At 43.8% G+C, this 566,754-nt stretch overlaps 2 protein-coding genes and 2 long non-coding RNA genes across 6 annotated transcripts; 2 read left to right on the top strand and 2 right to left on the bottom strand.

Moving 5' to 3' along the window:
• The first annotated feature begins 80,078 nt into the window (after positions 1-80,078).
• On the top strand, positions 80,079-344,475 carry LOC120943546 (multidrug resistance-associated protein 1-like). 2 transcript variants are annotated; one of them, XM_040356912.1, is made up of 32 exons: positions 80,079-80,346; positions 90,559-90,853; positions 116,528-116,704; positions 120,036-120,161; positions 121,582-121,719; positions 135,010-135,135; positions 142,508-142,569; positions 144,604-144,735; positions 146,696-146,917; positions 165,244-165,421; positions 188,702-188,863; positions 215,311-215,403; positions 224,239-224,442; positions 235,596-235,742; positions 235,838-235,925; positions 239,596-239,662; positions 245,349-245,475; positions 255,721-255,897; positions 256,058-256,225; positions 263,470-263,656; positions 269,606-269,660; positions 269,742-269,832; positions 289,101-289,308; positions 292,288-292,598; positions 313,420-313,619; positions 317,422-317,548; positions 319,342-319,443; positions 323,999-324,145; positions 329,915-330,073; positions 331,520-331,686; positions 341,968-342,162; positions 344,273-344,475. In XM_040356912.1, the coding sequence occupies exons 2-32, from the start codon at positions 90,812-90,814 to the stop codon at positions 344,379-344,381; spliced, it is 4,494 nt and encodes a 1,497-aa protein (XP_040212846.1). In that variant the 5' UTR covers positions 80,079-80,346; positions 90,559-90,811; the 3' UTR covers positions 344,382-344,475. The 2 variants fall into 2 exon arrangements, with proteins under 2 accessions (XP_040212846.1, XP_040212845.1); XM_040356911.1 differs by having other exon boundaries at positions 80,081-80,346; positions 269,594-269,660.
• Positions 311,049-312,470, bottom strand: LOC120943549. 2 transcript variants are annotated; one of them, XR_005750296.1, is made up of 4 exons: positions 312,443-312,470; positions 312,276-312,338; positions 311,223-311,267; positions 311,049-311,141 (listed from the first exon to the last, which is right to left on the bottom strand). It is a non-coding gene; the product is annotated as an uncharacterized LOC120943549 (long non-coding RNA). The 2 variants fall into 2 exon arrangements; XR_005750295.1 differs by having other exon boundaries at positions 311,049-311,267.
• On the bottom strand, positions 326,083-327,122 carry LOC120943547. The gene is made up of 3 exons (XR_005750294.1): positions 326,646-327,122; positions 326,374-326,545; positions 326,083-326,278 (listed from the first exon to the last, which is right to left on the bottom strand). It is a non-coding gene; the product is annotated as an uncharacterized LOC120943547 (long non-coding RNA).
• A 46,943-nt stretch (positions 344,476-391,418) lies between the features above and the next one.
• LOC120943545 (nodal modulator 3-like) lies at positions 391,419-514,642 on the top strand. The gene is made up of 31 exons (XM_040356910.1): positions 391,419-391,673; positions 397,188-397,277; positions 398,820-398,865; positions 404,400-404,500; positions 406,944-407,050; positions 417,725-417,797; positions 420,596-420,748; positions 422,308-422,445; positions 425,362-425,451; positions 425,658-425,763; positions 427,509-427,659; positions 428,011-428,188; positions 435,086-435,227; positions 438,378-438,509; positions 440,278-440,414; positions 444,777-444,864; positions 450,236-450,299; positions 458,956-459,051; positions 459,479-459,688; positions 465,952-466,034; positions 467,923-468,082; positions 470,393-470,519; positions 472,372-472,485; positions 474,084-474,211; positions 477,256-477,397; positions 488,993-489,076; positions 491,002-491,112; positions 497,733-497,834; positions 503,484-503,603; positions 505,203-505,295; positions 514,139-514,642. The coding sequence occupies exons 1-31, from the start codon at positions 391,434-391,436 to the stop codon at positions 514,268-514,270; spliced, it is 3,738 nt and encodes a 1,245-aa protein (XP_040212844.1). The 5' UTR covers positions 391,419-391,433; the 3' UTR covers positions 514,271-514,642.
• The last annotated feature ends 52,112 nt before the right edge of the window (positions 514,643-566,754 follow it).

Genomic DNA, 566,754 nt, shown 5'->3' with positions numbered 1-566,754 from the left:
CAAATGAGCAAGCTGACAGAATTGATGTAGCCACATTGTTTAGGACAAACACTGAACAGAAAGATCAGAAGATAGTATCTAATGATCACATCAAAACTCTGGGTCAAACATAGGTGATATTTTTTTTCTTTCAAAATATGTTTATTGAGTTTTATAAAGTAGTTACATACAATAAAATCAATGCGAAGGGCAAATGATGCAAGTGCTCAAGGTACCAATGCCGCATACATACAGAACGAACAACGCCATATAGGCATACCCGGCGGGTAGCTAGGCAGATACAGAGAACAAACAGCAGTGAGGAGTATGCAGTGGTTCAAGTCCCTAACGGCTTGTGATGATATTAACATGATAAACAGAGCTGACCAAAATAATAATAAGAAAAGGACCTGGATACCATTTCCTCAGTTAAAACAGAAATATGACCATCTGAAGATTGAGTATGATAAGATGAAAATAGAATATTACACACTATTAGAACAGTTGAATGGTACAGATCTGTTTTTGAATGAAAATGACACTTCTATAGCAGTGGGGGTGAATTAGCTTTAAAGTGTAAACATGTAAATAGTTCTTTGTTTAAGGTCCTGGCTAGTGAGTTTTTGTCTGAGAGGTTTTGTCTTTCAGGTACGTTGCTGGAGATATGCATTTGCATGTGAAAAGCAGGAGTAATTGTTGACTAGTGGGGGAGAGACACTGAATGGACAATATCACTATACAAGAAATTATAAAGAATTCATGGACACTCTCTCAATTTTCATCAAGCAATGGACTTTTTTTTTTTTTTTTGAACATTCAAATTTTTTTTTCTCTTCATTTTTTTATTTTATTTTCAATGGACTTACCCAACGCCCTATTTTTTTCATTTTCTCCCTTTCCCCGATATATGTTGCTTTTTTATTCATGTTTTATTCATTGAACTTAATCTTAAAACCAGAGCAAAGCATTTAAATCTAGAATAATTGTATAACATCTGTACATATGAAATAATGCATATTGATATCAATATATTTACATCTGAGGTGATGTTGCACAATTGGCTGGGCATACATTATAGTAGGTTGGGTCGTTTTCCTAAATTTATAAGAGGGATGAGTGAAATTCATCACTCTAATCATGATTTGAAACATTGTTGAATCAGTTATTTATAATATGCTGAAGGCTGTGACACATATGGATGAAAGAGACCTTTCTACCTTTCATAAAAAAATACTGGCAAGAATTTCCACTGCTGATTTGTCTGCACAGAAGATCTGATAAACACTGATGTCAAGCTGATAATATCTATACTGTCGCATGGGGGAATATATATATATGTTGGTAGACCATTCTGGTGGAATTATGGACTGAATGATACAAAGAACAGCTCTATTAAAGGCAACAAGGGGTCGGCCTACAGCACATTACGAAAGCAAATTGTTGCTGGCAATCAACAAATTCAGAATATTGAAGGTTTGAATGATTGAAGGTGTCAAGTGCAAGGAATTAGTTTGCAGCACAGAATTTTTCCAAACCTTTTTGACCTTGAAAGGGTCTGCTTATACATTAACCACTTGCTTACTGGGCACTTAAACCCCCTTCGTTCCCGGAGCAATTTTCAGCTTTCAGCGCTCTCACACTTTGAATGTTAATTACTCAGTCATACAACATTGTATCCAAATGAATTTTTTGTCCTTTTGTTCATACAAACAGAGCTTTCTTTTGGTGGTATTTGATCACCTCTGTACTTTTTATTTTTGCGCTATAAATGAAAAAAGGCGGAAAATTTTGAAAAAAAATGAATTTTTCTTAGTTTATGCGATAAAATTTAGCAAAATATTAATTTTTCTTCATAAATTTTGGCCACAATTTATACTGCTACATGTCTTTGGTAAAAAATAACCCAAATTAGTGGATATTATTCGCTCTTTGTGAAAGTTAGAGAGTCTACAAGCTATGGTGCAAATCATAAAAAAATTATCACACCTGTTGTACCGGTGCCTATCTCATCTCTTGGGGCCCTGAACACGCCAGGAAAGTACAAATACCCCCCAAATTACCCCTTTTTAGAAAGTAGACATTCCAAGGTATTTAGTAAGATGCATGATGAGGTTTTTGATGTTGTAATTTTTTCCCACAATTCTTTGCAAAATGAATATTTTTATTTTTTTTCCCCTCACAAAATTGTCATTGTAATAGGTTATTTCTCTCACATGGCATGTGTATACCACAAATGACACCCGAAAATACATTCTGCTACTCCTCCTGAGTATGGCGATACCACATATGTGGGACTTTTTCACAGCCTGGCCACATACAGAGCCCCAATATGCAGGGAGCACCATCAGGTGTTCTAGGAGCATAAATTACACATCTAGCTTGTTGACTACCTATTACACTTTTGAAGGCCCTGGAGCACCTGGACAATGGAAATGCCCACAAAGTGACCCCATTTTGGAAAGCTAACACCCCAACGTATAATCTATGAGGCATAATGAGTCTTTTGAACGATTCATTTTTTTCCAAACGTTTTTGGAAAATGTGGAAAAAAAATGAAAACGCAATTTTTTTTACGCAAAGTTGTCCATTTATAAGATATTGCCAACACATAGCCTGTACATAGCAAAAATTACACCACAAAATACATTCTGCTACTCCTCCTGAGTATGGCGATACCACATGTGTGGGACTTTTTCACAGCCTGACCACATACAGAGGCCCAACATGCAAGGAACACCAACAGGTGTTCTAGGGACACATAGCATGCACATGACAAGAATTACACCCCAAAATACATTATGCTAAGCAAAGGGTAAACAAAAAAATGTACCTGTGGTTTTAGTAGCGCAGTTGTCCACGGGACGATAGCACTGGTCCAGGCAGCAGGCAGGGACTTGGTCAGCAAAAGAAAATGCAATTGTCAAGGCAACAGGCAGGGATATTGTCCATAGTCAGTACAGGCATGATGGCATAGGTCCTACAGGCAGCAGGCAGAAGTAGGGCCTCGTTCAGGACAGAATGGGTATACAATAGGAGAGGTAACTGTCAGCGCAGATACAAAGTACATATATGGGTAGGAGTATGGTGATTAGTCCATTGGAAATAGTAGTAACAGGCAGTTCAATGGTTAAAAATGCAGGTGATGTGGCTGTTCAATGGCGGCTGCTGTCCTCAGAGAGCTGACTCTGTGGTAAACAAAAAAGGGGTAGAGAAAGGAAGCGCCACCTAAGTGCAGTATTAAAGAGGTTCTTTTAATGACACATTGTAAAAAACACACTTACAAGAAGGTAAGGAAAGAAGGCTCATCTGTAACATCCTGTAGTCCTCATCCCGGATCCATGGGCTGCTTTAGAAGTGAAGAAAGCAGATTGTGTGGAGTCTTCAGGCCTGTCCTGTGGCCTTCAGGATGTAGTCTGTTCCAGCCTCACAGGTCACGTGACAGGTCACGTGATTACTTCCCAGGAACACTTCCGGGAGGAGGGTCAAACAGGGAGAACAAAGGCTGATTGGGCTACGCGCTTGGAGCCACTGCTCCTTCTTTTGGCCTGATGGTGAGCTATAGAGGCTGGTGCTTTTATGCTTATGTCGGTGCAGTGGGACTACAGGTCCCAGCGTGGCCCAAGATAGCAGCAAACTAACAAATAAATATGATGGCATAAGTAGAAAAGCTGGATAAAATACTATAAAAGACGTGTAAAAAAAAAAAAAAAAAAAAAACATGTATATAAAAACTGGGGTGTATAAGAACCAGGATAATTCGAGATTTTCCTAGCTTGTGACGGAAAATATTAATTATATGAAGACAGGAGGCGAGTATCTTATGCATTATCTTTCTTTAATAATGCCCATAGCAGAAATACAGTAAACATTTATTGTAACTTAAAAAATTCTAAGAACTACCCTTCCCAGCAGTCCCTGGGCCAGTGTAGCCCCTCCCAGACCGTAGCCTATATAAGGGACTGTCTGAGGTAACCTATTCCTCTTTCTTCATGCGAATTAGTGTAAACAGGAACCGAAAGTCCAATTAGACATCTCCGCGGCTGCCGGGAACCTTCCGACCGGAACACAACATCCGAATCTGGAGGAAACGAAAGGACAAGGCCAACACAGACCAACTTCATCCGGACCAACTTCATCCCAACGGGGACTATAGGAAACCCAAACCATTCAGAGCCGACCGGTCAGTTGTCCTCAGGAACATGGACCAACGGATTCAGTCAACGGCATCCCGACTCCGGATCTGGAACGCAGTAGGAACCTCCATCTGCGGTGAACTAAACCCATGGATCGAAACGGGCAGCAATCCCAACGGGGATGGTGAAAACGAACTCCCGGGGCGTACCAGCCTCCGACTTGCAGGGTGCGTGGTTCATCAGTCTAGAACGAGAGAGGGACAACCTCGTGACAGGGTTGGGTTGGGAGGGAAGATACTCGCCTCCTGTCTTCATATAATTAATATTTTCCGTCACAAGCTAGGAAAATCTCGAATTATACATCAGACAGGAGGCTCATATCTTATGCAAGTTCAAAGCTATAACAATGCATATGACCAATAACAATCAAAATAATCCACAACACTGACATAGATATGTGTACCTCCTGTTCAAAGCGGGATTGGCGGAAAAGCGGTCGCTGACAACAGTCCGCCGCTATAGTAAGTCACAGAGGAAACCGGGAAGAGAGGATTAACGTAGGAAACGAGGAGTTGAAAGACTTGCGAAGATCGCAGCGAGGCTGTCAAGGACATATAAGTCTGTAGACAGCGGACCACATACAGTTGTGGATGTGCGGGGAAGAACGGGTAGAAAACCGATCGAAGTACCGTCTGGTCCAACGCACAACGGAAAAAGACTTGAGTCTCTGAGGCGAGGAATGACGTCTGGATATGTCCAAAGCCTTGACGTCTGACCCACGATGATGGAAATCAGACACAAGAAGACAGTAAGCTCGAAAGACAGTAACCTCAAAACAGAGTGTCAACGTCCCCCAGCCCGAGAACATGATCATGACCTTGGAAAAATCCCAAGTGTGCTGGTACATTGGGCGATTTAAACTTAACGCCTTCAAAATTGACACACCAACGGATCCAAAGAGTCCGCCAGATAATTGGCTATTACAGACCCTGGCGCTTGAATGGGGTCGATCACACCAAGTAACCCAGAGTCCCCAGGTAGATCGAGATGCCGATCTAGTCCCGGGGCCCAGTCCAAGGCAGGGAATCCCTAGCTGTTCCCGAAAGGTCGTAGTCTGCGACCGGAACCCCGATACTAACCATGTGAGGAGAGGTAGGATGTGAGTAGAGGGTGCAGATCCCCGTTCGGACCAGCGAGGAGGTGGGGGGAATGAGGAAACAACCTGGGGAGTTCCACCGTCATCCTCAGAAGGAGGGGAAACCATGGCTGCGTCGGCCACCACGGAGTGAACCGCACGACTGATGCCCTCCGGCTCGCTAAGTGAAGGAGGGTCACCGGGAACAGGGGAACGCGTAATGTGTCCCCTGTGACCACGTTTGGTGGAGGGCGTCCACATGGTGCGCCTCCGGGTCCGGCCTCCGGTTGTAAGAGCGCGGAAACTGGTGGTTGATACGGGGAACGAACAGGTCCATAGAGAAGGATCCGCAAAGTGAGCGAGGATCAGGCACCCTGACCGGTGCGGTCGCCAATCGTTGGAATCGGTCAGGTAACGAGAATCCAATCTGCCACCCTATAGGGATAGTCTGTGGCATATCCCGCAATCGGGACGATGTTGCATTCCAGGCAGAAGTGCCCGAAGTCTTACTAGATCCGCTAGGATTCTGGATCAGGGGCCCACCAAGCGATCGACGTACCGGACTGCGGGTACGTTGTCCGAACGCAATAGCACACAGCAGATGGACGTGCATGGCAACAGACTTCCGATGGCAAAAAAGGCCATCAGGGGTGTACGTGTTGATGTGCAGCCGAGGGTTCTCTGCGGACCACGTCCTACCGGAGGACGAGGGACTGCACCGAGCACCCCAGCCGAGGCGGCTGGTATTCGACCCTATGACGAAATCCGGTGAGGAGTTGAAAATGTCTCGCCGTTCCGTTTGACGGCATGACGTAACCACTACCGTAGGTCCACCATGGCTTCACTTAGTTTGTATAGCGAAGCCCCTAGCGAAGATGTAGAGTCTCGAGTCTCTGGAGGGTTCGACAGTGAAGAGGGGCTGGAGAGTGGCCTGGATTGACACCGGGAACAGGCCGACTAAGCGAGTCAGTCCGCGTAAGGACACCCGCTGCTGCCCAGCATGATACTGATGTCTTTGCGGATGGCGGCTAATTGGGTATGGGTAGCCGAAGGATCGCTCGGTTGGTGTCCACCAAGAACCCCGAAAACTCTATCTCCTGAAATGGGGAGATAATAGGTGTTCGTGATCTATGAGGAGTCCCAGATCGCGAAGCGATCCGACCATCCAGGAGGCGTGTTCGCTCGCTAGGCGAGGGGAACCAGCCATTAGAAGTAGGTCGTTCAAGTAGATGTTCAACCTCACCCTTGTTCCACAGGGCAGGGCAGGGTAAGTTGGTGAGATTTCTCCAGCTCCCACCGGACGAAAAACCGCCTTTCTTCTTCCTGATCGGGAAGATGTTGTTGAGGAAGTTCAAAGAGAGCGGGTCCATCTCTACTATCGGCTGTTTGGTCCAAGGTCTAGCAACCTTTTGTCCATTAGGACGGTGTTTAGGTTTGAAAAACCGAATGGGATGGTGAACCAGGTATACGCCTGGTAATATAACTCCATTTGTCCTACCGTCTTAAAGATATCATCAATTAGCGTGATCCCATTGTGCTAGGTCAACCGGCTTACAGAGGCGGTAGCCTGCTCACTAAGGCGTAGGGTTAGGTGATAGGTCCAGAGATCTTAGACCCAGTACTGTGAGGTCCCAAAGGCCCTCTCTATTCCCTTCCTGGAATACTGAATGATTATGGGATCCACCTCTGGATTGAGCACCACCGTATTTGGTAATGGAAGGGTGAGTATTCCACCCTCAACTTGTCCGGTTAGCGTACCGATCGATCTCCGGGTCCAGCATTCGATCTATTGGATCACCTCAGGTAGAGGTGCCCAGTCACCGGAGTGTGGGTGGCCAATCACCTCCTGATCGAAAAATGGTACTCCACAAAAGTCCAATAAGGTTTTACCCTGGGACCTAGGGTTGGCGTCGTCATGGAGCGCCATGTGCCCACTGCTCACATAATCATCATCATTATCATCATCATTTTCATCCTCAGACTCAAAGGTGTTAGCCGCCTCGTACTCCGCGGACGACTCTGGAAGAGTCCACGAGGAGTCTGGCTCAGTCCGTCTAGCGGATCGCTGCCTCTGCCTGTGCATCTCCCCGAGGCTCGGGGGTCGATTGGAGTCTGGGAAGGCAGTGGGTCGGCAGGCCCGGGAGGGTACTGCCTGGGGCATGTTATTTACTTCCCCTGCCGGGGAGTCCGTGGGTCGGCAGTCCTGGGAAGGTACTGCCTGGGGCATGTTATGTACTTCCCCTGCCGGGGAGTCAGAGGGTCGGCAGTCCTGGGAGGGTACTGCCTGGGGCATGTTATTTACTTCCCCTGTCGGGGAGTCAATGGGTCGGCAGTCCTGGGAGGGTACTGCCTGGGGCATGTTAATTACTTCCCCTGCCGGGGAGACGGAGGCCACATTAATGTGACGCGCATACGGGACGCCATGCCCTACTCAGGGGCGTTATATCCTTGCCGGGAGATCCGGACATAGGGGTGCATGTGGGTTGGAACAACCGATGCCCTGGTAGTCTGGACGGACCTACCGACCAGCTCAGGAACCAGTGCAGCACTGAGGTAGGTAGGGCCTTCCAGGGCTGCGTCCACCACTTCAGTGGCACCAGTAGGGAGTAAAGGATCTGTCGCCAGCCACAGGAGAGGAGTCAGCTGTCTGCGGACAGCACGGCCGTGCAGCACAGGAAGATACGGAAGTTATGTACTATAACTTGTATAGTAATTTCTATAATTCATTCAATTATTGTTATAATTTGTTTATTTATTTATATATATATATATGTATTTATTTATTCAATTATATATAAAGTATAGTTTAATAGTTTATATTTTAAAATTTGTTTATTATATATATTTATATATTTATTTATTTATTCAATCATATAGATTGTATAAATTATTTATTTATAGACATTTATGTTCATTGATTTATTTATATTTATTTAATAAGTCAATAATTTATTCATTCGTATAATTATTTAAATTTATTATTTATTTACATGTATTAATATATTCATTATATGTAGAATAGACTACAGGGGAATAAATTCCCAGAACAAGAACTGATGTTTAATGTAACTGAAGGTGAAGGAGTGACAGAAGCAGGGGAGGGGAGGAATTCCCCACCAGCTAGGTGTGAGTGACAGAAGTTAGATGAGGGGAGATATTCCCCACCACAAGGGGAGCTAGACGTGAGGCTCGGGGCCGTAGTCTCGCGAGACTACGGCCTAACGTGATTCGCATAGATCAGTGAGATCTACACAGAGTTCCAACCATACAGCCGCCCGCACCCTGGCGTGGCGGCGATGGGGAGAGACGGCCTAGCACACGGAGGATGGGGTCCCCAGGACAGGTCCGCAGCAATGGCGCCGTCGATTCGCGACAATAGCGCGATTGGTGCAGGGAGATCCTCACCGCCACGCCCCCCTCAGAGATGAGACGCTCTGAGGAGAAGGAGAAGAAGGGAGGTAGGAAAAAAGGCGCCGAGATGTTAAAATGGCGCCGTCCTACCTCCAGTCAGAAAACGAGCAGTGTGCAGAGCGCACCGGGGGGAAACAAAAGAAGCAAAGCAGCGGTATATTGTAAAATAAACAAATAAAGAAGCCCAATGACTGTAAGGCCCCATACACACCATAGAATCTATCCGCAGATAAATCCCATCAAATGGGTTTCTGCGGATAGATTCTATGGTGTGTACACTCCGTCGGATATTTATCCGCGGATAAATCTCCCCTGGGATGGATTTCCAGCAGATGGATATTTGCTGACATGCTCAACAAATCCATCTGCTGGAATCCATTCCAACGGATGGATCCGCTCGTCTGTACAGACTTACCGGATCCATCCGTCTAAAGGGATTCCCCGCACGCGTCGTAATGATTTGACGCATGCGTGGAATTCCTTATATGACAGCGTCGCGCCCGTCGCCGCGTCATAATAGCGGCGACGGCGCGACACGTCATCGGCAGAGGATTTCAGCGCGGATTTCAATGCGATGGTGTGTACACGCCATCGCATAGAAATCTTCTGAAATCCTCGAGAGGATTTATCCGCGGATACGGTCCGCTGGACCGTATCTGCGGATAAATCCTCTCGTGTGTATGGGGCCTGAGATGTACACATCAGAGGAAACCGCGTTCTCTACAAAACGGGTGGCACAGATAGCAAAGTGGGAAAAGCATACAGCAAAAACTAAACGTTTATCATTTTTAGAAATATCAGTTGTGCTTCATAAGACAGAAGGTTGATAGAACAACACACAGATGAAGGTCTGAGGGGATCAGAGGGTATATACAGATACAGGTGGAAGTTGAAGGGAATAGCGGAGGAGGGAAAAACCTCCGTAGCTGTAATAAAAGCCGGGGTGGGAGGGGGGGGGGGGGATCCCCAGCACCCTGTGGAAAGACGATGTGAAATTAGGATCTACACAAATTAAAAAGGCTGCTGATAACCAAATAACAAGCAAGCCTACATAAAAATTATAAACATAGAGTAATGTACTTATCTGAGTTCTGGCTATGAGCAGAAAGAAAGAGGAATAGGTTACCTCAGACAGTCCCTTATATAGGCTACGGTCTGGGAGGGGCTACACTGGCCCAGGGACTGCTGGGAAGGGTAGTTCTTTGAATTTTTTAAGTTACAATAAATGTTTACTGTATTTCTGCTATGGGCATTATTAAAGAAAGATAATGCATAAGATATGAGCCTCCTGTCTGATGTATAATTAAGCATATGTATGTCATAAAACTTTAGAGAATATACACATATATATATACATATACACAATATATAAAACATGGGGCCAACAGAGAATATATGTAAAATGAATATATATATATATAAACATTAAGTATATATTAAAAATGCAAAAAAATAAATAAAAAAATAAAATAAAAAAAGAATAAAAACATGTTTATATGGATTATTAGAAGGGACCTATTCAAGAATATATATATATATATATATATATATATATATATATATATATATACAGGGAGTGCAGAATTATTAGGCAAATTAGTATTTTGACCACATCATCCTCTTTATGCATGTTGTCTTACTCCAAGCTGTATAGGCTCAAAAGCCTACTACCAATTAAGCATATTAGGTGATGTACATCTCTGTAATGAGAAGGTGTGTGGTCTAATGACATCAACACCCTATATCAGGTGTGCATAATTATTAGTCAACTTCCTTTCCTTTGGCAAAATGGGTCAAAAGAAGGACTTGACAGGCTCAGAAAAGTCAAAAATAGTGAGATATCTTGCAGAGGGATGCAGCACTCTTAAAATTGCAAAGCTTCTGAAGCGTGATCATCGAACAATCAAGCGTTTCATTCAAAATAGTCAACAGGGTCGCAAGAAGCGTGTGGAAAAACCAAGGCGCAAAATAACTGCCCATTAACTGAGAAAAGTCAAGCGTGCAGCTGCCAAGATGCCACTTGCCACCAGTTTGGCCATATTTCAGAGCTGCAACATCACTGGAGTGCCCAAAAGCACAAGGTGTGCAATACTCAGAGACATGGCCAAGGTAAGAAAGGCTGAAAGACGACCACCACTGAACAAGACACACGAGCTGAAACGTCAAGACTGGGCCAAGAAATATCTCAAGACTGATTTTTCTAAGGTTTTATGGACTGATGAAATGAGAGTGAGTCTTGATGGGCCAGGTGGATGGGCCCGTGGCTGGATTGGTAAAGGGCAGAGAGCTCCAGTCCGACTCAGACGCCAGCAAGGTGGAGGTGGAGTACTGGTTTGGGCTGGTATCATCAAAGATGAGCTTGTGGGGCCTTTTCGGGTTGAGGATGGAGTCAAGCTCAACTCCCAGTCCTACTGCCAGTTTCTGGAAGACACCTTCTTCAAGCAGTGGTACAGGAAGAAGTCTGCATCCTTCAAGAAAAACATGATTTTCATGCAGGACAATGCTCCATCACACGCGTCCAAGTACTCCACAGCGTGGCTGGCAATAAAGGGTATAAAAGAAGAAAAACTAATGACATGGCCTCCTTGTTCACCTGATCTGAACCCCATTGAGAACCTGTGGTCCATCATCAAATGTGAGATTTACAAGGAGGGAAAACAGTACACCTCTCTGAACAGTGTCTGGGAGGCTGTGGTTGCTGCTGCACGCAATGTTGATGGTGAACAGATCAAAACACTGACAGAATCCATGGATGGCAGGCTTTTGAGTGTCCTTGCAAAGAAAGGTGGCTATATTGGTCACCGATTTGTTTTTGTTTTGTTTTTGAATGTCAGAAATGTATATCTGTGAATGTTGAGATGTTATATTGGTTTCACTGGTAAAAATAAATAATTGAAATGGGTATATATATTTTTTTTTTTAAGTTGCCTAATAATTATGCACAGTAATAGTCATCTGCACACACAGATATCCCCCTAAAATAGCTAAAACTAAAAACAAACTAAAAACTACTTCCAAAAATATTCAGCTTTGATATTAATGAGTTTTTTGGGTTCATTGAGAACATGGTTGTTGTTCAATAATAAAATTAATCCTCAAAAATACAACTTGCCTAATAATTCTGCACTCCCTGTATATTTATAACACATGGGGAGGATGCTCAGAAGCCTACAGCACCTAGTATTCCCAGGCGGTCTCCCATCCAGGTACTAACCAGAGCTGACCCTGCTTAGCTTTCGAGATCAGGTGCTTTCAGGGTGATGTAGCCATGGGTGATCACGTACCCAATTAATACATGATTAAGATCAGCTAGAAAACGGACAAAATATCACTATAATTGGGTAACACCAAAGGATTATAAAATATAGGCAAAATTAGTTAAAAGAAGAAATGCTAAAACCGTAGTTGTAATTATTACAGCTAATTATTATGATATATGTATGTATATGTATGTATGTATGTATGTATATGTATGTATATATATGTATGTATATATATATATATATATATGTACATATATCTATGTGTGGCAAATCACCTAATTACCCCATGTCCCTTACCTGTACTGAGTTCTTCTGTCCGACTTGCTACCATAGTAAGTATCATAATAATTAGCTGTAATAATTACAACTACGGTTTTAGCATTTCTTCCTTTGGTGTTACCCAATTATAGTGATATTTTGTCCGTTTTCTAGCTGATCTTAATCATGTATTAATTGGGTACGTGATCACCCATGGCTACATCACCCTGAAAGCACCTGACCTCGAAAGCTAAGCAGTAGGGATGTCCCGATACCGATACTAGTATCGGTATCGGGACCGATACCGAGCATTTCGGGGGAAATGCTCCCGATGCTTCACCCGATACTTGGGCGGGCAGAGGAGTTGCAAATCTTCTCTCCCCCATGGTCAGTGTTGTCTTCCCCTGTCCATGCCGTTCTCTCTCCTCCCCTTCCCCCGTCCGTCCGTGCAGTTCTTCCCCCCCCCCCCCGTCCAGATTTCTCTCCGTCCATGCAGTTTTCTCTGCATCCCCCCCCCCCCCGTCCGTGTCGTTCTCTCTCCCCCCCCGTCCGTCCAGATCTCTCTCCGTCCGTGCAGTTTTCTCTGCATCCTCCCCCCGTCCGTCCGTGTCGTTCTCTCTCCCCCCCCCGTCCGTCCAGATCTCTCTCAGTCCGTGCAGTTTTCTCTGCATCCTCCCCCCCCCCCCTGTCCGTGTCGTTCTCTCTCCCCCCCGTCCGTCCGTCCAGATCTCTCTCAGTCCGTGCAGTTTTCTCTGCATCCTCCCCCCCGTCCGTGTCGTTCTCTCTCCCCCCCCCCCGTCCGTCCAGATCTCTCTCAGTCCGTGCAGTTTTCTCTGCATCCTCCCCCCCCCCCCCGTCTGTGTCGTCCTCTCTCCCCCCCCCCCCGTCCATCCATCCGTGCAGTTTTTCCCTCCCCCCGTCCAGATCTCTCTCCGTCCATCCGTGCAGTTCTCCCCCCCCCCCCCGTCCAGATCTCTCTCCTCGTCCATCCGTGCAGTTCTTTCCTCCCCCCCGTCCAAATCTCTCTCCTTGTCCATCCGTGCAGTTCTTTCCTCCCCCCCCGTCCAGATCTCTCTCCTCGTCCATCCGTGCAGTTCTTTCCTCCCCCCCGTCCAGATCTCTCTCCTCGTCCATCCGTGCAGTTTTTTCCTCCCCCCCCGTCCAGATCTCTCTCCGTCCATCCGTGCATTTCTCTCTGCATTCCCCCCCCCCCGTCCGTGCCGCTCTCCCCCCTCAATCTGTCAGGGGGGAGAACGGAGGTAGGAGCCGCTAAGCCCGGCTCCTACTTTTTCCGAATGAACAGAGTCGGTGATTACCGACTCTGTCCATTCATATAACTGAGCATCGTAACCTCCTGTGTTTACGATGCTTCAGTTTATGAATGGAGGAGCTTCCCTCTATTCATTTCAGCTGAGGCTGCTGAGAAAGGGACAGGGGAATCTGTTTCCCTAGTCCCTTTCTCTGTCTTAAAGGGGAGATGCCAGAGGTCTGTTAAGACCCCTGATATCTCACCAAAGACCCCCTACAGGGCTGATTAAAAATAAAATAAAAAATTGCAATAAATATTAAAAAATAAATAAAAATTAAATGTAAAAAAATAAATTAAAAAAAACACACTGACAATTCACCCCCCCCCCTAAAATAAATAAATAAATAAAAATCACTGTAAAAAAAAAATAGTAAAAAAAAAAAAAGTGAAAAAAATAAATAAATACTGCCACTGTCACATGACATTAAAAAAAGTATCGGTATTCGGTATCGGCGAGTACTTGAAAAAATGTATCGGTACTTGTACTCGGTCTCAAAAAAGTGGTATCGGGACAACCCTACTAAGCAGGGTCAGCTCTGGTTAGTACCTGGATGGGAGACCGCCTGGGAATACCAGGTGCTGTAGGCTTCTGAGCATCCTCCCCATGTGTTATAAATATATATATATATATATATATATATATATATATATATATATATTCTTGAATTGGTCCCTTCTAATAATCCATATAAACATGTTTTTATTCTTTTTTTATTTTATTTATTTATTTTATTTTTTTGCATTTTTAATATATACTTAATGTTTATATATATATTCATTTTACATATATTCTCTGTTGGCCCCATGTTTTATATATTGTGTATATGTATATATATATATGTGTATATTCTCTATAGTTTTATGACATACATATGTCTAATTATCCTGGTTCTTATACACCCCAGTTTTTATATACATGTTTTTTTTATTTTTATTTTTTTACACGTCTTTTATAGTATTTTATCCAGCTTTTCTACTTATGCCATCATATTTATTTGTTAGTTTGCTGCTATCTTGGGCCACGCTGGGACCTGTAGTCCCACTGCACCGACATAAGCATAAAAGCACCAGCCTCTATAGCTCACCATCAGGCCAATAGAAGGAGCAGTGGCTCCGAGCGCGTAGCCCAATCAGCCTTTGTTCTCCCTGTTTGACCCTCCTCCCGGAAGTGTTCCTGGGAAGTAATCACGTGACCTGTCACGTGACCTGTGAGGCTGGAACAGACTACATCCTGAAGGCCACAGGACAGGCCTGAAGACTCCACACAATCTGCTTTCTTCACTTCTAAAGCAGCCCATGGATCCGGGATGAGGACTTGTCAGGAATGCTGGTAGATCAGACTGTGTGACCGCACAGAGGAACCAAACAAGGTGAGTAGTGGAATAAAAGGTGTTTATTTACAAATGTGTGAACCACCAGTGCACAATAAAACAACAAACAGTATGTACAAATAAAGGGGAATACCGTATTCATAAACGAGCCAAGCCAAGGTCATACACATGGGAGGTCAGTAGATGGGTAAGGATGGGGACAGGAATCAGGACACAGGGAGGACAAGTCCAGGCAGGGATCAAGGATCGGGATCAGGTCCAGGGATCAGGTCCAGAAATCAGGGTCAAATACAAGCTCAGGTCCAGGAGGTATGACGATACCAGGGCGAGGAGTGATTACACACGCCGGGTATTTATAGAGGCGTGCTGATTGCATTCAGGTCACACCTGAACGCAGGAAGGGCTGTGTGCTCCACACTGCTAAGAACGCCCCGCTGGTGGACGCCAGTACTGCAGCCCAAGGATAACATAGCAGTAACACCAGCAGGGGGAACCTTCCCTGACAGTACCCCCCCCCAAAGGAGCGGCCTCCGGACGCTCCAATTAGATGTTGCTGGGGAAAGTCCGTGGTGTCAAGCTGGGCAGCAGATAAAGTCACATCAGGTTGGGCCGGATGAAAGTCCATGACTTTTAACAGGGCAAAGTGCAGCTCAAGCTGGGCAGCGGGTACAGAAATCTTAAGTTGGGCAAAAAGTACATCAAGCTGGGATGCAGATAGGGGCAAATCAAGCTGGGCAGCAGACTCCGGGTCGTCGAGCTGGGCAGCAGGCTCCGGGTCGTCGAGCTGGGCAGCAGGCTCCGGGTCGTCGAGCTGGGCAGCAGGCTCCGGGACGTCGAGCTGGGCAGCAGGCTCCGGGACGTCGAGCTGGGCAGCAGGCTCCGGGACGTCGAGCTGGGCAGCAGGCTCCGGGACGTCGAGCTGGGCAGCAGGCTCCGGGACGTCGAGCTGGGCAGCAGGCTCCGGGTCGTCGAGCTGGGCAGCAGGCTCCGGGACGTCGAGCTGGGCAGCAGGCTCCGGGACGTCGAGCTGGGCAGCAAACTCTGGGTCGTCGAGCTGGGCAGCGGGCAGGGACACCTCAGACTGGGCAGCGGATGGCACTGAAACAGGCAGGGCAGATGGCGCTAAAACAGGCAGGGCAGATGGCACTGAAACAGGCAGGGCAGATGGCACTGAAACAGCAACTTCAGGCTGGCAAACTGGCACAGCAACTTCAGGCTGGCAAACTGGCACAGCAACTTCAGGCTGGCAAACTGGCACAGCAACTTCAGGCTGGCAAACTGGCACAGCAACTTCAGGCTGGCAAACTGGCACAGCAACTTCAGGCTGGCAAACTGGCACAGCAACTTCAGGCTGGCAAACTGGCACAGCAACTTCAGGCTGGCATACAGGATCAGGCTGGCAAACTGGCCGCATAGCAGGTAGAGGTTTGGCAGAATCAGGTTCAGCTGGCATGCAAGCAGACTGGAGCAGGTTGGTTGGTGTGGAGACAGGTTGGGTTACTGGCAGGATCATCTTGGTTGGGAAAAACTTTCGTTTTTTCTTGGGCTTAGCCACAGAAGCTCTGTAGGTAAGGGGTGCAGCGGACTGGAAAGGAGGATTGGGATATGGCAGAGTAGAGGGAACAGTAGCTGGAGGAAGTTTTTGTGGGTTAGTAGGCGGCTGAGAAGAGACAGGTGGGTTGTATGCAGGATAGGTACAGGGAGCAGAGACTGGATATTGGTATCTGGTGGGAAGCAGTGTATACTGAGCTTTGACTGGGGTTGCCATTGGTGATGGACAGATGGATATTTGGGGAGGTGAGTGGTTAATGGCAGGGCTGGAAACAGGTGGATTTGCTGGAATCAGGAGATCTGACCAGGCCTGCAGCACAGGCTGAACAAAAGCAGGTTCACACACACCTTGTCTAATCAGAGACTGCACTGAACTAATGCACTCAGACAACTTCTGCTGGGAACAAGAGGAATAATGTTCATCAAAAGAAACTGGATCATCCTCTAATGAAAAAAGAGAAAGTTACCCCTAGGGGCTTTGTGCTGCAGCAAAAAATGAAAACGTACCATGAAATAAAAAATTATAAATTTATTAAATATAGAGTTCAAAAAGCCCCAAACACGGGGGACTCAAGATATGAGCTTATGACAACAGAGGTTATACATAGCGAATAAAAACAGAGAATAGAACAAATACAGACATAGCATAACAGTACTGTGGAGTTATACAAAATACTATGGGCGAAAAAACACCCCTACGCGTTTCGACCTTTTGAAAGTAACGGTCTTCTTCAGGGAGTATTGATTAGACGCTACCATAGGTTCTATAAAAAGAATACATACAAAAAGATACATGCAGATGAGTGGAACATCATGACAACAGAACATGGGGAGGCCCGCCACCCACAACCATATGAGTAGATGGCGGGATGCGGGTGTTCCTCCTGTAAATATGGACTGATGTAGAGAGTACCATTGCCACTCACCCAGGGGCGTCCACTCGAAGGCGTAGATCCGGACCAGGTGAACCAATACCGCACCATCAAGCTTCCCACGGGGGTGTCGGGGGTGAAACAAAGGGGAGAGGAGCTCCCCTGGGTCAGTGTGGAAAAAGACTCCGAATTCCAAATCACCAACGGGGGAGGTACCACCCGGGCCCACGAGAGGTCAACGGATAGCGCGCCGAAGGGTCGCGCCCCGAGGCGGGCCAGTCCGCCACCAAAAAGGGGGGGGGGCGGAAGGGGAGAACGGGGCCGGGCAGGGAAGGGGCACAGAAGGGGGGGGGGGGGGGAGGGGGGAGGGAGAGACCCCCAACAACAAAGCCGGGGATGGCAGATGAAGGCCAAACAGGGGTGGGGGCGAGCACCCGTAACCGGCTGGGCCAGGGGGGAGGGGCCAGCACCGCTGCACGAAGCCGGGATGGGTAGGTTGGGGTGCGGTTAAGCACTTCCCTCCTGAAATCGCGATGAGGGCCCTGTAAGAGAATACACACAAATATATATGAAGCTGAAAAGTGTGTCTGAAAATAAAAAACTAAAAAATAAAAAATATAAAAAGGAAAATATAAACTAATAAATGTGAATACATGCCGGGCTGAGCAGGAAGCCTGATGTATCAGCAAGGAGATTAGATGAGCGAGGGACATGCACAGGTAGAAGAAGGGAATGTGAAAATAGAAAAAAGGGGGGGGGGAAAAACAGGGGGAAAAAGAGGGAGAGGGAAACTGTGCAGAGAGGTGAGATATGACGTGAGGGCAAAGCTGAAGAGGTCAGTGCGGTGAAAAAGAATGAAATAGGAAATGGAATAAGAAAATAAAAGGAGTGTTGGGTGACTGAGGGAGTCACGATAAAGATGCAGTGTATAAATTAATGAAAAGAATGTGGGAAGTGTGTGTGAAGGAATGAAGTGAAAACGCAGTGAAAAGTGAAGGAGCAAAGGAAAAATAGTAAAGTAAAATAAAATAAGGTGAATATCAAGAGGGAGGGAAAGAAGGGGTGAGGAAGAAAAAAAGTGTGAAGGTGAAAGGTGAAAAAAAAAAGACACAAAGTATACTAATGATGATAATGGATGTGACTACGGATGTATAAGTGACATGTGATGTGTGTACAAATGCATGGGACTAAAAAAGAGACAAACAAGTGAATGAAAGGAAAGTGAGAAAAAGAACCAAAAAAAAGGGCTAATAGAGACACATGAATAGTGATGGAATAGGAATACCTGTGCTATCTGTGATGCTCACAGAAAATAGAAAGTCGGATAGTGCAATGGTTAGAACTGTAGCCTTCCTGTTAAGGAGGAATGTTGAAACACCTTTAACGGAGGTGCTGACATCTGTTAATGAAATAACAAGAAATGAACAAATAAGGATATAAGTAAAAAATGCCAGAGTGGATGGCAAGTCTGCAGGAAAAAGAGAGCGGAGCTCAAGCTCCCACCTACCCTCCTGCAGCCAAAGTCTGTAATGACCACCAAAAACAGTCGCCGTGGGATCTGGGTTTATCCCGATGGGGCTGGCTGTTTATATAGGGTATGTCTAAGCAGGTGGGGGAGTGCACTCCCTCAGCACCTGTGGCAACCCCACCCCATAATAAGTGGAGGGCGGGCCCGGATGGACACCAGTCGGCCCGAGAGACACACCCACCACTAGGGCAGGTGTTCATAATGCCTGAGGGTCCTCCCTCGCGAGATCCCCCCCCCCCCCCACAGGGACACCACCCCCGCCCACCCCGAGAAATGAACCATCCCAGGCCACCCCCCCCCCCACACGCCCACCCGCCGCGTGCGCAGCCAAGCAGCGCGCCTCAGCCGCCGAGGCGGTGTGAACGGTGGCCTCCCCGGCGTTCCAGAGGGGACAGAGGAGTCCCCGGTGTGCGACACCATCCTCCTCGTCCTGTGACGGAGCTGCAACCGGACGCATAGTTGGTGAGAGCCGCGCGCGCTGTCACGTGAGACGTCGGCGCCATGACGTCACCGTGACCCCGCGCGTACGGCCACAGCGCACTCTGGTTGCTAGGGACCTGGGACGCCGCCGGCAGGCGTGAAAGCTCCCCCCAGCGGCCGACAGGAAGAAGGCCACCAGGAGGGAAGCACAGAAACCCGGGATCAACCCAGGTATGTGCAACGTCTCAGCCTGCCGTGGGGCCCGGGAAAGGAAAAAATCACCTGCTGGCTGGCGGAGCATGTACACCCAGGAGGCCCCCGGAGGAAGGGTGATGATGAAAAGGTGCGAATGGTAACAGTCTAGGCCTGGGCTCTAAGAGTTGGACGTGCCGGGGGGTGGAAAAAATCTTTGAAAAAAATATTTATTAGAATGTTACATTGAATGCAAAATAATACTATACAAACATGTTCAGTAAATGCTCCGCATAAGGAGCAGATATAAAGTACATTAGTAACATATAAAAAAAGGTTGATGAACCAAATAAACATACAGTGGAAAAAACAAATAATAAGTGGGAAAAGGACAAAACGTAACTGAATACGAGAGCTGAAACTGCTGTATACAAACAAACATACTTGGAAAAAAGATCCAAAAGGAAAAAACCCCAACTGGATGTTGGTGGAGGAGAAAAGCCCTCAACAAACCAAAAGGGAGGGGGGGGGGGGACCAAGGACGCACGTGTATAACATGAGAGATAGGTCGTCATTCAAGGCGATAATAACTCTCCTGCGTCTTAAGTTAGTCAGTTTTCCCGGATGTAAATCCCTTTAGAAAGGGAGCAAAGGAGATGGATTCGTTCAAGCCTGGGTACATCGTGGCCTGAAGTTTAAAAATCCACCTTTGCTCACACTGGAGGAGGGCTTTATTCCAATCGCCACCCCTGATCGGTATATGAACTCGGTCAATGGCGGCGAAAGTAATTTTAGGCATTTTATAATTGTGCTTGGAAACCACATGCCTGCCAAGGGGCAGGTATCGGTTTCCAATCTGCATATTGTATTCGTGCCTGGCTGCACGACGCCAGAATTCTTGTTTAGTCTTACCAACGTAAAATGCTGTGCATTCACATGACATTAGGTAGACAACTCCACGGGTCTGGCAGTTAGCGAAATGGTGCGGAAAGAACATCACACCATTGGGTAATGGGAAGGATTTCTCCTTCCGCATAAGGGGACAATGCGAGCAATGCCCGCACGGGAAGGTTCCAAGTGCGGGACAGTGTTTCTTTGCAGTTGCCCCTTTGAATTCGCTCTGCACTAGCTTGTCTTTTAAAGACATAGCCCTTTTAAAAGTAATAGAGGGAGAACTAGTGACAAATCTGTTGGTCTTTGGATCATCAACTAGGACTGACCAATAGCGTTTAATGATCTCACGAATCTGTTTGTCTTGCTTCGAAAACCGCATGATGATTCTTGTGGTATCATTAGATATGGGGGATTTATGTTGTCCCTTAAAGAGGAGATCAGTACGAGACTTACAAAAAGCATTATTGTAAGCCTTCCTTAAACAGGATCTGCTGTAGCCCCTATCCAGGAGTCTACTTTGCAGTTTACCTGCTTCCTCTTTAAATGTGACATCGTTAAAGCAGTTTCTGCGGATGCGTAAATACTGGCCATAGGGTATTGACTCTTTTAGAGCCAAGGGGTGAAAACTAGTGGCGTGTAGCACCGTGTTTCCGGCCGTGGCCTTACGGAACAGGGTGCTACCCAGCCTGCCGGATGGGGTGGTAAAGACCTTGACATCGAGAAAATCCAAAACGTTTTTATCATAGTTCATAGTGAATTTCAAATTATATGAGTTAATATTAATTAAATCAAAGAATTCAGCAAGTAGTTTCTCAGGTCCCTCCCAGACAACGAAGACGTCGTCGATATACCTCAGCCAAACTGATATGTGGCTGGTGTATTCGACAAGGTCCTCGCTGTCCAGGAGGGACTGCTCCCACTCCCCCAGGTACAGATTGGCGTAGGATGGGGCACAACATGTCCCCATCGCTACGCCTTGCACCTGGAGGTAGTGGGAGCCATTGAAAGAAAAGGCGTTATGGTGGAGTATGAAATCCAAACCATCAAGAATGAAGTCATTGAGTGCCCTGTCGTAGCGGGAGCTCTGTTGGAGGGTACGGGCGATCACAGCTAGACCTTTATGGTTGGGAATAGAGCTATATAACGCCTCTATGTCGATAGCCACTAAGATAGATTCCGCTGTGTGAGACAGTTCGTCTATTTTTTGCAGAAAATGGATTGTGTCCTTCGTAAAGGAAGGCAGAGTCAAAACGAAAGGTTGTAAATGTGCATCAATTACTCTACTGAGTTGTTCAGTAATACTCCCATTGCCGGACACTATTGGGCGTCCGGTAGGTGCCAAAGGGTTTTTGTGGATCTTTGGGAGACTGTAGAAAGTCGCCACCCGTGGGTGGCGAGTTCTAGTGAACTCCCAAAGGTCCTTAGAAATAGCCCCAGAGGTGTGGGCTGCATCAATAAATTCGTAAAATTCCCTATTGAATCTATCAAGGAGAGTGGCCGGGATAGGTTTGTACCATGAGCGATTAGCTAGAATTTTTTGACACATAGATAAATAATTGGAGTTGTCCATTATGACAACATTCCCGCCTTTATCAGACGCCTTAACTGTAATGGACTTGTTTTTGCTCAGATCGCACAGGGCCCGGGTTTCCTCCACTGTCAGATTCTGCGGAGAAAGTTTATCAATATGGAGTTTACAGATATCATTGATAGTGGCCTGTAAAAAAATGGCTATATTGGGATATAGATTGGGCGAGGGAAATTTTGTAGATGGCTTTTTAAAAAGCGAAATGGGTTTAAGGGTTGACTTATTGATATCCTCTAGAATTGTATCGAGGTCAATTTGATCGATCAGGTCAATGGTGTTATTTTCCTGAAAGAGAATAGTGAGATCGCGCAGAGCTTTGAACTCCCGCATTTTATATGTGGACCAATCTGTGGTGTCAAGATCCATGTTAGTCTTATTATACATGCATTTCAGGAGTAGTTTACGCACAAATAAATGTATATCGGTGATAGCCTCAAAGATGTCAATGTTGGATTCTGGGCAGAAGCTCAAACCTCGTGCTAAGAGGCTAGTCTCTGATTCAGAAAGGGGATAGGATGAAAGATTTATGACACTTGGGGGTCGAGTTCTAGCCGGGCCTTGGGGGGGTTCGGAGTCCCCACTAATGTACTCTCCCTTAAGTGGGGAGGGTTCACGGCTCCCCGCATGGAATTTAAAGTGTTTGACAAAGTTAGTTTAGAAGACACACTATCAGATACGTTGGTGTCCAGTGGTGAAGGTTTAACCGAAGGGGCAGAAGCTGGTGCACACTCCACAATGGAGTTGGTCTGCATTGGAGATGGGGAAACCAAGGTAGCGTCAGAATTTTGACTGGCTGTCATTGGGTCCACCTCCGTAATTCGTTTTTTTCGTTCCTGTTCGAGAGAGCCGCGATTACCACGGCTTCTCTTTAATCGAGATTTGTTCTTAGACATGGAGTTCTTTTCGGATTGGCCCTGCGAATAATATTTGGATTGGGACGTGTCAGGGTTAAACTCTGATTCCCTAGAGTGGGGGGATTTTTTAGGTATACGTGGGTTGGTGGTCTGCCATTTATAGGCCCGTCCCTCCGAAAAGATAGCTACGTCACGGCATCCTCTAATAACCATATCAAGGATTCAACTTGGTCATGACTGAAGGGGGGAGAGAAATCGTCACTGCCATCAGGAATAAATGACAGAGCTGGCTTTACACAAAAACGGATTAATGCCTGAACATCATCATAAGACATATAACCCTGATCCACCATGGAATGGGCTGATCGGATGGCTTCCATCAGCTGGTCACTTGTCCATCCCTCAAAAACCTGGCGACAATATTCCTCATCCTCCTCTGCCAGCAGAGAATAGTAAATGATTTCATTGAAATCCATCTTTAGAGCCACACACTACACCAGTATGGTTCCTCAAAGCAATCACGTCTGATCAAGGGATGGCCCTGGTATACTGTCAGGAATGCTGGTAGATCAGACTGTGTGACCGCACAGAGGAACCAAACAAGGTGAGTAGTGGAATAAAAGGTGTTTATTTACAAATGTGTGAACCACCAGTGCACAATAAAACAACAAACAGTATGTACAAATAAAGGGGAATACCGTATTCATAAACGAGCCAAGCCAAGGTCATACACATGGGAGGTCAGTAGATGGGTAAGGATGGGGACAGGAATCAGGACACAGGGAGGACAAGTCCAGGCAGGGATCAAGGATCGGGATCAGGTCCAGGGATCAGGTCCAGAAATCAGGGTCAAATACAAGCTCAGGTCCAGGAGGTATGACGATACCAGGGCGAGGAGTGATTACACACGCCGGGTATTTATAGAGGCGTGCTGATTGCATTCAGGTCACACCTGAACGCAGGAAGGGCTGTGTGCTCCACACTGCTAAGAACGCCCCGCTGGTGGACGCCAGTACTGCAGCCCAAGGATAACATAGCAGTAACACCAGCAGGGGGAACCTTCCCTGACAGGACTACAGGATGTTACAGATGAGCCTTCTTTCCTTACCTTCTTGTAAGTGTGTTTTTTACAATGTGTCATTAAAAGAACCTCTTTAATACTGCACTTAGGTGGTGCTTCCTTTCTCTACCCCTTTTTTTGTTCAGGACAGAATGGGGACAGGGGTAGAGGCTTCTCACACCCAAATCTCTTTGAAGCCTCCGGGCAACCAGACCCTAATCTAGAATGAGAAAACAAACAATAGTTTTCTTCATCCAGAAAAACAATTCTGGAGCCCCTCACATGTGAGACCCCTGTGCTATGAATCCCACTAGTCCACTGGCAGGGTAAAAGATCAGTTCAAGAGGCAGGCAAAAAGAATGGTCAAACAGTCCAAGGTCAGTTCCAGATCAGGCAGAGGTATAAACAGAATCGGTAGGCATAGGCGTGGTCAAATAACAGTCCAGGGTCAGTTCCAGATCAGGCAGAGGTATAAACAAAATCGGTAGGCATAAGCATGGTCAAATAACAGTCCAGGGTCAGTTCCAGATCAGGCAGAGGTATAAACAAAATCGGTAGGCAGAATCGTGGTCAAATAACAAGCCAGGGTCATAAGCAGAGGTATAAGGGGTGTGAAGGTAAATGGCAGGAAGGGACTAATAATTTAGAAGGGTATGGTAACGGCTGAAACAACCAACTACGCAGAGGCCTGGTTTGGAAGGGCATTGGGGACAATAAAAAGCTGTGTCTCTTCTCACTCCTTCTTTGGAGCACACCCGGCATCTTTTTGGGGATTTTTGGCCTGTTGGTCTGGGAGGGATTTTATCTGGGAAGTGCCGCTCGTAAAGTCGGCTAACCACATCGGATCGAATGTTTGCTGGTGGGTTGCTGGGGTATAAAAGGGAAGTGGTGATTTCCTCCTGGAAGTAAAGGTAGGATTTGGGTCTTCGAGTGGATTTCCGATATAATACATAGGTATTGTACATGGCCAAATTGAACAAGTAGATGGAAACTTTCTTGTACCACTGGTATGATTTTCTTGTGGAAAGGTACGGTTCCAGCATTTGGTCGTTCAAATCGACCCCCCCCATGAACTTATTGTATTCGTGGATACATTTTGGTTTCTGGATTCGCCCATTCCTCCTCGTTCTGGTCTCAACGAATGTGTTGTTGTGGATGGTAGAAAGAACGTACACATCCCTTTTGTCCCTCCATTTCACGGCCAGAACTTCCTCATTGCGTAAACTCGCCGTCTCCCCTTTTTTTAATTTTTTGGTGACAAGGCTTTGAGGAAAGCCCTTCCGGTTCGACCGTACGGTGCCGCATGCTGGTGTTTTTTTTCTATACAGGTTTCGGAACAGGGGCAAACTTGTATAGAAATTGTCCACATACAAATGGTATCCTTTCTCCATGAGTGGGTTTAGGAGTTCCCAAACAATTTTCCCGCTGGTCCCAATGTAGTCTGGACAATTAGGGGGGTGTAGCTGGCTGTCCTTTCCTTCATATACGTTGAAGGCATACGTATATCCTGTGGCTCGGTCGCACAATTTATACAGCTTCACCCCATAGCGGGCCCTTTTGGAGGGAATAAATTGCTTTATGCCGAGCCTGCCAGAAAATTTTACAAGTGACTCGTCAACACATATGTTTTGGTCCGGGGTAAACAACTGGGGGAACATTTTGGATTTTTTTTTAAAAAAAACATAGATAGGGGCGGTTCTAGGTTGCCTTCTGCTCCCTGTCTATTAATTAGCACACCTGGGTTCCTCCTTTGGAGGCCTTTAAATTCACAGTTAGGACTGCAGTTACATAGAGTGCCGTGACGTGGCCTGCAGCTTCCCAGACATTTGCAAATGACTGCAACTAAACCTCTGTTTTAATTACATACAGTTAGACAGATTAATTTGGTTTTGTGCTTCTTTGGTTTGGTATTTTTGAGCCTGGCTATTATGGTAAGAATTTTTGTATTTTCCATATGTATATTTAATCGCATTTTGCTAATCGCATCTCATTTAAAGTCCCAACCTTCCATTTTTTTAAACCCTTTCAGGGATGGAGGCCTGTGGTGGTGCAAACCATATACCTCATATAAAGTCCCAACCCCACTTTTTCCTACATTTGTGAAAAATAATCAAGTAGTGGCCGAATTTTATAAAGTTTGTCAAAATTTGGGTCATCTCGGGGAGGGCACTGGGTATTGTCACTGTAGTGTAGGAATCTCATTATACTTTGATATCTGGACCTGGGCATTTTTGAGGAAAAGATGGGCATGTGGTAGATGGGGCGGTTTGACCAATACGAACGTACTTGGCATTTATGGTTTAGTCCCATACAAAATACGAGGCCTAAAAATGTTTTGAACTCCTCCACTGTTACGGGTCTCCACTGGAAGGGACGGGCATAATAGGATGTGGGGTTACTTGATATGAATTGATCCGCATAAAGATTGGACTGGGAAACAATTGAGGCAAGCATGTCGTCAGTAAAAATCAAATTGAAAAAGTCAATCGGGGCAACATTTTCTGTGTCCACTTGGACTCCTGGCTGGGCCGTGAAAGGGGGAATGTTGGCTTCTCCTGAATTAGGAGGAAGCCACAAGGGGTACTGAAGGGAATAGGGAAGGCTGGCATGGGACCTAACCCTTTGGGACTGAGGTGCCACCCCACTGGTACGTAACCTTGCTTGCCGAGGTATTGCGGTGCTGGTGGATGGCACTGCGGTGCTGGTGGATGGCACTGCCTCCTTAGCAATACGCCTTCGTCTGTCGGGGGGACCCTCCTCCTCCTCCTCTTCTTCTTCCTCTTCTTCCTCTTCCTCCTCCTCCTCCTCCTCCTCCTCTTCTTCCTCCTCTTCTTCCTCCTCTTCTTCCTCCTCTTCTTCCTCCTCTTCTTCCTCCTCTTCTTCTTCCTCCTCTTCTTCCTCCTCCTCCTCCGGGGATGTCTCTGCTCCACTGCTAACTACCGGCTCGTAGTTAACGTCAGATTCGTTGTCTGAATTTGCAGGGGAATCCGAATCGCAGAGCTCCCCGTTGCTCCCGTCGGCCGCAATAATTTCATACGTCTGCTGGACTGAAAATGATCTTTTAGCCATTGTTGGCACTGATGACACTGACAGGTGGCACTGACGGCAAATGGGACGAGCAGATGGCACGGGCAGATGGCACTGATGGCAAGTAGCACAAATGGCAGGTAGCACTAATGGCAGGTAGCACTAATGGCAGGTAGCTAATGGCAGGTAGCACTGATGGCAGATGGCACAAGTAGATGGCACGGGCAGATGGCACTGATGGCAGATGGCACTGATGGCACTGATGGCAGATGGCACTGATGGCAGATGGCACGGACAGATGGCACAGGCAGATGGCACGGGCAGATGGCACGGGCAGATGGCACGGGCAGATGGCACGGGCAGATGGTACAGGCAGATGGCACAGGCAGATGGCACGGGCACTGATGGCAGATGGCACTGGCAGATGGCACTGATGGCAGATTGCACTGGCAGGTAGCACTGGTGGCAGATTGCACTGATGGCAGATTGCACTGGCAGGTGGCACGGGCAGATGGCAGGTGGCAGTGATGGCAGGGGCAGGTGGCACTGATGGCAGGTGCAGGTGGCACTGATGGCAGGGGCACTGATGTGATTTACACTGGCAGGTGGCACTGGGTGATTTCACTGGCAAGGTGGCACTGGCAGGGACTGTGGGCACTTTTTTTGCGTTTTTACACTCACTGTAACCGTTACACTGATTCTCTCCTCACACGCTGTCTGTGTGTGAGGAGAGAAAGCCGGCGATGAGAGATGATCTCATTTGTTTACATTTGAGATCATCTCTCATTGGACGGCTAGATTGAGTGCTGAATGGCCGCTGTGATTGGCCATTCAGCACGATCTGTGATTGGCTGTGTCCGAGGGACACGGCCATCACAGTTTTTCGCCGATGCACGCCCGTGGGGACGCGCAGGGAGGCGAAAAAGAAATGACGTCCAAAGACGTCCTGTTGGCACCTCAGAACCGCGCTGTTGACTTCTTTTGTCAATAGCGCGGGTCTGAAGTGGTTAATGGTTCTTCTTACTACAAAGATGGAAGATGGAAGAATTTCAGGAATTGCTGGTGTTTGTGTAAAATCATCTTTAAAAATGAAAACTTTGAGCCTGGAGATGAGAGAATCCTGGACTTATGTGGATTGGACCTCCCCAAAACATACCAAGCTTTACTTTCAGTAAGATGGTGAGAGATGTGATGAAGTCTGAATGGACGGTGACATCAGCTCGTTTTTGCACAATATTCAAGATCGTGATGTGATTTACAAAACAAGGAGCAATCTTTGAAATAAGGCCTAACAGCTATACTGACCACGAATGTTTACTGAATCCTTTTCCAGTCATGGTCTAAAGTTATATTATCTAATAACTGTTTCATGGGGATATTTTAGAGGTTGGTGAAGAGAGATGTAACCAGTCTCAACTTAATATTTCATATGAGCCATTGTAAAGCATCCAGTACCTCAAACCATAATGCTTGATTTATGGATCAGTTCTAGTAGTTAGAACCGATCCAAGTGGGGGAATATGTAGTAGTATATGTTGTAATATATGGATATGTATGTGTATATATATATATATATATATATATATATATATATATATATATATATATATTGTATGAGTCTAACATATACCGGCCGGATTTCAAACCTGTGATTCAAAGAGACAGGAAGAGTCTCTTTCAGATCACATGCAATCTAATTACTTATTAGAGGGGGGCTTATTAGTATGCAAGGATGCATACTAATTAGTGACTTCGGCTGAATCATTTACCTGCTGCAGGATTTCCTGCCTTTCAAATAAAAGATGACCAATCTAATTACTTATTAGAGGGGGGCTTATTAGTATGCAAGGATGCATACTAATTAGTGACTTCGGCTGAAGTCACATCCTGTCTTTTAGAGTGGCAGGTAAATATTTCCTGTTTTTCCTTGTCAAATATCTTTATTTGTAAATGTCAAAGAATTGAACAAACAGTATAACACAGATACATTACAATTAAGGAATAAGTTCTTTCGCAAGTACGTCATCTTGAAAATTTCGTATAATGAGCACGTTATAACCTTGGTGGATAATTTGCAACAATCTTATACCGATTAATCAAGAGGTAGAAAAACTTGAAACAAAATTTGAAGCCTAATATACCATACTTATATATCCGTTAAGTAAGTCTATTTATTATATAAACAGTTAAAGCTTCAATCTTATATTACTGACCTAAGATAACTTAAGTGGAATATGTACAGCAAACATCAAAACGTCAGAACAAAAAATAAAAAGGGGGGGGGGGAAGGAGGGGGAGGATAAGGTAAGGGAGTCTGCAGGACTAGGCCGGGAGACGCCTCCACTTGAGCAAGAAATGTAGCTACCGCCACGATGGCTGGGCTACCATGGCAACAACACATCATTATTAAAAGTATTAGAAGTAGTATAAGTAATCCAAGGCATCCACTCTTTTTCAAACTTGGTGATTGTATCCGAGTCCATGGCCGACATTTTGGCATGTGTCATTGCTTTATTTGTTCTGGATAAGACTTCATTTACTGACAGGTTTGGGGATTTCCAAGCCTTTGCAAGAGTTTGCTTGGCAGCTGTAAAGAGCTGCCTTATGAGTTTAAATTGTCAATGCGTTAAATTGTCAGGTTTTAAATTGAGTAAAGCCGATTTGGGGTCTAAAGAGATACTCTTGTTTGTCAGTATGTTTGCCAATTGAAACATTTCTGACCAAAATGTTTGAGCTTTCGGACACGACCACCAGGTGTGATAATTAGTGTTGAGCAGAATACGCCATATTCGATTTCGCGATATATCTCGAATATATAGTCGAATATTCGAGATATATTCGCTAAATTCGAATATTCGTGATATTTTATCGAAATGAAATGATTGCGAATTTTCGCTATTGCGAATGCGAAAATAATTGCGAATTTTCGATAACTGCGGTAGGAGCACTCTGATTGGCTCAGAATATTCTTGATATTTTTTCGAAATTTCGCAAAATGCGAATGCGATATTTACTGCGCAATTTCGACAAATGCTGTAGGAGCACTCTGATTGGCTCAGAATATTCGTGATATTTTACAATACAAAATAATTGCGAATATTCGGCAAATGCGGAAGGAGCACTCTGATTGGCTCAGAATATTCTTGATATTTTACAATAAAAAATAATTGCGAATATTCGGCAAATGCGGAAGGAGCACTCTGATTGGCTCAGAATATTCTTGATATTTTACAATACAAAATAATTGCGAATATTCGGCAAATGCGGAAGGAGCACTCTGATTGGCTCAGAATATTCTTGGTATTTTACAATACAAAATAATTGCGAATATTCGGCAAATGCGGAAGGAGCACTCTGATTGGCTCAGAATATTCTTGATATTTTACAATAGAAAATAAAAAGTGTTTTGCATTGGTGGTGATTCTTTACTCTATCCATCTGTCACAGCCGTTTGTCAATCAAACACCTTGAAGATTGAACACGTTCATGCTGCATGCTTTGGACTTTTTTTCACTTCACATATCAAAGACATTTTTATGAAAGATTATTTTTCTATTATTGGGACTATATTTCTTTATATATTTGTTTCACTGTGTATTTCACAAGTTATTTGCGCTTGCTTATTTTATAATTTGCCCACATGTCTTGTCACTAGACATATTTTTTATTCTTGTAGAGCGACTCCATTTTCTGTCTTGTATTAATTTATGTTGTATAACATTTTTGAGTTGCTGCTGTGTTCTCCCCTTTTTTTAAGGTATGCGCAATTTTTTCCTTCTTACAAAAAAAAATAATATCAAACATACAAATATTCATAACAGAAACATACACAAAGCCCCCCCCTTTTGCATCAGAGACAATCAGAGTTCTCCTACCACAGTTATCGAAAATTCGCAATCATTTTCGCATTCGCATTAGCGAAAATTCGCAATTTCTTTTTTTTCAATTCGGCAACATAAAAGGATCGCCTCAGCTTAGCTACTCGGCCCAGGGTCTCTAATCATACCAGCAATGCTTTTAGACGTCGATAGGATGTGATCTGTTTTAAAAATAAAATTGAAAAAATGCGAATATTCGGAATTGCGAATATTCACCGCGAAATTCGAAATATATCGCGAATACTCGAATATGCCATATTCGAGCCGAATATTCGCAATACGAATATTCGTGAGCAACACTAGTGATAATATGTGCCTATGTTAGAGCATCCCCTAAAGCATAGTTCTGAGTAATTCTGAGTATATTTAGCCACTCTAGCTGGCACAAAGTACCATCTAGAAAGCACCTTGTAGTTTGTTTCTGACGCTAACACGTTTGGGGATGCAGTTTTGGTGTTATACCATATTTGGCTCCAATCCAAGTCACTCAATTCCGCTCCCAAGTCCTCCTCCCATCTGCGGACATATAAAAGTTTCCCAGTGTTGGGTTGTGTTACTAGTTGGGAATAGAGGGTAGATATCAAGCTTCTTGCAGGTGGATCTTTTTTACATATGGATTCAAAGACCGATAATTGAGTAGATGAAGTAGAAGCATCTGCCGGGGGTTGGAAAAAGTTTTTTATTTGCAGGTACCTAAATAGCTCACTTTGTGGGATACCGTATGTTTTGCGTAAAGTTGGAAAGGGAATGATGGATGAAGAATCTAGAAATTTGTATTTTTGAATGCAGTCTTTTTTCACCCATTCTTTGAATGTGCCTGGATAGACCCATGCTGGGTAAAATGCCGGATTCTTGAAGAATGAAAGTAATGGTGTTAGTGGGGATTGCAGGCGGTTTTTATTTTTGACTTTGTCCCATAAGGATAGCAAGTGTTTAATGATGGGATTGCTTATATGTTTACATAGTTTTGGAGTGATCCAAAGTATGTTAGATATTGGTATGGGGTCACTTTCTAGCGCTTCTATAGCTACCCAAAGAGGTGATTCTTGTTTTGCGTGGTATTTTGTAAAATTTGCTAATTGTGCAGCTTGATAATAAAGCAAAAAGTTGGGATACCCAAGTCCTCCATTGACTTTGGGAAGGTGAAGGGTGTGGGGTTTAATTCTAGGTTTAGAGGCGCCCCAGATGAAGGAAGAAATTCTTCTTTGGACTATTCTAAGATAGTAAGCCGGTATTGGGATGGGAAGTACTCTGAAGAGATAAAGAAATTTTGGAAGGATTGTCATTTTGATGGCATTTATTTTCCCAAACCAGGTCCAAGATTTCAAGAGGCTTGTTATTTGTTTTAGGAGAGAAGGATAATTATGTGAGAATAAGTCAGATATATCTGCCGTCAGGTGAATTCCTAAATATGGAATGCTTTTTACTGGCCATTCAAAAGGAAGACCTGATTTTGCGGCACTTAATTCTGTGGATGAGAGCGAGATATTTAAGGCCCGGCATTTTTTGGGGTTTATTGCGAGACCCGTAAAAGACGCAAACTGGTTCAGAATTGGGATTAGATTGGGGCCTGAAACCTGGGGCGATGAGAGAAATAGAAGAATGTCGTCTGCGTATAAACATATCTTGTGTTTGATACCACCCAAATCTATGCCTAGGACTGTAGGATCGGATCTGATCTTTTGGGCGAGGGGTTCTACAAGGAGGGCAAACAATAATGGAGATAATGGGCAACCCTGTCTCGTACCTCTTTGTACGTTGAAAGTATCCGATTTGTACCCCACGTATTTTACGTAAGCTTTAGGGTTTTTATAAAGCTCCAGGACCCACCTTATATAATTGGGATCAAATCCCCATTTCTGCAGATTATATTCTAAATATGACCAAGAAACTGAATCGAAAGCTTGCTTTATATCTAAGGAGACAATACACGCTGGGATTCCTCTCTTTTTGGCGATGTATGCTATTAAGTTTGCCCTCCGTATATTATCCCCCGCCTGTCTCTTGGGCATAAACCCCACCTGATCTCGATGGATCAGGGATCCAATGAATTTGTTTAGACGTTGTGCTAGTATTTTGCCTAGCAATTTAATGTCTGTGTTCAGCATAGATATTGGGCGGTAGTTTTCGCTGAGAGTAGTGTCAGTAAGCGGTTTAGGGATCATACAAATTGTGGCCATTAGCGATTCCTGCCTGAAGGATTTTTGTTTTAACAGGTCATTGAAAGCATCTGCCAACCTTGGGGAGACTAGATCTATAAAGGTTTTGTAATATCTAGCTGAGAACCCATCTGGTCCAGGTCGTTTGTTTAATTTAAGATCTTTGATGGCTGTTGCTACATCCTCTTGAGTTATTGTCTCGTCTAGCTGTGATTTTTGGGCTTCATTTAATTGCGGTTAGCCTCTGTTTCGTTGAACAAGTTTGTTTCCGAGTATAGTTTCTTTAGGTGGGAGCTGAATTTTTGCACTATCTTGATTGGATTACTGGAGATATTTTTATTTGCAATTTTTAATCTTATTGGATTGTAGGTTGTATTGATAGAGTTTAGTGCTCTTGCTAAGTTTGTTCCTGGTTTGTTGGCATTTTTATAAAACGCGTGTTTGGACCTAAGTAATGTTTTATCTGCAGAGTCAGTGAGGAATAGATCGTATTCTAATCGCGCTTTATCGAGACGCGCTTTAGAATTGGGGGTGTGATTCTGTTGGAAGGCCAAGAATGCTAAATTGTGTTCTGTTTCTAGATTTTTTGCTAATTGTTTACGATCACGCTTAAGGATTCCCAGTTGCTGTTGGAGGGTCCCTCTCAACACTGGCTTGTGAGCTTCCCAGAGTGTTAACGGGGAGATTTCTGGGGTCGCATTTAGTTCTAGATACTCTTTTAAGCTCCGTTCAATTGCTAAGCAGTAAGTTGGATGTTTGAGCAGTATTTCAGGGAGATACCAAGTTGGGTCGTGATTTTTAGGGATCGCTGATGCTATTGTGGTGAGTACCGCATTGTGATCTGACTAGGGAATGGGAATAATGCTGGAGGCTAGTACCTCCGGCAGCATTCCAGTTGTTAAAAATATGTGGTCTATGCGACTAAATGATTGATGAGGATTAGAGAAATACGTGTAGTTACGTTTCGTTGGGTTAGTTTCTCTCCATGTGTCTACTAATTTGTATTTGGCTAGAAGATTAGCAAAATTCCATTTAGCTTGGTTTTTCGGAGGGGAATAGGGCGTTTTGTCCAGGAAAGGGAGGAGGACCTGGTTGGAGTCTCCGCATACGAATAGGGATCCCACTTTATGTGCTTCAATAGCTTGGAAGAGATGTGACATGAATGACAAAGGGTTAATGTTAGGAGCGTAATAAGACACTATAGTCACTGCCGTGTCCATGATATACCCAGTTAGGATTATGTAACGGCCTTCTGGATCTTTGATTTCTGTTTTCAAAGTGAATGGTGTAGTCTTGTGGAATGCTATTAAGGTACCTCTCTTTTTAACAGAGGCGGATGCTGTGTATACTTGTGGATAGGATGCGTTATAATATTTAGGGGTAGCAGTAGGAGTGAAGTGAGTTTCTTGTAGGCAAATTACGTGCACTTTCTTGGCCTGGAAGTATCTGAATGCCTTTGTGCGCTTTTGTGGTGTGTTTAGGCCTTGCACGTTAAGTGACAGTATATTCAGCGGAGCCATGGCAGCCAAACCAACATGCAATTCTTACAGTAATTCCATGAGCAGCGTTCTCCCGGCCCACTCCACGCAGACAGATGGGGAGGAGGAATAGGGAAGGATTGAGAGAAAAAAACCTTAAAAAGAAAATGAGAGACATTACTAGGTGTTAGGGGCCAAATTCTCAAAAAGCTGTGCAAATTTAGTATTACCTAACTTATGTCATTTAAGTTACGGCGCCCTAAGTTACATAGTTACATAGTTAGTCAGGTTGAAAAAAGACACAAGTCCATCCAGTTCAACCACAAAAAAATAAACAAACAAAATAAAAAACACAATACAATCCCATGCACCCAACTCCATACCCACAGTTGATCCAGAGGAAGGCAAAAAACCCCAGCAGAGCATGATCCAATTTGCTACAGCAGGGGAAAAAATTCCTTCCTGATCCCCCGAGAGGCAATCGGATTTACCCTGGATCAACTTTACCTACAAATCTTAGTACTCAGTTATTTTATGTACATTTAGGAAAGAATCCAGGCCTTTCTTAAAGCAATCTACTGAGCTGGCCAGAACCACCTCTGGAGGGAGTCTGTTCCACATTTTCACAGCTCTTACTGTGAAAAAACCTTTCCGTATTTGGAGGTGAAATCTCTTTTCCTCTAGACGTAAAGAGTGCCCCCTTGTCCTCAGTGTTGACCGTAAAGTGAATAACTCAACACCAAGTACACTGTATGGACCTCTTATATATTTGTACATGTTGATCATATCCCCCCTAATTCTCCTCTTCTCAAGAGTGAATAGATTTAGTTCTTCTAATCTTTCCTCATAGCTGAGCTCCTCCATGCCTCTTATTAGTTTGGTTGCTCTTCTCTGCACTTTCTCCAGTTCTCCGATATCCTTTTTGAGAACTGGTGCCCAAAACTGAACTGCATATTCCAGATGAGGTCTTACTAATGATTTGTACAGGGGCAAAATTATATCTCTGTCTCTGGAGTCCATACCTCTCTTAATACAAGAAAGGACTTTGCTCGCTTTGGAAACCGCAGCTTGGCATTGCATGCCATTATTGAGCTTATGATCAACTAAAACCCCCAGATCCTTCTCCACTACAGATCCCCCCAGTTGTACTCCCCCTAGTATGTATGATGCATGCATATTCTTAGCCCCCAAGTGCATAACTTTACATTTATCAACATTAAACCTCATCTGCCACTCAGTCGCCCAATTAGACAGAGCATTGAGGTCGGCTTGTAAATTGGAGACATCCTGCAAGGACGTTATTCCACTGCATAGCTTGGTGTCATCTGCAAAGACAGAAATGTTACTTTTGATCTCAGACCCAATATCATTTATAAATATATTGAAAAGTAAGGGTCCCAGCACTGAACCTTGGGGTACACCACTGATAACATTGGACCATTCAGAGTAAGAATCATTAACCACGACTCTCTGAATTCTGTCTTTCAGCCAATTTTCTATCCATTTACAAACTGATATATCCAATCCTGTAGACCTTACCTTACACATGAGCCGTGTGTGCGGAACTGTATCGAACGCTTTTGCAAAATCCAAATATATCACGTCCACAGCCACGCCTCTGTCCAGGGTTTTACTTACCTCTTCATAAAAGGAAATCAGGTTTGTCTGACAACTTCTGTCTTTCATGAATCCATGTTGTCTGCTGCTTAAATAGTTTTTTCCCTGCAAGAACTCATCCATGTGGTCTTTTATTAAACGTTCCAGTATCTTCCCAACTATAGAAGTTAGACTAACAGGTCTATAGTTACTTGGTAAAGACTTTGTTCCCTTTTTAAATATAGGCACCACATTGGCTCTACGCCAATCCAGTGGTACTATTCCTGTCATTAATGAGTCCCTAAATATTAGATACAGTGGCTTTGAAATGACAGAGCTCAACTCACCTAGGATCCGTGGGTGGATGCCATCTGGTCCAGGTGCTTTATCCACCTTTATTCTGTCTAAATATTTCTGGACCATATCACTTTTGAGCCATTGTGGATTTGGGGCTGTGTCACTCCCACCCCCATTTTGGACATGAGCTCCCCCATGCTCCATTGTATACACAGAGCTGAAGAAAGCATTTAATAAATTTGCCTTCTCTTTGTCCCCAGTCACCCACTCTAGATTATTTTGTAAGGGGCCTACATGCTCAGACTTCACCTTTTTACTATTAATATATTTAAATAATTTTTTGGGGTTTGTCCTACTATCTTTTGCAATCTGTCGTTCATTCTGAATTTTTGCATCCTTGATTTCCTTTTTACATATCCTGTTATATTCTTTGTAACATTTAAACAACACTAGTGTTCCTTCATTTTTATATTTTTTAAAAGCTACTTTCTTATTGTTTATAGCTTTTTTAACTTTGCCCGTGAGCCACATAGGTTTTATTTTTAGCCTTTTAAACTTATTGCCCATGGGAACATACTTTGCAGTGAGGTTCCACACAGTCTTTTTGAAAAATTCCCATTTCTGTTCTGTGTTCATCTGTGTCAATAGTCCCTCCCAGTCCAAGTCCTGGAGAGCAGCCCTCATCCTTGGAAAATTTGCTCTCTTAAAATTTAGTGTTTTAATATTTCCTGTATGTATTTCTTGCTTATAGTTAACATTAAATGAAATCATGTTATGATCACTGCTACCCAGGTGTTCCTTTATCTGAACATTAGTAATAAGCTCTGCATGGTTTGAGATTATCAGGTCCAACAGAGCATCATTCCTAGTTGGGGCCTCAATAAACTGCACCATAAAATTGTCCTGCAATAGGTTTTTAAATTTTTGTCCTTTAACTGTCCCAGAAGTGCCATTAATCCAGTCAATTTCTGGGTAGTTAAAATCCCCCATTATTATCACCGTCCCAGCCCTTGCAGCCCTTTCCATCTGTGCAAGGAGCTGAGTCTCCACCTCCTCATTAACATTGGGTGGTTTATAACAAACTCCAATGATTAATTTTGAACTACGCACATCTGTATGCAGTTCCACCCATAATGCTTCAGCCTCATCACACTCTCCATCAACCAGGTTCTCTTTCACGCTTGCTTTGAGGTCACTTCTCACATAGAGACAGACCCCTCCACCTTTCCTTTTTACCCTGTCTTTCCGAAAGAGAGCATAGCCAGGAATATTAATAGCCCAGTCATGTGAGGATTGAAGCCAAGTTTCAGCAATACCGATTACATCATAGCTCTCCTCATGCACCAGAGCTTCCAACTCACCTGTTTTGCTTGGCAGACTTCTGGCATTGGTGAACAAACACTTAAATGTATTGTTACATTTTTCTCTAGTGTTTTTCATATAATTTATAGTAGTACAAATGGCACTATTATTTCCAATGGCTGTTTGCAACATGGGAACTTTCTTGTCACCTGCCATGACCCTCCCCCCATCTATCCCCATTCCACTCTCCATTAATGTCTGACCCCTAGCTGACCTGTGTACCCCATGTAATTCTAGTTCACCCTCCCCCCTCAATCCTAGTTTAAATACTCCTCCAGCATTCCCATAAACCTCTCCCCCAGCACAGCAGACCCCCTTCCATTCAAGTGCAAACCGTCCTTAGCATATAGGTTGCACCCCAATGAAAAGTCATCCCAGTGCTCTAGAAACCCAAATCCCTCCTTCCTACACCAGGTCTTTAGCCATGCATTCAGCTCTCTAATCTCCCCCTGCCTTTCCTGTGTTGCGCATGGCACAGGCAATATTTCAGAGAATATCACCTTGGAGGTCCTTCCTTTCATCTTGCAGCCTAGTTCTTTAAATTGATTCTTAAGGAGCCTCCACCTTCCATGTATACTGTCATTGGTTCCAACGTGGACCAAGACAGCTGGGTCATGCCCAGCCCCTCCCAGTAATTTATCCACCCGGTCCACCACATGCCGAACCCTGGCACCAGGGAGACAGCAAACCATTCGGTTGAAGCGATCCTGGCGACAAATTATTCTATCAGTCCTTCTGATTATAGAATCCCCTATTACCACCAACTGTCTAGGCCTACCTGCACTCCCCTCCCCACCTCTACTAGATGGGTTGCTCTCCCGGCTGTTAGGGGTAGCAGTAACATCTAGGGCTGCCACCTCTGTGTTTGCCACCTCCACATCATCACCCAAATTGGCAAATTTGTTTTGATGCACAAATACAGGACTGGCCTTCCCTTTCTGCACGCCCCTTCCACTCCCTCTAGCTACATTAACCCATCTCCCTATCTGATAATCCTGACTTGCCCCTCCACCCTCCACATCAACCTTACTGACCACCTGCTCAGCGAGCAGAGAACCCCTTTCAAGGTTGTCATTTCTACCCAGTGTTGCAACTTGCTCCTCCAGATCTCTAATACGAGCTTCCAGAAGGGCAACCTGCTCACATCTGTCACAGCGGTATCCATCTTGGAGCTGTTGCACCAATTTTGCATACATGTGACACACTGTGCACTGAGCAAACCCTTCAACCCTGCTAGCACTCATTTCCCAGTTACAATACAATTACTTGTAGGAAGTTTAAGAAGTTACTTACAGTTTTAGAAGACTCCTGCCTTAACTCTTGTTTTAAACTCCTGGTTTTTAACTCATCCACTTGTATTCAAAAATCCCACTTCTGATCAGAAATTCCACAGATCTACTCTTAGCAAGGAGCCAGCTCTTATGGAGTTTTTACAGACACTTATATACTCACCTGTTACCAATTAAACACTCCCCTTAATTAGCAGAAAGAAAAAAAAGAAAGCTGTTTAAAAAGTGTCAGAGAAATGAGACAAACAATTCAACACTTTCAAGCACAAACAGTTAAAAGCAGCTAACAGCAAATCCTGGTTTTTAACTCATCCACTTGTATTCAAAAATCCCACTTCTGATCAGAAATTCCACAGATCTACTCTTAGCAAGGAGCCAGCTCTTATGGAGTTTTTACAGACACTTATATACTCACCTGTTACCAATTTAACACTCCCCTTAATTAGCAGACAGAAAAAAAAGAAAGCTGTTTAAAAAGTGTCAGAGAAATGAGACAAACAATTCAACACTTTCAAGCACAAACAGTTAAAAGCAGCTAACAGCAAATCCTGGTTTTTAACTCATCCACTTGTATTCAAAAATCCCACTTCTGATCAGAAATTCCACAGATCTACTCTTAGCAAGGAGCCAGTTGGAGTTGTAAGTGCCGTATCCACAGCGCATTTGCGCACAAAATTGCGCCATCCGTAACCTAAATTCCGAGGCGTAAGGCGTGGTTATGGCAAGTGGGAAGGAAGTGGGCGTGCTTCATTGTAATGAGCCGTGACCCCATACAAATGAAGGGCCGGCCGTACTGCGCATGCGCGCACGAATCTGGACCTCACTGGGCATGTGCAGAACTTTGCTCATCGCAATCAGTGAGATAGGTAAAAGGCCAAGCGTACTTAGTTTGAGGATCGCCCTGTGTCTAAATAGCCCCAGTCAAACACACTTCCCTTGCAAAAGTATTTCCCTGTGTTCCCTTCCTAAAGCAAGTTGCTTCTGCTTTGAACGTTTGTCAGTGTTTGTTGATAAGATTTGTTTGTGAGAAAAGTTGTTGAGGAGTTGTAGAGTATAGTTGGTGTTTGTTTTTGATAATTTGTTATTTGTTTTGATTTTTTGCCTGTTTGTTTTTGATAAGTGTTTGTTTTTTGGTGTGTGATTGTTTTTTGTTTCCCTTTTTTGCCTGTTTGTTTTTGAATTTATAGTAGCTGTCTGTTTGTGTTAAAAAAAAATTTGTGCTGTGTTTTTTTTTCTTTGTTGTGTGTGTGTATTGTTGATTGTTTTTTGGGTGAGTTTCCTGTTGCTGGGTGGTGTCTGTGATGGCCACCAAGCGCAGGAAGCTAAATTTTTCAGTGGCAGAGAAGCATATTCTTGCTCAGGACATCATAAAATATGGGCGCTTTCTCCATGGCCCTGAGAGCCACAACACCACCCCGGCCAGGAAGAAGGAGATCCTTAAAAAGATCACCGAACGGATCAATGCGGCGGGGGGGGGAGACCAGGACCATCGCTGGAATCCAAAAAAAAATAAACGATTTGAAGAGCGTGTCCCGGAACAAGCTGGCAACGCTGCATGCCCATACCAGGGGCACTGGAGGAGGGGGACCCTGCCCAGTCAGGATGAGTGAGGAGGAATGGGCAGTGGCCCAGTGTTTCCACCCACAGCAGGTGGTGGGCCTGCCTGGCTTTGACTCTGATGCTCCTGTGAGGACAGGTAAGTTTCTAATTTTTTCTATCTGGTGATTAGCATGTGTGGGTGGGGGAAGGGAAGATGTGCCAAGTGTGTGGATCCACCAACCTGTGATTGTTTTGTGTCCTCCCCAGATGGCCAGGAGGTGGCAGCCCCATCAGCCCAGGAGGTTGCTGGGTCGTCAGCCCAGGAGGTGGCAGCCCCATCAGCCCAGGAGGTTGCACAGACCCCCCCCCCCGTGAAGATCCCCCAGTTGGCCGTGGCTGTGGCCGTGCCTGTGGTCAGCCCAGAAGGAGCACTCGGCAACATCAGTAAGTTGCAGGGGTACTTTTGTTTTTTTTTCTTTTCTTTTATTATACTGTACTTATGATTTGGTTTATGTGTGTGAATGATGTGTGAATGTGGGGGGGTGGCATTCCTGATAACATAAGGGTGTCACCCTCAGTTTTGGTGGAGTAGGGATCCCCAGGACCAGGGAGAAGTCATCCCAGGTTCCTGAATGGTGTATGAATGCACAGTGACATAATTGGAGCCGTGGCGGGGCGTTACTGCTCCCAAGTACCAAAGGGGGGGGGGGTACTTGGATCTAATCCAATTCGATGTGCATGTGATGTGTCTGTGCTAGGGACCACAGTGGCGTGCATTCATGCATTCTCATTGTGAGATAATTAATGTGCGTTTTGTGTAAAAAAAGACATTCTCATTGTCATATAAGTAATGTGCATTTTATGTGCAAAGTAAATGTTTAAAGGTCACATAATCTCTGTGAGTTTTTGTTGTCAAACCAAAAAAAAAAGATAATTAAGGTCCATTTACTGGGCAAAGATGCCTTCAGCCAGTTGTCTCCTTATTGCCTGGCCCTCAGCAGACCGGGTAGAGGTGGTTGGGGGGGGGGGATTGCCTGGGTGGGGGGTTAGGTCAGGACATATCTCAACATGCAGGCCCCTTCTCAGAGCAAAATTATGGAGGATGCAACATGCCCCAATAATTTGACAGACAAAGTCTGGGGAATACAAGAGTGTACCCCCAGTCTTGTCAAGGCATCTGAATCTGGACTTGAGAAGGCCAAATGTCCGCTCTACTATTGACCGGGTGTGGATGTGCACCTCGTTGAATTTGCGTTCTCCGGGTGTTTGGGGGTTCCTAAAAGGGGTCATGAGATGGGGTCCCAACGCATATCCAGAGTCACCTGTAAGGGAAAAGACAGGAGGATATTAGTCATGCATGTGCCCCTTGTGATGTCTGCATCATGGGGGGGCATACCTGACACCAATGTCACTCACCAATCAGCCAGCTGTCTCCATAAACGTTCATCTCCAAGTCTTGGTAGATCTTGGTCTGCCGTAGAATAAAACTGTCGTGGCACGACCCTGGAAACTTGGCACAAACGTGCCAGATGAGGCCATGGGCATCTACAATCATCTGGACGTTGATGGAATGCCACCCTTTTCTGTTTCTGAACAGGTGTTCAGTTTCATGGGGGGGCTGTAGTGCCACATGCGTGCAATCTGTCGCCCCGATGGTCCTTGGGAAGCCAGCAATGCTGTAAAAGTCAGTCATGGCTTGCAGACGCTGCTCCTCCTGGGTGGGCTTGACAAATTGGTTGGTCATGCACCGCAGTATGGCAGGGACCACCTGATGGACACATCGGCTCATTGTCGACTGCACCATCCCAGCCAGACCTCCAGATGCACGCTGGAATGAGCCTGTAGATAAAAAATGGAGGGTTGCCATAACTTTATGTAGAGGTGGCAGGGCATGGGAGCGTCTGGTTGGGGTGATAAGATCCTCCATAAGTAGTTGGGTGAGCTCCAGGATGGCTTCCCTATCAAACCTGAAGTTGCCATACACTTCATAATCTGGCATTTGAAACAGATCACGCCGTGGCCGATAAACTCTCTCCTGTGCCCTCATCCTCCTCCTCTGTGCCCTCCTCCTCCTTTGTGCCTGTAAGGTGGCAAGTGCCGTCAGAATCATTGATGTCCCAGGCATTTTTCCAGACAGATCCTTCACAAGTATAGCTCTAGTCACTACCTTCAGCAAACCCTTTCACAGCATGTGTAAAATTAGGGCTGCTTTTATAATGTGGAAATTTAGACAGGGAAACTAACAGGTGCGCACAGGGCGGAAAATACGCCGCACACACTTAATTTTGTGGATCGCCCTAACTCCCTCATTTGCATCTTTGCCTATCAAAAATAGCGGCGAGACTAGTGTAATTTGCGCCCGGGGATGCGCAGGTGTAACTATTTTTGGTAGGACGGAAAATCCGGAAATCTAGGCTTAACTCGTTTTGAAGATCGGGCGCAAAGATACGCGCCGTGTAAATTTAGAAAACTTTAGTTAAGTCCGCGTATCTCTTTTGAGAATTTGGCCCTAAATCTTTAAGCATCAGCTTACTAAGTGAGCATTCAAGTAAGACCCGTGATGGGAGGATTTCTCCCCCATCAGGGGGAAGGGAGCCCTCGTCTAATCCCCGCATATTATTGCGAGAACCAGAGGAGAGCTTAGTGAGGCATGTGTACTATCCATGCATTGGAGGCCCGCATACTGGAGTTTATTATGCGTATCCTTATGGATACGTATGTAAAGCTATTGTTAATAATTTTGTTTTGGATTGGGCATTCTGGCTTTGCGTCAGGGCACGCCATATAAGACGTATGGGGGGGCAAGGGTGATGTCCTAACTAATGACAACGAGGTATGTTAGCTTTGACTTACAAGTCAAATGCGAATTGAGTTTGGTGGTAGATTTGATGGAGAGTGGGCAAAGCACGTGACAGGATAATGTGGTCTAATTTCTTCAATTTTCTTATCAGGAAAAGGAGACAAGTTGTCTTAAATTTTTGCCAAAAATTGATATAATTTAAGTGTTTCCAGGGAACTTGCTTTGGAGGTAGCAAAAATGGGGTGGGGGAAAAATCTATCTGTAGATTGGCGTTAAACTTAGGCACTGAAAAAATATGCATTTACCCATGTGACTACTTTTGGGAGTGAAGGATTTGAATGCTGACAGAACATAAATAAAATAAATGAAAAAAAATAGAAATACTTCATCTCCAGGGGGATCGAGAAGTTCAGGGTAATTATGTAGCTATGGGTAAAGAAAAAGAAAAATTAGTGGCTGCTTGCAAAGAGTTCAGTCCATTGTGTCTTCCTGGTCCTGAGCTTGAGCGACGAATCTGCCTCGTTTGTGCGTCTGTTGTATGCCATTGTTATGCTCTTGGTGAGATGGGCTGTTGTGTGGAGAGGTAGATGCTGATCTTCTGCGCGCAGTATTTGCTGTAGAGGGTTTTTCTATAATCTTGAAATCCAGCAGGGCTTGGTGTAACTGGTCCGGTGTCCTACAAACAATTTTTGTTCCTTTATAGGTGAATCTCAGGGAGAAGGGGAAACCCCATTGGTACTTTATATTGTGATGCTGCAGTTCCAATAGGAGGGGTTTCATGGCCCTTCTTTTAGCAATAGTAATTTGTGATATGTCCGCAAAAATCTGGTACTCATGCCCTTGAAATGATAAATTCTTCTTATCTCTGGCAGCCTCCATTATTTGTTCCTTTGTTTTGTAAAAGTGGAACTTAGCTATTATGTCCCTGGGAGGACCATCAGTTTTCCTGGGGGTGAGTGCCCTATGGATTCTATCCATTTCCAGTCTTTCTACTGCTATTCCAGGTAGAAGTTCTTGGCGTAAAGCCAATGCGGTGGCTTGTAGGTCTATGACTGATTCTGGGATCCCTCCAAGTCTAATATTGGACCTCCTAGCGCGGTTTTCAAAATCCTCCAGCCTATTCTGCAGCGTTGCATTTTCTTCTTTAAGAGAGTCTATTTCTGACAGGCAATCTTGTGTATACATTTCTATTTCTTCCACTTTAGTCTCCAAAGCTTCTGTGCGATATCCAATCTCTCTGATCTCTTTTGTGAGACTGGCAGTTATTTGGTCTGAGGTGTTTTTCAAGGCTTTGTGAAGCATTCTTTAAAATTGCTTCATTAGTTCTGAGGGGACTGCTGAGCCCTGACTTATGGCTTGTGACCTTTCTTTGACCTCCTCTTCCTCACTCTCTGAATTTAATGCACTGTGTGAAGCCATAAGTTTAGCTGGCTTTGTCACTTGCTTTGTCCCCTTCTCTGAGGTGATTTTCTCTGCGGAGACAGGCGCCTTCTTGGCTGGACTCTTAGTCAGCTGTGCTCCGCTGCCTGTACTGTTTTTATTTTTGTTCCTTGCGCCCCCGAGTACCATTTTTTGCTCAGGTGGCTTCCCTCACCTTTTAGGGAGATGTGTCTGCACTCACGTTCGTGAGAAGCCCGGTATTTTGATCGTTATCCGCGGGTTTTCTTCTGCATGGAGCGGAGCTCTAGCCCGGCATGTCCGTCCCGCTAGGCTCCGCCCACGAACCCTCCAATATTTCCTGTTTTTCAATTAAGAGACAGCCAATCAATTGCTCAGCTATTCAAAGGAAACAATATATAATGTTGGGAATTTCTGGTTATCAGTTAGAGAAGATACCCCCACGTATTCTCTGCATGAATATGTGAAGGCACAGATCTAGAAGGGATCAGAACATGTATTCTCTAAGATGAGACTTTGACACTACATTACTTTGTTGGACTCTTGTATCATCTGTGGAGTTTGGACTTTGTATGTTATTGGAAGTTCATTAAATTTTGCGTTCTCTGGAGAGCCTGGTGTGTCGCTGCGAAACAACGTAATTTATGGTCATCATACTAACATCTAAGATATTAATTATCTGACCGGAGTACTGGACACTATACATGATCACTACATTTATTGGATAAATGAGATCACTACACTGTCGTGGCTCTATAGATGTATAAAGGAGTATAACGAGGGCTTGTCATGGCTCTATAGATGTATAAAGAGGGCCTGTCATGGCTCTATACATGCATATATGCGTATAAAAGGACCTGCCATGGCTCTATACATGTATCCAGGACTATAAAGGGACCTGTGAATTGCCGGCGGCCACAATGTCTTTTGCGCAAACTAATCAATGTACGCTAATTGTGGGGTTTTTTTTGTACCAAAAATATGTAGAAGAATACATATTGGCCTTAACTGAAGAAAATAGTTTATTTTTCTAAATTTTGGGGATATTTATTATAGCAAAAAGTTAAAAAAGATATATATTTAAAGCACAAAAAATAAAAACCGCATAGGTGATCAAATATCACCAAAAGAAAGCTCTATTTGTGGGGAAAAAAGGACATCAATTTTATTTGGGTAGCGGAGCTGGTGGAATGGGCTAGCGGGCATCAGTATGCTGCCCCCCTAAAAGTGCTGCCTGGTACCCATGGTACCACCTGGTCCCATCATAGGGCCGGTCCTGGTTTTCCCTTCATGTCCCCCTTAATTTGGTCGCATGGTTCCCGGGGGGGACCTCCTTGGACACCCCTGCGAGCTCCACCCTGCCAGCTGCGTCCTTCCAATCCTCTCCGGACTGTCCTGACACAGTGTGCTTGCGCACAGTGGTCATAACGTCACGCGATTTGCGGCGGAAGAGGACGACTAATGTTGGGGCTGCACAGCCCTTTGGGACGCCGAGGGAGCCACGTGTCAGCCGTTTCTATGGCGGCTGGGACGCCCATCCCCTGGTGGAATGGGGATTACCCAGGCACCTGCGTGTGATCATCCTAATCGCCACACCCACAGGGCTATAATTACTGATGGGTCTGTGTGGAGTCATTATCTAATTCCACACAGGCCAGGCTGGATGTTACGGCACACATGGTCTCTCGGCTCCTTGTCCTTACCTGCCATGCACAATTGCAATCAGGTTTCTACTATACACAACAAAGAAGTTCTCAACAATTATTGCACCAGGTAACTACTTCACCACCCACGTACAATTTCACCATTTTATTCATTATTACCCTTCTACCCATTTCACTACCTCCACATTAAGTGGGACACACTAGGTATTCCCTGATTTTTCTCTTGACTTTTTTCTTCCAAGTGAATTACCATCACATTCTCACACTTCCATCACTGGACTACCTATCTGGCAGTCACCTATTTTTTCTTCAATCACTCACATCACCCACCTATTCACTATTATCATTACCCTACTTTAATTATTGATTTATATCCCCTACTTACTTACTAACCCTAATGGACCCCTAAAGTTTCCCTGCCATTAATTACTTATTGGCAATTAGTACCTGCCTTCAGACCCCATACTTCTATACCCAGACTCTAACTGTCATTTTGGCAGCTTTGCGTTGAATTATTTATTCAATTCTCCCCAACCAACTACAACATTGTGGGTGTTCTTTGCAGGTGCCTGCTCCTCCACCGCCGAGAGGGCGTCCATGCTTTGGCTCCTTGCAAGCCCTTCTGGACGGGCCTTTTGCTCCTTTTGTATTTGGGCGGGGGATGGGGGCAGCCATAACCCCTCCCGGACTGTCCAGCGACTCCCATTATCCCGGATTCCTTGTTTTAGCGGTAAATATATCACGATGGTATACTCTATGTGATGTATGTTGACATGTTCCCTTTTTTTAATTTCAAATTTTCTAATTAACGTTTTAGAACCCTTGTCCCCCTGAAGAGACCAAACAAATGGTCAAAACGGTCGTCGGGGACCTACATTGGGGATCTACATTGTACAATAACCCATAGTACTTTGAGATGTATATGCATTCATGTCTACTGCAACCAGGATTGTGATATTTACTTTTGTACTCTTTCTTTTTTTATATTTGTATACTTTTCACCATTATTCACTGTGATATCCGATTTCATCTGCAAATAAATGTAATTTTTACTGAAACTACTTAACTTACTCTTTGACCCCGCTGCTTAAAAGCCCTATTGGGGAACTCCTTTCTTCCGAGGAGGACTTCCTTACCTCTCAAGGCCCCCTTTATCCAGATTGTATTCCTGCAGGCCTGACAAACACACAGGAAGAAGAGGAAGAGGATTGTGTTAGCATGGAGGTGGAGGATAACACACAGTAGCAGTCTTCAAGGGATCTTTTTCAGTCCCCAGAAACCCATGGAGTTGTACGTGGCTGGGAGGAGGTAGTTGCGGATGTAATTACAATTTTTGATCCAATATTTCACAGCACGGCTCGTTCCTGCGCTCAACAAGGGTATCTGTGAGGGGTTACAGTGTTGTGGCACCACCACCACTTCCCAGGCCCAATTTTTCTGCCCCTGTTTAACAGGGACATGTAATTAAAATGTTTGTTCTAATATTTCACAGCAGGGCTTGTTCCTGCACCCACCAAGAGTAACTGTTAGGGGTTACAGTGTTGTAGCACCACCACTGCCTAAGACACAATTTTTCTGCCCCTGTTTAACAGGGGCATGTAATTACAATTTTTGATCTATTATTTCACAGCAGGGCCCATTCCTGCACTCAACAAGAGTATCTGTGAGGGGTTACAGTGTTCTGGTACCACCAACACCTAAGGCTCAATTTTCTGCAGAGTATATAGGACAGGCCGTATATAGTATATACAGGCGGTCCCCTACTTCCAAACATCTGACTTACAAATGACTCCTACTAACGAACGGAGGGAGACAACAGTAAGTGAGAGGAAATCTACCCCTAGAAAGGGAAATTCTCTCCTGTAAGAGTTAATATGGGAAAAATGTGTCTCCGCTGATGCTTTATCACCAATCCTTGTGTTTCCCTAATAACCCCAAATTTTCAAAATCCAATTATCATTGGCACAGAAAATAAGGGGAAATCTTCTGAACAGGGGCGCAGACAGCAAAACAAATGTTACAGGGGTGATAACCCTTCCCTATGCTATCCAAAAAGCTTAAAAATAGATTATTTGGCTGGAGCTAAAAAAATGTACTTGTTCCAACTTACAAACAGATTCAACTTAAGAACAAACCTAAAGTCCCTATCTTGTTTGTAACCCGGGAACCACCTGTATACTGCTGTTCAGAGTATATAGGGCATGGGGGCCCCATGCTTTCTTTTTAAATGTGAGTGCGGGGTTCCTCTTAATATCCATACCAGCCCCAAAGGGCCTGGTAATGGACAGGGGGGGGGGGGGTAAACCCATGACGTTTTTCTCAGGGATTTTCATCTATATTGTCGGGAGCCGACAATACATTAGCAGTTTTAACCTCTTAAGGACCCCCTACCGACGATATACGTCAGCTGAATGGCACGGCTGGGCACAATCACGTACCTGTACGTGTCTCTTTAAGCACAGCCGTGGGGTCCGAAGCTCCGTGACCGCGGGACCCGTGTAACCGATCGCCGCTGGTGTCCTGCGATCGGTCACCGGAGCTAAACAACTGAGAGAGGTGTGTGTAAACACACCTTCCCTGTTCTTCATTGTGTCAGTGATCGTCTGTTCCCTGATATAGGGAAAGACGATCACTGACGTCACACGTCCAGCCCCGCCCCCCTACAGTTAGAAAGACATATTGAGGTCACACTTAACCCCTACAGTGCCCACTAGTGGTTAACTCCTAAACTGCAATTGTCATTTTCACAGTAAACAGTGCATTTTTATAGCACTTTTTGCTGTGAAAATGACAATGGTCCTAAAAATGTGTCAAAATTGTCCGATGTATCCGCCATAATGTCGCAGTCACGAAAAAAATCACTGATCGCCACCATTAGTAGTAAAAAAAAATTATTAATAAAAATACAATAAAACTATCCCCTATTTTGTAAATGCTATAAATTTTGCGCAAACCAATCGATAAACGCTTATTGCGATTTTTTTTTTTACCAAAAATAGGTAGAAGAATACTTATCGGCCTAAACTGAGGTATTTTTTATATATATATATATATATATATATATATATATATATATATATATATATATATATATATATATATATATATATATATATTTTTTTTTAGGGGATTGTTATTATAGAAAAAGTAAAAAATATTGAATTTTTTTCAAAATTGTTGCTTTATTTTTTTTATTAGTGCAAAAAATAAAAACCGCAGAGGTGATAAAATACCACCAAAAGACAGCTCTATTTGTGGGGAAAAAAAGATGCCAATTTTGTTTGGGAGCCGCGCAAATGTCAGTTAAAGCGACGCAGTGCCGAATCGCAAAAAGGGACAAGGTCCTTTAACCTGCCATTATGGTCCGGGTCTTAAGTGGTTAAATTACCTTTTTCCTTTAGAAATTTCATTTTGCAGTGGGACTGTTCTAAACACGGGAAGACTGCGCCACTTTACAGACATACTATAGTCACCCCCCAGGCACGATATTTAAAGGAATATTTCATTTTTATTGTTTCACTTTAAGAATTATTAACCACTTGACCACTGGGCACCTAGGGCCAGATTCAGGTAGAAGTGCGGCGGCATAAGGTATAGTAGATAAGTTACACCGCCGCAAGTTTTCATCGCAAATGCCTGATTCACAAAGCACTTGCGATGAAAACTACGCCGGCGGCCTCCGGCGTAAGCATGCGTAATTTAAATGGGCGTGTGCCATTTAAATTAGGCGCGCTCCCGCGCCGGATCTACTGCGCATGCTCCGTTTCGTAACTCCCGCTGTGCTTTGCGCGAAGTGACGTCATTTTTTCAAACGGCGACGCGCGTAGCGTACTTACGTATTCCCGGACGTGTTACGCAAACGACGTGAAATTTTAAATTTCGACTCGGGAACTACGGCCATACTTTAGACAGCAATACGTTTGCTGACTAAAGTTAAGGCACCCAAAACGACGACTAACTTTGCGACGGGAAACTAGACTAGCGGCGACGTAGCGAACGCGAAAAACCGTCGTGGATCGCCGTAACTCCTAATTTGCATACCCGACGCTGGTTTACGACGCAAACTCTCCCCAGCGGCGGCCGCGGTACTGCATCCTAAGATCCGACAGTGTAAAACAATTACACCTGTCGGATCTTAGGGATATCTATGCGTAACTAATTCTATGAATCAGTCGCATAGATACTCTGAGAGATACTCCGTCGTATCTGAGATACTCCGTCGTATCTGAGATACTCCGTCGTATCTCCTTTGTGAATCTGGGCCTTAAACCCCCTAAATAACCAGACCAATTTTCAGCTTTCGGTGCTCTCACAATTTGAATGACAATTACTCAGTCATACAACATTGTACCCAAATTAAATTTTCGTCTTTTTTTTCACACAAATAGAGCTTTCTTTTGGTGGTATTTAATCACCATTGGGTTTTTTATTTTTTGCGCTATAAGAGAAAAATACTGAAAATTCTGTAAAAAAAAATGAATTTTTCTTTGTTTCTGTTATAAAACTTAGCAAATTTGTATTTTTTCTTCATTCTTTTGGATAATGTGAAAGATGAAGTTACGCCGAGTAAATAGATACTCAACATGTCACCCTTCAAAATTGCATACGCTCGTGGAATGGCGCCAAACTTCACTACTTAAAAATCCCCATGGGCGACGTTTTAAATATTTTTACTGGTTATATGTTTTTAGTTACAGAGGAGATCTAGGGCCAAAATTATTGCTCTCGCTCTAACGTTTGCAGCGATACCTCACATGTGTGGCTTGAACACCGTTTTCATATGTGGGCGGGACTTCAGGGGAGCTTTAAAAAATATATATATTTTATTGTTCACTTAACTTTATTTTAGTTTGACACGTTTTTCGGCAAAAAATAAAAAATTTTGATCACTTTTATTCCTATTACAAGGAATGTAAACATCCCTTGTAATAGGAATATGGCATGACAGGTCCTCTTTACAGTGAGATATGGGGTCAATAAAAGGAGGGCAAAAAAGCATGGTGGGCCCCAAGCTACATAATCGTGCAAGGGTGCAATCAACATATAAACCCCACATCCCATTAGACTCAAGTCTCTAGGCCTTTGCTGGTTCTAGTTTCAAAAGTACCTTCGTTTCTCCCGTGACAAACTTCCGCTCGAGCAGACTCTGTGTTAACTCACGTAATCACGTTGTCCTTGTTATATACCTGCGTATGCGTGAAGCGCCGCCCTCTTCGCCCGCCAATTACGGACCCTTCCCTCTTTTCCACCCCCTTTTAAACATTAAAAAACAATAATATGGCGGGGTCACAGGAGTGTGGGTTACCCTTTGCTGACGAGGAAAGGCAGGAGGCGGGAACGTCCCGATCCCGGCCCAGGCGATTCAAAGCGACGAACATGTCACGAGATGAAATGGTGGAGATGGTGGAGGTTCTGCTGAGGAAGGACTATGATGGGGATTATGGCCCAAACAACATCCCTAATCGTAGGAAGGCTAAAATTATGGAGAAAGTGGCAAGGAGACTGTATGCCAGATTTGGGGTCACAAGGTCCAAGGAGCAGCTGAGAAAGAGATGGTCCAACTTGAAACTGCGTGAGCCAGAGCAGTATAGGAGGATCAAGCGAATTCTAGATAAAAGTACCGTATTTATCGGCGTATAACGCGCACCGGCGTATAACGCGCACCCTAATTTTAGGAGGGAAGTTTTAGGAAAAAAACTTTCAACAGCCCCTTTTATATTCCAAAGCCCCCTGCACATTACATACAGATCCCAGCACATTACACATAGATCACATCCCAGCACATTACACATAGATCACATCCCAGCACATTACACATAGATCACATCCCAGCACATTACATATAGATCACATCCCAGCACATTACACATAGATCACATCCCAGCACATTACATATAGATCACATGCCAGCACTTAGATCACATCCCAGCACATTACATATAGATCACATCCCAGCACTTAGATCACATCCCAGCACATTACATATAGATCACATCCCAGCACTTAGATCACATCCCAGCACATTACATATAGCCCCCAATCCTGTGGGAAAAAAAGATTTTTTGTTGTTTTGTACTTACAGTTTTGATGTCTTGCGCGGCGTCCATCTGCGGCCTCGTCGGGTCCGGCGTCCTTCTGCGGCCTCGTCGGGTGTCCTCTTCGGCGGGTCCGGCGTCCGTCTTCGGCGGGTCGGGCGTCCATCTTTGGCGGGTCGGGCGTCCATCTTCGGCGGGTCCGGTGTCCATCTTCGGCGGGTCCGGTGTCCATCTTCGGCGGGTCCGGCGTCCTTCGGCGGCGTCCTCCCGCTCGTTTCCCGCCACGACTTTGAATACTGCGCCCGCATATAGCGAGCGCAGTACACTCGTGAATCTTCGGGCAGGCTCGGGCGCCTCTCGCACTGACGTCCTGTACGGTCAGGACGTCAGTACGAGAGGCGCCGAGACTGGCCGAAGATTCACGAGTGTACTGCGCTCGCTATATGCGGGCGCAGTATTCAAACTCATGGCGGGAAAGCGGGTATCGGCGTATATCGCGCACCTACGATTTTGCCCTGATTTTCAGGGCAAAATAGTGCGCGGTATACGCCGATAAATACGGTAGGTAATTTTAATGTTTATTTTGCAATTGACTTTCTAATTTGTGAACATGTTTTGCTCCATGTGCGTCTTTGGCCTGGTAGTACTTTTGAACCTGGCTAAGTTATTTTTTGTTTTTTGCAAAGTGTAGTATTTGACCCTTCGTAGTAAACATCGTTCCTCCACATCGTTCTTCACAAATCCGATCTTTTCCGTTATTCCAGGAAAAGCACACCTGGGGACATGACTTTATTTGCGAAAAACATCGTTTATAAACAATGTTGACAAGATGATGTGTTTGTTCAACTTTGCTAGAATGTGAAGGGCAAACGTGAACCATTCATTCATACAGTGATACTAAACAGCTGTTTTCATATCTGTACTCAAGAGCACCTGTGTGTCCCCCCCTAACTAACTTTTTTAATAGTGTCACCCACAAATATTATATTTGGGGTGCATCCATGTGTGTCACTTTGCCAAAAAGAAGCAGGATCCCAGCTTGGGAGAAGTCAGACAAACAAAGTTTATGTTTGTAGGAATGCTACGAAACACGAAATTAGAGCTCACTTCTAAACAATGTTTGCTCTTTCTGCCCTCAAAACTCGGTGTGCTGAGTCTACCTTTTTTTTCTTGTTATTAGGGGAAAGAAGAGGACAGGCTTCGAAGGAGGCAAGGAGGGCCAAACCCAATAAACCCCACCAACCACAGCATGTGGAGGAGGAGGATGTTGAAGATGGAGTGGAGGAAGAAGGAGTGATGGAAGAAGGAGTGGTGGAAGATGTAGAGGTGGAAGAAGGAGTGCTGGAAGAAATCGAGGAGGATGGAGTGGTGGAAGAAGGAGTTTTGAAGATGGAGAGGTGGAGATTATCAGCACAACAGGTCAGTATCCCCCCAGCCTTCAAGGGAAAAAGTGATGTAGGTAGGCCTGCATATTACTCAGAAAATTCTATTTTTTTTTAGGGGATGAAGATGGTGGTATCCCTGCAAGTGGTAGTTCAACTTTTTCCAGGGCTAGTGCCCAAATTGTCATACAACAGATTATGGAATGCAGTACGGAAATGGACATTATGAGAAATAGAATGATTGTGATGGAGCAAAACTTCAAAAACATCATCGACATGATGGGCCGTATCCAAGATTAACCCCCCCCCATTAACCCCCCCCAAAAAAAAAATCTGTTTAAATGTGATGTTTTGCACAACATTTTTTTTTGAAGATTCCACACGCCAAAATTTTTAGATGCACACAGTGGGCCAGATTCAGGTAGATCCACGCAATATTTGCGTGGGCAAAGGGCAACGATGTTTGCTCTGCGCCCACGCAAATATTTCGATTTGCCCGCAATTCACGGAGCAGTAGCTCTGTAAATTGCGCGGGCGATATGCTAAATAGCCCGGCGTAAGGGCGCCTAATGTAAATGATCCCGCCGGGGGCGGGAATCATTTAAATTAGGTGCGCTCCCGCGCCGAGCGAACAGCGCATGCTCCGTCGGGAAACTTTCCCGACGTGCATTGCGGCAAATGACGTCGCAAGGACGTCATTTGCTTCTAAGTGAACGGCGTCCAACGCCATTCACGATTCACTTACGTAAACGACGTGAAATTTAAATTTCACGAGCGGGAAGGGCGGCTATACTTTAGCATTGGCTGCCCCTGCTACAGCAGGAGCAACCTTGCGCTAAAGTCGCCGTACGGAAACTCCGTACCTTGCGTGCGCAGGGCCCGCGCAACTTTTGTGAATCGGTGGTAGTATGCAATTTGCATACTATACGCCGATCACAATGGCCGCGCCCCCTAGCGGCCAACGCAAGAATGCAGCCTGAGATATGAAGGCATAAGGAGGCTTATGCCTGTCATATCCTAGGCTGCAGTCCGCGTAGCGATGTTCCTGAATCAGGGGCATTCGCTACGCGGGAGCAAAACAGCTATTGCGCCGCGCAACCTATGGTTGCGCGGGCGCAATAGCTTCTTGAATCTGGCCCAGTGTGTCAACATGTGCTATCTGCCATCACAGGATATCGATTGGCTTTGCTTTGGGGGTTCAAGCCCTTCCTGCTACTCAAGTAGGTGAGAGGAAGGGTTTGCCCCCCAAAACACATCCATTGATCACCCATGATGGCAGATAGCACATGTTGACAGATGGCATGGTATCAGGAGAGAATTCCCTATTTGGCCAGACAAAATGTGTGCATCTAAAAATGTTGGCTTGTTCTGGGGTGACATCACCCCATCACATGTGTTTGGAATAAGGTTGAACTTTGTAAGTTCCATTGTTTGTAGATCTTGTTTTATTCTAAAAATGCATGGGTTTTGTACAACATGTAAACATATATTTTACCAAGGAAAAAAAAAAAGAAAAAAAAATTGAAAACTTTAAAAATAAAGTAAAAAAAAAATAAAAAACTTGGCCAGAAACAAAGACTTGTCTATTTTGTTGCCAGAAGTTTAAAAAATTAGGGAGGTTGAACAAAGAATAAAAACCCCTGATAAAGATAAAAATGGAGTGGCTTCTTCTTTCTATGCTCTATACCAGTATGTATATCTGTGACTACTGTGCAATTGTGTTAATTTAAGATAACTGAGAACTACATTTGGCACTAGAAGTGCACTAGAAGGAGAACCAGGTAGACAGAGAAATGAAACCAAAGCAAGAATGACAAACAACTGTATAAATTCCAATGGTCAAATTATTTATTAGGTATATAATATTTCTTTCTTTTGGGGGCCGAATTAGAAATAAATATTTTCAGGCATAGCAATGACCTTCCGACCCATTAAGTACTCAACATATTTGTCGCGTGCCTCACGAGCAGATTGGGGGGCCAAGCCAGCGCGACCAGTGTCCATGCCAGGAATGGTATCTGAGGGTAGTCCTGCCTCAGCACCAATGTTGGCTAGGTACGACTGGGAGTGCCTGCGTAACAAATTGTGCAAAATGCAACAGGCATAAACAACGGTGTTCAATTTATATTCCGCCAGGTGTATCGCTGTCAGGAACAGGCGGAACCGGCTGGCGAGTATCCCAAAGGCATTCTCGACTACCCTCCGAACTCTGGCCAGCCGAAAATTGAAAACCCTGCTCTCCGGGGTGAGGGTCCTCTGGGGAAAAGGCCGCATGAGGTGAGGTCCAAGCCCGAAAGCTTCATCCGCGAGAAAAACAAACGGAAGTCCCTCCAAATTGTCTTCATCCTGTGGCAGTTCCAGACCACCAGTTTGTAGACGCTTGTCAAACTCTGTCTGCGCGAACACTCCCCCATCTGACAGCCGGCCGTTCTTCCCCATGTCCACATACAGAAACTCGTAATGTGCCGACACCACCGCCATCAACACGATACTATGGAAACCTTTGTAGTTAAAATAGTACGACCCCGAACGGGGTGGCGGCACTATGCGGACGTGTTTCCCATCGATTGCCCCTCCGCAGTTCGGAAAATCACACCGCTGGGCAAATTGGGAAGCCACAGTCTGCCATTCCTGTGGCGTGGAGGGCAACTGTGGGGACACACAAAAAATTACAATTACAATTAGAAATTTTTTAAAAAAAACATTGCAATCACAATTCCAAAAACATCCTTGTGCCATATCATTATTATAACATGTATTAGTAGCATTGGAGTGAGTATTACATGACCAAAAATATAGGCCCACTTCAGACTGCTCACCCCTCTGATGGGGCATTAAACAATTTTAGGGGGGGTGCTAGCTGAGTGTAGGCCCTAAAAAATTAAAACAGGTAGCACTATGCCTAAAAATAGTTACTAAATCACAAAAACACAAAACAAAATATAAGGAGGGGGGGGGCAAAACTACAATGGAGCAGAAAAAAATAAGGTTGAAAAAAAGACTAGGCTAGGTGTGTTTGGCCCTAGGATAGCATGCTGGACAGGTTTAGTGAAGGGAAAGATGCATGTAGGACAATAAAAAGCTTGTAAAGCTTCAAACAGGCATGGGGACAACAGGGAATATTCACAGCATAATACAATCATGGGAAGTAGGTAAATCTGCAAAAATCCCCAAAAAATTGCATCCATGGAAAAAAACAAGTTTGTGAAGTTTAAAGGAGGAAGCTTACCTTAATATACTCCTCCTGCATGACTTGAATGATAGCAGAACACGTCTCCGGTATGATGATCCCAAGCACCTGGGGAGAGATGTCGAGAACTTGAGGTCCTGCAGGCTCCTCCCAGTCGCCAGGTACCGCAACATGGCAATAAGCCTCTGCTCGGCCGTGATGGCAAGGCGCATCAGTGTCCTGCCTCGTGATATAGGAGGACAGAAGATCCAATAGACGGTGGAAAACGAGGTCCGTCATACAGAGAAAGTTCCTGAAGTCATCAGGATTATTCTCCTGGATTTCCCTAAGCAGAGGCATATGAGAAAATTGGTCACGCTGGCGCAACCAATTCTTGGCCCAGGAACTCCTCCTCCCTCTGGTCCTGGCCAAAGTCCTTGAGTAACTATGAACTGCAGAAGCCAGTTCTGCCTATGGGCAGCACACATTTTTGCAAAATCACGCTGCTCCATCATGGCTTAAAACCGGCCGGCTAGTCAGAACGCACTTCACACAGATAGCACCCCCAAATCCAGCAATACCTGTAAAGATCACACTGCACCCAGATACGAGCGGACGAGACGTCACTGCAAAGCAGAAACGACCCGAAAGCCAGCACTGAATGACAAATACGATCCCACAAGCACACACTGACCCCGAGAATACGATCTGAAAAAGCACGGAGACTGAAAAGCGCAAATCGGCTCTCACCAACCTTTCACTAACACGCGGTTACACGGAATTAGCAAAAGCGGACTCAAGGGCGGTAACGAAGGCTTTGGCCTACCCCTTTATAGTGATGTCGTACGTGGGTCACGTGTCCGCGGTCTGACCCGATCTGATTATGGACTGACGGTGTCTACGCATATCAGACCGTACGGCCAATTCAAAGGTGAACCGATGAAAGCGGTCCGACAGGCCAGCCTCATCGGTTTGGTCCGACCGTGTGTACAAGGCCTTACAGTTCCCCTCTTAAATCATGAATATGATTTCTTCTTCACCTGAGATATTAACAGGGGACAAGTAGCCTTCCTGGTTTCTCTTGCAGAAGTGGGATCAGGGTTACTGAGGGCTTTTCCCACCCACCTTAGATAATGGGATTCTTCTCCCTTCGTTGTCTGTATCTCTTAATATATTCAGCGTAGCTTGATAGAGTGGGATCAAAAGGGAATATTTGATAAGGGAGTAAGGAGGGGTACATGGAGAGATTATCAATTCCTTTGCTGAGCATCTTCCTTAGACAAGGGAAAATGCAGCACACTATGATACCTATAACTGTAAGTATGATCACTATAATGATCCCTAGCTGGATACAAGCTTGTTTGCAGCTGGTGAACCACCCAACGTATTGGTCCCAGGGGTTGTCTATACCAGAGTTCTTTTTTAACTCAACTGACAGATCTTCCAATTTTTTTATGGCTAATGTAACCTTACCCTTAGGGCGAGTATTGTCCGGGATATAAGTGCAACAGCCTTCAACCCGGTCAATGAATTTACATGTTCCCCCTTTTTCAGCAAGGGTCATATCTAGGGGCATTCTATCCTGGAATGTCATCTGAGAGGTGGCCTCTAACTGTTCTGCCATTCCCTTTAGAGCATCCCTTGTGTAATTGACAAATCTCTGTTGATTGTAATAAATGTAGTTAATCCAGTCTATGTTTTTATTTATAGTTACCAGGGGAAACAGGGATTCAAAGCCTGCTGCAACTTGGTCTCTGGCTTTAAGTTCATCTGGGACCCCTCTTGGCACCCCTATTGCATCTATGTATACATGTGGGTCAAAGCTACCTATAGGGGCTCCTCTCTTCCTTCTTGAAGGGGAGTCTGAATGAGACTCAGCCTGTCCTTCAGAAAAGATGTGTAGGGGCATAATAATTTTAGCCAATGCACACTCTCCCTTCCAAGGAGTATCTAGCTTAGTTCGGATCTTCATATCACCACATATCCAGTAAATGTCTCCCAATGATCGGGTCTGATTGGCTATGATTGTTTTTTCTATATTCAAAGCAGAACCCTGAAGGAAAAGACTTAAGGTCTCTGCCCCTCGTTGTGTTACTCACATAGCAGGTGTAAATTCCTGGATATATGGTGATTCCATCCCCTGGATTGGAATTCTTTGATATGATGGGGTACTCTCGTTTCCACATTTCACATTTACTATCATTTACAACTGTGTGTGTGAACAGGCTCAAAAAGCATTTTTCCTGGTCCATTGGTATGTGTATGTGCACAGTTTCAAGGTGAGGCCTGGCCTTACCACACACATAGCAGTTAGACTTGTTGTGTTTGTTGGCATTGTATTTCATCCATTCTAGCCAGAAATTGGTATCAGAGAGACCAGTTTCTACTGCTAATATGTCTTCATAGGAGGGATCTGCCATGGCAATCATGTCTTTAATCGTTTGAATATGGGGTTTCAGAGGGTTTGTAGGGGGACTTTGTTGCCATTCCTTGGAATTGTACATATTCTTTATTTCAAACTTGCCTAAGGGTCTATCAATCCCTCCCCACACCCATTTTCCCATCCAATAGGTTCCCTCATCTCCCTTTTGTGGGTTCTCAATATTGAGGGCCAGTTGCTATGCTGTGCCCCCGGGTCTAAACTTTACATCCCCGTCATTCCTGGTGGGTAGGTACCTACTGGTGGCACACTGTGTAGGGGCTGGGCCTCTCCATGACAATGTCATCCTGGACATAAGGGTTTTCCCATTTTTATCCTTTCTATCTAGTGCTGACTGAGGTTTGTATCCCCAATCTCGTCCTGTACTTCATCCCACACTTACCCAATATTCACAGTTCAGTCCCCAATAATTGTCTGTGACACATATATATATTTCTGGGTTTTGATCTCTCCTTCCATAACACTGCCATGTGGGGCCGGGACATGGTGCAATATCACAGTAGTCAAATAAAAAGGTAGCTACATGTGTATTGGAGGAGTTAAACCAGAGTTGTGTCAGGCCTGCTTTCTGTGTGATAGCTACTTGTTGGGGATTTGGGTTTATAACGTTCCTTTTCCTGCGGGGAAAGTTGGGGGTCTCATTATGTTGCTTCCCACATATTCCCTGTATTACCCCTAACTCTTCTGGGTGATATACGCAGTTAGTTGTAATCCAGACAAGGGAAAACACTGAAAATGAAATCAGTCCTATCAGTAGCCACAGTTTGCCAGAAACCGGTGATAACAGGATTGTCATTTTCTACAGGGTCAGGGCTATCTGCCCCCGTTAATACCCCCTTTTCTTTTTTCTTTTTTTTTTTTTCTTCAATAATTTTTATTAGTTTTAGCAAAAGTATACAGCATCAGTAGAGTACAAGATACAAGTTCCATATGTAGTGCAAACAATACAAACACTGGAAACAACATGACATTGTGCAGTGTCAACGTGAGAAGTATAACTAGACCTCTATTGCATAGAAATTTCGAGGGTACTTGGTAAATATAGTGCAGGCGCATATTCGGTGACTCCGCTCCTGACAGGCCACCCCAATCTAGAGCACTTTTGTGGCCTATCAGGAGAGAGCACCCGCCAGACATGTACCTACGAACATTTGGAAACGGCAAGTTAAAGGAGAAAGGTGACACATAATAGAAACGGGTCACAGCAAGGGGACAGCTCTGGGTCCAGAGGACCATGGTGACCAAGCCCTCCGAATTCTGTCAGCCTGGCCTGTAGTGGCAGCAATAATGCATTCATAAGAGTAGTGCAAGTTAACCAGATCTATTGTTTGGGCAACTACCGGGGCCTTTTCCGAGCGCCACAGCCGAGTAATACAAAGTCTGGATGCCAAAAGGATGGGGGACGTCACGTACTTGGAGGGGGGAGGAATATTCTTTATTGTGAGACTCAATAATGCCAATTCAGGAGTGGGATTGATCACAGTTCTGACAGTTGTGGACAGGAGGCGAAAAATGTCCATCCAGAACAGTCGGATCTTCTGACAAGCCCAAAAAATGTGGAGTAAGTCGCCTTTGGCGGATGCGCACCGCCAGCACAGATCAGAGGCCTTGCGGTCAAAAGTAGCGATTCTGGCCGTGGTCATGTACCAACGGAGTGTAATTTTTTGGGTGAGTTCCCATAGCGTGGAGCATTTAGTGGATTTGTAAGAGGTACCAAGGGCGGAGGACCATTGTTTTTCGGAGAAGGATTAAGAGTTCAGATTCCCATAATGTATGCGCAGGTAATTTGGTGAAGCATAATTTGTTCTGGAGGGTGTTATAAAAATGTGATATGCCTTTAGTTTTGGAAATCTCAGCTGAGAGAAAAGTCCATGTTTTAGATGGGACGGCATATAGGGGGAGAGGGACGACTTTCAGGCAGTGGGAGAGTCTGATGTAGGTGAAACATTCCGAGGATGGGAGACTGAACTCCAGGCGGAGTTGAGGAAAAGGTTTGAGGTGTGTTCCCTGCAAGATGTCCCGCAGAGACGTCACTCGCCGTGACGTCCATCTGGAGATGGGCAGGTCTGGAGAAAGAAAATGAAGTGAGTCTAAGGGTATTTGAGATGGGGTGGTGGAGGAAGTATCCCCTGTGCGTGTGATAAACTTGTTCCAGGCCAACACCGTGGCCCGCATCGTAGGTGGAAGAGACGAGGGTATTCTAGGGTTTAACGGGATGCTCAGTACCCAGGCTTTCAAGTTCTTGGTATGTAGAAGGGAGGATTCTATTTGTCCCCAAAGGGTTTTGGGCTGAGGGTTGAACCAGTCCGATAATTGGGCCAAGATAGAGGCCAGGTAGTAGTCTTCGAAGGAAACTGAGCCAACCCCCCCTGCTAGTTTATTTTTGATTAAGTTGGATTGGGCACACCTAGGTTTTTTGCCTTTCCACAAGAGGGCGTTAAGAAGCGTTTGCAAGGACTTGAAGTACGATAAAGGTAACGGGATGGGCAGTGTTCTAAATAGGTAAAGAACTTGTGGGAGACACATCATTTTAAAGGCCGCTAACTTGCCCGACCAGGATAATTCATGTTTAGCCAATTGCGTAGATTCTGTACGTATTTTGTGAAGTAGAGGGAGGAAGTTAGAGGTGAACAACAGTTTCGTAGATCTGGTTAACTTGATTCCCAGGTAGGAAATTTCTTTCTCGGCCCATTGAAAATCATATTGCATTTGTAGTAATTTTTTGGTGGTAGCATCTAAGTTCAAGTCTAGGATAAATGATTTAGTCGCATTAACCTTATAGTAGGATATCTTGCTAAACCAGGTAAGTAACTGGTGTACCTCTACCAGGGAAGAAGCCGGGTTCGTAAGGACCAAGATCACATCATCAGCGAACAGGCTGATTTTGTGATTAGTGTGACCTAGGTGTATGCCGGAAATCGACGTGAGGGCTCTAACACGGGAAGCAAGGGGTTCCATCAACAGGTTAAAGATAAGGGGGGATAAGGGGTAACCTTGGCGGGTGCCATTGGAGATGGTAAAGGGACGGGACGTCATGCCCTCTGCGAAGACTTGGGCCGAGGGGGTGAAGTAGAGTGCCATTATCGCAGTGAAGATACGGCCAGTGAAGCCACATTTTTGTAGTACTGATGTAAGGTAGGCCCAATGGACTCTATCGAACGCCTTCTCTGCGTCTAGGGAGAGAAGCAGAGAAGGTGTTCCCGTAGATTCTGCGTGATGTATGATGTTGATCAGACGTCTGGTGGCATCAGACGCTTGCCTGCCCGTAGTAAAACCTGATTGGTCCCTATGTATGAGAGAGGGCATAATGTGTAGGAGTCTCATCGCTATGGCTTTAGAATATATTTTCACATCCATGTTGAGTAGGGATATTGGACGAAAATTTTGGGGAGTAGACGGATCCTTCCCTGGCTTCAGTATAGTAACAATAAGAGCTTTAAGCATTTCTGGATCAAAAAATGAAGAGGAAGCAGCAAGGTTAAATACTTCAACTAGATGCGGTACCAAAAAGTCAGTGTAACTTTTGTAGTATTCCCCCGAGTATCCGTCCGGACCGGGGGCTTTGTTGATGGGGAGGGCCTGTATTGTTCTACGTATCTCCTGTTCTGAGAAGGGAGCATTGAGTGTCGAAAGTTGGTCTCGGGTAATAGTGGGAAGGTGCAATTTGCAGAGAAAGTCATTAATGTCGCTCTGAGTGGGTTGGGGTGTCAGCGGGTCTGAGCTTAAGTTGTACAAGTCACTATAGTAATCGCTAAATGCGTCGGCAATGTCTTGGGGATTGGTCAATAAAGTCTGGGTATGGGGGTGGAACAGTTTGTGGATCTTGGACTTAACGCGTCTGCCTTTCAATCTTTGCGCTAGACGCCTACCCGCCTTATTAGAAGAGGAGTAGGTGGTAGCCTGCAGCTTACGGTACATGTAGTCGTGGGAGTGGAGCAGGAGAGAGCGGAGTTCTTGTCGTAGAGATAAGAGTTGGTCTGGTATGGGGAGATGCGGGGACAATTTATGAAGCGAGTCAAGGGCCTGAATTTTGGTTGTAATGTCATCTATACGCTGCGTCCTCTTTCTTTTGTGTACAGCAGAGAGTTTCATCAAAATACCACGCATAAAGGCCTTGTGGGCTCTCCACACTACCGCAGGGTCAGCCACAGATTTGGAGTTAATGTCAAAGAATTCTTTGATATGGTTAGCAATATCAGACGAGTAGTCTTTGTGTTGCAATATAGAGTTGTTCACTCTCCTTTGGTACAAGTTATGTGTCTTATTTGAGTCCTCAATGGAGATAGAAATTGGAGAGTGGTCTGACCAAGTGGCAGTGTGGATCACCGAGGCTGTAACAGATTGCAACACCCATTTATCAGTTAAAATGAGATCAAGTCGCAAATAGGATTTAAAATAGGGGGAATAGTAAGTGTAGTCCCTCTCAGATCCATGGTGGCACCTCCAAACATCAAAAAGATCGCACGTAGCAATGAGGTGTTGCAATGGAGACGGTCTCCACTTAGCGGGAGATGTGGAATCCAGGGACAGATCTGGGACTAAATTAAAGTCTCCGCAAACTTTGAGGCGCCCCGGCTGGAGAGGTTTAGCTATTCGGAGGACCTTGCGTAGGAATCCAATTTGACGGACATTTGGGGCATAGATATTGATTAATGTATAAGTCTGTTTGTTGATAGAGCACACCAAAACAATGAATCGACCTTCAGGGTCAATGGTAGCCTCAAGGTGTTGAAAGTCCAACGTGTCTCTAAGCGCAATCAGTACACCCCTGGTCTTGGAGGAGTGCGAGGCATGGTATATCTGTGGGAATCTTTGACTAGTGCAGAGCTTCCAGTCAGAATGGAGCAAGTGAGTCTCCTGTATGAAAAGAATATCACTCTGAAGCGCTTCAGCAGTCCTCCAGAGTGAGTGTCTTTTGACCGGATGGTTCAGTCCGTTCACATTAAGTGACAGGAGCGAAAGTGGCATTGTGGCGTCAGGTGTGACGGTGTATAATGGAAAACGTACAATTCGATGTGGCACACCAAGGTCTTATTTGGGAAATGGGCCGGGAGGTGATAGTTTGGAGGTGGTCTCGAGTAGTCCAGCCATATGATCGATAGAGCTGTGAAGAAAGTAAAACGTCAATACTTGCAAGTGTGTGGAGCACCAGGGGGCACTTAGAGGTCAGGGGTTCAAGAAAGGGATCACATATTGCACACTATTGGAACAAAGGAGGGCAAAATTCAAATGTAGTACAGAGAGAAGTGAAAAAAACGGTGGACTGAGAATGTACCACTTCGGTGGCGAAACAGAGGGCGAGCTACTAGCTCAAAAAAGCCTCTATACTGGGTTAAAGAGAGTCCAAACTCGGGTGAGCAGATGTAAAAAGAACAAACAAAACAGTCTATATAACTGAACGTCATGACCCAGGGGAATGGGTAGTACAATGCAGCTTGCCTGAAGGGGCGTAAAAAAAAATGAAACGTCAGGCCATCTCAGTAGATGGTTGAACAGGAGCGTTGCGAGACGAGAATCTGTCGGGCCTCTGTGGGAGAGGCGCAGGTGGATCCACGAGAATACCCCAAGCCTGGAGCAATTTGAGGCCTTTCTCAAGGTCGTTGACAACGTGGGATTTGTCATCTTTGGTGATGAGTAGTGTCGCCGGTTACCTCCACTTATATTTTATCTTGTGGTTCATCAGGCCTTTGGTCACAGAGCTGAGCTGTCTGCGCAATTGTAAGGTAAATTTGGAGAGGTCAGGGAGAAGCTGGACATCTGTAAATGGCGGTGGGAGGGGTTTCTTGGTCTTTAGGCCCATCATGATGTTTTCTTTAATGTGAAAGAAGTGCACTCTCATTAATATATCTCTAGGGACAGTAGCCGCCAGATGAGAGGGCTTGGCAATCCTGTGGATCCTGTCTATCAGCAGATCTATGGGAGATCCCATAGGTAAGATCAGGCGCATGAGTTCCTTCGCAAAATTTGGGAGGTCAGCAGGTAAAATGGCTTCAGGAACTCCCCGCAGTTTAATGTTGTTCCTGCGTGACCTGTCTTCTAAATCTGGTAACTTAGCACGCATCCATTTCTGATCATCCCTAATATCGTCATACAGTAGGTGTTTGTGATATTGTGTTTTTAGCACGACAGCATCACGCTGATTCTCGGCGACATGGTGCCGAGATCTCGCCGACATCTCGCACTCACTGGAATAGTGACAGCACATTCCAACGTGCGCGTCATAGAAGCGACGGGAGATCCGACTTGGATTCCCGCCAATTCTACACGTGTGCGGCGTTTGTTATGAATCCTGAGGGGGAAGTCCCCGCCGGATTTTAAATAAAAATTCGGCATGTGTTCCCCCCTCAGGAGCATACCGGGCCCTTAGGTCCGAAAAAACGGCGTAGGGGGTGCCCCTACAATCCATACCAGACCCGTATCCAAAGCACGCTACCCGGCCGGTCAGGAAAGGAGTGGGGACGAGCGAGCGCCCCCCCTCCTGAGCCGTACCAGGCTGCATGCCCTCAACATGGGGGGGTTGGGTGCTCTGGGGCAGGGGGGCGCACTGCGGGCCCCCCCCCACCCCAGAGCACCCTGTCCCCATGTTGATGAGGACAGGGCCCCTTCCCGACAACCCTGGCCGTTGGTTGTCGGGGTATGCGGGCGGGAGGCTTATCGGAATCTGGGAGCCCCCTTTAATAAGGGGACCCCCAGATACCGGCCCCCCACCCTAAGTGAATGGATATGGGGTACATCGTACCCCTACCCATTCACCTGGAGGAAAAGTGGTAAAAACACACATAAAAAACACAGGGTATTAAAATATTTTATTAGTCTGCTCCGGAGGCTCCCCCTGTCTTCTTTAGCTCTTTTACCAGGGGGAGCTTCTTCTTCCGATTTCCGGGGGTCTTCTCCTGCTCTCCGGGGTCTTCACCGCTCTTCTGTGACGTCTTCTCTGCTCCAGGGGGTCTTCTTCTATGTTCGCCGCTCTCCGCTCTTGACTCGGCGCACCCCGGTTCTTCCTCCCGCTGTCCGGTGCCTTCTCCTTCTTCCTCTGTTCTGTGACGTCTTCTCCTCTTCTTCCGCTGTTCTGTGACGTCTTCTACTTCTCCCTTCAGGCCGCTGTGCTGTGACGTCTTCTCTTCTTCTCTTCTCCCGATGCTGACACTTCGCCTCTTCTCGCTGCAATGACGGGTGCGTGGCTTGCATCGGATTTATATAGGCCTCACAGTCCCATCATGCTCTGGTACCTACCCATGTGATACCTACCCACGTGGTACCTACCGGAGCATGATGGGACTGTGAGGCCTATATAAGTCCGACGCAAGCCGCGCACCCGTCATTGCAGCAAGAAGAGCCCGGCGTGTCAGCATCGGGAGAAGAGAAGAAGAGAAGACGTCACAGCACAGCGGCCTGAAGGGAGAAGTAGAAGACGTCACAGAACAGCGGAAGAAGAGGAGAAGACGTCACAGAACAGCGGAAGAAGGAGAAGGCACCGGACAGCGGGAGGAAGAACCGGGGTGCGCCGAGTCAAGAGCGGAGAGCGGCGAACATGGAAGAAGACCCCCCGGAGCGGAGAAGACGTCACAGAAGAGCAGTGAAGACCCCGGAGAGCAGGAGAAGACCCCCGGAAATCGGAAGAAGAAGCTCCCCCTGGTAAAAGAGCTAAAGAAGACAGGGGGAGCCTCCGGAGCAGACTAATAAAATATTTTAATACCCTGTGTTTTTTATTTGTGTTTTTACCACTTTTCCTCCAGGTGAATGGGTAGGGGTACGATGTACCCCATATCCATTCACTTAGGGTGGGGGCCCGGTATCTGGGGGCCCCCTTATTAAAGGGGGCTCCCAGATTCCGATAAGCCTCCCGCCCGCATACCCCGACAACCAACGGCCAGGGTTGTCGGGAAGGGGCCCTGTCCTCATCAACATGGGGACAGGGTGCTCTGGGGTGGGGGGGCCCCGCAGTGCGCCCCCCTGCCCCAGAGCACCCAACCCCCCCATGTTGAGGGCATGCAGCCTGGTACGGCTCAGGAGGGGGGGTGCTCGCTCGTCCCCACTCCTTTCCTGACCGGCCGGGTAGCGTGCTTTGTATACGGGTCTGGTATGGATTGTAGGGGCACCCCCTACGCCGTTTTTTCGGCGTAGGGGGGCTCTCCTTACAACCCATAACAGACCTAAGGGCCCGGTATGCTCCTGAGGGGGGAACCCATGCCGAATTTTTATTTAAAATCCGGCGGGGACTTCCCCCTCAGGATTCATAACAAACGCCGCACACGTGTAGAATTGGCGGGAATCCAAGTCGGATCTCCCGTCGCTTCTATGACGGCTCTGTCTCCATCGCGGCAAGCCAGCTCGGCGCTGGCTCCCGCGATGGGGCTCGTAGGTGCTCAATCTCGCCGAGAAAAGGAGGGAGATTGACACAATATCGCGTGCACCTACTGTACATGTCAATGACACCATTAACCGTGGATACACAGGCAGACATATTCTCCTCCACACGTGTCACTCTTTTGTCCAGGGAGTGGATATCTGCATTAACCTTGTGGAACAGAGAGGAGAGGTCAGACATCAGTGATGTCTGCAGCGACAGTAGCATGTCCTTCAAGGTGGAGTCGAGTACAGGCTGGCCCGAGGTAGGAAATGAGGCCATGGAGGAGTGCAGGGCCTGGTTCGACGTGAGGGGGTTGAAGGCCTGGGCCTCAATTTTCGCATGTGGCGGGCGTTGGGGCGGCGTATCTAACCGCATTTTCGCCTTGGCTGGGCTCCTAGTGAGTGGATCCCCCTCCGGGGAGTGATCGGGCAGCTCCAAGGGTCCTGGGGTGAACGGATCTGTCGGTACATCAACCGGCAGATCCGTGTAAGAGTCCCACGGCGCAGCATGGCCGGCGCCATCTTGGATGTCACTGACCTTCTCCGCCGACTTGAATGCGAAAATCATCAGCTTCTGCGGTTTATACTCGGTGAACCGCTTCCTCGAGGATGCCGCCATGGTCCTGGAGGTTTCCCGTGGTAGGATGGATGCGGATCGGGTCCCCCGCAGGGTAAAGTCGTCGTTTATTTCCCCTGGTTTGACGAGCGAGGCGTTCAAGCTGCTGCTTCCATCGCCGGCCGGCCACGCCCCCCCAATACCCCCTTTTCTTGATTGTCCTGTTTCGAGGTCAGGGCTGTCCGCCCCCGTTAGCACCTCCTTTCTTGACTCTGGTTCCTCTGACTCAGGGCCCCTGCGTACCAGTTTCACTCGAGTAGCATGGATCCAGGTGGGACTGTGTTCGATTAGGATTGCAGTTCGGGTTGTTGCTACCACAACGGTTTCTGGACCATAAGCGAAATCCTGTTGTTTCTTTCCCTTCTTCAGCTGTTTTATCACCACTACATCTCTTTCCTTGAAAGGGTGTTGATGGCCTGTGGAAGGGACGGAAGCTTGCGGGTAACATTGTCTTCGATTTCTATTAAAGTTTCAATCAACTTTCTCACATATTCATCCCTAATGTTGTCAAGATTGTCTTGTGTCATGAATGTGCGTCTGGCCCAAGGTGTTTGGAAAGGCCTACCCATCAGGATTTCAAAAGGAGAATATCCTAGGGTTGCATTTGGTGTCATTCTTATCTCAGCAAGGATAGCTGGGAGGTATCTTTTCCAGTTTTCAAAGGTACCTCCCGTAGCTTTCCTCAGCTTTTCTTTGACTGTTCTGTTCATCCTTTCCACTATACCTGAACTCTGTGGGTGGTATGGGATGTGAAACTTCCACACAATCTGCAAGGCCTTTGAAAGTTCCTTGCAGATTTGGGAAGTAAATGCTGGGCCTTGGTCTGAATTTGTAGTGGTATTCCCCACCTGGGGATGATTTCCCTTGTGAGGATTCCCACTACCGTTTTAGCATCTTCTCTTTTAGTGGGAAACATTTTAGGCCAGCGGGAGCACACGTCTGTAATCATACAAACTGGTTGTTGTCCTCCTTTCGGCTGTGAAATGTGGGTGAAGTCAATTTGAAGGTGTGTGAACGGGGTTGTGGGGTAGAGTAAATGTTGGTGTGCAACCCGATGTGGGTTGTTGGGATTACTCCTGATGCATGTAATGCACCTTTTGACATAACTTTCTACCAATTGCCTGGCATCTGTAATATAAAAATCTTTTAGTAGGTGTTTTAGAGCACGTTTCCAACCTAGGTGTCCTATCCCATGATAGTGTGCAATGTATTTTGGGGCACTACACTGTGGGATGCATGGTCTCCCCTCTTTGCAGATCAATCCGGTTTTAGTATTTTTCTGCAAAACAGGATAACACCAGTCCTTTAGTTCTGCATGGGACTCTGAGCGCTGGAGATCAGCGACCAGTTGGGCTTCTTCTGTGAGAATAGGGACCAGGGCGGGCATTTGCAACAAGGTCTCCCCTCTTTGCGCCGCTCGCTTTGCCTCCTGGTCAGCCAAGGCATTCCCTTTGCTGATCTCACCAGTACCCCTAGTGTGTGCTCTGCAGTGTATAACGGCAAGTTCACTGGGAAGGGTGATGGCTCTGAGAAGTTTGTCAATGAGCTGTGAGTGGGAAATTCTTTTCCCATCGGCTCCTATGTATCCCCTTAGGGACCACAGTACCCCATGATCAAAGACGACCCCATGCGCGTATTTCGAATCAGTGTAAATAGTCACTGGTTGGTCTGTGTAAATTTCACATGCTCTGGTGAGAGCAATGAGTTCAGCTACTTGAACCGACTGGTAAGGGATGGACTTGGCTTCTAGAACCACATCAGGTAATTTAACTACTGCATACCCTGCCAGGTAGGTGTTGTCATTGGGCCTGGTACATGAACCATCCACAAAGACAACATCTGCACCCGGGATGGGTGTGTTCATCTAGGGTTGCCACCTTTTCTCCAGGCCAAACCCGAACACTTTAGCAAGGCACAGTATTTTTTTTCGAAGTATATACTATAGGGTTGTAAAAGATCTACGACACCTTTGGGTGTCCTGAGGAGAGTAGTAATGTGGCGCATACAGCGAGCCACAGCGAAGAGTGGGTGGGGCCAAATTGTGTTAACAGTGGAAAGGGCATTGTTACAGAAAAAGAAAATGTGTTCTTGTGTCTATAAAATAATCTTACTTTGCTGTGACACAAGTCAGTGTCTCAGTGGCATGTATAAATCTCAGCATAATCATTTAAAAACAAAAACTCTTCTAGTACATATGATTTTGTGTACATTGAAAATAATAAGAGAGCTAACAATTTATCTGAGCCGACCTTAGTTAACCACTTCCCGCCCCTGGCCTATAGCAGAATGACAGCCGGGAAGTGGTTCTGTTATCCAGACTGGACGTCATATGACATCCAGCAGGACATCATGCCGGTGCGCAGCACGGTGATCAGCTGTGACTGATCACAGTGTGAACCAGGAAGTGCCGATCGGCTCTCCCTGTCAGAGGGAGGGTCTGTGCTGATAATCAGCACATTGATTATCAGCACAGCCCCATCAGATGTGCCACCACAGCTGCCAAAACGATGCCCATCAGCTGCCAGTCAATGCCCCATCAGAAATGGCTGTAGGTGCCCATATCAGTGCACACCAGAGTGCCAATCGGGCCCTACAGTAACACTTGTCAGTAGCTCATCATCAGTGCTGCCCATCAGTGCCACCTGTCAGTTCCCATCACAGCCGCCTGTCAGCGCTCATCAGTGTCAACTCATCAGTGAAGGAGAAAACACAATTTTATAACCAAAACGACGAAAAACATTTTTTATATATTTTTTTTAAATTGGTATTTTTTAGTTTGTTTAGCAAAAAATTAAAACCGCAGAGGTGATCAAATACCACCAAAAGATATCTCTATTTGTGGGAAGAAAATTGTCTTGGGCAGGAAGGGGGTGAAAGTGCCTGGTATTGAAGTGGTTAAAATAGTCAGAGACTGCTTAGCAACAAGCTACTGTTAAGACAATGGAAACTTTGGTGAGAGAAGTATGTAATTTTTTAAATATAGTGCAATGTGGCACAGTGTATAGCAATGCGGTACAATGTATTGGTGTGAGTGCTGTATGACGCAGCACAATGTACAGATGTGAATATTGTGCGTTACAGTACAATGCTTAGGTATGAGTACTATGTGAAGCGACATGCTGTGCTGTCAGAATTTACATAGATGTGGTGTAATGCGTTGTAAGTGTGCTTGCGCTACATGGAGTTGCTGACTGCAGAAACACACTGGCACTACCACACATAGCTGTCATATGACTTGTGATCTTCTATGGAGAACTTACAATAAAAGGCAGAAGAATAAACTTCATAGAATAATCCATGCAGAGATCTGACCTCATACAGCCCCCCATATGACAGTTCACAGCTCAGATTATACTAAGGACAAGTCAGGGGAAGTGTGGGCAGAGGAGACCTGGACAGTGATAGCAGAGGACAGCCCAGAGACCTCCCCCCCCCCAGCAGGACACAGGTCTGTGCTACTCCTGACACCTGGAGAGTATTGAATAATGAAAGCCCCTCCTCCACCCCATTGACACTACACACTGTCCCACTAATAGACACACAGAGCTACACACTATCAGATCATCTCTTCTCTACCTCCAGAGCTGAGCCAGCACAACCGTCTGTGTTACTGACAAAGAAGAGTGTAACCTGAGCCGGCCGGAGGTTTCCTCCGTAATCACACTCTGTCCTCACTGTGCTTTCAGAGACGCACACAGCACTGCCTCCGCTCTCCACTGGGGGCACTACATCCTATCCTCATTAGGTAGCAATGGAGCAAGCCACAATCCAGATTTAATGATTTGTCCGGTTTTGAGATTAACTCAAAACCGGACACCGGATTCAAATCCCGTACAGTCCGGGTCAAAAACGGACAGGTGGCAACCCTATGTTCATCATGTCTAATCTGGGGGAGGTAACCATTTCAATTGCCTCCAGACAGTCATGGCAGTCGGGTCCTTTATCCTCAGATGACTTCATGCCTAGAAGTGCATTTAGGATTATGGCCGGGCCCGAGTTACTGGCACTATACCTAATGTACAGCTGTGGATTACTGAGGAGAATAACCTCATACCCACTTAGTCTCTGAGCTGACATGTGTTGGGTGTGTATGCCTTTAAGCAAGGTTACTACCTTATGTGAGGTATGTAAGGTTGTAGGATGTCCTAATGTGAACACAGATGCCATTTCTACCACCATAGCGCATGTTGCCAGAGCCCTAAGACAGGATGGGAAACCCTGGACTTGTAGAGGCATGACCTTTGAAAAATAAGCCTTAGCTTGCCCCCGTGTTCTTGGGCCAGCATTCCCGCCATGGTTTTACAATTGTCTCTAGCATACAAATGGAACATCAGATTGAAGTCAGGGAGGCCTAAGCCAGGACTCATTACCATAGCTTTCTTTAATGCCTCAAAGGCATGCAACATTTCATTAGACCATTCAACCTTGTAAGGAGAGTCTTTCAGAGTGGCTTGTCTGAGAATATTATCATAGTAGGAGCAATCAGGAATCCACTGCCTACAATAGTTTATCATACCAAGAAAAGACAGCATTTCTTTCTTGGTGTGTGGGGTGACCAGGCTCACTATGGCATGGATTCGAGAGGAACTGAGGCTCCTTTGACCTTTTGAGAAGACAAAGCCTAGGTATTCAACCTTTTCACTGCACCATTGCAACTTTTGCTTAGACACTTTATGACCACATTTCCATAACATCAGTGACTGACTATCTTGCTGACAGGCCTCCCTAGACTTGCTACAGACCATCAAATCATCAACGTACTGTAGCACTACCGAACCTTGGGGGGTGGCCATGGCCTTAATGTGGATTGAAGAATAATACTATATACCGCGGGCGAATCCACAAATCCTTGCGGTAATCTTGACCAGGTTAACTGTCGAATTCCGTCAAGGGAAAAAGCAAAAATCGATCTTGTCTCTTTGTCAACAGGGACGCTAAAGAAAAGCGTTCTTTAAATCTATAACAGTGAAATGTGTGGCATCATGTGGTATGTTGGTAAGCATGGCATGGAGGTCAGGTACCAAAGGCGCGATAGGTATTACTAAATCATTAACCGCCCTCAGGTCTTGTACAAATCGGTAGGTCCCATTAGGTTTTTTAACGGGATTCACCGGTGTGTTGTAGGGGGAAATAATTTCCTCCAGGATTCCTTCCTGGAGGAATTTTTCCACCATTGGCTTGATTCCCTCTATCTTTTCTTTAGAGAGGGGATACTGTTTGTGAAAAACAGGAGATGCGTCAGGTTTCAGAGTGACCCTGTAAGGGGTACAGGAGATTAGGCCAGTGTCATATTCTCCTGTGGCCCAAACATCTTCAGGCAGGTCCGGAAAGATCCAGATATGCCTGTATGTTATACATGGTCACAATGTGTGTAATTCAGTGAAAGCTTAAATGGGTAATACTGAGGATTCAACAATTAATCCTCCTCCCTCCTTTTTAACTGATAAAATCCGTCCCAATTTTTCATTTGCCTCCTCTCTGGGGAACGGGTTACAACTGCCCATATTTTCGGTCCATCCACTTAAATTGTCTATGAATGGGTTAATTAAATAATAATCGGTCCCACAAATGCGGGCCACATAATCTTTACAATTTTCACCCGGTTGGGGTGGACTAAGTTTAGATTTTGAAACAGTCAATGAACAGTTGTAAGTGACCCAGAGTCTGTCCAATGTAATCTTTTGGTACAGGGAAATGGCAATTAAGTTTATATAATGCTTGGTTTTGGCAATAGTGTTTTGGGTGGTCTACTGTAGCAGAAAAATGGTATAAGTTATATGGTTTCCCAAAACGTGAGCTAGTCACAGAGAAATGTTTCAGCCAAGCTGACAACATGGAGCGGGTCGAGTGATACGTGACCACCTTATCACTCTCAACAAGGGATAGTAAAAAAGAACAATCATTTCAGTGATCCTGGTATGTACACTTACCAGCCAGACACTCGTATCACACAAACAAATTATGCGATAGAAAAGGAAGCGCAGGTTTTAAACACAATGAGACTCACAGTCATATCTCTTTCCTGGAAAGAGATTAAGTTTCCCTGAAACTTTTAAGGTGTCTCCCTGAGACACAATTGAAAGAGATTAGGTTTCCCTGAAACCTTAAGGTGTCTCCCTGAGACACAATTTTAGCCGGCTATGAAGGTGTCTCCCTGAGACATAATTGAAAGAGATTAGGTTTCCCTGAAACCTTAAGGTGTCTCCCTGAGACACAATTGTTTAGCCGGCTATGCCTTAGGCCCCGTACACACGACCGAGTTTCTCGGCCGAATTCAGCCAGAAACTCGATGGGAGCCATATTCTGCCGAGAAACCCGGTCATGTGTACACTTTTCGCAGAGGAAGCCGACGAGGATCTCGTCGGGCCAAATAGAGAACATGTTCTCTATTTCCTCGTTACTCAATGAGAAAAGTTGGCTCGCCGAGATCCTCGGTGGCTTCACAAGGAACTCGACGAGCAAAACGATGTGTTTTGCCCGTCGAGTTTCTCAGACGTGTGTACGGGGCCTTAGCGCCCTCCTCCCCAAATTAATCCACACTATTCACTCCCGGAGTGAATCTCCATGTGTGTTAATTTTAGCTATAAATCGGAAATTTGATCAGAGCTCCAGTGACCCGGCAGACAAACAACAAAAAGTGTGTATATCTTACCAGGAATCTCCGGAGATGATCTTCTGATCTCGGTGGGACCTCCAAAATGTAGGGGTGCAGACTGGTGCTGATTGACTTTAGGCAGTCCCAGTGTGTTTGTTCGGGTGGCCCCCCGTTGAGAGAGATTTTTAGTACAGGAATAGTAAAGACAGGAACACGGTGTATCTGAAATCATTCTCTGACTTTACTGATAATATTAAGACAATTATATGCAATACAAAAAGGGGAGGGGACGAAATACATTAATTTGGGTAAGAAAAAAATAATTATTATGTTGGCAATATGTGATTGGTTAATACAAATACTACGTGTTCTGTAAAGATAAGCTATTATGGCTTACTCGTTAAAAACAGACTTCTTATTCATTAAAAAGGCTTAGTAAGAGAAAAACAACAACTGCATAATATAATTGAGAAAGGAGGAAACGTTCCTAGTACAAGATAGGAAGAATATAGATAAAAAAATATAATAAAGTTCTAGCAATTAATAAGGAATGTCTCACATGTAATAGACTATATAAAAACAACACCTGTGAGAACAATAACAAAAGGAAAGATACATTTCTAGCAATTAATAAGGAATGTTTTGCATGTTTAATCTTTTGTTCAGAGATTAAAACTACTATTATAAATAAATTATGTATGTGAGGCCTTTTAGAATTCTACAAAAATTAGTAAAAAAACATTCACTCTGAAACTCTTAACCCCTTTACAATCATATGTAACAGTTAAGGAAGGACCCTAGCTTCAGAACCTTAAACCCTTACATGGGTGTCTGCCATGGCAGCAGTAGTCAAGAAAGATGGCATTGTCTTATGCATTGATCCTGTGCGCCTTAATAAGGCTTTCCTGTCATGGACCTGCCACCTAAGGGTTAATAGTGCAGACTGATTTCAGTGATTGGCAACAGGCTGCCTTATTTCAACACCTCAGCAGCACTGTGTCTTCGCTGCCTGATCTGCAGTTCATACCTGTTCCTGTGACTTCCTGTTCCTGTGATCTGATCTGTTTCCTGTGTTTGACCCGACTTGTTTGACTATGATTGAACTCTGTTATCCTGATCCCGGCCTGCCTTGTAACCACGCTCAGCTCTACACTGCTTGATATCCTGTTGCCGAACTTGCCTGTATACTGACCATTCTCTGCCTGTCGTTTATACCTACATCTGATTGTCTGTTACCAAACCCGGCTTGTCTGACTACGTATTCAATGTCTCCCCAGCCAGTGCACCTACCAGCTTGCTTCCTGTTTCATGCTGCACCAGCTGAATTGACAAGACCAAAGATGAACCAGGCACCCATACATCGCCAGGCTCTTGCGGCCACTGTTGCAACATCGGTGGCCCTGGAGCCGGGGGTTGTACGGGAAAGCCTTCCCACTACACGTTAGGCTCATCCGGCAGGTACGTAACATCTCCTGAGGCCTTATCACCCACTAAAAACTGCAAACTGCTGCCACCGGGTGGTGTAAGGAAGAAAACGTTCCTCCTGACTCCTGTCTAGTGATTGAAATTAAAGGGGAAGTCTGGACAGAAGAGCAATTAACTCCAGTTTTGAGAACATTATCCCCAGACAAGAAGCCATGCGTAATTGACATGAAGACAAACACCCCGAACCCACACACTTATGCTTTATGTGAGTGGAAGAAGGGAATCTCTGACCATTTCAAGGGTCCTAGTGTGAAGACATCTAATCAGAAAGAGTTCCTCCTGATACGCCCAGAAATGTCAGAAAAGGGTCCTACATCCACTAGTCAAATTGGCCCTAGTTCAAGTGGGGTCAGTCAAAAGGAGGGGCCAAAATTCTTACCATTGACCACCATTGGTCCTGAACTATGTGCTGTCCTGGGTGAGATTGTCGCCAAGTGCAAGAAGGATCCCTCAGACTATCTGATGGCTGGGTACCGGAAGCTTAGGATTTTCTCTGGAAAACAGCCAGTGCCTTCAGCAGAAGATGTGTTTGAAGAGTGGCTAGATCACGCAGCCTAGGCTTTGGAGGAATGTTTGTCCTGGGGGGTCTGTACTAATGGAGGGGGTCTGTACTGAGGGAGGGTTTATACTTAGTGGGGAGTCTGCACTGAAGGAGGGGGGTCTATAATTAGTGGGTGGAAAGGGGTCTGTACTGATGGGGCTACTATAGTTGGTGGAGGGGGGTGACACCAACCCTAGTGATGCCACTGCAGCCGTGGGCTCTTTTCCCCCCCTCCATCTCCTTGCGCTGCTGTACTAGTGAGCAGCGCTTGCCAGCACAGCCGCCCACTATGTTTCTTCCCCGCCTTCATATCGGCCAGGGAAGAAATATAATAAAAAAAGGAGCAGAGAAGAGGATTGTGGCACATATAGTCCCGAGGACTGGCAGCCCCACTGTAATGCGGAAACTGCAGGCCCACACAGCATGCTCAGCTGAATGAGAGAAAGAGCCAGGAGTCCAGGGAAGTGCACCCAGGACTCCAGCGGGAGAGGACAGTGCTGAGGGAACACCATCAGAGAGAGAACACCACTGCCCTGTGCCACCAGAGGGAAAGCCACACAGCCTGGCGCCATACCTGGCGGAGAAAGGAATGGAGTCATTGCCATAATACAGATCTGGACTCGCCACGGGCAATTCAGAGTGAGATGACTCCTGATCAGAGGAACTGTTGTTGCTTTATCGCTGGGTCAGGTGAGAGGGCCGATCTGCCATTTTCTCCTGTAGTATGTCTGCAGTCTCTGACCATCTCCTGAGCTATGTCTGCAGTCTCTGACCATCTTCTGTATTATATCTGCAGTCTCTGACTATCTCCTGTAATATGGCTGCACTCTCTGACCATCTCCTGTAATATGTCTGCACTCTCTGACTTTCTCCTGTAATATGTCTGCACTCTCTGACTGTCTCCTGTAATATGTCTGCACTCTCTGACTTTCTCCTGTAATATGTCTGCACTCTCTGACTGTCTCCTGTAATATGTCTGCACACTCTGACTGTCTCCTGTGATATGATGCAAAATGAAGAGAAAACGTTCTGGACAGCCGCACTCCAAAAATGAATTGCTTTTATTGTAAAATCAAAAAACACACAGGATACATGCCACAGCACAGTGTGTTTTTTGATTTTACAATAAAAGCAATTCATTTTTGGTGTGCGGCTGTCCAGAAAGTTTTCCCTTAATTTTGCATCATGCCATGCATTGCAAGCACACTGGGGTTTGGATCCGGTGAGGAGACTCTTGATTAGTATCCTGTCATGTCTACAGTCTCTGACCATCTTGTGTACTATGTTTGCAGTCTCTGACCATCTCCTGTACCATATCTGCAGTCTCTGACCATCTCCTGTATCATGTCTGCAGTTTTTGATTATCTCCTGTATCATGTCTGCAGTCTGACCATCTCCTGTACTATGTCTGGGTGCTCTTTCTAACAGACTCTTTAACAGAAGCCCTCTCTGTGTGCATCAGAGAGACTCCTCTCCAGGTCGCTTCCTGTATTTTCTTTATTGTTAAAAGATCATAGGAGGAACCCAGGGTAACGAAGACTTCTTAGGCCTAGTACACACGAGAGGATTTATCCGCGGATACGGTCCACCGGACCGTATCCGCGGATAAATTCTTCTCGAGGATTTCCACGGATTGGGATCCGATGGAGTGTACTCACCATCGGATCCAAATCCGCGCCGAAATCCCCTCGCGATGACGTGTCGCGCCGTCGCCGCGATGATGACGCAGCGACGTGCGCGACGCTGTCATAAAAGGAATTCCACGCATGCGTCAAATCATTACGACGCATGCGGGGGATCCCTTCGGACGGATCGATCCGGCGAGTCTGTACAGACCACCGGATCGATCCGCAGGAGCCAATTCAAGCGGATAGATTTGTAGACATGTCTACAAATTTTTATCTGCTGGAATTGGGCAATTTCCGCGGATAAATATCCGCAGGAATGTACACACCATAGAATCTATCCGCTGAAACCGATCCGCTGAGATTTTTCAGCGGATGGATTCTATCGTGTGTACGGGGCCTTAGGGGAGCATCTCTGTGTTTGAGTCGTTGCCATAGAAACGTGTAAAGGGGAGGAGTTTCAGCCTTGGGTTATCAATGGCCATGCCCATGTGGGGGAGCCAGAAATATTTTTGCAGCGTCTGTGACCCTAGGATCGGCCCTGCACCTGTGCATTTTTTATTGAGCTTTCAGTTTTGCAGAAACATACTACAGTCCATTTAACATGGTTTTCTATGGATGTAGTTCACATCTGTGCATTTTATGGATAGGGCCAAGGACTTTTTTCTGGTTTTTGGTTTCATAGACTTCAATGGATCAAAAACGTTTGTTGAAAAATGCAAAATGCACCTGAATATGCAAATTGCAACCTGCAGTGGTGTGAATCAGGCCTTATGCCCGTACACACGTTCGGGTTTCCCGCCAGGCTTTTTTCCTGCTGGGAAATGCCGAGAACCGGCCGTGTGTATGCTCCATAGCAGTGTTTCCTATAGGAAAACTGCCGGGAAAAAAACGCCGGAAATTGCGGCAGGAAAAAGGAGAACGTGTTCTAATTTTTCCCGTCAGGATTCCCGGTGGTTTTCCTGTCGGGAAAACTGCCATGGAGCATACACATGGCCAGTTTTCCCGGGCCAAAAGCTGTCATGGCAGTTTTCCCGACGGGAAAACTGGTTGTGTGTATGAGGCATACAGTAAGTCTCTATTCGAACCTGTGCAAGCTCATTTGCGTATGCACGTTGCTGGTGGGGCAGCCTATTCATTTCAGTGGGCTGCCCTACCTATTAAAAACACAAGGAATACCATCCCAGACTCTTGTTTGGGCTGAACCCTATGCACGTACCGTGAAAATGTGCACAAAAAAAACCACGTTTACAAAATGCTAAGTGTGAAATTAACCTAACCCTGTTACAAAATGACATTATAAATACAGAAGCACAAATGTGAACACAGCCTGCAAAGGCCTCACTCCTTCCCCTAAAGGAAATGTTTCACATTCTAAAGCAGCAAAGTAAGTAATATCAGCAGGTCTGCCACATACTTTTAAAAACAATACAGTGGAAATACTTCTTCACATGTGAAACTTAAATTGCTTGCAAGCGTGACATTTTCATCTGCAATACACTGACCTTAGGTAACTGTCATTATGAGCTAAATGGTATATTTGCAAATATCCCATGTAGCTGAGCCCACATGGTGTGAGTGCAGTAGCAGCAACACCATCCATCTACTGTATATAGCTTGGAATAGTTATCTCTTGTCACATATGTTCTGCTTGAGCTCCACCTTCCCAGGACATGCCTCTAACCAGCTAAAGCATTAGCCTTAGTTAGTCTTGCCTCCCAGCCCGCCCTTGACATAGTGAAAGCATGAAATAGGAGCAGAGAGGGAATACAATATGCACTAAAGAAACAGAAGGCATTGAGAACATATGTACGGCTTGCTGCGTGTCCTAGAAGACCAACAGGGTATGTAATTAGCCTTGTTTACATGGCACAACACTGTATTTTGTATGTTACTACTTCCCCTACAGCACATAGCAAGCTGACCTCTGTCTTACAGTAATAAGAGGAACTCCTATTCTCTATGTACAGTATATGTGGGCATTGCCAGCTCTGCTAAACCAGAGTTAATGAGGATGAATATTTTACACACTCACGTGTGTGAGTGTGTATATATCTATATATTATATCATAAATGTATGTCAGTTCCAGTGTATAGCTGTATAAATGTGTACAGTATTTGTATATTTACATAGCCTTTTAGATTTTATATATAATTTATTATTTGGTTACCTTGAGGGAAAACCTGAAAGACTTGTGCATGGATATTACCACAAGTCTGGGTTGTACACTGTTGCACAGCAGTAACACATTGCAATACATGTTTTGCATGTTTTTGCGCTGCATTATTTGGCCTCATTCACATTTGTACGCCTGCGCAAAGGGCTATCTTTACCAGCATGGGTTGCACAGGTGCTCATACATCTGTGTGCAGGCAGTTTTATTCATGTTTATTGGAAGGCAGGGACACAGCCACTGGTCCCAATTTGACAGCCATGTGGGTGCGTGTCCATGAACTGTCTGCATTTGAGGACACACACCAAGTGACTGTCAAATTGGGACTAGCTGTTATGTTCCAATAGACATGAATGGAACTTACTACATGCAGAACCTGTCTTTGCACCTGCCCATCTTGTGTGTGCAAAGACGGTCCTACACACAGGTGTATGGACAAATCACCAAATAACCCCTTTATTCTTTCATCCAAAACCAATACAAAATTTCCAGTGAAATACTTGCAGTGAAAAAAGAGCACAAAAAACAAACAAACACAAATGATGAAAATATATTGGGGTAGATCCACAAAGAAAGTACGCCGGCGTATCTATTGATACGCCGGCGTAATTTCAAAATTCCTGCGTCGTATCTTTGTTTTGAATCCTCAAAACAAGATACAACGGCATCTGGGTTAGATCCGACAGGCGTACGTCTTCGTACGCCTTCGGATCTTAGATGCAATTTTTCGACATCCGCTAGGTGGCGTTCCCGTCGTAATCCGCGTCGAGTATGCAAATTAGCTATTTCCGACGATCCGCGAACGTACGAGCGGCCGTCGCATTCTTTTACGTCGTTTCCGTTCGGCTTTTTCCGGCGTATAGTTAAAGCTGCTATCTGGTGGCGTACTCAATGTTAAGTTTGGCCGTCGTTCCCGCGTATAATTTTGAAAATGTTACGTTGTTTGCGTAAGTCGTCCGTGAATGGGGCTGGACGCCATTTACGTTCACGTCGAAAACAATGACGTCCTTGCGACGTCATTTGGAGCAATGCACCTTGGGAGTTTTGACGGACGGGGCATGCGCAGTTCGTTCGGCGCCGGGGACGCGCTTCATTTAAATGAAACACGCCCCCTACTCGCCGCATTTGAATTCCACGCCCTTACGCCGCAAGAGATACCCTACGCCGCCGTAACTTTTGGCGCAAATTCTTTCAGGATTCAAAGAATAGCGAAGTAAGTTACAGCGGCGTAGCGTATCTCACATACGTTGCGCCCACGCAGATATATGTGGATCTGCCCCTTTGTATCCAGGAATTATAATTTATAACTAAGTCCATTTGGACTCCCACCCTGTGTTGTATCTTTTGGATGAGTGAAAGGGGCTTAAAATGATTGACTTCTTGGGGGTTATTTATTAACCTCCCTGGCGGTATGATTATTTCAGATTTTAGGCACTGAAAGCGGTACCATTATTTTGCAAGGAAATTTGGCGTTTTACATTGTAGGCCTGTAATTCTTAGAAATAACTCACTTAAATCTGTCCGAACAAGAGTCTTGTAGACATCTCGGGTATGAAAAAGTTTGAAAAACAAAATCATAAATTATAGTATAATAAATAATTATAAATAATTATAACAAATAATAATATAATTATAATAAAAATTATTCAATAATGTAATCAACTCAAAATCACTGAAATTTGCTCAGTTGCAGAATTGTCGCTGTCATTACTTTTATTTTTTTATGACGAATTTCCCCACAAATCACTATCGCTCAATTCTGCAAGTGATTATAATTTATTAGCGCTGTTTTCTAGCTGGTCTAAAACCTCTTTTGACATGAAGGGACAGTTTTTGGTTGCTATCTACAATCTACAATTTCCAGGCAGAAAGAACAGTTTTTATTATATAAAAGTGCATGTAGGGCACTGGGCAGACCACTAGGGACAAAGGGGGTGTGTATTGTTTACATACAGTACTGTAATCTGTAAGATTACAGTATACTGTATGTATTGTGTTTATTTACTTTTTTGAATTTGGCGCCGTTCTCCGCCCCCGTGCGTCGTAACGTCACAGGGAACGGAGCTGGGCGGCACACAGGGACACTGTGAATCGATCACACAGCGTGGCGGCATCGCAGGATCCAGGGACAAGGTAAGTAAACCATGCCTGTGGCTGCTGCAATGATTTCATCATCCAATCATGTGCAAGCAAAAATGCTGTTTATTTTCCCTGCATGTCCCCCTCAGCGACTGCACTTCCAAGTGCACTTGTAGTGCAAAAGTGAATTTGCCTTTAACCCCCCTGGCGGAATTCCCGAGTCTGGCTCGGGGTGGTATTTCATTACCAAAAGCGGTAACCCCGAGCCAGACAGTATGTGGCAGGCTTTCGAGAAACTTCCCTTAATCGTTTCTAATGTATGTTCATCCAAATTCCATCCAACAGGTCTTGATAATATTCATCCCTCGATGAAACATAGGTATGTAGCTCCATGACTTGCTTCACCTCTCAGAGACTAATGGCCGATATCAAGACAGAAAAAAGAATATACACTGCTCAAAAAAAATAAAGGAACACTTTTAAATCAGAACTGTTGGGATATTGAACTGGTCAGTTAAGTAGCAGAGGGGGAGGGGTGTATACAGTGGGGGTTTTTAATCAGTTTCAGCTGCTTTGCTGTTAATTGAAATTAACAACAGGTGCACTAGATGGGCAACAATGGGATGACCTCCAAAACAGGATTGTTTTTTCAGGTGGAGGTGTCTGACATTTTTTTCCCCTGCTCATCTTTTCTGACTGTTTTTCACTAGTTTTGCATTTGGCTAGGGTCAGTGTCACTACTGGTAGCACGAGGCAATACTTGGACCCTGTAAAGATTGCACAGGCAGTCCAACTCCTCCAGGGTGGCACATCAATGTGTGTCATTGCCAGAAGGTTTGCAGTGTCCCCCAGCACAGTCTCAAGAGCATGGAGGAGATTCCAGGAGACATGCAGTTACTCTAGGAGAGCTGGACAGAGCCGTAGAAGGGCCTTAACCCATCAGCAGGACCTGTATCTGCTCCTTTGTGCAAAGAGGAACAGGATGAGCACTGCCAGAGCCCTACAAAATGACCTCCAGCAGGTGACTGGTGTGAATGTCTTTGACCAAACAATCAGAAACAGACTTCATGGGGGTGGCCTGAGGGCCTGACGTCCTCTAGTGTGCTTTGTGCTCACTGCCGGACATTGTGGATCTCGATTGGCATTTTCAATTGAACAAAAGAATTGGCAGGTCTGCCACTGGTGCCCCATGCTTTTCACAGATGAGAGCAGGTTCACCCTCAGCATATGTGACAGACGTGAAAGGGTCTGGAGAAGCCACGGAGAACTTTATGCTGCCTGTAACATCGTTCAGCATGACCGGTTTGGTGGTGGGTCAGTGATGATGTGGGGAGGCATTTCCATAGAGGGACGCACAGACCTCTACAGGCTATACAATGGCACCCTGACTGCCATTAGGTATCGGGATGAAATTCTTGTACCCATTGTCAGACCCTACGCTGGTGCAGTGGGTCTTGGGGTTCCTCCTGGTGCACGAAAATGCCTGGCCTGTTGAATTACTCTGTGCACCCCAAAGCTCAAACACGCATGCCTTTCTCCCCAGCCTCAGTTGCACGTGACAGTAAATGAATGGAAAGTGCCCTGTGCTGAGCCTCTGTTTATTCACAAACTGAAGCATGGTAAACTCAGTTTACTATGCTTCAGTTAGGAATGAAAAGGGAATGCACTGGTAAATTATTTAATTACCCTCTTCCCCCACTCTCTATCCTAAAACATCCCTTACATCAGCTGGGGAGAGAGGAGGGAAGCCATTAGCAGTGCGGGGCAGGGGGGCCAACACGGGGAAAGCCCTGGCAGTAGGGGGAATCAGGACAGCAGTAAATGATTAGGGTGTGCCCAGGCACACCTGGCACACCCCCTGCGCACGCCTATGCCTGGCCTTATGTGGCAAAAGCATGCAGCCAGTTCCTGGAGGATGAAGAAATTGATACCATTGAATGGCCCCCACACTCACCTGACCTAAATCCAAAAGAACACCCCTGGGACATTATGTTTCGGTCCGCCAGGTTGCACCTCAGTCTGTTCAGGAGCTCAGTGATGCTCTGGTCCAGATCTGGGAGGAAATACCCCAGAACACCATGTGTCGTCTCATTAGGAGCATGCCCTGATGATGTCAGGCATGCATACAAGCACTTGGGGGCCATACAAACTACTGAGGTCCATTTTAAGTTGTTGCAATGAAATTTCAGCAAAATGGACTAGCTTGCTGCATAATTTTTTCACCTAGATTTTCGGGCTGTCTTTGAATTCAGCCCTCTATAGGTGGATAATTTTCATTTCCATCAAATGATGTGCCATCCTTTCATTCCTAACACATAACCCAGTTCATATCAGTATAGATATCCAGCATAAGATTTTTGCCTGTTGAGATCTGATGTTTTCAAAGTGTTCCTTTAATTTTTTTGAGCAGTGTACATGCATATAAAAAAATGTTCACCTCTCAGATGCTCATGGCAGATACCATGAAAAGGAAAAGACAAATGAAAGCAGCGTGTTTTGATCTATCTCACATACACTAGGCCCCTTACACACGACAAGCCCGCTCGGATTCACCTGTATGTTTTTTTAGGCAGATCCGAGCAGACCATCCATTGACTCCTATGGGGAGACGGATGTCAGCGGAGATGTGTCTGACACCCGTCTGCCATCCGATTCAACAAAAATAGACATATGGCTATACGTTTGCCATTCGTCTTATCGGATGAGATCTGATGAAAACAGACACGCTGTCTGTTTTCGTCTGATCTCTCTATAGGAATCAGGCCCCTCCCCGCTCAGTAAACAGAGATGGACCTGCCATCCGCCGGCTCAGTGGAGATTAATAGAGCGATCTCCTGCTGAAATGGCGGACTCCGCTAAGCTAATCCGCCTAGTGAGAATAAAGCCTTACATTCACATAACAATCAACATGCGTCTTCTCTTTAAGTTTACAAGTCCCCAATGTTCTCAACAAATTAAAAACTTGTTTCACAATTGATACATACAGTGCTACCCCTTTAAAACCACAATCACCAATGCTCTGGATGAATGGACGACTTACTGGATGAATGTGCAGTAAGAGTCATACCAGGTCCTGGGGTCTTCCCCCTTTTCCACCAGAGGACTACCTTAAAGGGGTTGTAAAGGTAAAAAAAAAAATCCCTAAATAGCTTCCTTTACCTTAGTGCAGTCCTCCTTCACTTACCTCATCCTTCGATTTTGCTTTTAAATGTCCTTATTTCTTCTGAGAAATCCTCACTTCCTGTTCTTCTGTCTGTAACTACACACCGTAATGCAAGGCTTTCTCCCTGGTGTGAGGACACTCTCTTCTTTGCAGATAGAGAAAGGAGTTGTGTGTTAGTGGGCATCCTGACACTCCTGCTCGCCCCCTCAAGAGGCTTTCTCCACACCAGGGAGAAGGCCTCGCATTACGATGTGTAGTTACAGACAGAAGAACAGGAAGTGAGAATTTCTCAGAAGAAATAAGGACATTTAAAAGCAAAATCGAAGGATGAGGTAAGTGAAGGAGGACTGCACTAAGGTAAAGGAAGCTATTTAGGGAAAACATTTTTTACCTTTACAACCACTTTAACCTATCCTCTCACCCAAATTCTATCTCCACTCCTCCAGAGTCAAGAAAAGTGATCAGCCACCTATTGTCACATTTTTATCAATAAAACATCAAAATCACAACACAAAAAAACAGCACTTCTGGGTCCACATGCATGAGAAGTCGTTTCCAGTCTACGCATTTCACCATACGACAATGGTATGAATCTGGCATTGGTGTGGCTCTGGAATGCACCTGGATTCATTGATTTTACATGTATCTGTTGTCCACTCCAGGAGTATCAACTGCCGCATAATTCTGCCCATATGAATGGACTACAAAATATGCTGTACATGGGTATACGCATGTAAACGCCAGTACTTGCAGTAACTGGTACGTGCATATGGACATATTTTTCTGGATGTGGAATTTCCGTGTGTCAGTGGGAAACAAATGCCAAGCATCTGTGGTCAATGGGAGTAAAAAATTTCCAGCGTTGGTGGTCAGTAGGTCAGAGGAAAGAAAATAGATGGGTAGCAGGGGGAAAAAATTGTCCTGCCTCGATAATCAGTAGGGGTAAAAATGATGGTCAGTTGGAAGAAAGATGCTTGAGGGTGGGAGAATGGTTCTCAGAAGGCTAAACGGGAAACAAAGAGGATTGGGTGATCATACTATATTTCTGGCACAACAGTTATTTTGCTGTATTTGCAGTGTGTTTAATCAATTGAGGACACTGGACGTGCTGCAAACGCTCATCAAAGTATAGAGGATATGTATAGTATGTCCAGTCCAGCATCTCTGTTATGCCCCCCCTTTCCAATTTCCAGCAATTTTTAGCTCTGAAAATGGAGCTGGGAGTTACTATGTAAAAAAAAAAAAACAATTGTTTGATCGTCGTTTATCGAAATAGAGATATACAAATTAACATTGTTACTTTTGTACCCACTCATCGATCTGGAGATCAAAGAGAGAGAGCCTCATCTGCAGATCCTGTCTTTTAAAGCAACCCGGCAAGTACCGTATTTGCCGGCGTATAAGGCCGCTGGGCATAAAGGAGGCCCCCTAATTTTCAGTTGAAAACGTTGGTTTTGTGTTATAGTCAACGTATGTCTTATACCCTCTTGTGCGGTAATACCGTATGTTCAGAAACAAAGAGGCTGCCAGATGGATATCAGCCCGCTGGGTGCTCTGTAAAACTGTATGTATTCAGTATATGCGCCGCTCAGACAATCCCGGCGGGCGATGCACTCTATTGATGACTACAGAGCATGCTAAGCCTGCTCGGATTGGAGTAACAACCTCTGCCAATCATCAAGTGTATCGCCCGGATTGGCAGAGCGGCGCATATACTGAATACATACATTTTTTACACAGAATCTTGCGGGCTGATATCCATCTGGCGGCCTCTTCACCTGGCGTATAAGATGACCCCCGCTTTTTGGCTTTGTAATTTCGCTGTAAAAGGTCATCTTATACGCCGGAAAATACGGTAGAAAGAAAAGAAAAAACCCTTTTTATATTTTTTTTTTTAGTTTATTAACCTTAAATATTTAATATTTTTTTCATTTTGTTTTGTTTGTTCACTTTGTTCATTTTTTTTTTCAAATGTTACAGTAAAAAAAAAAAAAAACATGATTTAATTTATACTTTTATACTACCTTAACTAAAAAAAATGTTTAATGCATACTTGTCAAAAAAAGAAGGTGAGGTTTCTTTTACTCTTGTTACATGTTTTTTGTAAGGATTGTATTAAAAAATCATTTTTGCAATACAATATCACAAAAAGAATCCTTGTTAGTCTTATGCCGCGTACACACAATAATTTTTCAGGTTGTAAAAAACAACGTTTTTCAGGCTCTAGAAAAAAAAGTTTTTTTCAACTTCATCAATAAAACGGCCTTATCTACGCACGATCATTAAAAAAAAAATGCTCTAGCAAAGCGCGGTGACGTACAACACGTACGACGGCACTATAAAGGGGAAGTTCCATTCAGATGACTCCACCCTTTGGGCTGCTTTAGCTGATTTTGTGTTAGTAAAAGACGATTTGCGCTTTTCTGTCTGTTACAGCGTGATGAATGTGCTTACCCCATTACAAACGGTAGTTTTACCAGAACAAGCGCTCCCGTCTCATAACTTGCTTCTGAGCATGCGCAGGTTTTTCATGTCGTTAAAGCCCACACACGATGATTTTTTACAACCCGAAAAACTAAATAGTTTAAAACGTCGTGAAAAAATAGAGCATGTTTGAAAAAAAAATTGCCCGTTCTTCAGAACCTGAAAAAGCCCACACACGATCATTTTAAATGACATTTTAAAAAAACGTTGTTTTAATAAAAACAATTTGAAAAAAAATAAAATAAAAAACGTTGTTTTTTACAACCCGAAAAATTATCGTGTGTAGGCGGCATAAGTCTTTGTCTTTTTTCAAAACATAGTTTGAAAAAAGACCCAAGTCCATTTAGTTCAACCAATAAAAGAGAAAAAATCCCAAGTAATGCAAGTAATTAAAAATTTGGCAAATAAACAGGTGCACAGCAGATATGTAAAAACTGTTCTGGTCCATAGGGGGTGTACTGGTGTGACTTGGTAAGTGGTCAAAGTCATAAAACATGGGAAACTGTTCATGTAATGCAGAGATGTATTAAATGTGTGTGTTTGTGTTTTTTTTTTTTTTTTAAGGTTTTTGCCTTGACATACACTCTTTGTCAGCTTTGGTGTTTTTTAAGACAGTATTCAATGTTTTTTTTCAATGCCTTAAATTTTTTATTTTGTTTTACTTTTTGGAATTTCTCAATAATGCCGCGTACACACCATCACTTTATGTGATGAAAAAAAATGACGTTTTTAAAAACGTCACTTTAATTGACTGTGTGTGGGGGAAAACGTCGTTTTATGTCTTGTAAAAAACGACCAAAAAAAATTGAAGCATGCTTCAATTTTATGTGTCGTTTTTCAAAAGTGCACTTTTTACTTCACAGAAATTGACCGTGTGTAGCAAAAAACGTCGTTTTCTAAGACGTTTTTTCATCCACGCATGCCCAGAAGCTACTTATGAAGCAAGCTTCAATGGTAAAACGTGGTGGAACGTAACCTCACTTTGCAAGAACATTGTGAGAAAACGATGGTGTGTAGGCAACTTCGTCTTTGAAAAATGAAGTTTCAAAAACCTCATTTTTTACTTCACAGAAAGTGTCGTTTTTTTTCATCACATAAAGTGATGGTGTGTATGCGGCATGAGAGTTGATATTGCATTTCTTTCTAGATATGCTCTATGTGAAATGTTTTCTTATTAGGTGCACACTGAGTGTATCTAGAAAGAAATGCAGAGATAACTCTTATGCCGCGTACACACGACCGTTTTTCATGACGAGAAAAATTAAATTTTTTAAATTGGTTGTGAAAAATGGTCGTGTGTAAGCCCCAGAGCATTTTTCTCGACAAGAAAAATGGCCCTTAAAAATTTAAAACCTGCTCTATTTTTTCTCATCGTTTTTGACACCTTGAAAAATGGTCGTGTGTACGCTTTAACGAGGGGGGAAAAAAACGTGCATGCTCAGAAGCAAGTTATGAGATGGGGAAATTGGAATAAGCAGCCCAAAGGATGGCGCCATTCGAATGGAACTTCCCCTTTATAGTGCCGTTGTGCGTGTTGGACGTCACCGCGATTTGCTCGAACATTTTGTTTCACGAGCGTGTGTATGCAAGGCAGGCTTGAGAGGAATCACGTCGAGAAAAACATCGTTTTTTTCCATGACATGAATAACGGTCATGTGTATGCGGCATTACTGACAGGGCTTTGTTGATAAAGCAAGCTTGGTGACTAACAAAGCCATGCAATCACATGTCAACACTTCAGATGAATCTAGAGCAACTATTCCAGGTTTGTGGCTCTGAAAATATAAAGCTTGAAGCTGCATCACAGCCAGCCAACTGACATTTTCAGGAGAACAGTTCAGAAATGACAGCGTATGTATTTTCTTAGTACAAATTTCTTTTAATAAAATTCTATGCTTTCTACAAGCTCCGGATTTACTTCCCACCCATATCATATATTTTGGTTCCAAAAGTCCCAAGGTTTATCCTACTCTATATGTAGATTATACAGTATATTGATTTCAATTGATCTGCCATTAGAGGCTGTACAGCTGTACAGACTGTTTAAACAGGAGTTCTTAATTTTTTTATTTTTTCCTTGTGCCATTGTTTCTATTGTATTTCATTTTGTCGCTGACTGTCATTAGCCATTCAACATCTGTATCTTTTTCTGGCAGGGTTTGATTGTTGGAGTTATGCTGCATTAATGGAGTGAAAAGGAAACTTAACAAATGGCTTTGGACAATGAGAGGAAGATCTTGGAATGTTGCTGAAGCTTGAAATATAGATTATATCACAGAACAACGGTGACTCACTTTGGGGAGTTTTGTCTAAAAGACATTCTGCACTGCTGTTTACATTTTAAAAACTTGCCCTGAATTCCTTCGCGTATTCCCATATGGCTTAAGTGTTTTTGTACCAACTGCAAGCATGAAGTGGCTCTGCAAACTTGATGAGTCTGGGAAGTTCTGGGTGAGCATTATGTTTTTGTATGACTTGATACCACAAAGGATTAAAATGGTTAAGTATACTTACCCCCACCCACCAGCTGCATACGTACTGAATCTCGTAGCCTTGGCCCCCCAAACTGTTTACATCCTTTGGGTCCAGTCTTCTTCCTGCTTGTGCTGACAAACCAGGTCCTTATAGACTTCTTTGAGACCGTCTTCCTTGCATCTCCAACCTTGGGAGACAGCCCCAGATGTCTATGAGGAACGATTAAGCAGGTGCACCCAGTGCAACAAGGATTTTACAGCAGGATGTAAATAGCGTGGTGGCCGACAGGCATGGAATGGAGGTGTCTAAATGTACACAGATCTGAAAACCTTTCTGCCGTTCACATGAAAGGGTTTTCTTATGTAATATGGGCCTACTATTAAGGAGGCAAAAAGACAAACAAGTGTTTCTGAAGCATACAGACAGATTTGTTCCTTTACTTTTCATAGTTGCACTTGAAAAAAGAGCATTTTTCATTTACATTTTGTGCTATACAGGGTACAGCATCTACACCCTGAGTTTTCCTTGTGTTTATAAGCTGTAGAGTTCCTAAAATGAAGTTTAGTAACAGATGAGAGAAACTTTCTTTAGGCTGTGTTCACACCTCTGACAGATGCCGATCGCAGCAGGGGTCCGGTGCGTTCCTGTTCTCCGTTTCTGGGACAAATTTTTGCCTGATTTCGGCTCTAAAACTGAGCCAAAGACGCACAGCACTCCTGTGCAAGCCGCTCTGGAGATATGTGAACCGCCTTTATAGAGAGCTGGTCACAATCTCCTGTCATGCGAGTTGGATGCATCCAATTTGCATAGGTGTGAAACCAGCCTTAAAGAATGGCTATGGTTCTGGAACAATGTTATGTTCGAAGACAGGATGGTACTGCATGCAGGTCGAGCTTGCTCTGGTGGTGTTCCATATCTTGTATATACTTGCAAGTTATTTATTTATTTCAGGTACTTATATAGCACCGTCAATTTTTGCAGTGCTTTTACATATACATTGTACATTCACATCAGTCCATACCCTCAAGGAGCTTACAATCTAAGGTCCCTAGCACACATTTATACATATACTAGGGCCAATTTAGACAGGATCCAATTCACCTACCAGCATGTCTTTGGAGTGTGGGAGGAAACCGGAGTACCCAGCGAAAACCCACGCAGGGAGAACATTCAAACTCCAGGCAGGTAGTGTTGTGGCTAGGATTCAAACCAGCGACTCTCTTGCTGCTAGGTGAAAGCGCCGCCCATTATGGGATGCTGGACACGTTTTCGGGGCTTTTGGGCAGTGTACCTGTTCATGCACGTGACTGCATAACCTGTGTAATCACTTTCCAAGACCATCAGCTGCCATGTATTGCTGTCCACGCACTGGGGGTTATTTACGAAAGGCAAATCCACTTTGCACTACAAGTGCAACGTGCACTTGAAATTGCACTGTAAATCTGAGGGGTAGATCTGAAATGAGGGGAAGCTCTGCTGATTTTATCATCCAATCATGTGCAAGCTAAAATGCTGTTTTTTTATTTCCTTGCATGTCCCCCTCAGATCTACAACAACTGCATTTCCAAGTGCACTTTCAGTGCAATTTCAAGTGCACTTTGCACTTGTAGTTTGCACCTGTAGTGCAAAGTGGATTTGCCTTTCGTAAATAACCCTCACTATCAGAGCATACTGTATGTCTGTGCAGCACCTGTATGGCCCTGTGCATGAAGCCTAAGGTGGAGAAAGAGGACCTAAGGTGGACTTTGCATAAAGTGGACAGCTTGTCGGTTGAACTTGTATCCACCAGAGCATGTTTCCATCTTGGATATAGTGAAAAAATTGTGCTGCTTCTTGCTCCTTCTTGATATCCCAAAAGGCAACTGAAAATCCCCTTTTTCCCTATTTCGCAACCTTTTCCACACAGGAACCCTTGAAATAACTTTCTGGTCTCAGGGAACCCCTGCTAAAAATTACTACCATATATACTCGAGTATAAGCCAAGTTTTTCAGCACATTTTTTGTGTGCTGAAAATGCCCCCCTTGGCTTATACTCGAGTCACCTTTGTGCGCCTGATCTCCCAGAATTTGGGGACCCTGGGCGTAGGTCCCCTGGACCCCAAACATTTAGCACCGTTCTTCCTCTACAAGTGTACAAAGTTTGTTGGCCGGGGAGCACCGAATTTTCAAAGCCGGGCATCCCTTCCATAGACTTCCATGTTAAACGGTCATTTCTCCAGTGACTTTGGGGACCCGGTACTGGCCGGTCGTAGGTCCCCTGTAGCCCAATTTCTCCTCTAAAAGTGTGCAAAGTTTGTTGTCTGGGTAACCTATGGCTGGGGAGCACCGATTTTTCAAAGCCTGGCAACCTTTCCATAGACTCCCATGTTAAACATCACTGTGTCTAGTCATGGACACAGTGAGGCATGGGCACACTGAGGCATGCACATGGACACAGTGAGGCATGCAAATGGACACCCTAGGCTTATACTCAAGTCAATACGTTTTCCCAGTTTTTTGTGGTAAAATTAGGTGCCTCGGCTTATATTCGGGTCGGCTTATATTTGAGTATATACGGGTATATCTACGATTTATGATACATTAGTGTGATACCTTATACAATTTGCGTTGTTCAATTTCCTTTAACTATGTAGTGCAAGGGCCTGGCTGATTGCATACAATTTGAAAGTGTTTAGGTTTGACCTCATAACATATGGTTTGATAAACCTAAAGGAAAGTTGTACAAGAAAATAGTATAAAAATTGTATAGTGTGTAGCCAGCTTTACACTTGTGGTCATTAGGAAGAATTACCTTAGAGGCAGAAATTGCTCAAGGAACCCCTAGCAACATCTGGAGGAACCCTATTGTTCCATGGAACCCTGGTTGAGAAACCCTGCCTTAGAATATTAGAATATTAATATTCTGTGCATTTATAAACCCACCCTTTTGTGAAGCAATGTACTGAGTTAGCTGGAAATGGCTCCTGGGGAAGACTAATCTATGTAAAGATCCCTTTTCATATGTAGAGATTAAACTTCTTTTGCTCCAGGTGCATATAGACCATTTAGTGTTTTATAGTGATCATATGCCACCTGTTAAATTGCATGTTCACAAAGAGTAAATTCAGTTCAGCTAATTTTTCTTATAGTTGAGGTCCTCCATACTCCTTATGAATCTTTTTACCCATTTCTTTACAGTTCCACAATAAATTGATGCTCAAAACCCGAATGACATGTTTTACATGAGGCCTTACTAAAGCTTTTTTAAAGGGTCAACAGAATGTCTCTTTTTAATCTCTGCTATTAGGTCTAATATCTACCTGTACCTGGACATCCCGATCGCTCTCCAACATTTTTTCATCCAGTCATTCTCCCCCTAGATTGTAAAATGCACCTGTACTAGGTCCTCTAGCAGTCAGGGCAAGAATGCCTTGTTATAAATTCCATTTTAGGAGATTATAAAGTAAGGTCAAATAAAGCCATCAGAAATTCTTAATTTATTCGTGTATTCTATATTGATATGCTGAAAATTATCCGTCAAAATTTTTTTTTTTAGTTTTGTGCGAAAAGAAAAAAGGTTGCGATAATGATTTCCGAAAACGCCAGCAATTTTGCCGCTATTTTATAGTGCTTATGGTCTTTTTCATAGGTCATGTGACTCAAAAATGCATTACAGGTGCATTTTTTATGCATTTTTGCTCCATTTTCAATGCATTTCAATACGGAGGTGCAGTTTTTGTGTGTTTTTTTTTTTTAACTGACCAAATATGCACAAAAAATGCAGCAAGCAGGATTTTTAGCATGTCTTCAAAAGGTGTCGATAATGGCCAACAATAAATTAATATTCATTTAAATTCATGATATTAATTAAAAAGTCGAACAAAATACAACTATTTATAAATATATCTATCTATCTATGTGTGTGTGTATATATATATATATGTATGTATGTATCTATATATTTATATATATATATATATATATATATATATATATATAGTGTGTGTGTGTGTATATCTATCTATCTATCTATCTATATATATATATATATATATATATATATATATATATATATCTATAATATATATAAATATATTTATTTATTATATTTATATATTTATTTATTTTTTATTCATTTTTAAAGCCGTCCATTTCCGTTTCGGTTGCATTCTGAATTTTCATTTCGGTGCACCATTGGTATTCTATGTTGAGTGGTAATACATTCATTGTTAATTTAAAATTTAAAAGTATTATAATCACCTATTATAATTATGGCTAGATAACTAGCTCAGCATACTAGTGGTATGATCCACTACAATGCAATTCAATGCTTGGTGATAAGATATCTAAAACTTTAAATAGAGATTAAGGGCTGGTTCACACCACAAAAACGGACTCCAGATCCGTTCCAGATGCGTTTCTGCATGCATGTTTTTAGCATGTTTTTTGCATGAACCAGTGCATTTTTTGTGCATTTATGATGCGTTTCCAGATGCATTCCAGGTGCTTTTTTCTTAATTTCTCCTGTACTGGGGTCCGGTGTGTTTTTGATGCATTTTTGATGCATTCCGGTGCATTCCTGTACATTTTTGATGCGTTTTACTGTCCAGTGCAGGAAAAATGCAGTATGTTCTACTTTTTTTTTCTGGAAATGGAAAGCCCTGGATCTGACTGCACAGGTGTGAACTTTTCCATTAGAAACCATATAATCTAATTTCTATGCGTGTTGGATGCAGAAAGAAAACACACTGGACTGCATGTGGTGTGAACTGGACTTAAGCCAACAAGGGTAATTTCCAACAAAGGTTTATTCTTTGATCATGGTTTTAAAACATGTTTCCAAGATACCTGTGAGGCCTGTGAGTGGTGCATGCATGACTTACCTGGATGAGTTCACAAGACTTTAAACAGGTAAAGCAAACAGCAGTTCTTGGTGAAACACGTGCTGTTTATTTACAATGACTCTATACACTAGACTAGAACAAAACAAAAAAGAAAATATATCTTTGCCTTTTGGCAACTTACTAAAACACAGAATTTCCTGGCTAAAAGACCTGGAGCAACTGACTCCTACTGGGTGCCTAACTCTCTCCAAACCCAAAGTCCTTGCCACACAGGCCTTGTCAAACCAACATGAGCTTTCACCACACAGGTGGTCCAATGCTCCAGAGTCTAAAGCCTCGTACACACGACCGAGTTTCTCGGCAAAAAACAGCAAGAAACTTGCCGGTCGTGTGTACATTTTCGTTGAGGAAACTGTCGAGAAACTCGACGAGCCAAAAAGAGAGCAAGTTCTCTATTTCCTTGACGGGAATGGAGAAACTTGCCTTGTCGAGTTCCTCGACAGCCTAACAAGGAACTTGATGAGGAAAACGATGTGTTTCGCCCGTCGAGTTCCTCGGTCGTGTGTACGAGGCTTCAGGCCTCGTACACACGACTGGTTTTCTCGGCAAAAACCAGCAAGAAAACTGCTTCTTGCCAAGATTACCGTTGGTGTGTACGAGGCTTTCAGGTTTCTCGTCAGGAAATCTGGCCAGAATCTCGACGAGAAAAATAGAGAACCTGCGCTCTTTTTACTCGTCGAGATTCTTGTCGGCCTGTTTCCAGACGAGAAACCCGAGAGTGTATATACTTACCTGTCGCCGTGGAAACCCGCGCATGCTCGAAATGACTTTGACGCATGCGCGGTAGCTTTCACGGCATAGGTAGGGTGAAGCAATATGGCGGCAACGGCATCGAATGTGATGAGTGCATGCTCGTTGTATGCGATGACGTCACCGCGTTATTTCCTTTCAGGAGAACTGCGGTTCTTTTGAAACGAGAGTCTGTACACTCGGGCGGCAAGAGTTTCTTGCCAAGAATCTCGTCAGGGAAAACAACGTTTTTTTTTCCTGATGAGATTATTGTCCGTGTGTACAGGGCCTTACTCTCGGTTCATACTGGTGCGATGCGGGAACCAGCGTGATTCCTGTGCGGATTCCTGCATCGCATCTGACTCGCAGGCAATTCACACTAACATCTGCGAACCGCTGGGGATGTCAATAGAAAGTTAATGATGCCCCCAAATGGGTTTGCAGAATGCAGTGCGAACTGTGGAATTGAATCGCATGAGTCTGAACACCCATGCAATCTGATTCCAGTGTGGACCAAAAAAAGTGTTCTGCACCATACAAACTGTATGGCTGAATTTGCATTGCACAGACATTGCATGTGGTCTGCACAGCAATGCGATGTGATGTCTGGCATTGCATAAACGTGAACCCTGCCTTACACAGAAAAACTTGTTCCAAGGTGGAGTAAAAATCTTGAGCAGGCTGGGAGTTTTATAGAGCCGAGAATAACCAGACCTCCTTCATCTAATCTTGTAATCTAACCAACCAGCTCAACAACCTCATTAAATCAAAGAAAATAATAATATTTAGCAAACTGGCCTGAATCTGGGACAAATAAACTTCCACTTCTGGACACCATCAGTGTTTTTTTTTTATTTTGTCACTGTTCTGCTGTCAAATACCCCTCAAATAAAGTATGTCTTAGACCAGGGGTCTCCAATCCTGCGGCCCAAGGGCCAAATGTGGCCCTTTGGTAGCCTTTATCCGGCACTTGGGGCACTATTCCTCCCACTGTCACCAACAATTGGGCATTATTTATTCTATGGATACCAATGATGGGATACTATTCCTTCTACTAATAGGGGCACCACTCCTCCTATTGACCACCAACCTTGAGGTCATATTTATTCTCACTAATGGGCCCGTGACACTTTCTGCCCCTAAAGTCTGAAGGAAAAAAACTGGCCCTTTGTTTGAAAAAGTTTGGAGACCCCTGTCTTAGACCACTATACATATAATTGTTATACTCCTAAGTGGGTAATTAAAAAAATTATTTGCAAAGCTTTTTTTGGGTAGTATTGGCCCAATAGAAAGTCCTGCACCTACAGTAGTTCATGAAAGCCTTGTAAAGTTTCGTTAACAATGCCAACACATGTGACAGATGGTTCTTAATTATGCCACTTTCACATTGTGTCACGATGCCTGCAACACATTTAAAAAAAAATGATCTCCATTTCATAGATTGCAAAACTAAAGGCATTTTTTTTTCCACCTCAGACTTAACCATTTGCAGAGGAAGGTCGCGAGACTTGCCCGCCTTTCATTTGCCCGCCATATCTCCTTCCTGGTTTCGCATCATATGTGGAAGTTTTTATGTGTGTTTTTTTTTTTTTTTTCCCCTCTTTCCCCCCTCGTATACAAAAAGAGCAAATATATATTTTATCTACTTATACATATTTTTAAACATTTCTCCCTTAATTCTTATAACCCTATAACCCTTCTTATAAACTAAAGGCATTTAACCTTCTTGCCAACCGACTCACGTAGGAGTATGGCGGCAGAGCGCCTCTCTTGTGCTGGATCACGTACCTGATCTGGCACTTCAGGGTAGGGGGCGAACACCACTGCTGTGCTGTGATTAGACACAGCACAAGCTGATCAGTGGGTCCCAGCCAATGGATGTCTGCCGGCACCCGCTGATTGGGGCGGTGCTCCCAAAACGCCATGCCCATTGCTTTTAACCCTTTCTTCAGCCAGGTTAAAAGTGCCCCACTGGCAGCCAAAAAGCACAGCTATAACAGCGGTAAAACGCCACTAAAACTAGCGGTGCTTTACTGCTAACGCACCCCTGCTCCAGTCTGGAAGTAGCCTATGCATCACTGGTTCAATGTTTCAGTCAGTATCAGATTGTCCGCCGCAATATCGCAGCCATTACTAGTATGAAATAAATAAATAAATATCTGGTATAAATTCCATAGTTTGTAGACGCTATACCTTTTGCCCAAACCAATCAATATACGTTTATTATTTTTTTTTTTACCAAATGGCATGTAATCGAGACAAAATTCTAAAGTGTCCAGGCATACTACGAATTACTGTTAGCACTTAAAAATTGTGGGCCAGATCCAGAGAGCAAGTACGCTGGCGTATCTACTGATACGCCGGCGTACTTTCAAATTTCCTGCGTCGTATCTTTAGTTTGAATCCTCAAACCAAGATACGACAGCATTTGGGTAAGATCCGACAGGCGTACGGCTTCGTACGCCTTCGGATCTTAGATGCAATACTTCGGCACCCGCTGGGTGGAGTTTGCGTCGTTTTCCGCATCGGGTATGCAAATTAGCGATTTACGGCGATCCACGAACGTACGCGCGGCCGCCGCATTTTCTAACGTCGTCTGTAGTCGGCTTTTTCTGGCGTATAGTTAAAGCTGGTATTTTGTGGCGTATAGATAGACTTGCCATGTTAAGTATGGCCGTCGTTCCCGCGTCGAAATTTGAACATTTTTTTTTTGCGTAAGTCATCCGTGAATAGGGATGGACGTAACTCACGTCTAAGTTCAAAAAATTACGTAGTTGAGACGTCATTTCGCGCAAAGCACGGCGGGAAATTTCAAAATGGAGCATGCGCAGTTCAATCGGCGTGGGGACGCGCTTCATTTAAATGAATCACGCCCCCTACCCGCCGATTTGAATTCCGCCGCCAGAAATACACCGCCGTAACTTAAGGCGCAAATTCTTTGAGGATTCAAAGATCCGCCAGGTAAGGTGCGGCAGCGTAGCGTATCTCTGATACGCTCCGCGGATCTAATTCTATGTGGATCTGCCCCCATAACATAATTCACTTTAAGAGGCACTGGCATGTATGGATCATGCATTCTAAAGCATCTACAGCACTAAAATACTTGTACTCGCATTCTTAACTACCACTAGGTTGGCATCACTTATTCCTTGCAAAGACTTATGTTGATTTAATTTCCTGATTGGTTAGACTTGCTAGAATACATTGATTTACTTGAAGACATCCTGTTTTCTCTTTTGTTTATTAATGTTAGAATAGACCTGTTCACAGTTTGCTCCCCTAGGGGTGAATAGGTTTATTTTTGGAAGTTTACTAGCTAGAAACTGAATTTAACCACTTAAGGACTGAGCCTGTTTTACAGACTCAGTGTTTAAAACCGTTTTTTTTTCTAGAAAATTACTTAGAACCCCCAAACATTATATACCGTATTTATCGGCGTATAGCATGCACAGGCATATAACACGCACCCTAACTTTAAGGGGGAAGTTTTAGGGAAAAAAACTTTCCACAGCCCCCTGCGTATAACACGCATGCACAGTTTACCCTCTATTTTCAGGGTAAAAAAGTGAGTGTTATACGCCAATAAATACAGTATTTTCTTTTTCTAACACCCTAGAGAATAAAATAGCGGTCATTGCAATACTTTTTGTCACACATTTAAACATCCCTTGTAATAGAAAAAAGCATGACAAGTCCTCTTAAATATGAGATCTGGGGTCAAAAAGACCTCAGATCTCATATTTAGACTAAAATGCAATAAAAAAAAAAAATTGTCATTTAAAAAAATTACAACAAATAAATGTGCCTTTAAGAAGCATGGGGGCGGAAGAGACGTTTTGAAGTTTTCGGCGCGGAACAACGGCGGGAGGGAGGCCCTCTCCCGCCGCCTATAATGGTGATCTTGCGGCGAATCCACTGCGGAGACCAACGTTATTGTTTACAGGACCGGCCACAGAAAAGATGAATATCTCAGTTGTGGCAGCAGCTGCTGCCGTTACCAAGATATTTGTCTTTAACTACTAGCCGACCGCGCACCGTCATTATACGGCGGCAGGTCGGCTCTCCTGGGCGAGAGCCCGTAGCTATACGGCGGCTCTTTGAGCCGCCACTAGGGGGCGCGTGCGCGCCGCCCGCTCGCTCCCGTGCGTGTGCCCGGCGGGCTCGATCGCCGCAGGGCACACACGATCGCTCGTTACAGAGCGGGGACCGGGAGCTGTGTGTGTAAACACACAGCTCTCGGTCCTGTCAGCGGGGGAAATGCTGATCTTCTGTTCATACAATGTATGAACAGAGGATCAGTGATTCCCCCTAGTGAGGCCACCCCCCCCCCCCACAGTAAGATAACACACAGGGACATACTTAACCCCTTCCCCGCCCCCTAGTGTTAACCCCTTCACTGCCAGTGGCATTTTTATAGTAATCCAATGCATTTTTATAGCACTGATCGCTATAAAAATGCCAATGGTCCCAAAAATGTGTCAAAAGTGTCCGAAGTGTCCGCCATAATGTCGCAGTACCGAAAAAAAATCGCTGATCGCCGCCATTACTAGTAAAAAAAATATTTTAAAAATTGCCATAAAAATACCCCCTATTTTGTAAACGCTATAACTTTTGCGCAAACCAATCAATAAACGCTTTTTGCGATTTTTTTTACGAAAAATATGTAGAAGAATACGTATCGGCCTAAACTGAGGAAAACAAATGTTTTTTTATATATTTTTGGGGTATATGTACTGTATTATAGCAAAAAGTAAAAAATATTAATTTTTTTCAAAATTGTCGCTCTATTTTTGTTTATAGCGCAAAAAATAAAAACCGCAGAGGTGATCAAATACCACCAAAAGAAAGCTCTATTTGTGGGGAAAAAAGGACGCCAATTTTGTTTGGAAGCCACGTCGCACGACCGCGCAATTGTCAGTTAAAGCGGCACAGTCCCGAATCGCAAAAAGTGCTCTGGTCTTTGGGCAGCAATATGGTCCAGGGGTTAAAGCGGAGGTTCACCCGCACATGACCCTTTTTCCCCTTAGCTTCATGCTCGTTTTGTCTAGGGGAATCGGCTAGTTGTTTTAAAATATGAGCCGTACTTACCGTTTACGAGATGCATCTTCTCCGCCGCTTCCGGGTATGGGCTGCGGGACCTATTTTGATTGACAGTCTTCCGAGAGGCTTCCGACGGTCGCATCCATCGCGTCACGATTTTCCGAAAGAAGCCGAACGTCGATGCGCAGGCGCAGTATAGAGCCGCACCGACGTTCGGCTTCTTTCGGCTACTAGTGCCGCGATGGATGCGACCGTCGGAAGCCTCTCGGAAGACTGTCAATCAAGAAGGAACGCTCGCTCCCGAAGACCCATACCCGGAAGCGACGGAGAAGATGCATCTCGAAAACGGTAAGTACGACTCATATTTTAAAACAACTAGCCACTTCCCCTAGACAAAACGAGCATCCATCTAAGGGGAAAAGGGAAAAAAATATATAATTGGGTGAACTCCCGCTTTAAGTGGTTAAAGGGATGATGTACGTGAGCCTTTTCTTAAATGAAAGATTTAAATTTGAAGGATTATTCACGATTGATATACTGACTTAATGTATTTATCAAAAATGCATTCGCTATAGTATGTAACTATAATGGTGTGAATCCTGTTATACTTAATGTCTGTGCATGAATGAATGTGCTCTTGGAAGTACAGTCGCTGTAGATCTGAGGGGGACATGCAAGGAAAATAAAATACAGCATTTTAGCTTGCACATGATTGGATGATAAAATCAGCAGAGCTTCCCCTCATTTCAGATCTATCCCTCAGATTTTCAGGGACTGCACTTTGCACTTGTAGTTTGCACTTGCAGTGCAAAGTGGATTTGCCTTTTGTAAATAACCCCCATTGTGTCTTTTAAATCTTCCTTTCACACGGTAAGAGGAATGTTTATCCCTTTCTAGTAATAACCATACAGTATGTATTGCTATGTGGAGACAAAACCCAGAATATATGTTTATATAAATTAAAACAGACTTGGTCTTCCTCTTCCTATTTTAGTGAATTCCAATGTTGATGTACAACTAGAAATACACAGCCCTCAAAGCTTGGTTTGTGTTCAGCCAAAAGTATAATTACATACCATTCAGGTAGCCTGGATTAAACATTTACTTTACACAGATCTTGACACACATGAATAACTGGATTATGTACTAAGCGTTTTACCTCCATTAACCTGCAAAGGATCTCTTAAAACTGTTTCTTACAGACTAACTAGGTTCTTCTAGAAGTATAGTACGGAACAAGTTTAATAGTCTGTGCACGCTGGCTGAAATCGGAGTTCCAGACCTTTCTGTATTTATTAAGAGTCAGCAGCTACAAAAAGTGTAGCTGCTGACTTTTACTAAAAACACATTCACCTTTCCCACGGATCAGCGATGTGGTCTCCCGAAGCCTCGCTTCGCTCCCTCTCCTCTACGCGGCGCCGGCATCACTACTGTGCGTCCTCAATAGCCGGGAAATCTTCTGGGACCTGTTATGTGTTCTAGAAGATTGCAGGGAGGAAGGGGATGCCTAGGCGGCCCGAACAGCAGTGGGAGCTGGGTACCTGTCATAACTAGATACCCACTTTCACACCCAAAAAAAATGATATGCCAAATGTGGCATGTCTGGGGGTCAGGATTCCTTAAAGCGGAAGTTCAACTTTTGGGTGGAACCCCAATGTAAAGAACGCTGCTTCTACAGGAGTTTTGTGTTCTGCCTGTAAAAGCAGCTCAATGTTATCCTATGTGTCCATGCACATTAGGACGAATAGAGGCATATTTTAAGCTCAGTGGGGTAGCTTCATTCATGAAGCAGTAGCCACGTAATTTGCATGGGCGCTCCTCAAAAATGCCCGGCGTAAGGGCGCGTAATTTAAATGATCCCGTAGGGGGCGTGGATCATTTAAATTAGGCGCGTTCCCGCGCCGAACGTAGTGCGCATGCTCCGTCGGGAAACTTTCCCGACGTGCATTGCGGCAAATGACGTCGCAAGGACGTCATTTGCTTCAAAGTGAACGTGAATGGCGTCCAGCGCCATTCACGATTCACTTACGCAAACAACGTAAAATGTAAACTTTGCGATGCGGGAACGACGGGTATACGTAGCATTGGCTGCCACTGCTATTAGCACGAGCAGCCTTACGCAAAACCCGACGTACGCAAACTACGTAAACTGCGTACGCAGGGCTCGCGTAGGGTTGTGAATCGGCGTTAGTATGCAATTTGCATACTATACGCTGACCACAAAGGGAACGCCCCCTAGCGGCCAACGTAAGAATGCAGCCTACGATATGACTGCATAAGGAGCCTTTTGCCAGTCATTTCTTAGGCTGCAGTCGGCGTAACGAGGTTCCTGAATCAGGAACTATGGTTACGCAGACGCAATTGCTCTTTGAATCTACCCCAGTGTTTAGAGACAGGAAAAAAAACTTCTGGTTTGTGTTTTTGATTGGAGCTTACTGACAGAAAATACACTAAACACTCCTAAGCTCTCCTAAACTCCTGTACAAAAATGCTTTATATGGGCTCATGCACACATTTTTCCTTTTTTTTTTTTTTTGTGCGTTTTCGAGCTCTATTGTGCTTTTTTATGCTTTTTCACATGTTTGTGGGCACTTGTCTATTCTGTTTAAAAACACTTCCCACCCACCGGCTGTCATATGACGTCCTTAAAGTGGTTGTAAACCCCCGGGAACAAGTTACACCTACAGGTAAGCCTAGATTAAGGCTTACCTGTAGGTGCTTGCAAAATCTCCGAGACCTACATGGTCTCTGAGATATTTGCAATTTACCAGTGCGACGACTTCAACGGCGCATGTGCCATCTTGAAAGGGCACTCTGTGCCTCCTCTCGCGACCCTCCAGTGCTTCTACCGACTCACTGCTGCCATCGGTGATTCGGAGACAGGATCCTCCGGCCCCAGAGAGATTTGCGGCGGACCAGATGGTCGCCAGAGTCTCTATGATCGTTCAGAGACCGGGCACGTTTTTTTTAATGTTTAAATTATTTTTATTGTTTTTCACAGGGGTGCGATGTTATGACATCGCGCCCGGCCTCTGCATTTAAACAAGTGGTGCCGCCTCGGCTGGGAGGTCGAGATCGTTTTTTTATTTTATTTCAGGCTTCCCAGCGTAGAGGTGAGATGGGGGGTCTTATTGATCCCATATCTCACTGTAGAGATGACTGATCATGCCATATTCATATTAGGGATGTTTGGAAGTGCAGTCTCTGTAGATCTGAGGGGAAGATCTGAAATGAAGGAAATCTCTGATGATTTTATCATCCAATCATGTGCAAGCAAAAATGCAGTTTTTAATTTTCCTTGCAAGTCCCCCTCAGATCTACAGCGACTGCACAGTGGAAGTGCATAGTGGATTTGCTTTTAGTAAATAACCCCCATTGGCTAACATGGAGGGAAGTATCCAGACAGAAAAATAGAGAGCTTAAAAAAGTTCAAAAGCCTGTAGGAGCAGCTTATTTGAGCTTCTTTGAGATGCCTTGTGCATGAGCCCTATGAGTGTTTTTTTACACCGTCGCACGACCACGCAATTGTCAGTTAAAGCGATGCAGTGCCGTATCGTCAAAAATGGCCTGGTCATTAAGGGGGCAAATTCTTCCGGTCCTTAAGTCTTAACCACTTTAGCCCCGGGCCTGTTTTTCAGAGTCGGTGTTTACAAGACTAAAACATTTTTTTTTGCTAGAAAATTACTTAAAACCCCCAAACATTATATATATTTTTTTTATAACACCCTAGAGAATAAAATGGCAGTCATTGCAATACTTTTTGTCACACCGTATTTGCGCAGCGGTCTTACAAGCGCACTTTTTTTGGAAAAAAAACACTTTTTTAAATTAAAAAATAAGACAACAATAAATTTGGCCCAATTTTTTTATATATTGTGAAAGATAATGTTACGCCGAGTAAAATGATACCCAACATGTCACGCTTACAAATTGCGCCCGCTCGTGGCATGGCGTCAAACTTTTACCCATAAAAATCTCGATAGGCGACGTTTAAAAAATTCTACAGGTTGCATTTTTTGAGTTACAGAGTAGGCCTAAGGCTAAAATTATTGCTCTCGCTCTAACAATCGCGGCGATACCTCACTTGTGTGGTTTGAACACCGTTTTATATGCGGGCGCTACTCGCGTATACGTTCGCTTCTACGCGCGAGCTCGTCGGGACGGGGCACTTTAAAAAAAAATTTGGGGGGTTTTCGCATTTATTTTTATTTATTTTACAATTTTTAACACTAAAATAAAAAAATAAAAAAATTATCACTTTTATTCCTATTACAAGGAATGTAAACATCCCTTGTAATAGAAAAAAGCATGACAGGTCCTCTTAAATATGAGATCTGGGGTCAAAAAGACCTCAGATCTCATATTTAGGCTTAAATGCAAAAAAAAAAAAAAAAAATTGGAAATGTCATTTTTTCAAATGACAAAAAAAAAAAATGTTTCTTTAAGACGCTGGGCGGGACTGACGTTTTGACGTCACTTCCGACCTGCAGAGCTATGGGGACGGGCGAAGGAGATTTTTCCTTCAGTCTCGTCCCCAGTCACCAGCCGAACGGTCCCGATCGCCTCCGCCGCTACCGACGGCACTTTAAGTGCTTAAAATGGAGTTCCAGCCTGGGGGATTAACAATTTAAAATCAGCAGCTACAAATACAAAGACGCTTACCTGTAAAGGGAGCCCATGTTGTCGGCACCCCAAGCCGATCCATCCATCGGCTTCGGATGTTGGCACCGATATTGCAAGTAAGTGAAACCGGCAGTGAAGCTTAACAGTTAGTTTCCTACTGTGCATAAGCGAGTCGTGCAACGCTTTCTGAATGTCCCATCCTCTTCCAGATCCAGAGCAAATTCCCTTTGCAGGCAGACCATGGGCCTCTTTGGTAGTGTAGCAGAAAAATAGGTATTTAGTGCTTAGCTGTCCCGCTTTACATTCACATCTCCCGAAGCCTATATACGTTCAGGAAGAAGCTGAAGACCTGGCTATTCTGCTAAGCATTTCAATCCTAGGCCAATTTTTCTTCGCTGATTTCTTGTCTTTTTCTCCCTTCTCTTTTATTTATACTCCCCTCGCCAGAACATCCGGGCTATTTTGTCACAAATCGCTTTGCACCACCGACCGGTGGTATATGCGCGCTTACCAAACAAATAGTAATAAATAAATAAATATTCATGTGGGTACTGGTCCCAGTACCACCTCTTCAGACACTGCCAGCCCGCCTGGCTGCAGCTTCCCCTTTACTAGCCCTCCTGGCTACTTCTCCACAGTCCACCCAGACTGATTCTGCATCCATCCCAGACTGCTTGCACCCAGGCCTCTCAGTCTTCTGACTGTAACACTCACCAGCCCTTCTGGTTGTCTTTCTCCCTGGAGATTTGCCCGGCAGTGTTCTCCCGCTGTCCTCTCCTTGCTTCCATGCCTCCAGGTCAGGATTACTCTGTGTGTCATGAAGAGGGGTCACTTCCACACCCAAACCCAGTGAGGGTCAAATACTACCCTTTCATGGAAGATACGCCGGGTTTTATACTGCCATGCATGCAGCAGCAAAATGCGCCGGCCAGCCTCATGGACAGGAACACAGCCAGCCATCCTCTTCTTCCTCATCGGTGCAACTGATTCTAGGGAAAGATGAGTCACAATCCCCCCCGCTTCTAGCCCTGAAGACCCTTTCCTGTTCTCCACCCCTGAGGACACTGATTCTGCTTCCCCAGCACTGTAAATGGGGACATAGGCCCTGCAGAACCCACCCTGGCACAGATCATGGAGGCTATTTAGCACAGCCATGCTTCCCTCACCACGCAAATGGACTCCATTAAAACAGACTTGTCCTTCCTGAAACATGATGTACTCAATCTACGCCACAGACTGACCAATACTGAACAACGCATAGGAGAGTTGGAGGACAAGGCACGTCCCTGACAGGCCACTGTATCTTCCATGGAAGCTGCGTCAAGCTCAGGATTACACTGCTGATAAGCTAACAGACATGGAGGATCGCCTGAGGCATAATAATCTGCTTTTCTTGGGGTTTCAAGAGGGCCCCTGAGGCCTTCATGGAGCTGACATCTACCTTTGGTGCCTCCACCTTCTCTTCATTGTTCGCCATTGAGCGAGCGCATAGGGTCCCTTGCCCTCTGGGGCTCTGACACGTGCCATGCTTATTAAATTGCTGCACTTCAGGGACAGGGATTTGGTTCTCAGGGCTGTGTGAAAAAAAGTCTGTATATTATTTAATGGTACTGGAATCACCATTGTTCCGGATTTTTCAGTGGCTACACAAAAACAGAGGGCTACCTTCCTGGCCATCAAAAGAAGGCTGAGGGATCTCCAATTGCCTTACAGCATGCTCTATCCTGCATGGCTGAGGATCATTCATCAGGGCAAGGCCTACTTTTTCACAGATCCAAAGAATGCGGCCCAATGGGTGGACACCCTGGGGCCTCTGGATCCACGCCGCCAGAACCAGAGATCTCCTCCTCGCTGACTGTAAATATCCTGACAACTAGTTTCTCTACTTCTAGATTGGAACCCTCCACTTGGTTGTTGTTACAGTGGGGAAAAAGCCTCTTCCAGTTCTCTTTCCACTACTCTCTTTCCACTACTTCTCCCTAAGAGGCTCTTGAGTCTTTCTAACACCTTGATATCTAACGCCTTGACATCATTCATCCTGGATGACTGTTAAAACCACTTTAGTGGTCTAATTCTACTGCTGCCTTTGGAATAATCTTTTTAGGGTCCGGGTTGCCACACATATTTTTCCATGTGGACTTGGATGGAAGCCTATTGCTGTAGACTTCTGGTTTGTTGACTACACTATGCCCCCCCTGCAATTTTTTATTTTGATTTTGTGAACAAAGCTCTCAAGTGTTTGGGTTTGGGAGCCGGGAGGGTTAAGGGTTGTTTTGAATGTCTTTGGATTCCTTTTTTCTTGTACTTTTTCTCTGTGCTCTCTGGCCTAGTTTGCCGCCTTGGTATCCAGTTAATATTTGCAATAGACGTACTGCTCCCTTTCTTGCATGACCTATTCATGTTACCGCATACTTCTCAGAGCTTACAGATTTTCATGATATGGTTAATTTTGATGCACTGTGAGAACTGTTCATCACTGATTATGCTTACTACTTACTCATGGTTAAACTATGCTTAATTTCTTGGAATGTTAGGGGGCTTAAAGGGGTTGTAAAGGAATTATTTTTTTCATAAAAAGCATCCTTTACCTGCAGACATTCCTCTTTTCACTTCCTCATTGTTCGTTTTTGCTCAAAAGTTGCTCTATTTCTTCTCTGTTCTGTTCACTTCCTGCTTGTCTGATTGTTACTCACCACCGTGAAGGGAGGCTTTACTGCGGTGGTCAGTGACGTGCTCGCCCCCTCCTGGGAACTACATCTGTGCTGCAGGACCCTCTCTACGTCTTAGAGACTTCAAGGAGGTGTGAATTACTGGGTGTGCCGCAATGCATACTGGGAAATGTAGTTCTTACATGAACGAGCGCCGCAAACCAGGAAGTGAATGAGAGAACAGAAACTAGAATGCCGGAGGTGATATAGATGAAGGAATTTATTAGGTATTTACTAGTTTTTTAACAGAATCATTACACTATTCTGTCTGTCTACCTTGCAGACATTAATTTTAGGCAAAACATTTTTTTCCTTTACAACTCCTTTAACTCCAAAGTGAAATGATCACTAATGTTTGAGTCTCTGACCAGACATAATCCGCATGTGATCCTTTTTCAGGAAACCCATCTACAGGGCTCCAGAGTTATAGCTCTTAAAAGGGCAAAAATGGCATATTCCATTCACTCTACATACTCCACGTACACCCGGGGCACATCTATTCTCATAGCTTAATCAGCTCCTATCACTATTAAACATATTAAGCTAGATTGTGGTGGCTGCTTTGTGATTATTGTGCTCAAACTCCTTGGTAAACCATACACAGTAACTAGCTTGTACATCCCACCACCTTTTACTAAACAATTCTTTGAGTGATGAGCACAATTTTGGAAAATGCTGAGGGCCCTTTTTTGATAGCTGGCAATTATAATACAGTCATTGACAACTTCATCGACAGGTTTCAGTGCTATACATTACTACCCACACACTTAGGCTCCTTTCTGACCCAATTTGACCTGGTGGAGGCCTGGAGATGGAAACATGCGGATGTGAAGGAATATTCATGCCGATCTGATTCTCAGGGTACACTGTCACGCATTGATTTATGTCTGCTTTCGTCTGATATGCTTAGTATGGTGAATGAGGTTAAATATCTCCCTAGAGTGGTGTCCGACCACTCCCCACCTGATGGCGGACCTCGCTCTGGGACCATCCTCCTCTTATCTGGTATGGCGATTGAGCCCACTATGGCTAGCGGACCAGGCTGTTGTGGATCAGGGCCTAGTAACCAACAAACAGAGCGCCTTCATCCCTGTGGTCTGGGATGCCTTTAAGGCCACCACGCGCGGCTCCTTTGCTGCAGCCATTAGGTGGGCCCGTTAGGCATCTCAGTCCAGACTGGTGGATGCAGTGGGGGGCTTAGGGAGGCCGAGGCCACCTACCCTGCATCTCCTACCCCCGAGACACATGCTGTTTGGCGACACACGGCCAGAGAGTTGGATCTGGTACTTCCGGAACGCACCTAGAACAAACCAATTTCAAAAACATCTTTTTGAAATTGGTGACAAAAATAGTCACCTGTTAGCCTATCTCTCTAGACCTGACTATCAGCCATGCAACATTTCAAGAATTAGGAACTCAGAGGGAGTAATAGTAGAGCAAGACAAAGGGGTAGTGGAGATATTTGTTACGTTTTTACTAGGGCTGTTACTGATCAAAATTTTTCTTTTTTTTATCGATTAATCGACTAATTTCGATTAATTATAATGCACATACAGATCCAGATACTCTTAGCTGATCTCCTTGCAGGCTGATTCCTAGTGCAGCTACCAACAACTGGAAAAATGGATAGCAGGATACAAAAAACACACAAAGGCAACGCTCGATGGGTATATGGATATATCGACCGATATTTGGCGTTTTTTAATTAATCGGCATCGGCCGATTTGTGCTTTAAAAAAGCCGATTTAAACTTCAGCACCGCGACTTGCAAAAAGCTTCTGTAATAGAAGTCAATGCAAGTTGCCTGAAGTTTGCAGTAGAAGACTTCTCTCTCCTGGGCAGCCTGCTAAGTTTTGAGAAAAGATATACAATGTTGCTACTTATCAATGAACTGAACTCCGTGTAGGAGAGTTCTCAGTTTAACCATTTAAAGGCTAAATCTTTTTTGACACTTGTTGCTTACAAGTAAAAATCCTGTATTTTCTGCTAGAAAATCACTAGGAACCCCCAAACATTATATATATATATATATATATATATATATATATATATATATATATATATATATATTTTTAGCAGAGACCCTAGGAAATAAAATGGTGATTGCTGCAATATTTAATGTTACACGGTATTTGTGCAGCGGTCTTTCAAACACATTTTTTTGGGGAAAAAATATACTTTAACAAATAAAATAAAAAATAACTAAACAGTAAAGTTAGCCCATATTTTTTTTTTCGTCCAAAAGTTTTCATTACCTGTTTTTGTGTATTACATTATATATATATATATATATATATATATATATATATATATATATATATATATATATATATATATATATATATATATATATATATTATAAAAAATGTAATACACAAAAACAGGTAATGAAAATTTTTGGACGAAAAAAAAAATATGGGCTAACTTTACTGTTTAGCCCAAAAGCACCTGAAAAATCGGCCTAACATATCGGCCCAAAAAAATCGGCATCATAAATCTGCTCTCGGCCGCCGCGATTTCTACATATCGTCATCGGCCAGAGAAAAACCCATATCGGTCGACCTCTAATTAAAACTTTTATAGTCTTCAAGTAGGTAACCAAATACATTTTGCACTGGAGATCAAATCGATGTAGCTACATAAACTGTAAAAATGGTGTGAGTAATACCAAACGGTACCAAAAGCAGTCATAAAAACATGTAGCTAAGTATGATACTGGTATAAAAATGTGTAAAACGATACCACTACTGAATCCAGATGAGGAGAGGTTAACATCAGTCCGTCGGCATGTAGATGTCCCATGAAGGGAACTATCACAACTCCCAGTGGATGGTTGTAGAATCCCAGGTTGATAAAGGGAGGTGATAGAGGGAAGTGTAACAGCCCTTGCGTGTGGCAGATAGTAAGGTCCCGCTGGCATGCAGATATGAAGGCACAGCAAAGCAGCCCTTCAGATGGCATACGGCAAGCCCCGCCGGTGTCCGTGATGTTACTGGATCTCCGATGGAACTCCCTGAAGGCCCAGAAGCCAGCGGAGAGGTGAGTACCAATCAAAAGAATTTAAATCGATCAAAAAGATTTTGATCGGTCAAAAAAATGAAAGATTAATCGATTAATTAAAAGTTAATTTGCACAGCCATAGTTTTTACTCTTCACTATATTCTACTATAGAGCTTATTACACTTTTGTGAAACTAGTTGACTATCTGTCTGACATCTCACTTCCAAAGTTACTGGACACTTGTGCTTCATTGCTTGATACTCCTTTAACGACTGATGAAATAGGGGAGGCCATCCAGTCATTTGCTAGAAACAAAACGTTGGGATTTGATGGATTCCCCATAGAGTGGCACATGCATTTTAGTGAACTACTGATTCCACATCTGCTTTGGGTGTGTAACTATGTTTCGGAGGCTGGGGCAGTTGATGCTTTCTATGTCAGAGGCGCTAATCGTCCTCATCCATAAGCCCCATTAAGATCATCTTTGTGAATCCTACCGACTGATTAAGTTAATTAACTCAGATGTAAAGATTTTGGCCAGAGTGCCTGCCCAGCGACTGAATACAGTTGTCACTACTCTTATTGGAGCAGATCAGACAGGATTCATCCCTGGGCGATTAACTTCCATTAACTTATGTAGACTTTTCACCAACATGCAGGCTGTTCATGACTCAGTGGGATCTCGGGGCTATTTTGGCCCTGGATACTCATAAGGCCTTTGACTCGGTCAAATGGACATATCTACTGGAAGTCTTGGCTAAATTTGGATTTGACAACACTTTTTTTTGATGGGTACAATTACTGTATCAAAGATCTACCGCTAGACTGAGAGTGAAAGCATCCATATCTGACCCCTTTCTTATACGGAGAGGTACCAAAAAGGGTTATCTTCTGTTGGTGCTGCTGTTCGCATAGGCTATTGCGGCATAAATACGATCTAGTGGGGCGGTTGTAGGATTGTTGATTGGGGGTCTGGAGGAAAAGGTATTCCTTTTTGCTGGAGACATGTTGATATATTTAGCAGACTCTCCATCGTCTCTCCCTGCCCTGCTGGATATTATCTGGTGATTTGGTCACTTCTCAGGTTTCCGGGTCAACTGGGATAAATCCCTTTTATGATAGACCAGACAGCCTCAATTATATTACCTCCCTCATGTCCACTGCAGATTGTCCACACTTTTCGATATCTGGGGGTCTTGATACAACACCATATCTCTTCATATATTAAAATTAATCTGGATCCACTTATCGGTAGACTAAGGAACACACAAGACATGGACCAATCTTCCTTTGACACTACTTGGTAGGATAAATATTTTTTAAATTATTTTTTGCGTTTTCTAAATATTTTGAGTAATTCACTGATATATATTACAAAAAACTATAAATTTAAGGAGATAAATTCAATCCTTACCAACTTTATCTGGAGGGCGGGGCAGTTCGGATCGCAAAAAATACCTTACAACTACCTATTATGGAGGGGGGTCTGGCACTTCCTTGTCTTCAAACCTACTATGTGTTCTCTGATCCTCCTCTTCTTTTACTGACTCCAACCCATCTCACGATAGAACAGAGTCTATGGAGTCAGGCCACACACCCTCAGTTTGGTGTGTATTGCTAGAGAGTTTTTTTCTTCCTTGGGCGTGTGCATGTGATCAGCACAGGGCCAATCGGCTCTGTCCAGACTGGGGGTCAAAGGAGAATGAAAACTCCTCCTACAAGTTTGAGCAGACAGTGATACAAGACTCCTGTATACTGCTGATGAGAAAAGGTATTTTGCAGTTTATATTTACTAAAATAATTGCATTTCCATGTTCTGTGTAGTGTGGGTGACCAGATATAGTGAATGCAGGTTCTGCGTTTAGTAACACTTTAAGGTAGAAAAACGTTTTAGCACTTGCTGAGTGATCCCCATCCCCAAACACTTACCTCTATTGATCCAGCACTGTGTCCAGCGTCTGGTCTCTTTTCACTCCCTGCTCTCACAAGAGGCTCTGTGAGCAGTAGGGACCATTGGCTCCTGCTGCTGTCAGTCAAATCCCATGAGGATGGATCAGGGGGCATGACTTAGTGATACTGTGTGTGTCAATGTATGCGCACATATGTCCCCATAGCAACAGGTTGGTATGGGGACACACAGAAGAGGAGGAGCAGAGAGCACTGGCAGGAGACCCCAAAAGAGGAGATAAGGGGCAGCTCTGTGCTATACCATTACATAGAGTAGGTAAGTACTGTATAACATGTTTATTATTTTGATTAACCTGCCTGGCGGTCTTCACGAGTCTGACTCGGGGTTAGATTTTCCTGCTGCGAGCGGACACCCCGAGTCAGACTCGGGATCGCCTCGCTAGATCCACAGGCACAAGTTACTTACCTTGTCCCTGGATCCAGCGATGCCACCGCGCTGTGTGAGCGAGTGGGTCCTCGCTCGATTCACACAGTGCCTCCGTGTGACGCCGATCTCCGTTCCCTGCGACGTTACGACGCACGGGGACGGAGAACGGCGCCAAATTCAAAAAAGTAAACAAACACCTTACATACAGTATACTGTAATCTTATAGATTACAGTACTGTATGTAAAAAAAACACACACCCCCTGTCCCTAGTGCTCTGTCCTGTGTCATGCATGTCATTTTATATAATAAAAACGTTTCTTTCTCCCTGCAAACTGTAGATTGTCCATAGCAACCAAAAGTGTCCCTTTATGTCAAAAATAGTTTTAGATCAGCTAAAAAACAGCGATAATAAATTATAATCACTTGCAGAATTGTGCGATAGCGATTTGTGGGGAAATTCGTCATAAAAAAAAAAAAATAATGACAGCAACAATTCTGCAACTGAGCAAATTTCAGTGATTTTGATTTGATTACATTATTGAATAATTTTTATTATAATTATATTATTATTTGTTATAATTATTTATAATTATTTATTATATTATAATTTATAATTTTGTTTTTAAAAAAATGTCATACCTGGGATGCCTATTAGAATCTTGTTTGGTCAGATTTAAGTGAGTTATTTCTAAAAATTACAGACCTACAATATAAAACGCCAAATTTCCTTGCAAATAATGGTACCGCTTTTAGCATGTTTTTTCTGACAGAATCATACCGCCAGGGAGGTTAAAATAGAATGTTGCCTTCACAATCACTATTAACTAGCCCTTATGGCAAGTAAGACACTTTGCATATAAAATATTTCTGTTGAGCACTTAGTAGCTTGTCTACACTTACACAGATCAGCAATGTCAGCTCCATTTGTTATAACCATACAGGTTCACCCCAGCTTCATCTGTCTAAACTTCTCACTCAATCAAAAAAAAAACAAATACATTTTCTACAAATGTTACATTTTTGTAGTGCTTAAAATAGAGATTGCTTAGTTAGTATAAGGAACTACAATTATTGAGAATTATTTAGAATTGTGAGAATTATGGTGCCCCTTTATTTTAGATTGCTTTTATTTCTGGGTTTCAGCTTCTATATTTAATTTTTTTTTCCATTTTACGGTTTTATTTAGCTTTCAGTAGTTGATAAATCTCACATGTAAAAATGTAAAAATTAACAGCAACTTGTAGTTAGCGATTTAATCACTGGAGTTGCTTCTAATTTGCTACAGCATTAAGTTGTGCTCCGCTGCAGCAATTTGCTCTCCTTCAGCAATTTGTAGCTAAGCATATTGATTTCTGCAACATATTAAAGGGTCACTAAAGGATTTTTTTTTTTAGCTAAATAGCTTCCTTTACCTTACTGCAGTCCTGGTTTCAAGTCTTCATTGTTTGTTTTTGCTCTGATGTTGCTTTAATCCTTCTCTGTTCTAAACACTTCCTGGTTGTCTGTTTCCTGATGAAAAAAGTCATGGGAGCTTTCTCTCTGTGGTCACTAATCAAGGAGGTGTGATTTATGTGTGTCTAAAACCCCTCAACACCAATCAGTTTTGTTTTACAAACCATCACTGCCCTGTATTGGCTCTGAGTCTCTGTACATCACACAAGCAGGAAACAGCATGCAAAAACGAAACTGAAACTGTAGGTACATTACAGTATATGATTGATTTAACCATTTTTAAAAGGAATCAGTTAACTATTATGTCTCTATACCCTGTAAACAGTCATTTCAGCAAAAAAAAAAAAAAAAAAAAACAACTCCTTTAATTCATATAAAAGCATTAAGAGCGATGATCACAACCCATTTTGCACCTGAGCTGAAGCACCAATGAATCTCAATTAATGAGTGAGGCTGGGTTCACACATATTCGGCTGTGGTTTGTAGTCCTAAGCGTTTCTGTTCACTGGTTCAGGTGCACATTTTTATCTGAATTTGCACCTAGATGCACAGGACCCTTTCAAAACCGCACCGTGGTTGCCCCCTCCATTAAAAGCCGGTCACATTTACATGTTATGCGAATTGGATACGGTTAAAAGCGCACCCAATTCGCATATATGTGATCCCAGCCTGACAGTGGTAAGAAACTTTAAAAATTCCACTGGATAGCGATCCTATGGAAAATCATTAAATCATTATGATTTTCTCAGCGACACTTCGCTGTAACAAAATGTGTGTGTGTGGGGGGGGGGGGTAATCACTACCACTAGAAAAACATGTGTCATCAGCCTTATCATGTAATGATTTTTGATTCTTACACCTTTGTTTTTATTTTGACAGGATGTAAATCAGACGTGGAACACCAATAATCCAGACTTTTCCTGGTGTTTTCATAAAACAGTTTTGTACTGGATACCCTGTTTTTATCTATTTATCTCTTCTCCGTTCTACGTTTTCTACCTCATACGTCATGACCGAGGTTACATAAGGATGTCACTGCTCTGTAAAGCAAAGACTGTAGGTATTCTTCAATTACATTCTTCTGAGCTTCTTGAAATGTAATAAAGTCAGTGTCTCTCTTTTCAGCATCACTTTCCAAATATAAACGAAACCATGTGTTTATGTATAAAGCACTCTACTTTTATAGATCTATTACCTAGAGGCCTTTCAACTTTGCTTTACACTACTTTGACTTTATAGGCACAGAGTTTCACTGGAAAATGTACTTATTCAGCAAACTGAGAAATCTGCAGCGCCACGTGCATGTGACTTTATAGTTGCTTACACCATTCGATTAGTCAGTGCATCTTCAAATTTGATTAGGTTACCTTTTTTTAAAAGGAAAATGGTTACCGATCTGTCGCTGTGTTTTTTTATTCCTTTGGCATACATAATACGTAAAAGTTGACACATTATTGCACATTGTTGGAACCAGCCAGGGCATGCAATGGCAGGGAACTTATACTTTCAGTTGACAGCAACAAAATACACATCATAAACATCTGGGGCCAGATCCAAATACATCTGCGCCGGGCGCATCGTATCTAAGATACGCTTACGCCGCTGTAACTTACTTTTGTTTTGTTTGAATCCACAACGAATCCGCGCCGTAAGTTACGGCGGCGTAGTGTATCTGTTGCGGCGTAAGGGCGCGGAATTCAAATGGAAGTGATGGGGGCGTGTTTTATGCTAATACGTTGTGACCCGACGTAAACAACGTTTTTTTAAACTGCGCATGCGCCGTCCCTGGGGGTATCCCAGTGCGCATGCTCAAAAATTAAACCGGAACCAGCCAATGCTTACGACGGTGACGTCATTCTACGCAAATTCCTATTCACGAACGACTTACACAAACGACGCAAAAAATTCAAAATTGTACGCGGGAAGGACGGCCATACTTAACATTGAATACGCCTCAGAACAGGAGCTTTAACTATACGCCGGAAAAAGCCGAACGCAAACGACGGAAAAAAATGTGCCGGGCCGACGTACGTTCGTGGATCGCCGTAAATAGCTAATTTGCATACTCGACGCGGATTTTGACGGAAACGCCACCTAGCGGCCGCCGAAAAATTACATCTAAGATCCGAAGGCGTATGAAGACGTATGCCTGTCGGATCAAGCCGCGATGCCGTCGTATCTTGTTTTGAGGATTCAAAAAAAAGATACAACGCGGGAATTTTGAAATTACGCCAGCGTATCAATAGATACGCCAGCGTAATTTCTTTGTGGATCTGCCCCCTGGTGTTTAGAGGGACACCTTTTTCAAAATATTTAGTCAGAGCACCCATCATTGATATGCACAAAAATAGACCAGTAATACTTTTTATATCCTATCTTCATTGTGCTAGCGCTAAAAGTTAGAAAGACAAATTTGTAGATGCTGAGTTAGCACACTGGGGGTTATTTACGAAAGGCAAATCCACTTTGCACTACAAGTGCACTTGAAATTGCACTGAAAGTCCAGTTGCTGTAGATCTGAGGGGGACATGCAAGGAAAATAAAAAACAGCATTTTAGCTTGCAAATGACTGGATAATAAAAATCAGCAGAGCTTCCGCTCATTTCAGATCTACCCATCAGATTTACAGCGACTTCAAGTGCTGCACTTTCAGTGCAATTTCAAGTGTACTTTAGTAAATAACCCCCACTGTGTTCTAAAGTTATGTTTCTCAACTCGGGACTTGTAGTTCTGCAACAGCTGGAGGTCCGCTAATTGCATATCCCTGTCATAGAGAATCTCTGGGGTATTGCCAAGAGAAAGATATGAGACAAAACAATGCAGAAGAGCTGAATGCCGCTATTGAAGCGTCCTGGTCTTCCATAACACTTCAGCAGTGCCACAGGCTGATAGCCTCCATGCCACGCTGCATTGAGGCAGTAATTGCTGCAAAAGGGGCCCAAACCAAATACTGAGTACATATGCATGCTTCTACTTTTCAGAGGTCCGATATTGTTCTATGTACAATCCTTGTTTTATTGATTGCATGTAATATTCAGATTTTCTGAGATTGTGGATTTGGGGTTTTCATGAGCTGTAAGCCATAATCACCACAATTATGACAAATCACGGCTTGAACTATCTTGCTTTGCATGTAATGAGTCTATCTCATATATTAGTTTCACCTATTAAGTTGCATTAGTGAAATAAATGAACTTTTGCACGATATTCAAATTTTTCGAGTTTCACCTGTAAGTGGTAGAAAATATAACCTTTTGGTTTAAGTTCAAATAAAGGAAGGCCTTGATCTAATCTATAATGTACTGCGGTGTTCTTTTCTTCTGCAGCCTGATGGCTCCCTGGCTATTATTGCCTGTGACAGCTGTGTAAAATAAATCAAACCGTTGATTTACTAGAAACTGTCAAGGACAAAGCTTATTCTTCCTGCCACTAAATCCATTTACCTTTAGGCAATAAAACAAAATATGTATGCTTGCCTTTTATTTGTGTTCATAAAACAGAGTTCTCGGTTTCTAAAATCAATGTAGGGCAATGAACTTGTAAACATGGCTGTTATTAGAATGATCAGGCTTTGAATGGAGCCAACCTGCAGCTCTCTGCTTGGGCACTCTCCTGGGTTTAATGCAAATATAAAAACAATCTTTACATGAACATATCTCTCAGGGGTATGCATCCCACATGGTTTGGCAGTGATTAGAACACATTTTCTGCTTCATGGATAAGGAAACAGAATAATAGAAGATGCATAATGCCAATAAGACTATAAATCAGTGGTTCTCAACCTGGGGGTCGGGACCCCTTTGGGGGTCGAATGACAATTTGCCAGGGGTCACCGAATCCTGGGCTGTTCCTGAATCCTGCACTGCTCTCCCAGCCTTTTCATGGCTACCCATCAGGGCTGTCCCTGGAGCTTGCAGTGGCCCACTCAACCTCTTTGCAGCCACCCATTCAGTTCACGGCGTGACTGGGGGGCAGAGACTAGATGTCAGCTGGCTGGTGATGAATGTGAAGTGGGAGGGGCTGGAGGAGACCCTATCTCCTGATTTTGGCATAGGTGTCACTGCTGCGGAGACACAGTGAGTACCGTAAGGGGTGGAAGGGACTCAGGGAGCGCTAAGTATCCATGGGTTAGGGGTGCAAATTACTTGTCTTTCCTTGGGTGCTGACAACCCACGCTACAAAAATAATTTTACTGTTAGGGGTCCCCACAATTTGGGAAAATTTATCAAGGGGTCACGGCACTAGAAGGTTGAGAACCACTGCTATAAATGATTCTGCATTTATATTTTCTGTCTAGTTGGATTTGTACTGTTCTTATTGGTGACCTTGTTAACAATACTTGAAACCTTACTTTTTTGGTTAATATTTCTTGTTTATTTTCTTTTAGTGTCTTGCTGCGTTGCTGGCATTAATCTGTTATACAGACCTTTTCTACACTGTGTGGAAGATGACACATAATTTTCCAGAACCGCCAGTGCTCCTTATCAGTCCACTAATTGTTGGAGCCACAATGGTAATGCAAAGCACACTTTGAATTCATTAGGTTTTCTTCATACTTGTCATGTTTGTAAGAATTAGCCCTGGTTCACATTAATGCGATTTGGCATGCAATTAGATGTCAAAACGCATGCCATTGCCAGCAATTGGACCATCCGAATCGGCGCCGCACCAATTCCCAAAAGTAGTTTCTGTATTACTTCTGGCGATTTCAGGTGCAATTGCAATAGAATTTTGTGCAGGAAACCGCACAGATGTCTCTGAAATCGTCAGAATGACATGCAGGAATGAAATTGTGGGCGTTCAGCTGAACTCGCACAATTTCATTCCCGCAGCAGTGTGAACCTGGGCTTAGGGTTATAAAGTTGCCTGATTGTGGTTTTGTAAGTATTGTGCACCCCCTTTCTTTTCTGGGAGTAATTACCCATCCCTCTTTGCAAATTTTTGGAGCCTGACCCTTATTAGCCAATCTTTCATCAGTTTGTAACCAAGGCTTCCATAAACTGAACCCGTGAGGATATACATAGTGTGCTACTGTTGCTGAATTATTAGCATCCTAATTGAGGCTTCATTCTCTGGTACATTACTGAGCTGAAAAAAGCTTGCAATTGGAGACATCTAAAAAAGCCCAAACATCATCCTACACATTTTTTTTCCAGGTAGTGACTCACTATATCAGGGATAAGCAATTAGCGGACCTCCAGCTGTTGCCAAACTACAAGTCCCATCATGCCTCTGCCTCTGGGTGTCATACTTGATGCTGTCAGAGTCTCGCTATGCCTCATGGGACTTGTAGTTTGGCAACAGCTGGAGGTCCGCTAATTGCATATCCCTGCACTATATACTCGGGCTTAAACCAAAATGATAGCCTTGGGCCTGAAACTTTGACACAACCCTGCACTACAGAAAATAAACTCCCATTAACACTATGAACGCGGTTAAGGCACCGTTACGGAGCACTACCATTGAAATTAGTGGAGGCGGCTGATAAGTGGAAATTTCCCCTGAAATTGACATGCTACTTAATTTTTAACACACCGCTATTGCACATGTGTATACTGCACTGTGTGGTTAACATTGTAATATTCATGGCAGGCATTGAGGGGAGGTTACGAGGCTTTAAAAACACTGCTCAAATGCAGTTTAAACACAGGGTATTGCATATGTGAAAAAGCTCCAAGACCAACACTTTCCAGGATGGTCAATCTTCTGGGTCACCTGCAGCACTCATTTTCACATTACTACTATATTCTGTATTGCATGGTGGTCAGCAGCAGTGGTGGTGCGATCTGCAGTGGATCGGCATACCCAAAAGTGTTGGTCTCCTGGCAGATGATTTCATAGCATTGGATCTGTGTTCAAAAATGTATACTTGTATAACATGCATTCTTGCATTACCAAAGTGTATTCACATTTCTTTCTTTTTGCAATAACAGCTTCTTGCTGCAAGTCTTATTCAGTATGAGAGAATGAAAGGCGTGCAGTCATCAGCTCTCCTGTTGGTGTTCTGGATCTTGGTTCTAATATGTTCAGTATTCCAACTTCGAACTAAGATTACAACTGCTATTTCACAGGTAAATTATAAATTAGTCATTTGAATTCTGGCAGAAGAACTTTAGAGTATTTAGAGGAAGTATTTAGTATGTGAAATAAAGTGGTTCTAAGGGCAGAAGTTTTTATTATATTGCATTCTATGGACACACAGAGCAGCAGAATAGACACAGAGCAGCAGCTTGGGTGCCCTTATAGCAAGCTGCTTACACTCGGCAGGAGGGAGGGGCCAGGAGTGCCGATGGGGGACCTGAGAAGAGGAGGTTCTGGGCTGCTCTGTGCAAAACCACTGCACAGAGCAGGTAAGTATAACATATTGGTTATTTTTAAACAAAAAAAAAACAAAGTCTTTTACATCACTTTAACGTTTAAACAATGGAACAGAAGTTTTAAATAAGCTTTTACTGAACAACCAAAAAGTGGTTAAGGCGGAAGTTTACCCATAACAACTTGATAAAGAACAATGGGCCAGATTCACAAAAAACTCCGGCGGCGTAACGTATCGTCTTTACGTTACACCGCCGCAAGTTTTTAGCGTAAGTGTCTGATCCTCAAAGCACTTACCTGTAAACTTGCGGCGGTGTAACGTAAAGCCATCCGGCGCAAGCCCGCCCAATTCAAATGGGGCGTGTTCCATTTAAATTAGGCGCGCTCCCGCGCCGGACGTTCTGCGCATGCTTCGTTCACAATTTTCCCGGCGTGCTTTGCGCGAAATTACGGCGGCCCGACGTGTTTGTGAATCGCGACGTGCGTAACGTACTTACGCCGGAAAAAAAAAAATTGGAATTCGACGCGGGAACGACGGCCATACTTTAACATGGGCTGTGTAAAGTTAAGGCATGAAAAAACATGACTAACTTTGCGACGAAAAAAAAAGACTTGCGACAACGTAACGAACGCGAAAACCTTTGTGGATCGCCGTAAAACCTAATTTGCATACCCGACGCTGAAAAACGACGCAAACTCCACCCAGCGGCGGCCGAAGTATTGCATCCTAAGATCCGACGGTGTAAGTCAATTACACCTGTCGGATCTTAGGGCTATCTAGGCGGAACCTGATTGTATGAATCAGCCGCATAGATACGACAAGAGATACGACGGTGTATCAGGAGATACGCCGTCATATCTCTTCTGTGAATCTGGCCCAATGTTCTTTAGCAAGGAACATACATTCCACATTAATAATTATGCTAACAAAAATAGCATGTGCTGTAAATTGCCCCCCAGCATTGCTCCAGTTTCTTCTTGCTGGAGGCTGCCATTTTGCTGAAGCCCAGAGCCCCTGAGCAGCAGTAATTCATAAAGCAAAACTAAACCCATCGATTTAATGCTTTAAAAAAAACTGCTATATTCCTGGAATGCTGGGATTGCTAACTGTCACATTTGCTTGCCTCCTCAACCAAACTGTCAAACCATAAAATGGCTGGTGTCATAACTGATCACATGTGCACAGGGGCAGACTGACCATTCGTGCACTGCCCGAGGGCCCCATGCCACTATGGGGGGCCCATCAGGGTTGCCAGCCTCAGTGATACCAGGGACAGTATGTAAAATCTGTGTTTTTTTTACATCTTTCCCTAAAATGTCCCTTACCGTCATCCTTTTGGTCTAAAAATCCCAAGATTATAGCTGCCCCGCCTCTCCAGTACCTTTTCAGTGTGTGTATGTGTATTTTATGTGTATGTATACTGTGTGTGTATACTGTGTATGCATACTGTATGTGTGTGTGTGTGTATACTGTGTATGCATACTGTATGTGTGTGTGTATACTGTGTGGCCCCATAATCTCCTATTGCCTGGGGGCCCCCTAATCTCCTATTGCCTGGGGGCCCCATAATCTCCTATTGCCTGGGGGCCCCATATTCTCCTATTTCCGGGGCCCTATATTCTCCTATTGCATGGGGGCCCCATAATCTCCTATTGCCCGGGGGCCCCATAATATCCTATTGCCCGGGGGCCCCATGAGTTGTCAGTCTGCCCCTGCATGTGCAGCACCATGGTAGTTGCAGATTCAACAGACGCAGCTTCCTTGGCTGTAAAGGATAGGAGGGTTTAATTCCGCTTTAAGGCTGTCAACAGATAGTCCTCTACAAATTTGTCAGTGCCTAAAAATAAAGAGCAACTGAGCATGTGCAGAGCAGGGTGAAACAGTGTATTACTGGATTTTACATAGTATAGGCACTTATTTTTATTTACTAGGACCAGGTTTTTTTTTTCTTGGGAAAACCATCCAAGGTTTGTCAGTTTCCTGCAATTTTGTTGGGTGTGTTCCTTCCTACTTTCTCTGGCAATTACCTCCTGTTAATGTGTAACCTGGATCAGGGCCCAACTCACTGACTTCCTTACATTGAATGTTGTTGGTTAATAATGAGTTCTGTGGATGGTGCCCCCCTTTGCACACATGCCCAGCATCTTGTTGTTTTGGTAGAACCAACTTCAAGTTTATGAGGAATACTTTTAAACGACAGGTAGTTCTGGCACCTGTGTGCAATGAATCAACATCCTGCATTTCCATAGCAGCAGCTTTGATTATCAAGCAACCTGGGATGCCCCCCTTGACTTTCATATTAAACTCACTAACTCGTGGTGAGCGCTCACACTTAGATAACTGTGAAACAGGTGCTTTCTGTAGATACAAAATGAATGTAATCACATTATCTGTAAAATCCAACGCAGTAACATGTCTAACACTTTAAGTTTGAAGTTAAAGGGGTGTTCCAGCCAATTTGTATGTTTATTAAAAGTCAGCAGCTACAAAAAGTGTAGCTGCTGGCTTTTAATAAACAGACACTTACCTGCTCCAGCGCTCCAGCGACGCGCCGGCCGGGGCTCCGCTCCTCTCCCCCCCTCCCCGCAAGCGGCGCGGCGCGGCGCTGCGCCGTGTAATTGGCCAGGAGATCGCCTAGGACCTGTGACGTGTCCTAGGCGATCGCCTACAGCAGCCCCTTCCTGTAGGCGATTAAGCTTAGTCGCCTAAAGGAAGGAGGAAGTGGAACAGGAAGTCCCACTCTTCCTGAAGCCCCCACTCCCCCCCAAAAAAAAATACATGCCAAATGTGGCATGTAAGGGGGTGAGGAGTGGGATAAGAGGAAGTTCAAATTTGGGTGGAACTCCTCTTTAGCTATATTTGCAAAGGACACAATGAGAGTGAGTACAGCTATTAAATCAATTCATATATTTATTTAGGTCAAAGTTTTGATTCAACAGGATCTTTTTTTATCTAAATGTAATGTATTCCTGATTTAAAGATAGTAGGTGGGGCCACCACTGAAACATTTGTGAAGCACCTTGATGTATCCCAAACTCCTGGTTTATCAGATAAAGCCTATATCCCGTGCCTCTGGATGCATAGTTCTTGGTCCATAAATTTATTGTTTTCATGGGTTCTCTTAAATGAGAAATAAACCCCTTATTTTAAGGTTGGAAGGGATGACATGTACATATCTTATGTGTTATAAAGGCTCTGTTCTGCTACAGGGTCTTTTTCTGAATGGCTTATGATTATGAGCCCACCTTGCTATAACCTGACAGGTTATTTTCTTTAATAAGGTATATGGAAAATGTAGCACTAAAAAGTTGAGCAAGCAATATTCAAATAATTAAATGTTGCTATACACATGAATGGTGGGTCACAAAGTGTGAAAGCATAACATATATAAATATAACTCATATATGGAAGATTATGGGAAATGTCCAAATTAATGAACCAGTCCGTGTAGTGAACAAATATAAAAACCCAGTATAAAAATAGTTGTTTCTCAGAAGTGAAGCACAGTGATATAGTGAACATGTGGAAACATTGAGGTGTTGTATCTTCAATCAAAATAATGGGATATGTACTCTTACCAGAGATGTTGGACTCGAATGTTGATGACAACTAGTCAATCAAGCAGAGAAAGCCAAGATGGGCAGTCTTCCACAACGATCATGGCAACCCAGGCGTTTCCAGGAGCAGCTTCCAGGGGTCTTGTAGGTGACCATAAAGTTGAGAAACCAAGTTGAAACAGCCGAATAGAAGGACCAAAAAAAAACTCTCATCGAGGAAGATGTAAAGAGGAAAAAAAAGGGCTTCACATGGTATAGATCAAAAAGGATAGGTTTTATTGAATAAAAAATGATTGGCATCCGTAGTAATACAAATTTGTGATCACAAAAGTAAAAAGGAGCAATATAGAGAGCAATAAGCCAAGCCTGACGCGTTTAGTCTACATAGAGTTCAACAAGGGCCTATGTCATACGACATTCAAGTCCACCATCTCTGGTAAGAGTACATACCCCATTATTTTGATTGAAGATACAACACCTCAATGTTTCCACGTGTTCACTATATCACTGAGCTTTACTTCTGAGCAACAACTATTTTATACTTGACTTTATGTGTTCACTACACGGATTGGTTCATTCATTTGGACATTTCCCATAATCTTCCTTTTCAATTTTCCTCTTTATTTCGTTTCTTTTCCAAGAAAAAAAAGCAAGAAAGTGATACAGGAAACATAAGAAGAGGACTAAGCATAGTCCTATACATCAACATATGTATGGAAATTATATTTATTCTCTCTCTTCAACTCTATTTACTATTCATAATATCTGTATCACTACTAGTTTCAATCCATTCCTCTATAATAGACCAAATACTTTCTACTTCTAAACTAAATTTCAGACTACCCGAGTATTCCATCTCCCACTAAATATCCATTTATTCTTTATCTAAAGTACTAATTCCCTCCTTATTCCCGCAGCACTTCCTTCCTCATTTTATCCCCCCTTTCCCTCCCCCCTTATCCCTACCTCTAGACCCCCTTCTTCCCCCATTCCCCTCCTCCAGCCGTCTATCCTCAGGCCGGAGAGAAGAATTAGGAGAAGAGAAGAGAAAAAAAAAAAAAAAAAAATTCTTAATAAGACAATACAATACACCCCTCCCCTCCTCCGCTGTCCTCCAACCGTGCGCAAAATGTTCTCTCTCCTATTTTCCTTCTTTCTTCCATCTACTACCCTTTATCTTATTCTCCTATTAGCTTTTTACCTTCCTCCGACTGTAAAAATAATTCCCAAGGTGCCCATATCATTTTAATTTGCTGTTTCTTATCTATTGTTTTTGGGAGGAGTTTCTCCATTATCCCTATTTTCCTTACTTTTTTCAGCCACATAGATATTGGAGGTGCCTCGGGGTCTTTCCATTTTGTTGCAATGCAACTTTTCGCCGCATTTATCAAATGACACATCATTGATCCCTTATATCTCACCGGATATATTTCAGCATGATGTAGTAGAAAAAACGATGGGTCATCTGGAATATGATATTCCGTAAATTCTTGTGTAATTCTCCGTACTGTTTCCCAGAATTGTTGTATTATTGGACATCCCCAAAATGTATGTAGCATTGTCCCTTTCTCCCCACAGCCTCTCCAACATCTATCTGACATTTCAGGAAAAAATGTGTTTAAACGCGCTGGCGTATAGTACCATCTTGTTAATATTTTATAATTTAATTCTTGTATTTTCGTGCATCTTGAAGAATTTAATGCTAAATTTATAATATTTTGGCTTTGTATTGGGGAAAAAACTTGGCCTAAATCTCTCTCCCATTTTACTAGGCTCGACATTCTAAAGTCTTCTGGTGGTGCAGTCAATAATATATACATTTTAGAGACCATATGGGCTAGTGGTTCCTTTCCTCCACAGTACTCCTCAAACTTTGTGAGTGCCCGTTTATACTTTTCTGCACCATCCAGAGTCTCCAGAAAGTGTCGTACCTGTCGCGCTTGCCATATCGGTATCTCACCGCTCCCTCCCCTTTGTGCTATTTCTCCTATTGTCATCCACCCCCTTTCACCCAGAAAGTGGGAGGCTTGAAATCTACCCTTTTCTTTTAATTTCTTGAGTATATGGGATTCCAAACCAGGCTGGAATTCTGGATTTCCTATTATTGGGTAGAGGGGGGAATTATTCGTTGAGAAATTCGGATTATGACATATTTTATTTCCAATCCATAAAGTTGGTCCTATCGTTGGGTGAGTTTTAACTGTAAGGGGTAACGCAGAATAGCACCATATTGCCCTATCTAACGGTACTGGGCACATTTGTTGCTCTATAGTGATCCACAATTTATAATCCCCATGTCTACTCCAATCTGCTATCCTTCCCAACTGGACTGCGTGATAGTACTTTAACATATCCGGTGCTGATATCCCTCCCACCTTCTTGGGTAGGATCAATAATTTCCTACCGATCCTGGGCCTTTTACTCCCCCATATAAATTTTGTAAATAATGCCCGAATTTGATTGAAGTACGACATGGGGATCTGAATTGGTAGAGCTTGAAAAAGATATAAAAACTTTGGCACTACACTCATTTTCAAAATATTAGATCTCCCAAACCAAGAGTGCATCCCTCTACTCCATCCATCTAACATTGTTCTAATTGTACCCAATAATGGTTTAAAATTTAGTTCAAAAGTATCCTTTAAATCTGGTGGCATTTGAGTGCCCAAGTAATTCAATGCCCTCGTCGTCCACTTAAACTTAAAACTAAATTCCAAACCATTCTTAATCGACCCTGGCAGAGCGACCCCCATTGCTTCAGATTTATTATAATTTATTTTAAAGTTTGACATCCTCCCGTAGAGTTCTACTTCTTTCATTAAATTTGGAAGGGATATCTGTGGTTTTGTTAGGGAGAAGAGCATGTCATCTGCGTAAGCCGATACTTTATGTTCCCTCCCTCCCAATTGAATACCCACTATATCTCTATTCTGTCGAATCTTGTTTAATAATGGTTCTAATGTCAATGCAAATAATAAAGGCGACAGGGGGCAGCCCTGCCTAGTACCATTTGTGATTGCTAGAGGCTCAGAGTACACCCCATTCACTTTTACCAAAGCTCTGGGTCCCGCATACACCCCCTCTATCCACTGAGCCATCCGCTCTCCTAATCCCATTTGTTTTACTGTTCCCAACATAAATTCCCAATTCACTCGATCGAATGCCTTCTCTGCATCTGAGTTCAAGAAAACACTCGATATCTTCTTTTCTTTTACTTGGTTTATTAAGTTTAACACTTTAATAGTACTATCCCTTGCTTCTCTATTTGGGATGAACCCGACCTGATCCAAATGTACCAGTTTAGATAGATAGGGCTGTATACGTGATGCCAAGATCTTTGTCAGAATTTTAATATCTACATTTATTAATGATATTGGTCTATAACTAGTGCATGCCCCTGGATCCTTCCCTTCTTTTGGGATAATCGTAATATGTGCTAGTAACGTCTCCGGGGGTAACATTCTTATTTGTCCTACTGTATTAAACAATTTAGTCATATGGGTCCCTAATAGTGTACTAAAGCTTTTATAATATTGTATGGTGAACCCATCTGGGCCTGGGGCTTTACCATGCTTTATTGTTTTCATTATTGATTGTACTTCCTCCAGAGTAATTGGTTTTCCCAAATCCCTTCGCTCTGGAGGTGTTAATCTAGTCAGACCTGCTGAGGATATATATTTCTCCACAGCCCCAGAGGGGTTCTCCTTCCCTTGAAGGTTATATAACGCGGCGTAGTATTTCCTAAATTCTTGTGCTATTTCTTTTGAAAGGTGGAGTTTTTTATCTTCTTTGGTTTTAATAAATGGGATATATGACCGTGACTGTAATTTTTTCAATTTTTTTGCTAGTAACTTCCCACATTTATCACCTGAATCGTATGTCATCTTCTCTGCATATTGTAAAACCGCTTCAGCCTTATATCTAAGGAGATCCGCTACCTGTCTTCTTAAATGTGTTAATTCAATTCCTATACCCATTTCTGTCTTTTTTTTATGTTGTATCTCCAATCTCTGTATCTTTTCTAATAATTCTTTTATTTGTTTTTCTCTAGCTTTCTTAACTCGGGAACCATGTTTAATTAAAACCCCTCGAATCACTGATTTATGGGCTTCCCAAACTATACCCGGATCACTTTCTTCATTATCATTTGTCTGGAAATACCATGTTATTTCTTTTTTTACATCTTCAATTATATCAGGATTCTGTAGTAGGCTCTCATTTAATTTCCACCTCCGCTCTGACGTCTGAGTTCCCTCTCCCCATGTTATTTCCATTGTTACCGGGGCGTGATCTGTCCAAGTTATATTCCCAATTGAAATGTCCTTTATTAAGTGTAAACACTGATGAGGTATCAGAAAGAGATCTATTCTTGAATATATTTGATGTGGGGTTGAAAAATATGTATAGTCTTTCTCTCCTGCGTGTAATATACGCCATCCATCTACCAACTGAAATTCATGTAGTTTTTGTATGATTCGTTTCCTAATTCCATTTGGTACCGACGACACCCCTACTGAGGTATCTTCCTTTGGGTTTAAAGATATATTCAGATCCCCACCACAAATCAATTTACCCTCTTTAAAATTCATCAATTTAGTGATCACCTTTACTAAGAAACTATCTTGATGTATATTCGGTGCATAGATGGTGGCTAATGTTACCTTCTCACCCCCTATTGTCCCTTTAAGAAACAGGAATCTCCCTCCTGGATCCGCATATTTTTCGGCTAAGGACCATGGTATTCTATTTGCTATTAAAATTGCAACCCCTTTGCTTTTGGCTTCCTGGTTAGAGGCCTGGTATACATTAGGGAAATTCCTATTTTGAAGATATGTATATACCCCATCTTTAAAGTGTGTTTCCTGAATAAATCCTATGTCCGTTTTGAGCGATTTTAGTTCATTTATTAATATTTTACGTTTTTCGGGGATATTAAGTCCTCTTACATTTAGGGAAGTAACCCTTATTTTATCCATCTAACACACCACTTTTAGCAGACAGCGGAGAAGGAGAGGACAAAAATAAATAAATAAATAAAATAAAATAAATTAAAATAAATAAATAAAAAAATTATATAAAATAAAAACAAATTTATAAAAAAAAAAAAAAAAAAAAAAAAAAAAAAAAAAAAAAAAAAAAAAAAAAAAAAAAAGGGCTCCTCCTATAGGGGTCTTAGGAGGTACGGATTTTATGTTACGGCTTCTACGTGGGACTTCTGTTATCCCGTAGTTACCGAAAATAGGAGGAATAAGCCTGCAAAAGCAGGAGTGGCTGAGCTCCTACTACCTCTCCTCACTTTATTTAATTCCTCTTTAAACCCTTTTAAACGTATTTACCCTGTAGCTCCCCCCTTTTCCCTCTTTCTCTCTCCATCCTTCTCTCCTCCTTCTCCCCCCTCTTTCCTCTTCCCCCTCCCCTTCCCTCCCCTTCACTTTCTAATCTCTATTCTAGTATCCCTCCCCCACCTCTAAATTCCTTCACCATCCCCTCTCCCCATCACCCCTTCCTCATAATTATTTCCTTTATATGCACACATCATTAACATATTTAATTTCACTTCATATCCTATATATTTTAACAAATTATATTTGCATTAATAGGAAATCAGACATTTAGAACATAATTGTTATTCATATTCCTCTTATATTCATATGTCAATATTAACTCCTTTATTTATGAATATACCCCTTATTTGTTCAATCTAGTAAAAATCTTCTCCTCTTCCACCTCCCCCTCCCTCCTTCCCTTTCTATTCCTTTTATCATTCTTTTAATACAGCTTCTACATATTTCCAGTCCTGAACACCCTAAACCTCCTTATGTGATTTACCTATTCCCCTATATGTGAACTTAATAAGTCGTCCCCTATACTAAAAAAAAAAAAAAAAAAAAAAAAAAAAAAAAAAAAAAAGGGGGCTCGCTTCACCCTTTATTCCTATTGGTTCTCTCATTAAGTGCAAGATCTCATTTTAAACTCTGAATTATGTGACGTGTTATTTACCTATCTGTGTCTATTTTGTTTCCTCCCCCCCCACCCCACCCCCTCCCATTATCTTTATGTCTAATCTTAATCCCCCTTTCTACCCTCCCTCATACCCTTCCTTCCCCAATAAAGAAAACAAGTCTCCCAAGATGTTTTTACGTGTGCACAATGGTGCATATGATCTCCCTTTCTACCCTCCCCCCCCTTCCCTCCTTCCCCCCAAAAAAAAAAAAAAAAAAAAAAAAAAAAATTATCCCCAAAAGTATTCTTACATGTGCACAATGGTACTAGTGATCAGGTGTTTCCCTCAGGTGCAAAAAAAAAAAAAAAAAAAAAAAAAAAAAAAAAAAAAAAAATATTTTTTAAAATCCCTAACGTTTAGGGTGGACTATCCTGATCTATTTATTAATGTATAATGCTGTATAATTTATATTCTATTATATATCCCAATTGACAATTAGTATTTTATCAACATATATTTCAATCATAACTAAAACATTCCGGTGATGGTTCATTACCAGTTTATAAGTATAAATATAAATAAAATTATGGGGGGGGGGGGGGGAAGAGGAAAAAAAAAAAAAAAAAGAAGAACCACAATGAAGGTGCATACAGTTCATACAGTCAGTCCATATTTCCCTTTCTCCTCGTATCCCCCTATATAAATTGCTTCTGGGGAATGTTTAAAGTGTGGTGGTGGAGGGGGGACTTCCACATTAAAGGGAAACAACAAAAGAAAAGGGGGCAGGGGGATGGCCTAGAAGATAGGCATATAAAAGAAAAAAAAAAGAAGAAAGGCCAACCATCTAGTCAATTTAGTACCGGGGGGAGCCATAATAGTCCTGTATATTCATCTATTTTGTCTTGGAGAAGGATAAAAGAGAAAAGAAAGAAAAAAAAAAAAAAAAAAAAAAGATTCACAGTTTTCAGTATCCCCTGCCCAGTCCCTATGATTTATTCCAAATTTTCTTCTGTTCCTCTGCGTTGTGATTCTCGATCCTTTGTTGTTTGTAGGCCACCTTTCCGACGTGGTCTGTCCATTGGCCGTAGCCAATCTGGGACCTCCAACTTTTCTATTCCCAAAAATTTGAACATCTCTGGAAGCTCTAACGGTTCAGATAGTAAAAATGAAAGTGGCCCTTTCTTAACAAATAATGCGATCGGGTATCCCCAGCTATAGGTCCCACCTACTGATTTAATTTTTTCCAGGAGTGGGCGTAATTGTGCTCGCCGTTGTAACGTGGCCCATGAAAGGTCTGGAAGAATCTTTATTGCCATTTCTTCAAACTTTATTATCTTTGCCTCCCATGCCTTGCGACTAATTATTTCTTTATGTGCATAATGATGGAAACGACCTATCACATCTCTGGGTCTTGCCGGATCGCTGGGCCGTGGCCCCAGGGCCCTATGTAGTCGATCAAATTCAATCTGTTTCTGTTCCTTTATTAATTCAGCCCCTAGCTGCTGGCATATTGTTTGAACAACTCTATGTAGAGATTCTCCCTCAATTTCTTCCGGTATCCCTCTAAACCGAAGATTTAATCTCCGACTTCTGTCTTCGATCTCTTCGAATTTCAAATGTATAGCCGAGCTCTGTGGTCTATAAGGGGGTTCTTTTTTCCTTATCTCCTCTAGCTCAGTTACCCGATCTTCCAACTTCACCACCCGTATCCCTTCTTCTGAAATTTTATCTGAGAGTGCTTGCATCTCAGATCTAATTAATTGCAATTCTTTCCGATGTCCCTCCTCAAGTCGGGTCACCAATGTTTCCATCTCATCCCTTGTCGGGAGGGCCTGAAGGATCGCCATCTCATCCCTGGTTGGTAATGCCTGTAAAATCGCCATTAAATCTATTCCACCTATATTATTTTCCGCCATGTTCTTATGTTCCCAGCTATTTATCTCCTCCTGCTCTTGCCCCCCTTCCGTGGCCTGTGGTGTAGTAAGGCTCATCCGGGGTGCTGCTCTCGAGATCTCCGGATATTCTGTCCCCCTTGTCTCTAGCACTGAGGCTCTTGCTGTGGCAGTTGCTGCTCTTGTACGTAAGAAATAGTCTTTGATCTCTGGCTGTGTCAGAGGGGTCAGTATTGTTTTTGTTGAATTTTGTTGCTGCTTTTGCTGTGGGATTGCTTCCTTTTTTTTCTTTGCTACATTCATCCCGCTGCTGCCAGCAAGATAAATACTGCTTAGTCCCACCGGTTTTTAAGTCTCTTTTTTAAACTTTATTTAGTCAGTAAAAAAAAAAGTCCTGATGTGATCACCCGTATATTCCAGAACATATACCAGCCCGTATACCAGCCTCTTACTGGCAGCTTAGGAATGTACAGCTTAGGAATGAATTCCCACCTCCAGCCCTTTCAAGCCCGTCTTCTTTTACTTAGATTTATAAGTTCAAAAGTTCAAAGGTTCATAGACTCCTCTACTCCTCTTCACATTTCACATTTCCTTGTAACTTCTTTTTTTTTTTTTTTTTTTTACCTGGCCTCTTACTGGCAGCTTAGGAATGTACAGCCACTTTGTACTCACCGCACTCTTCCCGTCTCTCTCCCAAGCCTCGAGGTCCCTTGTTCAACCCTGTGGTGCTAACTCACAGCCACAGTCACATCAATAGTCTTGGGGGGGTCCGCTTCCCCCCCCCCCGCTTCTCACACGCAGCACACAGCTGACTTCTCCCTCTCCTCACAGCGCAGCGGTGTGTGTGTATCGGCTCCCTGTCTTCTGTTCTCAGGTTCACTCCCACCTTCTCACACACATCACACGCTGGACGCCGCACGTTCAGCTGTTGAACTGTCTCTACTCACCGGTTGTGAGGAACCAACCAAAACGAGTCAGAAAAAAAAATGATAACCAGGTGAAATTATCTCAGGGCTTCTCAGGACTTTTCAGGGCTTTCAGGCTGCCAGAGATTTCCAATAGTTTTCCGGGCTTCCAGGGCTAAGAAAAGCCTACGAATTTCACTGCTTCAGGTTCAAGTTCTCATTACAGCTCTGCATTAGATCAAGTAAAAAACTTCCAGGTTTGTATAACATTCAATCTATTTAGTATTTAGTGAGGAGAGGTGAGGTATAGCTCAGCTCAGCGTGTGTCTCCTCACTCCACCATTGTTAGGCCACTCCTCCCCCTGCAGTGCTAGAAACATCCCTTTTCATACCTGACCACCAAACATGATGCTCCAAAGTCTGTAGGGTGATTGTGACGCCAGGATGGCCAGACAATACTAATCTTCCATATATGAGTTATAATTATATATGTTATGTTTTCACACTTGGTGACCTACCATTCATGTGTATAGCAACATTTGATTATTTGAATATTGTTTACTCAACTTTTTAGCACTACATTTTCCATTTACAGTACCTTATTCAACAATCTTTGTCACATTTGTATGTAGCAGCTTTCCACATTTCACCATTGGGTTGGGTTAGCGCAGTATTATTCACTTTTTACACTTATTGTTTTTAATGTAATATATTCTAACTGTATGTCCTCTCTTCTGATGTATACAGGCAGCAGAGATTGACAGAATGCGTTATGCGCTTTTCATGTCATATTTCGTGCTGGTGCTGATCCAGTGCATTCTCTCATTCTTCAATGATCAGCCACCTTTCTTCTCCACCATGAAGAGCGAGTTGGTATGTGACATATATTTTTACTTCTCAGTTTTCTTTGCTTCATAGTCTATAGAATTTTTTAGACAGTTTGTTCAAAAGAAGAAAAATAGCTGACAGGATGACCTAGCAACACTGTCGGGTCAGAAAAGTCAAAGACCTTTTCTGCATACTTGTTTTAAGTTATTATGAAATGCAGAGGGTCCATTTGGCAGCCAGACAACCCACCTTTGCATAATGAGACAACAGCAATAGTGTTTCCATCAAGAAAGGTTTTTCATAACTGTCATTCATCACAAAATGCAGTTAAAGTTACAGGTGTCCAGAGCATGATAGGTATATAATCTATGTCTAGGTATATATATATATTTTTTTATGCTATTCCGTCCTAAAGTGCAACATAGCTGCATATAACAGAGGAGATTCTAGTAATTACACAGAGTGACTTTACAACCACTTCAAGGAATGATGGAGTATTTTGTACTATTAGCTACAAATTCAGATAGTTTGGAAGTAAGGGATTTCACCCCTGAGATTGGTCTACCTGAAGGGTCAGTTAAACTCTTATGAATTTTTGACAGATTACAGGGTTGTTTGGATGTGTAGTATTAAAGTGGTATTCAATCAAGGACCCTGCATTCACTATATGTGGTTTCCCACAATACACGAAACATGGAAATGCAATAGTTTTAGTAAATATAAACTGCTAAATACCTTTTCTCATCAGCAGTTAGAGCAGTTTTGTGTTTTATATTCGTCTCTGGCATAGCACTGGTTGAAGCTTGTAGAAGAAGTTTTAATTTCCTTGGATCGTTCCAAGGAACGTTTTATTGGGTCCTTGGATCGTTCTTTACTTTACATTGTCTTTGTATCAGCCAGTTGCCTTTTTCATAGTTGGCCCGGTCCATCACTACCACCCCCCCATTTCAGTCTGCCGGTTCTGACATGATTCTGAGCATGCACACTGGGATAAGACCACTAGACGGCGCATGCGCCATTCGTTTTAAGTACTTGTATGGCACTCGGCCCATCATTTGCATGGGGTCACGCCTCATTAGCATGGATCACGCCCACTTCCACCTACGACGGCTTACGCCGAGGGAACCCAGCGTAGTTTGGGAGGCATGTGCTTTGTGAATTCGGTGCTTGCCTCTCTGCGCTACGTCGGCGTATCGTATATTGGATACGCTACTCCGGCATAAATATGCGCCAATGTATGTGAATCCGGGCCAAAGTAGATCCAGAGGAAAGGAGAATGCAATTATGGTCTCATTTTTTTCTAATCGGGAAAAATGTCTTCCTGAACCTCTAAGGAAATCAGATCAAATCAACAGGATACTCCATGGATCAACAAGGCCTTGCTGTCGCAAGATGTTATACTGTACTACCTGCCTACACATTCCAGTGTGGGTTAGTCTTTAGTGGGCTCAGAGACAGAGTGGCATCTTACCCATAAATAAGATGGTTTGCAATTTCAAAGGTTCAGATTTATGACATTTCAGAAGATGAGGACAATGGCAATAGTAGTTTGCAGGGCGTCCAGCTAACCAAGCTGAATAACAGGTTGGAAACGCTAGCCTTTCTGAAGATAGACCAGTGCCGGGACAAGGTCATTTGGTGCTCAGGGCGAAGGAGACAAACTGCGCCCCCCCCTCCAATTATCGTCGCCGTTCATCATCACCAGTGTGACTATCTGTGCCTCTCTGGAGATTTCCGCAGATTTTCTTGCCTACTCAGAACCCTTCCCTTTTGCTAAAACATACTTCTCCCTTATAAAGGGCTTTTGCAAGAATGGAACATTTTCTCTCCTGCTACCCCTAACAGTGGAAGTTATTCCCCCCACCCCCTGTATTTTACAGGGGGGGGGGGGCTCTTTTTCTTGCACTACTTTTAAACAAAGTACCCTAAAAGCCAGTCCTCCTTGCTTCCCTGAGGCTTTTCCTATGAACTTTTATGAGAATGTCCTCCTCCTTCCCCCTTTCCTGCCCCAAATTCATGTCAAGCTCTTTCTTATAATTCTTATGGATAGGGTCAGAAATGTCATGCATGACTACCTGCCATGTATTATCTTATCTTATCATGACTCCTCTGTCACTTGATCTATGCTTAGCACAGCCACTGGTCACTAATGCATTAGTAATTGACCAGTAGCAGTAAATTAACCCCTTTGTGCTGCATTTGTTGTACCAGTGTCAGGGTTAATTAATGCCCTAAGCAGCACAAATGGGTTAGTTTTAACTGGCACTGGTCAGCCACTAATGCATCGGTGACCAGTGGCAGTACATTAATCCCCTCATGCTGCATATTACAGAAATTAAAAATAGGTAGCATTAGTAATTAACCTCCCCTCAGCCTCCTCCCCTCCTCCAATCGGATCTAGACAGTTCATTATTATTCTGCAGCAGGTGGTGCATATCACACAAGGCATGTGGTGCATATCACACAAGGCACAAAAAAAAAGAAAAAAAACAGCAAAAGGGACAGTACTTACATTCAATGCAAAGCATCCCTTGTGCTTAGGTATATGCAGCATATAGCGTATGTTATATGCAGATCAGCATACAGAATGCAGAGCCCAGGAGTATGTAATGCAAAACCCATTGTACAGAATACAGCATGCAGTAGTACCATCCCAAGGCCTTTAATATGTAACATACAGCCATGCATTACATTCTCTTGCTCACTGAACTTTGTATGCTTTACTGTCCCCCATCCCTGGTCTTCCCCAAGCAAAAAAACCCCTTCCCTCAAGTATTCTACCTCTGTGTCCCCTCTTCCACAGCTCACCTTTGCCCCTCCCCATCAACATCTCACTTCTACACCCCCAGTTCACAACTCACCTCTGCACCCCCAACCACATTATCTCTGCACCTCAATCTAAAGCTCACCCTACTCCACAGCTCTCACCTTTGCCACCCCCCATGTTTCACTTCTGCACCCCCAGCTTCCCTCATGGCTCTCACCTCTGCACAACCCCCACACCCTCCACAGCTCTCACTTTGCACAACCTGCCTTCTGCAGCTCTCCCCTCTGCACAGGGCTCCCCCTTCCCAGTTCTCCTCTCCCTCTCTGCACAAATCCACCTCCTCTACGCTTTCCCAGTTCTCCTCTCTGCATACATCCCCCCCAGCTCTCCCTCATGTGCAAATCCCTCCCAGATCCCCTCTCTGCACACATCCCTCCAGCGCTCCTCCATGTACAAATCCCCCCAGATACCCTCTCTGCACACATACCCCCCAGCTCTCCTTTCTGTACAAATCCACCCCAGCTCTCCTCCATGTACAAATCCCCCCAGATCTCCTCTCTGTACTCATCCCCCAGCTCTCCTTTCTGTACAAATCCCCCTAGATCCCCTCTCTGCACACATCCCCCAGCTCTCCCCCATGTACAAATCCCCCCAGATCCCCTCTCTGTACACATCCCCCAGCTCTCCTCCATGTACAAATCCCCCAGATCCCCTCTCTGCACGTACCCCCAGCGCTCCTCCATGTACAAATCCCCCCAGATCCCCTCTCTGCACACATACCCCCCAGCTCTCCTTTCTGTACAAATCCACCCCAGCTCTCCTCCATGTACAAATCACCCCAGATCCCCTCTCTGCACACATCCCCCAGCTCTCCTCCATGTACAAATCCCCCCAGATCCCCTCTCTTAGCACACATACCCCCCAGCTCTCCTTTCTGTACAAATCCACCCCAGCTCTCCTCCATGTACAAATCCTTCCAGATCCCCTCTCTGCATACATACCCCCCAGCTTTCCTCCATGTACAAATCCCCCCAGATCCCCTCTCTGCACACATCCCCCCCCAGCTCTCCTCTCTGCTAACCCCCCCCCCCCTTTCACTGTTCCCTCTCTAAGCACATATTCCCCCACAACTTTACAGAGAGCTCTGCCTGCTGTAGCACAGGGCCGAGGAGGAGTTTCAGAGCTTCTCGGCTCCGTGCTGCAATGTTATCAGTAGGAGCAGCAAGCAGGGACAAGCTGCATCTGGAATCACTAGCTTACAGTGCTGGGAGCAGAATTGTGCTTGAGGGCAGCAGCAGTGAGTGCTCAGAGCTAACACAGAAAAGCCAGGAGATGAGAGGGCTGCCAGAGGTGAAAAAAGTCCTGGTGATGCACACACTTTGTTGCTGAACTTCTGCTGGTTCCTCCTCGGCGGCTCCTCCCGCAGCTTCGGCAGTAGCTCTCTTATCTCCTCCTCTTCCGCCTCCGGCCGTGAGTGATGTCACACCGCTGGGACGGGACAACAAAGTCCCTTTCTAGGGAGAGAGAAGGGGCAGCACTGACAGGTATGGCTGGTGTGGACTGTGTAGGCTTGTGCCGGGTGCAGGAGCGCACTCGGCACATTACAGTAGTAAGTTAAAGATGACTACTGTAAGCTAGCGGCGCCAGCTAGTGTGTACAGTGAAGCACACTGCAGGCACTTCACCTGCACCCCCCTCCCGCCCGCAAATCAAACCGCCCAGGGCATCCGCCCCTGCCTTGTACCGGCCCTGAGATAGACCGTGTATTTTTAACTTAATTTTTAACTGTTTAAAGCAAACTTTTTTCTGCAAAAAAATTGTACTGCAGCAGCACAATAATAAAAATAAGGCATTCTCATGGACATTTTTTCCTATATCTTTTTGAATGCCTCAGGATCCTTAGACCCAGCGTGTTCCAATATACAAATACAAACTGTGCTTTCTAAAATTAATAGCAGGGCCACCTTCTACTCTGAGATATTGGTTATTGAGTATAATTTTCAGTCTCAGAAACCAACTGCTACGAAGCAAGTATTTGCATATTGGAGAGCCCCGAGTTGTAGTGGATGCTGTCATTACTAGTGTGGGTTGAGTACTCTTTTTCACCTACCTTGCTTCAAAAACTCATGCAGCACCAGACCTCATGCCAGAACACATCATTGTTATGATGGTGCAGACTATTAACCAACAACTAGCCAGTCAATACTACAGTGAAGCAGAGAGGAGAGAAGGAGGCAGCTTTCAGTATGCTGTTCTGGGATGAGTAGAGGTAAGTAAAACACTTCCACCCTATTAAAAACTTGAGAATTCCTTTTTCGTCACTTTCATTTAAGTTTGTATGTCACTTGGAATACACTGCAACACACACTCTGTAGGAATATGCCCCCGTTACAATAGTTCAGTTCACCGGGCATCTAGGTAGATGGGTACATTACATCTATCTTAAGGCTCTGTTCACACACCTAGGCGTTTTTCTACTGTAAGCCTCAGCTCTAAAAATGCCCAACAAGACAAATCCCATTCATTTCAATAGTCCTTGTTCACATCTGAGCATTCTGTCGCCTGAAGCAAAACGCCAGCGCTCAAGTACAGGAGCTACTTTTTTGGTAGATTACAGGCGTTTTCTGCTTTTTACATTGGGGACCTTTTAACCTGTCAAAATCGCGCAACTTTCTTCCTGAAAATTATACATTCAGGTGTGAATGTAGCCTAATGACCACTGGCAGTGGCAAAGTGCAAGGTGAAATCCTTTTTTTCACTTACCCACTCATCAAGGGCAGGTTACTTATGCTGAAAAATCTTTCAAAGCCATTTTTCGAAAAAACGAACATTCGGCCGTGAGAGCAAATGATAGTTCCATCATGTAATGACCGATAAATCATTCAATGGACATAAATTAATTAGTTTTTTGTATGTTTTTTTCGCATATACAGTTGTGTTTAAACGTTTGCATGCCCTGGCAGAAATTTTGAAATGTTGCCAATAATATTGAAAATATGACTGATAATGCCAAAAAACTGTCTTTTAGTTAAGGATAGCAATCACATGAAGCCATTTATTATGACATAGTATTTTGGATCCTTTTAAAACAATGATAACAGAAATCACCCAAATGGCCGTGATAAAAAGTTTACATACCCTGTAATGTTTAGCCTTGGTACAGACACAGAAGGTGGCACACACAGGTTAAAATGACAATTAAAAGTTAATTTTGTGGCTTTTAAAATCACAATTAGCGTTGTGTATAAATAGTCAATGAGTTTGTTAGCTATCACAAGATGGAAAAGCATATAAAAAGATATCCTAAGCCTTGAATATGCCAGTCAGTACTGTTTAATCACTTATTAAGAAAAGGAAAATTAAGGGGCTCTTTTGATACCAAGTCAATGTCAGGTAGACCAAGAAAGAGTCTGGTATGGATTTTAAGAGGAACCCCCAAGCCAAAAAAATGGTGTCCCCCCCCCAAAATCCATACAAGACCCTTATCCAAGCATGCAGCCTGGCAGGTCAGGAAGGGGTGGGGACGAGCGATCCTCCCTCCCCCTCCTGTGCCACTCCAGGCCACATGCTCTCAACATGGGGGGTGCTTACTTTGGAGCATGTTGATTGGGACTAGGGCCTCTTCCCGACAACCCTGGGCGGTGGTTATGTGGGTCTGCATGCAGGGGGCTTATCATAATCTGAAAGGCCCCTTTAACAAGGGGGGCCCCAGATCACTCCCCTCCCCATGTGAATGAGTATGGGGTACATTGTACCCCTACCCATTCACCAAAAAAAAGAAGACGTGTAGTGTTATAAAAAACAAGAGATGGTTTTTGCAAAGTCCTTTATTAAAAATGAAGAATGTGCCCCATCGTAGCTATGTGTCTTCTTCCTCCGGTTCTTTTCCCTCTGCTTCTTCTCACGGTTTTTCTCCCTGTGCTGTGTCAGGTCCAGGTTCAAGAGATATCTTCAAACCTTTTTCTGTCATCTCTGTGTTGTTTTCCATCTGATTTGCAGTGCAATATTTTTAGACCAGTATCAACAGAATTTATAGAAGAATACCAGAATAACTTATCACTGCATGCTTTAACCTTTAATAGACCAAAAGGAAGAAAATAAGAGAATTCCATTGATAGGAATTACGAACCCTTTAATGTTTTTTTAAAGTGGTAGTAAACTCCGCTTTTGAACCAAAGGTAAGCCTATAATAAGGCTTATCTGTAGACACAGTAACTATCTCCTAAACTTCCGATGTTTAGGAGATATTCACACTGGATGTAGCCAGTGACATTTTCAGCGCATGCGCTCTAAAGCGACGGCCTACCCGTGCCGTTCCATCAGAGCTCTGTAAACCATGACTCCCATGTGCATGTGCAGGAGTTACAACATCATGGCTCAGCCATTTACAGGACCAGAGCCAGCGAACATGGAAGAAAGACCGGGGGAAGATGGAAGCCTTGTTAACGGTGACAGCACTTTGCTGCAGGGCTTCATTTTAAGGCACGGTAAGTATTTCATAATGTGAAAGGCCGTGGATCACTACCGCTTTAAGGAATACTGCATAACTGCATTATGTTGTGTTTTTATATTTGTTTAGAGTGAAGATTTATCTTGCATTTGATTCATATTTTTATTATTATTATTATTGCTGTTATAATTATTATTCTAGAATCCAAATCCTGTGACAGATGCTTCTTTGATTTCCCAAATGACATTCAGCTGGTTTACTGAGTAAGTAAAACCAAACATTAAGATCTGCTATATTTTAATATTGTATATGACGTTTTAATAAAAAAAAAATAGTGAGAGGTGTTCAGTCATGTTTGTAGTTAATATGTGGTGTTCATACTCTTAATGAAGTCTATAGATATAGACACACGCCAAGCAGAGGATGCTATTTTGATTCTAAAAAGTCCACATACCATCATCAATCATTCTTCCATTTTACAGGGAGCCATGTAGCCATCAAATACGGTACAGTCTTTGAATTAGGTGTGCTTACTGATTATCTCTGCATGCTTTATGTATGGATTTGCAGCCACATGATTTTTGGCTGTTTTAGTTCAAAGAGAAGTATGGGTTTAAAAAAACTCAATTTTTTTTAATATTCACCTAAATAATACATCATCATTCTGATGCTGCATCTGTCCCCCGCCAGCTCTGCACTGAGAACTAAGCAATCTCTCAGTTCTCTCCTCTACTCTGAGTGGAAAGCCAATGACTGTTGGTCACCAGCTCTCTGCTCTATGCCACCAGCGCTCACTGGAGCTCTGGGCTGTAGAGGGGGTGGGATCCTAACATTAAGCCCAGGTTTACACTGGGCTGCGGGAATGAATCCATGCAAGTTCATCTGAACTCGCACAATTTCACTCCTGCTTGTCAGTCCCGATTTCGTGTGCGATTACAGAGACATCTGTGCAGTTTCTGCATAGATATCAATGTAAATCGCTGGCCAAAATCGCAAAAAGCAGTACAGAAACTACTTTTTGAAATGGGTGCAGCACCGCAGATGCAGAGTCGCACCGATTAGGACAGTGCCATTGCCGGCAAATGCAGCCGATTTGACATTTCAAATTGCACCAGTGTGAACCAGGGCTCAAGTTGGGATCTTTCCAGGGCCTGGACCAGCTGAACGGAGTGCACTGCTGTGATCCATAGGAGAAATAGAGCCAAAATAGCTTTGGCCATACTTCTTTTTTAAAGAGCAGGCTCACCTATTAAAGCGTATAGTTTGGCATAGGGGGTGAGATTTTGTTCTAGTTCACATTATTTGGGCCTATCCATTAAGGTGTCTAAATTAAGAGGTGTTTTTACAATCATTGCCAGATTTAGCATTTTACTCTCTAATCTGACTCTGGAACTAATAGTGAGAAATTCTTATTGTCCATTAAAGCAATCCTTTCCTCTGACATTTGATTAATAAACTGTTAGGCCTCGTTCACACGACTGGGGAACTTGTCGTAAAAGAAACGTTGTTTTCCTCAACGAGTTCCTTGTCAGGCTTGTCGAGAATCTTGTCAAGCTTTCTTTGCGTACACACTGTCAAGACCAAATCTCCTCGTTCTCAAACACGGTGACGTACAACACGTACGACGGCACTATAAAGGGGAAGTTCGATTCCACTGGCACAACCCCTGGGGCTGCTTTTGCTAATCTCATGTTACTGCGTGTTAAGTAAAAGTTTGGTAAAAGACGATTCGCGCTTTTCAGTCTATTACAGCGTGACAAATGTGCTATCTCCATTACAAACGCTACTTTTACCGAAGGTGCGCTCCCATCTCATACTTTATTCTGAGCATGCACGGGTTTCTTAGCATACACACGATTGTGTTTCTCATCGTAAACCAGCCCGATGAGAAACACGGTGAGGAAATTGAGACTCCCGACGAGGAAAGAGAGAACTTGTTCTCTTTTTTTCTCGTCGAGTTCCACAACAGTTTTCTCGGTGAAAAACATACACACGACCGTTTTCCTCTGCAAAAAAGCTCTGCCACCAAGTTTCTTGATGGATTCTGTCAAGGAAAACGGTCGTGTGTACGAGGCCTGACACAGAGAAATTATCTGGTAATGCAGGTAAAGAAATTACTTGTTAACCACTATACATGTCGCTTTTTGTTTGAAGCCAGGAACTTATGTCTTGATTTTGCCTATTATCCAAATAAAAAGTTATGAAAAAAATATGGCACAGAAATTTGATGTTGCTTAGTACTACCCTATCACTACCCTACTTATCCACTCACTTTTTGCATTTGTTTTATTTATAAGGATTATGTTCAGAGGTTACAAACAACCATTGAAAGCTGAAGATATTTGGTCCCTGAGGAAATCCGACACAGCTGAAGAAATTTTACAGAGGTTCTCAAAAGAGATACAGAAGCAATGGTATAAAACCAAGCCGTAAGTGCCTTTTAGATTGAAAAAACTACTGTATATATATCTTTTGTTCCTATTACTGTTCTATAATAGTTTAACCCAGGGGTCTTCAAACTTTTCAAACAAAGGGTCACTTTATTGTCCTTCAGACTTTAGGAGGACCGGATTGTGGCCTGCAGGGGCAGAAAATGTCAGTGAGAATAAATATGGCCTCAGGGTTGGTGGTCAATATTAGGAAGAGTATTCCCCCTATTAGTAGAAGGAATAGTATCCCATCATTGTTATCCGTGGAAGATATAGTGTCCCATTGTTGGTGTCAGTGGGAGGAATAGTGCCTCATATCAGTGGAAGGAATTGTGTCCCAAGGGCCAGATTAAGGCTAGCAAAAGGCCACATCTGGCCCTCGGGCCGCAGTTTGGAGACCCCTGGTCTAACCTATTCCATTTCACATGAACTGTTTATATGTTTAAAAAAAAAAACATTTTACTTTTAGACATTATGTAGTTTAATAGGAGATAATAGATTAGGAAATGGAATTAACTTTTGCCAGGCATTACTTTATGAAACTGTAAGAAGAAGAATGCCTCCTCAAAGTTCACTGTTCTCTTTTCACTATGTATACTTCATGAGCTGTTGCCAGTTCAATATACAAGAGTATTTATTTTAAGTGTTTTTTTACTTTCAAAGTATTTTATTTTCAAGAAATAAGAAATACCGTATTTATCGGCGTATAACGTGCACCCCAATTTCAGAGGGAAGTTTCAGGAATTTTTTTTTTTTTTTTAATTTTGTGGTCAGTGTGCCTAAATGCAGCCTGTGTGCCCCATCTCCAGACTAAATGCAGCCTATGTGCCCCAGCTCCAGCCTAAATGCAGCCTATGTGCCCAGCTCCAGCCTAAATGCAGCCTATGTGCCCAGCTCCAGCCTAAATGCAGCCTATGTGCCCAGCTCCAGTCTATGTGCCCCTAAGTTTTATTTGCCTAGATACAGCCTATGTGCCCATTTGCAGCCTCACATTCTCTTGCGGAGTGAGGGAATCACTGAGTCGTCATCTCCTGTTCATCCTGTTCATTCGGCGGCAGTCACATACACAGTCCCGCCTCCGCCATCGGACCAGCTCCTGTGATTGATAGAACACTTGTCCAATGCCAGTGGTGTAAGCGGGACTGTGTGTGTGACGTTAGAGCCGAGTAAACAGGAGAGACGGCTCGTGGATTCCGGCGGCGCTCGGCGGCACTTGGCAGCGCTCGTCCCCCTCCTTCCCCTCCGAGCCCAAGGTACACTATCGGCGTATAGCGCGCACCCGTTATTTTCCCCCTATTTTCAGGGGAAAAAAGTGCGCGGTATACGCCGATAAATACGGTAATATAAAGACAATAAATCACAATACATCTAAGTGTAATCAAGATACCTCCCGGAGAGATATAACAAAAAAGAAAGGATAATCAAAAACCAATAAGCGAATATAAACAGAAGAACAGGTAAAAATAAAAAGGATGGGGAAAAAAAGGGAAAAAATAACATCGAAAAAAAACAAGAATATTGATTAGGGTAGCTTAAGCATTAAATTTAGAGGCTAGACTATGCCTAAGAGGCCCCTGAAATGCTAGCCATATGAGGATGGAGCCCCAGCTGAACTGAAAATCGGTTTTTAAGTGTTTTTTTAATTAACTGGTTGCAATATATACTGTACCTTAATAAGTATACATATAATTTTGAGAAGAGCAACTATTTTTTTTTTTTGCAAAGTTAACTATATCTTACACAGAGTTTTGTTTTGATTCCAAGGCCAGCACACAGTGGTAGTGCATCTATTGTAGATAGCACAATAGCACATAAAGTATGAGGCTGCACTATATGCAAACACAAAGATTACATGGGTGCAGAGAAAAAATTAAATTTGAATTTCACATTTCCTAAATAGAAAAATTCACTGAACATATTTCCTTATGCAGTTAATATTATAATGCTTTCTCAATAACAGGTTGGAAGTACGCACTACATTCTCTAAGCCACAAATTAATAAAGACATTCAGATCTTTCACGAAGATGAAACTGAAGTGCTGCTGAAAAGTCCAAGCATGCAGATGAACAATCAATCACTCCTAAAGATTATTTTCAAAACTTTTGGTCCCTACTACCTGCTGAGTGTCCTGTTAATGGTTCTGTACACTGCATTCCTCTTCATCAGTCCTGAGCTAATGAGGTAATCATGCTTTCTCTTAAAAAAAGGCAATTATATTGACAAGATGTAAATAAAAAGGGGCCTATACTGCGCTAAAAGTGAAAAAGTGAAATAAAAACTCCTATGAGGAAAAAGCTGCGACACAAAAACATGCGATATCCATGCAAGGTAAACAATGTAAAGGTAAAATAGTTGCACTACTCCTAAACAATGTACTCTGTCTATATATAAATACCATGCATTAAGTGAATGGTTAAATTTGAAAGAACATAACCAGCAGTATATGCGATTGCAAAGTATCCACAAAACAAAGTAATATATCAAATAGTGCAAAGTGATGAATAGATAAATGAAACTCTGCATCTGCCGGTGTGTGCACAGCAGCCGCAGCCGCAGCCGCACAGCTTTCTACTAGAGGGAAGTTTCCTCTTTGCATTGCATGGTGAACTGGTGTGGCGTGTAAGAAAGATAGGAGTAGAGAAGGACCCGCATCTTGGACATACCAAGGACCCAGCAGAGGGGTATATCTGTAAGCGCCAATGACCTCGCTACTAATAGTAGGTCCATCACATCTGGTAAGGGTCCTCCCTTTTTTTCTGGTGTGCACTTCAAGGAGTGTTCTACTCCTCATCCCCTCGGTGGTGGTGGAAACACCTTTCAACCTTTATCTTCAAAGCATCATCTTTGCTTCACTTTGGAATTGGACTTTTTAGTTCATCCTATGTGAACTTTTATGCACAGAATTTCATTTATCTATTCATCACTTTGCACTATTTGATATATTACTTGTTTTGTGAATACTTTGCAATCGCATATACTGCTGGTTATGTTCTTTCAAATTTAACCATTCACTTGAAGCATGGTATTTATATCTAGACATACAGGGCCAGATTCACGTAGCTCAGCGGATCTATAGATCCGCTCGATCTACGTGAATTAAGATCCGCTCCCGCAAGTTTAGGAGGCAAGTGGCTAATTCACAAACCACTTACCTCCAAACTTGCGACGGCGGATCCTAAATCCCCCGGCGGAATTCTAATTCCGCGGCTAGGGGAGTGTACTATTTAAATCAGGCGCGTTCCCGCGCCGATTTAAATGCGCATGCGCCGTCCGGGGAATTTCCCGGCGTGCATTGCTCCCACTGACGTCACTAGGACGTCAGTGGTTTCGACGTGAGCGGGACTTGCGACGCGCGTGTTCGTGAATCGGCGTACACAAACGACGTTGGAAAATTCAAATTCGACACGGGAACGCCAGCTATACTTAACATTGGCTGCGCCTGCTAAAAACAGGGGTAAGTATACGACGGGAAAACCGCTAAGGAAAAGACGTAAGAACACTGCGACGGGTCCGCGTACGTTCGTGAATTTGCGTATCTCGCTGATTTACATATTATTTATCGTAAATCAGCGGGAACGCCCCCGGCGCCATTTTTAAATTGAAAAAAACATCCGACAGTGTAACACAGTGTAACACTGTCAGATCTTAGCCCTATCTATGCGTATCTGATTCTATGAATCAGGCGCATAGATAGGACCAGTGTAAGTCAGAGATACGATGGTGTATCTGTAGATACACCGTCGTATCTCTTTGTGAATCTGGCCCACATTGTTTAGAAGTAGCACAACTATTTTACCTTTATATTGACAAGTGAATGAAAAACATATGAAGAATGGTGGTTCATAACTTCATTACCAGACTAAATTTCAATAAATGTTCCTTATTTTAAGTGCTGCCTACCTCTCCCCAGTGTCGATAATAGAGTCATATTCAGACATAAAATCCTGAAGACCTTTTTATTTTATTTTTTGGTTTGCTTTAGATTGATACCAATAAGTGGATACATTGTTTTCTTTGTGCTTTCTTCATTAATGTATTATGGTAAAACACAATAACAAGAGTCCAAACTTTAGTCCAAATGCACGCTAACCAATTATAAGCCCTATGATCCTAACATTGTAGTGGATACAAAATATGCTATAATTTTCACACTGAAGATCAGTGGTTATTGCATTTAGTAGTATTAGCCAAATGTTCAGCTCTGCTCAAAGTCTAGTCTAGTAGCACCAAATAAAAGAAGCATGTCAAATTACAGGTGAAACTCGAAAAATGTGAATATTGTGCAAAAGTTCATTTATGTCACTAATGCAACTTAAAAGGTGAAACTAATAAATGAGATAGACTCATAACATACAAAGCAAGATAGTTCAAGCCGTGATTTGTCATAATTATGATGATTATGGCTTAAAGCTCATGAAAACCCCAAATCCACAATCTCAGGAAATTTGAATAATACATGCAATTAATAAAACAAGGATTGTACATAGAACAATATCGGACCTCTGAAAGGTAGAAGCATGCATATGTACTCAGTACTTGGTTTGGGCCCCTTTTGCAGCAATTACTGCCTCAGTGCGGTGTGGCATGGAATCTATCAGCCTGTGGCACTGCTGTGGTGTTATGGAAGACCAGGATGCTTCAATAGCGGCCTTCAGCTCTTCTGCATTGTTCGGTCTCATGTCTCTCATCTTTCTCTTGGCAATGCCCCATAGATTCTCTATGGGGTTCAGGTCAGGCAAGTTTGCTGGCCAATCAAGCACAGTAATCTCACAGTCATTGAACCAGGTTTTGGTGCTTTTCGCAGTGTTGGCAGGTGCCAAGTCCTGCTGGAAAATGAAATCAGCTTCCCCATAGAGCTGGTCTGCGGAAGGAAGCATGAAGTGCTTCAAAATCTTCTTGTAGATGGCTGCATTGCCCCTGGACTTAATGAAGCACAGTGGACAAGCAGATGACATGGCTCCCCAAATCAACACAGACTGTGGAAACTTCACACTGAGCCGTTCGGTTCGCACCAGAACCTGCGAACAGATCGAAAGTTTGTGTGAACTTTAGAATCCCATTAAAGTCTATGGGACTCGAACATTTAAAATCTAAAGTGCTAATTTTAAAGGCTAATATGCAAGTTATTGTCCTAAAAAGTGTTTGGGGACCTGGGTCATGCCCCAGGGGACAAGTATCAATGCAAAAAAAAAGTTTTAAAAACTGCTGTTTTTTCAGGAGCAGTGATTTTAACCCCCCTGGCGGTATTCCCGAGTGTGGCTCGGGGTAAGATTTCTGTACCAAAAGCGGTAACCCCGAGCCACACTCGGGATCGCCTCGCAGTAGCCACAGGCAGGTTTTACTTACCTTGTCCCTGGATCCTGCGACACTGCCGCGCTGTGTGAGCGAGCAGTGTCTCGCTCAATTCACAGTGTCCCTGTGCCGCCGAGCTCCGTTCCCTGCGACGTTACGACGCACAGGGCGGAGAACGCCGCCAAATTCAAAAAAGTAAATAAACACATTACATACAGTATACTGTAATCTTACAGATTACAGTACTGTATGTAAAAAATACACACCCCCTTTGTCCCTAGTGGTCTGCCTAGTGTTCTGCATGTACTTTTATAAAATAAAAACTGTTCTTTCTGCCTGCAAACTGGAGATTGTCCATAGCAACCAAAAAGTGTCCCTTTATATCAAAAGTGACTTCAGATCAGCTAGAAAACAGTGATAATAAATTAGAATCACTTGCAGAATTGAGCGATATCGATTTGTGGGGAAATTCGTCATAAAAAAAAAAAAAGTAATGACAGCGACAATTCTGCAACTGAGCAAATTTCAGTGATTTTGAGTTGATTACATTATTGAATAATTTTTATTATAATTATATTATTATTTGTTATAATTATTTATTATATTATAATTTATGATTTTGTTTTTCAAACTTTTTCATACCCGAGATGTCTGCTAGACTCTTGTTCGGACAGATTTAAGTGAGTTATTTCTAAGAATTACAGGCCTACAATGTAAAACGCCAAATTTCCTTGCAAAATAATGGTACCGCTTTCAGCACCTAAAATCTGAAATAATCATACCAACAGGGAGGTTAATAATGCTTAAAGTGAAACAATAAAAGTGAAATATTCCTTTAAATTTCGTACCTGGGGGGGGGGGGGTGTTTAGTATGCCTGTGAAGTAGCGCTCTGAAGGAAAAAAAGTCATTTAAAATCACTCGTGGCTATAATGAATTGTCGGCTCCCGGCAATACAGAGAAAAGTCATTCATAAAAAAAAAACGTGGGGGTCCCCCCAAATTCAATTACCAGGCCCTTCAGGTCTGGTATGGATATTAAGGGGAACCCCGCGTCAAACTTAAAAAAAATTACGTGGGGTTCCCCCCAAATATCCATTCCAGACACCAATTCATCATTGTGCTTGTAAGAAGGAGAAGCTCAGTTGTATACATAAAAAAAAACTTAATATATAACCTTATTGTTCAGTGACTGAACAAATGCATATGCCATCTTTATAACCTTGAGGTTGTGTGGAGTAAAAGTATTTTGCTATGTAAAAGATTCAAGGTTTAACATTACAGAGTTTGTAAACAAATGATCTACAATAACTGTAGACTTTCTAAGAAGAGTGGTCTAACTGGTTTGTAAAGTTGTAAAAGATGCTAGGAATGCAGCCGTTAAAAATAAATATATTTCTTGATTGTTGGGAGACACCGGAGCATGTTTAGAGAGGTAGGATTATGCAGCCATCTTGTAAAAGATTGGCACAGAGCCTTCTGCTTCTAGCACGCCTCTGTTGTTTGTTATTGTCCTCAGGCATTGGACTTTTTCCATCTTTTTGGTTTTAGAAGGACTAATTTGTATTCTAGAAAGATTTCTTTGGTAGCTACAGCTTTAAAGTGCTCACTAATGTAGCTTTCTGTATTGGCTAGAACCCTGCATTGCCAGCAAATATGTATCTGGTTCCCTTTAGGAAGCCTTGTGATGTGGCTTTCAGAGTGTTGTATAGGACTGCTGGATAATGCTTACAGTGCAGTGATGGGAGTGAGTTTTGGTGGTGGTGGTAGGGGGTTATTTAAGGACAGGTAAGCTTTTAAATGTAAAAATTCTTTACTTTCAGGATTTTCTATGTTGTGGCGATATAACAGAGATCTAACATTTATTAATAAGCATGTAGGCAGGTGCAGGTTGGCCTCCCTACATACAGTATCTCACAAAAGTGAGTACACCCCTCACATTTTTATAAATATTTAATTATATCTTTTAATGTGAAAACACTGAAGAAATTACACTTTTCTACAATGTAAAGTAGTGAGTGTACAGCTTGTATAACAGTGTACATTTGCCCCCTCAAGATAACTCAACACACAGTCATTAATGTCTAAACCACTGGCAACAAAAGTGTCAATATTTTGTGTGGCCATCATTAGTTTCTAGCACTGCCTTAACCCTCTTGGGCATGGAGTTCACCAGCGCTTCACAGGTTGTCACTGGAGTCCTCTTCTACTTCTCTATGATGACATTACGGATCTGGTGGAGGTTAGAGACCTTGTGCTCCTCCACTTTCCATTTGAGGATGCCCCACAGATGCTCAATAGGGTTTAGGTCTGGAGACATGCTTGGCCAGTCCATCACCTTTACCCTCAGCTTCTTTAGCCAGGCAGTGGTCGTATTAGAGGTGTGTTTGATGTTGTTATCATGTTGGACTACTGCCCTGCGACCCAGTCTGCGAAGGGAGGGGATCAGGCTCTGCTTCAGTATGTCACAGCACATGTTGGCATCCATGGTTCCCTCAATGAACTGTAGCTCCCCAGTGCAGGCAGCACTCATGCAGCCCCAGACCATGACACTCCCACCACCATGCTTGACTATAGGCAAGACACACTTGTCTTTGTACTCCTTACCTGGTTACCGCCACACACGTGTGACACCCTCTGAACCAAATACATATATCTCATCAGACAATAGGACTCGGGTTCCAGTAATCCATGTCCTTAGTCTGCTTGTCTTCAGAAAACTGTTTGCGGGCTTTCTTGTGCATCATCTTTAGAAAAGGCTTCCTTCTGGGACGACAGCCATGCAGACCAATTTGATGCAATGGTCTGAGCACTGACAGACTGGCCCCCCTACCCCTTCAACTTCTGCAGCACTGCTGGCAACACTCATATGTCTATTTCCCAAAGGCAACCTCTAGATATGACCCTGAGCACATGCACTCAATTTCTTTGGTTGACCATGGCAAACCCAGCAGAGTGCTTCCTTACATCAGGTGTCCCCAGTGGAGTCCTTCCTTACATCAGGTGTCCCCAGCAGAGTGCTTCCTTTCATCATATGTCCCCAGTGGAGTGCTTCCTTACATCAGGTGTCCCCAGTGATGTTCTTTTTTACATCAGGTGTCCCCAGCAGAGTGCTTTCTTACATCGGGCGTCCCCAGCGAAGTCCCTTCTGGTGCCAAAAACAGTCCTGATTTCCTGGGACAAAAGCAAAATCCCGGTATTTTAATCGGGATGGCCTTTGATCAGGACGAGGGTCCCAAAATTGGGATTGTCCCGGGAAAATCTGGACTGTTGGCAAGTATGGCTAACATGCATTTGAGGCAGGAGCGTGTATGAGGCTTTATTCTCCTAGTGAATTATAACAAAACTATACTAGTGTAACAGAAATTAATTAAAGTACCAAACTGCAACATAATTAAAGAGGAACTGCAGTCTGCTCACATAATTTGTAATAAAAACTTCCTTGCCATTCTGAAGCTTCCCTCCAACCAGAGGCATACTAAGCAGGGGGGGCAGGCCGCACCGGGTGCCACACACTGGGGGGGGGGGGGGTGTCAGGCCGACGCCCCCCTCCACGAATGAAGAGGGCTACTTAGCGTGCGGCATGATGATGGCGCGGTGACAGGGAGGCCGCGCCAGCGGCAGAATACTGTCTAGGTAAGACACAGCAGGCTGAAGCGTGGCTTTTCAGGGGGGGGGTGTGACTCGTGCAAGCCGTACCCGAGTGATACCCAGGACCCAGCCGCAATTATCCCCTTCTCTGTGGCAGCGCAGCGCCCGCAGCTCTGATAGTATCGGCTGTGACTGTCTGACACTGACAGTCACACAGCCGAGCAGCGTGAAGTTGCGGCCGCCTCCCCCTGTGCTGTGCTGACTGTGTGTGTAGTGTAACACGCGGCGCGCTGATGATCATCTGTCTGACGGAATTACGGGTCTGAAGGCAAGGGGGGTGTGTGCACTATTGTAAGGGGGGGTGTTCTGTATATGAGGGGGGGTGTTCTGTATATGAGGATGTTCTGTATTATGGGGGGGTTCTGTATTGTGGGGGGGGGGGTGTTCTGTATTGTAGGGGGTGGTATCTGTATAGGGGGGGTTCTGTATATGAGGGGGGTTTTGTATTGTGGGGGGGTTCTGTATTGTGGGGGGGGGGTGTTCTGTATTGTAGGGGGTGGTATTTGTATAGGGGGGGTTCTGTATTTGAGGGGGGTTCTGTATTGTAGGGGGGTGGTATCTGTAAAGGGGGTTCTGTATTCAGCGGGGGTTCTGTATTGTGGGGGGGGGGGGGTCTGTTTTTTAGGGGGTGGTACTGTATATGAGGGGGGATTCTGTATTCTGGGGGGTTCTGTATTGTGGGGGGGGGGGTGTTCTGTATTGTAGGGGGTGGTTTCTGTATATGAGGGGGGTTCTGTATTGTGGGGGGGTGTTCTGTATTGTAGGGGGTGGTATCTGTATAGGGGGTGGTTCTGTATATGAGGGGGGTTCTGTATTGTGGGGGGTTCTGTATTGTAGGGGGGGGTCTGAACTGTAGGGGTGGGTCTGTATTGTAGGGGGGTTCTGTAGGGGGGTCTGCATTGTAGGGGGTTCTGTAGGGGGGTCTGCACTGTCCAGAGGTGCAGTCTAATGTAAAGGGGTGCAGTGTAATGTAAAGGGGTCCAGAGATGCAGGGTGCTGTGTAATGTAAAGGGGCCAGAGGTGCAGGGTGCTGTGTAATGTAAGGGGTCCAGAGGTGCAGGGTGCTGTGTCATGTAAGGGGTCCAAAGGTGCAGGATGCTGTGTAATGTAAAGGGGTCCAGAGGTGCTGTGTAATGTAAAGGGGTCCAGAGATGCAGGGTGCTGTGTAATGTAAAGGGGTCCAGCGGTGCAGTGTAATGTAAAGGGGTTCAGAGGTGCAGGGTGGTGTGTAATGTAAGAGGTCCAGAGGTGCAGGGTGCTGTGTAATGTAAGGGGTCCAGAGATGCAGGGATCTGTGTAATTTAAAGGGGTCCAGAGATGCAGGGTGCTGTGCAATGTAAAGGGGTCCAGAAGTGCAGTGTAATGTATAGGGGTCTAGTGATGCAGGGTGATGTGTAATGTAAGGGGTCCAGAGATGCAGGGTGCTGTGTAATGTAAAGGGGTGCAGGGTGCTGTGTAATGTAAAGGGGTCCAGAGGTGCAGGGTGCTGTGTAATGTAAGGGGTCCAGAGATGCAGGGTGCTGTGTAATTTAAAGGGGTCCAGAGATGCAGGGTGCAGTGTATTGTAAAGGGGTCCAGAGGTGCAGGGTGCTGTGCAATGTAAAGGGGTCCAGAGGTGCAGGGTGCTGTTTAATGTAAAGAGGTGCAGCGGTGCAGTGTAATGTAAAGGGGTTCAGAGGTGCAGGGTGGTGTGTAATGTAAGAGGTCCAGAGGTCCAGAGGTGCTGTGTAATGTAAAGGGGTCCAGAGATGCAAGGTGTTGTGTAATGTAAAGGGGTCCAGCGGTGCAGTGTAATGTAAAGGGGTTCAGAGGTGCAGGGTGGTGTGTAATGTAAGAGGTCCAGAGGTGCAGGGTGCTGTGTAATGTAAGGGGTCCAGAGATGCAGGGATCTGTGTAATTTAAAGGGGTCCAGAGATGCAGGGTGCTGTGCAATGTAAAGGGGTCCAGAAGTACAGTGTAATGTAAAGGGGTCCAGTGATGCAGGGTGATGTGTAATGTAAGGGGTCCAGAGATGCAGGGTGCTGTGTAATGTAAAGGGGTGCAGGGTGCTGTGTAATGTAAAGGGGTCCAGAGGTGCAGGGTGCTGTGTAATGTAAGGGGTCCAGAGATGCAGGGATCTGTGTAATTTAAAGGGGTCCAGAGATGCAGGGTGCTGTGTAATGTAAAGGGGTCCAGAAGTGCAGTGTAATGTAAAGGGGTCCAGTGATGCAGGGTGATGTGTAATGTAAGAGGTCCAGAGGTGCAGGGTGCTGTGTAATGTAAGGGGTCCAGAGATGCAGGGATCTGTGTAATTTAAAGGGGTCCAGAGATGCAGGGTGCTGTGCAATGTAAAGGGGTCCAGAAGTGCAGTGTAATGTAAAGGGGTCCAGTGATGCAGGGTGATGTGTAATGTAAGGGGTCCAGAGATGCAGGGTGCTGTGTAATGTAAAGGGGTGCAGGGTGCTGTGTAATGTAAAGGGGTCCAGAGGTGCAGGGTGCTGTGTAATGTAAGGGGTCCAGAGATGCAGGGTGCTGTGTAATTTAAAGGGGTCCAGAGATGCAGGGTGCTGTGTATTGTAAAGGGGTCCAGAGGTGCAGGGTGCTGTGCAATGTAAAGGGGTCCAGAGGTGCAGGGTGCTGTTTAATGTAAAGAGGTGCAGGGTACTGTGTAATGTAAGGGGTCCAGAGATGCAGGGTGCTGTGTAATGTAAAGGGGTCCAGAGATGCAGGGTGCTGTGTAATGTAAAGGGGTCCAGAAGTGCAGTGTAATGTAAAGGGGTCCAGAGGTGCAGGGTGCTGTGAAATGTAATGGGGTCCCGTGGTGCAGTTGTGGAGAGGGGGTACACAGTAGTGACAAAGAGATAATGAAGGATGCAGGGGGCACAGTGGGGTGTTTTTACATTTTACCGTGGGGGGGGGCCAGATATTGGATCTGCCCCGGGTGCCAAATGTTCTAGGTATGCCCCTGCCTCCAACCACTTTGCTTATTATTAGAGGTGCACCGAAATGGAAATTTCAGAACCGAAACGAAACCAAAATAAAACAAAATGTCAGACCGAAACCGAAAATGATCCATACCAAAAATGACAGTATATATTTTAAATAAAATGTATTTTTATATTTTAAATACATCGTATACATTTTTATATAACACATTGCTAATAGTATTAGCTAAATTTCCATGCGGTGCACCTCTAGCAGATATGATGCAGGAGATAGTCAGAGACTGCAGACATAGTACAGTAGATGGCCAGAGACTGCAGACATGGTACAGAAGATGGTCAGAGACTGCAGACTTAGTACAGGAGATGGTCAGAGACTACAGACGTGGTACAGGATATGGTCAGAGACTGCAGACGTGGTAGAGGAGACAGTCAGAGACTGCAGACGTGGTACAGGAGATGGTCAGAGACTGCAGACGTGGTACAGGAGATGAATGCAGCCTCACCAGTGTCCATGAAATGCAGCCTCACCAGTGTCCATCAAATGCAGCTTCACCAGTGTCCATCAAATGCAGCTTCACCAGTGCCTGTCAGATGCAGCCTACCAGTCAGATGTAGCAGCCTGCCTGTGCCCTTCATGCAGCCTCACCAGTGTCTGTGCCCATTAGATGCAGCAGCCTTGCCGGTGCCTGTCATGCAGCCTCACCAGTGCCTGTGCCCATATGTAGCAGCCCGCCAGTGCCCATGTCATGCAGATACAGCAGCCTGCAAGTGGCCATGACATGCAGCATTCCGCCAATGCCCATGACATGCAGCATCCTGCCAGTGCCCATGAGATGCAGCCCGTCAGTGTCTATCATGTTCAGCCTGCCAGTGCCCATCATGTGCAGCCTGCCAGTGAACATGACATGCAGCCTGCCAGTGCCCATGACATGCAGCCTGCCAGTGCCCATGACATGCAGCCTGCCAGTGCCCATGACATGCAGCCTGCCAGTGCCCATGACATGCAGCCTGCCAGTGCCCATGACATGCAGCCTGCCAGTGCCCATGACCTGTAGCCTGCCAGTGCCCATCATGTGCAGCCTGCCAGTGCCCATCATGTGCAGCCTGCCAGTGCCCATCATGTGCAGCTTGCTAGTGCCCATGAGGTACAGCCTATCAGTGCCCATGAGGTACAGCCTACCAGTGCCTGGTAAAGCATGTCACACCGTGTGTCAAAGCTGGATCTGAATCGCCGTGCAGCAGCTGTAACGATGTCTCTGATCCAGCATCGCCGGCCGCCTCTCTACGCCGGACACACCCCGGCAAATGATGCGGCTGAAGCTGTGACATTTCTTTTATTGGTGAGGCGGGGCCACCCGTCATGTGACTCCGTCCCCCTCTGACGCACCCTCTGCTACGTCACTGGGGAAGCCTGGCTTCCCCCTTGCGTCAGAGGGGGCGGGGTCACGTGACGGGTGGCCCCGCCTCACCAATAAAAGAAATGTCACAGCTTCAGCCGCATCATTTGCCGGGCTGTCTCCGGCGGAGAGAAGCGGCTGGCGATGCTGGATCAAAAACATTGTTACAGCTGCTGCACGGCGATTCAGATCCAGCTTTGACACACAGTGTGACATGCATTACCAGGCACTAGGGAGGCTGTGTAATGTATGTACACAAGAGTGAGAAGGAGGAGGAGAGAGGGGAGACTCTGAGGGGCGCGCCGGGATAATACACATGCGCAACGCAGCAGGATGACCCTGAGCCTTTTTCGACAAAGTGCGGAAAACACAATTTTCAGCCAAAATTTCGGTGCATCCCTACTTATTATTTTATATATACTGTGATTCTGTACTTGACAAATATGCTACAGAAATCTTCCTCCACGATCTTTGGCTGCATCCATTTTAACTGTGGGCAGCTGAAGCTGCTGCCTGTTTACTTCCTGGATTTATACAGAGGCACACCTCCAGTCCTGCAGCTCTCATATGGCCCTCTTATGACTCGCCCCCCTCCCTTCCTGGCAAACTCTCTCGAGAGTTGTGCATGATGTCATGAACCTAGGCTAATGACCAGACAAGAGAGAGGAAGTGGGCTGTATAAGGTATTTACTGGCAGAAAAAAAAATGTTTTACTATCCAAAGTTAAAACAAGGGCAGAAGATTTAATAGGTGGAAAGATGAAAAAATTACTGAAGGTCCAATTTAAAGTGTATGTTTTATCTTTTTCATAAACACATCTTCCCCCTCAACACACACAAGCTCCTCCGCCAGTAACTGGAATCTCACTCAGCACCTCTTCAGCCTCTCTTTCTCAAGACCGGCAATGGCTCTTTTTGGCACACATTTAGGGCCAGATTCACGTAGGAGCGCGTATCTTTGTTCCGGCGTAGCGTATCCTATTTATGCTACGCCTCCGCAACTTAGACGGGCAAGTGCAGTATTCACAAAGCACTTGCTCTGTAAGTTGCGGCGGCGTAGCGTAAATTGGACGGCGTAAGCTCGCCTAATTCAAATGTGGAAGAGGTGGGCGTGTTGTATGTAAATCATTCTTGACCCCACGTAAATGACGCGCTTAAAGAACGACGCATGCACGCGCATGCTCAGTATCACGTCAAATTTTTTCCCTAAGTTACGCCGGCTCAATGCCTGTGACGTGAACGTAACCTACGCACAGCCCCATTCACGTACAACTTACGTAAACGACGTAATAAGATACGCTTGTGCCGATGTCCACTTTGCATTGGCTGCGCCTCATATAGCAGGGGTAACTTTACGCCAGACGTAAGCCTAACGTAAACGGCGTAGCGGGTGCAAGTACGTTCGTGAATCCGCGTATCTACCTAATTTACATATTCAACGCGGAAATCAACGGAAGCGCCACCTAGCGGCCAGCGTAAATATGCACCCCAAGATACGACGGCGTAGGAGACTTACGCCGCTCGTATCTTGCCCAAATCTATGCGTAACTGATTCTATGAATCAGGCGCATAGATACAACGGCTAGGATTCGGACTTACGACGGCGTACGTGGAGATAAGCCGACGTAAGTCCATCGTCAATCTGGCCCTTAATCTTCAATGATAAAACCTCAGCTGGATACAGACTGGTAAGCTTTACTCAGCCTAAAGCCAAGGAAACACCTTGGACAGTGATACAGTGTATGATAGGATAGTTAATCACTGATTGATATATGCGATTCTACTCTGCTTTCTGGTTACTTATTGCTGAGGTATTAATGGAAAACCTGGGATCAAGTGAGTTTGCAACATGTTCTGGGGTGCTGGAACTAAGATCGGCCAAAGTAGGAGGGGTTTAACCTACAAAAAAATGTGCCTTTGCCTGTCTAGAGAAAGAGAGGCTGAAAAACGAGTGAAATTCCAATTACATGCGGAGGTGCTCATGTGTGTCATGTCAAGACTTTGTGTTAATGAAAATTAAAACATGGACTATGGAGACTTTTGTACTAAGTTAAAGCAAGACTCCAGGATCGGCAACAAAAATCACCATTAGTACACCCCCTACACAAAACACTAAACAGTTATTACATTTGTGAAATTCCTTACTATTGAAGAGAGGAGTCTAATTGCATTTTCAGAAAGTCATCTCTGTAATTTAAAAAAATCCAGCATCTATTCTGCCAAAGAGGGGGTGTTACAGAAATTATTCTCTTTCTCTCGCTCTCCTTTGTGAATGTGGGAGGGTACACTAGGTTTGTACATGTTGAATGTGAACAAGCCCACTTCAACATAATTCACACCCCCAGCATAATCCCCACCCCTCACCCACCAGTATCCCCCAGCACAATCCACGCCCCCCTCTGCGGTGTTCCCCAGCACAATCCCCACCCACCCTCTTGCAGTATCCCCAGCATAATCCCTATCTCCTCTGTATGTTATCCAGCAAAATTACCATCCAACACAACCCCCCCCCCTCCTGCAGTGTTCCCCTGATCAATCTTATCCCCCTTGCAGTGTTCCCCTGCACAATCCACATTCCCACACTTCGCGGGTCCCCCAGCACAGTCACTTACCGTTCAGTTTAGTCAGCTTACCTCAAACACTTGTGGGCAGCTTGCCCGATTTCCTTCCTCTGCGGCTCAAGATGACATCATCGCCCTGCCCCCAGAGTTACGAGAACCTGCAGATCCCAACCAGCAATAGTCAAGGGGAAACAGGCAACAGCACAGCTGGAGACAGACAGCAGGACCCAGGCAAGTAACTGCACAATGACAGGGACACACAAGCAGCGAGACCCAGGTATGCAAACAGGCAGCAGGACATAGGCAGAGAAACAGGCAGCTGAACACTGTTGGGCAACTGGACAGCAGAAAACAGTCATCAACAGGCCTCTGTATGTGGCTAATCTGTGTAAAAGTCTCACACATGTGCTATCGCCATACTCAGGAGGAGTAGCAGAATATATTTTGGGGGTGTCATTTTTGCTATGTACATGCTATGTGTTAGAAATATTGTATAAATGGACAACTTTGTGTAAAAAAAAAAATAAAGGGGTTTTAATTTTCTTTCCACATTTTCCAAAAACATGTGGGAAACAATGACATGTTCAAAAGACTCATTATACCTCATATAATATACATTGGGGTGTTTGCTTTCCAAAATGGGGTTATTTAGTGGGAGTTTCCATTGTCCTGGTGCTCCGGGACCTTCAAAAGAGAAATAACCTGTTAATATGAAAATTTTGGGGGAAAAATTTAAAAAAAATCTTAATTTTGCAAAGAATTCTGGGAAAAATTACAACTTCAAAAAAACTCACCATGCCTCTTACTAAATACCTTGGAATATTTACTTTCTAAAAAGGGGTTATTTGGAGGGTATTTGTACTTTCTTGGTTTGTTAGTGTCTCAAGAAAGTAGACAAGACAGTCAGTACATCAGGTGTGATCAATTTTCAGTGATTGGTACCATATCTTTCACAAAGACCAAATAATATACACTGATTTGGGTTATTTTTACCAAAGATATGTAGCAGTATAAATTTTGTCCAAAAATGTATGAAGATGAATTACTTATTTTGCAAAATTTTATAACAAATGAAGAAAAATGCATTTTTTTTTTTTACAGAATTTAGATTTTTTTTTTCATTTATAGCGCAAAAAAACAAAAACAAACCCAGAGGTGATTAAATACCACCAAAAGAAAGATATATTTGTGTTAAAAAAAAGGACAAAAAATTCATATGGGTACAGTATTGCATGAGTAATTGTCATTCAAAATGTGAGAGCACTGAAATCTAAAAAATTGGTCTGGTTAGCAAGGGGGTTTAAGTGCCCAGTGGGTAAGTGGTTAAAGAAGATTTGATACTTGCAACAGTATGTTGCAGTTTTGGATTTTTATTTATTGATGTTACTCTGGGCCATATTCTCAGTGAAGTTACGATGGAGTAAGTCAGATACTCCATCGTAACTCCCTTTTTTGGCCAGTGTATCTATGCTCCTGATTCTCAGAATCATTTTTGCATAGATACACTTAAGATCCGCCATCTGTAAGTCACTTACACTGGCGGATCTTAAATGCAATGACGCCGGCCTCCGCTAGATGGCATTTACGTGAAGGAGTCATTTGCGTATGCAAATGATCCTTCTACGCCGATTCCCGAACGAGTTTGCGTCGCGTAACCGTCGCTAACGTCGTTTGCGTAAGCGGAAACTTACTCCTGCTATATGAGGGGTAAGTTTCCGCAAGTCTCGCGTAGGCCATGTTACGGATGGCGTCGGGTCCCACGTCGTGTTTTTTCGTCGGGTACGTCGTTTACGTAAGTCGTTCTTGAATACTACTTTACGTCAATGACGCACACGTCGGCGTCATTGACGTTTTCCGCCGAGAACTGGAGCATGCGCACTGGGCTTTTTGCAGCCCGGCGCATGCCCAGTTCTTTCGCATCGGGGGCGCGCTTCATTTGAATAGAAGACGCCCCCTTGGAGATCCGCCAGGCTACGCCGGGACACTTACACTCCGCTGTCCCAACTTATGGAGCAAGTGTTTGGGGAATACAACACCTGCTCCAGTAAGTTGGGACAGCGGAGTGTAAGTGCCCTAAGCGCAGCAGGCGGATATTTAGAGAGAATATGGCCCACTGTTCTCTTGGGAGTAAAAAACGCTCATATAGAGCATTTTTTGTAAAAAGTCTAGATGAGTTTAGGAGAGTTTTTTTATGTTTTTTCTGCCAGTAAACTCCAAATAGAAACATGATCAAGAAGGTTTTTTTTCTGCCTCTAAATCAGAGTTTGACATATTTGCTTGAAAATCTAGGAGCCAGCTAAAAAAGTTAGGAGCCAGAAACACACTCCGTCCCGCCGAGCTCGCGCACAGAAGTGAACGCATATGAAAGCGCTGTTTAAACCACACATGTGAGGTATTTCCGCGAATGGTAGAGCGAGAGAAATAATTATAGCCCTAGAACTCCTCTGTAACTCAAAACATGCAACCTGTAGAATCTTTAAACGTCGCCTATGGAGATTTTAAAGGGTAAAAATTTGTCGCCATTCCACGAGCGGACGCAATTTTAAAGCGTGACATGTTGGGTATCAATTTACTCAGCGTAACATTATCTTTCACAATATAAAAAAAAATGGGCAAACTTTACTGTTGTCTTATGTTTTAATTTAAAAAAAGTGTATTTTTTACCAAAAAAGTGCACTTGTAAGACAGGTGAGCAAATACAGTGTGACAGAAAGTATTGCAACAGCCACCATTTTATTCTCTAGGGTGTTAGAATAAAATATATATATAATGTTTGGGGGTTCTAATTAGAGGGAAGGAGATGGCATGAAAAACACAGGGAAAGCTCCATTAGCATTGCTGGTTGTCTTGTCATGCCAACGGCCGCCACAAGATGGCGCCAGAAGGAAGCATAGTCCTGCAGAAGGCCGCAAAGCCACGGCCTCAATTACCGGCCGGCACGACCCGACACGATCGCGCGGTGGGGGGGTGTTGGCGCACGGAGACACAGGATGGGGTATCCTGTGTCTCTGTGCGCCCCCACCTCCCCTGCTGCACGATCGTATCGCGCCGCCCAGTAATTGAGGCCGCGGCCTTCTGCAGGCCTATGCTTCCTTCCCCAGGCTCCAGGTCACTAATTCTAGTCACAATTGCGACCTGGCACCCGGACTTCGTGGAACCCTGCTCTAAATGGTAAACTCAAAATATGCCTCTGAACGTCCTAATGTGCATGGACATTTCTTAAGCCAGTGTGCCTGGAGCCTAAGGCTGGCCATACATTATACAATTTTCTTCTACAGATTTCCTTTAGATTGGCCAGCTTAAGGCTCCATGCACACTGGCGTAAAGAAACGTTGCTTCTACAGGAGTTTTGTATTCTGCCTGTAGAAGCAACTCAATGTTATCCTATGTGTCCATGTACATTAGGACGTTTACAGGCATATTATGAGATCAACGTTTAGAGGCAGGAAAAAATACCTTCTCATTCGCGTTTCTGATTGAAGCTCACTGGCAGAAAAAAAATTAAAACTCTCCTAAACTCGTCTAAACGTTTGTACAAAAAATGCTCTATATGGATGTTTTTTACTCCAAAGAGAACAGACGTGTTTTTTTTTAAGCCCAGTGTGCATGGAGCCTAATAAAAGAGAAGTTTGGGAATAAAAAATAAACACACATACTCAGCTAGAAGGATGTAGCATTGGTCTGATGCTGCATCTTTCCCCTGCTGTCTCTAAGGCCCCGTACACACGAGAGGATCTATCCACTGGAATTTATCCGCGGACCGGTTTCAGCTAATAGATCCCCTGGTGTGTACGATCCAGCGGATATTTTTCCGCGAATATTTTTCCCGGCGATGGATTTCCAGCGGATCAAAATTTCTTAACATGCTAAGAAATCGATCCGCTGGAATGCAGTCCAGCGGATTGATCCGATGGTCTGTACAGACTCACCGGATCAATCCGTCCGAATCCATCCCTCGCATGCGTCGTAATGATTCGACGCATGCGTGGAAGTCCTTATATTACAGCGTCGCGCACGTCGTCGCGTCATCATCGCGGCGACGGCGCGACACGTCACCGCGGAGGGAATTCCGCGGGGATTTTGATCTCATGGTTAGTACAACCATGAGATCAAAATCCGCCAGACCTCAGGACCGTTTCCGCGGATCGATCCTCTCGTGTGTACTAGGCCTAAGATTGAGAACCGAGGGATCAAAGATTGCTGATCGCTCTGTTCTCTGTCTTCAGTGTGCAGAGAGCTGGTGACTGACTCACTGGAGCACTGGTCCGTGGACAGGGCAGGAGTGGCTGGCTCAGGCTCTCAGAAGTGTGCTGCGAGGCTGAGACAGCTGCTGCTCAGGAATCAGGGTGGATCCTGACTTTAAAGTCAGGATCGATCCAGAGTCTGGACCAGCTTGGTTACTTCAGCCAACAGCAGGCTTTAGCCTGCTGTTGGCTGAAAACAGGTCACAGGAGTGCAAAACGAAGTGCATAGAAGAAGCGGGCCAAAAGAGCTTTGGCCATACTTCTCCTTTAAGCATTTCCACAGAACAGTAATTTGTAGGAGTCCGTAATGAAGGTTGCACTTTGGTTTAGCTCCCTAAGGCAGCAATGGAATGTATAGCTAGAAAGAAATTGGATATGTTTTACCTAATAATATAGTGTCACCTGTAAAACCTTTGGTTAATTTGTCATTACTCTTGCCTAGGTTGCTTCTGGAGCGGTTGAAGAATCCCTTGTCCCCAAACTGGCAAAGCTTTTTGATTGCTGTCCTCCTTCTCATTTGTCCTTGTGGTCAGTCCCTATGCCTTCACCAGCATGACTACATTTGCTATGTCACTGGGATGAGACTCCGAGCAGCAATAGTTGGTAGTGTTTATAATAAGGTATGCTCTACTTTTACTTTCACCTTGAATGTTATGTCTTTATTCACATTTTGAAGGAAATGAATATACGATCGGCAATTTAAGATTTCAAGTCTTTTGGGAAATTGAACAGAAACTGGTAAAAGACAGGCATCTTTTCAAGTGATTGGACACTGGCAAACATGCTGTGAGGGCCCACATATAACCCCTGCCACTCCCAGCAATCCTCAGTTCTTTGCTTGTGTCTTTAGGTTTTGGATGTACTCTCTACATAGTGTACTTTGAGTGTTACTGAAACTTACCAAAATAATTTTTTTATTTTTATTTAATTCTCTTTATTAAGTTTTTTCATCATGTATAAAAACAGGTTACATTCAAAATTTTCCTTTTACAAAACATTTCTCGTTCCCCGCATGTCATAACCTTGTGTATTTCCCCCATTGATTTATTTATCCTACCACCCCCCTCCCTCCTCCCACCCTTATTCTCCAGTTTAATAAACATCCTTTTACACAGGGTATCCTATTCTAAGCAGCCACGGTTTCCAGATTTGATCAAATTCCTTGATATTTCTTCTCTTAACATAAACTGCTTTCTCTTTCCATACTGTTGCTGTCACTCACTTATTGTTGGGGGGTTTACTGCTTGCCATCTTTGAGCAATTAGTTTTCTTGCCTGAAAGAGGCACCTTACCACTGCTTTTATAGTGCTCACCACCCCACCCCTTTCCTCCCATAATCCCAATATACATGTTCTAGGGTCCATCTGCAACTTAAGCTACGTTTCCACTGAGCGGATCGGTTCGGGTCGTTTAGAATGGAACGGGTTTGAATGGTCCGGTCTATTCTGGTGAGCGTTTCCACTGCAAATCGGACCGCCAGGGCCATACAGGTTTTAGAAAAAATGCCTCTCATGATGTCACACTAGTGCGACGAGAAACGTGATGCAGCGTCACTCAGCGTCAGCCAAACAACAACAACAACAATGGAGGTCATTCAGCAGCTCGTCTTTTCTCTGCTAGCCTTTTGGTTCTTTATAGGCAAAATTCATACCGCACTGTATGAGAGAAGGTTGCGAGCGGCAATGAGAAACACAGCCGAAAAGAGAAGAAAACTTTTAGCTTGGATGTGTAGCCGGGAGGAGAAGTATACATTTGTGCTGCTAAGACAAAGACGGCAGCGCTATAGGGTAAGCACAACTGACTGACTTACCTGAAACACACACACACACATACACTGACACACTGAAACACACACTGACCTACACACACACTGACACACACTGACCTATACACACACACACTGACACACACTGACCTATACACACACACACTGACACACACTGACCTATACACACACTGACACACAGACACACACACTGACCTATACACACACTGACACACACACACACACACTGACCTATACACACACTGACACACACACACACACACACTGACCTATACACACACTGACACACACACACTGACACACACTGACCTATACACACACACACACTGACACACACACACACACTGACCTATACACACACTGACACACACACACACACACACTGACCTATACACACACTGACACACACACACTGACACACACTGACCTATACACACACACTGACACACACTGACCTATACACACACACACTGACACACACTGACCTATACACACACTGACACACACACACACACACACTGACCTATACACACACTGACACACACACACTGACACACACTGACCTATACACACACACACTGACACACACTGACCTATACACACACTGACACACAGACACACACACTGACCTATACACACACTGACACACACACACACACACTGACCTATACACACACTGACACACACACACTGACACACACTGACCTATACACACACTGACACACACACACTGACACACACTGACCTATACACACACACACTGACACACACTGACCTATACACACACTGACACACACACACACACACTGACCTATACACACACTGACACACACACACTGACACACACTGACCTATACACACACACACTGACACACACTGACCTATACACACACTGACACACAGACACACACACTGACCTATACACACACTGACACACACACACACACTGACCTATACACACACTGACACACACACACTGACACACACTGACCTATACACACACACACTGACACACACTGACCTATACACACACTGACACACAGACACACACACTGACCTATACACACACTGACACACACACACACACTGACCTATACACACACTGACACACACACACACACTGACCTATACACACACTGACACACACACACTGACACACACTGACCTATACACACACACACACTGAGACACACACACACACACACACACACTGACCTATACACACTGACACACTGCATTTTTTACAGATGCTTCTCCTTTTGGCAAAGCAGCGCCGCCGACCAGTGATTTGGGCATTCCCTCGTGCCAATGAGTGGTGGAATGTGACCGTCCCAGGATTCACCCACAGACAGTGGGTGCAGAATTTAAGGATGTCAGAGGAAACCTTCTCATTCCTTTGTGCCAAGCTACGTCCAGTGATGGAAAAGAAAAGCACCAACTTCAGAGCCTGTTTGCCTGTAAGGAAAAGAATTGCCATTGCACTGTGGAAGCTGGCTACCAACAGTGAATATAGGAGTATAGGTCATCTTTTTGGTGTCAGCAAATCATCAGTGTGCCGGTGTGTGCAGGACTTCTGTAAGGCTGTGTGCACATTGCTAGCTCCTGAAATTGTTCATTTTCCTAACAGGGAAAAGCTCAAAGACATGGCTGAGTACTTTGAGAACAGGTGGGGCCTTCCACAGTGTGTTGGTGCTATTGATGGCTCACACATACCAATAATAGCACCACAAGAATACCACACTGACTACTTCAACCGAAAAGGCTGGCATTCCATCGTCCTCCAGGGAGTAGTGGATGGCAAGGGACTATTCTGGAATGTGAATGTAGGAAAGCCTGGGAGTTTGCATGATGCTCGGGTTCTCAGATTGTCAACATTTTGGGATTGGGTTGGCCAGGGAGGCCTGTATCCTGTTAGCACTAAGAACATTTGTGGGGTGAATGTTGGCTATTATGTGCTTGGGGACTCTGCCTATCCTTTACAAAATTGGCTCCTGAAACCATTTTCTGACAATGGGCGCCTAACAACAGAGCAGCAAATCTACAACAAGAAAACATCCAGGGCACGTGTTGTAGTGGAAAATGCGTTTGGAAGACTAAAGGGTAGATGGAGGTGTCTTATGAAGAGGAATGACAGTGACATTCAACTTACAAAATCCATGGTCCTAACGTGCTGTACTCTTCACAATCTTTGTGAAAGCCATGGAGAAGACTTTGACCAGGATTGGAATACATCTCCAGAAGAGCCAGTACCAGTAATAGCAGCACAGGATATGGAAGAAGAGTGCAGCGAAATACGTTAGGCTCTGATGAGGCACCTTAACGTTAACGTTGTTACCGTGAATAATTAAAATCTTTAATTACTTTTTGCTAAATGCTAAATAAAATCAGACATACTCAGAGAAGTCGTTCTTGTTTTTTATTCCACAAAAAAAATCATCTTCATACATATTTTGTAAAAGCAAAATTTTGATAATGTAGAAACATTGTTTACAATAAAGAGCTTGTAAAGGTTTGTTTTTTATTAAGCTAGTGCAGGGATACGCAATTAGCGGAAATCCAGCTGTTTTGCAGAACTACAAGTCCCATCATGCTTTTGCCTCTGGGTGTCATGCTTGTGACTGTCAGAGTCTTGCTATGCCACATGGGAATCGTAGTTCTGAAACAGTTGGATATCCACTAATTGCATATCCCTAAGCTATTGCATTGTAGTTTTTTTCTTCAATTTCACTACCAATAAATGTTTTTTTTTTTTTTTCTTGGTCTGAATTTCTCACTTCCTGTTCCTCCTTAGTAAGCTGTTCAATAAGCTGTGCTGACTGACTAAACACAGCTCAGATGATGTTGTCAGGTTTACTGAGAAGGAACAAGAAGTGAGAAATTCAGACCAAGAAAAAAAAATGTAGAAACATTGTTTACAATAAAGAGCTTGTAAAGGTTTGTTTTTTATTAAGCTAGTGCAGGGATACGCAATTAGCAGAAATCCAGCTGTTTTGCAGAACTACAAGTCCCATCATGCTTTTGCCTCTGGGTGTCATGCTTGTGACTGTCAGAGTCTTGCTATGCCACATGGGAATCGTAGTTCTGAAACAGTTGGATATCCACTAATTGCATATCCCTAAGCTATTGCATTGTAGTTTTTTTCTTCAATTTCACTACCAATAAATGTTTTTTTTTTTTTTTCTTGGTCTGAATTTCTCACTTCCTGTTCCTCCTTAGTAAGCTGTTCAATAAGCTGTGCTGACTGACTAAACACAGCTCAGATGATGTTGTCAGGTTTACTGAGAAGGAACAGGAAGTGAGAAATTCAGACCAAGAAAAAAAACATCTAAAAAGGAAATTAAAGGAAAAGGTAAACCAAAAATGCCAAGTATATTCGCAATTACATCTACAATGCAAAAATGAGAAGAAATTAAGCGATCGGGGGTGCCCTTTGTTGAAATCCAGGCTCCACCGTCCAAGGGGGGTGATAACGCAAAGGAGGCAGAAGGGAATCAGAGCAGCAGCACAAAGAAAGCCATGTGCAGCAAGGAGCAAATGTGTCCAATCTTGTGTGATCGCTGATGGCTCAAAGGAGCCTATTAAAAAAAAAATCTAACCTTTAAAACCCACTTTATTTTTAAACGTAAACATGGGTACAGGTCCTGTGCTGCATGAAAGGCACTAATGTCTGGGTGGTGACCTGGGTTGACGATTGGCTCCAATCACTTGAACAAGCTGACCAAGGACACCGAGGAAGGCCTGGTTGAAGGTAGCCAACTGCTCCATCTGCTGCCGGGCAATTTCTGCCTCCTGGCGCATAGCTTCCTGTGCATCCTGACGTAGTGCTTGAAACCGCCTCTCAGAAAGGTTATCCATTCTTTCCAGCTGCCTTTCTTCTGCTGCCCGCATATCCTCCATAACTGTGCGCAGATCCAACTGGAACCTTCTCCTTTCACCTGTAATATACAAAAGACCTAAATATTGCTTTTGGTAACATCTGCCAAACCAATACTGTAAGCTCCTTTCTCATCTGCCCCACTAGACTGTACCACACTGATTCACTGCCACACCTCTGTTCCCCCCGCTCATCTGCTACACCAATACACAGCACTGCTCATCTGCCCACTGCTGAACCCCCTTCTCATCTCTTCTACCACTGTACCTCCTGCTAATCCCCCCCTTCTCATCTCTTCCACCACTGTACCTCATGCACATCTCCCCCACAGCTGATCTCCCCCTCCTCATCTATTCAACCACTGTACCTCCTGCACATCTCCCCCACAGCTGGTCCCCCCCTTCTCATCTCTTCCACCACTGTACCTCATGCACATCTCCCCCACAGCTGATCTCCCCCTCCTCATCTATTCAACCACTGTACCTCCTGCACATCTCCCCCACAGCTGGTCCCCCCCTTCTCATCTCTTCCACCACTGTACCTCATGCACATCTCCCCCACAGCTGATCTCCCCCTTCTTATCTATTCCAACACTGTACCTCCTGCACATCTCCCCCACAGCTGATCTCCCCCTTCTTATCTATTCCAACACTGTACCTCCTGCACATCTCCCCCACAGCTGATCTCCCCCTTCTTATCTATTCCAACACTGTACCTCCTGCACATCTGCCCCACTGCTGTTTTAGTTTAAGAAAATGCAGTTAAAAATTACTTTATTATCATCATGTCTTACCATTGTGCCTTGGTGCATTGGGAGTACTCTGTAGTTGGCTACTCTGTGGTTGGCTACTCTGTGGTTGGCTACTCTGTGGTTGGCTTGAGGAAATACTGCTGCTGTTGCTGCTGAAAGACATTGAAGGTCCATCTTCTGATAAGTTTGATGCATCAGTGGAGAGTCCATCAACTGTTTCTGAAAATAAACATATGGTTAGATATTATATTTTAAATGGTAAGCAGAGCGATATCCTATGCAAAGTTTAAAAAAAAAAAAAACTTACCAAAGGGGTCTACCATAGATTCGAGAATTACAGTTGCAGAGTCCAGACCTCCCTCCCTGCCTTGGTTTGCTGGCCGATGACCGTAAATGGCGTCCATGGCGTCGTACCACCTCCAAGCAGTTGGACAGTTTCCACTACGGCTGTTGGCGTCCTTAATTTTTTTATATTGTGCTTTAAGCTTTTTAAGCTTTGCCCTACACTGGCCCGACGTCCGTTCAAATCCCTCGGCTGCCATCCGCTGAGAAATATCTTTATAGACCTTTTCATTTCTCACTGATCCATCAAGCTCACTCTGAATAACGCCATCGCCGATGATTGCTAAGAACGTAGATAGTTCCTCAGATAACCAGACCCTGCTGTTGTTTGCTGGCATCCTTCTCCTTTATATGGACTAATAAGGCGACGTGGTGATTGTTTGGCGCTTTGCTTTGACGTCAGCATTGATGTTTTCTGACCACCAATCAGTGGAAAGTACTGTGTGACGCCAGTAGCTCCGCCCTAACCGTACCGTTCCATTTTCTATGGACCCACATGAGAAGCAGGACCCTGAATGGTGCGGTACGGTTCGGTTTTATGGCACGCTTTCATAATGGAAACACCCAAAATAGCGTACCGTACCGAACCGTACCGAACCGATCCGCTCAGTGGAAACGTAGCATTAGTCCCATATGTCATGTTAATAATATCAATGATCTCTAGCCAATACCTAAATAATTTTGGGCACCTCCACAACATATGTATTAAATCCCCCTTATCCTGACATCTGGGGCATCCCGCATCTGCTCTCCAACCGAATCCAAATAGTCTTTTTGGGGTATAGTATGTCCTGTGTATCATCTTTAAGAATGAGATCTTCTGTGCGGGCGAAACTGTGGCCATATGCCCTCTCTCCAACACCTTCCTCCACTGGTCGCCCGTTATTGTTCCCAGTTCTTCCTCCCATTTCTTTCTACATTTAAGCTGCTCTGGTCCCTCAATATTCCCCTCACATATATATGGGTAGATTTCAGAGATAAACCCTTTATTTTCTATCCTCCCACCTAATTTTTGAGAGACTTGGGGCCTGATTCCCAAAAGAGATACGCAGGCGGAACTGCTGTTCAGTCTGTGCCTAACTTTGGAAACGATCCTCAAAAGGCTTTTTCCAAAGTTAGGCAGAAAATCTGACATGTGTAAGACACTTACACGGTCAGATCTTAGGATGCAGTACCGCATCCGCCGCTGGGGGCATTTCTCATTGAAATGCAGCTTTGAGTATGCAAATGAGGACTTAAGCAGATCCACAACGCTTTTCATCATTGTGATTTCTGCGTAAGTTCCGATTTGCTTGCGCAAAACTAGGGCTGGTTTTACAATGTGGAAAATTAGTCACACCTTGTAAAGGCCCATTCAAGCGACGGCATTTGGTATGCATTCCTGAGGGAGAACTCCACGGCAATTTGTAAATTCAAAACCGGCATGGGTTCCCCCCCCCAGGAGCATACCAGGCCCTTAGGTCTGGTATGGGTTGTAAGGAGACCCCCCCTACGCCGAAAAATCGACGTAGGGGGTCCCCCTACAATCCATACCAGACCCGTATCCAAAGCACGCTACCCGGCCGGTCAGGAAAGGGAGTGGGGACGAGCGAGCGCCCCCCCCTCCTGAGCCGTGCCAGGCCGCATGCCCTCAACATGGGGGGGTTGGGTGCTCTGGGGCAGGGGGGCGCACTGCGGGCCCCCCCACCCCAGAGCACCCTGTCCCCATGTTGATGAGGACAGGACCTCTTCCCGACAACCCTTGCCGTTGGTTGTCGGGGTCTGCGGGCGGGGGCTTATCGGAATCTGGGAGTCCCCTCAAATAAGGGGGCCCCCAGATACCGGCCCCCCACCCTAAGTGAATGGATATGGGGTACATCGTACCCCTACCCATTCACCTGGAGGCAAAAAGTTAAAGTTATTAAACACACAACACAAGGGTTTTTAAAATAATTTATTAGTCTGCTCCGGAGGCCCCCCCTGTCTTCTTTATTAGCTCTAATACCAGGGGGGGCTTCTTCTTCCACTCTCCGGGGGTCTTCTCCGCTCTCCGGGGGGGGTTTCTTCTTCCGCTCTCCGGGGGGGGGTCTTCTCCGCTCTCTGGGGGTCTTCTTCTATCTTCGCCGCTCTCCGCTGTTGACTCGGCGCACCCCGGGTTCTTCTGCAGATGTCCGGTGCCTTCTTCTTCAGCGCTGGCTGCCTGCTATCTTCGTGTGTTAGCTCAATTACTAGCAGGCAGCCATCGCGGTCTTCTGTGACGTCACCTTCTTCTCTTCTGTTCTTCTCCCCTCTTCCAATGTTGACACGTCGCCTCTTGTCACTGCAATGATGGAAGCGCGCCTTGCATCCCATTTATATAGGCCTCACCGTCCCATCATGCTCCGGCAGGTACCCACGTGGTGGGTGCCTACCCACGTGCACCCACCACGTGGGTACCTACCGGAGCATGATGGGACGGTGATGCCTATATAAATGGGATGCAAGGCGCGCTTCCATCATTGCAGTGACAAGAGGCGACGTGTCAACATCGGAAGAGGGGAGAAGAACAGAAGAGAAGAAGGTGACGTCACAGAAGACCGCGATGGCTGCCTGCTAGTAATTGAGCTAACACACGAAGATAGCAGGCAGCCAGCGCTGAAGAAGAAGGCACCGGACATCTGCAGAAGAACCGGGGTGCGCCGAGTCAACAGAGGAGAGCGGCGAAGATAGAAGAAGACCCCCGGAGAGCGGAGAAGACCCCCCCCAGAGAGCGGAAGAAGAAACCCCCCCCCGGAGAGCGGAGAAGACCCCCGGAGAGTGGAAGAAGAAGCCCCCCCTGGTATTAGAGCTAATAAAGAAGACAGGGGGGGCCTCCGGAGCAGAATAATAAATTATTTTAAAAACCCTTGTGTTGTGTGTTTAATAACTTTAACTTTTTGCCTCCAGGTGAATGGGTAGGGGTACGATGTACCCCATATCCATTCACTTAGGGTGGGGGGCCGGTATCTGGGGGCCCCCTTATTTGAGGGGACTCCCAGATTCCGATAAGCCCCCGCCCGCAGACCCCGACAACCAACGGCAAGGGTTGTCGGGAAGAGGTCCTGTCCTCATCAACATGGGGACAGGGTGCTCTGGGGTGGGGGGGCCCGCAGTGCGCCCCCCTGCCCCAGAGCACCCAACCCCCCCATGTTGAGGGCATGCGGCCTGGCACGGCTCAGGAGGGGGGTGGCGCTCGCTCGTCCCCACTCCCTTTCCTGACCGGCCGGGTAGCGTGCTTTGGATACGGGTCTGGTATGGATTGTAGGGGGACCCCCTACGTCGATTTTTCGGCGTAGGGGGGGTCTCCTTACAACCCATACCAGACCTAAGGGCCTGGTATGCTCCTGGGGGGGGGAACCCATGCCGGTTTTTTCTTTGAAAATTGGCATGGAGTTCTCCCTCTCAGGAATGCATGCCGAGCGACGCTGTCATTTTTTTTTATAATTATTTGTTTTCCCGGCGCATATATTTTTTTTCACCCGTCGCAACTTTAGTGTCCCGTCGCAATCCACAAAGCCCGGCGTCAATTACGTTCGCGCGCTGCACGTCGGGAAAATTACGTCACACGCATGCGCAGTACGGCCGGCGCGGGAGCGCGCCTCATTTAAATTTTAAACGCCCCCCGGAGAGGAGGACCGCCTTGCGACGGAGGCACTTAAGTTACACGGCGTGTAATTTCTAGGTAAGTGCTTTGTGGATCAGGCACTTAGGTAGAAATTTTAAGTCAGTGTAACTTAACTGCTGAAAGTTAAGTTAGGCAGCTTTTTTGAGAATCAGGCCCTTGATTCCTGATCCAATTTGGACCCGCTCTGTCAAACTGTGCATTTAACGCGTGTCTAATTTGGAGATACCTGTAGAACGTGTAATTAGGGATGTCGTATTCTTTTCTTAGGGTATCGAACCTTTTTAAAGTACTTTCCTCATATAGCTGAGCCAGTCTAACTATCCCCTTTACTGCCCATTCTTTAATCTCTCCCACTGTCTCCAATTCCCGGAAGTTCCTGTTGTTCCACAATGGTGCGTTCTCTGTCACTCCCACCTGTCCTCCAGCTGCCGTTACGGCTTTCCATACTTTAATTGCCATCTTTACCGTAGGGGTTAAATTAATAAATGAATTAGCCTCCAGCACCTCTATAGTTGTTTTAATGGGGCGCCCCTTGAGTCATTAAACTTCCGTTTAGGTCTCCTTCTGGATCTATTTTTACTCCGAGATGCTGCAATTGTGCTGCCAAAAAGTAGCAGCGTGGTTGTGGTACTGCCATTCCCCCCTCCCTCACTGGTAGCTGCAGGGTCTGCAGCCCTATTCTAGCTTGTCCTTACTAAAATTCTTCAATCACTTTTCCTTCCCACACTGTGGCCACAGCAGAATTTTGTGCACATTTTTGGATTAGGGTCCCATGGCAAGAGCTTCATGAAACATACCCAGGCCCTGCCAGTTAGAATGACTGGCCTGTAATTCTTCTCCAGGTGCTTGATACTGCATTAGGCGCCTGCCTTGGCGCATAGTGCAGTACTTTGAGTTTGCCGCATGATATTATGCAGTTCCAGGGCAGAAGCAATCCACACAGGTGTGACCCAATCCTTAAAGACCCCCTTCTTGAGGAGGTGCACCCCCCCTTCTTGAGGCAGTGCACCTTTCCATAGTGGGTTAAATTAGGGGGAATAAGATTTAATATCCCTATTCTTTCATTTGTTGGATCTGCTCATCGGGATTTGTGAGTATTGATCCTTGGTGCCTCCGTTTTCCCAAATAGGAATCCTCCTCCTCCCTCACTTAGGACCTTGTCATTGTCAGATCTTTGTCTTGTCTCCTCCTTCCCCTGCTCTGCATTCTAAAAGTATGCTGACTGGGTGTCTTCTGGCTTTTTAACACTGCTTTGGCATCACCATGGTCAGCCATGGGCAGTCCTACTACCTTCCCTGCGGTCCTAAACAGTCCTGTATGGCAGCAGCCTGAAAAAGTGTATGCTCCTTCTAAGCGCTTTGCTGAAAAATACCCTACAGAGCATCCATTTCTGAAAAAATGGGTGGCCCCCGAGGTTGATTTGGCTATTGGTTGCCTCTGCAGATCACTAAGGCCCCATACTCACGACCAAACATGTTTGCTGAAACTGGCCCGCGGACCAGTTTCAGCATACATGTTTGGTCGTGTGTAGTTACGAGCGTACAGAATTTCACCGTACATTTGCCCGCCGGGCCGTTTTTCAGCAGACATTTATTTCCAAACTTGTTTTAAAACCGTCCGCTCAAATCCTGTCCGAACGTACATGTTTGGTGGTGAGTACACAAAACCAACGTACAAAAACCCCGCGCATGCTCAGACTAAATGAGGCCACGGGAGCGCTCGTTCAGGTAAAACTGACGTTTCTTTGGGATATGGCACATTCGTCAATAGAAAGATTAATTCTAGCAATAGAACACTGAAGCAAAACACACAATAACCAATGCTTGATGCCGTCGTTTTATTCATTCTTCTCTTGCTATAACTAATCAGTTATTTAGCTCATGTTATTTCAACTGAGTTGTTCCATACTGAAAAGTGACATTTGTTAGCTGTGATGTAGTAAGATTTTTGCAAACTTTTATTGGCCCGACGTATCATATTTTTAGTGGTCCTCCACATTTCAAATTTTTTGCTTTTAATGTTTAATGGTTATCTTTCCCACTTTCTTTAGGTGTTTATAGTTATGTCACCATTTAGAATATTTTAATAGGAAATAGTTTTGATTTAGCTTTTGTTTGTATATTTAACTTGATTTTTTTGAAGGTTGTTTAAATTGTCTACCATGTTGGCACACCAAATGACCCCCCCCCCCCACATGAGTTAGTGAATAGTTTAGATTAAACATTTTATTTGTTTGTAATGTTTGATGCCTAAAATAATACCCACAGTATTACAAACAATAGGCACGTTTTTCTAATCAACAAAAAGGCTTTTATTTGAGCAAATTATAAAAAGGATCAAAAACAGAATGGCAGCACTTGAACAGCTAGCAACATACATGCAAACTTGCATTTCAAACATGGTGAAGGATAAACTAGCCAACCTCAGGAAGCACACAAAATAAAATCTGAAGCAGCAGCACATAACCAAAGGAACCCAAGCTGTGGTAGTCCAAACAAGATGCCATTTGTGGGGGATCAAATGGAAGGCAGGGCATCAACGTCTCCTCTTCCTTGCAACCTTCCTTCCAGGCTGCCTTCCAGCGGGTCTTCCCTGGGCCCTTGCAGGTGGGGATGATGTGGCAGCAGGAGTATGATGTTCAGCAAGCCGGGCCGGGTCACATAGCCCAGTGTCTGGGGTCAGCAGCTCCCTCTGCATCCACCAAAGGGCCTGGTTGATGATGCCCTTGGCCAATTGCCTCTGCTCCTCCGTGCCTTTATTGAGGTCATGTGCCACGGAGGCACTGTAGGCCTCAGTGGGGTTGAGGGGGGCCCTCATGATGGCACTCGCCTCCTGAATCATTTTCAGGCTGGCTTCCTCCACTGCCCCCAATTTCTTCTTACGGCCTGGTGGCCTAATATAAAGGGGAGGAGCCTGGCTGGTGGTGCTTGTCCTGGGGAGCTGCTGAACGCCACTGGGCCCGGCCTCCTCCTGGCTGCCACTGACCCCTTCGTCCTGGCTGACAGTGAGGAGAGGATCTGCCACCTCCTGGCTGGTCTCTTCTTCCTGTGTAAAAAAAAGTGACATGTTGTAATATATTTAGGAATATACTCACTCACATTTTCATGCTTGAATCTTATTTTTTGCCTTGAATTTAAACTTGAAAACAGACTCACCCTCTGACCCCTGCAGTTGTCATCCCTGACACCTATTTGTTTGCCCACGATTTTAGATTTTTACTTCCCAGCTTGTATTTTATTAACCAATATCAAGTCAAGAATCAAACAATAATTAAGATTATTACATAACTAGTTATGAAACTACTATACCTCATCATCGTAGAGGCGCAGATCTGCCTCTCTGTCAGCCAGGCCCTCTTCATCCGACTCTGCAGGGCTGTGGTGATCTGGGGAAGTCCCGCTGGGAGGTAGCGTGGAGGAAAGGTTGGGATTCAGACTTGACATTGATGCCCTGCCTTCCAGTTGATCCCGCAAAAATGACATCTGGTTGTAATACCACAGCTTGGGTTCCTTTGGTGGTCTTGCTGCTGCTCCAGATCTTAGCTGCTTTTGGTGAGCTTTGTACACTCTCCTATATGTGCCCCTGAGGTTGGCAAGTTTATCCTTCACCATGTTGGCACTGCATTCTGGCACCCATGTCCTCATGTATGCTGCTAGCTGTTCAAGTGCTGCCGCTCGTACGTCCTTATTGTGGTAATGGTCCTGCTTTGAATCCCACAGGATGGGCATTTCCCTGAATTTATCCAGCAAATGCTGGATAATGTCTTGGCTCTGCAGGAGATCCATTGTGAAATTAGGATTTACTCTTTTTTTTTCTAGATTGAATAAATAAAAAGAAACCAAAAACACAATTAAAAAAAGCCTCAGCATTTACATTGATAGAATATGTTTTATAAAAAGTCGTACCTATATAGAAATACAAACACAGTGTCTCTTGTTTAGAAAATGCTGGCCAGCTCTGCCCCATTGGTTGGTTTTAGATAACATTTTTTTTATACATGCCGCCCCTTTGGTTACATTGCAGGAAATAATATAAATCTACAACCATACACAATTATTACAAATGACAGCATTCATCAAGGCACTATTGCATGTGTAGATATCCTGCCCCTCAGCATTGATTACATGAAAGAAACTTCCTAATGACCTCTGTCCAACCAACACAGAACAATACTTGGCCTGATCTGAATACACCCTACATAATTGATAATGAGTCACAGCATTTTTGATCTCTCTATTTTGTGATGTCTACAAAAGCATTTGGGTATGAAAATCACATTCTGGTATCCAAGAGACATAATAGCTTAATAAAACTGTGCAACCAACAGACCAAACCCCCATCCCATTGCTCTACATTTTAGAGCCCGCTGCTGATCCCATGTTTAAATTTCTTACCTGCCTCTCTCACAATCCTCGTTTCTTCCGCTCGCTGAATTAACACGTAACCTACGTAATCACGTCAAGCGCCTTTTATACACTCCGCGTATGTATGAAACGCCGCCCTCGTCACCTTTGCCATGCCCCTAATCAATTGAAAAAGTAAATATGGCGTTAACTGTGTAGGTTCTGGAATCGCGCGAATATTCTCCGCGTAACGTACGTCAATACGTTGTTGGCATTCGCGACACTCCGCATATGCAATAATCCCCGCCCTCATCTCCGCCCCTGACGGGACATTTCCTCGTTTCCACGCCCCTAATCTCTGTGGGAAGGAAAGATGGCGATGTCACACGAGCGGGCACGGAGCTCTCATGGCGCAAGTGAAGGGACAGAGGCAGGACCGTCCCGATCCAGGCCTAAAAGATATAAAGCCACTAATATGGCGTTCGAAGAAATGGTGGAGTTGGTTTACATCATGAGGAGGAAGGATTATGATGGTGAATGTGGGCCCTACAAAACACCGAACCGTAGGAAGTCACACATAATGGACAAGGTGGCAAGGAGAATGAGGAGAATGTTTGGTGTCACCAGGTCAAAGGAGCAACTACGGAAGCGTTGGTCCGATTTAAAATTGAGGGAGCCACATCACATGAAGAAGATACTCAAAATTCTGCGTAAAAGTAAGTCCATATTATTTAAGGGGGGGGGGGGAATGTCTGCAATAATGTGTTGACATGTATTTTTTCACATCTGCCTCCTTGGCCTGCTTGTACTTTTGAACACGTGTAGATACTGTATTGTGTTTATGTCAAATAACAACCTTAAACAAATTTTGTGAAATAGTAAACACGCGTAATATGACATTGTTTAGCAAAAATGTGACGTTACTCCAGGAACAACACACCTGGACATGGCTGACTGGCCCCAAACTTGGTTTTCCAACATTGTTGACTAGCAAAATCACAGAAATTAAATTGAGTGAATGTGACAGGCAAACAAGATTCATTCTCCAAAATGCAAATAAAGCTGATGTTTTAACATCTTGAAATGCAAAGCACCTGTGTCTCAAAAATCTAAGTATATTTATTTGGAGGGTCGACGAGAATTAATGTTTTGGGGTGACATCCATTTGTGTCACTTCTTTGCAAAAAAGGGGCAGGATCAGAGCTTGGCCTAGAACTACGCCAAAAATGGAGGATTGCTGAAAGAATAAACAACCAAAAATCATCATAAATGTATCGTCTATGCAATGTGTGCGATTTATGATATCCAATATCTGTGTGCTGATGAGTATACCTTTTGTTTTTTATTATTTCTTATAGGGGAAAGAAGACGCCAGCAATTGGAGGAGGCAGAGAGGGCCAGACACCCGGAAAATCAAACACCTCCACATGTTGAGCAGGAGGAGGCTGTGGAAGGAAGAGAGGAGGATGTGGAAGGAGAAGAGGATGTGGAAGGTGAAGAGGATGTGGAAGGAGAAGAGGATGTGGAAGGAGAAGAGGATGTGGAAGGAGAAGAGGAAGGAAGAAAGGAGGAAGGAAGAGAGGAGGAAGAAGTTATTTTGGACTTAGAATTTATATCAGATGAAGGGCAAGTGGCGGAAGAACAATTTGGCGAATTGCAAGAAGGTGGATTGATGGATGAAGGAGGAGTCGAAGATGATGGGGAGGTGGTGGAAGAAGGAGGAGTGATAGAAGATGATGGGGAGGTGGTGGAAGAAGGAGGAGTGATAGAAGATGAAGAAATTGGGGATGTGGAAATTATCAGGCCATCAGGTCAGTGTCACCCCTATATTAATAGGGCCAAACATATGCAGATAGGCTGGAAATTATTTACATATTTTGAATGCCAATTTGTTTATTTTTAGGGGATCAAGATGGAGTAGCACATTTTTCACGTGCAAGTGCTTCTATCATTATCCAGCAACTAATGGAGTGCAGCACGGAAATGGACATTATGCAGGAAAGGATGCTAGTCATGGAGCAGAATGTGCGAAATGTCATTTCAGAGTGTAGCACGGAAATGGAGAACATGCGACAAAGGATGCTAGTCATCAACCAAAATTACAAAAATATCATGGACATGATGGGCCGTGTCAAAGACTGAACCACAGAAGCCCATCCCCCGCCCATCCCCCGCCCACAAAACCCTTTTTAATTTTTGTACTTTATAATACGCCAAAATTTCTAAATGCACACACAGTGTGCCAATATGTGCTAGCTGCCATCACAGACTATCTATTGTCTGTGCTTTGTGGGTACAAACCCCTCCTCGATCCTCAAGTAGTTGAGAGGAAGGGTTTGCTCCCACAAAACACATACATTGATCACCCATGATGTCAGATAGCACATGTGGCCATTTGTCTGTTTAACCAATGACATTTGGCGAGTTTGCACTGAATGTGTGCATTTAGAAATTTTGGCGTATTCCAGTGTGAAAGCACACCATCCATATGACTGACTGCTGTTATTTTTTTTACTTTTTGTTTGGTGTTGATCTTTTTTGGTTTGTAAATGTTTCCAGTTTCAGATCACAAAACGAACAATAAATCTCACCTAAAGAAAGAAGTTAACTAATTTTGGTAAAAAATTCAAAAATTTTTGTGTTGTGTTAAAATCTTGTTGAAAAAATTAGACACAAACAAATGACAAGCCCAAAAATTCTTGCGTATAGTTTCAGTGAAATTATTCTTACATTGTGTTTCGATCATTATTATTGATAATCACTGTCAATAAAGACAAAAAAATAAATAATTAAAAGCCAATATTTTGTCTCAAGAATTTGCAGGAAATGTTTTCTGCCTAAAAATACACATTTCTTGTTAAAAAATGAATAAACTAAAAAAATAAATATGAGACATCAAAAGCAGAAAAATGAGTGGCTTCTTATTTCTAGACTGAATACCCAGTTAGTAGATGAGTGAATAATGTGCAAATGTGGTTAGTTAATACATCTGAGTAAGTAAATTTGGCACTAGAAGTGCACGATTTTTGGAGATAACCTGGAAGACAGAAAAATAGAGAAAAAGCAGTAATGACAAACAACTGTATAAAGTCCAATGGTCTAATTATTTATTAGTTGTGAGAATATTCCTTTCTTTGGGGGCCGAATTAGAAAGAAATATGATCTGGCATAGCAATGGCCCCCCGACCCATGAAGTACTCAACATATTTGTCGCGTACCTCACGAGCAGATTGGGGGGCCAAGCCAGCGCGACCAGTGTCCAGGCCAGGAATGTTCTCTGAGGGTAGTCCTGCCTCAGAGCCCATGGAGGCTAGGTACGTCTGGGAGTGCCTGCGTAGAAAATTGTGCAAAATGCAGCAGGCAAATATAATGGTGTTCAATTTATATTCCGCCAAATGTATCGATGTCAGGAACAGGCGGAACCGGTTGCTGAGGATCCCAAAGGCATTCTCGACTACCCTCCGAGCCCTGGACAACCGAAAATTAAACACACTCCTCTCTAAGGTGAGGGTCCTCTGGGGAAAAGGCCGCATTAGGTGAGGTCCAAGGCCGAAAGCCTCGTCCGCTAGGAACACAAACGGAAGTCCTTCCACATTATCTTCATCTGGTGGCAATGCCAGACCACCAGTTTGGAGACGATCATAGAAATCAGTCCGTGCGAACACTCCCCCATCTGACATCCGGCCGTTCTTCCCCACGTCCACATATAGAAACTCATACTGTGCCGACACCACCGCCATCAACACGATACTATGATAACCCTTGTAATTATAATAGTAGGACCCCGAGTGGGGTGGGGGCACAATGCGGACGTGTTTCCCATCTATTGCTCCACCGCAGTTAGGAAAATCCCACCGCTGGGCAAATTGGGAAGCCACAGACTGCCATTCCTGTGGTGTGGAGGGTAGCTGTGGGGACAAACAAAAAAAGAGATTTAGTACTTTGGCACATAAACATTGCAAACATAATCCTACAAGCATCCTTGTGCAACTTTACATTTTTAAAATAGCATTTGCAAATTATGAAGGGAGAATTTCGGGGCACAAATATATAGGCCCACTTAATTAATAAGAGACTCCACAGCCCTCTGATGGGGACAAAAACACTTTGAAGGGGGGGTGGGGGGTGTTAAAACTGTTTTTAGAAAAAAAAAAAAAAAAGTGGCATGGTGGGGGTTGGCCCGAAGATAGCATGCTGGACAGGTTAATATTGGGTAAGATCAAAATATGCAGGTAGGCCAAAATAAAAAGAACATGTAAAAGCTGATATCAACATGCATAGTGAGAAAAGGGAACGTTAGTTAAACACACAGCATATCTGGGAAATAAAATAAAAAGTTAGTTTGACACATTATTAAAGACACATTGTGAGGTTAAAATGAGGAAACTTACCTTCATATACTCCTCGTGCATAACTTTAATGATGGCAGCACACGTGTCCGGTATGATGACCCCAAGCGCCTGCGGAGAGATGCCTGTCGAGAACTTGAGGTCCTGCAGGCTCCTCCCAGTCGCCAGGTACCGCAACGTGGCAATAAGCCTCTGCTCGGCCGTGATGGCTTGGCGCATCACAGTGTCCTGCCTCGTGATATAGGGGGACAGAAGATCCAGCAGACTGTTGAATATGGGGTCCGTCATGCGGAGAAAATTCCTATAGTCATTAGGATTATTCTCCTGGATTTCCCTAAGCAGAGGCATATGTGAGAACTGGTCACGCTGGCGCAACCAATTCTTGGTCCAGAAACGCCTCCGCCCCCTGTTTCTGGCCAAAGTACTGGACAAATTAACATATCCAGCAGCCATCCCATAAACAGCACCAACTCGCGAAAATTGACGCTGCTGCTCCATCATGGCTTCAAACCGGCCGGCTGGTCAGTCAAGAACACACTCCAACAGAAAGCACAATCAAATCCAGCGGTACCTGCAAAGAACGCACGACACACAGATACGAACGCACAGTACGAATCTGCTAAGCAGAACGAACTGCACGCCTGTACCCGAATGCCAACTACGTACCCACAAGCACACGCACTGAACGAGAAAATACTACCTGCTAAAGCCTGGAGACCGAGAAGCGCGAATCAGCTCTAACCAAACCTTCACTAACACGAGCAAAGCCGTAACTAGCAAAAGCGGAACAGAGGGCGTCGCCATTGACTTTGGCCTTTCCCTTTATAGTGACGTCAAACGTGGATTACGTGCACGCGTTCAGGTCCGCAGGGAAATATCGTCCGCTGGTGTGTACAAGCCAGCGGGCCAAATGAAAAAACAGCCTTGTACGCCGGAAACAGCCCGTCGGACATTTCGAACGGACATGTTTGCTCGTGAGTACTCGGCCTAACAGTTTTTGTGGAGGATCTCCTAGCTTTCATGGGCACCGTTTATAGGAGACTTGTGGTCCTCTTCAAATCCTCTTTTGTCCCGATTGGTTTGTCAATGCAACCTGTTATTGCAGCTATGGCGGTATGCCAGACTCTGGCAGTATAAACCAAACACATGGCAGGACAATCAGGTTCCATCTCTACAGATGCTGAGATCCTTCAGAATTTGGAACTCCTACTGACTGCTCTATAAAAAAACTAGCTGACTCTCTGCGTCAGATATCTAGGGTAGGCCTCGTTTCTGTTTAGATATGCAGACTCTTGTAGCTGAAATGCTAAAAGTAAATTCCTTTTGCAGGAGGATTGGCTTTTAGGCGAGGAGCTTGACTCTTTCATGAAAAAGGTAATTGGGGTAAGAGCACCTTGTGACCTAGCAAATGCAGGATTAAGACTCCTGCAGATAGGTCCCCAACCTTTATTCATAAGGAAGCAGTTTTGTTGCAAACCTTGGACTCACAAGCCGGCTAATCCAAGCTTTAAGCCCCTCTACACAATGACCTTCTCATACCTTTGGGAATTTCAGTCCCCCCCCCCCTCAGCTTCATGACTGCAAACCTGCCCTTCTCTCTGCAGCAAGCATGAGCTCTTGAGCTTGCCCTTTGACAGCTACTATCCTTGAGGGAAATTGTACCTGTGCTGGTGGGGGAAAGGTTTTGGAGCTTTTACTCCTGCTTGTTCCCAGTTCCAAAGCCAAATGAAGATGTGCATTCCATAGTGGATGTCAAGGTCTTCAACAAGTATTTGAGAATACAAAAATTCTGCATGGAATCCACCAGGTTGGTCATTGTCTTTCTTCAACAAGAGGATTTCCTGGCTTCGCTGGACATCAAAGATGCTTATTTACATGCCCCGTTTATCCTTCACATCGACAATTTTGACATTTTGGCCTAAGTAAGCAACATTTTAAATTTATGGTGCTCCCCTTTGACTAATTTACAGCCTCTTGAGTGTTCAGAAAAGTATTGGCCCTGATACTTGCTTAATTGCTTTACTTTATTCTGAGGGTGTTCACATGGGATACCTGTACGATCTTCTCTTCAGATTGTGATCTGACCTTGTTCTGAGGTCCAATGTTCAATGGGCAGCTCAAGCTTTTGGTTGGATACTCAATCTCCAAAAATTAGCTTTGACTCCGACTCATCATTTGGAGTACTTAGACCTTGTTCCCAGACCTGACCCTGTCTCAACGTTTTTTCATGAGAAAAAAAACAGTTTCTAAGATCTCATGGATATTACTCCCATGGTCAATCATCAGTATGATTTTGCATGAGTGTCCTGGGTCTGATAGTGGCATCCTTCGAAGCTGTGCCATATTCACTGCCAGGCGGTTACAATACAACATTGGGACAAGCAAACTTCTTTGGATTGCCCCATCGAGCTGTCGGCAGGGGCCGGACACTCCTTATTATGGTAGATACCCAATCTGGTACTGGAGGCAGGCATTCCTTCACTCCTAAATTAGTAATCTCAATTAATTGTAACCTGTCAGTGCTTGGTACAGTGATGATACAGGGAAATTTAGTCACTTCAGGAATCCCAACTTCCTCCTAACATACTGAAACTCAGATCTGTTTTACAGGGGTGGATAAACTGCCTTCAAAGGCTTCCAATGTAGGCAGTGGCTATGGCTTATACCAATCACCAGGACGGGACCTGATGTCAATCAACTCAGAGCGAAGTGGACATATAATATACGTTGGGCAGAACATCATGTTCTGGTCTTGTTAGCCAAACACATTCCGGGTATAGATTTTCTCATCTGCCAGTAGCTGGACTCAACCACAAGGGGAAGAGGTTCATATGTTGGGATCTGTGATTCTGTGGGATCAATTCTACCTGACATGCCTTTTCTCGGTTAAAGATCCTTTCCCATCTGATCCATCAGACCAAGATCAAAGGTATTCCAATGATTTTTGTGGTTCAAAAGAAAGTCTTGGCACTCAAATGTACTCTGGCTTCTGACTAATGCCCCATGGCAGTTAGCAGACTGTCTGGATCTACTGTCACAAGGTCTGGTGCTCCACCCTGCTTTTGGCCACTAGCTTTAAAAGCTTCGCTGTTGAAGCCCAAGTCCTGAGAGATAGGGGCCTGGCTGAATTCAGTCATACCTACACTTTTGAATGCTAGAAAATTGACTTCTCATAAGGTCTATCATCGCACCTGGAAGGCTTTTTTTTCCTTGTGTGAACAGTGGAATGTTAGTCCTCACCAGTACACCATGGGGTGTATCTTGTCCTTTCCTCAGTCAGGACTGGGCCAGCTGTTGGCCATGGATATGTTCAAGGGTCAAATTTCAGCCTTGACTTTTCTCTTTTAATAGTCGTTGGTGTTGTACTCTCTTGTTAAGGCCTTCCTGCAAGGGGTGGCTTGTACCCCCCCCCCACCAGTCACTAGTGGCTCCATGGGACTTGAATTTGGCTCTTTCTTTTCTGCAGACTCCTCCCTTTGAAGCCATTGGCACATCTCTTTGGCCAATCTCACTGCAAAGTTTTTTTTTATCGCTATCACTTTTGCAAAGAGAGTGTCAGAGCTTGCTGCTTTATCTTGTAAGGTACCTTCTCTAGCCCAGCAGTCACTAGTGGCTCCATGGGACTTGAATTTGGCTCTTTCTTTTCTGCAGACTCCTCCCTTTGAAGCCATTGTCACATCTCTTTGGCCAATCTCACTGCAAAGTTTTTTTTTATCGCTATCTCTTTTGCAAAGTGTGTGTCAGAGCTTGCTGCTTTATCTTGTAAGGAACCTTCTCTAGTAGTTCACAAGGATAAAGTCATCCTTAAGACTAAGGTTTTTTGCCTAAAGTGGGTTCCTCTTTTTACCTCAATCACGACGTGCTTCCTTCTTTTTGTCCTGCTTAAACCACCTTTGGGAGGTGGCAATTCACACTCTGGATGTCATGTAGAGTCTACCTCACTGCCACATTCTTGATGACACCGTTGGATTCCCTCTCTGTGCTCCCAAAGGGATCTTGCAAGGGGTTCTCTGCATCTTATTCCACCATTCTAAGGTGGATCTCTCAGGTTGTGATTCAGACCTACTCAGTGAAAGATAGGGTTCCTCCTTTTCCTGAGAAGGCTCAGTCTACCAGATCTGCATCATGGGCTTTTCAGCATCAAACTTCTGCATTGCCAATTTGTAAGGCTGTGACCTGCTCTTCAGTTAACACTTTTATTAAGTCTTTCTAGGTAGATGTTCAGGCCTCGGCAGATGCTGTGTATGGCCATAAAATGCTTCCGGCTGCTGTCTGAGATTCTGGCCTTATTTTTCAGTTGTTCTGAGGGTATGTTGGCTGTTTTTTTTTTGCTGTTTTACCCTCCTCTCATCAGTACTGCTCATTCATATGTCTCTGAAACTGTCTGTATCGTGTACTGCAGGATTAAAAAAAAAAAGATTTTTGACTTACTGTAAAATCCATACTTTGGTGTATAGCAGGACAACGGACAGTCACCCTTCTGTGGCCCTTATTGCTTGCTACAGAACTGAGGATTGCTCAGCATGGGAGAGGTTATATGGGATCCTCACAGAATTTTGTCTCCAATCACCTGCTCATAACCTGTTCGTCTTTGAATCTACCTGTGTCCTGTTCTATACTTCAAAAATAGATTTTACAGGTAAGACACCAATCCCATTATTTTGATGTGCCTATACATTTGTGTTTTGCACTATTATACTATATAATACAGTATGTACTTTGAAGACTTATTAAAATATTACGCATTACCCTCTTCTATCATATCTCTTAATGATTCTGATCTAAATGTGCTACTGATACTCTCCTTCATAATATATTTCTTTATTCTGCCAGGTGTTAGTCCTTTCCAGCTCTGGAAGGCAAGATTGTTCTGCTGGGGAGATTGTAAATCTGATCTCCACTGATATCCAAAAATTAATGGACTTGGCAACGTGTTTCAACTATTTCTGGTCTGCGCCTTTAACAATTATTGTGGCAATGTATTTTCTATGGCAGGTACAGTATATCAACTAAAATGTTTACTGCTTAAAATATACTTATGGCTAAGCAGTAGTAAAGACTGTGATGTACCTCAGAATTGTTGATGGGTAAAGCACTACACAAGACATAGGCCTGGATTCTCGTAGAGCGGCGCATAGTTATGCCGGCGTAGCGTATCGAATATACGCTACGTCAACGTATAGCAGAGCGGCGAGCACAATATTTACAAAGCACTCGCTCCCAACGTTGCGCCGGCGTAATGTAAATTCCTCGGCGTAAGCCCGCCTAATTCAAAGTAGGTGGAAGGTGGGCGTGATCCATTTAAATGAAGTGTGACCCCATGCAAATGATGGGCCGAACGAACGGCGCATGCGCCGTCCCGTGGACGCATCCCAGTACGCATGCGTCAGAATCACGTCGTAAATACTCCATAAGATACGTCGAATCACTGCATACGACGTGACGTAACCTATGCCCAGCCCTTTTCACGTACTACTACGTAAACAACGTAAAATACGACGGCTATTCCCTGGTCCATACCTTAACATGACTTACCTCTGCTTTATGAGGCTTAACTTTACGCCGGACGTACGACTTACATAAACAGCGTATATTAATGCGCCGGGCGCAAGTACGTTCGTGAATCGGCGTATCTCACTCATTTGCATATGGGAATCGAATTTCCCATATGCCTCCAGCGTAAATATGCGACCAAGATACACCGGCGTAGGCAAGTTACGTCGGTCGTAAGAAGCCTATTTTCAGGCGTATCTAGTTCTATGGGCACAGTGCACAGATACGACAGTGCACCGTTACACTTACGCGGCGTATCTCGAGATACGTCGGCGTAAGCGCTACGTGAATCCTAATGTTTAAATAATAGAAAAAGTAAATATAACATTTTAAAGCAGTGGTCATCAACCCTGTCCTCAGGGCCCACTAACAGGCCAGGTTTGAAAGATAACTGAAATACATCACAGGTGATATCATTTGCTGTTCAGTGATTGCAGTATTCTAGTTTGCATCTCCCCAAAGTATTACATATTACCTGGCCTGTTAGGGGGCCCTGAGGACAGGGTTGATGACCACTGTTTTAAAGGACCATCAACAAACTTAAAAACAGAGGGGAAATACAATCTAAACAATACAATATAAAATCTAAATCTAAACAATACAATCAAAGATATACATCTGTATGCGTATAACATACAAAAGGTACAGCGCTAAAGGATTGTCAAATAGTCTGTATCAGAAAAGTTCAACCAAAAGAGTCCAATTAGTGTGGAATCCAGAAATAGAATATAAAATCTTGTGAGAGATCCTCCACCGACAGGTGCACACACAGGTGTATTGCGTTTGTTACAGAATCTAATTGGCTAAACGCCAAACATCAGAACTCTTCCACCCTTAGACAGACTCCACTTCATAAAGACCTCAATGAATGTGAAGTTCCCACAAAGGCAAAGAAACACTTCATAGTGTAGTATGTTAATAAAATCCAGCAAAGACACTCAACACTGTGTAGGACAGGGTTCTACAAATTCCGGGCGCCAGGTCGCCGTTGCGCCTAGAATTATCGACCTGGCGCCCGGGGCAGCAGAGCTGGGGGTATCCTGTGCGCGTCGGACGCCCCCCCCACCCGCGATTTCGTAGTGCCGTGATGGCCGCTGATTGAGGCCGCGGCTTTGCGGCTATCAGGAATCAAGTACTTACCGAGACCGATATGCAGAGGGTGGCTCACCTTTACGACCAAGTGCGCCCGTCCCCTGAGGTTGAGACAGGAGGCAGAAGCACAAGGCGGTACCGGTGCCAGCGAAGAAGCGGTGCTTGCAGGTAGTAGCAGCAGATGTAGTAGCTTTAGCGGGACTGCAGCCGGAGACAGGAGATAACCGAAGATACGTCAGGGATGCAGGTACGGATCAGGTCCAGATGAAGACTAGGGACGTTCCAAAACACAAGCCGAGGTTCAGGGGGCAGAGAAGGTAGCAGGTCCAAGTCACAAGCCAAAGTCCAAGGGCAGGAGAAAGTACAAGTCCGGGTCACAAGCCAATAGGTCAGGTCAGGAGAGTTCAAGCAAAGTAGGTGAGACAAGCCAAGTTCAAAAGTTCCAGGAGAGAGCTGAGTCGGGAAGCAATCCACAAGGTAAGGTTTCCAGGAAACAGGATACGGGTCAGAGGCTGACGACGAACCAGCAATTAGCAGAGGGGAAGGGGCTGGCTTAAATAGGCCACACTGGCCACTGATTGGTCCACAGAAAGTACAGGTTCAGCACCAGGCTCAAATGGATAGCACACAGGATAGCACTGAGCAGTGGCTCAAAGAGCTGGACCTGAAACGGCGAGATCCCAGGTTCAACTCCATCCAGAACCAACTGGGGAAAGTGACCGCAAAAGGTTTGTGCCCTGACAGTGCCCCCCCCTAGGGGCGGACTCCGGACGCCCAAACTGTCCACTAGTTCTGGATGCTCCTGATGGATCAAACAGGGAGCATGTAGATCTTTATTTTTTGGCTTTTTTGATCCTGAAGTTCTGGTAGGGGGCGCCCTTCTTGCTTGTAAGGCCTGTTCAAATATTACCAGATCCTGTTTACGGACCATAGTACCATCCGAGGCATACGTGCAGTCTGGAGGGAGAACTTCAACTGGGGACATAGGAACTGAAGACACAGGAACTGGAACTGGGGACACAGAAACTGAGGACATAAGAACTGGAACTGGGGACACTGGAACTGAAGACACTGGAACTGAAGACACTGGAACTGAAGACACTGGAACTGAAGACACTGGAACTGGGGACACTGGAACTGAAGACACAGGGACTGAAGACACAGGGACTGAAGACACAGGGACTGAAGACACAGGGACTGAAGACACAGGGACTGAAGACACAGGGACTGGGGACACTGGAAAGGTAGGTACAGATTCTGAGGCATAGAAAAAACTCCCAATAGTACCCACCTGAAGAAGCTTTGGCCGAGGTGGGCGAGTTGGGCAAAGCGATATAAGGTGCCCGCTAGCACCACAATAAAAGCAAAGTCCATGGGCTCTTCTCCGCTCTCTTTCTGCCGTAGATAGGCTGGACCGGATGACCCCTATCTGCATAGGTTCTTCCTCCTCCAAGGTAGGCGTGTGAGCATCCACAGAGATATCAAGACCTTGTGATGGGGAAGCTTCCTGGCTGGGCACATACAGGGTTTCATAATCTGGCACACACTGGGCTGGCTGGGTGTCATAACCGCACTGGGGCTTCCTAACCCTGGGTACCCGTAGGCCCCGTGAACTAAGAGCAGACCTGGGAGCGCTGGTCTTCTTGGAAACAGAAATATAGGAGTCCAGCGCAGACATGAACGTCTCCCAGCTGTCCAAGACTGGACTCTTTTCCTGCAACAGCAGATGAGCCCACGATTTGATCTGCCCTGTTAGCAAATTGATGGAGGCTCGAACCTTAATATAATCCGTGGCATAGGTCCTAGGTCTGAGGGTGAACAACAGCTCACAATCGGTTTGAAAGCACAGGAAGGATGCACGGTTCCCATCGAATATTTCTGGCATAAGAACAAATGGCTCATAATATACAGGTTCCGGGGCTGGGCGTGTTGTCTCTTTAAATTTTTGGACCTCCTGTTGTAATTCCTGAATAGTATGGTTCAGGCTGGAGACTTGCAGAGCCAGGGAGGAGAGCATCTTGTATAAGTCTGCGGACTCCATATCATTAGTTAGTCCATTATGCAAGGGTTTACCTTCTTGCAAGTTTTGAACTGCCAGCGTCAAAACAGACACCTGTTGGCACAGGGTTTCAAAAGGTGAGCACACCCTGTCGGTCTCGGACATTTTGGCTGGAAGAGAGTGGATACCCTGCGCTGCCAGGTGTGCGTAAATGGTAGCTGCTGACACGGCTCATTCAAAAAAGCAAAACAACCAAGAAATACGTATGTGTAGCGCTAAAATTAATAAATGAATATCGAAATACCAAAAAATGTGTATAGTAAAAAATAAAACACATATAACATTAATAAATGTAAGACACAAATTGTGAAACATGTGAAATTCCTCTGTGGCGAGGAGTGACAACAGTGCCGACTGGCACGTGAACTGATGCACCTAAGGTGGTATCAAACATAAAAACAGAGTCCAACAAAACTCCTTGGTGTGATGATCCGATGTGTATAGCAAAGTTCATCAACATCCACAAGACATTCAAGTGAAACAGTGAATAAATGGAGAAAGCGTGACTCCTTTAACGTGACAATCCCATCACCGGAAAAAGTGCAGGCTTACCGGAACTTGTTGACCACTGGTGGCATATGCCAAAAGAGGTCAGTCAAGGCTTTATATGACGATTGTCAAACAGCAATCCTTGGCAGGAAGCGTAGGTCCAACTGGTGGGTAGGTCTTTATATGGAATAGGTTCCCAGGAGTAAGCCGGAAGCTATACTGATGTTGGTATCCCAAAACCAATTGGCTCATTGTGTTAGTGGTGCATAGGGAAAAATAAAGAGAAGTGGCCACATAGCGTAACTCCGTATAAAAGAAAAAATACGTGTTTATTCACAGCTATCAAACTTACATTTGGCTGGAAGTAAAAGAGCTCTTGCATGTAAATGGGGCGACAGTGGAGTCCTCCCGACGCGTTTCGTGGTCAAAAGCACATCGTCTGGGGTGGTCGGACATTTTGGCTGGTTCGTACTATCAGGAATCAAGTACTTAACGAGACCGATATGCAGAGGGTGGCTCAACTTTACGACCAAGTGCGCCCGTCCCCTGAGGTTGAGACAGGAGGCAGAAGCACAAGGCGGTACCGGTGCTAGCGAAGATGCGGTGCTTGCAGGTAGTAGCAGCAGATGTAGTAGCTTCAGCGGGACTGCAGCCAGAGACAGGAGATAACCGAAGATGCGTCAGGGATGCAGGTACGGATCAGGTCCAGATGAAGACTAGGGACGTTCCAAAACACAAGCCGAGGTTCAGGGGGCAGAGAAGGTAGCAGGTCCAAGTCACAAGCCAAAGTCCAAGGGCAGGAGAAAGTACAAGTCCGGGTCACAAGCCAATAGGTCAGGTCAGGAGAGTTCAAGCAAAGTAGGTGAGACAAGCCAAGTTCAAAAGTTCCAGGAGAGAGCTGAGTCGGGAAGCAATCCACAAGGTAAGGTTTCCAGGAAACAGGATACGGGTCAGAGGCTGATGACGAACCAGCAATTAGCAGAGGGGAAGGGGCTGGCTTAAATAGGCCGCACTGGCCACTGATTGGTCCACAGAAAGTACAGGTTCAGCACCAGGCTCAAATGGATAGCACACAGGATAGCACTGAGCAGTGGCTCAAAGACAAAGAGCTGGACCTGAAACGGCGAGATCCCAGGTTCAACTCCATCCAGAACCAACTGGGGAAAGTGACCGCAAAAGGTCTGTGCCCTGACAGCGGCCTATGCTTCCAGTGGTCACGTCCTGTAGAGCCTGAGGTAGTGGCTTTGCAGAGGGTATTGCAAGCTGCACCCGAGCCAGTCAGCACACCCGGGACCCGGCGCAACCATCACATTTTGTCCTCTCCCTGGTCGTGGCTCTGATCAGTCTCTGCAGTGGCTTTCATAGCCAAGCAGAGAGTGAAGCCGCCTCCCCTCCTCCGTTATGTCTACACAGTGCTGTGCATGCAGGAGGAGGGGGAGGAGGCTTCACTCTCTGCTAGGCTGTGACAGCGGCTGCCGAGACTGATCAGAGCCAAGAGTCCACGCTACCACGGAGAGAATGGGATCATCAAGGCTCCGGGTCCCGGATCTGCTGACTGGCTCAGGTGCGGCTCGCATTACCCCTCCCCCTGCAAAGCCACTACCTCGTTCTCTTTATGTGTGGTCTGAAGGGAAGTGTCTGTCATGGCACCGGGTGCCAGTGTGCTGACTGGTTCAGATGCAATACCCCTCCCCCTGCAAAGCCACTACTACTGTACTGTGGGGGGTCTGTATTGTTAGGGGGGTTTATATTGTTAGGGGGGTCTGTACTGTATGGGGTTGCTTGTATTGTTGGGGGGTCTGTATTCATAGGGGGGTCTGTACACTGTAGGGGGGTATGCACGGTAGAGGGGGTCTGTACTGTTGGGTGCAGGGTGCTGTGTAATGTAAAGGGGTCTAGAGGTGCTGTAAAATGCAAAGGGGTCTAGAGGTGCAGTGTAATGTAAAGGGGTCCAGAGGTACAAACGCTGTGTAATGTAAAGGGGTCCAGAGGTGCAGGGTGCTGTGTAATGTAAAGGGGTCCAGAGGTACAAGCGCTGTGTAATGTAAAGGGGTCCAGAGGTGCAGGGTGCTGTGTAATGTAAAGGGGTCCAGAGGCACAAGCGCTGTGTAATGTAAAGGGGTCCAGAGGTGCAGTGTAATGTAAAGGGGTGCAGAGGTGCAGGGTGCTGTGTAATGTAAAGGGGTCCAGGGGTGCAGGGTGCTGTGTAATGTAAAGGGGTCCAGAGGTGAAGGGTGCTCTGTAATGTAAAGAGATCCAGAGGTGAAAGGTGCTGTGTAATGTAAAGGGGTCCGGAGGTGCAGGGTGCTGTAAAATGCAAAGGGGTCTAGAGGTGCTGTGCAATGTAAAGGGGTTCAGGGGTGTTCGCTTCTGCGTGCGAGCTTGGCGGGACGTGACGCGTTTTCTGGCTCCTAACTTTTTTAGCTGGCTCCTAGACTCCAAGCTAATTTGTCAAACCCTGGTGTAGGATAAAAACTTGCATGCACTTTAATAGTAGAAATGGGAATAGTAGAAACGTGACATCGCCACAGCCTCCGTGCGTGGCGATGTCACGTGATCCAGCTCCACTCAATGCGTTTAGTCATACAGACATCATCAAGGGAATGGCCTCACATGTGCTCAGTGTCTTATATAAGGTAGGGGCGGATTTTAGTGAATCACATGCGGTGCAATTCAAAAGCCGTAACTGTTCCTTTAAATGCCACCGGATGATTTGTCTGTCAATCACATCCCTGCTCCATCCACCCCCGATCCAATCCCAGCTCCATCCACCCCACCCACCCCCACAGCACATGTCTTATTCCCTCCCAAAGCCTCCCTAGCACATACCCCCCCCAACCCCCAATCAAACATATGCTGTCTTCCACAAAGGGGTTGGCTACAGGCACCCCACAAGAGATGTGGATAAATGCTCCCACTGCCCAAACTAGTGCCCCCCACCAGGCAAGTTAGTGGAGCAAAGTCACATGTGACCCAAGTGCAGTGTAATTTCAGCCCATTCATGTTTACAGTCTCATACAGTGGCAGCCCGTCCATTAGCCTGGCTTCACACTGATGTGATGCAGGAACCAGCGCGATTACAGCTCTGGTTCTTGCATCGCATCTCTCCCCCAGGCAGTTCACACTGCCTTCTGCAAACCGCTGGGGGTGTCAATACATTGTCAATGACACCCGCAGATTAGTTCACAGCAGTGCACAGCATGAATCTATCCACGGCCACCCCCTATTCATGCGTCCAGCCCCTTTTAGGACACCGGCGCTTGAATTACAGCGGCGGGGGGTGTTTTTTTTAAGCACCTGATTAGAGCCATCGGCTCTAACAGGCTTCAAAATATGGTGGACTTGGAGCGCAGAGCATTGCGCTCTGAGCCCACCTAGGTGTGTTATAAAAGCAAAAAAGCTAATTAATTATTATTTATTTTCTAACACTGACCCGCCTCTCCGCCAATCAGGAAGCGAGGGTCTGATACCCATCACCTGATTGGTTGAAAGCACAGGAAAACCTATTGGACGTCTAGCAGGAGGAAATAAGAGAGGCGCACGGTGGAAGCATGGAGGACACAGCTCGCCGCCGTCACCCGCTGCCTGACCCATCACCAAGATGGGGTAAGTGCCGGTCAGACAACGAGCGGGCGGGGGGTGCTAGTTAAATGGGGCACAGTGGCTGCATTTGATGGGCACAATGGCGGCACTAGATGGGCACAGTGGCAGCACTAGATGAGCACAGTGGCTGCATTTGATGTTTTTTTGTTTTATAATTTTTCAGTTTGCTTGCACCCCCCAAGAATTGTGAGCACCAACCACCACTGATCTCTTGTATCATGTCTGCAGCATCTGACCATCTCCTGTATCATGTCTGCAGTCTCTGACCATCTCCTGTATCGTGTCTGCAGTCACTGACCTTCTACTGTATCATATCTGTAATCTCTGATTATCTCCTGTAGCATGTCTGCAGTCTCTGATCATCTCCTGTATCATGTCTGTAGTCTCTGATTATCTCCTGTAGCATGTCTGCAGTCTCTGATCATCTCCTGTATCATGTCTGCAGTCTCTGACCATCTCTTGTACCATGTCTCCAGTCTCTGACCATCTCATGTACTATGTCCCCAGTCTCTGACCATCTCTTGTACCATGTCTCCAGTCTCTGACCATCTCCTGTACTATGTCCCCAGTCTCTGACCATCTCTTGTACCATGTCTCCAGTCTCTGACCATCTCCTGTACTATGTCCCCAGTCTCTGACCATCTACTGTATCATGTCTGTGACTCTCACTCTGCGGAAGGTGCTCCAGAGTCCCCTCCACAAAAGAGTCACCAGAGCTCCACCCCTCCCTTACATTAGAGTTCCCCTTTACACCAAATTCTGCAGGTTCCCCCTTAGATCATGATCCGCAGCATTCCCCTATAAGGGGGAATCCTGCCGACTCTGATATATGGGGGTACTCTGTGCTGGCTGGGTTATATTAACCTGACCTTCATGTAAATGGAGAAATATGCGTGTAAAATATAATATATATGTAATATATATTTGATTAAAGAATAATTGGTTAGAGAAAATTCTATAAACGGTGAATTCATAGTTCATAGAATTTAAATCTCTTAAAGGAGTTGTAAAGGAAAACTTTTTTTGCCTAAAATTAATGTCTGCAAGGTAGACAGACAGAATAGTGTAATGATTCTGTTAAAAAATGAGTAAATACCTATTAAATTCCTTCATCTATATCACCTCCGGCATTCTAGTTTCTGTTCTGTCATTCACTTCCTGTTTTTTGGCGCTCGTTCATGTAAGAACTACATTTCCCAGTATGCATTGCCCAGTAATTCACACCTCCTTGAAGTCTCTAACATGTAGAGTGCGTCCTGCTGCACAGATGTAGTTCCCAGGAGGGGGTGAGCACGTCACTGACCACCGCAGTAAAGCCTCCCTTCACGGTGGTGAGTAACAATCAGACAAGCAGGAAGTGAACAGAACAGAGAAGAAATAGAGCAACTTCTGGGCAAAAACGAACAATGAGGAAGTGAGAAGAGGAATGTCTGCAGGTAAAGGATGCTTATTATGAAAAAAAAATTCCTTTACAACCCCTTTAATATATGCAATTTATACAGATAAAGGGGTTATAAAGGTTCGTCTTTTTTTCTAAATTGGTTCCTTTAAGCTAGTGCATTATTGGTTCACTTACCTTTTCCTTCGATATCCCTTCTAAATGTTTTTTTTGTTTGTTTGAATTTCTCACTTCCTGTTTCTCGTCAGTAAGCTTTCTACCATCATCCGAGCGGTGGGAAGTCATTTAGAACAGCTTACTGAACTCCTTCCTGAGGAGGAACAGGAAGTGAGAAATTCAGACAAAGAAAACAAATTTTTTAGAAGGGAAATTGAAGGTAAAGGTAAGTGAACCAACAATGCACTAGCTTAAAGGAACCTATTTAGAAAATAAAAAACAAACCTTTACAACCCCTTTAATTTTTATCGCTTGAATAATTTTTCCCATTATGGATGTGAATGGGGCCTCATGTCTCAGATCTGTCTAAGGCCTCACAAAGCCTAGAGTAGATATGTGCATTCCCATTCGTACGAATGTTATTTTCGTACGAAAATGTTCATTTTCGTACCCGCAGAATAATGTGTACATACGAAAAAATGTAAGCACCAAAATACGAAAACAACGGGATTACGAATGAGTCGCATAACGAACAACCGCAAATACGAACGAACGATCCGACGAAAATACGACAAAACGAAAACGGCAAAAGAACGAATATGACATCTATAGCAAAAGACTTGCATTCTGTATTTTGTTTGAATCCTTGTTCTGTTCGTATTTTGATTTTCAGTCGTATGTTCATATGACATCTAACAAAAGATTTTCATTCTGTATTTTGTTTGATTCCTTTTTCTGTTTGTATGTTCATATGACATCTTATAACAAAAGATTTGTATTCTGTATTCTGAATTCCTTTTTTCTGTTTGTAATTTGGTTTCAAAATACAGAATGCAAATCTTTTGTTATAAGATGTCATTTTCGTTTTTTTTGAATGGACAGTGAGTGTAGTTAGTTAGTGAAGCAGCTTCTCTTTTGTGCTGAGTACAGTAGTACAGTAGAGCCAAATAAACTTTTCTGTGGATTTTCGTCTGAAGGGAGATCAGTTGGCCAGACTTTTGAACCTGGAACCCAAAAATGGTTTTCTGATGGAGTTTAAAAACGAACGAACGTTCGGTAAAACGATCGTTTTTATGTTTGTTGTTAAAAAAGTCTGACCAAGTGTATGGGGCTTAACAATAGTTAATATGGATGAGCCGCGTGTTGAAAGTGCAGCGAATCCCGCAATATATTTACGAAAGTACAAAATGACAAAAATTCACGAAAATTATTGTCTAACAAGTAATGAACATGAATTAAACAGAATAACGAACCATCCCGCATGTACGAAAATAAAACGGTAACCAAAATACGAAACGATCGGAATACGAAAAAATCGCGTCGTACGAAAAACGAACGGGAACGAACAGGAAAACGGGCGTCTTACGAAAAACGAACGGGAACGAACCTACGGAACGATACGAAACAAAACAAAAAAAAACAAAAAAAAATTCTGTGCACATGTCTAGCCTAGCCTCTGTGTCCCCTTCCTCTGCTCTGGGGTCCCTATCAGACGATCAGCAATCTGATGATAATGATGATGTTGATGAATCTGGGGACAAGGATCAGGGGCAGTCGGATCAATCAGGGGATGAGGAGAACCTTTCTACCTCTCAGGCTCTCAAGATGCAGATGCAATACTATACAGAGGTTGTGCCTGATGCGTACAAGCTGCCCTCCACTGAGTCAGCCGAGTCCCCTGTTCCCTTCTTGGGGGTCTTTAAAATCCCCACAAGCTGCATATATCTTCCCGGTCCATCCATTACTGGAAAAGCTTATGTATGCTGACTGGGATCAACCAGATAAGCTGTTTTCTCCTCCCAAGAAATGTTCCCTTCTTTATTCAATGGAGGAGAAATTCACCAAGAAATGGAGTTTACTAGCAATAGACGCAGCTATTTCTTCCGTGAATAAAAGTCTGTCCTGTCCTGTGGACAATGCTCAGGTATTTAGAGATCAACTGAGAAAAAGCTGGAGTCTGTTTAAATCCTCCTTTATTATGGCTGGCACTGTTACCCAACCTGCAGTAGAAGGTTGTCAGTTCTTAAAGGATCAGATGAAGCAGGTGATTAAAATCCTCCCTGCTGAACAGGCCAGAGATTGGGCAGACCTACCTAAGGCCTTATGTTTTTGCGGTGGATGCTATTAATGATTCTATTCCGCAAGCATCCCACCTTACTCTCCTGCTGGTACACATGTGCAGGATTCTTTGGCTAAAGCATTAGTCAGCTGAAGCTCTGTGCAAAAAGATTTTGGCCGGATTCCCATTTCATGAGGAACGCTTATTTGGGGATGACCTGGATAAATATATCCAAAAGATTTCTAGTGGTAAGACTACTTTGTTGCCAGTTAAGAAAAAGAGTAAACGTCCCTCTTTTAAACATTCTCTTTCCCCAGTCCCAGGGACTACAGCCTCCAGGCAGTGGCGACTGCCTCCTCAGCCAAGTGTAAGGCCGTGTACACACGGTCGGTCCAAACCGATGAAAACGGACCGAAGTTCAATTTCATCAGTCCAAACCGTCCGTGTGTATGCCCCATCGGTCTTTCGTCCTTCAGACAAAAGTTAGAGAACTTGCTTTAAAATCGAACCGATGGACCGCTGACCGATAGGTCCAAACCGATGGTTAGTACACAAAAGCATCGGTTCAAAACCCGTGCATGCTCAGAATCATGTCGACGCAGCATGCTTGGAAGCATTGAACTTTGTTTTTTTCAGCACGTCGTGTGTTTTACGTCACCGCATTCTCAACCGATTCGGTTTTTTGGAACGATGGTGTGTACGCACATCAGGCCATCAGTCTGCTTCAGCGGTGAACCGATGAAAACGGTCCGTCGGACCATTCTCATCGGATGGATCGACCGTGTGTACGCGGCCTAATAGGCAAAGCCCAGGGACAAAAGAAATCCCAAAGTCATCTTTATGAAATGGGGGGGGGGGGGGGGGGGACTCCTGCGATTTTCAAGGGCTTGGCAGGAAGAGATTCAGGACAAGTGGGTAAGCTCCACAGTATCTCTGGGTTAAAGACTGGAATTTTGGGTGCTCCCGCCATCCCGTTTTCTAAGGTCAAGCATTCCAAAAGATCCAGTAAAGAGAAGGCACTTGTTCCTAGCATTGGGTCACTGGTTATCCCAAGGGGTAATCATAGAGGGTTGCCACAGAGGAGTAAGGCTTGGGGTTTTATTCAAATATCTTTATGGTTCCAAAACCAAACAGAGGATGTCGGGACCCATTCTAGCCACTTCTCTACTTTGGGTGTTTTTCAGATTTGGTGTTTACAAGACTAAAACAGTTTTTTTTGCTAGAAAATTACTTAAAACCCACAAACATTATATATTTATTTTTTTCTAATACCCTAGAGAATAAAATGGCGATCATTGCAATACTTTTTGTCACACCATATTTGCGCAGCGGTCCTACAAGCGCACTTTTTTTGGAAAAAAAATCACTTTTTTTTAATTAAAAAATAAGACAGCAATAAATTTGGCCCAATTTTTTATATATTGTGAAAGATAATGTTACGCCGAGTAAAATGGTACCCAACATGTATCGTAAAAGAGTCATCTATTACGCCGGAAAAATATGGTACCCTGTCTTTTCTCTGCCATCACTTTTCTATGTTTCTACATCTATGTAGCTCAGCTATGTCACAAATCCAGTACAACACTGGATTTATTATTATGATAAACCTGATATTGGGGGTTATTTACTAAAGGCAAATCCACTTTGTACTACAAGTGCAAAGTGGAAGTGTAGTGGCCATAGATCCGAGGCGGACATGCAAGGAAAATAAAAAAAACAGCATTTTAGCTTGCACATGATTGGATGATGAAATCAGCAGAGCTTCCCCTCATTTCAGATCTACCCCTCAGATTTACAGTAACTGCACTTCCAAGTGCAATTTCAAGTGCACTTTGCACTTGTAGTTTGCACTCGTAGTTCAAAGTGGATTTGCCTTTCATAAATAACCCCCAAGTCTTTAATCTCCTACACTACATACAACTGAGTTGTAAAACAGGTTTGACTACATAACTAAGGGCTTCTGGTGTTTATAAAACACTGAAGCAAATGAGGAAGGAAATGTTGGAACATTTTAAACATATTTTAAATATTTAAACATTTTAAATATTTATTATTCCACCCCTTCTTGCCAACGTAACACAAAAATACAGCCCCGCTAGACTGGGCATTTTTCCGTAGGGCAGCATATTTGTGTATCGCCTTTTGCACTGGGAAGGGCGCCACACTCTGTGAATGGCGGAGAGAGATACATTGGGGTTGATTTACTAAAGGGAAATCCACTCTACACTACAAGTGATCCTCTAAGTGCAGTCGTTGTAGATCGCTGTAAATCAGAGGGGAAGCTCTGCTGATTTTATCATCCAATCATGTGCAAGCAAAAATGCTTATCCCCCTCATATGTACAGCGACTGCATTTCCAAGTGCACTTTCAAGTGCAATTGCAATGCCCTTGTAGTGCAAAGTGGATTTGTCTTTCGTAAAAAAAAAAACAATGTATCTCTCATCTTGCAGAGGAAAAAAAAAAGTGTGTAAAAAAAATAATAAAACATAAACTACATAAAAAACCCTAACATAGTAAATTGGAAGGACTATGAATGCCGGTTCACACTGGGGCGACTCGTCAGGCGACTCACAAGTCGCGTCCCATTCTATTCAATAGAACCATTCTAATAGGAGCGACGCAAGTCACTCCGACTTAGAAAAAGGTTCTTGTACGACTTCGGGGGCGACTTACATTGACTTCTATACAGAAGTCATTTTGCAAGTCGCCTCTGAAGTCGTCTTCAGGACGCCTTGCGGAGTCGCCCCCGAAGTCGTGCCGCCCCAGTGTGAACCGGCTCTAACAGTACCAAGGAGTAAAAAAGTATCACAATATTTATTAATACAGGTTTAAAATATTGAAGACATAGACTTGTACACATGTACCACAAACATGAACATCAAAAAGCAATGTACTGCTCTTCTTAGTGTTAATTCTCATCAACCCCACTGCAGTAGGGGATAAGAGACTTGCTGTAGCTTCGACACAGTGGCTTTAGCATAGCAAGGCTTTGTCAGGAAAATATATTGCAGTCGAACACTAAAAAGAAAAATATTGTAAGTATAATGGCTCAGTAGTTTGTTGCCACATACCTGAGAGAAAGGGGGGGGTGAATGGCAAATGTATGCTTGTGCCACATCCAGGATATATGAGAAAGGAAAAAATGGGTCCCCTGGGTGGACTTTTAAGGCACTAATAGTATTCCAAAATATACAGGATATTGAGAGTAACAAAATAGTTTTATTCACAATTGTACATATTTATAAAAAAAAAAAATATTGAATTAAAATATACAGTTCCAATGATTGTCACCAGATAAGTAAATACATGAAGAACCTTCTTTACACCCGACGCGTTTCGGGGTAACCTTCTTCAGGGGTGTGTAGAGAAGGACAATTAGTTCATGTATTATAAGGGATGATGAATATTTCATTGGATACATAATGAACTTTTAAGGCACTAATAGTATTCCAAAATATACAGCATACCCTTTGCTGGGTGTTCAAGCTGTGAGGTTGATCCTGTCAATAATACAGTGTACTGTTTGACAGTGGACATTATTAGGTTTGTTGCGGATCTCATATAATCAGAGACCTCCATCCCATCCTAATCTTGTGTCCAGCACAGCATTTAGGTCTGGTCTAGTGTAAAAATTTAATGGGGGGGGGGTGGATTTTTTTTGGGGGGGGGGGGCTAAAGGAGAGTGGGTGGGGGGGGTATAGATGTTGTGGTTGTCGTGTATGTTATTGTTCTTAGGTCTGTGTATTTATTTATGTGTGTGTTATGTCGGGTTGAATAAGCTTATCATATTGAGTTGTTCATATGTTGTCTGTATAGCAGAATATTTTTAAGGGGATAGTGTTTATCGTTCAATGGATTAACCATATATCTAAGATTCATTTGTGTGTAGAGGGCATTTTTTTAGAAATGTTCATCATTTGCATGTATTCTTCGGTGGCTTGGAAAAGGATCCAACAGGCCCATATAGTAGTGAATGTATGTGGGGAATTCCGTAAGATAGCGATGAGTTCTTCCATTTCTGCAATTTGGATGGCAGAGACCCTGGTTGTACCCCATAGTGTGGATATGCACATTTTAGCTGCATTTACTAACATCATGGCTAATTATTTGTAGTATGGTGTGTCGCTTGATTCATGATGGTAGAGTAGGAACTGCGCGGGTGTAAATTTCATAGAGTATGTGGTTATTTTTTTTGATAAGTTTGTGTATCTGTTTCCAGTATTCGTGGATAAGTGGGCAGTTCCACCAAATATGCAAGAGATCGCCTGGTGCTTGTTGACGCCTCCAGCATTTGTCTGCGTTGGATGCGTCAAATTTGTGTAGGATGGAGGGGGTGCGGTACCATGTGAAATAATTTTATATCGACCTCATTGAAGACAATTATAGATCCCTTTGTGTACATTCTGGTATATTTTTCCCCCAGGAGATGTTTTTATGTTATGTCTTGGTCTTTAGCCCAGGCTTTACAAGCTGTACCCTCGTCGGGCCAGAGTATTATCCCAGAGCATGTTGTGGGTCTGAGGCCCCATACACACCATATAAACTATCCTGCAGATAAATCCCATCAAATGTGTTTCTGCGATAGATCCTATGGTGTGTACACGCCAACGGATATTTATCCGCAGATAAATCTCCCCTGGAATGGATTTCCAGCAGATAAATATTTGTCGACATGCACAGAATATCTATCTGCTGGAATCCATTCCAACGGATGGATCCGCTCGTCTGTACAGACTTACCGGATCCATCCGTCCAAAGGGATTCCCCGCACGCGCCGTAATGAATAGACGCATGCGTGGAATTCCTTATATGACAGCGTCGCGCCCGTCGCCGCGTCATAATAGCGGCGACGGCGCGACACGTCATCGGCAGAGGATTTCAGCGCGGATTTCAATGCGATGGTGTGTACACGCCATCGCATTGAAATCCTCTGAAATCTTAGAGAGGATTTATCCGTGGATACGGTCCGCTGAACCGTATCTGCGGATAAATTCTATCGTGTGTATGGGGCCTTAGAGACGACATGGCATTGGGGTGTGAGGCTTAGGCATAGGTCTTCGAATGTGGTTAAGGCTTCGGAGAGGTCTGTTTTGTGTTGAATAGAGTTTAAGTAGTGTGCAATTTGCGAATATTCTAGGAAGTTTAGGTGTGGTGCCGCCCAGAGCGCGCATTCATGTGTTCTAGGGTAAGCAACTTACCCTCCAGTAGAAGGTAGTGTATGCGTAAGCCTATGCTTGGTTGTTTACTGGACACAAGATGAGGAGTCATCCCGGGAGGGAATTGAGGATTCATTAGAATTGGAGATAGAGGGTCCGGGACCCTGGAGAGTTTGAATTCATGGCTGATAACGGCGAAGCACTCCAATGTGGGGCCTATGGTGGGATGATCTGTTAGATTTTTTGGCCAGAGATTACAATGGATCCATGGAATGCAAATAATGGGGTGTAGGAAAAGGACATTTTCTAGGGTTACCCAGTCTTTTACCTGGTGGTGGGTGTGGCAGTCTATGATACGTTGTAGGTGACAGGACCAATAGTATTGTTGTATGTCAGGTAAGCCTATTCCTCCTTTGGATTTGGGTTTTAATAATAGGGTGTGTCTAATTCTGGGTTGTTTTTGGTTCCAGAGATCATTTTGACATATTTTTGATTGTATTTGAATGATTGTAGAAAGGTACTGGGGAGTTTGATAGGAATCATTTGGAGGAGGTATAATATGCGTGGCATGATATTCATTTTAATGATAGACGCTCTGCCGAACCAGAAAAAATGTGTTTTGTTCCATTTGTTTAGATCTTCTGTGATAGTTTTAAGAAGTGGCAAATAATTGTTCAGACATAGGTCGGATAGTTTTAGGTAGGTTATCGCGTCTGTTTTCCATGTGAATGGGAATTTTTTGTTAACATTGTAGAACTTGTGTTTTTGTTAGCGTTACGTTGAGAGCATGCAATTTTGTAAAGTTGATTTTGAAATGTGATATGAACTGGAATAGACAGAAGTCTTTCAGAAGGTTTGGTAGAGTTAACAGTGGTTTGGATAGGAAAAGAAGGATGTCATTGGTGAAGGTTTTATGGTTGAACTGGATGGACTTGTGTCTTTTTTCAACTTGACTAACTATGTAACCACTCGTTCAGTGCATTTCAGGCAAGGCCTCCCACTGGAGGTTAAAGTGAACGAACACCAACCCTGTTTTCATTTACTGAGCAGTTGTATTATAGCATTGCATTTAATATTGGTATTCTATTAATCAGTGTATCTCTTTTCAGGGCTTATTGCTAGTTCTAATAAAGCCCAGCTAAGTTTAAACAGTGTTTCGGTGTTACTTGGATCCAGGGTGAGGGTGAGCCATCACTGGTGTGGGACAGAAGACCCATATATTCATAGGCGTGCGCACGGGGTGTGCCGGTTGTGCCTGGGCACACCCTAATCACCCCGTGCTGTCTCCAGAGATCTCCCCAGAAATGCTGCATCCATGAGAGTGTGTGGCCTCCGCTGCCTGTGAAACAGTTTCACAGGCAGCAGATCGTGAGAATTGCTAGAGCTTTTTTTAGCATATGAAGCTGTCAGATAATGACATTACATGCAGGGAAAGTCACCAGCTGTCAAAATGATGTCGGGCGTGGGCGGGACTAAACAGCCATCAAACACCAGCCAATGGGATGGGTCTGGGCGGGCTGCTACATTTATGTGGCTCCGCCCGCTCTGTGAAGCAGCTCAATCATTGGCTGGTGTTGATGGCGCTTGGTCCCGCCCACCCCTGACATCGCGGCTGAGTTGTAAGTCATCACAACTCAGCCGCGATGTCGGGGGTGGGCGGGACCAAGCGTCATCAACACCAGCCAATGATTCGCTGCTTCAGAGAGGGGGCGGAGCCAGAGAAATGTAGCGACCCGCCCAGACCCATCCCATTGGCTGGTAACTGTTCAGTCCCGCCCATTCTCTACATCACCGCTGACTTAACAGCTGGTGTCTCTTCCTGCATGTAGTGTCATTATCTGACAGCTTCTTACACTGAACAGCTCTGGCAATTTTCACAATATCCTGAATGTGAAACTCCCCCTCTCCCCTATCTGTGCCAACCAATGCTGCCTATATGTGCCAGTGTTGCTTATCAGTGCCAACCAATACTGCCAATCAAAGCTGCCTATCCGTGCCAACCAATGCTGCCTATCCGTGCCAACCAATGCTGCCTATCTGTGCCAACCAGTTCTGCCTATCCGTGCCAACCAGTTCTGCCTATCTGTGCCAACCAGTTCTGCCTATCCATGCCAACCAGTGCTGCCAATCAGTTCCAACCAGTGCTGCTTATCAATGCCAACCAGTTCTGCCTATCAGTGCCAACCAGTGCTGCCTATCAGTGCCAACCAGTGTTGTCTATCAGTGCCAACCTGTGCTGTCTATCAGTGCCAACCAGTGCTGCCTATCAGTACCAACCAATGCTACCTATCAATGCCAGTGCTGCTTTTCAGTGCCAACCAATGCAGCCTATCACTGCCACTCTGCCAGTGCTGCTCATCAGTGCCAACCAGTGCTGTCTATCAGTGCCAATCAATGCTGCCTATCAGTGCCAACCAAAGCTGTAAATCAGTGCCAACCAATGCTGTCAGTGCCAGCCAATGCTGTCAATCAGAGCCCATGAGTGCTGCCAATCATAGCCCATCAGTGCTGCCAATCAGTGCCCATCAGTGATGCCCGTCAGTGCCCATCAGTGATGCCAGTCAGTGTCCATAAGTACAACCAATCAGAGCCCATCAGTGATGCATATCAGTGCCCATCAGTGCCACCTATCAGTGCCAATCAGTGCTGCCTATCAGTGCCACATATCAGTGCACATCAGTGCTACCAATTAGTGTCCATCAACGCTGCCAATCAGTGCCTACCAGTGCTGCCTTAGCAGGGATGGTGGAAACCCCTCTACAGATAATTGCAATACAAATTACCTTCAAGTGCAACAACTTTTTAGTTGGGAGCTTCACACCATTGTAGCACTTTGGAATTTACATTTTTTAGATTGTTACACTTAATTGTATATGTTTTAGTCGTGCTTATAATGTGAATTATTGCTTTTGAAGTTAATTTTCCACCACCCTGCTAAGTCCATGTCTTTATGGACCTTGCTTTGTGCACTGGTGTGCAGTCATGTTGAAACAGGAAGGTGCCGTCCCCCAAACTGTTCCCACAAAGTTGGGAGCATGAAATTGTCCAATATTTCTTGGTATGCTGACACCTTAAGAGTTCCTTTTACTGGAACTAAGGGGCCAAGCCCAACCCCTGGAAAACAACCACACACCATATTATTTGGACCAGTGCACAAAGCAAGGTCCATAAAGACAAGGATGAGCGAGTTTGGGGTGAAGGAACTTGACTGACCTGCACAGAGTCCTGACCTCAACCCTGATAGAACACCTTTGGGATGAATTAGAGTGGAGACTGCAAGCCAGGCCTTTTCGTCCAACATCAGTACCTGATCTCACAAATGCGCTTCTGGAAGAATGGTCAAACATTCCCATAGACACACTCCTAAACCTTGTGGACGGCCTTCCCATAAGAGTTGAAGCTGTTATAGCTGCAAAGGGCGGGGCCAACTCAATATTGAATCCTACGGACTAAGACTGGGATGCCATTAGAAGTTATGTGTGTGTAAAGGCAGGCGTACTAATACTTTTAACTATATATATATATATATATATATATATATATATATACAGGGAGTGCAGAATTATTAGGCAAATGAGTATTTTGACCACATCATCCTCTTCATGCATGTTGTCTTACTCCAAGCTGTATAGGCTCGAAAGCCTACTACCAATTAAGCATATTAGGTGATGTGCATCTCTGTAATGAGAAGGGGTGTGGTCTAATGACATCAACACCCTATATCAGGTGTGCATAATTATTAGTCAACTTCCTTTCCTTTGGCAAAATGGGTCAAAAGAAGGACTTTTCAGGCTCAGAAAAGTCAAAAATAGTGTGATATCTTGCAGAGGGATGCAGCACTCTTAAAATTGCAAAGCTTCTGAAGCGTGATCATCGAACAATCAAGCGTTTCATTCAAAATAGTCAACAGGGTCGCAAGAAGCGTGTGGAAAAACCAAGGCGCAAAATAACTGCCCATGAACTGAGAAAAGTCAAGCGTGCAGCTGCCAAGATGCCACTTGCCACCAGTTTGGCCATATTTCAGAGCTGCAACATCACTGGAGTGCCCAAAAGCACAAGGTGTGCAATACTCAGAGACATGGCCAAGGTAAGAAAGGCTAAAAGACGACCACCACTGAACAAGACACACAAGCTGAAACGTCAAGACTGGGCCAAGAAATATCTCAAGACTGATTTTTCTAAGGTTTTATGGACTGCTGAAATGAGAGTGAGTCTTGATGGGCCAGATGGAAGAGCCCGTGGCTGGATTGGTAAAGGGCAGAGAGCTCCAGTCTGACTCAGACGCCAGCAAGGTGGAGGTGGAGTACTGGTTTGGGCTGGTATCATCAAAGATGAGCTTGTGGGGCCTTTTCGGGTTGAGGATGGAGTCAAGCTCAACTCCCAGTCCTCCTGCCAGTTTCTGGAAGACACCTTCTTCAAGCAGTGGTACAGGAAGAAGTCTGCATCCTTCAAGAAAAACATGATTTTCATGCAGGACAATGCTCCAGCACACGCGTCCAAGTACTCCACAGCGTGGCTGGCAAGAAAGGGTATAAAAGAAGAAAAACTAATGACATGGCCTCCTTGTTCACCTGATCTGAACCCCATTGAGAACCTGTGGTCCATCATCAAATGTGAGATTTACAAGGAGGGAAAACAGTACACCTCTCTGAACAGTGTCTGGGAGGCTGTGGTTGCTGCTGCACGCAATGTTGATGGTGAACAGATCAAAACACTGACAGAATCCATGGATGGCAGGCTTTTGAGTGTCCTTGCAAAGAAAGGTGGCTATATTGGTCACTGATTTGTTTTTGTTGTGTTTTTGAATGTCAGAAATGTAAATTTGTGAATGTTGAGATGTTATATTGGTTTCACTGGTAAAAATAATTAATTGAAATGGGTATATATTTTTTTTTTGTTAAGTTGCCTAATAATTATGCACAGTAATAGTCACCTGCACACACAGATATCCCCCTAAAATAGCTAAAACTAAAAACAAACTAAAAACTACTTCCAAAAATATTCAGCTTTGATATTAATGAGTTTTTTGGGTTCATTGAGAACATGGTTGTTGTTCAATAATAAAATTAATCCTCAAAAATACAACTTGCCTAAAAATTCTGCACTCCCTGTATACACATATACATACACACACACACACGTATGTGTGCTTGAGCTTTTGGGTGCACACCCTAATGCAATAGGCTGCGCACGCCTATGCATATATTACAGTGGCCCTTGCGGGAATAGCGCTACATATATATATATATATATATATATATATATATATATATATATATATATATATATATACAGTATTATATATATATATTGTTTTAGCAGACACCCTAGGGAATACAATGGTGGTTGTTGCAACTTTTTTATGTTATACTGTATTTGTGCAGCATGTTTTCAAACGCTTTTTTGGGGGGAAAAAAACGTTTCATGAATATAAAAAAAAAACTTCAGATAACCCTATTTTTTTGTAAAATGTGACAGATGATGTTACGCCAAGTAAATAGATAGCTAACTTGACACACTTTAAAACTGCACACACTCGCTCCAACTTTACCTATAAATGTTAGTACCCAACTGGGTACCAATATTATGTACATTTAGGAAAGAATCCAGACCTTTCCTAAAGCAATCTACTGAGCTGGACAGAACCACCTCTGGAGGGAGTCTATTCCAAATTTTCACAGCTCTTACTGTGAAGAAACCTTTCCATATTTGAAGATGAAATCTCTTTTCCGCTAGACGTAAAGAGTGCCCCCTTGTCCTTTGTGTTGACTGTAAAGTGAATAACTCAACACCCCTTATATATTTGTACATGTTGATCATATCCCCCCTAATTCTCCTCTTCTCAAGAGTGAATAAATTCAGTTCCTCTAATCTTATAGCTGAGCTCCTCCATGCCTCTTATCAGTTTGGTTGCCCTTCTCTGCACTTTCTCCAGTTCCCCAATATCTCTTTTGAGAACTGGGGCCCAAAACTGAACTTCATATCCCAGATGAGGTCTTACTAATGATTTGTACAGGGGCAAAATTATATCTCTGTCTCTGGAGTCCATACCTCTCTTAATACAAGAAAGGATTTTGCTCGCTTTGTAAACCGCAGCTTGGCATTGCATGCCATTATTGAGCTTATGATCTACCAAAACCCCCAGATCCTTCTCCACTACAGATCCCCCCAGTTGTACTCCCCCCAGTATGTATGCTGCATGCTAATTTTTAGGCCCCAAGTGCATAACTTTACATTTATCAACATCATTTATTAAACCTCATCTGCCACATAATCGCCAAATCAGACAGAGCATTGAGGTCGGCTTGTAAATTGGAGACATCCTGTAAGGACGTTATTCCACTGCATAGCTTGGTATCCTCTGCAAAGACTGAAATTTTACTTTTGATCCCAGACTCAATATCATTGATAAAGGTATTAAAAAGTAAGGGTCCCAACACTGAACCTTGGGTTTCCGGGTTTCTGAAGCTTACAATGATCTAATGCCTTAAACTAGATATATAAATCTATATACTCTTGCAATGTTTTTGGAATGTGTATGGAAAATTGAAAAGACCCATATAAATACAAAGAAAATATACAAGAATCACTGAAAATGGTGTATGTGCGAGGTACAGACACAACATATAATGCATGTTGGCAGGCATTTAAAAGGGAGCTGTACTCTGAGGTGTATGTAAGTTTTAATTTTTCTGTCTCTCCTTCTTAAAATATGAGATGCTTGTCTCTCATACCAATCCATGGACCTTAATATTTTCTGAGGCTCTGCCCTTGAAAATGTATGTAAATCGGGGCCTTGTTCTTATGCTCCAACAGCAAAATTCCGATGTGAGCTTTTCAACGGAAATTCCTACCGTGTGTATGCTCCTTCGTAATTTTGCTGTCGGAATTTCTGCCAACAAAAGTTTTAAGAGCTGGTTCTCAAATTTTCAGACGGAAAAAAATCCTATCTTAAAATCTGATCGTCTGTAGCAATTCCGACGCGCAAAATTCCGACGCATGCTTGTAAACAATTCGACGCATGCTCGGAAGCGTTGAACTTAATTTTCTCGGCTAGTCGTAGTGTTGTACATCACTGCGTTCTTGATGGTTTAGAGAACTTTTGTGTGACTGTGTGTATGCAAGCCAAGCTTGAGCGGAATTCCATTGGAAAAACCATCCAAGGTTTTTCTGAAGGAAAATCCGATCGTGTGTACGCAGCATTACTTTCTTAAAGAGGAGGTTCACCCAAATAACATCTATATCAGACCAACTTCTTTATACTTCTAACATGTACAGTCCGCATTTTTTTTTTTACATAATCTATATTTGCAATCTGATTTTCGGGTACTTCTCCCCACGGAAGTAGGCGTTGGAAGGCGTTGGAATGTCCTCTGGGAGGTCGCCCAGATGGTTGACGTCCTTTCAGAAAAAGTTCCCCCTGGCGGATAAGGCCCCGCCCCCTGTATTACGTAGGCGCGTCACGAGTCGCGGCGTTTCCGAGAAAAGCCGAACATGAAGAAGCTCTATACAGCGCCTGCGCAGTCAGCTCTACAAGGCTCCTAGTCGGTGCACAGGCGACGTATAGAGGCGACTCGCAGCTCTGCATTTTCGGCTTCTTTAGTAAACGCTGTGACTCATGACGCGCCTACGCAATACGGGGGGCGGGGCATTATCCGCCGGGGGGGGGGGACTTTTTCTGAAAGGACGTCAATCATTTGGGTGACCTCCCAGAGGACATTCCTCCTCAGCATAGAAATGCCTACTCCCGTGGGGAGAAGTACCCGGAAGCCAGATTGCAAATATACATTTTACGGTATGCACAGCGTAAAAAAAAAAAAACTTAACTAAAAATACTAATGACATTATTTTTTCAAGCATAACATTTCTATGGTGTGTTTGTTAGCGATATGAAATTTGTGATAAGCAAATGATGTATAATCTATAAAGCTCATTTAGTATACAACAGTATGAACATCCCCTCCACTGACACTAGAAGTTTGGCAGGTTAAAGCTGACCATACACTGTTAGATTTTCAAACAATTGTCCGTGAAAGATTGTTCAACAGAGCATTTTAGGTACCCAAGCATTTACATTCAATAGCGACGATTTTTTATTTCATTGATACATCACTTCGTTCGTTCAACTTCAACAAATCTTCATTAGATTGCCATACCAATTTATAGAATTTTAATGTTCGATTTACAATCCTTTACAATTATATAGACACAATACAGAAACGTTTCCCAACTGATGTCCACAATAACAGTTAAGCCCTGTACACACGATCGGTTTGTCCAATGAAAACAGACCGATGGACTGTTTTCATCGGACAAACTGATCTTGTGTGGGCCCCATCGGTTTGTTTTCCATCAGTGAAAAAAAATAGAACATGTTTTACATTTTTCCTATTGATAAAAAACCAATAGAAAAAAATGATCGTCTGTGTGCAAATCCATCAGTCAAGAATCCACTCATGTTCAGAATCAAGTCGACGCATGCTCAGAAGCATTGAATTTCATTTTTCTCAGCACGTCGTAGTGTTTTTTACGTCACCGCGTTTTGGCACGGTCGGATTTTTGACTGATGGTGTGTAGGCAAGACTGATGAATGTCAGCTTCATTGGATATCCCACGAAAAACTCCATCGGATTAGCTTTCATCAGATATCCGATCGTCTGTACGAGGCTTTAGAGTTTTGTATTTGTTCAGATAAGAAATGACAAAAAATTGTTATTAATAAATTGAGCTAATGTACCATAAGAGAATGTTTTCAAACAAGCTTCTACCAGTGTATGGACAGGTTTACATGACAAGGATAAAAAAGTTACAGCCATTATCATCCAATGACCAGACCTTCAGCCATCAGAATACTTTTTAGCTTTTCAGGTTGCCTTGGATAGGTCACGGGATGCATCATTTGGCTAAATAGTAATGATAAGCTATCTGGCTGCTATTGTAGCCATGGGTGTTACTAGTAAAAATGTATTTGGTACAAAATGCCACGCAGTACATTATTATGATGGGATGTGGTGGCATAGGAGAAGCAACTTAAGACTGCCAGTTGCATCATCACTGTGTATATTGCACAAATTACAATAATCAATAACTGTTAAACAAATTCTCTTTGGTTTTCTTTGACATTTTAAAGTGGAGTTCCACCCATAAATATAACATTACATCAGTAGTTTTGAAAAAATGTCATTAGTCCTTTATGAATTTTTTTTTTTTTTTAGATGCCTTCAAAGTGTTGTTGCTAGGCAGAATAGTTAATCTTCCCACTTCCTGCACCTAGGTGCTTAATGCTTCCTAACCTACACCGCACAGACTCCTGGGAATGTAGTGGGTGTAACTTTCTCAAAGAATCATGTGACTTGGACAGCACAGGTGCTGAAACTTGATCTGACACTGCTTGTGCAGCACTGAGCATGTGCGAGATTTGCAAGGCTGAAATCCAGGAAGTCATACAGTCTGGCTTCATGATGCCCACACTTAAGATGGCCCCAGTCAATTTCTATTTTATAAAGTGTCTAAACGCTGTTACAACCTAACAAAACGGACCTTAGTTTACAGACTAACTTTACTAGAATACATTAAGCTTTTGTATTACAGGGGTATTTATATTTAAAAAGTGAAATTGTGGCCGGAACTCCGCTTTAAGTTGATTCCATATTTGTTGTTGGCAGTTTAGAAGGTTGCTCAGTAGCTCATAGCTATGCTGCATTTGTAGGTCTTGTCTGCATATTCTTATGTCATTGACCCCACAGGGCACCATCTAATATTTACTTCAGATGCCGTATTGTTATTCATGTAGTTTATGATTAATAAGAACTATCTTTCTCATATTCCATATGCTGTTTGTCTATCTACTGACCCTGTTTTTTTTTTCTTTCCAGACGCTGGGTGTTGCAGTGTTCGCTGGGGTAGGAGTGTTTATTTTAAACCTTCCATTTATGACTTTGTTTGGAGTCGCGATCAAAAAACTGCAGGTAAAACTACATTATTTTATAATCTGTGCATAGGAAAAAAAAACATATCGGTCTTGTCACATTTTGTTGCTTTAGAAAGTGCAATTTGGACTTAGCTGGGCGGGGCTTAGAGTTGGGAGCATTACTCACCGGCCAGGTGCTCAGGGAGGGGGCCCAGGAGGGGGGGAGGAAGCTTAAGGACCAGTGTGTGCAGTGATGTGAAAGCGACTGCAAGGAGAGAGTGCGAGGAAGGGTAGGCTAAAGCCTGCAGGAGATTACAGACCAGTATGTGACAGCTCTGTGGGGTACTTAGTCAGTCACTCTATGAGTGGGGCATCACTGATTTAAGGGGTGAGTGGAGACCTTAAAGCCCACAAACAGTATGACGGGCAGCACCGGCCAGTTCAATAGAAACCGGCCCACGTTCGGCCCGTGTGTACAGCAGTCGGTCCATTAGAAGCTGGCCATTTGGCCTGCTTCTGTCAAAGGGGCATGACCGAAAAAGGTCTAAGAGTGCTGGCTGGAGTGTTTTCGTGCAAGGGCCACCCCCCCCCCCCCTGTCAGAGCACAATAGAACAGCAGGGGAGATCGCTTTACTGACATCAGATTGTTAGAACAGCGACTCTGACCTGAGCTGTCAGTTTTTATTCGTTCAGCCTGCTGGGTTGAGCAGAAATAAAAAATAGCAGTGTGTACTAGGCTTAAGGTAAGAGGGGGAACTGATATAAAGGTCCCCCTTATATCAGTGTCCTCACTCCCCTCTTACATCGGTGAACCCCTTCAACTTACTGTGTGTTTACTCTGCAGACTCTGGTGTAAAGGGGAATCTGATGTAAGAGCCCCCCCTTACATCAGAGTTCCCCTTTACATCAGGGTCCGCGGAGTTCCCCCTTTATATCGGGGGTCCACAGAGCTCCCCTTTACATCAGGGTCCACGGAGCTCCCCTTTACATCAGGGTCCACAGAGCTCCCCTTTACATCAGGGTCCACAGAGCTCCCTATTACATCAGGGTCCATGGAGTTTCCCTTTTCGGTAGGGTCTGCGGAGTTCCCCTTTGCACTGTAATGCAAACCCTGCAAACTCTGATGTATAGAAAAGGGGAATTCTGATGTAAAGGTGGCTCTGAGAACTCTGATGTAAGGGGGGATTCTAATGTAAGATGCAGAACATGTGAAAGGGTCCTAATGTGGGACCATAATATAGTGCCCAGTGATGGTAGTAAAGGGTGCTGGACTCGGAGGGAAGGGCCCCCGGGCTTGTGTCGGGGGGCCCTTTATGTTTTTTTGCACTGGGGCCCCTGAAGGCTCTAGTTACGCCTCTAACGCACTGCATCTACTGCAGACATGCCTAAAGACTTCCTGGTGAAAAGGAGCAAAAACTTGGTGTCCTACCAAGTACGGGATGAGGACAAGGACAGAGCGCAGGCCACCTGCCCGGCATGAATGATGTATGCCGTGTCTGACCAGAGGCCAGCTCCATGCCCCACCGGAGGCGTATCTCCCTGGCCAGCCTTGACCAGTTTGGGTACCCGCAGTTGGTGCACCAGGTGCTGTCTAGCACAACTCGCCCAGTGAGCAGAGAGTACCTGGAGCGGAGATTCAGCCTGAGATGGGGGTCAAAAAGAGACAGGGAAGTGAGAGATGGGAGAGTAGGAGGGGGACTGAGTCGCTGCACCATAGCCTCTGGCTTGTACTTGCCCCCTGGGCTTAACGTTGCAGTGGTCTGTAAACATTTATGTAAATCTTGAAATATGTTTCATAAATGTCATATCTGCTTCTCATCTCCCTGTGTAATATAATGGAGGGTTCCTAACCCACAGCTTGATTAAAATGGATGTAAAGTCAATGCCTTTTGTTTTCATTTTGGATAGAATATGGAAGGGTTAGAACCTCTATCTGGCTTTATTGCCATGTATCCCCACTGAGGAGCGTTAAACTCTCTACTGTTTCCGGTGACCATTATCTTTGTAAAAGAAGGTGATGAGAAACCCCAAATCTTTGAGTTGTCATAAGAACAGGCAGTTTAGGGAGATCTTTCAATACGAAAGCTGACAACTCTCTAGGAGAGGATATCCCCTCACTTTGAAAAGATCGAAAGGATGTTCCAAGGAGCCCTGGAGCAAAAACCCTGAAATGCCAAGAGTCACTCCCGGTACCTCCTATAGCGTTCTGTTCCTGTTTGAAAAGGAGGGGATGTACAATGTTGGCAATGTCATTCCTGGGGTCATACCCGGGCACACTGCCCACTGCAAAAGGAGCCCATGGAATGCTGGGTTCTCCGGAGGGGGTCTTTTTATGCCCATAAAGTATGCACCACACATATCGACCTGGGTGAGGAAAAATTTGAGTGTGAAGTCCAAGTGAACTACGTCCCTGCCCGGACTTTGTTGGACTCCGGAAGCATGGTAACCCTGGTTCATCCTAGAGTAATTGGGAAGATCGGTCTGGTAAGCAAAACTTTACAAGTGGTGTGCATTCACGGGGACACTAGAGAGTACCCTCTCATCTCAGTGTCTATCTCCACAGCATGTGGCACTGGTACCCAAGAGGTGGGGGTGGTAAAGAACATGGTACATGATGTTATAATAGGACAAGACTGTTCATTGTTTACAAAACTGTGGGAACAAGGACAACGGTTAAGAGACTGGGGAGAAACTAGTCCCTCTGTTCCTGCTGCTAAGAGGAATAATCCTGAACTGCCAAATGTTCTTACTGTGGATCCAGATGATGAAAATGCTAATGATTTGGTTAATGGTGATGAAAGTAGTGCTAATAATGTTGAGAATGTTAAGATTTGTGGTCCACAGACCTACTAAAACGATGAAGGGGTGGAACCTTCCCCACTTCAGGTAATGCTGGGGGAAGAGGATGAGGAAGTGGCCTCTACCCCTGCTCTGCCAGATTTGGGTGTTCCCCAAGGGGCATTTGGTACTGCTCAGATACAGGACCCCACGTTGGCCCGTGCACGGGACCAAGTTGTAGTAGTAAATGGGGTTCCCCAAGAGCCAGGTGTGAATGACACTTTGCAATATATAATGAATTGTTGTATTGGGTTACCAAGGTGAGAGAAAATGTGGTAGAACAATTGTTGGTACCCCAACAATATAGACGAAAGGTTCTGGACCTGGGAGTTGAGAAGACGGAGGCACGGATCATCAACCGATTTTATTGGCCAGGTCTGAAAGCAGAGGTAAAGAAATACTGTACCTCTTGTTCCACCTGTCAGTTGACCACTACGGTGACTCACTTCCGGAGCCCTTTGGTCCCTCTGCCTATAATTAAGGCCCTGTTCGAGAAGATAGCCATGGATATAGTGGGTCCCTTGGTAAAGTCAGCTCAAGGTCACTCCTACATACTGGTGATTCTTGACTATGCCACCCGATATCCTGAGGTGCTACCCCTGCGGAATGCCTCCTCTAAGGCTGTTGCCCGGGAATTATTCCAGTTGTTTACACGGACTGGTTTTCCCAAGGAAATACTCACAGATCAGGGCACCCCGTTTATGTCGAGGGTTATGGACGGTGTGTGCAAGCTGTTCCAGAAGATGGCCGCAGCGCAGACCTGAACTGCCGGGTGGACGTCCCTGGATGTCCATTTGTTTTCCCCCTCCCCGCATGCCCCCGGGGAAAGCACATCGGGGAAAATCTGTGTTGGCCGTGTCCCTTGCTAAATGGCCAATCACAGAGGCCATTTAGCACTCGATCTTACTGTCCAATGAGAGATGATCTCAAATATAAACATATGAGATCATCTCTCATTGCCGGCTTTCTCTCCTCACACAGAGACAGCGTGTGAGGAGAGAGCGATCTGCAGCTACAGTGAGTGTAAAAAAAAAAACGTTAGTTACACAGTGCCCACAGTCCCTGCCAGTGCCATCTGCCATTAGTGCCACCTGCCAGTGCCATCTGCCAGTGCCACCTGCCAGTCCCATCTGCCAGCGCCATCTGCCAGTGCCATCCTTGCCACCTGTCAGTGCCATCAGTGTCACCTGTCAGTGCCATCTGTCATCAGTGCCACATGCCATATTTTATTAGCGTCACTAGTGCCACGTATCAGTGTCATCACCAACAATGACTAGAAGATCATTTTCAGCCGCGGAGGCGTACAAAATTCTTGCGACTGACAGGAGCAACGGGGAGCTCTCCCTTTCGGATTCCTCCGTAAATTCAGATTCTGAGTCTGACGTTGACTACGAGCCTGTCCTAAGCAGTGGATCACTGACAACCTCAGATGAGGAGGAGAAGGGCCCGCCCGCCAGACAAAGACGTTCTGCTGAGGAGGCAGTGCCATCCACCAGCACCGCAGTACCTCGGTAACCAAGGTCACGTACCAGTGGGGTGTCACCTCAGTCCCAAAGGTTTAGGTCCCATGCCAGCCTTCCCTATTCCCTTCAGAACCCCTTGTGGCTTCCTCCTAATTCAAGAGAAGCCAACATTCCCCCTTTTACTGCCCAGCCAGGAGTCCAGGTGGACACAGAAAATTTGGCCCCTGATTGACTTTTTCAATAACATTTTACTGAGGATATGCTTGCATCAATTGTGGCCCAGTGCAACCTTTATGCACAACAATTTATAGCAAGTAACCCAATGTCCTATTATGCCCGTACCTACGAGTGGAGAGCCCTAACAGCGGAGGAGTTTAAAACATTTTTGGGTCTCACATTCTGTATGGGACTAAACAGAAAAAATCAATTACGTTCATATTGGTCATCCCGCCCCATCTACCACATGCCCATCTTTTCCTCAGCAATTCCCAAAACCAGATATCTCATGATTATGAGATTCCTACACTACAATGACAATACCCAGTGTCCTCCCCAAAATGACCCAAATTTTGATAAGCTTTATAAAATTCGGCCACTACTAAATTATTTTTCTGAAATCTTCCCCCAGTTGTTTACCCCAGACCAACACATATGCATGGATGAGTCCCTTGTCAAATTTCTGGCAGGCTGGGCATAAAACAATTTATTCCCACCAAAAGGGCCCGCTATGGGGTGAAGCTCTATAAATTGTGCAACCGAGCCACAGGGTATATGTATGCCTTCATTGTATACGAAGGAGCAGAACGTACACACCATGGACCTGGTCCACGCTTTCTTCTGCAGACACCCCCAGAAGGAGAACCAACTGGGCATCCGGAGGCTGCCCATAAGGGGGGGGGGCAGTGTCAGTGAAGATGTCTGCAAGGTACAGCTGCTGTTCCCCGATGCACGCCTGTGCGCAGGCGCCAAACAAGGACGCTCAGAACAGCCGTGGGCGCTTCTGCAAATGCACATTCTCGTGCACGCACGCGCCTGTTACCAGAACTGGTGCCAGTCGGCCTATTTCAACAGAGCTAAGACACTGACTTATTGCTGCTTGGTCTACAGCGTTTACCTGAATTCTGATACCTGTGTGTGTGACTTCTGATAGCAACCCGGCTTGCTCCTGACTACATCTGCCTGCTTCCTGCCCTGACCTCTGGCTTCCTACGGATCGATCCCTGTCTCCAGTGTCTGCTATTCAGTACCTGTTGCCTGCTTCTTCTGCCAGATCTGACCGTCCGTTGTTGAAAACCTGCCTGTGACCCGACTATGCTTCTGCCTGCTGTCTGTGCCCGATCTTGCCTGTCTGTTGACAACCTGGCTCATCTGACCTCGTTCCCAGCTGTCCAGTCTGCTACAGCTCCTGCTTCCGGTGGTGCCCCTCTGCTCGCACATTGCCAGGGCTGCCAGCCCGTCTGCCACCTCGCTTGCCTGCCACCTGTTGGGTCCAGTTTCCTGTCTGTGAGTTCCTGGCTTCTACTGGCACAGACTTCTGGACTGTTAATAGGCACTCCTACTCCGCTGTGCTCCTGGGCCTACTGTCTCACTACCAGTGGTCCACGAGCCGGAGCTGTACGAGAGGCTTTCCTCCACACGTCTGGCTCACCCATCAGGTACGTGACAGTGGAGGAGAACTTGGCTTGCTCAAGGGCCATTAGGGATTCCTCAATCCAAGGAAGTAGGTAGGCATCCTGGTGGGTTCTTGTGTTGACTTTATGGTGATCCACACAGAACTGTAAGCTACCATCCTTTGTTCGCTCTAAGACGACAGGAGCGGCCTATGGACTGCAGCTTTCCCGGATCTCTCCATTTTGTAGCATATTGCAAAGTAACTCCTTGAGTTACTCTGCTCTAGTAGTGACCTGTATTGGATCTTGTCCCAGGATGCCATAGCTGCCTGTAGATGGAGGCATACAACTTTCACACCTGGTTGGGCCTCAGAGATGCAATGGCGAGGCACCGCATACGAATTAACATGCCTGAGCAGCGAAATTGTGTTGTTCCCAAGGTTGACGAGTTGCACTAAAACTCTTCCCGATGGATCTTGGATAGGGTATGGCCCACCAGCACTCCCCTGGTTGTCATGGGGTCCCTGCGGTGGACTACAGTAACAGTTACCCTCTGTAACTTCTGGTGCACCCAACAGTGAGTCACCAGACTAATTTTTGCTTGGGGTTGTACTGACCATTCCTCCTTTTCTTGGTTATTTTCTGTCACCCTGCGCTAGGCCTCGTAGGCCTGAAGCACTCTGACCCACACCACCCTGAGGCCACAGCCTCATGCCCGCAAACCCGAATGTTCATATTTGGCCAACAAGCGAATAGACAGCAGGTTCTAATTGTTCCCATGCTCCAAACCTTTACACCTAGAAGCCATACTTCATGACCGTGACCTCTGACTTGGTGTCAATCAGGCATGGGACTTCTTGCCCATTGACTAGGACGGCTACCACTAGGCTCAGTTCAACCATGTCCTTTGACTTGGCTGGACTTAGGGTTGTCTGTCCCGGAGGTCACCTCTCTGTCCCAGGAGTCAGTAGTTTAATGACATCCTGGAGGGGTTTCTGAATCCAGACCACCCACAGTTCTTGAATATGTGACCATAACAGCCACACCGCCAACATTTCCGGTCCTCCTCTGGGTCCCTGTGCAGTGGGTTCTCGCCACTATGGAGGTGGGGTGAGTCCTTTTTAGAGAGGGGGTACTTTGTGTTTCAAGGCCTCCACATCATGAGCTAGCTTTGTCAGTGCAGTTTGCGTGGCTGACAGGGGAGAAGGTGCCAAGGCCTCCTCTTGATGATACGCACGTTTAAGCAGCTAGGGTCATAACCACTGTTACATCCATCTCTTCTTGTTCTCTGGGCAACTATGTACACCACTGCATTATGGAAGATGAATCGCAGATTGCGCTTTAGAGTTCTCTTGCAGGGCTCTCCGGACTGGAACAAGCCTCATGCCAGCTATTAACGAATCCCTTAGTATATGGTCTGAATCAGTGATGTCAGCACAGCCTTGCACATCCCTCTTGAGGTTTTCATTGTCCTGGCTGTTTCCTTAGGAAGAACATTTGCCTCAGCTTACAGAAACGACCTCTGCTCTAACAGACCCTCCAAGTGTGACCCAATCTGTTCTAAGGTAGCCTGCGTCTCTTCTGGCAGGCGTTAGATATTTGGTTTATGCTTTGGTGGATATATTTGGCTCTGATGAGTTGTCTGTACAGTAGTATTGTTCTGTGACATTTTCTTTCTTTTTTTCTTTTCAAATTTTTTGTTTTAGTCATGTTAGTACTGATTGATTAATGATTTTAATGACCTGTGTCCACTTGTCATGCATCCGTTAGCCAGTTACCTAAGCAGCTATAGGTGCATTTCCTGTTAGGTGTGCACTTAAAATGCTGGGTTCTGCGCCATATCTGTAAAATAAATAAGCAGGATTGACCATGTGAAACGCGTTAACAGTGTTCCTGTCTTTTGTCTGGCATGGTGACAAAGAATTTTTAAGGCTTTTATTCTGTTGTGGTGTGCGGCCATCCCTTTTCCTCTATTACCAGGAGACCATAGGGAACCTAGTTTCCCCTGACTTCCTCTCCAGGCTGTGATGCAGCTCTGGTGGGGCGCCATCTACAGTGGAGGAAGCAGACTGCACCTGCCTACAAATGATCTAGTACATTTATGAAGGTTACAAAGAATAGTATCCCACTCTCATGCAGAACATTGCATCTCACAATCCTGTTCCCACTTTAACTTGTGCAGTAATTTATGTCTGTAAACAAACCATAGAGAACAGAAACCAGTCCCAGAAATCCTATTTTTCTTTAGCAGGTCAGAGGGAAAGGAAGTATTCTGTCAACCCAGACCCTTTACTGGTTTTCATACATGAGATCAAATGTTGGAACTAAAATGTGTATCTTTAGGTGTATACACTATTGCGTATCTTTGGATACTCTTCAGACTAATCAACTCGGCTTTGTACTTTGTGAGCAGAAATGTTGATCTTTAAAAACTGATGTGAACTCATGGTTTTTGGTTTATTCATTGAAAAGGCATATAGACTAATTTATTACAGCACAAATTGGTGTTTAAAATTCAGGCACTTTTTGCAATTGGTTAGTTTGATCTGACTGCAGTAAATGAAAATGATGTTGGTTTCTGTGTTACAATACTGTGCATTATTGTGTAACTTTTTGATATGCTAAATGTACTTATTTAAAAAATAACTGTACTTTTAGGGAAAGAACAACTGTTCACCCCCTCTAGGCAAATTTATCCTTTCCTCTGGCCCGTAGAGGTCCGTGAGGTTCCTCAGAGCAGGTGCTCCAAGGGGATATGAACATTTTGGAATAAGGCTCCAAGGATTCATGGAGCGATCCAAATCATGTAATTATGCATTTGGGGCTGGGAAGGAGTTACTTTAGATTATGGCATAACACTACTTTCTTACCTTCTAAGAATGTTACCCTTTAAGTCACAGAAAAAGAGACAACAGGTCATAATCTAAGTGCTTATGAGTGACATATTTACTTTCATGTCTCCCCTCTGTTTGTTTTCTAAAGGAAGAACAGATGAAACAGAAGGACAGTCGTATAAAATTGATCTCTGAAGTTCTACAAGGTATAAAGGTGCTGAAGCTTTATGCTTGGGAGAATGCTTTTATAAAGAAAATTGAAAGTTTCAGGGTGCTGGAATTAAAAGCAGTGAAGAAGTATGCACTACTGTTGTCTGGAGCGCTGGCATTATTTGTGGCCTCGCCTTTCTGGGTAAGCAAGATTGATCGCAGGTTTCTCCTGCTCTTACGTTTTTATTGCCTTTACAGCATTTTAACTGTAGGCTAACAGCTAAGTTAACAGTCAAAATACAGTGGGTATAGAAAAGAATCAAAATAATCACATTTTGTTGCTTCACAGCCTGAAATTAATGCCCCGTACACACAAACCGATTATCGGACGAATGATCTTCCGTTTTTTTTTTTTGCATGCTAATCTCATGTTGAATCTGATGAGTTTACTAAAGTCACGAAAATTCTTGTACGACAGAATAAAAATTTGGAAGTGATGTCATGTGTTGTAATGCATTTTCGAATGACAGCTGTACTGATTAAACAAAAATCGTATGGTCTGGCATCGTACGAAAAAAATTCTGTGCATGTCCGATAGAATAATATTGGATGAACAGTCCTGATCATCTCTCGAAAGCCCTATACTAATGATCCGATTATCGTACGATCCATTCAAATTCGCCATTTTTTATACGATTTTCGGATCGTGTGTACGGGGCTTAAGACACACCATTTTTTTCTATCCAGCTGTATTTACTCAGAGCAACTTATAACATCCAAGTGAAAGATATGTTGTTGTTTTTTACTAAAGCTGGAGCGTGCAAAATCACTTCTTCATCCTCTAACCTCTGCTTGTTCAATTAAGCTTTGGCAATAAAAATTGGAAGCTGATTTGTTTCTATGCAGAATAGAGTTGGGTTAACAGTTTGAGCCAAGCAAAAGTTAGGCTCGAACATGTGCTGCACAGTGCATTCTAAGCCCTGATTGGGCAAAGTTTTGCCCATTCAGGGCACAGTTAATAGCTGGTTGTTAAGGAATAGGCCGGGAAGCCGGCCGCTGCATCCATAACAACTAGTCATTAGCTGTCAACAGGCTTCCCCACTGACAACTAAATGAAAAAAAAAAACATTGCCGGCAATAGAAAAAAGTGAAGAAAATGGCTTGGGGTTCCCCCCCCCCCCAATACATACTTTGGGTCTGGTATAAATTTTAAGGGGAACCCCATGCCAGAAAAAAAATAATGGCTAAATTCATACCAGACCCTTATCCGAGCATGCAGCCTGGCAGATCAGAAAAGGGAGGGTGATGACCAAGCCCCCGCCTCCTGAACCATACCAGGCCCTCAATATGGGGGGGGGGTGCTTTGGGGCAGCACCAAAGCACCTTGTTAATGGGGACAAGGCCTTCTTCCTGACAACACTGGGTGATGGTTGTGGGGGTCTGCAGATCCCAGCTCCCCCTATGTGAATAAGTATTGAGTATGGGGTCCATTGTATGCCTACCAATTCACCAAAAATGGTTAAAAAATAAATAGACAGGAAGCAGTTTTTGACAATTCCCTAATAAAAAACAAAAAAAACATTGTCCCCCAATGTAGATCTATTGTTAATCACGACGCTCGCTGCACCAATGGACCTGAAAAAAAAAATGCTCCACCTGCAATGAAGGCTTAGCGCCGAATGCCTGCTCTGCCATTTGACAGTTCTTAAATAGGTATGGGGGGGCCCTTGTGACATCACCGACCCAGTATGCACCAGTCAGTAAAATCACAGGGGCGGTGCCACCCGGAACTGTCAAATGGCAGAGCAGGCATTTGGCGATTAGCCTTCGTCATGGTCAGAGGTTTTGTTTTTTGTTTGTTTTTCGATGGCTCTACATCGGGGGACATTGTTATTTTATTTTTTTAAATAAAGAAATTGTCAAAGACTGCCTCCTGTCTTTATTTTTTACATATTTTTTAGGGTTAATGGGTAGGGCATATAATTTGTACCCCACACTCATTTACATAGGGAGGAGGGCAGCATCTGGGGGCCCACTTGTTAAAGGGGGGCTTCCAAATTCTGATAAGCCTCTTGTCCGCAGACCCTCACAACCACAGCCCAGGGTTGTTGGTAAGAGGCCCTTGTCCCTATCAACATGGGGACAAGGTACCTTGTGTTGGGGGAGCAAACCCCCCATCCCAAAGCACCCTCCAATGTTAAGGACATGTGGCCTGTTATGGTTCAGAAGGGGGGGCGATCACACGTCCCCCCCTTTCCTGACCTGCAGGGCTGCATGCTTGGATAAGGGTCTGGAATTGATTTTGGGGGGGCCTACGCCATTTTTTTTTTTTATTTTGGTGTGGGGTTTCCCTTTTTAAAATACATACCAGACCAGGAGGTCCTGGTATGGATTGGGGGAACCCCCATGCCATCTTCTTTAAGATTTTTGTATTGCTGGAAATGGTGTTGTATTGCCGGCAATTTAATTGTATTTTTTTCTTTATATATGTCAGTTTTACTGCAGCAGGTTCTATACACGGTAGAGATGCACCACTTTACAGGCAGACTGAGAGGACCTTTTTTTAAAAAAAAATTGCATTGATACATGTCCCCCAGGGCAGTACCCAGGCCCCCATACTCTTTCCATGGCCAATAACTTGCATATAGTACGAAAAAGTAGAAAAAAGAGCTGTGCAAAAGAATAAAGTGAATGTACCATAAATCAATATGAAACAATCTGATGTCAATCACAAATATGAAATGTGAAAAATAATAAATGTGCTTAAATAATCCAAAAAGAAAACATAAAAACATAAAAGAATGTACAAAATCTGTTTGATCAATATAGCAAGTGTGGTAGTCCAATATAGATTGCACAGTGCAAGATCTGATGAGTGAGATTCTTGTGTGAAGAAAGAATGTGATCACCAGTACACACGTGTGAACCACCAACTATAATATAATATGCTTACCAGAGTTAAGCTGTATCGAGCCAAAGATCAAAATTTGTGCTTCTGGTCACTGACAAACTCCAATGACAGGGAAACCAAACAGTCAGATGAACCCGATAATCCTCAGAACTCAGCATATATACCCAGAATGGAAAATAACTCACATAGTGGGTATCGCTTAATAAAAAGGATTTAATAACCAAAAAGTGGCAACTTACAATAAAAACATTCATGTAGGACACTTAGGAGAGCTGGCCGGCACGCAGTCTCCCGTTCTGAGCGATGACGTCAGCGCGTCTGCCTCCCGTCGTACGTTTCGCTATAGGTAGCGTCGTCTGGGGAACGGGCGACGCACTGACTCATCGCATATTTATAACAGACTCCTTGGCAACGTTTTGGGTGCTTAAGTGGGTGGACTTTTGATGCATAGTGCCCATTTCTTTATTTATTAATTGTAACATTGATGTTTTTAATTTATGCATCAATGTTTCAGGAATGGTTTTATATCATACAGTCGTTGCTTTATTTACAATTCTCACGACTGTTCAGATCAGATTTGGGCACATTGTAGGATAGATATCCTGTGTTTTCTTATGACGTTGGCAATCTAGTTCACAACCACTAGGCAGTGTTGTGCCACGTCTTTAATATTATGTGACACATTAGGTTACAATTTTTCCTATATTAGTATGAGTTCCCTGTCCTAGTAGTAAGATTTATATATTGTATATTTTTGGTGGTTCACACGTGTGTACTGGTGATCACATTCTTTCTTCACACAAGAATCTCACTCATCGGATCTTGCACTGTGCAATCTATATTGGACTACCACATTTTCTATATTGATGAAACAGATTTTGGATTTTTTTTTATGTTTTCTTTTTGGATTATTTAAGCGCATTTATTATTTTTCACATTTCATATTTGTGATTGACATTTCATATTTGTGATTGACATCAGATTGTTTCATATTGATTTATGGTACATTTACTTTATTCTTTTGCGCAGCTCTTTTTTCTCCTTTTTCGTACTTTCTGAATGTGTGGTCTTACATTGTGAGCTCCGGCACATATCTATATATAATTTACATAATCTTTTGACTTAGGTAGCACAGTATATTCCACCCTTACATATAACTTGCATATAAGCCTTCAAAATGGGGATTTTTAAAGTTTGGGTCCCATAGACTGCCATAGCTTGGGCCCAAACTTTTGCGATGTTTGAGAGTTTTGGCATTGACTGAACTCTAATGCAAAAGTGAGAAGTTAAAAAAAGGATCACTCAGTATTTTGTTGAACCACCTTTTACTTTAATTACAGTCTTTAGTCTGTTGGGATATGTCTCTACTAACTTTGCACATCTAGGCTTTGCAATATTTGCCCACTCTTCTTTGCAGAACTGCTCAAGTTCTGTTAAATTTGATGGTGACCGTTTGTGGACTGCAGTCTTCAAGTCATTCCACAGATTTCTAATGGGGTTTAAGTCTGGGCTCTCACTAGGCCATGCAGTGGCGGCTGGTGAAGTTTTTGGATGGGGGGGCGCAAGACTCCGCCCCTCCACGTTGGTCCCTCCCACTTCTAATAAGCCACACCCCTTATATAATCCACCCACTCCGTCCCCTGTATTCCACTTGCTTCCACTCATAGAGTATATAGCCCCAGCATCACAAATCATGGTATATAGCGCAGCCTTACAGATCGGCGCAAACAAACTAAAAAAATACACTGTTAGTAATGAAGGACTCTAAATAGGCAGGAGATTACCGGAGACTGCGGACATACTGCATTAGATTACCAGAGACTGCATTAGATTACCAGAGACTGCGGACATACTGCAGGAGATTACCAGAGACTGCGGACATACTGCAGGAGATTACCAGAGAATGCGACATACTGCAGGAGATTACCAGAAACTGCAGACATACTGCAGGAGATTACCAGAGACTGTGGATATACTGCACAAGATTACCAGAGACTGCGGATATACTGCACAAGATTACCAGAGACTGCGGATATACTGCACAAGATTACCAGAGACTGCGGATATACTGCACAAGATTACCAGATACTGTGGAGATAATGCACAAGATTACCAGAGACTGTGGACATACTGCATTAGATTACCAGAGACTGCGAACATACTGCACTAGATTACCAGAGACTGCAGAGATACTGCACAAGATTACCAGAGACTGCGGACATACTGCATTAGATTACCAGAGACTGCGGACATACTGCATTAGATTACCAGAGACTGCGGACATACTGCATTAGATTACCAGATACTGCGGAGATACTGCACAAGATTATCAGAGACTGTAGACATACTGCATTAGAGAACCCGTAATTCTGTGAATTGTGGCCCTAATGAAAGACTTTGTGTAGGGGGTGAAGGTTGGTATTTTTGCAGAAATGTACATGTAAAATAAATTTTGTAAATAAGTGGGCGTGGGGGGGGGGGGGGACTGAAGGCTGCTATTTTGGCAGAAATGTAAATAAAATCCGGTAAATAAGCGTGGGGGGTTGGGGGTGGGTGGGTGTAGATGGCCGCTATTTTGGCAGAAATGTACATTTAAAATAAATGACATTTGGTTAATAAGCGGGGGGTGGGGGGGGGTATGGTAGTGACGGCTATAATTTTGGCAGAAATGTACATTTAAAATAAATTACATTTGGTTAATAAGCGCGGGGGGGGGGGGTTTGGGGGATGGCAGTGACGGCTATCATTTTGGAAGACATGTACATTTAAAATAAAAGACATATAGTTAATAGGGGGGGGTAGGTGGGGGAGGGGGTGACAGACACTATTTCGGCGGCACATTAGAATAATGAGCAGAAGAGCAGAGGGGAATGTACATGTAGAATAATGAGCAGAGAAGCAGAGGGGAATGTACATGTTACATGTACATGCTCCTCTGCTCATTAATCTTATGTGCTGCCGAAATAGCGTCCGTCACCCCCCCCCCCCCGCTTATTAACTAAATGTCTTTTACAGTAAAAGACAGTCGGGGGGTGACGAACGCTATTTCGGCAGCAGATAAGATTAATGAGCAGAGGAGCATGTACATGTAACATGTACATTCCCCTCTGCTTCTCCTCCTCGTTATTGCCCGTTTGTCTTTCAGTACAGTACATTCCTCTCTGCTCCTCAGTCCTATGTGCTGCCGAAATAGCGTCTGTCACCCCCCTCACCCCCCCCGCTTATTAACTAAATGTCTCTTACTGTAAAAGACATTTAGTTAATAAGTGGGGGGGGGGGGTGACGGACGCTATTTCGGCAGCACATAGGATTAAGGAGCAGAGAGGAATGTACTGAAAGACAAACGGGCAATAACGAGGAAGGGGGGGGGGGGGCAGGGGGATCGTGGCACTGGCAGCTACTTTTTCGGGACTCAGTAATGTAATTAGTAATTAGTCCCGAGGGGGGAGTAAAGATAAGAGGTGGAGGGGGATGCTGCTGCATACCTTAATGTCCCGGGAGTCGGGACCACACGGGCGCTGAGCTGCGGAGTGTGCCGACGTCACTTCCTGTACCTCGAGTGACGTCGGACTTGGATCAATAGCGCGTGCACCCGCTCGGCCATAATAATAAAGTCCATCGCGCCGGAAATTGTGGCGCGATGGAGAACGCCACAAAGGCATTTTTTGCCTTCCAATGTAGCGCCTCGCCGGCAATCTTGTGATTGCACAGACGTGGCGCTACCCGCACTTTACTGTGTTTTTTTTTTTATAATTTTTTTTTCTTTTACTGACTGGGGGAGGGGGGGGGCGGCGCCCGGGCGCCCTCTATGGATGGGCCACCACTGAGGCCATGCAAGGACATCTACCTATTTCTTCTTCAACCACTGTGTGGTAATTTTTGCTGTGCTCTTTCGATTATTGTCACATTGGAAGGTAAATCTTCTTCTTTGACAACTTTCTGGCAGAGGTCAGCAGATTTTCCACAAGAATTTGACGATCTTGCCCCATCCATTTTTCCTTCTATCCTGACAGTTCAAAATATTCGAATTTGAGAAATTGTATGTATGCCATATCAAGTAATTATTTCATGCAGTAAATTATTGCGATTTATTGTGTAATGTTTTCTATGTAAAAGTTTTGTTTTGGTAAGAGTATTATTTTACTGAAAGACCATTTTGAATAACAAAAGAGACTAAGGCCGCGTACACACGGTCGTTCCAAACCAATGAGAATGGTCCGACGGGCCATTTCCATCGGTTCACCGCTGAAGTGGCCTGATGGTCTGATGTGCGTACACACCATCGTTCCAAAAACCGATCGGGTCAGAACGCGGTGACGTCAAACACACAACGTGCTGAATAAAACAAAGTTCAATGCTTCCAAGCATGCGTCGACTTGATTCTGAGCATGCGCGGGTTTTGAACCGATGCTTTCTGTACTAACCATCGGTTTGGACCGATCGGGCAGCGGTCCATCGGTTCGATTTTGAAGCATGTTTTAAAATTTTGGACCGAAGGAAAACAGACCGATGGGCTATACACACGGTCCCTGAACCTCGGTCCATTCTCATCGGTTTTGTCCGACCGTGTGTACGCGGCCTAAGAGCCGGTTCACACAGGGGCAACACAACTCTGGCCACAACTTTGAGAGGCGACCTGGAAAAGACATGAGCGTGCACCACAGCGCGACTTACAAGGCGACTTCAAGTCACCTCCAGGACAGTCGACTTTCCAGTGGCCAATCAAACAACAATCAGCTCTGTGGGACGGAGGGGGGAGGGAGGGGTTTGCCTGAGAAAACAATTTTCTCTTCCTGTATTGTTGCTTCAGTTAAGGCACGATCCGACTTTGGAGGCGACTTTCATTGAAATCAATGGGTACAAGTCGGATTGAAGTAGTACAGGAACCTTTTCTGAAGTCGGAGCGACTTCGGTAGTGTACATTAAGACGGGTCTCATTGACTAACATGGAATTTGACATGTTGCGCGACTTGGGGCGACTTCAAGTCGGATCCCAAGTTGCCCCTGAGTGAACCGGCTCTTATAATCACAGGAAAAGAGAAGCCGCTAGATATTTAATCATGTAAGAAAAAAACACAGATAATAAAGATCTCCTTACCTTTGTAGACTTGGAAATTGTTCCAAAATGAGTACGGGGGGCAGGTGATGTGCATGTGAATTAAAGTGACACTAAACATTATCCTTATTCTTCATAAATAATCCAAAAACATTTACCACTTAGAGTCGGTTCACACTAGGGCGACACGACTTCCAGCGCGACTTTCAGAGGCGACTCCGACACGACTTGAGCATGAACCACAGGGCGATCTGGGGAGATTTACAACACAACTTGAAGTCGTCTCCAGGACAGGAGACTTTCCAGTGGCCAATAAAACAACAATCAGCTCTGGGAGAGGGAGGGGGAGGGAGGGGGGCAGGAGAGGTTTGCCTGAGAAATGTATGTTATCTTCCTGGAAAGTCGGTTCAGTTAAGACAGTGATTAGACTTCTGAGGCGACTTCCATTGAAATCAATGGGTACAAATCGCCTACAAGTCGGATTGAAGTAGTACAGGAACCTTTTCTGAAGTCGGATCGCCTTGAGTCGTGTGTATTAACACCGCTCCCATTCACTTCCATTGTTTTTCTCTACAGCGCAACTTGGGACGACTTGAGGAGACATGAAGTCGGATCGCAAGTCGCCCCAGTGTGAACCAGCTCTTAATGGCCTTGTTATCTATTTTCCATGAAATAATTTCTTACAGTGTTTTCCTACTGCCCCATTGTAACATTGTCCATGAGCTCTGGAACCTCTCATTTGTTTAGTTGTGCTTGTTCTGCCCTCACTATACGTGGCTGAGGTATAATTAGACAGACCGCTAACTCTCCTCCCTTAACAACTCATTGAGGCAGGTGCAAGGTCCTTTGTTCAACTTTTATTGCAGGGAAGTTAGAGTAAAACTGAAAAAAAAAAATAACATACAATCAGTATACACAATATACAAAATAAACAGTCCTAACACACTAGTCTATCTAGGGGAAGGGATATGAACATACCAGCGATGTTTCCATAGGCTGACATTAGAATTGCAGCTGAATAGGTGTGGATTTCTCTGGATGCATGGTGGTGAGAAGGGAAGATGGATACTGGAGGCTGCCTCTAACACCTCATGGTATAGACCAGTGGAATTATGGAAAGCTACGGTGGCTTTTAAGCAACAATCTCTATCTACCTTCAGTAAATTATTCACAAATACTGAGTATGTAAAGAGCCACTAGATGGCGATATGGCAATATATTATACATACCACTAGCATATACAAGAATTAACAATGAACATGAGAAGACCTTGCTGAAGGCATGACAGTGCTTCATAGTTGCAGTCATGTGCATTGCTCTACACACACTACAAATCTCATTGTCCAACTCAGGAGTGAGTAAAGAGGGTAGCTACATTCCTATTTTCAGTGGGACCATGAAGATTAAACATTGCAGCCTCCTAACAGGAAATCAGATATCAGCAATAAAAAATGGAATTTGAAAGAGGCTGATAGCAACAGAAAGTACTTTTATGAGTTAAGAATACATACTTGAATATTTTTAAACCAGACTTTAGTGTCACTTTATGTTTTTAGTGGGGGGGGGGCCTCATCAGCTAGAGAAATGTGCAAAGACATATGAAACAGTTACTTCATTGATAGACCGATGTAAAAAAAAGCTTTTTTTATTTATTTTTTAGCAGAGGAGCATAAGCTTGCTTACAGTGCCTTGAAAAAGTATATATACCCCTTGAAATTTTCCACATTTTGTCATGTTACAACCAAACACTTAAATGTTTTTACTAGGATTTTATGTGATAGACTAACACAAAGTGGCATATAATTGAACTGAAGAGGAAGGAAAATGATAAATGGCTTTCCAAGTTTTGAAAAGTGTGTCATGCATTTGTATTAATTCAATACTTTGTAGAACCACCTCTCGCTGCAATTACAGCTGCAAGTCTTTTTTGGGTATGTTTCCACCAGCTTTGCACATCTAGAGAGTAAAATGTTTTCCCATTCTTCTTTTCAAAATAGCTCAAGCTCTGTCAGATTGGAGCATCTGTGAACAGCAATTTTCATGTCTTGCCACAGATTCTCAATTGGATTTAGGTCTGGACTGAGTGGGCCGTTCTAACACATGAATATGCTTTGATATAAACCATTCAGCTCTGGCTGTATGTTTAGGGTCGTTGTCCTGCTGAAAGGTGAACCTCCGTCCAAGTCTCAAGTCTTTTGCAGACTCTAATGCCCTTTACACATGACCAGTTTTTCCGTTGGAGAAACTACAATGAAAGCTTTTGGCCGGGAAATCCGACCGTGTGTATGCTCCATCGCGACGGGAAAACTGCCGGGAAAAACTGCCGGGAAAAAAAAGAGAGCAGGATCTCTTTTTTCCCGTCAGGAAAAATCCTATCGGGAAAACCATGCATGCTCGGAATCAAGTATGACAAGGGAGCACTTGTTCTGTTAAACTAGCATTCATAATGGAGATGGCACATTCGTCACGCTGTAACAGACTGAAAAGCACAAGGCTGAAAAGCGTGAATCATCTCTCACCAAACTTTTACTAACACAAGGATCAGCAAAAGCAGCCCAAAGGGTGGCGCCGTTGGAATTGAACTTCCCCTTTATAGTGCCGTTGTACGTGTTGTACGTCACCGCGCTTTGGACAGGCGGAATTTGGTCTGACTGTGTGTACGCAAGACAAGCTTGGCCAGAATTCAGTTGAGAAAACCATCGTTTTTTTATCCGACAGGAAAACCGGTCGTGTGTACGTGGCATTACAGTTTTTTTTTCTAAGGTTGCCCTGTATTTACTCCATTCATCTTCCCATCAACTCTGACCAGCTTCCCTGTCTCTGCTGAAGAAAAGCATCCCCACAACATGATGCTGCCACACCATGTTTCACAGTGGGGATGGTGTGTTCAGGGTGATGTGTAGTGTTTCTTTTCCGCCACACATTTTGCTTTTAGGCAAAAAATTTACATTTTGGTCTCATCTGACCAGAGCACCTTCTTCCACATGTCTACTGTGTCCCCCACATGGCTTCTCGCAAACTGCAAATGGGACTTTGCAGACAAAATAGATAGGAAAGGGAAATGCATGCTCACTTTTAGGAAAGGTTTAACACATTGTTTGAAACCGTTTGACAACCCAGATTGGGAGACCTTGGCTGGCATGGATATGACTTTATAATCTAAGTAAAGTCATTATTTATCCCAATTTAATTATCCAAATACCATAAGTATGAATAATGACAGATTCATCTGAAATGAGCTATGCCATTATGGCTAGCAGGTTTTGCATAAAATAAAACTAACTGCACAAACCTTGGGAAATGCCAGCTGTATGTTAAGACCTGTTTAACACTTTTATTATATGGGCACGGCTGCTTATTTCTTTCTCTCTTATATTTGAATGCCTAGGTTTCTCTGACCATGTTTGGTGTCTTCTTGGCTGTGGATGATAACAATGTCCTGGATGCACAGAAAGCCTTTGTCACTATAATATTGCTTAATATTCTCAGGATCCCTCTACGTATGTTCCCAATGGCTGTCACGCTTATTTTCCAGGTACAAAGCATTCCTATGTTTGTTTTCTTCTTTTACTATAAATTCTTCTAAAGGTTCTAACACAACTCTGTCATGTTGGTTTTATTTGTTTTCAGTCATTTGTTTCCCTAAAACGTTTGGCCAAACTATTCTCTGAAGATGAAGTAGACCCTGGAAATGTGGAGACTTTAGAACCCTCTAGCAGTATGTATGTCGTCAGATATGGCGGTACCTCATTTATTTTGTGCACAGGGTATTTAACATCTATTATGGGTTCATTGGATGCTTTATTTTGTTTGTTCCCATATTCCAGGACTTCACAATACAAAAGAACATTAGATGTCCAGAACTAGATATTTATGGGAAGTCAGTTTTCTGTATTTCATGCTCTGCAAGAAGCATACAGTGTGATGCATTTTAACTCCAAATAAATATGTTTTCCTAATTGTGTATTTTTAGAATGCTGTAACTGTAAATGTATGCTAGTTACAGGGTTCCAGTGATTATGTATTAACTTTTGTTTATGCTAACAAGATTTTACTGAACTCTGTATTCAAATACCACAATAAGGCCTCTTTTACACTGCTATCTAAAAACTCAGGGGCCCGGATTCAGAAAGCCCGGCGTAACTTTGTGGGGGCGTAGCGTATCTCAGATACGCTACGCCGCTGTAACTTAGTGAGGCAGGTTCTGTATTCAGAAAGAACCTGCGCCCTAAGTTACGGTGGCATAGCCTATGCGGTCCGGCGTAAGCCCGCATAATACAAATTATCCAGGCAGTGGGTGTGTTGTATGTTAATGAATGGTGACCCCACGTAAATGACGTTTTTTACTAACAGCGCATGCGCCAGCTGTGGACGTATCCCAGTGCGCATGCTCCAAATCACGCCGCAAAGCCTCATTGGTTTCGACGTGAACGTAACTTACGCCCAGCCCCATTCATACCTAACATTGGCTACGCCTCATATAGCAGGAGTAACTTTACGCCGGAAAAAGCCTTACGTAAACGACGTAAAAAATGCGCCAGGCGCACGTACGTTTCTGAATCGGCGTATCTACCTAATTTACATATTCTATGCGTAAATCTACGAAAGCGCCACCTAGCGGCCAGCGTAAATATTCAACTAACATACGACGGCGTAAGAGACTTACGTCAGTCGTATCTTAGCCAAATTTCGGCGTATCTTGCTTTCTGAATACAGAAAGAAGATACGCCGGCGCATCCTACAATTTATTTGGCGTATCAATAGATACGCCAGCGTAAATTCTTTCTGAATCCGGGCCAGGGTTTTTAGGCATACAGCATTTCTTTTTTCTTTACTGATCTAAATGCAGCCCTTTGTTTTTAATGAATCATGGGAATCGTGGGAATAGCACTTATAGTGCCTTGCAAAAGTATTCACCCTCCTTGGCATTTTTCCTGTTTTGTTGCCTCACAACCTGAAATTAACGTGGATTGTTTGAGGATTTGCATCATTTAATTTACAGAACATGCCCACAGCTTTGAAGATGTATTTATATTTTTTTATTGTGAAGCAAACAACAAATGGGACAAAATAACAGAAAAAGTTAATGTGCAGAACTATTCACCCCCCTGAAGTCAATACTTTGTAGAGCCACCTTTTGCATCTATTAGCTCCAAGTCACTTTGGATAAGTCTCTGTGAGCTTGATACATCTTACCACTGGAATTTTTGCCCATTCCTCCTTGCAAAACTGCTCCATCTCCCTTAAGTTGGATGGTTTGCACTTGTGAACAGCAATCTTTAAATCTGGCCACAGATTTTCTATTGGATTGATGTCTGGCTTTGACTAGGCCATTCCAACACATTTACATGTTTCCCCTTAAACCATTGGGGTCATTGTCCTGCTGGAAGGTATCCCTGTATTTAGCACCATCCATCTTTCCCTCAACTCTGACCAGTTTCCCAGTCCCGACTGTTGAAGAACATGGTGTTCTTTGGGTGATGTGATGTGTTGGGTTTGCGCCAGGCTTAGCGTTTTTTTTATGGCCAAAAAGTTCAATTTTAGTCTTTTTGGGAGTCTCTCATATGCCTTTTCACAAACTCAAAACGTGGCATTTTGTTTTTTTGCTGGAATTAATGGCTTTCTTCTGGCCACTCTGCCATAAAGCCCAACTCTATGGAGCGTACAGCTTATTGTCGTCCTATGTACTGATACTCCAGTCTCTGCTGTGGAACTCTGCAGCTCCTCCAGGGTTACCTTAGGTCTCTGTGCTGCCTCTCTGATTTATGCCCTCCTTGCCCAGTCTGTGAGTTTTGGTGTGCGGCCGTCTCTTGGCAGGTTTGCTGTTGTGCCATATTCTTTCCATTTGGTTATGTTAGATTTGATGGTGCTCCTAGGGATCATCAATGATTTTGATTTTTTTATAACCTAACCCTGTACTTCCCAACAACATTGTCCCTTACTTGTTTGGAGAGTTCCTTGGTCTTCATTCCAGTGTTTGCTTAGTGGTGCCTCTTGCTTAGGCCTCGTACACACGAGAGGATTATCCGCTGGAAACGGTCCTCCGGACCGTTCCAGCGGATAAATCCTCTGGCGGATTTTGATCTGATGGTTGTACTAACCATCAGATCGAAATTCGTCCGGAATCCATCCACGGGGACGTGTCGCGCCGTCGCCGCAATGATGACGCGGCGACGTGCGCGACGCTGGAAGATAAAGACTTCCACGCATGCGTCGAATCATTATGACGCATGCGAGGGAGAGGAGCGGACGGATTGATCCGGTGAGTCTGTACAGACCACCGGATCAATCCGCTGGACAGGATTCCAGCGGATAGATTTCTTAGCATGCTAAGAAATTTTTATCCGCTGGAAATCCGTCGGCTGGAATTTTTTCCGCCGATAAATGTCCGCTCGGATGTACACACCACCGGATCTATCCGCTGGAACTGATCCAGGGATAAATCCCAGCGGATAGATCCGGTGGTGTGTACGAGGCCTTAGGTGTTTCAGCCTCTGGGGCCTTTCAAAAACGTGTATATGTAATGACAGATCCTGTGACACTTAGGCCGCATACACACGGTTGGACAAAACCGATGAGAATAGACCGAGGTTCAGTTTCATCGGTCCAAACCGACCGTGTGTATAGCCCATCGGTCTGTTGTCCTTCGGTCCAAAATTTTAAAACATGCTTCAAAATCGAACCGATGGCCCGCTGCCCGATCGGTCCAAATTGATGGTTGGTACAGAAAGCATCGGTTCAAAACCCGCGCATGCTCAGAATCAAGTCGACGCATGCATGGAAGCATTGAACTTTTTTTCGTTTTTTGGAACGATGGTGTGTACGCACATCAGACCATCAGGCCACTTCAGCGGTGAACCAATGGAAATGGCCTGTCGGACCATTCTCATCGGTTTGGAACGATTGTGTGTACGCGGCCTTAGAATGCACACAGGTGGACATCATTTCACTAATTATGTGAATTCTAAAGGTAATTGGTTGCATCAGAGCTTTTTATGGGCTTCATAACAAAGGGGGAGGGGGGGGGGGATACATACGCGCATGCCAATTATCAGTTTTTTTATTTCTGAAAAATAGTTGTATGTATATATTTTTCTAATTTTACTTCACTAACTTTGACTATTGTGTTCTGATTCATCACATATAGTTCAGATTAAAAAAAAACATTGAACTAAAGGCTGTAATGTAACAAAATAGGTAGAAAACCGGGGGGGGGGGGGATACTTTTGCAAGGCACTGTATACTGTATGTGTATCCTTTTACCAGTAAAATATCCATGAACTGGTGGATCTGTAATTCTAAAGCTAAAAACTGTAAAAATGGATATGGTATTGGTGTTTTGCATGTCATTTAAAAATTATTTTAGCAGGTGTGCTTTTGCTTTTCAGAGAATGACATTGTGGTACAAGATGGCACGTTTACATGGTCTGCAACAGATGAGCCATGCCTTAGAAAGTAAGATAGTTTGCATTGCAAATTAAAGAACTATACAATGTAGAGTTGTGTAGGTAGATTCACAAAGAGTTAGGCCGGCTTATCAGTAGATAAGCCGACCTAACTCTGAATCTACGCCGGCGTTTGTTTAAGCGTATGCTCAAACAGAGATACACTTAAACAAAGCTAAGATAGGCCGGCTTGCGCCGTTCTATCATAGCTTGCAATTTTTTGGATGGCTACTAGGTGGCGCTTCCATTGTGGCCGGCGTAGATTATGTAAATGAGGGGATACGCCGATTCACGAACGTACGCCAGGCCTACGCTGTCGAATTACGTTGTTTCCGTAAGGCCTTAGGCGGCCTAAAGTTAGAGCTATGCTCTAGTGGACTAGTAATGTTAAAGTATGGCCGCCGTTCCTGCCGCAAGGTTCGAAATGTTTGCGTCGTTTGCGTAAGTCGTCCGCGAATCGGGAGTTACGTTGTTTACATCCGCGTCTAAATCAATAGGCCCGTACGGCGTACTTAGCCGCAATGCGCACTGGGAAATGTAGTCGCCCGGCGCATGTGCAGTGTCAAAAAACTTCAAAAAACGTGAGGTCAAGCCTCATTTCCATACAAAACGCCCCCCTCCAAGTAATTTGAATTAGGTGCCCTTACGCCCGCTTTTTGAGGCTACACCGCCGTAGATTAGCAAGTAAGTGGTTTGAAAATCACTACTAGCCTAACTAATTTACGGCGGTGTAGCCTAAACAGGCTAGGCTAGGCCGTCCTAAAGTTACACCAATGTATGTGAATCTACCTATATGTGTGTAATAACACTGATTTTACTTGCCCTGGTATTAGCCTCCTGCAATATGTAAAGCTGTGATTGAATAGTGAAGTATTAGCAGTTCACAGGTGAGGTCATACCTTTGCTTTTACTTCCAATAATCTGAAAGTGAGCAGAATAAATTCAGAGAACAACGTACGTGTGTGTTTGTGTTTTTGTGTGATTGCAAATTTTACATAAGCTGTTGCGCTCTATAAACAGGCTTTTTACAGCAAAGGAGACAAAGAAAAACGTGAAAAGGACTGATAATCTTCACCTAATAGCTAGATAGAAAACTACATAGTATTCATATACAATGTGTGTGTGTGTGTGTGTATATATATATATATATATATATATATATATATAATATATAAAATAAAAAATATAAGTGCAGTGCTATTATTCTATCATGTGAAATATCCAGTGAGATCAAATTATATTCAAATAAATCAATATATATAATAATGTGTTCAATTAAAGTTCATATACTGAAACTTTTCTGCGTTGAATTATTGTGACGTCTCAATTCATATATCATCCACCACTGTGCAAATCGTGTCTTCAGCAGATAATGTGCACACCTTCACCAGCCGTTATACCTGCTCACCTCATACATGAGTCAGAAAGACTCAGAAATAATTCCTTTCTTTCTTTCAGCTATGGTCTCATCTCTTCCACTTCCAAACAGCTACTCTGTATCCACTTTCCAATTAGTAACCTCCCAGGGAGAATCACAAGAAAGATGTCTCTTATATGCTCCTGCTGCTTTTCTCCTTACTCCACACCAGCGATATTACTCGGTATTCCAGATAGGATATGGCTCCACATTCATGCAACAATAAATAGAGGAAACATAGTGCTCTCCATTTGCAACATTTATTAAAGTGCCCCAATTAAAAAACACTTACAAGATATTCAGTTAAAACCAGCTCTGTATAGTCTTGCTCACCACTGTGGCTGCGTGACCTTGAGGGATCGGCTCTTTCCCTCTACACGTGTATCGCCCTCTAATTGGGCTTTCTGAATAGAAGCATCTATTAAGAAAGCCCAATCAGCGGGCGATACGTGTCTAGAGGGGAAGACCCAAGACCGTGAGGTCACTCAGCCACAGTGGTGAGCGGGACTATACAGAGCTGGTTTTAACTGAATATCTTGTGTTTTTTAATTGGGGGAACTTTAATACATTTTGCAAACGGAGAGCACTATGTATCCTCTATTTATTGTTGCATGAATGTGGAGCCATATCCTATCTGGAATACCGAGTAATATCACTGGTGTGGGGGAATGAGAAATGCAGTGGTAGCATATAAGAGAGATCTTTCTTGTGATCCCCCTGGGAGGCTACTGATTGGAAAGTGGATACAGAGTAGCTGGTTGGTAGTGGAAGAGATGAGACCATAGCTAAAAGAAAGAAAGGAATTTTTTCTGAGTCTTTCTGACTCATGTATGAGGTGAGCAGGTATAACGGCTGGTGAAGGTATGCACATTATCTGCTGAAAACACGATTTGCACAGTGGTGAATGATATATGAATTGAGAAAGGAAAAGGGATGGAGAGAGACACAACTCTCACAATTAGTGGGATTTTATTGGGAGACACCGATTCTGTTATAAGGTGAGCACACTACAGTAGACAAGATTGATAGAAAAATATATCAATTTATTAATAACATTATTGAAATGTATTTATAGGTTTACATAGACCACAATGAAATTAGAAACAAGATACTTGATTGTGCAGATAGCCAACATGTTTCACACAGTTGTGCTTCATCAAGGCCTTGCACCCATTTTTAGTTTCATATGGTCTGTACAGGACATATGTCATTAGTATCAAACAATAATTTAAGAAATAACAGTAATACATAAACAATTTTTTATATTGCATAGTGTTGAATATATATTAGCAGTAAGAACTACTACGTGCTCACCTAGTCTAATAAAAATTTGATGAATCACACGCAGCCTAGCAACTGCGCAGACACCGATAGGACACACACTGTGACAATCCAGGTGGTGGTCAGGTCCACTGGGTAGGTACGTGGGGATGTTAGATCGTTGTAGTCGACCAATCAAAAGGTCATGAGTATCTATAAATTCAGAATAAGTAATAATGGTAATCTAATAATAATGATAATAATAATAAACTATTCTTATTAAATTAAACTGACAAATTTTGACCTGATAATGACTTATAGTTGGATGGTTATGATATAGGTATAATTTTGTAGATATATTTAAATGTATTGATGCCACAGTCTGCAGGTATTCCTATGGAGCAATGGGGTAATAATAAATTAAATTATTAATACTAGAGCCAGACAATAGATAAATGCATATAAAGCTATGTGAGGGCTGACAAGGAAATTGGGGAAGGGGAGACAGGGAGGGAGGGATGAATTAATTCGCATTGTGCTTATCCATGATTATATCAAGGTAAAGCCTGAGTGGTAATTGGTATATATTTACTAGTCTGGCCAGTATGCAGTAAATATATTGTATTGGGTTAAACTGATGACTAGTGATAACATGTAAGATAGCAAAAGGTAAACTTTAACAACTAGCTGGTACAGGTTGGTTGGGGGGGGGGGGGGGTGGGAGAGAGCCCTTTTTTCAGATAACATCGCCTCGATATACCTCCGCCACATTTTGCTTTGGCGGAGGTATATCGATGACGTGTTGGTCCTCTGGACTGGTACAGCTAATGAACTCTTAGGCCCCGTACACACGAGAGGATCGATCCGCTGGAATTGATCCGCGGACCGGTTTCAGCGGATAGATCCCCTGGTGTGTACGATCCAGCGGATATTTTTCCTCAGATTTTTTTCCCCGGGGATGGATTTCCAGCGGATCAAAATTTCTTTACATGCTAAGAAATCGATCCGCTGGAATCCAGTCCAACGGATTGATCCGCTGGTCTGTACAGACTCACCGGATCAATCCGTCCGAATCCATCCCCCGCATGCGTCGTAATGATTCGACGCATGCGTGGAAGTCCTTATATCACAGCGTCGCGCACATCGCCGCGTCATCATCGCGGCGACGGCGTGATGCGTCACCGCGAACGAAATTCCGCGGGGATTTTGATCTCATGGTTAGTACAACCATGAGATCAAAATCCGCCAGAGGATTTATCCGCGGAAACGGACCTCAGGACCGTTTCCGCGGATAAATCCTCTCGTGTGTACTAGGCCTTGGAATTCATGTTATTCCTGTCTGTCAATGAATTCAACTTAAACTTCACTGTTCAATCAGATACTAGAAGCATTCCGTTTCTATATCTACATGTATTTCTTAATGACAATTGAACGATATATAGCAGTCTATACTGGGAAAAAAAATGGCCGGAAATACAATTCTTCATTATTCAAGTTCTCATCCTCGCTCCCTGGTACATAGCATTCCTTTTAGTCAATATTTAAGGCTACGCCGCAATTGCGCAAGGGAGGAGGACTTTGAACTTGAAGCTAAGGCCCTTTATTTACGCCTTATCTCTAGGGGTACAGTAAAAAGGTTCTGAAAAAAGCTTATGGGAGAGCGAAACACAATACACGTGAGGCATTGATTTTTAAATCGAAAACTCGTGAATCTAACCCCACCACTGAATTCATTACGACATTCAGTGCCCATCAGAATGTGTTTCGCCAATTAATTGGTAACAATTGCCATTTTCGTTCTGAAGATCCCAATATCTCCAAATATGTGGCAGATAGACCTGAGATTGTCTATAGAAGATCTCGATCAATTAGGGACGGCCTCATACATAGTCATTTTTCTCCTGAGGCCCGCCCCTAGGAGCAACAGGTGGAAATGGGACATTTAGATGTGGCAAATGTGATCAATGCCCCTGGATAAAAGAAGGCACAGGATGCCTCTTACCATGAGATGGTCCAAGATGTATGCAGACTGTAGCACAATCGGGATTGTATATTTAGCCACATGTTTATGTGGCGCATTTTATATTGAAAAAGACTAAGCGCCCATTTGCTAAAGGAATACAAGATCACCTGTATTACTTGGATGCAGGATTATTATACTCCCCGATCTGTAAACATATTGGACTTGATCACAGTTTTGACCCAAACAGCAGAAGTTGCTGCATGTGCAACAGTGGGCAGTAACACACAAATGCCTAGGTTACAGGAGTCAGGAAGAATTAGCTGCTGGGGCATCTAATGCCGCATACACACGGTCGTTTTTCAGCATGAAAAAAAAAACAAAATTTTTAAAAATGTCATATAAAATGATCGTGTGTGGGCTTCACATCATTTTTCGGCTTCTGAAATGTAGTTTTTCGGGTTGTAAAAAATTATCGTGTGTGGGCTAAAACCACGTTTTAAACCCGCACATGCCCAGAAGCGAGTTATGAGATGGGAGCGCTCGTTCTGGTAAAACTACCATTCATAATGGAGTAAGCACATTCATCACGCTGTAACAGACAAAAAAGCGCGAATCGTCTTTTACTAACAAGGAATCAGCTAAAAGCAGCCCAAAGGCGAATAGAACTTCCCCTTTAGAGTGCCGTCGTACGTGTTGTACGTCACCGCACTTTGTTCATCATTTTTCAAAAACGATGGTGTGTGGGCAACATCGTTTTTAATGATGAAGTTGGAAAAACTTCGCTTTTTGGACATGCTGAAAAACGTTTTTTTTTTCATGCCGAAAAACGACCATGTGTATGCGGCATCAGACATATAAAAAATTAGCTCACCAGGCTCCACTTTTTACTAAAATATCACTTGTGCAGACTGATCTAAACATGCATAATAATATTATAAAATGTATTAACTGCATAGGGTTACGAGAGAACAATATTGTTCCCAATTGTGGTCCTTCAAAATTGGTGTTCCCTTTCTTCATATAAAAATCATAATGCAATGTTTTATTCTGTTTCAGCATCAATTTATCTGTCCAGAAAGGTTCATTGGTTGCTGTTGTTGGTCAAGTTGGCTGTGGAAAGACTTCACTTCTCTCTGCATTACTTGGTGAAATGGAAAAAGTGGATGGTACCATTGCCCTAAAGGTTTGTATAAACTTGGCTGTTCTAATTTTTTCGATTTCATTAATATTTCATGAAACCAAAATATTCGGATTGGTGTGAAATATACAAGAATGAAGGTGATACATTTATGTTATGGCTATCTTTATTGATGTATTCAAGGTACACATGTAAGTAGATAGATTAAACACAATTTCAATCTTGAGGTTGGAGAAGCTATAGACGTTTATGGAGACTGACTGCACAGACTTGGCCAGTTAAAAAATTATGTTATGGTGGGATGTAAGTGTTGCAGCAGGTCACCACCTGGCCATACAGATAAATATACATCTGGAGCAGGGGATGATGGGTTATGTTAGATTGAGGTAAGCAGACAGAAAAGGGGGTTCAATGTTTAAAGGGGTTATAAAGGTTAGGTTTTGTTTTTCTAAATAGGTTCCTTTAAGCTAGTGCATTGTTGGTTCACTTACCGTTTCCTTAGATTTCCCTTCTAAATGTTTTTTTCTTGGTTTTCTTTGTATGAATTTCTCACTTCCTGTTCCTCCTCAGTAAGCTGGCTGACTAACCCCCATGGATGATGGGAGCAAGCTTACTGAGGAGGAACAGGATGTGAGAAATTCAGACAAAGAAAAAAAACATTTAGAAAGGGAAATCGAGGGGGATCATCGGCTCGCTGATGAGGACGTGACGCGCGCGCACGTGTAGGTGGGAGGTGCCGGAGTACTCCATGGCGTGCGGTAGCGGGAGAGGAGAGTGGAGAGCCGACGGATCCAGCTGCGGACCGGTGGATGCCAGCACGAGAGGCTGACACCCCCGGCGACCAAGTCGGAGACTCACCCCCGCCCTGCATGGCTCAATGAAAAAAAAAAACCATAAACAAACGGGACCCAGAGGGATACCACGTGACTGGAAGAGGCTATGCGATTGGTCAGCACTACGCCGGGAGCAGCTGGGGAACGGAGGAAGCGGTGCTACGATAGAGGATGATGCAGGAAGGAAAACGGAGCCCCAGCAGCACTGGCAGCGGCAGCAACAGGTCGTCAAGGAGGTCCTGAGGTTGGGTGAGACGCTCAGTAGAGCCGAGCAGGGTCGGGTGCCATCCCGCACCCCCCCCCCCTCCTCCCTGGGCCCCCCCCCCAATCCCCCCGGTACTGTGTTTATTATGCTGGGACTCTCTACAGGTGCCACAGCCCAGGAGACAAAGGAAAATTGGATTAGATGGTGTTAGTACTATATGTGCAATGAGCTAATGCTGTACATATAGGAAAAAGGACTGAGTTATAATCTTGGTGCACTGAGATAACAGGACTATTACCATTATTATCAAAGTACTGCCATCTATGATTACCAAAGCAAGAGGTTGAATGTGCATGGGTGATTTTTCCTTTTTAAATAAGCATTAAGCTGATAAGTGTTTCTAAAGAGTAAGAGACTTAAGTTGCCTGCAGTCTAGGAAAGAGACTTGTGACAGAGGTCCTATTAGATGCGGAGCAGATTTTGATACATGTTTCTTTTCTTTATTTTTTCTCTCTTTTTTTTTCCTTCTGTTACCGGTGTCTTTTTCCTTCCTGGTCCCCCTGCGTGTATCTCGGCAGTGGGGTAAGCATACCTAGCAGCCAGTAACTTGAGGGACAGTCAGACCAGGGAAGATATACTGGTCTGAGCCCTATTTTCTGCATACGTACAAAAAGCCTGTATATAAATCAATTTGTGAAGGAGCAGGACCCCCCTTATATGTAAAAGGGCCGTATTGATTAGATGACGCGGACAGACAGGATAACTAGTCCGGTAATCTAACCATAGGCTGGAGGTAATAGCACATCAAGAAACGCTGAATAGAGCTTAACCACCAGGTGCCTAAAGAAGGTTCCAGCATCCTGCCAGATAACATTCAGAATTTTCTGCAGTGTAGGTAAAGAGTCGCAAAAACCTTCACCCTAACCATAGACATGTATTTAAAATCTTACTAGAAGCTTGGGAAATCCAACCTGAAGAAAGGCCCCTATAGGTTAGGAGGGCAAGCCAGAGAAAATACCGCAGCCCAAATACTAAAATCATATGGAAGACAGCTCTGATACAAGAAGATAAAACAACAGTTGGTCTGTCCATTGTAATAATTAAGCTGGGTTGGGGACGGGGAGTGGACGGGAGTCAATAGGGGGACGGAGAGGAGGTGCCCCTACTCCGGGTCCTTTATTTATCTTCCTTATTCTCCGTCTGGTCCCCCCTTCTTCCTGTGTACTATACTGGGAACTCCTTCCCTGTGTGTCCTTCCCTCTCTGGTGCTCCTGGCCATATCCTTTGTTTTGCTGGAGCCCGTTCCCCCTTTGCGCCTCTTTTTTTTTTTATTTTTTTTTTTTTTTCTTCCCCTTAAGGGGAGGGGAGAGAGTAGCAAGAGGGGAATAGATATCCCCATAAAGAAGAGCTAAGGCAAGGCTGAGGGAGAGAGAAAAGAGAAAAAAGAAAAGAATCAATAGTAGACTGGAAAAAATCCGCATTCAAACTGGGGAAGAGAATCAGACCCTCCAATAGAATGAATAGGTCAACGAGAGGTGTCACCTTAAAACCCACTAAGAATAACTCGGGGAATAGCTCTATACAGCAATACATGACCCAAGAGGGGAGCCTTAAAAGTCCGGGTCTCGCAAAAAAGACTGAAAAAAGAAAGAATGAATCAAAAAAGGGAGCGAATAGCGCGGAGAGCTCTAAAAGTGAAACTACAATAGAAAGCGAGCAAGATCACAATAACACGGAAGTGTTGGTCCCCGACTTACAGGACTCACAGCCTCCCACAAAGGCAGAAATGAATGCTATGCTATTAAGGATGGAAAATGTCATAAAGACAGAGATCAATAAGGTGAGAGTGGACCTCGGAGGTCTCAGAGAAAGGGTAGTAGAGACAGAGAGGAGATTAGAGGAACAGGATCAAGAAATAAACACCCTGAAAGGGCAGGTTAGGGCCCTGACCGAGAGCCAGAGAGTAGCGGCTTACAGGATAGAGGACCAGGAGAATCGCAACAGGCGACAGAACCTTAGAGTCAGAGCGATAGTGGAGGAAAAGGAGGAAGACCTTATGGAGATCATGAACACAATTTTTTGCCCTTTACTTGAGAGACCAGCAGAAATGAAGCCCCTCAAAATTGAAAGAGTGCATCGAGTGGGAAGTCCCCAGATGATAGATAGATACGGGCCAAGAGATGTTGTTGTCCGGTTCAAGAATTTTGTTGATAAAGCAGAAATCTGGAGAAGACTTAGGGGGAAACCCCCCCTGAGATATAGAGAGACTGACTTACAAATATTCTCTGACCTATCTAAGGAAACGCTGGCAAGGAGAAGACATTTGAAACCACTCTTAGAGCTGATGCGGGCACAAAATATAAAGTACCAATGGGGCTTCCCGGCATGCCTTATAGGCATTAAGGGAGGTAAAACGGCTCGACTAAGATTTCCAGAAGAACTGAATGATTTCTGCTCTAAAATGCAGCTAGAACCCCCCGACTTATCGGCTTGGGTGGATTAGTGGGGCTCTGAATTACCTGGATTTCCGGGATCATGGACCGGGGGGGGGGGAGGGAGAGGGGGGGAGTCAAGGGAGTACCCGAGCACCACCACAATTAGAGGAGTTGAGGGTGAAGGCGAGGAATTGCCCTTCCAAGGCTCATAGGCCAAGAATAGGCCTGGGGGGAGGAGGGAGGGAGGGGGGATGGGACGGGGAGGAGGGAGGGAGGGGGGATGGGATGGAGGAGGGAGGGGGAGGGAATGGGGGGGGGCGGGGGGGTAGGGGGAGGCAGGGAGACCATCTGACCGACTCCATAAAAAAATTATCCCAAACGCTTAAAAAAACAAAAACAAAAAAAAAAAAAGTTATATGACAGATGTCAAGTTTCTCTCATATAACGTAAAAGGGCTAAATTCTCATATTAAGAGACATAAAATTCTCTGTGAATTAACACAGTATAAAACTGATATCGCCTACCTTCAAGAGACCCATATTACCTTGGAGTCCAATATAAAGCTCTATTCATCAGAATACCCGATATGGTATTACGGGGATACAATCTCATCGCGATCCCGCGGGGTCGCTATTGGATTTGCTCGTAGAATCCGGTTCACATTGGTGGATAGACAAACAGACCCGGAAGGGAGGTTCCTGTTCTTGAAAATAAAACTAGGAGGAGAGGTTTATACCCTGGCTAATGTGTACGCCCCCAATGTGAACTCGGTTAAATATATTAGAAAAATCATGAGAAAATTAAAAGAATTTGAAGAGGGCCATGTAGTCTTGATGGGAGATTTCAATTTCTGCATGAGCCCAAGCCTCGATAGTACGTCCTGTGTACAGGGGACAAATCGTGAGCAACTAAAGATATTGATAAAACAAATGACACAAAATCAATTGGTGGATGTATGGCGGATCCTCAATCCGAGGGCCCGCGATTACACGTTTTTTTCACCGGTGCATGGGACGTACTCGAGGATCGACTACGTCCTCATCGACCACAGACTTCTGGAGAGTGTGATAGAAGCAAGGTGTGAGATCATGACGTTATCTGACCACGCCCCTATAACCTTAAAAATAAAAACTTCTATACAAAAAGACATACCACCAGAATGGAGATTGGATGAGAGTCTGTTGGGGGATGAGGAGGTAGTGGAGAGGATACAGAAAGAATTGGAACGTTACTTTCAGGAGAACGATAAGGAGGGGATTTCAAGAGCATCCCTCTGGGATGCCCATAAAGCATATATAAGAGGAATTTTTATTGTAGAAGGGGCAAGGAAAAATAAAATAAGAACAAGTAAATTAAAAACATTAAGGGAGGAGATATATCGGCTGGAACAGGAACATAAATCACAGGGGCAAAAGAGGGAAATACTTCATAAGTTGCGTATAAGAAGGGATGAATATAGAGCTCTGGCGGAACAAGAAACTAAGAAATATACAGACCGGATAGAGAGAGAAAGATATATCTGGGGAAACAAACCTAGTAAAAACTTGGCCAGAATGGTAAGAAAAAAGAAAACTAGGAATTTTATAGAAAAAATCAGGAACAGAAATGGTGACTTGGTATACGCGACAAGTAAAATAGCAGAAGTATTCCGGAGCTACTATGAAGAACTTTACGGTATCCAACAAAAGATCAGATGTCCACGCGAAAAAATAGATAAGAATAGGGAAATATTACAAATAGCTAATCTTCCAAAATTAGAAGAAGGGGAGGCAGAAGAGATGGAAGGTTTAATAACGGAACAGGAAATAAGTGAGGCCTTAAAAAACACTCCTAAGGGGAAAAGTCCCGGGCCAGATGGCTTTACATCTGCCTACCTACAAAAGTTCAGCACCATCTTAATCCCCAGACTTTGCCAATACTTTAATGGTCTTGGAATAGACTATGACATGAGTAGAGAGGCTTTAACAGCAACGATTACAGTGATTAAAAAAGAGGGAAAGGATAATACGACTTGCTCAGGTTATCGACCGATCTCACTCCTGAACACAGATACGAAACTATATGCAAAAATTTTAGCGGAACGAATGAAGGGAGTGATGACTGCCATTATCCACCCAGACCAGGTAGGTTTTATACCTGGGAGGGAGGGAAAAGATAATGGCGTGAGGGCGCTCCTCCTCCTTGAGCAGATTAAAGAAAGTGGGACCCCCGGTCTATTCCTGTCGGTTGATGCTGAGAAAGCTTTCGACAGGGTAGACTGGGGATTCCTGATACAAACTTTAGAATTTATAGGAATAGGCCCAGGGATGATAAGGAGGATCAAAACCCTATATCATCACCCGTGTGCAAGGATCAAAATTAACGGATCCATTTCCGCACCTTTTGAGATGAAAAATGGGACTAGGCAAGGATGCCCCCTATCTCCCCTCCTCTTTGTCCTATCATTGGAACCCCTCCTGGCAATGGTCCGACAAAACCCAGAAATCTATGGGGTAGAAGTAGGTGAAGACGAGCATAAACTGTCAGCCTTCGCAGACGATTTATTATTCTACATAAGCAGCCCAAGAGTCACTCTCCCGAAGTTAATAGATACCTTAAAACAATATGGCGAGGTCTCAAACTTTAAAATGAATACAACAAAAACTGAGATTTTGAATATTAATATCCACAAAGACGAAGAACTATATTTGCGGAAGAAATATAATTTCTCCTGGCAAAGAGAGATAAAGTATTTGGGTATAAAAATGGCAAATACTTTGAAAAAAATATATAGAATAAACTTTATCCCCCTTCTCGACGAAATTAAAAGAGAAATTAAAACTATATACAACAGACCAATATCGTGGTTCGGGAGGATAAATGTGGTAAAAATGGTACTTATCCCCAAAATTTTGTATAAATTCCAAATGGTTCCAATTTATTTGCCTCCGTCATATATTAAAATAATTAACTCCCTTCTAATGAAATACATATGGAACAATAAAAAACACAGAGTCTCTGCCCAAACTCTAAAACGAACCAAGAAAAAAGGCGGCCTGGCTGTACCTGACATTAGATTATACTATAACGCTTCGGTCCTCACACGGGTTATAGAATGGGCTAAAGAGTCACAGGATAAAAGGTGGATAAGTATTGAATGCACGTTAGCGAGGGCACAGTTAGGGAGATTAATCTGGAACCCCCCACATTGTAGAACCCTACACACGTCAACACACGCAATTACACATAACGCTTTAAGGATATGGGATCAATTACACAAACAATTAAAAACTAAATTCAACTCACCCCTTATAGATTTAAAAGAAAACGAATATTTTGCACCTGGGACTAAAGAGATAGGTGGTAAGTGGATTAAAAATAGAACACAGTTAAAAGACATAACACTAGAGGGCAAAATTATGACCCTTCACGAAATCAGGATTGAAATGGAGGCACTCAGCGAGTGGAGATACCTCCAGTTGGTGTCATTCGTTAAGTGCCTCCCACACCCATTGAGGTCACGAGAGGAGTACACTACACTGGAACAGATGTGTAGTACCGAAAGCTCAAAAGGAAATATCTCCAAAGTATATAAATATTTACAGAAAATAGACGAGTCGGATACGCTAAACTACATACAGAAATGGGAGAGAGACCTAGGAGTCCCAAGGGGGAAGACGACCATAGGGAGAATCCTTAATTTGACTCATACTTCGGCGGTTGATGTAAAAACCGCCGAGATGAACTTCAAGTGTCTGACAGGATGGTACAATACCCCAGATAAAATGGCCAAATTCGGAGTAGGGGAGTCAGAGGAATGTTGGAGAGGATGTGAGGCAAGAGGAACGATGGCCCACCTGTGGTGGGACTGCGTAAAAATCAAAACGTTCTGGGGAAAAGTTTTGGCTTTGATAAAAGAGATAACTAAAAAAGAATTGGAAAATAACCCTTGGATAGTCCTCTTTCATGGGGGAGATACGCCAGTGAACGAATATAGGGGATCACTAATTCCGCATTTGTTGAACTCTGCGAAACGATTGATACCCCAAAAATGGAGAAACCCGGCAAGCCCGCAAATATGGGAGTGGATCGACTCCGTAGAGGGTACTTATAGGAGGGAGAAAGTAAAATACAGTGGCGAAAAGAACAAGGCAGGAAATAAGGATATCTGGGAAACATGGATTGTTTTCAAAAAGTCTCGGAAATACGCAGAAAATATGAGAGAGGAATAAGAATGCAGCATTACAGGAAATAAAAATACTAGGTGGAGTCGGGAGATGGTCCGGGAGGGGTGGGAAGGGTAGTGGGGGGGGGGGGGGGGGGAGGGAAGGGACTAGGATGGGATGTTGCGCCACGTTATCACGTAATGATAGCATGTTGGACCTCGTATATATGAGGAACGCTCTAGCCCGTTTAAATTGTTAAAGGGTTGAAAGAAGCTATGTTTAAAAAAAAAAAAAAAAAAAATTTTAAACAATATGCAAATAGCAGAATAACAAATATAGAACCAAGCAAAAAAAAAAAAAAAAAAAAAAAAAAAAAAAAAAAAAAAATAAGAAAATAAACTACCACAAATGATGCTATACCTGAAATAGAGACGGAATTATGAATAAAATCATGAGCAGGTCTCTTGCTGTGGTTATGTCTGACGTGGAAAAAAAAAAGAAAAAAAAAAAGAAAAAGAAAAAAAAAAAAAAAAGAAAAAAAAAAAAAAAAAAAAAAGAAAGGGAAATCGAAGGAAAAGGTAAGTGAACTAACAATGCACTAGCTTAAAGGAACCTATTTAGAAAATAAAAACAAACCTTTACAACCCCTTTAACCTATAATAATGACAAAGGATTGCCAATTTACCATGTTTTGGCTTAAGGGACCATACAGCAGATTCTACTTGCCTGGACATTCGGTTTGTCTGAGGGATGAGTCACTATTCACTAAGTATAGTGGGCCAGATTCACAAATGAGATACAACAGCGTTTCTCCTGATACGCCGTCGTATCTGTGTTTCTAGCTATGCGACTGATTCATAGAATCAGTTACGCATAGATATCCCTAAGATCCGACAGGTGTAATTGTTTTACACTGTCGGATCTTAGGATGCAGTACCGCGGCCGCCGCTGGGGGAGTTTACGTCGCACAGTTAGTCGTTTTTTTTGCTGCCCTAACTTTAGTCAGCAAGCGTATTGCTGTCTAAAGTATGGCCGTCGTTCCCGCGTCAAAATTCAAAATTTAACGTCGTTTGCGTAAGCTACGCGCGTCGCCATTCAAAAAAATGACGTCACGGCGCGCAAAGCACGGCGGGAGTTAAGAAACGGAGCATGCGCAGTAGGTCCGGCGCGGGAGCGCTCCTCATTTAAATGGCACACGCTCATTTAAATTGGCCCGCCTTGCGCCGGAGGCCGCCGGCGTAGTTTTCATCGCAAGTGCTTGGTGAATCAGGCACTTGCGATGAAAAATTGTGGCGGTGTAACGTATCTAGTAGGGTTGTCCCGATACCACTTTTTTAGGACTGAGTACGAGTACCGATACTTTTTTTCAAGTACTCGCCGATACCGAATACCGATACTTTTTTTTAAATGTGTCCCCAAATGCAGCCATGTCCCCCCACAAATGCAGCCATGTCCCCCCATATATGCAGCCATGTCCCCCCCATATATGCAGCCATGTCCCCCCCATATCCAGCCATGTCCCCCCCATATGCAGCCATGTCCCCCCCATATGCAGCCATGTCCCCCCCATATGCAGCCATGTCCCCCACCATATGCAGCCATGTCCCCCCCCATATGCAGCCATGTCCTCCCCATACCCAGCCATGTCCCCCCATATGCAGCCATGTCCCCCCATATGCAGCCATGTCCCCCCATATGCAGCCATGTCCCCCCCATATGCAGCCATGTCCCCCCCCCATATCCAGCCATGTCCCCCCCCCATATGCAGCCATGTCCCCCCCCATATATGCAGCCATGTCCCCCCCCATATATGCAGCCACGTCCTCCCCATATCCAGCCATGACCCCCCCATATCCAGCCATGACCCCCCCCATATCCAGCCATGTCCCCCCCATATGCAGCCATGTCCTCCCCATATCCAGCCATGTCCCCCCCAAAAAAGCAGCCATGTCCCCCTTACCGTACATGCTGCAGCATCCCCATCCCCGCTTGGTTAATACGCGCGGGGAACATTACAGCTTTGAATAGCTGTAGTCTCTTGCGCTGCGTATAGACACTCCCTCTTGCTCGGGATTGGACAGTTCACCTGAGCAAGGGGGAGTGTCTATACGCGGTGCGAAAGACTACAGCTATTCAAATGAATGCTGTAATGTTCCCCGCCCGTATTAACCAAGCGGGGATGCGGCAGGATGCGGCGTAGCGGCGGGATTCGTGCGGTGGGGGGGGGTCTGTATTCTATTTTGGTATCGGGGGTATTTGCGGGAGTACGAGTACTCCCGCAAATACTCAGAATCGGTACCGATACTAGTATCGGTATCGGGACAACCCTAGTATCTAGGATACGTTACGCCGCCGCGATTCTACGTGAATCTGGCCCAGTATCTGCAAATAGCAGAGCACTCTAATGTGCAAACCAGCTAACTTCTATGGTTGCCTGTGCTGGCCTGTCATCTCACATGTCTCACTGCTGGATAGGTGAAGCTCCTATCACAGTGAAGGACTAGTAGTGCAGCATGGATGGTGGTAGTAAGCCAGTAACCATGGAAGCTGTATGCTGTTTGCATGAAATGCTGTCTGACCTTACCCAGGAGTTTTCAGCACCTGATAAATTTCATTGTGTAAAGTAATCATACTGATGTTTATTTTGCTGCATTTTCTGGTCTTGTTTATAGGGCTCTATTGCATATGTACCTCAACAGACTTGGATTCCAAATGCAACGTTTAAAGACAATGTGCTCTTTGGAAGGCATTTTGACAAAGACTGGTATGATAATGTCATTCAGAGTTGTGCATTGCTGCCTGACCTACAAATTCTTTCAGGTGGCGAGAACACTGAAATAGGGGAAAAAGTAAGTATTGCTGTAAAGAAAATTATTATTTTGTAATGTTCAGCATACATTCTTTATAATGTATATAATTCTTTGGTAAATATTTTACATTTTGATTCTGGCTACTGCATCAATACAGATAAAGAATGTAACAGGAAATAAAGGTATTTTTTTTTTTCAGGGCATAAACTTGTCAGGTGGACAAAAACAGCGAATAAGTATCGCTCGAGCTGTGTACAGGAACTGTGATGTTTACTTATTGGATGATCCTCTTTCTGCAGTGGACGCACATGTTGGGCAGCATTTGTTTAAACATGTCATTGGACCCAATGGCTTACTCAAAGAAAAGGTGAGTTAATTTCTAAGCATTTTAGAGGGTATATGTAAATAAATAATGTGTTAGTTGGTAAGCACTATGTACATTTCTTTAACTCTGATAATGTAAAAAACTGTAAAAGTGTAAAATTCCTAACAGCTAGAATACCAATACGCTGTTATGAAACTGAAACAAACAAAGTACAGAATGTATTACACAGACTGTAAAATTCACATTCATCAAACATGAATTTAAATGTGTTATAAGGTTTTGCACAGAAATGGCTTTAGATAAGGTTCTTCTAAGCTCAGATTAGTTATAAAGTCATTGATCTCTAAGGACATATCTACTGTTTATATGCATAGAAGCAAGCAAAAATAGACAGTTAAATATAACTAAAACAACCAATACACTGTTAATGTCAATTTATATTTCTAACGATTGGGGGGGGCGGCAAACAAACCCCCCCAGGTCTGCACTCACCCGCATGCATCCCCGCATGCAAACTAGGGGGGCATCACCCTTAATGGACCGGCCACAGCTGCTACCTAACCATAGAGAGTTTTAAACCACACGAATTGTATTACTAAACCACCAACTAAACAAAAGTTCACTCATCTACCAAATAGGCAAAATCACAGTATGCTAGGACAACCTTTCTCAACTAGGGTGCTGCCTAAAGTCGCCAGGGGTGCTGTGGCATCTTGGCAGAGAAAAGCTGTTGCATTAGACCGAGCTCCACGATCTTCAGCCAAATTGTCAATCGGCACTTCGGGAGCTCAGTCAAGACTTTGTTTACACCTTAAAGCGGAGGTCCGCCTAAAAAAATGTTAAAAGCCAGCAGCTACAAATACTGCAGACTTTTATTAAATGGACACTTACCTGTCCAGGGTGCCTGCGATGTCAGCAGCCGATGCCGAGCAATCGTTCTCAGTGAGGTAATCAGGAAGTGAAGCGTTGCGGCTTCACTTCCCAGGGTTCCCTACTGCTCATGCGCGAGTCAAGCTGCGCGTCCTAACTGGTCCCAGCTGTATTCTGGGACCTGTGGGTTTTCCAGAAGACAGCGGGGGGTGTGACCCCCGCGGCAGTCTATGCCCCCTGAAAGGTGCCAAATGTGACAGCGGAGAGGGGGGGAGGGTTCCGAAAAGCGGAGGTTCCATTTTTGTGTGGACCTCCGCTTGAAATAAAAGAAAGTGAGATGTGCCTTGCACAGTGTGTTTCTGTCTCCCCCTATAGTGCAGTACCCGGCAGGGAGAGTGAAAGTAAGTAATACAGATTAAAAAAAAGGCTATTTGAACGTGTGCGTTTATGTGTGTGCACATTTATATGTACTGTATGTATGTGTGTGTGTATATATATATATATATATATATGTGCATGCATGTGTGTGTGTGCATGTATGTGTGGATGTCTTTGTTTATATATATATATATATATATAGGGCCAGATTCTGGTAGAATCCGCGGCGGCATAGCGTAAGCCATTTACACTACGCCGCCGCAAATTACTGGAGCAAGTGCCGTATTCTCCAAGCACTTGCTCCGTAATTTGCGGCGGCGTAGTGTAAATGGCCCGGCGTAAGGCCGCGTAATTCAAAGGGGGCGGCTTGTATTTTAATTTCCGTCGTGAGCATGCTCCAGCTCACGACGGAAAAAGTCAATGACGCCGACGTGAGCGTCATTGACGTAAAGTCATATTCGCGGACGACTTAGGAAAACGACGGAAAAAGACGACGCTGACCCGACGCTATACTTAACATGGCATACGACGGACCTTCGTAAACTTACCCCTCATATAGCAGGGGTAAGTTTACGCTTACAGAAACGTCGTAAATTCACTGCGTCGTCCGCGTGTACGTTCGGGAATCTCGCGTTAATAGCTAATTTGCATAGACGACAGGGAAAACGACGATGCGACACCTAGCGGCGGGAAAAAAAATTGCATTTAAGATCTGACAGCGTAAGAGTCTTACGCCTGTCAGATCTAAGGGATATCTATGCGTAACTGATTCTAAGAATCAGTCGCATAGATACGACGGCCCAGATTAGGACTTACGACGGCGCAAATGGCGTTGCGCCGACGTAAGCCCTTTGAGAATCTGGGCCATATTGTTTATATATGTGTGTTTCTGCTGTGTGTACATGTGTGTTTACATGAGTGTGTATGTATGCACATTACTTTTAATCCTGACTAGTGTTGAGCGGAATACACCATATTCGATTTCGCGATATATCACGAATATATAGACGAATATTCGTGAAATATTTGTTAAAATCGAATATTCGTGATATTTTATAAAAAAAAAAAATTGCGAAATTTCGCTAATGCGAAATTGATTGCGAAATTCTCGTCCGCGCATGCGCGCTAAGAACACGCGAGAACGGAGATCATTTCCTGGATCTTTGCCAGTCGATTTTCGGATCGCTATTTTGTGCTGCCCAGCGAAGCGAAGATGGTGGGGAGTAACTTTTCATCCAGTGAGGAAAAACTGCTGATTAGTGTAAGTAATTTCACCACTGTTATTTCATTATCTTTAACTGCATTTTAGACTAGTTTAAAAGTTAGGATATAAGATCAGATATTAGTATTTCCCAAACAGTGTGTCTCCAGCTGTTGCAAAACTACAACTCCCAGCATGCCTGGACAGCTTGCTGATGTGTGTGGGGGGGGGGGGTAAACTTTATTGGGGGGGGGGGGGAATGTGAGAAAGGAGTGTTTTTTATTTTTTTAGCAAGACAGGCACGCAGACAAAGACGCAGACAAAGACGCAGACAAAGACGTAGACAGCTACTAAACTAGAATAAAACTACTTCACCTAAAACTTTTTTTTTTTTTTTTTTTTTTACACGGACAAAGACGTAGACTACGACACGGACAGCTACTAAACAGGAACTAAAATACTACACCTAAAACTTTTTTTTTTTTTTTTTTTTACACGGACAAAGACATAGACTACGACACGGACAGCTACTAAACAGGAACTAAAATACACTGACTGACAAGGACAAAGACGAGGACTACAAATACTAAACTAATATGCACTAAACACTAACTCTACTTACACAAACTTATATGACTAAACTAAAGCTAAGTTTTTTTTTTTTTTTTTTTTTTTTTACACTGACTGACGAGGACTACAAATACTAAACTAATATGCACTAAACACTAACTCTACTTACACAAACTTATATGACTAAACTAAAGCTATTTTTTTTTTTTATATACAAAACACAGAGACTAAACACACACTAAACTAAGCTACCTTAAAGAAATGTACACTTACACTAACTACACAGAAATCTATCTAACACTAAGCTACACTTACCTGGACAAAACAACACAAATCTGAGCTTTTAGAAAAGCTGTTGGGTCTTTTTCTTTGAAAAAAGCAGTTGGTTATAGAAGCAGGAAACTCAGAACTGAAAGCACTATAGAAAGCACAATGCTCTAAGCTCTAAGATCGCAATACACTGGAAAAATGCACAGAAACACTCCACTCTCTCTAGCCACCTTGTGAATGAATGAATGAATGAATGAAAACTTATATAGCGCAGCACATGCGAACTTAATCGCCTCTGAATCTGCACTGAAATACTGCTGGGAGTGATCTTATATACTGGTCGTGCAGGCAGGTTCCTATTGGTTGCTATGGAGGTTGCTAACCTCTGACAACTGTGGTAAGAGAACTCTGATTGGCTCTGATGCAAAAGAAGGGCGGATACTCGAATATGCAATATTCGTAACGAATATTCGCAATACGAATATTCTTGAGCAACACTAATCCTGACCCCATATTTCTGTACAACCAGGCGTGATTTATTTTTACAGCTTGTTCATAATGCCAGCAAGAAAAGGCCATTCCTCTGAAAAGCGATCCATGCTCAGATCGCTTTGTAGAGGCATTAGACAGGCAGTCAAGAGGTCATTGTGAGAGAAAACGCTGTTGCTGTCAAGATAGATAAATCAGTGCTGCAGCTGAATGGCATACCTGCTAAGTAAATGATGGTTAACAATAAAACAAACTATCATTACAGTATAACAGTAAGACATACCATACCTGCAAAGCAAATACCCCAAAAAATTAAAAAAAAAAGAATTTAACGCAATCTGTGCCTAAAATATATATATGCCGAAGCATGGGGGCAATCCGCCCCAAAAGTTAGGAGCAAATGCTTATGCTCTTTTTTAAACTGTGGTGGTGAAATCACCTCCTACATCGCTGGGGTCGCAGCTTTATGTATCATGAGAGCAAACGCTGTTGCTGTCAAGATAAATCCGCGCTGCAGCTGAATGGCATACCTGAAAACAAAAAATGGTTAACAATAAAACACAGTACACAGTACAGTATAAAAAAATTACATACCTGAAAAGCAATCATGATAAAACATAATAACAATAAAACCGTGCAGTTAAGCATAGAATACAGTAAAAAAGAACAGAACAATAGAGAAAGAGAGAAAGAACAATAAAACAACAACTACTGGTATATTCTTTTTTATATATTTTTTATGTTTTTTTTTTTTTTACTTTTTTTTTTTTTTTACACTTTTATTTGTAACTGTAATGGTTTGGTTCCAGGTTCGGGTCTCTCAAAATGCGATGGCATCTTGGGAGATCCTGTGAAAATGTGTCCTATTCTGTGCAATGCTGTACCCTACGCTAAAACTACCGTACCCTACGCTAGACAACGTGGACAGTAATAGCGGGTGTCACGTCTTTATTCGCGCTTGCTACAGACACGACATCTTCTTTGGGGGGCTCATTGGGTAGGGGTACCAGGGAGGACATACGGAAAATGCCTCTCATGCAGCTGGCTTACTGCATTTGAATTGAGATGGTTAGGTGGAGCACCATGTGGAAACAGAAGGGCTCTGGCGATCTATTCCTGGAATTTAAGGAAGGATCTATTCCATCCTGAAGCTCTGCATAGCACATGAGCGTTCAGCAAAGCCAATTACGGGCAACTAGGTACGGCGCCAACAACTGGTCATTGAGGCCCACCCCTCCCATATTTTGGTTATATTCATGGACACAGAGGGGTTTCTCCACAACACCTGTTGCCGTATAAATTTGGACCATTGTGTCTGCGTGAAGGGAGGACAGAACGAAAACATTCTTATTATCCCTCCACTTCACAGCGAGCAAATTATTACACTTCAATCAGGCTCTCTCCCCCAGCCTAAGACAGGAATCTACAAGCCGCTGGGGTAAGCCCTGACGATTAGATCGCAAGGTGCCACATACGCCAATCTGATGATCAAACAAGTGACTAAAAAGTGGCACGCTTGTGTAATAATTGTCCACATACAAGTGGTGCCCCTTTCTGAATAAGGGTGACACTAAGTACCACACAATCTTGCCAGCGCTCCTTGTAGTTTGGGCAGTTCTCCAGCTCTACGTGACTATCTCTTTCCTCGTAAACCATAAAACTACATATATAGCCTGTTACCCTGTCGCAGAGCTTATACATCTTGACCACATATCTGCCACACTTGCTGGAAAGATACTGTTTGAAAGACAAGTGGGCAGAAAATTTTATCAGGCACTCATCAACGCAGACAACTTGATCGGGAGTAAACAAGGCTGCAAAACGTTTGTTGAAGTGGTTTACGAGGGGCCGAATTTTGTAGAGCCGATCGTATCCAGGGTCTCCCTGAGGACGACAGAGTTCATTGTCGTTGAAACGCATGAACCGCAAGATCTGCTCGTATCGTGCCCTGGCCATGGAGGCTGAGAACAGGGGCATATGGTAAATTGGGTCAGTGGACCAATATGACGGCAACTTACTCATTTTATTTATGCCCATGAGGAGGGATAGGCCCAGAAAGGTCTTAAATTCAGAAACCGTACTGGATTTCCAATCTCTGGCAAAGGAGTTGGGTTTTAGCGGTGATGAATTGACTAGCATACAAATTGCTTTGGTCCACAATAGATCTATAGAGATCTTCAGTGAATAAAATTCAAGTGACATAAAATCAACTGTTTCCACCTGAATTCCGGGTTGGCCAGTGAATGGGGGAAATACGGGAGCTGCAGAAGTGGTGGGCTCCCAATTAGAATTGGCAAATGCAGCAGGAAGGACACAATTGGCATGGCGGGCCTGTCTTTGTCTTCTTGGTGGCAGCGGGACACTACTCGTGCTTGCCAGCTTGAACTGCACTTATTGTACTCGCCACATCACCACATAATACTGCAGTGCTGGATGTACGACCAGAGTGAACGAGGCCACTGGTGCTTGCCAGTTCACCAGAAGGATGAGCCGCACTAGTACTGCTCTGCTCCATACGAGAGCCCTGTGGTTCTTGCGCCTCAACAACAGCAGAGCTATCTGTCAGGGAGCCGCTGCTGTCTACAGGTTCTTATTCTGAGTCTGAATCTGACAGATGAGTGACTTCCTCTTCACTATCGGTCATGCTCAGAAATGTGTAGGCCTCTTAGTGTCACTAGTGTACCTTCAATTTGCCATTTTGGGCTCTAAATTTACTGGTACACTAGTGAGACTAGTGAGTGTAGGCCCCATCAGACATTTTCTGTCAATTTCGGACAGCAAACATTTGAGAGCTGGTTCTCAAAAGTTCTTGTTGGAAATTCTGATCGTCTGTATGCAATTCCGACACACAAAAATCATGCTTGGAATTATTGAACTTAATTTTTCTCAGCTCTTCGTAGTGTTGTATGTTACCATGTTCTTGACGTTCGGAATTTCCGACAACGTTTGTATGACTGTGTGTATGCAACACAAGTTTGAGCCAAAATTCCGTCTAAAAAAAATCTACGGTTTTGTTGTCGGAAATTGTATATATTCATTAGAAAGTGCTCTTAGGCTGGAATCACACCTATGCAAATTGGATGCGGAAGTCCCTGCATCCAATTCACATAGCAGGAGAATGTGACCGGCTTTCTATGGAGCCGGTTCACACATCTCTGGAGCGGCTGCGGAGCGCACTGCACAGAAACGCTGTATGTCTTTAGCTCAGTTTCAGGGTCGAATTCAGGCAAAGATTGAGCCCTGATTCATCCATCCCTGAACCGGAGAATGGGGACGCATAGCGTTCCTGTGCAATCCACAGCCGGTTCCAGTGTGAACCGAGCCTTAGTGTTACAGATCTATGTGCCCAGCCAAAATTTCATGAATCAGGTTTACATCCACTTTAATAACATTGAATATAACACACTATTCAGTAAATCCTGCTGAGACCAGTATTCATGTGCCTTAGACAAAGAAAATTAAATGTATGTCATGTTACCATGGGCTTATGCACTCTTACTTTTCTTAGACACGCGTTTTAGTGACTCATGGCATTAGCTTCCTGCCACAAATGGACATGATTATTGTGTTGTCTGATGGAAGAATTTCTGAAGTTGGCACATATAATGAGCTTCTTAAAAAGGATGGAGCTTTCTCAGAATTCCTGCAAACATATGCACTTACTTCCGAAGAAAGTGATGAGTCTCCAGCAAAATGTAAGTTAATATATATTAAAATGCTTTTGATATCATTATTTATTTTTTCCAAATAGATCTTTACATAATAAAGTAGACACTCAAAATAGTTTGTGTAATATTCTAGAACAGGGGTCTCCAAACTGCGGCCCGAGGGCCAGATGTGGCCCTTTGCTAGCCTTTATCCGGCCCTTGGGGCACTATTCCTCCCACTGACACCAAAAATGGGGCCCTATATCTTTCACCGATATCCCCAAGAGGATACTATTCCTCCTACTAATAGGTGCACTACTCCTCCTCCTATTGACCACCGACCCTGAGGCCATATTTATTTTCACTGATGCCGGGCCCGGGACATTTTCTGCCTCTGCTGGCCACAATACGGTGCTCCTGAAGTCTAAAGGACAATAGACTGGCTCTTTGTTTGAAAAGTTTGGAGACCCCTGTTCTAGAACTACAGTGGGTTCACCCAAGTCTTTGAGGCTTGAGACTACAAGCTGCATTCTACGCTGCTTTACCGTAGAGTTATCTACACTTTTATAGACCTCATGCACATTGGACGCTTTTACAGCTGCTGTTTTTGGCTTCAGGCATGTTTTTCTGCAGCCAGTAAACTCCCCAGCATGTTATCCTATGTTCCATGCACTAGTGGGTTTTAAAAGTTATTCTGCTGTAAAAATGTTCTAACTCTGATAATACTCAAAGCGGAGTTCCTACTAAAAAAAAAATAATAAAAGTCAGCAGCTACAAATACTGCAGCTGCTGACTTTTAATAATCAGACACTCACCTGTCCCAGGGTCCAGCAAGGCGGGGGAAAAAAGCCCCACTGGTCTCCCTCTCCTCTCCGCGGGAGGAAGGGAGGAGGGGGAGCTGAAACCCTCTAATCTTTCAAAAATCAGTAAGTAATTTTCCTTCTGTATGACTGGCAAGGATCTGGAGCGATCACAATTTACAGATGTTCTGTTTCACTTGGCATATTGTTGAAGCCAGGGTTCAGGGTTCTGGGAATGTGGAGGACGTTCATCTATTCTTCTTTTGAGCTATAACTTCTTTTCTGATTGATTAGTGTGCACATTAAAGGGTCGGGATAGATTCTTTTGGGGTCTGGACCCATTTGTCTCTTGAGGGATACTTTTGATAAAGGGGTACAGACCCCAAAAATTGGGGTTGATTTACTTAAGGCAAAATGACTGGTCAAATTGCAAGTGCAATTGCTCCAGAGCTTAGTCATTTTTTTATTTATTTTTCTTGCATGTGATTGGGTACTCTTTGCAAAGTAAAGCTTCATCTCATTTACTAAGCTCTTAAGTTTCGTACACACGTACGGGATATCCGGTGGTAAAAAGTCTGCCAGGAAAACCTGCTCTGTAACTTTTTCCCCCTACACACTACCGGGTTTCCCGACAGGAAAACTGCCATGAGAGCCTTGGTCGGGAATCCCAGCCGCGTGTATGCTCCATCGCTGTGTTTCCCATAGGAAAACTGTCGGGTTAAAAACTGCCGGGAATCCTGGCGGGAAAAAAGAGAGCTGGTTCTCTTTTTTTTCCCCGGCAGTTTTCCTGTCAGGAAAACAGCGATGGAGCATACACACGGCCGGTTTTCCTGGCCAAAAGCTCTCACGGCAGTTTTCCCGAGGGGAAAACCGGTCGCGTGTACGTGGCTTTAGAGTGCAACTGCACTTGCAAAGTGCACAGTCTATTTGCCTTTAGTAAATCCACCCCATTGTGTAGCTAAGTACCCCACCTCCTACACCTATATATATATGTAAATTGCTATTCAGTCATAAAGGCAATGTGACACACACCTCGTTGTGGTCCATGTAAACTTCATGATTTTGCAAATGCTACCTTTGAATTGCTTGTACCATTTATCATGTCAGACACAGCAGCCCTGATCTTAGATATTTACCCAAAAGTTGTCCACTTAGACCACTTCCCCAACAGCACTGGTTATACAATGCCTTGCAAAAGTATATCACCCCCCCCCTTGGCATTTTTCATGTTTTGTTGCCTCACAACCTGGAATTAACATGGATTGTTTGAGGATTTGCATCATTTATTTACAGAACATGCCCACAACTTTGAAGATTTTTTTTTTTTATTGTAAAGCAAACAACAAATAGGACAAAATAACAGAAAAAGTCAATGTGCATAACTATTCACTCCCCTAAAGTCAATACTTTGTAGAGCCACATCTCCAAGTCGCTTTGAATACGTTTCTATGAGCTAGCAAAACTGCTCCAGCTCCTTCAAGTTGGATGGTTTGCACTTGTGAATGTGAACAGCAATCTTTAAGTCTGACCACATATTTTCTATTGAATTGAGGCCTGGGCTTTGACTTGGCCACTCCAACACATTTACATGTTTATATAAAAATATCAGAAAGAATCCAAGGATAATTCTGATCCAAGCGCTCTATGGTGTAACTAATTTGGAGCAGTTGAGCAGCTATTATAAAGTAAAATATATAGAAAAATCATGTATGTGTCATTGTAAACAATGAAACATTAACAGCGCTAAATGAAATATAAATAAAATTCATCTGAACTCCAAGTTCATAATCTGCAGTAATCAATAGTCAGGTATATTAATCAGAGCCCCATTGTTATAACTCAGACGTATGGGTAATGTAGCAAATATATGTGGAAACTTTTGAACTTCACTTCACTGGTGGTAATACTGGACAGTGATACAATCCATCCCCCGTGAAAGCAGAGAAATTCCGTCACTTGTATGCCACTTTGGAAATTCTACTCACCAGACCCCCAACTCATTCAAGCGTTGAAAGCTCCTGTTATCCACAGATCATCAGCCACTCTCCTTTAAGCCCCAGCTCAGTGTAGCATGAAAAGCTTCTTTAGTCCAAAGATCATCAGACACTCTCCTTCAGGTGTGTGCTGGTTCCAATCAGTGGGTGCGTGCATGCATCAGTGCGATCATGGAAGTGAACAGAGAAGCTCTATAATGTAAAACCCTTTTATTGTAAAATACACAGCCCCACAAAACATATATGCTTACAGGAAATAAATAAAGTAAAAGCGCATCACATGGATGTTTCTCCAAACAGTCTAGCAGCTGGTGAGTCCCGGGATGAAGCTCTCTCCTGTGTGTACGATATGTCGCGTAGCCACGCCCTGACGTGTTTCGTGATTGGTTCACGTCTTCAGAGGGCGTCTTGTTTTGTGGGGCTGTGTATTTTACAATAAAAGGGTTTTACACTATAGAGCTTCTCTGTTCACTTTCATGATCGCACTGATGCATGCACACACCCACTGATTGGAACCAGCACACACCTGAAGGAGAGTGTCTGATGATCTTTGGACTAAAGAAGCTTTTCATGCTACACTAAGCTGGGGCTTAGAGGAGAGTGGCTGATGATCTGTGGATAACAGGAGCTTTCAACGCTTAAATGAGTTAGGGTCTGGTGAGTAGAATTACCTAAGGGGCATACAAGTGACAGAATTTCTCTGCTTTCACCGGGGATGGATTGTATCACTGTCCAGTATTACACCCAGTGAAGTGAAGTTCAAAAGTTTCCACATATATTTACTGCATTACCCATAATACTTTTTGAGATAAGCACTCAGAGGAGTTATACCAATGGGGTTCTGATTAATATACCTGACTATTGATTACTGCAGATTATGAACTTTCAGTTCAGATGAATTTTATTTATATTTCATTTAGCGCTGTTGATGTTTTATTGTTTACAATGACACATACATTTACATGTTACCCCTTAAATCACTCTAGTGTTGCTTTAGCAGTGTGTTTAGGGTCATTGTCCTGCTGGAAGGCCAACCTCCGTCCTAGCCTCAAATCACACACAGAGTGGTACAGGTTTTGCTTAAGAATATCCCTGTATTTAGCACCATCTATCCCTCAACTCTGACCAGTTTTCCAGTTCTGACTACTGAAAAACATCCCCACAGCATGATGCTGCCACCACCATGTTTCACTGTGTGTATGGTGTTCTCTGGGTGATGTGATGTGTTGGGTTTGCGCCAGTCATAGCGTTTTCTTTGATGGCCAAAAAGTTACATTTTAGTCTCATCAGACCAGAGCACCTTCCTCCATACATTTTGGGAGCCTCCCATGTGCCTTTTTTGCAAACTCAATGAATGAATGAAAACTTATATAGCGCAGCACATGCGAACTTAATCGCCTCTGGGCAACGTGGCATTTTGTTTTTTGCTGAAAGTAATGGCTTTTTTTCTGGCCACTCTGCCATAAAGCCCAACTCTATGGAGTGTATGACTTATTGTCCTATGTACTGATACTCCAGTCTCTGCTGTGGAACTCTGCAGCTCCTCCAGGGTTACCTTATGTCTCTGTGCTGCCTCTCTGATTAATGCCCTCTATGCCCGGTCTGTGAGTTTTGATGTGTGGCCGTCTCTTGGCAGGTTTGCTGTTGTGCCATATTCTTTCCATTTAGTTATGATAGATTTGATGGTGCTCCTAAGGATCATCAAAGATTTGGATTTTTTTATAACCTAGCCCTGACTTGTACTTCTCAACAACATTGTCCCTTATGTGTTTGGAGAGTTCCTTGGTCTTCATGGCAGTGTTTGATTAGTGGTGCCTCTTGCTTAGGTGTCGCAGCCTCTGAGGCCTTTCAAAAAGGTGTGTATATGTAATGACAGATCATGTGACACTTAGATTGCACACAGGTGGACATTATTTTCACTAATTATGTGACTTCTGAAGGTAATTGGTTTCACCAGAGCTTTTTATGGGCTTCATAACAAAGGGGGTGAATACATACGCACATGCCAATCATCATATTTTTATTTCTGAAAAATAGTTTTATGTATATATTTTTCAAATTTTACTTTACTAACTTAGACTATTGTGTTCTGATCCATCACATATAATTCAGATTAAAAAAACATTGAACTAAAGGCTGTAACAAAATAGGTAAAAAGCCAAGGGGGGTAAATACTTTTGCAAGGCACTGTATGCAGAAGCCTTGCTTGACTCCAGGATTTCCCCTTTGCTGAGCAAACTCACCTGGCCCGGATTCAGAAAGGACTTACAACGGCATATCTCCAAATACGCCGTCGTAAGTCCAAATGCGCGCCGTCGTATCTATGCGCTTATTCAGGAACTGAGATACGCCTGAATTTTGCAAGATAGGACCGACGTAAGTCTCCTTACGCCGTCGTATCTTGGGTCCATATTTACGCTGGCCGCAAGGGGCGCTTCCGTAGATTTACGCGTTGAATATGCAAATGACTTGGATACTCCGATTCACAAACCTACTTGCGCCCGTCGGATTTAGCTATGCCATTTACATAAGGCTTATGTCCGGCGTAAGTCTACCCCTCATAAAGCAGGGGTAAGTCATGTTAAGGTATGGACGTCGGAAACGTCGGAACAGCGTCGTATTTTATGTTGTTTGCGTAAGTCGTACGTGAATGGGGCTGGGCGTAAATTAGGTTCATGTCGAAAGCATTGAGCCGACGTATCTTAGGGAGTATTTGCGACGTGATTCTGAGCATGTGTGCGCATGCGCCGTTTCTTTTGGCCATGCATTTACATGGGGTCACGCTTCATTACAATACAACACGCCCACTGCCTTGCTACTTTGAATTACGCGGGCTTACGCCGGCCCATTTACGCTACGCCGACGTAACTTTGGGAACAAGTACAGTACTTGCCTCTCAATGTTACGTCGGCGTAGCGCATATGAGATGCTCTACGCCCGCTTAAAGATACGACAATGTATCTGGATCGCGGCCACCTGTCTTTAACTGGCTATCTGTTCTCTTAGGTACTTTTTCTTGCTAGCCCTGGCTCTTTCTGTGTCTTCAACCATATCTATGTTGTGACAGCCAGTGCTGCTACCACTTAGTATATTGTTGTAGGTTTTGTCAATGGTATTTAATGTAGTGTTTTAGTGAAGCCTGTCTTTGATTATGTATAATATTCATATTACCTTGGCAATAATGTATATAGGTGTAATTCAAGGCCACAAAGAGAAGACAGAAAACACGCTAAAAATGGACTCTGTTGCTTCCACAAGGTAATACATTTTAATCTAATAAATTCTATTGTTCTTTATGGTTTATTTTGCACTTGCAGTAACCTATAAATTCAATCACAGGAAGGCGAAAGACACAGAGATGAATGAAGATACTGAAAGAGATGCAGATGCCGGAAAGCTTACAGATGCAGACGTCGCTCTCACGGGCCGGGTAAAGTGCATTTTTATTACATGTTTTATATCAATACAAAAACATTAAGGGGAGAGCAAACGGTATTGCCAGGAAAAGAAATAAGAAGTTTACTCTAGAAGAATTTTTGCATTTTGATATAATCAGTCACTGAATGCCCAGTGCAAATGCTATTTCTAAAAGCCTCAATGGTGCAATGAAGGCTGTGAGATGTACAGTGTGGTTCCAACACAGCCTGGGGTCTATTCCTATGTGCTGTGTGAAGGGGGAGGGAGAGGGGGGGTTTCTTTTCCACCAATTAACTCTCAGATCTCCTCACTGAGCTCTGCAGAGTATATTTCATCTCCCCACCCTACTTTCTGAAAACTCGGACAAGCTGTAAAAATTGCGGAATTTGAAAAGCTGTATAGAAGAGAGGGCTGCAGATAAAAAAGTACAACATATGTAGGAGGATTTGTTATATCTCTGTGAGATGCTTTACCACATGGCCTCTGGATTAAAAACCTTTGTGCTAATACACTTAACTCTTCATATGCAAAAGGACTTTGTAAACATACCAGCGAGAGAGACTAAGGCACAACCTCATACACAAACTGTATGGTAATAGGATAACAATCAGGAAACAAAAGCAGTGGGTTTTTGAAACCCTGATAGCATAGGATCCTACCAACACTAACCAAATAAAAAATGAAATGGAAACTATACAAAGGTGACTGCAAAAACTTGCCATTAATACAAAGCAAAAAAAACTCCAAAAACTAAAACTCGACCTTATACACAAACTGTATGTATGGTAAAAGGATAACAATCAGGAAACAAAAGCAGTGGGTTTTTGAAATCCTGATCACATAGGATCCTACCAACAACTAACCAAATTAAAAATGAAATGGAAACTATACTCCAAAAACTTGCCATTAATATGAAGCAAAAAAAAACCTCCAAAAACTAAAACTATACCAAGAAGAGCAAACTCTTTGAATACAGCCCAAACAACATAAAACCAACACATCCACACATCCTTCTAACAGTGACCTGGAAGTCTATCCGGAATCTCAAAATGTTCCATTTGAACATGCTGACCTCACTGAAAATGTGAATATTACAGAAGAACTTGGAATCATCAATACAGTGTCAGATCACAAAATGTATGAACCAGAAATAGTCCTTTCCAAAGGCCTTACATTCTGCCCCACCAAATTGGTTAATTTACAATTATTCTCAGATATAGAGGAATTCTTTAGCAGACTGAGGCTTAAAGAATATTTTCACAGAAATTAAAGTAATCTGATGACATGGTATGTCCCCCCTCTACATGGAAAAGCGCTGCGTAAACTGTTGGCCCTATATAAATCGTGTATAATGATAATGTATAATAAACTTCACACCTGCATAAGGACGTAAAGCCAAACTGGACACCTATATTAACAGCTTCAGACACATGCCTGATATCCACCCAGCAACGGAACATTTTATACCATCTTTCACCATTGGAGCGAAAGGTTAGAAATAATTTGCACAATAATCCTAAAACCAGCAGATTAAAGGAGAAGCAGTTGTGATAGATACAAATACATATAAGAGGGCCAGATGCAACTGGCAAATGCTACTTACTTCAGAAAACTGGATTTTGACCGGACCCAGGATTTCACTCAACAATTAAAGGTCTCATTAAAACCCTAAACCTACATTTGCAACATTTACACCCTATAAATGGGTGTAACATGTTGCTCAGCACCAGCCTCCCCCGCCAACATTACAGTGAGCTGGATTCCTCTTCCCCACAGCCCCTGTCATATTTAAAATCAGTGATCTGAGAATGAAGCAACTGCAGCAGACAGACTTTAGTTCTCAATGGACTACAAAAGCGATTTGTTTTTCTTCATCGTACATCACGGGACACAGAGCAACCATATCAATGACTATATGGGTTATACGCCACCTACTGGTGGATGGACACTGGCAGATAGTCAAACAAGAAGACCTCCCCTATATAACACCTCCTACACAGGAAGTACTTCAGTTTTTTTTACCAGTGTCTGTTAGGTGAAATGGTTTCTGATGTGATACATGTGCTCTTGGAGCATACTTTGAGGTCTGGACGGTTCTATTTAGAATCATGTTCTTCATTCGGATCCATTCGAAAAAGCTGTCATCCAAAATGGAGGGTACCCAAGCCTCATTGGAAGTAGAGAAGATTCCTCCAGGTTTTGCCTGTAATGCAGCCTTATGGCGCTGGACCCTGCGTATTGGAACCCTGTGCAGTGTTTGTTCTGACCAAGGTGCTTTCCTGCAGGGTGCTATACAGGTCCAGGGGAGTGGGCCCCACATTAAGGTGAACCCAGTCCCTGACGTCTTTTATGACAAATCTTACCATGAATGGGTGAAGATTGGACTCCTGTTAAGTTCAGAGTCCTGCAGCAGGAATGGTAAGTCTGCATTTGTTTGCAGTTTTGCCACGTACACACGATCGGTTCATCCGATGAAAACGGACCGATGGATTTTGTTCATCAGATATCCGATGAAGCTGACTTTCATCAGTCTTGCCTACACACCATCAGTTAAAAATCCGATCGTGTCCAACGCAGTGACGTAAAACATAACGATGTGCAGAGAAAAATGAAGTTCAATGCTTCCGAGCATGCGTCGGCTTGATTCTGAGCATGCATGGATTTTTGGCGATGGATTTCCCCACAGACGATCATTTTTTTCTATTGTTTTTTTAACCATCAGAAAATTTTAAAACAGATTCTATTTTTTTTCACCGATGGGAAAAAAAACTATGGGGCCCACACACGATCGGTTCGTCCGATGATAACGGTTGTGTGTACAGGGCATTTCTCTTTATAAAGATCTGACTGTCTGGTGTTCTCTCAGTAACCCTATGGGCAGTGTGCTGTTTAAAACATGCTCTGTGTACTTTTGAGGAGTCTGGGCTACCATTTCTCCTCCAGCCACAAGAGGGTGCAGGGGCCTATTTCTATATAGACAAGAAGTGGAGGGGTGTCCATGTTAGCCATGTGTCCAGCAGATTTAGCTAGCCTCTTCAGACATAACAGCAGCCCATGGATACTAGTGAAGTGTGAGTACTTACTATGGGAGAACTGTGTGACCAGACAAGTCATGATTATATACTGCATACTTACTGCTTAATCCGGGGGGGCCTGTACAACTGTAAGTTGAAAGACCCCTAGCAGTGCACTTTAAAATGTTGTGTCTCCAGAATACTGTGCATTTGGCACAAAACTATTATGGGGCTTGGTGCAGTTGAACAGGTGCATACTTGCAAACTTTAGAATAATGTGCTTTTGGTCTGCAGGAGCTTACTTTTAGGCTGATCTGAAGCAGAAAAAGGCTGCATGGCATGCATATGTGCTAAACTAGTAAAAACTAGTATGGGGCCAAGTGCAGTTGGGCAGGTGCAGCATAGTATACATGCTTGCAAGCTTGTTGCCTAAACGCTTGTTTGAATAAACACATTTTGCATAGATGTTGCGTACATTCGTGTGGCATAATGTTTGGAAGAACATGAACATCGGTGCACTTGAAGGAGTTGTGTCTCCAGAATAGCATGCATTGGGACTGCAGGAGCTTAGTTTTGGCCTCCTTTTCACACTTGTGCGACTTGAAAGTCCCGCGATTTTTCAGCGACGTGAAGGAGTGCCTGTGTAATCTTGAGGTCTATGGACCTCAAGTCACGTCAAGGTCAGACCAAGGTAATGCAGGGACTGCTTTAAAGTCGCTGTGACTTGAAGATGCAGAAGATGTGAAGGGTACACATTGGAAATCATGGGTATGACTTGTCAGGCGACCTTGCAGTCCCAAGTCAAGGAAAGGTTGACATAGTTGTGAAAGAGGTCTTAGTCTGTTGAAGCAGCATAGAGGCTGCATTGGATGCCTATGTACTTGGCTAATCCTGACTATAACTAGTGTAGCACTACCCCCGAAGGAGCTGCTGGTTTGATTTGGGTGGCACGTTACCTCTTTCTTCCTGCCATCTAGGGTACTGGATGAGAGCTGTAATAAAGTTAATGTCCACACTGTCAATGTCTTTTCTGTGCTTTATTACCCAACGGGGTAAGATGATAAAAGTAGTACTAGGTGAAGGGATAGAAGAAATGGAAGATGGCAGATTCAGGGTTAATTGGTTACTGGAAACAGTCCTTTTTCCAATGACAACATTCTTCGTCACTCTAGCCAGAGTGGGTATAGTGCCCCTGGATAAGCCTCTCTCACAGCCTAGCAGCCAGAGTGTCACTCTGAAATTTTAGGGTGAAGTCTCTGCCACCGACCCTCCTAATGGTGGAGATAGTCTCGGTCCAAAATCCTTCTCAACTGGATTCAGCACCCGGATCTCCTTCAAACAGCTTTAGTTATGTCAGGAACTGATAGACGACCATCGTCCAGCCTCTCAGATACGAAGTGTCCTTCGATGAGCAAGTAGGCCTCTCCTGTGACACCGGCCTCGTGCTCTGTATCCCCCAGACAGGCTCTCCATCGATCGGCTTCCTCTCACGGGACGGACAGCCCAGGACCACTTGCAAATTGCAGACTCAGTCTACCTACTGAGTCTGCGAGGTAGATTAATGCTCTGGACCAACATGGCCCCGGAGACAGGAACGCTGCAACACACACCCCCCGGCCAGGAGGGCCACACACGGGGTGGTGGAACGACTGCCCAGGCAGATGGCGGCTGGAACGATGACGCTAACCAATGGCGTCTGCCCCTGAATACCTCTCCCCAGCAGTCACAGCGAGGCGATCAACCCTCCTGATTGGCTTCCGGAGAAAAGCATTCACGCGACCCTGACCTCACTGCTGCCACCTGTCGTCTGGGGGAGTGAGAGTCCCCAGACAACAGGCATGGGCACACAGTACAGCCAGAGCTGGAGCAGAGGCCCTAAATTTTGCCAAATAAACATGGTCAGAGGCGACTAACTCTCTGACCCCCTCTAAATTTACAGCAGCACCTGCTATATTTTTTTTTTCACCTTAGAGAATACTATCAAGAGACTTATTCAGTTTTGCGTTCATTTGCTGTCTCAAATATGGTTCACATCATTGTGGTATATTTTCTTACTTTTTCTCTTTTTTTTTTTTCGAGTATCCAGTGCCCAATTGTCAAAAAGGGGTTATTAATACATCTGTGTCCCGTGGAAATTAATTCCCTTCCCCCCTCCCCCTTCCCCTTCCACCCCTTCCCATCCCTTCCCATCCCGCCCCTCCCCTCCCGACCTCTCATACTTAACTCTTCCCAGCTAACACTAGCTTCTCTGTCTCTCCGCTACGTTACCTCATACCATTAACTTGTATAGCTTTAGGCTTTAAGCTTTAGGCGCCCATCACTTCTGCATATCCCATCGTATGCTTATACCTTTTCCAGTCCTTCCACATCTCTTCAAACTCCTGCCATTTCTCCCATCCCTAAATCTTAGATATTCCAAATTATAGATTTCCTCTACTTTATTACACCACCCTCTCAATGATGGGCTCTCTGGTTCTTGCCAATTTCGGGCTATTTGGTTCTTTGCTGCGTTCAGAAGTTGTGAAATTAGTTTCTTCAGGTACTGTTTAGTTGGGATTCGGGACCCGTGTAATACACAAACCCATGGGTCATCTGGGAGTTCATCGTTTGATATTTCTCAAATTTTTTATCTAATCTCCTCCCAATATTTTCTAATTTTAGGACAGGTCCACCAAATGTGGGCCATAGATCCTATTTCATTACAACCCCTCCAACATAACTGTGAGGTGGTTCCTGAGTACTTAAATACTTTATCTGGGGTAAGGTACCAACGCACCAGGCATTTATAATTCAATTCCATAGTGTTATTGTCATTCGACGTCGCATGAACTCTCGTTATTAGCTGACTGATCTCGTACTCATTTACACTTGAGCCCAACTCCTCCTCCCATTTCTTTATGTATGGTGGGATGTTCTGTGTTTTTGATTCGTTCAAGATCTTATAGACCTTGGAAATTATCCCCTTTTCGGCCTTTCCCCCCGCTTAATTTTTCGAGGGGCTGAAGATTTACTTCTGATCTAATAGGTTGGGGAAGACTTTCAAAAAAGTGTTTTAATTGCGCGTACCGCCATTCATCAATCAAAATCATTTCCTTTTTATTTTTTAGTTCCTGAAGTGTTAACAGCCTATTTTGCTTCATGACATCTTTTAATTGGATATTATCTTGTAATATCCATTTACCAAACCATTTTTTTTCACCGGGTGGAATTTTTTTTTGTGTCAGTTAAAGGTATAAGGGGTGAATTATAGTCCCATTTTTCTTTCTTATGCAATTGATCCCATAATTTTAATGCGTGCCTCGTTATACAGTGAGCTTCATGACTCATTTCTCTAAACTGTGCCGGGACCCATATTAATTTCCCCAGTGCTATTTTACTCATTTTAATTTCCATATTTACCCACCTTTTTTCTGTATTATTTTTAACCCAGTCCATTATTCGTGATATTACGATCGCTTGATAGTATTTTTTTTATGTCTGGTGCCCCTAACCCCCCTTGTAGCTTATCTTTAATCAGTAGACTTAATTTAATACGTGCCTTTTTCCCTCTCCAAATTAATTTTAGAAACATTGATTGTAATTTTTTGAAATATGCTTGTGGTATTGGGATTGGGAGCATCTGGATTTTATAAACTATCTTAGGCAAAATTGTCATTTTGAAAATATTTATCCTTATATATCTTATATAAAGTCTCCATGAAGGTTGCTAGCCTAATTCCCAAGTATTTTAGTTCGTTTTTCCAACTAAAAGGGAGATCTTCCTGCAGAGCGCTTCTTTCTTTTTTAGGGATGTTTATGCTCAATATTTCGGATTTGGCTGGATTTATCTTGAAATTGGATATCCTACCATATTCTTTAATTATTTTCATTAGGTTAGACAGGGTTATCCTTTTGGTTTGCTACATAAAACAATATATCGTCTGCATAAGCGGCAAGTTTGTGTTCTCCCCCTCCTAATGTTATTCCTTTGATATCCACATTTCGCCTTATCCCCCTTAACAGGGGTTCTAATGCGAGGGTGCGAGGGTGAACAGCAACGGTGACAGGGGGCATCCGTGTCGGGTGCCATTTTTCATTTTGAAGGTTTCTGACATGGTCCCATTAACTTTAATTCTTGCTGTAGGTCTGTTATAAATTGATCTTATCCATCCTCTCATTCTGGGTCCCATTTCAATTGCCTCTAATGTATGCTGCATGAAGCCCCAGTCTACCCTGTCAAAAGCCTTTTCGGCATCAATTGACAGGAGTAGTCCCGGGGGTCCACTTTTCCTAATTTCCTCTATAACCAGGAGCGATCTAATTCCATTGTCCCTTCCTTCTCTCCCTGTGATAAATCCAACTTGGTCCGAATGGACCACATCCTTCATTACTTTTTTCATCCTGTTGGCGAGGATTTTTGAGAATAGTTTTAAGTCGGTATTAAGGAGCGATATAGGTCTATAACTAGAACATAGGGAGTTATCCTTACCCTCTTTAGGAATTACTGTTATTAGTGCTTCTAACGCCTCTTTACTCATCTCCCACTTCTCTCCAATCCCATTGAAATAGGAACATAGTTTTGGGATTAGTATATCTGAATTTTTTTTATAGTACATTATAGTCAAACCGTCTTGACCGGGACTTTTCCCGTTAGGAAGTTCTTGAATGATTTTAAGTATTTCTACTTCTGTTATGGGAGTTTCGAGGTTATTGAGTTTATCTTCTGGAATTTTATTTAAGTCCAATTCCCTCATATATGTTTTGATTTTCTCCTCTTTTTGTTTTATCTCTTCTTTAGTGCTATTCTTATTAATTGCATAGAGTTTCTCGTAAAATTCCTGAAATTATTTACAATATCTGATGTCTTAAATCGTATTTCTCCAGTGTTTGTCTGTATTTTCTCTATATAATTAGCTGTTTTTTTGTTTTTTTAATAGATTCGCCAAGTATTTCCCCGTCTTATTACCCCATTGGTACCTTTCTTTCTTAACCGAACTTAGGGCTATTCGGGATTCCTGATCGATTAGTCCTCTCATTGCTTCTCTCTTAATACTAAGATTCAGTAGAAGCTCTCTCTCTCCCGTCTCTTTATGTAGTTGTTCTAATTCAAAGATTTCTTTAGTCAGACTTATTTTTTTTCTCTTTGTTTTTTGTTTTTTTCAGCTCCCTCTTTAATCAGAATACCCCTGATGTAAACTTTGTGAGTTTCCCAAACTATCGCCTCAGACATTCCTTCTGTACTATTCTCTATAAAAAAAGTGCTCTAATTCCTTTCTTAACCTCTTCTCTATCTCTTTGTCTAGTAAGAGTACTTTGTTAAGCCTCCTGTTGCTTTTCCTATTTTCTCTCTCTCCTATTTTCAATTGGAGTATGATTGGTGCATGGTCAGAGAATGTTGTAATTCCGATCTTTGTATCTTCCACTACCTCCAATAAATGATGTTCTACCAAGAAATAATCAATTCTTGTGTATGTCCCATGCACAGGGGAGTGGAATGTGTAGTCTCCTTGTCTTATATTGTCCATGCGTCTACAAGTTGGTGTTAATACATCTTCTTTTTTAATTTATTCCTCTGACCATTCCGATACCCTGTGCATGCGACTAACTATCTAATTTAGAATCTAGACACAGATTTAAATCCCCTCCCATAATGACCCCTCCTGTCCTAAAGTTCATGAACTCCTCCACAATTCCCGCCAAATATTGAGCAGACTTTTTATTTGGTCCATAAACATTCGCGAGTGAAATCTCTGCACCGTTCAGGTTCCCCCATAGAAATAGAAGGCGACCCTCTGGGTCTGCCTTCCTTTCCTCCAAAGTAAACAGGACACCCCAATGGCCACACCTTTGGCGCAACAAATAGGGGAGTCCACATAAAACCACAGGGGAAACCCATCTGAGACGATTCTGCGCTTTGCGCCCATACTCAGATGAGTTTCCTGTAGAAGGATCACATCGGCTTTTAAGAAAATTAATTCCCGTATTATATTACCCTTTTAGATAAGCACATTCATTCCACGTACATTATATGATATAATATTAATTTTTGACATCCAGTAGTATGAGGTAACATTCTATAACTAAAGCCTTGTTATACATTTTCTTAGAGGTTGCCACTCTTCGCCCCTCCCTTCCCTCCTAACCTCCCCACCCCCCCCTGCACCCCCCAAACCTTCCTCCCCCTACCCCCCTATCGGGGGGGTTGATGGCCTCCCACTGGCCTATAGATCCGTGGCCCTCCTCCATCTGGCCCTACGGTTCTCCCCCCTCGAAGTTGGACTCTGGGTAGGCTTTGTTTGGGAGCATTTGTCCTCCCATAATGGGAGGTCCCCTGTGCCGCTTCTTTCCCCCTTTCTTCCATTAATCTGTGATGGCCGTACCCCTTAACCACTCAACCCCCACCCCCTCCCATATCCCCCCTCGGCCTCTTCTGCTGTTTTTCCCACCAGCCTGGAATCTCTGTCTCTGGAACATTCAGCCTTTTACAGAAGTTCACCGTGTCTTCAGGGAATCTCAGAGTGGCAGAGCATCCCTCTTTCCTTCCAACTAAGCAAGCTGGGAAACCCCAAAAGTACTGAATGTCCTGCCGCTTTAATTGCTCCAGTAAAGGTTTTAATAGTCTTTTCCCAACTAGTGTCTTGGCTGCAAGGTCCGGGAAGATCTGTAACGTAGATTCTTCGAACTTAACAGGGCCTTTAGATTTTAGACCCAAACGGATCTGCTCTTTGTCCTGAAAATTATGAAATCGCACAATCACATCTCTCGGCAAATCCTCCGCCACTCCTGCTGGTTTTCTTATCCGGTGAATTCTTTCAAGTTTTATCTTTTCTATTGCTGTTTTCCCTAACATCTGACCGAATATTTTATACATTTTTTCCTGTAGGTCTTCCACTTGTTCATCCGGTAATCCTCTAATCTTCAGGTTTTTCCTTCTATTACAATTTTCCTGATCTTCCAGCCTATATTTCATATATCTTTGTTCTTTCTGTATCTCTTTCATCTGTTCTTTTAATTCTTTTACTTCAGCTGCCTGGGCGTCTATTTTTTCTTCTGTTTCTTCCACTCTCTTCAGAATGTGGTTCATGTCCTCGTGTATTAGTTCCATTTCCCCTTTAAGAGATGATTCCATCTTATGCATTACTCTTTCCATTCTGGCAAACATTTTTGCTATATCCCCTTTAGTGGGGAGTTGATCTTCTACTGTTCCGTTCTCCTCGTAACCCTCCTCTTCCTCCTCAGCTGTTATAGATGGCCTTGCCATTTCTAAGATTTCTGATTGTCTTCTAAGCCCAGTTTTCTGCATACTCTCAGGGACTTTTTTCTTTGTTGTTGCCATTTTTTCCGGACTATCTTTAGCCGTATTTCTTATCATATATTTTTTAATTGTACTCGGACTAGCACTTATTTTTGGCGGGTTTGCTGTAGCCCTCCTTACTGGCCTTCCCCTCATCCTTAATAGACCTCTTTCCTCACCGAGTGTTCCTTCTTTTTATCCGCCAATCTAGCGAGTATTCAGATTATAGTTCATTCCATCAATTGATTCCAGTAAAAGGACCACAGAACCCAACCATAAACCATAGAAGACTTGTAATATAAAAAAACCTTAAGTTCAATCTTTCGTTAAGCGCCATTTCCTGCGTTATATGCGGGAACGAAATTTTCTTCACAAAAAAATAAAATAAAAATTACACTTGTTTTACCCTGATATATATATATATATATATGGGTTACATGTTCAGGCTCCAATTAATTAATATCCTTAGGCTGAAAATAATAAAATTTAGCTGTTGGCTCAATATCTTAATCCAAGAGGAGAAAGAGGAAAGGATATCAATTATTAAAGGATGTTCCCAGTACTATCCAAGTACTATCCGTCTTACTTCAATCTCAAGATGTAATGCTAAGATCATTTGTCTAGGGACAAAGGACGCTTTAGTTACCTCTAAGGCCCCGTACACACGAAGAGACTTGTCCGTTGAAAACGGTCCGCGGACCGTTTTCATCGGACATGTCTCCTGGGAGCTTTTGGTCTGATGTGTGTACACACCATCAGACCAAAATCCCAGCGGACAGAGAACGCGGTGACGTAGAAGACACTGATGTTCTCAAACACGGAAGTGCAATGCTTCCACGCATGCGTCAAATCAATTTGACACATGCGCGGGATTTCGGGACGCTGGTTACACGTCATAACCAGCGGACATGTCCGATTAGGTGTACTAACCATCGGACATGTCCGACGGACATGTTTCCAGCGGACAAGTTTCTTAGCTTGCTAAGAAACTTTTGTCCGCTGGAAACCTGTCCGCTAGGCCGTACACACGGTCGGACATGTCAGCGGAAACTTGTCCGCGGACCAGTTTCAGCGGACATGTTCGACCATGTGTACGGGGCCTAAGATGTATGCGATCTGTAAATTTCAGCATTCAGCGTTTCTCCCTTTCAGCTTTCTTTCGGGTCTGTTTCCCGTACCCCTGGTCCGTTGATACTTATGGTCTGTTGATACTTATGGTACCTCCACCTCCTTCACGTTAGACCTCTAAGCTTAACCTCATTATATTAGGACCTGCTATAAAAGTAGCCAGGCGCTACACTAGTATGGACCAGGTGCAGTTGAGCAGGTGCAGCATAGTATACATGTTTCATAATACTTTCTTACTTGCATGGGCACATGTTTGCATAGACACCTTTTTGCTTGCTTTAATAAACACAAGCTTGCATATGCACATGTTTGCAGAGGGCCCGGCCCGCCCGGCCCGCCCCATGGCCCGACAAGCGGGTGGTGCCCAGATTGCAGCCACCCAAGGTGCGTTTGCGCGGACGCGTGTTGTGTAGACGCATGTTTTTATAAGCATGTGTTTGTATAGACCTGTGGGCATAAGTGTATGCATGTTGCATAGATATACTTGTTTGTGTGGATGCATGTTTGCATAAACACATGGTGCATAGACACATGTTGCATAGATACGTGTTGCATAAGCACGTTTCATTAATGCATGCTTGCTTATTCTGTAAATGTATGTTTGCATGGACACGCAATTTTTGCGTAAGCACATACCTACTAGTTTTCATAAAAGCATGCCTCCATAAATGCATATTGCTTAACCACTTAACCCCAGACCATTTTGTTGCTAAAGGACCAGGCCCCTTTTTGCGATTCGGCACTGCGGCGCTTTAACTGACCATTGCGCGGTCGTGCGACGTGGCTCCCAAACAAAATTGACGTGCTTTTTTTTACCACAAATAGAGCTTTCTTTTTGTGGTATTTGATCACCTCATCGGTTTTTATTTTTTGCGCTATAAACAAAAATAGAGCGACAATTTTGAAAAAAATGCAATATTTTTTACTTTTTGCTATAATAAATATCCCCCAAAAATATATATAAAAAAACATGTTTTTTCTCAATTTAGGCCGATACGTATTCTTCTACATATTTTTGATAAAAAAAATCGCAATAACCGTTTATTGATAGGGGATAGGTTTATGGCATTTTTATTAATAATTTTTTTTTTACTAGTAATGGTGGCTATCAGTCATGACTGTGACATTATGGCAGACACATCGGACACTTTTGACACTATTTTGGGACCATTGTCATTTTTACAGGGTTCAGTGCTATAAAAATGCACTGATTACTGTGAAAATGACACTGGAAGTGAAGGGGTTAACCTGTAGTGGGCGCTGAAGGGGTTAAGTGTGACCTAATGAGTGATTCTTACTGTTAAGGGGCGTGGCTTGGCGTGTCATGTCACTGATCATTGTTCCCTATGACAGGGAACAGACGATCAGTGACAGTCTGACTAGGAGGCACGGGGAGAGGTTTGTTTACACTTACCTCTCCCCGTTTTTCAGCTCTGTGACCCGATCGCAGGACACCGGCGGCGATTTCGGGCGCAGTCACGAAGTACCCGACTGGGTTGCATATTAAAGGGGACGTACCTGTACACCAATATGCGCAGCCGTGCCATTCTGCCGACATACATTGGCGTGCGGTGGTCGGCAAGAGGTTAAACGCAGGCTGCCATGTTTTCATATGAACTGCATACATATGTGTTTATAGGCACAAAAGATTCACTGGCGCTCTATGGGAAAAGACTAGTGTCCCAAAAAATATAAAAACCCTCGTATGGGACGTGAACAAACCAGTGCTGCAGAGTTAATGGTACCCGGAAGTACCAATCATACACATAAACACCAACAAAAATCTGCGCTCATGGAAGTCCACAGGGTCAAATCAGCTCAAAATGATAGGGGAAAATCATTAATATACACAATCTATATTGAGAAAAACAATCCTTTTAATTGAAATCAACTTCAGTGTTTACATTAGGCAGTCTGGATTAGATGATATAACAGAAGTGACCAGGTTGCATATACCAGATGTAATATTTCTCCAGCGGTCTCCCACGGTCTCAAGGGGTCAAAGCTCACGGCTTTGGTCTAACATGCCATCCGCAGATGGAACCAACAGTACCTTGCGAGGAAGATGTAAACCGGGGCACTGGTGAGGGGATAAGTGTCGCCTTACCAGCCGGAACCAGGCGGTGCGGGATCCCTGTCGCCTCCATGGCTGGATTCACTGGGGAATCTGGCATCCTTTTTGCCTACCACGTGGAGGCGACAGGGATCCCGCACCGCCTGGTTCCGGCTGGTAAGGCGACACTTATCCCCTCACCAGTGCCCCGGTTTACATCTTCCTCGCAAGGTACTGTTGGTTCCATCTGCGGATGGCATGTTAGACCAAAGCCGTGAGCTATGACCCCTTGAGACCGTGGGAGACCGCTGGAGAAATATTACATCTGGTATATGCAACCTGGTCACTTCTGTTATATCATCTAATCCAGACTGCCTAATGTAAACACTGAAGTTGATTTCAATTAAAAGGATTGTTTTTCTCAATATAGATTGTGTATAATAATGATTTTCCCCTATCATTTTGGGCTGATTTGACCCTGTGGACTTCCATGAGCGCAGATTTTTTTGGTGTTTATACATATGTGTTTAGTTGCATTAAACTGCATCTATATGGGTTTATTTACATTAAACTGTATACATATGTGCTTATTTGCCTAGGACTACATACATATGTGATTATTGGTCTAGGGATGCATACATACATACATACATATGTGTTTATTATTGTAAAAGATTAAATAGTAGAAGATTCAAAACTGAATAGGGACATGAGCTCTATCTTTAGATCTTAATCCGATGGCCATCCTTCTGTTTCAGATGGGCTTGGTCTGTTCAGTGATGACCTCTCTGCAAGAAGTAGATTGTGGGGCCCATAATCATCAGGAAACACACAGCTGCATGTGCCAGGTTTTTTCCAGCCTCAATAAAGATTTCTGTAATTGCAGTGGAAAGTCATTTGTTTTCCATTTTGTGACCATCCTACGTGCTGACCACAGATTGTAAGGTTCACAAAACTCCTAGCTCTGGTGCTGGACTTGCTAAAGACACAGGGGGTGTCAATCTCAGTATACCTCAATAACCTTTAGGAAGCTGTACCTAGGTCAAAGCACATTCCTTATGTACAGTCCTACTCCAGGTCTTGGAGAGCATCATTCTCTCTGTCTGGAACTTAAAGATCCAGGCATTGGATTCCCGGAGGGCTCTGTTACCAGGGTGCTGCACAGCTAGAAATTGGTGGTTGATGTTTCGTAATCCATTCAGGTATTGGAAGATAATAACCACTAATGCAAGTTTCTTCATTTGGTTTGAGGGTGGCTACAGGTCAGTGGACTAGGTCTCCACAGGGGAGAATACTGACGATAAATATCTTGGAGCTTTTGGCCAGTACGCTGTGCTCTGGATTATGGCATAAACCAGTTGTAGGTTCTATCCAGAAAAGCCTCTGCAGAGGCATAGATATCAACCATCAGGGCAGCACCAGGAGTCATGTGTCTCAGGAAGGTGAACCGCATTCTGTCTCTAGCATCAGTGCAGTCTCTATCGTCAGTGCATATTCCAGGTATAGAATTGTGGCAGGGGGAACCCTGCAGATGAATCTACTAGATTCCAAGTTCTACAACAAGTAGGGTCAGGTTGTGTCCAGGGCGACGGTTCCACTGGCAATAGGGGTAGATGCACTGGTAACGCCTTAGGGACCAGTTCTCCCTTATTTGACGCTTTCCTTCTGTTTCGACTTCTACCAAATCGTTTGTGAGGAATCCTGAAGGGGGTAACACTGATAATAATGTTAGCCGAATTAGCCCAGTAGGGCTTATTACACTGACATAGCGAGTCTTGTGAGTGGGAGATTTTCTTTTTCTTTCTCCAATCGGTAGGGGAAAGGAGATTGGCCTTAATTACCGTTAAGGGTCAGAGTTCGTCCCTATACATTTTTTTTCCAGAGGCCATGGTTTTCATACTTCATATAGCGTTACGTAGACAGTCCCGCCTGTCAGGCCATTCTTGTGTTTCAAGTCTTGTGGACTTGAATTTGATCTTGACTGTCCTTGCAGAGGCCACTTTTGAACCAAAAACCAAGAACCTATTTGGGGATTCTGTTGGGCCTTTATCTCGGAAAGTGGCTTCTTTGGTAGCTATCACTTCACTAAGTGGAGTTGGTGGCTAATTTATGCAAGGAGCCATTCTTGGTCTCACATCATAAGGTATGTTGCGTCCTCATCCATTTTTTGCCTAGAATGGTGTCTAGTTTTCACTTGTTAGATCACTGCATACTCTGGAGGTAGTTTCTGGTGGTCAGAATTACAGATCAGGAATTCTTGTTTGTGCTACCAATAGAGCCCAGGATGAGCAGGAGGCATCCAAGTTAACTATTTTCATTGGACTTGCCAGTTATTATTCGAGCCTATGGCTTAAAAGGGCAAGGTCCCTCACTCCTTTTTTGGTAAAAGGGCTCGCTACCAGGTGTGTGGGGCATCTTGGGCCATCTGCCATCAGGTGTCAGTGGCTCAGGATTTAAGGCCATTACATGATCTTTTGGTCATACAGTCACAGAATTTTACCAGATAGATAACAAAGCCATGGAGGATACTGCTTTGGCATGTATGTTTTGGTGTGGCAGAAGAAGTCCTTCTCAGGTGGCAGTTTCTGTGATTGTATCTCCCTCCCCTCAAGTTCATTGCTTTAAAACATCCCATATAGTAATTATTATGGTTGCTCCTGTGATGTATGATAAAGAAAATAGGATTTTTTCATCATACCTACCTGTAAAATCCTTTTCTTGGAGTACATTACGGGACACAGAGGTCCCTCCTATCTTTTTTGGGATACTCATTAGACATGTGCACACTGAAATATTTCGCTTTGGAATTTAGTTTTCGTCCGGAAAAAAAAATGTATTTAGTTACTTTAACTTAGCTTTATTTTAGGTTTTAGAGCTTAATTTTCTCTTTAAAAAAGGCATAATCAAGCTGTGAATATGGTAACTAAGGGCCAGATCCAGAAAGAAATACATTGGCGCAGTGTATCAGAGATACACTACGCCACCGTACCTTACCTGGCGCATTTTCAAATCCTCAGCGAGTTTGTGCCGCAAGTTAAGTACTTGCTCTGTGAATCTGGCCCATATAGGTAGATTCACAAAGAGTTAGGCCGGCTTATCTACAGATAAGCCGACCTAACTCTGAATCTAAGCCGGCCTATGTTTAAGTGTATTCTCAAACAGAGATACACTTAAACATACCTAAGATAGGCTGGCTTGCGCCATTCTCTCTTAGGTTGCAATGTTTCTTTTGGCCGCTAGATGGCGCTTACATTGCGGCCAGCCTAGATTATGTAAATGAAGGGTTACGCCGATTCCTGACGATTTACGAGCGTACCGTCGAGTTACGTTGTTTCCGTACGCGATAGGCCGCCTAAAGTTATTCCACCTATGAGGTGGAATAACAATGTTAAGTATGGCCGCCGTTCCCGCCGTGAGGTTCGAATTTTTTACATCGTTTGCGCAAGTCGTAATTACGTAATTTACGTACGCGTCGAAATCAATAGGCCCGTGCGGCCTACTTAGCCGCAATGCGCACTGGGAAATGTAGTCGCCCGGCGCATGCGCAGTGTAAAAAACTTCAAAAAACGTGAGGTCAAGCCTCATTTCAATACTACACGCCCCCCTCCCAGTCATTTGAATTAGGCGAGCTTACGCCCGCTCGTTTTAGGCTACGCCACCGAAAATTTTAAGGTAAGTGGTTTGAGAATCACTTCTAACCTAAATAATTTTCGGCGGTGTAGCCTAAAAAGACTAGGCTAGGCCGTCCTAATTTTAGGCCAACCTATGTGAATCTACCCAATAATGTTTAGATTGCAGTGGCTAGTGCAGCACTTAAACTGGCCATAGATGGGTAGAATTTCAAATGAAAATTGCTAGGAAAAGATTGTTCTAAGAAAGTTTGGCCCAGATTCAAGAAGCACTTGCGCCCGCGCAACCATAGTTGCGCGGCGCAAGTGCTTACTTGCTCCGGTGTAACGAGTGCTCCTGATTCAGGAACCTTGTTACACCGAATGCAGCCTAGGATGTGACAAACATAAGCCTCCTTATGCCTTCACATCCCAGGCTGCATTCTTGCGTTGGCCGCTAGGGGGCGCGGCCTTTGTGATCGGCGTGTAGTATGCAAATTGCATACTACCACCGATTCACAAAAGTTGCGCGGGCCCTGCGTACGCAAGGTACGGAGTTTCCGTACGGCGCCTTTAGCATAAGGCTGCTCCTGCTAATAGCAGGCGCAGCCAATGCTAAAGTATAGCTGCGCCTCCCGCTCGCGACGTTCAAATTTCACGTCGTTTACGTAAGTGAACCGTGAATGGCGCTGGACGCCATTCACGTTCACTTACAAGCAAATGACGTCCTTGCGACGTCATTTGCCGCAATGCACGTCGGGAAAGTTTCCCGACGGAGCATGCGCTGTTCGCTCGGCGCGGGAGCGCGCCTAATTTAAATGATTCCCGCCCCCGGCGGGATCATTTACATTAGGCAGCCTTGCGCCCGGCTGCTTAGCATATTGCCCGCGCAATTTACGGAGCAACTGCTCCGTGAATCGTGGGCAAAGCGCAATATTTGCGTGGGCGCAGAGAAAAAAATTTGCTCTTTGCCCACGCAAATATTACGCGATTCTACTTGAATCTGGGCCAATGTTCGTTATTCTAATCATTAGTGGGGTCAAATCAGAGTTTGTTTTCAACCACAGTGAAGAGAAGATTTGAAGGGCAGGATGGAAATTTTTTCTCAAATTAACTAATTTGTAACACTAAGTGGTTTTCATTCAGTAAAGTCCATTCATTCCGAAATTAAATGTTAACAACAAAGAAAATCTTTTTAACGTCATTCGAATGTTCTGAGAATTTTCGTACAAATTTCCTTAGGACTTTTCTTCAGAATTTTCGTTTACAATTCTATCTATGGCAAGCTTTACTTGTATAGTTAAATATTGTTAATAAAGTAGGTAAAAACTATGGCCCAGATTCACGTCCAGCGGCGTATCTCTGCGGCGGCGTAACGTATCCGATTTACGTTACGCCGCCGCAACTTAGACGGGCAAGTGCTGTATTCTCAAAGCACTTGCTCCGTAAGTTGCGGGGGCGTAGCGTAAATCGGCCGGCGTAAGCCCGCCTAATTCAAATTTGTATCAGGGGGGGCGTGTTTTATGTAAAACTACTGTGACCCAACATGATTGACATTTTTGCGGAACGTCCGTGGAATTTCCCAGTGTGCATTGCTCCAAAGTACGCCGCAAGGACGACATTGGTTTCGACGTGAACATAAATGACGTCCAGCCCCATTCACGGACGACTTACGCAAACGGCGTAACTTTTTCAAATTTCGACACGGGAACGACGGCCATACTTAACATTGGCTGTGCCTCATATAGCAGGGGCAACTTTACGCCGGGAAAAGCCTAACGTAAACGTCGTAACTTTACTGCGTCGGCCGCGCGTACGTTCGGGAATTCGCGTATCTAGCTAATTTGCATACTCGATGCGGAATTCGACGGAAGCGCCACCTAGCGGTCAAAAAAAAAATACAGTTAAGATCCGACAGGGTAAGAGACTTACGCCTGTCGGATCTAATGGATATCTATGCGTAACTGATTCTAAGAATCAGGCGCATAGATACGACGGGTCGGATTCGGACTTACGACGGCGTACATGGCGCTACGCCGTCGTAAGTTCTCTGAGAATCCGGGCCAATGTATATCATTTTTTAAAATTTGTATCATTCTCAATTCTTTGCGAACGTAGGCTCATTATAGACTAGGTTATGTCCTATATTTTCTTATATTATAGAAATATTTTCTTACTAATCTTTTATATATATGCTATTTCTAGGTCAAGTTAACCGTGTATTTGGAGTACTGCAGAATTATGGGCAAGTGGTATTTGATTACAAGTGCAGCCTTTTTCATCATTCAACAGTTATCAGCCCTGGGGCATAATTACTGGATTGGGCTGTGGGCTGATGATCCACCTGTGAATGGTACCCAACAGAACACTGCCATGAGACTGGTAGTGTACAGTGTACTGGGCACAGTGCAAGGTATGTAAAATGAAAATGTTATATTTCTGTTTACGAGAATATATATATATATATATATATATATATATATATATATATATATATACATTTATTTTTATTTTTTGTAAAATGTAATGTCTCTTATTATTGACTAAATGCAATTGACTTAATTTAGTAAAAGAGAATACACAAGGGCAAGGAAAGTCCTGAAGACCAGCCTTATTTTTACATTGCAGATTCACATGAGCATGTGGAGGTATGCATTTACATTGTTGTACTTGCTACCTAGCCTGCACTATGACATGTCTACTTTCTTTTTTATAAACACATTTAGTGATTTCAAAGGGCATACGCTCTTTAGCAATTCACATTTGATAATGAAGTTGATAAATGTACAGTATGTTATAACAGATGTGTATTGCATGCACATATTAAATAATGTCAAAATACAATTGGTTGGACTGGGACTCTAAATTTATATCACACAGAGGGTTGTAGTCTTACTAAAATTATACTGTATTAGTTACATGGCTATTTGAAATACTCCTTAAGATAAACAATACTAAGAAAGCTTATTCAGGAATTATTCCTTACCTAGAAAAAGTACAGAGCCACTTTGCATGTCAAACACCTTGGGGTAGATTCAGGTAGGGGCGCACACTACTACGGAGGCGCAGCGTACCGTTTTTACGCTACGCCTCCGTAAATTACGTGCGCTACGCTTCATTCACGAAGCAGTAGCTCCGTAATTTGCGGGGGCGTTCCGTAAAAGTGGCCGGCATAAGCGCGCGTAATTTAAATGATCCCGTGGGGGCGTGGATCATTTAAATTAGGCGCGTTCCCGCGCCGAACGTAGTGCGCATGCTCCGTCGGGAAACTTTCCCGACGTGCATTGCGGTAAATGACGTCGCAACAACGTCATTTGCTTCAACGTGAACGTAAATGGCGTCCAGCGCCATTCACGATTCACTTACGCAAACGACAGAATTTTCAAAAATCGCGACGCGGGAACGACGGGTATACTTAGCATTGGCTGCGCCTGCTAATAGCACGAGCAGCCTTACGCAGAAACCGACGAACGCAAACGACGTAAAATTCGAACGCCGGGCGCGGGTACGGTTGTGAATCGGCGTGAGTATGCAATTTGCATACTCTACGCTGACCACTACGGGAACGCCACCTAGCGGCCAGCGTAAGAATGCAGCCTACGATACGACGGCATAAGAGCCTTATGCCAGTCATATCTTAGGCTGCAGTCGGCGTATCGAGCTTTCTGAATACAGAAAGTCGATACGCCGGCGCCACTTAGCAATTACGCTGCGTATCTATGGATATGTAGGCGTAATTGCTACCTGAATCTACCCCCTTGAGTATAATTGTATCCATGTAAAATAGTCATTGGTGACCAGGTAAGGGTGTCGGTTCCAGTAAATGCCACCACAGCTCCTGTCCAGGTCACGGGGTCGTCAAGGAAGGGATGCAATTTACCTGTCTCCTGCCTGTCATCAGCGGTTTGCCAACCCCCATTTTTGACTAATTACTAGTAGTTAGTACACCACCATATATGTAGATCTGCTTACCAGAGCAACTTGGTCCCCTATAACAGGTGACCTATAACCACATATAATGAATCCCAGTTGGATAATAGAAGCCCCTGTGTTCACAGCCTCATCGATCAGCACAATACACAGCGTTAATTGTTGATGGACATGCAAAGAAAAAAGGGGGGAGCCTCGATAGTGTAAAATCGTTGGTATTTTATTAAAACTGGACAATACATAAAAACACACTGGTAGAAAAAAGAAGAGCCTTAAGCCTGTTGCGCCGGCAGGCCGCAAACAGGCAAGCCCGTCCGTATGGGGATCAAGCAGTGGAGGGTGATGACGTCGGCACGCCGCTCATTCCCGCCGCTCATTCCACTGCTCGATCTCCATACGGAACGGTTTGCTGGGAACTCGGCCTGCTCTCCTCCAATGATCAGACGTGTCCTGACACCTCCCCCCTGCACAGCAATTCACTGGAGAGTTCAGTTTACTGTTTTCTCCTCCCCTAGCTCTTATGCAGTTGAGAACAGATTTTATGTGATCACTTATAAAAAGGTTATTTATACTGGCCCAGATTCAGGTACATTTGCGCGATATTTGCGGGGGAGCAGGGCAACGATTTTGCCCTGCGCCCCCGCAAATATTTTGCGCTGCCCTCGATTCACGGAGCAGTAGCTCCGTAAATTGCGAGGGCGCGCCGGCAAAATTGCCCGGCGTAAGCGCGCGCAATGTAAATGATCCCGCCGGGGGAATCATTTAAATTAGGCACGCTCCCGCGCCGAGCGTACAGCGCATGCTCCGTCGGGAAACTTTCCCGACGTGCATTGCGGCAAATGACGTCGCAAGGACGTCATTTGCTTCAAAGTGAACGTGAATGGCGTCCAGCGCCATTCACGAATCACTTACGCAAACGACGTGAAATTCAAATTTCACGTCGCGGGAGCGGAGGCTATACTTTAGCATTGGCTGCCCCTACTATTAGAAGGGGCAGCCTTGCGCTAAAGTTGCCGTACGGAAACTCCGTGCCTGGCTTGCGCAAGGCCCGCGCAAGTTTGTGAATCAGTGGTAGTATGCAATTTGCATACTACACGCTGATCACAATGGGAGCGCCCCCTAGCGGCCCACGCAAGAATGCAGCCTAAAATCTGCGTGGCATAAGAGCCTTATGCCGCGCAGATTTTAGGCTGCAGTCGGTGTAACGAGGTTCCTGAATCAGGAGCACTTGTTACACCGGAGCAAGTAAGCAATTGCGCTGTGTAACCTATGGTTACACGGGCGCAATTGCTTCTTGAATCTGGGCCAATGTTTTTTTATATCTATACACAAATGTTTTGCCTTTCATTTCAGTTTTAAACTAAATGGGTTGTTTTACAAGGTGATTGTTTACTATCACTTTAATATATGATTTAAAATTTTGACCAGAGTTATGCATTCACTTTGTGTTTTTCCTCCACAGCTTTATGTATATATATAGCATCTAGCGCTATAATTGTTGGAGGAGTGTCAGTGTCCCGTCAGCTTCACTGCAAGCTCTTGTACAGCATCATGAGGTGCCCCCTGAGCTTTTTTGAAAGAACACCTAGTGGAAACCTAACCAACCGATTTGCAAAGGAAATGGACACTATAGATAATATCATCCCGCATATGTTAATGATGTTTATATTAATCTCCCTAACCATATTGGAGATACTACTGGTCATTGCAATAGCCACGCCTCTGGCTGCTGTAGCCTTTATACCTCTGGGTTTACTATACTTTTTCTTACAGGTAATTATTGGCTTGTCTGGGCCACACAGATTTTATTGTGTACATATTATAAATATATCCTGCATTTTCAGGAGAGGCGTTTTAGAAAGTTCCCAGTTTTCATTGAAGTATCTGATGTATGAATTTTGACGAGCATGATTTTAATAGTTGTAGAAGACAACTGAAGATGTGAATTGAAAAAAAAAGTAAGAGAGAGGCTGAAGGTAATCTCCCATACAAAGTCTGTTTATTGAAACAACTTTTAAAACCACATCTCATGGTATTTTATAACATTTTGGTCATCTGGTATCTGAGACAAGGCATATTAATATTCGCAGAAAGCGCTCACCAAGATTTTTCAACAAATCTCTATCTACCATATATTTCCAAGACAAGGATAGTAGAAGCCTTTACAGTAAGTGTATACCTTCACTATTATCGATGATGTAATCGATACATAAATGATGTAAGCTATACTTATGGCTGGTTCACAGAAAAGCAGATAGTAATGTGAAGATAATGGATCAATACATGGGGTATACCCAATAAGAATCATGGTTAGTTTCTCATTAGTGCATAGTGCATTCCCATAATATCTGGAACATGTTTTGCTAGATGTATATACTGTATGTATGGATCCAATAGACATGACTATCTGCTTTTTTGTGTGCTTAGAGATTTGTTGGCAAATCTTGGTGAAATCTTCTGCAAATATCAATATGTCATAGGCATTGTCTCAGATACAGTACCAGATATCTAACCACCCACAATGTTTTAATAAGCCATGAAATATGGTTTTAAAGGTTATTTTCTCTTTCGTTCATTGACGGACACAGCCCTCATTCTCGACCTTAGGGTTATATCGCCACCTTTAGGAGTAGGACTAGGTAGAAACAAAAAAAAAAAAAACAAGCACAGCACGGCGGTCCTTACTGGCAGTAACCCTCCACTCTGCTCCCGGCAGCTCAGTTTTTTTTCTGCCTAGTCTAGGAGAAGGACCTGGCTCCCTGCTGGGATCTGTGGTTCCTTTGCTTTTCTTTTTCTTCTTATTTTTATTTTTTTACGATACATCTGCAATCAACTGCTGGGCTGGGTGACAGGCTGGATATTATAGATCCAGGTAGTCTCCCCAGCCTGGCCACCGAGCGCACGCAGAGACGTTGTCCTAGCAAAGAAGGGGACAAGAGGTTACGGTGACAGTGTTGAGTTGAGTAACCCTTTGTGGAACATTGCTAGTGAGGTTGAACAGAATGGTGTGGTGTTGATCTCAGATGGTTTGGTTGCCAAAGGTAACCACATAGGGGTTAGTGAACCTGAGAAACAAATATTGTTGGTTAATGTTGCGTCAGGTAGTGAAAGCGGTCAGTCCCTGACAGATTACATGGAAGTTGGTCCCCAACAGTCCCAGGAGAGTAGGTCTGGGGGAGGAAAAAGAAGGATCTTGATGGTAGAAGGGATAGAGAGATTAGTGGGAGCCCACGGTTCAGGAAGAAGTGCTGGTGGAAGCACAACCAGAAGAAGATGTGGGTGGCGTGCCCCTTTAGAGAAAAGGTGGGGCAGGTTAGGACTCCTGCTGCTGATAGTTGGCACAGAGGCGTCACGATGAAGTGTTGGTGGAAACATACCCGGAAAAAATGGGCCTACGCAGCCAATGGCTGGCACGGAGGTGTCCCATTTCTGACGATGGGTCTATGTGTTCCTCCCTCCGGTTCGAAACAGGAGGGGAGGATATGTGCGGGTGGGACCCTGTGCTATGGGAAAGATTGCTGGGTTACGCCATATGTTGGAGAGAAAGACACACTAATTACGCATCTGTGTGTTCAGTATTTAGTTGTGACCTGACTATAGCTCAGGGCCCCACCCTACAGACAGGAGGTCTGTGCTGGGAGTCAGGTGACTCCCAAAATCTCTGAGAGAAGTCAGAGATGCTGCATAGTTGAGCAGCAAGACGCTGACAGAAGAAAGCCAGGTTTGAGCTTAACGTTAGGAAACTGTGTGTTCTGAGGAACAGAACTAGGCCTAGGCTAAAGGCCTGAAACAGCCGGATGGCAAGTGTGTGAAAGCCAGGAGGCTAAACTGTTGAATTTGTCAAGATACAGGAATGGTGGAACCCCCTGCGAGGCCTACTATTTTATTTGTGAACTTTCGTGTTTTCTAAATAAAAGTGGGCTACCAAGCCCTTAAAAACTCAGTTCTGGATTGGCGTACTCACTGGAAAACACATCTATCGCTGGAGTCTAATAACCCCAATCTTACAATATATATATATATATATATATATATATATATATATATATATAATGTGTGTAAATAAAAAAAATATCACAAAAATAAAAATGCATGCTAACAAAAGCACCATGCATTTTGATGCAGCGGCATTAATAGATACAATTAAAAAAAGGCCCATGCACTTTGGTGCTATTGAGGGGTGGCAGGCAGTTCATTCTCAAATTAATAGGCTGTTCTGCAGCAAGGCACATACTATGTGCGTGAAAATAAAATAAAATAAAAATCACAAAAATGCATGCTAACAAAAGCACCATGCATTTTTTTGAGAATCGTGAGAGAATCGCGATCTTCATTCTAAGCAAAAGAATTGTGATTCTCATTTTCCCAGAATCGTGCAGCTCTACTGCCTTTAGGAATTAATATGAGAAACACCAGCAAATCTATTGACGTAGCTTTAGGTGCACACTGTAAGGACACAGACAGTACACCACGTGGAAATACTGCAGCTAGCACAATCACCTGCCTGCCTGTCAGTAAATTAATCGATCTAGCTAAACTCAATGCAGTGTATAAATATATATACAACACCTGGGATGCATATATATCCTCTGCACACTATGGGCTAGATTCAGAAAGATAAGCGTATCTTTCTGCGGGCGTAGTTCCGTATTCAGAAAGAACTTGCGCCCTAAGTTACGTATGTGGGCCGGCGTAAGCCCGCCTAATTCAAATGGGGATGATGTGGGTGTGTTTTATTTAAATGAATGGTGACCCCGCGTATTTACAGCATGTGTCCTGTACTGAACTTTAAGGTATGGAATTTACAGGTAAGTCAAAATTCCTTTATTTAGGATCACTATACACTATGGGCCAGATTCTCGTACATCCGCCTATTTTTGCGCGGGCGTAACGTATCCGATTTACGTTACGCCTCCGCAACTTAGACGGACAAGTGCTGTATTCTCAAAGCACTTGCTCCGTAAGTTGCAGCAGCGTAGCGTAAATCGGCCGGCGTAAGCCCGCCTAATTCAAATGTGGGACAGGGGGGGCTTGTTTTATGTTAATGTTATGTGACCCGACGTGATTGACGTTTTTCACGAACGGCACATGCGCTGTCCGTGGACATATCCCAGTGTGCATTGCTTCAAATACGCCGCAAGGACGTATTGGTTTCGACGTGAACGTAAATTACGTCCAGCCCCATTCACGGACGACTTACGCAAACGACGTAAAATTTTCAAATTTCGCCGCGGGAATGACGGCCATACTTAACATTGGTTATACGCCTCATATAGCAGGGGTAACTTTACGCCGGGAAAAGCCTAACGTAAATGGCGTATCTGTACTGCGTCGGCCGGGCGTACATTCGTGAATTTGCGTATCTAGCTAATTTACATATTTTAAAGCGTAAATCAGCGTACACGCCCCTAGCGGCCAGCGTAAATATGCAGTTACTTTTTGCGGACGATGTCCTGTTTTTTATAGGAAATGTGGATAGCTCGTTGATTACAGTGGTCCAAATGATTAAGGAGTTTGGAAGATTCTCGGGGCTAAGTGTGAATTGGGATAAGTCGGCCCTACTCCCATTAGACCCGCTGGGGGTCCAGACAATCGCCGAAATGCCCCAGTTGAAAATATCAACAAAAATATCAACAAAATTGAAATATTTGGGGGTTTGGATCACTAGTGAAGTTAAGGAGTACACCACCAATAATATAGCTCCACTATTGTTGAGACTGAGATTAAAGAAGGATGCTTGGGGCCGCTTCCCCCTCTCTGTAGCTGGGAGATGCAACCTGATAAAAATGATCTGGCTACCCCAGATACTGTACGTTCTCCACAACTCTCCAATTTGGGTGAACCAAATATGGTTCAAACGAATGGAAACATTATTCAGGGAGTTAATGTGGAAGGGAGGCCAGGCCAGAATTAGACTGCAGACTATGCAGCTCCCGGTGAAGGAGGGGGGGATGGCGGTCCCACACCCTAGAACATATTTTTTGGCATCTCAGTTGCAACACATGGTGGGTTGTGGTATTCAAAATTCGGGTAATAAAGACTTTAGATTAATCCTATTAAGGTCCCCACATAAAATCCTAATAGAAGCCCTGGAGGCAGACTCACTTCACCATCAGTGCCCAACTGTAAAGCTAATCAACAAGGTGTGGCAAACTACTAAAGCTTTACTGGGATATACTGGTGTAACTGGGTATGCCCCCCTTGGGCACAATGAAAACTTGACAGAACTTAAAGATATTGAAATCCCTAAGATCTGGGAGAATCAGGGGATAACACGGGTATTACACATGTATGAGGGAGACTTAATTAAAACGTTTTCGAAATTGAGGAGTGAATTTAACATACCAAATAAAACATTCTTTAATTATCTACAAGTCAGGCACGCCCTCCAAACCCAATTTAAGATCCATCCGATGGTTAGGACCCATACCCCTGAGCTCCTTAAAATGATTCAGACTAATATTACAAAAGGTCAAATTTCTGCACTGTACGGGAAATTGGGGGCTAATGCCATAAGTCAAACCGGGGTCTCTAAAAGCCGAGAAAGATGGGAAAGAGACATTGGATTGCTAACCTCTGAGCAGTGGAACCAAATCTTACAGAGAGGAACATTGGTGTCAGTTGCCCCTGCGCAGAGATTATCCCATCTATTTCTACTGCACAGAGTCTATTACACCCCTAAAAAAATGTTTGTATTAGGCTGGAATGCAAATGATGAATGTCCCAGATGCAAAGCAACTGGAGATTTTATCCACATGTTCTGGAGATGCCCCAAGCTTTTTAGATATTGGATAGAAGTGATAAATAGGATTAATAAAATCTTTAAGACCTCTTTAGAGCCGGAGGCCAGAACTTGCCTACTAGGGGACACGGAAGAACATAGAATCCCTGCAGGAGCATTGGAAAGCGTGCTTAGGTGCCTCTTCCAAGCTCGGAAGCTAATAGCACAGAGATGGCAAGCGCATGTTCCTCCAACAGTCGAGAACTGGGTTGAAAACATCAATGCTCTGATTTGGTGCGAGAGGGTGGCCTTTATTAAGCAAGGAAACTACAACAGGTTTAGAAAAGTGTGTGGGAGCCTTGGCTGACAGAAATGGGAATATCTGTAGAGAGATAGTCTCTATAGGGGGATCATAAACCCCCTCTTATCCCAGTAGATGATAAAGCCGAATGACAAGTATAAATTAATCTAATAGCGCTCTCTCCAGCTTTGGATATGCTGGATTCCCTTTCCAGGTCTTTGAGATTAGACCCTTTCTCCCTTTTTGTGTTTTTTATCTCTCTTTTTGCGCTCTTTCTCAATTTACCCTTTTTTTTTTTTTTTTTTTTCACTCTCTGTCAACCAAACAAAAGACAATTTAGACCAAGATATCTGCCTCTACTTTTTTATAAATAAATTTATAATATTAATAGGGAGGGTGGGAGGGGGGAGAAGAGAGGGAGGGGATGGGGTAAATTAAGGAATTTAAATGAAATATGCTTGGCTATATGTAGAAATACAATGTAACTGTACCAGACAATGTAAACTATAGCTATGTAAACATATAAATCTGTAGATATGTCTAACTTTTTGGAAAACAATAAAGAAAAATTAAGATAAAAAAAAAAAAAAAAAAAAAAAGATTATTAGTAAATATGCAGTTACGATCCAACGGCGTAAGAGACTTAAGTCAAGGTACTGGCAACACTGCATTTCCTCGCCAGTGGATCTTTTCAGCGTACAAGTGGAGTTGTGGCTGGGATGTCACAATCCACCATGAGCCGATGTGTGGTCCAGGTTGTCCCCGCAATCCTGAGACGCATGTCCCACCACATCAGCAAACCCACCCAGGAGCATCTGCGGCATAAGGCAATGGTGGATTTCTTCAGAATTGCAGGATTCCCACACACCGTGGGGCCATTGATTGCACCCATGTGGCACTACGGCCCCCCAATGACACAGAACACATATATCGCAATCGTAAGCATTGGCATTCCATCAACGTACAGGTGATAGCCGATGCCCAATGCCTCATATGGCACGTCCGTGCCAAACACCCTGGGTCCAGCCACGACAGCTACATATACCGTCAAAGCACCATCCCAACAGAATTCGAACAGAACGTGTACGGGAACAGCTGGCTGGTTGGTGAGTGACATGGGTGTCAGGCATTACTGTCCGTCCCCCATGATGCAGACATCACGAGGGGCACATGCACGACTAACATCCTCCTGTCTTTTCCCTTCCAGGTGACGCGGCATTTGCACTTGGGCCCCATCTCATGACTCCGTTCCGGGATCCAGAAACCAGAGGAGAACAAAAATACAATGATGCACACAAACGTACCCGTGCAGTGGTGGAAGGCACATTTGGCGTCCTGAAGTCCCGTTTCCGATCCCTGGATACGTCCGGGGGGACCCTGTTGTATTCCCCAAACTTTGTGTGCCAGATCATTGGTGCATGTTGCATTCTGCACAACTACGCCATGAGAAAGGGCCTGGAGATTGACCTACGTGATGACCTGACCCCCGAACCACACAGTCCCCCCCCCTAACCCAGGCTACCCCGTCTCGTGAGGGAACAGCAGTCAGGAGATGCCTCGTGGTAGGCATGTTTGCACGTTAAACACACACATTCATCATGGCACAAGGAGAATGCACGCATGCACACCACTGTGGTCCCTAGCACACACCCCACATCACATTGGATTAGCCCAACATGCAGGACTTGGGAGCAGCAACGCCATGGCAAGGCTCCAATTATGTTGCTGACCATTCATACCACATTCACACGGGTCGTGGGGATAAATTCTCCCCAACGACCGAGGGTGACACCCCTTACTGTCAGGAGTGTCACCCCCCACATTCACACACCAGTCACACTGTAGCCTGCACTACTGACCGTGTGCAGTATTAAAACAAAACGCTCCTCACCGGAGATAAAAAATAAATAAAACTCCTCACTGGAGATAAAAAATAAATAAAACTCCTCACCGGAGATAAAAAAGAAAAAATAAATTTCCCCGTCGTGGGCTCTGCCTGGTGCCCCGTCTTTGCCTCCTCACTTGCATGGGGGCAACTTCAGGTGGGGGTGGGGCATCATCTGGAGACTTCTCCTCACGTCTCCCAATCCTGGCAGGTTCTGGTTGCCTGCCCTCCAACGCCATCCGCAGCTGGTGGGTGTTGTTGACGTTTTGTTGCCGCCTCAGGTGCCTCACCTCTGCCGTATTGGCCTTAACAGCCACTTTGAGGCTCTTGACCTCAGCCACCAGGCGGGAGGTCGTCGCCTGCAGCTCCCCAACACAGGTTGCCACTACTGCAGAATTGGCGCTGATATCCCCCAAAGACTCAGCGATCGGGGTCGAGGAGGCCAGTCTGTCTGCGACCCGCTTGATGTCCCGTGCAACATCCCCCACATGCTGGGTCTGGCGGGCCTGATCCCTCGCAAGGGTTTCCTGGATGGCCTCTGGAACCCCTCGCGTTTTTTTGGTGGCCTTCCTGGGGGCAGGAGAGGCTTGTGGCCGTGCATATGGGGAGGCCCGTGTGGAGCTTCCCCTGATGGAGGAGGAGGGTTGGGAGGGTTCACTGATGGGGGAGGAGGGTTGTGAGGGTCCCATGATGGGGGAGGAGGGTTGTGAGGGTCCCATGATGGGGGAGGAAGGTTGAGAGGGTCCCATGATGGGGGAGGAGGGTTGAGAGGGTTAAGGGATGGGGGAGGAGGGTTGAGAGGGTTCAGGGATGCTGGGATTTTCCTCAACTAGAAAAATGGCATCCTCCAGGTCCCCGTGCTGCTCCTCTACTTCCTCCAGGGGAGAGGTATGGGCACTCTCAACCCTGGATGGCGTGGGTCGCCCTGCAGCCGACGAAGGCCCAGCTCCCTCCTGCACATCTGTGGATGACACAAAACATTCACATGTTGGTGGACCCACACACTTGTCACATGTTCCCTTCCACCCCCTCACATGCTACACACCGTATAGGAGATAAAACACACTTACCTGTCCTCTAGGCCTGGTGTCCAGAGTCGTACCCCTCCATGCCCTCCACCTGCTCACGCTGCAGGCACTGTGCGATCAACTCGTCCTCCGGGGTCAACCGCACAGTACAGGGTGGTCCTCCTCCTGTGCCCCTGGCATGACATGCAATAGCACCCAGCTTTTCCCGGACCTTCCTTTTAAGATCATTGATCTTTTTTTGAATGTCTTGTGTGGTTCTGGTAGCATTGCCCACAGCACTGACCTCCAGGCTGAGCTGTGTCAAGATCTCCTTTTTACGGGCCTTACTTGTCTGGTGACTGAGGGCACCATGGAGAAACTTGTCGTTTTCAACTATGCCCGCAACAATAATTGCCCTCTCCTCTGGGCAATAGTTCCTCTTCCTCCGTTCCTTCCTCTTCCTCTGGGTATTTGCACCAGCCGACATTGCCTCGCAAAAGTACTTTCCTTCAGGATGTACTTTTGCGCCGGACAGGCGCATGTCTGGGCGTATTTATAGGTTTGGGGTATCACAGGAAGTTGGGCCAGCGTAGTTGTGAGCATGCGCACAGGGGAGCGATCATACGTCCACATGCTCGGTTCAGGATACGCCGGGCGTATATCACTACTCCAAGTTCCGACCATCATTTGCATAAAGTCACACCCACTTACATTTACGCCAGGTTACACCGACTAAATTAAGTTACGCCGGCGCAACGTTAGGAGCAAGTGCATTGTGAATACTGTACTTGCCTCTCTGATATACACCAGCGTATCGCAAATAAGATGCGCTACGCCGGTATAAAGATGCGCCAATCTACCTGAATCTAGCCCCAAATATTTTACTTGAATAGGTGTTAATTCCAGAAATTATGCACTACTATTTACACATAAATATCTAGTGGAATTTGCTTTTTCCAATCTTGTATTTCCTTGGTTGTGTGGGTAAAATCAGGCTGGTGTTAAGGCTGCATTCACACCTAAGCGACAGCCGCGTACGCGTGTAGCGGCAGATTTGCCGCGATTACAAATGTTTCTTTTTTTTTTTTTTTTTTTCTAAAGTATTCCCATTGCTGTCTATGGGAAAACGCGCGTGTCGCTTGAAAAAAAGGGTCCGGGACTTTTTTTCAGGCGACAGGCGTTGCGCGTCTATGAGATGTGAACCATCTCCATAGACGGCAATGGGAATTCTCACCTCTAGCGACAGAAGCGTCCCGCGTCGGGCGTTTTGTCGCTTAGGTGTGAATGGGGTCTAATAGGTAATGATGAAAGTCCAATGAAAGTTGCTTAAACAGATTCTAAACCTAAAAGACAAGCGAACTTTAGCTAGACATTAGACAATATAATGTCATCTGTAAACACATGACCCCTGCAAGTGTCAAAATTATGATTTCACGTGGTGTAGCTTCACATCCATACATATTTAAATGTAAGCAAGCCCCTTTATGTATAAAGTGGTGCACGTGACTAAAGAACATTAGCGGTGCAATGAAAGTCATGGTTTTCAGAGGAGTTGGTGAAGATATACTTTTTGTTTCAAGCAATGTACAGTATAATGGAAAGAACCCATACTGATCAATTAGATTTTTACTGCTTAAGAAAACTATGGACATTGAAAATGACTAGCTGCTGTGGATGATTTCATATTGCTCTCTAAATAATGGAAAATTGTTATCCTTACCTTCGGTAATTTTCCTTTCCTGGCCTGTCCTCACGTCAGCACATCATGGGTTAATCCCTCCTTTGGTCCACCAGTACCACCTTCTTTTAGCTAATAAGTAGGGGGCCCCTCCTCCCAGTCCTTGTTCCACTACTTTGGCGGACGACAGACTATAGGGAGGGAAAGGCTGTGCTGACGTGAGGACAGGCCAGGAAAGGAAAACTACCGAAGGTAAGGATAACAATTTTCCATTTTCCTGGCCAGTCCTCCCGTCAGCACATCATGGGATTTGATTTAGCACCTTAGGGCGGGAATATATATAAGACTCGGACGACAACTATAAATGCTGCTTAAGTAATATATTTATTGTTTTTTTTTTTTTTGTTTTTTTTTTCATTTTGTCTGAAATGGTGCCGATACCACAGCGTTTCCGAACCTAGACGCCTTAGATGACGTTACGTCTAGACTGTAATGCGTAGCGAAGGTCCTGCAGGAACTCCAACTAGCCGTCTTGCAAATTTCTTCAACCGGAATCTTGGCAAATGCTGCCCAAGAGGCTGCCACCCCTCTGGTAGAATGAGCTCTAGTTGCCTGTGGAGGCGTCAGCCCCTGTTTCTCGTATGTGAGCTTTATTACTTTGGTGATCCAGGTTGAGATTATTCTTGTTGAAGCCGCTTGTCCTCTTTTAGGTCCCGATGGTAGGACAAAAAGGGAATCCGTTTTGCGTACTTGTTGAGAACGGTGTAGGTAAATTGAGAAAAGGTTGACCATGTCCAGAGGTCTAAGGTCAAGTTCTTCTTCCTGCCTAGGAGGTAATGTAAAGCTGGGTAGCACTGCCTCCCAGTTAAGGTGGAATCTTGAAACGACATTGGGTGTTGCTATTGGTGAAGGCCTCAGAATTACTTTGTCCGGAAGAATGATGCAGTACGGTTCTTTACTGGACAGGGCCGCTAGCTCCGAAACCCTCCTTGCCGATGTTACGGCGGTGAGAAAAACCAACTTGAGTGTTAGAAACCAGAATGGACAAGATTCTGCCGGTACAAAAGGATGTAGAAGCAACGCTTTTAGCACTGTGCCTAAGTCCCATGCCGGGAACAGACACTTTCTTGGAGGATTTATTTTCAAGGTTGCCTTTAAAAATTGTTTTACTAGTGGTTCTTCTGCCCATCTATGCCCTGTAAAACACGACAAGGCTGATATTTGTACTTTCAACGTACTATACGCCAAGCCTTTGTTTAAAGCTGATTGCAAAAAGTCCAGTACCTGTGCCACACTCGGATTCAGTGAGGAGAAATTTTCTTGCAATGCAAAGGTTGTAAACCTTGCCCAGACCCTGTTGTAGGTGACGTTGGTTGAGGTCTTTCTAGACTTTAACAGTGTAGAAATTACTTCCTTTGAGATGCCTTGTGCCTGGAGTCTGGTTGATTCAGCAGCCAGGCCGTCAGTTGCAACCTGTTCAGGTTGGGGTGTACCCATTGGCGCTGCCATAGGAGGTCCCTCCTTAGCGGTAGCCGTATCGGGGGAGCCGACACCATGTGTAGGAGTAGAGGGAACCATGGCCTCTGCGGCCAAAAGGGAAGAATTATTATTGTCTGGACCTCCTCCTTCGCAATTTTTAACAAAGTTCTCATTGCTAGCGGCACCGGCGGGAAAACATAAACTAGGGGAAAATCCCATGGAATGGAGAATGCATCCTGGGTCAAGGACCTGTTGCAACGGAACCTGGAGACAAATTGAGTTGCCTTTGCATTGGCTCGAGTCGCCATCAGATCCACCGAGGGTGTCCCCCACTCGGAAAATATTGGTTCTAGGAACTTCCAGTTCAAGGCCCATTCGTTCTTGTCGGGGAAGTCCCGACTCAGATGATCCGCGATGGAATTCTGGCTGCCCGGAATATAAGCTGCTGTTAGGGCTTCCAGGTGTGTTTCGGCCCAAACAAATATCTTGGTTGCCACCTGCAAAAGTGGCAAGCTCTTGGTTCCGCCCTGTCTGGCTATATATGCCACTGCTGTCTTGTTGTCCAACATTAGTTTGACTCGAGCACCCTGTATCAGTTTCTCGAACGCCCGTAGGGCCATGTATGCTGCTTGCAGCTCCAAGAGGTTGGAGTGTCGGGATTCCGCTTTGCTCCAAAGCCCCTGCACCTGCCTGCCGAGGCAGTGAGCACCCCAGCCCCGGAGACTGGCATCCGAAGTTATCAGAACCCAGTCCCCGGGGCTGAGGGGCATGCCCCGCGACAGGTTCTCTGATGACTTCCACCAGGCTAGGTTCTGTCGAATCCCACTCGGAATGAGGATCCTTTGGTGGAGAGAGGTACCATCCCATTGGTTCAGGAAGGTTGTCTGGAAGGCTCTTGTGTGGAACCTTGCCCAAGGGATGGCTGGGCTTGCTGCAGTGAACATCCCGAGTAGGGTCATACAGTCTCTCGCCGTTAGCGATGACGATCTCATCACGCTGCCAACGCAAGCTACCAACTCTGCCTTCTTTCGTTCGGGTAGAAGGACCAGGCCTCTGTTTGTATTGAAGACCAGTCCCAGATATTCCATCTGTTGTGAGGGAATTAATTGACTCTTTTGTTTGTTGATGATCCAGCCAAACCTTGATAGGATTTTCAGAACCATTTCGCGTTGACCCGCAAGTTCTTTGCTTGAACGTGCCACTACCAAAATGTTGTCTAGGTAGTGAAAAATCGTTATGCCCTTCAGGCGAATGATGGCAATCACTGCTAGCAAGATTTTGGAAAATATTCGTGGGGCTGTGCTGATGCCGAAGGGCAGACACGGGAATTGAAAGTGGTCTTCCCCCACCAGGAATCTTAGATATTTTTGATGTCTTTTGTTGATTGGGACGTGCAGATATGCATCCGTTAGATCGACTGATATCAGCCAATCTCCTGGTTGCAACACAGAGATGATTGTAAATATGGATTCCATCTTGAATGTCTTGGGCTCTATGAAGTGGTTTAAAACCCTCAGGTCCAAAACTGGTCTGAGATCTCCTGATGCTTTGGGAACTAGAAAGATTGGAGAATATACCCCTTTTCCTTGTTGACATGGGGGTACCGGCGAGATTGCCTTCTTTTGCTGCAAGCCGGTTAAATATTCTTGTAAGCAGTTCCGTTTTTTCTGATCTGTTGGCCATTCTGTATGGACCACCGTATTGGGTGGTTTCTGCTGAAAAGATATTTTGTAACCGTATCTGATTGTCTTGCGGACCCATTGGTCCCTGACTTTTTCCGCCCATACTCCCCAGAAGGACATTAATCTGGCGCCCACCTGGACAGGACGGGCGGATATCCCGTCAAAAAGACTTCTCGGGTTTCTTTGCGGTCTGCGCCGCTCTAGACTTTACCTTCCGCAAAAACGAATTTTGTGGGTTTTTCCAGTAGGGTCTTGTATATTCCCGTCCTGGCCTGTATGCCCTGGCGTCATACGCCCTTTTGTACTCTGGCTGGGCTGGCCGAGTGGCCTGCTGTCTCTTCCTGGGTCTCTGTGGCATTAGACCTGATTTTCCCCCTGTAGCCCGACTGATAGCTTCTTCTAGGGTCTTTCCGAACAGCACTTTGCCGTTAAACGGAATATTGCAGAGACTCAGTTTGGAGGTGCTGTCTGCGCCCCAATGCCGCAACCAAAGAGCCCTCTTTGCCGTCACTGCAAAAGCCATGATCTTTGCAAGTAGCTTTGTCAAGTCCATAGAGGCTTCTGCTATGAAATCGGCAGCAAGATCGAAATCCTCCATTGTTTGTATGAGTGCTTCTGAGCCTGTCTCTGCTTTAAGGGCTGCTTGGGTTCTCGTGGTCCAGACCTTGAGTGCCCTGGAGACTGAAGTTAGGGCAATGGCCGGGCGACACGCTGCACCTGCGGCTGAGTATACCTTTTTCAGATCTGTGTCTGCACGTCTATCCATTGGATCTCTAAAGGTCGTGGAATCCTGCAAAGGCAGCGCGACCTGTCTGGCCAAGCGCTGTAAGGCCGCATCTATGCCCAATGGTGAGTCCCAAAGGTCTGCCTCTGGAGTTTTAAAAGGGTACAACCTTGAGAAACGATTTTGAACGTTTGCCCTCCTTTCTGGCCTTTCCCATTCTTCCTCGAACCATTCTCGGATTTCTGGTAAGAGGGGGAAGGTAACCCCTTGTCTCTTACGGCTAGGAAAAAATCTTTTAATTTTTTCAGGCGGCTGAACATCCTGATCCCAGTCAATGGCCTCTCTTATGGCTGTGACAAATGATTCAATATATTGAAAATCAAATAAATACTCTGAGGGCTCTTCAGAGTCCGATGAGCCTGGTGATAGCGTCTCCCGAGTAGGTGAATCGTCTCGTCCTGGCTGATTGACGCTACTAACTTTGGGCCTTGATCTAGGTGTTTTGGTAGCTGAGGCTGCCTGAATACCCTCTGCTACTGCGTCTTGGATATAGTCTTTAATTCTTTTTGCCTCTGCTTCCCGGTCTGTAGCCATATCTTTAATGCAGCCGGCGCAAAGAAGCTTGCCAGGTTCGGATGGAGCCGAACATGCCCAACAAAGACCATCGTCTGGGCGGGGTCTTGACCCATCTTGCTCTGCTACAGTCGCAGAGTGACTGGATTTGAATGAATGAATGAATGAAAAACTTATATAGCGCGGCACATGCGAACTGAATCGCCTCTGGGCGCTTGTTGTTAGTGTCTCATGCCTTTCAGAAAAGCAGGGTTTTGATCTGCCTTCTGAAAGACAGGTGGTTTTGCTCCAACCGAATGCTGGTTGGTAAAGCATTCCAAAGCCTGGGGCCCTGGAAAGCAAACCTTCTTTCTCCTTTGGACTTGTATTTGGTTATAGGAACCTTGACCAGATTTTGGTCGGTGGAACGCAGAATGCGGCTGCAATTGTGCGGTTTGATCTTGTCGCATAGATATCTAGGAGCCTTCCCATGGATGCACTTATGTGTCAGGCAGAGTGCTTTGAATGCAATTCTGTCTTTCACTGGCAGCCAGTGAAGGGATCTCAGTGAAGGTGAGATTGATTCCCAAGATTTTTTCCCAGTCACCAGTCTAGCGGCCGTATTCTGTACGACTTGGAGACGAGCGATTTGGTACTTGGGTAGCCCGAGGTAAAGGGCATTTGCATAGTCCAGTCTGGAATTCACGATAGATCCCACCACGACTGCTACGTCTTCTTTGGGAATAAATGGAATCAGTCTGCGTAGTAGGCGCATCAAATGGTGCGCCCCGCTGACTACTGACCCTATTTGTGCGTCCATTGTCATGAAGGTGTCAAACGTGACTCCCAGACTTTTGACTTTGGAGCTAGGGGCGATGATTTGTCCCAGAATGGGAGATGGTGTCCAGTTTGTTGTCGGTGATTTCTTCCGACTGGCATCGAAGATAAAGAGTTCTGTTTTAGCACTATTGAGTTTGAGATAACTCTTAGTCATCCAGTTTTCTATTGAAGAGAGACAATTCTCTAAACTTAGATGATGATCCTTTTTGTGGCAGATGCGAAAATACAACTGCGTGTCGTCTGCATAAGAGTGATAAAGTAGTTCATGGCTACTGATAATATCAAAGAGAGGACGAAGATAGATATTAAACAGCACTGGTGATAAGGGGGATCCTTGGGGGACCCCACATGACACCGTGCGTTTTTCTGACGTGAAGGATCCCAGTTTCACTGTTTGTGATCGGTTTCCTAGAAAAGAGGAGAACCATGGTAAGGCATCTTCTGAGACTCCGGCGACTTCTGTTAGTCGTCTCAGTAGCAATCCATGGTCTACTGTGTCAAAAGCAGCGCTTAGGTCCAGCAGAACCAGGAGAGATGATTCTCCTTCGTCTGCGGCCTCGAGCGCATCGTCCCATATTTTCAGTAAGGCCGTTTCTGTCCCGTGTCCGGGGCGGAACCCGGATTGAAATGGATCGAGTAGGTTGTGGGTGTCCAGATGCTGTTGCAGCTGATTTACCACCACTTTCTCCATTATCTTGGACAGAGCATTTAGACTTGTTATGGGACGGCGGTGAGTTGGGTCCATAGGATCCAAATAAGGTTTTTTCAATATCGGCAGGATTGTGCCCTCTTTCAGCGGAGAAGGCACTATGCCTTCCTTAAATGACTGATTTATAAGCTGCGTGATCGGAGGCGCCAGGATGTCGGCACATTCCTTCAGTAGCTTGGTGGGAATGATGTCATTCGGTGCTGTGCTGTCGCGCAGCAGACCAATGAGTTTTTTTGTTGTATCGATGGAGATGGGTTCCAAAGTGAACTTAGTTGATTGTAGAGGCGTTCGGTCGTTGTTTTGATTGAAGACGGGGCTGAGTGGAGTATTGTTTTGCCGAATACTTACCCGAATTTTCTCAATTTTGTCGATGAAGAAATCCGATAGTTCATTGCAGAACTCTTGGGTGTCTGAAGTGGGGACTTCTAGACATCCAGGATTCATGGTCTGGGTGACCATCCTGAAGAGTTCGCGAGGGCGATTCAGTGCGCTGTTAATCACCCTGGAGAAGTGAAGTTTTTTGGCTTTGAAAATTTCCTTGTGATAGCGCGTAGTTACTGCTTTGTAGATGTTGAGGTGGTCTTCTGACGGGCTTCTTTTCCAGGAGGCTTCCGCCCTTCTGCGCTCTTGCTTCAATATCGACAGTTGGTTATTGAACCAGCTGGACTTATTTTCCCGGCTGCGAAGTTTGCGCTTTGGTGCTGCTAAGTCGGCTGACTGTAGCAGAGCTGCATTCATGGCATCCAAAGTATCTGAGGCTGCTAGCTGAGGAGGAATAGCCCCAATTCGGTTTCCCAGGGTGGATCTGAAGAGTTCCGAGTGGAGCTTCCTCTGAGATCTAGCCCAGTGTATTGTCACCGGCTTGGGTACTTTCCTGACTAATGGAGTTCTGGGGATTATGAAGCTGATTGCATGGTGGTCTGTCCATGGCAAAGGTTCATTTCCCACAATATTAATTTTCAGATTTTGTCTGAAAATTAGGTCGAGTGTGTGACCTGAAGCATGCGTTGGTCCGCGTATAAGTTGTTGAAGTCCCAATCCTTCCAGGTGGTTGATGCAGGCATCCGCGATGGGATCCTGTGAGGAGTTAGCCCACAAATTGAAATCCCCGAGCAGCAAAAGATGATTACCGCTAAGGGTGTAGGTGGAAATGAACTCCGTTAATGCTGAAATCAGCTGCGATTTGGGCCCAGGGGGCCTATAGCAGAGGAGAATATGAACGGTCTCCTGAGAATGAGCTTGAAGTTGAAGCGTAAGGGTTTCCATGAAAGGAAGAGGATTTTGAAGGACCGGTTTAGTGATTGCAATATGCGACTTATGAATCACCGCCAGTCCTCCTCCCCTTTGCCCTATTCTATTTTCCGTTAAGATGCGATAGTTTGCTGGCACCAGTTCTCCGAGAATGGTGTTGCAATCGTCTGACAGCCAACTTTCCGTAATAAAGAGGCAGTCTAGATCGTATTGTAGTAAGAAATCATGGATTTCTGATCGGTGTTTAACTGCTGATCTAGTGTTAAGCAAAGCACATGATATGTGCTTGAGCTGTGTTGAATGATTGAAATATTTGATGATCGATCGATGATCGAACCTCAAAAGTTGATCTGATTTTAAGGTTATTGTGGTGGCGGCAGGCAATGTAGTAGCGAATTGTCTCAGACCCCAAATGGTTTCTGCAGAGTAACGCAACTTAACCATTGCTGCCAGTCACCAAGGGCTGGGGTGCGGGCGTAGGGAGAGAGAGGATTCGAGAATCCTAGCTCAAGGGAAATGGGATTTTATTTTTGGTCCAGAGGAAGGCAAAAAACCCTGGGCAAGCTGGCCAATGTGCTGCGGCAGGGAAAAAATTCCTTCCTGATCCCTAAAGGCGATCGGCTCAAAACCCTGGATCAAAAGACTAACGGCTTGTGGAGGGGAAAAAAGGGGTGTCACTGCTGCTGGGTGTCACTGCTGCTGGGTGTACCAAAATAATGGCTGCCAGGCAAAGCACAGGACCCGGGCTGGGGGGGGGGCTGTCAGCTTGGTAAAAATGCTATTTACCGATAAAGTTGCTGAGCAGGGGGCCTCTGGGGGTGTGGGGGTGAATATCCAGAGCAAACTGTGCTTAGGAATTAAGTGTAAGGAGAAAAAGAGCGGCGCGCCGGTAGGCCGCGGCTGAAGCCGCGGGCTTTCCTAAGGTGCGGCGGCCGCGAGAAGGAGCAGGCCGGCGCGGAGGTGAAAGAACACCCAGAAACGCCGGAAATACACCCAGGGGGGGTGATTTGGGACCACCACAAAGTGGGTGGCCGTGCGGGCGATAGATGCCGGCGAGAGGTAGTATGGAAAGCCGCAGTGTGGGGTCTGTGTGACGGCTGCCCTGATAAGGACGGCCGTCAGTGGATCCCCAGGATGTCAGGCCCTGAGATGCAGGGTCTTACCTGCGGAAGAGAGGAGTCCTCGTGGAGAGCGAGATGCTGGTTCCAGGGAGCTTGTTTCGTGGAGCGTCTAGCCTAGCAGCTGCCTAGCCTCTGACTGCCAGGTCTGGGTGGAAGCAGGCTCGTATGCGGAAGGTCCGAAGCGCCCTACTCCACCGCTGACACTGACTGACTGATCTGACTGACTGACTGACGTTGGCGTCTATTCACCGCGTGAATGGGCTGGAATGGGACCTATGCGTTGCCCGAGAGCCAGACGCCTGCGGAGATTTTGAGCGGTGGCGGGACTTCTTTCTCCGTTCATGTCTTATTTTAGGGCTTCTGCTCCTAAAAAGACAACCAAGAAAAACTACTTTTAGCTCTTGGTGCGCACTCTTTTAAACTGTGGCCCCCGTTGACCCCTCCTACCTGTCCGGAGATCTTGGTGCATTCTGGGGCTGTTGTGAGCTCATGCTGTATAAAAAATCAGGACAGGAACATCAGACAGAGTCCCTAATAAATATATGTATCTATATATATATATATTATTATATAAATATATTTTATTTATTATTATCTTTTTTTAAAACCTATACACCTATCTCTCTACATATCCTTACATATCTGTCTCAAATACCTCTATATACACATATATGTACACTAAAAAAATAAAAAAATAAATATATATATTAGGGTTGTCCAGATACCGATACCAGTATCGGTATCGGGACCGATACCGAGTATTTGCAGGAGTACTCGTACTCGCGCAAATACCCCCGATACCTAAATAGAATACTTCCCCCCCCTTTCCCCCCCGCCTCTGCAGCCGCATCAAGGGACATGGCTAGAGGGACATTGCTGCATATGTGAGGGACATGGCTAGAGGGACATTGCTGCATATGTGAGGGACATGGCTAGAGGGACATGGCTGCATATGTGAGGGACATGGCTAGAGGGACATTGCTGCATATGTGAGGGACATGGCTAGAGGGACATTGCTGCATATGTGAGGGACATGGCTAGAGGGACATGGCTAGAGGGACATGGCTGCATATGTGAGGGACATGGCTAGAGGGACATGGCTGCATATGTGAGGGACATGGCTGCATATGTGAGGGACATGGCTGTATATGTGAGGGACATGGCTGCATATGTGAGGGACATGGCTGCATATGTGAGGGACATGGCTAGAGGGACATGGCTGTATATGTGAGGGACATGGCTAGAGGGACATGGCTGCATATGTGGGGGACATGGCTGCATATGGGGGGGACATGGCTGCATTTGGGGACACATTTAAAAAAAGTATCGGTATTCGGTATCGGCGACTACTTGAAAAAAAGTATCGGTACTTGTACTCGGTCCTAAAAAAGTGGTATCGGGACAACCCTAATATATATATATATTTTTCTCTATTATTCTCTCTCTTTTTTTATTTTTTATTTTTTAAAACAACACTGCCCCTTTAATAGGTATTTTTACCTTAGATCAACAAAGAAAGTGATTCAGGGTGGCAGCAGGTAGTTAGGACGATTGTTGAATACTCTGTCAGATAAGGTGAGAAAGAAAAACATCCTCTTTAAAAAGAACAGCCCAGCGCTGCAATGCTGACACAATCTCTCTCATCTCCTCCCTAGCAGGAGGCTTACCTCACACTTCCTTCTCCAGAGCAGTGGCAGACCGCACTGAGCTTTCTGCCATTGCCAGATTATATAGTACTCTGAGACCCGCCCCCCGGCACGCCTCCGGCACCGCCCCCTGTGACATCATCGCTGCCTGACAGAAGGTGGAGGGAGGGGGGGGCGGCGCGCTCCTACGGAGTCCAGATTCAGAGCAGGAAGAGAGCACACATGCTACAGCAAACGGAAGAGACACACCACAGCCCCCAATCATAAAGTAAGCTCTTCTTAAGCTATAATGCCCGCAGCTCATGCACCTGAGCGTCCAGGGTCATAAAGGTTCATACCTTTACTACTTCTGGACCTTCCAACCCGAGGAGAGGCTGAACCTGGGTGGGATTGGTTCGGTAGGGGGGTAATATCCTCTTCATTTTGTAGTTTCTGGAAGAGTCTTCTAGTGGTCTGGTCGTCCGACCAAAAAAAAGGAACAAGGACTGGGAGGAGGGGCCCCCTACTTATTAGCTAAAAGAAGGTGGTACTGGTGGACCAAAGGAGGGATTAACCCATGATGTGCTGACGGGAGGACTGGCCAGGAAAAAAAGCTTTGTGCTGCAATATTGTTTTTCCAGTACTTGTTATAAAACAATATCGCCATCATTTACACAGGCACTGACACCCACACTGTGTCAATACCAATTTTTTATTTATTTTTGCCCCTGCATTCGACCCAAGCTGTGTGCAGACATGGAAGTGAATGCAAACCCAACATCCACGTGTAAAAATTTAAAAGGCTTGCAGGAGCAGGCAGGCAGTTCACATTCAGGTCTGTGCACCTGCTCCTGTGCAGTTGCTACATCTGCATTTACTTCCAAAGGATGCCTGCACACAGCTCAAGGTGGATTCAGGTGCAAGCACCAATGCCTCTTTCACACAGTATGGCTGCCAACTCCTGTGTAAATGAAGCCTAACGGAGTCACTCAAAAATATCACTTTATCTTTTTCTACAGAGATTTTATGTTGCCAGTTCTCGGCAGCTGAAACGCCTGGATTCAGTGAGCAAATCTCCTTTGTACACTCACTTTAATGAAACCCTGCAAGGCGTAAATGTCATACGAGCCTTTAAAGAACAGGACCGTTTTATTCAAGAGAACAATCTACGTCTTAATACCAACCAGCGGTTCTACTTCTCCAGCTTTGTCGCAAACAGGTAACTGAAAGATAAAACTGGTAAAGGCAAAGAACATTTAAATTGTGCGATTATTATTATTAAAAGAGATTCTATGGTCACAACATACACTTTCATTTTATAACATCAGCCTTGTAATAGCAATATAAACAATAGCTATATTTGATGGTTTAATATAAGCTTACTTGAAAAATCTCTTGTGTTGTCAGTGCTTTCTGCTATCTGCTGTCCATCTCTTTCCACAACTTCCTAGATTCCCTGCATGCTTTGCAGCTTCTACTCTGCATGACTACATATCCCATGAGTCCTTGCTGATTATATGTCAGTATTACATTGTATATCCCTGTATGCTGTGGTCGTTCAGGTGCTTTATCTAATAGTTTTTTTAAACTATTGATGCTCCCCGCTGAGACCACCACCTGTGGAAGGGAATTGCATATCCTTGCCGCTCTTACAGTAAAGAACCCTCTACATAGTTTAAGGTTAAACCTTTTCCTCTAATTCTAATGAGTGGCCACGTGTCTTGTTAAACTCCCTTCCGCGAAAAAGTTTTATCCCTATTGTGGGGTCACCAGTACGGTATTTGCAAATTAAAATCATATCCCCTCTCAAGCGTCTCTTTTCCAGAGAGAATAAGTTCTGTGTTCGCATCTACTCCTCATAACTAATATCCTCCAGACCCTTTATTTGCTTTTTTGCCCTTCTTTGTGCTCCATTTTCAGTACATCTTTTCTGAGGACTGGTGACCAGAACTGGACAGCATACTCCAGGTGTGGCCAGACCAGAGTCTTGTAGAGCGGGAGAATTATCATTTTATCTCTGGAATTAATCCCCTTTTGAATGCATGCCGATATTCTGCCTGCTTTGTTAGCAGCAGCTTGGCATTGCATGCCATTGCTGAGCATATCATCTACTAGGACACCTAGGTTCTTTTCCATCCTAGATTGACTTCTCAGAGCATTGGCCCTCCACCCTACTGGGTCCATCCCCTGGTTTGAGATTTTTAGGGCAGTGGGGGAATCCCCTCTCAGGATGGTATTCCACTTGCCAGGGTGTTTCCACCCCCGGGTCTTCCACCTTGCTATTCAGAACAAATATTCTCTTGTCAAGGGATTCTGTCTTGGATTAGTTTTTTTGCTGGATATCACCTAGGTGTTGCAGTGCCCCCGCCCTTGGAAAGGAATATGAGTTTTTCTTGCAACAAGACAGGAAGCCTGGTTTCTATCTGATGAGGATAAGAGTATTACTCTTGGCTGCACTAAACTTAAAGACAATGCATTTGAATCTGGCTCCCCTGATTTGGTAGCCTCCATACCAAAAGGAGAGGTGTGTGCACCTGGGTGCTCCTCATCTGCTGCTGGAGAACTCAGGCTGTCAGATGAAACATGGTGTTTTTCTGCAGAAGATACCTCCTGTTGGTGTTAGGGTACATCCAGAGGACTTTGTGGGATCTGACAACCTGGGTATAGGTCTCCCTTCTGTGTCTGAACCACAATCCCTTGAGGAAGGTTCACCTGATGCCTTCCATTGCCTTTCCCTTAATCTAGTAAAATTCTTAGCAGTGAGGTTAAGTTTCCTATTCCTCGCTACAGTGCTATGAATACTTTGGGGGTTATTTACGAAAGGAAAATCCACTTTGCACTACAAGTTTGCACTTGTAGTGCAAAGTGGATTTGCACTACATGTGCAAAGTGCACTTGAAATTGCACTGAAAGTGCACTTGGAAGTGCAGTCGCTGTAAATCTGAGGGGAAGATCTGAAATGAGGGGAAGCTCTGCAAATTTTATTATCCAGTCGTATGCAAGCTAAAATTCAGTTTTGTTTTTTTTTTCCTTGCATGTCCCCCTCAGATCCACAGTGACTGCACTTCCAAGAGCACTTTCTGTGTAATTTCAAGTGCACTGTGCACTTGCAGTGCAAAGTGGATTTGCCTTTAGTAAATAACCCCCTTTGTTTGATCAGGGAGAATCAGGAGACTCCTAAGCTGGGTACACATGGATTGAATTTCAGCTGGTGTGGCAGGCTACTAAATTGCGATTTGTGTGCATCCTTTCCAGTTCTACAAAAGCTGATGAGTAGATCAGCTTCTTGTAAATTGTTTTGCTCTCTGATAGGTGGCTTGCAGCAGATAAATTGCAACACTGATCAATGTATTCTGAAAGTGGATAATCCCAGCTGTGAGAATAGTACAGTACTTGCTTGTCTGGATGCAGGAACTTTGTTTTTCATTCAGCCTGGTGGTTGAATGGAAAAAAAAAACTATGTATACCCAGCTTCAGACTCATGTTCTGTGCTCAGGGTTAGGCAGGCTCTGCAAAACTGTTTTCAGGCTTCAGTGACATACCTACAAGAGGTGGTAAAATTTATATTTTTGTTCATTATTTTTTCTGATGGCTGCTTTTTAGCAGTCCGGGCCTGTGGTAAATACTCTGGGCCAGATTCACAGAAAAAGTACGCCGTAGTATCTGCTGATACTCCGGCGTACTTTCAAATTTGCTGCGTCGTATCTTGATTTGGAATCCTCAAACCAAGATACAACGGCGTTTGGCATAGATCCGACAAGCGTACGGCTTCGTACGCCTTTGGATCGTAAGTGTAATTCTCCGGCGGCCGCTGGGTGGAGTTCGCGTCGTTTTCCAGCGTCGGGTATGCAAATTAGCTGATTACGGCGACCCACGAAGGTACGCGCGTTCGTCGCATTCTCTTACGTCGTCGCTAGTCGTTTTTTCCCGTCGCAAACTTAGGCCTGCTATTTCATGGCTTAGATTTAGAACAGCCATGTTAAAGTATGGCCGTCGTTCCCGCGTCGAATTTCAATTTTTTTTTTTTTTGCGTAAGACGTCCAGGAATACGAAAGTACGTTACGCACGTCGCCGTTCAAAAAACACGGCGGCGGCGCCGTAATTTCACGCAAAGCACGGCGGGAAATTTCCAAACGGAGCATGCGCAGAACGTTCGGCGCGGGAACGCCCCTAATTTAAATGGTACACGCCCCATTTGAATAAGGCGGGCTTGCGCCGGACGGCTTTACGTTACACCGCCGTAAGTTTACACGCAAGTGCTTGGTGAATCAGGCACTTGCGCTGAAAACTTGCGGCGGTGTAACTTAAAGATGATACGTTACGCCGCCGCAGATCTCTGTGAATCTGGCCATCTATTCTTGCCTACTCTTGTGGGAGTGTCTCCTGTGCTCCCTACCCCTTTTAGTCAACCTGACTTTGTGGAATTAAATCCTTGAGTTTTAGGGGTCTCTTCACAACCCTTCTGGGCTACTGTATTGTGACCAAACATTCTTTGAAATTCTCACTTTGGCAGCTTCACCTGTCTTTCTGGTGGCTTCACCTCATCTAGTTCGGAAATTGCTCAGGTGGTTACTGAGTTGCAGACAGTCCCAATCCCTTCTTTATAGGTCTGTCACTGACTGCTGCCCACCCCATAGATGGACTGCTATTGGACATCACTACTCTATCTGAATTCCTCTGTCATTCAATAGACGTGAAAGAAAATGGCTTGGAGACCATTGCATTTTTTGCTCTCACTTGTACTGTTTTACCACAAAACTTTTTTTGCTGGGTAGAGAAGGAGTTATACATGGGGCTGGATTACAATTTTTCTGTTTGCTAGTGTCTAATCTGCCAATATTCATCTGTCTTTCATTGGACTCCAAGAAATGGATTTTACAGTAAGTACAAAAATTCTACTTTTTCTACGATGAATTTAAAGACACGTTCTTGACAGTTTACTTTACTTAAGAATCTTTATGAATTTATTCTTCGTTTTTTAAATCAACAGATTTGTTATTTGTGTTCATTCTGATTTACAGGTGGTTGAGTATACGCTGTGACCTCGTTAGTAATTTCATAGTTTTTACAGTGGCCATTGTAGGAGTTTTGTTCAAAGAGAGCATTTCCCCAGGCCTGGTTGGTCTTGCTGTTGTGAATTCTCTAAGGGTAAGTGTCCAGAGAGGAAAATAGCCTCTAGCATCATAAGAAAATCTTTACATAATGTATATATAACCATTAAAAGTAATACATGTGTAAGACTTGCATGCAAAACTAGAAGTTTTATCAGTTTAATTTCGGGCAATTGCCAATAACTTTACTGTACATTAAATGTGGGTATACAATACAATACAGTGATTGTAATTTGTATTATGCCCCGTACACACCATCACTTTATGTGATGAAAAAAAACGACGTTTTTAAAAACGTCACTTTAATTGACCGTGTGTGGGGGAAAACGTCGTTTTATGTCTTGTAAAAAACGACCAAAAAAAATTTAAGCATGCTTCAATTTTATGTGTCGTTTTTCAAAACGTCGTTTTTTACTTCACAGAAATTGACCGTGTGTAGCAAAAAACGTTGTTTAAAAAGACGTTTTTACACCCGCGCATGCCCAGAAGCGAGCTTCAATGGAAAAAGTGGTGAGAACGTAACCTCGCTTTGCTAGAACATTGTGAGAAAAACGGTGGTGTGTAGGCAACTTCGTCTTTGAAAATTGAAGTTTCAAAAACGTCGTTTTTTACTTCACAGAAAATGTAGTTTTTTTTCATCACATAAAGTGATGGTGTGTACCGGGCATTACATTTATTGTATTGATTGTTAACTATATTAAAGCTACATTTTAGAAAATAAACTAAATACACAGCTAAACACTGAGAAAGGTATCAGCTTATATAGGATTTGTAATTCTATACAGCTGCTCCTAAAATCCAGGCAGCCCTTTTAAACAACAAAGCCAGATCCTTGACCTCTACTGCAGCAAGGTGCCTTAGGCCTCGTACACACGACCGAGTATCTCGGCAAAAACCAGCAAGAAACTTGCTGGGATTTTTCTTTTGCAGAGGAAACCGTCGTGTGTACATTTTTCGACGAGTAAACTGTCGAGGATCCCGTCGAGCCAAAAAGAGAGCATGTCTTCTTTTTCCTCGACGGGAATGGAGAAACTTGCCTTGTCGAGTTCCTCGACAGCCTAACAAGGAACTCGACGAGGAAAACAATGTGTTTCGCCCATCGAGTTCCTCGGTCGTGTGTACGAGGCTTTAGTCAGGAACAATGGAATAAAATAACCCCCCTAACCTACCCATTGAACATTAAGGCAACAGCATACTGGTAACCTGTCTATTCATTAACTGCTTGCCGACCTGCCAACGTCGTTTTATGGCGGCAGGTCGGCTCCCCTGCGCGAGAGCCCGTAGCTCTACGTCGGCTCTCTCGCAGGCCAAAAAGACGTCTGTGTGCAGCAGCCCCCCTCAGCACCCCTGATACTTACCTGAGGTCCCTCTCTATCCAGCGATCTCTACGAGTGTGTCAGCCATCCGAGATTCTCCCGCCAGATTAGATGACGCACAGAAGCCATTCTCTGCCGCTGCTGTCAATCAAAGTCGGCTAGCCAAACAAGGGAGAGAGAGAAGGGCGGGGCTGGGTCGGGGCTCAATTCCTGTATGGACAAAGGGAGCTGTAGCTCGGCCCAGGTGCCCCCATAGCAAGCTGCTTGCTGTGGGGGACACTGAACAGGAGGGAGGGGCCAGGATTACAGAAAAGGGACACGAGAAGAGGAGGCTCCGGGCTGCTCCGTGGAAATCCACTGCAACAGAGCAGGTAAGTATAACGAGACTTTACAATCACTTTAAAGTAATGCAATCGCCTATTGTATTTAGACATAATTTGTTTATCCTAAAGTTCAGCTTTAAGATGATAAATTTTTACTGTACATGTTCATAAATGTTACTTTATGTTTTAAGTTGACAGGTGTCTTAAAAGAAGCTGTTCATATTGCCACTGACATGGAAACTAACTCTGTTGCAGTGGAAAGGGTGAAGGAGTATTGTGATGTGGAGCCTGAGGTTACTATCTACTTACAATCTTTACAGTTTCATTGTCTGTACTGTGTTACTTTTTTTATTTTTTAAGAACTATGGCCCAGATTCACAAAGCACTTACGCCGACGTATAACAAGTTACGCCGACGTAAGTGCAAATGTGCGCCGTCGTATCTGTGCACCAGACCCATAAACTAATATGCGCCTAAAAACAGGCTAAACCCCGCCGGCGTATCTTGCTTACGCCAGCGTAGGGTGGGCATACATTTAGGTTGGGAGCATGGTGCCGCTCCCATTGATTAGCCATTCAAACATGCAAATAAGGGAAATACGGCGATTCATGAACGTGCGTGTGCCCGGCGCATGCTACGCGAGATGCGCGTAAGTTGTACATCCGGCATAAAGTTATTCCCCATAAAGGAGATGCAACCCAGCAACAGACATGCTCAGGTCTGCACCAGGGAACACAAGCCGGCGTATTGTGCGTTGGACGTGTGTCTGGCTGGGTGTACGTTATGTTCACGGCGTACGTAGTGATCCGGCGTAGCTTAGGCAGTTGTGCCGGCATGGTTATGAGCAGGCACAGGGGGGTGCGTCCACGTCACGGCGCATGCGCAGTTCGTGATACGTACCTGTCTGGCGCTCGGCCCATCATTTGCATGGGGTCACGCCCATTTTTACCTACGCCGGCGTACGCCTTCGAAACCCACGCCACGCTGGAGCAGCGTTGGGAGCACTGGCTTGCTGAATGCAATGCTTGCCTCTCTGCGCTGCGTTGGCGTAGCGTATGGTGGTTACTCTACGGCGGCGTAATGTGCGTCTTGCTCTTTGTGAATCTGGGCCATAGACTTCACTTTTTAAAGACTACATACAGAGTTGACAGCAGGGAGTGCATCTGAGTGTAGCAGTATAAAAACAAATGTATTCCAACTACGAAGGTCCATCCCCAGAAAGCTGACCCTAAATGACATTTCTACATGTATATGCCTGAGATAATTACATTGGCCCAGATTCAAGAAGCAATTGCGCCCGTGTAACCATAAGTTACACGGCGCAATTGCTTACTTGCTCCGGTGTAACGAGTGCTCCTGATTCAGGAACCTCGTTACACCGACTGCAGCCTAAAATCTGCGCGGCATAAGGCTCTTATGCCTCGCAGATTTTAGGCTGCATTATTGCGTGTGCCGCTAGGGGGCGCTCCCATTGTGATCAGCGTGTAGTATGCAAATTGCATACTACCAACTGATTCACAAACTTGCGCGGGCCCCGCGCAAGCCAGGTACGGAGTTTCCGTACGGCAACTTTAGCGCAAGGCTGCCCTTTCTAATAGCAGGGGCAGCCAATGCTAAAGTATAGCCACCGCTCCCGCGCCGTGAAATTTGAATTTCACGGCGTTTGCGTAAGTGATGCGTGAATGGCGCTGGACGCCATTCACGTTCAATTTGAAGCAAATGACGTCCTTGCGACGTCATTTGCCGCAATGCACGTCGGGAAAGTTTCCCGACGGAGCATGCGCTGTACGCTCGGCGCGGGAGCGCGCCTAATTTAAATGATTCCCGCCCCCGGCGGGATCATTTACATTGCGCTCGCTTACGCCGGGCAATTTTGCCGGCGCGCCCTCGCAATTCACGGAGCTACTGCTCCGTGAATCGAGGGCAGCGCAAAATATTTGCGTGGGCGCAGGGCAAAATCGTTGCCCTGTGCCCGCGCAAATATAGCGCAATTCTACCTGAATCTGGGCCATTGTTTTGTAAGTTGCCAATCGTCATGTGAATAAAAGAGTTTTTATACTGCTGCACTCAGATGCGCCCTCTGCTGTCCTTATCAATTACCGTAGGGAATCTTCAGTCTCTTGAGAGGTGCTGCACTACAAAGCAAAAAATTAAAGTTGAAAACTTTGGTTTAATAATACTTCAGTAAAATCCCAATAAAAGAGATATTGGTACAAAATACAGATTACAAAGCATAGTTGAAAAGTAACTCATTAACCGGATTTATGAAAGCTACTCTCAACAACTTAAGAATGTAGTTCACCATTTTTTGGAAACCAAAAAGAGAAGCCCGCTACTGTAAAAGTGCATCGGGTGCCATTCACAATGAATGGCACCACAACACACACAAATGTGTGTGCTTTTATTAAGCATTCACTTAACACAAATTTTATGAAAACAAAACTATTGTTCGGTCCTCTGGATGTAGCGAGCCCCACTTGAGGCCCTCTATATTTGCTAAGTTTCCAAAAACTTTCCTCAGGATAACACTGCTTTTCCTTTAGGCCCCTTTCACATTGAGGAGTTTTTCAGGCGGTAAAGCGCTAGAAATAGCGCTGCTATCCCGCCTGAAAAAATCCTGCACTGCAGACTCAATGTGAAAGCCCGAGGGCTTTCACACTGAGGCGATGCGCTGGCGGGAGACAAAAAAATCTCCTGTCAGCAGCATTTTTGGAGCGGTGAGAGGAGCGGCATGTATACCGCTCCTTCACCGCTCCTTCCCATTGAAAACAATGGGAACCGCGGCAATACCGCCCGCAATGCGCCTCTATAGAGGCGCATTGCGGGCGATATTAACTCTTTATCGGCCGCTAGCGGGGGTTAATACCGCACCGCTAGCGGCTGATACCCGCGGCAATTCCGGCGGTATAGCGCCACTATTTTTAGCGGCGTTATACCGCCACCGCAGCTCCCGCCCCAGTCTGAAAGGGGCCTTAGGCTGGATTCATACCAGTCCGGTGCATATTCCAGCTCCGTTCTCTGTACGGAAAAAAAAAAGCAGCTGTTCAGCGCTTCCTCTTCGTTGTAGGCATAGGTGTGCGCAGCCTGTTGCATTAGGGTGTGCACCTGAAAGCTCAAAAACACGGTACCGATCTCTCACTGTGTTCATTCAGAAAGGGAAGGGGCCAGTAAATGACATTACCCCTTCCCCCACTCATCCTGAATTATCATCTATGTATGCCCACTGCAGTAGCCAATGGAAGAGGAAGGAAGCCAGCCATGCTGTGGGAGGGGGCACCGGGCAGCAGGGGGAATCTGCACCACAGGGAGTGATTAGGGTGTGCCTGGGCACATCTGGCACACCCTGTGCGCACGCCTATGGTTGTAGGTGAGGATCAGCTGAGAAGGGAGAGAAGGAGGTGTAGTGAGGAGGGGGAGAGAATGCCTGTTCACAATGGAATGCATCTGCAAATCCTCAAATTCCCATAGAAGAATATGTGCCTGCAATTCGCACCTCACTGCCTAGAAAACGCACAGTTTTTTTTGGGCAATGCGGAGTGCGAATGCAACGCACATATGTAAACCAGACTGATTTAAAGTAATAGATTTTAAAATGTTCTGCGAATTGGATGTGGTGTAAGCCACATCCAATTTGCATAGGTGTGAACCCAGCCTAATGCCGCGTACACACGATCGGAATTTCCGTCAAGAAAAGTTTGATGTGAGATTTTTGTCAGAAATTCCGACCATGTGTAGGCTCCATCGGACGTTTTTCATCTGAATTTCCGACAGCAAAAATATGAGAGCTGGTTCTCAATTTTTCCGATCGTCTGTATGCAATTCCGACGCACAAAAAACATGCATGCCCGGAATCAATTCAACGCATGCTCGGAATCATTGAACTTAATTTTTCTTCGGCTCATTGTAGTGTTGTACGTCACTGCGTTCTTGATGGTCGGAATTTTGTGTGACCGTATGTATGCAACACAAGTTTGAGCCAACATTCCGTCGGAAAAAAAATCCACAGTTTTCTTGGCGGAATTTCCGATGGTGTGTACACGGCATTAGTGTTATGTACACATCCATTTATGAAGGGATTTTGGGCCAGATTCATAAAAGAGATACGACGGCGTATCTCCTGATACGCCATCGTATCTCTGAGATACGACTGTCGTATCAATGCGCCTGATTCATAGAATCAGGTTACGCATAGATCTCCCTAAGATCCGACAGGTGTAAGTGACTTACACCGTCGGATCTTAGGCTGCAATTCTAGGCCAGCCGCTAGGTGGCGATTCCATTGCGGTCGGCGTAGAATATGCAAATGACTAGTTACGCCGATTCACGAACGTACGCTTTGCCCGTCGCTGTAAATTTACATTGTTTCTGTAGAGATACGCGGCGTAAAGATAAACCTGCCCTCTAGGTGGTCTAGCCAATGTTAAGTATGGCCATCGTTCCCCCGTCAAAATTAGAAATTTCACGTTGTTTGCGTAAGTCGTCTGTGAATGGCGCTGGACGCCGTTAACGTCGAAACCAATTACGTCCTTGCGACGTCATTTAGCGCAATGCACGTCGAGAAATTTTAGGGACGGAGCATGCAGGAACGCGCCTAATTTAAATGGTCCCCGCCCCATTTGAATTAGGCGGGCTTGCGCCGGGCGGATTTACGCTACGCCACTGCAACTTTACAGGCAAGTGCTTTGTGAATCAAGCACTTGCCCGTAAAACTTGCAGCAGTGTAACGTAAATGTAATACTGTACGTTACGCCGCCGCAGAGTAAGCCGATTCTACCTGAATCTGGCCCTTTGTTTCTTATGTTTCTCTTGTAATTGTGCATTGTAACAAAAGAACCTTTGTTTACTTAGGCTCCATGGACATCAGAGCATGCTTCAGAATTAACACACTGGCCACATGCTGGAAGGATTGGGTTCCAAAATTATGGTCTGAGGTACAGGAAAGACTTACAAATGGCTTTACAAAATGTTACTGCTTCCATTCAGCCTGGAGAAAAGGTTGGTGTTTTTGTGTGGTGTTCTTGGTGAATGTCACAATTTTTTAAATGTCTTGCTGTCTAAAGCCAAGTGTTGGAACGTTGGCATCCATGTAGTATAATCACACCAAAAATTCTTGTATAGGCTAGAAATTAAAGATGAAATTCTAACAAATAGATAAGTACAAATCTGAAATATATATTGGGGCGTTGTTTAACTTGCAAATGTTTTGGGATTTTCAGTCCATCTAGTTCTGAAATTTACACAGCTCTGCCAATGAGTACAGCAGGGTTAGTGACCCGAAGTATCTCTTCTTTAAGCAATAAAACCTTTTTGCCCCCAAACTGTGATTGGATGGTGACTGAGCAGCAGCAAATCATGTAGCTCTGCTAATCTCCTACTGTCAACATGTTCCCTGTCAGCACATGTGTGTACATAACACTCCATGCCTCCATATTCGTACCCCCGTGTAAAGGGGACTACAAGAGACTCATACCAAGATAAATTTACTTACACTAGTTATATTTAAAACACACATTTATTATTCGTAATGATTACATATCTGCAATAATTTGTGTTTTTATCTCTGCTTGGTGTTCAGCTGTAGGTGTTTAGCTCTTTTTGCAAAGTTTGAATAAAAAGCCTTTAGAAGCATTGCGACATAGTTTTCATACTTGTCCTTTGTATGTAAGTCTTCATACTTACCTATAAGTAAGTCAGACAATTCAAACATTGCTAATTTTTACTGTCACGAGCAGGCATAACTTTAATGTGATTGATAAATAACTACTGGCAGAGCTTTTTTTCTCAGAAAATAGGTGCAGGAACTCAACCATGACCCTGTTCAGATTTCACAACAGTAGAAGGGTCTTAAAGGGGCATTAAATACCAGGATTACATTACATACAGAGTGCAGAGTTCAGGGGGTTACACACAGAGTGCAGAGCTGTCACTTGTAAACACAGAAACCAGACTTCTGTGTTTACAAGTGATTGTGGAGAGCAGGCACCAAAGGGTCTGAGCCAGAGGTGGTGGAACTGAGTTCCCCCAAGTTCCCCCTGAAAAAAAGCCCTGACTACTGGTAAAGGTTAGTCAATGCACATTGACATACTCCAGCATGTTGGCAAATCTCCATGATCATTCACCAGTTATATCCCATGCATCAGAGAAACATGAAAAATATCCATGCCACCTGCTAGTAGGGTTATCTGATAAAAAGATAGAAAGACCTGTAGCCCCCCATGGTGTATAGCCATGCATATACATGAAACTATCTAGTCAATAAAACATTTTCCACCTGTTAAATGGGTTGTAAAGGTTAGTTTTTTTATTTTCTAAAGAGGTTCCTTTAAGCTAGTGCATTGTTGGTTCACTTACCTTTTCCTTCGATTTCCCTTCTAAATGTTATTTTTCTTTGTCTGTATTTCTCACTTCCTGTTCCTCCTCAGTAAGCTTGCCCCCATCACCCGAGCCGTTCTGGCTGGGGGTTAGTCAGCGTGCTCGTCCCCTCCCTTGGGGCTACATTCCAGGAATGTAGTCCTAAGGGAGGGGGCGAGCACGCTGACTAACACTGGGGCGTGCAATGCGGCAATAGTGCGGCATGACAGTCGGACATGCCGCATCTCTGATCATAAGGAGCCTCTGTCAGAGGCTTCTTACCATGTGATCAGCTGTGACCAATCACAGCTGATCATTGCGTGAACCAGGAAGTGTCGGTAAACGGCATTCCTCGGTTTGCGCTGACAGGGAGAGATGATCTGCGTCTCTCCCTTTCAGAGGGGGGTCTGTGCTCATAATCAGCACATTGATTATCAGCACAACCCCCATCAGATGTGTTCATCAGCTGTCAATTCGTGCCCAACAGCTGCCAGCAGTGCCCCAATAAAAAAAAGTAAAAAGTGGAGGGACCCCCTAAATGGGGCTTTAAAGGCAACAAAGGTATACAGTAATCACAGTAATCCAAAAAATAGATAATTTAATATTCAAAAATGGAAATTGTACACATAAATCACATAGAATATATTTAAAAACAATACATGGTTAGGTGTCATTGAAAAGCAAGGTCCATGAAGACATACACGGCCCTACGCGTTTCGGATTACCCTTCATCAGGGGCCGAAGTATATGTAGTCAACGAGTATAAGAACCACTTTTCTAAAAAACAAAGAAAGCATATATATTGCAAGTGTTACAAAATAGAAAACTGGCAATAAATACATCAAAAGGTGCAGATAAAAACACACACATACCAATCACAGCGTTTAATCAACCCTGCACACCCCAGAGAAAGGACACCACTATCAGGACGCAGAAAGACTCCTCTGGATGAAATTAAGAGGAAGGAAGCCGGCGGTGCAGAATCACATATAGCAAGACCTCAGGCCCATATAGTCACAAAGTAACATATGATAATGTAAAAACCTGTCCATAAAAAAAGGGACAGGATAAATATACATGTAATGAAATACCTAACCATATGTAGAAAAATGTGTCAAAAAATAATAATTAAATAACTGCATACCTGAGGTTAGCAGAAATGTGTCATATTAAATTTGGCCAAAGGTGTCAGTAGAGAGGTAGCAGAGCTCCAATCTGTAAATACAATGGATGGCAATAGAAACAGGCATTAGATAAGGAAGGAGGGAACCAATGCAAAAAGTGATAAATAAAAGGATCCAGAGTAAGGGAGTACTTACAAAAGACAAGCGCTCAGTGTGGCCACCAGACGTGTCACTAGTACCTCTGCCGTCCAGCAGTGTCTGACATTGTTTGGACGGCTAGAGGTTTATATAGGGAAGTAAGGGGGCGGGCCTAGGTACGGCGGGCGTGGTCGGAGAGACCAGGCGAGCCGTAATAGGCCGATAGTATGGAAGTGGGCAGTAATAAACAGACACGATTGCGTCATCAAGGGGGGCGTGACTAGGCGGGGCGAAAGGACGCTGTTCACACAGCTGGGATCCCACAGCGCCGCCCTTGAGGGCGGAGTCACGACGTGTGATGCGTCGTAGCATGGAGAGAGGACTGAGAAGGCCTTGGTACGGCGGGCGTGGTCGGAGAGACCAGGCGAGCCGTAATAGGCCGATTGTGTGGAAGTGGGCAGTGGTAAACAGACGCGATTGCGTCATCAAGGGGGGCGTGACTAGGCGGAGTGAGAGGACGCTGTTCACACAGCTGGGATCCCACAGCGCCGCCCTCGAGGGCGGAGTCACGACGTGTGATGCATCGTAGCATGGAGAAAAGACTGAGAAGGCCTGTCAGGTGACAGTCAGTCACCTGACACGGAAAGGAGAATGGGACAGGAAGTAAATGGGAATAGGCTAATGTAAAGGGAAGGGGCGGTGCGGAGACAAAGACTGCTGAGAAGGTGTCAGCAGTGAAGGTTAAACTGGGAAATGATTATTGGTTGTAAAAAACGGCAAAAAAAGCTGCTGGGAGGGACACCAGACATAAAATATATAATAGGAAAATGATAAGGCCATTTAAATAAGGAGGGGACATTGTTCAATGTATACCAGGCCAATGACACAAACGAGGTAAAGGTATTAAAGTAGTAAGTATATGGACAAAGGGCCAAAAAGAGATCCAGGGACATGCAGGAAAGCCAGGGGTAAAAGGAATGAAACCCCTGCAGTTTCCAAATCCCTGTTATGGGCGCAGGTATAGACCCTAGGTCAAACGACACCTGAAAGGTGCGAAGGGACCAGGTCTGGGGAAGCCGTCCCTCAAAAGGGGGACGGCTTACGTGCGCCCAGCTATATATAGTGAAACAAACACCGCACGGACAACAATTCTGAGCCTGTGGGAAGTCCCTAAAAAGGGGAATGCGCAGGGGATACAGGGACATAATAATGATAACATGAATCATCAATGTTTACGCAACGATGAAAACAAAGAAGTCAATTGGACAGGAAACATGAAATGCAAAAGGCAAACAGATAAAGGCAAAAATACCAAACAACACAGTATCGTATCAATCTTTCTCGCACCCCCCAGATGAAAAGCCCTCCAAAAAGGGCCTAAAACTGATCTGCTCGTTAAGACCAGGAGGGTGATTGGCCTCTAGCTCAGCGATCCAACGGGTTTCGAGCTGTAAGAGGATTTTGTTCCAATCCCCCCCTCTGGGGTTAAAAAAAAGTATGTCAATGCCCACCACAGTGCCAATCAGAGCCCACCGAGGTGTAAACCAGTGCCCAGCAGTAACACTTGTCAGTACCTCATCATCAGTGCTACCTGTCAGTGCCAATCAGTACCACCTGTCAGTGCCCATCACAGCTGCCTGTCAATGCCCATCAGTGGCACCTATCAGTCCCGCCTATCAGTGCTACATATCAGTGCCGTCTATCAGTGCCAATCAATTCTACCTTTTGAAGGAAGAAGATAGTGATCCAATCAAGCACAGATACACAAGTCGCACCTCATCCCTGGTATAGTAGAAAAGAATAATGAAGCGAATGGGATGTTGGCGGTGCTTAAACATAGACAATGTCAGAAAATTAAGTTTTATAACAATTTATTTAAAACCTCAAAAAAATCGGTTTTTGTATATTACAAAATACATCATTTAAAAACAAATTGCCAGAGTGTCTGATTTGGGTTGCTGGAATTTCCCAATATTGAATCCCAAAATTCCAGCAACCCAAATCAGACACTCTGGCAATTTGTTTTTAAATGATGTATTTTGTAATATACAAAAAACGATTTTTTTGAGGTTTTAAATAAATTGTTATAAAACTTAATTTTCTGACATTGTCTATGTTTAAGCACCGCCAACATCCCATTCGCTTCAATCAATTCTACCTATTAGTGCCTCCTTATAAGTGCCACCTTATCTCTGCCAACTCATCAGTGCCCGTCAGTGAAGGAGAAAACAACAAAATGTTATGACAGAAACAAAGAAAAACATTTTTTTTAGCAAAACATAAAAGCCCCAGAGGTGATCAAATACCACCAAAAGAAAGCTCTATTTGTGGGAAGAAAATGATAAAAATGTAGTTTGTGTTCAGTGTTGTATGACACTTTATGTAATCTTTGCACGGAGGCAAGGCAGAGTCCTTTATTTGAACAAAGTAAAGGGTTGCACATGCAGGCGGCATTGAGTGTTTAATAAAGTCCTTCTTTAAATTAAGCCACTCCCTGAGCACTTTTAATTCAAGTTCTGACAGATTGAAGATGACCAAAAGGTAAGGCCCCTGGGAGCAGTTCAATGGGAAAAGCATAGGGGCAATACGGAGGTAATTGATTGGCATTCTTATTATTACAGACATCCCAGAACTCATGGGAGCTGACCAGCATCTCAAGGGGCACAGCAAGAAGAGCTACAGCTAGATACCACAGAAGTTGCAGGTTGAAATCTAGACCCTGACAAAAGGTGTCCATAGAGATGAGCTGAAAGTCTAATATCTATAAGCTATATGAAGGCTTCTCAGGCAAAGAAAGGCTCATTAGGGAAAGTAATGATTGGACAAAGTTATTTGTCTGAGTTTTCCCCAAGATAAACAAGTACTGGCTGTGTGTCATCGCATTACCCCTGTCCTGCTTCTAAATGCATATGATTTCCTAATGTCATTGTTCATATTTAGGGACGCACTGGTCAGTACAGATACCTGAGGGTGGTCAGATTATGCCTGCTATTATATATTGCTAGTTGCTGCTGTGTCTCACATTGAAATCTTCACCCTATTTTTCTGATAGAGATCTACTTTACATGCAAGTTCAACTACATACTGTATATGCTTTTGTCTCTTCTTACATACAGACGGTAACTTATAAATGTCTGTATGTTGTGAGTAGGTGGGCATAGTTGGAAGAACTGGAGCTGGAAAGTCTTCTCTAACTTTGGGTTTATTCCGAATTCTTGAACCTGCAACTGGATCAATTTGTATAGATGGAGTGGACGTTTTAAAACTAGGCCTTCATGAACTGAGATCTAAACTAACAATCATTCCTCAGGTAAGATCCACATTAGTGTTAACCACCCAAAAATAAACTGGGAAATGCACAGATTTAAATAAATTTGTCATGATAAATTCCCAAACTGACCCTCAGACCTCAGACTGTAGTTGAGCACATGGAGCATTTACAATGCAAACTGACTTTGGCCCAGATTCACAGAGATCGGCGTATTTCTGTACGGGCATAACGTATCTCATTTACATTACGCCGCCGCAAGTTTTTCAGGCAAGTGCTTTATTCACAAAGCAATTGCGTGTAAAGTTGCGGCGGCGTAACGTAAATCACCTGGCGGAATTCAAATTCGGCGGGTAGGGGGCGTGTATCATTTAAATGATGCGCGTCCCCGCGCCGAATGAACTGCGCATGCGCCGTCCCTAAAATATCCCAGCGCGCATTGCTCTAAATGACGTCGCAAGGACGTCATTGGTTTTGACGTGGATGTAAATTACGTCCAGCACCATTCACGGACGACTTACGCAAACAACGTAATTTTTTAAATTTTTGACGCTGGAACGATGGCCATCCTTAACATTGACTGCGCCTCATAGACCCAGGGGCAACTTTACGCCGGGAAAAGCCTAACGCAAACATCGTAACTTTACTGCATCGGCCGTGCGTACGTTTGGGAATTCGCGTATCTAGCTAATTTGCATACTCAACGGGGAAATCTACGGAATCGGCACCTAGCGGGCAAAAAAAAAATTGCGGTTAAGATCCGACGGCGTAATAGACTTACGCCTGTCGGATCTACTGAATATCTATGCGTAACTGATTCTATGAATGAGTTGCATAGATACGACGGCGCTAGGCAGAGATACGACAGCGTATCTGGAGATGCGCCGTCGTATCTCTTTTGTGAATCTGGGCCTTTATGCTCTGTCTCTCTCCATGTGCTCCTCTGTTGGATACTGAAAAGCAGCCATTTACCTTCTGAGCTTAAAGAGGAGCTCCAGTCTGGGTAAAAAAAAATATATGAAAAATATAAGTATTAGTATAAGGCAAATTTTCCTGTCCAGAGATCCAGCGATGTTGGTACCCGGAGCCTATTCTTCAGTTGTCTTCGGGTGCAGGCGCTGGCATCTTCACTAAGGGAAACCGGCAGTGTATCCCTCAGGCTTCACAACCGGTTTGCTATTGCGCATGAGCGAGTCACGTTGCACATTTCTGAATGGTCCCGCCGTCTTCTGGGACCTGTGTGTCCCAGAAGACTGCAGCGACGATCTTACCCAGAAGTGGGAGCAGGTACCTGTCAAAATCAGGTACCCGCATCCCCTCAAAAAAGTACCAAATGTAGCTTCCTTTTGGGTGGAGCTCTGCTATGAGAGTTCCTGAGGCATTCAGGAAGATGAATACAAGTACATGCAGGCACTTTTGAGTGCCTGCTATTAATTCTTGAAAATCCCACTGGTTTAAGTTGCTTAACATTTGTATTATGCTACACAGGACCCAGTCTTATTTTTTGGATCATTAAGAATGAACCTGGATCCTTTTGACTATTACACTGAAGATGATGTTTGGACAGCTTTGGAACTGGCCCACTTGAAAAGTTTTGCTTCGAGCTTGCCTGATAGGCTAGATCACATTTGTACTGAAGGAGGAGAAAATCTAAGGTATATTGTCTGTTTTGTACACACAACAGCACAAAAAACGACTGAAATGTCATACATACTAATAGGCATTTCACTGTACTGGTCCTATAGGGGGAGATTAGTGGCGGCCCGTCCATAGAGGGCGCCCGGGCGCCGCCCTCCTCCCCCAATCAGTAAAAAAAAAAAAAAATCGAAAAAAAAAAAAAAAAGTTTATTTAAACATGTCCCTTTAAGGAAAAAAAAAATCCAAAAAAGGTACTTAGGTGCACTGTGTCCGAGCGCCGGGCGCTGGACACAGTGTTGTGTGGGTAGCGCCACGTCTGTGCAATCACGGGATTGCAGACGAGGCGCTACATTGGCAGAAAAAAAATGCCTTTGTGGCGTTCTCCATCGCGCCACTTGCTTCTGGCGCGATGGACTGTCTTGTTATGGCTCGGGTGCACACTTTCTGTGTGCACCCGCACGTCTCTATGCTAGTCCCGACGTCTCAGGAAGAACCGGAAGTGACGTCGGGACTCAGGAGCTGAGTGCGCCTCGAAGCTGAGCTATGCTATCTGCCAGCATGCCTGCAGTAACAGGTATGAACCCCCTCCCTGCCTAATTAAAGTGTGTCAGATAGCGGGCATGTATCAAAGAGCCGGCAAACGGACCCCTTCCCGCACCCGTCTTATAAAAAAAAAAACTTTGGGCAAAAATACCGGCCGACCCCCCGCTTATTCAGAAGATTCAGATGTTTTTTTTGTCAATAGGTGGAAAGAGCAGCAGTAACGGCACCACCCAAACCAGGCTTGTTAAAAAAAAAAAAGTATTTAACATTGTCTTTATTTAATTTAACTGGTGGAAATAGCAGCTGTGACGGCACCCAACCCCCCCCCCCCCCCCACTTATTCATTTTTTTATTTGGACCCCATCCAATCCCCCCCCCCCCCCCCCGGGCTTGTTAAAAAAAAAAGTATTTAACATTGTTTTTTTTATTTAATTGGTGGAAATAGCCAAACCATCCCCCCCGCTTATCCATTCATTTCTTTTTGGACCTTATCCAATCCCCCCCCTCCGGGCTTGTTAAAATGTTATTTTTTTTATTTATTTAATTGGTGGAAATAGCGGCAGGCAGGAAGGGAACCCATACTCCCCCCCCCCCCCCCCCCCCGCTTATTCAATTGGTTTTTATATTTAATTGGTGGAAATAGCGACTTGGGACTGGAAAGTTGCAGGATAAGTCGGACCTGATCAGAACCGTTCATATCTGTGCAACTTCAAGTCACAGCGACTTCGAAGTAGTCCGTGCATTACTTTTGTCCCACTTTGATGTGACTTGAGGTCCATAGACCTCCAGAATACACAGGCATTGCTTCAAGTCGCTGCAAAATCGCAGCAAAAAATTGTGGCAGAATCTTGCGACTTTCAGGCTAAAACAGTCTGAAAGTTTGATGCGACTTAAAGCAATGCCTGTGTATTCTGGAGGTCTATGGACCTCAAGTTGCATCAAAGTGCGACCAAAGTAATGCAGGGACTACTTTGAAGTCGCTGTGACTTGAAGTCGCACAGATATGAACGGTTCTCATTGGAAATCATGGGGTACGACTTGTCATGCAACGTTGAATTCCCAAGTCGCAGGACAAGTAATGCAGTATGTCTGCAGTCTCTGGTAATCTTGTGCAGTATGTCCACAGTCTCTGATAATCTCCTGCAGTATGTCCGCAGTCTCTGATAATCTCGTGCAGTATGTCGCAGTCTCTGGTCATCTTGTGCAGTATGTCCGCAGTCTCTGATAATCTCGTGCAGTATGTCCGCAGTCTCTGATAATCTCGTGCAGTATGTCCGCAGTCTCTGATAATCTCGTGCAGTATGTCCGCAGTCTCTGATAATCTCATGCCCATTTAGAGTCCTTCATAACTAACAGTGTAATTTTTTAGTTTGTTTGCGCCAATCTGTAAGCCTGCGCTATATACCATGATTTGTGATGCTGGGGCTATATACTCTGTGCTGTGATGCTGAGCTGTATACTCCTGACACTATGAGTGGAAGCAAGTGGAATACAGGGGACGGAGTGGGTGTATTCTATAGGGGGTGTGGCTTATGAGAAGTGGGAGGGGCCAAATATGGAGGGGCGGGGTCTTGCGCCCCCCATCCTAAAATGTCATCAGCCGCCACTGTTTACTAAAGCTGGTGCACACAGAATCTGATGCAGCCAATCAGCTTCTAACTTCAGCTTGTTCAGTTAAGCTTTCACAATAAGCCCCTGTTCACATAGGTGCGAATTGACAGGTCAAATCGGTGTCTATTGTCGGCAATAGGAGCGTCCCAACCGGTGCGACATTGACTTTGCGGCACCACACCTATTTTCAAAAGTAGTTTCTGCACTACTTTTGGGGAATGCGGGGGCAATTTCAGTAGACCTCTGTGCATGAACCTGCACAGATGTTTTTCAAGTCGTCCCCGAAGTCGGACTGTAATGCGGCTTTGAAATCTTGCAAGTTCAGATGAACTTGCATGAATACAAAGCCATGTTCAGTGTGAACGAGAGCTAAAACCTGGAAGCTGATTGTTACTATGCACTGCTGCGCCAGATTCGTAGTCTTTAATAAATCTCCCCCATAGCGTCTTACTTATTTTTTGCCTGCCTGAAGCTATAATATTCTCCCTGTAGGTGTATGTTGAAGAGATACTGGGCCAGATTCATGTAGAATCGCGGCGGCGTAACGTATCGTAGATCGCAAGTGCCTGATTCACAAAGCACTTGCATGAAAACTTACGCCGGCGGCCTCCGGCGTAGGCCCGCGTAATTCAAAGGGGCGTGTGCCATTTAAATTAGGTGCGCTCCCGCGCCGGACCTACTGCGCATGCTCCGTTTTGAAATTCCCGCCGTGCTTTGCGCGAAGTGACGTCATTTTTCCGAACGGCGACGTGCGTAGCGTACTTTCGTATTCCCGGACATCTTACGCAAGAACAAAAAAAATTTAAATTTCGACGCGGGAACGACGGCCATACTTTATACAGCACATACGTGTGCTGTGTAAAGTTAGGGCAGCTAAAACGACGACTAACTTTGCGACGGGAAACTAGACTAGCAGCGACGTAGCGAACGCGAAAAACCGTCGTGGATCGCCGTAACTACTAATTTGCATACCCGACGCTGGTTTACGACGCAAACTCCCCCCAGCGGCGGCCGAGGTATTGCATCCTAAGATCCGACAGTGTAATTCAATTACACCTGTCGGATCTTAGGGCTAACTATGCGTAACTGATTCTATGAATCAGTCGCATAGTTAGGAAGACCCTAAAACAGAGATATGACAGCGTATCAGGAGATACGCCGTCGTGTCTCTTTTGTGAATCTGGGCCTTAGACCCCAATTTAAGTTGCAGTACCTAATGTAAAGTCCCAATGATGTTAGAATGTGCAGCGTATTAGCTTGGTAGCTGTATTGTTTAAAGGCTCACAACTAGGGTTGTCCCGATACCACTTTTTTAGGACCGAGTACGAGTACCGATACTTTTTTTCAAGTAGTCGCCGATACCGAATACCGATACTTTTTTTTAAATGTGTCCCCAAATGCAGCGATGTCCCCCCACATATGCAGCCATTGTCTCCCCCCATGCAGCCATTGTCTCCCCCATGCAGCCATTGTCACCCCCCATGCAGCAATGTATCCCCCCATCCAGCCATTGGCACCCCCCATCCAGCAATGTATTCCCCCATGCAGCCATTGTCACCCCCCATGCAGCCATTGTCACCCCCCATCCAGCCATTGTCTCCCCCCATCCAGCGTCTCCCCCCATCCAGCCATTGTCACCCCCCATCCAGCCATTGTCACCCCCCATGCAGCCATTGTCACCCCCCATGCAGCCATTGTCTCCCCCCATCCAGCGTCTCCCCCCATGCAGCCATTGTCACCCCCCCCATCCAGCGTCTCCCCCCATGTATCCAGCGTCTCCCCCCATCCAGCGTCTCCCCCCATGCAGCCATTGTCTCCCCCCATGCAGCGTCTCCCCCATACAGCCATGTCTCCCCCCATGTATCCAGCGTCTCCCCCCATCCAGCGTCTCCCCCCATGCAGCCATTGTCTCCCCCCATCCAGCGTCTCCCCCCATGTATCCAGCGTCTCCCCCCATGTATCCAGCGTCTCCCCCCATGTATCCAGCGTCTCTCCCCCATGTATCCAGCGTCTCCCCCCATCCAGCATCTCCCCCCCATGTATCCAGCGTCTCCCCCCATCCAGCGTCTCCCCCCCATGTATCCAGCGTCTCCCCCCCATGTATCCATGTCCCACTTACCTGCATCCCCGCTGCCGCCGACTGTGTCATACGCCGGGAACATTACAACTTTGAATCGCTGTAATGATTGGCGCTGCGTATAGACACTCCCCCTCGCTCGGGATTGAACAGTTCACCCGAGCGAGGGGGAGTGTCTATGCGCGGCGCCAATCATTACAGCTATTCAAAGCTGTAATGTTCCCGGCGTATGACACAGTCGGCGGCAGCGGGGATGCGGCGAATGGCGGCGGGATGCGGCGTCACGGCGACGGCGGCGGAGGGGGAGGGGGGGGGGGAAGTATTCTATTTGGGTATCGGGGGTATTTGCGGGAGTACGCAAATACCCCGATACTAGTATCGGTATCGGGACAACCCTACTCACAACCATGGCAAAATTGGTACATCTTTTGTTCAATTTTTTTTTTTAGCAACATAAGGATGTCTGGTTCAACAAATAATCAATCCTACAGTCAGGGAGGAAATGTCAAAGTTACAATAATATCATTAGTTGGACGGGACACTAATATTGCAGTGCAAATGCAATGGGATTTTATTTGTAATTTAGCTTAACGGTAGGCAGAAGCCAGCACATGGGCACATACTCTTCACGTGTAGAAGTTTGTATATGGATTCCATAAACACAGCCCTATTACAGTCAGCCGACTTAATAGCGCCGAAACGTAAAACCCGCATCCGGAAAAATAACTCCAGCTGGTTCAACAACCAACTGGCATTACTGAAGCAAGAGCGCAGGAGGGCGGAAGCCGCCTGGAAAAGAAGCTCTTCAGATGAGAACCTCACCATCTACAAAGCAACAACAAGAAAATACCACAAAGAAATCTTCAAAGCCAAGAAAAACTATTTTTCCGAGGCTATCAACAGCGCCCTGAATCGGACTTGCAAGAATTTTGCAGTGAATTGTCGGATTACTTCATTAATAAAATCGAGGGGATCCGACAAAGCATTCAGCAAAATAATTCCCCCCTCAACCCTCCCCGTAATGATTTACACAATACCTGCAGTAATTCACCACAACCAGGTAAGTTCACGCTGGAACCTATCTCTATCCATGGCACAAAAAATATCATCGGTACTTTGCATAACAGCACCGCGCCGAACGATATCATCCCCACTAAACTGCTGAAGGAATGCGCCGACATCCTGGCACCTCCTATCACGCAGCTTATCAACCAATCCTTCAGGGAAGGCATAGTGCCCTCCCAGTTGAAGGAGGGTATAATTCGACCCATCTTGAAGAAACCCAACCTGGACCCCAAGGACCCACTACACCGTCGTCCAATAACAGGCCTAAATGTACTCTCAAAGGTAATGGAAAAAGTAGTGGTACAACAGCTGCAACAGCATCTAGATACCCACAACCTACTTGTTCCATTTCAATCGGGATTCCGGCCTGGACACTGGACAGAAACCGCATTGCTCAAAATATGGGACGATGCTCTCGAGGCCGCAGACGAAGGAGAATCTTGTCTTCTGGTTCTGTTGGACCTAAGCGCAGCCTTCGACACAGTAGACCACAAGCTTTTATTGACTCGGCTAGCTGAAGTAGCCAGCGTCGCAGAAGGCGATTTATCTTGGTACTCCTCTTTTTTGGAAAACCGATCGCAAATAGTGAAGTTAGGACCTTTCACTTCTGAGAAACGCACATTATCGTGCGGAGTCCCTCAAGGATCGCCGGTGTTATTCAACATCTATCTTCGCCCTCTTTTTGAGATTATTAGCAGTCAAAAACTGCTCTACCACTCATATGCAGACGACACGCAACTATATTTCCGCATTTGCAATAAAAAGGATCATCACCTCAATCTAGAGACATGCCTCTCTTTCATAGAGGACTGGATGACAAAGAGTTATCTTAAACTCAACGGAACGAAAACAGAACTTCTCCTGTTTCACGCCAAACGTATGAATCAACCTGCAACAACTTGGACCCCTCCACCCATTCTGGGCAAAATCATCACCCCTAGCGCCAAAGTCAAAAGTCTTGCGGTCATCTTTGACTCCTACATGACAATTGATGCACAAATAGTGTCGTTAGTCAGCGGATCTCACCATCTGCTGCGCCTACTACGCAGACTTACTCCTTTTATTCCCAAGGAAGACATAGTGGTCGTGGTGGGAGCTATTGTAAACTCAAGATTGGACTATGCAAATGCCCTTTACCTCGGACTCCCCAAGTACCAAATCGCTCATCTACAAGTCGTTCAAAATACGGCCGCTAGACTTGTGACTGGGAAAAAACCTTGGGAATCAATCTCACCTTCACTGAGAACCCTTCACTGGTTACCAGTAAAAGACAGAATCACTTTTAAAGCACTCTGTCTAACGCATAGATGTATCTATGGGAATGCTCCCCATTATCTATGCGAAAAAATAAAAGCTCATAATCCCAATTGCGTTCTGCGATCCACCAATCAAAATCTCCTCCAGATACCGAAAGCCAACTACAAGTCCAAAGGAGAAAGGAGATTCGCGGTCCAAGGGCCTAGACTATGGAACGCTTTACCAACCAGCATTCGGTTGGAGGAGAACCACTTGGCGTTCAGGAGAAAGATCAAGACTCATCTCTTTTGATACCAAAGGAGACAGGAACAACAAGCGCCCAGAGGCGATTAAGTTCGCATGTGTTGCGCTATATAAGTTTTCATTCATTCATTCATATCACGATTTATGATTTGAGAGAGTTGGCATATTAGTTTATTGGTTGAACTAGATGGACTTGTGTCTTTTTTCAAACAGACTAACTATGCAAGTATGATGGTCTCCAGCGGTAATACATCTCCTTTTGGTGGCACCCTAAAATTATAAGGCCCCTTTCACACTGGGGCGTTTTTTGAGCGTTATTCGAGCGCTATTACAGCGTTATTCGAGTGTTTTCGAGTGTTATTACAGCGTTATTCAAGCGTTATTCGAGTGAAGCCTCATCTGTAATCCCAATGTGCTGGTAAAGCACTGCTAAGACCCTAACGTTTTAGGGTGTTTTTGCAGTGCCTCAGTGTGAAAGGGTAAGGTGTTTTTACAGCGCTTTTCAATTCATTTCAATGGAGAGGGGCATTTTTGGAGCGTTTTTTTAGTGCCCAAAAGCTGCTCCAACGATGCTGCTTGCAGGACTCAGTGTGAAAGGGTCCATTGAGATGCATGGAGAGTGTTTTATGAGCATTTTAAGAGCGCTATTTTTAACGCTAAAACGCTGTAAAAACGCTTCAGTGTGAAAGGGGTCTAAATGTTGCTTCATCTTTTGGAGAGAAAAGATAGTAGGGTTAAGTGAGTTAAAGCGGAGTTAAAACCCATGGATCGAAATTCGGCCAGTCCAGCAGGGATTGGCTGAATTTCAATCCACGTGTGGCTGTTCCTCCTGGACAGTGGCCAGTTTGCTTCAGCAGCTGATCTGCGTGTTCTGACAGTGGAGAGTCCCTCTGTCAGAATGCAATGTTCCAGCTCAGATGATTCCTCTGTCCATCTTGATTGTGTGGATGGAAGCATCTATTCATTTATTTGTTTTTTCTTTCACTCCGCCTGCTGCAATGGACAGCTTTACTAGAGAGTATTATCTAGACTAGAGTTTTTTGTGGGTCAGAGGGAATGCACAATCTAACTGCTAGCTGTTAACTTGGTTGATGATTAATGTTTAATAAAGGTTTAAAATATTTGAGGCAGTTGATTAACCTCTTGCCCCCCACCCACCATCAAATGACGGAGGGGCAGTGTTGCTCTCGTCCTGGGACAACGTCATATGACGTTGTCCCATTCAAACAGGGGTAAACAGGGGTAAACATTCGACAGGGGTAAACAGTCAATGGGCCTGGCTGTTTACCACGTGATCTGCCGTGATCAAGTCACGGCCGATCACAGATAGTACTGCCCCATTGCACAGGGCGTATGGGCACGAGCTCGCTGTGCATGCATGTCAGTGGCGGTGTGTTCCCAGGAACACTGTTTGTCACTGACACTGGTTAACAGCCATTGGCTGGCGTCTTTTACCATGCGATTGGCTGTGATCCATTCAAAGCCGATCACAAATGTATACAAAGACCACCAACTACCAGCACTGGAGTGTCATGCCCCCATAGAGCCAGGGCAGCTGGTCTTGCCAACCCAACATGGCTGCTTTCCGACTCGGGATCAGCAAGTATTCCCTCTTTCACCGCACAGCCAGGTTTGCAGGCTAATACCCCAAATTTCTCAGAAATTGACTGCTTTTATCCATTTTTGCCTGACACTTTGCTGCAATTTATCATGGACCAGACCAATCTATATGCCCAGCAGCATATTGCCAACAGCCCCCAATCATACTATGCCCATCCGTGGAGAGATTTTACTTTGGAGGAGTTCAAATTGTTTATGGGCCTCACCATAAACATGGGGCTTACAAAGAAAAATTAAATGCCTACTGGTCCACCAACCTGCCCATTTATTCTGCCGTAATGCCTAGGTCCTGATATGAGATGATTATGTGCTTCCTTAATTTTAGCGACAATGGGCCAGATTCACAGCGGACTTACGACGACGTATCTCCGCGTACGCCGCCGTAAGTCCGAATGTGAGCCGTCTTATCTATGCGCCTGATTCTTAGAATCAGTTACGCATAGATTTGGCCAAGATACGAGCGGCGTAAGTCTCCTACATCGTCGTATCTTGGGTGCAATATTTACGCTGGCCGCAAGGGGCGCTTCCATAGATTTACGCGTCGAATATGTAAATTAGGTAGATACGCCGATTCACGAACGTACTTGCGGCCGCTATGCCGTTTACGTAAGGCTTACGTCCGGCGTAAAGTTACCCCTGCTATATGAGGCGTAGGTAATGCAAAGTATGGACGTCGGCAAGCGTATCTTTTTACGTCGTTTATGTAAGTCGTACGTGAATGGGATCGTAACCCCACGTAAATGACGCGCCTAACGAACGGCGCATGCGCGCGCATGCTCAGTATCACGTCAGATTTACTCCATAAGATACGCCAGGCCCAATGCCTGTGACGTGAACGTAACCTACGGCATTGGGCCTGGCGTATCTTATGGAGTAAATCTGACGTGATACTGAGCATGCGCGCGCATGCGCCGTTCGTTAGGCGCGTCATTTACGTGGGGTTACGATTCATTTACATACAACACGCCCCCTACCAGCCTATTTTGAATTAGGCAGGCTTACGCCAGCCAATTTACGCTACGCCACCGCAACTTACGGAGCAAGTGCTTTGTGAATACTGCACTTGCCCGTCCAAGTTGCGGAGGCGTAGCGTAAATAGGATACGCTATGCCCGCACAAAGTTACGCGCTCGTACGTGAATCTGGCCCAATACATTTATGTCCCTAGAACACCTGATGGTGCTCCCTGCATGTTGGGTCTCTGTATGTGGCTGGGCTGTGAAAACGTCTCACACGTGGTATCACCATACTCCGCAGTAGCAGCAGAATGAATGTATTTTGGGGTGTAATTTGTTGTATGCATATGCTCTGTGAGAGGAATAACCTGTTAATATGACAATTTTGTAATAATAAAAAAATCTTAATTTTGCAAAGAATTGTGGAAAGAAATTACAACTTCAAAAAACTCACCATGCTTCTCACTAAATACCTTGGAATGGCTACTTTCCGAAAATGGGTAATTAGGGGGGGGGGGGGGTGTATTTGTACTCTCCTGACTTGTTAAGGCTCGTACACACGATACAAAAATCGGATGGAAAAATCGGATGGAAAAATTTGTACGACGAGCTGTCTGCTGATTTTTGGGATCGTTAGTACATGCTTTCAACAGCCAATTACGCTTTTTTTGCCAGACACAGGGTCTTAAATTGAAGCCCCTGCCACCTACCAGAGCTATGTTACCCACTATCATAGCCCCAGGAGGACGTGTAAGCATAGCTGTAAGTTGGACAGAGGACAAGACCTGTAATGTAGGCACCTGGGATCCAGGCGTTTCCTGCGTGCATGAAGATTTTTACCTTTGGCAATGTTGTCATATTCTTGTGCTTTAAATAACTCAACAATGCAGTCAATTATGTGCTCTTTTCTTTATAAATTGTGTTTAGTGTTGGCCAGCGCCAGTTGGTTTGCCTGGCAAGAGCCCTTCTTCGAAAGACCAAAATCCTGGTGCTGGATGAAGCCACAGCAGCGGTGGACCTAGAAACCGATGACCTGATCCAGTCAACTATAAGAAAAGAGTTTGAAAATTGTACAGTGATAACCATTGCACATCGACTCAATACAATTATGGATTACACACGGCAAGTATTTTAAAAAGATAATATACCTGTGATATAAAATGTTCAATTTTTTTGTAAGCCTATATCTGTAAAGAACGAGTGATACATGATGCATCAGATCAGTAAGGCTGGGTTCACACTGCTGCTGGATGGGGCTCGCAGCAGGGGTCCGGTGCATCCATGTTCTCTATTTCAGGGACACATTTTTGCCTGAATTTGGCCCTGAAACGGATCTAAAGAGGCACAGGACTCCTGTGCAAGCCTCTCCGCAGCCACTTTGGAGATATGTGAACTGGCTCCATAGAGAGCCAGTCACAATCTCCTGTCATGCTAATTTTTTGTGGGGACACCTGCGGGGACACCTGCATCCAATTCGCACTAGCACTGTTCTGTCACATTAGCAAACCTTTGAGATCAGCAGGTTTGCCACTGCTTTTAAAATTCAACATCTAAACAGACCATTCGATTTCTAAATACTGTATTTCACCTTATAAGCCCAGTTTTCTCTTAAAAATAATAAATAAAAATGCCATAAATCTATCACCTATTTTGTGGATGCTATAACTTTTGCGCAAACCAATCTTTTTTTTTTAATTGATATTCATTAAATCAAAAAGTAAAAAATATTGTGTTTTTTTTTTTTTTTTAAATTGTCGCTCTTTTTTTGTTTATAGCACAATAAATAAAAACCGCAGAGATGATCAAATACCACCAAACGAAAGCTCTATTTGTGGGGGGGGGGGGAAACATAAAGGCCCAGATTCTGAAAGGGCTTACGACGGCGCAACGCAATGTACGCCGTCGTAAGTCCTAATCTGGGCCGTCGTATCTATGCGACTGATTCTTAGAATCAGTTACGCATAGATATCCATTAGATCCGACAGGCGTAAGGCTCTTATTTTAGGAACGGCGCATGCGCAGTACGTTCGGCGCGGGAACGTGCCTAATTTAAATGCTCTACGCCCCCTACTTGCTCATTTGAATTAGGCGGGCTTGCGCCGGGGGATTTACGCTACACCGCCGCAACTTTACAGGCAAGTTCTTTGTGAATAAAGCACTTGCCTGTAAAACTTGCGGCGGCGTAACGTAAATGGCATACGTTACGCCGCCGCAGTTTTACGCCCATCTACGAGAATTTGGGCCAAAGATTTCATTTGCATGACCGCGCAATTGACATTCAAAGTGCAACAGCGCTGAAAACTAAAAATTGGTCTGGACAGGAAGGGGGTGAAAATGCCCTGTATGGAAGGGATTAAAGAGCAGGATCTGGGGGCCACCTTGCTAAAGGGGGCTTCCAGATTCCAATAAGCCCCCTGCCTACAGACCCCCACAACCACCGGCCAGGGTTGTGGGGAAGAGGCTCTTGTCCTTGAATTATTTTTCCCATCATGGGCGTGAGTGGGGCCCCATGTCAAATTTGCCTAAGGCCTCACAAAGCCTAGAGCCGCCTCTGACAAACTTTGTTTTAACCTGTCCATTCCACTGGAGCAGCAATGGAGACACCTTTGGGCAGCAGCAATATCAGTTTTGGGATAGAGTAGAATTAGATACACTAGCAAATTTAGATGGGCTTGCGTAACAAATTAGAGCTGAACTCCAGCTAACACTTTTAAGCAGTTACAGCAGCATTTTTTTTCCTTTTGGGTTTAAAATTAATCAATAAAAGCATGCTCAGATGCGCCGCTAGTCTATTCCAGGCATTTGAGAGCTGGCAGAGACTGGCAGGACATCTGTACTCCTGCATCGGATTTCCCACATGTGCACAAATGCTGCCAGCTTCAGTAGAGGGGCATTATAGCGTACCCATGGCATTTGTGTGCACAAAGTTGCAGCTTAGTAACAACACCTGTGACATAGCAATCCCAGGAGGCAGCAGGGCTTGGTCTAGGCTGTAAATCAGAAAGTGCACAAAAAGCAACACATGGGTAATAATTAGAATTTTTTTAAGCATTTGTGTAAAAGGGGAAAGGGGGAGGGACAGAATACCAAATTGTTGTTCTAGTGAGTTATGTTCCACTTTAAGCTGCAATATATTGCATGTTTGTTTTGGGGTTTAATTTAACTTAATTTTGCATTAAGAGCTGCAATAATATGAAAGTTCCTTTTTTAACACTGCCTCTAATTTTTACAGGGTTATTGTCTTTGACAAAGGTGAAATTGTGGAATTTGACACACCTACAAGGCTACTGGAAAATAAGGGAATATTCTATTCCATGGCAAAAGATGCAAATGTAATTTAACTGTTGGAAACTAGATTTAGAGTTACTGATCAGTAGACTCGGGGAGCAGACAAAGAGCTGCACAGCAAAAATCAACAGAAAATGTGACTTTTTGCAAAAAAAATTAACATTTTCTTCACATCAAAAGTGCATTTTTATATAAATGTAACATCTTTACTTAAATATTTATAACATAGTCAACATTTAACATAGCCAGGGATACCTATCAACATTGCATGATTGCACATATGACCTCTGCTCTTATCTGGGTCTCTTCTTTCCAAGTTCTTTGCCAGATGTGATCATAGGCTTAGGCCCGTGTAAGCATCCTCCTATTTGCTTTCAGCCTTTTTGCATCTGCACTGAAATTGCAGAGCACACTGAGGACATAAAGGCAGCTGCTTCACATTCCTGTTCGGCCTATGAATCTCATTACCACCTAATAACTCAGTAACAGCTTTTCATTTAGCAAGACGGTAATACATCTAGGTATGATCTGTTAAGGAAAAATACAGATTAATCTTTGATTTTCCTAAATATTTAAATCACACAATTTAGAAAACCAAACTATAAAGATTCACAAACTGTATGATGCCATGCAGATTAGACCAATCTGCATGCGAATATTCAGGAGAATCCAAAAATTGTGCAATCCACCAGTTTGCCTTGTATTCCGACTCCTCCACTAATCACTATTTTCCAACTATTTCCCAGTCATGTGTCCAGGGAGGATAGAAATGTGGGCAGGGAGGTGAGAGGTGGTGGTCGGGAAAAGTTATGTCTAAATGGAGGAGTGAGGTAGGTGGCAGACAAGCACTTTGTTCAAGAAAGTTATAAGAAAAGGGGAAAGAGTTGGATGAGGGATGAGAGTGGGGTACAATGGTGTGGTATGGGAGGTGAGGAGCTGGAGACAGGAGTGAGAAAAAGCGGGGGGGGGGGGGGGGGGGGGGTTTGGGGAGGAGCATCAGATCGGAGGGTGAGAAGCAAGGGCAATATTGTCAGATAGGGGGTGAGAAGCAGAGAATAGCAGCAATTGGATGTGAGGCAGATGAGAAGCTGGGGACAGCTGTTTGGCAGATGCTGAATATCTTCACATTTCTAACAGATGGAGCAACAGCAAAAGTTTTACTGGCACGGACATCGTACATTTCCCAGTCATGTAGCACATACTAATACTGTTGCAGATCTGGGAGCCCAATTGAGATGTGGGCAGAGAACAGGAATTATTTGAGCAATGGTGAAGGGGGAGGCTAATGAATACTTTTATAAATGTTTGGGTTGTCCAACCCACCATGCCCAAGGCTCTGTCACTTACCAAGGTAGCACATGGCTGTGCCTGGGGGGGGGGGGGGTGTACAGGGGAACTGAAGTATGTTTTGTGTTGATTAAGCACCAGTAAGAGCTTCCCCGACATTGGGGAAGTGCACTGTGTGTCCTACTTACATTTTTGCACTGGGGGACCAGAAACAGTGTTTTAGTGTCTTGAAAAAGTATTCATACCCATTGAAATGTTATAACTAAAAATGTAAATGTATTTTATTGGGATTCTATGTGATAGTCCAACACAAAGTGGCACATAATTGTGAAGTGGAAGGGAAATTATAAATTGTTTTCCAAATTTTTTACAAATCTCTAAAAAGTGTGGAGTGCATTTGTATTCAGCCTCTTTACTTTGATACCGCTAACTAAAATCTAGTGGAACCAGTTTCCTTTAGAAGTCACCTAATTAGTAAATGAAGTCTACTTGTGTGTAATTTAATCTTTGTATAAATACAGCTGTTCTGTGAAGCCCTCAGAGGTTTGTTAGAGAACCTTAGTGAACAAACAGCATAATGAAGGCTATGGAACACACCAGACAGGTCAGGGATAAAGTTGTGGAGAAGTTTTAAAGCAGGGTTGGGTTATAGACAAATACCCCAAGCTTTGAACATCTCCACGGAGCACTGTTCAATCCATCATCGGAAAATGGAAAGAATATGGCACAACTGCAAACCGACCAAGACATGGCCGTCCACCTAAAATGAAAGGCTGGGCAAGGAGAGCATTAATTAGAGAAGCAGCCAAGAGGCCCATGGTAACTCTGCATGAGTTGCAGAGATACACAGCTCAGGTGGGAGAATCTGTCCACAGGACAGCTATTAGTCGTGCACTCCACAAATCTGGCCTTTATGGAAGAGTGGCAAGAAGAAAGCCATTGTTGAAAGAAAGCCATAAAATGTCCCGTTTGCATTTTGCGAGAAGCCATGTAGGGGACACAGCAAACACATGGAAGAAGGTGCTCTAGTCAGATGACACCAAAATTGAACTTTTTGGCCAAAAAGCAAAACGCACATCACCCTGATCACACCGTGAACATGGTGGTGGCAGCATCATGTTGTGGGGATGCTTTTCTTCAGCAGGGACAGGGAAGCTGGTCAGCGTTGATGGGAAAGTGGATGGAGCAAATTACAGGGCAATCTTAAAAGAAAACCTGTTAGCGTCTGCCAGAGACTGGGGCGAAGGTTCAACTTCCAGTAAGACAATGATCCTAAACATACAGCCAGAGCTACAATGGAATGGTTTAGATCAAAGTATATTCATGTGTTAGAATGTCCTAGTCAAAGTCCAGACTTAAATCCAATTGAGAATCTGTGGCAAGACTTGAAAATTGCTATTCACAGACGCTCTCCATTCAATCTGACAGAGCTTGAGCTATTTTGCGAAGAAGAATGGGCAGAAATTTCACTCTCTAGATGTGCAAAGCTGGTAGAGACATCCCCAAAAAGACTTGCAGCTGTAATTGCAGCGAAAGGTAGTTCTACAAAGTATTAGCTCGGAGGGGGGGGGGTGGATGGGGACTGAATACAAATGCACGCCACACTTTTCAGATATTTATTTGTAAAAAGAATTTAAAACCATTTATCATTTTCCTTCCACTTAACAAATATGTGCCACTTTGTGTTGGTCTATCACATAAAATCCCAATAAAATACATTTACGTTTTTGGTTGTAACATGCCAAAATGTGGAGAAATTTCAAGGGGTATGAATACTTTTTCAAGGCACTGTACATGTGTCTGTTTCTGTTCCAACTATGGCAAAACGAATGTAGCATATTTTATGTTATATAACAAAGGGCGCGTTCACATGTGTGTTGATTATAAGGAACAAAGCAATGCTCATCAACGCACCTGTAGCATTTATGATGTGTTCATGGCAAGTTTTTGTTGTGTTTATGATGTGTTAAAAATATTTGATAAATTCCTATGAAAGTGTTGTTTTTCTAGTGGGAAATGATGTAGAGGAAATTACCTACTTTAAGTTGTGGTGTGATGGCAGACATTCTTGTGAATTCTCTGCAAGACAGATTAATATACATTGATCTCTTTAACACTTTGCTTGGTCCAGCTCAACTTTGCTGAAACAAAGTTTTGCCACTGGCAATAATACTTAATGCCTCTGCTCTTACCTGGCACTGGCAGTATTGCTGGTTGGCTTGATGTTTTTGCCCACACATAGAAGCAAGTGGTGTTACATGACTGCTCTGTACAAAGTGGAAGTGTCTGGAGCTGCTCTGTCCTACTTCTATTATTTCCCATTGCATTCTAGGATACAGGAACATCCACTGCCTCTCCTTCAGTACCCAGCTTACACTTTATAAATGCTTCACTAACATGCCATAAATGCTATAGGTGCTGTTAAATTGCGGTTATAGAGCTTTACCATTGAAATCAGTAAAGGCGGCTGACAAACTTTGATGCTTCATGACAGTGACATGCTACTTATTTTTTAATACAGAACAACTCAACACAATGCTCTTGTGTGAACAGCACTGTATGCTGCCATTGTAATATTCATGGAAGTTGTTGAAGGGGGGGTTAGGCTTTAAAAATGCTGAATAACACTATTACTTGATCGTTTATGTAATTTTACCACTAAACTGCCTATTGATCCTCAGGTGTGCACTCCTAAAGGGATTACACTCGAGAATTTTCCATATTGATGTTAAATGTCTTAACTGTACTCAAATTCCAATGCCTACTCTGTTATTTTATCTATCCCTCGATAAAGGAGCCTGTTTATTACTTGAAACCTTAAAGTGTTACTAAACCCACAACAGTAAAATCAGTCTGTATATGCAGCATAGCATGCTTGTTATACTCACTGTGGAACTTAAGGGGTTAATCCTCTGCATTGTGTAAAAAGGCTGTTTTATTACCTCCCTGCACTGTCTATCTGAGGAAGGCCAGCTAACACAGGCAGAGGTGCGGACCTGCACCTGCTCAGTTGTGTCTTTCATGCTGAAGAGCACATTTATCAGAGCTAGCCAGGTCACATGATATTGGCATCACACATGTGGGCGTGTTTACAGGCTGCAGTGGAAATCTCTTTCTTCCTGAACTCTGCAGTTTATCATGTAACCGTGGTATACAGATCATCCAAAAAGGTATATTGTGGCAGTATTTTAATGTAAAAAGATGATTTAGAAGCTGTGGGCACTGTGGGGGGAGGGGGGGCAGATTAACTATTTTCATATTTCTTTGTTTAGTAACACTTTAATAAAAATATTGAAATATAAAAATGCTAAATAAATGCTGCATAAACAGAGTATGACACACATGTGAATGAGCCCTTAGGATGTCTTGTTGACAGGAGTCTATCAATATTGTGTTGCATTGGAAGATATATTTAAAAATGGGTTAATGTCATAATATGACATTATGTAATATATAATGTGTAGTTGAACTGTAATGAAATATCATATTTGCCATGAATTACTCTCTAATGAAGAAGGAAACAAACTACCTCAGACATCATAACACACGCTTGCCATTTCTATAGCCTGTGCAGATTTTAATAAAGAAAATACTAACATTTATACATGAAAATGTGTTTGTTTTATAATTCTCTTTAATGTGAATAATAAATATTTGAATTCATAAACATTGGTTTGGTTTTATTGTGAGCATGGAAATATGTAAAACTTGAAAATATACAGTATATACAATATATATTTACTCTGATTAAATATGAGTTTTAAACTCCTAGGATTCCTGACATTTATTTTATAACTAAAGAAACCTCAAAAAAATGTATATCAATCAAACTATATATGCAAGCTGTGCTCTTCATTCTCTTGTTTTGAAAACAGCAAATTACATGGGCGTTGTTAACGTAGTTTTTCCCGACGAGATTCTTGGCAAGAATCTCTTGCCGCCCGTGTGTACACACAGACCTTTTCAAAAGAATCAATGTAAAGAAAACAATGGCTGCGTTGCAATATAAAAAATGCAAAAATGACAAAGAGTGAAAAATTGTGATAAAAGAAAAAAAAAAAAACACCCTAAATGTGTGTTACGGATCACCTACTCTTCACCCTCTAATGGAGACGAGGTAAATGAAATAATAAAATATAATAGAATATAATCCTAAAGCCCAATGAGACAGTGCCTGTCAGTGGAATAACTGAATGACACTAACCACTCGCAGGAAACTGTCACATCTATGTGCAATATGTAACAAACTGTACAGATGAATGACAGTGTAAACATAAATTGTATGAAATTATAGTCCAAAATAAAATCCAATAGATCCAGTGCTTGTAAATTCCTTTCCAAACGTGAAATGCAATAGTGGTAATCAAAGCACCCAAGGAAAGTGTGATGATCCCCAATGGATAGAGAAGTCACCACCACAGAAATCACTGCCGCTTACCGGATGTCTTGATCTCATAAGCGAGATCAAAATAGCTTATGGCACATAACCCAGCCACGGTCTCTGCTCTTCCCAAACAAATTCCTCTATTGTCCTGGTATGAATGGAAACTCAATCCGCCAATGATAGAGCAATGAGAAGAGAGGCTCACATAGCGTAAAACAGCTCTTTATTGAACTTTAAAAACAGAGATCCACTCTAATAAAATAAATACATTTTTTTTTCTTTCCACATTTGAGGGTATATATAGGCTTGAACGGAAAGCCTTCTTAAAGTACTACACATTTATCCTGGAGGAGGAAAGGGGGAGATCATATAAAATCTTCTCCTTTTTTTTTCTCTCTGAATTTAGAGCCCACCTTATGGGGATTTTTTCTAGGGGGAAAACATGACACTTACATTGAGAATTTCTTCACATACATAGGGTTGGGGGGGAAGCCCTCCCAAGATAAATTCACTAAATCTTTTTTTTTTCTCTTCCCCTCTCTCCCGCTAGGGGCATAGGGGTCTCTTCCCTGGCATCCTGCCATCCAGCTCCTTCTTTCCAGAATACCCTAATCTTGTTTTGCCCCTTTTTTTCTTTCTGGCTTATTACCTCTTGATAGATTGTTTAAACTAGAAGGGGAAGACCGAAGGTATAGGATTGGGGAAGATGGATTTGAGATAGGGGGAAATGTAACTATTCAGCTGGGAATAAGGATGGCCAAAAAGTTAGAGGGGTCTTTAAACTAGGCGACGTGGGGGGGTCCAGAGATAGAGATAGTCAGTGTGGAACATATTCAAGAGGGTAGTATTAGAGGCATTCGAGGTAGGGTAACCAAAGCACATAAACCCAAGGTAAGTAGAGTAACAGGTTCTAGTTGCAATCTCGGAACACCCAAGAGGATAGTATGTGACCGGTCAAAATATATTAATGCAGTAAAGTGTTTGTTCACCAATGCCAGAAGTCTGCCAAGCAAAACAGGTGAGTTGGAAGCTCTGGTGCATGAGGAGAGCTATGATGTAATCGGTATTGCTGAAACTTGGCTTCAATCCTCACATGACTGGGCTATTAATATTCCTGGCTATACTCTCTTTCGGAAAGACAGGGTAAAAAGGAAAGGTGGAGGGGTCTGTCTCTATGTGAGAAGTGACCTCAAAGCAAGCGTGAAAGAGGACCTGGTTGATGGAGAGTGTGATGAAGCTGAATCATTATGGGTGGAACTGCATACAGATGTGCGTATTTCAAAGTTAATAATTGGAGTTTGTTATAGACCACCCAATGTTAATGAGGAGGTGGAGACTCGGCTCCTTGCACAGATGGAAAGGGCTGCAAGGGCTGGGATGGTAATAATATTGTGGGATTTTTATTACCCAGAAATTGACTGGAGTAATGGGACTGCTGGGACAGCTAAAGGGCAAAAATTTAAAAACCTATTGCAGGACAATGTTATGGTCCAGTTTATTGAGGCCCCAACTAGGAATGATGCTCTGTTGGACCTGGTAATCTCAAACCATGCAGAGCTTATTACTAATGTTCAGATAAAGGAACACCTGGGTAGCAGTGATCATAACATGATTTCATTTGATGTTAGCTGTAAGCAAGAAATACATACAGGAAAGATAAAAACACTTAATTTCAAGAGAGCAAATTTTCCAAGGATACTTGGCCATGTTGGTGGAGTACTCGAAACAGCGCAACAAGGCACACAGGTCTCGCATGGAGGCCCAGTTATTGGTGGTGAAGTGGTTCTGTTCCGCAGAGCGACTCACGCGTGCGTGCTGCAGCTGAAACTCCACTATCGCCTGCTGCTGCTCGCACAGTCTGGCCAGCATGTGCAAGGTGGAGTTCCACCTTGTGGGCACGTCACATATGAGGCGGTGAGCGGGAAGGCCGAAGTTTTGCTGCAGCGCTGCCAGGCGAGCAGCAGCAGAGTGAGAACGCCGAAAGTGCGCACAGACGGACCGCACTTTCTGCAGCAGCTGTGGCATATCAGGGTAAGTTTTCAGGAACCTCTGCACCACCAAATTCAGCACATGCGTCAGGCTGTGCTGGGATGTGCTTCAAACCGGCTAGGCCCAGAGCTGCTACGAGATTTCACCCGTTATCACACACCACCAGGCTTTAGGCTCACTGACGCCAACCACTCATCGGTCTGTTGTTCCATGTCCCTCCACAACTCCAGCGAGGTGTGTTTTTTTTTCCCCAAACAGGAAAGTTTTAAAACTGCCTGCTGGCGTTTACCCATGGCTGTGCTGAAGTTGGTGGTGAATGTGTTACGCTGACCGGATAAGGAGGCGGTAGAGGATAAGGAAGCGGAGTAGGAGGTGTTAGCAACAGGAGGCAAACTGAAGCACCCTGCAATCCTCGGTGGTGGAAGGACATGTGCCAAACTGCTATCTGTCTCAGGCCCAGCCGCCACTGCATTTACCCAGTGCGCTGTTAGGGAGATATAACGTCCCTGACCGTGCTTACTGGTCCACGTATCCGTAGTTAGGTGGACTTGGCACAGATGGCGTTGCGCAGTGCACACCTGATTTTGTCCCCCACTTGGTTGTGCAGGGAAAGGATGGCTCTGCCTGGAAACGTAGTGGCGGCTGGGCACGACGTACTGTGGGACAGCCAATGCCATCAGGCTTTTAAAACTCTGCGTCTCCACCAGACGGAATGACAGCATTTCAAAGGCCATGAATTTTGAAATGCGGCATTCAGGGCCAGGGGTCGCGGGTGGGTAGGGGGGTACTTCCTCTTCCTTTCCAGTGTTTGGGAGATAGAGAGCTGAACGCTTCCATGGGACATTGTGGAGATGTTTGGTGACCCAGGTGGTAGTGTTGCTTGCCGGTCCTCTAATTGTGGGGTGGCAGGTGGCACTGTCACTACAGAGGTGGATGAAGAGGCTGAGAGGCCCGAGACTGAAGCAGAAAGGGAAGCAGGAGGAGCCAGAGACCTTTCTTGGTTTTTGAGGTGTCTACTTCACTGCAGCTCGTGCTTTGCACTTAGATGCATGGTCATGCAGGTTGTGCTCAGGTTAAGAACGTTTATGCCTCACTTCAGCCTCTGATTGCACAGCATGCAAACCACTCATGTCTTGTCATCAGCACAATGTGTGAAGAACTGCCACGCTAGGGAACTCCTTGGACCTGGCTTTGGTGTGCTCGGTCCCTTGCTGCGTTGGGCAGTAGCAGGCGTACTGTCTAGGGGACGGACGCTCCGCTTTGGCACCCTGCTCCCTCTTCTGCTGTGCTGGTGGCTCTGTGCGACCACCGCCTTTTCCTCCAAACTACATGGGTCACCTGCATGAGGTTGATTCCATGTGGGGCCGAGGACCTCATCGTCCATCACATCGTCTTCCACCCAGTCTTCACCACTGCCCTCCTTGTCGCTCTGCACAATTGGAAAAGCAGCAGCAGTTGGCAACTGTGTTTCATCATTATCCGAGACGTGCTGTGATGGTCCCCCAATGTACTCACGTTGAAACATAAGTGGTTGGGCATCGGTGCACTCAATCTCTTCCACTTCTGGGGCAAGGCTAGGTGGATGGCCCTGGGAAAACATGCTAACAGACTCATCAAAAAGCAGAAGAGACTGCTGCATGATTTGGGGCTCAGACTGCTTGGCTGATTTGCAAGGGGGTGAGGTGAAAGACTGATGGACATTGGCTGCAGGTGCCAACTCTGACCTTTCAGTACAAGACTGGTTGGGAGACAATGTGAAGGAACTAGAGGCACTGTCAACAACCCAATCTACTACCGCCTGTTCTGTTCCTGGCCTCAACATTCGTAGAGCCGGATTAGGCCCGACCAAATACCGCTGCAGGCTCTGTCGCCTACTCGCACCTGAGAAAGGTGTTTCACTTGTGCGTGTAGCTGGCACAGATCGACCACGTCCTCTCCCTACAACAGGAGCTCCACCAGCAGCACCGCGACCGCGGCCACGTCCCTTATTTGACGTTCTCCTCATATTTTAAAAAATGTAGGATGTTGCCCTAAATGGGTGTGCTGCTGTAATATGCAGAGTATCTCACAGGAACCTACTCAGTGCTGCTGTAATATGCAAAGTATCTCACAGGAACCTACTCAGTGCTGCTGTAATATGCAAAGTATCTCACAGGAACCTACTCAGTGCTGCTGTAATATGCAGAGTATCTCACAGGAACCTACTCAGTGCTGCTGTAATATGCAGAGTATCTCACAGGAACCTATAGAGTGCTGCTGTAATATGCAGAGTATCTCACAGGAACCTACTCAGTGCTGCTGTAATATGCAGAGTATCTCACAGGAACCTACTCAGTTCTGCTGTAATATGCAGAGTATCTCACAGGAACCTACTCAGTGCTGCTGTAATATGCAGAGTATCTCACAGGAACCTATGCAGTGCTGCTGTAATAAGCAGAGTATCTCACAGGAACCTACTCAGTGCTGCTGTAATATGCAGAGTATCTCACAGGAGCCTACTCAGTGCTGCTGTAATATGCAGAGTATCTCACAGGAACAGATGCAGTGCTGGTGCAATATGCAGAGTATCTCCTATATAATTCTCTCCCTATCAGAACAAGCAGGAACCTTGCCATAAACTGTCTAATGCATAGTATCTCACAGGGACAGATGCAGTGCTGGTGTAGATTTCTGAAGCAGGATAGTCCTATCTCAATCTCTCCCTCAGATCAGCAGCAGCCTTTCCCTACCCTAGCTAAAGCAGAGTGACGAGCTGTGCTGTGTGCCTCTAGCTTATATAGAGGCTGGGTCACATGCTGGGTCACATGCTGCACTGGCCAATCACAGCCGTATCGAACCTGAACTTTACAGTTCGGGTTCGCTCAACCCTAGTTACAAAGAATATAACAGGATATGTAAAAAGGAAATCGAGGATGCAAAAATTCACGAACAGATTGCAAAAGATAGTAGGACAAACCCCCAAAAAAATCTTCAAATATATTAATAGTAAAAAGGTGAAGTCTGAGCATGTAGGCCCCTTACAAAATAATCTAGAGTGGGTGACTGGGGACAAAGAGAAGGCAAATTTATTAAATGCTTTCTTCAGCTCTGTGTATACAATGGAGCATGGGGGAGCTCATGTCCAAAATGGGGGTGGTAGTGACACAACCCCAAATCTACAATGGCTCAAAAGTGATTTGGTCCAGAAATATTTAGACAGAATAAAGGTGGATAAAGCACCTGGACCAGATGGCATCCACCCACGGATCCTAAAAGAATTGAGCTCTGTAATTTCAAAGCCATTGTATCTAACATTTAGGGACTCATTAATGACAGGAATAGTACCACTGGATAGACGTAGAGCCAATGTGGTGCCTATATTTAAAAAGGGAACAAAGTCTTTACCAAGTAACTATAGACCTGTTAGTTTAACTTCTATAGTTGGGAAGATACTGTAACGTTTAATAAAAGACCACATGGATGAGTTCTTGCTGGAAAAAAACTATTTAAGCAACAGACAGCATGGATTCATGAAAGACAGAAGTTGTCAGACAAACAAACAAACAAGGTAAGGTCTACAGCAGGGGTCTCAAACTCAAATTACCTGAGGGCCACAAGACAAGTTTTCATATGCCATGGGGGCCGCATGCAAACTTTCAAACTTCAAAAACAACAGTACTGGTGTCAGCGAACACATTATTAACCCCCAGCACTGGTGTCAGCGAGCGCATTATTACCACCAGCACTGGTGTCAGCGAGCGCATTATTACCACCAGCACTGGTGTAAGTCAGGGTTTGACAAATTTGCTTGGAATCTCCGAGCCAGCTAAAAAAGTTAGCAGCCAGAAAACGCACCCTGTCCCGACGAGCTTGCGCGCAGAAGCGAACACATACGTGAGCAGCGCCCGCATATGTAAACGGTGTTCAAACCACACATGTGAGGTATCGCCGCGATTGGTAGAGTGAGAGCAATAATTCTAGCTCCTCTGTAACTTAAAACATGCAACCTGTAGATTTTTTAAAACGTCGCCTATGAAGATTTTACAGGGTAAAAAAGTTTGTCGGCATTCCACAAGCGGACACAATTTTGAAGCGTGACATGTTGGGTATGAATTTACTCTGCGTAACATTATCTTTCATAATATTTAAAAAAAATGGGGATAACTTTACTGTTGTCTTATTTTTTAATTAAAAAAAGTGTAATTTTTTCCCAAAAAAGTGCGCTTGTAAGACCGCTGCGCAAATACGGCGAAACAGAAAGTATTGCAACGATCGCTATTTTATTCTCTAGGGTGTTAGGATAAAAAATATATATAATGTTTGGGGGTTCTAATTAGAGGGAAGAAGATGGCAGTGAAAATAGTGTAAAATGACATTAGAATTGCTGTTTAACCACTTACCCCCCGGACCATATTGCTGCCCAAAGACCAGAGTACTTTTTGCGATTCGGGACTGCGTCGCTTTAACAGACAATTGCGCGGTCGTGCGACGTGGCTCCCAAACAAAATTGGCGTCCTTTTTTTCCCACAAATAGAGCTTTCTTTTGGTGGTATTTGATCACCTCTGCGTTTTTTTTTTTTTTTGCGCTATAAACAAAAATAGAACGACAATTTTGAAAAAAATGAATATTTTTTACTTTTTGCTGTAATAAATATCCCCCAAAAATATATAAAAAAACATTTTTTTTCCTCAGTTTAGGCCGATACGTATTCTTCTACATATTTTTCGTAAAAAAAATCGCAATAAGCGTTTATTGATTGGTTTGCGCAAAAGTTATAGCGTTTACAAAATAGGGGGTATTTTTATGGCATTTTTATTAATATTTTTTTTACTAGTAATGGCGGCGATCGGCGATTTTTTTTTCGGTATTGCGACATTATGGCGGACACTTCGGACATTTTTGACACATTTTTGGGACCATTGGCATTTTTATAGCGATCAGTGCTATAAAAATGCATTAGATTACTATAAAAATGCCACTGGCAGTGAAGGGGTTAACACTAGGGGGCGGGGAAGGGGTTAAGTATGCCTGGGTGTGTTCTTACTGTGGGGGGGGGGGTGGCCTCACTTGGGGAAACACTGATTTTCTGTTCATACATTGTATGAACAGAAAATCAGCATTTCCCCTGCTGACAGGAACGAGAGCTGTGTGTTTACACACACAGCTCCCGTTCCCCGCTCTGTACCGAGCGATCGCGTGTGCCCGGCGGCGATCGCGCCCGCCGGGCACACGCACGGGAGTCGGGGGCGAGCGGGGGGCGCGCGCGCGCGCCTCCGGCGGCGCGCGTGCGCCCCTAGTGGCGGCTAAAGGGTAGGACGTCCATTTACGTGGTCTCGCCTAGGAGAGCCACCTTGTGGACGTAAAATGACGGTGCGGCGACGGCAAGTAGTTAACTTGTAATGCTTAACTTGTAATACCAACGGCCACCACCAGATGGCGCCAGCTCACATCTGGTGGTAATAACTTGTAATACCAACGGCTCACCACCAGATGGGGCCAGCTCAAAAAAAAAAAAAAAAAAAAAATTTTTTTTTTTTTTTTTTTTTTTTTTTTTTGCTCCCCTCACTTCCACCCTGCCTGGGGGCCATTTATAACTGGTCCGCGGGCCGCAAATGACCCGCGGGCCGGTACTTTGAGACCACTGGTCTACAGGATTTGATATATCAGTTTGTAAATGGATAGAAAACTGGCTGAAAGACAGAATTCAGAGAGTCGTGGTTAATGATTCTTACTCTGAATGGTCAAAGGTTATCAGTGGTGTACCCCAAGGTTCAGTGCTGGGACCCTTACTTTTTAATATCTTTATAAATGATATTGGGTCAGAGCATTAGACAGAGCATTGGCCGACCTCAATGCTCTGTCTGATTGGGCAACTATGTGGCAGATGAGGTTTAATGTTGATAAATGTAAAGTTATGCACTTGGGGGCTAAGAATATGCATGCATCATATATGCTAGGGGGCGTACAACTGGGGGGATCAGTAGTGGAGAAGGATCTGGGGGTCTTGGTAGATCATAAGCTCAATAATGGCATGCAATGCCAAGCTGCGGTTTCCAAAGTAAGCAAAGTCCTTTCTTGTATTAAGAGAGGTATGGACTCCAGAGAGAGAGATATAATTGTGCCCCTGTACAAATCATTCGTAAGACCTCATCTGGAATATGCAGTCCAATTTTGGGCACCAGTTCTCAAAAAGGATATCGCGGAACTAGAGAAAGTGCAGAGAAAGGCAACCAAACTGATAAGAGGCATGGAGGAACTAAATGTATTCTCTCTTGAGAAGAGGAGAATTAGGGGGGATATGATCAACATGTACAAATATATAAGGGGTCCATATAGTGAATTTGGTGTTGAGTTATTCACTTTACGGTCAACACTGAGGACAAGGGGGCACTCTTTACGTCTAGAGGAAAAGAGATTTCATCTCCAAATATGTAAAGGTTTCTTCAGAGTCAGAGCTGTGAAAATGTGGAACAGACTCCCTCCAGAGGTGGTTCTGGCCAGCTCAGTAGATTGCTTTAAGAAAAGCCTGGATACTTTCCTAAATGTACAGAATATAACTGAGTACTAAGATTTGTAGGTAAAGTTGATCCAGGGTAAATCCGATTGCCTTTCGGGGGATCAGGAAGGAATTTTTTCCCCTGCTGTAGCAAATTGGATCATGCTCTGCTATTTTTTTTTTTGCCTTCCTCTGGATCAACTGTGGGTATGGAGTTGGGTGTATGGGATTGTACTGTGTTTTTTTTTTTTGTTTTTTTGTTTTTTTTGTGGTTGGACTGGATGGACCTGTGTCTTTTTTCAACCTGACTAACTATGTAACTATAACTTATAATTAATACAGACACTAGTCAGATTTTATGAAGGAGCTATTTTGAGACTGTGTATGTATGTATAATGTGTATTTATGTATTTATTTGTTTGTAATGTTGGAAAAAAATTTAATAAAGAAATTTGTAAAAAAATAAATAAAGTGTCAAAAGCCGGCCGGCTCCCACAGCCCGTACGCTCCGGGACTGGTATAGTTACGTAGTTACGCTACGTGGTATAGTGTGCGGTATCGTCAGCATGCCGCTCCCCCCTATGTCATTTTGTCGTAAAAGACGTCGTCCAGGGGCACTTTTAAACGTTATTTATTTCTACACAAATGTGAGTGGATCTCAGTTTTTAAAGTTCAATAAAGTGCCTTTAAGCTGTTTTACGCTATGTGAGCCTTTCCTCTCTTTGCTCTATCTTATGCTGACTGATTGGCGGATTGAGTTTCAATTCATACCGGGACAATAGAGGAATTCGTTTGGGAAGAGCAGAGACCGTGGCTGGGTTATGTGCCATAAGCTGAGAGAAAAGAGGGGGGTGTAGGTATGGCGCTGTTCTGATGAAGAATCTGGGAATAAATGTGGTGTTGTCCCCAGCTACAAAAAATTGTGTGATACAATGAAGCGTGGAGTGTTGAGAAAATAATAATATGAGACACAAAAATTTTAATTAAAAATATAAGTGTGTATATGTGTTAGACCCTCGGCCGGGTGTTTGCTGGTGCAGTGTACCCTCGGTCGGGTATTGGTAGGTGCTAGGCTAATGCTGCTTGTGAATGTGACAGCAAACCTCAGTGAACAAAGTACAACATCAAACACAATAGATGAATAAATTAATATACCCCTAGCCGGGTGTTAGACCATCGGCCAGGTAATCAAATCAAAAATTAAATTATAATTTTTTTTAAAAAGAATGCACACGTAAACCTTGAAAAGATTTGGCTCATGTATGGAAGCATGAGGTTGCCAACATCCCTGTATCAAATGAAAAAGATGGATACCTCTAAGTGAGGTGAGATTTTTCGGGCAACCAAAAAGCAATTATGACAACTAGGTCATAAAAATATAAATTTTAATACATTTGTTCAAAGCATAAACACTTCATAATGACAACATTATTTAAAAAGATGAAAAATTTCTAGATTGGAAAAATTTGTTACTGCTAGAGGATCACCGCACACCCCAGGACTAGGCTAAGGGCATGGATGATCATTTATCCGACGCGTTTCAGATGTCTCAGTAATACATCTTTCTTCAGGGAACAAAAAGCAGTGAAAGTTTTTCCTAAAACAAAAGAAGGGTATATAATAACATACATATAAAATGTACCTGTGACCAAAAATTTGACATTTGCAGCATGTGGAAAATAAAGGGGAGAGGTGGAAAGCTCAATATGTAAAAGGAATGGGACTCACCCTTTTCCAGACACAGAGCGCCTAGATCATCCCCATGGAGCTTGTATGTGAGCCGCAATCAGGGCGACCAAACCAGATGATATGCTCAATGTCCATAACGATCCCCCACTCCAGAGGGCTCCATAACCATGGGGGGGTGGGATAACATGAGTATCCACAACAATGTCAGCAGTCATAGAGCAATAAGAAGTGTCATGGCTGGGGAGAAATTTAGATAGATGTATACAGGGAGGGTATTAGATTCTTCACTAAAAAGGTGAAGCTAGGAGTAAAATAAATGAAATCTCCCTAAAGTGTACTTACCACTCCCAGTACATCAGCTCAAATAGGAATGAACGGACACTCCAGTCATGGAAACCAAAAAAGACCAGAAACCAAAATAACCTCCAACTCCAACAAGGGAAGGGAGGAAAATGAGTGCTGACAGAAACCCCCCTGACTCCCCTTTATACTTACTTGAAGGATGATGGGCCTCAGGTGTAGATGATCCACTCACTCCAGCGATACAACAGCTGTCCCTGGATTGAATGGGGTAATTGCTTGTGGGTGGAGCAATGAATAAACATTGGAAGCAAGCAAGCATAATTCCTGTCCTCCATGTCCACCGTGTTGGGCGTGCAAACAGCGCGCCCACTACTGACGTCAGCGTCAGGTGGCCGAGCTCTAGTCAATCAGAGCGCAGCCCCATGGCCAGGCCGCTGGTGACGCGCATCCTGCGCGTCATACAGCACATGACCCAAGACGTCCAGTGCAGTCCCAGCATCCCAGGGATCATGTGACCGCAGCGCACCCAATCAGGTGCACGGGATGTCAAATGACTACACCGGAACACAACGCACTCATTGGAACCGCCCATTGTGCGCGTCACAGCGACGCGAATCAAGGGCGCTCAATAACCGGGTACAGGAAAACAAGAAAGTGTCCGCACAAAGGGAGCGGAAATCACTGCCTACTCAAAAGGGCCGGGTAGTCTATGGGTTTAAACAATAACAATAAAAATGCAATTTCGGGACGTCATTAGACAAGGGGACCAGGGAAAATAAAGAAATCAAAAAATAAATACAGGGCAAAGATGGAAAAGGACCATTGGAGGAACGCTACATAAAATGAGGGGGAAAAAAGGGGGGGCCCACAGATTTCCAAACAGTGCCTTCCCAAGGGAAGGGAGGGGAAATCATGTTCCCGAAGGAACTCCTAGAAACAGGGCAAAGATGTTTACTATGCCTAAATACTTAAAAACTGGCAGATGGGAAGTCTGACAGTTGAGAGAAGGGGAATAAAGTCACCACTGCCGGGTAAGAGAGTGCCCCCAGGGCATAGAATGCCCCTGGGGCAGGCACCAGGGTGCTACTCTCCCCCGGCAGTGGATGGAGGAGCCCTCTTGTGATAGGAGGGGTGGGATCATCACGGACACCAAAGACACCCAGAAAGGGCCGGTCGAGAAATGGTACCTATCACATATGGCTCCTAGTTGGAGGGCCACAAGGTGTGCTGCAAACAAATCGTCAATATTTAATCACAGGTTTACAATCAAAGGTTTCATATATAAATCCAAAAAAAACTTTTCGACTCATACATTTACAAAGTCAAATCATACAATAATTTAATTAATTTATAAATGTAAATCCTACTTATTACAAATCTCAACTTAAGGCCCCAGTGTCCCAAAGGGTACAAGTAGGGTCTGAGTGGGGGGGGGGTTTAGGGGGGGGGGGAAGGGAAAGAAATAACAGTTAGTCGATTAAGGAAAGGGGGAAGGGGCAGGAGGATGATCTCCCGGTGGCCTGTGGGGGCTAGTCCGTTTTCCCCGAACTGAACCCCTCTAAGAAGGGCCTAAAGCTCTCCATCTCCTTCAGTCCTGGAAAGATTGTAGCTTTAAGGTGTCTAATCCAGCGCATTTCGCGCTGGAGAAGTACCTTATTCCAATCCCCCCCACGTAGGGGGATATGTATTCTGTCAAGGACGGAAAAGTTGACTTTGGGCATGTGGTACCCATGTGCTTTGGCCACATGTCTCCCAAGGGGTAAATACAAGTTGCCAATTCTCATAGAATGCATGTGTTTCTCCACTCTTTTATGGAAGGGTTGTTTGGTCTTGCCGACGTAGAAGGAACCACACTGGCATTGCATGAGGTAGACTACCCCTCGTGTGGTACAGTTGGCAAAATGTTTTAGCGAGAGAGTCTCCCCATTGGGCAATGCCAGTGTGGTCCTCCTACCAATGACCTCACATTGCGCGCAATGTCCACATGGGAAGGTCCCATGTGTCTTGCAAGGGTCTTTGACAGAGTTGCCCTTGTACTCACTCCGGACCAACATGGTCCCCAGTGAGTCCGCACGTTTAAACGTAAGTTGAGGTCTATCCAAGAGTAGATTTTGGAGGATGGGGTCCTCAGTGAGTATAGGCCAAAATTTTGTTATTATCCTTCTAATTCTTGCATGCTCATTTGAGAACCCCAAAATGATCCTTGAGTTGTTTTCTTCTGACCTAACATTTTGTGATTTGATTTTAAAAATCAACTTGCGTCTATCTAGGGCTTTAACTCTGTTGAACGCCTTCCGGAGACAAGTTTTTGTATACCCCCTAGAGGATAACCGGAGAGAGAGTGCATTACATTGTTCATGGAAGTCATCCTCCAAAGAACAATTTCTCCTGATTCTAAGAAATTGGCTGTAAGGTATAGACCTCTTGAGAGGTTCGGGGTGAAAGCTACCAGCATGTAATATGGTATTCCCGGCGGTCTCTTTCCTAAAGAGAGTCGAGTATATTTTACCATCGGGATCTTTTTTTATTTTAATGTCCAAAAAACTGATTTCTGATTGGTCATGAGACATGGTAAAAAACAAATTAAATTTGTTGATATTCATAAGTCTCAGAAGTTCATCGAGGCCACTTTGCGGTCCATCCCAAATAATAAAAATGTCGTCGATGTAACGCTGCCAAATCAAAATATGAGCAGCGCACATCGACGCATTCTCTCCCAGGAGGAAATCCCGCTCCCACTCCCCCAGGTACAGGTTGGCGTAGGAAGGCGCACAGCACGTTCCCATAGCCACACCCTGTACCTGGAGGTAGTGGGAGCCCTGGAAGAGAAAGGTGTTGTGATACAAAATAAATTCTAACATGGTAAGGATGAAGGTGTTGAACTTCCAATCAGTAGTTGGCTGCTGCTTGAGAACCTGTTCAACAGCCCTCAACCCAAATGAATGGGGAATGCTGTTGTACAGGGTCTCAACATCGACGGAGACCAAGATGGCGTCCGTCGGTATCGTCATATCTTCAAGCATCTGTAAAAGATGTATGGTATCTTTGGTGTAGGATGGTAGGTTGAGAACGTGTGGTCTCAAATATTGGTCAATGACCTCACTGACACCTTCAGAGATTGAGCCATTACCCGATATTATGGGTCTCCCTGGAGGGTCCACAAGGTTTTTGTGGACCTTAGGGAGAGCATAGAAGGTGGGTTGTCTGGGATGTTGAACCCTTATAAAGTCCCATAAGTCTTTAATTATGACCCCTCGATGAAAAAAGTCATCGACGAGGTCATAGAATTGTTTATTAAAGCCATCAACCTGAGCTGGCGAAATTTTGAGATAGCACTGTTTGTTATTTAAGATTTTGAGACACATTCGCTCATAATTACTGTTGTTCATCAAGACCACATTTCCCCCTTTGTCAGAGGCTTTAATAGTAATATCTGGAAGATTTCTCAGAATTTTCAAAGCTAGTTGTTGTTCGGAACTTAGATTTGAATGGACACTGTCCTTTTTCATGGCTTCAAGCTCTTTGGAAGTTTCTCTGACAAAGTGGGAAATGGCTGGATTTTGATTTAGCATAGGAAATTTATTTGATCTTCGTTTGAATCTAGACATTGGATCCTTATTTTTGATGTTATCCTCATTCTCCATTTCCTCCAAAGCCTCATTGTCCCAAGCTCCATCTAATGTCTCATTCTCCTGAAGTAGGAGATTTAGATCCCTAAGGGCTTTGAAGTCTGCTGCCTTAAGGTTAGGGGCCAGCTCTTTGAGTGGATCAATATGTTTTGCATATAGGCTTTTATAAAACAGCCTACAGGCAAACAAATGTATGTCTTTAACAGCATCGAATATGTTCGTACCCATATTGGGACAAAAGGAAAGTCCCAATGACAAAACCTCATGCTCTACTGCTGTGAGGCTATGGGAGGAAAGATTGATGATGTTCAGACCCCCTCCTGGTTCAGATTCGGTAGTGCAGGAGGTATATCCATTATTGTTAGGTTGGGGGACGCTGCTGGCATCCCCCTCTTGTCCAAAAAATTGTCCAATGCGGTACGTTGTGTTTTGGGAATGGCCCCACTGTCTTTTTTGGGGAAAAGTCTGCTTCTGTTGGATGGTGGATCCTTGGTATCCCCATCAATTACTTCACTCGAGGGAGTCGTTATTTTTCTAGAATTATTTGTGACCAGGGATAGTTGTGGCACTGTTGCGGCCTTTTTATTGGCCTGTTTGACTTCCCCTTCAACGTTTTGTTTGAAGGAGGCCCCTTTCCTTTTTGATGCTATACGCCCCGTGTTGGAGGACATAGAGGAGGAGGAGTTTGAGGGAGTGTCAGAGGAATAGTCTTTATGTTTACCATCTATTTTGCTATTTTTCTTGGGATTTTGATTTCTAAACCTTTTAATATTGTCCCATTTATATGCTCTCCCTTCACGGAATGCGTTTTTGTCTCTCCAATACTTTTTTTCTTTTTTAATCAGAATTGATTTACTGAAGGTTTCCAGATGCTCCTTGAGTTTTTGTTCAAGGTTGGCATATTCTTCTAAGGGCTTTAAAGGAGTCAAATTAGCATAAAGGGCTTCAATTTCTTTATCCAGCACTTGAAGCTGCTGACGATACTCATTTTGTAGCAGTTGCATTAGGTTCTTGGAACATTCATCTAGTCTGGCCTCCCAGTTACTTTTAAGCTCCTTGCTAATTGTGTCCAAAATCGGAAAGATCTGAATGCGTAATCCAATTGGATTAATATGTTCACTAATGTATCTTTCCATGGACTGTATATGCCAATGCAAGGCAGCTTTTTTCTCTAGAACCTTGGTCAGGTTAAAGAAAAGGGATGCCAGGTCAGATGTGAGTTGTTCCTTACCTTGGTAGTTCTTTTCAATTTTGGACATGAGTTCTTCCCACTGACCACCCTTGAGATCCCCCATGATGTAGTGGCGCCGTCCTAATCACCCTTCCTAACCAACAAAAACAAAAACAAAAGCAAGACCAAAAAACAAACAAAAAAAAAAAAAGGGGGGGTGGGGGAAAAAAAGGGGAAGGAGGGGGGGGGGGAAATGTTTAAGCGAGAGATGTTTTAAACAAAAACAATCATAATTTCTAATCCTCCAAAGAGGAAACCCAAAAAAATATATAGAAGTGGGTAGTTTGGACAGGCTCTGGACCCTGTTCTCATGGAATTACCCAATAGAGTCCGGGGTAAAATATAAACCAGAGTCTGAAAAAAGAAAATTGTTTTTAGAAAAAAGTAGGATCCATGCCAAGATACATGAGCCCAGCGAGGTATGTGGGTGTATTGTCCACCCTATAATTTATGAAAAGATTTGGCTCATGTATGGAAGCATGAGGTTGCCAACATCCCTGTATCAAATGAAAAAGATGGATACCTCTAAGTGAGGTGAGATTTTTCGGGCAACCAAAAAGCAATTATGACAACTAGGTCATAAAAATATAAATTTTAATACATTTGTTCAAAGCATAAACACTTCATAATGACAACATTATTTAAAAAGATGAAAAATTTCTAGATTGGAAAAATGTGTTAATGCTAGAGGATCACCGCACACCCCAGGACTAGGCTAAGGGCATGGATGATCATTTATCCGACGCGTTTCAGATGTCTCAGTAATACATCTTTCTTCAGGGAACAAAAAGCAGTGAAAGTTTTTCCTAAAACAAAAGAAGGGTATATAATAACATACATATAAAATGTACCTGTGACCAAAAATTTGACATTTGCAGCATGTGGAAAATAAAGGGGAGAGGTGGAAAGCTCAATATGTAAAAGGAATGGGACTCACCCTTTTCCAGACACAGAGCGCCTAGATCATCCCCATGGAGCTTGTATGTGAGCCGCAATCAGGGCGACCAAACCAGATGATATGCTCAATGTCCATAACGATCCCCCACTCCAGAGGGCTCCATAACCATGGGGGGGGTGGGATAACATGAGTATCCACAACAATGTCAGCAGTCATAGAGCAATAAGAAGTGTCATGGCTGGGGAGAAATTTAGATAGATGTATACAGGGAGGGTATTAGATTCTTCACTAAAAAGGTGAAGCTAGGAGTAAAATAAATGAAATCTCCCTAAAGTGTACTTACCACTCCCAGTACATCAGCTCAAATAGGAATGAACGGACACTCCAGTCATGGAAACCAAAAAAGACCAGAAACCAAAATAACCTCCAACTCCAACAAGGGAAGGGAGGAAAATGAGTGCTGACAGAAACCCCCCTGACTCCACTTTATACTTACTTGAAGGATGATGGGCCTCAGGTGTAGATGTCCACTCACTCCAGCGATACAACAGCTGTCCCTGGATTGAATGGGGTAATTGCTTGTGGGTGGAGCAATGAATAAACATTGGAAGCAAGCAAGCATAATTCCTGTCCTCCATGTCCACCGTGTTGGGCGTGCAAACAGCGCGCCCACTACTGACGTCAGCGTCAGGTGGCCGAGCTCTAGTCAATCAGAGCGCAGCCCCATGGCCAGGCCGCTGGTGACGCGCATCCTGCGCGTCATACAGCACATGACCCAAGACGTCCAGTGCAGTCCCAGCATCCCAGGGATCATGTGACCGCAGCGCACCCAATCAGGTGCACGGGATGTCAAATGACTACACCGGAACACAACGCACTCATTGGAACCGCCCATTGTGCGCGTCACAGCGACGCGAATCAAGGGCGCTCAATAACCGGGTACAGGAAAACAAGAAAGTGTCCGCACAAAGGGAGCGGAAATCACTGCCTACTCAAAAGGGCCGGGTAGTCTATGGGTTTAAACAATAACAATAAAAATGCAATTTCGGGACGTCATTAGACAAGGGGACCAGGGAAAATAAAGAAATCAAAAAATAAATACAGGGCAAAGATGGAAAAGGACCATTGGAGGAACGCTACATAAAATGAGGGGGAAAAAAAACACACGTAAACCTTTAGAAATGCATAAATAAAGTCCAGAAGTGATAAGGTGACTTTGTGCTTAAAATTGCTGGGTGAGCCCTTCAGATCATGTTCTTGTGCGTGACACACCGTGCTCTGTACAAAGTTGCACTCACCAGATACTTCTCCCCCTCCTGGGGTATGACGCAGTCACAGTATAAGTGCCACTGTGTAGCAGCCTGGGGATAACTGGGGCCGGCTCCGGGCACTGTTTGCGATCCTTCAAGGTGTTTATACGGGAGAAGAAAGGATGCCCATAGTGTAAATCCATTTAAAATTAAAGTTTAATGTGCAAAGTGTTTAAAAATACTCACATTGTACATAAACAAAAAAGGCAAAAAGGACAGTAAACTGGCGCTGAACAAACTGTGTTTGTAGCCCAGGCCGGAAGTGTTAGACCAACGTGCCTCTGACTCCGCCCTACGCGTTTCGTCTGACGTCATCGGGAGCGTAACGTCAGGCTACACTTCTCTGCTTTATATAGTCCATGGAATCTCATGTGCGATTGCGCACTGGGACAAGCCATTAATGGTGGCCATTTTAGGAAGGGTTTTTCAGACTGAAGTCTGCTTAGATGAGCAAACTCTCGCGGCCATTTTTGAGTGGATATTTGGAGACTGAAGTCCCAATACCTTAATGCCAAAAAGGGAGCATGATGGCCGTGGAGGAAAAAAGGAGATTCTAAAAAGGCTGGTAATGAAAGCCAAATTATAAAAATAATATTCAGTATTGGAGGATAAAAATAATTTTGCAGCCCATGAGTTCCATGTTTGTGACAAAACCTTAGATGCCGCAATTTGATATGCAAAAATAGACATAAAATTAGACATAAAATCAATAGTAATTAAAATTATTTAAAACACATGTAATACGTGAATGTAATGCATAAAACCAGGTAAAATGGCAGTGAATGGGAATATATATATGTGGACTGTAAACGGAACATGGATATGTGGACGGATATTACTTAGTGAGTAAAAATGGGCATAGGAATATCGACTGAAAATAGAATAGAATACTAAAAAAGAACTGGTGATATGAATTTGGTTGTATTCTGAAAATTAAAATTAAAATAAAAAATTGGTGAGGAAGCAATTTAGATCTAAGTCTATATTCATTCCTGCTGGCTGGAGAGTCTCAAGCTGGAAAATCCATTTCGTTTCATTTTGTGAGATCTTTATTCTTTTATTGAACACCATGCAGGAGGGATCTTTCATATGGTGATCCCTGAAATGTCTTGAGACACTGGGCTAGATTCAGGTAGGGGGACGTAATTTTGTGCGGGCGTGGCGTATCCTATTTACGCTACGCCTCCGCAACTTAGACGAGCAACTGCAGTATTCACAAAGCACTTGCTCTGTAAGTTGCGGCGGCGTAGCGTAAATCAGCCGGCGTAAGCGCGCCAAATTTATATTGAGAAGAGGTGGGCATGTTTTATGTAAATAAAAACATGACCCCACGTAAATGACGTCTTTAACGAACGGCACATGCGCTGTTCGTGAAGAAATCCCAGTGCGCATGCTCGAAATTCCGCCGCAAATCGTCAATGCTTTCGACGTGAAGCCCTATTCCCGAACGACTTACGCAAACGACGTAAAATTTTCAAAATTCGACGCGGGAACGATGTCCATACTTAACATTGCGTACGCCTCATAGAAGCAGGAGTAACGTTACGCCGGAAAAAGCCTTACGCAAACGACAGAAAAAAATCCACCGGGCGCACGTACGTTTCTGAATCGGCGTATCCAGCTCATTTGCATATTCTACGCTGAAATCGACGGAAGCGCCACCTAGCGGCCAGCGTAAATATGCACCCTAAGCTACGACGGCGTAGGAGACTTACGCCGCTCGTATCTTAGCCTAATTTAAGCGTATATAGTTTCCAGAATACGCTTAAATTTACGACGGCGTAGATTCAGAGTTACGACGGCGTATCTACTGATACGCCGGCGTAACTCTCTCTGAATTTAGCCCACTGTGTTTTGGGAAACCTTTCTTAATGTTGTTTATGTATTCTCTTATTCTAACATGCAGTTGTAGTTGTAGTGGTTCTCCCGATGTACTGTTTGTGGCATGGACACTCTATGACGTACGTTACATGTGTGCTATGGCAGGTTATAGGTTCGTTTATGTTATGCTCAGAACCGTTGGTTGTTGAAGTGAATTTAGATGTTTTCTTATTCGTTTTTTTACTAGTTCTACAGGGAAGGCATTGCCCACATTTAAAAAATCCTTTTAGGTTCTTGAGAATCTTGATTTGTTTAGGTGGGTCAAGTGCATTATGCACCAGTTTGTTCCTTAAATTCGGTGCTTTGCGATAGATGAAGGAGGGTTTTGATGGCAAGATAGTTCTCAAAATTTTGTCAGATTGGAGAATCGGCCAATGTTTCTTTATGACTTTCTCAAAGAGTTTGTGTTGTCTGTTAAAACCTGTGAGAAAAGCAATATCAAGGTTTTTATTTTTATTCTTTCTGGTATCAGTGGTGCCTTATATCATGGTGGTTCTATTCATGTTCTTGATATTTTCTTTCAGTGTTAAAAGTTCTCTCTCTTTATACCCTTTTGCTATGAATCTTTTTTTTTTTTGTATAATCAGTATTTTATTGAAGGAATAAAAAGGAACAGAAAATAAAAAAGGGGGGGGGGGGAGGAAGGCATATAAGGCATAGGACAGGCACGTCCAACGGGATTTTACATATCGAAATCCAGCCTCGCAGGACCGTCAAACAGCCAAGGTTTATCTCGGACAAATCATAATGTATATGCATCCATCAACAGCTTTATTAAACGAAATTGTAAACCCGGGGACCACCACGGCAGCCACCATCCAAGAGGGCGTCGGCAGCCGCGCCGGCCCCGGGGCAGCAAGGTAGCCAAGTGGGCGGCCTTCTAAGAGGGTATGGAGGCAAACAACAACAGAATGGAGCCTCGGAGGGAAAAAGCTAAGGTATCCGCCGAACCCCCAAAACCCGGGGACGAGCCAGGTAGGGAGGTCATATATGTGCCATTGCAAGAAGCCAAAAACAATAGGGGGACTAAGAGGCCGCAAGGCTAGGACCCAGATCTGTTGCCCACACCCAGGGCGGAGGGGGGGGCACTGAGGCCTCCAACTACCACCCAACACCCTCGGGTGAGCCAGAGGGCCAGGGCCATGGGGCCAGCTAAGGCACTTAGGCGAGGCCGTGGTACTAATCACGGTCCAGTAGCGGTTTTCGGTTAACCTCACAGCATATCCAACATACACAGGCATAAAAGTCCCACTGGCAAAATATCTCAAAAATTAGGACAAGAAACAAAACTGAAGAGTAAAAGAGGGGGAAAGAGGGAGAGGCACCAGAAACTGAGTAGTAAATGAAAGGTGTAGAGAGAAAGAAGAAGGGGGGAAGATGAGAAGGAATAGAGAGAAGGGAAAAAAAAGAAGGGGGGGGGTAAGAAAGGGGGGAGAGAAGAGCAGTGCATACCTCAAACGCTAGCGAAGGGCACGTCCACCTCCACACCGGGCGCATCACTCCAGTCCAAAGTTCCATCATCGACCGACCACCTCCTCGGCTAACTACCAAGGGGTTCAGCCTCTCCACCAGCGAGAGCCTGCAGCCTGCGGGTCTTAAGGGAGGGCTCCGCAAGTTCCAGCAGGGCGACATCTAGGCTACTGGGAACTAAGTTAGGGTCCGAGACGTAATCCGTCCACGGCGCCCAAATGGCCGTATGCTGTTCGCGTCGGTCGCGACAGGTCGCCACCCACCTCTCAGCCTCTCCGATGGCACTCACCACCCGCGTCCAGTCCTCACGACCAGGAACTTTGGACTGCCTCCAGTAAGTTGGAAGCAGCCGCCTGGCTGCGTTAAGTAAATGTGGAATAACACTTTTCTTATACTGACTTAGAGGGACTGTCGGGACATGGAGAAGGAAGTGCACCGGAGAGAGGGGGATATCAATCCCCGTGATCATCAGTATCTGATCTTTAACGTCCGCCCAGAAGGGTACAATCAAGGGGCAATCCCACCAAACATGGAGGAGCGTACCCCTGTGCCCACACCTGCGCCAGCACAACCCGGATTCAGTAGGGTAAATGCACGCCATGTCCGCCGGCACACGGTACCAGCGAGACAATATTTTAAAATTTGTCTCTTGGGTTTTAGAGTCTACGGAGGAAGTATGAGTGAGGCGGTAGAGATGGGTCAGTTGCGTTTCCGTCAGGACCTGATCCAGATCCCTCTCCCATCTCCGTATATAAGCAGGTGTAGGCAGAGGGGCAGCGGACCCCAGCAGGTGGTACAGCTCCGATACCAAGTGGGGGGTAGGATCTTCACTAGCAAAAAGACTTTCAAACGGGGTAAGAGAGGAGGGGTCCCTGATCCTATGGCCCTGTTTCTCAAAAAAGTGGTGCAGCTGCCTATAGCGCCAGAAATTCATCTGTGGGCCATGTCGTCCCGTAGGGAGGGTCTCATAAGCTAGGAGTTTACCATCCTTTATAAGTTTCCCGCAACTGGCGTTTCCATCATCTAGCCATGATTCAAAAAAGGCCATTTGCTCTCCCGGAGGGAACCAAAGAAAGCCACCCAATGGGGCCAGCGGCGACACAGGGGGAGACAATTTAAGCGCAACATTCATTCTGTCCCAGATCGCAAGCACGTGCTTCATCAATGGGGAAGTCGTCTCTGAAAGTCCCCTATGTTCCCGCTGTAACCATGGTGCGTATGATAGGTTCCGTCCTGCAAGACATTTCTCCAGAGACACCCAGAGCTTCGAGTGAGTATGGAAACGCCAGTTGAGTATCCTCTGAAGGGCCACCGCTCTGTAGTATCGCCTAACGTCAGGGAATCCCAGTCCACCCTCCGTCTTAGAGCGTTTCAGCATCTTAAGAGCTATTCGGGGCTTACGTGCATTCCAGACGAACTCAGTTAGCATGCTAGAGAGACGGTCAAAGAATAGCCTGGGCAATCGAATCGGAAGCATCTGAAAATAAAAAAGGATGCGGGGCAAAACGTTCATTTTCACTACGTTCACCCGGCCCAGCCAGGTGAAGGCAGTGCGAGTCCACTGGGAAAGGTCCGCCTTAATTGCGGCTAGCAGGGGGGGGAAGTTAGCATTGTATAGGGCGTCATATCTATCTGTGAGCTGTACACCTAGGTAGCGCAGGGATGTCTTGGCCCATGAAAATGGGAAGGCGTCTTTAAGTCTCTTCGCTAGGTCCGGTGATAAGTTAATGGGGAGGATCTCAGATTTCCCATAATTTATTTTAAAGTTGGATAGGGTTCCGAAGTGTTTAAGTTCCTTCAACAGATTCGGCAACGAGATCAGGGGGCTCTCTAGGTGGAAAAGGACATCATCAGCATAAGCCGAAAGCTTATGCTCCGCATTCCCGACCTGCAGACCCTTAATATCACCATTTGCCCTAACAGTGCGGAGCAAAGGCTCTAGCACCAGAGCAAAAAGGAGGGGTGAGAGAGGGCAGCCCTGTCTCGTGCCGTTCCTGATGGGGAAGCGGGAAGAGAGGGTACCGTTCACCTTCACTTGTGCACACGGATCAGAGTAAAGGGCTAAGACGGAAGCATACATGCGGGGTCCCAGGCCTAAATGGCTAAGCACCTCCTGCAGGTATGACCAATCAACCCGGTCAAATGCCTTTTCGGCATCAGTTGATAAGATAAGGTAGGGTTGGGGGTCTGTGCGGGAGCGAGCCCAGTGAATAAGCTGAATCGCTCTCAGGGAGTTGTCCCTGGCTTCCCTGCCTGGAATAAAGCCCGTCTGATCAAGGTGCACAAGTCCGGGCAACAGATGTTTGAGCCTATTAGCCAATATTTTTGCTAGTATCTTCACGTCCAGGTTGAGGAGGGAAATAGGGCGGTAACTCTGTGGGGCGGCAGGGTCCTTGCCCTCTTTCGGAATTACCGTGATGTGAGCTAATAATGCCTCCGGGGGAATTGTTTTGCCCTCTGCTATAGAGTTGAAGTACCTCAACAAGGGTGACTCTAAGTGGGAGAGAAATGTCGCATAGTAGGCCGTAGTGAACCCATCCGGGCCCGGGCTCTTCCCATTGGGTAAAGATTTAATTGTCAATCTAAGCTCAGACAGGGTAATTGGTTGTTCTAAAGTTGAGGACTGATCGTCCGTGAGTGAAGGGAGACCCGACGAGGCCAAGTAGTCCCGAATCGCCTGACGCTTGGTGTCCCTCGCCGAGGGGGGGAGTCCAGAGTTCAAGTGGTATAAAGTGGCGTAGTAGTCCCGAAAGCCCGCAGCAATTTTAGAGGACAGGACCGTCGGCTTCCCTGAAGGGGAATACAGCTTATGGACATGCATCTGCGCAGTCCGAGCTCGTAGCGCTCGTGCTAGCATACGCCCGCATTTATTCCCATGTTCATAGAACTTATGGGACATATAGCGGAATCGTTTATGCGCCTGCCTATCCAAAAGATGCAGGAGCAGTTCCCGCAGTTCAGTCAAGGTGCTCAGTGCCTCTGGTCCCCCCGTCGCCTTATGGTGGAGTTCAGCCTTCTGGAGGGCGGTGTACACCCTGTGAAAGTCTGCCATGCGTTCCCGTTTCAACCGGGACCCCTGAGAGATCAATGCCCCTCTAACCACAGCCTTATGGGCCTCCCACAACGTGCCCTCACTCACATCACTGGTAGAGTTTTCAGAGAAGTAATGGGACAAGGTATCCGAGACTTCACCCACCACCCCCGTATCGTCTAGTAAGTTATCATTGAGCCGCCATGTCCAGGAGCGTCGCGATCCCGAGGGAAGAGCAAAGACGACAGAGACCGGCGCGTGATCTGAAATGGTGATCGAGCCTATCGAGGCAGATTGCAGGAGTTCCAGGGTGTTCCGATCCACATATAGGTGGTCTATGCGGGTATAAACGTCGTGTACCGTGGAGTAGTAGCTAAAGTCACGGTCAGTGGGGTGTAACAAGCGCCAGCTATCTCTCAGCAGGAGGGACTGAAGGGATTTGCGGAAATGCTTAAGGAACGCATGAGAATGCGTTGGTCTAGCGTGGGATGTGTCCAGCAAGGGGTTAGGGCTGACATTGAAGTCTCCCCCCAAGATCAGGAAGCCCTCTCTAAATTCACCCAATCGTTCCAGTGTAGAATCGAGGAAACCCAACTGATTTGTGTTAGGGGCGTAGATGGACGCAAATGTGTATACATGACCCGCTAGGGAGCCCTTCAGGAACACATAGCGACCCAGAGGGTCGATCAGGGTATCAGTGGGCTGAAAGGGGCACGACCGGTGTATGGCAATAGCTGTACCTCTGGACTTAGGGGTCGGAGACGTGCTAAGAAACCACTGGCTAAAAAGATGTTTAGGGAGCCTGGGTAGCGACCGTGGCGTGAAGTGGGTCTCCTGTAGGAACACCACCTGTGCCTTCAGCCGCTTCAACTCCCCCCAGAGCTTGCTACGTTTGTGAGGAGAGCATAGGCCTCGAACATTATAGGTGCTTACCTGCAGGGTGGCCATAGGTAGAGTCGGAGAGAATGGAGTTGCTGATCATTGCGAGGCGCCCGGTGTGGAAGGCAGAGCAGTAAAACGCACCTAGGAAAAGGAGAGAGGGGGGAAAGACGAGGGAAGGAGGAAGGAGAAGAAGAAAAAAAAAGGGGGGCATAGAAAAGAGATAGGAGGGAGATAAAAAAACAAGCATCAAAAAGACGTAAAGACATAGGAAACATGACAAGATGGCCTAGGCCAAACAGTCTAACGAAATCACTATGGACCCTGTCCGGGACCCCAGTCCTTACGGAAGGGGGGCTCGGACCCCAGTCCAAGATCCCAATGGGGATCAGTACCCAAAATGAGGGGGTGGCCTACTGGGGGAACGTGGCCAACATGGAAAGAGGGAGAGGGGGGGCATCCGCCACCGTCCACCGCGTCAGACGTGGGGTGGTGAGGGAGAGAGGGACAGGGAGCCATAAATCACTAGTGAAGCAGATACAAAGGGCTCAAGCAACGCCAGGTCTGTGGTAGGCGGGCGTCAGCATGCCAATGTCAGGAATCTTCCAGCATCTCCAGCCGGAGATGTAAAAAAAAATTAAAAAAGAAGGAGAGGAAGAAGCTGTATAGCGAGCCTATGCACAAAAGTTCATCAGTCTCCGACCGGAGCAGGGCCCTGTGAGGATTCAGAGATGCGCTGTCCACGTCCTCTTCTGCGGTTCCTGCGCTTGGCCGTCTGCCAAGGACCCGAGGGTGGGAGGGAGATAGCGGGAAGAGCCGATGAGGTCCTCCAGTCCGGGAAATCCACCGGGTCCAGGTCGAGGGAAGATAAGAAGTGCGGTAGATCATCTTTCGTGCGAAGGGTCACAGTTCTGCCCTCCTTAGTGGCCTGCAGATAAAAGGGGAAACCCCATCGGTATGACAGGCCTGCTTCTTGTAAGGCTACCAGGAGAGGCCGCAGCAACCGCCGCTGCATGAGAGTGCGCCTGGAAATGTCTTGGTAAAAGGACAAGTGCGCACCGTCAAAATCATAGTGGGATTTACCCCGCATTTTTTGCATGATACGGTCCTTAAGCGTATATTTATGGAGTTTGCAGATGACATCGCGCGGGTTGTTCACGTCTTGGGACGGGGGTTTGAGAGCCCTGTGCGCGCGGTCAATCTCCACCACAGCAGTGGCAGGCAGGCCCAAGATGTCCTTAAATATATCCTCCAAGGTAGGAACAATGTCCCTGGCACTTGTCGCCTCAGGCAGGCCCCGTATCCGGATATTCGCCCTGCGACTGCGATTCTCCATGTCATCTAAATGGCATAACAGGGCCTCTATCTGGTGACTATGAGCGGAGCATGTCTCTTGTAGCTGGGAGATGACTGGAAGCACGTCCTCCAGCTTTTGTTCCAGGGTTTCCACCCTGTTACCTAGGTGGGTAGTGTCAGCTTTGAGCTGGGCTACGTCTTCCTTCAGGGCCCTCTCGACCCGATCCGCAAAGCGCTCCAAGTCTGCTTTGGTAGGGAGGGCCCAAATATGGCGTCTGATGTCCGCGTCCTCCAGAGGGTCAGGCCCCTCTGACAGGCCTAGTAGTGAGGAGGGCAAGCTCAGGGAAATCGGGGCCGTCGGGTCACTCACCAGCGACGGGGAAGGCACAGGGGAGTATGCCTGTAGCTGGGACCGAGACGTGGCAGCCTGTGAAGCCCGCGCTGCATGCTGTGATTTCCCGGCCGGCGCCATCTTGGAGGTCTCGCGGCCGCTCCTATTTGGCTCCGTGAGGAAGGAATCCAGCTGTCCCTGCTTTGTGCGGTCCACCCGGGGGGGCTGCGAGGATGCCCGGTTCTTGTGAGACATCTTAGGAGGTGTTTGGCGGAGGTCCCACGCTCGTAGCTGTGGAACGGAGCAGCAGACACACACGTCCTCACTCCTCCATAGCCAGGACACGCCCCCGCTATGAATCTTTTAATAATGGTATCTGCTTGTTGTTCATATTCATTCAAGTTACTGCAGTTCCTATATATTCGCATTAGTTGTCCTTTGGGTATATTGCCTATCCACTGTGGGTGGTGGCAGCTTTTTGTTGGAATGTAGCCATTTCTGTCTGTTTTCTTGAAGAAAGTTTTAGTGTTTAGATATCCTTTATTTTTGTATATTTGGAGGTCGAGGTAATCTATACTCTCTTTGTTCCAGGTACCTGTAAAAGTGATGCCATATGCATTTTGATTAATCTCATCAAAAAAACTTTGTAGTTCTTGTTCTGTTCCCTGCCATATGATGACTATGTCATCTATGTATCTTCGATACAGTGATAGATTTTCTCTCTGTACACTGAAGATTTGTTCTGTCTCCCACCGCTTGAGAAAAAGGTTTGCTACACTGGGGGCATATTTGGCCCCCATGGCTACTCCCTTTGTTTGAGTGTAGTATTCCCCTTTATACCAGATGTAATTGTGGCTCATTGCCATTTCCAAACCTTCCAAAATAAATTGTATTTGTTCCTCCTTCAGATCTGTTTGATTGTATAATGCCCATTCTGCACTACTAATGCCGTCTCTTTGAATGATGTTTGTGTATAGTGAGTTTACATTAAAGCGGTTGTAAACCTTAAATTTGCACTTTTACCTACAGGTAAGCCTATAACAAGGCTTACCTGTAGGTAAAAAGAATATCTCCTAAACCTGTACGGTTTAGGAGATATTCCCCTCGCAATGCGGGCGGCGCATGCGCAGGGGGGATCCACAGCGGAAGATCCGGCAGCCGCCGGACCTTGCCGATTTTAAATCTCCCGCGCGCATGCGTGGGAGTGACGTCATCGCCGCTCCAGCCAATCACAGCGCTGGAGCGGCGCAGCTCCAGCCAATCACAGCGCTGGAGCGGCGATACCCGGAAGACACGCCGGAGCAAGATGACATCTCACTCGGCGTGAACCAGGTAAGTGTTGTTCACCTCGTTTTGAGGTAAGTATTTCATAATCAGCTATTATGCGGTGCATACTAGCTGATTATGCATTTTGCCTTGCAGGTAAAAAAAAAAAAATTATATATGCGGTTTACAACCGCTTTAATGGTCACTAGAATGTCACTTTCTTGGGTCCTGAGCTCCCTTAGTTCAGCTATGAGTTGTCTGCTGTCTTTTAGGTATGATCTGCCTTGTGCCACCAAAGGTTGAAAGAAGCCATCTATATATGATCCCAGTCTGGTGAAGAGTGAGTCGATTCCACTTATTATTGGTCTTCCCGGGGGTTTGGTCTGATTTTTGTGCACCTTAGGTACATAGTAGATGACTGGTGTTTTAGCTGATTGGGGGCTCAGATAGATGGCTTCCCTTTTAGTTAGGATTCCCCTACTGTCTCCTCTTTTTACGAGACTTCTCAGTTTCTTCTCATAATTCGTCTTCGGATTTCCTTTAAGTTTCTTGTATGTGTCCTGTGCGCTCAATAAGTTGCCCATTTCTGTTTCGTAATCTTTTTTGTTGATGATTACTAAACCTCCCCCTTTGTCGGCTGGACGTATTATAATGTCTTTTTTCTTTTCTATTTCCTTTATAGTCTTCCAAATTTTACATTTTACTGCTTTTAGATTTGTTACTATTCATTTTTCTAATGTCGTCCTCCACCATTTTTTTAAAAACCAGAAGACTTTCATTTTGTTGCATCTTGGGGTTAAAAGTGGAGTTATTCCTTAGATTTAGTTTTCGTACAAATTTTTGTAAGTCAAAAATATTATTCATCCATTGTGTTTGATGTTGTACCTTGTACCCTGAGGTTTGCTGTCACATTCACAAGCAGCATTAGCCTAGCACCTACCAATACCAGACCGAGGGTACACTGCACCAGCAAACACCCGGCCAAGGGTCTAACACGCATACACACATATATTTTTAATTTAAATTTTTGTGTCTCATATTATTATTTTCTCAACACTTCACGCTTCATTGTATCACACACTTTTTGTAGCTGGGGACAACACCACATTTATTCCCCGGTTCTTCATCAGAACAGCGCCATACCTACACCCCCCCCTTTTCTCTCATTCTTCTTACTCCACTAAGTGGTAGTAAATCAGTAGGGGCAGCAGTTATTTCCACCAGCAATCTCCACTCGCTGTTTTGTGTTTGTTCTCTGCTGTGTGGATCCAACCCACACCTTTCTTCTATGTGCCTTAAGCTATTTTGATCTCGCTTATGAGATCAATAAATTCGGTAAGCGGCAGTGATTTCTGTGGTGGCGGCTTCTCTATCCATTGGGGATCATCACACTTTCTTAAGGTGCTTTGTTTACCACTATTGCATTTCACGTTTGGAAAGGAATTTACAAGCACTGGATCTATTGGATTTTATTTTGGACTATAATTTCATACAATTTACGATATGTTTACACTGTCATTCATCTGTACAGTTTGTTACATATTGCACATAGATGTGACAGTTTCCTGCGAGTGGTTAGTGTCATTCAGTTATTCCACTGACAGGCACTGTCTCCTTGGGCTTTAGGATTATATTCTATTATATTTTAATATTTCATTCACCTCGTCTTCATTAGAGGGTGAAGAGTAGGTGACCCGTAACACACATTTAGGGTGTTTGTTTTAATCACAATTTTTCAAGCTTTGTCATTTTTGCATTTTTTATATTGCAGCACAGCCATTATTTTCTTTACATTTGTTACTCCAAGATTTATCTTACTTGATTGGTTGCACCAGCAAGTTGTGCATAACACACATTAATATAATTATTTTTTACTTTTGAAGACAGCGCAGTAGTACTTACACTACACTTTCAAAAGAACCGCGGTTCTCTTGAAAGGCAAGAACGCAATGACGTCATCGCGTACGACGAGCATGCGCTCGTCACATCTGATGCCGTTGCCGCCATCTTGCTTCACCCTATCTATGCCGTGGAAGCTACCGCGCATGCGTCAAAGTCATTTCGAGCATGCGTGGGTTTCCACGGCGACAGGTAAGTATACACACATACAAAAAAGAAATAAGCGCGCAAATCCAAACATTTAAATGTGCAATCACAAGGGAGTGAAATAATGTTATATCAAAACCATAAAGTGATGGAAAGATTGATGTGTTGATGTGTTGATACACCCTGTACCAGGTGAACAAAAAAGATATAAATAGACCCAAAATGAATAAAGAAAGAGGTAATTGAGTGATCAAAGTCCTCAAAAAAATATATCAAAGAAAATCCTGACCACCAGATACTTCCAAGCAATAGTTCATTAACCGCTGCAGACTTTAACCCAACATCTTGAAGAAACTTGAATCTTTATATTCAGCTGAAGAAATATAAATACTGACTCTTACCCAATTGTTGGACCCCGGTTTTAAGGAGGTCAGATGAGCTTGTGCATCAGCCTGCCGGCCCCAGGTGTATAATCAACTATCTTGGGGAGGAGTGCTTCTATCTTGCAAGAAGGAAGAGAAAAGACTTCAGCTGTCTTTCCAGGCCGTATGACAGAAGAAGAATGGTAGTCAGATTTCAGTTTTCAGCTTGGAAGATGCGGGATAATAAATTCTGAACATGTAGACTCAGTGGAAATGGAGGGAGAAAAAATAGATCCTCATAGTGTAGTATATCCAAAGAATTTATTAAAAAAACACTTTAAAAACTTCACAGCAGGCACCAATCCACTTTTAAAATTCTCACAGCAAGTCACTTCATCATAAAAAAATATGTAAAAACTCAGGATAGAAAAGAAAATCTATGACGAAAAGCTTTTTCTACAAAAGACAGGCGTGGCAATATCTATTACAGAAAGTTTTTTCTACAAAAGACAGGCGTGGCGATTTCTATGACGGAAAGTTTTTTCTACAAAAGACAGGCGTGGCGATGGGGGCTAAATTTGCCCACAGCCTCGCCAATCTTTTCATGGCATTATGGGAAAATGATCACATTTGTTCGTGGAGATGTCCCCAATTACTTTTTTGGAGAAGATATATTGATGACGCCTTCTTCCTCTGGAAAGGGAATACCGAGTCCTTGCAAACGTTTATGAACATGGTTAATAATAACCAATGGGGAATTAGCTTTACCTATGAAGCAAATATTGTCTCTGTGAATTTTCTAGATTTGGTTATTTCAAAAGAGGAAGGGAGGCTGGTTACCAAAACCTTCTTTAAAACCACTGACAGGAATGGTTATATACCAGTAGGAAGTTGTCACCATCCTAGATGGTTGGAAGCAATTCCTAAAGGACAGTTCCAGAGGATAAGAAGAAACTGTTCCAGAATAGAAGACTTTAAAGAACAAGCTGATATCCTTAAAAATCGCTTCCTAGACAAAGGATATAAAGCTGATACACTGGAGCCAAAACCCAAAGCCAGGAATACAAATAATAATAGTTTTGAGTGGGCATTTGTTACGACTTTTTCATCACAACATTGGTGGGTTAACTAAACTATGAAAAAGCACTGGAAAATTCTCAAAGGAGATGAGATACTGGGGGTACATTTACCCACCAGACCCAATGTCATCTATAGGAGAACTGCCACTTTGAAGGATAGATTGGCACCCAGTGCTATTGACATACCCCTCAAAATTAGTATGTTTGGTAACTTGAAAGGCTTCTTTCCATGTAGGCGATGTAAAGTGTGTAAGAATTCTGAAACTATGAGATCTTCTACCTTTAGTTCATATGTGACATCTAGGACCTACAAAATCAAAGAGTTTATTACTTGCGAAACTAAAGGAGTAATTTATCTTCTTATTTGCCCTTGTGGGCTACAATATATTGGTAGAACCAAAAGAGCACTGAATATTAGAATTGGGAAACACATAGGAAATATCTCCAAAGGTTTTACTGAACATAGCGTTTCAAAACATTTTCTTTTTCACCATAACAAGGATCCCTCTTTACTGAAAGTACTGGCCATTGAGAAATATACTCCACACTGGAGGGGAGATGACTTGGTGAGACATAAATCTCGACGTGAAACTCAATGAATATATGACCTCCAGTGTTATCGACCCTTCGGTTTAAACATGGAGTGGGACGTCAACTGTTATATAGATAACAGTTGATGTGTCCAACCTTCGCCTTCTGAATTTTTAAAATGTTAACTTTTACTTTATAAATAAATAATTTTTCTATTTTTTAATATTTTTTAATAATATTTATTTTTGCTAAATTGTAATATTAATACCGGCCGACAATAAATTTTTGCTGTCCTTATCTAAGCAGGGACTAGCTAGATTATTAATTAAATATTTTTATGGTTTCTCATATATATGTATATATTTTTTTTAAATGTATCTTTTGCAACTATTCTGTCTTTGCTGTATATATATATATATATATATATATATATATATATATATATATATATATATATATATATATATATATATATATATCTGTATTAGTAAAGAACATGGTATTTTTTACAATTTTTTTCTGTAATCTAAAGTTGTCTTACTTCAGTGACCCCAGGGGTGGGACTGAAAAATCTCACTTCCTGCCCGTCCAGGAAGTATTTAAGTGTGATGTGGTGGCGTGGGAAGTCAGTCTCCGTTCCCAGTTGAAGCCAGTTATGGGGAAACATGACGGGTGGAGCTATTCTTAAAACGCCATCACACTCATATATCCAGCTCTTTGGTTCGTTCCTTGGCTGTATATTTTATTTACAATATATATGTTTTTATGCTGTTTTTTTCTTTCTTTTGTTTCTTTTCTTTTCTTTTCTATGCTGAGTTTTTACATATTTTTTTATGATGAAGTGACTTGCTGTGAGAATTTTAAAAGTGGATTGGTGCCTGCTGTGAAGTTTTTAAAGTGTTTTATTTAATAAATTCTTTGGATATACTACACTATGAGGATCTATTTTTTCTCCCTCCATTTCCACTGAGTCTACGTGTTCAGAATTTATTATCCCGCATCTTCCAAGCTGAAAACTGAAATCTGACTACCATTCTTCTTGTGGCATACGGCCTGGAAAGACAGCTGAAGTCTTTTCTCTTCCTTCTTGCAAGATAGAAGCACTCCTCCCCAAGATAAGTGATTATACACCTGGGGCCAGCAGGCTGATGCACAAGCTCATCTGACCTCCTTAAAACCGGGGTCCGACGATTGGGTAAGAGTCAGTATTTATATTTCTTCAGCTGAATATTAAGATTCAAGTTTCTTCAAGATGTTGGGTTAAAGTCTGCAGCGATTAATGAACTATTGCTTGGAAGTATCTGGTGGTCAGGATTTTCTTTGATATATTTTTTTGAGGACTTTGATCACTCAATTACCTCTTTCTTTATTCATTTTGGGTCTATTTATATCTTTTTTGTTCACCTGGTACAGGGTGTATTAACACATCAACACATCAATTTTTCCATCACTTTATGGTTTTGATATAACATTATTTCACTCCCTTGTGATTGCACATTTAAATGTTTGGAGTTGCGCGCTTATTTCTTTTTTGTATGTATGTCTTTGAAGTTTAAGTATTTGAGCTTTGAATAGGGAGCAGCACTCCCCTATTTAAATTCATTTTTCACTCATTTCCCTTCCTCTATTTAGAGGTCATATATCAATTTTTCCTCACTTGTAAGTGGGTTTAGCGCAGAGTTTTCCCCCTTTTTTTTTAAGTATACACACTCTCGGGTTTCTCGTCGGGAAACAGGCCAACAAGAATCTCGACGAGAAAATAGACCTGAAATGGAACTCCCGCTGATCGGAACCCTCCCCCCTCCGGTGTCACATTTGACACCTTTCAGGGGGGAGGGGGGTGCAGATACCTGTCTAAAGACAGGTATTTGCACCCACTTCTGGCCACACAGTCTCGGGTAAACTGCGGGCATGACGTCACCTCCCGTCCCCCCCCGTTGTGTTCTGGGAACACTCGACTCCCAGAACACAGCGGGAGCCAATCGGCAGGCGTAGCGCGACTCGCGCATGCACCGTAGGGAACTGGGCAGTCCGCTTTAACTGCTTGCCGACCAGCTGCCGCAGTTCTACGGCGGCAGGTCGGCTCCCCTGCGCGAGAGCCCGTAGCTCTATGTCGGCTCTCGACGCGGCCACTAGGGGCGCGTGCTTGCCCCCCGCTCGCCCCGACTCACGTGCCCGGTGGGCGCGATCGCCGCCGGGCACATGCGATGGCTCGTTACAGAGCGAGGACCGGGAGCTGTGTGTGTAAACACACAGCTCCCGGTCCTGCCAGGGAGAGAAATGCTGATCGTCTTCTTCGTCTACAATGTATGAACAGAAGATCAGTCATTTCCCCATGTCAGTCCACCCCCCCCTCTACAGTTAGAACACACCCAGGGAACATACTTAACCCCTTCCCCGCCCCCTAGTGTTAACCCCTTCACTGTTATTTTTATAGTAATCAATGCATTTTTATAGCACTGATCGCTATAAAAATGCCAATGGTCCCAAAAATGTGTCAAAAGTGCCCGAAGTGTCCGCCATAATGTCGCAGTGCCGAAAAAAAAAATCGCTGATCGCCGCCATTACTAGTAAAAAAAAAATATTAATAAATAAACCGCCTATTTTGTAAACGCTATTACTTTTGCGCAAACCAATCTTACGAAAAATATGTAGAAGAATACGTATCGGCCTAAACTGAGGAAAAAATTTGTTTTATATATTTTTGGGGGATATTTAGTATGGCAAAATGGTAATTTTTACAATTTTTTTCTGTAATCTAAAGTTGTCTTACTTCAGTGACCCCAGGGGTGGGACTGAAAAATCTCACTTCCTGCCCGTCCAGGAAGTATTTAAGTGTGATGTGAATGTGGAATAAGAAAGTGATTGTATTGTGTTTAATAAATGCACAAGGTATTATTTGATTAGTAAAGTATCTAAGTTTGTTTAAAATGTACACAAAGAGATGGTTATCTCATGGGATATTGTGTTCTCTTATTTTGGGAGTAGAGGTTACTCGGCCCATGTTGCTGATAATTACAAAAGATTTCCCTAAAAGTTTGGGATTAACAACTTCAGCCCTGGAAGGTTTTACCCCCTTCCTGACCAGAGCACTTTTTACAATTTGGCACTGTGTCACTTAAACTGACAATTGTGCGGTCATACAATGCTGTACCCAAATGAAATTTGCGTTATAGACAAAAAAACTATTTTGAAAAAATATATATATTTTTTTTAATTTTTGCTATAATAAATATCCCCAAATTTAAAAACAAAATCAAATTTCTTCATCCGTTTAGGCCAATATATTTTCTTCTACATATTTTTGGTAAAAAAAATCACAATAAGCGTATCTTGATTGGTTTGCACACAAGTTATAGCTTCTACAAACTATGGGAAAGATTTATGGTATTTGTATGGCATTTTTATTATTTTCCTTTTTTTTTTACTAGTAATGAGTAAGTGATCTGCGATTTTTAGTGGTACTGTGACACATATCGGACACTTTTGATACTTTTGTGGGACCATTGACAATTATACAGCGCTCAGTGCTGTAAAAATGCACTGATTACTGTGTAAATGTCCCTGGCAGGCAAGGGGTTAACACTAGGGGGTGCTCAAGGGGTTAAATGTGTGTTCCCTCAGTGTGTTCTAACTGTGTGGGGATGGTGGTGCTCGTGCACACGATCGCACGTGGCCAGCGGCGCTCGTGCCCACTTGTCCACATGCATCGGGTTCCCCTCTGGTGGCCAAAAAAGGGAAGGACGTACCCGTACGGGATTTTGTCCATGGGAGCCATTCTGTCCCAGTATATCTGGTGAGGCGGTCAGGGGACCGGTTAAATTAAAATTTGGTAATGGGATTTTGGTAAAAAAAGGTGAAATTATAAATGGTTGAAGAGTTACTGAAATTAAGTAATCAGGACAAAAATAAATTGCTGCTTGTAAATTGAGTCTGTGAAATGCAACCATTTGAGGGGAAAGTTTGTTTGAATAACAGTCAGGGTAACTATTCAGGATATATTACATTTTGAATTTCCAGAATTTATACTGTAAAGTGTTTAATGATGTAATGTTATTTATTCATCAAATTCTTTGTTGCTGATGGTCAGATATATTTGCAAATTTGGGAGGCTGACTTCTGAGTCAGAATATGTGTTTGGGTAAAATGTTCTGTTCTGAGACCCTCGGGTCCACTTGGGTCCTGGGGATAGAAGGAATTAAAGGTTTTTATGTTTTGTTGAAATCCTGCTGTAATACTGGATTTGGGAAAAATATTTTGTAAAATATAGTTAAATATTGAATCTAATGAAAACTGTTGCTGAGAAACATTGTATTTCTGCATGCTTTATGGACATATGTATGTATTAATGAGGAATATTATTTTTAATACCTCCAATGGTTAAGGCCTGAATTAATTGGGTAGATTTTGTAATTATTCATGTTGGATGAGGAGTATCCACCCCAGTATTCACCCCCTGCCCCACGCACATGAATAAATGCCCCCCCCCCCTTCATGCCCATACACTACCCTACACTATGCCCTATCTGGATGTCAAGTTACTTGAATAAATTACTACATCTTTTACATGGAAATCTTCGTTGGTTCATCTTTGTTGATCTAATGCCATGGGAGGTGCTGAGATGAGTAAAGGCAGACTCCTGCTGGAAAATGTTCTTGGGAATTTCACATTGGGGGTTAGCCAATGACGCATGCTCAAAGTCTACAAATTTCAGTGAGCACAAGCAAAAGATCCAGATTAGGGTTGAGCGAACCCGAACTGTAAAGTTCGGGTTCGGTACAGACTTTGGGGTTTTTCTGTACCCGGACCCGAACCCGGACATTTTGCTGAAAGTTCGGGTTCGGGTCCGGTGTTCGGCAATGTTACAGCGGGCTGCAGGGCAGCCAATCACCATTTGTTTTACTTGTTTTACCTAGAAGCCATCACAGCCATGCCTACTATTGGCATTGCTGTGATTGGCCAGTGCAGCATGTGACCCAGCCTCTATATAAGCTAGAGGCACACAGCGCAGCTCGTCACTCTGCATTAGCTAGGGTAGGGAAAGGCTGCTGCTGATCTGAGGGAGAGATTTAGATAGGACTATCCTGCTTCAGAAATCTACACCAGCGCTGTTTCTTTCTGTGAGATACTCTGCATTAGATAGTTTAGGGCAAGGTTCCTGATTTTTCTTATAGGGAGAGAATTATATAGGAGTCAGTCCTGGTTCACAAATCAAATTGCAGCTGCACTGCATCTGTTCCTGTGAGATAATCTGCATATTGCAGCAGCACTGCATTTCTTTCTGTGAGATACTCTGCATTAGATAGTTTAGTGCAAGGTTCCTGCTTGTTCTTGTTCGCCGCTTCCACCTACACCGCCACCTCAACCTCCTACTCCATATGGACCTCGTCCTCCTAGGTCAAGATTATTATTATTTTTTTTTATGTTATTTTAAGTTATTTACCTATCCACATTTATTTTCAGGGTACTTGCCATGCTCTTACCGACATTTTGCAGCCCTCTAGCCCTTTCCCTTAGTGTTTTAGAGACATTTTTGTACTGAAAAGTTTGGGTCCCCATTGACTTCAATGGGGTTCGGGTTCGGGGTCAAGTTCGGGTCCCGAACCTGGACTTTTTTCCGAAGTTCGGCCGAACCCGAACATCCAGGTGTCCGCTCAACTCTAGTGAGGATCTCTGAATGATCCAATGTTGACGTAAATGACTAATGATGATAAATAGAATCCACCTGTGTGTAATCAAGTCTCCGTATAAATGCACCTGCACTGTGATAGTCTCAGAGGTCCGTTTAAAGCACAGAGAGCATCATGAAGAACAAGGAACACACCAGGCAGGTCCGAGATACTGTTGTGGAGAAGTTTAAAGCCGGATTTGGATACAAAAAGATTTCCCAAGCTTTAAACATCCCAAGGAGCACTGTGCAAGCGATAATATTGAAATGGAAGGAGTATCAGACCACTGCAAATCTACGAAGACCTGGCCGTCCCCTAAACTTACAGCTCATACAAGACGACTGATCAGAGATGCAGCCAAGAGGCCCGTGATCACTCTGGATGAACTGCAGAGATCTACAGCTGAAGTGGGAGACTCTGTCCATAGGACAACAATCAGTTGTATACTGCACAAATCTGGCCTTTATGGAAGAGTGGCAAGAAGAAAGCCATTTCTTAAAGATATCCATAAAAAGTGTCGTTTAAAGTTTGCCACAAGCCACCTGGGAGACACACCAAACATGTGGAAGAAGGTGCTCTGGTCAGATGAAACCAAAATCAAACTTTTTGGCAACAATGCAAAATGTTATGTTTGGCGTAAAAGCAACACAGCTCATCACCCTGAACACACCATCCCCACTGTCAAACATGGTGGTGGCAGCATCATGGTTTGGGCCCGCTTTTCTTCAGCAGGGACAGGGAAGATGGTTAAAATTGATGGGAAGATGGATGGAGCCAAATACAGGACCATTCTGGAAGAAAACCTGATGGAGTCTGCAAAAGACCTGAGACTGGGACGGAGATTTGTCTTCCAACAAGACAATGATCCAAAACATAAAGCAAAATCTACAATGGAATGGTTCACAAATAAACATATCCAGGTGTTAGAATGGCCAAGTCAAAGTCCAGACCTGAATCCAATCGAGAATCTGTGGAAAGAACTGAAAACTGCTGTTCAAAAACGCTCTCTATCCAACCTCACTGAGCTCGAGTGGTTTTGCAAGGAGGAATGGGCAAAAATTTCAGTCTCTCGATGTGCAAAACTGATAGAGACATACCCCAAGCGTCTTACAGCTGTAATCGCAGCAAAAGGTGGCGCTACAAAGTATTAACTTAAGGGGGCTGAATAATTTTGCACATCCAATTTTTCAGTTTTTTATTTGTTAAAAAAGTTTGAAATATCCAATAAATTTCGTTCCACTTCATGATTGTGTCCCACTTGTTGTTGATTCTTCAAAAAAAAAAAATACAGTTTTATATCTTTATGTTTGAAGCCTGAAATGTGGCAAAAGGTCGCAAAGTTCAAGGGGGCTGAATACTTTCGCAAGGCACTGTATACTACAATGGATGCACTATATACTCTGCAATTTATTATATATACTACAATGACTGCACTATATTCTCTGCAATGTATTATGTATACTATACTTATGGCACTATACTTTGCATTATATTATATATACTACACTGATTGCACTATATACTCTGCACTGTATTATATATACTACACTGACTGCACTATATACTCTGCACTGTATTATATATACTACACTGACTGCACTAAATACCCTGCACTATATTATATATACTACACAGACTGCACTATATATTCTGCACTATATTATATATACTACACAGACTGCACTATATATTCTGAACTGTATTATCTGTACTACACTGACTGCACTATATACTCTGCACTATATTATATATACTACACAGACTGCACTATATACTCTGAACTGTATCATATACAGTGTTGGTGTGTCCATAGATAGCGCAGGAGCGCCACCCCCTCTCGCTCCTGCACCGCCACTGAATACAATACACAGATTCATTCATTGCATGAATCTATGTATTGTCGCTGCCGCCCACTATTCAGATGGCCGGCCCCCTGGTGAGTGCCGGCCATCTGAATATTGGCAGCTGGTTGGCTTTGGAAGCCTGAGGGCTGTAATCGTTTTACAAATAGTTAACCAGGGGACGCACAGGGTGTAGGTTCCCTGGTTAACACTGACAGGTGTCTCAGCCAATCAGGTTCACCGGTTCTGGTTAACGGCGGTAACCTGATTGGCTGAAGCGTCAGAGGGCGGGAGAAGACATTGAGGGACGGTGGAAGGAGGATGGCTGACCCCCAGAAAGGTAAGTGCTGGGCGGGGGCAATCTGGCAGCATTTTACAGGGCACAGTGGCGAAAATTGATGGGCACAGTGGCGAGAATTGATGGCACAATGATGACAATTGCTGGCACAGTGGTTACAATTCATGGGCACAGTGGTGACAATTGATGGCACAGTGGTAAAAATTGATGGCACAGTGGCTGTGTTTGATGGCACAGTGGCTGCATTTGGCATGGCACTGTGGTAACAATTGATGGCACATTGGCGACAATTGATGGCACAGTGGCTGCGTTTGATGGTATGGCAACGTGGTGGCAATTGATGGGCACAGTGGCGACAATTGATGGCACAGTGGCTGCGTTTGATGGCATGGCACAGTGGCTGCATTTGATGGCACAGTGGCTGCATTTGGCATGGCACAGTGGTGACAATTGATGGGCACACTGGTGACAATTGATGGGCACAGTGGCAACAATTGATGGCACAGTGACTGCATTTGATGGCATGGCACAGTGGCTGCATTTGATGGCACAGTGGCTGCATTTGGCATGGCACAGTGGTGACAATTGATGGGCACAGTGGTGACAATTGATAGCACAGTGATGACAATTGATGGCACAGTGGCTGCGTTTGATGGCATGGCACAGTGGTGACAATTGATGGGCACAGTGGCGACAATTGATGGGAACAGTGACGACAATTTATGGCACAGTGGCGGCAATTGATGGGCACAGTGGTGACAATTGATGGCACAGTGGCTGCGTTTGGCATGGCACAGTGGTGACAATTGATGGGCACAGTGGTGAGAATTGATGGCGCAGTGGTGAGAATTGATGGCACAGTGGCTGTGTTTGATGGTATAGCACATTGGTGACAATTAATGGGCACAGTGGCGACAATTGATGGCACAGTGGCTGTGTTTGATGGCATGGTACAGTGGTGACAATTGATGGGCACAGTGGCGATAAATGATGGGCACAGTGGCTGCGTTTCATGGCATGGCACAGTGGCTGCATTTGATGACATGGCACAGTGGTGAAAATTGATGGCATGGCACAGTGGCGACAATTGATGGCACAGTGGCGAAAATTGATGGCATTGCACAGTGGCGACAATTGATGGGCACAGTGGCTGCATTTGATGGGCACAGTGGCTGCGTTTGATGGGCACAGTGGCTGCGTTTGATGGGCACAGTGGCTGCGTTTGATGGGCACAGTGGCTGCCTATGATAGGCACAGTGGCTGCAATTGATGGGCACAGTAGCTGCGTTTGATGGGCACAGTGGGGCTGCAACTGTTTTTTTTTTTTTCAGTTGTTTGCGCCCCCAAAAAAAATAAATTTGGAGCACCAGGCACCACTGATCATATATACTACACGGACTGCACTTTATACTTTGCACTCTATTATATATAATACATGGACATCACTATATACTCTGAACTTTATTATATATACTACACTGACTGACTGCAATTTATACTCTGCACTCTATTATATATACTACACGGGCTGCACTATATACTCTGAACTTTATTATATATACAACACTGACTGCACTTTATACTCTGCACTCTATTATATATAATACACAGACTGCACTATATACTCTGAACTTTATTATATATACTACACTGACTGTTCTAAGATGTGAAAATATTTTTGTCTCCTCTGAAATTGGCGCACATAAAGAAACCAGATTTAAACTCTTCAGTACCTTTTAGACATCTTAGTATCTTTATAGACAATAGCCAACCTAACCTTGTGTGACCTGAGAAGTGCTCAGTTAGTCCTCCTGCTCACCAGGTGGCAGCAAAGCACAGCGTGATCATCACTGCGGTGTCGTGGTCATGGATACAAGCTGAAGCTCTGTCGCCCTGACTGAGCCGGGGCGTAGTGCGCCTGCGCCTAGATGTGGTGTCGGCCTGATTCTGACATAATCAAGTTGTGTCAGCAGAAAGCTCGGAGCGGCGTGCTGAGTGGGGCCCAGAGAGGGAAGACACCTGTCAGGACGGGAAGAATGGGCGCCCTTGTGTTATGGACAGTGCTGTGTGTTCTTTGCTGGGGTCGGGTACAGGCGGCGGATGACATCGTGGTAGGGTGCGGGGGGTTCGTCAAATCGGACGTGGATATAAACTACTCGCTGATTGAGGTGGGTACGATCTGTGGGCAGAGTCCACTCCCTGTAATCCCCGGAACACATTACAGCTCTGGGTGTAGACCTGTGCCTCACCCGGGCCAGGCCTCAGTCTCCATTCATTCCATACTCGTGACCTCAGGGTCACACTACAGACAGCTGACAACTTCCTATTCTGGATTCCCATTATTATTATTATACAGGATTTATATAGCGCCAACAGTCTGCACAGCGCAGTACAACATGAGGGCACACAGTACAGTTACAGGAGGAATCTTCCTATTGTGGGTGACATTAGTCCTAATCGTGTCCAGTAATAGATGACTTGGCCTAGGTTCACACTGAATGTTACATAGTTACATAGTTAGTCAGGTTGAAAAAAGACACAAGTCCATCCAGTGGGTGGATGTGAATGTGGGTTTGATATCGTGTGTGTTTAGCTGAATGGCATTTCAATGTGACTTTGGGGGCGATTTGAGAGACATCTGAGAGGGTTCATGCACAGATGTCTATTGAAATTGCCCCCCGAAGTCACCAAAAGTAGTACAAAGTTGGCGTCACACCGATTTGGACCGCGCCGTTGCCGGCAATAGTCTTCCGATTTGTCTAATCAGCCCGATGTGAATGGGGTTAGGCTGGGAAAGGTGAAACTGCCAGCTTTATTTTAGTTTGTGCCTGAAATTTATGTCTTCGTTTGTACAGGTTAGAGCAAGGTGATTATCATTTATATGTAATTAGAACTTTCTCATTCCTTGTATCAGTTTGTTTTAAATAACAAACATGCCATACTTGCCTCCACTGTGCAGCTCGTTTTGCACCGAGTGGCCCCGATCCTGGTCTTCTGGGGTCCCTCGGCGGCTGTCTCGGCCCCCCCCACAAGAACTAAGGGTTAGTTCTTGCGGGTGCGCTCCCGTGATACAGCTGGCGGCCATAGCCGCTCACGGCATCATTTGGCCTCTGCGCGCCGTGTCATTGGATATGATTGACAGCAGCGCGTGCCAATGGCTGCGCTACTATCAATCCATCCACTCTAGCCAATCAATGGCCAGACTGAGTGAAGATGAGGACGTGAGGGGCGAGCGCAGCAGGTGAACGGGCTCAGGTAAGTAAAACGGGGGGGGGATGTATTAAAGCGGGGGTTCACCCTAAAAACAAATTTCTAACATTAGAGCCAGCATACTAAGGACATTTACTGTATGCATGTGTTTTTTTTTTTTCTCCGTACATACCTTTTTATATTCTGATTTTGTCCAGGGCTTCCGGGTTCTAAAGACTGTGGGACTGGGCGTTCCTATCCCTGCCTCAGGGTTCTGATGACTGCGGGACTGGGCGTTCCTATCCTTGGGTTAGATGATTGACGGCTTGTGAAACAGTTCCCCAGTCGCACAACGCGCGTCACCAGATTTCCGGAAATAGCCGAGCTGCACTATACAGCGCCTGCGCAGTCAGCTCTACACGGCGACTCGCAGCTCGGCTATTTCCAGAAATCTGGTGACGCGCGTTGTGCGACAGGGGAACTGTTTCACAAGCCGTCAATCATGTAATCCAAGGATAGGAACGCCCAGTCCCACAGTCATCAGAACCCGGAAGCCCTGGACAAAACCAGAATATCACGGTATGTACGGAGAAAAAAAAAAAATGACCTGCATACAGTAAATGTCCTTAGTATGCTGGATGTAATGTTAAAATATTTTTTGGGGGTGAACCCCCACTTTAAGGTGAAAAAACATGAACCTTTACAACCCCTTTTAAAGGCCAGGAAGTTAAGTGAAGGTGTGTGCTTTTCTTGGGTTTTTGTTTAGTAGAAAGACTTGTAAGCCCTCATGCACACAGGCTGAATCTTTTTTTTATTTTACAGCCGTAATTTTTAATGCCTTTTTTTTTGCACAATTCTGGATAAAATGAGAATCAAGTTATTTTTTTTTTTTTGCTTAGAATAAAGGTCACGATTCTCGTGGTGTAACATCTTTCACATTATACAAAAAAATATATATGTTTGGGGTTTCTAAATAATTTTTTTAGCAAAAAAGACAGATTTTTACTTGTGAGCAACAAGTGTCAGAAAAAAGACTAATGCCGCGTACACACGATTGTATTTTCAGTTGGAAAAACATTGGATGGTTTTTCCGACGAAATTCCGCTCAAGCTTGGCTTGCATACACACAGTCACACAAGTTCTCTGAACTTTCAACCTTCAAGAACGCAGTGACGTACAACACTAAGACGAGCCGAGAAAAAGAAGTTCAATGCTTCTGAGCATGTGTCAAATTGTTTCCGTGCATGCGTCCTGAATTTTGCGCGTCGGAATTGCTGCAGACGATTGGATTTTCCAATAGGAATTTGTTCCGTCTGAAAATTTTGAGAACCTGCTCTCGATCTTTTGTTGGCGGAAATTCAGACAGCAAAAGTCCGGTGGAGCATACACACTGTCGGAATTTCCATTCAAAAGCTGTCGGAATTTCCGATCGTGTGTACAGGGCATAAGTCTTTAAAAAAGAAGTATGTTGTGTGTATTTTTTTTTTTTACATAATCATACTTGCCTAGGTGGATGTAGTATCGGTCCCCTGCTACCTCTGCACTGAGAACCAAACCATCGAACACCATTGATGGCTTGGTTCTCACAGCTCCCCGAGGAGAGAGCTGCTGACTGTCAATCAACAGCTCTCCGCTTTTATTTAAAGTGGTTGTATACCCTCATAGCATACTCGCACCTACAGTTAAGCCTACATTAAGGCTTACCTGTAGGTGCTTGCAATATCTCCTTAACCTACATGGTTAAAGCGGTGGTTCACCCTCCATAGCATAATTTTAGCATAAAATGAGGCATAGTAGCGTGAGCTACAGTATGCCTGTCTTGATTTTTTTATCCCCGTACTCACAGTGCAATCCAACATTGAAGATTCCGTCTCCCCGCGGGGAATGGGCGTTCCTATCCAGACGGAGGATGATTGACGGCCGGCTCTGGCACGTCACGCTCCCCGAAGACAGCGGGAGTAGGTCTCGGCTCTTCACGGCGCTATACGGCGCCTGCGCACAGACTATGCGCATGGCGCCGTGAAGAGCCAAGCCTATTTCGGCTATTTCCGGACAAGCGTGACGTGCCAGAGCCGGCCGTCAATCATCCTCCGTCTGGATAGGAACGCCCATTCCCCGTGGGGAGACGGAATCTTCAATGTTGGATTGCACTGTGAGTACGGGGATAAAAAAATCAAGACAGGCATACTGTAGCTCGCGCTACTATGCCTCATTTAATGCTAGAAGAGAATTTTTTATATTTTTTTTGTTTATAGGGTGAACCCCCGCTTTAAGGAGATATTTGCAGAAAATGGTGCACAGATGTCTACGGCGCAATACAAAATTATACAGATTATAGCGCACACATGCAAAGGCGCAAAACAAAACAGTTTATAGTGCACATATGCAAAAATTACATGGGCGCTTGCCGGAAATGTGCGCATGCGCGGGGATCGTGCCGTTCCGGCGCGGGAGTGACGTCATCGCTGCTCCGGCCAGTCACAGCGACGGAGCGGCGATACCCGGAAGTCACTCCAGGTATCATGGCGGCGACAGAGGACTGCTGCGGGGGCTTCGATCTAAGGTAAGTAATTGATAATGAGCTAGTATGCTAGTCATACTAGCTCATTATGCCTTTGCCTTGCAGGGTTTTTTACAACTGCTTTAACAGCAGAAATGATCAAATGCCACCAAAAGAAAGCTCTATTTGTGAAAAAAAGGACATCAATTTTGTTTGGTTACATTGGCGCAGTTGTTGGTTAAAGCGATGCAGTGCCGTATCGCAAAAAATGGCCTGGTCATTGAGCAGCCAATTCTTCCGGGGCTGAACTGGTTAAGGGGCATATTTATAAAGCAGTCAATGTGATTTTCACAAAACATTCACTGATGGTAAAGCAATTACAGTCGGGTAATGCAGAACTGAAGGAAAACCTTTTTTATTTTTTTTATTTTTAATAGAGAACAAGCTTACTGAGGAATACTCACTAATGTAATTGGACTTGGTGCAAGTAAACTAGTAGAGCAAGTCCTTGTGAATGCAAATGGGAAGAATTTGTTTGTTTAGTTTGTTTGTCTGCAGCATCACCTTTGTTAGACGTTTATATTTATTATCGACAAGAAATTGTGACCTGGTGCCCGCACCCGCCAGTAATTAAGGCCACGGCTTTGCGGCCTTCACAGAAGGAAGCTTAGGCCTGCAGAAGGCCGCAAAGCCGCGGCCTCAATTACCGGTGGGTGCGGGCCCGCCACGATCGCAGGGGAGGTGGGGGCGCACGGAGACACAGGAGCCTGTGTCTCCGTTCGCTCCCACCTCGCGATCGCGGCACCCTCGCGCCCGCCGGTAATTGAGGACGCGGCTTTGCGGCCTTCTGCAGGCCTAAGCTTCCTTCTGTGATCTGGTGCCATCTTGTGGTGGCCGTTGGCATTACAAGTAAAAGAGCAGTTCTAATGTGCCATTCCCTTTCCTCTAATTAGAACCCCCAAACATTATATATATTTTTTATTCTAACACCCTAGAGAATAAAATAGCGGTCGTTGCAATACTTTTTGTCACACCTTATTTGCACAGCGGTCTTACAAGTGCACTTTTTTGGGGGAAAAATACACTTTTTTTAAATTAAAAAAAAAAAGACGACAAAGTTAGCCCAATTTTTTTTTCTGAGTAAATTGATACCCAACATGTCACGCTTCAAAATTGCGTCCGCTCGTGGAATGGCGACAAACTTTTACCCTTTAAAATCTCCATAGGCGACGTTTAAAAAATTCTACAGGTTGCATATTTTGAGTTGCAGAGGAGGTCTAGAGCTAGAATTATTGTTCTCGCTCTACCAATCGCGGCGATCCCTCACATGTGTGGTTTGAATACCGTTTACATATACGGGCGCTACTCACGTATGCGTTCGCTTCTGCGCGCAAACTTGACGGGGCACGTTTTCTGGCTCCTAACTTTTTTAGCTAGCTCCTAGATTCTAAGAAAATTTGTCAAACCCTGCATTAAAGGATGACATACTGAATATGCTGTCCTTCAGAGCTCATTGCTGTGGCCATGACGTTATCGCGGCTTGGTTATTCAAACATCTAAAGCCTGTGAACCTGGAAGGAAGACTGGGTGAAGATGGAAACCCTGTCAATTCTGACAGTGAGGTGCACTTTTAAGTGCAGTCGCTGTAAATCTGAGGGGTAGATCTGAAAAGAGGGGAAGCTCTGCTGATTTTATTATCCAATCATGAGCAAGCTAAAATGCTGTTTATTTATTTTCCGTGCATGTCCCCCTCGGATCTACAGCGATTGCACTTGTAGTTTACACTTGCAGTGCAAAGTGGATTTGCCTTTTTGTTAATAACCCCCATAATGCCCTTAACTTGAGGGGGGAAGTTTTTTTTTTTTTTTCCTCCCAGAGTTTACTACTGCTTTAAATGATGTGGTAGCTTTTTGTGTTTTATTTAACAAGAATGTTTTTAAAGTGGGGAAAAAAAAACTCTACTGTAACTATGTAAATTGTTTGTTTGTTTTAGATTAAGCTATATACCAAACAAGGCACATTGAAATACCAGACCGATTGTGCGCCAAATAATGGTTACTTCATGATTCCTCTTTATGACAAGGTAAGTAATTAGAGAAAGCTAAAGCAATTGTAACATGAACACAAATTATTACACAACACACATGACTAGGAAGGAACAATATTGACACATTAAAAATAAAATTGTTATAACCAACCTCCATAAAATGGAAGGTTATTCCCCCTTCTTTTCTAAGACTTTCCAACATATCTGGAAATCTTTTTGTGAATGGTTCTGAGGATCAGAAGTGCACATTACAGTACCTCTATATCAGGGGTAGGCAACCTTTTGAGGGATAGAGATCTACCCGAATGACGTGTAAGAGATACATTTTTCGAGAATAATTGGTCAAGAAGTCTGATGCAGGAGTCCATCCAGAAGTCAGCATAACTGCTACTGCAGGCTGACTTGCCTGATTAGTTTCAGACCTGGATGGCTTCAAATCTGGCCTGACTGCCTGCTCCGAGTTCTGGCCGGACTTGCTCTATTGAGTTCTGGCCAGTGTAAGTAATATGTAGGGCAGTGTACTTGGGTTGGTGGTTTCTAGGGTCAGGTACAGGGGTCAGTAGTTTCTAGAGCAGTGTATAGGGGGTCAACAAAGCTCCTCCTCTGTGTGTGCGCGCCCATGGCAAGCGGCTTGCTATGGGGACACACCTGCTGGCTTGCTCGCAAGCCGGGCTGTGTGCGTCTATAGACGCACAGAGCAGCTTGGTCATAATCCCACCTCACAGGATTTGGTTGACAGCAGCAGGAGCCAATGATTCCTGCTGCTGTCCCTGTGTCCTGTTAGAAGAGGAACACAGACCAGCACTGCTGCAGATGGATACAGCGCTGGATTGAGATAGGACTCGGGTAAGTATATAGGAAAGTGTAGGGGCCATGTTTCTACTGGGACATTATTTTATATTTTTTTACCTTTAAAAGAGAAGTATGGGTTTTCTTTTTGATTCATACTTACCTCGGTGGATGGAGCATCAGACAAATGCTGCATCTGTCCCTCGCCGTCTCTGCTCTGAGAACCGAGCCCCCGAACATGGCTGATGGCTCGGTTCTCGCAGATCCCCGAGAGGAAAGCTGCTGACGTCAGTCAGCGTCTTTCCTCTCTGCTTCTCCACTCTCATTGGAGTGCTAAGCACTGGAGAGGTGGGGGGGAGGCTGTCTCAATCAAGGCTGGCGGATCCTGACTTGGAAGTCGTGAGGACACGCTGCTGCCTTGACTGATGGCAGTGATGTCAGCGGAGAGCGGACTTCAGACTGCTCGCCTCTGAAAACTGGTCACAGGAGTGCAAAACAAATTGCACTCCTGTGACCCATAGGAGAAGCCAAACCTAAAAAGCTCAGGCTGGACTTCTCCTTTTAATGCATGGAATGCATTAAGGTAAAATGTGTGTCGCCTTTAGAACCACTTTAAGTTCGATAGAGATACTTGTCTATGAAGAAAATTCTCATTAGGCCAACACAGAATTGTTTTTAATTTTGGATGTCTAGATTATGTACTAATATTTGCATATTACTGTCCTCAATACACATGTATAGCAAGACCGGTATAATTACAGTATGTTGTTTCATCTTTTATTCTTTCAGGGGGATTTTGTTCTTAAGATTGAGCCTCCCCTAGGGTGGAGTTTTGGTAAGTTTGTTTGCTACCTGTAATAGCTGTGTTCAGCTCCCTATGGCTTTGTGTGTGTGTATATTTTACATTCCCTGGTTTCACCTATTTGCATTACTTGGGTATAATCAGTAAATCCCCAGATACTCATAAAAGCTTCTCGTAATCCGCCTGGAATCTTCTTACATGTTATATAAAATATTAATGAAACATAGCAATGCTTTCAGCACTGTGGTCTGCTTCGTTATTTAATTTAATTTTTTTAGGTTTGAATTGGTATATGGTAAAAATGTGAATACATGCTTTAAAATATCCTATCAACCCATATTTGATGTTGCATTTGTTTTTATTTTAATTAGAATGCTAAAGGGTTAATCCAGATAATATAATCTCTTGAGCGGTGAAATATCTGTTCTTTGGTTCTTAGGTCTATACACATGATGTTGCCATGATGTGGGGGTTTCATACGTACCTTTTTAGATTTCTTTTTTAATTTTGTATTTTGGGGCATGCAACAGAGGTGGGAACATCCAAAGTAAACAGGAAAACTCAAAACTCCAAGATAACTTGGAACAGAGTTAGGGACTATGAAGGAAATATTTTGCTCCTGAGGTTTCTAACAGCTACAAGAAGCCAGTGGGTTGCTCAACCCTCCAGACTTTACCTGTAACTAGGGGTGCACCGAGTGGGTTTTTTGGTGCCGATACCGAAAATGAAAAATACACTGGGCCGAAAAAACGATACCGAAAATGTCCATTACCGAAACTTTTATTAAAACAAATATTTTTATACAGGCGATAGTCAGACTGGGGACACGGTACAGGAGTGAGTGAGTGAGTGACTGACTTATATAGCGCAGCAAATGCGAACTTAATCGCCTCAAGGCGCTTGACATCCAGAGTCGAACCGGTCCTTCAGAAGAGGTGGGTCTTTAGTTTTTTCCTAAAAGCCCGATGGTTTTCCTCCAAGCGGATGGTAGTGGGTAGAGCATTCCAGAGCCGAGGTCCTTGGACCGAAAATCTGCGTTCTCCCTTCGATTTGTAGCGGGATTTAGGAATTTGGAGAAGGTTTTGGTTGGTTGATCGGAGCACGCGCTTGGTGACGTAGGGTTTTATTTTCTCGCTTAAGTATTGGGGAGCGTTCCCCTGTATACATTTGTGGGTGAGGCAGAGTGTCTTGAATGTCACCCTGTCCTGTACGGGCAGCCAGTGGAGTGATCTCAAGGCCGGGGAGACTGATTCCCACAGCTTTTTACCTGTTACCACCAGTCTGGCTGCCGTGTTCTGGACGACTTGTAGACGTGACATCTGGTATTTCGGTAGTCCTAAATAGAGGGAATTTGCGTAGTCGAGTTGTGAGTTGATGATAGTTCCAACCACTACAGCTCTGTCTTCTTCCGGGATGAAGGGGATGAGTCTACGTAGCATGCGGAGCAGATGATGAGAACCGCTGACAACTGATCCTATTTGTGCATCCATCGTCATGTCTGAGTCAAAGATGACTCCGAGACTTTTGACTTTGTTGCTTGGCGCAATGGTTTGTCCGAGGATGGTGGGTGGTGTCCATGTGGTCCTAGAAATGGATTTCCTATTTGCGTGAAGGGTGAGTAGTTCTGTTTTGGATCCGTTGAGTTTGAGGGAGCTTTCAGTCATCCAATTGTCGATCAGTGTGAGGCATTTTCCAAGTTCATGAAATTGTTCTTTTTTGTTGGTGATCAATGCAGCCTCACAGCACCCGTCAGATGCAGCCTGCCTGTTTCCCCAGTGCAGCCAGCCTGTGCAGGAGAAGAGAGAGGAGCGCTGCCGTCGGGAACATAATAGACATATCACCCGTCCCAGGATTGGATGGCTGATCTGTCTATCAAAGTGCCTGCAAAAAGAGGGGCTGTATGTGACGGGGAACACACAGCTATTGAAATGATAGCCGCAATGTTCGCGGCGGCTCTCCTCTCTTCTGCGCTTTGACACCCCCGTAAGGGGCGGCAGGGGGTGTAGCCCCGCCCCCACTCAGGTTGCGGCCATTTTCGGCTCAATGTAGTGATGATTGAACTAATAGGGGTCCCATCGATCTAGTGGATATGTACTAGTGTTGAAGAATAACAGACCTAGATCTATAAATGTATCCATCAATGGTATTGGCTTATCCTAAGAGTGTGCATGTAGCTGACTGGGCAAAAACATGTATTTGTTTATGGATTTCATAGCAAAAAGTTGAACCGTATGGTAAATGGCCACAAGATGGTGATATACTGTGTTTAGCACCAACACATCATCTCTGACCCTATGATAGGTTAAAACAATTATGGTTAGGCTTGGTGTGACATCACCGGTCACCCCCCCACCCCATATGGGGACACCAAAAAGCCTTTAAAATGACCTGTTTGACCTGTGGGCAAAACTTGTTGGTGTGCCTGACTACGGTTTCGGGGAAAAAAAGCCTCTTGAGAGTGAGGTGGTATGTCTGTGCATATGGTAGCCTTTGTCCCTGTTTAGTCTAAGTATCCAGAATCCGTATCACTATTGTGTGTACCATTTAAACCAGGGGTGGGCAATTATTTTTTCGATGGGGCCACATGAGAAACTAAAAATATTTTGGAGGGCCGGGCCAAAAGGCTAAACTCAATACTGCATAAAATCAATTGTATTTCTTTATTAAAAGCAGTAAATATCATTGTTGGACAACTGGTACGAGTACTTGTTATAGTTAAACAATGAAAAAGTGAGGTTGCCTTACAAGAAAATTTTTTTTATTAAACAAAATTTCCCAAAACAATGAACATTTTTCACTATTTGTGACTCATATTAGTGAAAATGATGGTTTATGTATGTCTTATTGTCTTAGTGATTGATTCACATAACAACTTCATTGATAGCTTTTTTTTTGTATGATTTTTAGTTTTGCTCATTACTGCCACACACGTGCAATGCATGGCTGCATGTGTGTGGCAGTGATGAGCAAAAGCAAAAATCATACAAAAAATAAGGGTATCAATTTCAAATCAATGAAGTTGTGATGTTAATCAATCACTAAGACATACATAAACCAGTGTGCCATCAATTGCTGCCAGTGTGCCATCAATTGCTGCCAGTGTGCCATCAATTGCTGCCAGTGTGCCATCAATTGCTGCCAGTGTGCCATCAATTGCTGCCAGTGTGCCACCAGTGTGCCATCAATTGCTGCCATTGTGCCATCAATTGCTGCCAGTGTGCCACCAGTTTTTTTTTTTAAGTTTATTTTCATACATTTTTCTCAGTTGTACCTTATCCTCTTAATTTGTCTCCTTTTCCCACTCATTTCTTCCTTTTTTCCTATTCTCATTTCTCTATCATCTTTTTATTTTTCACTCGTATTTTTTCTCTTATTTTCCTCTGCTTTTCTGTTTTACTTATTTTTCTCTTTATATAGTCCCCTTTTTTTTCTATCTGTTCTTCCCTCTTCTTCCCCCTTTCTTATCTCCTTTTTGCCAGTGCCACCATTCATCTTTATCGATTTACACTTTCCTGTCTCCTCCTCCATTACCCCCTTTCTCGTTTACCTGTTTTGCTTCTTCTGTGTCTCCTTTACTTGTCTCCCGATCTGATGGCTTCACTTCACACGTGTCTTCCTCCCTCCTGTTGTTTTTTGAATGGACGTAATCTGTCTGGGTGGGCGGGGTCTCCAGACGTCATACGTCATCAGCGGCCCCAGCCCTGGCAGCGTCGGCGTTGCCTAGCTACTGCAGGCAGCAGAGCGTGTGCGGGGACAGCAATAGCTGTTTTGATTGGATCCGACCTGCTTCCTAGCAACCACGGATCCCTGCACAGCACTCATGCTGTTCAGTGTCTCCGGCTTCTCCCAGCCCTGCTCTGATGATAGATGACATTGGGTAGGAGAGCCTGGAGACTAGAGGAGACACAGGCACAGCCGCATAGAGGGAGGTAAGCGGTGACCGCGGCCTGTGTTAACCCTCTCCAGGCCGCGGTCCCCGCTTACCTCCCGCTGTGCGGCCCGGTCATAAACAAATATCGGACTGCGGGCCCCCCCAACCTCACTCAGCTGCGGGCCCCATAGCGCCCGCGTGGGTCGCTATGGCGGTAGTTCCGCCACGGCCATCCACTACAATGCTATTTCTAGCGATCCGCCCGGGGGCCGGATTAAAAGGTCCGCCGGGCCGTATACGGCCCGCGGGCCGTAGTTTGCCCACCTCTGATTTAAACTCTGACTGGAAGCTGTTCTAATTACATACACTGCATTGTCTGCTGTTTGTGCTCATTTAGAGATTGGACTTGCAATACCTTCAGGCCTTATTACTTGCACCTGTTCAGTTGGGACTTTAAAGGGACACTAAAGGTTCCTTGTTGTTAAAAAATAATAATGCAATGTGCCCCGCTAAGACATGTACTTTATTGCTAAAATCACCCCGCCCCTTGCAGAGTAGCACTAGCATCCGGAGCGTGCGGCATGTTTCATACTCAGTGCGCAGGCGCCGTGTAGAGCTGACTCTTGGCTCTACATCTTTGGCTATTTTCGGAGGCTCAGTTGAGTTCCTACTGCGCAAATGCCGAGCCTGCGCAGTACAGGGGGGTCCTTATGCGCTGGGGGGAACTTATTCAGCAGAACACTGGCCGAGAAGCCAGCGCGTTCATGGCGCGGGATTTTCGAGGGGTCAGGTAAGTAAACAGAGGCTCGGGGGGGGGGGGGGGGGGGGGGGGGCGCTAATCCTCGGATGTTTTTTCACCTTAATGCATAGAATGCATTAAGGTGAAAAAACATGAACTTTTATAACCCCTTTAATTATTAATGCTACTTTGTCTCAATGTTTCTGTACCAATTAGACCTTTTGTGGAGTGATCTACATTCTTAACACAGAGTTTACCATCAGTGGTGTTGGCATTCTAATCTGGGGAATGGTGACCCTAGATGTGAACAGTGAGTTGAATGACCGATTAAGGGCCGACACCACAGATGTGTCCTAGGACCCACTCTGACCGGGTTACCACAATTATTCTGATGCTAGACTCTTATAATGTCGTTGTGTGTTTATGTGGGCTTGGCTGTTATTCCAGGTATGTGTTTTTATGACAACGTTGTCTATTTTTAACGCTTGTGTATAGCCTATTATGTGTTCCCCCCCTTTTTTTTTGTTGATACATAATAACGTTAACGTTAAAAGGCGAGACAGCTGGTTGCCCCATTCCCCTTTTTTTTTTTTTTTTTTAATAAACTTCTAGTGAGTTCTTTTTCAATTCCTTTTTTTTTTTGGTGATAGTATGCTTATGCTTCCCTTTTGCGTTCCCATGCCATGACCTTTTGATTTCAAGTTTCTGCTTTTGATGAAGAGTGTGTGTGTTAAAGGACTATCACATTATTATTAGAGGGAAATGGTATGGCAGGCAGTCTGCACACATGAGGCAGAAAGATATTTCTTACGCAAATGTTTATTCTTGCTTGGGTTGGTGAGGGTTTTTATTTTATTTATTTATTTATTTATTTTATTTTATTATTAGTGTAATGTCTTTTACTTTCCTATAAAGCATTTTCCTCACCTTCATCTGTAACTTATTTCTTCACTTCAGAGCCAACCAGTGTTTCCCTCCATGTGGATGGAGTGAATGACATTTGTACAAAAGGGGAAGATCTTAATTTTGTTTTCACCGGATTTTCAGTGAATGGAAAGGTATGACATATGAGTATTATTATTATTTTTTTATTCTGTTTAATTTTAATGCAAACCCTATTTAAAAATCAAAAACAAAAAAAAACTTGCCTTTTTATTAAAAGTGGTTGTAAACTCTTACATATACCCAGTGAAGGGACTTTTCAAAATCCTCCTACATACACTATATTACCAAAAGTATCGGTACGCCTGCCTTCACATGAACTTTAAAGTGGTTGTAAACCCTCCTTGATAAGTTTTCCCAGATGTAATCATCAATAAGCACTGTATACATTACTCTGTGTGGATTGATCCTAACCTGCTCCGTTAGCTTGTAAACTGTCTGGTTCGTTTTCATGACGCAAAAAGGAAGCAAGATTTTACAACCACCTGGCAAAACAGTAAGAAACATCTGAAGGGGCAAAGCGTAATGCAGAAGGTTATGGGAAGCTGTAGCAGACTGGTTTTATTAAGGAGCATTTGGGTGCTGAGTTTACTTCCTCTTTAATGGTATCCCAGTCTTGGTCCGTAGGGTTCAATATTGAGTTGCCCCCCCCCCCCTTTGCAGCTATAAACGCTTCAAATCTTCTGGAAAGGCTGTCCACAAGGTTTAGAAATGTGTCTGTGGGAATGTTTGACCATTCTTCCAGAAGCGCATTTGTGAGGTCAGGCACTAATGAGGACGAAAATACCTGGCTCACAGTCTCCGCTATAATTCACCCCAAAGTGCTCTATTAAGTTGAAATCAGGACTGGAGTTCCTTCACCCCAAACTCGCTCATCCATGTCTTTCATCCCTCTCCACAAAGCTCACAGGAACAGAGCTGAGGCTGTCAATCTGGTGGAGATCCCTCCTCTTTCACCATTTTTCTCTAGGTGTCAGGAAAAATCGTCAGTTATTCATGCTGATTGCAGAGAAACAAAGCAGCAAACAGAAATGACACTTGGGGCTTGTTCACACTTGCGTTAATGCGCGTTTTGTATAGGCATTAGACCGGCGTTAATGAACTTTAGTATGGGTGGTAGACTGGTGTTTTACAAGCGTTAATGCTGCTTTAAAAATGCTCCCCAAAAGCCCTATGCATGGTTTTAGTGCATGTTAAGGCACATTAAAACTGCTGCACAAACACTTATTATAAAAATAAATAAATTATATATATATATATATATATATATATATATATATATATATATATATATATATATATATATATATATATATATATATATATGTTTGTTTTAAAGGGAAGTGACATTACAGGAAATAAACAATTTGAGGTGTGGCTTATCTTGGTGAATGTTTCCTGTGCATACTTCATTAGCATGGAAGGCAGCAGCATGGATTTGTTTACTATGCTTTATATCTGCAGATGATGCTAATGTATGAGCAATTGGCTGAGCAGAGGAAGAGAAGGGCATCCAGGGGCTCTCGGGTACACCCAAATGCACTTTCATGCTTTTTGTATCATGATTTGCGCACCTACCCTCAGAAGTTTGTCAGCCATCTTCAAGCATCACAAACAGGAAGTGCATATAAGGAAGTGACTGCAGGACACTCTATCATCACAGGGCGTTGTGGGGCATTCTATTTTTTTTACTCCTGTATGATTTTATTTTTTTTAAATATCTTCTTAACACGCCGCAAACACCTGCCAGTGCGTATGTGGAGAGTTCTCATAGACTCGAATGGGAGGCATTGAAAGGCTTCAAACTCCTCCCAGAGTCAACATGAGGCTTCAATTTTGATGCAACACTGATTCTTCATGTCTTGATAATGTGAACAGCACTGTGTGCTGTCCATAGTATCATTTGCATGGGCATTTGAGGAGCATTAAGACGCCCCTGAAACGCCTGCTTTCATAGCCTATATGAACTTGGCTTTAATGCCTTTAATTAAAACAACTACACACGATAGAGGGATATGCTTTAATATATCATGTCTGAGGTTTACAACCACTTTAAATCTACATTTAGCATGCTCCTGTCCCTGCTCAGTCAAAATAACTTATTTTTTTTTTTTCAGATATTGGGGATATTTGGTGTCTTTGTATGTGCTGCAGTAAAATGCTACATGTCTGCAGTTTATCGCAGCTTACTGCACCTCTTGGCTGCATTGCAGTGTGAACCTTGCAAATCGAGAACAATTTTTTCTATGTGACCCACATTGATGCAATGTAAAAAAAAAGTGCAGGCCACTTGCTATGTGTGAATGGTTCCTAAAGGTTTTTACTTATTTCCCTATTCTATCCAGTCTGTATTCATGGCACATCCCCACAGATGTTCTCATTGTTGGAAAACCACTCTTGCATGTTGAACACAAATCGGATTATAGCACAGCAATGTGCAGGGAATGGATTCATGGAGTAATTATTCAAACTTTCGTAATGAATGGTATATTATGTACTTTCATACACATGTTTTAATCTAACATTTAATATTCATAGTTTAAAAAATTTACATTGCAGGTTCTCAGCAGAAACCAGGACTTGGGTCCGGTTGGAGTGCAGGTTTCTTTGAGAAGAACAGGCAGTGGAGTAAACCTACAGACAACCACCACTCAACAAAGTGGGAAGTAAGTTTTAGCAATGCATGAATGCAAAATACATACCCAATTTTCCCAACGGATTCATCTCAAGAGCTCTAACTTGGTAAACCTTTTATGCACAAAAGTATTTGAACTGTATGAGGTACAGTGCCTCAAAAGTTTTCATACCCCTTAAAATTTTCCAAATTTTGTCATGTTGCAACCAAAAATGTAATTGTATTTTATACACTATCTCACAAAAGTGAGTACAACCTTCATATTTTTGTAAATATTTTATTATAGCTTTTCATGTGACAACACTGAAGAAATGACACTTTGCTACAATGTAAAGTAGTGAGTGTACAGCTTGTATTACAGTGTAAATTTTCTGTCCCCTCAAAACAACTCAACACACAGCCAATAATGTCTAAACCGCTGGCAACAAAAGTGAGTACACGCCTAAGTGAAAATGTCGAAATTGGGCTTAATTAGCCATTTTCCCTCCTTGGTGTCACGTGACTTGTGTTCCAATGTCTCGGGTGTGAATAGGGTGTGTTAAATTTAGTGTTATCACTCACTCTCTCATACTGGTCACTGGAAGTTTAACATGGCACCTCATGGTAAAGAACGCTGAGGATCTGAAAAAAATAATTGTTGCTCTACTTAAAGATGTGCTGGGTGTTTAGTGTGCTCTTGCTCCTTTAAGGAGGGTTGGGCTCCCTCCAGTCATCTGCCCTTCATCTATCCATCAGCATACATGTGCTTTCATTGAGGAGACTTTACATTTTAGAGTTAGGACTGCAGTACACAGGGAGCCTTGACGGGGCCTGCAGCTTACGCATGTATTTGCAAATGCATGCAACTAAACCCCTGTTTTTAACGCACTGTTAGACAGGTGAATTGGGTTGGTTGGTGAGTTGAGCTTGGTTATTCTGTGTGCTTGTTGGTCTACTTAAAGATGGCCTAGACCAGTGATGGCAAACCTTGGCACCCCAGATGTTTTGGAACTACATTTCCCATGATGCTCATGCATTCTGCAGTGTAGGTGAGCATCATGGGAAATGTAGTTCCAAAACATCTGGGGTGCCAAGGTTCACCATTACTGGCCTAGACTATAAGAAGATTGCCAAGATCCTGAAACTGAGCTGCAGCACGGTGGCCAAGACCATACAGCGGTTTAACAGGACAGGTTCCACTCAGAACAGGCTTTGCCATGGTCGACCAAAGAAGTTGAGTGCATGTTCTCAGCGCCATATCCGGGAGTTGTCTTTGGGAAATAGACGTATGAGTGCTGCCAGCATTGCTACAGAGGTTGAAGGGGTGGGGGGTCAGCCTGTCAGTGCTCAGACCATATGCCACACACTGCATCAGATTGGCCTGCATGGTTGTCGTCCCAGAAGGAAGCCTCTTCTAAAGATGATGCACAAAGCCCGCAAACCGTTTGCTGAAGACATGCAGTCAAAAGACATGGATTACTGGAACCATGTCCTGCGGTCTGATGAGACCACGATAAACTTATTTGGTTCAGATGGTGTTAAGCGTGTGTGGTGGTAACCAGGTGAGGGGTACAAAGACAAGTGTTTCTTGCCTTCAGTAAAGCATGGTAGTGGGAGTGTTATTGTCTGGGGCTTTATGAGTGCTGCCAGCACTGGTCAGCTACAGTTCATTGAGGGAACCATGAATGCCAACATGTACTGTGACATACTGAAGCAGAGCATGATCTCCTCTCTTCAGAGACTGGGTCGCAGGGCAGTATTCCAACATAACCTAACACACCTCCAAGATGACCACTGCCTTGCTAAAGAAGTTGAGGGTAAAGGTAATGGACTGGCCAAGCATGTCTTCAGACCTAAACCCTATTGAGCATCTGTGGGGCATCCTCAAACGAAAGGTGGAGGAGCGCAAAGTCTCTAACATCCACCAGCTCGGTAATGTCATCATGGAGGAGTGGAAGAGGACTCCATGAAGCTCTGGTGAACTCCATGCCCAAGAGGGTTAAGGCAGTGCTGGAAAATGATGGCCACACAAAATAGTGACACTTTGGGCTAAATATGGACATTTTCACTTAGGGGTGTACTCACTTTTGTTGCCAGTGGTTTAGACATTAATGGCTGTGTGTTGAGTTATTTTGAGGGGACAGCAAATTTACACTGTTATACAAGCTGTACACTCACTACTTTACATTATAGAAAAGTGTAATTTCTTCAGTGTTGTCACATGAAAAGATACAATAAAATATTTGCAAAAATCGGAGGGGTGTACTCTCTTTTGTAAGATACTGTATGTGATAGACCAGCACAAAGTAACACATACTTGTGAAGTGAAAGGAAAATTATAAATGGTTTTTCAAATGTATTTTTTTACAAATAATAATCTGAAAAGTGTGGCGTGCATTTGTATTCAGCACCCCTGAGTCAGTACTTTTGAAGAACCCCCTTTCGCTGCAATTACAGCTGCATGTCTTTTTGGGTATTTCTCTACCAGGTTCTGGTGAGCTTGAATTTTGTATATTTGGTGGAGGCAAAACACAGAAGGTGATCTGTTGAAATTTCTGATCAATCGCTTTGGAACCATTTATTGCACCATAGAACTTTATTGTTTGTTCAGTGAATTAGATTCACTTGATTTGCATCATGTTTTATTATTTATGCACCTTTTTACACTTGTTAAAGTGGTTGTATACCCTCGTGTCATAATTGCACCTAAAGGTAAACCTACATTAAAGCGGGAGTTCACCCATTTATAAAATGTTTCCCCTTTTCCCCTTAGATTCCTGCTCGTTCGGTCTAGGGGAATCGGCTATTTGTATTAAAATATGAGCAGTACTTACCCGTTTTCGAGATGCATCTTCTTCCGTCGCTTCCGGGTATGGGTCTTCGGGAGCGGGCGTTCCTTGTTGATTGACAGTCTTCCGAGAGGCTTCCGACGGTCGCATCCATCGCGTCACACGAAGCCGAACGGTGCGGCTCTATACTGCGCCTGCGCACCGACGTTCGGCTTCTTTCGGAAAATCGTGACGCGATGGATGCGACCGTCGGAAGCCTCTCGGAAGACTGTCAATCAAGAAGGAACGCCCATTCCCGCAGCCCATACCCGGAAGCGACGAAGAGGATGCATCTCGTAAACGGGTAAGTAATGCACATATTTTAAAACAAATAGCCGATTCCCCTAGTAAAAACGAGCAGGAATCTAAGGGGAAAAAGTGCCCTCTAAGGGTGAACCACCGCTTTAAGGCTTGCCTGTAGGTGCTTGCAAAATCTCCTTAACCTACATGGTTAAGGAGATATTTACAGAAAAGTGGGCACCGATGCCTACGGCGCATGCACGACGTAGACAATGGTGCATGCGCACTGAGCGTGGCGGCTCTTGAATGGGAGCCTGCCAGAAAAGTGCGGAGATCGTGCTGTTCTGCGCGCATGCACGGTAGTGACGTCATCGCTGCGGCGATACCCGGAAGTCACTCCGGGTATCATGGCGGAGGACGTGTCCGAGGACCGCTGCAGGGGCGGCGATCTAGGGTAAGCAATTGATAATGAGCTAGAATGCTAGTCATACTAGCTCATTATGCCTTTTCCTTGCAGGTTTAAAAAAAAAAAGAACTTTGGGGTACAACCGCTTTAAAGAGTGGTGTGTGTGTGTGTGTGTGTGTGTTTGTTTTTTTTTTTTTTTTTTTTATATTATAATAATTAAAAAAAACACTTTACCCAAACGTTGTGTTTTTTTTTTATATATAATTTTATATATTTAATTATTTTTAATTATAAATTTTTTTTTTTATATATATATATATATATATATATATATATATATATATATATATATATATATATATATATATATATATATATATATATATATATATATATATATATATATATATACATATACATACATTTTTTATTATACAGTCCTGATCAAAAGTTTTAAGACCACTTGAAAAATGGCAAAAAATCATATTTTACATTGTTGGATCTTAACAAGGTTCCAAGTAGAGCTTCAACATGCAACAAGAAGGAATGCGAGTGAGACAAAACATTTTTTGAGCATTCAATTTAATGAAAAACAACAAATAAACTGAAACAGGCTGTTTTTCAGCTGATCAAAAGTTTAGGACCACACCTCCAAAAAACCCTAAACCCCCAAAACAGAAATCCAAACTCAGTAATGAGTAGCTCCGCCGTTATTGTTGATCACTTCAAAAATTCATTTTGGCATGCTTGATGCCTCACGTTTCCATGAGGTGAGTGGCAACATTTCTCCAAGTGGTGAAGACAGCCACACGAAGGCCATCTACTGTTTGGAACTGTTGTCCATTTTTGTAAACTTCCCTTGCCATCCATCCCCCAAAGGTTCTAATTGGATTTTGATCAGGGGAACACGCAGGAGTGATGTTATTCTCCTGGAAGAAGTCCCTTGTCCTGCGGGCATTGTGTACTGTAGCGTTGTCCTGTTGAAAAACCCAGTCGTTGCCACACAGACGAGGGCCCTCAGTCACGAGGAATGCTCTCTGCAACATCTGGACATTTGACGCCCATGCGCTTCCTGAAGCTCCATTGTTCCACTGAAGGAAAAAGCACCCCAGACCATTTTGGCGCCCCGTCCACTGTGGCGCATAGAAAACATCTCAGGTGGGATCTGCTTGTCATGCCAGTAACGTTGGAAACCATCAGGACCATCAAGGTTACATTTTTTTTTCTCCTCGGAGAATAAAACTTTCTTCCACCTTTTGAATGTCCCATGTTTGGTGCTCTCTTGCAAATTACAAACGAGCAGTTCTGTGGCGTTCAAGGAGACAAGGTTTTTGAAGACTTTTTTTGTTTTTGAAGCCCTTCAGTCTCAGATGCCGTCTGATGGTTATGGGGCTGCAGTCAGCACCAGTAAGGGCCTTAATTTGGGTCGAGGATCGTCCAGTGTCTCGTCGGACAGCCAATTGGATCCTCCGGCTCAGTGCTGGTGAAATTTTTTAGGGGCTTCCACTTGACTTTTTTGTTCTATAACCCTCAGGATCATTTAAGAAATTCCAAATGACTGTCTGTCTTACTGCGTACCACCTCAGCAGCGATGGAGCGCTTTGAGAGACCCTGCTTATGCAGTTCAAGAAACCCGACCACGTTCAAAAAAGGGAGAGTTTTGGAAAAATGCAATAAAAAATATTTTGTGGAAGAAAAAAAAAGGAAGAGTTTTTTTTGCCTTTGCCATCACAACGTGTGACTACCGGACAGAAAATGACAATGAATCCACATCTTTGCACAGATTTGGCCTTTTTAAAGGCATGTGGTCCTAAAATTTGGATCAGCAGAAAAACAGCCTGTTTTAGTTTAATCGTTGTTTTCAATTAATTGAATGCTCAAATGTTTTGTCTCACTCTCATTTCTTGTTGCATGTTGAAGCTCTACTTGGAACCTTGTTGAGATCCAACAATGTAAAATATGATTTTTTTTGCCATTTTTCAAGTGGTCTTAAAATCATTTTTTTTGCTACAAAATTACTTGGACCTCCCAAACATTATTTTTTTAGCGGGCACCCTAGAAAATTCAAGTTGAGATTGTTGCAATATTTTGTCGCACCGTATTTGCACAGCAGTCTTACAAACAACATTTTTTGAGGGAAAAAAAATAAAAATTAATAAAAATAAGAAAACCGTAAAGTTAGCCCAATTTTTTGGTGTAATGTGTAGGATGATGTTACACTGAGTAAATTGATACCTAACGTGTCATGCTTTAAAATTGCGCACGCTTGTGGAATGGCGACAAACTTTGGTACTAAAAATCTCCATAGGCGACGCATTTATAAAATGTCTACAGGTAACCAGTTTAGAGTTCAAGAGAAGATCTAGTGCTTGAGGTATTGCCGTGATTGTTGGAGCAATAATTAATGTGTGTGGTTTGAACACTGTTTACGTACACGACTTGCATATGCATTCACTTCTGCGTGCAAGCTCGGAGGGACAGTGCGCGATAAATTATTTAATAGGGAATCCTGAGAAATTGTAACTTTTTTTTAAAAGAGAAGTGTGTGTGTGTGTGTGTGTGTGTTTGTTTTTTTTCGCTAATTATACTTGCCTCGGTGGATGCAGCATCAGACTAATGCTGCATCTGTCCCCCTAGTGTCTCTGCAATGAGAACCAAGCCACTGAACACTGCCGATGGCTCAGTTCTCGCTCCTCCCCGAGCATAGCTTCTGCTCTACTTCTCAGCGCTCATTGGAGCGCTGAGCAGTGGAGGGGCAGGGAGCGGCCATCTCAATGTCACAGTGGATCGCTGAGACCGCCATCAATCAGGGCAGCTGGCGGATTCTGACTTGGAAGTCAGGATGACGCGCTGCCCCGACTGATGGCAGTGACGTCAGAGGAGAGCAGACTTTAGACCGCTCTGCTCAAAACTGGTCACAGGAGGGCAAAACGAATTGCCCTCCTGTGGCCCAGAGGCGAAGCCCAGCCTAAAAAGCTCAGGCTGGACTTCTCCTTTTTAAATAAACGCAGGAGGAACAAAAATAAAAAAAGATAAATTTGAGGTATTTTAAAAAGACTTAAAAGAAGCTACATTTTTTTAAATGGCAACTAAATATTACAGATGGCTCTTCCACACCCAACCCTCCCCTTTTGGACAATGCTCATCAGCCCCCTAAGACAAATAATAGATCGGGATCAAGTAATCAAGGGGCCATGAAAAATGATTGGGTGAAGGTAGAAAATCCATCCAAGAACAATTCCAAACCTGATTTGATATGTCACCCAATCGCAATGCCCCCAATAATTGAGGGGGACACACCAACTATAATTTATCAATCGATGGACATCCCCCCCCCTACCTACAACAAATATGAACCCCTAGGGCAGGGGTCAGCAACTTTTTTTCCACCTAAAGGCCAGATTCAATGTATGTGAATGCATGGAGGGTGGCATTCACCTGCTAATAAATTAAAATATAGTATCCTGACATAGTAATAACCGTACAGGTTTAACCACTTCAGCCACAGAAAAATTTGCCCCCTTAATGGCCAGAGCATTTTTTGTGATACGGCACTGCTTTGCTTTAACTGACAATTGCGTGGCCATGCAACGTTGCACCCAAACAAAATGACACCCCCCCCCAAAAAAAACAATAGCTTTCTTTTGGTGGTATTTAATCACTTCTGCGGTTAAAATTTTTTGCGCTATAAACAAAAAAAACTGACAATTTTGAAAAAAAATATTTTAAACTTTTTTGCTAGAATATCCCCAAAGAAATTATATATAAACAAACATTTTTTTTCCACAGTTTAGGCCCTTATGTATTCTTCTACATATTTATGCTAAAAAACAAAAAAACGCAATAAGCCTCTTATGATTGGTTTGCGCAAAAGTAATAGCATCTACAAAATAGGGGATAGATTTATGCCTTTTTTTTTTTTTTTTTTTTTTATTAGTAGTAATGGCGGTGATCTGTGAAAATATATATATATATATATATATAATTATTGTTGTTTTTTTGGGGGGACTTCGACATTGTGGAGGACAGATCGGACACTTTTGGGACCATTGACATTTATACAGCGATCAGAGCTAAGAAATAGCCACTGATTACTGTATAAATGGCTCTGGCAGGGAAGGGGTTAAACACTAGGGGGTGATTAAGGGGTAAATGTGTTCCTTCAGTGTGTTCTAACTGTAGGGGGGATGGGCTACTTAGGAAATTACATAGATCACTGCTCCCCGTAGATCCCTGTCATGTCACTAGGCCAGGGGTCGACAAAGTCCGGGCGCCAGGTCGCAATTGCGACAAGAAATTGTGACCTGGCGCCCGGTAATTGAGGCCGCAGGTTTGTTATACCAATTTTTTAATTGTGAAAGATAATGTTACGCCAAGTAAATTGATACCCAACATGTCACACTTCAAAATTGCGTCCGCTCGTGGAATGGCGTCAAACTTTTACCCTTTAAAATCTCCATAGGCGACGTTTAAAAAAAATCTACAGGTTGCATGTTTTGAGTTAAAGGAGGTCTAGAGCTAGAATTATTGCTCTCGCTCTAATGATCGCGGCGATACCTCACGTGTGGTTTGAATACCGTTTACATATGCGGGTGCTACTCACGTATGCGTTCGCTTTTGTGTACGAGCTCGTCGGGACGTGGTGCCGTTTTCTGGCTCCTAACTTTTTTAGCTGGCTCCTAGACTCCAAGCAAATTTGTCTAACCCTGCACTAGGCAGAACAGGGAAATACCTTGTTTACTTGGGCATCTCCCCGTTCCACCTCTCCTTGCTACGATCGGGGTCCACCGGCCTACATAGAGTCCGCAGGACCCGCAGGCACGCTCCCGAGGATAAGGGGCTTCCTAATGGGGCACCCCCCTATTGTAGTGTCCTCTGTCCCCTGCACCCCCCCTACTGTAGTGTCCTCTGTCCCCTGCACCCCCCCTACTGTAGTGTCCCCTGCACCCCCCTACTGTAGTGTCCTCTGTCCCCTGCACCCCCCCTACTGTAGTGTCCTCTGTTCCCCATAGTGTCCTTTTGTCTCTCTCCCTCTCCTTCTAACTTCAGCGGTTCCTGCCCCCATCCAGCTTGTGATACTGGCCCCTCTCCAATGAAGAGGACGGCAGCGTATATGTCTAGGTGCCTGTGAATTAATCACGAGCACTGGCGGGCCAGGTGCGGGTTTAGCCGACCCCTGCCCTAGGGGATCTGGATGATGAGGATAAAGGTGATGGATATATTGACTGGCACCCGCAAAACCAAAAAGGAGGTCACGATAGGGACAAGTACCCATTTAAACACTCTAGCCGACCAAGGGGAAACCCCAGAGGGGGATACAGAGTTCACTCAACGCAAAATGGACCCCCAAGAGGTGACAAAATGTGGAAAATTTCAAGGGGTATGAATACTTTTTCAAGGCACTGTACAACTTTTTCTACATAGACTTTCTATGTACATCTACAGAGACTTCTTGTATTCAGTGATCTAGGTAAACACTTTTTCACAAGGTTTTTATTGAAAAAATTATGAAAAATAAACAAACATGTCAATAAGCTTCACATTTAAATAGTCCTTTAAAAAAAAAAAAAAACAACGAATTGCAAGAAGTAACAAGATTAAGGCACACACGTTTCAGTTCTCTCTGCCAAAGTTGGCTCGCAGTGCTAGGGATATTTTAAAGACTATGCATGACCAATGCCCGTTTAACAAAGATATTGGGTTGTGGTGAAATCCAGAGCAGTATTTTAATGTTTGCATGCATAAACATCTTGAATCAGGAGTCCAAGTAGAGTTTAGAAAGAGGCCACAAAAGAATCTGTCTTATCTGATGTCGAACATGGGACCATCCTTAAAACAGAAGTGTTAAACAAAAAATGAACCCTTAGAGAGCGTGATGCACCTTAAAGAGGGGCTAATGAGAATGACAAGACACAACATAGGAGAGAGGAGAAATAAGGCAGGCGGGGGGCCCAATGAGATCTAGGTAAATGGGTAGGAAGGCTGCCGCTCCAGGTGAGCACACTAGAACAATCAATGTCCACTCAGAAACCAATGGGTGCAGGCAATGCACGGGATATGCAAAAGAGGAAAGATATGGACAGCCGCACTCCAATTTCCTAAAAAGACGTGCCCTTTATTGGGTAAAGGAAAAATGCACTACAGGTATCAGCACACAGTGGGAAAAACAGCTGACGCGTTTCGCATTGGATATCAATGCTTAGTCATAGCTACTAGGTAAATACTTTGATTGTAAAGCTTCATTATTATAATTTTTTAATAAAATAATAAACATGTTTTACCTAACTGTAGATTTGCACGATTTTTTTGCTTAGAATAAAGATCACGATTCTCGTGGCGTAATATCACCTTTCACATTATACAAAAAAATTGGGCTAACGTTACGTTTTTTTTTTTTGTGTTTTTTTCACAATTTATTGTGTTTGAAAGAACGCTGCGCAAAATGCAGTGTGACATAAAATATTGCAACAACCACCATTGTATTCTCTAGGGTCTTTGCTTAAAATCTATATATGTTTGGGGTTCTAAGTAATTTTCTAGCAAAAAATACTGATTTTAACATGTAAGCAACAAGTGTCAGAAAAAGGTTTAGTCTTTTAAGTGGTTAAACTGACCTCATCTACAGACAGAAGTTCATTCCTTTGATCTAAAAGGAGATGTTTTTTTCTCTTTATCTGGCCTGAGCAATGTTATAAACTTGGCAGGCTGCCTGTGTTTTTTTTTTTTTTTCCTTTCTTTTGACAGCTGTCGGCTTAAGCAGAGAGAATGCTGTGTTAAGATTGCGAGGGGGGTAGAATCGCGATCTTGATTCTTTAACGATTAATCGTGTAGCTCTACTTGCCTGCTATGTGCAATAATTTTGCACAGAACAGCCCTGATCCTCTTCTTCTGGGGTCATCCCCCCCCCGCCAAGTGACCAGTGACCACCATAAGAAGTTATAGACACAGACAGAGCCCAGTCCCACCCCTTACTCCATCATCATCAGGATTTGATTTACAGCAGCGGGAGCCAGTGGCTTCCGCTGTTTTCGATCTACTCAGTGAGGAGGGAAAGAGCCGCGGCACAACGGTGGATCAAGATCTGGCTCAGGTAAGGATATGGAGGGGGGCTGGAGTAATCCTGTGGCACAGTAGAAATTTTACTTTTAATGCAGAGGATGCAGTAAGGTACAAAACCATAAGCCCCTAGAACCACTTCAATACATTTGTTTCTTGTTTAATGTCTTCATTTCTTTCTTTTTTTGTTTTTTAGGTATGCCTTTAACAAAGTTCTTCCAGGGGAATATGAAATTGTTGCATCACATCCCACTTGGACTTTAAAAGAGGTATCTTAATTTTTATCCAGCTGTGAAAAAAACATTAAGGCATGAATAAAGTTTAAGTAATTTGGCTACCCTATTACCGACCTGCTACAGTAATGGTACTGCGGTGGGTTGTCACTTGCAAGCGCAGTGACATCATTGTGCCTGCTCTGGGTTAGAACCACGCAGCACGCCCCTCCTGTGATTCCAGTTACTGGTAACCTGGTATCGTGATCACTGATTGGTTATAGCTATCGCATGATTCGAATGTAAACAACCTGTCCTAAAGGGCTTTCCATTCATAAATGGCTTACTGTTATTGGCCCGAAGCAATCACATGATACCTAGCTATACCTGTACCGTGTGATTAGCTGTAGCCAATCACAGATCACAACCAAAGACACGCTGTTCATGAATGGTTAACCCATTAATGACAGCTAAAACGGTTTCTTATACAGTGATACTCACTGTATAAACGGTAACCGTGCCACTGAGCTGCTGTTCTGCTGCTGTAATTTTCATGCAAAAAAATTATGATTTTTGCATGTAGGAGAGGAGTGCCAGAATAGGCCTGGTATGGAAGTGGTTAAGGTGTTTACATCCTTCATGAATCAACAAGCAGGGCTCTGGCAGGGCAGGGTCTGAGGTGTGGGGCTCTCCCTGGTCACACTGGTCTTTTTGAGTAATTTGCTCTTTGAACTTTAAGGTGCAAAGTGCTCCGCCTTTGGCCCTCTCCTCAGCTCCTCCCCCTTTTTCATCCTGTGTCACTGCACAGATTAACAGACCTTTCCATGCTCCCTTGGAGTCTCCTAAACCTAGACGCTCTGGCTCTAATTTCTGTGTCTGTTCGACCTCCACAACTTTGCCCCATCTAGGCCACTATCCTCTTTCTCTGACACCTATTTCCTTAGGGCATGTAAGGTCATCATTGGTACCTGGTACCCCTCAAAATCATTGACCTGCCTAGTCACCTGGGACCAACAATGGCTGTATCCCCCCCCCCCCATAACAGAATTTTGAGTTTGGTGTTGTCCCTGAACACTATTTTTCTCAGGGTGCGTCCTCACTGTGGGACACTCCAATGAGCTCCTGTAAGGAAGCAGTCACTGTGGAACTGGGCGTACAACTTCTATAGGGGCTATATGCCTGCAATTTCTGGCCGGGTTTTGCCTTGTCAAGTTTTGGTTTTGGAATTTGCCTTTTGCCTCTGGGAAACCTTAAAGCGGTGTTTCACCCTGCAGAACAACTTTTTAGCATAAAATTCGGCATAGTAGCGCGAGCTACAGTATGCCTGTCTTAATTTTTTTATCCCCGTACTCGCTGTTATATCGTACATAGAAGATTCCGACTGCCCGCGGGGAATGGGCGTTCCTTTCAAGAGGGAGGGTGATTGACGGCCGACTCTGGCACGTCACGCTCCCCGAAGACAGCCGGAGTAGGTCTCGGCTCTTCACGGCGCCTGCGCACAGACTATGCGCAGGCGCCGTGAAGAGCCAAGCCTATTTCGGCTATTTCCGGAGAAGCGTGATGCGCCAGAGCCGGCCGTCAATCACCTTCCGTCTGGATTGGAACGCCCATTCCCCGTGGGCAGTCGGAATCTTCTATGTACGATATAACAGTGAGTACGGGGATAAAAAAATTAAGACAGGCATACTGTAGCTCGCGCTACTATGCTGAATTTTATGCTAGAAGAAAAAAAATTTTTTTTTTTTTTTTTTATAGGGTGAACCCCCGCTTTAACCGACATAGCTTTTGTGGTGGAGGGGTCCACAGCATGTTTGCCCTTAAACACCTTGTTATCAGACGAAGTTACCCACCTACCTCTCTGCTTTTGCTTGAAGTAGTGTTGAGGGACCTTCTTTGCAGAGACACCTCCCTTTCTCCCATCTCCTCTTGGTCCATCTCAGTCCCTTACTTTGTTCTTGTGGATATAGTTCTTGAGCTGACCTGTGTATCTGCCTTTAAGGATCAGGTAGTTCCTGGCTTGATCACTCATTCTCCATCATATGCCTGACAAGGACTTTTTTCCCCATCTTTGGGGAGTTCCTCTCAGTGTAGAATCATTGTTTCTGGGGCTCCATTTTGAGGGAACAGAAGTCCTTCCTGCATCAGAAGGGGTACCGAAGATTGATGTGCTATATTCAGACTTCAAGAATGAAAGTCGACGGAGCTGCGGTGGCTCAACGCGATTGGCACTGCGCTGATAAGCCATTCACTTCTGCAGCTAGGGATTCGGATCCCGGTCTCGGCTACATGTGAATTGAGTTTGGTGGTCTCAGCCCGGCTCCCGGTGGGTGTGCTATGCGAGGTAAGCCTGCGCTTAGTACGCCCACCACACTTACACGCACTTGAAATTGGGTTAACATGCACGCACTTTGACCACGCGGTCTCTAAAAAAGAGAAACGAAGGACTAACGGGGCTCGTTGAGCGGGCAAATCCTCTCACTCCCTTATAGGGAGTCCCTCTGCCCCGTTGGGATTCAAAGCAGAGCAGGTAGGGCGGGCTGTGTGGGAGGACCCCCTCACACATCCGCCATTGCCACCCGGGGCATGGAGAAAGGTGGCAGATTGCCTCTGGGGGAGGCCTGCCTACTCCCAACTCCTGCAGTCCAGCTCCTCTCTCGAGTACACGCACAAAATAAAAAATAAATAAAAAAAGAATGAAAGTCGGAGGTGTTGCCTTATTTGGTTCCAATTGTTTTTCTAGTGCACTTTAGAAAATAAAGTTATGTGATGGTGGGATATGTAAACATTCATCCAAAATATTTTTATTTGTCTTTTCAGATGCAAATGTTTTTTTTCTTTACTGTTTTCTATTTTAGGCATCTACAGTGGTCCAGGTGATGCATTCCAATGCACATGCTTCTAGCCCTCTTATTGTTGCTGGTTATGATGTTTCTGGATCAGTTCGAAGTGATGGGGAACCAATGAAAGGGGTCATGTTTCTACTGTTTTCATCAACCATCAAAAGAGAGGTATGGCAACAAAGTATATGTCCTATGCTTAAAACATAATTTAGGCCTGCCCATAATGCTGGTGGTAGCATGGCTGAATATGCAGAAATGGACGGCATGGACATTTCTGTGGACCTTGTTGGATACATCTTCATAGAGTTCTTTAACTAGTTTCTTTATTAATTTAATCATAGAGCTTAACTGTTTTTTTACCTACTAATGACTTTTTTTTTGGTAAACTTTGCTTGATGTAAATGTCAACTTTGAGGGCTCCCTCGCACCATATCTTTCAGTGCCATGACATGTAGAAAACAATTGTTTTCTATATGCTCTTTTAAAAGTACACTGCTACTTTTTGAGGTGAGTTGTGGTGCAGTGCATAAAAATACAGACATGTACCTCACCTTATATCTGTGCGATTTGCTGCACCACAATGACGCATAGATATAAATGAAATGGAATTTTTGTGGTTAATCAATACAAGGCACCACCAATCGACACCCCTACACAATGAACACCAGCTTGCATGCTAGAACTGCCTTTTTTTTGGTCTTTTATGGTCTTAGTGATGCTAATTTCTTTCAGTATTCTTGCAAGCACTCCAGCAATAGCTACATGCCTACCTAATGTATACTGAAATGGCCACTTGTAATCTCCTTCAAAAACTTGTGTGACAGGCTGAACATGGCAGAGTACAATTAGGAGGCAGTGACAGAGCATTGTCAACCTAAAACTGAAATTGCCTGAAAAGTATTGCAATTTTTTTCAAAAGATACATTCACAAGTTAAGAACCCTTTCACACTTAAGTGTGGGCCACGTTGGCGGTAAAGCGCCGCTAGTTTTATCGGCGCTTTACCATTATTTTAGTTCTACTTTTCGGCCACGAGTGGGCGCTTTTAACTCCTGCTAGCGGCCCGAGGAAAGGGTTAAAAGCGTCTGTATACTGCCGAAGCATTTGCACGTGCTTTGGCTGTGGTGCCCATTTATTTCATTGGCAGGGGCTGTGGAGGAGTGGTCCACCACCGCCCCAAAGACGCTGCTTGCAGGACTTTTTTTTTTTTTTTTTTTTTTTTCGGTCCCTCAAGCAAGCGCACTGCCCCAGTGTGACAGCACTCAGGCTTTTCACACTGGGGAGGCTTGAGACGCATTTTCCATGTGCTTTTTTTTGCCAAAACGAGCCTGAAAAAATGCCTCAGTGTGACAGGGGTCTTAAGCTTATAGAGGATTTTATTGTTTTTGTCTACATATACTTTATTAACAGCCTTGTACAGATTATTCAGCCTTTGTCACCTGCAGTTTTTTTTGAGGATGCAACAAGTTGCATTCTTTATCCCTTTTTGTCAGTGTGGAAGAGTCGGTTAGATAATTGAGTTGGCTGTTATAGCTAGTAGCTGTCTGTTACATTCATCTGCGCTTGTTCTGTACATTTTTAAATGTTTTGTAGTTTATCCAATTATCTTCTTCATGTCTAATGCTATTTGTTAATAGCTAATTTAGTTATGTTTTACCTACACTTTTTTTTTCAAATAAAATATATACAATTGCTGGTTTTGTCTACATATTTTTTTTGATATTTTAGGATATTTTGGGCTGCAATCTGGTACCAATCGAGAGCTTTCAGGGTAAAGATGTGATGATTTCCTATCTGTGTCATGTCACATCTAAGGATGATGGATCTTTTACATTCCTGTCGCTACCAAGTGGGGATTACAGTGTGGTAAGTACAGTATAAGGATTTTTCCTGTCTGATGAACCATCTGCATTTTGGCTCCAATGTCACTTTTAATCCCTTCTTAGCTGGATCTTACCATGGCAAGCTTTCAAGTGTCTAAACTTGCTAACAAGGGCTATACATTATTAAAGTAATCCTGCCTCAGTTTTTCTGCAAATGTTTTAATGAGGGTACAACATATAACTGGAGTGTGTGTGTTATGTCCCTTTTCACAGGAAGGCAGTTTAGTTTTAGTTTAGTGACCTAGAAGGTAGGACATCTTCATTTCTGTTTAAAAAAAAAAAAAAAAAAAAAGATGGTTGGACTTTTACTGGCAAGTTTTAGAGGATTTTTTCCTGGTTATCTGCAGTGTCAAATTGTGCTCCTAATCTGAGTTTCACCTGCCACAGTGGATTAGCCAGGGAAGACTTTACTCCTTTGGTACCTAGTTCTTCTCAGTGTGCCCCCTCCTCTTCCCCAAGAGTTAAATGCGGGTTCCCCTGTTACTAGCAGGGTCAAAGGGTTGATGAATACCTACAGAGTTTACCAAATTTGGATTGATGTCCTTAGGATGTAGGACATTTGTATCTAACTGCTGGATCAAAACAATAAGGCCGGGTTCACACCTATGCGAATTGAGTGCGGCTTAAACCGCATCTAATTCGCATAACTTTATAAAATGCATTGATTTTAATGAGGCTGGTTCACATATGTGCGATGCATTGCCCAAAAATCGTGTGCGTTTTCTAGGCATTGCGGTGCGGCTCAGGTGCGAATTCAGGCCCATTATCTTTTGTGGGCACGCATCTGATTCGCAGATGTGTTCACTTCTCATTAGGATTTCTCTCCTTCTCAATACACTCCCCCCCCCTCCCCTCTCCCAGGTCTCCAAATTCGCAGCTAAAACGGAGATGATCTGCTGAACAGCTCTCTTATCTCTTTGCAGAGATAACAGAGCTGGAATTTGCATTGCACAAGTGTGAATCCAGCCTGAAGCTGACAATCTTCTTCATATCAAAAAGAAATCCTTTTCTACAGCTCTGGATAATGCTTATGGGTCTTTTTGCTCATTTAATAATAATTGCTAAGTCATAGATTTTTACCTTTTTCTAGTTGTGTCCCAAGACTGTTTTTTTTTTTTTGTTTTGTTTTACTTCCCCTGTTGCGGTCATAACGCTTCTTCCGCCTACTTGAATCCCTGTTGCCACCTTTTTGTGTTGAGCTATCTCGGACTACAGTGTGATGCAATGTGGTATATGCCTCTAGAGAAACGCACATGAATCACGTTGTATTCAGAGCTACACATATTCTGCATTGCACATGTTAAACCTTTAAGGCCCCTTTCACACTGAGGCACTTCTAAACTGCCAGTAAAACACTGAGCGCTTTTAAAGCGCTTTTCAGGTGCTTTTGAAGAGCTTTCCACTAATTTCAATGGAGAAAGGCGTTCTTTCACCACCCTGCCAGTGCACTGCCTCAGTGTGAAAGCATTCGTTGATTTTAATGGAAATAGGTTTTCGTGAGCTTTTCAGGGTAAAAGGGGCTTTACTCTAGTGGAAAAGTGGTGGGAATTTTGGGAGGTGTAGTTTGCGCCCCTTTCAGCACTTTCTGGATAGTACAGGGAAGCACTGAATAACCCTGCCCTTCAGTCTGACTGATTCTGTAATCGGAAGTCCTTGTAGTGCAAAAAGAGACAAGGCAAACACATTATTACATTGAATTCTCCTGCAAAATGCTGAGCTTTTGCTTGTAGATTATGACTATAGATGTACTTTTACTGTCCTGCATTCATTATCAGTGGCTAGCAGTGTCATGCCTCTCACCAATCACTTGATGTATAGCCTGATGTCATACTGAACCTCTATATATACTATACCCACTCTGTAGGTGCTTAGTAGCTACTTTTTTTTTTTTTTTTTTTGTAGCGGTTTCATGTGGAATCCCCAGATTTGGAGATTTACTGAAGTTTTTAGGGCCTGTTTAAACCACTATGTGTTGGTCTGTGCTGGGCAGGGCACGCTATACTTCACAGCGCAAACCAGAGGCTATTTTATAATCTATCGACTTTTGTACATCCAGCCTGTCTGCTTTTTCTGGATCGATCAGTAGCACTTATCATTGTTTTCTGACAGTGGGGCAAGGCTCCCCACCATCAGAATACAATCGCCCAGTGGGAGTGATTTCCCTCATCCACTCCAATGTGTGGATGAAAATTCTGTTTTTTTTTTTTCCAACTCGCTGGTTGAACAAAAAAAGATTATCTCAAAAACGATATGTTGCTTTTTGTAATTAAAATGTGTTACAATTAAGGCTGGAATTTGTCGTAGCTCACTAAGCCTTGGTTTTCACCACATGTAAATCACACAGGAACCACACTGTTCAATTCACATTCTGTTAAGTGCAGTGCGATTTGAGCCCATTCATTCATTCAAGCCCATTAATTTTGAATGGGCTTAAATCACACTGCATCGCACCAAAGTTATGCATGCACCAATTTTGTAACACACTGCAGTCGGATTGCATGGTACTTTTGTGCCCGGTGATCCGATATGATTCGCTGCAGACAAACGCACTAAGTTTGCAACCTTTGTTTGGGGTGCTGTTAAGCCATCGGCACCTAATTTTTAACTTTAAATATTTTATAAATGATTGAATTTAGGGGGGGTGGGGGGATTTTCAGGTAATGTAGGCAGAATGCATGACAGCACAGAAATATAAATATTTTACATGTTGACAGTGACTTTCAAACTATATAAGTGATTTACTTCTTTTTTTTTTTTTTTTTTTATTACATTTTGACATTCATGTTCTGTGACTAAGCAAGAAGCATGCATTTAGTGTGTGTTATCAAATGATAGTAAGCTAATAGTAGAAAGTGATGGTAAGCTACGTTATCAAATGCAGCATTCTTCTATTCTGCAGATCCCGTTTTACAGAGGGGAGAGAATTACTTTTGATGTTGCTCCATCCAGACTGGATTTCACTGTGGAACATGACAGCCTCAGATTGGAGGTAAAGCGATAACAGGAAATATAATTGTAATAAAAATTAGTGAAGGGCAAATCATTTTAAAGACTAGCTGAATCAGTAAGTTGCAACAATTGTTTGATATTCCTGCATTGCTTATTAAAGATGGTAAATTTGTTCTGTTTCATTTAAATACAATTATGTTTATCCACTGGTTGATTAGGATAATATTTTCCCCTTTGCCATTCCAGCCTGTCTTTCATGTAATGGGTTTCTCGGTTACTGGTCGAGTTTTAAATGGACCAGAAGGTGAAGGCGTAGCAGATGCAGTTGTCACATTGAACAACCAGATGAAAGGTAGGCCCTGGACATGTGATTGATGTTACACTTTTTCCTGTAAAGTGCTAATATGAAATATGTGTTTGGATTTTTCTGTACAAAAAAAGCAAGTTTAGTCAGTCGAAAAACCAATATGCTTATTTGTGGAAACAAAAGTGCCATCAGACAATGTTTCTCAACTCCAGTCTTCAAGTGCCCACCAACAGGTCATGTTTTCAGGATTTCCCTCAGATGAAACCGATGAATTACTAAGGCAGTGAAACTGCTCAAATCACCTGTGCAAAATAATGCAAAGCCTGAAAACATGACCTGTTCTACTTGAAGACTGGAGTTGAGAAACCTTGCCATAAGACACTAACTCAAGCGCTCACAAACTGTTGAAAGGAATTATCCATGCATATGAAGTGTCTGCAAAAGTAGCGAGTGATGAGAAACTGTCAACTCTAGAAATGGCTGTTGCAGTATTATCAACGGTTATGAAGTTTCTTTAAAAATGGAAAACACAAGTTCAGTGTCTGATTTGCAGCTGTTGATATACATGATAGAGGGAAGATCCACAGAGAATTGCATGACCAAGGCGCTGGGCCATGAATTCTAAAAGTTTATATATTAAAGGGGTTGTAAAGGTTTTGTTTTTTATTTTCTAAATAGGTTCCTTTAAGCTAGTGCATTGTTGGTTCACTTTCCTTCTATTTCCCTTCTAAATGTTTTTTTTCTTTGTCTGTATTTCTCACTTCCTGTTCCTCCTCAGTAAGCTTTTTTTGGCTGATTAACCACCGCTCGGATGATGGTGGAAAGCTTACTGAGGAGAAACTAAGTGAGAAATTCAGACAAAGAAAAAAAACATTTAGAAGGGAAATCGAAGGAAAAGGTAAGTGAACCAACAATGCACTAGCTTAAAGGAACCTATTTAGAAAATAAAAAAAAAACCTTTACAACCCCTTAAAGCATTATCTAAAACTTGCATGGATGTTTTGGACCACAGTGGAGGAGGCGAGGGGGAATCCAGACTGTTACATAGTTAGGTTGAAAAAAAAACACCATCTAATTCAACCTATAAAAGGGGGGAAAAAACGGCGCACAGATCAGGGGGAGACAGTGGGCTAGGTGGTGCTGAACCCGAGAAGGATGCATGCATGCAAGCCACCTTGACAGCCAGCGTGGAATGTGATTATCCCCACACTGAGGAGCATGGTTCAGCTGGGGTGGCCGAGATGACCAACACGCCTGCATATGGGGGGTAAAAACTGCCAGAGAAGCCGATCCTCAAGCCACGGATGTGGTGTATCCTCACACACACTGTGCAGTCCTGTGTAGACCTTACCCGAGTGCCCCCATAGCAAGCCCATTGCTATGGGGGCACTTGTGCGGGCTCACTACTACTCTTTGCTAACAGGATTTGATTGACAGTGGCTCTTTGCTGCTGAGCCTCCTGTGAGTGAAAGGAGCAACGCTGCTGTAGAAGGGCACAGCACTGGATCTAGATCAAGCTCAAGTAAGTATTTCATGGGTGCTGGAGGGGCGCTAACATAGGTCTTTTACCCTTCTTTTTTACAGTTTCATCTGTCCTTTCTTTTGCTATTGTATTTTAAACCTCCAGCTGGCATTGCCTGTAAATCATTTTTACCACTAATATAGTTTTGCGGTAAAAGCTGTTGTTGTTTTTTTATTTTTTTATTTTTTTTATTCTAACCTGGTTAGTTATGTACTGAACACTTATTAGTAGTTAAAAATGTATAAAAACAATGTTTTTTTATTTACAGTTGCAACCAATGCTGACGGATCCTTCCGTCTGGAAAACATGACTGCAGGAACATATAGTATTGACGCAAAAAAAGAACATATCTTCTTTGACACACTCACTGTGAAGATTGCGCCAAACACTCCTCAGTTGGCAGATATTATAGCAGCCAGGTAAGTTGACCTGCTTAAGAACATGTTGCCTACAGAAAACTGCACACCAAATCTGTAAATGTACAGCCATGTGTTCTCTTTTGTGCTATAGTTGTATATGATTTCTATCTTAGACCAGGTCACGCCATTTCAGGGATGATTTACAGATATGTCCTGGATTTGTTATTTACTGTTCAACTCTATTTTACTTTTTGTTTTGTTTTTTTACACTATGTTTAGTAACATAGGTTAAAAAGAAGGCACAAGTATATTGTGTTCAACAAAGAAAACCTCCGTAAACAGATCCCTATATGCACACCCGATTCATAGAACGGCATTAAAAAAACTCATCATTTTTATGTTTGTTTACAGATTTAGTGTGTGTGGAGATATCTTTATTACACACTTTCCGGAAGGTATAAAATCGATGAGTAAATATAAAGTTACTATGACTCCTCAAGACAAAGAGAGAACATCGGTTCTTATTACAGAATCAGACACTCAAGGACGGTTCTGCTTCCAGGCAAGAAGAGGATCTTATAACATACAGGTAATAGCAATATGCAGATGTATATAATTTATAGACAGAATAAATATTTCGATCATTCTGTTCTGTTAATCTCCATTGGTGGGAGGATTGTTTTGACTGTGTCCTTGTAGGATAAGAGTGAATTTGATGGCAGTTAATCATAGGATACCGCACCACCTCATTCTGCTTATAATTAGTATTAAGGATTTTTGCTTGGTCATAGGCACACAACAATTGCCTTTTTATTCGGAATAAATGGGGGAGGTTCTACATCTATGTGCTGCAGTCTTGGGTAATTCGTAAATATATACCTGTCTTTTGGACTATATACATGTAATGTTTTCCTCCTAGTCCTTTAACCTCTTGACCACCGCCCCATGTCAAAAAGACGTACTCTTTTTAAAGTTGAATATCTCGATAACGGCAGCAGCTGCTGCCACAACCGAGATATTCATCTTTTCAGGGGGCGGTGGTGTAAACGATAACGGCGGTCTCCGCGGCGAATTCGCCGCGAGATCGCCGTTATCGGTGGCGGGAGAGGGGCCCCCCCCCCCCTCCCGCCGCTCTCCCGCGCCCTCCGCCGCTTACCGGAGCCGTCGGTAGCGGCGGAGGGGATCGGATGTGTCCGGCAGCTGAGCGGGGACGGGACTGAAGGAGAAATCTCCTTCACCCGTCCTCATAGCTCTGCTGGGCGGAAGTGACGTCAAAACGTCAGTCCCGCCCAGCCTCTTAAAGAAACATTTTTTTTTTTGTCATTTGAAAAAATGACTTTTTTTTTTTTTTTTTTTTTGCATTTAAGTCTAATTATGAGATCTGAGGTCTTTTTGACCTATTTAAGAGGACCTGTCATGCTTTTTTCTATTACAAGGGATGTTTACATTCCTTGTAATAGGAATAAAAGTGATCAATTTTTTTTTTTTTTTTTTTTCAGTGTAAAAAATTATAAAAATAAATAAAAATAAATAAGAAAACCCAAAAAAAAATTTTTAAAGCGCCCCGTCCCGACGAGCTCGCGCGCAGAAGCAAACGCATACGCGAGTAGCGCCCGCATATGAAAACGGTATTCAAACCACACAAGTGAGGTATCGCCGCGATCGTTAGAGTGAGAGCAATAATTCTAGCCCTAGACCTACTCTGCAACTCAAAAAATGCAACCTGTAGAATTTTTTAAACGTCGCCTATCGAGATTTTTAAGGGTAAAAGTTTGACGCCATGCCACGAGCGGGCGCAATTTTTAAGCGTGACATGTTGGGTATCATTTTACTCGGCGTAACATTATCTTTCACAATATATAAAAAAATTGGGCAAAATGTATTGTTGTCTTATTTTTTAATTCAAAAAAGTGATTTTTATCCAAAAAAAGTGCGCTTGTAAGACCGCTGCGCAAATACGGTGTGACAAAAAGTATTGCAATGACTGCCATTTTATTCCCTAGGATGTCTGCTAAAAAAAATATATAATGTTTGGGGGTTCTGATTAATTTTCTAGCAAAAAAATTGTGATTTTCACATGAAGGAGAGAAGTGCCAGAATTAACCCGGTGGGCAAGTGGTTAAAGCTGGTCAGTGGCTGTAGTGAAGTTTTTAAATAGTTTATTTTGACCAACCTGATCCAAATGAACTATTTACTTCAAGACTTGCCATATGTTATACATTTTTCTTGTAAAATTTTCCTTTAGATTTACCAAAACCATATTATGAGGTCAGACCTAAACCCTTTCAATTTGTGTGCAATCAGGCAGGCCCTTGCACTACATAGTTGAAAGTAAAGCTAAAGAAAATTGAACAAGAAAATTGAGTAATGTATGGCCAGCCTAAGAGATGCAGCGGTTCTGTAGAAAACCAGGGCTGTGGAGTCGGTAGATAAATGTTCCGACTCCTCCAGTTTTTTGTACTTCCGACTCCGACACTCCGCCTCCTCTGTATTAATATGCAAATGTATTCTATACATTCCTTGAAGGAAAGAAAGGCAACATACATTACCACAGGAGTTTTTATAGCCTTAGCTAAATGACAGCAGTTTTTCCAATGGTTTACAGCTTCAGTCTTGAACTATTGACCCGCCATTCCCTTCACTTATACAAGTGTCTCTAGTCCTGCAAAAAACATATTTACTTAATCCCTTATCAGTGAGAGGCTAGGTTACCCATGGGCGCTGCGTTCCCTGTAACAGCAGAACACAACACTATGGAAAGTATAAGTATTGCCGCTCCTAATTGTGCGTTGCATGCCATATAGTGAAGCACATAAAAAGCATGCTTCTTCACGGTCACTTAACATGTTCGTTTTGCGGTTAAGTGAGGCACTGCATGCATTGGTCTTTATTCTTACAGTAGAGAAGTCATTAATTTTACATTTTTAATTCCAATCTAAATTTAGTAGGAATCGGTGCATTGTTTGCCGACTCTGACTCTAGGTACTCAAAATCTCCTCCCTGAGTCAGATTGTGATGTCATCCACCCGTCTCGCTGCCTCAGCCGTTCAGAGGAAACTTTGTATTCATTCATAGAATGAAAAGCTCCCTGTGAAAAGTTGAGTGCCTCTCAACCCCACTAGATTTTGTTCTGGTAATGGAATAGGAAGTTCCCATCCCACTGCCAGAACGCTGTATATTGTATGTAGCTGAGAATATGTACAGTTCATACAGCGCTGAGAGTAGCTGTATCTCTAGTGAAGTTTAAATAGTTTGTTTGGACCAAGCTAGTCCAAACAAAATATTTACTTCACTAAAACACTGGAGATGCACTGTAAGGACAGCACATAAGAGATAAGTGGTTTCTTCCACTGGCAACCGGAAGCAAAAGGCTCACTAGCTATACAAGATTACATTCAGAGGCACTACCTGAGTGAGAAATTATTGGTTTGGGCTAGATATCCCTTACCTGTAGCCTTGATAGAGCAACTACCTTTCCCATTCTTGGTGGGCACTATTTGTTTCCTACCATCATTTTGTTTTTCTTGTGTGTTTGTTTACCTTCGTATTTGAGGGGTGGGATTGTAGGTGCTGCCAAATGTCCTTGGTTAGCTTGGTGGTCCTAACCAATGTTAGAACAGGTCCTTATGTCCTTGGTCTGTCATAGATCTTTGGGGGTGAGAGCTCCTCACTCTGTTGAGAAATTCTGTAACCTTCTCATTAGTCCTCAGCCTGGATTAGGTATACGATGGAACCTCGGATTGCGAGTAATGCGGTTAACAAGCGTTTCGCAATACAAGCACTGTAATTTTAATAATCCCAACTCGCTTCGCGAGTGTTGTCTTGCAACACGAGCTGGATTCACACCAAAGCGGTGTGCAGTACTGCGTTTCCCCACCTAAGGGGGGGGGGGGGGGCGGGCGATCAGAGCCGTTTTTTGAAATGCTTGGAAAGACGCGTAAATACTTTGTTCCCGAGATTTGTCGAAGTCAGCCTGTCCTTGGGCCTTTCCGGCTGTTTCCGAGGCTCTCCAGCGCCCCACATCTGGCAGCATGTGGTATTGCATGCTATTGAAGTCAACGCGGAACACATTATTTTTGTTTCCATTAACTTCAATGGGGGAAACTTGGATTACGAGCCTGGAACGGATTATGCTCGTAATCCGAGGTTCCACTGTATAGTGAGAGGCAGCCGTGTCGACACCCTTGCACCAGTCACACTTTGCAGTAGCCATCCCTAGGCACACATGGCATCAAAGGCATATGGATGAGTTGCTTCCTACTTTAGGAACATCAGAGTGTGAATTTAAGACTTGCCTGCCAGTACACTTTCTCAGCATTGGGTCAACATGGAAGCCAATGCAGTCACAGCATTTGTGAGGAAAGGCATTATTTTTTTTGGAGTTTCAAAAAGGTACATACATGTTGTATAGTGTGAGTAACCTCCGCGCCAAACAAATAAAATTATAAATTAAAAATTTGATTAGTATGAAAAAAGCTGCTCCCCTTGCAAAGTGATGTTTCACCTGAATATAAGAGTGGGATAGGGGGCGCTACATGATTATATCACAATGGTGAGTATTGTGAACCTGTGATGAATCCATTAACATATATAGTATATCATGACTTGAATCTAATGCAAAACAAATGTGAAAATATCCTTCGTTGATACCAATAAAGTCCCAACAGAATATCATAAAGTTCGTGAAGATCCAATGACAGAAATCCAGTGGTATGACCGTCCCAACAGATTATGATAGTTCATACAGATCCAGTGACAGAAGAAATCTTGCTGTGTGATAATGATTGCTCCACCAAACAACTTTCTTTCATCTGTTTGGTGGAGCAATCATTATCACACAGCAAGATTTCTTCTGTCACTGGATCTGAATGAACTATCATTATCTGTTGGGACGGTCATACCACTGGATTTCTGTCATTGGATCAATAAGGATATTTTTAAATTTGTTTTGCATTAGATTCAAGTCATGATATACTAAATATGTTAATTGATTCATCACAGGTTCACATTACTTACCATTGTGATATAATCAAGTAGCGCCCCCTATCCCACTCTACTTGTATACATGTTATAGCCATAACTGCCATAACTGTAATAACAGAAACTAATGTTCCGACTAGAAACAAGCTCTTCTAACCAGCAACACTGTGCAAATGGTAAGGTTCTGAATGGGGTGGGTGAACCAAGGTAGTTGATTAGGGAGAGGATCTAGATGGAGAAGGGGTGATAATTGGGGGGGGGTTTAAGGGGAAGGAAGGAGGAGGAAGAAGGGCCTTGGACTTTGCACTTACATTTTTTCGATTCCCTTACCCTTGGTCTGGTGTTGGCAATAATAAGGCAACGTTGCTAAACATTTCATATTTCTCTTAGTACTTTGTGCTTACAGTATGTCTTCAGCCTGACGCCCCAGTCAATAAAAAGACTTCTATGAAAGCAAGAAAGATGATTCTAGCAATGTCAAATTGTCAAGGTCCTGGTACAAATGTAAAAATAATTTCTCTCATGTCCATGGATGGACACAGCTTCCTTATACTCTTGACTAGTCCTCTCCTAATAGACGGAACATTACCCTACAGTCAAGAATATAAGGAAGCTGTGTCCATCCATGGACTTCAGAGAAAAGGATTTTACGGTGAGTACAAAAATTCATTTTTTTTTTCAAACTTTAAAAATGTTTTATGGAGAAGACGGTAGGGAGAGAGATTTTGTAATGCTTCCCTAGTGTGACATTACTGCTGCTTCATAGATGAGGTATGGTAAGTAAATATTGTCAACCTACTGAAAAATAAGGGGAGGGGGGCAGGGGTGAAATGCCAGGATAAAGAAATCAAATGCGTCGACCGATATTACTTTTTCAGGACATTGATGTGATTTATTTTTTTTAATTTTTTTTTAGCTTTTTTTATTTTATCTGTACTTTTTTCATTGTCTGCCAAATTTGGCAGGAAAGTACTTAAAGTGGAGGTTCACCCAAAAACCTTTTTTTTTTTTAACATTAGATGGAGGCTCGTTTTGTCAAGGGGAATCAGGTGTTTTTTTTTTTTTTTTTTTTACAATCGAAGCAGTACTTGCCTGCATCTTCTCCGCCGCTTCCGGGTATGGGCTGCGGGACTGGGCGTTCCTACTTGATTGGCAGGCTTCCGACGGTCGCATACATCGCGTCACGATTTTCCGAAAGTAGCCGAACATCGGTGCGCAGGCGCCGTATAGAGCTGCACCGACGTTCGGCTTCTTTCGGCTACTCGTGACGCGATGTATGCGACCATCGGAAGCCTTTCGGAAGCCTGTCAATCAAATAGGAACGCCCAGTCCCGCAGCCCATACCCGGAAGCGGCAGAGAAGATCGCTCTCTAAAACGGTAAGTACTGCTTCGATTTTAAAAAAACTACCCGATTCCCCTTGACAAAATGAGCCTCAATCTAATGTTAAAAAAAAAAATTCTGGTGAACTCCAGCTTTAATTGTTCCCAAAAGTGATTTCCCACTTTTTCTGTCATGCTGTCTTAGACAACTGTGAAAAAGAACTGTCTGGGGTACAAGTTTCCTGGAATCTTCCAGGAACTGTGTCTTTATTTGCAATGTTTTTATTGATTTAGAGTACTAGTTTATTACTAAGGAAGTGCATCTTGATGTATGCCCTTTAGAGCCCATTCACACAGGGACGACTTTGTATCCGACTTCAAGTCGCCTCAAGTCATGCTGCATGAGAAAATCGATGTAAGTGAATAGGGCCGTCTTAATGTACACTACTTTAATCGCTCCGACTTCAAAAAAGGTTCCTGTACTACTTCAATCCGACTTCTAGGTGACTTGTAGGCAACTTGTACCCATTGTTTTCAACGGAAGTCTCCTCAGAAGTCGGATCACTGTCTTAACTGAAGCACCAATACAGGAAGAAAACCTACATTTCTCAGGCAAACCCCTCCCTCCTTCAGAGCTTATTGTTGTTTGATTGACCACTGGAAAGCCTCCTGTCCTGGAGGCACTTGAAGTTGCCTTGTACTGTCCTGGAGGCACTTGAAGTTGCCCTGTACTGTCCTGGAGGCACTTGAAGTTGCCCTGTACTGTCCTGGAGGCACTTGAAGTTGCCTTGTACTGTCCTGGAGGCACTTGAAGTTGCCTTGTACTGTCCTGGAGGCACTTGAAGTTGCCTTGTACTGTCCTGGAGGCACTTGAAGTTGCCTTGTACTGTCCTGGAGGCACTTGAAGTTGCCTTGTACTGTCCTGGAGGCACTTGAAGTTGCCCTGTACTGTCCTGGAGGCACTTAAAGTTGCCTTGTAAGTTGCCTGATAATTCATACTCAAGTCGTGTCCAAGTTGCCTCCCAAAGTCGTGCTGGAAGTCATGTTGCCCCTGTGTGAATGGGCTCTTGGCGTGTAAGCTTTGTTTCCTGTTTCAGGTGGGGGGGGTGCCACTCTCATGTACTGTCTTGGAAGATTTCAAGAAATTTAGTTACTGGGGGACTAACTGTAAATTTCTAATTCCAGGTTTCGCTTCCAGAAGTAGAATTAAAAGCTGGACTTGCATTAAAGCCAGCGGTTTACCCAGTGACTGTAACAGATGAGCAAATTCTGGATGTCTCCTTTTCACAATTTATGGCTTCAGTCTCTGGCAAAGTGTCTTGTCTAGGTATGTTGTGTTATGTTTTGACTTGTTTTCTTCATATCGAGATGTGGTTAACCACAATTTGGCTGGCCAAAGACCAGAGCACTTTTTGCGATTCGGCACTGCGTCGCTTTAACTGGCAATTGCGCGGGCGTGCGATGTGGCTCCTAAGCAAAATTGACGTTCGTCTTTTTTTTTTTTTTTTACAAATGGAGCTTTTTTTGCTGGTATTTGATCACCTCTGCGACAATTTTGAAAAAGCAATAATCTGTACCTTTTGCTATAACGAATATCCCCAATATTTTTTTTAAAAAAAAGCATTTTTTTTTCTCAGATTAGGCCGATACGTATTCTTATGCATATTTTTAGTAAAAAAAAAGAAAAAACGCTATAAGAGTATATTGATTGGTTTGCGCAAAAGTTATAGCGTCTACATAATAGGGAATCGTTTTATGCCATCTTTATTATTATTTTTTATTGTGACTGCGACTTTATGGTGGACACTGGCAGTGAAGGGTTAACCACTAGGTGGCGCTGAAGGGGTTAAGTGTGTCCTAGGGAGTAATTCTAACTGTTAGGGGGAGGAGCTACCAGTGACACGTCGCTGATCACTGTTCCCGATCACAGGGAACATTCGATCAGTAACATGTCACTAGGCAGAACAGGGGAATGCCTTGTTTACAAAGGCATGCCTTCGTTCTGCCGTGGCCGACTGCAATCGAGTTCCCGGGACCCACGAGGCACGCGGCGTGCGCCTGCTGGGAGGCAAATTTAAAGGGACATACAGATATGCTCATTTGTCTGCCCGTGCCATTATGTAGAGGTAAATGTGCGTGCGCTGGTCACTAAGCCCTTAAAACAACTATCTTTTGGATGGATTGCATCAAGCAGCCCATAGATTCTTTATTTTTTTTTTCTTTGTTCAACCCACTGTTTGGGAAAAAATAAAGACTCCATTCACACATTCGAAGTGGATGGATGTGTCCTCCTGCTGTGCCTTTTGTATTTTAACAGCAGGGAGACTTCAATGCTCTCAAAATATATACTGATTCAGTGGCAAAAAAAAAATCAGACAGCTTGGTTGTACAGAAGTCGATCTGTACATCTACCCTGCCCATACATGGATCAAAATTTGTCCGGTCCCTGCTGATGTCATTTTCGCATGCTTTAACCACAGTTTTTGCTGTAGTTTCTGAAAATGCACCAGAGATTCGGCATGCAGGACTTGTGATGTGCTTTTCAGAAAAGATTGCAAAAACAAGCAACCTTATTAGTTATCTGTCACATGACCCTAGAACTATTGCAAACTAGATTGAACTATTGCAAACTAGATTGAACCCGGAGTGATAGATTTATAGATTTTCGAAGCACGGAGCTACTCCCCCCCCCCCCCCCCCCCCCACACACCTTTTTCCTTTCTCTCCCCTCCTTCCCCCCCTCTAGTTAACATACTCTTCCATTAATCCTACTTTCTCCAACTATTTTTAGTTTGGTTTGGCCATCTGTCTTCTCACCTTCGGCGAGACATCGCTCTCTTAAGATGTTAAACTTAATACAAATTATTGATACTAAAATACATAGTCATGTGAGGAGGTTTGTGTCTAAATACTGGAAATGGTGGTCTGTTCACTATCCCCCTTGTTGTGTGTGTGTTTTTTTTTTTTTTTTTTTCTCTTCCTTTTCTAAACGATTATATGTTATAGTGGTACTCCATAGGTATTTCAAGATGTAACTTGATATTATGACCACAAATTGTATCTCTGTTGTGTGTTTTTTTTTTTATGTAATAAAACTATTGAAACTAAACAAGCAACCTTAATTGAAAATGTATGGGACTGCAGTTAAAACCGTGGGTAAAATGCGTGAAAATCAGATAAACCTGCACTGTAGCCAGACTGCCGTGCACCAGTGCGGGACTGGCCTTAAAGTGGAACTGTACCCTTAACGTAATTAAAAAATGTTCTTGGGCAAGAAAAATACATTCCACATGAATAATTATGCTAGTAAAATTGGTGTGCTGTAAATTGCTTCCAGCATTACTCCTGTTTCTCCTTGCCCGGAGGCTGCCATTTTCTTGAAACCCCGAGCCCACCCCTGAGCTACAGTAAATCTTTAGGCTGACAGCAGATCGGCCTCTAGTGGTTCTGATTTTTGGCACAATGCCAAAAATGGAGAGCAACTGAGCACATGCAGAGCAAGGTCAGACAGCTTTTATTACTTTTTTAAACACCTATAGGCACTTATATTTAAAATTTTGAATAGCTATACCTGCAAAAGGGGCCAACCCGAAGTGATCATGCAGGACTTAATTATCTGGGTGAAGTGTTGTACTCTAATAACGTCTGTAAAAATTAGTAGCTAGTGTAAAACTGCCCATGCGTTCTTTAATTGTAATAGCCTTGTTAGTCATTTAGGGATAATTGGATTATGGTAGGAGCATGTACAAATATGTTAATGGTGAAGCTAAAAAAAGTGATTGGGCGGTGAATCTTGGTATGATTACCAATATCTGACCACTGCAGCAGGGTGTGGGGAAATGAAGATACTTTGACAAAATTATGCCTTTTCATTGCTAACCCGCTCTTCTGAAAGTACTAGTTTACTGGCCGATTTGCCATTTGTTTAGGTACTTTAGGATGTTACCCTGGAACCAGCATATTCCAACTTTCCTAGCCTTCATTCTTGCTTTGGTTCAGTGTCTTTAAAAAAAACGTTTGTCTATAAATAAACGTTACTCAAATTTTGGATGCTATGGAGGGGTTAAAAACGTGTGTGTGTGTGTGTGTGTGTGTGTATGTGTGTGTGTGTGTATATATGTATATATATATATATATATATATATATATATATATATATATATATATATATATATATATATATATATATATATATATATATATATATATATATATATATATATATATATATATATATATATATATATATTATACATGCATGCATGCATGCATACATACATTTTATTGCTTTTTCTGTTCTCCTTGGAGATTTCACTTCCCAAAGGTACAACGGGAAGTAAGGGGAAATCTGTACAAAGGGAGGGGAACCTTTTTAACATAACAATTTATAATCCCTTGTCTTTTCATCATTTTTCAGATGTTACCAACAGACTAGAATATATTGATGTTTTCACATTTATGTTTCTAATATGCACAGATGCCTGTGGTGACGTTACTGTAACATTGCAGTCTATGACCAGACAGAGAGAGAAGCGCACCCTGCAGATTTCTAGCAAGACAGAAGGTGCTACTTTCAATTTTGAGGATATCCTGCCTGGAAAATACAAAGGTAAGACAAGTGATTGTGGATAAAAATGGCAGATAACTCAAGAAAAAAAAAAAAAGAAGAAATCCCAGACTTCTCTTTTAATGGAAAATTCTGAAGTTAGAAGCTGGTTGGCTACTATGCACAGCTGCACCAGATTTTTCACTCTGGTTTTAGTAAATCAACCCCATAGTGTACCGTGAATAGGAAAATAAAATTTTGTCTTTCGGCTGCTTTGCTGTCCATTTGTGGAACAAAATGCATTGTGGGAGTGTACATTTTTTATTTTTTTTAACCACTTCCAGCCCAAGGACGTCGTATGACGTCCTGGACTTTCAGTGGGGATATCTGAATGATGCCTGCAGCCACAGGCATTCAGATATCCATCTCTTCAGCCGACGAATCCCTGCACCATAAGAACGATCATAGCGGCGGTTCCAGATGGTTACCAATCATCTCTATGATCGTCGGAGGCCCGGAGGCCCGGAGGTTATGATGTCACGCCTGGGTCCTGGAATGTAAACACAGCCGCAATCGCGGCTGAAAGCATTAGATCGGTGAATTTTTTTTCACAATCTAATGCTTTCCAGCCTGGAGGAGAGATGTGGGGTCTTATTGACCCTGCATCTCTCCATAAAGTGTACCTGTCACAAACCATTCCTATTGCAAGGGATGTTTACATTCCTTGTAATAGGAATAAAAGTCATAAAAAAAAAAAAAAATGTAAAAAAAAGTGTAAAAATAAAACAAATTGAGTAAAATAGAAAATAAAATTTTAAACGCTCCTATCCCCGGTAGCTCACGTTTAGAAGCGAACACACACGCAAGTCCCGCCCACATATGTAAACGCCGTTCAAACCCCACATGTGAGGTATCACCGCATGCGTTAGAGTGCCAGCAACAATTATAGCACTAGACCTCCTCTGTAACTCTAAATTTGTAACAAAAAAAATAAGCGACGCCTATGGAGATTTTTAAGTACTGACGTTTGGCGCCATTCCATGAGTGTGCAAAATTTTAAAGCGTGACATGTTGGGTATCTATTTGCTCGGTGTAACTTCATCTTTCACATTATACAAAAAAATTGGGCTAACGTTATGGTTTTGTTATTTTTTAATTCACAAAACCGTTTTTTCCCCCAAAAAAAGGCGTTTGAAAAATTATTGCGCAAATACTGTGCGAGATAAAAAGTTGCACTGGCCGGCATTTTATTCCCTAGGGTGTCTGCTAAAAAAACATATATAGTGTTTGGGGGTTCTGAGTAATTTTCTAACAAAATTATGATTTATGCATGTAGCAGAGAAGTGCCAAAATAGGCCCGGTATGGAAGTGGTTAAATAAGAGCCAGCACTCCTCTTAGGGCTTGTCATTTTTTATTGCGGTCTGTGCCCCCGTTTTGAATGATTGACATCAAAATGTATATGTTGTACATAATATAACTGGGGCGCTAACATTTTTATGTAAAGTTGGAATATCCCATTGCCTCAGGAAGGATTTTTTTTTTCACCTGCTGTAGCAAATTGGAGCATGTTTTGCTGGGGTTTTTTCCTCTGGATTAACTGTGGGTATAGGATTGTGTATATGGGATTGTGTGTGTGTGTGTGTCTGTGTGTTGAACTAGACAGACTTTTTCAGCCCGACAAACTTTTTTTAAAAAGTACTATAGAAAGTTTGGTAAAACATATAGCACTATACACAGATTACCAGGTGTCTTTAGAATTTAAGTGATCGTGTTAAAATAATGGCTTATGGGAGGCTCTACATAATTTTTTCCTGTGTGTTTGACTTTAAGCGAGCATTATCCAGGAAGACTGGTGCTGGAAGAATAAATCTGTAGAGTTTGAAGTTACAGAAGACAATGTTGTTGGTGTGGAGTTCAGACAGACTGGCTACATGCTAAGATGTTCCCTTTCACATGCTATAACCCTGGTAAGTCATTTACTCTGTAAAAGTCTTATGCCGTGTACACACGATCATTTTTCGGCATGAAAAAAACGTAGTTTTTAAAAAATGGCATTTTAAATGATCGAGTGTGGGCTTCACATCATTTTTCAGGTTCTGAAAAATGGCAAAAAAAAATTCGAACATGATGCATTTTTTAACGTCGTCTTAAACGATGTAGTTTTGCGGGTTGTAAAAAATAATCGTGTGTGGGCTAAAACGATGTTAAAAACCCGCGCATGCTCAGAAGCAAGTTATGAGACAGAGCGCTCGTTCTGGTAAAACTACCGTTCATAAGTAAGCACATTCATCACGCTGTAACAGACAAAAAAGCGCAAATCGTCTTTTACTAACACTGAATCAGCTAAAGCAGCCCAAAGGCAAATGGAACATCCCCCTTTATAGTGCCGTCGTACATCTTGTACGTCACCGCGCTTTGCTAGATCATTTTTTTTAAAACGATGGTGTGTGGGCAACGTCGTTTTAATGATGAAGTTGGGAAAAAACAACGTTTTATTCCATGCTGAAAAATGATCGTGTGTACGTGACATCAGACGCTTTAAATAAATAAACAATGGTCCTTTCTTTTCTATTGAGGGACACAGTAAGACTTGACTTTTTGGTTATACTGACTTTCAGGAGAATTGGATGCTAGCAAACAGTTTTAAAAAAACTTGTGGGTTCACTCTGAAAAAGCTCTTTACTCCCAGCTTGCCTCAGTTTTTTGGTTGTCTCAACATCCTTTCTCTGCTCTGCTGACAAAGGGCTACTTTTTTTGCTAGCCACTTAAATTTTTTTTTTTTTGTACTGGTCTCTGTGTAGATATTCAGATCAACCTTTCCCAAGCTTGACTGTAGAATGCTGTACTCGGACCCGGCTGGACTGGCCGATTTGCTAGGCTAGACTGAAATGTGACCTTCAGCCACTGGGTGCTGCATTGTTGCTTTCTAGACCTTCGTATGCGGTGTAAGTTGGCAGCAGATTGCTCTCCAGGTCCAGAGACATGTCACAGCCCCAGGTGTGACCCTGGCTTTAAAGAGTCTTTTTTTTATTTTTAGGTTGTGCGATTTGAGCACTAGGAGCTTCCTTGTTAGGACCATTGGGTGCAGCAGGTTTCTCCAGCATGCACTCCATTAATTATTTCAGTGCACCTGCAGCGTGCCCATGAGATACCTGATACTTTGTCAGAGTGTTCGCCTACTTCTGAGCCTTCATTGGCTCTATTGGACATGACCGTCTCCTCAACTGTATCCTGGGAGGACTTTACCACAGTCATGCAGAATTTCATGAGCCAAATGGCACATTTGATTGCTGTTCTGACTGCAGAGGCTAGAAGTATTTTTCCACACCTTCCCTTGCCAGTATCCCTATCCAACCTCCCTGCAGACTCTTAATCTTCCTTCACCAAGAATCTGAGCCTCTTGTGTCAATACCATGTGTTTGAGTGTCATTTATTCAGCAATTATTTAAAACCTCAAAACCGCCCTTCAACACCTGACATGAATGCTACAAATGGGTACAACACAATGCTGCATACACAGGAACCATAGTGTTATGTTCTGTCATGTTAAAAATTAAGCAGAAAGTCACTTTCAATAGTCGGCTGCCTCCATTGATTTCAATAGTAAAGATCTGTAACTGCCCCTTAACAGTATCTGAAGAATTTATGGTGTGCTAGTGAGGCATTTATAAAGTGTTCTTGTATCTCAGAATGCACTCCAACCACTTCCTGTTTGTACAGAGCAGTCGTGTGCTAACACCATCCGCTGCTTTGTGCAGGCAAAAACATTAAACCAGCCAGCAATACTGACAGGGACAGTCAAGACCAGAGGCATTGAACACTTTGTGTCAGCAAAGCTGAGCTGGACCAAGCCAAGTTTCAAAGAGATCGAAGTATACAAATCCATTTTGTAGAATTCACAAAAATGTCTTTCACACCACAACCTAACCACCTCACTCAGCTCTTTAGAGTCTAATTTCAGATCTCCAACCCCCTTTTTTTTTTTCTCCGTACTGTCAAACGCTTTTATAGGTCCAGGACTTTGAATGGACATAGAGAAGAGAAGTTTGCAGATAAACCGGTACAACTTGTGTAGGAGAATTTGTTCATCTGTGTATCACCTGAGGCCAGTCACTTCACTGGGTATATGTGAGGGTTTACAACCACTTTAAGGCTCCCTTTGACAAGTGATTGGAGGCATCCTCCACAGCATCCTCAATCCTTCCTCGATTACCGGATGTTTTGTATTTAAAGATCACAAACAAAAGATTTACCAGCACACTTGCCAGCCTGCCTGTGGCTTTCGTGCGACTTTGAAGTTGGACCTAGGCACGACTTTGAAGTTGGACCTAGGCACGACTTTGAAGTACCAAATGTAGTGCAGGAACGTTTTGGAGCGGCTCAAGTCGCACTGTTTTGGAACGATTTCATTGCATTGAATAGGGTCTGACTACTGATGTGACGAGTGCTCCAAAGTCTGCGCGATTGTCGCATCAGTGTGAACCAGGCCTTTTTTTCAAAAGTTGTAACATTATAACTAAGGTCCAGAGTAGGGTTGAAATGCGTCAAACTTGCTGTGAAATGGATTCTCTTTGTGTCTTGATGGATAATTTTTTTTACCAATTTTACTTCAAGTTGCATCGAGCTGCCAGACTTCTTTTCATGAGAGTTTCAGAATGGTTCCTGGTGCTCCATCCTGACTAAGGATGAGCTCTGGCGTGTTCACATGCTACACGTGCAGAGCCCGCCAGGAAGTGTGCACGGCGCTGCGCTAATCACAGCCAGGGAGACATTGTCCCGATGCTCGGCTGCAGAGATCTGAAATGTCTCCCTGACTGTGATTATCGCAGCGCCGTGCACACTTCCTGGCGGGCTCTGCACGTGTAGCATGCGAACACGCCAGAGCTAGTCCTTAAACCTGACAAAGTTGTTCTTATGGCCTCAGCCAAAGTTTGTTTCTTGATTCTATGTTAACCAGGATATTGTGTTGCCATCTTTCTATCCTAAGCCTCAGAAACAAGGGGGTAAGACTCTCTGCACTTTGGATGTGATTCATATGATTGGGTGTTAAAAAGCATTAAGCACCTAGGTGCAGGAAGTGGGAAGATTAACTATTCTGCCTAGCAACAACACTTTGAAGGCATAATAACAATTTTTTTGTAAAGGACTAATGAATTTTTTTTAAAACTACTGATGTAATGTTATATTTATGGGTGGAACTCCACTTTAAACCCCCTTGCTAACCAGACCAATTTTCAGCTTTTGGTGCTCTCACAATTTGAATAACAATTACTCAGTCATACAACATTGTGCCCATCTGAAATTTTTGTCCTTTTTTCCCCACAAATAGAGCTTTCTTTTGGTGGTATTTGATCACCTCTGGGTTTTTTATTTTTTGCGCTATAAAAGAAAAAACACTGAAAATTCTGTAAAAATAAATTCTCGTTTCTGTCATATTAGCAGGTATTGCAGAGTATGGGGGGGTTATTGCAGAGTATTGCGCAGGGATGGATGGCTGGATCTGTGACTGCATTTGTCACAGATCCAGCCCACAGCAGCTGCTTCCGCTCTCCCCCCTCTCCTCTCACACTGTACCGATCGGTACAGAGAGGAGAGGGAGGAACCAGCGTCCCAGGGACGTCCTCCCAGAACAACTTGACCGTGCTGTAGACGTCTTTTGTATATGGCCCGGTGGCAAAGAGGTTAAAGATCTGGGATTGGACAAGGGGAGGATTTAACAGTACAATCTCCCCTCCTCCAATCACAGAATGCCTTGTATTCTGTAAAGACTACAATACTTTTTTATTTATTTTATATTGTAGAAGGTGGCATGCGAGTGATCCACATAGCCTTCACTATATGCAGTGTACTAGAAATTGGAGTGTAATTGTCAGAGCTGAAATGAATGAAAGGTAGCATTTGTATTCTAATGCAGCAGCATCCACCAACAGGACACATTGTACATTATTAAGGGCATCATTTTTACATTGCAAATGTGCAAATACACACACCACTGGTAAACTGTGCTCCATGGACTGTTCAATAAATACAATAGCAATACTAGTTTATTTTGTACTTGCATGATGCACAGATCTGATCTCTCTCATTGTGGAGGCTCCTTTCGTTATGATGGTCTACCATGAGAATGTCTCTCTGTAAAGAGAAAAAAGACAAACAAAAAAGAACTCGGTCAAAAGACCAAAAAATTCACTATCTTTGTAATTTTTTAACATGCTGCACATCTCAATGCATCTTGCCACTGTACATTCCTTTTGTATATTTGTTTAAAAACATTAAGAAAAATGTAATGGAAATTGCCTGATTTTTTTTTTTTTTTTTTTTATAAACAGGAGTTTTACCAGGATGGAAATGGACCAGAACACGTTGGCGTTTACAATTTAACAAAAGGCGTGAACAGGTTTTGCCTTTCAAAACCAGGTGATTTATGTTTTTTATTTATATATTTTTGTCTTTTTTAGATGTTTCTCGTATTTTAAAAGAAAGTTTAGAGTGTATCTAAAGCATATTTTTTTGTTTTGGATATAGTGGGAAATGGTTGAAATTCATTCATGACCTAATTGGAAGATAATCCTCTCCTACTGTTCTGGAAACAGTTTGAGACTTTTGGATCGCCTGATTAAAGTGGAGTTCCCACTCAATAGTGGAACTTTCACTTATCCGTCGCTACTGACTTTTTTCATTTTTTGTGGGAGGCTGGACCTCCTCTTTTAAGTACCATCACAGTCCCCATTGCCATGAGGACACTTATTTTATCTAAAATGTGTAAAAAAAAAAAGTTTGGCTTTAGCTACGCATTCTCACATGACTAATGTAGTTCCTTATGAATTGCTTAAATTGATACTGCTGCTAAAGCAGATTTGTTGTAAAATAAAAACCTGGACCTATTATGACATATATTATTAAAAAAGTCAGCTTCTTTATCTTATGCTTTTCCACTAAAAACCGTTTCAGACAAAACAAAAAGCTGGCAATTGGAAAGTGTAGCGACAGCCAAAACTTTAATGCCGCGTACACACCATCACTTTATGTGATGAAAAAAAACGACATTTTCTGTGAAATAAAAAATGGCGTTTTTGAAACTTCAATTTTCAAAGATGAAGTTGCATACACACCATCGTTTTTCTCACAATGTTCTAGCAAAGCGAGGTTACGTTCACCACGTTTTTCCATTGAAGCTCGCTTCATAGGTAGCTTCTGGGCATGCGCGGGTGAAAAAACGTTGTTTTAAACGACGTTTTTGCTACACACGGTCAATTTCTGTGAAGTAAAAGTTGACGTTTTGAAAAACGACACATAAAATTGAAGCATGCTTCAATTTTTTTTGGTCGTTTTTTAGAAGACATAAAACGACGTTTTCCCCCACACATGGTCAATTAAAGTGACGTTTTTAAAAACGTCATTTTTTTTCATCACATAAAGTGATGGTGTACGGGGCATAAGGGTTAGGTAGGGTAGGGAAAGGTGAATAACCCTATTTTATTTTTTATTTTTATTCCGTAAATCCATTTGAGGTTATGGCTAGAAAAATACAGTATGGCACAGAGTACAATAAAGTGACCAAATGGACATAATAAAAGTTGCATACAGAACGTGTAAAAAACTTGTGCAAGAAAAACACAATAAGACCTCCTGAGGTCCCTACATTGTTCAGCAAGTTATTTTTTGCTTTCTCTATCCTGCTGGGAAGATTTACCTTCACTTCCTGTCCTGGAGACACAACGGGAAATGAGCAGAAAACTGGGGAATTTCATATATATGAAAGTTGTCATAGGAACAGCTGTCTCCATTGGAGGATTTCCCTTTGCTTCTTTCTTTCTCTTTTGAAAATTCAGTGTTTGTCCTGATACCATTATCTGTGAAACCAAAAAAAAAAACGGGAAATCCAGAGTTGGTGAATCTCCCTAGCGGACAGAGCAATGAAAGCCTGACAAGAAGTCTGATCCTTTTCCCTTCTTTATCCAAAACTAAAAAAGGTTGCCTTTACATTACAGTGGTTGTAAAGGCAATTTTTTTTTTTTTAAACTAAAAAAACAAAGGTAATACTTACCTGCTATGTGCAGTGGAATTGCACACAGCGGTCCCTTGCCCCCTCCTCTTGAGTGACACTGACACTCTTTGCTCCTTTTTTTTTTTTTTTTTTTGCGGGTGCCCCCAAAGCAAGCAGTATGCCATAGGGACACACGGTGCACTCAGCCACGCCCCCTCTTCCCGGCTCAGAGAATTTGACTGACAGCAGCAGGAGGTTATGAAAACGGGGGAGGCCTTAACTACAAGGTTATGGAGATTCACTTTAATTGGTCATGGTCTATACACTTAATTGCATTTTTCCTATAGGGGAAAGAGATGGCAAATATTGATAAAGCAATGGTTATAAATGAAAGGCCTCTTCTTGGTCTGCTTTATATGATGCATATACTTTATTTTATCTACAGTATCCATATCATAATAATTTTGATTTAACTGGATTCAGGAGGAAAGTAAAATATGTAGTAGTCCATTGTATACACTGATGAAAACTGCATTCTTCCGCTTTTTTACATGAAACTAGTATTTTAACAGATGTTTTTCCCAAACTGTTTTCTTTGGCTTATGGGGCCCCCAAAGTCTATTGGGAAATGTACACTACTCCCCTTTTTAGTTTAGCTTTTAGATTGCAAATCTGACCTGTCGCCTTGACTACTACAGTTCAGTATAGGGACTTGCATAACATTATGTGATTCTGGGGTGAAGGGGTTGACTTGGACTCTGTCTTGTAGCTGGACCTTTTTCTAATATACGGTGTGCTCCTGGAGCTCCCTTAGGTACACAGAAGATCTTCTTTTTAATGACTTCTATGGGGAGGTACCGTGTTTCCCCGAAAATAAGCCCGGGTCTTATATTAATTTTGGCAACAAAAGACACAGTAGGGTTTATTTTTGGGGTAGGTCTTACCATGTAATGTGCTGTCTTCTCTTCCCCTCTCTCGACCTGCCTGTTAGGAATCCCCAGTGTGAACTTAGTTAAAATGCTTGTAAAATCTTGTAATCCACTCTATTACAGTAGTATATAATGTACAATGTGTGTATTTCTGTAATATAATTGTGCCAAATACCTTCATTATAGCACCGCTCTGCGCTTTTGTGACCTGCCGGAGCTCTCTTCCCTGCATTTGTGTTACAGAAAAACACACATTGTACATTGTGTACTACTGTAATAGAGTGGGTTAAAGGGTTTTAAACTAGGGCTTATTTTCAGGGTAGGGCTTATATTGCAGTCCTCCTGGAAAAGTACACTAGGTCTTATTTTAGGGGTAGGTTTTATTTTCAGGGAAACAGGGTACCTCCTACCTTTTGGCCTGCTGCTTGTGTGATACACTGGTTTAGATGTTTTGTGATATGACAGGTTTACTAGAGCTGCACGACTCTGGATAAAATGAAAATCCACAATTATTATTTTTTTTTTTGCTTAGAATAAATATCACAATTCTCTCAAGATTATTGGCATAACATCATTCACATTATACAAAAAATATAAAAAACGTGTTTTAATTGAAGTGTATTTTTCCCCAAAAATTGCTTTTGAAAGACCCCTGCATAAATAAAATCTGACATAATCATACTGCCAGGGAGGTTAAAGACCAGGCCTTTTTCTGACACTTGTTGCTTACGTGTGTGTGTGTGTGTGTGTGTGTGTGTGTGTGTGTGTGTGTGTGATATATATATATATATATATGTGTGTGTGTGATACACACACACACACACACACACATTATATATATATATATATATATGTGTATATGTGTATATGTGTGTGTGTCAGAAAAAGGCCTGGGGGCAGATCCACATACCTTTCCGCGGGCGCAGCGTATCTAAGATACGCTACGCCGCCGTAACATCATTTTTTTTTTTTTTTTTTTATTCTGAAAGAATTTGCGCCGTACGGCGGTGTAGTGTATCTCTCGTGTCGTAAGGGCGCGGAATTCAAATGGATGTAATGGGGGCATGTTTTATGTCAATACGTCAACGACGTAAACTATGTTTTTTTTTTTTTTTTAACTGCGCATGTGTCGTCCCTGGAGGCATCCCAGTGCGCATGCTCGAAATTAAACCAGCCAATGTTTACGAAGGTGACGTCATTCTACGCAAATTCCTATTCGCGAACGACTTGCGCAAACGACGTAAAAAAATTCAAAATTGTACGCGGGAACGTCGGACATACTTAACATTGAGTACGCCTCAGAACAGCAGCTTTAACTATACGCCGGAAAAAGCCAAACGCAAACGACGGCAAAAAATGCGCCGGGCCGACGTACATTTGTGGATCGCCGTAACTAGCTAATTTGCATACTCGACACGGATTTCGACGGGAATGCCACCTAGCGGCCGCCGAAAAAGTTGCAGCTTAGATCCGACGGCGTACTAAGACGTACGCCTGTCGGATCTAGCTGAGATGCCGTTGTATCTTGTTTTGTGGATACCAAAACAAAGATACGACGTGCAAAATTTGAAATTGCGCGGCGTATCAAGAGATATGCGTAATTTCTTTGAGGATCTGCCCCCATGTCTTAACCTACCTGGCAGTATGATTATGTCAGATTTTTGATGGCGAAAGCATCGCTTATATTGGCACTTTATATTGTAGGCCTGTAATTCTTAGGAATAACACACTTAAATCTGTCCAAACAACACTCTAGTAGACATCCTGGGTATGATAAAGTTTTTAAAAACACGAAATTATAATATTATAAATATAACAAATAATAAAAATACTATTTATTCAATAATGTAATCAAATCAAAAATGCTGAAATTTGCTCAGTTGCAGAATTGTCACTGTCATTACTTTCAGTGTCTGATGAATTTCCCCACAAATCACTATCGCTCAATTCTAATTTACTATCGCTGTTTTCTATCTGATCTGAAACCACCTTTGACGTAAAGTTACAGTTTTTGGTTGCTATGGACATCTCAAGTTTCCAGGCAGAAAGAACAGTTTATGTAATATAAAACTACATGCAGGGCACTGGACAAAGCATTGGGGAAAAAAGAGATGAAATTATTTGATACAGTAATGTAATCTGTAAGATTACAGTGTACATTATGTTGTATGTATGTGGTGTTAACTTTTTAACGTTGTAATAAACTTTGCCTCTGTCTTTTTTTATTTTATTTTCTTGACAGCTCTGAGCAGAGAATGGCTCTGCACTTGTTACATGAATAGTTGAAATGCTGGGTTAAGATCGTGAGGAGGGTTGGATTGAGATTGCTATTTTTTTTTTTTAACGATTAATCGTGCAGCTCTACTTTTAACCAAACGCTATAAAAACAAAGCAAGTTGCATTGTATTGAATGAATGAATGAATGAATGACAAAATGAATGAATGGAAAATTTTATATAGCGCGGCGCATGCGAACTGAATCGCCTCTGGGCGCTAGTTGTTGCTGTCTTTCTAGAGCTTCAAAAAAGCAGAGTTTTTTGATCTGTCTTCTGAAGGCTAGGTGGTTTTCCTCCAACCGAATGCTGGTTGGTAAAGCGTTCCATAGTCTAGGACCTTGGAAAGCAAACCTTCTTTCTCCCTTGGACTTGTATCTGGCTTTGGGTATCTGGAGCAGTTTTTGGTCGGTGGATCGCAAGACGCGATTGGCGTTGTGAGCTTTTATCTTTTCGCATAGATATTGCGGAGCCTTCCCATGGATGCACTTATGTGTCAGACAGAGTGCTTTAAAGGCAATCCTGTTCTTTACTGGCAACCAGTGAAGGGTTCTCACTATAACGATTCTTTAATTCTGCTTTTTTCATCTATATTTTAGGTGTTTACAAAGTCACACCACGTTCTTGCCATCGGTTTGAGCATGCTTATTACACCTATGACACGTGAGTATTTTATTTTCAATTGCTTTTTGTTGAAGGAAAACTTTGCTAATAACTATTTATACTCAGACTGGTAAAATAACTATAGTGGAACCTCGGTTTATGAGTAACGTGGTTAACGGGCATTTTGAAAGCGTAACTCCCCCCCCCCCCTCAATTCTGACTCGGTTTGCGAGTGTTGTCTAGCAAAACAAGCAGCATTCAAGCTAATGGGGCCTGCAGTAACGGATTTGGCCTGCGGTGTGGGGGCGCCGGAGCCATTCGGAAATGCTCCTCTCCCGGTCCTTTCCGAGTGTTCCATAGGCTCTCTGGCGCCCCCCACCTCTGGGCCACATGCAGTATTGCATGTCATTGAAGTCAATGCAGAACTAATTATTTTCGTTTCCATTGACTTCTATGGGGAAACTCTCTTTGATATGCAAGTACTTTTGGATTACAAACATTCTCCTGGAACGGATTATTCTCATAATCCAAGGTTCCACTGTGCAAAGTAATTAACCAGAAATGCCCTTTTTTTTTCCGTCCATTAAGGGATGCAGGAGTTTTTAAGATTGTCAAGTTATACTGTTGCCTACATGAGAAATGGATACTGGCAAAAAGAAAAATAGAGAATAGCCAGCACAACCATGCCCATAACCAACATGACACAGTTTTTTTGCAAGTGTCCTTAAATATATTTTTTTTCCTATTTACAGATTTTGGTAGGTTCATGACGAATATGTTAAATCTTTAATGTCTCTATCCTCAGCCAATGAGTGCTGGTAAATTCATGCTAAATATGGTAAATCCTCAACGCCAACAAACAGATTTTCCAGGTTTTAAATTCTGGTGTTCTCTCTGCGAGAGTCCTAAATTTCTAGTTTTCTACGTTGGCTACATCTAAACTCAGAATGAATATGAAAATCCTGGACAGCTCTCCAAGTAACCAAGCAGAACAGGTTCCCAGTTGATTATATATACTGGTGTTCTTTCTGTGACGTCCCGTAATCGGAAGTGACTACTTGTCCTTGTTTCAAGTCCATCCAGTTCAAAAAACGCTATGAGATTGGAGGAGAAGCGGTTTAACCTTTAAACTGCAGGTTTTTTCTAACTGTCGGGGCAATAAGGATGTGGAACTCACTTCCACAATTGGTGGCAGCGGGGAGTATGGATGATAGTAACAATGGGTGATCTATAGAATGCGCCCTAAAAAGTCGCCCACCGTTGCGCCTATGGAGGAGTGGATGATGCCTAGCTGCTGTTTAGAAGATAATAAGTGAACAAAAAGAATGTAAGATGATGAAACTCTCTAAGGAGTGTCAACAAATTAAAACAGCGCTATCAAATAACTGTGCATATTTGACTATATAAAATACATTACTACAACCCATATGTAATGATATACAGTGATAATAAACAAAATATATCCAGTTTAAGAAATAAACACTAAACTGTGACTGTAATAATAAACACCCGTGATTGACTTAAACGTGAAGTGAACGCACTGAAAGTGCAAGAGACAGTCTTTAAAAATAATTTAGAACGTGGCCAAACAAAGCAAAGTTCATGTGTATAAGGATCCTGCGATCTTCAAATTTTTTCAAAAACTTCCACCACACCCGACAGTGCTCAGTGACTCCTCCCCCATCAAATGGACACTCACCGGATAGGTATGCCTCACACTCTTGTGTTTTGGCACAAAAAACCTTATCAGATGTAGTTGTTCCCGTCAATAAAGATGTAATCCAAATATGACATCCAATCAGTTCCACATATATGTCAGAGAGAGACAAAAGAAGTGCAAATAGTGTGATACCATCAAAGGTTTAATAGCACACCAAAATAAAACTTCAAACAGTGCACTCACAAACAAAATCTTGTAAAACAGCAGAATATCACATCAAGAAGTATGGATATTTTTAAAAGACCCTTGGATGTACATCTTAACCGCTTGCTGACCGCTTCACATAGATTTATGTTGGCAGAATGGCACGGGCAGGCAAAGCAACGCAGGACCCGTGGACTTGATGTGTGTTGGTGTCCCGCGATCGGATCGCGGAACGGCAGAACGGGGGGATGTCTTTGTAAACAAGACATCTCCCTATTCTACCTAGTGACACAGCACTGATTGTCTGCTCCCTTTCATCGGGAGCAGTGACCAGTGACGTGTCAAAGTAATCCACGCCCCCTAACAGTTGGAATCACTCCCTAGAATACCCTTTCAGCACCCCCTACTGGTTAACCCCTTCGCTGCCAGTTACATTTACAAAGTAATCAGTGCATCGTTATAGCACTGATCGCTGTATATATGTGAATGGTCCCAAAATGGCAACAAAAGTGTCCGCCATAATGTTGTAGTCACGCTTAAAAATCGCAGATCGCCGCCATAACAAGTAAAAAAATGTAGTTTAAAAAAAATGGGGATATTTATTATAGCAAAAAGTACTAAATATTTTTTTTTTTTTTTTTCAAAATTGTCGCTCTATTTTTGTTTATAGTGTAAAAAATAAAAACTTTAGAGGTGATCAAATACCACCAAAAGAAAGTTCTATTTGTGGGAAAAAAGGTCATGGATGTTTGTGAGCCGCGGCGCAGGACCGCAAAATTGTCAGTTAAAGCAACGCAGTGCCGAAGCGCAAAAAGTGGCCGTCATTTGGCTGCCAAATGGTCCAGGGCTGAAGTGGTTAAAGATCACCACATACAGGGATACGGGGAAACAATTATAGACACTGACACACGTGCACCTACACAGGTTGAACTGGATGTATGTCGTGTTTATTCAACCTTGCCTACTATATAACTATATCCCCAAATGACCCATTTTTGGTTAAGTAGACAGTCCAAGGTATTTAGTAAGAAGAGGCATTGTGAGTTTTTTCATGGAGTCATTTTTTGTCACACGTTTTTGGAAAAAGAAGCAATTTACAAACATACTACCAGTGCGGTACAGCATTCTTGTATAACTGGTGTGGCGCTAATCAGGGACACTGGTGACCGTATGTAAATACAAAAAAAAGATTTTAAGCATTTTCTTTATTTATCATGATTGCTTACACCAATTATTTTCATTGGTATAAGCAACCATTTGAATGAAACGGATTCATTCAGTGTTGTGACGGTATGCCCCTTGGACCCAGAATCCCTTGGAAAGGTTGGGAAACCCTTGTTTCATCCTGGCACAGGTTGACTGAGAAAATATGTCTTGGATCACTTAAAATGAGACCATACTATTAATCCACAATATCTCCCAGGATATATGTAGACTATTGGTTTGTTTGGTTCTGAACTCATGTTAGTTGAGACAGCTGATCACATTGGCCTCTGTACAATGTAGGAGACAGGCTGACTCCTGCTGGAGGGCACAGTCACATTGGCAGGTTTAAGGGATTGGCTAATTGGCTCATGTTAATTAGGTTTCTGGTTACAGTTGTATTGTTGGAGTAATATGAGCAGGAGGTAGGAACCTCCTCTTCTACTGTATACAAGACTTGTATTCTGGTTCTAATAAAGAATCCATGTTCAGCAACTAAACAAGTATCATCTTGTTTTATGCTTGTAAGCGGTTGGAATATCTGATATCTATATTCAGACTGGGAGGAAGTGGTATATGACGAAGGCACTCAAGCGGCTTGTGGGACGTTTTCTTTCAAGTGTCTTTTGCTGTGATTGGCCAAAGCTAATCGCATGGTACAGATAGGCTGTGATTGATCCGGTCTGTATCATGTGATTACTGTGACCAATTACAGCTAGCAACACAATTTTGTATACAATGAATGGCATTAAAAAAATCATCAATTGTTCACAGCTGTATTGTTATCTGCTCTGATTGGAGTTCTACCTCCTAGTACCAATTTCTCTTCCTCCACTCTCCCCAACTCTTCTTCTCTTTTGACCAATCAGATTGTAGGAAAATTGCAGTGCTGATCTGCCACCCAGTATTGCCTGTATTTCAGTTTCCAACAAATCCTTGCAGTCCCCCCTCACAAATCCTTCCGCTGCCTTTTCAGAAATCCTGTACTCCTGTGGCCACTTTCTTGGAGGAGCAGAAGCTGCGGGAGGCTGAGAGACGTACAGCAGCAGTCTGTACCTAAACACAAACAATGCTGTACTCTGAAGTCTGGCCGCTGTACTGTAAAAATATGTGCACTCCCAGGCCATTATGTTAAAAAGCTTAGAAGTAGTGAGTGACCGGGAGATTCCTGTGACTGCTGTACTCAGTTGGAACAACCCTCCTTTCACCTACTAATATTACTGCCAGCCTGTATGATTCCTTGGAGCTCTTCATCTCTGCAAAAAGCCTGCCCCTATTCCTGTGTCCTCAGCCTGCTCTTTGAGCCTTGACAAGTTACGCAGTATAGTTGGGGCTCAACTGAAAATTTGGGGTATCACCACAGTGTGGTGCTGTGGATACCAAAGCAATATATGTGCCACACCGTATTGATTAGAGATACTATTGGAAAGATTGGTACTGGACTTTATAGGCAGCGGGATATACAGAATACAAATATTTTTATTACAAATTGATAAAAAAAAAAAAACCAGATAGACACTATTTAAAATCTTTACAAAGTAGTAATTGCCTATATGCCATTACAACACACAACCCATATACTAAAAATATAGGGCTAGATTCAGTAACACTTACGACGGGCGTATCGGTAGATACACCGTTGTAAGTCCGAATCCGCGCTGTCGCAATGCTCAAACTGAGAAACGCTTAAATGTTGCTAAGATACGACCGGCGTAAGTCTCCCACGCCGTCGTATCTTAGGGTGCGTATTTACGCTGGCCGCTAGGTGGCGCTTCCGCTGATTTCTGCTTAGAATATGCAAATGAGCTAGATACGCCGATTCAGAAACGTACGTGCGCCCGGCGGATTTTATTACGTTGTTTACGTAAGGCTTTTTCCGGCGTAAAGTTATGCCTGCTATATGAGGCATTGCCAATGTTAAGTATGGACGTCGGGACAGCGTCGCATTTTACGTTGTTTGCGCAAGTCGTTCGTGAATGCAGAACCTGCCTTACTAAGTTGCGGCGTAGCGTATCTGAGATACGCTACGCCTGCACAAAGTTACGGCGGGCTATCTGAATCTAGCCCCTAGTCCTTAATAATCAGATGTCCTTGTCCATTGAGGCAATAAATATTGTTCTATCAGGCTTGATGTGTGTTGGTCTCAGTGTGCAGTACTGTGCAGTGCTCTACATGTTGCGCGCATAAATGCTTCTTCAGGAGTCAAGGCATACATTCTATGTAAAATAGAAAATCAAACAAATCTTAAAACAAAAGACTGATATACATCCATAATCAATATACAACAGATATTGAAATAACACATGCTAACTGCTCATCAACCTGCATATACGAAACAGAGGATCACAAAGAAAAGTACAGCTAACTGTTCATCAGGTTGATACAGTTGGCATGTGTTATTTCAATATTTGTTGTATGTTGATTACTGATGTACATCATCTTTCGTTTTAAGATTTGTTTGTTTTTCTATTTTACATAGAATGTATGCCTAAGCTCCCGAAGAAGCGTTTATGCGGGTAACACGTAGAGCCGAGCTACTGCACACTGAGACCAGCTCGCACCAAGCACAATATTTATTGCCTCAACAAGGACATCTCTATGACTATTCAGGATTATATTTCTTGGTGTATGAGTTGTGTGTTGTAATGGCATATAGGCAATTCATACTTTGCAAAGATTTTAACAATTTGTAATGAAAATATTTTTATCCTGAATTCTGTGTATCTCATAGTCGGAGTTCAGGTTACACAGTATTTACAGGGCTAAAAGAACAGGCAGGCTGCAATAGCAGCAGAGAAGCCGTTGGGCAACCCGTCATTCCTTTTTATCAGAATCTCCCTTCAGTGTGAGCAGGAAAAGGGTTAGGCTCTGTGCAGGGAGGGTGTGCTTTTTTTGGCCTAGTGCACCCTACCTCACCTAACACCCCCCCCTAGCCACTATTACCCAACTGTGTCCCCTCACCACAATGTAAGCCGCCATTCTTCCCTCACTGTCCCCCAATCCCCCCACCCTCTTCTGCAATGTCAACCAGACCCCCCCTCACCCCACTGCACTCTGAAGCAGACCCTCCATCACCCTTTTTCTCACAATCTACCGATCTCTAACTTCCTTTCTTTCCACATCCATCACACTTGCATTCCTTCTCTCCTATTTTTACCACCCTCTGCACCTGCAGCCCCCTTTTTTTCGCACCTATTATGTATTTCCACACCCATTTTTTCCAATTCTTATCACTCTCTGCATTTACAGCTCCCTCTTTCAGCACCCATACCACGACACTTGCACTCCCACCTCTCACACCACACTCTGCGCCTGCACCTCCCTTCTCCCCCATCTACTCCTTTTCTCTTAAAATCCTCTGTGCCTGCGGCCCGGCCCCCCTTTCCTATCTTTCCTTTTTTACTCTTTGCAACACTGCATTCCCTTTATCACTGCACCTGTACCCCACCCCCTCACCACCTGTACCTGTGCATTATTACTTTCACTTCAACCAACGCACCTGCAGGATGCCCCTCTTACCCCTTTCCAGCATTCACCAATGTACCTGTGCAACCCCACACACTCTCGCACCCAATACTTGCATGTACACCTCCCTCTGCTCCCACTATCGTACCTGCACACTGATTTTCTGCGCTCTCCACCATGCCAGCACCCCTCTCCGCTCCCAACACCACACCTGTATTACTACAATTTCACCACCATGTCTGCACCTCCCTGCTCTCACCACTATGCCTGAAATGCACCTGTGCAGGCTTCTCACTGCCTCGCTTCAGTGTAGTGGGGGGGCAGTCCACATTCCTATCCTGCTCTCGTCACTGCGCCTTTTGCCCCTTCGTTCTCCAATATGCCTTCACTACCACCACTGTAGGTCCCCTCTTTCACCTCATGATTTGTAAGGTTTTACAACCACTTTAAGGAGTTGAGTCTATATCTGGAACACATAAGGATTTACTGGCATCTCTGTAGACAATCGTCTAATATTATGGTTTTGAGAATTGGCACTCTCCTATATTTGTGAATGGTTCTTGCTCTTGGCAGCAAAAAACTTGGGGCCAGATTCATGTAGAATTACGGCGGCATAACGTATCCCGTTTACGTTACTCCGCCGCAAGTTTTCAGCATAAGTGCTTGATTCACAAAACACTTACCTGTAAACTTGCGGCGGCGTAGCGTAAAGCCGTTTGGCGCAAGCCCGCCTAATTCAAATGGGGCGTGTACCATTTAAATTAGGCGCGTTCCCGCGCCGAACGTACTGCGCATGCTCCGTTTTTAAAGTTTCCCGCCGTGGTTTGCGCGAAATGACATCACCCGATGTAATGTTTTGAACGGCGACGTGCGTTACGTACTTTCGTATTCTCGGACGACTTACGGAAAAAAAAAATTGAAATTCGACGCGGGAACGACGGCCATACTTTAACATGGGCTGTCTAATGTTACACCAATCGCAACTTTACGATGGGAAAGTCCGACTAGCGACGACGTAAGAGAATGCGACGAACGCGCGTACCTTCGTGGATCGCCGTAAACAGCTAATTAGCATTCCTGACGCGGAAAACAACGCGAACTCCACCCAGCGGGTGCCGAAGTATTGCATCCTAAGATCCGAAGGCGTACGAAGCCGTACGCCTGTCGGATCTTAGCCAAATGCCGTCGTATCTTTTGTTTGTGAATTACAAATAAAGATACAACGCGGCAAATTTGAAAGTACGCCGGAGTATCAGCAGATACTCCGGCGTACTTTTTCTGTGAATCTGGACCTTGGTTTGCAACGCTATCACCTGGTCTCCTGTTTTCAAAGTTCGACCAGGCAGGCAGATATTCAAGTTTTTCTCCAATGCCGGTTTCAGGTGTTGTGTTCTTCAGGTGGCTCTTAAGCTGTAAGCTTTCTGTTGTTTTTCTGGGGTCTGTTAGCTTTGTTGCTATTTTTCTCACCCCTTTTTGAACTGCTTTTTGACATTCCTAAAGTCTAAAGAATTTCTGTGTCCAATGGATCAGAAAATAGAATGTTGTTTTCCCTTTTAAAATTCTTTATTTTTTGAAGGACAGGTCCATCTCCTCTGTTTGTTTTTTTTATGCTGTAAACAGGGACTAATAACCCAAAGAGAACCCAATCAAATAGCAAAAGAAAAATGGAAGCTCAAATTTGCAGATCAAATATAAAAAAAAAAAGGGGAGCAACGCACCCTGACTCCAAACCGTTAATTATAAATGCTACAGCATACGAAGAGCTTCATGTGTTTCTCCGGGAGAAAAAAAAAAAAGAAACAAATTCTAGAAACTTTAAATTAATCTAAAAATTACTATTTAGTTTACTATTCCAATAATAAATGTTGGACTGGCCCAGGACATTAAAAACAAGTAAACACACAAATTGTCCATTAGCCATGTCAACTTGAAGAATCGAGGTGTGGTCCAAAAACTCCCACAGACAAAATGGCCACACCCTGAATTATTAACCAAATTTCAAATCCATTAACCTTCAACTATAAGTAAAGTAGAATGAATACTTGTATAATTTAGGGTAATAGAATTAATAATGTTTTTTACTGTAAAAAAAAAAAAAAAGCTGTCTATAGTTGGCCTTTTAAATGGTATATCTTCATGCTTGTTCAAACCATTTTGTATAAAACTGTATTTTTTAATTTGCAGATCTTCACCCAGTATCCTCACTCTGACTGCAGTGCGACATCATGTCCTTGGGGTCATAACAGCTGATAAACTGATGGATGTCACTGTCACTATTAAGTATGTTTAATGCTTTGCAGCAAACTTGAGTTTCTTCTCAGAATGTCTGGGGCACTTCATTAACTGAATCCATTGTGTTATTGTTTTTTAATATAAAGTGTAGTGCAGAAATTTGTGTAAAATATAGAAAACTGGCGCTTGTATTAAACTTTTAACTGTGCTATGGAATCTTTTTTTTTAGCTCCATACTTTTGGTCCTTTTGTTTGTTTTAATACCGTTAAATGAAAATAGTAGGGGCAGGACTGTTCTCATTCATATGCTTTACTCTGAAAACATGAGGTTTGATCAGATTGCTTTTCTCAGTACTTAAACGGTAAATTTATTTTTATATGAAAACCCACAAACCTCATGCCCTGCAACTTAAAACTGTTTTTCTCGGTCAAGTTATTCAGTTATTTCTTCAACCACACGGTTATTCTCTTGCAGGTCTTCCATAGACAGTGAACCAGCTCTTGTATTGGGGCCATTAAAGTCTATCGAAGAGACACGTAGAGAGCAGCAGCTAGCGGAGATTGAGGCACGAAGGCTTGAGAGAGAAAAAGCCAATACAGAAGACACTGACATTCAGCCACCTGTCCAGGAAGTGGTGGATGAGCTTCAGGGGCCATTTTCCTATGAATTTTCCTACTGGGCAAGGTAGGATGTGCTTTATGGTTGTGATGCAGTCTACTATGAAAGGTGTGATCAGTGTGTGATGATATACTTTATGTGTTGTAAATGATTATAAGGAAGGGTGTTTGTAGTGCTGTTTTTCTAGATCTCATATTTTAATAACCAGATCTTAAACAATCTTCAGTTGCCTGGTTCTGTTAATATTGGGTTTACTTTCAGCGATCCAGAGGAAACAAAATGTAATTTTAAAGTATATACTAAGCCCACATGGTTAAAGCCACTGTTGTTAATACTTCTCAAACTGTGCGAGAGCGTGTGCGCGCGCGCACACATTTTTTTTTATGTTCAGTATGGGAATCGTCATCTGTAGTCTCTTAACCATAGGTTATATAGAACATCACATGCCTAAAAAAAATGAAAGCTGCAAGAATATTCCCTTTATAATCCCTCCCCCTCACTCACAGCTGGTCTCCTTTTTATGTTTCTTTACTGTGCAGTGATCCAAGGCTCCCTACATAGTAAAGCAAAGTGATCCCTGGATGCCTACCTTGGTGCAGCAGCCTACAGTGTCTGACACAGAAGGCCCAACCCTTCCGTCTCCACAGCAGCAAAGATTGTAAATATCCCTATGGGGGCATTCTTGCACAATACATAGCAGATCACAAGTGTAGGGGTTTAAGGGATCAGGTCGCCTCTCTAGTTTAGACTCAGAACACGGCCTCTGGAAGGCGTGAGGGGCTTGTTCCTAGCTTATTAACATAAAACCTTTCGTACTCTCTTGGTCCATTTACTTTTGCATTGGTTGCTTACACTCTGCCTGTGGAGAAGATAGATGAGGGTGATCTCAACCCCTCCTGCTTGGGAAGTGGGCCAGGATAAGATACATTCAACTGAAGTTTTATCCAAACTTAAGGATACCATTGCTACTCTTATCAAGAAGAGCTTCATGCAAAAGTGGATATCCCCTGTAGTGGACCTTGCAGTCACTTGTCTTAACAAGATGCTTCCTATCCTTTAATCCTGTATTCAAGGACCCAGTAGATACAAGGTTAGAGGCCTTCTTTAAAGTGTAACTTTAGTCAGAAAATTAAGTCCTGCTAGGTCACTTCAGGCTGGCCCCTTTTGCAAGTATAGCTATGCAAAACATAAATACTGTATCGGCGTATAACACGCAAAGGTTTATAACACACACCCTAACTTTAAGAGGGAAGTTTCAGGAAAAAAACTGTCCACGGCCCCCTGCGTATAACACGCAGGCACAGTTTACCCTCTATTTTCAGGGTAAAAAAGTGAGTGTTATACACCAATAAATACAGTAAGTGCCTATACTGTTTAAAATCCAGTAATACACTGTTTCAACCTGCTCTGCACATGCTCAGTTGCTCTTTATTTTTAGGCACTGCCGAGTTTGTAGAGGCCAATCTGCTGATAGTCTTGGGCTGCATTCACACCTGAGCGTAGCGTTATGCCGCGATTTTGCAGCGTTTTTTACCGCGATTTTGGACAGGTCTAGTCACCAATGTTACAAACAGAAAAACGCCCAAATACGCTCAATTCGAGGGTCCAGAACTTGTTTGAGCTTCAGGCGTTCGGCGTCAGGCGTTTTGGAGTGGAGATGTGAACCATCTCCATTGAGAATAATGTATTTTGGAGCTTGATGCTTCAGGCGACAAAACGCTCAGGTGTGAATGCAGCCTTAGCCCCCGTTCACACCTAGGCGTATATACGCCTGTAGTGCGACGCCGCAGCAGCCCCCAAGACGCTGGAGGGATGATTTCACATTGCCCTCTATGGAGACGGTTCACATCTCCACGCCGAACGCCGTACGCCTGCCGCCTGAAAACAAGTCCCGGACCTTTTTTTCAGGCGGCGTTCGGCATAGGAGATGTGAACCATCTCCATAGAGGGGGTAAGGCTGCATTCACAATCGCGGCGTTTTGTCGCCGGAAATCGCGGTACAAAACGCCGCAATTTGTCGCCGCAATTCGCGGGACAAAACGCCGCGATTTTGTACGCCAAGGTGTGAATGCAGCCTTAAAGTGAAATGAAACCCCCCTATCCTTTATAGCCAAGGAAGCTGCCTGAGTGATCAGTTTTGACAGCAGCCATTTGATGGTTTGACAGTTTGGTTGAGGACACAATGTGACAGTTGGCAATCCTGGCATTCCAGCAATATAACTGTTTTTTGAAACTGCTAAATCGATGGGTTACAACCTGGAATTAACATGGATTGTTTGAGGATTTGCATCATTAAATTTATAGAACATAACCACAACTTTTGTAGATTTTTTTATTTTTTTTATTATTATTGTAAAGCAAACAACAAATAGGACAAAATGGCAGAAAAAGTCAATGTGCATACAGTGGGGATCGAAAGTTTGGGCACCCCAGTTAAAAATTTGTATTTAATGTGCATAACGAAGCCAAGGAAAGATGGAAAATCTCCAAAAGGCATCAAATTACAGATTAGACATTCTTATAATATGTCAAAAAAAGTTAGATTTTATTTCCATCATTTACACTTTCAAAATTGCAGAAAACAAAAAAATGGCGTCTGCAAAAGTTTGGGCACCCTGCAGAGTTAATCTTGTACTGCTTCCTTTGGCAAGTATCACAGCTTGTAAACGCTTTTTGTAGCCAGCCAAGAGTCTTTCAATTCTTGTTTGAGGTATCTTTGCCCATTCTTCCTTACAAAAGTCTTCCAGTTCTTTTGAGATTTCTGGCCTGTCTGTCACGCACTGCTCTTTTAAGGTCTATCTATAGATTTTCAATTATGTTGAGGTCAGGAGATTGTGAAGCCCATGGCAAAACCTTCAGTTTATGCCTCTTGATGTAATCCCCCGTGGATTTTGAGGTGTGATTAGGATCATTATCCATTTGTAGTAGGGTTGTCCCGATACCACTTTTTTAGGACTGAGTACAAGTACCGATACTTTTTTTTTTATGTACTCGCCGATACCGAATACCTATACTTTTTTTAAATATCCCCCCACATATTGCAGCCATGTCCCCCCACATATTGCAGCCATGTCCCCCCACATATTGCAGCCATGTCCCCCCACATATTGCAGCCATGTCCCCCCACATATTGCAGCCATGTGCCCCCACATATTGCAGCCATGTCCCCCCACATATTGCAGCCATGTCCCCCCACATATTGCAGCCATGTCCCCCATACCTTGATGATGCCGCACGTGCCGCCGTTAATCAGCGTGCGGGGAACATTACAGCTTTCGTTTGAATAGCTGTATCCCCGCCGCGTATAGACACTCCCCCTTGCGCGGGATTGGACAGATCATCCGTCCAATCCCGCGCAAGGGGGAATGTCTATACGCGGCGGGGATACAGCTATTCAAACTAAAGCTGTAATGTTCCCCGCACGCTGATTAACGGCGGCTTTGCGGTTTGTGGGGGGGGGGGGACAAGTATTCTATTTCAGTATCGGGAGTACGAGTACTCCTGCAAATACCCGGTATCGGTACCGATACTGGTATCAGTATCGGGACAACCCTAATTTGTAGAAGCTATCCTATTTAACTTCAGCTTTTTCACAGATGGCATCAAGTTACCATCCAAAATTTGCTGAAATTTTATTGAATCCATTTTTCCTTCTACTCTTGAAATGTTCCCTGTGCCTCGTGAAATGTTCCCTGTGCCACTGGCTGCAATGATTGATCCACCCCCATGCTTAACAGTTGGACAGAGGTTCTTTTCATTAAATTCTGTGCCCTTTCTTCTCCAAATGTACCTTTGCTCATTCCGGCCAAAAAGTTCTATTTTAACCTCATCGGTCCACAGAACATGTTTCCAAAATGCATCAGGCTTGTCTATATGTTCATTTGCAAAGTTCAAACGCTGATTTTTGTGGTGAGGACGTAGAAGAGGTTTTTTTCTGATGACTCTTCCATGAAGACCATATTTTTGTACAACTATCTCTTTATAGTGGAATAGTGTACCACAACTCCAGTGTCTGCCAGATCTTTCTGGAGGGATCGTGCAGTCAAACGTGGGTTTTGAATTGCTTTTCTCACATATTTTTCTTGGTCTTCCAGACCTTGCTTTAACTTCCACTGTTCCTGATGACTGCCATTTCTTAATTACATTCCGAACAGAGGATATTGACATCTGAAAACGCTTTGCTATCTTATAGCCTTCTCCAGTTTGTGAGCGTCAACTATTTTCAGTTTTCTAGACAACTGCTTAGAAGAACCCATGGTGCTGATTGTTGGGGCAAGGTCAGATGAGTCTGGGCATTTAAGACCTTTGAGATTGACATCACCTGGTCTTCCCAGACGATGATTGAGAACAATCCATGACACTGGCAGGTCTCAGTTTTGCAGTGCATGCTATAAATTCTGCAGGGTGCCCAAACTTTTGCAGACGCCATTTTTTTGTTTTCTGTAATTTTGAAAGTGTAAATGATGGAAATAAAATCTAACTTTTTTTTACATATTATAAGAATGTCTAATCTGTAATTTGATGCCTTTTGGAGATTTTTCCATCTTTCCTTGGCTTCGTTATGCACATTAATACAATTTTTTACCTGGGGTGCCCAAACTTTCGATTACCACTGTAACTATTTACCCCCCCCCCCCCAAAGTCAATACTTTCTTTCCATTTGGTTATGATAGATTTGATGGTGCTCCTAGGGATCATCAAAGATTTGGATATTTTTTTTTATAACCTAACCCTGACTTGTACTTCTCAACATTGTCCCTTACTTGTTCCTTGGTCTTCATGGCAGTGTTTGCTTAGTGGTGCCTCTTGCTTAGGTGTTGCAGCCTCTGGGGTCTTTCAAAAAGGTGTGTGTGTATATGTAATGACAGATTCTGTGACACTTAGATTGCACACAGGTGGACATCATTTCACTAATTATGTGACTTCTGAAGATAATTGGTTGCACCAGAGATTTTTATGGGCTTCGTAACAAAGGGAATGAATACATACGCACATGCCAATTATAATTTTTTTTATTACTGAAAAATTGTTTTATGTATATTTTTCTAATTTTACTTCACCAACTTAGACTATTGTGTTCTGATCCATCACATATAATTCAGATTAAAAAAAACATTTAACTAAAGACTGTAATGTAACAAAATAGGTAAAACGCCAAGGGGGGTGAATCCTTTTGCAAGACACTGTAAGTTGTTCTTTGATTTTCTGCTGTTCAGGAGCTCTGGGCTTCGGCAATGGCAGCCTCCAGCAAGAAGAAACAGGGCTATTGGAGGCAATTTACAGCACACACTAATTTTGGTGGCAAAATTATTAATGTGAAATGTATTTTCCTTGTTAAAGATTATTTTTTATCGAGTTGTTATAGATAAAGTTCTGCTTTTAAGGCCCTTATTGGCTAGCGGGCCCTACCATGCAACCTGTGGTTGCTTCCATTGCAGCTTGCCAAGCTCTTGCTGCCTGGAATAAGCACATGACCAGGGACATTGGTGAAGTACTAATTTTGACTAACAGCTTTGTCTTGTAGAGGGCCCTTCTTAGTGTAACAAAACACTAGTGTTTCCTAGTATTACAAGACAAGGTTGTCCTGAAGCCTAAAGCCCTTTTTCTCCTTTCATGGTGGTTTCCGCCTTCCACCAGAACATTGTCTTTCATTGCTACAAAACTGAGCCTAGCTGCTAGAGGAATGTCCCACCAGTTTTCTTGTTTGCCAATCACCAGATGGTAGCTGCATAAAACCCATTGTTAAAGAGTAAAGTTCTGGTGTCCTGTACTCCAAGACAGATTTTACTGGTAAGTTGAGTTGGTAGTAACTGATAATTAAATGACAGATTATAAAAATAGCAGTCTCAAGGTCTCTCTCGGGTTCCATTTATTTCCACAAGAGAATCAAATTGCAGACATCATGGTCTTGCAGTTCTCTACCAGGCAGAATGTGAACAGGTTAAATGGTTAAAAAAAAGTAACTTCTGGGATGTGCAGCTGGCAGCGGGCTTTAGCCTGCTGTTGGCTGAAAACGGGTCACAGGAGAAGTACAGCCAAATGAGTTTTTGCTGTACTTTTCCTTTTTAATACTGCCTTATTTTGTATAATGGTTCCTTTGTGCAAACAAATATTGTGATGGGCATGTGACTGATCAAGGTAGTTGTATGTCAGTTTGTGAAGCTTTAGTAAGTATGCATGATTGACAGGCAAATGGTAATGTGCACAGAATATGTAATTTTGTGAAAATAAATGTACTGGAATTATGCATAGTTTAGTGGTCTTTTACTGACTCTTGTTTTATATTTTTCTTTGTTATTAACGTTGGCTTTTTTTTTTTTAATTTTTAGATCTGGCGAGAAGATTACAGTTACACCATCATCTAAAGAACTTTTGTTCTACCCGCCTTCTGTGGAGGCTGTTGTTAGTGGAGGTAATTACATTTTTATTTTTTAAGCAGCTTTTGGTGGCTTTGTAAAAGATACCACTATCTCCATGCCACGCTGTTTCACCAATAGACCTCCTGTGGCTAATACCTGCGCCGAGCATCAAACCCATAGAAGTCTTTTCAAAATCTTAAAGTGGTTGTAAATCTCATTCATGAAATCTTCTAAGTGTCGTTTCTCTCTGGTACTTTATTTCTCTGTTATCAGCATGAGTTTTGAGAGAAGTTTTCGGACACATGAGATAAAACTTGTGTCAGGGAGGGAGCTCAGCAGGCAGCTTGTCTATTCACAACACAGTTCTTCTGCTGTGTGGAGGGGAATGTGTTCCTTTCCACCAATCTGCTCTCACACCATGTAACTGCAGCCTCCCCACCCCTCCTCTGTGTTCCCGACAGATGAAGGATTTTAACACTTTTCTGCTCTTTTGAAGGGGTGTAGGGAAGAGAGGTTTTACTTGTTTATCTGCACCCCTATCTATGAGAATGTGTTTAATCTCTGTATCATCTGAGGCTGTTCACTCCCATGGGTGGGTATATGTGAGGGTTTACAACTACTTTAAACATGCAGACACACAAATCTTTCAGACAGGAAAATCTAGAAATGCCTCTTGCTGGAATTCAAAATGAAAGTCACATTTGCACAGGAATCTCCTCTCCCCACCCTATGTCATTTTGGTGAAACTAACGTTTCAGTTCCACATCCTGATGATGATATGATTTTGGTTGTTTTGGTTATTTTGTGCAAAATTGATTTACAACTTTTATTGAGCTGGGTAAAAACAGGCTGGGAATAGTATTTACAAATGTGTGATCTTTTTGTATATAACAGCTGTTCAAGCCTAAGGGCCAGTTCACACCAGATGCAGTTCAGGTCTGTGTGCTTTTTTATTCTGCACTAAAAATGCATGCACAGTGTTTTCCATGTATTCCAATGGCCCTAGTTCACACCATGCGGTCAGTTTCCGGTGCAGAAACAGACTGCATGGTGTGAACAAGAGCCGTTGGAATACATGGAAAACATTGTGCATGCATTTTGCGCAGAATAAAAGCACACAGAACTGCGTCTGTTGTGAACTAGCACTAACTCCAGGTTTCTTGTGACTGCTTGAAAGTCTACAATCGCACCTGGAAAGCCTATTTTGGTGTGAGGCTATGACATTCCATCCTATGAAGTTTTATGTGGGACACATCCTGTCCTTTCTACAGCCTGGTCAAAATTGGCATCTAACCTTGAGTTCCATCAAGAGACAAATTTTCTTGGTTGTGCTATTTCAGAGACTTTTGGCCTCTCATTACCTAGTTAAAGTCTAACTCCAGGTGTCTTATGACATTATACAGCTCGTTTGAGACAACATTTCTTCACGTTTGTTTATAAAACCACCTTGAGGATGGACTCGTAAGTGAAGCCTAGCACATACGACTCATTTTTTTTTTTTCCATTCAACCCAACAGGGCTGAACGAAAAAAAAAAAAAAAGTGACAACTTAGGAGGAGCCACTGTACCATGTCCCCCCCTGCTGTGCTGTTGTGTCCTGACAGAACATTACGGTCAGCGTTCTCAGCCATTGGCTAAAGGTGTTGATCAGGAGATGATCGGCAGACCTTTTTCGATCATGCGCTTCGACTGAAGCTGGCAGAACGGCCAGCTTCTGACGGACCGGCTGGAGTACACACAGGCCGAATTTTGCGCAGTTTCAATTGAGCCGGTCGATGCCGCCCGACATTCGAACCCATCGGTACTATGCTTAAGTGTCCCACAATGCTATAATAATGATTGTTCATGCCCTAATTTTTTTAGTGCGTAATTTGTGCTAATATATGTTTCTTAAACTTTGCAGTTTACATTGAAAAATTGTGTTTTCTTACTGCATTTCAGAAAGCTGTCCAGGAAAGCTCATAGAAATTCTTGGAAAGGCTGGATTGTTTCTTGAAGGTCAGATACACCCAGAGTTAGAGGGTGTTGAAATTGTAATTAGTGAGAAAGGGGCAGCTTCACCTCTAATCACCGTTTTTACTGATGACAAAGGTTCATACAGGTTAGTAGTACCCTGTTTTGTTTCTTCTTTGTTAAGATGTTTGAATCCATGATACAAGGCTATCAAAATATGAACCTAATAATAAAAAACAAACAGATGGGGAATTGTTGGATCTATTTGCTTTTTATTGTTGTCTATGTCCCCATTGGACAATTTCATTTGTAGAAAGAAACACTGACCGCAAAATAACCTGATATGGGTTCTAACCATCTTATACTTTTAAAACAAGCCTTATCAACTGGGATGCTGTGGCAAAAGGACAAACTGATCTGAGACACTCTGTGTTAATTTCTCTATACAGACAGGTGAGGAAGAATACAGCCCACGTCTCCTCCTGGCTCTTTCCTTCTTTCTGCTGCTATCTGTACTTCTGTCAGCAACCTAGAATGTTTAGTGGGCCACCTGTCCATGTCCTACCAACCGTTGACATATCCGGTTGCTAAGGACACGAAAGGTGCACATGCAGCATTTTGGGTTTCTAACAGGAGTGCAGACAGCAGGAGAGGGCCAGGAAGAGGCTGCGAGCTGTGCTCTCTCCCTTATGTCTGTGTACAGAAGTTAAAACGGACTGTAGAGGGGTTTATTATCACCCACCATTCACCTCTACACACTACTCCTGTCACGGCAGCAGAAATTGTGGGTTGGAGTGGTAATCAAACCCTGTACAGCCCCGATCTGGAATTTGTTTGAGGGTGGGGGGAATTAATGGTAGGAGGGAGGATCTAGCAAATGCATATGCTTTTGCGCCAGCTAAACAACATACTTACCAGTACCATGTTTTTTGTAATATATATTTTGTGCACTTGGATGCACCTCCTGGTGTGAACGAGCCACCAGACTGGTGTACCCCAGGATTGTGCATAACTCTAAAGTGTGCCTTGACTAAAAAAAAGATTGAAAAACACTGCTGTTGTAAGACTATAAAATCTGCACTTCAAGCAGGCGAACCTTGTACATTTAAAAAAGGCTACATTCGATTTTAATTCTTTTTTTTTTTTTTTTTTTTTTTTATTTAGTTACGATTTATTGTAAATGAACCATATATTGCTGCATGGATATATTTTTTTGTAAATATTTATTTGTAGGCACAGCCTAAGATTTTGTCTGACTCCTACTTTTTTTAGCTTTTTATTTTTTTGGGGGACCACACTGGTCCCCCAAATCCCAAGATTCATTGTGAGCCCACTACCCTGCAATGGCAGTATCTACGGGTTGGGTCGAGGTGTCTTTGGTCCCCCCTCCCCCTTTTAAAAGTTAGGGGTCTTAAGCTTGCCATACACTTTTTTTTTTTTTTTTCTTTTCTTGTTCAGCCAGTGGGCACAACGATACAAAATCTAACAGTTCCCTCTATCCACACAAATGATGACTGAATGAAATGGTGGATGGAGGAACCCCCCTCGCGGGGACATTGTATTCTGATAGCAGGACCTCTGTCAGAATACACTGATCAGCAACCGCAGTCACTGATAGACAAAAAGTTTACAAAATCAAAAATAAAAGTTTACAGCGTGTTTCTTTGTCAGAAGTTGATCAAACAATCGACTTCTGTTAAACAGGGATGGTTACACGCTAAATGAAATTTGGCCAGTCCCTGCTAAACTGGCTAAATTTTAATCCGTATATTGCAAAAAACTAAAGGTTTGAGACATATATTGCAGAACGTGTCACCACATCCAATACTGATTGAGCAAAAACAGAAGAAAGAAGAAATTATCCCAAATAGGAAAGAGAAATGGCCTCGTATTTATGTAAAAATATATAATTTATTTAAATCGCATAAAAAACCCCCGCATATATTAGGAAAAAATGTAATATAAATACATCCATTGGCGCTGACACTGTATGCTTGGCCTTCAAGCCAGAAGGAATCTTCTTTGACTACCTGGCGTATTGGTCTCATAGCACATCCATGCGACTTCCCTGTTTCAGCCTTCTTATCTGTTCTCTCGCATGAGACGGTGTACTTTTCCAGACATCTTCATGCATTTATATTACCGTGTGTGTGTGTGTGTGTGTGTGTGTGTGTGTTTTTTCTTTATGTGATTTAAATAAAGTATATATTTTTACCTAAATACAAGACCATTCCTCTTTCCCTATTTGGGATCATAGTGGCAACATTTAAAGTCCATTTTCCTCTTTTTCTCTTTTTTTTTCTGTTTTTGTTTAATCAGTATATTACTAGCTTTAAGGCACAATTGCAACTGCAGTACTTTTTTCTTTCTATCCGTATTTCAATGCCCTTTTACCGCATGTGCCATCATTTTCTTGTTCTTTATTTTATAACTTTTGACGTGTATGCTCTGTCCACAGTGTAGGGCCATTACATAGTGACTTGGAGTATACCATTTCTGCTCAAAAGGAAGGTTTCGTTTTGACTGCTGTTGATGGAGCAATTGGGGACTTCAATGCATTTGCACTTGCAGGAGTCACTTTTGAGGTAAGTCATTGTGAATTGGCTAACTTTCTTGGAAGTTTATTCCTTTGTTACATTATATTGCATGTAACCTTTTTGCTGCAAGAGCACTTATTCCTTATTTTCACATACCCGTTAAAATGTGCATTTTTGGCTTAAATTCCAAAACGCTATTTCTTAATTGAAACAGTACACAACACAGGCCCCTTTAAATTCTGACCATGGTTTGTTGCCAGTGTCAGGTGAGGACATCAGTAAACAGGCGTTAGGACAGCCCCCCGCCCCCCCCCCCCCCTTCTTCCCAGCAATTTTGCCAGAGTCCTGAGTTGGGATGACTCCTGTCTTCCTGTCTAAGCCGCAGTTTGGAGACCACTGGAGTAAAGACTTTGGTTCTTTACATGGAGAAATTCCTTCTCCTGACTACATCAACCCCACTGTGACAATAGGATTGCAACTTTCACATCAGTCACCCCTCTTCAGCGCCTCGAGGAACTGTAACCGAACCCTGCCACATGGAAGATGCGGCACTAGCCTGTAATGTCACCTCCAGAGCTGAATTCTGATTGGTGCTCACCAACAGTACAACTTGTGTATTTTCTGCAAGGTTTACCATTGCACATAGAAGACATAATTTGCTTGGTGCAAGGCTGGAAAGTTTTTTGTTCCAGGAAGTTTTTGGTGGGACAAATCCAGGCCATTCTGCAAATTTACTTGGTCAGATCTTGATACTTGAAAGACTGCTAACTTCCCATCCCTTTTAATTCCTGGGATATTTGTATATTTTTTTTATTTATTTTTGTTTTCACCTTGGGAAACATGTTACACCTTTTATTTGGAGTGGAAGATGTAACCTGTTCCATCGCCTATCTTCTCCTCCCATTTCCCTCACTGTGACAGTGACCAGGGCATTTTCTCCCTGCACCCGCTGTCAAAATGTATAAAGGGCTCCAGCCACACAGCCGTGTCACTCATTCACAGAGTTCAGAGCCCCCTCTCTCCCCTTATTGTCCGGCTGACTTTGACAGCTGCGAGAGCCAATGGCGCTGCTGCTCTGTCTCAACCAATCGGGAGGAGTGTCTTGGATGGCTGAGAGAATCGTGGATATTGCTGGAGAGAGGAGGGGCTCAGGTAGGTAATTAGGCGAGTGCTGGAGGGGCTGCTACTCACAGAAGATTTTTTTATCTTAATGCATAGAATGCATTAAGATAAACCTTTTGCCTTTACAACTCCTTTTAACTCACATTTTTGGATGGCACAGTAAACTGTTCAGACAGTGATTTTTGGAAGTATTTCTGAGCCCATGCAGTGATGTGGATCACAGAAACGTTCCTGTTTTTAATGCAATACCATCGGAGGGCCTGATTGTAAAGTGCTGCTCAAATTCATGGCATCATAGAAGTACCTGTAATAAATATTTTTATTTAAAAATTTTAGATGCAGCTTATTACAGATTGGTGAACCTCTGCCAATCTTTACTTTTGAGACTCTATAATACTTTTTATACCCAAACATGTTACCTGTTGCCAATTAACCTAATTAGTTGCAAAATGTTCTTCCAGCTGCTCTTTGTTAGTACCACTTTGCCAGCTTTTGGTTGCCTTGTCCAAATGTGTTGTTGCAATCAATTTCAAAGGTCCCTTATGTTTTCTTAAAATGGTAGATTCTCTCAGTTTAAACATTTGACATGGTTGCTATTGTGAATAAAATATGGATTTATGATATTTACAAATCTTTGCATTCAGTTTTTTATGTAGATTTTACAGTGCTCCATATTTTTGGTAATTGGGGTTGTAATGTATGAAGAATAGTAGTATTCAGAAATGAGGCCCCATGTGCTTATTAAAGGAAAAAAATGTTTTTTTTTGTTTCTGAGCAGATCCTGTCAGAAGATGAGCAGCCTTTGCCTGGTGTCCTTCTATCTCTCAGCGGTGGTATGTTCCGGTCAAACCTGCTAACCCAAGAAAACGGGATGCTGACATTTTTAAATCTGGTAAATTTTGTCTCCATCACTGCTGCACTTGAAATTAAAGTATATATTTGCTCTTAAAAAGCCAAATATCCAAACACCGTGTAGCACATACATTTGGTTGTCTGGTTGCTGTATTTTCCAGCCACATAAAATGTCTACCTCATCTACATACAAAAGATGTTTACCCTGATGGCTTTTGTTATACACCAAGAGACCCTTAATGTGTGGAATAAAAACGATAGAAATGAATGTAATTATATAATGTCTGGAATTTTCCTCCCTATAGCCATTTGGAAACCCTTAAGGGCCGTACTAACGGGTTGCATATCATATTTTAGAAAGGCTTTATACTTGTCTGTAGTACATTGTGTTAACTCCCTATGTTACATGTTACATGTTAATATGTGTTGTGTTGCAGCCCAGTCTTTGAAATGGACTGCTAATGCACCAAAGTGGACAGCAATGCTTTAGAACCTTAGCATGAGGGCACCACATTGCACAGTAGTGTGTTACTGTGCACTGCAAAACAGATGTGTTTGTAGAGGTGCATTAGGGTCATTCACCTGGACTTGCATGAGTTTAGTAGACATTCTTGCAAAACAACATTATATAGGCACTCCAAAGGTTAAAAATAAGACCTGGGCTAATAAAGTAAAAAAGGTTGCCTCCTTTGACTTGTGAAAGGCACAAAGGTTGTCCTGTAGCTGAAGTGACTTAGCCTGTGGTATGGCTTGTCTTTCTCTCCTATATGTTCTTAATAGTCATCAAGCACAGAGCTGGAAAGGGAAAGAGGACAATGACATTTTAGAAGTTTGCTTTGCTGACCAGCATTTATACCATAAACTCCTGGAAAGCACAACTTCAGCAAGACTAGTGGGTGTGGCTATACTGTATATATGTATCACATGTTCGGTTGACCAACAGATTGACTATATTCCTAAAGTGGAACTATACTCGCCTTGTAGATAAAAGCTATCCCTGCATCTTCCATGTTCCTTATTTCTGTCTGTTTGGGGGCTGCTTTTTGCCTTGGCTCCTGCACATGTGCTTGGGAGTTGCATCATACCCAGGCATCAACTGTATTCCAGGTGTAGGCATAAGCAGGGTTGTACACTGCAATTCATGTGCACTACTGGCAGTGTCGTAAAAAAAATCATAGCTTTCTCTTTAGCAGAAGAGACCTTGCTTATCTTCTAGCATTCATCTTATCACATAAAGTCCCATTTACGTTGATGGCCTTCTTTAGGCATTTAATATTTTCCCATATGCTCATCTCCCAGTAAACAAGAAGAGAAAATCGCACATGCTGTACATCTTTACCTTCTGTCAAAACCTGAAGTCTGTAAGGAAGGTGCACTCAACATATGGTTACTGACAGGTCTATATGCTCGTCATGCTTGTGCTGAGAACTGCTCAGCCCCACATGCATTGAACAACTCGCATGCTAGTAGCTTATATTTATTCATTTTGTGAGCTTGAATCGTTTTTAGTAGCCTACATTGTTTCAGAGGCACTGATTGGCTTCTTTTTTTTTTTTTTTTGTGCCTACTGGTCCTGCTGGCAACATTATGTGTATGCTACATGTAATAGGCTGATATGTGCTGTTAAATTTCTTTTAGAGTCCTGGACAATATTATTTTAAACCAATGATGAAAGAGTTTCGCTTCGAGCCTTCTTCCCAGATGATAGAAGCACAGGAGGGACAACATTTAAAAATAAGAATCACAGGCTACAGGACAGCTTACAGGTAAGCTTTTAGATTGACACTTTTACTAAAGGAGGCCAAAGATGAGTTATTAAAAAATAAAAATAAAATTAATTCAACTGGCTAAACGAAAAACAATTTCTCTATCCACACAAACGTGCATGAAGGAATTGGTCTCACTGATACAGTTAAACAGTGGAAACTGGTGCTGTCAGACTACTCTGATCAGTGGCTCTAGCCACTGATTGACCAAACTTTTCCAATTTGTTCATTCGACAGAAGTTAATTGTACATGGATGGCCACACACAACACACACACATCTAAATTCGGCCGGTTCATGCTGAACTGCCAAAATTTTAATTCCTCTATGGCCACCTTCACAGTTTCTTAAACGATTCGCCCCCTTTAGAAGTTAATCTTGTCAGCTCTTTGCACATGTCTAGTATCTCCAGAGTCTGGAAAGGTTAAAGCAAGCTCATGGCTGCAGTAGCATCTTGAGCTTGTTTCAGTTTTGAGCCTCACGCTCAAGGCTTTACTGTAAAAGTCATCTGGGTGGGTGCATTTGCATCCAATCTTTTTACGTGACTTGCGATCATGATGTAACGGAAGAGCACCCCTGTCACTCCATGCGCGCACATAGAAATACAGATGTATGCGCGCATGTTTGTAAACAGCTGTACAAATTTATTGGCTATTGCCACTGGGGCAAGAGAAATAATTCTAGGTCCCTCATTTACGGTTAACTCCAATATATAGAGTTTCTCAACTCCATTATTTTGCACAGGTGATTTGATAAAAAACTTTTTTTTTAGTAATTGCAACAGCCATTTCATCTGAGAGAAATCCTGAAAACATGACCTGTTGGGGTGCCTTGAGGACTGGAGTTGAGAAACACTGTTCTAAACCGATGAGCTGTAAAGCACAACCTATTGATATTTTTGGGTTCTGTAATATCTCCCCACTTTGTTTTGAGGCTTGACCTATTTAAAATCTTTTTACTCTAGGCGATCTCATCTTTTATTTTGTTAACAAATTGGGGATTAAATGTGTATGCTCTAACATAAATTTAAATTTTAGTGTATTGTGTTCTGGAAATATTGGTTTCATAAATAGGTGTGCAAATGTTGTGCAACATAAAAAAAAATGCAACCTTCACCTTAAAATTCTACAGGACCTCTGCGTTTAGAAAATTATATACAGTTTGGGGGGGGGGGGGGGGGGTTGCAGTAATGTTTTAACCAAAAAATAAAAAAATTGTCCCAGAGTCAATGATTAGTATATTTATATCCATTGTGGTTTAATGTCCTATGTTAATAAAATATAAATATTTTCAATTGGGTGAAATGTTTTTGTAGTAACCATATGACTGCAGTGACCAGTCACAGCAGGTCACGTGACAGTCAATATATGGCTTCCTTTCATACCATCCATCAGATATGACTGTGTTGCTAGCTGTGATTGGTCAGTGTGATCACATGGTACAGTGACGAGGACCAGGCTAGAAATCACTCTGTAATGCTAATTGAGTTAGAATAACAGACTGAAAGCTTTAAAAGGAGGGTGGTGCTTGAAATCATAGTTCTTTCTCTTAACTATGGTTACCTGCAAGGAAACAAGCGCAGTCATCATTGCTTGGCACAAAAAGGGATTCACAGGCAAGGATATTGTGCAGCCGCGGTGAGCTCGGAACTAGTGCGCTCCTGTACCCGGGGGGCTGGAGAACCCTGCCTGTCTGATCTAGCCCTGGGAGGTGAGCAGACTCGTTGAATGCACTGTGGATTTCTAAGGAGCATGAGCTCTGAAGCCACTAAAGGCACACGCCGCCGGAGGGGCGCTCCCCCTGCTCGCCCCTGGTGCCGATGCGAGTGCCCGACGGGCGAGATCACCGCCGGGCACCCGCGATCGCTCGTTACAGAGCGAGAACCAGGAGCTGTGTGTGTAAACACACAGCTCCCACTCCCTTCAGGGGGAAAAATGACTGATCATATGTTCATACTAAGTATGAACAGCGATCTGTAATTTCCCCTAGTCGGTCCCACCCCCCCTTCAGTTGGAACACAATGAGGGAACATAATTAACCCCTTCCTCGCCCCCTAGTGTTAACCCCTTCCATGCCAGTGACATTTTTACAGTAATCAATGCATTTTTTTAGCACTAATCGCTATAAAAATGCCAATGGTCCCACAAATGTGTCAACAGCGTCCGCCATAAGGTTGCAGTACCAATAGAAAATCGCAGATCGCCACCATTACTAGTAAAAAAAAAAAAAATGAATAAAAATGCCATAAATCTATCCCATATTTTGTAGACGCTATAACTTTTGCGCAAACCAATCAAACGCTTATTGTGTTTTTTTTTTTTTTTTTAACGAAAAATATGTAGAAGAATACATATCGGCCTAAACTGAGAAAAAAAAATTGTGTTTTTTTTTTTTTTTATATATATATATTTTTGGAGGATATTTACAGCAAAAAGTAAATAATATTATTATTATTTTTTTTTTCAAAATTGTCGCTCTATTTATAGCGCAAAAAATAAACGCAGAGGTGATCAAATACCACCAAAAGAAAGCTCTATTTGTGGGGAAAAAATGACGCCAATTTTGTTTGGGAGCCACATTGCACGACCGCGCAATTGTTAAAGCGACGCAGTGCCGAATCGGAAAAAGTGGCCCGGTCATTGACTAGCAAAATGGTCCGGGGCTGAAGTGGTAAAATACAATAAAGGACCCACCCTTTGATTGTAGGAGCATTGCAGTGACTCTGTTAAATAGTGTACAAGGCATGATGCCTGAGCAGCTAATGTCTGCATGTCAGTGAGACCTATTGTATTCCCTGCATATATCCCCAGAAACACAGCTCTGTGCACCCAGGCATAAGATGGCACCAACAAAATCCCTGCACTGAAGTGCACACAAACCCTTTTTTGAGCATGAGCTGATGGTGGAAAGACTGATCTATAAAACTCATGTATATGAAATTCTGTGTATACATTTGTGTGTGTATTTTGCTAAGAGAGCTGAGCCTTATTACACAAAGTTGTTTTGTGGTTAAGTTGGTAATGGCAAGCTGTCATGTCCTTTCAGTTGTTATGGAACGGTGTCCTCCCTAAATGGTGAGCCTGAGCAAGGCGTATCAGTGGAAGCTGTGGGACAGAAAGACTGTGCAATTTATGGTGAAGATACAGTCACAGACGAGGAGGGGAAATTCAGACTCCGTGGTTTAAGGGTAAGTAGGAAGTTTTACCTAACAAACATATTAGGAGAACTGGAGGAAGTGCAGAGAAGAGCAACCAAACTGATAAGAGGCATGGAGGAGCTCAGCTATGAGGAAAGATTAGAGGAACTGAATTTATTCACTCTTGAGAAGAGGAGAATAAGGGGGGATATGATCAACATGTACAAATATATAAGAGGTCCATACAGTGAACTTGGTGTTGAGTTATTCACTTTACGGTCATCACTGAAGACAAGGGGGCACTCTTTATGTCTAGAGGAAAAGAGATTTCACCTCCAAATATGGAAAGGTTTTTTCACAGTAAGAGCTGTGAAAATGTGGAACAGACTCCCTCCAGAGGGGGTTCTGGCCAGCTCAGTAGATTGCTTTAAGAAAGGTCTGGATTCTTTCCTAAATGTACAGAATATAACTGAGTACTAAGATTTGTAGGTATAGTTGATCCAGGGTAAATCCGATTGCCTCTCGGGGGATCAGGAAGGAATTTTTTCCCCTGCTGTAGCAAATTGGATCATGCTCCGCTGGGGTTTTTTGCCTTCCTCTGGATCAACTGTGGGTATGGAGTTGGGTGTATAGGATTTTACTGTGTTTTTTATTTAGTTTTTTTGTTTTTTGTGGTTGAACTGGATGGACTTGTGTCTTTTTTCAACCTGACTAACTATGTAACCATGTAACTATTGGGGGTTACAGTACATGAGTGTCGACATAAAAACAAGTCAAATGCACCGTTTTTTGCATTGTAATGCGTATTCACATTGAAATCATTGGCATAGAAGCGTAAAAGTCTTGCATGGCAAAAGTAATAATCTGTGTATGTGAACACTGCTCTATATGATTCGATGTAGTCCTGCAAAAGGCAAACATTCATGCACACTAAAGGGGAGACTTGCTAAAACTGGTGCACACAGAATCTGGTGCAGCTATGCATAGTAACCAGTCAGCCTCAAGGTTTTATTGTCAAACCTTTAAGGCTGGATTCACACTGGAACGACAAATGCTCCGACATTGGGAGCTCATGAAAATCAATGTTTCCCTATGGGAGCCGTCTTAACTGGTCCGATTTTGAAAATGCTCCCTGTACTACTTGGGTCCGACTTTGATCATACTTCAGCCTATTAAATATCATTGAAGTCAGATCACCGAAAGTGTAAAAAAAACAAAACAATACACAGGTTTTTAAACTAATTTATTAGAGGGCTCCAGGGGTCTCTTCTGACATCTCCTCTCTCCGGATTTTCTCCGCTCTCTTTCGGGTTCTTCTCCCTCAGTCTTCTGCCGGGTCTCCTCTGCCATCTTCTTCTCTTTTGCCTGCCCCCACCCCCTTTCCTGACCGGCCGGGCTGCATGCTCAGATAAGGGTCTGGTGTGGACTTTGGGGAGACTCCCACGCTGTTTTTTCAGCGTAGGGGGTTCCCCTTAAAATCCATACCAGACCGAAGGGCCTGGTATGCTCTTGGAGGGGGAACCCATGCTGTTCTTTCTTTTTTTTTTTTTTGTGTGGAGTTCCCCATCAAGATCATCGGAGCACAAGTTGCATGCCATGATCAGGCAAGAGGGCGATCCGACTTCAGTGATATTCAATGGGCTGGAGTAGGATCAAAGTCGTGGTGGTCCCCCCAAAGTCCATACCAGTCCATACTTATCCGAGCATGCAGGGGAGAAGAAGTCAGACGAGACCCCCGAAGGTGCCTAATAAATTACTTTAAAAACCTGTAGTGTGTAGTGTTTTTTTTTATTTTTGACACTTTTTTTCCTCCAGGTGAATGAATAGGGGTACAATGTACCCCATACTCATTCACATAGGGTGGGGAGACAGGATCTGGTGGCCCCCTTATTAAAGGGGGCTCCCAGATTCCGATAAGCCCCCCCCCACAGACCCCCGACAACCAATGCCCAGGGTTGTCGGGAAGAGGCCCTTCTCCTCAACATGGGGACAAGGTGCTTTGGGGTGGGGGGGCGCAGGGTCCCCCCCCCCCATATTGAGGACATGTGGCCTGGTACGGTTCAGGAGGGGGGCTGTGTACTGCTGACTGCCCGGGTTGGGTTGCGTGGTCGGAATAAGGGTCTGGTATGGACTTTGGGGGGACCCCCACACCATGCGGAACCCCTATGCATTTTGACTCGAAGTCTTTTTCAGGAGGATGGCAGTAGTTGGCATATCAGAAGGATCTCTAAAACACATACAAAAATGAGTATACACAGAAAATTGTGCAATAAACAATTCAGAGTATCCAACACTGATAAAGTGCGGTCATAGTGCACTTGCATGATTATAATTTACAGACATCATATATTCTGCTGGAGGTCCACAAAAAGAGGCAAAAAATACCAAGCACCGGAAACCATGTGTCCAAAGCACAAGGGAAATAAAATAAATCAACCTGGGTGGCTGGTGTATTCCTAACAAATAAAGTAATATACATGAAAAGATCCCCCCCAGAGATCTGAAAAGGACACAAAAAGGGGACCTTTTTATTTATATTTTTTCTCTGTACCAAACTGTTGTGGCTACTATTATGATTGTATTATTGTGGTCCGGATGGACTGGCTTCTCGGTTATAAAAAAAAAAAAAAGGGGGACCTTTAAAGATGCAAAACATATTGTAAAAATAGCTATTTAAAGAAAAGACAAATGCATAGCCGGATCTTTCCAATCTGTTTGTCAGTACCAACAAATGTGTGTCTATTCAGCAGAGTTCTAAAGGGTTGCCTCTGTGCTCCATCAGCAGTGAACAACGCTGCAATCCTCACAGTATAAGCAGGGGAGTTGGTCCCATTATGTGTCTGCACAGAGCTTATCAATAGGGAGCAAGTGAGTGGCAAAAAACAGCTGAGAGCAAAATCATAACCAACAGGTTGATTGGGAGACAAGAGTCTTCAATATCCCCTGCCGTCAGCTCTGCAGCGATATTGAATCTCTGCTGCATAGACTCACACTTGTTGGTACTGACAGACTTAGATTGGTAAGATCAGGCTTTAGATACTGATTTATTCGTGTGTCTTTAGCTATTTTAGCAATATGTTTTGAGTCTTTGCGGCCCCCTTTTTTAAATCTTTTTTTAGATCTCTGGGAATCACCATAAGCTTGGCAGAGGGATATGCTTTTCCTTCTGAGGTCTGAGTCCTGTCCATCTGCATGCCTCACTTTGCCTCATTGTGCCCATGCCTCACTGTGTCCATGACTAGACTGACGTTTAACATGGGAGTCTATAGAAGGGGGTGCCCAGCTTTGAAAAAATGGTGCTCCCCGGTCGTAGATCCCCCAGACAAACTTTGCACACTTGTAGAGGAAGAGTGGGGCTACATGTGTGCTAAGGGGTCCTACGGCCGGTACCGAGTCCACAAAGTCTGGGAGATCAGGCGTAAAAAGGTGACTCGAGTATAAGCCGATGGCTTATACTCAAGTATATACGGTATATTACTTTGTTAGGGATACACCAACCACCCAGGTTGATTTCTTTCATATCCCTTATGATTTGGACACATGGTTTCCATTGCTTGGTATTTTTGCCACTTTCTTTGTGGACCTCCAGATGTCTGTAAATTATAATCAAATACGTGCACTATGAGAGTACTTTATCAGTGTTGGGTACTCTGAATTTACACTTTTTTCTCTGTGTACTCATTTTGTATGCATTTTAGAGATCCTTCTGATATGCTAACTACTGCCACCCCCCTGAGGAAGAGTCGATGAGTCAAAATGTGTCGGCGCTCTGGACCAATGCAATTAGGATCACTACACCATGTCTCATGGCTTGTGAATATAAAGCCTCTAGGGGGTCCTCTGTTTATCCTCCCAGCCATGGACTCTATGATGTTCCTGGGGGTCCTCTCTCCATGTAATCCACAGATCTATAAATATGTGAAAGATGCTTCAATAGTGTGATATTGTTTTATAAAGTTTATTAAAACCAAACGGCTTTTACTCACATTTAAAATAACGAAAATCCATGATTACTGAACTCTTGTCCGTGCTGACATCACTTCTGGTGAGCTTCTGCTCATGCCCTACGCATTACATCATGCCCACGTGACTTCAGGTATAGCGGCAGGTCTATTTGATGTCCTTTTATATAGGCTATAATGATTGTCAATGACGGTGGCGATTTTCAAGTAGCCTAATGATAGTAATAAAATGTTTATGCCGGCGGGCATTTTCTAGTTGCCCGAGGGTGGGCTCTATCCTCTTTTTTTTTTTTTTTTTTTTTTTTTTTTTCGACTCAGAACACTTACCGGAGACCTAATCAATTTTGCGTTCATACGCTGTCTCCATCCTGGTTCGCATCATGGTGGGAAATGTCTTTTTTTTTTTTTTGCTTTGTTTGCTATGTCATTATGTGTTTTTATATTAAGCCAGCATGGCCACAGTATGGCAAAGTGCAAAAAATACATCATAAAACCGAAGTGCCCCTACCCAAGTCGACTAGCCCATCCCCCCCCCCCCCTACCAAAACCCTCCCCTTTCTCTCCAAACCTCAGTTTCTTAATTTGTCAACTTTTACTACACTACACTTCCTGCCCTATACCATCCGGACTAGATAACTCTGTGATGACTTATAGTCGACCCAGTCCTGCCATTTAAGTTTGAATCCCCCTTCACCTTCCTCCCCCATAAACTTAAGCTGTTCAATGTAATAAATATCATTTATTTATCAAGACAATTCTTCATTGTTGGGCTCTCGGGATCTTTCCACTGTTTAGGGATCAGGCTCTTAGCTGCATTCAGGATATGGGGGAGCAAGGTTCTCATATACTGTTTACTAGTCATGTTTGTCCCGTGGAACAAACACACCCACGGGTCGACTGCTATTTTAATTCCAGTAATTTCCTTGATTACTGATACCACTTTATGCCAATATTTGTTGATTTTGGGGCACGTCCACCAAAGGTGTGACATGGTTCCGGGTTCCATACAACCCCTCCAACAGAATCTGGAAGTCTCCCCTTGGAATCGATGTGCAATATCTGGGGTGATATACCATCTTGATAAACATTTAAAATTCATTTCTATCAACCCGCAGTTAGTTGAAGTGATGTGCGTCATCTTCAATATTTTCCCAAAATCTTTCTCGGTATCCCCTGTTGCCAACTCTTCATCCCATTTTTTAATATACGATGGTAGCCCCTTATTTTTTAGTCCCGACAGTATTTTATAAATCCGTGAGATCCCGCCTCGTCCGCTCGAGGCTAGGCACATACGCTCTAGTGGGAGCAAATTTCCCTCTAGCCTGATCGGACGAGGAAGGGAGTCCAAAAAATGTTTCAACTGTTGGTATCTCAGCCAATTCAGCTCAAACATTTCTTTGTGTTCCCCAAGTTCCTGATAAGTACAGATTTTGCCATCTTTCAGTATATCCCTTAATTTTACGTCAGTTCTCTTTATCCAACTCCCAGACAAGCTTACTTTCCCCGGTGCAAAATAATTTGTGTCGTATAGTGGTATTAGTAGGGAATTGTATCCCCATTTTTCGGTTTTGTGAACCCTATCCCATATTATCATAGATGTCCGTGTAATCGTGTACAAGTGCTCTTTTGACTGTCTAAATTGTGCCGGAATCCAAATCTCCTTTCCTAACCTAGTTTTATTTAAACTACTTTCTAATTTAACCCATAATTTTTCTTTATTTTCTCTAACCCATTCAACCACCCGTGTCATGTGAATGGCCGTATAGTATGCCTTAATGTCTGGTAACCCCAAACCACCCTGCGCCTTGTCTCTGGTTAGTATAGACATGGCTATGCGCGCTTTCTTTTTCCGCCATATGAATCTAATTAATAACTTTTTTAACGTTTTAAAATATACTTCTGGTATTGCAATCGGCAGCATTTGTAATTTATATAGAATCTTGGGCAAAGTTAACATTTTAAAACTATTTATTCTTCCTAATATGGACCTCTGTCTGTAAGCAATTTTATTTAAAGCGGGAGTTCACCCATTTCTAAAAAAAAAATGTTTTCTTCCCCTAGATTCCTGCTCGTTCGGTCTAGGGGAATCGGCTATTTGTATTAAAATATGAGCCGTACTTACCCGTTTTCGAGCTGCATCTTCTTCCGTCGCTTCCGGGTATGGGTCTTCGGGAGCGGGCGTTCCTTCTTGATTGACATTCTTCCGAGAGGCTTCCGACGGTCGCATCCATCGCGTCACTCGTAGCCGAAAGAAGCCGAACGTCGGTGCGGCTCTATACTGCGCCTGCGCACCGACGTTCGGCTTCTTTCGGAAAATCGTGACGCGATGGATGCGACCGTCGGAAGCCTCTCGGAAGACTGTCAATCAAGAAGGAACGCCCATTCCCGAAGCCCATACCCGGAAGCGACGGAAGAAGATGCAGCTCGAAAACGGGTAAGTACTGCACATATTTTAATACAAATAGCCGATTCCCCTAGAGAAAACGAGCAGGAAGCTAAGGGGAAAAAGTGCCCTCTAAGGGTGAACCCCCGCTTTAAGTCCATTTTAATATCGTTCAATAATGGAATAAAATTATACTGATAAATTGACTCAGAAGATGTTGTTATATTGACACCTAGGTATTTTAATACAGTATCTCTCCAAATAAATGGGAAGTCTTTTTTAAATCTGGTTACATCCTGTGCTTTCACACTAATATTCAGGATTTCGGACTTTAAGGGATTAATTTTGAAATTAGAAACTTCGACGTAGACTTTAAGAGTTTTTAAAAGATTAGGGAGAGATGTAGTTGGGTTCACTATATATAACAGAATATCATCGGCGTAAGCCGCAATTTTATGTTCTCCGTCATCTGTCTGTATCCCCTCGATGTCAGGATTATTTCTAATCCTAGACAGTAAAGGTTCTAAAGACAAAATAAACAATAAGGGTGACAAGGGACAGCCTTGTCGGGTCCCATTAAACATCTCAAAAAGCCCGGATACCGTCCCATTTACCTTAACCCTTGCCGTAGGGTGGTTATATAGAGCTTTTATCCACCCCAACATCTTGGGGCCTACCCCATAAAACTCTAAAGTAGTCTGAAGGTATCCCCAGTCTACTCTGTCGAAAGCTTTTTCGGCGTCTATCGACAGTAGTAGACCTGGGGACTTACCTTCTTTTATTCTCTGTATCAGTAACAGTGTCTTGATACAGTTATCCCTACTGTCCCTACCTGGGATAAAGCCCACTTGATCATTATACAGGCAGTGCAGAATTATTAGGCAAATGAGTATTTTGACCACATCATCCTCTTTATGCATGTTGTCTTACTCCAAGCTGTATAGGCTCGAAAGCCTACTACCAATTAAGCATATTAGGTGATGTGCATCTCTGTAATGAGAAGGGGTGTGGTCTAATGACATTAAAACCCTATATCAGGTGTGCATAATTATTAGGCAACTTCCTTTCCTTTGGCAAAATGGGTCAAAAGAAGGACTTGACAGGCTCAGAAAAGTCAAAAATAGTGAGATATCTTGCAGAGGGATGCAGCACGCTTAAAATTGCAAAGCTTCTGAAGCGTGATCATCGAACAATCAAGCGTTTCATTCAAAATAGTCAACAGGGTCGCAAGAAGCGCGTGGAAAAACCAAGGCGCAAAATAACTGCCCATGAACTGAGAAAAGTCAAGCGTGCAGCTGCCAAGATGCCACTTGCCACCAGTTTGCCCATATTTCAGAGCTGCAACATCACTGGAGTGCCCAAAAGCACAAGGTGTGCAATACTTAGAGACATGGCCAAGGTAAGAAAGGCTGAAAGACGACCACCACTGAACAAGACACACAAGCTGAAACGTCTAGACTGGGCCAAGAAATATCTCAAGACTGATTTTTCTAAGGTTTTATGGACTGATGAAATGAGAGTGAGTCTTGATGGGCCAGATGGATGGGCCCGTGGCTGGATTGGTAAAGGGCAGAGAGCTCCAGTCCGACTCAGACGCCAGCAAGGTGGAGGTGGAGTACTGGTTTGGGCTGGTATCATCAAAGATGAGCTTGTGGGGCCTTTTCGGGTTGAGCATGGAGTCAAGCTCAACTCCCAGTCCTACTGCCAGTTTCTGGAAGACACCTTCTTCAAGCAGTGGTACAGGAAGAAGTCTGCATCCTTCAAGAAAAACATGATTTTCATGCAGGACAATGCTCCATCACACGCGTCCAAGTACTCCACAGCGTGGCTGGCAAGAAAGGGTATAAAAGAAGAAAAACTAATGACGTGGCCTCCTTGTTCACCTGATCTGAACCCCATTGAGAACCTGTGGTCCATCATCAAATGTGAGATTTACAAGGAGGGAAAACAGTACACCTCTCTGAACAGTGTCTGGGAGGCTGTGGTTGCTGCTGCACGCAATGTTGATGGTGAACAGATCAAAACACTGACAGAATCCATGGATGGCAGGCTTTTGAGTGTCCATGCAAAGAAAGGTGGCTATATTGGTCACTGATTTGTTTTTGTTTTGTTTTTGAATGTCAGAAATGTATATTTGTGAATGTTGAGATGTTATGTTGGTTTCACTGGTAAAAATAAATTATTGAAATGGGTATATATTTGTTTTTTGTTAAGTTGCCTAATAATTATGCACAGTAATAGTCACATATAGCTAAAACTAAAAACTACTTCCGAAAATATTCAGCTTTGATATTAATGAGTTTTTTGGGTTCATTGAGAACATGGTTGTTGTTCAAAAATAAAATTAATCCTCAAATACAACTTGCCTAATAATTCTGCACTCCCTGTATACCAATTTATTCATGATATTTTTCATTCTACTAGCTAAGATTTTGGCGAACAACTTTACATCCGCATTTAATAGGGAAATAGGTCTATAACTGGAACACAATGAAGGGTCTTTACCATCTTTAGGGATAATCGTAATTGCAGCCTCAAGTGCCTCACGACAAATATCCCAATTCGTGCCGATGCCATTCATATATAAGCACACATCCTAGGAACTAGGATATCGCTAAATTTCCTATAATACTCAGTTGTTAGCCCATCCGGGCCAGGACTTTTCCCTAATGGGGACTCACTTAAGTTTTTCCTAATTTCCATTTCTGTTATAGGGTCCTCTAGAAAACTAAGTTTATCTACTGGTATTTTTTTAAGACCTGCTTCCTCTAAGAATTTTTTTTTGTATTCTGATCTCCTTTTCACTTTCTCAGGGGGATCATTTTGAGATATCGCATACAGCCTCCCATAGTATTCTTGGAATATTCCCGCAATCTCAGGGATTGTAAATACTTTATTTCCTTTACTCGTTTGTATACTTTCAATAAAATTTCTGGTAGATTCATTTTTTAACATTTTGGCTAGATATTTACCCGACAAATCCCCCCCATTGGTACCTCTCTTTCTTAACTTTAAGACAGGCTGATCTATTCTCTTGTTCAATAAGGTCCCTTATTTCTGCCCTTTTTAGAATAACCGAATGTCCAACTACGCAATCACCTGTTAATTTATGTCTTTGTTCCAGATCAAGAATTGTTTTATATAAGTCATCTCGTTTCTTCATACTTTTTTTTTTTTAGCTGTTCCGATTGCGATCATAATACCTCTAATTTAGGCCTTGTGAGTTTCCCATACTAATGCTTCTGACAGAAATTCTGAGCTATTTTCTTTAAAATACAGTTCTAATTCCCTTTTAATCTTATCTACAGCCTCTTCGTCTTGCATTAAATCCTCATTAATTTTCCATGTTCTATTATTCTTTTGTATTCCCGCTATGTTTAAATTAATTGATACTGGGGCATGATCCGACAAAGTTACTATTCCGATATCAGAGCTTTTGACTGTCTCCAAAGATTCATGGTCCACCAAAAATAAGTCAATTCTGGAATACGTCCCGTGTACAGAGGAGCGGAATGAATAATCCCGTACTTTTGTATGTTGAATTCTCCATACATCCATTAATTGGTGTTGATGTAATTTCTTTTTTAGTAATTTCCGTTGTACGTTCCCGCCCCTCTGTACAAGCGACGTACAATCTGCATCTAGATCCAGACAGAGATTCATATCTCAGGCTATAATTACCCTGCCGGACCTAAAATCCATGAACCTCTCAATTACTCCCTTAAGAAATTTAACAGGGTTTTGGTTTGGGCCATAGATATTAGCTATAGAGTAGTCGACTTCATTTATTTTGCCCCTGAGGAAAAGATAGCGCCCCTCGGGGTCTACCATTCTCTCCCCCAGGGCAAATCTGACTCCCCTGGAAAAACCAATGGCGACACCCTTAGCGCGTTTAATCGGTGAGTCCCCATAGTACCATAGCGGGTAGTCATGTGAACTTATTTTAAGATTAGAGTCCAATGAAATATGTGTCTTTCATATTTTAAGAAATATTCACATTTGTTCACAATAGCTACACATAAGCTAGGAGTGCTGGCAGTAGCTGGATCACTTTTCACTCCTATTTACACACAGTGATAGCACAAGAGCAATTCACCATACTCGGGGCTTATTGCCATTTGTTTAAAGTATATGTGATCTTTTTATAGAGCTTTTATGGTTCTTGAATTTTCCCCTAGACTTTTCTTACATTTCAACAAATATTAGATTTTATCGCTACATATGTCTCATCTCTTGCAGGTATCACAAAGTTCCCTCCCTTTCCCCCATCTCTTATGTGTATTTTACTACCTTTTACAAGTGGTTACACACGTTTCTCCCCCTGTTAGTCCTTCCCTCCAGCTGTGAAATTTAAATCTAGTATTGTGGCTTTTTTTTTTTTGTAGATTTATCTTCTGCAGATGCTAATTTCAGTTGAAAGTTTCTACAAGTGACTATTTTAATGCATTTGCTTTTCTGTCTTGTTTTTTTGTTGTGCCCACCCCTCCTGTTCGGATTGTATTTTGACATTTCTAGGTTTCTTACTTAAAGCAGGAGTTCACCCATTTAAAAAAAAAAAAAAAATCTCCCCTTAGCTTCCTGCTCGTTCGGTCTAGGGGAATCGGCTATTTATATTAAAATATGAGCAGTACTTACCCGTTTTCGAGCTGCATCTTCTTCCGGGTATGGGTCTTCGGGAGCGGGCGTTCCTTCTTGATTGACATTCTTCCTAGAGGCTTCCGACGGTCGCATCCATCGCGTCACTCGTAGCCGAAAGAAGCCGAACGTCGGTGCGGCTCTATACTGCGCCTGCGCACCGACGTTCGGCTTCTTTCGGAAAATCGTGACGCGATGGATGCGACCGTCGGAAGCCTCTCGGAAGCCTGTCAATCAAGAAGGAACGCCCATTCCCGAAGCCCATACCCGGAAGCGACGGAGAGGATGCGTCTCGTAAATGGGTAAGTACTGCACATATTTTAAAATAAATAGCCGATTCCCCTAGTAATAACGAGCAGGAATCTAAGGGGGAAAAGTGCCCTCTAAGGGTGAACCCCCGCTTTAATGGACAACTCGGAGTTCACAAAACACCCTCCCCTTATATGCTATTGGTTTCTCTTTGGACTGCTGGCTACATCTGAGCAGGTGTAGGGGTTATAGCCACAAGGGGTCTGATTTCAATTTCTCTTGTAGGTCACAGTATAACCCTAGGTTTCTTACTATCAAGTTGTGTTCCTTAACTCCAAACAAAGGGTTTTACAGTGAGTTTTTTTAAGTGAGTACAAATATATACTATAATGGTCCTTTACATTTTATTTTTTTCAGCCTGAATGTGTATACCATGTGCAGCTGAAGGGTGAGGGAAATGATCATATTGAACGTGCATTACCATCCTATAGAACCATTGAGGTGAGTTATTAAATGATGTACATTTTCCTTGGCTTTCTAATATATTTTGCAGTAATGATAACCCCAGTTTAAAGTGGTTGTAAATCCTTACAGACCACTTTTTGCTACAGTTAAGCCTATAACAAGAATTACCTGTAGCTACCATGGATATCTCCTAAACCTGTACGGTGTCCCATAATGGCCAAGTATGCGGTGCATACTAGCCCATTATGCTTTTAATTTTTCTATAAATGTAACATTGCATAGTGTCCTGTATTTCTATTTTCTAAGAACTATGATGATAAAATACATAAGCAGTGCATGTCAAAAAGATCAGGTGATACAGAGAGAAAAGCATTCAAAGTTATATCCCAGCCTGTTAAAGTGCTCTCCTTCCACATCCTGAGCATCACTATGTAGTGGGCAGAATTGCTAGACAATAGTTACAGGATAACACAGGAGGTGGGAATGAGTGGAACCAACATCAACTTTACCAGGAAAAGTAAAGATTTGCTTTCAACTTCCCCTGCCTTATCCCTGGATCACATCACTATTGGTCGTATTTTATCTGGGCAGACTTGCTGACAAAAAAGGCACAAAAAGAGGATTGGTAGCGGAACCAACACAGCTGCTTTTGCCTTTCATCTAGAGCCATTGGTGGTTTTGAAATTCAGTTTTTGCTGGAGATTACTTTGTTTTTATCATTGTATGGTAGATATTGGTTGCCCAGTTATTTTGACGTATTTCAGTTGAGCTTTTTGTTGTTGAAGCACATGTGTGAGATTTGTGTGATCTGTACCAGCTTTGTGATTCACAAAAATGTGCCACATTGTACAAGTAGACCGCAGTGGAATATAACAGTCTGGTCTGGAACACTTTGTGAGGAAGAGTAAAGTAGCCACATAGACTATTCCTCTGTGCTTCCATTTGTATGGTTGGGAAAAGACTGGTGGTTGATTTAACAGAAACCTCCATTCAGGTAATAAAAATATCTGTTTTGACAATGCCTTGATCCCCCCCCCAAGCTATTTGCGAATTAAGCCCATGTGTAGGACCCCTTATAGCTCTAGTAGCAATAGTGGCTATGCAGGTAACGCCTTGCTACAATAGATTAACATGGGGGGTGTGTGTATGTGTGTGTGTGTCTATGTATAAATAATTGTGTATTTTTTTTTTATATTTACTACTGTTTTACAGTGTAATTATTTTGCTGTATGAATCCTGATAAGTCTTTTTTTCTTGTGTTGCTTTCCTTTATATATTGATTGATAGAAAAAGTAAAAAAGAAAAGATCTCTATTTATTGAGCGTGCTTGTCTACATTCTCTGTTTATATTTTATATGTGTACCATGATTAGGGGTTCATATTCAAATTAAAGGGGTTGAAAAGATAAATGTTTTTTCACCTTAATGCATCCTATGCCCCCCCCCCCCCCCAACCCCCGTTTTACTTACCTGACCCCTCGAAAGTCCCGCGCGCGTCCACTTGATCCTCTTCGGTTCCCAGCCTGGCCGTTGATTGGCTAGGCTGGACAGATTTATAGCAGCGCAGCCATTGGCTGTCGCTGCTGTCAATCACAGCGGATGACGCAGTGTGTCGGGGGGCGGGGCCGAGTGATACATTCGGCGGCTATGCCCGCCACTGTATCACGGGAGCGCGCTCGCAAAAGCTTTCCACCATGCAAGCTCGCTCGCATGAAGGTGGAAAACGTTTGCGAGGAGGAGCCGAGACAACCGCCGAGGGACCCCAGAAGACAGGGTTAGGGGACACTCTGTGCAAAACTAGCTGCACAGTGGAGGTAAGTATAACATGTTTGTTATTTAAAAAAATAAAAAAAGTTTGCCTTTTAGTGTTCCTTTAACATGATAAAGTTTAGGAATTTGGTTAAACCGACAGTTGTACAACGGAACAGTGTAAATGATACTCTGTTCAATTTGTTTTCCTAGGTTGGCAATACTGATATAGATGAAGTTAATATTATTGCCTTCCGTCAAATCAACCAGTTTGATCTAAGTGGAAATGTAATGACTTCTCCAGAGCACCTGCCTACCTTGTTGGTAAGTCCAAGACAGTGTTTTTATTATGCTTCTTAAGGGTGTTCTAGCGGAAAATTGCAGATTTTTGGAAAATTTTGAAATGTAAATCTGTATTTTCTATTGCCGTTTGGGGTTTTGTGGGAAAAAAAGCAGGTGAAAACACTTCTTGAGACCCTACCTTTTTACCGTGTCTCAAGCTTTTTAGAGTTTCTGAAGGGATAACTTCACCTTAAAAAAAAAACCAAAAAAACTTAAATGCACATCTTTTTGCAGGTTAAAGTGCATTTTTTTTTAATTTGGCGCCTGTAAAGCATTGCACCCATGATCAGTAGATGCCATGCAGGACTCTTGTAGACTTGTCAGTGTATCTTTCTGCTCGTACCGCATAAGAACAGGCAGATACACCCTGACTACCAGAGAGATCAACTGCATTACGGTAGTTTATTGAGAACTCCAAGCTAACAGCTACAAAGGCTGTCTGTATGTGTAGTTTTCCATTCACAGAACTTTGTGTTCTGTGTCCCAAAAGTTGTGTCTAAGTACACTTGGGCTTCAGAACACATACATGCCTGTTGATAAAGAGGCCTAAATATGTACTGCACATGTAGATAAAGGGTGGCACTCACAAAAGCCTATAGAGGGTCAATCCATACAAAAGTGATATAACAGTTATAGTGAGAGTCTAGTATGCTGGATCTACTGCTGACAAATTATATCTTTTGGGGGACTCCAGCAATGCGTTGTCCCAGCTATAGTTCTGGGTGCGTTGGTTTTATTCCAGTGTGCTCAGTGCAGGAAACCTGATATATATGGAAGTAGTGCAAACCATGCACAACCATCCCAGCAGCAAGAGTCTCATCTAGCCTAGGATTTCGGGCTCCTCTGTGTCCTCTGAATCCCCCTTTTCAAGTCTCATTAGGAATCTGAGTGTGTCTCATGCAGGACTCTTCAGCCTTTGCCCCCCCCCCCCAGAGATGCCAGGTTGAAAGAAACCGTAACCAACAATGCAGAGTGGCAGCGGCCATGTTTGAGGATACCAAGAGGTGATCCACATTTTACGAAAGTAGAAGAGGGGCAGGTTCAATATCCATATTGTGTGCAAGAACTCTGGATTCTTAAATGAGCCACTACTGCGTATGTACATAGCGACGTCATTTTTACATGTACGAAGCTGCTGTACCCTGGTCTCCAATAAAATGGCTCAAAACTGCTATTTTGTAGCACCCTGTGCTTCCATGTGATCTTGATTGGGTTCTCACTGGTGAGCCTTTCCTCATACTTCACAACAAGAAGGTTGTCTTATGCCCAAGACGATCCTTTCTTTCAAAGGTGGTGGTCAATGAAGACGTGCTGTTATTCTTGAGCCCTGCCCCTAAGCATCCAAAGGAATTCGTCTCTACATTGCCTTGACACAGTGACAGCTATCAGAGTATACCTCAAAGCTACTGCTTTTACCAGACAAATTGATTGCCTGTTTGTTCTCACCTTGGGACCTTGCAAGGGACACCTGCTAACTTGCATGGTGGATAATAAACCTGCTAATGCTCTTGAGCAAACACCTCCTCCTTTGCTGTAAGGTACCTATGTCCCCAGGGCATTTCAGCACCAATCCTCTGCAGCCCACCAGTGTAAGGGTGCCACCTGGTCTTCTGTTTATACTTTCTAAAAGTTTTGCTCGGTGGATGTCCAGTCTTCTGCAGATGCAGCTTTTGGCTGCAAGGTTCTTACAGCCAGGGCCATCTTAATAGCATCATGGGCCCCTGGGCTAAGTAATGCTCTGGAGCCCCTACAATAGGGACAGTGCAGGTAAACAGACATCAAGTAGGAAGGAGGCAGAAAAGCGGAGCTTCCCCTTTTGGGTGGAGCTCCGCATTAACTACATGAACAATCATTCTGAACAGCAAAGAAACAGTGGGAAAATACAACATACATAAAAGTAACAAAGCTGTCCTGTGCATATAATATATCTGCTAGATTGATGCCACCCAAGGACTCTGACCCCTCTACATCCCAGATATCCCCCAGCACTCTGACCCCTCTACATTCCAGATATCATGTCATGATATGATAATTAGCAGTGCCCTGAACTATACAGTGAACAGAGCTGAAAGTCTCTACCTATGAGGAGAGGGGGTGTGTGTCTTTCCTCCAATCAGCTAGGCTGTATGCCCAGGCTTCACTGCAGTGTTGAACAGGAAGGGAAAATCTGTAACAATGAAGAGAACTTTCTAAAGAATATATAAAGCTGAAGACGGCAGATATACATGTAAAAATAATAGTAATGAGATTTGTTTCATCTCTGTGTATCATCTGAGGCTGTTCACTTCACTGGGTATATTTGAGGGTTTACATCCACTTTAAGGTCTATTTAAAACTATGTATCCAAGGATACAATGTCTGCAGGGTGACAACAATGTGCCAATTTTGCTGAAGAGTGAACAACTTTGTCACCTCATTACAGGCAAGTTGAATAAGAAATGAAAAATTAATCCTGGGAAAGGAGTTCTAAAAAAATAAATAAAAACTGCTGTGTTAATGAGCCTAACAAATTGCAGTATTTATGTAATTTTTTTTTTTTTTTTTTTTCTCATAGTGCAACTTTAATTTCTCAACACGTTCTACCTTGTTTCTTCAGATCATCTGCATTCAATAGCAATTTAGTCATTTTTTTAATCTAAACATTTAGTATTACCCAGCAGCTAGATACTAAAGCTTAGGCTGAGTTCACATGAGTGAGGTGCGGATTTTCCCGCTTCGCTTTTTATGTGCGTTTTTACACACCTTTTTAGGTGTGCTGCTGTTGAACTCTATTAGAACATGCATTCTTTTTAAAGTGCATCAAAATCACGGCATGCATGGCTCTGATGCACTTTCTTAACCAGTTCCCGACCCCCGCATGTACATATACGTCCACAATATGGCACGTACAGGCACATGGGCGTACATGTATGTCCTCGCCTATTAGCGGGTGGGGGGTCCGATCGGGACCCCCCCCCACTACATGCGGAGGTCGGGTCCGCTCGGGGAGCGATCCGGGACCACGGCGCGGCTATTTGTTTATAGCCGCTCCGTCGCGATCGCTCCCCGGAGCTGAAGAACGGGGAGAGCTGTGTGTAAACACGGCTTCCCCGTGCTTCACTGTGTCGGCGCATCGATCGCGTCATTCCCTTTATAGGGAAGACACGATCGATGACGTCATTCCTACAGCCACACCCCCCTACAGTTGTAAACGCATACTAGGTGCACCCTAACTCCTACAGCGCCACCTGTGGTTAACTCCCAAACTGCAACTGTCATTTTCACAATAAAGAATGCAATTTAAATGCATTTTTTGCTGTGAAAATGACAATGGTCCCAAAAATGTGTCAAAATTGTCCGAAGTGTCCGCCATAATGTCGCAGTCACGAAAAAAATTGCTGATCGCCGCCATTAGTAGTAAAAAAAAAAAAATTAATAAAAATGCAATAAAACTATCCCCTATTTTGTAAACGCTATAAATTTTGCGCAAACCAATCGATAAACGCTTATTGCGATTTTTTTTTTTTTACTAAAAATAGGTAGAAGAATACGTATCGGCCTAAACTGAGGAAAAAAAAATGTTTTTATATATGTTTTTGGGGGATATTTATTACAGCAAAAAGTAAAAAATATTGCATTTTTTTCAAAATTGTCGCTCTATTTTTGTTTATAGCGCAAAAACTAAAAACCGCAGATGTGATCAAATACCACCCAAAAAAAGCTCTATTTGTGGGGGGAAAAAGGACGCCAATTTTGTTTGGGAGCCACGTCGCACGACCGCGCAATTGTCTGTTAAAGCGACGCAGTCCCGAACTGTAAAAACACCTTGGGTCTTTAGGCTGCATATTGGTCCGGGGCTTAACTGGTTAAAACCACATGTTTTAATAGAGTTTAACGGCAACGCATGTAAAACGCAAACAAATCGAGACATGGAAAACTGCTGTACACTGATGTGAACAGGACCTTAGTGTTCTCTTCTTAAAGCGGGGGTTCACCTGCAATTTATTTATTTTTAAAAGCCAGCAGCTACAAATACAGCAGCTGCTGGCTTTTAAAACACGGATGCAAGGTTGGTAGTGTTCCTCTGTACCCGGGTTGGACTATTGGGCGTGTGGAAGAACCTTTTGATGCGCATCAGAAAATTAAGAGCCACTCGGGATTATGGTGAATCTTAACTAACACTGGTTTATTGGTTACACAGCATATTTATGCATTCATCATTAGGAACCCCCCCCCCCCCCCCCCCCCATCCCTCGGGTCAGCCAATTACAGCAGGACACGATATTTACACAATGCAATAGTATGTTAGGTTCCAAGCAACACCTAATATTCTGCCTGCAGGTAATTCTATGTATACAGTAATGATGCACCATAAAAGCTAGCTTCTGCTATGGTTCTGGTTTTTCCTGTCAACAAACACATTCTTGTTATGTTTATGTTTGTGCTAATCGCAAGCTACAACCTTATCAAACTAAGTTAAATGCCATCTACACATTCTTCTGCTCCCTTTTGCATGTAGGTATACATGATGTGTTATTTCTAATTTATCCTAGTTAAAACATAAAATGGGTACTCTTTCAGAACCTTACAATGGACACTTACCTGTCCAGGTTGCCAGCGACGTCAGCAGCCGAGCGGCAGATCGGCTTTCCCCACTGCCATCCTTGGTGAGGGAATTGGGAAGTGAAGCCGCTGCGGCTTCACTGCCCGGTTCCCTACTGCGCATGGTATCTGCACCCCCTGAAAGATGTCAAATGTGACACCGGAGGGGGGGAGGGTTCCGAAAAGCGGAGGTTCACTTTTGGGTGAACCTCCGCTTTAAGTAACCTTTCACACCTACCAAGTACATGTGCTTTGCAGGAAAAGTTTGTTTCAGCAGCAAATTAATCAAAAATCAGAGACCCCACAGGAAATTGCCAGTCCTCATTGCAAGACCTGAAGCTGCTGGAGGACATTCATTTATTTTTCTTGAATTTCTTATTGTTTAATAATTTCTTTCTTTTTTTGTTATTATTTTTTTTTTTATTATTATTCATTTTTTTTCTATTTATTGAATTAGATGGACTTGTGACCTAACTCTATAATAGTAAAACTTAGCTATATTATTTTTCAAACTAATGTCTTGTAAAAGAACAAGAAAAATATTGATTTATATAGGAACAAGCTGCAATCTAGACACCTTTCTTATTGTGTATAATATGTGTATAATATGTGTATAATACATAAAAAATGTATTCTAAGGTACTCTCAAGAATCGCCACCAGGGGGAGATCTTGTTACATAAACCAGATTTTTACCATTTTGTTACAGGCTATCATAGGTTTGATTATTCACTGCATTTCTCAGTGACCTGAAGTAATCCTGAATTCTTGGTAAATTAGATCAGTGTTTGCTGAAGGCATAAAACTAAATAATGCTTAGGGAAAATTATATTAATTGGGATTGGCTTAAGGAGTTTGGAATATAAATATACTTGATTTACTTATGGCCTGCTACTTTTACGCAAGTAAGACTTTTTACTGCCCAGTCAATTGTAGAATTCTATTGGTAGGTTTATAATCCTTCCTGGCAGTTTACCACATCTAGACACCTGGGTTGAATCTTGATAACGGGGAAAGAAAACTTGAGGTGCGTGCATTGGCATGCAGTTTCATGCAGTGGGTTAAATATACCAGCTGCACCCCATATAATTTTTTAAACCAAACATATGTTGGGTGATACAGTAAACAGATGTATGGCACATTCACCAGGACACCAGACTTTATTGATATGTTTGCTTTAACACTAGGGTGCATAAACAATAATTTAAGTGCCTCTTATCAGTATTGCATCACTGCAGGAGAATTGCTAAAATTGTGAAAGATCCAGGACACATTGAGGAAATTAGTTTTAAGGTGCTTGTAGTATGCCACAATGGACTGTGAGCATGGCAGATTGTACTTGACAGCGGGAATGGCTTATAGAGGTATGAGTAAAGGGAGCCTGTTCTTTTTCACTGTATATACTACATATACATGCCGTAGTCCTTGTACACACAGAAAACACTTCCATTACTGTGCCAGTCTCGCAGACCCATAAAAATCAGAACAAAGGATCAGTTTAAAAAAAAAAGAAAAGAAAAAATCTCTTTACCAATGTTTTTATGCACAGGTTGTTTGAGCTTTTTAAGGCCTAAGAGGAACTTTATGAAAACCAGCATCTGTTGAGACAATGAACACTTTGTAAATCCAGGTATAAAGTGCAGGTACATACCTGCAGCAGCCATACTCCTATTGGAACATCACTGTTATGGGTTTCCTCACTGACCAGCAGAAATGTGCAAGAGGCTGGAAGGGGAAGGCACTATCAGGAGGTGTTGAAGCTTTAACTTTGCCAGAATGACCAGGGATTTGGGCTTGAGTGTGGGGCTTTGGAGGCTGTTGCAGATATGTGTAGGTTTCTCTAGGTGCCTAAATAAAGTTTAGTTTATGCAAGCTAAGAAAATCTATACCTTCAGCAAAGTTCTTTTTTTCCCCCTAAAATGTGTTCCTTTTCTCACTTGTAGTAAGGTAGGTAAATATCTAACATTTTTATGCAGACATGGGTTTTCTTTGAATTTTTCTTGTACTATCTTTTATTTACAGGTTAAGCTTTATGAGAGCGATAATTTGGACAACCCTATACAGTCTGTGTCTCTGGGTCAGTCCCTTTTCTTCCACTTTCCCCCTCTGCTGCGAGATGGAGAGGTAAACATTTTATTTTTTATTCATGGCATTAACTACCTGTAACATACTAGTGGTATATAACAAGTTTACCCAAGATGAAAGGTAAATTGCTACGTAAGGATTATTACCTAAATTAAAGTGTAAATGTGTGTAAATGTAAAAAAAAAAAAAATTGAAAAATAAATGGTGTGTGTTCATTTGCAGTGGGTATAGAAAAGCAGCCTTTGCTTTGCAGCCTGAAATGAAGGCAGACAGTTATTGTTTTAACCAGCTGTATTTATGCAAATTGGAACATCCAAGTGAAAGCTATAACCACCAACATGTCAGAAAAAAAGAAAAAATGTATTCAAAAACCAAATCACTGAGTTGGAAAAAGGACCCCCCCCCCCCCCCCACTAAAATTAACTTGTAAACTTAATCAGGTGTAGCTAATCATCTTCTCAATGGCACACAAAGCCATATGAATTTCAACTGTGATCAGCTGTGGTCATTTTGATTAGCTCAGCATGAAAAGTGCTTTCCTGGAGCATTTCAGTCCCTGGTAGTGCAACGGAAGCAAACAATCATCTCTGGGATAAAGTTTTTGAAAGGCACAATAATTGAGATTGGAACAAAAACATTTTAAAGTCTTTCATCAAGGCCTAAAAGCACAGTGCAGTCTGTTAAGAAGTGGAAGGTATTTGGTACAACACAGACCCTCGCCGGATCAGGACGTGGCTCCAAACTGGATGAAAGAGCCAGGAGGAAACTGGTTAGAGAAGCTACCCATTCGCCTACAGCAACTCTGAAGAAGTTGCTGGAATTTATGACAAAGCGTGGTCATTGTGTGCATGTGACAACAATATCACAAATTCTCCTCAAATGCGGCTTGTATGAGGGTTGCAAGAAAAAAGCCACTCCTGAAGATATGCCACATGCAATTATGACTGAGCTTTGCCAAAATATACCTTGAAGAATCTGAGGCCATATGGAAAAAGGTGTTATGGTCAGATGAGACTAAAATTAAAATATTTGGCCTCAACACCAAACGCTATGTCTAACAGAATTAAAATGCAACTCGCTATCAAAATAACATCATTCTTATAGTAAAGCATGGAGGTGGTAATATCCTGTTATGGAGGTGTTGTTTCTCTGCAGCAGGGACTGGAGCACTTGTCAGGATAGAAAGAAAAATGGATGGTGCAAAATACCGTCAACTTTGAGGAAAACCTGCTGCCCTCTGCCAGAAAGTTGTCAATGGGAAGAAGTTTTTCCTTTACACGTGGTTAAAGGAGAAAAAAAACGGCCGCCTTCACGCACTGTACTGTTGCTAGGACATGGCGCCACCCCGATCTCTGTAAAGAGCCGCATCTGCAGCTCTTTAACTATGTGATCGGCTGTGTCCAATCACAACCAGTTACATGTAAACACGGAGATGTGTGTGGTGAGGAGAGCCAGTCAGCGGCATCTCCACGCAGGGGAACATCTGGGAATGTATTCAGGGCACTGATCATCAGTTCCCTGATTACAGTATCGCCAATCAGTGCCCACCAGTGCCACCAATCACTGTTTATTAGCAATGCCAGTCAGCGTTGCCCATCAGTGCCACCTATCAATGCCCATTAGTACCGCCTATCCATGCCGCCTATTAGTGCACACCAGTGCTCATTATTGCTATTGATCAGTGCCCATAAGTGAGGCATATTAGTGCCTCCTCATCAGTGCCATGTAATCGTTGCCCATAAGTGCCACCTCATCAATGCCCACCAGTTCAGCCTATCATTGCTGCCTCATCGGCACACATCAGTGAAGGCGAAAAATTACTTGGTTACAAAATTTACTGGCCGAAACAAAGTAAACGTATTTATTTTCCAATATTTCTATTATTTTTTTGTAAAATATAAAAAAACAAGCAGTGATCAAATGCCACCAAAAGAAAGCTCTATTTGTGTCAAGAAAATTATAAAAAATTGTTTGGGTACAGTGTAGCATGACCGTGCAATTGTCATTCAAGTGACAGCGTTGAAAGCTAAAAAATGGCAGGAATGAGGTGTAAGTGCCCGGCAGGCAAGCGTTTAAAATTGAAACAAAAGGCAAAACATTTGTGCAGAAATAAAAAAACAAAAATTCTTTTTTCCCCCCTTTTTACAAGTGATCACATTCCCTCTGCTCCCTGCTGCATAAAAGCTGTGGGAGGAGAAGCAACAGTACACTGAGCTTCTCGTGAATGTGTGTGTGTGTGACAGGACAAGTCTGCTCATTTGGAGGAGAGCAGGCTGAGTTTTCAGCACAGATGGAGAACTGACCACACTATGTGTTCCTGCTTATTTGACCACCAGGGATTTCACACAAAGGAAGCCATACAAAGAGGACAGGATACTTTTTCATACAAGTACATTGTACAGCAGTCACATATCAGGAATATGAAATGCTGGGGTAACAAACATTTTAGACCCCATTGACAGTCTGGAATGACTTGAAAACTGCAGTTCGCGAACAAACACCAAAAAATGTAACTGAACTTGAGCAGTTCTGCAAAGAGTGGACACATATTGTTAAGTCTATTTGTGCAAAGTTAGTAGAGACATATCTTAACAGACTAAAGTCTGTAATTAAAGAAAAAGGTGGTTCAACAAAATACTGACACAAGGGGGTGATCCCTTTTCCAACTCAGTGATTGTTTTTGATTTTTTTTTTTTATATGTGTTCCTGACAGGTTTGTTATTTTTCACTTGTATGTTATAAGTTTTTCACTGAGTAAATACAGCTGCAAAGCAACAAAATGTGATTAATTTAGAGGGGGTGATTCTTTTCTATACCCACTGTATCTCCTGTCATCGCTTCTCAGGAGTGATTCTCCAGGCAAAGATCCGCAGCACCATCCTTTCAACAGGCCAGGGGCTGGTGCTTTCTCCAAGCTGGGTCCCAGGGAGCGGCATATAGGCGCTTTGTCAGACTGCACTTGGATGGCAAGGAGGGGAAAGCAGGGTATCCCTAGAGGAAATGCTGAAGTGGCAGAGCGATAAGATCTGGAGCTACAAAAAAGCGATAACTACTCCCAAGTGTGGTGGTTTGATCGCCACTTTGCAGTAACCTTTTTCATTTAATCTCGCAAGGCATGTATTGTCGCAGAGCAGCAGATTTCCAGCCACATTTCTAGAACTTATTTTATATATATATATATATATATATATTTTTTGCATTTTTTATTTATTTTTATGTATTTATGTATCTTCTGCGGTGGCAAATTTCTAAGTGTATGTGGTTTTCCTTCAGTAAATTATATTCATTCCAAAATCGAAGGTTAAAAGCAAATTACATTTTAAGTACTTACGAACGACATTCTTCAAGTCCTGGGCAGCCGAGACTCCTACAACATCGCTGGATCTAGATGGGGCTCAGGCATGTATTAGGGGGGCTGAGAAGGGCTGTTGCACACAGAAGGATTTTTATCTTGATGCATAGTATGCATTAGGATAAAAAAAAACACCTGCCTTTACAATCCCTTTAATACTTACACTTACAATAATTGCAGCCCTCTCTTAATTCAGCAGTGCTGTCTCACTCACAGGACAGACTAAGAGCAGCAGGAGCCATTGGCTGCCTCTGCTGTTAGTCAAACTCGGTGAGGGTCAGCCACAATACTTGTGTCTATGAACTACTGAGGCGCTGTGGTTGAGTCTTCCTGTAAGGGTGTACGTGTAAGCTGATGCACTGACAGTGCAGAATTCCTGCATGGCATCTGCGATCTGCTGATCGCTGGTGCAAAACTTTCCAAAATTTCCATTCTTTTTTTTTTTTTTTTTTTTTTACCTGTAACAAAATGTGCATTTTTTTTTTTAAAGTGAACTTCTTTAACCACTTGCTTACTGGCCACTAAAACCCCAACCCCCCCCCCCCCCCCCCCCCTCTTCCCAGACCAATTTTCTGCTTTCAGTGCTCTCACACTCTGACAATTACTCATTCATGCAAACCTGTACCCAAATGAATTTGTTGTCTTTTTTTTCCATACAAATATAGCTTTCTTTTGGTGGTATTTGATCACCTCCCGTTGTTGTTTTTTTTTTTTTTGCACTATAAATAAAAAAAGACCAAAATGTGATAAAATTTCATCTGGGGTGGGCTAGGAGAGTTGAGGGTACTGTAGAACCTAGGAATCAGGTCCTGGTCTTTAGAGCTGTCTATATGGTGGGATGCGGTATCTTGTACTTGTTATTTTAAGAGGGATAATCTATTAATAGGCAACTCAATTTCCCTTGTGGGGCGAGGGCTTGTTCCAGAGTGCATCAGTATTTTGAGCTAGAAAGGGGGAACCAGTACTTTACTTTTTTTTTTTTTTTTTTTTACCTTAAAGGGGGAATCTTATGCATTAAGGTGAAAAAACTTATAGTGACTAATTCCCCCCCCCCCCTCCCCCTCATTTTTACTCACCCGAGCCCTGGAATTTCCCACAGTGGAGGTGCGCTCTTCCTCTGCCTGGGGTTCTCTGCTCTTGATTGGATAGACTGATGGCAGCACAGCCATTGTTTTCCCGCTGCTGTCAATCAAATCCAGTGAGGCGGGGCCGAGTCCTACATTCGGCGTCTATGGATGCCGAATGCTGGACTCGGGAGCGCGCCCTCAAGGTAACCCCCCGGGAGAGCGCTTCTCCTAGGGGGTTATACAATGCAGGGTGGAGCCGCCGAGGGACCCCGCAATTCGAGGATCGGGGCCCCTCTGTGCAATACGAACTGCACAGTGTGTAGGGAAGTATATGTTTGTTTATAAAAAATGTTAGATTTACTATCACTTTAATGCATTACCTATCCACTTGCTGTTGCTCCCCTCCCCCCTTCCCTTAAAGTGATACTAAAGTCTCATCTTGTTTATTTTTAACTTAAAAAAAAATACTTGCCTGCCCTGTGCAGTGGATTTGCACAGATCAGCCTGGATCCTCCTTCTTGGGGTCACTCTTCAGTGCTCCTGGCCCCTCCCTCCTGTTGAGTGCCCCCATGTCAAGCTGCCCACTGTACACTGCTCTGTGTGTCCATTCAGACACTGAGCCTCGGCCCAGCTCCGCCCCCTTTCTCCGCATTGGCTGACTGACTTTGATAGCAGCGGGAGCTGATGGTGCCACCCTGCTGTCTCAGCCAATGAGAATTGGGGTCCTGGGCAGCCGAGACTCCTACAACATCGCTGGATCTAGATGGGGCTCAGGCATGTATTAGGGGGGCTGAGAAGGGCTGTTGCACACAGAAGGATTTTTATCTTGATGCATAGTATGCATTAGGATAAAAAAAAACACCTGCCTTTACAATCCCTTTAATACTTACACTTACAATAATTGCAGCCCTCTCTTAATTCAGCAGTGCTGTCTCACTCACAGGACAGACTAAGAGCAGCAGGAGCCATTGGCTGCCTCTGCTGTTAGTCAAACTCGGTGAGGGTCAGCCACAATACTTGTGTCTATGAACACACACAGCCCAGCTCAGGAGCGTTCTTGCAGAAAAGGAAGAGCATAGAACCTCAGGAGGTAAGGGGTCATTCTGTGCAATATGGTTGCACGGAGCAGGTAAGTATAAACCTCTTTATTTTAGATTTAAAAACCATTTTTTTTTTTTAGCCTTTTATATCACTTTAATTAGAATTCATACTCGCAAGCATCACTTTTGCTGTCTAGTCATTAATTTGTGTTTTCTTTCTCATTTTCAGACCTATGTTGTACAGCTGGATTCCACTCTGCCTAAATCCCAGTATGACTACACCCTGCCTCAGATATCCTTCAGTACTCAAGGTTACAACAAACACATCAGTCTGACATTTAATCCTACGGTTAGTCGAACACTGTTATACTTTTTGTTATACTGTTTTCTTGAGAAGCTGATGTATTGTGGTCTTATTGGCAAACCGTCCTGTAGAAGATAAAGAAATAAAAGTGTCTGTATAAATACTGTATAGTACACGGAGTTAGAAATATGTACTATTACTTTAGTTTTCTTTGCTTTTTCTATAAAGATAATTCTCTGTAGCCAACATCTATTCCCAGACTGGTTGGAGCTACTGTGTTCCATGGAGGAAACCTACATTGCTTTTGGTAAAAAAAAAAAACAGAGCCGATGCACCAACATGATAATATCTGTCCACTCACCTTTCCTATGTTACTTTGACACCCTTCTCAATCAAGCTTCACTGTGTTGGGCAGTTTTGTTACTACGTCAAATGACATGGGTACGTGGAGTGCCAGAATAAAGGGTGCAAATGTGTGTACCAATATATAGGGTCAGTAGAGCCGTGATCCAAGCATATGTGCAGCTTGGAACTAGTGCTGGTTTCTATGAATTTGTAGCCTCCTGCATTGTCTCCACGTCTAGCTTGCTCATTGGACAGTGGATCCATTGAGGTATCACAGGATTTTTTTTTTAAACTGATCCAGGAAACGGTGGTGTTACTGGTTTCTTGTAAACAATGTTTCCCCTGACAGGAGAAAATCGGCATTATAAACTCGCCTAAGCTTCATTTTTCCAAACCAGTTCAGGTGAGCTTAGCAGAGTTTTAGCAGTGTTTGGAGTTTTATTCATTGGCCAGAATTTTAATGCATTCTGGCCATTGAAATAAATGGTGAAGTGCTAAACATACCTAGCAGTTGGGTGTGTTTTTCAACATGTCTAATATCATTTACACAAGTTTAAAAAAAGTTCTGCGTTTTTTGTGGTCAAAATTCCCTCTTCCGAGTGTGATTTTAGTGTTCAGAAAACATCCTCGACTCCCCTGCTACTAAACTGCTGATAAGGTCCATGTGTGCGTGGACACATAAAAAAAGGAGTTCAACGGTAGAAACAAAAAACAAACACCTAAACTCATAAAAATGTGAGTTTAATGGCAGCAGTGTGCATGAGGCTACTGAAAATGTAACCAGGGCTCAAGTCCTGCGGGAACGGAGTTCCTGCACTTTTTTCACAGCAGGAACTCGGTTCCCTTTGCAGGACTAGAGCAGCCGAGCCGCCTGAGCCAATTCTTCACTAAGCGGCGATGCCCAGCTCGAGTTATCGCAGGATTTAGAAAGAACTTGCTTCTTTCTAAATCCCACGATAACTCGCATCAGACCTCCGCAATGTCTCCTGGGAACAATGACAAAAGCTCCCAGGAGACATTGTGGCATCGAGGAAGTGACGGAATACCCGCAGTCTACCCGATGAATCCATATTCAGCAAGCAGCCAGTAACATAAAGGATTAGTAAGGTACAGTGGATCGAAATAAACAAACAAAAAACATGCGGTTTAGTAATTATGCATATGAGCGTATCATTTTATTTTTTTTGGTGGCGGAGTGAATCTTGGGTGGGAGTTCCCACACTTTTTTCCCCAGGAATTGACCCCTGAATGTAACCTTTTAATATCTATAATAATTTATTTATTTTTAATTTTTTACAGAGAAAATTGCCTGAACAGGATGTTGTTCAAGGCTCCTATCTTGCACTTCCATTGACTTTGCTTCTGCTGTTAGCTGGTTACAATCATGATAAGGTAACCCTTCACCATCAATTGTACTTCATTCAGGACTCCAGAAGCATACCTTTTTTACATGTTATGATTTACTGTGATTTGAGTTTAGATTAAAAAACAACCAAATCTTTTGTTTAAGTTAAACAGCCAGGTATACATTTGGTATTCTTTTACTATCTATTGGTGAACAAAGTACATTATAGCAGGTAAGATGAGGTCAGTGATCATGATGGTTGCATTATACCATGAGCTGAGCAAGACAGAGTGTTTTTACAAAGCTTTTAAAGAGCTCATAGATAACTGTACAGGTATGGCTCCCCTTGCAGGTCAGTATTCATTTTCCAAATAGGAATATCTGTAATACTCGTTTAGGTCTCATTCAAACAACTGTATTGGCAAGAGTATTGACAGCAAGATTCTGCATAAAAAGTTTGTTCGTACTGCATCTGAACGCATATGTAGTATCCTGCATGAGCTGAGATCCGCACATTCTGTGCATGCGCCCTACTGCGTGAATGACTCAATCAGGGCCAAAATATGAACAATAGTGGGGTACGGTGGCAGTGGCACCTGCTGATTAAACAGTATTTACCTGTCCGCCCTGAATGAGTCATTCATGCAGCGGCAACGCATACACTGCCGCCGCATAAATGACTCATTTAGCACTGACATGTAAACGGGCAGTGGCGCCTGCTGAATACACAGTAATGTTTATATGTGTGCAGCGTTAAATATGGTTCAAAGGCGGGGCACATGAACGCATAATCTTTTAGACCTGGTTTGTGCAGCTAAATGTTGCAGACCAAAACCGCAGTGGGAATGGACCCCAGTACATACAATGCTTCTGTATTCAGAATGGATCCGTAAAAAAAAAAAAACTATTCTGAGCACAGCAAATTGTATGCCCATGTGCTTAATCATTTATTCTTGAAAATGCACCGCAGAGAGGGTTTTGATTTGCCCAGTTTGATCTGTTCTGTGTGCCTAGTTCTGCCCTCCTATAGACCATACACTACCCTCTCCCTGGCTCTGAGCACATTGCTTTGTTGCATACAGGCACACAGGAGCCCCAGCTGCTACTCCTGCTCCAGATTGCTGCCTAGATATCACAGCCTCAGTTGCGGGGTGCATTCATTCTCCACCGCAACAGTCTCTCCACTGATTAAAGTTGAGTACCCCACAGGGTATATCAGAGGGGAAATGGGACAAAGGGGAGGCCTGCACACACTATGCACTGAGCCAGGATAACGTTTTCCGGGGCTTATCTCAAAACTAGTTACCTGGGACTCTGGACCTCAATTTCCACACGTGGTAGTTCTACTTATCAGGACTGGGACTTTTCAGCCTGTATAACAGACCCAAAGAGGAAGGTTTCTGCTTTTCTAGAAACTGTAGAACTAGCCAGGCATAAGAGCTGCCAGTCATCAACCTCTGCTAAATCATTTGCCAGGTTTCACACTGTGGCAGCTTTGCTTCCCAATGAGGAGGGGAGGAAGAGGAACGTTAATCTTCAGAGTCTGAGAATTCCTGCAAGATGGGCAGTTGCTTTTGGTCTCCCAAGCTAAAAGAAACCATTAAGGTTTTGTTGGCAGACGTGCACATCTGTTTGAAGTTGAAACCATTGCCACCTGATGGACCTATGGTCACCAGTATGGGATAATACAGAAATGTTCCCAACCTCGTGCTCCTGTATTGCCAGCCTAAAATGTCTGATCGTTCATATGACCCTGTGTGAGCCAGGATAGCAGCAGAACTCCCTTGATAAATAAGGCAAGGTCTTGGCAACAATCTATGTGAGAAACCAAAAAACAAGAGGGATGCGCTTTGCTAGCAGACTGGAACCGGCTTGGAACAATTATGTGTATAGGTAAAGGTAGTAATTATTATTTTATTTTTTTTGCACCAAATTATTATTTTTTTTTGTAATGTGTGTGTGTGTGTGTGTGTAATATATATATATATATATATATATATATATATCTCTATCACATGCATGCATACATGCACACATACATATATACATACATACTTCTGCCGGCGTAGGGGTAGGTAAATGAGGCACCATAGGTGCTCAATGGAAAGGTGGCAACTCAACACTTTTTTTAGGGTAGGTCAAATTGTGCATTTGGATAACCAATTGATTTCTACTGCCAACATCACTCCACTCCAATGGACTCTCTCTCTCGTCTTTCTTTTTATACCCTAGCTTCATCCAGAGAGTCTCATAGTATAGTATATTTAATAGGATTTCAAATCCATGACGAAGGTAGTAGATTGCACTCACATTTTAAAGTGCCTAGCCTGGCATGGGGTAAAACGGCATGTGCGGATCTGGCTAGTTCTTATCTCAGTAGTTGGCATTCCATGTCCCTCTCGTAGGGGTAAAGCCTGTTGTGGGGTAAAAAAATCGGGACCCGTAAGTGACGGATCCTCCGCTCAGACGTACGTTTTGCCGTGAATAGCGTCTTCATGATATACAGTATACTGTATATTCACTTGTATGTTTTTTAGCACCACCTTTTATTTTTTATCCTAATACTTTTTTGTGACTTGTTCACGTTTTAAGGGTCCGCTTTATTTAGGGCGCCAATTTATAGGTATTTACTATAAAAGATGATATGCTGATTAAATGGGTGCATGTCGCGCTTTTAATTTGTCTACTCCCATAGAACGTTGCCAAATTGTGGTACCAATGCTTTAAAAGCCTTTACAGGATACCAGTTTAGGGTTACACAGGGGGTCTGGGACTAGAATTATTGCTGTTCAGAGCAATACTTCAGATGATGTTCAGAGCAGTACTTCACGTGTGTCGCGATCACTGTTTACATATGCGTGCGGGACCTACATATGTGTTCGCATTTGCACATGAGCACAGGGTAGGGGGGCGCAGGCTGATTTAAATGTTTTTTTATTTTTTTATTAATTTTTTTTTTTTATAAAAAAAAGTGTATCAACCTTTTTGTTATAAAGATCAAGATTGGTGTGATCAGATGCTTTCACAAACTGATAACTGCTTATTTATAACAGACCGAAATAGGAAGAGACAAAGTCCTAGTCTCTTCTGGTTTCTGACATCACACAGTTCCTCTCACTGTGTCTAGGGAAGCTGATGCCAATGGTTGCATCATTACCAGGTTCCCCAATCGAAAAAAGTATCACGGACAGTACTCAATTTTCCCAATCGAATGGCAGAGCCCGGTAAAGGATGGGGGACCCCTTCCACTGCCTATAAAAGTAATCCAGTGGCTGTATCACTTTTACATAAAACACTGTCTGAAAAAAAAATCTATCAAAATCATAGTTGCACAGTCAGGTTGAAAAAAGACACAAGTCCATCTAGTTCAACCATAAATATACCAAACAATCCCATATACCCAATCCTATACCCACAGTTAATCCAGAGGAAGGCGAAAAACCCCAGCTCCAATTTGCTACAGCAGGGGAAAGAATTCCTTCCTGACCCCCAAAAGGCAATCAGATTTTCCCTAGATCAACTTAACCTATAACCTATATTCCCATGCAGCTTGGCATGGCATTCCATTATTGAGCTTATGATCTACCAAAACCCCCAGATCCTTCTCCACTACGGATTCCCCCAGTTGAACTCCCCCTAGTATGTATGATGCATGCATATTCTTTGCATAACGTTACATTTATCAACATTAAACCTCATCTGCCACATTGTCTCCCAATTAGACAATGCCTTGAGGTCGGCTTGTAAGGATGTTATTCCACTGCATAGCTTGGTGTCATCTGCAAAGATTGAAATTGTTCTTTTAATCCCAGACCCTATGATTATATCCTCAACAGTGATCCAAGTATAACCACTTCAGCCTTGGGTTGTTTATGAATGACCTAAGGACAGGAAGTGGTTAATGGAGAATCTGGTCTTGGTGAGTCATTAGACACCATCATTAAAGTATATGTGAACCCTTACCTAGTAAACAACCTGTTCAGTTAAAATGGCAATGAAAGGCAAAACATTTGTGTGTGTTTGTATATAGCAGGGATAAGCAATTAGCGGACCTCCAGATGTTGCCAAACTACAAGTCCCATGAGGCATAGCGAGACTCTGACAGCATCAAGCATGACACCCAGAGGCAGAGGGATGATGGGACTTGTAGTTTGGCAACAGCTGGAGGTCCGCTAATTGCTTATCCCCGGTATATAGTAAAAAAAAAAACGTTTTTTCATAAGTAATCGCATAATCTCTGTTCTCAGCTGCAAAGGGGCTTGTGGGGGCGGAGAGACAGCATTACACTGATCTTCCCAGTTATTGGCTTTGCAGATAGGCATGTTAGCTTGGCCATTCGAGCACAGCCAGAAAATTGACCACACTGAAATGAATGTGCTCTCCTGCCTAGCTTGGTCACTTTAAAAAAGAAAAACGGATGGACGGTCAGGATCACCTGGTATTTCACACAAAGAAAGCAGCACAGAACAGGATCCTTTTTAACACATGTACATGATATATTGGACACATATCAAGAATATGAAATTTTGCGGTAACATAAGTCATAGGTGGAAAAAGCAGTCTTGACCAGTAAAGAAGAAAGCTAATGTGCCCATAGAAAAGTCTGCCAGTTCTTTCACCCCTCCTAGACTTCCGCTTCAAACCCCAAGTCCACTCAGTTCTGATGCAAAGTCCTGGACATAAAAACCAGCCAAGTTTTTCTCTAAATAAAGGGGCTGTGTTACAAGTAGTGGGAAATTTTTGGGCGTTTTTTCAGCTTCCTGGACATTTTGGGTCCATTGATCCAGCATGTGGTGTCTCAGGGTTACAAGCTAAAGTTTCGCTCCCTACTGCCTCTCCACTTTATGCCCTCCAATCTTCCTGCCTCTTCAGTGAGATTTCTGATCCTCCAGACTTTAGGCTCTTATTCAGACTAGTTTCCAGTTCCAAAGCCCAGTGGCAGTATTTGCCCCACGCCAAACTTGAAGGATCTCAACACCTTCTTGTGGGTCCAGTAGTTGGAATTGGCAGGTTTGTCACTTCTTTACTCATTTACTGCAACAAGAGGATTTTTTTTTAGCTTGGTCAGTAATCAAGGATGCATACTTACATACTCCCAATTTTCCCCCACATAAGCTGCTCTTGCAATTTTGTTGTGGGCGATCAGCACCAGTCTGTATTTCTTTCCTTTTGGCCTGTTCTCAACCCCTTGGGTCCTCACCAATGAGCTTGCTGCTGCCCTCTTAAGTAATCCACATTACCAGATATCTTGACGAATCACTCCATTTCAGCCCTGGTAGCCAACTTGTGGCAGAGGATACAGCCACCTCTGAGCTTTGGGCGGATTTTGAACCTACATAAGTCTGATGGATCTACCCCCACCACATGGGCATAGTCTTGGGCCTAGTTCGTTTAAGAGGCGTCCTCGAAACGATTCATGCGACCCCACTTTTGCAGGAGACCACCATCCACTGAGTGCTGTCCTTTTGGATTGAGTGAGCTGAGCGGGAACAGACACTTCTGGCATCCAGCCTAGCTCTTTACCTGTCAGCTGGCCATACAGTGATCTGGAGACTGTGGCTGCTCATCCATCATTTCCTTGTTACTGTGTTGTGTGTTCAGTGCGCACTTTCGTCATGGACTATATGTGGTCTCTCACCTTTATATGCGGCTTTTAATAAAGCAGTCTGATTTTTTTTTTTTTACTACACCAAAGTTCCCTCTCCCTGATTACAGCGACATTCCTCCTAGTGTGTATTAGTTATGTGTATAGGTGTTGGGCTACCTGCTCAGTAGTTCACATTAATTATTGCTGTGTTTATATTTATAATTTGAGGCCATATTCATGTCACATGTAGCCTTCTGGTTTATTATGATCAATCCAGGGAGAGTGTAGGGCCGTGAGCCTCCTGGTGTAAGGCTTTTTGTTCACATTCTTGGAGTAGCCAATAGGCGAGTGTACGTTGTCAGTCCTAAGCAGCTGATTGAGGGGGAACGGTCTCTTCATCCTAAAGTGGTCCAGGACATCTGTCAGCACTGGAGGACACTGGACATAGATCTGTTGGCATCCCATTTCAACAGTAAGGTGGACAGGTTTGTGGTCAGAAGCAGGACTACAAAGACCTTTGCAGTGGGCGCACTGCTGCCCCCTCTGGGGTAATTTAGGAGTGATTTAGGACTTCCCTCCACTATAAACGTTTTCTTTGCAGGATCGAGATGGAGGTCATTAAGTTTAGATTGGAAGCACCAAATTGTCCCAGAAGGACTTGGTTTTCTGACATTCTTCGATTTCTGGAAGGAACTTCATGGGCACTTCCAGACTGACTAGACCTGCTGTCTCAAGGACCAGTCCACCATCCTACTGTAGGGGCGCTTGATTTGATGGCTTGGCTGTTGAATCCCAAGTCCTGAGAGATCGGTTCTTTCTGATTCGTTATTGCTATGCTGCTTTAGGGCTGCAAGATTAATCCTTAAAGAATTAAGATCGCGATTCTACCCCCTCGCGATCTTAACACAGCATTTTCCAAGTACTCTGCTCACAGCTGACGGCTGTCAAAAACAAACTAGGCAGCCTGCCAGTTAATCACAACATCGCTTAGGCAAGATAAAGCGAAACATTGTAACACTATGAGGTTTGTTTACTAAAAGCAAATTCACTTTGCACTCGCTGTAGATCTGAGGGGGACAGAAATAAAAAACAGCATTTTTGCTTGCACATGATTGGATGAAAGAAATCAGCAGAGCTTCCCCTCATTTCGACCTTCCCCCTCATTTCGACCTTCCCCCTCATTTCGACCTTCCCCCTCATTTCGACCTTCCCCCTCATTTCGACCTTCCCCCTCATTTCGACCTTCCCCCTCATTTCGACCTTCCCCCTCATTTCGACCTTCCCCCTCATTTCGACCTTCCCCCCTCATTTCGACCTTCCCCCTCATTTCGACCTTCCCCCTCATTTCGACCTTCCCCCTCATTTCGACCTTCCCCCCTCATTTCGACCTTCCCCCCTCATTTCGACCTTCCCCCCTCATTTCGACCTTCCCCCCTCATTTCGACCTTCCCCCCTCATTTCGACCTTCCCCCCTCATTTCGACCTTCCCCCCTCATTTCGACCTTCCCCCCTCATTTCGACCTTCCCCCCTCATTTCGACCTTCCCCCCTCATTTCGACCTTCCCCCCTCATTTCGACCTTCCCCCCTCATTTCGACCTTCCCCCCTCATTTCGACCTTCCCCCCTCATTTCGACCTTCCCCCCTCATTTCGACCTTCCCCCCTCATTTCGACCTTCCCCCCTCATTTCGACCTTCCCCCCTCATTTCGACCTTCCCCCCTCATTTCGACCTTCCCCCCTCATTTCGACCTTCCCCCCTCATTTCGACCTTCCCCCCTCATTTCGACCTTCCCCCCTCATTTCGACCTTCCCCCCTCATTTCGACCTTCCCCCCTCATTTCGACCTTCCCCCCTCATTTCGACCTTCCCCCCTCATTTCGACCTTCCCCCCTCATTTCGACCTTCCCCCCTCATTTCGACCTTCCCCCCTCATTTCGACCTTCCCCCCTCATTTCGACCTTCCCCCCTCATTTCGACCTTCCCCCCTCAGATCTACAACGACTGCACTTCCAAGTGCCCTTGCAGTGCAAAGTGGATTTGCCTTTAGTAAATAAACCCCTTAGTCCTTTTAGATCCTAGAAATGAACTTTGATCATCAAACAAGCTCAGTTTAACCACATAAATAGCTAGATTTACATAGAGTAAGGTCGGCGTATCAGTAGATACGCAGATCTAACTCGGAATCTGCGCCGACCTAAGTTTAAGTGTATTCTCAAACAGAGATACACTTAAACCTATCTAAGATACGACGGCTTGCGCCGTCCTATCTTAGGGTGCAATATTTAGGCTGGCTGCTAGGTGGCGCTTCCATTGCGGTCGGCGTAGAATCTGTAAATCACTAGATACGCCTATTCACGAACGTACGCCCGGCCGACGTTCAGCAGGGAGATCGCTGTACTAACATCGGATTGTTCTTATAGGATCTCCTTCCGAGCTCTTTGCTTTATTTCTTTTTGTTCAGCCTGCTGGGTTGAATGGAAAAAAAAAGTGCACCAGGCTTAAGAAGTTTAGGTAGACATAAGATCTTTTGAGCCATCATTCATGCTTTGTTAACCTGACCTGTGTTAAACCATGTTGGGCTAGGAAGTCTTTTGACTGTGGCATGAGCTACAGTCGTTGAACATCTACCTTTATATTTCTTGTATCCCAAATATAGCTGTAAAGTGGACTTATTAATAACCGCATTTCAACAGGGCATACAATGCATAAAAAAAAAATAGTGCTTCTAATCTTCCTCTTGTAACCTAAAACCTAGGCAGCATAGATTACATGGTGTGTGGCTGAAAGAATCCTTGCTGGCCTTTTATCAGTCAATAGGGACTGCGGCTGGTATGGTAACTGCACAAAGACAAATGCATCAACAAGATGTAACATTTTTGCTGCACTACCAAACAGAAAAGCAGAGCTTGCCTGTGTAATTGCGGCCCCTTGTGCTATTATACTGTATACTTATAAACAGGACATAGAACTTTATTAGGCATTACTAATGATTATTTACAAATTAATAAATGTATCTTAAACCACTTCCTTTTACTGTAAGAATTTGTTTATTGTCTATCTGAGATGGCAAGACCATCCAAAAGTAACTGCCCAGTTTTTGGTCAACTCTGTGTTTTGTAATATTTTCAACATTTAATTACATTTTGTTGGATACACAAGGGACCAACTATGACTGAACACTCATACTAGTAAGCGTATTTAGGAGGTGCAGAAGTGTATATATATTTTTGGTACGCGTCACATTAGCAGTGAAGATTTTCTTTTTAAAGCTTTAATGAGTTGTTGTTTTCTATCCTTTGCCAGTTGATTCCCCTGCTGCTGCACTTGACAAGCCGTCTGCAAGGTGTACGTGCGCTTGGACAGACAGGAGCTGACACTGGAAATCCAGAGGACGCAAAGAGACTTCAGAAAAGACAAAAGACACGGAGGACGTAAGGGAAAAAGCACCATGGTGTGAAGTGACATCGAAGTCATGCTTGGACCCTTGGGACATGTTAAGAAAACTCTCCTTTCTCTAGAAGAAACCAGACTTCAAATACAGTTTTACATGATCCCATTTTTTTTAATACAGACTGACTTGTTTTGTACATTTTGGATGTCCGTGAAAAGATTCTAAATTTAATTTAGCTTGGAAATGAACAGATGTGACCACTTTTTGTAATTTTCAACTGAAGATAATTTATTTTTTATCATCACTGAAAAACTTGATGACATACTTGACCCTTACCTTATGTAAAATGAATGCATCTCAAACCGATTTCCCAAGGAAGCTCCAATAAAAAACAGCATGGTTTTCTTTTTAACTTACAATGTTACATTTTGTTTCCTAAATAATGCATCCGTGTTTCATGAGTTGGATGACTGGCTTTTTCTTAATCATTGTTTTTTAGTGGTTGTCTCTAAGCCATCTGCCATATCTGCAAATTAGACATTTTCCTTATTTGTTGCTAGAATGGCCACACCAAGTATTACCACAGTAGCATTTAGTGTTGTCACTGGAGATTCACAGCAGGACAAGGTGAGTATGCAGAAGTAGTAGTAATTTAATATTTGAGGTTAGAATAGGGATCGTGTAGTTTATTTTACTGGGTTAAAGCCAGGGTCAGAATTTAGGGGGTTAGCTACGCATTTGGGAGTGTAAGTAGATAAAACCCTTACTGATGCCACCCGCTGGCCCTTTGAGTAGGTCTCAATGCTGGGAGGTGGGACAGACTTCCCGATTTATGTGATCATGTGGCCCAGAACCCAGAGTGAACATGCTCTCAACACCATCCTTGGAGTCCCAGAGATGCATATGTGTGGTTTGTAGGTTTTAAGGCCCACCTGCCTTGCTGCTGCACATTTACTTTCCGTGTTTTTTTATCTAGTTTGGGGATGGATCATTTGCCTGCTTTTTACTACTATGCAGCACCCTGTATGTTTTTTTTTTTTTTTTTTACTTCACTTGTCGCAGTGGCAATAGTTTCAGCAGAAGGGGGGGGGGGGTGGGATCCACAGCAGCGACACAGCAATAAAAAATCTGATGGGTTCTAGCCTTAGGTGGGCAAAAACTGTAGGTTCTAGTGATCACCAATATCTGTGGTTTGATCATAGCAAAAAAACTGAACATTCATTAACAAAAACAAGTTTTAGCTTTCAAAAGGATGCATTTTGCAGATATGTTGGGAGCATGCCCAATGAATTACTAGGTGTTGGTGTAGCAGGACTTTGTTCTCAACTAGCATCCTAGAGGCATCCAGAGTTTCTTTCTCCACAATTGGGGGAGTGGGGGCACAGGAAATCTTTGACCTTCAGGATATATTACGGCCTACAGAGGGATTGAACTCTGGAAAACCAAAAGAAAAACTATAGGCCAGTCTAGACTTGCCCCTCCTACTATCAGCATTCCTCAGAGGTAGAAAAAAAAACAGGTGTTCTAATACATTACCACTCCATCCAAAACGAAAGAATTTAATTTGCCTTAAGTTAAACTTTAACAAGGCCACAGGCACAGTAACAAGGCCACAGGCACAGATCACAGAGGCACTCACATCCTCTGTCACTTGTAAGTGCCTTTGTGAACTATTTGGGGGTTCTGTCACTATGGCAATGTGTTTCAGGGGTACGCCCCCTTTCTTAAACCCTGTCCAACTAAAAACTATGAATGTCAGTATTGGCAGCAGGAATTAAAATCACATTTCAGCATAAAGAAAACAATAACACATAACTATAATACACCATTAAAAGAAATTGAAGGATTTTTAAAACAAATTAAAGGATAAACTTGCAAAAAAAAGTGCATGTATTTATTTTTTGTTGCAACAGCCTGGAAAGCATTGCAGCGGCTATCAGCAGATCACATGGGTGAGCCGATACTGCCTGACAGGAAGACTTGAACTACCACAGCGGAGAACTAAAAAGCCAACAGCTGCTAAAGGATGTCAGGTCTTATAGTTCATTCAGACACGCACACGGCAAAAAGTGTCCGCTAGTATTGGGAACTTCTTCCTTTCCTGCTGCCACAGTGATTGGGGGGGGGGGGGGCAGTGGCTGCAGCATTGGGAACATGTTACATGTTCCACCCCAAAATTGGATGGAACATGTTCCCAAAGGTGAACTCATCCTTTAATATTTAATATAAATGAAAAACTAAACAGCTCTGTCATTACAGGTAAATAATATATTTGGCCACTAGGTGGAGGAATGTAGCTAAAACATACGTAGAGGCACTCGCCATATATCAAATTCTAAAAAAATGCTTACACAAATAGTTAACTGTTAAATTGGGATCAGTAGGAAAAAAATTGGTCATGTAAAATTAAAAGATAATATGACCACAAAACTGTTTTGTTCACACTGCAATAGATCACAAGCGAAGATCAAGGAACACAGGGACATGACCTCAAACAAGCAAGAGGAATGTTCAAAACCAATCTTGGAAAGTATCTTTTTTTTTTTCTTTTTTTTTTTTTTGTGTGCAAATAAGCCGTTGGCAATTGGAATACACTTTTAGCAGAGGTAGCAAGACGGTGAACAGTAAGGCGCTGTTCACACTTTAGGTGATTTGGAATTGCGGGCAGAATCTGCGTTTGTCTGCCTGCGATTCGTAGTCATGGAAAAGCATGCGATGCGTGTTTGGGTGCCATTCCTCCTTAATGGCACCCCAAATGCGAATTTGCTACAATTGTGTGACAAAATGTGCCTGGCTCAAAATCTGGTCTTTGTGCTTTTCCATGACAAACGCACATGGGGCCCCTAAGTGTGACATGTTGAAAATTGCCCACTCAAAATCGTGAGCAGGAACACAAGCTCCCACTACGTGAAGTGTGCCTGGGACAAACATGGATTTATATATAGACAAAATAGTTAGTTAACATACAGAGGATGAGGGGGGGGGTGACAGAGAGAGATGAGGGGGGGGTGACAGAGAGATGAGGGGGGGGTGACAGAGAGATGAGGGGGGGGGTGACAGAGAGATGAGGGGGGGGGGACAGAGAGATGAGGGGGGGGTGACAGAGAGAGATGAGGGGGGGGGTGACAGAGAGAGATGAGGGGGGGGGGTGACAGAGAGAGATGAGGGGGGGGGTGACAGAGAGAGATGAGGGGGGGGTGACAGAGAGAAAGGATGGGGGGTGACAGAGAGAGAGGGGAGGGGGACAGAGAGGGAGGGGGGCCTCCATCATCCACACATACAATGCCCGGGATGCTGGCACCTTCCTGGAAGGAGGAGAATGTTGGATTACTTGCACCACGGCCTTAGAAATGATCCATGACACCATCTTGCTGGCACGCCCAGGATCTAGCCTGGTAGAGGTGCCCCCCATCGGGCACCGAAGAGTCCTTCCCCCCCCCCCCTGCTCGTATCACCGTGCCCCCCTTCCCTCCCCCCCGGTGTTCTCGCCCAGGGAAGAGTCACGATGCAGTTTTGTTGGTCTCGGGCAACTATTACTACGTGACGTCATCCGCCCCACTCCCCAATTCTAAATTGGAAGGAGGAAAATAGGGAACGGCGACAGCCCCGCCCCTCTGCACCCTTCCGAGCTCACCGATTGGCTGTGGGCGGAGTTCCTGGCCCTGTGCCCTGGCAGTGCAGGGAGGGGGCGGGCTGTGCGCGGTGACAGGTGAGATGAGTGCGGGCACGGCGTATAGTAGAGTGGAGGATGGAGGGCACAGCATGGCAGCCTCAGGGCTGGCCTTTGGGGTGTGCGAGCTGAGATGGCCGCATGGAGCCCTGTGCGGCCGCACACCCAAAAGGCTTGCCGTGTGTGTGTGTGAACACACAGATCCACATCCTATCAGAGGAGATTATGGCTAACCACTGTATTTTTGATGGGGGGCTTTCACACTTCCACAGGACAGGGATGCATGCCCTCGCTACCACCAGCAGATGTCGCAATAGGGAATTTTTATATTTCTCCAATGACAGGGATATCCAACAACAAATATACAGCCGGATTCTCTCCTAACGATACTCCTGTTATCAATTCAATTGTTTCTGCTACCATTCTCCAGAATTCCTTTATTCTCGCACATTCCCAGAAAATATACATTATAGTCCCTTCTAGGTCCTTACATCTCCAGGAAATTTCTGATATTTGGGGGTATATCCGATGTAACACAGTCGGTGTTCTATACCATCCTATTTATCTGTTCTTGGGAGAATCTTACTCCCAGGTCTTTCTCCCACTCCCAAAGGAAGGAAAGCTCTTGCGGTGTTTCCAATTCAGTTAGTATAGCATAGAAATGTGAGAGTGAATGCTTTAGTGTTTCCCCTTTCAGGCATATCTCCTCAAACCTTGTCAGTGCCCTGACTTCAGCATATATATTTGACTTGGTTCTAATAAAGGCATCTATCTAGTTGCATCCTCCTTAAAAATTCTAAGTCCGGTATTATATCTCTCTCAATCTCTTTTACTGTCATCAACTGGTTATTTATAGAAAAATGTATTATTCTATTAATACCTCTTCGGTATATTGCTCTGAACTTGGGGTCTTTAAGGCATGGCTGTAATGCTGGTGTACCTAGGATCGGGGTCATCGGGCTTGGAGATGTTGAAATATTTGTTTTTTTTTAAATATCTTTTTAGTTGCCAATGAGGTTGAACCTATTGTCGGGTGTTTTCTTATTTCCCTTGGAATTTCTACTTCTGGAATCCATATCAGACCTTCCAAGGGGATATCTATCGTTGCCTGCTCCATTTGTATCCATGGTTTCTCCCCTTCTTTTCCACACCACTCGACTGCTCTTACTGGGTCTGGAACCCCAATCCCTCCTTTCCCCTTTGGAATTGTTAGAATAGTTCTGCGTACTCTTGCTTGTTTCCCAGCCAAATAAATCTCAGGAACCTCGCTCTAAGGTCACTCAGGAAGCTAGTGGGGATCTTAATTGGTAGCGTCTGTATGAGATATAAGAGCCTTGCCATCACATTCATCTTTATAATATTTGTCCTGCCGAACCAAGTAAAAATTTCTTTATCCCATCTCTGGAAATCTAATTTAATTTGTCTAGCCATTGTTACGTAATTAAGCTTGTATATCTTATTCAGATTTTTAGGTATCTTAGTCCCTAGGTAACTAACATAGGACTCTTTCCATCTAAAATCAAATTGTGTAGATATCTGTTGTATAAGGGTTGTATCTGTTTCTATCCCGATTGCCTCAGATTTCCCATAATTTACTTTGAAATTAGATACTTCTCCATATTCCCACAGCCCTGCTAGCAATGACTGTAATGATAATTTTGGAGAAGTTACAAAAAAAGATTAGGTCATCAGCATATGCCGCAAGTTTCTGTTCTACTTTCTTTTTGGGTAGCCCCTTAATTTTCTGATTATTCCGTATTTTCCTCAGAAAAGGCTCTATTGTCAGGATAAAAATAATGGGCGAGCGTGGGCATCTTTGCCGTGTTCCATTATGAATAGAGAACGGCTCAGAGATTCTATCCTCAATCTTTACCCTTGCTCTGGGGTTTGAATATAGTTCCCAGGCCTATATGTCTCAAAGTGCGCTCCCGTGATACAGCCTGGGGCCATAGCCGCTGATTGTATCACTCTGCCCCGCCCCCCGCGTCATTGATTCGATTGACAGCAGCGTGAGCCAATGGCTGCGCTGCTATCAATCAACCAATGAATGAGCCGAGAAGCCAGCTTGTTCACGGCGCAGGACTTTTGAAGGGTCAGGTAAGTAAACGGGGGCTCGTGGGGGCTGCTAATCTTCGGATGTTTTTTCCCCTTAATGCATTCTATGCAAGGTAAGAGTTCAATTTTTTGTATTGCATGAAAGCTTTTTTCTTTTGTTTGGAGAATTGAATCCCTGTACATTGTGTGAGATTAAAGTGATCATCATTTTGAGTATTTAAGTAGGGACAATAATATTTTTTAACCACTTCCCATCCGGGCCAATTCTGGCACTTTGCTCCTATATGTAAAAATCATAATTTTTTTTTCTCAGAACCCCAAAACATTTATTTATATATATATATATATATTTTAGGAGAGACCCTAGGGAATAAAATGGTGACCGTTGCAACTTTTTATGTCACACGGTATTTGCACAGCGATTTTTCAAAGACTTTTTTTGTTTCATGAATTGAAACAGAAAAGTTAGCCCAATTTGTGAGGGAGGAGGCTGTGATGTCCTGATCTAGGAAGCACTGCCTGAAGTGTCGTCATTGGCACAGGCGATCTCCCTTCCCCAGCGTGTGCAGCAACAGTGGGTTGGAGCAGGTCATGGGACAGAGGGAGACTCGGACAGCCTAGATAACGCCATGGCAGAGAACGCAGAGGACATCCAGCTGACCTCCTCAAAGACCCCCTAAGACCCTGGATCATGATATAAAGGTATGCCTGACGAACATACATGATAGCCAACAAATTGAACAGGAAGGAGAGGTAGATATCAGAAAACTTTTTCAGCTTATACAGGCATTACCTACCAGGAAATTCATACAAGAGATTATGGCCAATTTAACGGCACACTACGAGGGGAGATCGAGGAGGTCCAAATTCAGATAGGGTGGGTGGAGGAAAGACTGTGCAAAGTGGAAAATTTGTAAAGTGTAACAGATATGCGCCTTAAAGGGTTACTATAGGGAAAAAAAAAATCTTTAAAATAACAAACATGTTATACTTACCGCCACTGTGCAGTTCGTTTTGCACAGAGTGGCCCTAATCCACGTCTTCTGGGGTCCCTCGGCGGCTGTCTCTGGTCCTCCCCGCAAGAACTCATTACAGTCATGCGAGAGAGCTTGCATGGTGGTGAGTCCTTGCGTGCGTGCTCCCATGATACAGCGAGCAGCTGTAGCCGCTCACTGTATCACTCGGCCCTGCTGCGTCACTGGATGTGATTGACAGCAGCGCCAGCCAATGGCTGCGCTTCTCTCAATCCATCCGCCCTAGCCAGGCTAAGTGGCGAAGATGATCTCGGGACCGAGCGTGGGACTTTCGAGGGGTCAGGTAATTAAAACGGGGGCTGGCTTCATCCAGATGTTTTTTCACCTTAATGCATAGATTGCATTAAGGTGAAATTTTTTTTTTCTTTACAACTCCTTTTAAGATGCTGGAAGATAAGGTATATACACAAACCCATCAGTTAACTATGCTACAGCTGCAATCAGAAGAAAGCGAGAACAGGAGTAGGAGAAATAATATCTGCCTTAAAGGGGTGCCGGAAAACATCGAAGGTCCAGAATTAAGAAACCTGGTGATGGATATTTTGAATTGATGTTTAAAAAAAAAACACAGAGACCCACATCAAGATAGACCGTGTGCATAAAGTTCCTACTACAATAAACCGTATTTAGAGTAACCCACAAGATGTTCTATGCAGGATACACTTTTATCGGGTGAAAGAGGACATTCTTAGAGCAGCTTGGCTGGTGGGAACATTGGATTATGAGGGGGGGGGGGGGCGGATACAAATTTTTCCGGATTTGTGTAGACAAACCAAAAATAAGAGACGTGTGCTGAAACCAATTTTGGACTACATATTAGAGAATGGCGGTACATATAGATGGGGTCATGGCTTGGCTGTTCTTGTGAAAAAGGAGGGACGGAGCTTCAGTTTGCGGTACCCAGAGCAGCTCCCTGAACTTTTTAAATTTCTGGGAGGAGAACACCTCGAAGTCCCCGACTGGTTAGGATTACCAGAATGGATAGAATATACCCCATGCCACGCAACAACTAATTAAAAAAAGTTGTTGTTTTTTTGGAGTGATTTTTGCTCCTATGATGAATAGAGAGTCTTAAGAAGGAGGGGTGTTAATTTATTATTATTTTTTTTTTGTTCTTGTACCCCCTATACCCTACCGCCCATTTAAGAGGATGGGTCTATGTCAAGGTTAAGGGTGTGAGATTTGATATTTGCATTATGTATAAAAAAGCATATTATAAGACTTAATGAATAGCAGTTAATAAAGGTGATTGGGAAAAAAAAATGTTAGGTATGGGAGGGGGGGGGAATAGAATTAGGTCAGGGGCAGACGGGGAGGGGGGGGCGGTAAGGATGAAGCTAAGATATGGGAGCTTGCCCTGCAGCAATAAGTGTTGGGGAGTTTTTTTTTTCCCACAGCAGGGTATTTGGCTACTACCCCATATAACTTTGAGTGCACTTATATAGATAAATAAGGGGATAGGGGTTAAGGCTAAATGAGCTATTAGCCATAAAAGGGAAATGGCACTAAGGGAGGGGGACGAAGGTCCCTTAGATCACGTAGGGAAGAAATAGGAATCACACAGCTTACAAGAAGGGTGGCAACAGAAAGGGGGGAGGGTAGAGAAGTGGAATATAATAAATAAGGGGGATAGGGATTGCTGCAGGGGGAAATGCGCTCACCCCCATCTAGTCTTATTGAAGGAGAATGGTTTAGGTAGCTAGAAAAGACGATGTTTTTAAGAAATTTGGTAGAAGAAATCAGGAGAGATAAAGTTAAGGGTGCGGGAAGGTATTCCATAAATGGGTAGGGGTAGAGGCGGGGGAGGGTAGGGTATACAATGTATTAATATTATGTGTTTAGAGTACGATGGATGTGCACGAAATATGTTATAAGAAGAGTGTATATATTTTGATGTTTTTTTAATGAGAACATTTGAATAGTATAAGTGTGGTATTTTGGAATCAAATGTATGAATTGTAAGAGTATTCACCCTGCGTTTGCTGTATAGATAATTGGTATAAAGGGGAGTGAATGGGATAGAGGAGAAAATAAACTCAGGTTAGGTATATATGGGTAAAACATATTAGGAAAATGGTAGCAGAAGCTTCGGGGGGACGACACCCCCGTATTGAGAGAGGCCGCTACCTCCATGTGCGTTTAACCAACCCCCCCCCCACTTGATACGCCTCTCGGAGGCGATTTTTTTGGGGGGGGTTTTCCGCACATGTAACTGGTAGTTCCACAAGTGGGCGGAACTCCTATACACATCTGGACAATTTTCTTTTTTTTTCTGTGGCCACAGTGAGTAGCCAGACCACAGGAAGAATATTATTATTTTTACTTTTTTACCTTTTTTACTTTTTTTTTTATTTAATTTTTTTCATCTCTCTGCTTTTCTCTCCTCCTAATTCCTTTATCTCTCCCCTCCCCCTCCCTTATCTGGGCGGATCCACATCAATTGTTGGTGTGATTATTTTTTTTTCCAGCCCTACGGGTAGTGTCTATGCGATAAACCCCTCCGATCTCTTTTTTTTTTTTTTTAAACAGATTTAATAGTTTTGATAAAAGAAAAAAGGTGGAAAAAATAAAAACTTTTACGTTAAGATGACTAAAATAATTTTGACATCCTATAATGTGAAAGGCTTGAATCTACCAGAAAAACATAATAAGTTATATATGGAACTGGGGAGACTCAGATCCCATATTATATTTCTCCAAGAGACACATTTAAAAAAAAAAAAAAAAAGAAACTATAGATATCCCATTGTGTATCATAGTCCAGGGATATGCAATTAGCAGACCTCCAGCTGTTACAGAACTACAATTCCCATGAGGCATAGCAAGACTCTGACAGCCACAAGGGTGACATGCAGAGGCATGATGGGACTTTTTGGGTAGTTTTGCAACAGCTGGAGGTCCGCTAATTGCATATCCCTGTCATAGTGCATCACAGACTTCGAATGCAAAGGGAGTAGCAATTATTCTATCAAGTCAGATACCATAAAAAGAAAGAAAGAGAATTACAGACGAGGAAGGGCGGTTACTGATTGTGAAGGTCTTAATATATGATTAAAAAAAGGTGAATATATATCTGCCCAATGAGGGTCAAGTAGCCGCTTTGGAGACGTATATGAACGTAATACATCAAAATAAGGAGGGAATCTTGCTGATGGGAACAGACTTAAATATGGTATTAGATCCAACCCTGGATGCTTCAACGGGAACCTCCCATCTGTCATATAATAAATTCCGAAAAGCAAAAATAGTGCTTCAGGAGCTGCAAGTAAGAGATAGTTGGGGAACTTTCCATGCGCACGACAGAGATTACACTTTTTTTTTTCAGCTAAACATAAAACATATACCAAGATAGACTACTTTTTTGTATCTCAAAGTGCTCTGCAGTGCATAATGGAGACCTCCATAGGTTCATTTATGATATCAGATCATGCACCATCTAATTGCGTTATAGAATGGGGGGGAACCAACTATTCGAGAGAGGCAGTGGAGGATCAATGAAACCCTTCTAAAAGAACCAAAATGCGAGATACAGATAGCACAGGAATTAGAAATGTTTTTTTTCAACAAAAACCAGGGGAAGTATCCCCATTATGTCTATGGGAAACACATAAATGCTATATCAGAGGCATACTTATATCAGTAGGATCACGCAGAAAACGACAACAGGGGGCCCAATTAAAATCTTTGCTCGGGGAGATTCGGAGGCTAGAGACGTTGCATAAGAAATCGCAAGCACTTCAGAGTGAGGAGGAATTAACTTGCCTGCGAGAGGAATTGAATGGTCTGTTAACAGATAAAGCGAAAGCAGCAATGACCCGGTGTAGACAAGCTTTCTATGAATATGGAAATAAGCCTAGCAGGATGTTGGCTAATGCACTTAAAGTGACAAGGACACAAAATTACATTGAACGTATTAAAACGCAGGGAGATATCCTGGTAAATTCGTCACAGGAGATTGCGAAGGCGTTTCGAGACTACCACGTAGGCCTATACCAGCTGGGGCTCAAGATCAGCCTCCTAAGGTATGCAATGAAGAGGACGCTAGGGAATACATAGTGGCCTCGGAAAATGCCTAGACTGATGGAAAAAGAAGCAGAAGACATTGATGGCCCAATTACCATTGAGGAATTCCTAGATGCCCTTAAAACACTAAAACCAGGTAAAGCCCCAGGCCCGGATGGATTTATTTTGTTATACTATAAAACTTTCGCTGAAAAATTGGCACCAAGGTTTGTGGAGGCTTTTAATTCAGTACAAGAAGGACAAATGGTACCAGTAGAAACGTTGATGGTTTATGTAACCATGATTGCCAAGGAGGGGAAAGATCCGGCTCAATGTTCAAGCTATCGTCCAATCTCACTGTTAAATGTAGACTTAAAGATTCTCACAAATACTCTCAACTAGATTATTACCGTATATATCCACTTTAATACTTGCGGATCAGGTAGGGTTTACCCCAGAGAGGGAAGGTAGGGAAAATATGCAATGATGGAGTAGACTGGTCATTTCTGAGGGCGACTTTGCAACATATAGGGTTGAGGAGGGGGATGCAGAACTGGGTCATGAGTTTATACTCTCCAAAAGCCAGAATCAAGATAAATGAGGTACATTCAGAGCCCTTTTCCATTAGAAATGGAACACGACAGGGTTGTACATTATCCCCCATTATCTTCATCTTGACACTGGAACCATTTTTAAGGACCAACCCAGATATTAGGGGCATTAGGTTAAAGGGAAGGGAACATAAACTGGCTGCATTTGCAGGTGACCTGTTTTTCATAACCCTCCCAGCATTATACCTTCCGCCATTACTATCTGAGATAGACAAGTATGGGAGACTGTCCAACTTTAAGGTTATGCCTGTGGGATACCTGAGAGATCTGAGAGCAAGATTTGCAAGGTTTATATGGGCTGGAAAGCCTGCCAGAATCCGTAGAGATATCCTGATCTTACCAAAAGAAAAAGATGGTGTAGGGTTTCCAGACCCAGAGGGCTACTATGAGGCAATACATTTAGCAAGGGTGTTGGATTGGTGCGCATCTCAAAAAGATAAACCATGGGTACACATGGAACAAGAAAGAAAAGAAGGGAGGGCGCACCGACCTAGTGCATTACCACTTAAATTTTTATTAAAAACAGAATAAAATCAATGATCCTACTCACAAGGAAAGCTTAAGCAAGCGCTTTTCCGACAGCTAGACTGGACCTCATGGCACCTGCCAGTGGAGCCTCAGACATCTGGACGACTGACGCGTTTCTGGGGCGTACCCCCTTCCTCAAAGCCTAAGTAGTCCGTGGTAGCTCTCTCCTGTGTGCCCTTGATTATATATGTGTGTGTGTGACTACACTACCCGGGTTTGGCAAAGCACCAGAGCGCAGGAGAATTTTCTTACACGTGGAACAAACAATAGTAGAGCTACCCTTGGAGGGGTTAATCTAGCTTACGAGCACGGCCACAACGCAAGCAGCAAAGCAATACCTGACGGTGGGTGCGACACTTAGTTCGGTCAAAAGGACATTTAAAAAAAGTCAAGATGTCGACCCTCCCCCCCCTGAGCCTGATGACTCCAATTCTAGGTAACCCAGCATTTGAACCAGGTCTAAAAGATAAAAGTTTTATGAATCTAAAACGACAGGGCAAAAGTAAACTCATACATTTTATGGTAGATAATCAAGTAATGTCTAGAGAATTGAATTGAGATTGATCATGAGTTTGGGGAAAGATTGGACCCATTTAGGAAAATGCAGTTAAATGCCTTTCTTGGATCAATATCCATGCGAACAAGTGAAATAGCCATACCTTCTAAGTTTGAAAATGTTTAGGGAGAATCAGTGAGACATGCAATATCGATACTGTACACCAGGGTGACCGAATTGAAAGCCCCACAGAACTTGGGCTTTATACAGGAATAGGAAAGGGAGATGGGGGTCACTTTCTCTGAAGTACAAAAAAATAAGATCTTTAGATATACACATAAGGCATCAATAGCAACCAGATATCAAGAAGGGAGCTATACGATTTTGAGCAGGTGGTATAGAACCCCAGAAGTACTGAATTGTATATATTCACAGGTATCCAACCTGTGTTGGCGAAGTCAAGGAACTGTTGGCACTATGATGCCCATTTTTCGGGAATGCCCGGAAATAAAGAATTTCTGGAAAATGGTCTCAAACAGTGGAAGAAATCATAGATGTGTCTTTTGGAGACATCCCTCTTTCGACTGAAAAATAGAAAAAAACGAATTGCTGAGACATTTGCTTACAACGGCAAAATCATGTATTCCAGCTCTCTGGAAAAGCAATGTCTCTCCAATTAAAGCACAATGGATGGCAAAAATAACAGAAATCCAACAAATGGAAAATCCCACTGTGTATGAAAGAGCAGGAGGATAAGTATTGACAGATCTGTGCTCCCTATGTTGCATATAGGGAGCGGGGGATGAGCGGATGAGAGAGGGTGGAGAGAAGAACTATTTCCTGCTTCTTTTTATTTTTATTCTTTCTTTATATATTGGTTTATTATTTAACTGTCCTAAGATTAAACAAAAAAAAATTAAAAAATTCTCTCGCCCTTTCCAGCCGCGTCCTCTGCTTTTTTTTTTTTACATCCGCCGGCCCGGACGTAATGTCACAATGTCGCACACGAGCCTCCGAGGGTCATAGAGATGACTGGGGACCATCTGGTCACTGGAAATCTCTATGTGCAACTTCCGGCTCCGGCCGATTGGTCCTCTGGCTTACCGATGGCACAGGCGAGACAAGAGAAGTGGCGGGAGGGGGGGACTTTCCCTCTCGCCGCCTGTAAGAACGATCAAATGGCTGAACTGCCACTAAGATTGTTCTTATGGTGCACAGAATCGCCGGCTGAAAAAAAATCTATATCTGAATGATGCCTGTATCTTAAGGCAACATTCGGATATCACCGCTCAAAGTCCATGATGTCATATGACGTACCTTGGACGGGAATTGGTAAAATTATTTTTAACAATATTATTATTTATTTATTTTAGGGATTTAGGGATTATTATTTATTACATATTTTACCTATTTTACATATTTTACCGGCCCCTCCCCCCATTCTCCATCCTGATACATTGTAGCAGCCAGCAGGGAGGTAAGAAGGGACAGCCGGAAGCGCTACATGAAGGGGGGGGGGTGAAAAGGACAGGGGGACCCAGGCAGCACAAAGAGAGAAGAGGAGGGGTGGAGAGGGTGGCATTTACTAGAATCAATAGTCATCAGCTGTATTTTCCTCCTGCAGCTGCTGAATCTTTCTTTTAGCGGCTGCAGGAGAAAAATACAACCAACTGGTTCTAGAAAATGCCACCCCTCCTGTTCAGGTCTGACTTTAGGGCAGCAAGTTAGCAGGCTGAATCTCCGGGGTCTGGATCCGTGAGATCAGTGGCAGTACGGGCTCACAGAGCAGCTGATGGCATGTGAGCTTGGCTTCCTGTAAATGCAGCTCAGCTGGGTCAGTCCAACCCAATCCAAACTCCCAAATCCGAGCTAGTATCAGCACTGCAGACGTTGTTCCCTCTCAATTTGGCGCCCCCCCCCTTCAAGTTGGCACCCGGGGGAACATGTCCCCTCCTAGTTTCGTCTCTGGTGCTATATCTCACAAAAGTGAATATCACATTTTTGTAATTATTGTATTATATCTTTTCATGTGACAACACTGAAGAAATTACAATTTGCTACAATGTAAAGTTGTGGGTGTACAGCTTGTATAAAAGTGTAAATTTGATGTCCCCTCAAAATAACTCCACACACATCTATTAATGTCTAAACCGCTGGCAACCAAAGTGAGTACACCCTTAAGTGAAAATGTCCATGAAAAGATATAATAAAATATTTACAAAAATGTGAGGGGTGTACTCACTTTTGTCAGATACTGTGTGTGTGTGCGTGCGTGCGTGCGTGCGTGCGTGCGTGCGTGCGTATATATATATATATATATATATATATATATATATACAGACCTCAAATTTTCCACTCGCCTACTCGCATTTTGCTAGTGGAAAACGAGGTCTGGCGAGGAGCTGGCTGCCTGGAAGCGGGGGGGGCGAGCACCGCTGCCAATCAGGGTTAATCGGGAGCCATTCTCACAGTGATCACCCCGATGGCATAGAGGAAGAGGAAAGCCGTGGGATCGCAGAGCGGTATAGCCCGCTGTTACAACTTGCATTGAAATTTCCTCCGCTCTGCTCGCTCCCACAGCCCCGCCTCTTCCTGACCCCGCGCCTGTGATAGACAACACATCTCAGCATTGGACCCACATTCTGTCTATTACAGGCACGGGGTCAGGAGGAGGCGGGGCTGTGGGCAGTGTGGAGGAAATTTCAATGTAAGTTGAAACAGCGTGCTATACCGTTCTGTGATCCACGGCTCTCCTCTTCCTCTATGCTCCCTGGGAGAACGGCTCTCCTCTTCACTTTTTCAGTACAATGTAAAACCTTCAATTAGTAATACAATAGAAGAAGTGGAGCCAGCAATCAGCAGCCCCCCTGGTACTTGTAGTCCCCCCACTGTGTATAGCTGTGTGTCTCCTCCCTGGTACCTGTAGTCCCCCCCGGTGTGTATAGCTGTGTGTCTCCTCTCTGGTACTTGTAGTCCCCTCCAGTGTGTATAGCTGTGTGTCTCCTCCCTGGTATTTGTAGTCCCCCCGGTGTGTATAGCTGTGTGTCTCCTCCCTGGTACTTGTAGTCCCTCCGGTGTATAGCTGTGTGTCACCCTCCTCTCCCTCTAATCTCCTCCTCTAAGAAGGATCAGCCAGCATGAATGGTCAGACTGTCAGATGCAGAGCAGGTTGTGTCTCTGACACTCAGGACCGGCTCAGGTATTTCTCCATCTGATCCTGACACACAGAGAGAGAGAGAGAGAGAGAGAGGAATTCATCGGGAAGTCCCATTCACACCATGGACCTATAGAGAGGAGCGCCCCCCCCCCCCCCCGAGTCTGCCCCCATACATGGGATGTGGAGGATGAATTCTGCAGGAAAGCTGCACTTTGTTCAGTCTGGGAAGGATTTGACTAATGTTCTTAGGCTTGGCGCGGCCTCATCATTCCCCACCACACACACACACACACACACACACACACGTCCCATTCATCTGGAAATCCACTCAGGGGGTCCTCACTGACCTGGGATAATGGGGGAGCCCGCAATGGGGGCACAGTGAGTCCGCTATGGGGGCACGGGGCACAGTGAATCGGCAAAGTGAAACCGCAAAGGTGGGCGTGGTGAGTCTGCAACGGTGGGCGTGGTGAGTCTGCAACGTGAGCGCGGTGAGGCTGCAATGGTGGGGGGCGGTGAGGCTGCAATGGTGGGCACAGTGAGGCTGAAATGGTGGGCACAGGTGAGGCTGTGCTGAGGGGAACTGATAAAGTTGTTGTTAATATTTTTTTTTTGCAACTTAATTCTGCATAAAACATTTTACAAGATAATTTATGAGTGCGTGATTAGCGGGATAATTATGGGCGGGGTTGGGTGGGGCAACTAGTGGTGAGTAACCCTTGAGGCCTGGCTAGTAGCTCAAGACTTGAAATTTTGAGCCCTGTGTGTATGTATATATATATATATATTATATATATATATATATATATATATATATATATATATAATAGATTTGTAGTTGGTAGTGAACAAGATAAATACTACTCTGTAAAAATGGTATAAACTTGCCTAATCATTTTCGCCTGAGATTTACACAACGTTCATCCAAGATTTGCCCATTTTTTAATATGGAAACTGAAAATTGCATCCAACGCAATCATTTATTGGACAAGATTCACCCAACATCTGTTCTTCAATTGGAACGTGCTTTAAAGTGGAAGTAAAGTCCTCGCCATTGCGGCCCCGGTCATTCATACAGCCAGAGTCCGCAAACCCAGAAGGAAGAATGGGTGAAGATGGAAGCGCTGGGTAGCCGTGACAATGCCGCACTGGAGTGCTCTGTGTGCAGGTAAGTCTGTCATAATGTGCTTGTATGCAGTGCATACTAGCACATTATGGCAAACCGCTTTACTGTACTAGTCATCATCACTTAATGAAGTTTATTTCACCCAACATTATTCAATTTTGCACTTTGCCTAATATTTAAACTAAATACTAGCATGAAGTAGCTTCTTGTGTATTTTTAAGTGTTTCTAGCTTTGGAGCTGTGATTTTTTTATTCATCCATGAGAATGATGAATATGTGTTAATCCTAAAGTTAAGGTTATTAAAAAATAAATAAAAACTGTGTGCTCTCCACCAGGACTAACCAGCCAGGAATTTTATGGTTGGTCAACACTTTGCAGGGGGCAGGAGCCACCCCTGGCGGACAATTTTGCTGCCTATCTGTGGCAAAGATGGCAGCCTTGGGTGGAAACGCTGACTGTGGGGCAGATCCACAAAGAAAGTACGTAGTGATACGCCGGCATACTTTCAAAATTCCCGCGTCGTATCTTTGTTTTGAATCCTCAAAACAAGATACGACGGCATCTGGGTTAGATCCGACAGGCGTATGTTTTCGTACGCCTTCAGATCTTAGATGCAATTCTTCGGCGTCCGCTGGGTGGCACTCCCGTCATAATCCGCGTCTAGTATGCAAATTAGCTATTTCCGACGATCCACGAACGTGCGAGCGGCCGTCGCATTCTTTTACATCATTTCCGTTTGGCTTTTTTCGGCGTATAGTTAAAGCTGCTATCTGGTGGCGTACGCAATGTTAAGTATGGCCGTCGTTCCCGCATCAAATTTGATTTTTTTTATTTCGTTTGCGTAAGTCGTCCGTGATTGGGGCTGGACGCCATTTACGTTCACGTCAAAACCAATGACGTCCTTGCGACGTCATTTGGAGCAATGCACCCTGGGAGTTTTGACAGACGGGGCATGCACAGTTCGTTCGTTCATTTAAATTAAACACGCCCCCTACTCGCCGCATTTGAGAGATACACTACGCCGCCATAACTTACGGCGCAAAATCTTTCAGGATTCAAACCAAAGCCAGGTAAGTGACGGCGGCGTAGCGTATCTCAGATACGCTGCACGGGTGCAGATCTTTGTGAATCTGCCCCTGTGTGTGTATTCTTACACACACACAGTGAACATAGTACTGTTGAGGCTATTAAAAGTGCAGACATAGCATTTCTGTGCAGAGTTTCCTGCCTGGCCACTGTGCCTATTACACAGGCACCTGTAGCGGTTGACAGCGCTGTACTTGGTGACTCTGGACCTAAACTTTTTACAGGCTCCGTGGCACTAAAGAGGCTTGCTGGTTAAGCCTGTCAAGGAGCTCAGTAACGCTAAAACTTTGGTTTTATTAGGCTCAGTGTAATTGAGCTGTTCTCTACTGTGCCTCCATGAGTGCCACCCAAGAAAGCCTTGGACTCATGGATGGCACTGTCCTGCAAGAAAGCCACAAATGTCTCCCATTCCAATCCTCCTCTGCTCTACACCTAATAACCTAAAAAGCTATATTCTTGAGATTGAGAACTTAACTGGAGAATGGTGTTCCCAAGAAACCCAATTACTAGCAACAATTGAACTAACAGACATTTGTATTTTAAAGTTTTTGTGTCATGTTTGACTAGGGTTTGCATTTAAAGTGCATATGTGCAGTCCTTAAGTTAGTAATTCCCCTTTCTTATGTAATACCAGGCATCTCTAGGGAACATAAGTAGTTCTATATCCTTCTTGCATTATACCTACTTTGAATTCCAAGGTGCACTTTAAAATTAAATTCTTTGGGTGCAGTGCAGAGTTTGGGTTAATGGAAAGGAATTTTAAAGAGCATGGTGAATTCATGAAAATATGAAACATGTTTTAAATATCATTTACCATATTATATATACACAGCTGTAGATTTTTAACAGTATCTCCTGTAGGTCTCATTTCAATTAAACTTGTGCCCTAGTTTGCTTTAACACCCACTTCTACTGTGTAAAACTCATGGTGCCCCAGCTTCTAAATCCCAAGGAATCTAAATTAAATCTAGCTTATTCTTTCCACACTGTTATTTACTTGTCATTTTCTTAAGCACTATGGACAATTTTATGAATTTGCATTTAAATCACTGCTGAACATCCCTGGGCGGTACTGCTGTGTTTAAATGGCTGAATAGGTGGAAATGAATTTTACTGCTTTAACTATATCCAGTAAACAGAGCCTAGACCTGCTACTATCTATGCCAGCCCATCCAGCACCCAATCGATGGCTATCTCTGGCAGCCAATCCAATTAATAATGTCACCAGGATACACCACCCCTTTGTTTACATTATCCTGTAGAGGCTGGGACATGTCAATCGCACTAGGTATGTATGTATGTGACAGGAAGCCCATAGTGTCAGTGGGTTTTGTTTTTTGGTGAACATCATTCATAGTAGCACAACAAATGATCAAACAAATTGTCTATAAGAATGTGCATTAAATAGTGCTCCAATAACCACTGTGACTGTAAGATCACACTTCTCCCCTTAATTCACATACATGGAGCCACCAGGAGCTGTGTTGTATTAGTTTAAATAGCCTTCCTCCCTCATGTCATGTATACAGCTCCATTAACGATACAGATATTCTGGGTATAGGATAAAATTTATAAAGGGTTAAAATGGCAGTATAATTGCCCATTAATGCCACTCTCAGGTACATACTATTTCCCCCCTGGAAAAGAAAACAAGGACTTCCTAAAGTGGACATCAGCAGACAGTCTGAGATTAAAAGACGTACTAAGGTGTGATCTAGGTTCATTACAAAAACTAAGATTAAAATATGGATCCTTTTGATGGGATACTTCTAGATATAGGCAACTCCAGCATTTTGTAACCTCACTACCAAATTCTGTTTGCTCAATACATGATCTTAATCCATTGGAATGGCTTATGGATTTAGAGAAGGCACCAAAGCACTATCTCAAACATCTACATTTAGCGCTACCTCTGTAGGAGCCACTGTATAGAATGAGTCCTTGATCTTTTGCCTCAACACTCTCAAGAACCTCAGCCTCCATGACAAACCAGGCAGGGTTGCCAACCGTCCATATATTTACTTGCGCGGGTCCGCACTTGCGCTGTGGGTAGCATGTGATGTCACGGCACATGGCACATTGGGCATCCGATGTAGTACCATTTTCGGCCAGCCGCCATTTCTATCGCAGGAGGGCAGGACGCACCTCACGACCCACTTAGTCATGCACGCTGCCTGCTTCAGTGCCTTTGCTGCTCTGCTGACTGTCTCTCAGTGCCTGGCCTGCCTGTCTGTGCCTGCTGCTGCTGCCACCCAGCCACCCCACTGTGCCCAAAATAATTTGGTATGTATGGATTTGTGTACTTTTGGGGTCAGGGTGGGTGCGGCTGATAGGGGGCCAAATAAATGATGCTTGATGCAATATTCCAATGGTTCTGAATGGACCAGCACTGTGTAAAGCAGCACTACTGGGAGCAAAAAATAAATAAAAAATGAATACATGTGTGACGGAACCATCCAGCACCCCACTTAGGTGCTTCCGATAAGATATAGCTTCCTCCAGTCTGGAACCAGGAACCAGATATTATAGTGGTATATTGCACCCAGGATATTAGAAGGGACTAGCTCAGATGCAAAACTGGAAATCTATTGAAAATTCACACGGAACTTATAGTACAACCAGGTCAGATTATCGTATGCAAAGGAAACGGTATACAGGAATATAATTAACATAGGAACAACCAACATATACTATATGCTGATCCACCTCTAGCAACTAATACCTGACAGTGATATAATTAACTTGAGCTGATTAATTAGTCACTTAAACCAGCCCAGGTGGAGGGGACACAATACTAGCAGACATACAGAAACAATAGGTGACCCCCGATTAACAATGGGAGAAATACATTTGACACATAACACCTTAAACAGATTATATTAGGATACTGCAGAATCAGGTTACTTTGAGCTGGTAATATTAACATCTGTTTTGAGTCTCACAGTCTGAAGCAGTCATTAGTGGTAATGGGACATATAGGCCCTAAACATGGATTCTGGCCTAGATTCCCAGAGTCTGTGTATTTTGGGGAGACATGAACTTAAATTAAAAACAAGACCACTCCAAAGGGTCCCCCAAGGCATACACATTCCAAAGATTAGTGTTCCCTTAAAAGCCAGGGCCCATAGTCAGTGGGTAAGAGGCTACACTGCAGTCCCCTCCAAAAGCCCCTTTCCTGGCTGGGTCTGTCACAACATGCAATGAAGCAGCACTGTCTACTTATGAGGCAAAACATGGATACATGTAGTATGCATGCATACAGGACTGGAGGCAAAAAAAGAATACATGCATGCTTATGGAGTAGTGCTTCCTGGGGGCAAACGAAAAAATGTATACATGCATGCATATGGAGCAGTAGTGCACTACTGGAGGCAAACAAATAATAATACACACCCTGCACACATTGAATATTGGAGCAGCACTACTGGGGACAAAAATAATAATAATATATATACATCATGCATGCATATGGAGCAGCACTGGTGATTGAATAATGAACAGATGCAATTAAATGGTGCAGTCTATGGCGTCAATGACTGCAATGGAGCACCAACAGCTATACTATCATGTTTGGTTTTTCTTCCTCTTTGTGCCAATATGTTGGTTCTCCCATAATTCCCAATCATGCCACTGCTTTTTTTTTTACCAGCCTGTTCTAGCACTGTCACCTTCCCTGCTGCCCTCCTTGGATCAAGTGGATCAGCTGTCTGCCACTACAAGTCCTGCCTGCTGCTGCAACTCCTGAAGCAAGGTAAGCAAATACACAATTAGCTATTTTTTCAAGAAATTATCTGCTATAGGCTCATGTTTGTTTTTCTCCTTCTGCTTCTTTGTGCTGGTTCCCCTGGACTCAGTAATGCCACTGCTATTGACTAGCCACTGGCGCTGCCTCAAGCTCCCTCTGATTGGAACTCTGTCCTCTGGTAACTATGTCAATTTTGGAAGGCCATTTTTTGGAGTGCCCACTTTATTTACAGTTGTGCTCATAAGTTTACATACCCTGGTAGAATTTATGATTTCTTGGCCATTTTTCGGAGAATATGAACAACACCACAAAAACATTTCTTTCACTCGTGGTTAGTGTTTGGCTGGAGCCATTTATTGTCAATCAACTGTGTTTGCTCTTTTTAAATCATAATGGCAACATAAACTACCCAACTGTAAATAAATAAAGAGCCTCATGCACAAAGCCTCATCCACAAATACCACAAAAGACTTCAAGCTGTCATTGATGTTAAAGGGGGCAATACACAGTATTAAGAACTGGGGTATGTAAACTTTTGATCAGAGTCACTTGGGTAGTTTATGTTGCCATTGTGATTTAAAAAGAGTAAACACAGTTGATTGATAATAAATGGCTTCAGCCAAACACTAACCATGAGTGAAAGAAAAGTTTTTGTGTTATCATTCATAGCCTCTGAAAAATTTCCAAATGTAAACTTATGAGCACTACTGTATTGCCTTTTTTTGCTAGCAGCTGTTATTTCATTATATTTTTCAGTTTAGTGCTCACTTTATTTTTACAGACTCTGAGGGATGGCTTCCACAACCCATGCTGTGAGACCCTCTGTAGATTAATTGTGAAACTTGGAAAAGTCTCTTGGTACACTAAATTTGTCTTTTCACTCCACCACGAGCCTTCGGTGTTCCCCCGAACCTTTTCCTAAGGATGCGGATGGTCCGGCTAATGTAAAGCAAGTTGTATGGACATGATAGACAGTATCTCATGGGTTGTGTGGATGAATCAAATTGGTACTGTTATGGGCAATCCCCCTGAGATAGAGCTGGTAAGCATCGTGGACAAGTTAGCTAGGGCAACCTTTTACTAGGATTTTCTGTGTTATCAATTGGCCATGTTCTACATAGTCTACATCCCGGGTGCAGTTGCGCCTGTGACGATTGAACTAAAAAATGTTTTTGTTTACACACACAGCTCCCAGTTCTCTGAACTAGTGGCCGCAAAGAAAAATCACGTTATATTACGTGATTTTGCGCAGCCGAGCCGACTTGCCGCCGTAAAAGTGCAGTGGGCAGTCGGCAAGCGGTTAAGAGACCCCTGTGTGCCTGGATGTCGTGTGTGTGTATATATAGCTAGCTGTATACACTAATATATACACACATTGTGTGTATTCCTTCCTGTATATAGAGACCTTGCTCCATCATCATTGACTGTAGATATACTTAATGTGTCCTGTTACTGTATATATAGCTGTATACAGGACAAATGATGTATATCTGCAGTCAGTGATGATGGAGGAAGGTCTCTATATATAGGAAGGAAGGTGGTGTAAATATAGCTGTATATGAGATGGCACTGGTGGGCACAAATGGGAGGGGGAATTGTGTTAGTTCACCTTACAGATTTTTCTGTAAAGGTGAACATACACTTTAAGTAGCCATGCGACAGACTCAAGCAGAAGGGGAGACCAATGAGAAATGCTATATACCAGAATTTGTGAGAAATGCTATATACCAGGATTTGTGAGAAATGCTATATGCTATACTCTCCTGTGATTCTGGGCTGGGTACTATGCTGTGATTCTGGGCTGGGTACTATGCTGTGATTCTGGGCTAGGTACTATGCTGTGATTCTGGGCTGGGTACTATGCTGTGATTCTGGGCTGGGTACTCTGCTGTGATTCTGAGCTGGGTACTCTGCTGTGATTCTGGGCTGTGTACTCTGCTGTGAGTCTGGGCTGTGTACTCTGTCCTGTGATGAGCTGTCCTGAGCTGTATACTCCTTACACTATGGGTGGAAGCAAGTGGAATACAGGAGATGGAGTGGGTGGATGCTATAAGGGGTGGGGCTTATAAGTGGGAGGGGTCAAAAATGAGGGGTGGCTCTGGCGCCCCCCCATCCTAAAACTTCACCAGCCGCCACTGCCATGCACCTTAAGTTTTCAGAGGCATGAGAAGCAGAGTCCTTGGGGTCACTGAGAATAGCACTATCTGGAACTGCCTCTTCCCAGCCACATACTACTCCCAAGGTTATGAGGTTATGAGGACTGTCTTCCTCTGCTTCAATGCCTAAAAATTTGCCAGAATCCTTCTCCCTATCCTCTTGTGTGTTCTGTGGCATGTGTACATCCAGATACCTAACTTCTATTAACCACTTGAATACCGGCCGCATGTAAAATGACGGCTTCACAGTGGCTCTGGAAACTCAACAGGACGTCGATTGACGTCCTGGATTCCTCCGGCCACTGGGGGGCGCGTCCCGAGATGCCGATGCGCGTGCCTGGTGGTCGCGATGTCCGCCAGGCACCCACGATCAGCAGTGACAGAGCAGGGACGTGGAGCTCTGTGTGTAAACACACATTTGTCAGGGGACAGAGGAGACCGATCTGTGTCTCTTGTACATAGGGACACAGATCGGTCACCTCCCCCAGTCACCCCCCTTCCCCCACAGTTAGAACACACCTAGGCTACACATTTAACCCCTTCCTCACCCCCTAGTGTTAACCCCTTCAATGCCAGTCACATTTATACAGTAATTAGTGCATATTTATAGCACTGATCGCAGTATAAATGTGAATGGCGCCAAAAATGTGTCAAAAGTGTCCGCCATAACGTCACAGTCCCAATAAAAAAATCGCAGATCACCGCCATTACTAGTAAAAAAAAAATAAAAAAAAATAAAAATAATAATAATAATAATAATTCTGTCCCATATTTTGTAAGCGCTTATTGCGATTTTTTTTTTTTTTTATTATTTTTTTTTTTTTACCAAAAATATGTAGAAGAATACGTATCGACCTAAACTGAGAAAAAAAATGTTGGAAAAAAAAATTGGCTATTTATTATAGCAACAAGTAAAAAATATTGAATTTTTTTTCAGAATTTTTGCTTTTTTTGTTTTATAGCGCAAAAAAAAAAAAACGCAGAGGTGATCAAATACCACCAAAAGAAAGCTCTATTTGTGGGGAAAAAGGGACGCCAATTTTGTTTGGGAGCCACGTAGCACGACCGCGCAATTGTCAGTTAAAGCGACGCAGTGCCGGAAGCTGAAATTTCACCTGGTCAGGAGGGGGGTATATGTGCCCGGTATGGAAGTGGTTAAAGGGGTTGTAAACCCTTGTGTTTTTTCACCTTTTTGCATCCTATGCATTAAGGTGGAAAAACACCTTGCAGTGTCCGCCCCCCCCCCCCCCCCCGAGTCCCCGTTTTACTTACCTGAGCCCCGAATTTCCATGGATGCGATCCCGTGTCACTTTTCCCGCGGCTTTTTGCCACTTTGTTGGATAGATTGATAGCAGTGCAGCCATTTGCTCCCCCTGCTGTCAATCAAATCCAATTACATGGCCCCTAGGGGGCGGGGCCGAGTCATACATTCGGCGGCTATGTACGCAGAGTGTATCACACGGGAGCGCACCCGCAAGGTAACCTCCTCGAGAGAGAGCTTCCCAGAGGGGGTTATCTATTGCGGGGAGGAGATCCGAGAGCCACCGAGGGACCCCAGAAGAGGATGATCGGGTCCACCCTGTGCAAAACGAACTGCACAGTGGAGGTAAATATGACATGTTTGTTATTTTAAAAAAAAAACTGAACCTTTAGTATCCCTTAGGCCGCGTACACACGATTGGTTAAACCGATGAGAACGGTCTGATGGACCGTTTTTATCGGTCAAAACTGATCGTGTGTGGGCCCCATAGGTTATTTAACCTTCGGTAAAAAAAAGCAAACTTACTTTAAAATTTAACCGATGGATTGCTAACCGATAGGTCAAAACCGATCGTTAGTATGCAAAACCATCGGTTAAAAACCCAAGCATGCTCAGAATCAAGTCGACACTTCGTTTTTTTTTTCAGCACGTCGTTGTGTTTTACGTCACCGCGTTCTGACACAATCGGTTATTTAACCTATGGTGTGTACGCATGACGGACCATCAGTCAGCTTCATCGGTTAACCTAAGACAGCTGTCCTTCAGACTGTTTTCATCGGATTGACTGATCGTGTGTACGAGGCTTTAAAGTCTATGAGCATTCTTGTTTATTTATTTTGCCTTAAGAAGTACATTTTTTACTTTACTTTACTTAGTTTAAACCCATATAATACAAGTAGAGAGACATCAGGGAGAACTATCTTGTGACTAATCTCATAAAAAGATGGAAATATTTACCAGGCAAATGCTATCCTTGCAGCTGAAGCCACTGCTAAGTGAATGCCTTGTCCCCTGAATATTGAAAAAGCAGAACTCTATGATTTTTTTTAATTACAAGAGGTGTATGCCACTTTAAGAATGGTGTCTGCATGAAGCAGGCCTTGAGGTGAAAGGAAGTCCTGCTCTTCCTCCCACTGCTCTGACACACAGAGTATACTCCAGCAGGAACACAAGATAGTGCCATTGATGCATACATTGACATGGCTCAGTATCCTTGTCACCTCCTCAAATGGTGATAGTACAGTGAATGCATCCTTTATCAGCAGCCATTGGCGAGGGAAAAAAAAAGCAGAGCTGACCTGTCGTTGTGCCATACTCACACAGGTAGTCGTTGGCAGACCTCTGCTGCATGTGCAGTCGTTGCAGCATTGACAAAGTTTAGTTCCACCTGGTAGGCATGTCACAAATCAAGTGGTTTACAGGCAGGTGGAATGCCCGCTGAATTCTAGTCAGACAAACTTATAAGATCTTGTACACCTGGCTACCTGTTAAGAAATGTTTAACACCAGATTGAGGACATGTGCCATGCATGTGTCCACTTTCCCTGTCAAAGGGTGGACAGAAGGTTAGTGCCATTATCGCACACCACCGTTTCTTGCTCAAGGTTCCCGTAGCATGAACCACCTATGGGTTTCCCCCTGCAGAGCTGAAAGAATCTCTACTCTAGTGTGGCTCCTGTCTTCTAGACAGACCATCTGAAGCAGTGCATGGAATCTTTTAGTCTGACTAGTTGAATAGCCCCTTAAACACTAAGGGGATACTGGTGGTTCATTGGACAATTCAGCAGAGGAAGGCATGGAGCTGACAGATCTCACATCATGACCAAAAGCTGTATGGATATGTGGCAGGAAATTGAGCTCCAGCACTGAGCCCTGTTGCAAGTAGAGTTACCCAGTTTGCTGTAAACTATATATATATCGCCCCTGACCATACTTGCTGCAACACGTATCAGCGGTAAGGTGGACCTTGCTGCTGACTGCCTTGTCCAATGATGTCAAAACATTAACTTCCACATGATGGCACATACAGTAGCTGGAATGGCCTTACATGCAAAGAAATAGTGACTGGGAACAGAAGGAATTGTAAAGTCAACAATTTGGACAGACTGGAGTTTAGATACTGGGCTTGTGGGTGGCAGGGAGTGTATTTTTTTGTCGATGCAGCAGCTGGGGCAGATTGCCTGCTATACTCTACAGCTGGTGGTATGCTGCTGGCAGACATGTTGCAATGACCTGTGACACCGCTATACCATCAGCCCTTTCAGTAAAGGCTGCTGAGAGGTCATAAGATACAGTGGGGGTAGACATGAAAGGTGAGGAGTGGGGAGGAGAAGAATTGTGTCCCTTTTGTGTGGCTTTCAGGTGCTCTTGCCAGCCGTCTGAGTGATGGGAGGTTAAATGCCTTTGCAAACATGTGGTACCCAAATGGCTGGTGTTTTTGCCACGCTTGATCTGCTTACAACAGAGATGGCAAATTGCAACAGTGCAATCAGCTGCACATGTGCTAAAAAAGAAAAGACCCACACAGCTGAACTGGGGAAAGTGAGCCGGGAGATAACAGCGCCACAAACTGATGGAATAGGGTGGCTGCTCTCTACTGTTACATTATGGCTTACCCTGAAGTACATCCTGCCTCGTTGGGATTGTGCCTCTTCCACTCCATTCTCATCATCACTGGAGCCAATTTGGCAACACGCAATACGCTGTGGCTGGGGGAATATGACTGCCATCTTGTTGTTTATCATTGTTCTCCCTTTCTTCCCTCTCTTGTAGGCTCATGTTACTCCATTACTCATCCTTAGATCCTTAGAACCAACATCAGAATCATGTAAAATCTGTGCATCCTCAAGAAGCAAGGGGCTGACGCTTTGTTCAAATAATTCAGCTGACTCCTCCATGCATGATGCTGGGGCTATGACAGAAGTAGCTGTGGACAATAAGGCAGGATAAGCCACTATGGCAGCTGTGGTGGACTGCACACTAGTCTCAGCTTGTGTGATAGAGGATGAGGATGGTTTAGTAAGCCAGTCCACCACCTTCTCTACATGCTGTGGCTGGATAGCACGGGCAACATCACTAAATAGAGGAAAACGTGCTCTGCCTGAGGACAAACCACGTCCACCTTTGCCTGTGGACACAGATGTTACTGGCCCCCACATAGTCATGAGTCATAGAAATAGTCAGGACAAGACATGATTGGGTGGGGGGGGGGGTTATTACCCGAATTTAATAGTTACTGGGATGTGATGTTTGTTGCACTTTGAATTGAATAGAAATGTAAAAAAAAAGAAAAAGGGGAATAACTGCATCGCAGTCGGAAAAACTACGGCTGACAATAAAAAAAAAGGAGGGCAGACACGGACACAAAAAAAAAAAAAACACAAAAGTGCTGCAACCAAAAAAAAGGGAAAATGATACCCCCGAGGAAAGAGTAAAACCCTTTAAATCCCGGTTGATGTGGCTATATATGGATCATTAGTCAGAGGCGAGCCGTCATCCGTGCGGGATGAGTTTAGTGACAGGCGCTCCAGCCACCTCTCCCCCTGGGGAATTCAGCCGAGGGGCGGGGCTATTCGTCACTGCCACGGGGGACAGTCGGTAAAGGAGCTGGAGGCTTCAGAGTGCACGTGAAGGCTGAGCGGAATCATCTTAGAATTTCCCTTGCCCAAAAGCACCCACACTGACCTGCCTTGTGTGCAGCAGCAGGTCAGTGTGATACAAATACAGCAGCAGTTAGTGTATGTGTTGTAATAAGAAAAATGAGCCATGCTGCTGAGTGTTCCTTCTTGCCCTGTGCTGTGCCTATTTACCAGGTGGCAGGTGCTATTCACTAGTGCACACTGACATCTGGTACATTGAATGCCACTCAGTCTATAGATATCAGTGTTATAAATTGGTGATAGCACTTAGCCCTGGTTCACATTGGAGCAATTTGCCATGCAATTTGCCATGGCAAATCAGCGGCAATTGCCGGCAATGGCACTACCCGAATCAGTGCGATGCCGCATTTGTGGCGCTGAACTGAACCTAGGCTAAGTGAGTTTATTCTATACAGGGCTCAAAATTTCAAGTCCTGAGCTACTAGCCAGGCCTTAAGGGTTACTCGCCACCAGTTGCTCCACCCAACCCCTACCATGCCCTGCCCCCTAATCCGGCCCCTAAACACACCCTCATAAATGACACTTAAATGTTTTATGCAGAATTAAGTTATGAAAATAAATATTACCAACTTCTTTATCAGTGTAGCCCCATCTGTGCCCATCAGTGCAGCCCCATCTGTGCCCAATGCAGCCTCACCTGTGCACAATGCAGCATGACCTGTGACCAATAAAGCCTCACCTGTGCCCAATGCAGCATGACCTGTGCCCAATACAGCCTCACCTGTGCCCAATACAGCCTCACCTGTGCCCAATACAGCTCCTCCTGTGCCCAATACAGCCCCACCTGTGCCCAATACAGCCTGACCTGTGCCCAATGCAGCCTGACCTGTGCCCAATGCAGCCTGACCTGTGCCCAATGCAGCCTGGCCTGTGCCCAATACAGCCTGACCTGTGCCCAATACAGCCTGACCTGTGCCCAATACAGCCTGACCTGTGCCCAATGCAGCCTGACCTGTGCACAATGCAGCCTGACCTGTGACCACTACAGCCTCACCTGTGCAGAGGAAGAGGCAAGCCGTCCGAATCAGCAGAGAGCGGGATTGCCCACTGTAATAGCTTTCGTTTGAATTTCCTCACATAGCCCCGCCTCTTGGCCCAACGCCTTTGATGACGTCACATGTCCTGCATTGGACCTGCCTTCTGTCTATTAAAGGCTCCGGGCCAAGAGATGGAGCTATGTGACGTGAGCCCCGGGAACACGGGAAGTTCTAATGAAAGCTATTACAGCGGGCAATCCCGCTCTCTGCTGATACGGACAGCTCGCCTCTTCCTCTCCTCTCTCTTCCCCTGGCTGGGAGACAGTGTCGGCGGTGCTCACCCCCCCACTCCGAGGCAGCCCCACGCTCGCCAACAGCCATTTTCCACTCGCAAAATGCGAGTGGAAAATTTGAGGGCTGATTATATATATATATATATATATATATATATATATATATATATATATATATATATATATAATCACTGTAATGTATACACTGAGTGCTTTTCCCTAACATTTATCTGTACACTAAGAATGTCCCTTACATTGGTGGTCAGTGGGAAGAATGTTCCTTATATTGGTGATTAGTGGGAAGAATGCTCCTTACATTGGTGATCAGTGGGAACAATGTTCCTTACATTGTTGATTAGTGGGGAGAATGCTCCTTACATTGGTGGTCAGTGGGAAGAATGTTCCTTACATTGGTGGTCAGTGGGAAGAATGTGTCTTACATTGGTGATCAGTGGGGAAAACAGGTTTCCCCAGGATCTCCTATTTCCCGGGGGCCCCCATGAGCCCCTATCAGTCCATCCCTACAAGCACCCCACAAATGTGGGCGTTCGCCAAATTTGGGCGTTCACCCACAACTTTTGCTCGATTCGAACTGTTCACCTTACTCTACTATGGGGTACATAGGCATTCTGAGGGGTGTAGAGATGTGCAAAGGGGCATGGCATTAGATGGTTCTTGTAGAAGCACACCCATTTTAATTGGCCCACCCCTAATTAAGATATGTTCTCTGCCTACAATGGCTGGCTGAACACATAGGGAAAAAAAAGCATCACTGAATTTTTGTTGCAAAGGTTGGCAACTATGTAGTAAGGGGTTCCACTGCAGAATGCGTGAAAGGGTCCTGCTGGGGGACTGCAACAAAGAGCCATACAATAGGAGTAAAGGTACCTGGATCATTGGCAAGGGCCCCAGTACAGGGTCAAGACAGCCCTTCATGTTTTCTTGCACTGGGGGCCCTGAAGGTTCTAGTTACGGTCATTATTCTCATTATTTCCAACAAACGTGCACTTTGATAGCACCATTGATTTCCAAGGGCACACACACACATATGCCATGGTCTCTTGTGTAGAGAAACTTTTACTGAACTTCACACATGGCATTACAAAACTTCTTGATTAGAGGATTAGGTTTCTCACTTGAACAGAAGAGGCAACATTACTGTAACTTTGTAATTGAGTTATGCTCGCTCATTGTTCCTAGAACTATAGTACAGTCATTTTGACAAGAAGCTCTGTCCACATTTCTATTAAGGGATCACATGGCAAGCATAGTTGTATTTCACATCAGCAGAAAGATGCTACCTCCTAATCAGCCACTGCAGAATGACAATTATTTTATGAATACAACTGGGAGCATTGCGTACTAGGACTTCAAATTTGGTTAAATTATTATGTAGGCCTACCATATATAAAAATAAAAAAAATATCACTTTGAAATAGTAAATCTTATCAAAAAACTCAAAACCATTTTCACTGGAAAGTCCAAAGGGTAAATTTAAATGAATTTTAACAGAATTTTACCAAACTATACAGTTAATAGAGCATAAAATAAGCAAAAAACTGAGATTCAACCATAGAACTTAGATTTCTCTGTAATCACCATCATAGTACATGTTGCTGTGGAGGCCTTTGCAGTGGGCCTCTGTGGACTTTTCAGTTGGAGGAGCAGCAGCTGTGATGTCAAATTGCAATTAGCTGTGCCTTCCAAAATCATATTACTCTGATTTCTTCAATTAGAAACTCATGCTAACCAAAAACGGAAAGTTTTTTTTTTTTTAATCTGAGTACTCTAAAATAACTCACATCAGGTCTTCCCTCCTGTGTATACATTCAGTGCTTATCAGTTCCCACCAGCCATTGATTTGACAAGCATGGAGAAATATTGACTGCTCTTCGCTTTCTCCAGCTGCAGCAAAACATCTTGATTCTTGGCAGAAAGCTTGTGCAACATGCATATATCCTATGTGTATGTGTATTTTTATGGAAATATGTGTATATATATGACACATGAGGTTAAATCATTTTTGCAGTAAATAACATTTATAGAATTTATATTATCATATATAATGTTATAATTTTAATGGTATCATTTATAATCTATATAAAAGTGTTTAGTGGAACTAAAAAAAACAAGAGAAATGTGTGTGTTTGTGTGTGTATGTATATATATATGTATGTATGTGTATATATATACACACACACACACACAGTGCTTTGAAAAAGTATTCATACGCCTTGACATTTTCCACATTTTGTCATGTTACAATCAAAAACGTAAATGCAGTGACGTAGCGTGGGTTGTCAGCGCCCGGGGCAAGGCAAGTAATTTGCGCCCCCAACCTGCAGACTTTTAGCACTACCTGAGTCCCCTCCCTTCCTACAATAGTACTGACCAGCCTGATTCCTACACTGACCACTACACTAACCTACCTGATCACTACAATAACCTACCCAATTTCTACACTGACCACTACACTGACAAGATTCCTACACTGACCTACTGGACCACTACCCTGACCTACCTGTCCACTATCCTGACCATTACACTGTCCACTATGCTACACTGACCTACCTGACCACTACACTGTCCACCACACTGACCACTACACTACACTGACCTACCTGACCACCACACTGTCCACTCCACTTTACTACATACTACACTGCACTGACCACTGCACTGACCCCTACACTGCACTGACCACTACAATGTCCACTACATTACACACTACACTGCACTGTCCACTACAATGCACTGACCACTACATTACGCTGTCCACTGCACTGTCCCCTACACTGCACTGTCCCCTACACTGCACTGTCCCCTACACTGCACTGACCCCTACACTGCACTGACCCCTACACTGCACTGACCCCTACACAACACTGACCACTACACACTACACTATCCACTACACAGACCACTACCCAACACTGTTCACTACACAACACTGCCCATTACACTATACTGTCCTCTACACTACACTTATCCTGACACCAGACCTTTCTTTTATTTGTACAGACTCTAACTGCTTCTCTTATCTCTCTGGCTGCTCCCCCTCCCCAGACCGTATCCACCCCCTCACCTGCAGCTTGTAGCTTCCATCAGTCTGGAGGAGAGGGGGAGCCTGGAAGTGGTGAAGAGAGAAGTGGTATTCACAACGAGGCGGGACTCCAGGAGCAACTGCTATCGCGGATAGGCCAGCCCGCCGCGTTCACTGATAGGCCAGCCCCGCCGCAACCACTGGTAGACCAGCCCCGCCGCGATCACTGATAGGCCAGCCCCGCCGCGATCACTGATAGGCCAGCCCCGCCACGATCACTGATAGGCCAGCCCCGCCGCGATCACTGATAGGCCAGCCCCGCCACGATCACTGATAGGCCAGCCCCGCCGCGATCACTGATAGGCCAGCTCTGCCGCAATCACTGATAGGCTTGCCCTGAAGCCGCACATCAATCACAGGGCGCCAGCCGCAGTTGAGCTCAGAGACACAGGAAGTAAACATTAGGGGGACAGAGCAGGCAGTGACATACAATGCCTGGCATGAGATTTTGCCCCCCTAAATGTTGTGCCCAGGGCCACGGCCCCCTTCGCACCCCCATGCCTCGCCACTGCATAAAGTATTTCATTGGGATTTTATGTAATAGACCAACACAAAGTGGCACATAATTGTGGAGTTAAAGGAAAATGATTAATAGTTTTCAACATTTTTTACAAATATAGATCTGAAAAGTGTGGCCTGCATTTGTATTCAGCCCCCTTTACTCTGATACCCCTAACTAAAATCTAGTGGAACCAATTGTCTTCAGAAGTCACTTAATTAGTAAATAGAGCCCACCTGTGTGTAAATTAATCTCAGTATAAATACAGCTGTTCTGTGAAGCCAACAAACAGAATCATGAAGGCCAAGGAACACACCAGCCAGGCCAGGGAGAAGGTTGTGGAGAAGTTTAAAGCAGGGTTAGGTAGTTAAAAAAATTATCTCACGGAGCACTGTTCAATCCATCATCCGGAAATGAAAAGAGTATGGCACAACTTCAAACCTACCAAGACATAGCCGTCCACCTAAACTGACAGGCTGGGCAAGGAGTGCATTAATCATAGAAGCAGCCAAGAGGCCCATTGTAACTCTGGAGGAGCTGCAAAGTTTCACAGCCCGGTGGGAAAATCTGTCCACAGGACAACTATTAGTCGTGCATTCCACAAATCTGGCTTTTATAGAAGAATGGTGTAGCACCCTCTACCATAAGTAGGTGCTAGAGTAAGGATTGTTTGTGTGATAGCTGCCAGAGCAGACAAATTTAGCCAGGTTTTGATAGGCCTGCTTGTTTTGATCTGGGGGCAGAGAGTGGTTAGTGTAGCAGTGGATGTGACCACTTGTGCTTCAGTTCTTGGGCACCTCCCCTGATTCCAGGGAGAATGTTCTGAAAAAGGAGCAGGGCAGAGGACTGGAGTGACAGGGATCTCATGTGAGGAGCCATAACCAATTCCCACTTGGAATTGGCAGGGGGCAGGCCTCCTTCATCTTCCCACTGGAGGGGAGTTGTCGGCTGGGAGACATGGAGAATGGAGTGCTAGATCACAGCAGGAGGCCCATTCCCATCTGTGCGCCTCAGCTGAGGAGCCCGGAAGAGCTTGGAGGGAGCCTCGTCCTTACACGGTCATGGAGCAGAGGGGCTGGAAAAGTGATCGGATCACATGTCCAGTTAAGTTCTTCACTATGGGCTCAGGGCAGGAGAGTGTGACACATTGGATATCTGTGAATATCTGGAAGAGGCATGCCAGGGAAGCTGGGTGCAGGGTCAGAGGAGAAACTGTGGAGTTTTGTGTCAAATCGATGTGGCCTGAGGGCACAGAATTTGCAAGTCGGGCTAACGGGGATCCAGTGGTGTATCTAGGCTATGGCACATATGGAAAGTGCCATGGGCGCCATATGAAGGGGGCGCTCGTGAGTTACTGGGCAGCAAGCAAGGCACTAACCAGGGTCTATTTTGGGACTGGAAGGAGGAGGGGCGCGGCCGCCCCCCCAGGCTTTTCCTGACAGCTCTTCCTTGTAACATGTGAAAGATAGCGGGAGGTTGTCACCAGTGTGTGTGTCAGTGTGCAGAGGACTGATACAGAGGATCACTTGCCGCTCTCCACCTTTACAAAACATCTAAGCACGGGGAGCCTATCTTGCGCCCAACACCCCCGATCCCTCCTCCTCCTCTTCCCAGATCATCCAACCCACCCTGGATCTCCGACAACTCCACACACTGAACAGATCCATCTATGTGTGAAATTGCCCGGCGGAAATGAAGAGAGTATTTGTGCAGATTGGTGGGGGAGGAGTCGGCTTGTGCTGGGAATCGTCTGATGAGAGGCATGGCTTGAGACACCGTAGGGAAAAAGATCAAAGGAGACTTCTGCAGGTAATGTGTGCAGATCCGGTGCAGGGGCCAGGGGGTGTCCCGGGCCGCATTGCAGAACTGTCATCGGGTGTCCCGGGCCGCATTGCAGAACTGTCATCGGGTGTCCGGGGCCGCATTGCAGAACTGTCATCGGGTGTCCCGTCCATAGACCTAGGAGCACAACCCCGGGGAGCAGGAACATGTCAGCGAGGGGGGGGGGGAGAGTGCACCCAATGTACATCCCTTCTTACCTCCCTGACTTCATAGGCATTAGTCGGGGGGTTAGTCTTATGCTGGAAGTCTCCTTGTATGTTACAATTATTTTGGTCTTCGTCTCCATTCCCCCTCAGCCCTGTACATGGAGGAAAACGGCGTGCTGATATCAGGCCAGCCACCTAATTCACAAATTTACCTAGAGATGGCCACACTGGGGATGGAGAAATGACCAGTGCATAACCCTTCTTTACTTACCAGCAGCCTCTCCACATCTCCCCCTCACTAATACACCTAGAGGTGGTCACTCTGAGGATAGAGATATGACCAGTGCATGGCACCCCCCCCTTTATTGGCCTGCTACTACTTTACTAGAAACTTAAAAGTGAAATTTTCAAGGATTTTGGAAGAATTTTGTGCCCAGTGCTATGTGTGTAGTTTTGTTGTTTTGTTTATAGAGTTAGTATCAGGAAAGTAGCAGCCTTACCATCACTTTCCTATTCAGAGCATTGGTAGTGAGCACCATATGTAGTGGCCAGGTGATAACCCTAGGGGACAACACTCTTTGTTATTGCGAGCGATGCGTTCGTCTTTGTCTTTTCTGGCAATAATCCCTCATGTAATTGTGAAGAACCTGCAACACTTTTGGTTCTGACAGAAACTTGTGCATCAAATTCAGGTAAACACAACACTTTTACATTGTGGTGTACTGCCTGCACCAAATGAAAAAAAAAAAAAAATACAGATAGTTCAGTTCTTATGAAAGAAGAGCTAATTAGGACTAATTCAAAAAAATCTAGGGAAGGGGAACAAAAAAGCACTCACATTTGCCAACATCCGAAATATTGAATAGGTGAAGGGTTACTGCTAAGGGCAGTGACAAGGCGGACTTTTAAGGCAAGACAGGAACATAGGTTTTAGAAAAATATAAACTTTTAATTACAGAGATACAATAAAATACATAGAGAAAATACATAAAAAAAACTAATAAAGTATACGTTCAATTGCAAAAATTCCTTTTCGTCTAAGCGTTTCGCCTTTTGACTTCCTCAGGACGAAGTTAGGAGAGTTTGACAGTGAGATGTTCTATATTTCATTAATCTGGAATGAAATATAATAGATTATTACATTTCACAGACAATAATATTTTAATGGTTAAAACAATAATCATAACAAGCATGTAAAACAAGGTCTCTGCAAATACCGGAATGATCGTTAGCCTCATCCCCCTCCCATCTCTGTCTGTCTCTGCTCGTACAATGTGCCCCCCCCTCCGCTTCTGCTGCTCTAACTAGTCTTCTCTATCTTCTATTACATGTGTTCAGTAAAAATACTGCACAGTTCTCCCTGTACGAGCTCCTCTCCTGTCGCTCAGCTCATTGACGGCGGCTCAACGCTCTGTCTCTCCTCTCTCCATCTCCTCCCCGGCTGATATCAGTGGGAGGGATCGGCCCTGCCCACTGCAGCTGTGAACCGGAAACGGAACAGAGGAGAAGAATCAGCTGAGCACCTGGAGCAGAGCTCATAAAGGTAGAATCGTGCATTTTTTTTTACAGAAAACTTCTTATAATGGTACAGAGGAGATTAGATGATGTAATAGAAGTGGGTTAACAACCACTTTAACTTTATTACTAGTACTGTTTGTTTTTCCCAAATGTATATGTATCTCTTCCTTCCTTTTTTCCCCCTACATGGGTGCATTTTTTAACATGAATTAATTCAATAGATATGTATATTTGAAAAAAAAAAATTGTATTGTGAGATTATATCGTACCATGAAAGACCCTTTTGACTCTGTTCAATTTTCTTTAGAAACATCTACTTTGCGTTCACATTACAATCGTGGCACTCTTCTAGTACAATAGGAATTAAAAGGAGAATAAGGCCTTATTTGCATGCATGTTTTAATTCATGCCCCATTCAGGGCCCTGTTTACAGGCACATGGGATGTACAGGTGTAACATACATCCCTGTGATGGCAGTCCCGAAGCTGTTAACATAGATGCACTGGCTGCTGCTCGGTCGAGGATGCACTGGCTGCTGCTCCCAATGTGACTAGGGTTGCCACCTTATCCCTTTAAACCCAAACACATATTACACAGGTTCTGTGGCTTATTAAGGTGGTAATCAAATTCACTTTGTGCCTTATCTGCATTAAATTAACCTCAGAACCTGTGTAATTCATATGGTTTAAAGGGATGCGGTGGCAACCCTAAATGTGACATCCATATAGGTGTGGATGCACGGCCTGGAACAACACCCTAGGTGCATTTGGGGCTGTGTACCAGCACAGATGTCAAATTGGGAGCAGCGACTGTGTCTGTGCAGTCCCAATTGACAACTATGGAACTACCGGAAAGGGGATTCACGCAACACCTGTTCATCCTGTGCTAGTAAAACACGTGGATTAAAACACCCAGTGTGAACGAGGCCTAAGGCTACATTCGCAGGGTGTTTTGCCACAGTGAGAATGGCAGCAGCGGGAATCTTCTGATTCTTGCTGCTGTTTTTGATGGGTGTGAGAAGTTAGCTGCGGCGCCTGAGTCCGTACACTTCAATGAAAGGTTTTTGGTGGCTGCAGTTATTTGTGGCTATTTGCAAAGCCAGTGATTGTTGCTGGATGCCGGCAAAGTACACAATTAAAATAAGCTGAAAGAGGGGGGGACATATGTTTTAGGTCTTCTAACAGGTATTTTCCAAAATGGTCTGAAGAAATGTGCAGAAAATCTCTCATCTACATACAGTATATAAGGTAAACTAGTCCAGCAGTTCCTCCCCACAAAATAAATTTAGCATCAAAGAGGCCTGGCGGCCACAGGTAGATGTCCCTAGGACAAAGGTGTAACTAGAACCCTCAGGGTCCCAGTGCAAGAAACCATGAAAGGACACGGTGCATCCTCATCAGCACGTGGCCGTGGGACACGCTCGTCCTTTTTTTCGGCAGCTGGCCATGTTGAGCCGCAACATATTGAAGACTTGGTAGAGTGGATGACCAAGCCGTCCTCATCCTCCTCACCCAGGCTCAGGTTACTTTGTCTGGCAAAACAGCTGCCAAGGCGGCCTCTTCCCTCTGCTCAATGGCATCAGTCACTCCTTCCCTAGCCCCACCATGTCCTCCTGAGGAGTCCCCCGAACTGTTTGACCACAGTGTTGGGTACATGCTGCATAAGGATGCGCAGCATTTTGAAGGCTCCAATGATGGTACACAGCTAGAGGAAGGCAGGAACGTGAGCCCAGAGAGAGGGGGTGCCCAAGAAGGACAGCAATCTGGCAGTCATGTTTCCCCAGCTGCAGCATATTGCCAGGTTTTCTACAGTGATGAGGAGGGAGGGGATGATGAGGTCACTGACTTAAGGGCAGCACACCGACTGCATCACAACGCAGAGCTACGCATGTGCAGGGCGCTGCTGTCTCTCAGCGTTATTCCAAAATTTCTTTGGTGTGGGTCTTTTTTGAGACGAGTGCATCAGATCACACCGCTGCTATTTGCAACATATGTCTCAAGCGTATCTCGCGTGGCCAAAACATCACCCGCTTGGGCACCACATGCTTGACCAGACATATGTCGACCTGCCATGCAGTTTGTTGGCAAGCGTACCTGAAAGACCCACACCAAAGAACAAAACGGACCTCCCCTTGCTCCTCATCAGCTGGGATCTCCAACCCCACTATACCCTCAGTCTTCTCTGAAGCCTGCACTGATAGGACTGAAGGTGTAGAATTAGGTGTGTCACAGCCAAGTACTTGCGGACAATCTACTATCGGTACACCGATGGCAGATTGTACCAGGCAAATTTCCCTGCCCCAGCTGCTGCAGCGCCGAAAGAAGTTCTCTCAGCCATCCACATGCCCAGCGGTTGAATGCTAGCTTAGCTAAATTGCTAGCACTTCAACTGCTGCCTTTTCAGTTGGTAGATTCTGCCCCCTTCCGTGAGTTTGTGGAATGTGCGGTACCTCAGTGGCAAGTTCCCAAACACCACTTTTTCTCACGGAAGGCGATTCCGGCTCTCTACCGGCATGTGGAAGGCAATGTCCATGCCTCGCTGGACAGGGCGGTCAGTGGTAAGGTGCATATTACCGCTGACTCATGGTCCAGCAGGCATGGACAGGGATGTTACCTATCTTTCACGGCGCATTGGGTGACTCTGCTGGCAGCTGGGAAGGACGCAGGACAAGGTACAGTAGTGTTGGAGGTTGTTCCGCCACCACGCTTCCAAAATGCTACTACTGGTTGTGACACACCTCTCTCCTCCACCCCCTCCTCTTCTTCCTCTGTGGCCTCTTCCTGTGCTGATGTGTCCTCAGAACCAGCAGTGCTCTGTAGGCGTTCAAGGGGCTACGCAGGTACGCAAGCAAAGAGATGCCATGCTGTGCTTGAGGGACAGGAGCCACACTGGGCCAGAGGCCAGAGGTTCTGTCAGCATTGCAGGGGCAGGCTCAGCTTAAGCCAGGAATGGTGGTTTGTGACAATGGCACCAACCTCCTCTCCGCCCTGCGACAGGGACAACTGACCCATGTGCCCTGTTTTGCTCATGTCCTTAAAGGGTTTGTAAAGGAATATTTTTTTATCTTAATAGCTTCCTTTACCTTAATGCAGTGCTGTTTTCATGTCCTCATTGTTCGTTTTTGCTCTCAAGATGCTGTAATTCTTCTCTGATCTCCACACTTCCTGGTTGTCTGTTTCCTGATAACCACAGTACTGGGAGCTTTCTCTCTGTGGTCACTAATCAAGGAGGTGTGATTACTGTGTGTCTAAAACCCCACAGCACCAATCAGTTTAGTTTTCCAAACCATCACTGCCCTGTATTGGCTCTGTACATCACAGAAGCAGGAAACATGCACAAACAAAACTCCTTACAACTCCTTTAACTTGGTGGTGCAGCGGTTCTTGGGCAGGTACCCGAGCTTACAGGATGTCCTGAAGCAGGCCAGGAAAGTCTGTGTGCATTTTCGATGGTCATATAATGCCAGTGCTCGGCTGGCAGACCTCCAAAAGGAATACAACCTGCCCAAACACCGCCTAATCTGTGACATGCCGACCAGGTGGAACTCTACGTTGGCCATGCTGCAGCGGCTGCACACGCAGCAGAGGGCCATCAATGAGTATCTGTGCCAATATGGTAGCAGGACAGGGTCAGGGGAGCTTGTTTTTTTCCCGTCAGTGGGCCATGATCAGGGATGCATGCACTGTCCTGTCACCATTTGAGGAGGTCACGAGGATGGTGAGCAGCGACAGTGCATGCATCAGTGAGACTGTCCCTCTTATTCACCTGTTGGAGCACACGCTGCATGGAATAATGGACAGGGCCCTTGAGGCAGAACAGAGGGAGGAAGAGGACTTCCTTACCTCTCAAGGCCCCCTTTATCCAGACAGTGTTCCTACATGCCCGCCTATCACACAGGAAGAGGACAAGGAGGAAGATTGTGTCAGCATGGAGCTGGAGGAGGAGGAGGCACCTCATGTCAAAGAACTGTCTGAGGATCTGAAATAAAAAAATGTTGCTCTACATAAAGATGACCTAGGCTATAAGGAGATTGCCAAGACCCTGAAACTGAGCTGCAGGACAGGTTACACTCAAAACAGGCTTTGCCATGGTCAACCGAAGAAGTTGAGTGCACATGCTCAGAGTCATATCCAGAATATTGCTGAAGTGAAACAGTTCTGTAAAAAGCAATGGTCAAGAATTACTCCTGACAGTTGTCTGATCTGCAACTACAGGAAATGTTTGGTTGAAGTTATTGCTGCCAAAGGAGGTTCAACCAGTTATTAAATCCAAGAGTTCACATACTTTTTCCACCTGCACTGTGAATGTTTACACGGTGTGTTCAATAAAAACATGGTAACATTTAATTATTTGTATGTCATTAGTTTAAGCAGACTGTGATTGTCTATTGTTGTGACTTAGATGAAGATCAGATCACATTTTATGACCAATTTGTGCAGAAATCCATATCATTCCAAAAGGGTTCACATACTTTTTCTTGCAACTGTACATTATTTTCCTACTTTGTGTGATACATTTGGACTTCCTCAATTGGAACTGTTCCGATATTTGCAAATCAAACATTTTTTCCAACCTTATCTCAATTCCAACTTCCTGACCTCATATGTATTTCTGATCCTCATTCTAGAGAACTTTTTTCCTTTCTATATAAGCAAATTTTAGCTAGTACTAACACTGGTCCCCCTTTATATGTCTCCAAATGGGAACTAGACCTTACTGTAATCGCTCATTTAATGCTACTGAATTGTCTAGCATATGGTCCGCCACTAAGTCTGCTTCTTCTAATGTTGCTGCTGTGGAAACTAACTTTAAGGTGCTAACCCATTGGTATTTGGTCCCCGCTAGAATATCGAAATATGCTTCTGATTATCCTGGAGCTTGTTTTCATAGCTGTTCAGAGTCTGGCACTCAACTTCATATTTGGTGAGATTGGCCCAAAATTCTGGAAGGCCGTTTTTATACTTGGCCCCTAAGATCTTTGATACACCTATACAGCCCAATCCTGCTACAGCCCTCTTAAACCTGAAACCTGATGGGATCCCACAGAATCAATTTCACCTTCTTTTACAGCTCCTAACAGCCGCAAAACAAACCATTGATAAGGCATGGAAAACTCAATATTTTATTCTAGCTGAAACCATACACAGAACTAATGAAGCTCTTATGCATGCTAAAATGGAAGCAATCGAAAGAGATCGAATCAGTCAATTTGAGAAACTCTGGCTTCCTTGGGTTAATCATTGTTTACCTCCAGACTTTGATGACACACTATTATTGCCTTGGTAATTTTACTCTATTGGCCTTGACTAGTGTTAAGGCTAGCCATTGGCTTGCCTGGGTTTGTGGGAGGAGCGTGGGGCTTCATATGCTCGCCCTCTTCTCCCAATGCACGTCGGCGCTGCTTCCGGGTCAGGACGCATCACTTCCGGTTCCGGGGATCCTCCTCCTCCGTCCGTTCGATCGAGCGATCGGTATCGCCGCATATCGTGGGCGGCTAACCCGTCGGCTGGCGGCGTTCACCCGTGTCGGGGGTGTGGCCTGGCTCCCTTCTTCGTTCGGGTGGCATTCTAGCCTCCGTGCGCGCGCCCTTGCTTCGCCCTGGTAGGGTCAGGTAGGTTTGGGGGGGCTGGTCATCTCACGGACCAGGGGGGGGGGGCGGATCATCACGTGGACTGGGGGGTGGGCTGGTCGTCACACGGACTGAGGGGGGGCCTGGTCGTCCTCCAACTAAGGGGGGGGGGCTGGTCATCTCACGGACCAGGGGGGGGCTGGTCATCACACGGACCGGGGGGGCTGGTCATCATACGTACCGGGGGGAGCTGGTGTTGGGGAACGTATATTGTTGGATCCCTGGCCATTTCTTTTGTTGGTATGCTTTGCATAGATGCTGCTATGTTTCATGCTTGTTAGAATAGTCTTGGTGGATGGGGGGGGGGGTGTATGGGGGGGCTGGTTTGTCGTAAGCTGGGTATGATTTGCTTTCTTCCATCCCTTGTGCAGGGTGTCTGTTTTTTCCTGCAGGTGGCAGTATCACTGCAGGTGTATCAAGGTAAGCACTGCGGTTAGGTGGGGGGGTGGGGCACGGGTAGCTAGTCTGGGCCTCTGCTTCAGGGAATCACTGGGGGGGCGGCGGTGGTGAGAGGTTTTACCCGCAAGCATTATGGATCTTGCTGGGACCTGTAGTCCCACGGTGCACCATCAGTCGGTCCCTTCTGAGCCACGCATACTCACCGCTTAGTCACGCTGGGAGTGTTAGGGGGAGGGTGTTCACGTTGGGTCACGGCAGCGCGGTGCCACTCCTCTGGCTTCTGGGGGGCACAGGGCATAGTTTCTTTACACAGCTTCACTCTGGCGCAACATGGGGTGTGATGGGTTAGGTCTCATGCATGCCTGTATCTGGCTCATCGGCTACAGGCTCCGCGGCCGCACGGCAGCTCTGGGCCATGGCCTCGCACATGGCAGGCTCAGGTTACTGGGTGCATTCTGCCCAGGGTCACTTTTCCACCGCAGAGCACGTTCACTCTGGGTGGGGGTGATGGCGGTACGGTGGTTATCGTTTGTTAATTATTCGTGATATATTTTCGCAGGTGGATTCAGCTGTGTCTGCGGCAGCGAGGTGTGTCTGTTTTCCTTTTGAGGGGATTTAGTTAGGTTACATATTCAGATCCGTCACGTCTTCGGATCAGTACGGGCTGAGTTTTCGTTTTTAATTGATTGTTTGCAATCAACTCGCCTGTACGTTCATACGTCATACGTTGCATCACACTTACACGCCTATTTCTGCCTACCACGGTCTGTAGGTTCTAAGCCCTGAGTGTGCGTTTTTAATTACCTGTGCAGCGCCACAGGTGCTCGGGCTCGCGCTACATTCACGCAGGGGGTCATGGTCATTAGTTTGTCATGCGCATGTCTTCGATAAGTTGCACCACACATTAGGTAGTTGCGGGGTTGTCGGGTGGCGTAGTTGACTTGTTGGTTGTTTTTCATAGGTTGTGAACATGTCCCACGTGTCAGAGAGTGAGGATCTTGCATTCATCCCGGCCACACCGTCTAGGGGCTCAGAGCACGGCAGCTCGCCATCGTTGAGAAGCTGGACTGTTCCCAGGCTCATGGCCGAGCTCCGTTCCAGGGGCATTCCTTTCGCGGCCTCAGCCAGAAAGGCAGAGTTATTCAGACTCCTTTTTCCCACGCAGTTCATACCGCAGCCATCTACCAGTACCGATCAAGCATCCCTGCTCACCGCTTTGACACAAATCCACACGGTGCTGAACACTCTTTCAACCTCCGTTCAGCTGTTGCAGGATAGGATGGATGTTTTGGAGGCTCGGCCAGCCGGTGTGGTGGTCCCGGCAGCTGTCCCGATTCCAGGGCCGTCGGCTGCCCTGATTCCAGGGCCGTCGGCTGTCCCGATTTCGGGGCCATCAGCTGTCTCGATTCCAGGGCCGTCGGCTGTCCCTGCTGCGGTCACAGAGAGGCCGTCTCCTCTGGCGGTTCCCGCTAGTTTTGGTACGGTACCGTCCATCTCCCCTGCCCATTTTATCCCAGCCAACCTGAAGAAGGATATTCTAGAAGGCAAGGACGTTAACTTGGCCTCGCTCCTCATTGCATCACAAGATGTAGTGGAGAATAAGGCGTATGCATGCGGGGAGGTCTCGGTGGTCCTCAGGACCCGCGATCCCAGGTTGAACCGCAAACTTAGCATCGCCGAGTTCGTCCTGGCCTTCGGGATTTTTAGGGACATCATTTGTGGGGTTAATCCTGCCAGGAGGGAGGAGTTGGACCTCTATTTACATAAGATCGTAGATTTGGCCCGCAAGTATGGCGGTAGCTCGTTTTACGACTATCACAGATCCTTCTCGGCCAAAGTCGCGGCCATGTGGGCTCAGTTCCAGGTGGTGTCATGTTGGAGCCTGATCGATACTGAGCTGTTCTGCAGGCATTTTGCCAGCCAAAAGTCTCCAACATGTGCCACCTGCCAGTCTGCGGCCCACACGGCTAACTGGTGTCCTAATATTGAGCATCTGGGGGCAGTTGGGGCCAGCAGGCCTGGGTCAGGCGGCTCTTCTTCAGGCCCGTCGGGCTTAGTTGACAAGCTTGGCAGGCCTATCCATGTCCTAGGGAAGTCGCAACTGTGTAATAACTACAACTACACGACATGCAACTATAATCAGTGCAGATTGTTGCACGTCTGTGCAATTTGTTTTAGGGCACACCCCAAAACTGCTTGCCCGATTAAGCACGCAGGGGCTTCCTGACTAAGTGTAGTGAACATCCCACGGCTGGATTTTTGGTTGGCGCATCACCCTTCGCAAGCGCTCAGGCGATTTTTGGTGGAAGGGTTTGAGGAGGGCTTTCATACTGGCCTCATTTCTCTTCCATCGCAGTCGCACGAGTGCGGTAATTTGTTATCTGCTACCACTAACCCTGAATTGGTGGATGAGTTGCTAGGGGTGGAGTTGGCCAAGGGCTTCATCATTGGGCCGTTTTTGTTCCCACCATTTGCCATGTGGAGGGTGAGTCCTGTTGGGGTGGTGAAGGGAAAATTTTTGAATAAATATCGTTTGGTGTACGATCTGTCTGCTCCTCATTCATCACCCATACCCAGTTTGAACTCCCTCATCCCTTCGGGGGAATTTGCATTGAAATACGCTTCCGTGGACTCTGCCATCCAGCACATATTGCTGTTGGGTGTGGGAGCTTGGTTGTCCAAGGCGGATGTGTCCGATGCCTTCAAGCTCCTCCCTATCATGCCGTCTTTGTGGCAGTGGTACGGCATGAAGTGGCGGGGGCAGTTTTTCTTTGCAACCAAGCTGACATTTGGATCCAAAAGTAGCCCGTGGCTGTTTGACACATTTGCCTCAGCACTCAACTGGGTGTTGGCTGAGCGGTTGGGGTGTGGTAAGGTTTTGCACTATTTGGATGACTTCCTGGTGCTGGAGAGCCCGGCTCAGGCGCCCAGGGATCTTGCCACACTTACCGATCTGTTCAGGGATCTGAATGTCCCCTTGGCTGCCCACAAAATGGAGGGTCCAGCTACCACAGTCACCTTCCTTGGGATCACGTTAGATACGGTACGAATGGTTGCTAGCTTGCCAGAGGACAAGCTGGTCAGGATTCGTGGGGTCATCCATGGCTTTGTTAGATCCCCAGTATGTTCTAAGAAGGAGTTGCAGTCTCTCTTAGGCATGCTGAATTTCGCCATGCGTATTATCCCACAGGGTAGGTCGTTTGTGTCTCGCCTGTTGGCTCTCCTGCCGCTCTTTCAGGAGGCCGACTCGAGGGTGCGGTTGGAAGCCGATGCTAGGGCAGACCTGCTCATGTGGGATTTGTTCTTGAGGGACTGGAATGGGGTGTCCTTGTTCATCCGACTCCCCACCCCAGCCTCCCCCAGGGTGTTTTCTGATGCCGCTGCATCAGTGGGTTTTGCGGCCATTTGCGGGCGGCAGTGGCTCGCTGGGCCCTGGCCTCCGGAAGTGGCAGGGATTCCGGGATTTTCCCGAACGTCCGCTTTATTCGAAATTATCCCCATTGTGGCCGCAGCATATACCTGGGGGCCCTTGTGGTCTGGCCATACGGTCGTGTTTTTTACCGACAATATTGCCACCGCGGCTATCATTAACAAGGGGAGGTCAGGTTCCCTTACAATCATGGCGTTTATGCGCAGGCTGACCTGGTTGGGGCTCAGATTTAATTTTGACTTTCGGGGGGAGTTTATCAGCGGGGTGGACAATGGGGCGGCAGATGCATTGTCCAGGTCTGATTTCCCTCGTTTCTTTCAGCAGCATCCGGAGGCGGATCGGAGGGGCTTGCCGGTGCCGCCATTTGCCCAGCTGAGGTTGGACTGAGAACCTTCGGGTCTCGGGCAGCGGAACTTATCCATGGTTCTTTGGCCAGTAACACACGCAGGGCCTATGAGACGGCTTGGAGGTGTTTTTGCAAATTTACGTCCCTTCATCCTTGCACCAGAGGTCATGATATCAGTTACATGTTGGCCTTCATGGCTTTTTGTCATGATGGTCTAGGTCTGTCGCATAGTACCATCAAGGTGTACTTAGCAGGTATCCAGCATTATTTTTCCCTGGCTCAACCTGCATCGCCGTCCATTTTTGCGGCTTATCCCGTCAGGGCAATGCTCAGGGGTATTCAGAAGGCACAGGGAAGACCGGTGGTGACACGTCTGCCCATCTCAGGGTCCATGGTGCGGGGGTTGGCGGATTTACTGGCCCTGTCACCTTTCGGGGTGGGTCCCAGTTTGGTCTTGGAGGCGGCAGTGTTCCTCTGCTTCTTCGGATTCCTCAGGCCTGGGGAGGTTGCCAGAGCAGGACCCGACTCCCCGGCGCTCCGCAAAGGGGATCTCATCAGGTGGCCGGATCATTTTTCTTTGCAGCTGCCCAATAACAAGACTAGGCAGGTGGGGCAGGGGTTCGTGGTAAAGTTTTATAGCTCCAACATGGCCTGGTGTCCGGTGAAGGTTTTGGACCGGCTTGTGGGTTTATTGGCCGCAGCTCCGCCTGAGAGCCCCTTGCTTCCCTTTCCTACCTTGGCCTTCTCCTCATCCCAGTTCATTTCCCATATAAGGATTCTGGTTGGGAGGTTGGGGTTCAACCCGAATAGGTTCTCGGGACATTCCTTTAGAATCGGTGCTGCTTCTGCAGCTTCCAGACAGGGGGTCCCGGCTCATGTCATTAAGTACATGGGCCGCTGGCGGTCCTCGTGCTTCCAGCGTTACATTCCAGACCCCCACGCAGAGGTTAGGCAGGCTTTTGAGGTGTTATTGGTTTAAGCATGTATCTGTTTCAAGTTGTCATTAAACTATTACTGTACCTAAATTGGTGTCCTTTTGCCCTCTTTTAGGCGTACCCTCACGGGCGACCACGGCACACCTCAGGTCGCTAGGGTTGGGGTAAGGCGTTGATTACTATCCAGTATTCAGGCTCCGATCACAAGTGTTAAGGCTAGCCATTGGCTTGCCTGGGTTTGTGGGAGGAGCGTGGGGCTTCATATGCTCGCCCTCTTCTCCCAATGCACGTCGGCGCTGCTTCCGGGTACCCACCCACCCAGTCCCCCTTTTTTAAATTACTTCTTCATAGGGTATGCCCTCTTTTAGGCGTACCCTCACGGGCGACCACGGCACACCTCAGGTCTCTAGGGTTGGGGTAAGGCGTTGATTACTATCCAGTATTCAGGCTCCGATCACAATACTTTCTATTCATTTGGTATCATTCCCTTACCCCCTTCTTTCTACCTTCTTCTCTCTATCTACTCCTGTATTTTGTTTTCTACCTTTCTTTTCATATTGTGTGGTACTTATAACAGGATTATCTCTTCTGTTTTTAATATATACATAATAGATTGATCTCCTTATTACTGCTCTTGCAAAATGAACCAATAGTTGCTAGCTTACTTTTATCCTTCTGATGGAATTCTATAATGCATCCGATTTACATTTTTACATTGTTATGTCCTCATCCTGTTCATAAATTGATATGTTTAGCTTTATTGCTATTTGAATATTGTACCACCATCCTTATATGCACTCAATTTGTCAATCTTTGTTATATTTAAAAAATAATAAACAAATATGGGTTAGTAAATAAACACCAAAGTTTAAAATCCCTAAATTATTTACTGAGCCATTTGGAAGAATGTGCAAAATCTCTTTTGCTTGGCTGTGGGTACTGTGAATAGGCCTGAAATCCATTCGCTCCTTCAGGGGCAGCGCTACACATGATTGGACGATGGAAGTCCGCATAGTTTCCCCTTATTTACTAAGCTCTGGAGAAACTGCACTTGCAAAGTGCACAGTTTTTTTGCCTTTAGAAACTAAACCCCATAGCTTCTTACAAAGCATGCAAATGTATTCATACCCAATCATTTCCAACTGCATGTGCATACATTTTCAATTTATTTCAACTTCTAATATATAGAGATTGCAGGCAAAATCATGTCAGCGGAATAAAGTTATCCTTTTCTATTAATCATTCTTTATGACCTGCAAATATATACGGAATATAATAATAATCAGGAAAAAAGAGAATATGAAAATGTAAGCAGAAGCAAAAAATAACCTTGCATGCAAAATAAGAAAATAATTGTAGATTAACATATGCTTTGTTAATGGACAAATCAGACTTTACAAAATCTTCCATCTGCTCTCCTATTTTATTAAAATAAAACAGAAGATTATTTACTGCAACAGTATATCAAAATCGTAGAAGAGGTGTTAAAATTCCAGGAACATTCTTTGCGAAGTTTAAAGCACATCTGTTCCAATATTTCAATGCTAAGTGAATATATCACTGTGTCAGTGACATTGGTTTAGTGATATTATTGTTGGAACACATTGTAATGAAAGAGAAATAATGATATGGACCACAGATTAAAGCAAAACTATGGCAAGCATTAAGGTATATTATTAAAAAAGAGACCTACAGATGTATATTTACAACAGACAAACAGACTGTTCACTAAGTTGCAAAGGAATTGTACTTTGCAAGATAATTTTCTCCAGAGATTAGTGAATGAGGTGAAGCTCTGTTGACTTCATACATCCAATCTTGTGCAATAATAATGCTATTTTGTTTATTTTCTTGCACATGATTGGATATTCTTTGCAAATTGAAAATTTGGGGTTTAAATACCCTTGCAAAGTGAACATCCTGTTTGCCTTTTAGTAAATCAGGCCCACTGTCTCTTCTGCAATAATGTCTTCTAGAGAACGGGGGTCTTTTTTTCCTATGAACACCTGACATTTATTATACACCGCCTGATTGCTGCTAGAAAAACCATAGATGCAGCCTGGAAACAAAAAGACTAATCAGACAATGCAGTGTGGTTAAACAACCTAAATACAGAGACTTAGTTCAAACTTGTGTTCCCTATAAAAAATGGCAAATTTGGAAAACAATAGAGAGACTGACTGCAACATAAAATCTGTACAGCTTCTCTATATTGAACACAATATTCCTTTCCTTCACTTCATGAACTACAATTTTTTTTTAGTAAAAAATGGCATAATACTCTCCTAGGTTTAAGACATAGAGGCATTCATAACCTTATAATGATGTTGGAGCTGGGGGGGTAATTACAGAGGTCGTCATTGCGATGGCTCCGTGCCGCTCCCCTCTACACCTGGACAGGAAGGATGGCATATAGAGGAACCAATGCCCTCCATGTTTCTCCTGCAGCCTTTGAGTGGCTCCTTCTCTTTCTCTCACTCCCGCAGGCATTCTGTGGCTGCAGGAGAAACATGGAGGGCATTAGCTTCTCTAAATGCCACCACTCCTGTCCATCTTTCTTCTTCTGCCCATGGGCCCTTCTGCTCTCTCCTGCCCCCCCCCCTTCTATGGTCCATCCCTGTGTTCTTCTCCAGTCCCCATACTTTTCTCTGTTCCCCCGTGTACTGTCTTCTGGGGACCCCTCTTTCCCCGCAGCGCTGCCTGGTTCCCCCTCCCCTTTACTGCCGGCTGCTAAGGGGGATGTGTTAGGATGGAGAACAAGAAAGAGCCCAATCTGAAATGACAGAGTCAGTGATTGGTACTGATCACTGACTGTCCAATCGTAATTTAACTGTAGTAAACTGTGTTTTCTATGCTTCAGTTCAGTTCAGTATATTTATTATCATTTTACAATAGCAATCATAAAATGAAACAGAGTTGTAGCTTCCTCACATTAGTTTCAGTTTGTGAATGAACAGGAAGCTCTGTACAGCTATTCCATTCATTCTGTGCTGCTGAAGCTGCAGAGATGGATATTGAGGGCTGTGTCACATAGTTGCATGAATAGGCTGAAAAAAGACACAAGTCCATCTAGTTCAATCAACAACCAATAGTGCCCTCAATCTCCTTTCTCTGCCTCAATGGTGAAACATCAGAGATCTGAATATCTCACCGAAGTAAAAAAAAAAAAAAATTTAAGTGTAGAAAAAAAGATAAAATGGTAAAAAATAATAAAAAAAATAATAAAATAAACTATTGTCACCAGTGGCAGAACTACCAGGGTTGCAAAGGTTGCACTTATGACTGGGTCCTGGTGTTCCCGCTACTGGGCTTGGAAGTAAGAGCCGAGGGTCAGGGGGCCCTCCATGGTTTCTTGCATCAGAGCCATGAAGGTTCTAGTTTAGACCTTGATAGCGAAATCAGGCTGTATGCAGAGCACACAGCCAGATATCGTGTCTCTAATAGTAACACATTTCTTCTCAGTGATATAATGCATCTTATCAGAAAATTCACTCACCTTCCATTCGATACCCATTCATTCAATAACCAAACACCACCATCCTGTAAGCTCTCATCTCAGCTCCCCAGCATGACTGGCTTGCCGACGCCCCCACAGGGTCCTTTTATTATAACAAAAGCTCTCACAAACAGCAGGTGATTGGCCGCAGCATGTGACCTCCTCCATGGGAAGTGATGTCACAGCGTGTGACCTCCTCCATGGGAAGTCAGGACACAGCATGTGACCTCCTCCATGGGAAGTGAGCTCACAGGGTGGGGGCTCCACACAGCAAATGTCCATATATGGATTTGACAACACAGGATGTGACAATATATGATAACGCTTCTAACAGAGATATTTAGATTCATACAATATAATACCAATACAAGACAACAGCAGCATAATACAACAATAATACAATAACCAATGAACACAGTTCCTGATGAGGGGAGCTTATCTGCAGGTGTATGCTCACGCCATCATACCAATGTTGATCAGGCACTGAGAGACGACAAAAGCACACATCCGCTAAATAGACAATGCGTTTGCAGAGTGGACACATCCCCACAGGTGAATTTCTGTCCATCAAACAGGGGCCCTTTTGTCGGCCGACATCCCCACTCCGCAAACGCCCTTCTCTAAATCAGTTTATCTCAACCAGTCTCAGACTGCCCAGTCAGCTCTTTAGAGTGGGTTGCGGAAGTACTAACACTGGGTGACAATACATATTAAATACACCTTCATAAAATTTCCACAACAGCCTCTGTGTTGGAAGTAACACTTCTTACTATGGCAAATCTTTATATTCTGCATGTTTTGGATTTCTTGTTCTCCCTTTTTCACTTATGATGTTAAACCCTCTACCCACCCTGTTCCCCCTTCGCTAGATGTGCATTACATGTGATAGCCTATTCATATGCAATAATGAAATGTACCTAAAGCGGCTTGCTCCCTTTCATGTAACTTTTCTGGAAAAAAAAAATTGAATAAAACTTTAATAGGTGACTCCAGTTTGTAGAAAAACATATTGCAAATAATATAAAACTGCGACACAAGTCATTTTGTAATTGTAAAATGTTATTAAAAATTATATTTCCTTTTCAGTCTGCAGTGCTGTAATTTTCTGTAAAATGCAATGCAAGATGGCAACCTGGAGGCATTCTGTACACAGTTGATGTACGGAATGCCCCCAATGATTTCCTGCTTGTGTGATTAGCAAACAGGTTTTCCCAGAAGTCTGCACAGATACAAGTCAGATTTTAGGCATTCCCTGTAGCGAAATTTTTTATTTTTGGTGAGAATCTCCTACAAGGTCAATAATTTCTAAGGGGATGCAAACCCTGCTAC

The sequence above is a fragment of the Rana temporaria genome, chromosome 6 (assembly GCF_905171775.1).
Source record: "Rana temporaria chromosome 6, aRanTem1.1, whole genome shotgun sequence".
NCBI classification, from domain to species: domain Eukaryota; kingdom Metazoa; phylum Chordata; class Amphibia; order Anura; family Ranidae; genus Rana; species Rana temporaria.
Note: the sequence above shows the minus strand (reverse complement) of the source record. Positions and strands in the feature narration are given on the sequence as shown.

Excerpts from the sequence above, each read along its gene's own strand:
- LOC120943546 (XM_040356911.1), top strand. The coding sequence starts at position 90,812 with ATGAAGTGGCTCTGCAAACTTGATGAGTCTGGGAAGTTCTGG. Across the intron at positions 121,720-135,009 it reads TTACAACTGCTATTTCACAG|GCAGCAGAGATTGACAGAAT; the intron begins GTAAATTATAAA and ends TGATGTATACAG. Across the intron at positions 188,864-215,310 it reads CAATGTATTTTCTATGGCAG|ACGCTGGGTGTTGCAGTGTT; the intron begins GTACAGTATATC and ends TTTTCTTTCCAG.
- LOC120943545 (XM_040356910.1), top strand. The coding sequence starts at position 391,434 with ATGTGGTGTCGGCCTGATTCTGACATAATCAAGTTGTGTCAGCAGAAA. Across the intron at positions 391,674-397,187 it reads TAAACTACTCGCTGATTGAG|ATTAAGCTATATACCAAACA; the intron begins GTGGGTACGATC and ends TGTTTGTTTTAG. Across the intron at positions 425,764-427,508 it reads ATTGAACAACCAGATGAAAG|TTGCAACCAATGCTGACGGA; the intron begins GTAGGCCCTGGA and ends TTTTATTTACAG.